This window comes from Meriones unguiculatus, chromosome 3 (genome assembly GCF_030254825.1).
Source record: "Meriones unguiculatus strain TT.TT164.6M chromosome 3, Bangor_MerUng_6.1, whole genome shotgun sequence".
Classification (NCBI taxonomy): Eukaryota; Metazoa; Chordata; class Mammalia; order Rodentia; family Muridae; genus Meriones; species Meriones unguiculatus.
The window spans coordinates 69,578,309-70,002,339 of NC_083351.1; the positions used below are offsets into that span (position 1 = coordinate 69,578,309).

Genomic DNA, 424,031 nt, shown 5'->3' on the forward strand with positions numbered 1-424,031 from the left:
TGATGATCCCCTATCCTCCCCACAACACTTCGTGAAGAGAATTGAACATCCATGGTACTGACAATCCAGGCAATCCACCCTTCCATTTGTTTAGGCCTGGGTCCTCTGGAAGAGCACTCAGTACTCTTAACTGCTGAGCCATCTCTCCAGCCCCCCACTGAGCTTTCTTTCTCACTGGCCCCAACCTCCTTAATGAGGAGGTATTCAGTTGCAGGACAGTGGCATCATCCACAGAGGTCTTCTGGACCTCACAGTCACATGGACTGTCCTTCCTCTAATCTTTCCAGTTCAGAACCTCTCTGAACGTGTCTCCTAGGTTTGACAGGCCATGACCTTGTCTTTCTTGCCCTACTTTTGCTAATTGGTCACCAAGGTACTTAGTCGGACTGAGCCCAGTAACAGGCCCAGGTCACGGTTAGTCTCTTTGCATTGGTGGTTACATCAGGGTTCCCATCTGAGCCTACCACCTTTGCCTTTCATTCAGCATGATGCCTAGCAGGATCTCCTGGGGGGTCAGCCCCCCCCACTTGCTTGTGTGCGCATGTGTACATTCCATGGTGCACATGTGAAGTGGAAGTCAGGGGACGGTTTGTGGGAGTGGCTCTTTCCTTCCACCATGCTTGTTCAGCCAAGTTCCTTCACTTCAGGATCCTGCTAGTGAGCTCAGGTCATCAGGCTTGGTGGCGAGTGCCACAACTGGCCGAGCCGTCCCACTGGCCAAGCCATTTCACTGGCCAAGCCATCTCAACTGGCCCACTTGTTTCTGTACAAACCCCTAAACCCTGCAGTTGGCCGTTTCAAAAATAGGGCTTCTGTTAAAAACAAAAACAAAAAAAAATGCATTTTGCATTTTAGAACGTCTAAGTCTCTGTCTCATTCCTGTGTTGTCCTGAGCATGGAGACTTTTCTTACCTCTTCCCTTTCTCCCACCCTGTCTCCTATGCTCTGAACCTTGTTGGGCTCTGCGTTTCTTTGGCTGCCTCTCCTACCTGCTGGTCCATCAGTTTACTTGTCTTTCTCCTCTGCCTTTGGCCTTCCCAATCCCTCGTGAATTCTCTCTGCCCCTCCAGCCTCTAAGAAAATAGACAGAAATCCCAGCCTCTCCCTTCATCTTCACAGCCCTGACTCACCCCCACCTCTGTCCCCTTGAAGCCCTCAGCCCCTGTGGAGTACTCCAGAGGAGCCGTCGCACTGGCCCTGGGCTTCAATGGCAGGGCATCCATCCAGGCACAGGGCAGTAGAGTCCCCTACAGCGACGATGGGTGCCTTCCTGCAGAGCCTGGCCTTCCTGGTGGCGCTTCAGGAGCCTAGCAGGTGTCTCTTCTCTTCTCCCATTTCATGCAGACACCTGGCTAATCATTCTCTGTTTTGAGGACTCCCTGTTCCGGCCAGACTTAACGTGGCAGTCATGCTCTCCTGGGGCGGGTCCCCTCCCGCCTTCCCAGCTGCTTCCCTTCCTGGGCTCTGTCACTGTCCACAATAGGACTTCATCATCAGGTGCCTGCCTGGCTCTTTCCCCATGCCGTGAATAGCCACACCTCCTGGAGTGTTCCCGCAACCAGGACTGGCCTCCTCCCCCAGTTTCTAAGGCATATTTATTATTTTTTAAGCCTCTTGGAAGCACTTTGCTTTGTGTCTGCTGCTAGCTGTGCCTCAGCTTTAGGTATCCGTGAGAGGTAGAACATACTTTTGTTGTTGTTGTTGTTGCTTTAGATATAGGATCTCAAGCTGGGTGTGGTGGCACAGGCATGTAATCCCAGCACTCTGGGAGGCAGAGGCAGGCAGATCTCTGTGAGTTCAAGTCCAGCCTGATCTACAGAGTGAGAACAGAACAGCCAAGGATGCAGAGAAACCCTGTCTCAAAAACAACAACAAACAAAACAAAACAAAACAAAAAAACAGAAAAAAAACTGCCTGAGAGATAGGGTCTCTGTAGGCCAGGCTGACCTTGAACTTGCTGTGTAACTGAAGACCTTGATCCTCCTCCCTCTTCCTCCCCAGTGCTGGGACTACAGTTGGTCACCATCACGTCAGACTTGGAGCATACTCTTCTTTTCTCCACTGCCCAGCTCTGCTTCATCATGCGGTGGTAAACTCTGCCACTATGTGTCCTGTCACTTAAAGGTCTTAGATGAGGTTCGTGGTCATTGCTCTGAGCTGAAGTTCCCACACATAGCCCACAGCTCACACAGCAACTCCTCGTAAGTTATCAGATACTCTGTAGGGTTTTGTTTTGGTAGCCAAATATATATAACATGATATTTGCCATTGTAACTAACAATACAATGGGATTAACTGCATGAATGGCATCTGCCACTTCAATATTATTTCTAGAACTTTTTCATGGGGGCTGGGGAGATGGCTCAGAGGCAGAGACCACTGGTTGCTCTTCCAGAAGTCCTGAGTTCAGTTTCCAGCAAACGCATGGTGGCTCACAACCATCTGTAATGAGATCTGGTGCCCTCTTCTAGTGTGCAGGTGTACATGCAGACAAAACACTGTATGCATAATAAACTAATAAATAAATAAAATCTTCTGAAGAAAAAAAATAACTTTTTCATGGACTTTGTTATATAACTCAACCCAGCAGATATGGATGGCTTGAAGTCAGAGTAACTGCCATTATGTTGTGGAAGGGGGTAGGGCCCTGGAGGCCCCTCCCTCCCCTCCCTGAGGACACTAAACCATTGGCAGTTGTTAGGGGTGGCCACAGTGGGGGTGGCCAAAAATCACCAAAATCCAAAATCCACCAGTCTCCAAGATCACTATGTTCTTGCAAGTAACCCCAGTAAACTCATTGGTCCACCATGGTTAACATGGTAAGATCATTTCCTTGTAGGCTCTCCAGGAAAAGTCAGACAGCAGCTGTGAGCAAACTGTACTGTGAGCAGTGACTCCTCATCCCTGCACCCCAGCCCCTGCCCTGATAACTGTATCATTATTATTTTTAGGTCAGTATGAGTTTCAGCCAGGCATGGTGGCACATGCCTGTAATCCCAGTACTTGAGGAGACAGAGGCAGGTGGATCTCTGTGAGTTCAAGGCCAACCTGGTCTACAAAAGTGAGTCCAGTACCACTAAGGATACAGAGAAACCCTGTCTCGGGAAAAACAAACAAGTATGTTCTTTTGGAACACATCTGGAATGGAATTGCTTGAGTCTCTCACAGTGCAATGCTTAGCTTTATTTTTAGAAACCCAGTGTAGAATTTAACTTTGATAAAATCAGAGCACATACACAAAACTTAGAAAGCTTTCCATTTCTTTTGAAAAAAATTAGAAATCTGGTGTGCCTGGGTCTACCTCTCTGTAGAAATACAATTTGTGGGTACCAGTAACGGCTGCTCTCTGTAGATGGGGCATCTGGTTTCCTACTCAGCCTGTATAAGATGTTAGTGTCCAGATGGTGAGATGGCTCAGCGGGTATAGCCTGACAGCCTGAGTTCTCTCTCTGGGACCTGCATAGTGGAAGGAGAAACTCAGTTCCTGCCAGTTGATCTCTGGCCTCCACACATGTGAACACACACACACACACACACACACACACACACACACACACACACGCGAAGTTCCTGCCTTTTGCTGGGATCCTCTTACTTAGGGGGAGGTGTCAGTGTTCTGCAGCCAGTTCCTCCTGCCTGTAGTTACACTCTGTTGCTATTTCCTGCATGTGAGCTGGGTCGTCTAAGGATAGGCCTTTCTCTTTACCCAGGACCAACACATACACTGTTGTTTGTTAAGTTTTGAATAGAGAAGCTGAGGTTTAGGTAGACCTAACTGGAATAGTTATAACTGACTGAATTAAGAGCAAGAGTGCATTGTAAATGCGGTAAGAGAAAGAAAAAAACACAAGAGGAGAAATGAGGTGCAGATCATAGGAACCAAGGGAGGGGCTAACCACTTCCTTTTTTTAAGTGTTTATTCATTGCTACTTATTAAAGTTAGCTCCTGCCAGCTTGCCTCCTCTTTCTACCTCTTCTTTCCATCCTTCCTTTTTTTTTGTTATTTCTGTTTGTTGTGTAGCCCTGGCTGTCGTGGACTCACTGTGTAGATCAGGATGGCCTCAAACTCAGAGATCTGCCTGCCTTTGCCTCCCGGCTTTTCTTTCCTTGCCCTCCCTCCCTCCCTCCCTCCCCCTCCCTCTCCCTCTCCCATCCCTCCTTCCTTTCTTTGCCTGTACCATCACCGGAGCTCATCTCTGTCACAGTACATTCTCCCTGCCTGTCTGTTACTAACTCCCTTTTTTTTCTTCCTATAGGGCCCTCCATCAGACAGTGCAGTGTCTTACTCTTATAGTCCCAACACTTAGCTAAGAAGCTGAGACAGGAGGATTTCCAGGGCTGTGAGGCTAGCCTGGGCTATATCATGAATTCCAGCCAAGGCTAATGAGGGAGAAACAAAAAAAGCCCAACATGATAGCATGTGAGGATATAGCACAGTTGGTAGGGTGCTTGCCTAGCAGAGAAATAAAAGTTCAAGGTTATCTTCAATGATAGGACAAGCTAGCCTGGGATACTTGAGACCCTGTCCAAAAACGGGACCTTAAATCTTATTAGATTCGGGCCTACCCCAATTAAGTATGACTTCATCTTAATTTGATTACATCTTCAAAGACTCTTTCCAAATAAGGTCACTTAGGAGTGCACACGGAGGGAAGGCATGATTCAGCACAGAAGGGCTCCGGCGGCACAGACACCGCTGTGGGCAGGTTCTTAGTGAGAGCCTGTCCACCGAGTCCTCAGCTGTCTCGAGTAGGTAGGCTGTGTATCTGAGAGCCCACAGGGACGAAACCTGGTCCTATCACATCGCTCTCCAGCCGACTTCATCTTTCCGTTTGAGATCAAACTCTGAGCCCTTTCCCAGCTGGCAGCCTTAACTGACAGGTGCCTCCTCCACCTCCTGCAGCCCATCAACTTTCCACCACAAAGTTCTTGGGCGTGACTCCATCGAGTGCTTACCTCCAGATATGCTGCAAGAGAAGGTTAATTCCTTACTCTCTGCCACAGACATGCGCATTATTTTGAGCGTTTATCTTTTGTGCCAGCTGCTGACGTTATTGTAGAGACAGTGGTTAACTTGACCCAGAAATAATTCCTCCTCTGAAAGCACCCCGGAATGCTATCCCCTCGGACTTTGAATCAGCATTATATTGTGCATGTGTGTATATCTGTGTCTGTATATGGGTCTGTGCATGTACGGACAGGAAGTGTCGCCACTCCCTGTGAGTCACCTGACTGCGGGTGTTGGGACCTAAACTCAGATCCTCTGCAAGAGAAGTATGTGCTCTTTTTTTTTTTTTTTAATAAAACAGTTTATTTACTTTGTATCCCAGCTGTAGCCCCCTCCCTGTCTCCTCCCATTCCCACCCACCCTCTGTTTTCTCCCCCTATGCCTGTGCCCTAGTCCACTGATAGGGGAGGCCCTCCTCCACTTCCATCCGACCCTAGCCTATCAGGTCTCATCAAGACAGGCCGAATTGTCTTCCTCTGTGGCCCCCTTGTGATCAAAGAGCCAGCCACTGAGTTCATGCCAGAGACAGTCCTGTTCCCATTACTAGGGCACCCACTTGTAAACTGAGCTGCCTTGGACTACTTCTGTGTAGGGGTATTATGCTTGGTACGTGGTTGGAGTTTCAGTCTCGGAAAAGATACCTGGGCCCAGATTTTTTGGTTCTGTTGCTCTCCTTGTGGAGTTCCTGTCCCCTCCAGGTCTTTATAGTTCCCCCTTCTTCCATAAGATTCCCTGCACTCTGCCCAAAGATTGGCTATGTGTCTCAGCATCTGCTTTGATACCCAACTGGGTAGTCTTTCAGAGGCTGTCTGTGGTAGGCTCCTGTCCTGTTCCCTGTCTTCTCCTACTTCCAATATCTATCCTGTTTGCCCTTCTGAATGAGGATTGATCATCTTCCCTAGGGTCTTCCTTCTTGTTTAGCTTCTTTAGGAGTACAGATTTTAGTGTGTTTATCCTATGTTATATGACTAATATCCACTTATAAGTGAGTTTATACCATGTGTGTCTTTCTGCTCCTGAGAAGTATGTGCTCTTAATCACTGAGCTATCTGCCAGCCCCTTCTCTTTAGTTTTAACTCTGGCCTTTTCTCAAAATGTGCCTTCTAGGGGCTGGAGAGATAGCTCAGTGGTTGAGAGCACCGTCTGCTCTTCCAAAGGACCTGGGTTCAATTCCCAGTACCCACCTGGCAGTTCACAACTGTCTGTAATGCCAATTTCAAGGGATCTGACACCTTCACACTAAATACACATAAAATGAAAATTAAATAAATTATTTTAAAAAGTAATTTTAAAAAGTACCTTCGATATTAAATGATTCCATGTATATGTAAACACATACAAACATACACACATATGTACACTACTCCAGACACAGAATGATCTTAACGTGTGCGCTTCCTTGTTCATATCATTCTAGTAAGCCAGCTATCTGATAATTGTAGTATATTTTCAGATAATTACTTTTAGGCTTTTTCTGGGAAAAGTGCAGGCTTCTTATATGATGCCTGTGTGGCCCATTTACTGCTGCCCATTTTCAAGAAGATACAGGGAGCAACAGAAGTGGGGCTGGGCTTTGCGCCCATTTGATTGCGCCTACTCTGTTGTCATCGTCTTCTTGTTCTTCTTCTTCTCCTCTCCCTCCCTCCCTCCCTCCCTCCCTCCCTCCCTCCCTCCCTCCCTATTCCCTCCCTCCCTCCTTCCTTTCCTTTTAGCAGTTGAAGAAAAGCTTTTATTAGGAATGGCAACAGACACACAGAGAGGAAAACCTTCCACAAAGCAGAGGGTGCATTCAGGAAGTTGAAGCCTCTGCAGTCACCTTCAGCCTGTGTTTCTGCCAGCTGATGGGAGTGACTTTCAGCTCACTTTACTCACAGAAGGGTGGGAAGGCATGTTAGTAGGCGCAGTGGAGGTTCTTGAGGGGGAGGCTGGCATGATGCTAGTGGGAGAGAGGAAGGCAGGCTAGGTGCGGCTGGTCTAGGGAACCTGGCTCCTCTGTGGGTCCTGTCAGACAAGAGGCTGGTGAACACTAAATGAATAGTGATTCTGAGCCACCACTTATAGAAGTGGAGGCCAAGACAAAAGCAGTATCACACAGGGCTGATGGCAGCGTTTGGAGCACTCCCATGGGGCCGCCTGTGTGCTGCCAACTTTGCATGCATGCATCCTGCCAGCTGCCCCGCATCTCTGCCCTGGGCGGCATCGCGACTCATCCTTTCACTTGACCATGTGCTCTTCTGTCTTTCTTATCCGGAATTACATCTGGCTGAGCATGGATAGGGCATGCCTATAATCCTAGGACTTGGAAAATGGAGGCCAGAGAATCATAAGTTCAAAGGCAACCTCAGCTTCGTGCAACCCCATCTCAAAAAACAAACAAAACCAACCAAACAACTAACTATATACACAAAGCCAAACCCTAGACTTACTGTAAGCCTTAGTTTCACAGTGAAGTGACTCACAGAATGTAGACATAAGGTTATTGTATAATTCGGATGCTGATTTCTTACCCCCTGATATCTGGTTGTAATCCTTGTTCTGACAGTCTGCCTTCTCAATGTTGTGTAAACACTGCTCCCCAATTGTCCTGATACGCCACTAAAGCAGCTCACAGCACAAGAACTGAGCAGTTATTAATCTGTTCTTAACCCTGTAAGCTAATTTGGCTTCCTCTCAGCGTATATCCCAGAGATACTTGCACTTTGTAGCTTTCATGCTCCAGCTCCTCTCCTGATCTCCTTTTGTCACCTGGACCTCTCCCTTGGCTGAATCCCCTCCTTCCTCCTCTACCGCCTCCTCCCCTGGCTGGCAGGAAGTCCAGCCCTGTTCTCTCCCCTGCTCAGCAGTGACTGGCTATAAGCTGCTTTATTGGCCTACCAGGGGACAATTGGGGAGCGGTGTTTACACAACATTGAGACAGGAGCTTCTCGGAACAAGGATTACAAGCCGATATGGGGGGCACAGAAATCAGCATTTGAATTACACAACAGCCTTATGCCTACAACAGAATTGCTTTACAAGTTCGGTGTCCCATGGTGTGGTTAATATACTGTGTAAAGACACAGCGATGGAAATCTGGCTGGAAGAACCCCTTTTAATAAAGTGTGGAAATAAGAGAGGCAGAAAGACTCCATTCCTGGGCGTCCATTTGCCACAGGCCACGCAACCTTCAGTAGTATTCGTTGTACTTCTAGACAAGATGGCTTGAGGTCCTCAGAGCGTCTCTGAGTGGGTTGGAAGGGACCAGACTTTCCCCTGACGTCCAGCTGGAGCTGTTTCTGACCCACAATAAAGTGAGGCTGATTTTAAAGGTATCTATCTAAACAGGGTTCCCTGTGGAGGGCACTTGGTTTCCCTTGTTCACGTGGATCAGAGTTTGATCTCAGCACTGCAGAGTTGTTTTTAGCTCCAGCCAGGAATGACTTACATCTCTCTCAGCATGCTGTGTTCGCAGTGGGGATGGGATGACACTGCCACCTTCAGGGATGCTCCAGCTGTTAAAGTCCTGGACACACACAATCATTCAGTCATGGCTCCCATCCTTTCCAGTGTGTGTTTCTATTCTTGTGATGTTTTCTAGCCTTTCTCTTACTGGGTATTTTGGTTTTTCCATCTTTCTTTAAAAAAATGTGTTCACTTTATAAAGTTAATGCCTTGCTTTGTAGCTCATTTTATCTAAGGATATGTTCAAATTGTTTTTAAGATTCTGAGCTGGGCATAGTGGTGCATGCCTTTAATCCAAGCACTTGGGAGACAGAGGCAGGTGGATCTCCGAGTTCAAGCCCAGCCTGATCTACAGATCAAGTTCCAGAATAGCCAGGGCTACACAGAAACCCTGTCTCAAAAAAGCAAAAGGGGGTGGAGGGGCACTGGGAACTCTGACTCAGTTCATCGTGTTTGTCTGATGTGCTCAAGGCCTGGGTTCAATTTCCAAAGCCATGAAGCAGGTATAATGCTGGCACAGTAGGAGGGGAAGCACAAGGAGCAGAAACCAGAGGGTGTTCTTGGCTGCATATCTAGTTCAAGGCCAGTCTGGGGATACTAAAGACTTGCCTCAAGAGAACAAAACCCACAAGAATCTCTGTGTAGACTGGCTGCTAGGTGAAGGAGGATTCCCATAATGGCCTCCAGATCAGGAGTTCCCAGACTCTCTTGGTCAGCAATACTAGGGGGAAGGCTTCCTCTTCCTGTAGGCAAGCAGTTGTCAGCCTGTGGGTTTTGACCCCTTTGTTAAACCTCTGTCTCTAAGAATGTTTATATCACGATTCATAACAGTAGCAAAATTACAGTTAGGAAGTAGCAATGAAATAACTTTATGGTTGAGGGCCACTTCAACATGAGGAACTGTTTTCAGGGTGGCAGCGTTAGGAAGGGCGAGGACACAGTTATTGATGGGTGCATGGAGCCAAGCACCTGCCATCTGTGGCAGGCCCACGGGACTCCAGGAACCCCCTGTGTTAGTCACTTTTCTCACTGCTGTGACCAGATGTCTGACAAGAAACAAGAGGGGAGGTGTCTATCAGGGCTTGCAGTTTGAGGGGATAGATTTCACCTGGTGGAGGAGACATAGCATCAGGAGCTGGAGACTAGCCCGTGAGGAAACAGAGGGTAGGCAGAAAGTGGAGCTAGTCTGTAAACCTCAAGACTTCCTCTCTGCGTGCCACTCCCCCCACTAAGGTTCCACATCCTAAAGCTCCCACCTCTTCCAAAACAGCGTCACCACCTGGAGCCAAGCACTAACACGTGAGCCTGGGGGAAATGTTTCACATTCAAACTGTAACTCCCACTGACACAGCCGTGCAACTTGGAGTAGTGGATGAAGAGCTGGTTGTGCCTCTGTGGTCTCCAGACCAAGTTCTTTCTGTTGTCCGGAAGGATGGAGTGGGGTCTTGGTGGGTCACTCTGCAGTTCCTGGTCTGTTGGCGGCAGCTGCTGAAGCCTGCTTGGCTACCAAGTGCTCTTGTGTCCCACAGGGTGGTGTAGACGCGAGAGAGAATGGAAATACCACCCTAGTCCGCTTCACAAACAGCTCTCAGGGACTCCTTGAACTGCCCGGCCAGACATGCCTCAGGAACAGGTGCTCCTGGGTTAGAGTGCACTGTACCTGGGAACGCCTGCAGGGCTCCAGACGACACTTCAGAGGTGAGCAGCCCGGAATCCATTTGAGTGTGTTAGGAGACTGGGGGTGGAAACGTTCCTGCGAAAGCAGTCAGGTGCCGCTGAGTTCTTAGTTCAGGTGCCACTGAGTTGCTGGGTTCTGAGAAACCTGTCTGTGGGCGATTTCATCATTGCGTGGACATCACAGACTGCACTGACGCTCACTAAGATACGGAGGACGTCGCCAGGCAACAGGATCTCAGGAGGCCACCGTCGCCTTGCAGTCCACCACCTTCTCAGCACCTGACTGTGATCTAGCTTAGGTCAGTCACGTGTTACAATAATGTAGAGGGTAAATATGAGAGGCAGCCCAGATCCCCGAGGAGGACTCGGAGAGGGGCCCAGGGTCACAGGGTTATAGCCCCTTTGAGGGAGATGCTGTGAACACCTTCAGTTCTGCCCTTTGACCCTCTACTTTCTCTTTTCTGTTTTTCTTCTCCCACACTCCCTGGAGAAGCTAAGGTCCATGGCAAGGTCTTGCCTGGGTCAGTACAAACTAAAGGCCTGAGGCTGGGACACTCCCTTTACTGAACTTCAGCATATTTCTTAGTATGTGGTCAAATATACCAACATATAAGGATTTTTTTTTTGGGGGGGGGAGAATAGAAAGAAGAGGAAGAGAGACCTGAATTTGAGTACTCTTGCCTCTTGCCATGTAATGAATTCGACTGTTATGACACAGTTAGATGGGCATTAATTCAGGAACCAGTACCATTGTTGCCTCCAAAACTATAAGAAACAGAGATTTCTTCACTCTTTGTTACAGTAACAAGAAGTGGGAAAGACATCCTCTTCTTAGAATCCACAGGTCCCTCTGGGGAACCTTGGAAAATCTATAGTATCTCATTGCACCAGGCCCCACCCTGGGGCAGCCACCAGTTCCTGTTCAGGCCTGTGCCCGATGTAAGATTCTGGACTATCAAGATAGCTCAGCAGTTGAGAACACTCGCTGCTCTTGCAGAGGACCTGGGGTCAGTTCCTAGCCTCCACATCAGGTAACTCACCACCAAGTGTGAACTCCAGTCCCAGAATGTGACTCTCCTCCGGCCTCTTTGGCTGCACACACACAGCACACGCAGGCTCATGCAGGCGCACATGTTATACAAATAAATAATAAGGGAACCTTTTAATAATTTATTTAATTTTATTTTATGTTGCATTAGTGTGAAGGTGTAAGATGTGAGCTGCCGTGTGGGTGCTGGGAATTGAACCCAGGTCCTTTTGGAAGAGCAGACAGTGCTCTTAACCCCTGAGCCATGTCTCCAGCCCCTAAAGGAGTTGTTTAAAACATATTTAAAGAGAAAAAGAATTGCTGCTGGGCATGGAGGTGGTGAAGGAGGAGGAACAGGGGGAAATTATGTGTTTTGTCTTGTTTAGTTATAGGCCCCGACCCCAAGGCCTTGTATGTACTAGGGAAGTGTTGCCGTGCCTTGAACTACATCACCCCAGCCTGTCCCACACAGGTTTTGATGATATGATCTAGACAAGCCATGACTCAACATAATCATAGATCAGAGAAGCCCCAGAGCAGCTGTTCTCAACCTGTGGGCCGCCACCCCTTTTGGCCCCTTTCACAGGAACCATTCCTAAGACCATCGCAAAACACAGATGTTTACATTATGATTCACAACAGTAGCAAATGACAGTTATGAAGTAGCAACAAAAATAATATTATGGTTGGGGGTCACCACAACATGAGGAACTGTATTAAAGGGTCGAGCATTGGGAAGGTTGAGAACCATGGGTCCAGAGGAGCATTCGTAGGTATTAAATCCGATTGTGCGGACAGCTGGGACTAAAGGAAGGGTGATGAGAGCAAAGATGAGGAGGAGGGTGGGCAGAGACAGCAGGAAGGGTGGAGAACTGCAGGTCTCATAGCTGGACTTGGCGCATCAAGCCACCAGCCCACCCTTCTCTGCCCAGCACCTCTGTCCCGTAGAATGAATTAGCCATTTCCAGGTATGTCTTTGTATCTTACTGGCTATGTCTGTCTAGGAGGGAGTCATTCATTAGTTTAACCCGTGTTTACTATGAAATAGTAGATATATTACATCTATTTTTTTCCCAGTCAGAATATGGTGTCTGGGGATTACCTCAGTCCTCATGGGCTGCTCTAACAAAAATGCCACAGACTGGGTAGTTGTCACAACAAATCCTGGAGCGCGGTGACCCCAGTGAGGGAGCTGTGCTTCCCGGCTCCTCGGTGGTTCCGCTCCTAGCCCAAATGTGATCGAAGAGGAGAGGGAGCTTGCTTGCTCCCAAATTTGTTTACTGAGTGTGTGATGCACACTCATGTAAGAGGACAACTTGAGAGTTTGGGTTCTGGGGATTGGACTCAGGTTGCCATGCCTGTGACACTTGTCCTTAACCCAGTGAGCCATCCTGCTGGCCTGGGAGCTTTTAATATAAGGGCATTAATCCCACTCACAAAGGCCCCACCATTCTGACCTAGTCGACTCCCAAAGGTCCCTCTTCCCAACCCTGTCCCACCGTGGGCTATGATTTCAACATGAACTCGGGGAGAAAAGAGAATAGCAAGGGCCAGTCCTTTAGAGCTCGGCAAAGAGGAGTTGAAGTAGGTCAGCCTTGCTGAGACCCAGGCTAGCCAGGCTTGTGGATGGGAGGAAGCCGGGCCTCTGGTGCCAGCCATGTACTAAGGGCCAACAGCCTCCAGGTCCCCCACAGCCTCTATGGATGGGGTAGGCAGGCCAGAATCCTTCGTGTGGATTTGAAGGGTGATCACCAGCTGGTCACTTCACTGTGGGGTATTCACTACCGTGTGGTTTGAAAAATCACTGTTGAAGACGCCGCAGGCAGGGGAATATCACAGACTCACCCTAACTTGTGGCCTGGGTTCGAAACTGCTGTGGGAGTTAATAAGCCAGTAGGTTAGCATCCCTGAACGGGATTCTGCCAGCCCCAGGGACTGCCAGGACAGCGGCGTGGCAGGCACAAGGCCCGGGGCTTGATCTCCAGCACAGTACAGTGTAAGTTATTTCTTTAGGTTTGGTTTGGGTTTTTTGTGGGGGGAGGGTGATTGTTTGAGACAAGGTCTTACTGTGAGGCTTTGGCTGGCCTGGGATTCACAGAGATCTACCTGCCTCAGTGGCATATACCGCCACACCTGGCAACAACATTTAAAAGAGAGAAGTGGGGTGGGTGGACAGACAGCTCCATGGGTTGAGAGAACTCGCTTTTGCAGAGGACCTGGGTTCAGTTCCCAGCACTCACCGCTCACAGCTGTCTGTAGCTCCATTCCCAGGGCAGCTGACCCTGCCAAGCTCGGCAGCCTCCAGCACGTGTGCGGCACACAGACTCATGCATATGGAATTAAGTAAATATTTAAAAAAAGAAAAAAAAAAAAGGAAAGATCCCACAGGCAAATGTGCATATGTGCACGCCAGAGAGAGAGGTTATATGGAATATTATGCATATTTTAGGGGGAGGGGCGTTGAGTACAATGATCCCTCAGATTAAATGACATTGTGTTTATTGATTCCCAAGAACCAGCTGCCGGGCACTTGCTTTCTCAACAGCTGCGACTGGAGCCCTCCGTCTGGGGACGCAGAGATTGTTGCTTTGAGGACAGAGAAGTCTGCAGAGCCCCAGAACAACCTCTGCGTCTGCTCTCTGCAGGTGAGATCACATCAAGAGCCATTAAAAGCTCGGCCTTCGTGGAGTCCAGTTTCAATTCAACCTCAGGCTGGATCCCATTGTGTTTAGTTGACTTGCTTTCTGAATGCTGTAGCTAAAAATGTACAAAAGAGAAAGAAATTAGAAACCTAAGAGCCGTGGCTGCTGTGACCCGGCTTGCAGGTCTGGTTCACATAACCAAGTAGATGAAAACATAGCAGTGTGTCTGACAATTCAGAGGGCCAAGTGGCTCTACCCAGAAAAACAGCTCTGCTGAGTGAGCCAGATTCACACAGACGGACCCTGCTACTCATCTGTCACCCGAGAAAGAGAGAGACAGGTTCCTTCTACCTTTCTAGGTCTAAGCCATTCATTCTCACACAATAATATTAGGTTACACATTCCCTTAGTGCCCGGCAACAGCCGCAGCCTAAGGCTTTCATTACAGAGCGGCTGGTGGCGATGCAGGGGCCGCTGTCCTTCCTAACAAACAGCAGGCCTTGGGTAATGAGTGTAAACAGGGTTTGGCTTTTGTTTCACTTCAGTACTGGGGAGCACAGGGCCTCGCACGTGCGAGGCAACTGCTTTCCACCACTTTTATTTTTGTTTTTTAATTAAAAATCAGTTATCTTCCAGCAAGATGGCTCAGTGGATAGAATCACTTGCTTCTGGGCCCTCTGGCCTAAGTTTGATCCCTGGGGCCTGTATCAAGCCCCTTGTCCTTTGACCGCCACATGCACTCGGTGACACACACATCCACCCTCACAACGGTGAATAAGAAAAGCAATTAATTAAAAAAGATGGGGGCTGACAAGGTCTCCCTGTGCAGCTCTGGCAGGCTGGCCTGGCCCACACTGTGTAGGCCAGCGCGGGCCACACCTTTAACTCCAGCAGCTGGAAGGCAGAGGCAGGCAGACAAGTCTATAGGCCAAGTTCCAGACCCTGAAAAGAATATTATCGTGTGATCGTGACCATGCACCCACCATTCAGAGGACAACTTTTGGAAGTCTGTTGTCTCCTTCAATTGTGGCTTCCAAGGGTCAAATGTTTTCCCAGGCTTACACAGTAGCCACTGAGCCACCTGCCAGCTTAATTCTTCTTTTCCTTTTTTGAGACAGGGTCTCACTATGTAGCCCTGGCTGGCCTAGAACTCACTGTGTAGACCAGGCTGGCCTCGAACTCACAGAAACCCATCTGTCTCTGCCTCCTAAGTGCTGGGGTTAAGGCATGCTCCATCACAGCTGGCCTGATCTTCAACTTCTGATCTTCCTGCCCTCCACTTTATGAATGTCGATGTCGCACGTATGGTTCACCAGGCCTAGTTTATTTATTTCTATTTTTAATTAATTATTTTATGTGTTTGAGGTGTTTTTCCTGCCTACATGTAGTGTTTGCACATATGTGTGCCTGGGGCCCATGGAGAGCAGAAGGGGTGCTGGATTCCCTGGAACTAGAGCAACACACAGCTGTGAGCTGCCATGTTGGTGCTTAGAATCGAACCTGGGTCTTTTGCTAGTACTGAACCAACTCTTCATTGTGTTTGTTTGTTTGATTTTTAATGAAGCACTTAGAGATTTTAAAGATCTATCTATCTATCTATCTATCTATCTATCTATCTATCTATCTATCTATCTATCTATCTAAGTCAGTGTTTCTGGCTGTCCTGGACTGGCTTTGTAGACCAGGCTGGCCTTGAACTCATAGACATCCTCCTGCCTCTGCCTCCCAAATGCTAGGATTAAAGGTGTGTGCTACCACGCCCAGCTAAAGATTCTTTAATATTCATTTAAATATGAGTTGGGAGAAAGATAGTTGTTCAACAGAAAGGGAGGCACAAATGAGAGCACAGGGACAGACTTCTCCAAGATAAATGGTCTGTTTTTATTTTTGAGATACAGTCTCACTAAGTTGCCAAGACTGGTCTTGAACTCACAATCTTCCAGCCTCTGCCTGAATGAATGTATGGGTATGGGCTACCATGTCCATCTTCTAGTGAATATTCTTTCATTATATTTTAAAAAGTGTGTGTGTGTGTGTGTGTGTGTGTTGTTGTTGTTGTTGTTGCATGTATGTCTATGCATTGTGTACATGCCTGGGGAAGCTAGAAGAACACATCAGATCCCATAGAACTGGAATTGCCATGTGGGTGCTGGGGAGTGAACCAGGCCCTCTAGAAGCCTCTCTCTCTCTCTCTCTCAATTTCTTTCTCTCTCTCTCTCTTTTTTTTTTTTTTTTTTTTTTTTTTGAGACAAGGTTTCTTTGTGTAGCCCTGGAATTTGCTCTGTACACCAGGTCATCCTCGAACTCAGAAATCTGCCTACTTCCATCTCCCTGGGTCTAGAGTCATGCAGCACCACGATTCCACTTAGAGCAACTCTCTTAAAGTCACACAGCACCTGTTATTTAAAAAATTATATTTATTACAATTTATTCACTTTGTATCCCATCTGGAGCCCATTCCCTAGTCCCCTCCCAATCCCTCCTTCCCTCCCTCTTCTCCTCCCATGCCCCTCTCCGAGTCCACTGATAGGGAAGGTCTTCCTCCCTTTCCCTCTGACCCTAGCCTATCAGGTCTCATCAGGACTGGCTGCCTTGTCTTCCTTTGTGGCCTGGTAAAGCTGCTGCCCCATCAGGGAGAGGTGATCAAAGAGCAGGCCAATCAGTTCATGTCAGAGACAGTCCCTGTTCCCCTTACTAGGTAACCCACTTGGATACTGACCTGCCATGGGCTACATCTGTGCAGGGGTTCTAGGTTATCTCCAAGAATGGTCCTTGGTTGGGGTATCAGTCTCAGAAAATACCCCTGGGCCCAGATTTTTTGGTTCTGTTGCTCTCCTTGTGGAGTTCCTGTCTCCTCCAGGTCTTTACTATCTCCCCCTTCTTTCATAAGATTCCCTGCACTCTGTACAAAGTTTGGCTATTAATCTCAGCATCTGCTTTAATACTCTTCTGGGTAGAGTCTTTCAGAGGCCCTCTGTGGTAGGCTCCTGTCCTGTTCCCTGTTTTCTCCATCTTCTGAGGTCTATCCCATTTGCCTTTCTGAATGAGGAGAAACACTTAAAGAAATGCTCAACATCCTTAGTCATCAGGAAAATGCAAATCAAAATAACCCTAAAATTTCACCTTACACTGGTTAGAATGGCTAAGATCAAAAACTCAAGTGACAACACATGCTGGAGAGGATGTGGAAAAGGGGGATCCATCTTCCTTCATTGTTAGTGGAAATGAAAACTTATACAACCACTTTGGAAATTTTCTCAGACAATTAGGAATAGCGCTTCCTCAAGATCCAGCTATACCACTCCTAGGCGTATATCTAAAAAATGCTCAAGTATACAACAAGGACATTTGCTCAACTATGTTCATATCAGCTTTATTCATAATAGCCATAATCAGAAACAACCTAGATTTCCCTCAACAGAGGAATGGATACAGAAATTGTGGTGCATTTACACAATGGAATACTATTCAGCAATTAAAAACAAGGAAATCATGAAATTTGCAGGCAAATGGATGGAACTAGAAAAGATCATCCTGAGTGAGATAACCCAGAAGGAGAAAGATACACATGGTATATACTCACTTATAAGTGGATATTAGACATATAAGATAGGATAATCATCCTAAAATCTGTACACCGAATGAAGCTGAGCAAGAAGGAGGACCCTGGCTAAGATGCACCTGTTCTTATGTACAGTGAGATACCACTCCGTGAGCAGCTCTCGCCCCTGCAGCAGCAACACTGGGAGCATGTTAGAAACGCAGACCCCCTCAGGGACAGCCAGGGCTATACAGAGAAACCCTGTGTCAAACAAACAAACAACCCAGGGACCACCAGAGAAGCCCCCTCCTCCTTAGGGGAGAGGAAACAAGCTCAGAAGATGAAAAACTTGGGTGGGTCAGGGAAAAGAAACTCAGCAAGTGGTCCTAGAAGACAGACCCAGGCCTGTGGCGGAGGTGCTAACCTGGGGGTCCCTTGAGTGATGACCCACAGGATCCTACTTTTGTCCCTTTTTCTCCACGTCCCATGGGGGCATCTGTAAGCAAGGCTAGGATGACTAACCACGTCACTCTTTCCACCTGCCCTGCCTGCTTTACAGTCTTCTCCTTCCCTCAGTCATCATCTGATACAGCGCACTGTTCTTTTATGGTATTTTCATCTCCCATTAGGTTCCTGCTAGTGAGGTTTTGGCAAACCCAGAGTTCACTCCATCTGCCCATCTGCAGCTTCAACCCCTTTTCCAACCAGGCAAAGTAACATATTCACAGTCCCAGGATTCAGGTTGTGTGTGTGTGGGGGGGGGACCTCGTGTGTCATGCTGTCTACCACAGAGGTGAAATGATGGTTTCCATCTCTCTGTCTCTGTCTGTCTCTCCCACCCTCCTTCCCTTTCTTCTTTGTTCTGTATGGAGGGAGGAGCTTCTAACAAGTGAATTTTGTTGGAGGGGCTTCTTCCAGTTTACAAAGCAACTGGGATCATAATTGAGTGCCCCTCTGTAATTTTAGAAAACAGCATAGCTTTTGCAGTGTGAAGAAAACTGAAAATTCCAACCGTCAAGCATGGGAGCCGTCTCTGTCAGCTTGTTCAAGCTATACAGAGACATTTTTGTTTGTTTGTTTGTTTTTCAAGACAGGGTTTCTCTGTGTAGCCTTGGCTGTCCTGGAGCTCACTCTGTAGACCAGGCTGGCCTCGAACTCAGTCCTCCTGCCTCTGCCTCCCAAGCGCTGGGATTAAAGCACCACACCCAGCTCAGAGAGATTTCTTAATTCATTTACAAAATGGCTAATTTTATTCCAATAGTGGGGGGGTTGGAAAGCTCAAAATATATGTACTAAAATGTCCCCACTACCACCACCAGACAGCAGAGAGTCTGGTACACTTCCTGTTTCCAGGCACCGGAAACTTGGGTGTGCTGGACTGATGGTTTCAGGTGCTGTTGCTTTCACTGTGTCTGTCTGTAAGTCTCTGCTACTAAGGGATCTGGTTATTTGGGTCAGAGGAGGCAGAAGAGGACTCATCTGTGTAATCCACAATAACACAGGACCTCAGGCTCCGAGAACAAGATGGCAGGCCGCTATTCCAAGTCTCCCTTTTTGGTGCACTCTGCACGCATGGTCATGTCAAGGGTCCTTAAGAGTTAGCTGTGTTCAAGGTTACAGCAGTGGCTTGGCAGTCCACCACCGCCAAACCTAGTCAATGGGAGGGCGCACCCATGTGACAGACAGAAGCAAGTTGCTTTTGCAAAGTGGCCGCAGAGACAGGAGTGCACAGAGGCTTGGGGGGGGGCAGTGGTTGTAGCAGCTGAGTGGGTGGATCAGGAAGGGTGAGAGAGGGACACCCCATTCATTCCTTTCACAGTCCCCGAGTGCCAGGCGTGCCCAGAGGAGCCGGAAAAGGAACATGAGCTGGGCATAGTGGTACACACTTGTGATCCTAGCACCGAGTTATTGGAGGCAGAAGGATTGAACCATGAAGCCAGATCCTGTCTCAGAAGCAAAGCAAAGGTGCGGGTGATGGGCTGGGAGGCGCATGTCTGTGAGCCCAACACTTGGGAGATGGAGCCAGTAAGATCAAGAATGCAAAGCCATTTTCAGGTACACAGCAAGTTTTCCACCTGCTGGAGAGCTGGTCTCAGAAAAGGGAACCAGGAAGATTTAGACACACAGGGGAAAGTGGCTGTGATGGCAGAGGCCAAGACTGACTTCTCCAGGCCCGAGCAGCTGACAGCAAGCCAGTTCTTGGGAGCTCAGCAACATATGGGCAACTCTCCCTCAGCCCACAGAAGCCGGCCTTGGGGACACCTTGACCTCAGACTTCAGGTCTCCGTAACTGAGAGAATAAACATCCAATGTTTTAAGCCATCCAGATTGGCCTGGTGGTCCTGCCAATCTAATATGGCTGCCCCAGGTTTCACAAATGTTGTAGTTCATTGTCCAGTCAACATGGGAGTTGACTTTAGTATTATTTTGTTAAACTGAACATAGATCAGATCATTTCACAGTAACAAAGCCTGCACTTTGAGGCTAAATTCAAGTTGGGTGCATCCGGCTGTGAGATGAAGATTTCAGTAGGGGGATGTCAACACCTCCAGGAATGTGGGTACCATGTGGGGACTTTCTGGGGACACGGCTGTGATGGTAAATATTGGTTGTAGACGAGATCTAGGATCACCTAGGAGATAAAGCTCTGGTCATTCCTGTGGGGACATTGGGTTTATTAACCCACTCTAATGGAGGTAGTGCCATTCTGTAGGTTGGGGTCCTGGACTGAATGAAATGAGGAAGCTGGTTGGGTACTACCGTATCTCTGTCTCTGTGTCTCTCGGTGTCTGTGCCTGCCTCCGTCGCTCTCTCAGCTTCCTGACTGTAGACGGAATGCACTCACTCAGCTGCCTTACACTCTTCCTGCCATACCTTCCCCACTGCGGCGAGCTGTGCTCTCAAACTGTGAGCCACAACAAACCGTCCTCTGCTGTTGTCAGGTATTCTGTAGCAGTGAGGGAAAAAGTCGCCAACCCAGCATGGAAGAGTGTAGGCAGCGGCTCTTCTCAGCTTCCACACAAAGTTTCTAAAGTCACTGTGGCCCAGGCATCCTGTCCTGTGCAGTGGCCAAAGAAGAAGAGAAGCACCTCCTCCCCAGGCCCACAGGGAGAGTTCTGAACTAGGAGCCCAAGTAAAGCTGTCCATAAGGTAAGATTTCCAAGCATGTCTTGGAAAGTCCCGTAAGAGCTCTACCGGACTGTAGCAGACAGAAACGGGAAGCTCTGGCCTCTTTGGGCGGATAGAACCCAGAAGGTGACTGTGTGTGGTTGGGTGGGGAATACAGTAGTAACGTATAAGTTTAGTTAGAATAAATTTAGTTGGCACTGGAGAGATGGCTCAGTGGTTAAGAACACTGACTGTTCTTCCAGAGGATCTGGGTTCAATTCCCAACCCCCACATGGCAACTCACAACTGTCTATAATTCCAAGATCCAACACCCTCACACAGACATACATGCATATAAAATACCAATGCACATAAAATAAAAATAAGTAAAATTTAAAAAATAAGTTTAGTTAAACCTTTTTTGTTTGTTTGTTAGTCAGGCACTGTGGCACACACCTGTAATCCTAGCACTCTGGGAGGCAGAGGTGGGTGGATCTCTGTGAGTTCTAAGCCAGCCTGGTCTACAAAGTGAGTCCAGAACAGCCAGGATTACACAGAGAAACCCTGTCTCAAAAAGCAAACAAACAAACAACCCTTTTTAAAAATTCCCCTCTCCTACTTAGACTTTTCATTCATGAGACAAAAACACTGCTGCTTAAGGGAGGATTTATTCGGGCTCATGGTTTCGAGCCACAGTCCTGGGCTGTATCCGTTCTAGGCCAGTGGTTCTCAGCCTTCAAGTGCTTCGGCCCTCTAATACAGTTCTCCATGCTGTGGTGAGTCCCCAACCATAAAATTATTTTCACTGCTACTTCATAATTGCAGCTTTGCTACCGTTATGAATCATAATGTAAGTATCTGTGGTTTTTGGTGATCTTAGGTGACCCCTGTGAAGGGGTCATTTGACACCCCGAAAGAGCCGCAACCCAGCAACCCACGGGTTGAGAACCACTGTCCTAAAGTGTCCACTACCCCTAACATAGTGCCGCCAGCTGGGACGATGAGCCTGTCCAGGACGTTTCATAGTCAGACCCAAACGGTTGTGACTGACTTGGAGCTTCCAGGAAGAAGGGTGCCCAGAGCAGGTCTCTCAAGGAAGTGGTAAACCGCAGAGTCAGCAGCGGGGACAAAACAAGCTAAATCCACCATGATGTCACTGGGCTTCATCTCTCCACCCCATACGCACCCCCTCCCACACTTCAAATCCCTGCTGATACAGAGCGCTGAGCCTGGGGCTGCTGTGTCCGCTCAGTCAGGCATGTGAGGGCAACGTGGAACTTCCTAAGTTTTGCTCATATGTATGTCCATGTATCGTGTGCCTCCCAGAACTGGAGTTATGGACAATTGTGAGCCACCATATGGGTGCCGGGACTAGAACCTGTATCATCTGCAAGAGTAAGCCTTGACCACCGAGCCATCCCTCCAGCCCCTATTTACTTATTTCCTTACTCTGCTTAGTTCCCTGCTCTGTAGTTAGAGGTAGTAACAGCTATACAAGAGATGCTTTGTCAACAAACAGATCAGTAACCAGATCTGGTGGCTCAGATCTATAATTTCAGCTCCTCAGTGGTTGAGGCAGGAGGATGAAGAGTACAAGGCCTGCTGCCTTGGGTGACGTAGTAAGACCTGCCTCAAAAACCTGTGGAGGCTGGAAGATGACTCAGCTAGTGAAGTGCTGTCCCCCCCCCCCCCCCAGCCCAGCACCCAGGTACAAAGCCGCCGCTGTGAGGTGTGCTGGCATTACCAGATGCTGGGGGTGGCTGCAGGAGGAACCCTGGTACTCACTGGCTACCAGCTCAGCCATATCAGTGAACAGGTCACCCAGGTGAGACCTTGTCTCAAAAAACAAGGATTAGACCTCCTGAGGAGCAGCACACAAGGCTGCCCTCACGCTTGACCAGCGCGAGCATACATACATCCACACTTGTACATATACACACAAAAACAGACACAAACACACACACATACACACACAACTCTAAAAAATAAACAGGTCTGGAATTGTAGCTCAGTAGCAGGGCTCTGGTGGAGTGCGCTACAGAGCCTGGGTTCACTCCCTAGAGAGTCAACCATGGATGAAGTGACGCTTAAACACTCTGGAGAGCCAAACAATGTGGCCTTGGTTCCAACCGAAAGAAAGAAATGCTGGCGGCTGGGGAGCCGGCTCAGTGGTTAAGGGCACCTGGGTTCTCTTCCCAGCACCCACACGGTACCTTACAACCATCTCAACTCCAGTTCCAGGGGATCCAGCGTCCTCCTTTGGCTCTGTAAGGGCTGTCACAGGTGATGCATAGACATGTACGCAGGCAAAATACTCACACGTAAAATAAAAAGGAGAGACAGAGAGAGAAATGGAATACACTCTGGAAAGCGGGTGGAGATGCAGGAAGTCATCCCCCACCCTCAGAAGCCGTCTTAGGTTCTGTTTAATGGCGAGCCTGGGAAAGGATGTGACTCCTTTCAGAGCTGGGCCGTCCCACAGCCCAAGCCAAGCTGTAAAACTGTGAGGAGTAGAAGGGCCGGATCCTGTGACCAGCTCGGAGCCTCCGCCGGGAGGGTGTTTGGAAAGGTCTCGGTGCGAGCTGCTGAGGAAACCAGCGTTTGGAAAAATAACATCATGGGACTTTTTATATGGCCCGCTGGTATTGTGATGCAATTCGAGCATTTTAGCATTTTCCCAACTTTCTGTTGTTACCTCAGGGAAAGCAGGGAACGGGAGGAGTGCTCTGATGCCTAAGGCCTAATTACCAGTGCTTCTCTCCGATAAATTGTAAACAGACAGTAAAGGACTCTTCTGCTACAGCCATGAAACAAAGCAGCCTTTAAACACTTTGCCTGTCGAGATGCCCTCGTTCCCAAAGCACCACAGCTGTGTATAACCCCAAAGAGAAGTTTTTTTTTTTCTCCAAGGAATGATTAAGCAGAGATTTTTTTTTTTTAAAGCAACACCAGTCTGTAACTCTCATTCCCGGGATGAGATATCATTGGCAGATATCTGTGGCAGATATCATTGGTCAATCAAGGCAGCTTATCTCCCCACCCCCAGTCTAGATGGTGCCGCAGAAGCCTCAGCAAGGCGTACCTGACTTCTGTCTACAGATGGGTCAGAATGGGCACGTGAGCTAAGCAGCTAGAGGCATCTGGAGCAGAGTAGTTGCTGGAGTCCTCCCAGCTTGGCCAGGTAGGCTTTCTGAGTGCCATCACCATGAAAGACAGGTGTTGATAGCACTCGCCTCACAGCACTGCTGTGAGATTAAATTAGTGACTCTGCCTACAGAGCTTAGAATGAGGATGAAGAGAAAAATATTCAACCTTTTTTTTCCAACATAGTCAGCTGGGTGTGATGCTGTATACCAGCATGAGGAAGCTGAGGCAGGAGAGTTACAAGTTTGAGGAAAGCCTGGGCTACGTAGAGAAGGCCGAGATAGTGTCTCCCCACCATCTCCAAGGTGCTGGATTGAGATTTAGTGATGATCAGGGCCGAGGACGTAGCGCAGGTGGTAGAGGGCTTGCCTGGCCTGCTCCGGGTTCTTCTCTGGCACGGCATGTGTAAACTGTGTTTGCCTGTAACCGCAGCTCTTAGGAGGTGAAGGCAGGAGCACCCGAAGTTCCCGGGCTAGTCAGCCAAGGTGGTGGACACCTTTGATCTCAGCGTTTAGAGGCCGTTGGATCTCTGTGAATTCACAGCCAGCCTGATCGACACATTGAATTCAAGGCCAGGTAGGACCCTGCCTTGCCTGCATAGTGAGATCTTGTCTCAAAAACAAATAAATGAAATAAATGGAGAAAATTATGAAAGACGTAATATAAAACTACTTCTGAAAAATAGGTGTCTCAGGGGTATAGGAGAAGAAGAGGGAGGGAGAGTGGGACTGGGAGGGACAAGGAAAGGGGCTGCAGCAGAGATACAGAGTGAATAAACTGTAATTAATAAAAAAAATAAATTTTAAAAAATAGGTGCCTCTAAAAGTCCTTTAGTGTACTTGATAAAATGAATGAAAAGACCTTCACCAAGGCATATTATTCTAACATTTCTAGATCTCAAGGACCAAGGAGAAACAGAAGAAAAGCATGGGACGGCTGCAGAAGCATACAAAGAAACAGTCACACAGCACCGAGAACACTGAGCATTTGCTTTAGAATGTTACACCTGCCATAGCTATTAATCAGTATGAAGACAGAGCAAAGACTTTTTTTTTTTTAATATAGTGGCTTGAAAAATATCCTTCTAGCCGGGCAAGGTGGCACATGCCTGTGATCCCGGCACTCGGGGAGACAGAGACAGGCAGATCTCTGAGTTCCAGCAAGTTCAGGACAGCCAAAGCTACACACAGAGAAACCCTGTTTCAAAAACAAACAAACAAAAAACAAAAAGAAAAAGAAAAATATCCTTTTATTGGGCTGGAGAGGTGGCTCAGTGATGAAGAAAACGGCTGCCTTTGCAGAGGGCCCAGTGTCCGTTCCCAGCGCCAGCACGGCGGCTTGCAACCTCAGTAACCCTAGTTTCAAGAGATCCAGCAGACAGGAACATGGTGTGCATACATGCATACAGGCCAAACATTCACACAGTCACACACATAAAGTAAAATAAATCTGAAAAAAACTTAGACAGTGTCCGTTAATAGACACTGTTCAGGGCTGGAGAGATGGCTCAGTGGTTTAGAGCACTGTCTGCTCTTCCAAAGGACGGGGTTCAATTCCCAGCACCCACACGGCAGCTCACAACTGTCTGTAATGCCAGTTTCAAGGGATCTGACACCTTTACACATAAAATAAAACTAATTTTAAAAAATAGATACTGTTCAGGCCAGGAAATGGTTCAGCAGGTTATGCCTTGCTACCAAATCTGATGACCTGAGATCGGTCCCTGGGACTTACATGGTAGAAGGAGAGAAGTGACTGTAGCAGGCTGCCCTCTGACCTCTACAGCATGCATACCCACACATACACTTTCCCATGTGTGTGTAAAATAGAAAAAGAGGCAATAAAAATGAGAATACTGTTAAAGTAGATAATCCTTAAAATGGTAAAAATTTGGCTTATAATAATTAAAAAGGTAATATAAAAATGAGCAAAATTAATCAGTAAGATGGTTAAAGAAGATATCAAAGAAACACAGATCTATACGGACACAATACAGGAATTTTAAAGTGACTTTGCAAATAAATATGAACATGATTTCTTGAGTGGACATGCAGAGAAGAGTATGGACTGACATGTTTATAGGTGAGAATGGTCAGTTAGGCATGGTGACACAGGCCTGTAATCCTAGCATTTTGGGATGTGGAGGCAGGAGAATTATGAGGCCCAAACCATCCTCAGCTATGTAGTGAGTTCAAGGCCAGTCTGGGCTACATGAAACCCTATAAAAAATGTATACATAAAAGTAATTTTTTTGCATTACTCTTCTATCTACAATTTATAATTATTATGTAGTTTAAAGGCAATGAAAGCTACAGAGTAGGCCCTCATGGAGTCAGACTCAACTCAGCAATCAGGCTATAAATAGCTGATGAATTTTCACTAAAGAACAAAATGTTTCAAGCTCAATCCCAACTAACTTTTAATAGGACATCAAACGGAGGGACCAAATAAAACAGAAGAGGGAAAAGAAGAGACTTGGGATCCACAGAGTGTAGGGTATCCAATACTCAGGGAGGATGGAGAATCTCCGGATTTCAGGCAAAATCTGTGCTATCCCAGAGCCTGGAAAAAGGAGTCCTCCTGAGGATGTTCCCAAAGGAAGACACAGAACTCACATTCTTGAGCAAATGGAAAGCATCACAGGGATATTAAAGCTTTTAGAAATCAGCCAGGCAGTTGTGGTGGTGGTGGTGGTGGTGGTGGTGGCGGTGGCGGTGGTGGCAGTGGCAGCTGTGGTTGTGGCTGCAACTGTGCCAGCAGCACACACCTTTAATCCCAGCACTCAGGGAGGCAGAGGCAGGAAGATCTCTGTGAGTTCAAGGCCAGCCTGGTATACAAAGCGAGTCCAGGACAGCCAACGCTACCCAGGGAAACCCTGTCTCCAAAAACAAAAAATAAAAATCTCTAATGATAACGTATGGAAAGCCAGGAGAATTATAAAATGAGGCCATCTGTGGGGCTGGAGAGATGGCTCAGTGGTAAAGAGGACTGGCTGTTGTTCCCGAGGACCCAGGTTCAGTTCCCAGCACCCGCATGGCAGCTCATCATCTGGAACTCCAGCTCCAGGGAATCAGGTGCCTCTTCTACCCCAGAGTCCTGCCAGCACACACATGGTGCGCAGACATATGTGCAGCCAAACACCCATACACAGAAAAAGAAAAAACGTAAAAAGAGGCTATTATCGACTTTAGGAACACTGGAGGTTTATATTAGAATAGGGCTATGTGAGCTGGCTCATGAGTTCAAGATCAGCCTAGGCTTCATAAGGAGCCTATAAACAAACAAACAAACAAATAAATAAATAAAAAATAGGACCTAGACACTCCTTTGGTTGGCTCAGCCTTGCCTAATATTAGTTTTCCTCTGAAGAGTGTGATAAAGCTGTGTTAGAATGAGGCCGAGGGGCCTGGTGGGTATCAAAAGGCAAAATTACAACAGATTTAAAGAGCTCAGCTGGCCTTTATCCACAATTAGATGGAGGCCATGCCTCCTTCCCCAAGAGAACGAAATGCTCTGATATGCCAGGGAGAAGAAACTGGATTTACAGGCAGAGAGGAGCAGATGGCTATTTTCTTGGATAAGGAATTCCCTTATCCAAGCTGAGACTGGCTTGTTTAGGCATTGAACCCTTATCTCTCACTCTCCTGACTTCTGAGAAGGGCACATAAGCAATTTCCCACAGTGATGTACAGCTCCAGCATGGAAGACTCCAATTTAGTTTGGCCAACTGGGCCTCCCGCAGGGGATTCAGTTCAAACTATCTTCTTTCAACACGGGCACCCATCCTATTAGTGAACAATGTTCAAAAATAATAGAGCCATCGAGCACAGTGGCGCAGGCCTGTTATCTCTGCACTCAGGGAGGCAGAGGCAGGAGAATCACCACAAGCTAGAGGCCATGCTGATCTATACAGTGAGTTCTATGTCACCTTGGGAAGACCCTTTTTCAAACAGCCAAGAATGAGTAAATAAAAAATAAATGGAAAGCCGGGCACAGTGGCGCATTCCTGTAATTCCAGCACTGGGGGGTGGGATTGGAGATGGAGACAAAGAGGCAGCCACATCTCTGTGAGTTCGGACACCAGCCTTCTCTACAAATCAAGTCCAGGACAGCCAAGGCTACACAGATAAACCCTGACTTGAAAAACCAAAAATAAACAAACAGATAGATAAATGGAAAAAATATGATAAATCAAAACTAGCTGATAAAACTGTAGTATTGAGAAAATAGGAACATAGATACTGGCTGCCACATGGGAAGTTAGGTCCTGGTAGTGAGTTCAGGGAAGATGTATTTTTTTTTCTTCCTTTCTTTTTTCTTTTTCTTTTTTGGTTTTTGTTTTTCAAGACAGGGTTTCTCTGTGTAGTCTTGGACTCACTTTGTAGACCAGACTAGCCTTGTACTCACAGAGATCTGCCTGCCTCTGCTTCCCAAGTGCTGGGATTAAAGGTGTGTGCCACCACTGCCTGTCTTGAAGATGTATTTTTCCATTAAATTCATGTATAAGCCAGGCATAGAGTATACCTGTAGTCCAAGCACTCAACAAAACTTCTTTCTCTTTTTCCTTCTCCTCCTCTTCCTCCCCCCATGCTTCCCTTTTGCTGATTTTTGAGACAGGGTCTTTATATGCAGCCCTCGTTGGCCGTGCTCCTTGAGCCTTAGGTGTGAGGATTGTGTTGAAGATATATTAATTGGGATTGAGCTCCTCTGAGTATGCTTTTCTCTGCTGCTTTGCTAGTTGGGGGTTTCTGTAATGGTCTCGATCTACTGCAAAACAAAAAGCTTCTTTGATGAGGAGTAAGAGTTATACTTATCTGTGGGTACAGGTTATGAGTATTTAGAATGCAGTTAGATTTAGGAAAGTCGGAGAAGCAGGTTTCCTCTTGGGTCTGGAACCTCTTTGGTTACAGGTTAGGGTAACAGGACAAGAATTCCTGCTTTTGAGTGACCTTAAGCCCAATTGGGCAGCTGTTAGTTACTGCCAATTTGTAAGTGCCATTATTGCACTGGGAGATAGCTTGCCAGCCTGGTAATTGTGGTTCAAAGGCTTTACAGCTGGGTAGGGCCATTGATGGCTTTTCTCCCTTGGTGGCTTGCAAAGTACCTTGCCTTTGAGAGTTAGGCTTCAGGAAGGAGGCTTTTAGGTCAGAATCTAAACGCAATTCCTCCAAGTCTCTGCATGGATTTTAAAATGTGGTTCTGGCTGTGAGTGGATACACACCCTGATGGATAGATTAAAGGCCAGAACAGACTCAGATAGACACAGGTATCTACTTTACAATTTGTGGCAAACATTTGGAATCTTACTGTTCAGTTAAAGGCCTTGGGCTTCTGACCAGACCTGGCCTAGTTACCACAGTCTAACCTGAAACAAGACGCAGACTGAACAATATTAAAATTGAAACCGTGAAAGTATTAGTAAAATGCAGGGGATTAAAAACAAAACAAAAACAAAACAAAACAACAACAACAAAACACCTTTCCCCCCAAATGCAGCAGTGGGAATTAAGTTTCCAGTGCTTGACTTTGGGGGGACACATTCAGACCACAGTAAACCCCACGTGAATATTGGAGTCTGGCACTTAAGGGGGTCAGTCCTAGAGGAATCACATTTAAAAGTGCTACCCTCCCTAAAGAAGTCGGAATGGGGGCCAGATGCATGGACCCCCTGCATGTGAATGCTTGACTAGTTTCTTTCTCCGAAGCAATTTAGAGCTGGATTCACAGGTTCTGTGGGAGCTGGGTTCTCATCTGTCTGCTCTGCTAACCCCAGTCTTACAGAAACGTCCTTCATAGTTCACAATGGTTGCCAGAGTCCCTGCTGGCGGAGAACAAAAGGAGTGCCTGCTTCCTTCCTGGTTTCTGCAAATCCCTCTTGTTTCTGGCTGCACTCACTACCTGGAGCCAGTCCTGAAGCCACACTTACCTGCAAGAGAAGTTAAGAAGTAGAGCCTTACAGCTGGGGGGCAGTGCCATCTTGGGTAGAAATCAGGGATCTGGGTGATGAAAATGTTCTGAAAATAGTGGTGTTGCTTGCACACAGCAGTGGCGACATTTGCACACAACTGTGTGAAAGTACTAAGTGCTAACGAGTGCTTGCTTTGGGTTGGCTAAGGTGAATTTGCCACATGAATTTTCACAGTGAAAAATATTACAGTGCAGCGTGTGTACATCTTACCGCCCAGCATTCAGAAGGCAGAAGCAGTTTGAAGCCAGCCTGGTCTATATGGTGAGTTCCAGACTAGCCAAGGCTACCTAGTGAGACCCTGCTTCAAAACACAGAACCAAAAATCCATACAGTGAGTGTGGATTACGGCTTAGGTGGTAGAGAGCCAGAGTTTACAGAGCCCTGGATCTCCCCAGTATCACTTGCTGTGGTGACAAATGCCTGGGATAAATGAGACCCAAACTCAGACAATAGCAACAAACTGCTAGAGGAAAAGAGCTAGAGAGGAAATGAGTACCAGGCTGGATACGCAGTACTTCCTGTGCCTGGTTGCTTTTTGGGGTTTTGTTTGTTTCTTTGTTTTGAGACAGGGTCATGTGTTGCCTAGAGTAGACTCGAATTTATTATGTAGACAAGGATGACCTTGATCCTCCTGCAGGAATCACTTAAGTGCTGGAATTACAGGTATGACCACTATGCCTAACTGCCATGCTTCCTTTTTAAAAAGCTTTTATTTATTTTTTTAATACATGTACTTATTTATGGTGGAGAGGGGAGTTGTAGGCATGTGCCACAGGAGCATTCGGAGATCAAAGAACAAATTCCAGTGTTGCTGCTTCCGCTGTGTAGGTCTGGGGATTGAGCCCAGGTTGTCAGGCTCGGCAGCAAGCATCCTTGTCCTTAACCAGTGTGCCCTCTTGCTGGCCCCGTGCTACCTTTTTCATCTCCTTCCTCCTTTCCTCCTTTCCTTCTTTCCTCCTCCTCCTTTCCTCCTTTCCTCCTCCTCCTTTCCTCCTTTCCTCCTCCTCCTTTCCTCCTTTCCTCCTCCTCCTTTCCTCCTTTCCTCCTCCCCTCCTCCTCCTCTTCCTCTTCTCCTTCTTCTTCTCCTTCTTCTTCTTCCTTTTAAAAGCCCAGCACCTGCAGCAGTCAGGACACAGAATTTTTTTTTTTTTTTTAGGATTCCTCTATTTATTATGTATACTGTTCTGCCTGCACCAGATCTCCTTATAGATGGTTGTGAGCCACCGTGTGGTTGCTGAGCATTGAACTCAGGACCTCTGGAAGAGCAGCCAGTGCTCTTAACCTCTGAGCCATCTCTCCAGCCCCTGCGCCTGCCTCTTAATCACTTTGCATTGGGTCTCTGGGCTTCGTGTCATGTAGACAAGGGAAAGGAGGGTCACAACTGGGCAGCTCACCTTGTAGTCTGACCTTGGTTTGTGAAAAGCAGACACAGTACATACATAATATATGTGTGTGTGTGAACATATATATGTATATCCATCTCTACTAATCCCTTCTCTCCTTTTGCTGTACTGGGAACTGAACTCAGGGCATTGTACACACTAGGCAAGTGCTCGACATTCGCTGCTCATGACATTTTTTTTTAAAATAAGGATTTAACTGTCCCTTACAGGGAGGCACAGCTGTGTTGGTAACTGGAGGGTCATGGAATTTTTTTAGCCACTTAATTACAAGTGGGCTTTAGACACAACAGGATTCATACACAGACTCTTTGTCAGCTAGGGATCCCCAAGCTGTGCAGTGTCTGAGTGGCTTGACCAACACTAACTTACTTCTCACCATTTAAAACAACAAAACAAAACAAAACAGCGGAGTGTGCTGGTGCACACCTCTACACCTCTAATCCCAGCACTCGGGGAGGCAGAGGCAGGAGGATCACTGTGAGTCTGAGGCCAGCCTAGTCTACAAAGCGAGTCCAGGACAGCCAAGGCTACACAGAGAAACCCTGTCTTGAAAACCCAAACCCCAAACCATACCAACCAACCAAACAAACAACAACAAAACCCATCAAAACAAAACACAAAAAGGAAAAGCCAAGCACTCCACCACGTCCAGGTTCTTCTCGGGGCTCTGGAGCCTCTGGAGCCCCAGGTCAAGGTGGCTTTTGGTCCCTCCCTTCCTGTCTTGTACATCAGCTGCCTTTTTGCTGTGTCTTTGCGTGGTGGTTGAAGGTGGGACAGATGGCTTGTCCTGTAGGGTCAGAACCTGTGGCTCTACCCCTGTGGTCTCACTTAGTTTTGATTTGCTTACTTATTACTTATTCATTTAAATGAGTGTTTTACTTGTATGCCTAGTCCCTGGGAGGTCCGGAGAGGTCATCTGATCCCCTGGAATTGGAGTTACTTATGGTTGTTGAGTCCTGGGAACTGCTCTTAATACCACTGAGCCATCTCTCCAGGCCCTGCTTTAAAACTTTATTTATTTATTTGTTTGTTTGTTTGTTTATTTGTGTGTGTATGTACATGTGAGTGCAGGTATTCTAGGAGGCCCTGCTTTAAAACTTTATTTATTTATCTATCTATCTATTTATTTATTTATGTTGTGCATGTGCATGTGAGTGCAGGTATTCTAGGAGGCCAGGAGAGGGTGTGGGATCCCACCGAGATAGACTTACAGAGAAAGCTGTGAGCTGCCCAGAGTGGGTGCTGGGAATCCCAAACTCAGGTCCTCTGCAAGAGGAAGCAGTCATTTCAGCTGCTGAGCCAGTCTCGGGCTTTCGATTTTCACCTTCCAGGATCTGCTTCCAAATACAGCGGCAGTGCGATGAGGGTTCGCGGAGAGGCGGTAATCCGTCTATGCTGTACGGTCAGGGTGTAATCATGAGTTAGCCATGCACAGGTGAAATGAGCTTGTCACCGCCTCCACCGGCTCTGCGGGGCAACCAGGAAGTGTCATTATTCACCTCTCATTTCACAGCCGGTGCCGCTATTGATTTTCTGAGCAGGTCAGGCCGGGCCAGGTGTTTTGTTTGAACTTGATCTGACAGCCCTTTGTAACCCAGCAGCCCACGTCTCTGAAAGCACCAGGGAGGCTGTAGCAGGTGGCTGCAGCCCTCCGGGCGCCACCTCCGCCCAATGTCACCTAGGGAAGTGGGGGAGGGTGAGAATGCAGAGGCAGTAGGGCTGGAAGGTGGGTCGGAAGGTGGCCGTCTCCCCTGCCTCACCTGTCCCAGAGGACGGCGCTCCATTCTTGTGTCTCCACGCTCAGGAGCCGGCAAGGAGCAGCTGGGAGGGGAGGAGAGCGCGTTAAGCCTGTCCTGGCCCTTTCATGTGATGAAACAGGAGTGGGGAGGCTGCCAACCACAGGTCAGGCTCCAAACAGGAAAGCCCAGTGTTGTGATAAATGGAGACTTCTCTGTCGATTTTACATGGATCTCGGGGGAAAGTGCCGGAGCTGATCTCATTCCGACCCCCCCCCCCAATCTTGTACAAGAGGAAACGCACAAAGAGCCCTGCAGGGTTGCCAGAGCCTAATCTCTTCCAGGTGCCCAGACGCGAAGGGAAGCGGAGGCCCTGCACGAGTTGCTGGCAGCCACCGGATGAGGGCCTGGAAGGGGCAGCAGTCACGTGGAGGCTAAACGCCAGCCTGCGACCCTGCGGGGCTCCAAAGCCGCCCCTGTGCTGGGAGTCAGGGACCGCCAGCTCATCAGGGATACCTCAGCCCCACTCCGGAACCTGCACACCAGGTGTTAACAGAAAGGCTCACCGTCCCTCTGAATGGAGTGTACGGTTCTGTGGGTACCTTCTTTTTTTTTTTAAGCTCGTTGGGACATAGTCTTATGTAGCCCAGGCTGGCTTTGAACGCACTTGAACGTTTACCACTCCTGCCGCCACCATCTGAGGGCTGGGATCACAGACATACACCCCTCCTCCCGGTTTTATGCTGTGCTGGGAATAGAGCCCAGGGTCTCAGGCTCAGCAGGCACTCTGCCAACCAAGCTGCCTCCCTAGCTTTGCTGTTACCCTTATGATCATGGTTATCATCATCTTCTTCATCATCACAGAATCTCATATATCCCCAGCTGGCCTTGAACTCACGTTGTAGCCAAGGCTGATGTTGAACTTCTGATCCTCCTGCCTCCATCTGCCAAGTGCGGAGATAAACCTGTGCTACCACGCCTTGGTCCATCCATTCTTTCTTGTTTGTTCTGGGTGTTTGTTTTGAGACAGGTTCTCACTCTGCAGTCTAGGCTGGCCTTGAACTAGACACAGCCCTGCCTCTGCCTCTCACACGCTGGGATTGCAGGCGAGCGGCACTGCGCCCAGCTTTCTTTCGTTATTATTTTGGGACAGGGTCTTGCTGCTCCCTATGTGTAGGACACTGGTCTTAAACTGATAGCCCTCCTCCTGCTTCTGCCTCAGGAATGCCAAATCTGTCCTGGTTGGTGTGTAAATTGTTGACCTTCCTTGGCTTCTAGAAGCCCTTCCGTCTGGAGTGGCCTGGCTTCATTTAGCCTCCCTTAACCTTTCTGATAAGCTTGGCTCACAAAGTCCCCACTGTGCTCCCCTGTGACGGGTATTTGGGAGGAAAGCAGAGGTGTCCCTTGGAGGACTGGCTGTAGAATCCACCAGGGTTTCACCCTCTGCTGAGCCTCTGTTGTAGGAGCTCTAAGCTAGGCACTCCCACAGATTCTGCTACCAGTGAGATCTCTCTCCTCCATCTCCTCTTGGTGTGTCCTTCATGGTTCTCTCTTCACTTTTGGTGTCACAGCCGCAGATACTAAAATGCTCTCCAGCGGTTTACTTTCTTGGCACCAGGATCCAGGCTCAATCTTTACTGACAGAGCATTAAATTAGAAGATTTTGTAGGACGCAGAAAGCCTTCTGAGGATGAGGGCTTTGGCTTCATCCTGTTGTATGTATTTGTTGCAGATGGCAGGCTAGTCATGTGCTGTTGTCTTATTGGGGGGTGAACTTTCAGAAGTTTAAATTCTTGGGAGGGGAACCAATGAAAGGAATGAGTCAGGCAAGCATTGTTAATGAGTACCAAAGCTGCTGGGGGAAAAGGAGCTGAAAGGAAGGACATTTACATGGTGCCAAAATTCCATCCAAGTTGAATTTTGGAAATTTCCCTTAGTGGAAAATTCCACCAGGGGAAACAGTAACTTTATAAAATAAATATTTGTGATCAGGTGAACAACTTAGCATCATTTGTAACGGGACTCCATGTAGCATCTCCCGGATGTCACCGGATGTGAAACATTCTTTCTTCAACTTGGTCAAACTTAATCTGAGAACCTTAATCTCTCAACCAAGACCTGAGTGTGAAATAAGCCCCATGGCTTCTGTACTGTTGGGGTTCTGCAGAAAAGAGAATCAATGGGTGCTTGTGTGCAGAGAAAGAGGCTGACTCTATGGATCTGGCTCACATTGGTGTGGAGACTGGGGAATCCCAAGTCCTGCCCCCCACTCCTTAGGTAGCTGGGGACAGCCTTGGACTCCTGATTCTCACTTCCACTTTAAAAGTGCTGGCATTATAGGCACGAACCACCACACCCAGGCTCAACATTTTAATTGTATTTGAATATCTTCATAACAAGTGTCTGGAAGTGAAAATGGAGTGAGTGGCTCATTGCCACTATAAGTGAGTCCATAAGTGGATATAGATACTGGAGGAGAACAATGTCACGTCTGGAAAACAACAGCAACAACAAAACAAAACAAAAACACTTTACTTAAGAGTCTCTGTGAGAGGACTAATATCCAGTATATACAAAGAACTAAAGAAGCTGAAAAGCAGCAAACCAAGTAATCCAATTAAAAAATGGGGAACAGAGCTAAACAGAGAATTCTCGACAGAGGAATATCGAATGGCAGAAAAACACTTAAAGAAATGCTCATCCTCATTAGCCATCAGGGAAATGCAAATCAAAACGACCCTGAGATATCACCTTACACCCATCAGAATGGCCAAGATGAAAAACTCAAGCGATAACACATGCTGGAGAGGTTGTGGAGAAAGGGGAACCCTCCTCCACTGCTGGTGGGAATGTAAACTGGTACAACCACTCTGGAAAGCTATCTGGCGCTTTCTAAGACAATTAGGAATAGTGCTTCCTCAAGACCCAGCTATACCACTGCTAGGTATATACCCAAAGTTCGTTCAAGTACACAAAAGGGATACTTGCTCAACCATGTTTATAGCAGCTTTATTTGTAATAGCCAGAACCTGGAAACAACCCAGATGTCCATCAAAAGAGGAATGGGTACAGAAATTGTGGTATTTTTACACAATGGAATACTACTCAGCAATCAAAAAGGAGGAAATCATGAAATTTGCAGGCAAATGGTGGGATCTAGAAAAGATCATTCTGAGTAAAATATCCCAGAAGGAGAAAGACAAACATGGGATATACTCACTTATATAGACCTATAAGATATGATAAACATAATGAAATCTATACACCTAAAAAAGATAATCAATTGAGCGGACATGGGGTAAGATGATCAATCCTCGTTTAGAAAGACAGATGGGATGTGCATTGAACGTATGACAGGAGTCTACTGAGCGCATCTGAAAGACTCTAACTAGCAGTGTTTTCAAAGCAAAGACTCATGACCAAACCTTTGGCAGAGTACAGGGAATCATAAGAAAGAAGGGGAGTTAGTCTGATGGGGAAAGGATAGGAGCTCCACAAGGACCAAATATATCTGGGCACAGGGTCTTTTCTGAGACTGACATTCAACCAAGGACCATGTATGGATATAACCTAGAACCTCCACTCAGATGTAGCCTGTGGTAGCTCAGTAACCAATTGGTTTCCCAAGTAAGGGGAACAAGGACTATTTCTAACAGGAACTCAATGACTGGCTCTTTGGTCTCCCCAACCCCGAAGGGAGGAGCAGTCCTGTTAGGCCACAGAGGAGGGCTTTGCAGCCAGTCCTGAAGATACCTGATAAAACAGGATCAGATGAATGGGGAGGACATCCCCCCTATCAGTGGACTTGGAAAGGGGCACGGTGGAGATGAGGGAGGGAGGGAGGGACTGGGAGGGAATGAGGGATCGGGACACGGCTGGGATACAGAGTTAATAAAATGTAACTGATAAAAAAAATAATAAATTTAAAAAAGAAAAAAAAAAGAGTCTCTGTGAGTACACAAGCTGTCTTGGAATTCACTGTATAGACCAGGCTAGCCTTAGAGTTCACAGAGATCCACGTGCCTTTGTCTTCTAAGTGCTGGGATCAGAGGTGTGCATTGCCATGCCTGGATTATTTCTATTATTTTTAATTATGTGTGTTTGTGTGTGTGTGTGTACTTGTGAGTGCATATACTAAAGAGCTGGGTTCCTGGGAGCAGGAGTTACAGATGTGACCGCTGTAATGCGGGTCCTGGGAGCCAAGCTCAGGTCCTCCAGAAGAGCAAAGAGTGCTCCGTATTGCTATACCATCTCTCCAGCCCACAGCATTTTAACTTTGTCAACACATGATCTATGACCTTATCTATGCATACCCAGCGACATGCCCTTCACCCTTCCTTGAACTGTAACCCTAAGATGAGCATGTTTAATAATGCAGGTAACGTATCCCTTCCATGGCGCATGCTCAGGGATGTGCCTGCCCTCAAAGAGCTCGTGGGAATAACCTGTCTCTACTTTTCCTGGCCTGTGTTGGCTTGGCACTCACCAAGAACCAAATCCCCTGTGTTCAGTTACACATACCCACGCAAGGACACAAGAAGATGCCACCTCTGAGGGCAAAATGCGGCCTCAGAAGAAGGCAGTCTTCGGACCTGAGAAGCGTCCCTGGTACCCAAGCCACACACTCTGCAGCTCTTCTCACATACAAGTAGAAGACTCACTCACCATTGTGTACAGCGAGTGCAGCAAGGCCGGCTCTCCCATGGGAATGAGAGCCTAGATGAGGCAAAGTTCAAACTCTTCTGTGCTTTCCTGTGGTGAGGACAAAGCCAACGGAGCACTGGAGGCCATCATCCACCTTGCAAAGGGCAGGAAGTGGGGGCAGAAAGTGACCAGGAGCCACTGGGCTGCAACCATCTCAGAACTTTGATCCCTGAAACAGAATTAGATTTTTTGCAATTGTTCCTCCTGTGCTATTAATAAAGTTGTGCTGTGTAACTAAACTACAAAGCAGAGCATTGAAGTTATTTGCAGTCGTTTATCTATGAGACATGTTTATTCTGAGAGCGGATTGAGGGCAGCAATATTTCGGCCACACGATGAACACGGGCTTCGAAAAGCTGCTGAAGTGTTCTGGCTTTGGCTAGAATGGACATAACCAAGTCTCACTCCATCATTTAGGAGCCACGAGATACCTCACAGGGGTAATTTATACAACATCTCTGGGTCACATTTCCCTCATCTGAAAAGTGGCCAGAATACCACTCAACCTTGCAGTAGAAGATTCTAGACAGTAAGTTCTGGCTATGGTGCTGGACTTTACTAGTGCTTTTTGGAGGGCAGGGGACACTGAAGGTAAGGAAATGTAGCAGGAACACAGTACAGATAAATACCAAAGAAAGAGTACCCAATCCAGAACGTGGGATACTAGATTAAAACACGGAAAATGGATTTTTCTTTTTCTGAGACAGGGTTTCTCTGTGTAGCCTTGGCTGTCCTGGACTCTTTTTAGACCGGATGGCCTCGAACTCACAGAGATATGCCTACCTCTGCCTCCCTGAGTGCTGGGATCATAGGCGTGCACCACCGCACCCAGCTGGAAATGGAATTTTTTAAAATGTAAAAACTGCAAGCCATATGAACATTAATATACTCGAGCGTGTAAAAAAATGCAAATTCTACAGGGTAAAGGTCACTATGAAGAAAGTTAAAGACTAATCTGGGACAAATGTTCCCAGTTTCTATCAAATGGAATTCCTATGCTTGCTGAAGGAAGTCCCAAGTTGGACTAGTTGAGCTAGTGTCTACACTCTCCTCATCTTTTTTCTGAAGCTTATACTGAGACAGGCTCATGCTGTGTAGCTCTGCCTGACCTAGATTTGCTATGTGGCCTCACATCACTGCAGCCCTCTTGCCTTAACCTGCTAAGTACTGACATTGTAGCCATATGCTGCCATGCCCAGCCCAAGGTCTCTTCAGACACACATAGCCACCAAATTTGCATTTAATGCTTTGCCCTGTTGGGGTGTGTTCACTTCCTCATTCTGCCACAACAGTTTTGAAAATCGGTGGCTTAAAACTTCTCACAATTTATCTTATTCATTTAGAAACAGGGTCTGATTGAATAGCCATAGCTAACTTGGAACTTCCTAGGTAGACCGACCAGGTAGACCAGGGTGGGATTGAATTTACAGATGTCCTGCCTCTGCCCCCGAGTGCTGGGATTGAGGGTGTGCCCACTCAGTTTTAGAGATGAGAAATTGGAAATGCAGGAGTCAGCAGGGGTCATGATCCCTCTGAAGGCCCTATGAGGGATCTTTCCTTGTATGAGGCCCTGGGATCCTCAGCTATGGAAACATAATTCCAAATTCTACCTCTTTTCACAAGGTCTCTGGCATCTTTGTGTCTGTGTCCCCTCCTAAGGATACTTAGAATTAGGGCCTAACCTTCAGCCTAAATTATTTAATATAAAGACATTGAGTAGTCATAGCTATAAATAGCTATGTTTTGTTTTGTTTTTTTTGTTTTTCGAGACAGGGTTTCTCTGTTGTACCCTTGCTTGTCCTGGACTCACTTTGCAGGCCAGGCCGGCCTTGAACTCACAGAGATCTGCCTGCCTCTGCCTCCCTGAGTGCTGGGATTAAAGGCATGTACCACTGAGCCTGGCTCAAGACCTAATTTTCAAAACCTCTCATATTCTGAAGTTCTGGGTGAGTGTAGATTTAATGGGAGACATTTTCCAATCGCTCCATGGACCTTTAACACAAATGAGAGAAAATTCCACCTAGCAAAACAAGTATTAGCAGCAATCTTAGTAAAAAACAAAAAAACACAAACTAATTCATTCGTTTCATTTTCTGTAAATGATTGTTTTGTCGGCAAGCATGTTTGTATACCATGCACATGTCTAGTGCCTGTGGAGGCCACAAGGAGGGCGATGCGTCTCCTGAACCTGGAGTTACAGTTGGGTTATGTGGCCTTGGGAAACAAACCTGGGATCTCTGCAAGACTGGCAAGTGCTCTAAGCACTGACGGGTCTTCCCGGCCCCGCAGTTCCTCTATCTGTCAGCAGAATGCTTGTGCATAGCCCTGGCTTGGATTAGGCCACGTGCCCATCTCCATATTGCTGGGTTAGATATGTGGTGCCAGTGAAGGCCCCAGCGGGATTCGAGCTCCAGATATTCTGTCCAGGAGAAGGGCAAACAGGTGTGCGGAGGAGAGAACCGCTGTTCACTAGAATGTTGGTTTTTCCTCCATCATCAGAGAGCCCTCGGGAGGCAAGGGCTCCTGTTATCACAACTGTGTTCCAGAGCCTTGGAGAGCAGCAGGCCCTCAAGTAAATATTTGCTGAAGTTGGTTTTGAATTTTAACATGATTCAGTCTCTGGGGGCTTTAGCCACTATTACTCTGAAGTCCCACATCTGAACCAGGGTGCTCCCTGTCTGGGGAGACATTGCCTTCTTCTGTAAGACTATGTCTAGGGAGACCAGCCGGACCATCCATCTATTTTGTAACCATTCATTCATTCATTGCTCTTCTTCTTCCTCCTCCTCCTTTTTTAAAAAAATTATTTGTAATGAAGCGGGACATTATGGAGAATACTAACAGTATTCAGCTTTCCACACGGTGCACACAGCATGGTATGCACCTGAAATTCCCCCATGATGCTCAGTGTCTACTTATATCTGCCTACTGAGCAATGGCAGTTCTTGTGCAGATGATAAGAGATAGCTTTTTTTTTTTCTCTCTACCATGGACTTGTACTCTGTAGCACGGCAAGAAAGGTTTATTCTCTGAATAGGTGCTCTCCTCTTGGCAGGCAGAAGTAGCCTGGATAGCTGAACACAGGGAAACACCTTTGTAGGTGGCCCTGTGAGAACATGGCTATCTGACTCTCCCTTCTCGAAGGCTGGTGGCGGATCACAGCTCGTCCATTCTTACAAACATCTGTGAGAGAGAGGGAAGAGGGAAGGGGTTGGCTTACGTTGGCATTCAAGGACGACAGGAGAGAAACACAAATGGTAAGCACCTGAGCAGCAGACCCACCCCACCCCCACCCTTGTCCTAAAGTGTCTCCAGGCAAAGTTTGCGTACTGTTGTCCTCATGTCCCCTGGAGCCCTGCTGCAGAAGGTAATATTCTGGGGTTGCGACACGTGTCATCCAGTGGTTTAGCTGACAGTGTTGTGCCTTAATCACCCACAGAGGGGCCTTGTTTCCTAAGCTTCAAAAGATTCCCTGCCTAGAAGGGAAGTCAGTCAGCCCTGAAGGCACTAGAAGCTGGGTTTGGGAACTGTGCTTCGGAATTGAATTTGCTGGCCTAGATGTAGTTTGTAACCCGCAAGCCTCACACCACAGCCAGGCTCTTTCTTGTGCTGGGGACAATGTTGCAATGACTAGGTTCTCAGAAAAGGTCTGAAGAAATCGGAGGCGTGGATGACAGCCCCAAGACCACAAGCCCCTGGAACCTTCCTGTTTGTTCCATGAGGGAGGGGGGAGGAGAAGGAGACCTTTGCTGTGTGGGCACTGCTGTTTCCTCAGAAGGAACAAAGATGGGGCTTGAGCTTGAACTATGGGCTCAGTCCACATACTCTGGCCAGACAATTATTTTTAGTGAGAAGGTAGAACCAACCACAGAGGCCCAAAGCCGTTTTGGAAATTGGGCTTAAAATTATGTAAATTGTGGGACTGGGGAGATGGTTTAGTGGTTTTAGTGGTTAAAGAATGCTTACTGTTCTTTTTTTCCCCCCTTAAATTTATTTATTTTATGTGTATGAATGTTTTGCTTGCATGTGTGTATTAAATGCACCATGTGTGTGCCAAGTGTCAGAATCAGAAGAGGGCATCTGAAACTGCAGTTATGGGGAGCTATTCACCTCCAAGTAGGTGCTGGGAATCAAACCTTGTTCCTCTGCGAGAGCAGAGCTGCCGTGAACCACGGAGCCATCTCTCTGGCCTCTGAGCTTGCTGCTCTTGAAGAGGACCTGAGTTCCATTCCCAGCACCCACACACAACCACTTGGTAACGCCATCTCTGGGGGAACCGACCCCTCAACCAGCCTCCAAGAGCACCTACACTCAGGAGCACATAACCACACAGAAGCTCACCCACACAGACACATGATTTAAAAATAAAGAGATAAACCAGAAAACGGAGGGAGCCTGGGACACAGCTCAGCTGGTGGAGGGCTTGCCTAGCATGACTTCCCCAGCACTGCAGAGAGCAGGTGTGATAACGTACACCTGCACAGCACGTTGGAGATGGAGGCAGGAGAATCAGACAGTCAGAGGCCCCTCTCTCAGTTAGAGAGGGGAGGGAGGGACTAAGCGAAGACAGACCAGAAAGGCAGCATCAGAAAACTTAGAAAACAAAGCTCATTTTAAATAGGCTCAGAGAGATAAAAATGGATCTCAGAGTCCAGGAAGATTAAGAGTAGGATGGTCATGAGTGGCGCTCTGCAGAAGCAGAGCAGATGCTGAAACCAAATTTGGATAGCAAGGGATGAAGCAGGAACAGATTGAGGGGGAACTGAGCTTCGCTGTAGGTTGAGGAGGCCTTGGCCAACCCCCTGAGGAGGTCTGGAGGAGGCATGGACCAAAAGTGGCACCCAGTGAATACCAAAGTGGCCATGTCTGTTTATCCCTGGCTAGGTCAGATGCTAGGCTCTCCACGGATGGACATGCCCTCCAGCAGTGGTGTCTGTATGTCCTCTTTCCCTGACCGTGAACCTGGATCTCCAAAGCTATCACTTTTTTAAATGAATGTTCAAGGAAGTCTTGGAAGGTTGAGTTTAATAAAAACTAAAAATGTAAGCAAATTACTAGAAAGTAAAGTTGAGAAAAATACTATGGTGTGATGGGGTGATCAGGGGGGAAAGAGGACAAGGTGAAGGATACCTATAATTGTAGCCTTCTACAGTTGGGGGCAGTGGGATCAGAAGTTCAAAGCCAGCTTCAAGTCTATAGGGAGTTACATCCAAGCCATCCTGGACTGTGTGACACATTGTTTCAAAAAGCAAAAAAACAAACAAAACCCAAAATGAAGAAAGATGATATGTAAATCTAGAGGGTTGAAAGTTGAGCAAATGGAGTACCATCAGGATGGGGGAGGGGTGCTGGAGAGACAGCGCAGCTGTCATGAGCCAGTACTGCTCTTGCACAGGACCCGGGTTCTTCACAGGCGTTGGCAGCCAGCCTGGGCTACACAGTGAGACACTGTCCTTAATTTAAAAGAGAGAGAGATAAAGAGAGGTGGGGAATGGAAAAACAGGAAGTCATATTGTAGAAAATAATAATCCAAGAAGGTATTTTTAAAAAGAAGCTCATGTATTTTTAGATTGAAGGGGCTTAAGTGTCTTATCCAATGAATGAAAAATAATAATCCCTGAACAAGGCACAGAATTGTGAAATTCAGAGTAATGATGAATAATGTGCAGACAGAGGCGCAGGGATTGGAATGACTTTAGATTTTTTTACTGTAGCATTGGGAGCTAGAACACAATGCCAGAATGATGTTTTGGGCCTGGGGAGATGGCTCAGAGGGGGCAGGCAAGTGACGCCGAATCCGAGTTCAGTCCCTAGGATCCACATGTAGGCATCGTCTTCTGACTTTCTCTCAGGCTACATGACACACCCCACCGTGAGAAGCGCAGTGCAGCAAAGACTTCACAGTTCTTTGTGTTTATGGGAGAGAGACAGGTTTTTATTTATTTATTATTATTATTTGTAATGCATGCTTGCATGCGTACATGTGTGTGTATGTGTGTGTTGAGACAAGCTCTCACTATATAGCCCTAGCTGGTCTGGAATTGGCTATGTAGGTCTGGCATGCCTCAAATTCAGAGATCCCTGAAATTCTGCCTCTAAGAACTGGCATTAGAAGCATGCACCGCTGTATCTAGCCTTTCTCTCTTGTTCTCTCTCTTTTTTTAGATCTTGCCTCAGGTTTATTTGTAAAAACAGCATCAGACCCTGTTCATCTGTAAATAGTGTGTAGGTGGCTGTGTCACACAGTCTGTCTTCACATTAGCAGAAGCCTTTCCTATGGGACCTTCACAGGGGCCTGGGCACCTTTGGGAGCCTGAGCTGGAGATGGAGCCTTGGCCTTAGCTGGAGCTGTGGCCCTGCCTTGGTTTGAACCTTGGGCTTTGGTTGGCAGAGCCTATGACCATTGACCATGTACCTTCAAATCCGCTTCCCAAGCTTGGGGTGGGGGATGAAAGCCAGATAGCTGGGTTTGTGGCTGGGGCCCTTTGGTATTTTGGGCTTAATGGCCATAGGCTTCACAGGGCCCTGATGGCCTCTGCTCATGCACTCACGCACTCACTGCCTTTGCGTTGTTTGTCTGCATCTTCTGCAGGCCTTTCTTGTGCTTCCTGGCAAAGTGCATGTTCCTCAGGAACTTGGGATCAACCCCCTTAAGAGAGTCATATCTTTGAGACCGGGGTTTTTTGAGACAGGGTTTCTCTGTGTAGCTTTGGCTGTCCTGGTCTTGCTTTGTAGATCAGGCTGGCCTTGAACTCACAGAGATTCACCTGCCTCTGCCTCCTGAGTGCTGGGATTAAAGGCCTGTGCCACCATACCTGGCTTATGACCGGAGTTTCTTGATGCCATTTGCTGGACTGGTTGTGTGTGGTGTGGTTCTTGGACCTGGCCATGTCTGCACGGTAACCCAAGGCTCCTATAAGGCCTGGGACCCTAAGAGAAAGAGCTAGCCTATTTAATTTTATTTTACATGTCTGAGTGTGTGTACTTAGGGTATGTTTGTGCCCAACATAAATGTCCGTGCCCACAGAGACCAGAAGAGGGTTCTGGGTCCCCTGGAGCTGGAGTTAGAGTTGGTTGTGAACCACCTTATAATGGGTGCTGAGAACCTCGGTCTTCCGGAGGAACAGCAAGAGTTTTTAAGTGCTGAACCATCTCTCTAGCCTTCCAAGATGGGGTTTTATGTAGCCGAGGCTGGTCTCTGGGGTCTTATGTAGCCCAGACTGCTGCGTAGCAGAAGATAGCCTTCAATTCCTATCTACTGTTTCTACCTCACAAAAGGGACTGCAGGCGTGTGCCACCATACTGGGCAGAGTTCTTATACACACAGCCAAAGCGCACACACATGTGAAGGCAGGCTGAAGTCTTTGTATCCGAAATGTAAGGTTTCAAACTTTTAACTCACAGAGCAGTCTTTTTTTTTTTCTTGGTGACTGCTATATGATATATATCCAGAGAATGAAGGAGCAAATAAAAATTCAGGAAGCAAGAAGAAAAAGGGACACTTCCACAGGAGAAAAAAGCCAGATGACCTACTGGGTTTAGACGTGATGGGGATTATCAGCAGCATGCACCCTGAGAGCCAAACAGAAGGTGGGTCAATATCTGTTTCCTGGAAAAACAAAAAGAAAGTTTGTATCAGATAGGAAATGCAGACCCAGCAGGGAGTGGTCACACTGTAAATGCTAATGACTGAGTCAGCCAAAAATTGCAATAGAAGCAAATAAAGAGGATGAAGAAAGATGAGACATAGGACTTATCTTTAGTTTCTAAAAAACAAAAACCAAAAAAACAAAACAGCAGAAGAAATCTTAGCTGCTGGAGCGATGGCATCAGCCACCGCCACCTTCTTGCGTCTCCTGCACACAGGTGGTACACAGGCAGGCATGCAGATACAGAACACATTGATACATACAATATGTAAAAAGTAGTACTATTACCATGGCATGGTGTCACGTGTCTGCAGTCCCACTACCTGGGAAGTCCCAGTACCTGGAAAGTTCAAGCTAGCCTCGGCTAGCGAGTGAGTCGGAGGACCTCTCTGTTGTGCTACAGGAAAGTGATCTCAAAAGGCAAAGATAAACCCACACATTTAAAATTCATTTCTCCCTTTTCATAGGTCACACTTATCTATTTGCTGTATGTGCCGTGATGTGTGTGTGGAGATCAGAGGACAATGTATGGGAACTGGTTCCCTCCTTCCACCTTCCCTCCTTCCACCGGGTCCAGGGGATTGCCTAAAGACCAGAAAGGAAGGGCCTTTACTTGTTGAGTCCTCGCATCAGCCCCATTGCTTCTTTTGATTCAAGCTCTAATGGAAGTAATTTCTGTTCATTTAATGTCTTCTGTTAGTAATTTCTCATTTGATGACCACTTCATCCTGCCCTTTGGCTATAAATCCTTTCTGATTTTATTTACTTCAACCCTACTATTTTTAAATATTTATTTATTTGGATTTTAAAAATTATTTATTCATTAAGATGGAATCTCATTTTGTAGTTTTGGCTGGCCTGGAATGCACTGTTTACCAGGCTGGCCTTGAACTCACAGTGATCCACTTGCCTCTGCCTCCTGAGTGCTAGGGTTCTTGTGTACCATTGAGTTCAGCCAAGTAACCCACTGTTAAAAACAAACAAGCCAGCCGGCCCTCGGTGGCACACGCCTGTAATCTGAGCACTTGGGGAGACAGAGGCAGGTGGGTCTCTGTGAGTTTGAGGTCAGCCTGGTCTACAAAGTGAGTCCAGGACAGCCAAGGCTACACAGAGGAAACCTTGTCTTGGAAGAAGAAAAAAAAAGAAAACAACAACAAAAACAAAAAAACAAGCCAAGCTGGGCTTGGTGGCACCTGCCTTTAAACCCAGCACTTGGGAAGCAGAGGCAGACAGATTTCTGTGTGCTTGAGGCCGGCCTGGTCCACAAAGTGAGCCCAAGATAGCCAGGGCTCTGTTAAACAGAAACACCCTGTCTTGGGAAACAAAAAAATAAAACAAACAAACAAAGTCCCCATTTAGCTTTTGACGAAGTCTTGTAACCCATACTGTCCCCAAACTTGGATTTCTCTTATCTCAGCTTCCAGATTTCTAGAATTACAGGTGTGCACCATGGTGTCTGGTTTAAAATTCCATTTATTTAAAAAAATGTCTAAGTATTAGAAGAAAAACTTATTATTGCATAGGAAGACTATTCAGGATTATGGCACTAGGGCCATTTAAACTCGGGAGGGAATTACAGCTGTAAATACAAGGACAGGAAGGGATTTATAGCCAAAGGGCAGGATGAAGTGGGCAGCAGATGGAAGATTAGTGACAGAAAGCACCAGGGATCAGAGGATTCTTGCTAAACCGGCTGACCAGAGTTCTTGCTGATATGTTAAGGGTTTAGTTATCAATGGTGGTGTGTCAGGAACTCAAATCAGATATGAATGGTAGAAAGGTGACTTGGCAAGTTGATGCTACGCTGAGCATGCCAAGAACAGGGTGAAGGCCAAGGCCCAGGCCTTGCTTAAAGGAGAGTTTAGTTGGCCTTGTGGCATACATCCTTAATCCCAGTACCCACAGGTGGATCTCTGTGGGTCTGAGGCCAGCCTGGTCTACGTAGAGAGCTCCAGCAGACCAACCAAGGCTACATAGTGGTGACTAATGTTTGGTTAAGGTGAAAGTATTATGTTTTGTTTTGTTTTGTTTGTATGTTTGTTTGTTGGAGACATACCATTCCATTGCTCAGGGCGGCCTGGAACTCACAGCAATAGTCCTGCCTCAGAACAGCCTGGCCCGGAACGCAGAGATCTGCCCGCCTCTGCCTCCCGAGTGCTGTGATCAGAGGTGTGTGCTTCTCCTGCCAGGCTTTCACGTGAATCCCTTTCTTTGTTTGCTTGCTTCTGTTTTTTGAGACGGAGTTTCTCCGTGTAACAGAGCCTGGCTGTCCTGGACTTAAAAACATCTTTTTAAATGTGCGTATATGTGTGTCAGTTTGTGTGGTCGGTCATGTGTGCAGATGCCCGCAGGGGCCAGGAGAGAGTGCTGGATCCCTGGGGGCTGGACTTAAAGGCCCTGCTCAGCTGCCTGATTTGGGAGCTGGGAACTGAGCTTAACCGCTTTGACGGGAATACCAGAGGCGGTAGACATCTTTCTTTCAGACTGATCACACCAGGAGGTGCCTGACATTGCACTAACAGGGACACTCGGTTTGATCTTTTGGGTGGGATGTGGCTCACCAGATTTCTCCATCGTGAGGAAAACTTTTCCTTTGGTAATTTTTGCATTGTCTGCATGTGAGTCTTTGGCCCAACATGATATCTTGCTCTTCAGTAATCTTCCATGCAGTTTCCATTAACAAGTAATCTTTACCCAAGTCATTTATGTCACCAGGGGTTCCATAGTGATTTCCTTTTTTTTTTTTTTTTTTTTTTTTTCCCAAGTCGCTGTTTCTCTGTGTAATCTTGGCTGTCCTGGACTCACTTTGTAGACCAGGCTGGCCTTGAACTCACAGAAATCCACCTGCCTCTGCCTTCCAGAGTGCTGGGATTACAGGAGTGCACCCTGCTTGCCCAGGTAGTATTTGTTGCAAGGTTCTGGAAAAGCAGACACTGGCCAAGCTGGGGGCTGTGGCTGCCTGGGGAAAAGGACTAACCTTCCCATCTGCACAAATGCTCCCCAAGAATCTGCAGAAGCCACCCCCATGCAAAGACTGAAACTGTTCCAGGCTCAACAGTGAGTATCTATTATCTCAATAAGAAAGAGCTGCTTCCTCCTAACAGGAATTTCCAGTCACGGTCATTAGCGTAGGTGTGACCCAAAGGTAAGAGTCATCATATTTCTCTTTATAGGTCAGGCTCACCCCAACAACCTGTTCACTGGTGCTTTTCTTAGCACAGCCTTTTGCCCTAGTCTCCTCTTTCTCTTTCTCCACTTTGACCTCAGGGAGTCAGGAAGCTTCAGGCTGTGTTTAGTAACTAGTCTTAATGCCCCCACCCCCCATGGCTTCTCTCTCCCCGGGTTAGTAGGAAGTGCCTAAATGAGTCCTGAGGTGGGTGAGCTCTCTTCCCGGGAGTCACAAGGTGGGTGAGGGGGTGACATTAAGAGAATGGAAAAAACAAACAGAAGCAGATGTCTCCGCATCCCTGCTCCCAGCCTATGGGCCTGGGGAACCATGGGAAATGATGGCAGCTTGTAAGAAGTGTCCCCAATCTGGGCCTGGGCTCCTTCTAGGCTGGGCTTCTTGGTCCTCACCTCTCCGAAGTGACCTGATTCCTTTCCACGGACAAGCCAGCGCACCACCTCCAATTATTTTAGTATTTTGTATTATTTATTTATTATGTATTGGTATTATGTATTATTTTTTTATAATGTATAAATATTCTTTATTTATTTTTATGCACATTTGGGGCATACCAAATGTGTGAGGGACTCAGATCCACTGGAATTTGAGTTACAGACCACATCGTAGTAAGCTGCCGTGTGGGTGCTGGGAATTGAACCAGGGTCCTCTAGGAAGAGCAGCCAACACTCTTAACCACTGAGCCATTTCTCCAGCCACCTAGTTTTTGTTTTTTTTGAGAGAAGGTTTCTCTGTGTAGCCGTGGCTGTCCTAGACACAATTTGTAGACCAGGCTGGCCTTGAACTCACAGGGATTCCACCTGTGTCTGCCTCTCAGAGTGCTGGGATTAAAGGCGTGTGCCACCACGCCTGGCCACTGTACATTTTTAAAGTGTATAGCAACAACTGTGGACAAAGTTTGCACACATAGGGCACCAGGAAATGCCAGGGTCCCTTTGCAGGTTCTTACTCTCTTAGGTAAAATAACTAAACTTGGACACAGGAAAAAACTCACACGTTATTAAAGTTAGGGAAAGCTAACAGTAGGACAGTCCCAGCTGGAATCCCTGCAGCTGCCTGAGGAGGCAGACTGAAAGAGCTGCTGGGAGGGAAGTCAGAAAGCTGGCAGGCTCAGCAACAAGACCTTCAAATAGTGTGGAGGGGTGTGGGCCTTAGGGTATATGTGCCTTATCAGTAAGGGGACAGTTGTTCCCGAGAATCAGGAGTTCAAGACCATCCTCAGCGATGTAGTGAGTGTTCAGATATAAAAGACTGTCTCAAAACAAAAAAGAGAGATGAGTGGTGTGTCACATGTCTTTAATCCCAGTACTTCACGGTCTACAGAGTGAGACTCTGCCTTAAAGTACTGAAACGATGGTGATGATGATGATGATGAAGATGATGATAAAAAGAGTTACCACAGGCCCCATGCTGGCTTACTGCTTGTAATGTTTACTCCATCCCTGTCAGAGGTACGGCATTAGAGACACAGTTCACACGGGCTGCCAACTGCAGTAGCCAGAGTTTCTCCCCTTTGTGGACCTTTACTCCCCTACTCAATTCTTTTTTTTTTTTTTTAAGATTTATTTATTTTATTATGCACACAATGTTCTGCCTGCATGTGCACCTGTACACCAGAAGAGGGCACCAGATTTCATTATAGATGGTTGTGAGCTACCATGTGGTTGCTGGGAAATGAACTCAGGACCTCTGGAAAAGCGAGCAGCGCTCTTAACCTCTGAGCATTCTCTCCAGCCCCAAAACCCAATTCTTGACATCACAGCAGGAAAGATTTTCAGGGAGAGCCAGCATGAAGCAGAGTTAGAGTCTATTTTATTTGAAACTGGGTCTCATGTATCCCAGGCTGTTGCTCTGAATCAGAGAATAACCCTGAATGTCTGATCCCCTTGGCTCTACCTCTCAAGTGCTGAGATTATAAGCATACAGCATCATGTCTGGTCTTATGGGGTATACAGCATACATCTTTTTAGTTATGCGTTGATGGGTGGGTGGGTAGGTGCTCACAGACCCCAGAGGCGCCGGATCTCCAGGAGGCGGAGTAACAGGCTCTTGTGCATGGCTTGACTTGGTGGGTATTGAACTCCAGTCTGCTGCAGGCATTGTGCGTGTTCTTCACTACCGGACCATCTCCCCAAACTCTTAGAGACATTTTAAACAGACTTAAGAACAGAGGTTAAGAGAGAAAGAGGTGCTTCGGACAAAGGGCGAGTCTGCGCTGTCTTCCCAGTAGTTCCAGGTAGGATCCTGGTTGTTTCTGAGGTTACTATCTACAAAGTGTGCGAAGAAATTTAAATGAGATCCCAGGATGGGTCCCGAGGCTTTCCAGACAGAGTTGCATTGATTGCATAAAATATTAGACAAAGCAAGATAGAGGATGTATCACTGTGAGTTAGTTAATAGTGTTTTTAAATGGCTGATTGTATATGTCTGTGTATATGTATCTCTGCACTTGCATGTGGAGGTCAGGGGTCAACCTGGAGGAGCTGATTCTGTACTTCTGCCGTGTCAGTCCAGGTGATGGAACACGGGTTGGCACGTTTAGTCACTGAGCCATTTTACCAGCATGGATTATGATATGATATGATATGATATATAATGTTCTGTATGTGGGATTCCCAAAAGAATTCTAGGAGAATTAAGGCAGGTTTATTGGTATTTTAACATTCATACCTGAAAATATTTCTGCATAAAAGAAATATTGCCTCTGGTGGTAACAACATGGCAATATTGTTAACCAGGATGGAAGCTTTTTGTTTGTTTGTTTGTTTGTTTGTTTGTTTTTGAGACAGGTTTCACTGTGTAGTTCTGGCTACCTGGGAGCTTGCTCTGTAGACCAGGCTGGCCTAGAACTTTCAGAGATCTACCTGCCTCTGCCTCCTGGGTGCTGGGATTAAAGGGATACACCACCACTTGGCTAGAATTTTTTTTTTAAATATTAATATCTCTGTGTGTGTGTGTGTGTGTGTCTGTGTGTCAGAGTTGGGGTATGTACACCTGAGTGCAAGTGCCATAGAAGTTGGTGGCAGCAGGTCCCCTAGAGCTCAAATTACAAGCTGTTCTGTAACAGATGATGGCCCTCTACAAGAGCAGTACAGGCTCTTAACCACTGAGACTCTCTCTTGGGCTATAATTGTAATTTTCAAAACATTATCTATCTATTTATTTATTTATTTATTATGTGTACAGTGTTCTGTCTGCATGTGTGCCTGCAGGCCAGAGACGGTACCAGATCTCACTATAGATGGTTGTGAGTCAGCATGCGGTTGCTGGGAATTGAACTCAGGACCTCTGGAAGAGCTGCCAGTGCTCTTAACCTCTGAACCATCTCTGAAGCCCCCTACAATTGTTATTTTTAAAGGTTTGTTTTAATTCTATGTGTACGAGTGTGTACCTACTTGTCTGTATGTGTACCACATACATGTGATGCCCATGGAAGCCAGAAGAGGGCATCAGATCCCCTGGAACCAGAGTAACAGATGGTTGTTAGCCATAATTTGGGTGCTGAGAACCAAATCTGGGTTCTCTGTAAGAACAGTAGGTAACCACTTAGCCATTCCTCCAGCCTGAGCTGGTTAATTTATTTGTTTGTTTGCTTAGTTTTGGTTTTTCTTCTTAAAAAAATTTTTTTTAAAGATTTTATTTATTTAATGTGTGAGTGCTCTGTCTGCATGTACACCTGCATACCAGAAGGGGTCATCAGATTCCAGTATTGTGATTATGAGCCACCATGTGGTTGCTAGGAATTGAACTCAGGACCTCTTCAAGAGCAGCCAGTGTTCTTATCCACTGAGCCATCTCTCCAGCCCTAGTTTTGGTTTTTTAAGACAAGGTTTCTCTGTGTAGCCCTGGCTGTCCTGTCCAGGCGCTCACTTTTAGACCAGGCTGGTCTTGAACTCATGGATCTACCTGCCTCTGTCTCTGCAGGTACTACCACTCCCAGCTCATGGCTGGAATTCTTGATTCTCAACTGGTTAGAAGCTTCAGCCAGACTGTGGAGTGAGGAACTAATTTCCCTTGTCTTTCCTGTCTCAAAACCTAAGCATCAACTCTGCTTGCTGGAGGCAGTCTCCAGCCACAGGAAGTCAAGACAAAGGAAGTGGGAAGCCCCGCTCTCACTACCCTCATCTTCAGAGTGTCTCCAGCAGGGGCTGCTGTACCTCCTTGCTTTTTTCTCCCACACTGGCTGGCCCCTACTTCCCTAGAGGATACTTGGTACAGAGGCTGTCTCCCTCTGCCCCGCTAGTTTAGGAAAGGAGAGAGAACGCTTGCCAGCTGATGCGAGTCCTAGAGGTCTTCTTGGATGCAGAAAGCTGACTGTGGAAATGGCCTGGTTGGTAAACTGGAAAGGTAAGGAAGCAGGATGAGGCAGGGGGAGAAACTGCAATGAAGTGCTGTGGTGCCCAATCTGGCAACATATATACTAAAATTAGAATTATACAGAGAAGGTCAGCATTCCCTGTCCAAGGATGACGCAAACTTTTGAAGTATTTTATATATACATACACATTTTAAAAATCAATTCATTATTTTTAGACAGGCTTTCACTATACAGACCTGGCTGGCCTGGAACTCACAGAGATGCATCTGCCTCTGCCGGGATTAAAGGCTTATCTCACCACCAGCCAGAATTTCACATTAAAAAAAAAAAGAAAAATAACAGAGATGCAATTGTAACAAAAGCTTTGGCTTTGGCAGCATGGTGGCTCAAGTGTGTAATCCCAGTTCTCTAGAGGCAGGAGGATTACTATGAGTTTGATGCCTGCTTGGTTACAGTATGAAACTGTATGAAGAAAAACCCCCAAGTAAAAAATACAAGCAACAGAACACAAACCCATCCTCCATCGCACAGGAGCACTTAAGTCAGTGTGGCTGGTCTTGATGCCGAGGCGAGGTTTTGGCTCCCCTGCTCCTCATTCTCATGGCCACACAGCTGATCTAGATTTGGCCCCAAGCAGGGATGAACTTTGTCCTTGGCACCTCCTTTCAGGCAGGGCAGTTCCTGGAGAGGGACTGGTTGTGGGCTACCATAAGTCCCCAAGGGGAACCTATGCAGAGGTCACAGGGTCAACCAAGATCCCAGCCAGCTTTACTCTTCACCGACTGAGTGACATTGACCTGCTTCTGATCCTTATGTAGCATGCATTTCCTTTTCCTTCTTTGTAAACAAAGCAAGAATGAGGGTTAAAGGAAACTTTGTTCCTTAAGAGGTTGGAGGCTCACCACACCCCAACCTGTGTTGGCTTCCCTCCCTGAACAGCTGTTAAGGTCTTAGCCGCCCCTCCCCTGTGTGGCCTGGCCTCCACTTCCTGCCCCACGGGTGGTTGGACTTGGCTCTCCTGGCTCTCCTCCAGCTCTGGGGGCAGGAAACTGAACCCAGTCCTGGCCTAATTGCCCTCCTTTTTCTTCCTTATTGGAGCCCTGTAGGGGTGTGTGTGTGTGTGTGTGTGTGTGTGCGCGCGCGCACGCTCTGGTTCCTGGAATTCTCAGCCTCAATTATTTGTCCAGAACAGAATTCATCCTGAAATGTCACTTTAGGCTCTGGGCCATTTGTTTTTGTCCTCTGTGTGAGAATGGGGTAAAGAGCCATGGCTGAATCCAGGCATTCCTGGGTCCCCTAAATATCACCTGTACCCTCCATAGTAAAAAAGCAGGAAAGACAGCAGTAGGATAGAGTGGGGATAGAGTAGGGAGTGTGTCTCAAGGGCCCCTAGGCATAAGGGAACATGTGTGAACTGGGGTCCTCTAAAGAGGCACAGGTTAGCAGAGAGGGCCGTTGTGTAAGCTAGCAAAGCTTAAGGATTTGGAGGGGGCTTGAGGTCCAGGGTCCTGCCTGTTGCACCCAGTAAGTGGTTTTAGATGAAGGTTGAACTTGATGCCACACGGGCTCTGTGCCCCACCAGCGTTCTCAGAACTCTGGATCTGGTTTGCATGCCGGCTCACCATCCACTTAGAGCTCATCTTTCCTCATATCCACCATCTCTCTGTGCCTTAGAGCCTTAGCCGTGGTGTTCTTCTAGAGCACTCATAGAATCCTAGAGTAAGTAGCACAGGGCAGTGAAACCTGTTTCTCTGGGGATGGGTCCCAGACGCAGAGGCACCCCAACCAGCCTTTGCAACCACGTGTTTGTCCAGCTAGTCTCCTTTGCTTTGCTGGAGCGCAGGCCTGGCAGTTCATGGGCTTGGAGACAGGTGGCAACAACAGCTTATGTGTAAGATGGCACTGGTCAGCAGGTCAGAGGTCAGAAGTCCGCCCTCTGGATTTAGCTAGCCGTGTTCTACCCGCCCACTTGCAATCCTCGCGGCTCCTCCTCAAAGGCTGTCTATCACCACAGCAGATCTGCATTTCGTTATAGGCACAGGTGGCCCAGAAGAAAGGGGTTGGAGATGAAGTGTTCCCTCGCAGTGCGGCGAGGGTGACTTCAATACTAGTCCAAGGAAGAAATGGCAAATTGCATTCTAGAGTCGGTGGATGTGTGTCTGAACCTTGGGTCACTGGTGGGATCTAGGAAGAGTTAATTCTCTGTGCCTTGGTTTTTCTCATCTATCAAGCAAGAGAGTCGTTGTGAGGATTAAATGAGTAGGCACATAAAACATATTCAAAGTCAATACTTCCAGCAATTACAGCGGCAACTGAGGTCCCAGCGGGTAAACACACTTGACAGATTTCTCTAAGTTCACTGTTTGAAATTCCCACAATTTGTTGTAGCTGATCTATGGAGAACCACATTGGGAAAGTCAAGCTTTCATCTATGCAGATGATCCTTGCTCTGAGCAACCTTCCAGACTGCCCAGGCCTTAGAGGCAGCCTGGTCGGCTGCCTTGCCTGCTCTGAATTGCTCCAATGGGCCATAAAGGAAGCCCTGCAAACAGAAGGGTTGTTCCTGTCAGCAGCCTCAAACAACACATCGCATATCCCCACATCCTCATCCCTCACTGAGTCATTAGGGTGCTGGCAACAGCCAAGCCCTCCAGAACTCTGTCTTGCCAGCCTGAGCTCGGTGTAGGGTAATGAGGTCTATGAGGCAGCCACCCATGGAGCCGCCTTCCTTTATTACTCCCTTGACATAAGTTAAGCAGCGTGTTTAAGTGGTTCTAGCTCTGGATGGTGAGTGAGCTCATGACGCCTGAACCAAGGCGCTGGCTTGTTACTAACAGATGTTTCTCCACTTCAGCCTATATCTGTCCAGATGGAAAATGCACATGATCGGATTCTTCCGCCCTCCCCCCTTCTCTCTTTCTCTCTCCCTCCATCGCCCTCTGGGTTTTACAGAGCCCAGGCTGGCCTTGAACCACTATGTATGCCCAAGGACGACAACTGATCCTCCCAGCTTCACTTCCTGAACTCCTGAACGTTGAGCTTCTAAGCTACCTGCTCAGTTTCTCCTGGCATTGAGGATTAAACCCATGGCTTCATGCTAGACAAGCACTCTACTAAGCTAGAAGCTCAGCTCAGTCTTTTTGTTTTTAGCCTGCCTTAGCTACCCTGTAGGTATAAACCCACCATGGGAGGAGGATTTATGTGTGTGTGTCTTATTAGGGGGAAGGCTCTGTGCACTGGTGTCTCTGTGGATGTCAGAGGGCAGGTTGGAAGAGTTGGTTCTCTCTTGTTATGCCGATTCTGGGGACCAACCTCAGGTTGTCAAGCACCATGCCCTGCCTCCTCTTTTGGCCTTTTTGTTTGTTTGCTTACTTTTAGTATTCTTTTTTTTTTTTTTTCTCAAGACAGGGTTTCTCTGTGTAGCTTTGGCTGGCCTAGACTCACTTTGTAGGCCAGGCTGGCCTCAAACTCATAGAGATCCACCTTCCTCTGCCCCCTGATTGCTGGGATCAGAGGCGTGTGCCACCATACCCGGCTACCTTTGCTCTCTTTAGTTGTGTGTGTGTCTATGTGGAGGTATGTGTGTGAGTACAGTGCCCAATGATGCCAGAGGCTGGAGGCCTAACATCCCTGGAACTGGACTTATGGGCAGTAGTTAGCCGCCAGGTAGGTGCTGGGAATCAAACTCAGATCCCCTATAAGAGCACGGAACCACTGAGCCATCTCTCCAGCCCTCTGTTTCTTTCTTTCTTTCTTTTTCTTTCTTTCTTTCTTTCTTTCTTTCTTTCTTTCTTTCTTTCTTTCTTTTTTTGTGAGATTACAGTTTTGGTCCATCACAGTGCTGTGTTTCATTTTCTTTTTTTTTTCACATCTCCTTTCCTTTCCTATCTCACGATGTCCTTTATTTACTTATCAAAATATTTATTTTTGTTTATGCATATGCTTGCATGTCTGAGTACATAAGTTTGAGCTTGCAGAGGCCAGAAGAGGGTAACAGAGCGCTGGGAGCTGGAGTCGCAGGTTGTTGTGTGCTGCCTGATGTGGGTGGGACCAGACTCTGCAAGGGCAGCAGTGTTCTTGACCACAGAGTCATCTCCAGCCCCCTTTGTTTTATCTTTGTCTTTTTATTTATATACTGCAGTGACAGTGACTCGCACAAACCTCAAGAAGGAAGATGGACAGACTTCAGCCCCATCCCCCAGATACACACACCTCCTTCACCCAGACCAAGACGCCTCCAGAAGCCCTGTGAGAAGTTAGGATGTTCTGCTGGCAACATTAAAGCAAGTAAAGCAGCAGGTGAGATTAAGTTTTAATAATGTATCTCATTTAAAGCAACAGATCCAAACTATCATTTTGATACATAATTAGCAATAAAATTGCACATGTGATATCACACTTTTCTTTACTCAGACTTTAGAGTCCAGCATATCTCAACTAGCCTGGCCACTTGTTCAGTGCTCAGTAGCCACGTGTGGCTGGTGGGTGCTGTACCAGCCAGCATGGGTTCAGGAAGCAAGGGATGACAGTGATAAATGGAAGTGATGCCAACAACATTCACTGGTAGGAGTACAAATTGTTCAAATCAAAAAACCCCATCTTTTTCTATTTTCCTTTCAATGCTGTGGGAGGAACCCAGGGTCTCATATTACTACTGAGTTACACCCCTCACCCCAACTACGTAAGTAATAAGCCATTAATCATATTTCTATGTAAGTATTGGTTACTTAGTTTTCTTTTCTTTCTTTCTTTTTGTTATTTTTTAAAGATTTTATTTACTTATTTTTATATATGAGTAGTCCATCTGAAGAGGGCATCAGACGGTTGTAGCCATGATGTGGTTGCTGGGAATTTAACTCAGGACCTCTGGAGGAGCAGACAGTACTCTTATCTGCTGAGCTATCTCTCCAACTTGTTTTGTTTTGTTGAGACAGGGTTTCTCTGTGTAGCCCTTGCTGTCCTGGAACTCACTCTGTTCACCAGCCTGGCCTCTCAGAGATCTGCTTGCCTCTGCTTTCTGACCTGAGCTGCTGGGATTAAAGGCCTGCACCACTATTCTACCAAAGTCTTTTTTGCTTGTTTGTTTTTGTATCAAGACAGAGTTTTTGAACTCACTCTGTAGACCCGGCTGGCTTAAACTCCGAGGTCTTCACCACGAAATCGGACTAAGAGCACACCCTGTTTCAGTTCTCTGGCCCATAGATCACAGAGCACAGGAAGTCCCTGTGGCTCTCTAGTTCTCTTTCGGGCTCTCTTAGGAACGGAGCAGATTTTACACATTCTTAGGCACATTTGAATGACAGCCCAGTAGGCTACTATCTTAAACCTGGAGTTATATCAGATTTTGTTTTTATCAAGACAGGGTTTCTCTGTGTAGCCTTGACTGTCCTGAACTCACTTTGTAGACAGGCTGCCTACCTCTGCCTCCCTGAGCGCTGGCATTATAGGAGCATGACACTTCAGCACCCAGCTTGTTTTTGTTTTTTCAAGACAGGGTTTTTCTGTGTAGAGCTGACTGTCCTGGAACTCGCTTTGTAGACCAACTTGGCCTTGAAGTCATAGGGATCTGTGAGTTTGAGGCCAGCCTGGTCTACAAAGCGAGTTACAGGACAGTCAAGGTTACACAGGGGAACTCTGTCTCAACAAAACAAACAAAACAAAACAAACAGTAAGTCAGACTGCGTCTGTGGGTTCCGTACCTGGCTGCTTATCTAAGCCACTTCAGCCATGTGCCACCTAATGTTTTGGGCAGTGAAATCAAATATATAATAATGAGCAGGCTGTGGCGGTACATTCCTGTTCCGGCACTTGGAAGGTGGGTTGTGCAGTGGCTTAGCTGAGTAACGTCCCCCATGGGCTCAGGCATTTGAACACTCGGTCTTCAGATAAGGATGCTATTTGGGAAGGTTAGGGAACCTTTAGAAGTTAGGACTCTGATGGAGGAAGCGTGTCACGGGGGAGGACTTTGAGAGTGTATGTATAGCTTTGCCCCATTTCCAGTTCGTGTTTCTTCCCTGTGTGTGGTTGAAGGTGTGGCCTCTCATCCTCCCCCCCGCCATGCCTGCCTGCGGCCATTATGTACTCTATCCTCCTGAAATGGTAAGCCAAAATATACTTTCTCAAACTGCCTTGATCATGGTATTTTATCACACTAATGAAAAATAAATAATACAAGGCAGGAGGGCCACCCTTGGCTAGGTAATGAATTCAAGGCTCTCCTGGACCATAAGAGATGATGATGGCCCCATAAGATTATGTTACCTATGTCAGGTAGTGGCGGTACCTGCTTTTAACCCCAGCACTTGAGCGGCAGAGGCAGGAGTATCTCTGAACCTGAGGGCAATCTAGCCTACAGAGCAAGTTCCAGGATAGCCAGGGCCACACAGAGAAACCCTGTCTCGAAACAAACAAACAAAAGACCAGTGGAGCAAAGAATCTCTTCCTTCCTCGCACTTCAGCTGAGAATCCTAGTCGTCGGGGTGGGGTTCCCATGATGTAAATTGTTCTGCATTTCCAGTCAGGACACAAACACTCTAGCCCCAAACCAGCACTAACTGGCTGTGGCACTTTGGGTGTGGATTAATGTATCTCAGCCCTCGTGTGCCTGCTCGTACTCGCCCTGTAGGTTATAGTGATAGGTGCATAAAATAATTCAGTGGACAACAACTGAAAACAATAAAGCAATCGTCGGCAGCACGGAAAAGTGACACAGGACGTGGCTCAGCCTGCCCCCTTCCGTTTCCTCCACATGGCTATGTGGCAGAGGTCAGAGACAGGCGCTCTGATCCAAACCACAGAATCCAGGGACCTGCTGGGGATGTCAACACACCTATGCAAAAAGACTCCAAGAGCAGGCTCTCAGCCAGCCTCCGGGTTTCCGAGTCGGCCCCTGGCACAGGAGCAGGCGTCTCTATCGGTCCCGCCGGGTTCCGGGAGCTACTGCTTGCAGCTCTTGTTGCAGGAGCCCTGGGCCGTGAGCCTGACTCCGGTTGGCCGACTGGAGGCTGCTATTTCCCTGGTACTCCTTAAGGGTTGCAGCCAGGCTTCTGCCGAGTGTTCCGCCCGGTGCCCACCACCGCTGTCAAAATCACCTCCTCTGGGACGCTTCCCGGCCAAGGCAGCGCGGTCCTTTCGTGGACGCCTTCCTCGCCCCGTAGAAGCGGAGCGTCTCTTCCCGGCTACTCACGGGAGGGGAGCCTTTGTCAGCCTCTCAGGCGCTTTCCTAACTCCCTTAAGCCTATCGAAGGGGTCTCGGGGTCAGGGACGGGGTGGGGTGGGTTCTTGGTTCTGCCTTTTAAGACGCTGGGGTCAAACTACCCTGGGCTCCAGGCAAAACTGTGGAAAACACGTTCTCGGCGTTTACAGAAAGTGTATCCACGCCCCACAAAGCACGCTCCGGCGGCTGCGGGACTCGGGAGCGCTGGCCCAGTCCCGCCTCCCTCGGCCCCGCCGCGATGTCATTGTTCCCAGGTCCCCGACCGCTCAGGCCCGGCTGCGTGGGCCAGCGGCGGCTCCGGACGCCCCTTCGCCAGCGGGCGGTGAGCGGCCTGGGGGCGCGGAGCCTCGGGTGCTCAGCTGCCAATCACCGCGCGGCGCACGTGCCGCACGTCTCGCTGCTCCCGCCGGGGGTGCGGGGCACGCGCGGGGCTCCCGAGCCGGTGGCCCGGAGGCCCGGAGTGTGAACGCGCAGGCTGGGGTGCGCACAGAGGGGTGAACGCGCAGGAGCTCCGGGGGATGCGCAGGGTCTGCGAGCAGGAGGAGCTGGCCAGAGGAGTTCCTCCCAGGAACCCGGAGCCCACGGTGGGGTCCGCACACTCTCTGCCGCTGCGTCCCGGGCAATCGGGGGCGCCGGGGACTCCTAGTCTGCTTGTGCCGCTCTCACTAAAGCCTGGGCCTTAAACAGGTGGAGACGGCTGCGGGTATGCCACCGACAACGCCAGGGGCACGGAGTGGGTAATTCAAAGGCTGGACTCCGAAACACCTGCTCAGCGAAAGCAGATCGACCTCCAGGCAAAATGTGGAGAAATGTATATTTCCGGTTGTGGCTTTCTAACACCAAATACGTAGGCTGAAGGGTTGAAGCCCAGGAAGAAGAGGGCTGCCTATGAAGTGTACTCGCAAGGCCAGTTCCACAGCACAAGGCTAGATAGTTGTTTTAGACAGGATCTCGTTCTGTACCCTACTGGCTGGCTTAGCGCTTGATGTGGAGCCCAGGATGGCCTCGAACTCGTGGTGCTCCTCCAGTCTCAGCATCCCAAGTGCTGGTACTATATAGCCTGTGCTCCCATAGCCTGCTCTGTTCTAGATACTGCACGGCTGCTTGGTCTTGTGAAGCGGAAATTTAGAAGGTGGTGGAGTGGGAGTTTCTCTGGGGAGATATTTGAGGTCTTGGGTGTGTGTCTTGGGCCTCTGAATGCTGGGATGGTGGGTCTGTAGCTCCCTAGGCTATATTGTTTACTCTCCTCAAAGGGGTGCCCCTTTGAAATGCAGGCAGGATTTGGATTCTCCTGACTTCCCCAGTCTGTTGTCTCTGTGGCTCCTTTGATGTGGTGGTGACTTCAGCCAGGCTTAGTTGAGATTAGCATCCAGGACCAGGAGATCAATCAGGCCTTCAAGTTCACCTCCACTGTGATGCACGTGTCAAAAAGGCAGACTGAGACATGCCAGCAAGCATCTCAGAGTTTCCCATTTCCTGCTTTTACTGCATTAATTCAGACATTTTCAAATGTATGAATTTCTTTGTGTCTAGGGAAGTCCAACGGAAGACTTGAGGCTGAGGTGCCCGGCCTGTGTAACTGTAGTTAATCCTCAGAGTAACCATGAGGCTGGGTACTTGTCCACACTCTACGGAAGAGAAACGGAGGCTTCAGCCGTACGGCTGTAGGACGGAGAGCCAGACTCCTTGCTCTCTCCCTTCTCTGAAAGTTAACTGGGCTCGTTAAATGAACCCGACCGTACCAAAGACTCACATCCTGGCCCACGCTGTGTGCACTTAGCCGCTGCATCACTCTTTTTAAAAAGATTTATACTTATTTATACTTTATGTGTGTGACTGTATCGCCTGCATGCACGTGCGCCGTGTGCCTTCCTGCTGAACCCCTGGGACTGGGGCTAAGGCTGGTTGTGGGCTCCCCTGCAGGTGCTAGGAATCAAACCTTGGTCTTCTGCAAGGACAGGTGCTCTGAGCTGCTGAGCCGCCTCTCCAGCTCTGTTCTATTAATCTAACCATCGCAAGTGGAAGCTGGGATGTTGTCCTTTGGCTGTGGAAAGCCTGACCAGAATCTGAGGAGGCAGAGCTCCCACTCTTAAAGCAGGAGATCAGACTGTGCCTTTTCTCTGGCCAGAGGAGCCTCCTCTTTGTGTTGGAGATGTAGTAGTTCCCAAACAAGATGCTCCAAGACACACTTTCCAAAGCCTTCCCTGGAGATCTGCTCGTGGACCAGCTGTCGCTTCCTTCCACCCTGGAGAGGATCATCCGAGGCAGGCTCTTCAGCTCTCTGCAGGATACTTTGATGTCCATGATTTGGAGCAGAATGGAATGTGGGCTTTTGTTTGTATTGACATAGTGTAACTGACTTTGTCTTAACATTTCACAAAGTAAATTAACATTATTTACTAAATCTCTTGTTTTTGTTTTGGTTCTCTAGACAGTTTCTCTGTGAAGTCCTGGCTGTTCTGGAACGTGGTCTGTAGACCAGGCTGTCCTGGAACTCAGGATACACTTGCCTCATCCTCCTGAGTCCTGACTAAAGACACAGGCCACCACGTCACCATGTCAGGTTCCCCCATTCCTGGGTCGCATGTAACTCAGGTTGGCTTTGAACTCAGTATACAGCCAAAGATGACTTTGAATGTCTGCTCCTTCTGCTTCCATGTCCCTTGTGCAGTGCTGGGATTGCATTCCTGCACCACGGTGCCTGGTTGATACCTTACACTCTTGATAGTGTTATAAATTGTGTCCTCTCCAAGTTTGTGTATTGAAGTCCTAATTTGGAATTTAGATCACTGCAGATGTAACTACTTAAGATGAGATCATACCAGATGGAGTAGGTTGGGCCCCTAATCCAGTATGACTTTTTTCCTTATAAAAAGAAGACGTTCGAGCACAGACCGCACAGAGAGATGTGCAGGGAGAAGGGCATGTGAGCGTGAAGACAGAGACGCATGTTCCTGAGCTGCAAAAGGTTGACAGCACACCTCAAAAGTAGGCAGAGAGCCTCCCACAGACTCCCTTCACACGGCAGAGGCTGCCTGCCTGCTGACCCCAGAGCCTGGATGCTAAGTTCTGGTCCCAGAGCCACCGACTTTTAGAAGCGTGTTACGGCGGACCACCCATGCGCTGTGAGGGAGCAGGGTCTGAAGCCCTGACTGGGATAGGGTCCTAAGGTTTCAGAAACATTGCTTCACAGAGGCTGGGGTGGCCAGGTCTGTATCAGATTTCTCTATCTCATTTTCTAACAGAATGGCATATGCATGTAATTTAGAAAATGAGATAGACTAAATATATGACAACATAAAAATTAGAGATGTTCTTGGCTTCTCGAATCTGTGGCCTCCCCTCCCCCACTCCCCATTCTCTCAGTATTTGCTATTATTTTTCTAAATAACATACTAATATTACTATTTCTTGATTTTTTTCATTTTTATTGCAATAAAATTAAATTAAATTAAACCTGGGGCCTGTAGTGACTGGCCCGTGCTCTGTTGCTGAACTAAATCTATACCTTTTTCTCCCTCTTCTACTTTTTGTTTTTGGACAGGGTCTCACCAAGTTGTCTAGGTAAGAATTAAATTTTTAATTCTTCTGCCTCAGCCTCCAGAATACCACCACCTAGGGATTTCCTGTTTGGGACATCCTGTTGCCTTCCCACAGGGCAGAAGAGGAGTCAGTCTTCTGGCACCCCATCCCTCATACCCTTATATCTGGACCTTTGATGGGCAAGTGTTGCCCATGATATCAGGACACACGTACCCTGGTCAGGAGCGGATGCCCTCCATCATCACAGGTTCAGGATGAATTGACTTCAGGGTTTTGTGTCTGTTTACAAATAACTGGGGAGACAGTAATTCTGAGCTTGGCTTGACAGGGTGGATGTTGCTTACAGTAGATACAGAGAAGGATACATTTTCTTTACTGGAGCTGAGTCTACACTGTGTGGCCAGCTGTGGATGAGGACTTTAGAGCCTAGCTGCTGCTGCTGCTGCTGCTGCTTCTTCTGAGACAGGGTTTCTCTGTGTAGCCTTGGCTGTCCTGGACTTGCTTGTCCTGGACCAGGCTGCCCTCAAACTCACAAGCTCACAGAGATTAGCCTGCTTCTGCCTCCCTAGTGCTGGGATCACAGGCGAACGCCACGGTGCCCGGCAAGCCCAATTGAATTTTTAATTCTCAACAAATTCGTCGTGATTTTCCACTTTTCATGATGCAACCTTATATATGTTGGCAATTCTCAGTTTAAAGAGCCCAGTTTCCGAAACTGAAAGTTGCCAACACATAGAGAGTTGCATCATGAAAAGCGGAAAATCATAAAACTTTGTTGAAGATGAAAAACTCAATATGTAATGTGTCTACAGGGTTATTAGCAATGTCTACATCCTTGCCACATCCTGTGCCCTCACCAGTGTGAGCAGTTTGCACTAAGAATGCTGTCAGGCCACACGATGCAAATGACCACTGTCCGTGCCATCTCTGTTTAGATGTGGGGCTGGGCTGCACCAGTGCTGATAGACTGCTGACCTAGCATACAGCCCACTGCATAAACTGCGCAGGGTGGCACACGCCCACGAGGATCAGGAATTCAAGGGCACCCTGGGCAGCACGGTAAGGTAGAGGCCACACCGGAATACCTGAGCGTATCTTAAAGACAAAAAACAAAAAATAGTTATATGTTACTACTGCAGACTTTGTTGTTGTTGTTCTTTTTGAGACAGGGTTTCTCTGTGTAGCCTTGGCTGTTCTGGGCTTGCTTTGTAGACCAGGCTGGCCTCGAACTCAAAGAGATCCTCCTGCCTCTGCCTCCCTAAGTGCTGGGATTCCAGGCGTGTGCCACTATGGTGTATTCTTACTGACCACATAAATATTACAGCTCTTGTAGAAGCAAAATGGTTTGATACAGAAAACAAAGGCATTCAGTATTTTCCTACTGTCCTGCTCTCCTGCTAGTATCAAGTGAGCATATCTGTGTGTTGTATTGTGTTAGAATGTTGTATGTTAGAAGTTGGACTTTAGCGAGGCGTGGTGGTGCACACCTTTAATTCCAGCTCTTGGGAGGTACAGGCAGGCAGATCTGAGTTCAAGGCTAGCCTGATCAATAATAGAATACGTTCTAGGACATCCAGGACTACACAGAGAAACCCTGCCTCAAAAAACAACAAAGAAGCTGGATTTTATACTTGAGAGTCATAAAAACTAGTTAAAAGCATTATGGGTTTTGGACAGAATTCCTAACAATTTCTGAAATGGCCTGAAACAGTTCTGCCGTGTAAAATGTTTAAGTATTTATTTGTTTTACATGTATGAGTGTTCTGCCTGTATGCATGTACCACACATGTATGTACATGCCTGTATGCATGTACATAGCACCACACATGCATGTACATGCCTGTATGTATGTGTATGTGCCCATGGAGCCCAGAAGAGGGCATCAGCGGCCCGGAAGCTGGAATGTCAGAGGGTTGTGAGCTGCCGTACAGATACCGAGAATGGAACCTAGTCCTCTGGAAAGCAGCCGGTGCTCTTCTTAACTGCTGAGCTAGCTCTGCCGCTCTTTACTGCATGTTTATGGGGAGGCAGGGTCCTCAGCACTGATGATTATAAAACAAAAATATCAGTCGACTCTGAAAAATGTCGAAGATAGTCTACGTCTCAGGACATCAAATATTCAGGCGTGATTTAACTCTTTATGTAAAATAACACCCATGTTATTAGTATGCAGATCTTTAAGGGTAAAATTATATGTGAATGAAAAAAAATGAAACAAAAGGAGGAGGACTACTCCTAAGGTATGGAGATTTTCACTGTAGACAGAAGGGAGAAAGCAGGCAGAGGGACGTGTCCAGGCTGAACCAGACCGGGGGACCAAACCGGACATGCGAGGAGAGAGACGGAGGGAGAACAAGGGAGCAGCAGAGAGGTTGCCAGGGGCCAAGAGACCAAGAGAGCAGTGTGGCGGAAATGGCCGTTATATGGGGATCTGGATGGGGGAAGAGAAGGGAAGCCTGACCCCTGGCCGGAGAGGCTTGGGGCGGGGGGGGGTGGGGGTGGGGGGGCGCTGAGAAGGCTTAGGGGAGGAGCCGCAGGCACTGAGTGAGGCCGGGAGAGCTGGCCAGCGTGCTGGAACTGTTGTGGGACGCTCTGGGTCTCGGGAGAAGCGAGCTGGGCAGGTTAGGTAGGTTCATCCTTCCCCCGGACAAAGGGACACAGGTCTAAAACTGTGAAGATCCAGGTGGGTGGCTAATTCAGTCATGTCATGTCTTCCCGAGGCAGCATTAGAGGACAGACCCCAAGGCCCAGCAGGTGGCCAACATTTTGACATTGCAGCATGATGTTATCACCTACAGAGTTCACTCTGGAGAACCGTGCAATCGATTTCCAAATACCGTATGCCCACCCCAGAAAACAAAAACGACCCCCAAACTCCTCCTCCTGTGTCCTGAGGCCAGACGGCTGCTCTCTTCTTGTGCTGTGTCCAAGAAGCATAGTCCTAGGTCCAGCAGTCTTGGGCACAGCAGGACAGTCACGAAGAAAGATCCTTGTGCTCTGTGACAGAGTGTTGGCACAAAGCCAGAACTGTAACCAGCTGTGGCTTCATGCTTCCAGAAAGATCTCAGGGAAAAGTGCTGCGGGTAACAGTGGCAGCCGCAGGATCGAGGCTGAGTGGGGGACTGGGAGAACACATTCTTCTCCCAGGAGATGGGGGCACCAAGACTAGCCTAGCCCGCAGGCTTACTCATTCAGGGAGGGCGGCATTCTTGGGAAGTATGCAGCCTGAAATCGCCATTGAAATGGCTGCCCGCTCCACCAAAGCTCCGACACGTTTTCACCTGAGTAATGTGTGTGCCTCCCTTTTATAATAAACTGGCGATATCCCACCTCCCCATCTATGTTCTCTCTCTCTCTCTCTCTCTCTCTCTCTCTCTCTCTCCTGTGTGAGTGTAAAAGCCAGAGATCCACACAAAGTGTCCTTATCAGTTGCTCTCCACCTTAGTTTTTGAGACAGCCTCTCACTGAAGCTGCAGCTCACCAGTTAGGCTAAACTGGCCGCTGACACCCCCGGCCCCTGCCAGTCTCCACCTCCCGGCACTGGGATCACAGCAGGAGCTGTGGGCTTTTGTTTTGTTTGGTTTTGTTTTATTTGTTTGTTTTAATGTGGGCTCTGACAGAGCCATTTCCCCAGCCCTCATAATGTGTTAAATACCTTTATGATTTTGTGTGGATCCACATTCCCAGCTGTCCTGGGGCGTGTGCAGTGGATTGGGCACACCCAGCATAGGAAAAGGTCGGTGAATTTTGGAATAAAATCCAGGCTGGTTTCCTTGTTTGTGACCTGCCTGCTACTACTCACTGTCAGCCCCAACTTCCTCATCTGTAAAACAAGAATGCCCCTTCAGGGGCGCTGTGGAAATCACATGGAATCGGGTACATAGGCTTAGCGCCCCTCCCCCCCCCAGTTTCTTAAGGCAGTTTCTCCTGTAGTTGAGGCTGGTCTCAGACTGCTATGTAGCCATGTCTGACCTTGAACTTCTGAGCCTCCTCCTCTACCACCCACCCAAATGATGGACCTATCTGGTTTAGCAACTTTATGCAGGTCTAGTGATGCAAGTTTGAAGCCATTTAAAGGAAGAAGGAGAGTACCTACTCCACAAAGTTCTCCTCTGATCTCCACACTTGTGCCATGCTTTGGGTCCCTCACCACACACATATCATGCACTCACATACAACAATAATAAGCAAGAAGCAACGTGTACCTGTATGCCATGCTGTCCTCTACCGCACAGAAGGTTAAGGTGGGTCAGAAAGTCACTCAGCTTAGGGAGTCGGCTAATTTATTGTTGAGCCTCAAAATAAAATTGAGGCTAGAGAGACAGCTCAGTCGGCAGTGTTTGCCTAGCACGCACGAAGCCTGGGTTTGGTCCCGGGCATCATATACGCCAGACATGGGGGCACATGTCTGTACAGGCAGGAAGACCAGAAGATCAAGGTTATTCTTGACTGTCTGAGACCAGCCAGGGCTATGTGAGATCCTGTCTCCAAATCAGAAGCAACACTGCTAGCATTCTGACTCTGAAGCAAACCTGAACAAGTTTTAGGCCCGAGAGGTCTAAAGATGGTGAGGGCGGGGTGTGTGTGTGAAGGGTAGGGTGGGGGTAGGGTGGGAAGGTTGGGCTGATGTTCTTAACAATGTGCAAGTGAACTGGGCTAGCCAGAGCCCATTGCTGTTTAACCATGTACTGTATCTTTTTCTCTTCACTCTTTCCCCCTTCATCTGCCTCAGATTCTGAAGTCTATGCTATCTCAAAATAAATTCTTTTTCATCTCTAGGCTGATGACTTCCCTCTTCACAGCCAGGAACCTTGACCAAGTCATCTCCACCCCTCTTTGGCTTCTCCTTTTCCCCCACCTGTGAGGAACTGTGAACTGGGCTGTGCCCAGTCTCAGACCACAACCACTCCCCTCACGGTCACAGGCAAACCTAGTAAGCAATTTAGTCCTTCTGGGGGCTGAAAGTGCCCGGTTCATCCTGTGACGCAGTGAAGGAAAGTGTGAGTGCAAGCACACGTGTCATCCCTCTGTATCTGTGGACCCTGCCTCAGAGGGAATAGGGGAAAGTGTTTCTCTTGACATTCTTCCTCATTTCTGAGTCATCCATGGGTTGCTGAGCTGTCTGATTTGCATCATATCAGATGTAAACTCAGCTCCTCCATTGCGCACCCAAGGAGACCCAGGTAGGGGGGCCTCCCCGACACACCCTACTGGCATGACACACCTGCACAGCAGCTCACAACTGAAGCCAGCTCTTCCGTGGTGCCAGTGGTTTCAAAGACTGTTCTAGTCGCCTCCCTCGGAAGCACATGTGAAAGGACAGAGAGGATGATTTCTAGGGTAGCTCGCCCATGGTGGTGTCCATGTCTTCTAGCGCTTGTGTGCTTTCTCTACAGCAGTGACAGGTTGGAGGCTGTGAGTTCTTGGGCGCAGTGGCCCTCAGGGGTATCTTGTCCTTGTCGTCATCCTCACACCCTGGTTCTGGCTCCCCTCCTGCCTGTGAGCCTGTTTTTCTGTCACCTCCTAGGTTATCTATTTCTCTTTAACCTTAAAAAAGAGAGAGAGATTTAGCTGGACATAGTGGCATACACGTTCATAGCTTTAGTCTCAGCACTCAGGGAGGCAGAGGCAGAAAGATCTCTATGAGTTTGAGGCCTGCCTGGTCTACAAAGTGAGGTGAGGATAGCCAAGGCCACACAGAGAAACCCTATCTCAAAAATAAAATAAAATAAAATAAAATAAAATAAAATAAAATAAAATAAAATAATTTATTTAATACACATGTGTGTTTTATCTGGGTGTATGTCATACCTTAATTTAAAAAAATTAAAATAAGTCAGGCAGTAGTGGAGCACACCTTTAATCCTAGCACTTGGGAGGCAGAGGCAGGAGGATCTTTGAGTTTGAGGCCAGCCTGGTCTGGTCTGTAGAACAAGTTCCAAGGACAGCCAGGACTACACTTGAACACACAGTGATGGCTCAAGATAAGAGCAGAGGTAGACATTGAAATTCTTAAAGGAGCAGGTCTCAGTGGCCCATGCCTGTAATGCCAACACTCAGGGAGACAGAGGCAAGAGGATCTCTGTGAGTTTGAGGCCATCCTGGTCTATAGAGTGAGTCCAGGACAGCCAAGGCTACACAGAGAAACCCTGTCTCAAAAAAACCACACACACAAAAGAAAGAAATTACTTTTTTTGTATTATTTATTTACTGTTTATACAGTTTCTGCCTGCATGTACACCTGATGGCCAGAAGAGGACACCAGCTCTTACTATAGATGGTTGTGAGCTACCTTGTGGTCGCTAGGAATTGAACTCAGGACCTCTGGAAGAGCAACCAGCACTCTTAACCACAGAGCCATCTCTCTAGCTGCCAAGAAAGAAATTCTTAAAGAAATAGCTGACAAGTTGTTTTCAATCCACTTAGTAAACATTAGAAGGTAATAAACACCCCCAAAATAATTACTGACATAGAAAACTGGAAAAGAATGCTAAAAAACTTGCAGCATTTCTATCCTCGGATCCTGCAAATGTTAAAACATTTGCCATATCTATTTTGTCACCATCCTATTATGCATGTTTTTCTTGAGCTATAGACAATAAATTACAGATACATATGTAATACGTATTTGTGTGTGTGCACACCATGGAGAACTTTTATATGTTTTCATTGTGTGTTTGTTTCCTTACTTACATGCTGGGGGCATAGGCACTATGGTACATGTTTGGAGGGCAGTTCCTTCCCTCCACCGCTTGGGTTCCAGAATTGAGCCCCAGTTGTTACCCTTCAGTGTCTTTCCTGGCCGTGGATTTTGAAGAGCACAGGGAAGTAATTTTGGGGACTGCCCTTCCATGAGGGTTGTTTCATTAGATTCAGATAATATGTTTTGGGAGGAAATACTATAGAGATGCTATGTGGCCTCAGTGAACCTCATCAGGAGGTACTTGATGTCGCCATGCTCTCTGCCCTTGACTTCGATCACTCCAGAGTGATGTCTGCTAGCTTTCTCCACCGTAGGGTTACTTCCTTCTTCAGGATGAATGGGAGGCACACTGAGGTTTTGCAAATTTCCAACTCTTTTTTGAAAAGTTGTGTGTGTATATATAATATTTGCACAGGTATGCCTATATGCCCTTGCAGGCCAAAGGTCAGCATCCAGTGTCTTTCTTAATTGTTTTCCATTTAGTGTTCTGAGGTAGTCTCTCATTGACCCAAACACTCACTGATTGGCTAGGATGGCTGGTCAGAAAGCTCCAGGGACCTCCCTGTGTTCCGTTCCCCTGTGTTAGGGTCACAGGCTTATGTGGTTCTCCTCCTGCCTGGGGACTGCTTCCCAGAGGCCCACGAAGTCAGGAGGGGCAGGGGAGAAAAGCATGTCTGCAGCGGCCGGCAAGAACTGTACAGGGATCACACACCCCAGAACAGCTGATGACTAGTTCAACTTTACTTCCAGAGAACAAAGAATATATCCCCCTAGGGGAGTGATGGTGGGCCTCTGAGAATAGGTGAACACAGTTGGTTGAAACTGGGCACTTCAAGGATGCTTGATTTCCATTTAGGCGCAGGGAGGAGAGGGCCAGCAAGGGAGCTGTGTCAGAGGCCACATATCAAGTGTGGCTAGGGGAATCTGGATCTACACTCTCCCGAAGAAGTCAGGCAGAGAGCAGGGGACCCCACTGAGGGGAAGGAGTTCTGTCTTTAGCGTCCGAGCTAAAGGCTATCCAGTCCAGGCAAGAACTGCAACCTCAATCAGCACGGTACCTCCAACAGGCTTATGAAAACACTGCTGGCTCTTTCAGGTGGGTGGTGGGAATTTGAACTCTCGCTGTCATATTTGGGCAGCAGGCGCTTTACTGACTGAGATCTCTCCGCTGCCCAAATTTCTATCTTTTATTGCTAATGTCTCCTGAACTGCATCGTCAGTCAGCAATGGCTTTCCTGGTGCCTCTCAGAACTTTCTCCAGCCGTCAGTGCCCCAGATGACATCTTCCTTAGAGGATGACCTATGGCCATTGAATGACCTAAGGCCCACTCAAGGCCTTGCCCTTTGTCCACTTGCCCTCCTTACTCGTCTTAATGACAGCTCATGATACTAGCGTGCTCCTGACTGTCCATCAGCCCAGACTTCTTCCTCTTGAAGTTCATGGAAGCTCTGCACCAAGGCCTCTAATTTCACGTTCCTAATTCCCCCTACTCCCTTGCTTCCGGCGATATCATCATCTCCTTGGACCCCTGCCATCTTCTCCTCCCTGCTGGTTGTGCCCTTTGCTCTGAGTCATTCTCCATCATGATGGCAGAATGAGTTTCCTGGGGTGCAGAACTCACCATGGAGAGCAGAGTGCGTGAGGTTAATAGAACCTCTCGGTGGCCTCCGTGGGCTCTTGGATGCCACCAATTCCTTCTTCATGTCAGGCAGACAGCCCTAGGCCCTTCTCCACAGTTCATCATGGATGCCACCAATTCCTTCTTCATGTCAGGCAGGCAGCTCTAGGCGCTTCTCCACAGTTCATCATGGTTGTGTTTATGGTGTTCACCTCAGTTTTTCTTCTCTTTGAGTTTTTCTCTACCTGGACTCTCTCCCTGCCACACTCACTGACAGCTCTTGGTGCTAATTTGTATCTGCCTTTCCTTTCATATCACCCACCAGGCATAATCTCCATATGTCTTCTGCAGGTGTTCCCCTTGAACCCTGAACTTGCATACACGCTAGAGTGACACTCCACACTTTGAAACAAAGTATTTGCTCTGGTGCCTTCCCCTGGAGCTTCGACCTCTTTCAGGCCATTCTTGCACATTCCCTGTTGAGAACCAGCTGACAGTTCTGGTTCTCAAACACACTCCACAAATATTTGTTGAAAAAGTGGGTGAGAGTACAGCAGTGACGGAGAGCAGGATTCTGAGAGAACTGTGGGGTTTTTGTTGATCTGGAAAAAGCTGCCAAGATCCTGGTGACTCAGAGCGCTAGGTTATGAGGACATGATGGTCAGTTTACTGAGTTCAGCTTTCACAGGCCTACCAGATCCAGGAGCAGCACCAGGAAGAATATAAAAGAAAAATTACCGGCAGGGCATCATCAGATAGCCAAGGTACCTGTGACCCAGAAGGGCTGGGGCTCCAAAGGAACAGGTTTTCCACAGCCTCGGTGACTCAGATAGGGTTGGGCTCCCAGGCTTAGGAAGGAAACATGCCAGATAAGAAAGCCAGGCTTCTGCCCAGGTGGCCAAACACACAGCCGAAACCCTCCATTGACTTGGCAGCCAGTCCGCCCTCTGGTTTCCTAGGGAACCAAGGGCCACACAATCTACAGTGCAACTTGGCACACAGCCTGGGACATTTTATGAGGGCCAGATGGCCAGTGTTGCAGGGAAAGCAGCTGAGGAGGGTCTTGGGGCTGGGAGAGTCTCAGAAAGGCAGGGAATCTCGTGTGGATCACACAGGCTTGATAGGCAGGCATGGAGTTGGGAGAGTGAGAGCCACAGCATCGTGGCCAGTGCAGCGCCAGAATTCATTGACTCTTAGAGTCAAGATAAGACATGAATTGAAAAGAGACCAGGGCTGGAGTGATGGCTCAGCAGTTAAGAGCATGTACTGTGCTTACAGAAGGCCCAAGTTTAATTCCCAGGACCCACATCAGGCAACACACAACCACCTGTAATTCTAGCCACAGGGAACCCAACTTCCTGTTCTGGCTTCAGTGAAAATTTACACACACACACACACACACACACACACACACACACAGAGAGAGAGAGAGAGACAGAGAGACAGAGAGAGACAGAGAGACAGAGAGAGAGAGAGACAGAGAGAGAGACAGAGAGACAGAGAAGAGCGCACTTGAGTGAGAGAGGAGAGGGATACCACACAGTTGGAATCCGGATCAAGAGATATTAAGCTTAGAACCTGGTGCTTTCTATTCTACATCCATAGTGCATAACACACTTCCCAAGATGAGGTTTGCAGAGACCACACCAAGTGTCAGCCACTCCAAAGGCTCCTGGAAAGACTGGCAGTGGTGGTAGAAAAATGAAATGAACTCTTTCAGGTCTGGAGATGAGGGCAATTTCAGCGGGAGGCCTGCCATGCATTTTCCTTCAGTTTGCTTGCCAGGTTTATGCCTCTGGTGGTAAAAAAATAAAAAATAAAAAAAATAGTAAGTCATAAAGGGTAAATATTTAGGGGCTGTGACTATAGCTCAGCGGGGAAAGTGTTTGCCTTATATGCTTGAGGCACTGGGTTCAATCCTTAGCACAATATAAAGCTCAGCATGGTGGAATGGCCCTGTAATCCTAGGTTGAGGGAGGAGGATCAAAAATGCAAGGTCATCCTCAGCTACATAATGAGGTCAAGGCCAGTCCAGGGTACACGGGCCGCTGCCTTAAAAAGCAAAACAAAACAAAAAACTAAACTATTTTAGTACTAAACAGAAGGCAATCTTTCCCAGTTGCACCATAGCTTCTTTGACACCCTAATTCGGAGGGCACTGATCAAGGACACCCCACTGCTATGTAGCTCAGGGTCCAAGAAAGGGCTGCATTGGGAAGCTGAGGGACCAGCAAGAAATCTTTAGAGTTGAGTTTCCTGAGAAGGCAGGAAATGACTAAAATGAAACTTAATTAACTCATGTTTTCTGTCTTGATCTTACTCAGTGGAAGCGCAGTCTAAAGTAGTTCAGGGCATGCACACTGGCAGTCAGAATTAGGCTGTTATATAACCAGGAAAGGAAACCATTTGTCACACATGGTTGTAGATAGGCACAAACTGCTCCCTGCGTTAGCTTTTGTTTCCTGAAGGCAGCAAGAATGAAGGAGAAGGAACATCTGGGCAGTGGTTTCAGGGGCTGCCAGCTAAGTAGAAGGCCCCTGATGGCTTACTGACAGGACCGTAGCTGGAAATCTGCACAGCTCATTCCCGATGCAAATCATGAGAAACCCGGGACTCAGAGGTTCCTGCAGTCCAGGCATGGAGCCTCTAACACAGGCGGGCTCACCCCCGTCCAGTGCCATGGAGGGGAACAGGAGATAAACTAGAGAAAGAAGCAGCCCGGCAGGGTGTCATACACCTTTAATCCCAGCAGGTAGAGGTGGGCAGATCTCTGTGAGTCCCAGCCAGCCAGGGCTACACAGTGAGACCTCGTCTCAGAGGAGAGAGAGAAGTGGCTGCGGTCAGGGGTGGGGGACAGATTTGAGGTAGGCATGTGATGTGGGAGAAGCGAGCCCAGCATGCCGGGGGTCCTCCTTTTCCCATAGTGTCATAGATGACTGTGTCTTATGGATTTAAGGTACCCACCGTCACTACCACCAGCACCATTATCATCATCATGACTGCTGTCACTATCATCATCACCAAATTACTATCTATCGATCACTTTCAACCTGTTTAATCATCTTACTTCATTTGCACAAAACACTGTAAGTCAGGAATTGCCATTCTCCAAAATGGAACCGGGGGTCACAGACACTCAGTGACTTGCTGGGGGTCATGTACGTAGAGCTAGACTTTGGCTCCTACCCTGGGTTAGGGGCAGACTGTAGAAAGACATTTAGTACCTGTTTGGCAATGGGCAACTCTATAACTTTTTTGTGGGGGCAGTGGGTGTTTCAAGATAGGTTCTCTCTGTGTAGCCCTGGCTGTCCTGGAACTTACTCTGTAGGCTAGGCTGTCCTTGAACTCAGATATCCGCCTGCCTCTGCCTTCCAAGTGCTGGGGTTAAAAGCATGCACCACGTCTGCCTGGTGTTGCCCCCGCTATTCACTGTTGAGCTGAAATTAAAAGTCATTTGACCCTGCACCCTGTGCTTTATGTACCATCCTGCTGATGCTGCTGAGCTAGATGTGGGTAGCTGTGTGCAGCTCCAGACCACACCTGGCTCCGCTGCAGTGTTCTCTGCACTGAGGAAGCCTGCTCGTTGCCTCCCTGTCTGCCCTGCCTCCAGCTCCTAGAGCCCTTCACACCCTGTCCTCCTGCTTCCGCCGGACTTTCCTCCTTCACGCCTTCTGCCCTAGATTTCTGTCATTTTCATGGCATGTTCCTCCTTGCTTTTCATGGTCTGCTCCTTCCCAGCAGGTAGGCAGCTCACAGAGCCCAGAGCTCACATCAGTCAAACATATCAGGACCGTTTGCTCATCTGCAGATCAGCCCATCTGTCCTCTTAACTGGGCTCTAGAATTTTCCAGTAGGAATTGTGTGGTTCAGTGGTATGAGTGGGTGCAGAAATGGAAAGATGGTTTTGTAACTGGGGAGCCATCTCCATCTTTGTCTAGAGCTGTCAGCAGCCTGTGTTTTGGCTTTACCCCTAGTCGCTCACCCTGCCCATGGCCATGTCCGCCCAGGAACTCATCCCCCAGACTCTTGTCTCCTCAGCCCAGGCTCCCTCCCAGGACTGAGGCCCACTCTAGCCCCTTGCCACTCCCAGGTTCTTGTCCTACTTTCTTCTTCGTTCCTTACCCCTTCAACCATGTCCCAAGCCTTCACTATTTCCCAGACCCACCCACCCACCCAGGCCTAGTTTTCTAGGTACCAAATTATTTCACTTCTCTTTTCCACACAAAGATAGCTCAGGCTCAGTGTTGTTTCCTTGGCCAAGGAAGTAGGAACCAGAGTGCAGGGGCTACACCTTCCTCCCTCGACTCTAAGGAGAGGACAGCCAGAGCCCGGAGGGACGATGATGTCTACCTCACAGCTACACCCTCACACCTCATCTCAAGTGGAGTCAAGCGCTGAACACGCTGAATATCGGAGCCCATGCGGCTTCTTGTCCCCATCTCACCCTACCAGGGTGAGTCCCTGAGAAACACATTGGCCTCTGATAGCTTTCCTTCTGCAAAATTTGTTCTCTCTCCTTGACCAGGGGTGTGCCTTTGGTGACCCCAGAGCTTACCTCATTTCCAAAGCCAAGGTTTTCAAATCTGTCAGCCAAGCGTCTTGAAGAGCATGCAAGAACACAACTTGTCCCCAACCAGGAAGTTGTCCTTGTGTGGGGCTGGTGAAGCGGGTGTATGTGACAGGATTTGCATTTCTTTCACCTTTCTGGGGGATACTGAGACCACTGGCCTAAGGACATCACCCCCACAGCTGCTGTGATGAAGTTTCCGGGTCAGTAGGGAGTTGGGGTTTAAGGGATGTTTGCTCTCAGCAGTCACACTGTAGAAAGAGAAGGACTCCCAGGGCAGGCTGCCATCTCTTCTGCACCCCCTTTTGTAATGCTGGCAGCCCACCAGCAGGAAAGAATTTGTTAAGGCAAGTTCAGTAATGGGGTGTCTTTTCTCAGCCAAGGAAGTAGCATCCAGAATTCAAGATGTCCAGTAAATCTGAATTTCAAACAATCGCTGGAAGGGGCCAGCAAGATGGCTCCATAGGTAAAGGCACTTGACACCAAATCTGATGATCTGACTTTGATCTGTGTACGATGTGAAGCACAAACTGTTCTTGAACTTAGCTAAACTTGCCTTGATCTTGTGGCCTCTGCCTCAGCTTCTCGTGTGCTCTGGTTACAGGCATGTGCCACCACACCTGAATGCTCCTCACTGGTAGTCTAGCTGCCTGCCTGGGAAAAGCAGATTTTATGCTAAGCTTTCAAGGGGGCCACTTTAAGTCTGTCCCATTTCTGCAGCCCCTTTGTGTGGTCTTTTGTCAGCCCCTAACAAACAGTTGGGTTGATGCCTTCCTTAAGAAGAGATTATATGGGGTGTGAGAAGCAGAGACAGACAGAGCTCTGTGAGTACGTCCAGAATAACTAGGGCTGCATCATAAGACTCTGTCAATAAACAAACAGATCCACTCCCCACAAGCCCCAAGTGCCAGTAAGATGTCTCAGCAGGGGAAAGAAAGCCTGACACCCCGGGTTCAATCCCTGGAACTCCATAGAGCTATGAGAGCCTACACTGCAAGATTATCCTTTGACCTCCGCCGTGGCGTGTGTGCACATCCCATAATACACACAACAACAATAAAAATTAAAACTAAGATTAGACATGTTGGGAAGGTAGCTCAGTTGGTAACATGCCCACTGCATACATGTATGTATAACAAGGACCTGGGCTTGCTCTTCAGGACACATCGGTCTCAGTCACTGTTCTCTTGCTAGGAGGAGACACTATAAGCAAGGCAACCATTATAAAAGAAAGTGTTTAGCTGGGGACTGGCTTACAGTTTCAGAGGTTAGTTTGTTGTCCTCGAGGTGGAGAGCATGGGGACATGCGGACAGACATGGTGCTGGAGAAGGAGCTGGGAGTTCTACATCCGCATCTGTAGACGAGGGGGCAGGGGACACATGACTGAGCCTGGCGTGAGCTTTTGAAACCTGCTCCCCCCGAATTCCCCATGACATAGTTCCCAAGCAAAACCACATCTCCTAATCTTTCTAATCCGCTCAAACAATCCCACTCCCTGGCCAGGAAACATTCAAATATATGAACCTGTGAAGCCATCCCTATTCAGACCTCTACACCATGTTACAAGCTGGGTGTGGAATGTACTGTCCTTTGTAATTTCAGAGCTGGGAAGGCCTTACCCGCCAGTCAGCAGAGCCACTGAGGGATCATATCTCAAAAAATAAGGTGGCTGGTGTCCTGAGACATGACGTCCAAGACTGACCTCACAAACACATGCCTTTGCAATCCCAATGTACACCTGTGTGAACACGCACACATATGCACACACACACACACACACACACACACACACACACACACACACACACCAAAAAAGAAAGAGAGGAAGGAAGGAAGGAAAGAAAGAAAGGAGAGAGGGCAGAAGGGAGGAAGGAAGACAGCCAGAAACAGAAATAAAATCAGGGTCATTCTAACTGCCCAGGTAGCATACAGACCTCTAGCACGTGTTGAGTGGGTTCCTGGAGGGTTGACCTCGCATATCTGTCCATAGTTTCTTATCAGATAACATTAGTGATAGATTTTTTTTTAAGGATTTGTTTATTTATTATTTATACAGTATTCTGCCTACACATATGCCTACATGTCAGAAGAGGGCACCAGATCTCACTATAGATAGTCATGAGTCACCATGTGGTTGCCAGGATTTTTGAACTCAGGACCTTTGGAAGAGCAACCAGTGCTCTTAACCTCTAAGCCATTCTCCAGCCCTGGTGAAAATATTTGCACCATAATTTGGTGAGTTTTTGTTTGTTTGTTTTTTCAGTAGTGGCTCCTAGCTTTAGAGTTCCCCCAAGTCTTACCAATATGAAAAATGATGGTCTTGTGTAGAAATGTGACTGAGGGATTATCTCAAATGTTCCTGACCTGCCCAGTACTGGGCAGAATTAGCTTCCTCTCCGTGATGGGCATTGTACCCCAGCACCCTCCTCTACTCCTGGGTACCACTCCTGCCAGCACCATCATCCTCCTGTCCCCACTTTTCCTCCCCCTCCTTCTTGTCAGCTTTTTTCTCTTTTGTGTGTGTGTGTAAGCGTACATGTGGGGTGGTCATGTACACACGCATAGGTGGAAGCTAGTAGTCAGTGTCTGCTATCTTTTTCTACCCACGCACTTTAGTGTCCGAGTCAAAGTCTCTCATTGAACTGGAAGCTCACCATTGAGCTGGCTGGCCAGGAAGATCTCAGCATCTGTTTTCCCCACCCTACCCTGGGAATGTGCACAGACATGCATGGCTTTGATGTGGATGCTGAGAATGCAGACTGAGGTCCTCGTGTTTACACGGTAGCACTCTACCCACCAAGCCACTCTCCCTCTCCCTGCTCCTGCTCCTCTTCTTGTATTTTTTTCCCCTTTCAGGCATGGTCTCACTATGTAGCCTAGGGTTGTTTGCAGTTCGCTGGATAGTCTCTGGCTTTGTGCTCACTAACATTTTGCTTCAGCCTCCCAAGGACTAGTGTTACAGGCCTGAGCCACTGTACCTGGCCCAACCACCTCTTTGTAAAACCTCCTAAAAGGCCGGGGACTGTGTCCTTATGTTCCCCAAGGCCTGACACACTGGAGGTACTTTATAAATGTTTACTGAGCAAAGAAGAAAATGATACATTTTGTTTCAGCAATAATCTAGCATGAGAAAGATAAGGCAGTTAATTTTAATTGGAACAAAACTTTATTCTCCTAAAATCCTTGATGGTGATAAAAATGAAGCAAAAAAGCAGAGATTTGTGCTAGTGGCAGCACACAAAACAAGTCTGATTAGACAAGAAGAAAAGAATGTTCTCTGTGAATCTGGCTTCATTTAATTCTCAGCCTTTTGTCCCTAGAAACCAGGACTTTCTGTATCTACTTGAACAGTGAGGACACCTCAGGGAAGGGGCATAATGACCCTTGTGTTACACTGTGAGACTGAATTCAACTCCCAGTTCTTATTTTGTCTGCTTCTGCTTTTGCTTCCCCCTCCTTCCCTTCTTCCTCCTTCTTCTCCTTCTTCTTCTTTTGCTTTTTAAAGACAGGGTTTCTCTGTGTAGCCCTGGCTGTTCTGGAATTCACTCTTTAGCCCAGGCTTGCCTTGAACTCAGAGATCTGCCTGCCTCTAGTTCCCCAGTGCTGGGATAACTTAAAAAAATATTTATTTTATTATGTGTATTTCTGTATGCCTGTGTTTGGATAGGTACATATGAGTGTGGATTTCCATAGAGGCCAGAGGTGCTGGAGTCACTGGAGCTATTAGCAACCCGACATACCGAACTTGGGTCCTTTGGAAGAGGTCTTAACTGATGAGCCATCTCTCTGGCCCCATTTTTAAAAAATTACTGTGTGTGTGTGTGTGTGTGTGTAGTAAGTGCATGGCATGGCTCACACATGAAAATCAAAAGACAACCTGCAGGAATTAGTTCTCTCCCTCCACCATGTGACTCTAAGGCTGGAACTCAGGTGTCAGACTTGGCAAACGCCCGTGCCCACTGCACCATCGTGTGGGCCCATAATTATAAATGGTGTGATGGTTAGTTCTAACTGTCACCATGATACAACCTAGACTCGCCCTGGGCATGTGTGCTGGGGATTACCTTGCGGCACCGGGGACTGTGTTGATTATAGTAACGATGTGGGAGACCCAGCCTCCTGTAGGCAGCACCACTCCCTGTTTCAGGTCCTGGGCTGTGTAAGAGTTGTCAGGTGAGTGGAGCAGGAAGCACACATGCACTCCTTTCTCTCTGCTTTTGACTGTGGATGTTATAATGGGCTGTTTTAGGTTCCTACCGCCCTGACTTCCCCACAATAGTGACTATAACCTGGAGTTGTAAGCTCGAGTCCACCTTTTCTCTTCCAAGTTGTTTTTTATCGCGATGTTTTATCACTACAGCAGAAGTGAAATAAGGACAATAGGCAGAGCATGACACCTTGGCTTCTGAGCACCTCACAGCTACACTCACAGCCAGAAGGAAATCCTTGTAGTCACGTGACAGGTGCATAGAGATGCCTGTGAAGCAGCTTCTTCATTTACCAGGTAAAATGTTTTCTGTAGCACCTTTTGGTGTGTACAGACATGAAAGTAACTTTAGTTTAGTGCTTCTCAACTCTTTTCGGGATCCTTTTACAGGGCTTGCATGTCAAATATCGTGCCTATCAGTTAGTTATGTTATAATTCATAGTAGAAGCAAATTACAGTTATGAAACAGCAATGAAATAATTTTATGGCTGGGGGTCATCACAACAAGAGGAACTGTATTGAAGGGCCCAGCATTAGAAAGGTTGAGGACTGCTGCTCTAGATACTAATGGATGTTTTTGAGCTGGTTCTTGTGGTACAGGCCTACAATCCCAACCTCTTTGGAGCTAATGAGAATTGTAAGTTCAAGGACTGTCTGGGCAGCTTAGTGAGATCCTGTCTCAAAATAAAAAGCACTTGCCTCCGTGCACCTAGGCCATGGCTTCAATCACTTAGCAATACAAAACAAAGGCATTTATGTACATTTCCCATGTAATACATTTTTTCTTGAATCCCACATCCTCAAGAAAAGATTGTTTCATCATCATCATCATCATCATATCTTCAGTGTGTCTGTGAAGTGTTGCTGGGATGGAGCCCAGAGCATTATACATGCTAGACACATGAACTCCAACTCCAACACCACCTTCTCCTTCTCCTTGTTTCATGTAGCCTAAGATAGCCCGGAACTCACTATGTAGTCAAGGGTGAGGTTGAACCTCTGATTCTCTTGTGTCCACCTCCCAGGTATTTAGATTACAGGTATGTGCTGCTGTGTCTGGCTGATATGGCACTGGGGAGTCAAACCTAGTGCGCTGTGTGTACTAGGCAAGCACTCTACCAAATGAGCTGTATCCCAGCCTTAGGATGTTGACTGGTCCTACCTTGCAGTCTCAAGGTCAGCCTTTCGTCAGGTGTCAGGGCTGGGATGCAGAGTCTAGTCTCTAACTCATCAAGCCTGTGCAATAAATACTGGAGCATCCTGGCTGCTTCCATGACTGAGGAGAGACAGAAGGAAGCAGTGGCCTTCGCTCCACAGTAGGAGTGGGTGGTTTAGCCAGTTAAGCTTTTCTCCTGTCTTGGGCTGAGCCTGTTTGATATAGCTGCTTGGCCATGTCCATCCAGCCCAGGTCAGTGGCAGTTAGTGCAGAAGGTTATGTTTTTTCTCCTTCATTCTCTCTCCTCTACTCTTTCCCTTTGCCTTTCCCTCTGTCTCTCTCGCTCTCTCTCCTTCCCTTTCTCTCTTTCCTGTATTTTTGCGGAGAAATCATCGGTTTTCATCACGAGACTGTTTCTGCTTAGCTGACTCTTGAACTTCCTCCGACTCCTCGCCCACACACCCACTTCCACTCTGTAGGCAGCAACCGCATTTCTCAGATCCCCACGCGGGCAGCACTCCCAAAATGCTTTGCTAAGGTGAACCCATGAGAGAGGCACAAAACTTTCCAGAAAAAAGATCCGGCTTCTCAGAAAGCTTCGATTACTAGGTAATAATTATTCTTTCCCAGTATTCATCTATTTCAGTGAGTGGGGCGAAGAGCAAAGAGGGAGCGCACGGCGTTTTGCCTGTGAGGTTGTCTCCTTCGTGGGGTCCTTAGGAAGGCACTGTGTCAGTGCTGGGGGGGGTAGGACCTCTTATTAAGGGCCATTCTGAACTCGCTGAACAAAACTTAAGCGACCAGAGCGACGGCTCAGAGGTTCAGAGCTCTCTCTGGCTGCTCTTCTGGAGTTTTGGTTCCCATCACCCACATGTAGTCTGTAACTCCATTCCTGGGGATGCACCACCTTTTTCTGACCTCTTCAGGTACAAGGCACATATGTGATGCATGGACAAATATGCAGGCACACCATCTCCACACATAAAATAAGTCTTTAAAGAAAAGAAAAAGGAAATCTTACAAAAGTCTTGAAGGAATCAGCCTACTTTTAAATAACTTAACTGCATCTCAGGACAAAGTATAGAAATAGTAAAAGGAACATCAAACATCAAACCCTAACATTTCAATATTGTAATAGCCACAATGCCTCCAAACAAAGATTATTACCAGACAAGGAACCACATACACCTCACACGAGAAAATATGACCTGTGTTGAGAAGAAAAATAAATCAGTAGAATCAGACCCAGAATTGAGATAGTAAATATATGTATATATATTAAATATTAAGTATATTCCATGTGCTAAAAAATGCAAGAGAGAATGAACTTGATAGATGTGGAGTAAACTTTCAGAAATGACAAGCCACGTGGTGCCAGGAACTAAACCTGGGTCCTCTGCGGGAGCTGCTGAGCCAGGTACTTATTTGTTGGATGTTTATACTTTTGGAGCCCTCCTACTGGAACGAAGAGCCTGTTGGGAGAGGGGCTGAAATGCAGGGGTAGAGCTGCATAGGGCAGTGTCTTGAGAGGGTGCCGCTCACTGACCAGTTGGTGAGGCTAAAATGTGGGATTCAGGCTGAGCATGGAGGTTCATGCCTCTAATCCCAGCATTTAGGAGAGGCAGGCAGATCTCTGTGCGTTCAAGGCCAGCCTGGTCTACATAGTGAGTTCCAGAACAGCCAGGGCTGTATAGAGAAACCTTGTCTCAAAACAAACAAACAAACAAACAAACAAGCAAAAACAAACAAACAAAAAAACAACCTTCCAAATCCCAAATAAAAACCAACAAAAAAGTGGGGTTCAGTTCAGGCAGGAGCTACAAGAGGCTGGGCATGAGTGTCAGGGTATAGGAGAGAGTGTTGAGAGGGGGCACTGTTTTAAAGAATAGAATTCATAGAGCCCAGTAAAAACCATTCTGTAATTTGACTGGAATGAGGACAGCGGGGCAGGGGTGGGTGGGGAGGCCTGCAGAAAGCTGTCACACCAACTTACAGGAAGCGGTGAGGAATAAATGTGAGTTGTCTGCTAGAAAAGCAAAAATCCTGAGCATGCAGGACAAGAAGGAAAGCAAGCAATCAGAAAAGACACAAGTCTCACCCAGGGCTGACAAAGGAGGGAAGGTAACAGCAGGGTTGCACCTTACGAAGCAGGGAGCCGGGCTGCCGTAGCACAGGAGCTGACAGCCACAGCAGGTGTACTTGCTCAGGAAGAATGCAGTCCGGAGGGCCTGGCCAGCTCTTCTTCGCTTATTCCGCGAAGCCCCCAGCCTGCCGGATGCTGCCGCCCGCATTCAGCACAGGTCCGTTCACGGTCCCACATACCATTCCTCTTGAGGACCGCTAACACAACACCCCTAGAGCTCTGCTGTGCTAGTTCCCTAGGTAGGTCTTTTTTGCATTTCTGCTTTTATTGTTTTGCTCGTTTGTTCTTGTTTGGTTTGGGGACTGGCTCTCACACTGGAGCTTACAATAGGAACTCACGTGTAGCCTACACTGGCCCTGGACTTTAAACCATCCTTCTGCGTCTGTCTCCCAACTGCTGGGGTTGCAGTTGTGAGCCACTATATTAGGCTCCTAGGTGATTCCTCATCCAATCACTTGCCTGTCACAATGGGAGCAAAATGGAGAGGCTAAGGGCCGTGGGAGGGCTTTGAGGGTCAGTGGAAACACAGTTCGGATGCCGGTGGAGTTAGGCTTCAATAGCAGCAAGGTGGAGGTCTGAAGGTCTCTGAGGAGGAGGAAGAAGTAGCCTCCTGCTTTCAGGGGAGTCAGCAGAGACAGCAAGGTGAAGGGGATGAAGAGAAAAAGCCTGGCAGAGTTGGTCGCAGACAATGCAGACAATGAAGGGTGTTGTGACCATCAGCCAAGCAGTCTGAGAGCGGGGATGTCACTGCTGTCTGGGACTGCTGAGCGTGAGCATCAGGCTGTATTAGTGAGTATTTGGCAGCCAGGGCAGCTTTTGGAAATATTCTGGGAGCCATCCAGACGATGCCCTCATGGTATAAACCACAACACTAGGGTTGGAGAGTGATGGAGAACGGGGAAAGCAAATGTTCTGGAGTCGCTCAGACTCTCAGGACAAACAGGCTCCCCTCAATCTTCCTCAGAATTCCTTTTGCTCTTGTTTTCATTTTCCACAGGACGACCAAGAATGGAGCCGTTTCTGCCCCAGACACTGCTAAGCAGTGATGTAAAGGAACCCCGAGCTGCCCGTAGGAAGAAAGAAAGGAGCCACTGGGATCAGGAGGGAAACGGGTTTGAGCTCAGAAAAGGGGGGCAGAGAGAAGAACAATCAGGGGGGAGGGCGAGGCTGCTGCTGCAGGGAACAGAAAGGAGGCAATCTGCAGGAGGAGGGGAGCTGAGGGAGTGAGGAGGTGTGGCCCCCATCTGTCCTGCGGGTTGCCGGGGCCAGTAGGATCCTTTTCCATCTTTTGTCCTAGACTATTGGGCCTGTCCCTAAGGACCATTGATGGAGTCCTAATCACTGCTGGTCAGACTTTTAGCTGTGCTTGGCTTGAATGAATGACACGGCCCATTCACCAGAGTCTGTTCAACACATGACAGTTGTTGTTCTCATGTAAGGGGCCAATATCTGGCTCTGAGGTAGCTGTGGTACAGGAAAAACATACGTTTGGGACTGAAAAAGCCTCGTGGCAAAATTTTCATAGGGACATGCGATCTAAACTTTTGTTCCTCAAGAGACTCTGCTCCTCATTTTCCAGAATGACTCCAGTGTTTGCCTCAGACAATGACAGGGTGTATCTTGCTCAAATCATTGAATTTCTGTTATTTTTTGCAAGATGTGGGTGGGCAATATGACTCAGTATTTTTTCAAAAGATGTGAGAATTATATTGCCTATTTTGGATCATCTCATGTGAAGATCTGGAGCATTTTTTTCCCCTTGCATTTCAAATCTTGGATCTTAGGGAATTTTTGTTTTGTTTTATCTTTCGATCATGTCAGACCTTTTCCAGAGAGAGCACTTAAAGGCGAAGTACTCAACAATGCCTCTGGATTCTGAATTAGGCCTTGAGTGGCGATTCGTTCCTGTACTGTTCAGGTAAAAGATTGGCTGGAGCTATTGAGACTGTAGTGTTGGACACAGACCTGGAAGTCCTTACAAAGAACTTACCAGGAAAGATGGCTGCAGCAAGATGGCTCACTGGGGAAGCCTCTTGCTGCCAAGCCTGATTTCAGTTTGATCTCTGGAACCCCATGGTGGAAGGAGAGGCCAACTCTTTCAGGTTATCCCCAGATCTCTGCTTAAGCACCATTTAATATGCACATGCGTGCATACACACACATGCATATACACACATACACGTAATTTAGAAAAGAACCTTCTGTGGGGACTGGAGTACAGTGCCGGCTGTGTAAGCGTGAGGATACAAGTTCAGACCCCAACACCCACGTAAAGCTGGGTGACGGCAGGCATCTGTAACCCCAGCACGGGGTTATGTGTCTGTTGTGTCTGTGTGTGTATCATTGGCCAGCCGGCCTAGCTGAATGATTGAATTCCGGGTTCAGTGAGAAACCATGTCTAAAAAAAACTAAGGTGGAAGCCATGTGTGGTGGCACACAGCAGTCAAAGAGCCAGAGGCAGGCTGTGAGGCCAGCCTGGTCTACAAAGAGAGTTCCAGAATAGCCAGGGCTACACAGAGAACCCCTCTCTTGGGGGAAAAAAAAAGATGGAGAGCAATCAAGGAAGATACCTGATCTTTAGTTTTCATTACTTGTACGCACACACAGACACACACAGCTTACCCAGTGTGCACATACCGGTAGAGTCATTTTCCAGTTTCTGTTTGGATGTGAGCCTCAGACAACTGGATTCTCATTGAATGCACTGCAGTTTGGGAGAAGATAACGCCGCTCCCGACACTACCATCACTGTGATTTGAAATTAGTCTCTCTGCAGGTTCCAAATGTGGGTGCTGACCCTGATCACTATTCTAGATGAACTGATGAGTTTCCATATCATAGTTTCATTGAAAAATGATAGTTCTTAAAAAATAATCACTTTTGAAATACGTATACATTTACCTCCTTAATAAGTAGTATATATAAAAAAAAAATTAATGTTAAGACAAGAGCCTGAGGTATAGTCTCTGAGAAGGATGAGGGCCTCTGAGAGTAAGAAAGAGAAGCCATAGGAACACAAGGAAGCATGGAAAGGGAAAGGCGAAGTCCCACCCATGTGAGCACAGAGAGGCATGCCTAGCACAGCTCTCTCCCACTCTATTGTTCCTCCAGCCCTGCAGAGACCACTGAGCGGTCAGTAGAAACTCATGGGCTTCCAGAACAGGGAGGGATGTACGTGAAGCAAATGAAACCTAGTTGTCATGGCCATGGTGAGCAGGAGCATCTCCCAGTGCTCTAGGTGGGGCCTAGCGAAGTGTTTACATCATGCTACTTAAATTGTTTTCTGGGTGGGGCTGGAGAGATGGCTAAGAACATTTAAGAACATGGGTTCCTATTCCAGAGGACCTGGGTTCAATTCCCAGCATCCAGGTGGCACTGTCTGTAATCCAGGTCCAAGAGATTCGACACCCTCATATAAAGATACATGCAGGCAAGACACCAATGCACATAAAATATATAAATGATTGGAAATAGTGTTTCTGGGCTGGAGGTAGCACCAGGAGGCAAGGGTGCCTGCCACCAAGCAAGCTTGAGGACCTGAAATCCCTGGGGCCCACAAGGTAGAAGGAGAGAACAGATTCCCACAGGTTCTACACTGACCTCCACCCACCAAACCATGACAAGTGTGTGCATGCACACAGAAATATACTCTTTCTAAATCAAGTGCAAGAAAACTTGTTTCAAAACATATTTAAGTGGGCATTATGTAAAATAACTTCTCTTTCCACTCTGACTCCATTTCCATGACACCTATCTGTGGTTGAGTATGTCTGAGTAGCAAAAGACACTGCTGACATCCAGCTAAGGACATCTGGACTGACTGTCATTTTGTTTGGGTTTTGTGTGACATGTTTTTATAGTTTGCAGGCAGATCTGTGTGTAGTTATGTTATTGTTGGCTGTCCCAGAGCAGTAATAGCTACCAGGTGGTGGTTTACAAGTGTGCTTGTTGTTTGTCAGCTTGACACAGGCTCAGGTCATCTGGGAAGAGGGAACCTCAGTGGAGAGGATGCCTCCAACAGATTGGCCTGTGGGCAAGGGTGTGGGGGCATCTTCTTGATTAATGATTGATGTGGGAGAGCCCCGTCCACTGTGGGTGGTGCCAGCCCTGGACGTTTGACCATGGTTGCTATAAAAGATCAAGCTGAGGAAGCAATGGGGAGCAATTCCTCCATGGCTGCTATTTCAGTTCCTGCCTTTGCTTCCATTCCTGATGGATGGAAGCATCCTACAAAATAGAACAAGTTATTTGCTTTTGGTCAGTGTTTTATCACAGCAACAGAAAGCAAGCTCAGGCCAACAAAATATTTAACATTAAGTTTGCCAATATTTGCCAGTTCCCATGGTGTAAACAGTTCTGCCATGGACTGTTCCAAACTGTCGTTGTGATGTCGTTAATGGGGATTAGGAAGAGCAGCACACCATTCTGTAGCATCTCCTCATCTTCTAGAAGAGAAGCAGATAAACCCAAGAACATGGCTACAGTAATCAAATATAGTGACAGAGTTAGCAAGTGATAACCTTTGAGGAGCTTATTAATTTCAAAAATGTGTCTTGTCTTCTATCGTTTAATTGTAAGTATGTAGTGTAATTTTTCTAAGGGTAGTGTTTAATAAGTGCCCCCCAAACTCTTGATAATTGTAACCATTGGGTCTCAAGAACTTGATGGAGTCTTGAGCACAGGGGGTAAAAATGCTTATGGGCTAGGGAGGATGGCTCAGCTGTTAGCTTGCTGTTCTTGCGGAGGACCTGGGTTTGGTTTCCATCATCCACATGGCAGCTCACAGCCATGTGTAACTCTGTTCCAGGGGAGCCAGTACTTTTTCTGACTTCCACAGGCTCCTGTGTGCACATGGTATGTACATACACCCAGGCACACATATGCAGAAAGTAAAGAACTATATACATAATGAAACACTTGCTGGGCAAGACCGATTATTTAAATGATTTAAATTACGTGCTTATCTCCCTACACACAGACTAATAAAAACAAAGGCATTAGAGACTAGGAGCATGACTTCTGCCTCCTTTAGTGATTTTTCTGTTTAATGACATAAATGTGTAGGACAAGGGTGAGTGATTTGAACCAAATTATGTGATCATCAAAGGAGAAACATGTTTTTGTTGCTGTTTTGAGACGGGGCTTCTCTGTGTAGCACTGGCTGTCTTAGAACTCACAGAGATCTGCCCGCTTCTGCCTCCCTACTACTGGGATTAAAGACATGAGTCTCTGCACCCAGCAAGATGAGGCTTTTAAAAGTAGGGAGCCTAAAGCTAATTTGTAAAAAAATAAAAAAATTATTTATTTTCAGGTAAATTTGAACACAGAAAATTTTGTTTTTACGAGTACCTAGTCAAATAGATGTTTCTGTGTGCTTAGATTGGGCTATTTAGGATGGTTCAATGTTCAATTATTGTTTGTTTGTTTTTTCCAGACAGAGTTTCTCTGTGTAGCCTTAGCTGTTCTGGACTTGCTTTATAGACCAGGCTGGCCTCCAACTCACAGAGATTTGCTTGCCTCTGCCTCTGAGTGCTGGGATTATAGGCATAATCCAGGTATGCCACTGTGCCCAGCTTAATGTTAAAATTATTTATACCTTCATAATAAACATTTTGGTGGTATACTGGCTATTTATTGCTACTATTTATCACTCCATCATTTAGTGGAGTTGGGTACCAGCTAGGCTTGCCTGAAGTTCACTCGATAGAGGGAGGGGGCAAGTTCTTGTTGGCAGGACTCTGATCCTCTTGGGTTGCTGGGCTGGGGATCTCAGTTCCTCACTGGCTGCTGGCCGGAAGCTCTCAGTTCCTTGTCAGGTAGGGTTTTTTTTTTTTTCATGATTGCAGCTCGTGACATAGCAGGTGGTGTCTGTCAGTGAAGAAATGAAAGAGGAAGCAAGGGAAAGCAAGATGGAAGCTACAGCCTTTCTGTGACCCTGTCTGAGAAGTGGCATTCCATCATTTATTTCTGATCTTTCCTTTTAGTTTAGAGTCACTTAGGAGTCACTGAGGCACATTAAAAGGAAGGAATTATAAAAGGGTGTAAATACCAGAAGGCCAGTCTCATTGGAGGCCATGGTAGAGGCAGCCTGCTACTGATGGGAACAGCTATGTTAATAAAGTTTAAATGTGTTTTTTTTTAGACAGGTGAGAGGGGTGCATGCCTTTAATCCCAGCATTTGGGGAAGCAGAGCCAGTCGGATCTCTGTGAGTTCAAGGCCAGCCTTGCATATAGATGAAAGTTGCCATCATCTGTCAACTTTGAATGTATTTAAGTGAAGCATAATGGTGCATTCCTGCAGTCCCAACTCTTGGCTGAGGCAGGAGAATATCAAGTTCAAGGCCAGCTTGAAGTACATACTGAAACCCTATCCAAAAACAAACAAAATATGGGCTGGCAGGATGGCTTACGGGGTAAAGGTACTTGCCGCCAAGCCTGGAGACCCGAGTTCAATGTATGAAGGACATACATGGTGGACAGAGAAAACAAACAAACAAACAAACAAACAACAACAAAAAAAAACAATTCTGCACTCAGGAAGCAGAGTTAGGTGGATCTCTACGAGTTCGAGGTCATCCTGGTCTACAAAGTGCGTTCAGGACAGCCAAGGCTACACAGAGAAACCCTGTCTCGGAAAAACTAAAACCAACCAACAAAAACAATTCCCACATGTTGTTTTCTCTCTCTCTCTTTCTCTCTCTCTCTGACACACACACACACACACACACACACACACACACACACCCTAGATGTAAAAAATAAAAAAAGAGATACACTTCAAAGGAAATACAAAGGTTTAAACTTCTGATATCCCAGTTAGAGAAGTGTGAGTCACATAAACATATTAGAAAACCAGTTTAATGATGACAGCAGTAGAGACCACAGACATGATAATACACAGCTGTTTATATTATGTCTTTAGTTCAGAGCAAACGTAATTAGCTCCCAGAGAAGAAAATTGGAATTGCCTTGGAATCTTACACTCAGACATGAAAAGATGCTAAGTGAAGCCACTTCCAGAATTTAACAATAACTATAAATATTTATATGTGTTACTACTAATGATTTGTGGAATGTAAACTTTTCTAAATTATGTATGTATCTATGTATGTATGCTGGGTTTTCAAGACAGGGTTTCTCTCTGTAGCCCTGGCTGTCACTCTGTAGACAAGGCTGGCCTCAAACTCAGAGATTCCCTTGCCTCTGCTTCCCGAGTGCTTAGATTAAAGGCATGTGTCACCACCGCCCAGCTTATAGATAATATTTTTAAAAACATCAGCCATAGTGGAGGAGCTGAATTACTTTGCTGTTCCCTATTTTTAAAATGGCATATCTCCAACCTACTTGGGAGGCTGAGATAGGAAAAGGGTGAGTTAGACACCAGGGCTGAGTATTGTAGTAAAACCCCTGGCCTCACAAAAGATATGCAAAACTTCTGCAGGAAAATGCAATAAAACCTGTGCATGATGGCACACACCTGTAATCCCAGCGCTCAGGGAGGCAGAGGCGGGGGATCTCTGTGGCCAGCCTGGTCTATAAAGTGAGTCCAGGATAGCCAAGGCTACACAGAGAAACCCTGTCTAGAAAAAAAAAATTGTGTGTGTGGGCGTGTGGGTATGAGCACATGTGGCTGCATGTGCCATGGTCACAGGGCAATTTGTGGGAGTTAGTTTTCTCCTGCCATGTGGACTCTGAAGCTAGATTGGACTTGTCAGCCTTGATGGCAGCAAGTCCCTCTACCTGCTGAGTCATCCTGCTGGTACCAAGTATATACCAAGTATATACTTGGTATATACTTTCATTCTAAACTGATAAGTATTTTCATTACTTAATATGATATTTCTTTTTCTTTTCTCCCCTTGACTTCTCTCCTCCCTCCTCCCTCCTCTCCCCTTCTCTTGTCTTTCCTCCCTGGCCTTGATCTCCAGAGCTGCCAAAATTAAATACAGAAACAAATCATCTAGAAGGTCCAGAACTTAAATTATCATCTACTTAAACATTCAAGTGGGATTTATTTATGTTGAGACAGGGGAAGTTGGGCAAGCACGGGGAATATTTAGCATTTTTAGCAACCTGGAGCTCTCCTTGGATTGGGGTATGCACGCCTAGCGCTTCTGATAATGCACTGGGCAGCCCAGCTCCTTTAGCTGCATATGCTGTGCAAACACCTGTCTCAGAACAACCCACCAAGTACCGTCAGCCTCTGAGCACACCTTCTCTGAACAATGGGATAACTTTCTACTCCCTGAACAAATTTAAACAATTCCTATTCAAACGGCATTTCAGTGGATCTGGTACAAAGAATGGAAAGGCTAATCCAGCCTGAACTGGTTTTGCATGCATGCACAGTAAGGTAAAACTGTATCCTCAAGTGAACTTTTAGGGAGAATCCCCCCCACCCCATCTACCCTTTTATGCCTGTGTGTAACTGGGTTTGCATATGCTTAAGATCAGATTCATTATGGGAAGGGACATGCAGGGTAGGAAAATGATCGTATACCTTAATATAGCAATCAAAACAAAGAAACAGCCTCACAAGCACGCTGCCAAGGGAGCCACTTCCCCAGCTCCAAGTTGATATGTAAACACTTATTTTGTATATGACAAAATCATTTTCAATAACATTCACAAGATGAAATAAATAAGCAGGAAAAAACATAGACAAAGACTGTTCAGGCTAGTATCAAAATATATGTTGTTGGGCTGGTGGGATAGCCCCTGACGACAGTGACAACAAACCTGAGGATCTGAGTTTGATCCTCAAGACCCAGATGGTGGGAGGCAAGAACGAACTGTTACAAGTTGTCTCTTTGTCTTTATCCGTATGCTGTGGCACCTGCACAAAGGCAGACAGACAGACAGACAGACAGACAGATGTGCCCTTAAAAATATATCCTTAGTAAATTAAGAGAAAAAGAAAGCCACCCTCAGCATGTTCCCAACCACACTATGGGAGAAACAGTGACAGCCAGGCTGGCCTTGAAATCCTGGGCATCCAGGGATATTCTCAAACTTCCAGTCTTCCCATCTCGTGTCGCTCAAGTGCTGGGTTATATCTGTGTGCCTCAGCAGTCAGCTATGATTCCCTTTTGTCAATGCCCATTGTCCAGGCTGGCAGTCGGATTGGAGATGGGAGAAGTCTGGGGACTTTGTTACCACAGTGTTGGATTCGTCTTTCGTTGGAGATGTTATGTATGTGTATCCCTCACAGTTAAATTATTTGCTATAAGACCCTCCCTTCCCCAATAGATCCTGCTAAAGGATAGACCCACACAGAGCTCTAGTTCCATTTTACGTGTTAAAGTTAAGTGCTGTATCTGTAGCTCTTAGAAAAGAGCTGGGGGACAGGACACGGTAGTAATAACCCTGCTCTCCTCCTCTCCCTAGACTGGCCTCAAACCGAGGTGTTCCTGCTTCAGCCTATCCAGTGTTCTCATTATAGCCACCACACTCAGATCCCTTGTTTAATCAGCCTTTATTCTCAGGTTCAGTTTCTCTTCCTCCTCCTACTCCATTTTTTTTTTTTTTAACAGCATCTCATGTAGCTCTGGCTGGCCTCAACTCTTCAACACACTACGTAGCCGAAACAATACTCTACCTCTCAGGCAAGCACCACCATGCCTGGTTTTGTGCCATGGCTTCTGGAAACATCATGCTGCTTCCTTTCTTGGAGTCCTTATGAATTTCTGAATATTGTTTTTCTTCCTTTTTTAAGATTTATTTTAGCCTTAGGAGTGAGTGAGTACCTGTATGGATGTAAGTTTAGCAAGAGCTGGAGGTCAGAGGAGCTCAGACTCAGGTCAGCAAGCTTGGTGGCAAGCAACTTTCCTCGCCAAGTCATCCCACTGGCCCTCTACATATTTTGTCACTGTAGTTTTGAGTTTTTATCTGGCTGTGGTGTCAACACATTGCTCTTGGCATATAGCAGACCTGTTCATAGTGAAATTACTCATTTCATGCTTACATTCAGGGACCTTTTTACTAGTGTTCCATTTCTTTAGAGATTTATTTATGCACTTATACATATATGTGTGTGCCTGTGGAAGTCAGAGGTTTACACGTCCTTCTCAATTATGATTCTTTTTACTTTTTGAGACAAGGCCTCTCAGTGACCCAGGCCTCAGTGACTTGGTTAGGCTGGATGGCCAGTGAGATCCATGCTACCACACTCTTTCTTTAACTTGGGTGCTGGGGGTCCAAACTTGGGTGCCCATGATTGTACAACAGGCACTTTAGCCTCTGAGCTGTCTTCTAGCCCATTTCCCACTGTTACTTGATCTGTTACACCCCACTCCTTGTCCCGTTTGCTTTTCCTGTAGAATCTCAATTACGAATGCTGGCCTTTCTTCATCTTCTATGTCTCAACTTAAAAAAAAAAAATTAAAAGTTTTATAAGTGTGGGTGTTCTGCCTACATGTGTATCTGTGTACCAGGTGTGTTCCTGGTGCCTGTGCAGGCCAGAAGAGGGCATTGGGTCACTTGCAACTGGAGCCCAGTTGGTTCAGAGTTGCCATGTGGGTGCTGAGAATGGAATCCAGGTCCTCTGGAAGAACAAGCAGTGCTCTGAACTACTGAGCTGTCCCTCCAGCCCCATATGTCATACCTCGTATTTCCCATTTCCTTCTACTTTTGCATTATGTTCTAGAAAATGTTTTAAGTGTTTCTTTTCCAAGTCAGCATTTTACCTGTTTGTTTGTTTTGAGATTAGACTCTCTTTAGTCCAGCCTGTTGACCTTGAGCTTCTGGCCATCCAGCTCTCACCGCCACAGAGCTGGGATTACAGGCATGAGCCGTCATGCCTGGTGTGCGCAGTGCTGGGGACGGAAACTGGGCCTTAATGAATGCAAGGCAAGTGCTCTGCGTGTGGGGCCAGCTCCCTGGTCCCCAAACCTGTGATTTGCTCATTGGTTTTGTTCATTCTTTAATTAACGCATTCACTACTTACAAACAAAATGTTTGGTCATCTTTTTAGGTTCCCCAATGCTGTTGGGGAGCTATAAGGGAGCCGAGGGTACCTCTTCCATAGCACCTTGCTCCTGTTGTTTGAAACTTGTTCTCAAGCTTTTCTGAGACTAGTCATTAGAATTAAGGAAAGATACTTTTATATTCTTCAATTTGTTTCTGTTGCTGTTTTCAGGTCTCTTGCTGGGTAGCCTTGGCTGGTTCACTAAGTAGACCAGGCCAGCCTGGAACTCACAGAAGTCAGCCTGGCTCTGCTTCTCTAAGGCTGGGATTAAAGACCTGAGCCACCTCAGTCAGTCTGAATCAAGATTTTCCAGGATAAGTGGTTCTTTTTTGTCTTGGTTTTTCATGTTAGTCCTTTTATACCTTGTTGATTTTTCTCCTGTGCCCTTTTTGTGTGTCTTCATGGAACTTTCTCTGTATGAGTGTGTGTGTGTGTGTGTGTGTGTGTGTGTTTTTCCTGCAGTCTGTCTGGTTTTCTAAACTGACACTCCACTGTGGGTAGGTTTTATTTTTTTATTTTATTATTATTATTTTTTTTTAATTTTTCAAGACAGGGTTTCTGTGTGTAGCCTTGGCTGTCCTGGAGCTATGCCTGTAGACCAGGCTGACCTGGAACACACAGAAATCCGCCTGCCTCTGCCTCCCAAGCACGAGGATTAAAGCGTGCACCACCACCAGCTGGTTTCCACTGTGGGAGTTTAAGTAAGCAAGCAAAGTACAGGCATCTTCCTGTCTGAGTCAGTGTGCAGCTGGAGGCCAGGCACTAGGGAAAAGTCAATTCCTGAGTGAGGGTGTTATTCTGGAAGACTGGAACATTACTGTGTCTGAATCTTTGTCTTCTGCTTTTCCTTTCCCTTGCTGTCTGCTGTGGAGGCCTGAGTTAACATGCACTCAGCTGAGCTAGCCTCAACCTCCCTTTAACGACCCTTATTCCTTTAAGCAAATTGTTGAGGCTCTTTAGAGATAGCAAGCCTACCTTCAGGCATGACCTCATAGCTCATTGTGGTTACAGACCAGTATCTGCACGACTGGGAATTGGGTAGTGTCAATTCTCTGCCCTACCTTAGACCCATGGATACTGAGTGTGGAGTTCAGCAGTCTGGGTTCTGACAAGCCCAAGAGCAAGCTTAGCAGCCTGAGACTTCTACTCAGGCCACCGACAGTTCCCTTCCACAGGTTCTGTGGCAGTTAGAGAGGGGCCTGAACTCTCATGGCTCAGCATGTTGGCTGGTGCTCCTGCTTCCTCTGAGGCCTTCTTAGGGAGAGTTACAATGGTTTTGGTGAGAATTCTTCTTTTTTGTTATTAAACCATCAAGTCCTAAATACTTTTTTTTAATGGCAGTTTTATCATGCGTACACAAGGGTATGATTCATACGTTGTAATGGATACTCATTTTTTTTCCCCCAAGACAGGATTTCTCTGTAGCCTTGTCTGTCTTGGACTCACTTTATAGACCAAACTCACAGTGATCATCCTGCCCCTGCGTCCCTAGGTGCTGGGATTACAGGCGTGTGTTACTCTTTTTGATGTGACAATTCCTGCCAGAAAGACCGCTCCAGGGGGGAAGGGTTTCTTTCAATGCACGGCGTGAGTCCGTTACTTTGAGGAAGGCACAGTGCTGGAAGTGTCTCTCAGCCGTGGACAGATCAGGGCAGAGAAAGGGCTGCAAGTGCCTAACTGGCCTTTTCCTTCCCCACTTTTGTTCAGTTGGGGCCTTAGCACGTGGGATAGTGGGGCCCAGTCTTCCCTCCTCAGTTAAATAATTCTGGAGACCCTCTTAAAGATATACCCACGACAAGGTATGTTTTGCTAATCTTCTAGGAGCCCAGGGGTTGGTTTTGTTTCTAATCTTATGTATGTATGTATGTATGTATGTGTGGGTGTGAAGGTTAGAGCTGTGTGCTTCCATGCCCAGTTTTACTCATGCTGGAGTATGATCCTTACTCCACTGATCCATCTCCCGGACCTGACCAGGATGTATTTATTAATCTGATCAAGTCAATCATCAAATATATCAAGTGGTATGAAGTGGTTCCTAGTGACAAAGGCAGGCTGTTGGTAACATTATGCACTCACCGCCCCTCCCGCGTGTTGCCCACACCCATCCAGTACTGGCAGCTATTCTGACCTTGCTTAGCAATTTTTCTGTTGACTCCATATTTCTAAATAAAAATTTACATGTAGCTCTTTCTTAATAATTTGGACATTAGCTGTTGACTTTTTTGCTACTGAAGATTTAACTCTTACTTTATCTCTTCCTTGTTCTCTTTCCATCTTTAAAAAAAATCTTAAATTGTTTTATTAAGGGAGGAGAGGGGAAGGAAGGAGAGAGAGAGAGAGAGAGAGAGAGAGAGAGAGAGAGAGCACTGTCATAGTGCCTCTATGGTCAGAGGACAACTTTTGGGAGCCTGTTCTTCCCTCCTATTCTGTGGGTCTCTGGAATCAAACTGGGGATGACATGCTTTCTTGGATGAGCCTCTTTTCAACTTTTTGTTTGTTTTTGTTTTTCGAGACAGGATTTCTCTGTGTAGTCCTGTTTGTCCTGGAACTCCCCCTGTAAGTAGACCAGGCTGGCCTTTGAACTCAGAGATCCACCTGCTGGGATTAAAGGTGTGTGGCACCATCCAGCCCATTTCTTGAGAACAGTTACATCCTTTCATTTTTACTTAAGTAGCCAGAGTTTACATGGGATGCATAGACAGCCCACAGTGTGCTGTGATTGCTTCCTTCCTCTTACAGCTTTAATTGTTCTGAAGTTAAAGTGGACTTTTCTTACTTGCAGATTTTTCTATGTGTTTATTCATGAACACCTCCTCCCCCGCCCCGCTCCACTATGCCCAGCTCATTCTCATAGGCTGTTTTTCTTTCTTTCTTTCCCCCCCTACAGTTAAAAGAGCATTTCCAGGCCCTGGAGAAATGGCTCAGCGGTTAAGAGCACTGGCAGCTCTTCCAAAGATCTGGGTTCAATTCCCAGCATCCCCATGGCAGCTCACACCTGTCTGTGACTCCAGTTTCAGGGCTTCTGACACCCTTACACAGATATACATATGGTCATAACACTAATGAACATAAAATAAAAAGAAATACATATTTTAAAAAGAGCATTTGCCAGGCTCGTTGGCACATTCCTTTAGTGTCATCACTTGTGGAGGCAGAGGCAGGTAGAGCTCTGTGAGTTCAAAGCCATCCTGGTCTGCAAGCAAGTCCAGGACAGCCAAGGCTACACAGAGAAACCCTTTTTCTAAAAGACAAACAACAACAACAACAACAAAACAAGCAAACAAATAAAGAGCATTTCCAGTGATCTTCTGATCTCATTGTTTTTGTTTGTTTTCAGAGACCTTCATCTTCCATGTAGCCCCTCTTGCTGTCAGATTGGACTGTTCTCTGTGCTGGTACTCCGTTCTAGTCCTGGGGTTTGTCTTTTTCATCCTTCTGTGCTCACAAATCTTAGCAGGAAGTAGTTAAGCAACACAGCATAAATCCACTTCCTTAAATTGTACTTCACATTCCTTCACAGGGTCCCAGTCCCTGTGAATAGATCATTATTTTGGCATATTCAAGATAATTTAACCATAGTACCTATCTTTTTTCTTCCTAAAGTACTAGGGATTAAGTAAACCCGAGCCGCATGCATGCCAAGTAGGCACCTCCCCACACTGAGCTGTACCATCGGCCCCTGTCTAGTATTACTTTTTCTTTTGAAACAGGACCTTAACTAATTGTTCAGGTGGGCCTTAAGTTCACTCTGCACTGCAGTAGGGCCTTGAATTCGTTATCCACCTGCCTCATTCTCTTTAGGAGAACGGCTTAAGAGCCTCTGCCACTAGGGCCAGCTGCTTTATCATGTTTATTTATTCTTTTTCTTTTTTTAAGATAAGGTCTCACTATGTAGCTTTGGTTGGTCTGGTGCTCGATATGTAGGCCAGATTGGCTTTACCCTCATAGAGATCTTCCTATTTCTGCCTCCTGAATGCTGAGATTAAAGGCATGTGCCATCGTGCCTGGCTCGAGATTATCATATACCATCATATCACATGTCATCATCATCATTATTGGCTTTTCAAGATAGGGTTTCTCTCTGTAGCCTTAGCTGTCTGGGAACTCTCTGTAGACCAGACTGACCCGGAACTCAAAGATACCCCTGCCTCTGCCTCCTAGTGTGGAGTTTAAAGGTGTGTGCCTGCCTCCATGTCAGATGCACTGCTCTGCTTTTAAAATAGCTTTCTTAGACAGCTGTGGGGGCACATACATTACGAGACCCTGTTTCAACCCAAACCACGCCACACCAAAGTCAGGAGGACTCGGACTGGTGCCACATGCTTATAATCTCAGCACTTGGGAGGTGGAGACTGGAGGATTCTCAAGGCCATCCTTGGCTACATAGCAACTTTGAGGCTAGCCTGCACTAGCTACATGATTCTGTCTCAAAGACAATAACAACAAAACGTTCTTTTATCAGGAAGCTGAGATAGGATGATGGAAAGTTCAGGACTATCCTATTTCATTTTATTTTTAAATTCTTTTACTTATTGTTAGTATGTGCACGCGTGCGTGCTTATGTATAAGTTGTGTGGTTGCACAGATGCTATGGTGCACACGTATGTGGCGGTCGGGGGACAGCCCTGCAGAGTTAATTCTCTCCTTCCTCTTTGAATGAACTGAGGTCAGCAGGCTTGCATGGCAAGCAGCTTCAGCCACCATGCCCTCTTGCCCACAGCAGCCTGGGCTTCTTGAAGTACAGCTGAAACATAATGAATGAAAGGTACATGCTAACACAGTTTGGACAGAGGCACGTGCCTGCGGAGCTGCCTCACGAGGTGGAGCACCAGCATTAGCAGTTTCCCACAGACCTTAGCTCCTTTGTCCTGGCTTCCTACCGGGAAGGATTGTCCCACCCGTCATGGAGGCTCTCCCAGCTCCTAGGTCTCCTTGATGCGGTCAGCACATCAGCCTCTTGACTGTATGATCCCCTGGGTCCAACATGACGGTGCCCTCCTCAGTAGGTGGGTGAGAAATGGGGGTGACATCATGCAGACCTGTGGCCAACTCTCACCTGTTCCTGTCACTAGCAATGTAGGCACACTGTAAGCAAGACATCTCATTTAACATATTAGAAGAGTCAGAGGATCACACCACTACTCACGTGAAGGTTGCAGTGATCAGAGGAGAGAACGCGTACTCTGCCATTGGAAGAGATCCTGTTCTATTCTCTACCTCTGCTCTCTTGCCTCTGGCTCACCAGCCAACAGCTTTCTTTGTGTTGCTATCACTTTTTCTATTTCTCTTGGACTATGGCACTTCTCCCCTCCCTTTGTATCAGTCTCTTTCTAGCCTCACCTCTTCTCTTACTTTGAACATTTCCCTTAGACGAATCACTCAGGAAATATAAGTCTAGGCCAGGCAGTGCCTTTAATCCTAGCATTCAGGAGGCAGAGGCAAGCAGGTCTCTGAGTTTGAGGTCAGCCTGCTCTACAAAGTGAGTTCCAGGACATTCAGGGCTACACAGAAAAACCCTGTTCTCAAAAAGACTAAAACCAAACCAAAATCAAACAAACAACAAAAAAGAAACAAAGTTGAGCCTGGCATGGTGGCACATGCCTTTAAATCAGGCACACCTGAGGCAGAAGCAGGTGGATCTCTGAGTTCAAGGCCACCCTTGTCTACAGAGTGAGTTCCAAGACAGCCAAGGCTACACAGAGAAACCCTGTTTTGAAAAACAGGAAATAACTGGGTGGTGGTGGCATACACCTTCAGTCCCAGCACTGGGGTAGTGTGTGTGTGGGGGAGGCAGAGACAAACTACACAGAGAAACCCTGTCTGAAAAACCCAGAATAACAACAACAAAAACAAAGTTTAGGGCAAGAGAGATGGCTCAGCAGTTAAGAACACTTGCTGCTCTTATAGAGGACCCAGGTTCAATTCCCAGAACCCAAGTGGTGAATCACAACCACCTTTGACTGCAGTTCTAGGGGATCTGATGCCCGATTCTAGCCTCCATGAGCTGTTGTACTCCCATGGTACATATGAACTTGTGTGTGCATGTGTGTGCGTGCACACACCCACACACACCCACACAGAAATAAATACACAAAGTCTAGACTCAAATAGAGAACATTTCTAGGTCAATCCTGCTACAAAGAAATGGGTCAAATCGATTCTTAGTTTCTTGTCTTTTTTTTTTTTTAAGACAATATTTCTTAAAGACACTCCTGCACAAGGGTGACAAAACCAAAACAGAGGTTGAACAATTTTGCTTTATCATGAATCCATACTACCTCATCTGCCCCATGAATTGTGACTATACTTTCCTTTTTGATTCTAAAGGGTCTTTTTAGTTGTTCTTATTTTTGGCAAGGCCCAGCTCATCCTAAGTTTTAATCTTCCCCATACCTCTCATACAAGTCTGTGCCACAATTCTATATCTGTTCTGTATTGAATTTCCCTTTTTCTAAGTGAAAATCTTGGGTTTGGAGGACCTCATTATTAAGTACTTTCTCATGGCTTCTTCACTTCTGCGATTTATCATTTTCTCAAAAGCAAGAACTATTTTTATATTCCTTTCCTTTCCTTCATGGCATCTACATTGTGAAATCTTATTTTATCTCGTGGGGTGGGTGTGCTAAGGACTGAACCTAGGGTCTTACGCTAATCAGGTGTTCTACTACTGAGCTGTAAATCCATTGTCCAAGTACAGTCAACTTATAGTAATCAAACTTATTTTTTGTTACTATGAAGTCAATTTTAGTGTATTTGCTTAAAAGCATCTTTAGGTGTAGTGGTGCATGACTTTAATCCCAGCACTTGGGAGACAGAGGTAGATTGATCTCTGTGTAAGGCCAGCTTGGTCTACACACCAAATCCCAGGCCAGCCAGGGCTACATAGTGAGACCCTGTCTCCAAAAATAAGATTTCTATCAAACACAGGAAGATACAATATTCTTTTTTTTTAACCTTAACAAGTCCTAAATATTAAGGTTGATTATGCATTTATTACTGTTTTTGAAGTACTTAATAAAAAAGATAGCTAGAAATTCTGATTTTGTGTGTGTGTGTGTGTGTGTGTGTACTGTGAAGCAATGTACTGATTGGTAGTTTACAGCTTTTGTTGTGTGTGCTGGTGCACATCTTTACTATCAGTGCTCAGAGGCTGAGGCAGGTCGATCTCTTTGAGTTTGCGGCCAGCCAGAGCTATGTACCATTTCAAATTTTTTTTTCTCTCTCTCAGTGAGTATGTGTTCCTACATGTGTAGAGGCAGAGACAGACACTGAGTGTCTTCCTCAACAACTTCCCACCTTAATTTTTGAGACGGAGCCCTTCACTGACTCTGGAACGGATTTGATTAGACTGGCAGTGTTGAGCTCCCCACCTGCCTTTTTTACTTTGGGTCCAGGGATTGAATTCAGGTTCCCAAGCTTGCATGGTAAGTACTTTACCAATGGAGCCATTAACACAGCTCCACAGTTTACAACTTCTATGTAATTAGAAAACTCAAGTTTCAAACCTATAAAGGAATAAATCTGAGGCAATAAAATTGAGGCAAGACTCAGAATTTAATCAAAACCACACTTAATAGAATGTAAATTAGCCATCTATGGGCAAACATGTTAAGACATATGAAATAAAAATCTACATTTATTTATACACACTGTGTGGGGGAGGATGAGGCACATGCCTGCCATATTACACGTGTGGAGGTCAGAGGACAACTTTCAGGACTCGGTTCTCTCCTTCTACCATGTAGGTCTGGGGGATAAAATTCAGGTTGTCAGGCTGGTGGCAAGCACCTTTACCTACTGAGCCATCTTGCCAGTCCATATCTTTAAAATTCTTTCAAACTCTAATTTGGGATAATTTTCTAGTTGCTCCTTAGTCCTCTAAGACTATTAATAACCAAACAATTACGGATAATTACAGTTAACAGCTATATGGCTTATGTGCTAAGAACTGTACTCAGCAGTTGGTTATCTCATTTAATGAACCCTAAGCTGAGGCAGATATTCTTATCATTCTTTCTCATTAAAATAAACTAAAACTTGCATAAGTTGTCATAGAGATAGTAGGGTGCAGAATCCAAACCCATGTACGTATTTGCTATGTCTGGAGGCTGCCACTAAAATGTTGGCATTATCCGGAGTTCTACACTGCATCTCTTTTTCCTGCAGCTTTAAACATTTGTGTGTACAGCTTCTTTACCACCTCCTCCTTTTTTATTTTTTTTTTCAGATTTTTATCCTTATAGTGTCCTTATGCCTTACTTTTTTCATGTGTCTTTAGAAACTATCTTCATTTCCCAACTATAGACTCAGGTAGACTAAACACAAAGGCAGGGGTTTACTGAAGCTCTTCTTCATGAATTCTGTTAAGTGGATTGTGATGTCCACTTGTCACAACATTGGTGGCTGGCACTTGATGACAAAGGTGGTATCTCAGGTGCTGTCTACCGGGCTTCTCAGCATCATACCTCGTTTTATTTGCTGTGGTTCTGGCGGTATGACCTACAGTCTTAGGCATGCTAGGCAAGTGCTCTACCTTTAAGTTACAGCCCCAGCCCTTCCACTGTAATCACTGAGAATTTTGTGAGGACTTATTTGAAGTTATGTATGTTACAAACCTTATTAAACTTTCAATTTATGTACACCTGCATGATTTCCTGTTATTTGATGGGCTGTAATACATATAATTAACGACAAAAAGTAAAGCCTTGGGTCAGTGAGATGGTTCAGCACAAGTGCTTGCCATGTAAGCCTGAGGACCTGCGCTTGCCCCCTCCCCGAGGGAACACTGCAAGGAGAGAACTGACTCTGGAAAGTGTGTGTGTGTGCATGTGCCATGACAAGGGATTTCTTTTTCTCTCTCACACACAATAATCCTGAAGCTCATTTTCAATTCATTCCCAGAAATACAAGTTGGACTGTATCTTTTTGACATGCCTTATTAGTTTTAGTTTTTGCTTATCTTCTTTTATCTGACTCATCTAAGGTTCCATGTTCATCTTGCTTTTTTTTTTTTTTTTTTTTCTTCTCTGGTCCTGGAATCAACTATTTTGCTACGAAAATGAGGAACTGTATTTAAAAGGCAAACTCTGGACTCGTTTTATGGGTTCATTGCTCACAGATTCTCTCAATGGAGAGAGTATGTTCATGTTTCCACAAATAGAGATTGATGTTGCTAATATTGGCCTACCAGAAAAGGTTCTCTAGTTTTCTTTTTCCAAGTTTTAGCTCTTCTTTTCAACAGGGAGAAACTGGGCTCCCGTGTTCCTTAGTGTAATATCAGACCAGGTCCTCAGGCTTGCATGGCAAGCACTTGTGCTGTTCATAACCAAGAGCTTCTTAATTTTCTATCCGGTGTTAACTCCTCCAAAGCCAGGTATGCCCTCAGAGAACAGTGTGTACCAGGCTGTTAGCTGCATGGATGCCTTTGGATTTAACGGGGCTGCCTTTCATTCACTGGTTGTATTGAGCAATCCTTTGACCTCACACACCCTCTGTGAGACACGTTATTCTTTTTTTCTTCTTTTCCTCTTTCTTCTGTCTCAGTGAGGTAATTAAAGAAGGCATTATTAGCTATAATTTTTTCTTTTTCACAGATCTCTGGGGAATTGGTCAACTCATGATGGACATAATAAAACTACATATGCTTCAAATTCATTGAGTTTGTGTCACTATGATTTTTCAGGCTTTTCTTTTCCTATGATGCAGTAGGAAAAAGGACTGGACACAGAAACAAGTTCCAGTTTTCTGAGACTGTGGCAAGTTTACTCGCGTTGCTCAAAAAAAAAAAAAAAAAAAAAAGGTTGCCTAAACCAAGGAGATTCACTTCCTGGGGACAGTGAGTTGACTCAACTGTCCATCTTCCAAACAAAAGTTATCCAGGAGTTTGCTTTTCCGAATATATATGCGCACAGAAATTCAGTTTCCAACACTGATAATCCTTAACATTCTTTCTACTGTTCATTTTTCTTCATTTGATATTTGTTTATCACATCTGATTTAGCTTCACCTTTGACTAAAAAGCAGTGACGGCCTGTGGTGCACCGAGGGCTCCTGAACGGCTTTTTTTTTTTTTTTTTTGTGTAGCTTCTCTCTTCCTAGGGAAAAGACGTTTCAGATTTTCTCCCCACTTCCCCAATTAGCAGAGCAGAGCAGAGCAGAGCAGTCACAGCCAAGTCACGTTATTCGTAAAAAAACACCGGTTCTTCATTCCTCTCACCAACCCCATTTCAAGACCGTTTCCCCTCGGCGACAGATATTAACGGAATTCCTCCCGGAGACAATGTTCTTCGCCCTAACAGTGGCTCCAATCAACGCACACGTTTCCAAGTTGCTCGCTGGGAATTTGGGTGCGACGCTTTGGGAAGTTTGAGTGCGTTTCACCAGGCATTCCTCCAGCTCGGGAGGCACAACTGCCTGACGCGTCACCCCGGCCGGGGCCCACGCAGGACGGGGGTGGCATCCTCGGTGGGCGGCCGCTACGTGACGTGAGGCGAGGCGACCTCGGCGTGCCCAAACTTCCTGGCGGCTCTGCCTCAGAACGGCCGCCCGCCGCGTCCACCGCTCCCCCGGCAGGCACTTCCCCCAGCCCGGGCGTTCGCTCCGGACCGGCGCGGCCCGCTCCGCGCACGCTCCCGCCGCCCTCCTGCCGGCGTCCCCGCCCCCGCCCGGGTCGCCGCGGAGAGCGCGAGCGGGGGGCGCGCGCCGCGGCGGAGAGCGTGCGCGAGACGCACGGCCCCGCGCCGAGAGCCGGAAGCAGCCGCCGGGCCTCGCGCGTCGCGCGCGCCGCCCCCGCCCCTCGGCCGCGACCTCGCTCGCGCGCGCGCACTAAGGCGCCGCCGCTGCCGCCGCCGCCGCCGCCGCCGCCGGGGCTGTTGCTCCGGCTGCTGCAGGAGGCGGCGCTGGCTGGCGGCTGCGCTCGCTCCAGTCGGCGAGCGGAGGAGCGAGCGAGCGTGCGTGTGTTTTTTAAAGATGGCCGGAGCGGCGGCGGCGGTGGCCGCGGGAGCAGCGGCGGGAGCCGCCGCGGCGGCGGTGTCGGTGTCGGCTCCGGGTCGGGCCTCGGCGCCCCCTCCGCCCCCGCCCGTGTACTGTGTGTGCCGGCAGCCCTACGACGTGAACCGCTTCATGATCGAGTGCGATGTCTGCAAGGACTGGTTCCACGGCAGGTAAATAAACCCCCCCGCGCCCCGCCGCCGTCGCCCGCGGCCACCGGCCCGCCGCCGCCGCCTGCGCCTCCCTCGGGCTGGGCCGCCGCGTCGCGCCCCGCGTCCCGAGCCTTGGGCACCGAGCCCCCGGCCGGGCGGAGGCGAGCGCGGCCCCCCCCTCCGGCTGCCGGGCGGGCTGCGGAGCGGAGCCGGTGGGCTCTGCCGGCCCGGGCGAAGAGTCGCCACAACAAACGGGAACAAAGGGGCCGGCGGAGAAGTTGGCAGGGGACGCCCGGGCGAGGGGACGCGGCGGGCGGCGCGGCTCCGGTGGCGGCGGGGCGCGGGCAGGCCCGCAGCCCGCGGTCCCCCCACTGCCCTGAGCGCCGCCGGCCGCCGCGTCCGGGGCTCCCGCCGCCCCGCGCCTGCCCTCGCCGGCCGCCGCGCTGCTGCGCTTCCGGGCGGCCGCCGCTCGGTCCGGCCGCGCGTCTTCCCTGCCGCGGGGTCCCGTCGCGCCCCCTTCTCTCTTTATCAAACTTCCTCGGGCGGCGGGACGGGGCGGCGGGTAAACAGAGCAACAGATGAGGCAGCCGCGGCTCGCGAGGTGCGGGCCCCGTCACGGCACGGTGTGGCTGGCCGCCGGCCCACCCCGCAACACACCCCCTGCGGCCGGGCTCGGGCGGCCCGGTCCGGGGGCCGTCGCCGCGGACCCTCCCCGGCGTCGCTGTCGCGCCGCGCCTCAAACTTTATACTGAGTGCGGTCTCCGGCGACACCCGGACGGCCCGCGGCGGGGGCCCGGGCACCGCGGCCAGCCAACTTTGGGGCGGTGCGGTGGCGGACGCTGCCCTCGGGTGCCGCCGCCGCGCCGCGGGTTTGACGTTTCGGAGTGCTCGGCCGCCTCCGCAGCCAGGCCGCCGACTCGTGTGTTTTGTAATCAAAGTGTGAGGCTAATAAAGGGCGGCGCCACAGCCTCTTGACTCCGGCGTGGGAGGGATTCGCAGGCATTTAAACAAAGAAACTAGTTGGGGTTGGGCTCCCAAAGTCCTTATTTGGGGGTTGTGGCAAAGCCTGCGGTCACCTTTAGGTGAAGCAGGTTTTTTGGGCACCGTTGGATGCTGTATCTTGGCGAGAGCCCGCTTGGGAGTTATAGCTGATGTGGTGACTGTGGTTGTAGGAAGTATCCTTTGATTGACAGCAGGGCATTTAAATACAGCCCCCGCTCCCCCTCCCCAATTTTACAGAAACATTGCACCACCAGGCCAGATGTCTTAGTCTCCCTCTACCGGTCTGGGGAGAGAAAACCATTGAAATTTCAGGGTTCTTCTCAGTGTTGACAACTAACTAGGTAGAATTTGACTTAATTCTCATGTACAGTTAAATGTACTGATTTTAAGAATTACGTGACCCTGACAACAGATAGTTCACATAAAATTATCACTTTCACTTTATGAGAAGGGTAATGTACTCATTTTTTGTAAAGGCAAAGGAATAGTCTGACAAAAGGTGGAGAGTTTTCTAATATTGTTACTTAGTAAAATGTTTTCCTGTATTTTCATTTACATAAAAGTGCAATTTGTAGGTACCAAACCTTCCTAATCCTAGGCCTATATTCTCTGCTTCTATCACTCCAAGCAACTAGAATAGATTATCCAACATTTTTAAGTTCTAAAAAGAATAAAAGAAGAATTAGTTGCAGTTTCAGAAAGATCAAAGTTTTCAGGGAACTGTTTGACAGAAATATGCCTCATTATGTATTTCAGAGATTACATAGCTTAATACATTATAGAATCGAGGTTTTAAAAGCTTCTTCTATTATAATGTGGTGCCCTGTCACCCATGGGGACTCTCTCTCTCTCACTGTCACTCTGAGACAGGGTTTCTCTGTGTTAGACTGGCTATTCTGGAACTCTATTTGTAGACCAGGCTGGCCTTGAACTCGGAGCTTTGCCTGTCTCTGCCTCCCAAATGCTGGGATTCAAAGCATGTACCAGGTGCTCAACTGCAGTCTTTGGTCTTAAATTAGGTGCCTCGATGCTAGGGCATGACAGACCTCAGGTGTTTCCTGGCCATTTTTGTCACGTATTTAAGTTCCAATTTGTAAACAGGAATTGAAGAGGCAATAAAGAGCACAAGTGCCCTTTCTTGTCACAAATGTGTGTAATTTCAGCCATGGAGGTGACTCAGGTCAGCCCAATTTAACTTTTTGACCCCTAATCTTTGACATGTTAATGTGGTTCATATGTCAGAAGTTAGAAAAGTTATTCATACTGCTGTGTCCCATAAAGTGATATCTTTAAGTAAGTCTAATTTTTAAAGATTGATAATTTACAACCTCATGTGCCTTTTCTATGATTGATATTTATTCTAACAAATATTCTAATAAATCCATTATGTGGATAATGTCTTTAATTTGTGTATTTAATTTGACTTAAAAAGATGTTATCATGTGATTGTGTGTGTGTTCTAGGGATGGAGCTCAGAGTGTCAGGCTTGTGTGACAGGCCCTCTACCAGGTATAGCTACTGTCTGGGGACCTCAAAACTTGTCTTAATTTCTTCTGACAAAGAAGAAAGGACCTTCCATGACGCAGCGAGGCTGAGACTGTTAAGCTCGGTGATCAGGAGTTCTACCCCTTAGCCTTCCTAAAGCCTTTTTGCAAGGGAGAGAATGAAAGAACACTCAAAGTCAACAGGTTGTAACATACAGTAGACCTGGATCAGTGAGCTGAGAGACGCAGGATTCTCCCAGAGAGCTTCCTTCCAACTGAAACCCAGAGCTCTCCCTTTCCGGCCCTGGTGGAAGTGAGAAAGTGGAGGTGGTCCTTGGTGCTGCCCACGCTCTAAACTGCAGGCTGTGTGACTTGATAGTACTTCTTTATCATCCCATGAAAAAGTGCATTGTTGTTGTAGTTAATTTGTATTAGAATGTGTGTTATATCCTGTTTAAACATTTATTAGTCTTTGTAATTACATATTCTTTAGATTTCACAAGAGTAATGTTTACAAAAGTTAAAAAGCATAGAGAGGTATAAATAACATGGAAGTCCATATTTTTCATGGATGATGACTGCTGTTAATGTTTGAGGTATGGCTTTTTGGTTTTTTGAGACAAGGTTTCTCTGAGTAGTCTTGGCTGACCTGGGCTTGCTTTGTAGACCAGGCTAGCCTGGAACTTGCAGAGATCCACCTGCCTTTGCCTCCCCAAGTGGTGGAATTATAGGTGTGTGCCACTGTGCCTGTTGAGGTATGACTTTTTTATATCCTTAAAAAAAAACAAAATGAGAATTTGCTTTATGTATTCTGTTATCTTTTTAACTAGTATGTACTTTTTGTCTTATTTTTAATGCTATTTGCATTTTTAGTGGCTGTATGTTTTTTAAGCTGTATAGTGTTTCATTCCACAAAAATACAACATTTAAAAGTTATTTTCCTGTTGTTAGTTTTACTACTCCTTTCATTTATTAATAGTAATATTATTTACACCCTTTAACCAAAATTTTATGGTTATCTCTGTTTCTGTAGATTAATTCATGAGTTCATACAAGGAAATACTTAGAAGACCTGGCTCATGCCAGGTACTCAATAAGAAATTCCTTGAAAAAATTGGTGGTTAGAAGATACAGGTGTTTTTGATTTGGCATGACTTTGCCAGGCTGTTCTCTGAAAGGTTATTTTGTTTTTCAGCAGTGCCCATTTAGTTCCCTGTGTCTTTGACAATATTATTAAAATGGGACTTTCTTTGGAGCGCTGGCTCTCAAATAGTGAAACAGAAACTTATATTTATTATAAGCTTAGGCACTATAACTGGTCTGATTCTCAGCTATTCCAACCTGATAATACTGGCCTGGCCTTTGTCTCCCCACGTGGCCAGGTATTTCTCAATCTTAGTCTTGGCACTTGTTTTTTCCTCCGTGTCTGGCTGTCACCTCTGATTCTTTCTTAGAGTTTCTATTTCTTCCAGGAGGTTCCTCCTGCCTCTCCTATAGGCTCTTCAGCTCTTTGTTACACCAATCAGAAGGGGAAAAAAGTGTGTGTTTGCAAACATTGAGACAGGTGATGCTTAACAGTACCAAAGGCTGCTCTCTGCTGGTAAAGAAATCAGCATTTATAAATAAGTTAATTAAAAAAGAAATCAGCATGTAAAGAATACAGAGACAGTCTTTACACAGTGCAAAAAGATCAACCCAACAAAGTATTACTTTGTCAAACAGATAACTTTGGCAATTTGTAAATAAGTGAAGATTATAAAAAAAAATTTGGGCATAATGGTGCATTACTGTTAGTCAACATTCTGGAGATGGATGGTAGGAGATCACAATTTGAATCTAGCCTGGGCTACTTAGTAAAACTGTCTAAAAATGTTACAAAATATTAAAAAAAAACTTCACCAAAAACAATACCCAAGAATGGTTTCTAACTGTTCTCAATCTAAAACAACCCAAATATTAACAGTATATTGCACAAATTTTGTTATTCATAAGGTAGAATAACACTTAGCCACGAAAAAGAAAAAGAACATGCTGTTGATCCATGCAACAACATGGAGGAAACGCACAGCTGCACAGGTGAGCGTAATGTGAAGTAGACAGTGCTTCTGCTCCCCACACTGGCACAGGCAGGCAGAGCTCTGTTAGTTGTAGGTCAACCTGGGCTACATATCAAGTTCCAGTCCAGCCAGGACTACATAGTGAAACCCTGTCCTCAGACAAAAAGTACAACAACAACAAAAAAATTTAAAATTAAGACTTGGCCATTTTGACAGCCAACAGAAAACATTTTGTAAAAATGCTAGGAAAATTGTAGAGAACTGAACAAAAGCTTCATTCTGTACTAGCATACTCCAGTTAGGAAGAGTGAGAAGCAAGTATGTCAGAGGAGTAATGTGAAGAAATTGCCTTGGGAAAGAGATAGGTCAATATGTTGGCAATTCCACGTGTCTGTGGTGAGCATGTGGCAAATCTTGTGCTCATGGTGCTGACAAAGTGCTGGGCCAAAGGGGGGAAAATCCAGTATCAGCTGGTCGTGGTTGCTCACGACTTTAATCCCAGCACTTGGAGGCAGAGGGGGCAGATCTCTGTGAGTTGGAGGGCAGCCTGGTCTACACAGTAAGTCCAGGACAGCCTGTGCTCTATTACATGTACTGTTGCAGGATATTTGATCCCATTGTGAACCCCAAACTGTAAAAACCTGTTTATTGTTGAAGAGTGGCTCAGCCCTAGCACACACCTTTAATCCAAAAGCTTTCTGAAAAGAGGTTTAAATAAAGTTAACCCTAGGTCAAGAGGCAGAGGAAGTAACCAGCTTGACAGGGAGTAAAGAGAAAGGAGGGACTTTGAATTGAAGGGTATTTAAGACAGCATGGAGAAGAAGGGGCTTTTTTGGCTTTTGGCTTTTTCCTTTTTCCTTATGGGATGTTGGCTGAGTAGGAAGATCAGTTGAGTGCTTTCTCTGCCTCTCTGAGCTAGCATGTTTTCACCCAAGCATCTGGCTTCTGAGTTTTTCTTGGTAAAATCGAACAGTTGGGATTTTCTTTTTTCATGACAACATTACAAGAGAAACCCTGTCTTGAAATCCAAAATAAAAAAAAGAAAATAATAATAATACATGTGAGAACTAGATGTGTTAATTAAAAATCTAGTGCAATCAAACAGTGCCTAGGACTGTAGACCAGGCTGGCCTTGAACTCACAGAGTATCCGCCTGCCTCTGGAGTGCTGGCTTAAAGGCCTCCACTACCACACCTGGCTGGATAAGTGTTGTTATCATCCCTGTTTTATAATAGGAATCCAAGGGATGGAGTTAAATAACATTCTCAGGTCTGAACTCAGCACAGCTCTGGGGCTATAGCTAGCCTAGGAACAGGGTTTTGGTGTGTCTATGTTGGAGGCCTGCAGATAGATAGTGCTGGGATTACAGGTGTTCACCACCATGCCCAGCTGTAAATGGATTTCTTCTTGGAGAATATTTAGTTTTATTTTGTAGGAGTTGGCAGAGGTAGGTGGATCACTGAGTTCAAGGTCAACCTGGTCTAAATATCAAGTTCTAGGTCAGCCAAGGCTACATGAGACCCTGTCTCAAAAAACAAACAAACAAAAAAAGATAAAACCCCACCCCAAACAAAATGAAAATTGGGGGCGGAGGACCTAGCACCAAGCCCCAGATTTAAGGCTAGCCTGGGTGATGCTCGATCTTTCTCACCTCCTCCTCCTCCCTAGCTTCCTCCTCCAATAGGGATTGGAATTATTTTAAAAATTGTTTTGTAGAGTGAGGTGTGATGTGCACCTGTGATCCCAGCACTCGGAAGCAGAGGCAGGTGGATCACTGTGAGTCTGAGGCCAGCCTGGTCTACAAAGACAGTCGAGGACAGCCAGGGCTACACAGAAACCCTGTCTCAAAAAACAAAAAAGATACTATCCTTAATGATGAAGTTGTAGTGTTAATATAAACCTAAGTGAGGACATATTTCTCCATAAAGAGACAAAAACCACATTATTGAACTTTTTTGGGCTACATTTTATTTTATTTTTTTACTTCTTTTTAGATGGGTCAGGACAAGGTCTTGCTCTGGTTGTCATGATCTTCCTGCTTCTGCCTCTTGGGTGCTGGGCCAACTTTTTGATAGGACAGTTTAATCATAAGGGAGATAGTGTTTTCTCATTAAATCTGCTGAGCTTGTACTAGTCTGGAGCGGATTTCTGTTTGTTGGTCTTTTGTCGCTAGTGTTCTTAGGTATTACATTGATTTTTTTTTTTCTTTCTTTCTGCTCCTTTTCTTCTTGAAGTGGAGTGGAGGACTTGAGATGAGAGCAGAACAGGTGTAATGGAGTCTGTGACAGGAGCTTTGGTAGTTTCAGGCACAGAAACTCAGATTGTTTGCACAACTTTTGGACAGCTGGTAGGTGCTGCTCTTACAGGGTTATGAAGGCTTTTGCTCTTTTAGGCACTGCATTTTGTTTTTGTACTCATCATTTACTCATCCATTAAAGATAGCTCACTTTTCCTATCTAACATAGTGTGATTTAATGGTGATTTATGATCTTTCCATTTCTGTGTGAGCCCTGGACAATAGTGTTTAGAAATCAAGGTCTGGTTGGTTGTAAACTTGACATTATGTCTAGGCTTTCTCAGTGGACAGAGCTGGGACTACAGTCTCACCCACATACATGCAGCTCTATTTTTAGACCTTCCTGTCCAAACATAATACAGACCATACGCTTTCATAGAGGTACCTCATAGACTAACAGCACAGGGCTCCTTTTAGTTTTTCTTTTTTCTACTCTTAAATTTTTTGTTTTTGCCTGATAGTGGTAAAATTAACCCTTATCATACTTATTTGTTGACTCTTAGTGTATAGCAGAGTCCTTAGAATTACTAACCTATCCCCCATGAGAAACAAATTTGTTTAGTGTATTACATTTTTTTATATATAATTGCTTTTAGCTCTATAACATTTAGTAAAAAAATATTGCATTGTTTTTTTAGGCATGTAAAACATTATTAAATGATTCTGAGAAATCAGTTTTATGAGAGAGAAACTCACTACCTCCCCATCCCTCCTCGGACAACTCTATCCTTTCTCCTTTCCCTCTCCTTTCTAATCCTTTCCTACCATCCCCTGTTAAAAAGAAAAAAAGTCACTTGGTTTTTTGTTTTTCCTTGAGACAAGGTCTCACTGTGTAGTCCATGCTGGCCCTGAACTCACAGAGATCCATTTCTGTGATCTCAGCACTTTCGAAGCTGAGGCAGGTGGATCTCTGAGTTCAATGCCAGCCAAGGCTGCACAGTCTCACTCCCCACCCTCCCCCCACTCCCCAGATGTGTGTGTGCCACCCTGCCCAGCCCTAGGATTTTAAAATCTGTTTTAAAGGTTTTTTTTTTTTTACAAAATTATGTATATGACATGTACAAGTGTTTTGTCTACATTTATGTATTTGCATGCCTGGTCCCTTGGAGGCCAGAAGGGGCATTGTCATCTTCAGTAACCTAAACTGGAGTTAATGACCATTTATGTGGGAACTGAACTCATGCTGTCTGTAAGAGTAGCAACTGCTCATAACTCATCAGACACATCTACAATCCTAGGTTTTCTCTCTCTCTCTCTCTCTCTCTCTCGCTCTCTCATTCTTTCTCTTTCTCCCCCCACCCCCAATTTACTATGTAGCTGAAGATGGCTTTGAACTTCTTTCTGACCTTCCTGCCAACACCTGCACCCTACCTGGTTTAGGTGGTGTTGGGGATTGAACCCAGGGCTTTGTAAGTGTTGGGCAAGCATTTTACTAACTGAGCTGTATCACTAACCTAACCCTGGTTTAACTTTCTTGCATGCATGCATGGATGTGCTGAGGATTGAACCCAGAGCTTTACAAATTCAAAACCCATTGTCTATCAATGAATAGCACCTCCAGCGCTTGTGATTTTTTTTTTTTCTTTTTAAAATTTAAATTACAGCTGGGTTGTGGTGGCATACACCTTTAATCCCAGCATTCAGGAGGTAGAGGCAGGCAGATCTCTTTGAGGCCAGCCTGGTTTACAGAGTGAGTTCTAGGATAGCCAGGGCTACACAGTGAAAACCTGTCTAGAGAAATCAAACCAAACAACCCCCTGAAAATCCAACCAACCAACCAACCAACCAAGCAAAACCCTTAAGTTCCATTTTTATTTTGTGTGTATGTGCATGTGTGTGCAAGCGTGCCTGTGCTGTGGTGTATGTACCTGTAGAGGTCTGATGACCTGTGGGATTGGTTCTCTAGGTGAGGGCCAGAGATTGAGCTCAGGGGGTCAGGCTTTTGAGGCAAGCCTTTACCTACTATTTTATTTTTCTCATGCTTGTAATAAAAATCAGAGTCTAACATATACTACACATGTTCTTTTGTTCTTTGCCTTTTTAAAAACTTTGCTGTATAACTTTCCATGTTAAGTTTGAAGAGGTTTTCTTATTTTTTTTTTAAGTCTCTATGATTTGGATTCTTGGGTCTATTCCACTTCTCTGTTGTATGTAGGTATTTAAGTTGTTTATGTTTTGTAGTTAAAACACCTAAATTTTTGTATATATGTAACCACCTTGTACATATGTATTTCATATTGTTGGAAATACATTTTTAATTAAGATTGTTAGTAATGATAAATGGAATCACAGCTACTTGGGAAGCAGAAGCAGGAGGATTGCAAGTTCAAGGCTAGTCTGGGCAACTGAGTGATACCTTGTCTTAAAACAATTTTTTTTTTTTTCAAGACAGGGTTTTTCTGTGCAGCCTTAGCTGTCCTGGACTTGTTTTATAGACCAGGCTGGCCTTGAACTCAGATCTGCCTCACTCTGAGTCCTGAGTGCTGGAATCAAAGGCGTATGCCACCACTGCCCAGGTCAAAATTTTTTTTTCAGGGACTAAGGTGGGCCCTGAGTCCAGTCCCCAGTACTGTCACTACCATTACCCCTACCCACCATAGAAAAATGTGTATATTGTTTTGTTAGTACTATACATTTCTTCCTAGTAATTGAATCAGTTTGAATTCTCACCAACATTGTGTGTGTCTCACTATGTAGCCCAGACTAGTTTGAAACTATTTAATCTAGAGTGACTTTGAGCTGAGATCATCCTGATTCTAACAGATTACAGGCCTGTGCCTCCATGCCTGGTTTCTGTCTGTTTTTAAGATCCCTTGGTATATTAGGGATAGCCTTTTGTGGCAGTTACGAATAGTTTCTTCCACAGTTGTCTTTGGTCTGTTATGATGGTTTTTGAACCATGAAAACAAAGTTTTAAGTTATATAGTCACATTTATCAATATTTTCTTTTTAATTAGCTCAGGAGTTTGAGTTATAATCCTTTTCTATCCAAGGTTAAAGAGAAAATTTACCTGTTTTCTTCTAGTACTTACAGTTCTATTTTTCATATTCAGATTTTATTTCTTTTTTAAGAAAAAAGTCTGTGCCCCAAGCAGCTTTGGTATCAGTAGTATATAATTATAATACTATTTTTCTAATTTTTCTAAATGGCATTGTTTATTAAAAACGTCATATTGGGAGACATCGAGCGATGTCCCAGCTGTTAAGAGCAGTTGACTGTGCTCCAGAGGAGCCAAGCTCTGTTCCAAGACCCCATGTCAAGTGGCTCACAACCATCATAATTTTGGCTCTAGGAATTTTAACACTTCACAGGCACCTGTATTTACATGCACACACCCACACCTACAAGTAATAATTAAAAATAATTAAAAACAAAGCTTTAGGTGTGGAAAGATGGCTCGGAGGTTAAGAACACTGGTTGCTCTTCTAGAGGTCCTGAGTTCAATTCCCAGTACCCACACAGTGGCTCACAACCATCTATAATGAGATCTGGTGCCCTCTTGTGGCATGGAGGCAGAACAGTGTATAAATCTGAGGAGGGGGAGGAGGGGGAGGGGGGAGAATGAGAAGAATTAATAATAATTCGTTTTGCCTGAGTATGGTGTGGCATGCCTTTAATCCCAGCACTGGGGAGGCAGAGGCAGAGGCAGAGGCAGGTAGATTTCTGAGTTGGAGGCCAGCCTGGTCTACAGAGTTCCAGGACAGCCAGGGCTCTGTTAGCCTGTCTCATAAAAAAAGGGGGGTGGGGTAGAAAAAACAAAGGAAGGAAGGAAAGAAGTAAGGAAGGGAAGGAAAAAAGACAGAAAGATAGACAGAAAGGAAGAAAAGAAGGAAGGAAGGAAAAGAAAGGAAGGAAGGGAGGAAGAAAGAAAGAAAGAAAGAGAAAAAAGAAAAGAAAAACCCATATTGGGGCTGGAGATGTGGATGGATCAGTGGTCATGAGCACTTGCTGTTCTTGCAGAGGAACAGGGTTTAGTTCCCAGCCCCCAAGTAGCACCTTACAACTGTGTTAACTCTAGGAGATCTGATGTTCTCTTTTGGCCTTATGGACACCAGGGGTGCATGTGGCACACATACATATACATGGGACTCACACATACCCACAAAATAAATAAATAATTGAATTTTAGGGACCGGAGATGTAATTCAGTTGCTAGAGTACTTGACTAGCATGTAGATTTCCTGAGTTTGATTTTCCTGTGCCACAAAACCTAGGAGTAGTGGTACATACCTATAATCATGGCACTCTGATAAGCAGGGTCATCAGAAATTCATGGCTATCCTTTGCTACATAGTGAGATTGAGGCTAGTTTGTGATAAATTTGATCCTGTCTGAAAGCAAAAACAAGAAACAAGTCCCACCCCAAACCTGATCTAGTTAGGGTTACTGCTTCTGTGATGAAACACCATGACCAAAGCAATTCGGGGAGGAAAGGGTTTATTTTAAAAGCTTACAGCTGAGTAGTGGTAGTGTACACATTTAATCCCAGAATTTGGGAGGTAGAAATAGGAGGATTCTTGTGAGTTTGAAAGTAGCCTGCCCTACACAGAGAGAGCCAGGACAGCCAAGCTACACGGAGAAACCCTGCCTTGAAAAACCAAAAAAAAAAAAAAAAAAAAAAAAAAAAAAAAAAAAAAAATTACGTATCCACATAACTGTTCTAGGACAGGAATTCAAACAGTACTGACTGTGCACTCTTCTGATATGTGCAAGTTTCTGTTGGATGTTCAGTTAAGTAACACTAGTCCTCTAGGATTCCAAATTGCAGTCACCATGATATATTTCCTGAGTACAGACTTTGCTGCCTGCTCTTCAGTGTACGTCTGCAGTCACATCCTAAGAAGAGACATGCATCTGGTTCTTTAGTTCACATGGGTAGCAAGTGTCAGTATGCTGCCTCCTTGTCTCCCAGGAAGAAACGCAAACGAGATATTGCTAACTTGGGTAATAGAAAGAGAAAAGTATTCTGTTAAGATGATAGCACAGCAAAGGCAGGTGGGGCCGGGGAGCAATGTCCATAGAAGTGAAGTCAAATTGGGTGTTAACTGGAGTAACAAAGTAAAAAACCACCATTGAGACCATCAGCACTGCTTACCATGAAGGGATTCTAGATGAAGCTGGAGTCATTTAGTGAAGGCACTTACAGCACAGTGTTTAACTCCTAGTGTAAGAAAGATATTTTAGTTTTATTGTTATTCATTCCTCGATATAAGGAGCAATAGAGCATTCCTTTTAAAAGTTAAATTATTTTATTTGAGAGGAGAGGACACTTGAACCCTGTCATCCTTCAAGATGCAGTAGTGGCAGTCTACAGATCCAGTGGAACCTGAGTCATAGAGCAGCACCATGCACTCCTGCATTTTTAATGTTTTGATACATTTATAAAGGTCATGGAATAACTCTAATTTCCACCATTGAGTATTAAGATAGCTTTGCATAGTTTTGCTTACCTGGTTATTTGAAAAAAAAATTATGTGTGTGTGTGTTTGTGTGTGTTAGGGAAGAGAAAATGAGTAAGAGAGCCCATGTATCAGCAATATGTGTGAGGAGATCAGGGGACAATTTTTGGGGTTTGGTTCTTGGCTTCCATCTTGTGGAGGCTTGAGCTTTTGGACAAGTCTCCTGTCTTTACCTCCCATTTCACTGTAGGAGTTCTGGAATTATAGATGCATGCTTCTGAAATGTAGCTTTTTGAACATGGGGTCTGAGGATCAAACTTGGATGTGCAATAGCATTTTCACCTCCTGAGGCATCTTGCTGGCTCACCATGGTTATTTTTATGATCTTGCATTACTGTATTAGGCAGGGTTTTCTAGAGAACTAGACCAACAGAGTGTAAATATGTTATTAAAGGGGACTTACTTGATTGGCTAGCACTTTGGGGCTCTTGAGTCCCACAATAACTGTCTGCATGCTGGAGGCACAGAGAACCCAATAATTAGTTCACCAAAGTGGATGTCTCAGCATCACACTTGGGAAGACCAAGTCTGGCAGCAGAGAATGACAGTAGCAATCCATAGGTAAGAGAAGGTGAAGACAGGCTGATATCACCATTTTCCCTGGTCCTCTACCTGCTGAAAGGTGCTAATGTCTTTGAAAGTGGGTCTTTGTCTCTTCATTAATAGAAGTGCCCTCAACCATACTCAGATACATGTTTTCTGGGTGATTCCACATCAGTTCAAGTTGATAGTGAGTAAGCCGTCACAGCTTTCATGCAAAGCACAGGCAGCCCATTATCTTACATTTGCCAGTTACGGATCATTTGGCCCCCTGCTGGAAATTAACAGCTACCCAGTGGGCTTTTGAGGAACCTGAGTGGCTTCAATATATAACCAAGTAAAAAGTCTTCCTTCCATACATGTTGTATACTTCATATCTTGCTTGACTTTTGTAGGGATGTTTATTATGGATTATGCCAAGATTTCTATGTTTTAAATCCTACTCTTGATTTATCCTTCTTCCAGGATGGAGAAGCATGCTACAGGTATTGTTTCCCCAAGGTAAAATGCTACCTTAGTTGCTGTCCTAATAGAAAATTCACTCATGAATGCTTTTGCTTGGCTCAGCCTTTCATTTTAGGAAACATGCCTTGGGACTATTACTTATAGATCAGAAAGATTAGCAGAAAGACTAGTTTATCTTCGTTAGTTGATTCCTGTTCTTTGTAGCTGATGAATCACAAATTGTCTTAGAAGAATATTTTACTCGTTATTTTTTACTTCAGGGTGTTGCTTCTTAGCTTTGTGTATATCAAACTTTCTGTAGGTGTCAGTTCGTTGTAGAAAATATAGTTGCTCTTTTTATTTTTTATTTTTCAAACACAGACTTTATTTTGTGTGTGGGATTCCCAGCTGGGATGCCACCCTCTTAAATAAAAAAGTGCATAGAAAAGAAGGGATTTAGAAACTTGTACAGTGTCTTCATCCTGGGTCCCCAGGGCAGAAGGGAGGAGGGGAAGGAGCAATAGCTGGGTAGGCTAGAGGGTTGGAGGCAGGACTCCTGCCCCTCCTACACGCCCACTATGAACAGGAGGGTAGGAGAGACACTGAGAGACTAGGGAGCCACAGGCCAGGCTAAGATGGCAGTGGGCGGATGAGGAATCTGGGGCAGCTCGATGGCAGTGCTTGGGCCACAGTTGCAGGGCAGCTTGTTGCGGGCACCCTCGATGGGAAACTTGTAGTCCTAGGTGAGCTCGTCACCTCGCAGGATGCGGCACAAGGCAAAGATGACAGTGTGCTTCTTTTTATACTCAAACATATACTAGTCGATATTTAATAGAAATGAAGTTGTAATGGACTGAAACATTTCTGATGGCTGTGGTCTAGTTATTTGTTTGTTTTTTGAGACAGGTTTCTCTGTGTGTAGCCTTGGCTATCCTGGACTTGCTTTGTAGACCAGGCAGGCCTTGAACTCATACTTACCTGCCTGCCTCTGCCTCCCTGAGTGCTGGGGTTGAAAGGCATGTGCCACCATGGCTGGCTAAAATAATTTATTTAATTTTATTTTATATAATTGGTGTGAGGGTATCAGATCTCTTGGAACTGGAGTTATAGACAGTTGTGAGCTGCCATGTGGGTGCTGGGAGCTGAATCCATGTATTTTGGAAGAGCCATTTCTCCAGGCCCCCAGCTGTGGTCTATTTTTTAAAATCTGTTTATGGACAGGGATGGGGTTCATGCCTGCAATCCCAGCTTTGAGGAGGTTGCACTAGGAGGACTGTCAGAAGTTTGAGCCTAGCCTGGGCTACAGTGTGGGACTTTGTCTCAATAGTGGGGGGAATGCTGGGCATGGTGAGACACTTTCCCATTCCAGCACTTGGGAGGCAGAGGTAGTTGAGTCTCTGTTCATTTGAAACACAGAGAGTTTAGGCCAGCCGGTGCTATGGAGTAGACCTTGCTGCAAACAAAAAACAATAAATAAACAAACAAATAAATGCCAGGCGGGTGCTATATAGTAGACCTTGTTTCAAACAAAAACCAATAAATAAATAAATGCCAAACCAAAAAAAATAACGCTCTTATTTCTTTCTATTTATAATCTACTTACCTGTATTCTTGCTATTAACAGTATGTTTGGAAAGTCAAGATAATATATTGATACTTGGAGGTATACAAAAGGAAACATAATAAATTTTTACATAAATATGCAATGAGGGGGGACATTTTGTTTCTAAGCTTGCAGCAAAACCTGAAAAGTTAAAAACAAAACAAAAGAAAATAATAGGTGGGATCTCACAGAAGAGGCAGTGGCAGGCATACCTCTGTAGTGTAAGGCCAGCTTAGTCTACATAGTGAGCTCCAGGCCAGCCAAGGCTATACAGTTGAGACCCTGTCTCAAAAACATTCAACAAAAAATGTTAAATCTCATTTCATCATCTAAAATGTGTGAACATTTTAGAAAAAAGATCTTGAAAGAAAATTTAATCAGTCTTTAAAATTTCCCTCCACACTCATTTTACTTCACCTCCTTTTTATATTTGTGAAATACATTATATATATATGATATATTTATATCTCTTGTCTGGTTTGGAATTCCATAAACAGACCAGGCTGGCCTCAAACTCAGAGGTCTACCTGCCTCTGCCTCCAGGAGCACTGGGATCAAACATGTGAACTGCCACACGAACATGATCTAGGACAGTAGTCCAGACTAATGCCTCCTAATCTGTGTAGCCTTCCTGCCTTGTGCCAGTTGATATAGGGATTGACTGTGTGAGGGACCTGTGTAGATAGATTTGAGTAGGAAATGCTGAATTATGTATGACTATTAGCTCTATGGAGCCTAAAGTCTAATTGTAGTTACAGTTTTCATAGAAAGTGATCGTGAATTGACATTGTACTAGCCACTCTGGTAGAGTTTTATTTTAATGGTTCCCCAGTGCCATTCTCTGCCAAGCTGGCTGCAGAAGAATCACCTTGGGGAACTTGTTAGAAATAAAAACTGTGTAACCCGTTAACTTTTCCCTATAGATTGATGGTGGGATTTAGGAATGTGTTTTCTTTGTTTGTTTGCTCATGCGTGTGTATGTGAACATGTGTTTGTAGAGGTCTGACATTGATGATGAGTTGTTGTAGATGTTTTCGTTTAGGATATGTAAACATGTTTTTGTTAAAATTTCAAGTTTTGGGTTTTAGTTTGTCCACACCTGTTTAGTGTCTTGTTCTGAGTGTGGACTTTGCCAGGTGTAATTAGTTGAAGTCAGGACTTTGAGGTGTATAAATATGACAGTCTAGAGGAAGAAGGCATGGCTGCTTGGAGGAGGACTGCTTGCTGCTGGTTTGGCCTGCTGCTGCATTTGTTGATAGCTGATTTGCTGGTTACCTGGATTTCTAGACAAGTGATAATGGTATTGCCCCCAAAAGAATCCTATGACCCTACCCAGAGGGAAGTAGCAGAGAGAGCTCTGCCCCCTGTCCCCACTAACCTTCTTCCCCTCCTACCCGGTGTTGGGGGATTGGAAGGGAGGTAGAAGCATTTAATAACCCTAATAAATAAAGTAGATTTGTTAAAAAAAAAAAAAAAAAAAAAAAAAAAACAAACTAGGTCAACAATCAGTGTTACCCTGAACCATTCTTTACCCTTAACCTTTTCCCTTTATCCTGAACCTGGAGCTTTCTAATTCAACTAGACTGGCTGGCTAGTGAGCCCCAGGGTTACTGTGTCTAACCCTCAGCACTGAAATGAAAAGTGTATGCCATGTGCCTACCCCCCCCCCCTTTTTTTTTATGTGAGTTCTGGGAAGTCTAACTCCTGTCATTGTGTTTGCATATCGAGCACTTTACAGGCTGAGCCTTTTCTCCTCCGTCCCTTTTGAAATAAGCATCACACAATGCAGATTTTAGTTGCAGAAGGTGGTGTAGTGAAAAAGCAGTTATCCCTCTCCTCCATTCTACAGCTATTGAGGTTTCTTTTCTAGGTGTCTCAGAACTGTTACCAGTTCTTGCAGCACTTCCACACACAGATGCTAGACTAGCTCTCTGCACATGATTTTGTTGCTTGTCTTGGTGATCTCAATGTCTCCTATAGAATGTCCTTTGGAAAGGCTGCCTAGTAGCAATTGGAAAAGATCTAGAGGGGATTCTAATGGGTTATGGGCATTAGGAGTCACAGTCTGATTGTTACAGGGGTTAGAAACACTTTTTTTTTTAATGTTAATTCCCTAAATCTTGAATTTCACAAGGAACTGTACTCACTAAGCTTTTTCATGAATTTCTAGATTCATACAAATTTTTACATGTTTTCTCCTTTGCTGTGATTATCAGGCAGAGATTATCAGTCAAAAAAACAAAAAAAACCCAAAACAACAACAAAAACCATGACAGAAGAGCTTGGAGAGATGGCTCAGAGGTAAGAACACTTGCTGTTTTTGCAGAGGACCCAAGTTTAGTTCCCAACACGTAGGTGGCTACAGCCACAAGTAACTCCAGCATCCAGGGGATTTGACACCCTCTTTTGGCCTCTGCAGGCACCTACACCACATAGGCACAGTTAAGAGGACAGAGGATTTGAGTTTAGTTTTTACCACTCACAACTGTCTGTAGTTCCAGTGCTAGGGAATCTGATACCCTCTTCTGGACTTTAGGCATGACACATACATGATGCACATGCACACATGCAGAATGCCATTTATACCTGTAAATAAATAAATAAATAAATAGGGGCTGGAAAGATGGCTCAGCAGTTAAGAGCACTGGCTGCTATTCCACACCCACATGGCAGCTCACAACAGTCTGTAACTCCAGTCCCATGGGATCTGACACCATCACACACAGAGACAGATATGTAGGCAAAACACCAGAGCACATAAAAATTAATAAATAAAATTTAAAAAATCATGATGGAGTTGAGCTTGCAGATACCTGCAATTGCAGGATAGCCTGCATTCCTAGGTAGAATTTGATAAATGGAGGATATTCAGGGTATATCCTCATTTACATAAAACCAAAAAACCCAAACCATACTAAAATAGATGAAGTCAGTAGCATGAAAAGGCACCATGTGGTGGAATCAGCTATAAACAAGGTTTTTCAGTCTTTATTTTCTCTTATTACAGGGTGTGTGTGTGTGTGTGTGTGTGTGTGTGTGTGTATGTGTATGTGTGGTTAAAGGGTACCCCCAGAGAAAGATGGTGTCAGATTCTCTAGAACTGGAGTTACAGACAATTGTAAATCTACATATGGGTGCTGGGGACCAAACCTGTGTCCTCTGCAGGAGCAGCCAGTGTTTTTAACCCCAGCTATCTCCCCAGATTGACGATATTTGATTTACCAAATTTGCTAAGTGTCGAAATTTCTAATCAGTTTAGGTGTGTTCTGCTAGTTGATGAGAATTAGCCAAAACTAGATGACCTCACTGTCAATATAGCTTTGTTTTTTTTTAATGTTTTAATATATATCATATTATATTTTCTGCTTTTTTGAGATAGTGTGGCTTTGAACTTAGCAGTGTTTTTGGTTGCGAGCCTAGCCTTTCATGGCTGAACCTTCTTTCCAGCTCTTGATCCACTGTGTTGTCAAGGGTAGTCCTAAACTTCTGATCCCCTTTCAACTGAGTTAGGGCTAGGGTTAGAGATGTTCATCACACTGGCTCACTGGCATTTTAATAAAGCAGATAGATGAGGTGAGGTGGGAGTGAGAACTAAAAACTGGAGAGAGGAACTCTATGGTCTTTGAGACTTAATAAAGTTTTGCTCTAAATGTCTTTAACTAGTTGGAATCTCCCTGACTTCTCTTTTTCTCTAAGTATTGTGGGAGTCACCTTTGTGCTAGAATAACAGGTACATGCCATGACACGTCTTTTTTTTTTCTTTGTTTTTCTCATTTTAAGCCTAATCAATTAATCTGTACAATTAAAAAAAAAGTCTGTGGGTTTATACCATGTTGAGTGCTCATAGAGGCTGGAAAAGGACATTGGGTTCTCTGGAGCTGCAGTTAAAGAAATTTTGACCTGCTTAACATGGATGCTGTGAATCAAATTGGGTTCTTTATAGGAGCAACACACACTGTTATTAACTGCTGAGCCATCTCCCCAGCCTCCTAGTTTGTATAATCTATTTGTTTTTCATTGAATATTAATTTCTGCATGGAACTCTGTTAGAGCAGACTGTAATTAATTTTGTCTTTGCTAGACTATTATAAATAGGTTAGCTACTTGCTTATGAGTAGGCGTTCTGGTGCGCGTTGCGTGTGCTCTCTAAAGTGGCTGTACTGAGTTACTTCCACCAGTAATTTATTTAAGTAGTCCTCATTGCACCACATGTTCTTCAGCATTTGATCTTGCCACACGTGGTATGTTTTTAGCTGGTGTAGTGGAATATTATGGACATTTTTTTTGTCATTTTAATTTATAGTTCTCATTACTTATGAGTTTGCATAGTCCGTATTTGTATTGGTCACATAACTTTCTTCTTAGTGACTTATACAGGAGTTCATTATATTTTTGGTATAGTATCTTTGAGTATCTGCATTAAAATGCCCTTTACTGTGACTTATTTTGTCCTTTTATCATAAAATTGTAGTTTAATGAGCAGAAGTTAATTTTATATGGCGGAAATGACCAGTTTCTCCCTAGATGAGTGCTTTTGTGATTTAAGAAGAACTTTCTATCAGAAAGTCATACTTTTGAGTATTATGCTGTATAATTTTTATGTCTTTTCCTTTTGTTCTTATAATCTCACTAACTTTTTTTTTTTTTACCTTTTGAGGGGGTCATGGCTAGGTCTCATTAGGTAGACTAGGCTGTCCTCAATTTCACAGAAATGTACCTGCTTTTGCTGGAGTTAGAGGTGTGCATGTCATGCCCAGCAACTACAATAAATGCATTGTAAGAATACAGCTGATTTTTTCTTTTTCCCATGCAAATAAGTGGAATGTGTCTTAGAACCTTTCATTGAGAAATCTGTCCTGTTTGTTTGCTCTGCAGTGACCCTCCTGTGCCCTGTATATATGGCTCTGCACATGGGGAGCACTGACACACCTGTTTTGAATGGCCTTTAAAATACATTTTTGTATGTAGTAGAACTTTGTTTTTCCTTCCATGAATACTTGGCTATCTTGCATATTCTTGGCTCTTCTTTCCACATCTGTTTTAGGGTCATCTTGTTTCAGGTTTCACATTCTTTGATTGGGTTTAAATGGAATTTTATCAGTTGTTTTCAGAATTTAATTTTTTAAAATATTTATGTGTAGAAAAATGTATTTTTGTTGGAAATCAAACTCCGGTATTCTGGAAGAGCATCCAGTGATCTTTAATTGCCGAGACATCTTTCTAGGCCTGATTGTTTCCTTTTTAATTTCATGCAGTACCACTTGTCAGTTCGTGGGACTGTAATTACCTGCATGCATATATGTATATATGTGTACCACATGTATGCCAGGAACCCACAGGCTCCCCTGGAGCTGCTGTTACAGATGATTGTGAGCCACCATGTGGGCGTTGGGAACTGAATGAGGACCCTCTGCAAGAACAGCAAGTGCTCTTAACTGCTGAGCCATCTCCAGCTCCTCAGTGTTTTGTTTGTTTGTTTGGTTGGTTTTTTTTCAAGACAGGGTTGCTCTGTGTAGCCTTGGCTGTCCTGTACTCATGTTTGTAGACCAGGCTGGCCTCAAACACACAGAGATTCTCTTGTCTGTCTCCCTGAGTGCTGGGATTAAAGGTGTGTGCCACCATGCCCAGCTTCTTCAGTGTATTTTTAAAATAAGTAAATTTATTCATCTATTTAAATTTTATTTATTTATTTGTTTATTTATTATGCATACAATATTCAGTCTGCATGTACACCTGCAGGCCAGAAGAGGACATCAGAACTCATTATAGATGGTTGTGAGGCACCATATGGGAATTGAATTCAGGACCTCTGGAAGAGCAGACAGTGCTCTTAACCTCTGAGTCATCTCTCCAGCCCCCTCAGTGTATTTTAAATTTACAAATCTCTGGTGACTAATGATGTTCAGCATTTTTTCAAATATTTATGCCTGTTTGTATTTCTTTTGAGAACTCTTGAGTTCTTGGTATTTAACTTTTAGAGCTCTTTATAGGTTTTAGATATTGTCTGTTGTTATATAGTTTGCACAGATCTTCTCCCATTTTATAGGCTGTTTCTTTACTCCGTTGCTTATTTCCTTTAAAAATAGTTTTTATATGTATGACTGTTTGCCTGCATGTATATATGTGTACTATGTATGTGTGTGGAGATCAGAAGATCCCCTGGAACTGGAGTCACAGATGGTTTTGAATTGCCATGTGGGTGCTGGGAATCAAACTTGGGTCTTCTGGAATAGCATTCAATGATCTTAATTGCTGAGACAACACTAGTTGTTTCCTTTTCAATTTCATGCAGAAACATTCATCTGTTTGGGGGATTATTTTCGATGCTATTAAGAGCCTTTTCAGAAAGTTCTTGCTTGTGACTATTTCTAGTGCTTTGCATATTTTTTTTCCACAACACTGTCAACTTTTGAAGTCTTAAGTTAAGATCTTTGGTCTATTTTGAAGTGCTAGAAGAGAGATAGGGATCTAGTTTCATTCTCTGTGGGAAAGTCCAGTTTTCCTAGCACCATTTATTTTTATGGGAATACCATGCATGCTGTTTCTGTTACTGTGGCTCTGTAGTGTGAGTTGAGATTAGGTATTGGGATATTTCCAGTATTACTTTCTCTGTTTAGGATTGTTTTTATGTTTTCACATTATTTTAGGATTGCCCTTTCTAGTTCTGTGTAGAATGTAACTGAAATTTTGGTGGGGCTTGTTGTGTTCTCAGGGTTTATTTTGATAGATACTCTTGGTAACATTTTTGAGGTGTATATGCTTAGCACAGTAGTACCAGTCTTCTTTTTTCAAACACATTCATTTAAGGATATACATTTCTATTTGCAAATTCTGCAATCCATAAATTACATTATGTAGTACATTCATTGTTAAGATGAAAATAATGTTCAGAATCTCATTATGACTTACTTTTTGACTCATCTTATTGGCAGTAATTTCAGAATAGATGACATTTACATAGTGCTTGAGGGTTATAATTGTATTATTTTTAATGCCTCCACTGCTGCTGAATGTGAATCTTTTCCTGTAAGCTTGGATGTATTCTTCCCCACAATTAATAGCAAGTGCATGGAGGGAGAAGATAATGAATTTATTCTTTTGTGTGTTTCAAATTTGCTATTTGAGTTATTATGCATTTCTCACCTCAAGTCCAAACATTGCCTTATAATTAAGTGAAGCTTTTCCATTCACATTTTGTTTCTATTGTCTTTATCTCAGCTGTGTTGGTGTAGAAGAACATCATGCTGTTGACATTGACTTGTATCACTGCCCTAACTGTGCAGTTCTACATGGCTCTTCTTTGAGTAAGTACTAGATGCCTATATAAAAATTCAGTGTTTGAAACTTATCATGTATATGATGGGACTTTTATGATACTCAAATAATATAGTATCTACCAAGAACTATAGAAAAGATTTTTTGAAAATACTCAGAACATAATTTACTTGTCTGTTTGTCTGTCTGTCTGTCTATCTCTCTCTCTATCTATTTTATTCATGTTTTTTCAAGATGGGGTTTCCCTGTGTAGCCTTGGCTGTCCTGGACTCACTTTGTAGACCTGGCTGTCCTTGAATTCACAGAGATCCACCTGTTTCTGCCTCTCGAGTGCTGGGATTACAGGTGTGCACCACTGTGCCTGGCAGAATACAATTTTTATCTGAAAAAAATAATTAAAAATTTGAGGCAGTCTGTTTATATAGCCCATACTGGCCCCAAACTCCTGATCCTTCTACCAATGCTTCCTAAGTTCCAGGTAGGTCTTTGTTTGAATTATTAAATATGCCACAAGAATAAGGGAGAAAAATAGTAACATTTTTAATTGCTTGCATAGAGCTCCCAAACTTAAGCATGTCTTTTCGAAAGCTTAAGAGTATACCAGCATTAGAAACAAAACTGTGTTTGGTTTTTCACAGATATGTCCAAAGACTAAATTGAGACTTCATTATGTAGATGTGAGAAAAAATATTTAAAAGGTTTTGGAGTATAGCTATTTCTTTACAAATTTTTGACTGAAAACTATAATTTTTGTGTTCACAAAATTAAAGGAAAACTGTAGACTTTGTTATTTTAAAACTAGGAGGGCTGGAGACATAGCTTAGCCATTGAAGGCTAAGGCTCAAACTTCAATTTCCAGCATCCAGATTATCAAACCCTGAATCTTTAGTTCCCCTTTACAGAATTGAAGAGGTAGAGGCAGACACATCTCTATGAATTCAAGGGCAGCCTGGTCTACATAGTGAGTTCCAGGACAGTCAGGGCTGTATAGAGAGACCCTCTCTCAAAAACGTACATAACATGAAGGAATCTTTGACTGAGGAAACTTTGATAAACTGTGGGTAGGATGTAGGTAATCTACAGCCTCTTTGTTTTGAATGTGGAGTTTTGACCCTTTATAATTTTCTAAGTAGAAATTTTGTTATATGAAAATAGAATGTGAAAAGAGACTTAGTAACAGACTGATCATTTGTTAGAAATTTAAGAACTTTCTTAATCGATAAGAAACCTAGGAACACTTATCTATCTATCTATCTATCTATCTATCTATCTATTAATTATTTATACACTGTTCTGCCTGCATGTATGCCTGCTGGCTAGGAGAGAGGGCACCAAATCCCTTTATAGATGGTTGTGCACCACTATGTGGTAGCTGGAGATTGAACTCAGAATCTTTGGAAGAGCAGCTGGTATCTTAACTTCTTAGTCATCTTTCCAGCCCGAGACTTAGGAATTTAAACTATAAAAAATACGTAAGACTAGTTCATGTCTAATACAGGTTACCTGTTTTTATGATATACGGTATAAACCTTTAACAGAACCTTAGAATTGTTACATGAATCTTGCTTGGTGTAGCACTAATGTATGTAAGTTTTGGTCATGAATAAGTCAGGAAGAAGTAAATAATACAGTATAATTATTTCAGATGAAACAATTAAATTTTATATCAATTTTGGAGTAGAATTGAAATACCTATTCCCAAATGAAATCATTTAAATTTTATTTGTATGAAATACTGAGGCTGGGTGGTGGTGGGCATGCCTTTAATTCCAGTACTTGGGAGGCAGAGGCAGGTGAGCTGAGTTCAGTGCCAGCCTGATCTACAGAGTGAGTTCCAGGACTACCAAGGCTCTCTTGAAAAACCAAAAATCAAAACAAAAACCCAGATTTACTAAGGGGTAGTACTACTTCAAGGGATATATTCTACTTTTCCCATATGACGATGATGTCACCTTTTAAGAATCTTAACACACTTGTTAAATTGATTGCACAGATCATAATGGATCACAGTCTTCACTTTATAAAGGTACTTCAGAGAGATGCTTGCCTAGTACTTGGCCCTTCAAGACCTTCATACCAGGCATTGACCATCTTCTGGGCAAACATCCAACTTTGAGTACTCAGAGGGAAGATGCCCGGTGTGCAGTCATCTGTTTTGTCTTGATTTAAGGCTCACTCTCCCCCACACTTATCCATTCACTTCAACTTGGTTAATTCCATTTAATTCCTTTCCCTCTGCCATTAAATGTTTCTTGATACCCAGGGTTTCCTGTTCCTGTCAGAATATCCCAGATGTCTTTATTATAGATATAATCTAGACATTATAATACACACTTAATAAGGTGAATTAGACTATACTTTCTGGTTGGTAATTAAGAACTCCATTTTAAAGCAGATATCAGCTCAGTATTTGAATATATATTCTGTGCGCTCCTCAGGCACAAGCAGTCAAGGCATACTTTTTCTCTGTTTCCCTGTGACCACTACTAAACTATCCCTTCACTGGCTTCCTCTATAAAGAAAAATTCAGTCAGTTGTTGTAGTGGGTGATTTTATATTTCAGGCTTGTTGCAAATAGGACAGTTGCATGCTTCTCGAAATCTGTAGGTCAGCACATTAAAGGAAGTTATAGTATTTTGGAAGGATATTATAATTGTATGCCAGATGCTATATTGAGTAAATGCTTGACCTATCTTATTTCTTTCAATATATGTGCAACAATATTTTATGAGATAAGAGATAAATTATCAACGTTGAGTAGTTATTTTTGGAGCCGTAGTTTGGACCCATAGCTATCAAGTCACAAGTTGAGTGTGACTTGCTAATTTTTGCTCTGCAAAAATTAAAATAAAAAAAAAAGAAACATCTGGCTAGGCATGGTGGTACATGTTTTTAACCCCAGCACAGGGGAGGCAGAGGCAGGTGGATCTCTGTGAATGCTAGAGTAGCCTGGTCTCTAGTTGAGTTTCAGGAAAGTCAGTACTCATAGAAAGATTCTGTCTTGAACAAGAAAAGCAACATCTTAGTTCACTTAGCAAACAGGTACCTGTTTTGTTGTCTTATTTGTTTGTTTGGTATTTTTGAGACAGGTTTCTCTATGTAACAGTTCTGGCTGTCCTAGAGCTCGCTTTGTAGATCAGGCTGGCCTCACAGAGTTTTCTGTTGCTGTAATAAAATTCCATCACCCAAGGCAACTTCTTTTTTTTTTATTTTATTTTTATTTATTTTTTATTTTTATTTTTATTTTTATCAGTTACTCAAGGCAACTTCTAAAAGGAGTTGAATTGGGTTTCCAGTTTCAGAGGGTTAGAGTTTATTATGGCAGAGGGAAGGCATGGCAGCAAGTGGTTGGAACAGCACTTGAGCTCATACTTCTGTTCATAAGCAGGAGGCAGAGATAGTGTACAGGTAATGGTGGGAGCCTTGAAACCTCAAGCTAGTCACCAGTAATGTACCCCTCCAATAAGACCATACCTCCAATCATCCCAGACAGTTACTCACTGGGGACCAAGTATTCAAATATATGATCCTCTGGAGGCCATTCTCAGTCACATTGCCACAGTTTTTCTAGCATTTCTGGAAATTTATTGTGAGGAATTAATCACAGAAACAGATTTGTGTGCTTGACTGTTAATCACAATGTTATATGAAGAAAGATTGAGAACAAAGTGCGTGTCTTAGTTACTTTTCTATTGCCGTGATAAAACACTATGCCAAGGTCACTTATGTTTTTAATTTTAAACTTAAGTATTTAATTTGGCTTGTAGTTTCAGAGGGGTTAGAGTCCATGATGGCAGAGCAAAGAAACTTGAGAACACACATTTATACAGCCATGAGGAAAAGAGAGTGTGCACTGGGAAGTACAGTCTTCTGAACCCTCAAAGCTTGCCCTAACAATGACACAGCTCCTCCAACAAGGCCACACTTTTTTTTTTCCAGTTCTCTTAAAAATTGATTCTTTGTGAATTTCACATCACACACCTCAATCCCACTTATATCTGCTCTCAATCCCTGCAGCCTCTCCCATGAAAAGGAAACAAAAAATAAAAACAGAGAGAGAGGGCTGGGGGAAGAAACAAAAACAGAAAACCAAAGCCATCAAAGCTGCAGTGTGTCATGGTGGCACACAGGGTACCCTTTTGTCCAAGCAGCTGTACTTGCATTGCTCATTGCGATGACTCATTATTCTGGTTCAAGGCCTATGGCTTCTGCTACACCATCAACACTGGTTTCTTACTGGGACTGCTCCTACTGTTGCCCTGTGTCATGGAGATCCTTCAGCTTTGGGTCTTCAGGACCAGCCTGCATTTTAGCAGTTCATAGGTGTGTGTGTGGGAGGTGTGTGTGTGGGGTGTGTGTGTGTTGGGGGGGGTGTACCAACTCAAAGCCATGGATCTGGGCCTGGGTGGAAGCTGAGTTGGTCAGTCCACCAGCTCTCCTGCACCCACACCCCCAGGGCAAGCTCTCTTGTGCTAAAGTCGCCCACCAGGGCTAGCTCTGGTGTGCTGTACAGGTGAGGTGTAGGCCTATTCTCCCAAGTGCTGCAGTCAGGGAGGGGTGGGGTCAAAGGCCATACTTTTTAATCCTCCCCTAACAGTTCCACTAACTAGGGACCAAGTATTCAAATGTGTTACCCTCTGGAAACCATTGTGTTTAAGAATGAAAAGTAATTATAACATAACATCTACATCTTAAAATTGTTGGCTGTTTTAAAATTGCTTTTGAATAAGTTATAGGGGAAAATGGTCATAAAACAAGAAAATAATTAGTACAAGAAGATGTGATACCAGATGAAAATCAAAGCTTTGTATTTGTGTATAGTAAAGGAAAACCTACAATAAGTACCCTTAAATTGTAGTTTTAAAATCTGTTTTTATATTTGTATGTGTTTTGTGTGTGTCTGTTTATGTATGTATACATGTATAAGTGCCTGAGGAGGCCAGAAGAGGATATCAGAGATCCATCTGATGTAGGTGGTGGGGTCTGAACCCTAGTGCTCTGTAAGAGCAGCAGGCATTTCTCTAGGCACTGTATGAATGCTTTCAAATGAGAAAAAGTAACACAAAGGATACCTTAGTGGACTTTCTTAAGAAGATTTAACTGTAGAGCTCCTTAGGAATCTTGTTTTAGACTCAGCTATAAATAACCTTGATTTCTACTTTTGTTGATTATGTCTGTGACCATTATCAAGATGTGGATACAGTGTTACGATCTTGGTAAAGAAACATTTAAAATAACTTGAAATCAGGCTAGGGTATAGTTCGGTTGGTAGAGCACCCATGAAGTCCAGAGTTTGATTCCCAGCACTTCATGAAACAGGTTGTGGTTATGTGCCCACCAGGCCTGTAATCTCAGCACTCCAGGCATGAACCAATTTTAAGGTCATATAACCTGGGATATATGAAATCTTGCCTCAGAAATAATAAAACAACTTGAAATTATGCGTTTTTTTCCATAACATTCCTGTCACCAACACCCAATTTAGGGGACTAAGTCCTTCCAAAAATGAGAATGAGAATGTTAGGTTGTTAAAATGGAGTTTTGTTTTTCGAGACAGGGTTTCTTCAAGACTGGGTTTCTCTGTGTAGCCTTGGGTTTCCTGGACTCCCTATGTAGACCAGGGTGACCTTGAACTCATAGAGATCCGTGTGCTACTGCTTCCCAGAGTGCTGGGGTTTAGAATGGATTTTTGATGTGTGATAAAATGCCATATCCTGAGAAGATAATTTGGATAATGTGGTTAATCATAGTATGACTTAGTGTTTTAATAAAAACTAATTTGAAATAATTTGGAAATGTTATAGTATGGTTAAGTATGAGTAAATAAGACTTTATTTGCTGCTTTAAATTCTTTGATTTAATTTTTAAATTATTTTGAATGAAATGATCAGGCTTTAAAAAAACCCACAGTTAATTATTTATAATTATTTATAATTAGGCTTTGTAAATTTTCTATTGGGAATGCATTAAAATTTGAGTGTTTTCATTGTGTCTGCAGTTAACTTCTGATTATATAGACTATAATAATTAGACAGTATATAGTATTAACAGTTGCCAAAAAATGTTCCTTTATCCTGACTTTCTGTAAACTCAGTGAAGAAGAGGAGGAACTGGCACAGGCATGACTACACAGAAGTGGATGACGGCTCCAAGCCTGTGCAAGCTGGAACCAGGGCCTTTGTTAAAGAACTACGTTCTCGAGTCTTCCCAAGGTATGGAACCTTGTTTTGCCTCAAACAAGATTTAGTAGAATTGGCTGATAAAGTAGCATTATCTAAAGTAGTCTTTTCAAATTCAGGTGGCACCATGCCATTGGTGTCAACTGGCTTTTCACTTTTATCTGTAAAGGAGGAGAAAACACCTGTAAGGGGCTATATGGTTTAGGGGTTAAGAGCACTGACTGCTCTTCCAGAGGTGCCATGTTTGAAACCTAGCACCCACATGGCAGCTGTGTGTAGCTCCACTTCCAAGAGGATCCACTGCTCTCTTCTGGCCTCCGTGGGTACTGCAAGTACATGGCCCACAGACAATAGCAAAACATAAAAATAAATAATATAAAAAAATAAATAATATAAAAATATTTTTTAAATATCATTACATTACAAGGCATAGAGTAACTAGGATTAGGTTCATGGAACTTCTACTATGTGTTTGTATCCTGGGTCACCATGTAAAAATACTCATCCCCAGAATTTGAAACATACTGATTTGAAGCGGTTCTGGATTTCCGATTGCTTCTGATAATGCAACTGCTGTTTCTTTTTCTTCTGACCTTTTCCTTCTGCCTCTCTGTGCCCTTGGTCCACCAAAAGCATGCACAACCATTGCTTAGGCTTTGATGGCATTAAGGCTGAGCTTTTTGATTCTAAAAAATAATGGAGTATATTTGAGTTGTTTAGGCTAAAAGAGAGTCAAAAGCATGATGAAACATTTAATCATTCTAATTCAGATCATTTCCTACTCACTGCCTGACATCTATTTAAAGAGATAATGCTTAATAAGCTTTTACACAGATCATATCTCAGCTTGTTAAAGAGAGGAAGCACAATTTAAATTTAAATCACAGTGTCACATTCAGCCTTATTATGAAATTTCTTTCAATTCTGAAAGGGAAACCCTGCTATTTTTCCTCTGTCTTTACAATTTCTACGCTCTGTTTACCACCTTTTAGTCCTTAAACAGAAACTTGATGAAAAAACCACCCACATTTTCCTCCCTTAGGTTGGGTGAGGCATAGAAAAAATATGAAACAATGTTTCTATGTGATTTTTGTTGAATTAAAGGCATGGTGGTGGCACTCGGGAGGCAGATGCAGGGGAATCACTGTGAGTTGGAGGCCAGCTTGGTCTATAAAGGGAGTGCTGGGACAGTCAGGGCTGTTACACAGAGAAACCCTGTGGGGGAGTGTTGAAGCTGTCAGTTACCAGTTTCCAAGTAGTAGAAGAAACTGTTTGTTTTCCTTTTTACTGGACAATGCTTGATGAATTAGGGGCATAGCCTTAGATTTTTTAGTCTGGGCCTATTTACAGGTCTTAGAGGTGTTCTGTGTTCTCCCAAGAACCATCTATGTAAATTAGTGTCTGTGTGGGCATACATTTTTCAGGGAGAGGAAATATTACTTTTTCTTATTTCAAAGATTTGTGACCCTCAAAAAGTAGCATTAAAATCATTAGTAATTCATATGCTCTTCTGCCAAAGTAAGCACAGATGAGAACAAGTTAGAGCTGACCACAAATTTTCAAACTGTTATTGCTGTTAATTAAAGGGCTACTTTTAACTAACTCCATAAGCTTTTGATTATTTAAGCTATGGCAAAATAATTACTAGATTAAACATAGTTGATATAATGTATACAGAGTATATAAAATAAGTTGAATAGGTTTTCATAATCTCCTATGTAAGGCTTTTACTGTCTTTTAAGATTTTTTCTACATCAAAACATTTATGTTTATAGATGTATATATATGTACTTCTTTAAAAATGTGATTGTTTTATGAATGGTATTATATAGTTTGCCTTTATGATTCTTTTCATATGAATATATAATTTGCCTCTCTCCATAACTGTTGTACTGCATCCAGTTACTGCATCCATAACTGTTGTACTGTAATTTTACGTTCTTCAATTAAACATGAGTTTTAAGGGTTCTGTGAATGTTTAAAAGAGGAGATACAAGTGCTTCCACATTATTTTCCACATTATTTTCTCTAAGTTAGCTCACCACCAGAAGACTTCTATAAATAGTTTATCAACAAATGACACTTTATTCTTAACGTTTTTCTTAGTGCCGATGAAATCATTGTAAAGATGCATGGCAGTCAGCTGACACAAAGATATCTGGAAAAACATGGATTTGATGTCCCTATTATGGTCCCTAAATTAGATGACCTTGGACTCAGGCTCCCTTCACCTGCTTTTTCAGTGATGGATGTGGAACGTTATGTAGGTACGAACTTGATTTCTTTAAGCGCTTGGTAAAACTATAAGTGATAGTGTCCTAACAATATTGAAATGAAATGGAAAGTATTGGCTCTGCGAGCTGGATGCTTTGTAAGTGCCAGGAAAAATAAAATCAGTAGTGCTTCTGTTGAAAGCAACTCCATAGACCTACAGTGGGCAGAATGAAGTATTTTGTCTAACTCTCTCAGCTTTACCCTTCTGCTCTCTTAGTAAGGAATGATAGTTGTATAGGGAAAACTATTACTGAAGGCAGCTGGGGATTCCAAGAAGGCATAAGAAACTGCATAGGATCTGGGGGTCTGCAGAACAGGGCTATAAATCCAGCCTGCTAGTCTTTTGGCTCCTGCTTCCTGACCTCCTGTCTCTTAGAGCAGGGGTTCTTAAAAAGAGAAGATTCAGTTCAAACATGTACTTATGTTAATGGCTTGAGGAATATTACCATTTAATGATACCTGGACTGACCTGTCATTTTGAAACCTGAGAGAGTAAGAAACAAGGCAAAAATTACTGGTTGCCATATTCTTTACATTTTCATTCCTTTCATTTATGTTCATTATAAAGTTTATGGAAAAAGATTACCACATATACATGCCATTTGGTAACAAGAGATAGGTGTTATTTGATAATCAGAACCCAAATCTACCTTCTCTCAAAATTGTGTATCCACTACTATACATCATTTCCTCAGCATGCCACATTGAAGGACTTGTCCCTTTATGAATTTTCACTGATAATTGTTTCATATACAAAAATGCAGTTAAATGCCCCTATTTCAACATTATTATATCAAGTTAGATATATATTTATATTTAAGTATATGATAAACTAGGGTTAGAGTTAACTTAAACCTAACTGCCTATAAAGTAAATTGTTAGTGTAATTTAATAATAGGAAAAGTTATTCAAACTGCGTTATCCACTGACTTCTGATAATGCAAAGCTCTTCAGTTAAAATGACAGGAGAACTATTATGTTTTGTATAAAGATAGAGAAATCCGGGGCAATATTACTAGCCTATATGAAAGTTACATTGACATAAGAGTGGAACATTTATTTTCTATTTCAGATTGTTTAACTGTTGCCATATTTTGAGTCTGAACTCATTCTGTAATCCATTGTAAAGGGGTTTTGTTTCCTAGGGTGGTGCTGCAGAAGTCTGCAGCATCTTCTTGTGTTTTTATAGGGAAAACTGTAAGGTAATCACAATGCAGAGTGTGAGCATTGAGACTGCACTAATATGAACTGGCTTTTGCTTGTTGACCGCTTCAGGGAGAATATTAGATACTACCAGTGAAACAAAGATTATTTGTCCTGAAGAACTTCTTAACTGATCCCTAGTACCCTCCTTTCTAAAACTTACACTCTTTTTTTAACTTATTTTTATTTTTTTTTAATTACAGTTTATTCACTTTGTATTCCCCTGTAGCTCCCTCCCTTCTCCCCTCCCAATCTCACCCTCCCTCCCTCTTCCCCCCATCCCTCCCCTAGTCCACTGAAAAGGGAGGTCCACCTCCCCTTCCTTCTGATCCTAGTCTATCAGGACTCATCAGGAGTGGCTGCATTGTCTTCCTCTGTGGCCTGGTAAGGCTGCTTCCCCTCAGGACGAGGTGATCGAAGAGCAGGCCAATCAGTTCATGTCAGAGACAGGCCCTGTCCCCATTACTATGGAACCCACTTGGACACTGAACTGCCATGGGCTGCCTCTGTATAGGGGTTCTAGGCCATCTCCATTAGTGGTCATTGGCTGGAGTATCAGTCTCAGAAAAGACCCCTGTGCCCAAACTTTTTGGATCTGTTCTCCTTGTGGAGCTCCTGTCCTCTCCTGGTCTTACTATCTCCCACTTCTTTCATAAGATTCCCTGCACTCTGCCCAAAGTTTGGCTATGAATCTCAGCATCTGCAGCATTATAAAAATTAAAGGGAAAAACCAGTGTTCTTTGTTATGCATGAGGAAGGTGAAACCCAGGAAACTGAGCAATTTTCATATCCCAATTTAATGTTTTTGGTTGTGTGTGTGGGTGTGGCCGCGCGCGCGCACACGTGTGAGATTATGCGCTACCCATAAGAAATCATTGACACTTGGAAGGCTAGAAAGCTTAGTACATTATGTTTTTGCAATCAGTGTTACTTCTGTGTAGTTTTATAGTTGGCTTAATTATCATGGTAAACAAATATGGTTTTTAGTATTTTTGTTTATAATATTTTTGCAGTTTTTCACCCCAGTAATAAAACTGTAATTTTTTTCTACAGGTGGTGACAAAGTGATAGACGTCATTGATGTGGCAAGGCAGGCAGACAGCAAAATGACACTTCACAATTATGTTAAATACTTCATGAATCCTAACAGACCAAAAGTGTTAAATGTGATCAGCCTTGAATTTTCGGATACAAAGTGAGTATCTCTGGATAGTTTGCTTTAGTAGTCTCTAAATGTAATTAGATGTATTTTAGTTAAATGTAATTTAATGATATATTTATTTTAGTAAAAAGCATAATTGTGACTTTTATAGCTATCCATTGGAAGCAGTGTTCTAAAGTTTGCTTTGCTAGGCTCACAGAATATTTAGAAACAAGATGTAGCTGGGCACAGTGGCACACACCTGTTTAATCCTGGCCAGCACTTAGGATGCAAAGGCAGGTGGATTTTTGTGAGTTCAAGGCCAGCTTGATTCTAGGACAGAGCTACATGGTGAGACCTTGTCTCTAAAATGATGATAATGATGATGATTATGACATAAAATGATTTTAAATGCTTAAGTATTGTTAATATTGAGTTCCATTTAATTGCTTGGTTTGGGTGACATAGAAGGATAGTTTTAAGAAGTCTTTAGTTTGTATTGTATTATGTTTGTATATGTATATACCTTTTTCTTTTTTAAGGATGTCTGAATTGGTGGAGGTTCCTGATATAGCCAGAAAACTTTCCTGGGTGGAAAATTACTGGCCAGATGATTCAGTCTTCCCCAAGCCCTTTGTCCAGAAATACTGCTTAATGGGAGTTCAAGATAGCTATACAGATTTCCACATTGACTTTGGTGGGACTTCGGTCTGGTACCATGTCCTTTGGGTAAGAAGAGGGTATTTCTTATTTTCTTATTAGCAAAACATCATATTTTTCTGCTGGGACATGCATCTGCTCTGTGTAACACTTGTAAACATTTAAATATTCTGCTTCTTAAACATTGCCTACCTTGGTGCTTTTCTTTTTAAATTTCATGAAAAAAAAAAAAAACAAACTCGTGAAAAGTCACGAGTTCTTTATTTAGATTCCTCTTTTTGCCTTTATATTTTAAGTTGGTTTCTGTTAGCCTTTTGTCTTTTCTCTTTTTCTCTTCTCCTTAGTCAATTCACATTAATCACTGAACCAAGTGACAAAAAAAGAACAAAATTACAGTGATAATTGTTTCTGGCCTTAAGATTGAGAATGAGACAAGAAGTTGGATAAATCACAAATGTCTATGAAGTTACTAATTCTTTTAGTTTTTATTTGTTTGGCTTTATCTAGGACTATTCTGCCTACTAAACATTAGGTTTATGTGACTAGACTTAAATAATTAAAATTTAGTATAATTAAAAATAAAGTTGTTCATTCCCACTAGTTATATTACATGTAGCTGATGACTTCTATACTGGAGAGATAACACACTGGAGAAAGATTTCCATCACTATTGAGTCACATGATGCCTGGCACAGGACCAGATCTATTTTAGATGTCTGAGCCTCTGAGAGTTGAGGCTGTGTCCTTGAGTTCTGGTCCTTTTCTCTGAGGATGCCAAAAGTTAATTAAAGGAAGTTCATTCACAGGTTTTTAAAGATTTATAAAAATCTACCTATAAGTTACCTACCTACAGCTTATCTATCTATAAGGTCTTTATGGTTCTGAGGGTGAATTTTGAGAGCTAGGCAAGAGTTTGTTAACATGATTGTGGTTCTTTTCTTGCAGTGCTTTCTTTGATGGGATTATTGATTCTCTTCAGTTGGAGGTGGGAGGAGTTTTAGTTACTGTGAACTTGCTGATTAGGGAATTAGCTGCTGATCAGATAATGTGACTTTTTAAAACAAATTTACAACAAAATCAACATTTAGTTCCTTTTATTGGGAAGTTGTACCAATGTAGGCCATCCTGAGATTGGCTTTTCTTTTTCAAAGTAGTATGATTACTTCCTTCTAGGGTGAGAAGATTTTTTATTTGATAAAGCCAACAAATGAAAATTTGGCACTCTATGAATCTTGGAGTTCATCTGTGACCCAGAGTGAGGTGTTCTTTGGCGATAAAGTAGATAAATGCTACAAATGTGTGGTAAAGCAGGGACATACCTTATTTGTTCCCACAGGTAAGGTTTTAATCTCATCCCCTACTTCCCATGGTTGATGAGGGCTGGGCTGATCCAAGGCTTTCCCCGAGGCACTGATGCATGGAGAATGAACACAGTTAAAACCAGGAACATGCTTGGCTGAGCCAGTAATAGCCTGAGGTTAAAGCCTTGAGAATTTTCCCCTGAGGCCCTGATATATGGACCAGAAACACAGTTCCTTGTCTAAAACCAGGAACGTGCTTGGCAGAAACAGTAGAGGCCTGGGGCTGGGACACTGTGGGAGCTGTTTTAGATCCTGAGAACCCCATTCTTCCTACCTTACATGGCTATGGTTATCAGTCTCAAGGCCGCTGTGTGCTCTTGATACCCTCTGTTCCCCTTCTGCAACATTGTTTGTTGAGCTTTTCACTAACTTAGTTCTATTGTATGATAGTTTCTGCTGACTTTGTTCTGTTTCTGCCCTGGAAATAGTATATAAGATGCTTTATTTCCTCATAAGTTTGTTTGGCGTAAGACATAGCTTATGCAAGACCTCCTGTTCTGTCTTCTTTATCTTCTCATCTTCCTGGCCACCTCCCACTTAAGACCCTGTCACTGAAGAACCACCTGCTGGTCAGATCAGTTGATAGTGAGTCACCTGGAGTCAGCTTTAACATAATTGGAATGTAGCTTTTATGGCCTTACCTAAGAAGGACTAAACTTTTTACTTGTTTGCTCCTTTGAGATCTTGATCACCATCCTGTTAAATGGTACAATTTAATGACTTTTAATAGATTACTATGGTCACACAACCAGCACCGCCAACTCAGTGGATGATGATTTCATGTGGAAAGAAACCCCATATCTTTTAGTAGACACTGCCATTCTCCACTTCCTTGCCCCACCGGCAACTACTAATATACTTTCTGTACATTTGTCTATTTTGACAATGCTTCCTTTGTGTGTGTGTGTGTGTGTGTGTGTGTGTGTCTTCCCTCCGTCTATTTTTCTATCTCTTCTGTTTTGTTTGTTTGGTTAGTTTTTGGAGATAGGGTATCTAGTGCAGGCTGGCCTGGAACTTACTGTGTCACTGTATTGAATTCCTGATTGTGCCTCTCCTGAATGCGGAGATTGTATGCATGTGCTATCATACTCAGCTGTGAGTAACTTTTGGTACTTAAATATTTCCTATTCTCATTCATGCCATAGCACACATAAACACTTAATCTTTTTGGCCTAACAGTATTCCTTTGCATTATTAACTATAGTTTGTTTACCCCATTCATTAGTTGATGGACATTTGCCTTTGTGATTTTTTTGGAGGGGGTGGGTGTTCTGAGACAGGGTTTCTCTATGTATCTTTGGCTATCCTAGACTCACTTTGTAGACCAGGCTGGCCTTGAACTCATTGAGGTCCACCTGCCTCCATCTCCCTGAGTGCTGGGATTACAGGCGTATGCCACCACACCCTGCTTGGCTTTGTGATTTCATAAACAGTGTTATTTTGAACAATTATACAAACTTTTTTTATAAAGACATGTTTTCGCTTAATTTTTTGGAGTATGTACCAAATAGAATTGCTTTGATGCATTACTTAACTATGCTGAATTCTTTAAGGAACTGCCAAATTTCTCTGTACTGTATACTTCAATATAGGTATTGATATGTTGGTTGGCAGTGTGAGTGAATATGCTGGCTATAGACTCTTGGGCCAGTGTTTTTGAGAACAGTATTCTGGCCTGGGTGAACTAATAGTTACTACATGCCCTGTGTGCTTTCTACCTTTGCCCGGGTGTAGAATAATAAATGTAAGCTTGAGTAAATTATTATGAGTCATTATCTAGAAGTGTTAGGATTTATGCTCTGCTTTTGAAAGGCTACTTTTAAATCCTCTCCTAATGCTACCATTTATTATAATTTTTCTGTTGTATCCTTTTTAAAATCTTGAAGTTCATAAATAGAACATCCTACATAAATCTCTTCTTACAAAGTCAATTTAGTAACCTGCTGGAGTATGTAAGGATTAAGTTAAAAGATAATGTATGAAGAAATGCTGCTTTTCTGGGTGCATGTACTCACAGCAGTGTTAAAGGCACAGGTGCAAATCAGTACATGTGAGCCAGGGACAACTGACATTCATTAGCATTGGTATAGCTGGGGTTTCCAGGTTCACGGAGCATCAGAATCACCAGGAGGGCTTGGTAAATCACAGACTTCTGGGCCTGTCTCTTACGGTTCTCATTCAGTAGAGACAGGATGGGCCTGAGAGTCTATATCTCTAACAACTTGCTGACTGATGGTGCAAGTTTGAGGACTGCATTGTGACAGTCACTGATCTAAGCAATGGGATTTTCCCCCCATCAAGATGATTGGCAACTGATCTAAACAAACTATGCTATAGTTTTCTTTAATGTACAGGGTAGTTGTATTCCTGGAAATCGTGCTAAAACCATGTATAAATACATTGTTTAAATAGTGGAATTTTGTTTCTAGTCCTGGTTCTTATTGAACATGCTTTATTACCTGTATGAACACCCAGAAGAACTTATATTTTTATGTCTTTATGTTTAGTCTGTCAACATTTAAAACGTTAGGCATTATCTGATAGAGATGACTCTCCTTTTGAAAACACCCTTTTTAATGGGAAATAAAACATTTGATTGTCAGCATTTAATGTTTATAGGACTATTTAATGTTTTTTCCAGCTATTTAAATGTGCCTTTCCTTCTTCTGGAGCATGGTGTCACATTGTGTCCTTGACCTTCCTTCCCTGCTTATTTTTTTCAGGAGACTTAACTTATGTTGACATTTGGGAAGCAGATTGCTCAGTCAGTCTTATATTCATTAGTGCAAAATGTGCTTACCTAATTAAAACCAAACTTGACTAGCCCCAGAGTAAAATACTTTATTTAATGATAATACTTTATTTTAATGATCAGTGGCCACCACCCCAAACCTTCATTTTCCCCCTTCAGACTTAGCACATTACAGGCTTTTAATAAATACTTAAATGAATGAGTCAATCAGTTGTAATAAGCACCAACTTCTTTAGCACTGGCGTATGAGATAAATTGATATTGATATTTGAGTCACTTATTTCACAGGTAGATTATGTCTGTCTAGTTTAGAAATGTAAACAGCACTGATTTTTGTGTTTCAGGGTGGATTCATGCTGTGCTCACTTCTCAGGACTGTATGGCTTTTGGGGGTAACTTTCTTCACAACCTCAACATTGGCATGCAGCTCAGGTTTGTGTCAGCAATACTGAAAGGATCTTTTGTTCTAAATTAGAACATGTGTGTTTGTTATAAAAGGTTGAGATCCTATGAGATACGTCTTGAGAAATAATTAGGAATGGGAACTTTTGGAGGATCCTTTCAAATGTACAATATAATTGATAACTTATTCAATATCATGCTTCCCACATTTCAGAATTTTATAAAATGTGTATGCTTTTCTTTGTCTACAAGCTGGTGTTGTGAAAATGAATTATATTAATCACATTTGGGTATAACCTGTGGAGCTGGAATAATCCTAAAGTCAGGATTACTATCAAAACACCTTCATATTTTGTTGAAGATAAAGGATGAACAGTTATTTCTCCTTTTGATGGGATCTGACCATTATACATAGTAAAAATGCTTTCTGACAGACAATGCATGAGGACTGAGAAAAGCGGAAATACCTTTTGGGAGGCCATGTATCTTTGGAATTCCTCAAATCTGGTGACTCTTGCAATTATGTGTGTGCATGGGAGCCCTTAATGTTTTGGCCTTTGCAGTTAGCAGAAGAGATGTGGTTCTTACAAAGCACAGGGCTTTAAGCCATGGTGGGCTGTATGCCTACTAGGTATAGGTTTTAATCTTTTTGTACCTGACCTAGTACTGGAAAAGAGATGATTTACTTCTTCTACATGTGCTATTGTTGGGACTGACAGAAGACCAATATTACGAAAACTTTGGCCCCTATCTCTATAGGGATACTAGTGCCAAGTATGGTCTTGATTTTGAATGCTTAGTAGAGCCTAAAGAGAATGTTGGTGGGTATTACAGTGTTGTTTAACACATGGAATTGATTTTTAAACATACTGTTTTATTAGTGGAACCCTTACAAAATTCCTTTTTGTTAAAATTAGGATACAAATCCCAGAAAGTAAAGTGATCTTTTACAATACCCAATGTAATTTTTTTTTCTTTTAAGACAGGGTGTCTTTGTGTAGCACTGGCTATCTTGTAGACCAGGCTGGCCTCAAAACAGAGATTCGCCTGCTTCTGCCTCCTGAGTGTGTGCGCCGCCACCACCTGGCCCCAATGTATTAGGTAGACTGTCAGATTAGGTAAGGTCAGAACCTGGATAAGTGTTGTCAAAAAGCTGTCTTGTTAAGTAAATATACAGATCTTCATACTAATCATTGCTTACTTATTTTCAGTTGATTACCTTTATTTAATCTTGAAATGGCAATATTAATACCGTGCTTCAAATATAATTTTTTTAGGTGTTATGAGATGGAGAAAAGACTAAAAACACCAGATCTTTTCAAATTCCCTTTCTTTGAAGCCATATGCTGGTTTGTAGCCAAAAGTTTGCTGGAAACCCTGAAAGGTAATGCCTTATTTGTATACTCTCTTCTGTGATAAAGATGTATATTTGCAGATTGCTTCAGGGAGACCCTTTGCTAGATGTCATCCTCCCTTTAAAAATTATTTTATTTTTATTTTTAATTATGTATGTGCATGTGTGTGTGTGTTGGGAGGATTGTACGTATGAGTACAGTGCTGGGAACTAAACTCAGGTGTTCTGCAAGAGCAATGCATGCTTTTAACTGCTGAACCATCTCTCTAGTCTGGGTTTCTCCCTTTTTAAAAAGTATGTACTTCTTTCCCCTTCCCCTACTAAAACTTTTTAGCAGCTAGAGCAGTGGTTCTCAACCTTCCTAATGATGCAACCCTTTAATACAGTGGTGAGCTCAACCATAAAATTATTTTGTTGCTATTTAATAACTGTAGTTTTGCTGTTGTTATGAGTCATAATGTAAATATCTGATACGAAGGATATCTGATAAACCACCTCTGTGAAAGGTTATTTGACCCCCCCATAGGGAGTCTCAACTATAGGTTAAGAACCACTGAGTTAGGGTATCTAGTCTAAAACCATCCCCTCCTTATTCTTAGAAATCAGGTGTGTGTGTGTGTGTGTGTGTGTGTGTGTATGTATATACATATACACACACATATTACTGGGAAATGATCATTTCATTTAGTGTGTGAGTAGCTTACATACATTTTAGTGTCTTGCTTTCAAAAATGTTGTTTGTGTCACTAGACTGTTACCTAACACTTGTGAAATATTTGCTTAGGAAATTAAAGAGGTAGGGGATGGGCATAGTGGGCACACTTTAATCCTAGTACTCAGGAGGCAGAGGTAGGCAGCTCTGAGTTAGAGGTCAATCTGGTGTACATTGTGAATCCCAGATGTTGCAGTAAATTTAAAAAAATGAGTGTGTTGGGCTATATAATGGTTATTATTAGCCCTAAGATTATCACGGCAGTATTATTTAACCTGCTATCACAAATAATAAGACACAGACACTTATTAGATTTATAATTGCCTTATTTACCTTCGGCTGGGCAGATATTTCACTTATGCTGGCTTTCTAACTTCATCATCCACTTCCTAGCTCCCATCCAATGCCCTCCACTTTAATCTTTCTCATCTGGTCTACTTTCCATACATAATCCCATGGTACTTGTTACAGTCTTCATCTGGGCCTTTTCATGTCATCCTTTAAGTCTTTTTCTTCACGTGGTTCCTTTCCCACCTAACCCATTGGGGTGTTGTCCTTCCTCCTCTCTTCCTTCCTTCCTCCTCTTTTCCTATCTGTCTCCCATGATTCTCTCATCCTCTCCAAGCCCAGTAACCTTAGCCATGCCTACCCCATTCTGCCCTGCCCTGGCATAGGCAGTTTAGTCAGCCAATCAGGTAGGTTTACACAACAAGCATAGGTGTACCCAGATCTTGAGGGCTAGTAACATGCATCAGACCAACCTCCAATACCCAGGCCAGCTGGGGTTATGTAGTGAGACCCCATTTCAGTAAACTTAAAAAGAAAATAGGAAAATGATTTATGTGTTCTGAATTACTGAATGTTTGTGTTATCAATCACCATTATGACTGTTACACTAGCTAGTTTAATTTACCTTTTAGCATACAAACCAGCTGAAGAAAATGTTTTTAGCTGGGCCTGATGGTACAGATCTATAATTCTATTAAGCTATTTGAGAGGCTAGGACAGGAAGATTACAAGATCAAGACCAGCCTGGACAACTCAGGCTTTGCCTTAAAGGAAAAAAGAGTGCTGGAGATAATATAGCTCATTGGTAAGCAGGCATGAGCCCGTAGGCTCACCTCCACTATTATCCACACACACAAAAAATTGGTTTTAAAGATTCCGTTTACATTTAGACTTGATCCTTTTTTTTTTTTAACATGGTACAATTTCAGATTTTGATATATTTGTATTTTGATTTACTGTTTGAGCAGTCAAGTTAGAAATTGAATGGAACTTCATTTTCTGCTTTTCATTCTCTGTGCTAGTGGAAATAGAATTTGTTTTGTTTTTCTAATTAGTTTGTTAATAGTGTTAATGGTCATACTCTTTAAATATTTATTTTTATTCTGTGTGTACAAGTGTTTGTCTGTATGTTTGTGTACCATGGGTACAGGAAGAGGGCAGGAGATTGCTCAGAACTGAGTTACAGGTAGTCATGGGCTTCTGTCTTAGGGTTTCTGTTGCTATGAAGAGATGCCATGACTATGGCAACTCTTAAGGAAAAAATTTCATTGGGGCTGGCTTACAGTTCAAAGGTTAGTCCTTTGTCATGGTAGCATGCGGGAAGACATGGGGCTGGAGAGAGGTAGCTGAGAGTTCTACATCTGGATCTGCAAGCATGGAAGAGCAAAACACATTGGGCCTGGCTTGAGCTTCTGAAACCTTAAAGCCCATCCCCAGTGACACACTTCTTCCAACAAAGCTACACCTACTCCAGCGAGGCCATACCTCCTATAGTGCCACTCCATTATAAACCTATGGGGACCATTTGATTCAAACCACCACAGTCACCACATAGGTGAGAACTGAGACTGGAGCCTCTTCAACAGCACGTGCTGTTGAACTGTTTTGCCACCCATCTCTCTAGCCCCAAATGGTGATAGGATCACAGTGTTAACTCTCAGGAGAACAGACATAGAGATACACAGTGGTCTAGAGTCTAGACATAGATTTCTTTATCCATTTAGTCGTTATATAATAAGTAACAGCCGGGCTGGAGAGATGGCTCAGCAGTTAATAGCACTGTCTGCTCTTCCAAAGGTCCTGGGTTCAGTCCCCAGCAACCACATGGTGGCTCATAACCATCTATAATGGGATATAGTGCCCTCTACTGTTATACACATACATGCAGGCAAAATACTGTATATATAATAAATAAATAAATCTTAAAAAGTAGCAGCCCAAACTTTAGTACTTATTTTTAGTATACTTTATTTTACTTTACTTTAGTATGCTTTATTTTTAGTATAGCGTGTACAAACACACATAAACACACACACACACATACGTAGTCATTTGCTCAGTGGTAAGGTGTTTGCTATACAAGCCTTACCACCTGAGTTTGAACCCTTCCCCCCCCCCAATATTTGTATCTCTTTATTTTTATCCCATTACTGTATGGAAAGGCCCTGAAGGCACAACTAAGAATAGGAAAGGTAGCCATATGTATCTTTTTCCCAGTCTGGAAAATAAAGCTTTCAGCCTTATACCATTTAAAGTGTTATAGTTGCTTTTTATTGACATCTTTAACAGATTTAGGAAGTCCTTATCTTTTTCAAGTTAGCTAAAGGATTCTTCAGTGTATGTGTGCGCGCGTGCGTTTTCTTTCCTGTAAAGTAATAATCAGTGGAGGGTTTTGGGGGAGATGGCTTACTGCACAAGCATAAAGATCCAAGTTTGGAATTTCAGAACCCATATAAAGTCAAGTATAGTGGCAATAGAGAGGCATAGATAGAGAATCCCTGGTGCTCACTAGCTGGTGAGATGATGTTGTCAGTCACTGAACTCCAGGTTCAGTGAGAGACCACGACTCAAAAACAAACAAAAAGGTGGCAGGCCAGCAAGGTGGCTTAGTGGATAAAGGCACTTGCCACCAAGCCCGAGGACGTGTCTTCAGTCTCCTGAACGTGGAAGGAGAAAGTGGACTCCTGAAAGCTGTCCTCTGACCTCCACAGGCAATCACAGTGATAGGTGTGCACCCCTTTCCTCAAATAAATGTTTAAGAAACAAGTTGAAGTATTGTATAATATGCCACACATTTTGAGTTTTTTATTCTATCTTATTTAGTGTGTGTCTGTGCCCGCATGTGTGTGCATGCTTGCAAGTGTCTTAGGAGGGCCTTGGAGCTGGAGTTAGAGGTGATGTGGTGCTGAGAACTGAACCCTAGTCCTCTGCAAGAGTAGCAAGTACTCTTAACTGATAGGCCACCTCTCTGACTTCAGTGCTTAAAAAAAACTCTTTTAGTTTATGTGTTTCTTAACACCTATAATTTTAAATCTCTAAACATTTTGGGTTTTCTGTAGTTATCCGTTACTGCTATCTATTTTGTTGATTTCTAGCTTAATTGCATTTTGAGCATATAAGTGATTTAGATCATTGGATATTTGTTGAGGACTTTTTATAGGCCTGTGATGTGGATGATTTTTGTAAATGTGCTGAGTATGTCTGAAAAAATGTGCATTTTGCAACCAGGGTGCAGTATCCTAGTACTGATTGTTGAATCAAATTTTATATTACCTGAATTACCTATCCACCTGTTTTTTTCAGTCCACTTTATTGCTTACTATTTTTGCTAGAAATATTCCACTGTGATTATGAAATTTTCTGTAATACAGGATTGTTATTGTACAGATCGTAAATGTTTTTCTAGTGAATTTAATTGAAATTGAATGTTGAAATGATGCTTTATTAGTGACAGTGTATTACTGTGGCTATCTCAACTTTATTTTGAAAGCTTGGCATCTTTTTCTCACTTTTTGGTTTTTGTGACAGGGTTTCTTTGTGTAGCCCTGGCTGCCTGGGAACTTTCTCTGTAGACCAAGATGGTCTTGAAGTAACTCAGAGATTTACCTGCTTAGTGACTAGCCACACCCCGCAATTTATTTTAAACTTATCTGTATTTTTTTTATATGTTTAACATTTTCTATCTTAACATTAAACGTGGTTCTTTTTCTTTTTTGTCTGTTGAATTGACTATTTCCTGTCCTGTTTTGGGTGTTGCTAAGTTTGATACTTGATACTTGAAATATCCTTTTGTAACTTTAGAACACTTTTAACTTCCTTCCCGCCTCTCTTCATTTCAACAGAACTGAAAGAAGATGGTTTCCAGCCTCAAACTTACTTAGTACAGGGAGTGAAAGCACTGCATACTGCTTTAAAATTATGGATGAAAAAAGAAGTAAGTTGTTATTAGTGGTTGTGTGTGTGTGTGTGTGTGTGTGTGTGTGTGAAGATTAAGAAAACTACTTTTGTTGTGTGGGCAGCATTCATTTGTCAGTTGTAAAAGGAATGGAAATTTACTTTATATATGGTTTGTACTCCGTGACATAGTATATACAGATGTACTGATTCTGGTTAGAGAATAAAGAACTTCGGCTTTTTCTTATTCTTGAAAAATCAAAGTGCAGTATATTTAAGATACTAAGAAACAAACATACAGATATAGAGAGTAACAAGGAGCCATGTTGAGCTCTTAGCCAACCACTATGCTTTGTCTTTACCTCTGTGACCTCATTTAGTCTCAGAGCAGCTGTGTGGGGCCTCGGTGCTGCTAATGTCCCCATTTAAGTAACTTTCCCAAGAGAACTGGCCTGGCAAGCCCCTGCTCTTTACCACTCTGGTAGATTTATATAAAAATGAGGGGATGGAAGGGGCAAAATTAATTTATAGTTCAATTATTTGCAATTATCTTAGCCTTTTTCTAATAGTTCATCCAAATCTGTATTTGAAGTTAGTGTTTACTCTTACTTCCCTTATGCTTCTGTAGCATTAGGGCAAGGTGCTACAGAAACATCCAGGAAAGTAAAAACATGCCTTCCACCATCAGATTTTCTCATGTGTATAAGGAGGAAAAGCATAAGCAAGCTAACAGCCACGTAATGTAATGAAGCTTAAGCTTTGGAAGTTGTGTTTGTCTCCTGGTAGAGGCTTTAGGTGGGTACTTCTCAAATTGTGTATTAGCATTGCCTTTAGAATGTACAAAAAAAAAAAAAAATGACTGCGTCTTACTCAAGATTATGGTTTTAGTAGTCATGGAGTGGAGCTGAGCCAGAAACAGCCTACATGATTTTTGTGAATAGTAAATTTTATCACAAGTATTATTAGACATTGAAATAAAGTGTATTTCTAAACATTCCTACATTTTTACTAAATTTGTTCAAAGATAGGTTGCAGTTTACGATACAGGTTAAAACTGGGCTCTGGAGTTAGATACTTAGAATCAAAACTCATCTCTAGTTGTAAGCTGTGTCACTATCATCATCACCTAACTTAGTGTCTCAGTTCCCTCAGTTATAACACAGTAGTAATCATCATAACCTGTAAACCTCCAATCTTAAATCTGAAGTGCCCCCAAATCTAAAACATGTCTTGTCCCAAGTATCTCAGATGAGGGATATCCAAACCTCAGTATCTATGTCACTCTGATATTGAGGGGATTAAATGAGTTCAAGCTTAAACAAGTGTATTTAACAGTATCAGAACACTGTTCCATATTGTTGTTAACTAATTTATTTCAACAACTTATACTACTGAAAACAAGTCTGAAAGCACCACACCTTTAATCCCAGCACTTGGGAGGCAGAGGCAGGTGGATTTCTGAGTTTGAGGCCAGCCTGGTATACAAAATGAGTTTAAGGACAGTCAAGGCTACACAGAGAAACCTTGTTTTGAAAACCGAAAAAGTCAGCTATAAAGCAAAAATAAAACCTAGAATGTAAAAATCAAATGTTAAGATATATTCAAGTTATATTTTCCATGAAAAACAAGGATTACTTAGTACCAGTGAGACAAATCCATTTTAAACTTCAAGAGGATTTGATTTGATAACGTGGATCTCCTTAGATGATATTCCACCAAGTATGTAAACTCTTGAAAATGGCTTAATATTATTTGAAGTGTCTTTAAGAGAGAACTTTATAAAGCAGATTGAGCTTTATATATTTAATTGACCTTGGTTTTCTTATTACTCCAAATACAGCTTGTATCTGAACATGCCTTCGAAATTCCAGACAATGTTAGACCTGGGCATCTTATTAAAGAACTTTCTAAAGTAATTCGAGCAATAGAGGTAAGAACAGAAATTATCATGTAAGTGTCTACTTGCTGTCTGCCTTGAGAAGTAAATAGAGCCACCTCTGTACACTGAATTCTAACACATACACATGGAGGAGTAGAATTTGCTTTACAGATTTTAGGTTTCTGATATCTTACAAAGAAATTTAGAGTATTGTGTTGTAATAAAATTAACAAAGAGGCAGTTCCATTACTGTAAATTCTTTAAAAGTCACAAGATATTATTTAGATCTATTTAGTTTCAATTACCTAGAGATGAATGTATGTGCAGTAATTAGAGGACCGGATAAAACAGTAATGAGTAAAACTGGGAAAGAATATTAGGGAATCCCTTGGCCAAAAATACTGGAGCAATTTGAGAGGTCAATGCCTTTGGTAAAAGCCCATAAAAAATGCGGTGAAATGTTTTCATATATTAAAGAGCTGTTGTCAGTATTCAAAAAAGGGGGTTTTCATTAAAGTAGTTCTTCAGGAAAATAGCTTGGTTAGTATGTAGTGTGAAATAAGAGGAAATTCAGTAGAGGAATGAAGACCATTTTGTAATTGTAGAATTGGAGTAGCTGCAGATATGGTTCAGCAGTTAGAGTTAGGCTTACAACCACAATGTCAAGAATGAAAAACATTATTTATCTAAGAAATATTAATCATCTTTTTTTGTTTCTTGGTACTGGGGACTGGACCCAGAGCCTCATACTTTTTAGGCAAGTACCCTCAAAACCCCTAAGATATGCTACAATGCTAGGTTTACTCTCCATGGATAGAATAGTTTATTTTCAGATGTAGCGAAAATATATTAAAGGATGGTAGTAGTGGCATGTAAATGGGTTTCCTATCAAAAGTTTTTCAAATATAATATATATAAACATCTATGTTTATAAAAATATACAACATTATCTGTATGTGTATATGTGTGTCTCATGCACAGTAAAAGCAAAAAAGAATAAACTCCAAATTAATAGTTGAGTAAACAAGAGAACCATTTCTGAAAATGTCAACTCCAATTTAATATTACAGCTTTAAGATGGAAGCTCATGGTAGTGGTGCATGCTTATAATCCTAGTACGTGGAAAGCTGAGCCAGCCCCTCCCCCAAAAAAGAAAATCCTCCCCAAATAAAACAAGGAAATGTGTTGTTCACAAAGTATGTGGAAGAAAAGGGAGTAAAGGTTTCAAGAAAGCTGAGGCTTTGATTTAACTTTTCTTACATGATTAAAGAGAAAGTGTTTTCTTTCTTTTTTTTAAGTATTTTTCTGTATGGTTCACTGTTTAGGCAGGTATAGGTATAGAAGCCTTGTCATGGCCTCTGGAGAGGTGGCTCAGATTTTAAGAGCAGTATCTGCTCTTCCAAAGGTCCTGAGTTCAATTCCCAGCAACCACACATGGTGCCTCACAACACTCTACATGGTGAGATCTGGTGCCCTCTTCTGGCATGTAGGCTTATATGCAGACAGAATATTGTATACATAATAAATAAATAAATCTTAAAAAAAGCTTTGTCATAAAACATGTTCTGAATTTGATTTTTATAGGAAGAAAATGGCAAACCAGTTAAATCTCAGGGAATTCCTACTGTGTGTCCAGTTTCACGGCCTTCAAATGAAGCATCTTCACCGTATCATTCCCGGCGAAAGATGAGGAAACTTCGAGATCATAATGTCCGAACTCCTTCTAACCTAGATATCCTTGAGCTTCATACAAGGGAAGTCCTCAAAAGATTAGAGATGTGTCCATGGGAGGAGGCAAGTATATATCAGGATCAACAAATTGCTCAGAGAGTACATGTAACAGTCCAGCCTGTTTCTACTGTAGATTTATAGATAATAACTACTTGTCCGTGGGACAACAGTGTGGTGTTGAGGTGCCTAGATTTCATGCTGACATGTTGTTTATTACTCAGTAAATAACTGTTTATCCAAATATCATGTGCTCCCCTGGACTCGTAAGATTCCAGAGCAAACAAACTTGTCCCTGCCCTCATGTAGGTTTTATCAAAGTTTAAGTTGGAAGATAGGGATATGGATTAATTTCAAGATGGGTATAACAGTACATGCCTGTAATTCTAGCACTTGGGAGTTTGAGGTAAGAGGATTGCTGCAAATTAAGGTCAGCCTTAGCTACACGGTGAAACCTTTTCTCAAAACAAACAGCAGCAACAAAATAAATGTTTCCAATGCTGAGTGTTTTGAGAGAGCCTCCAAATAGAGCAGCTGGGAAGTAGTGGCTGGCTGCTTTGCTGAAGTGCTCATGATGCCTTTCAGGGGTTGATGTTTGAACTGATACTTAACTGAAAGATGTCAAATGAGCACACAGCTTTGAATTAGTATGGCCAGCCAAGGAGGATAAATACAAAAAGCCTGTCCTTGAGCCAACAGTAACTAGTCCCAACAATCAGAATGGGAGACTGTTAGAATAAATCTGTTTAAGTTGGGGAAGTCCTGGTATTACTGGACACAGATAGGAGAGTGTGGACTAATGGTACCTTTATAAACCATGCTACCGAGTTTGTGACAGGATTTGCATCATCCATAATTTTACATCTTAAGCAGAAGATTGACAAGTAATTTAAAGTACGATAGAGGTATTGCGTGGCCTTAAAATACTAAAAGTTATATAGTCATTACAACCTTACATGTTTTTTATATTTGCTCTCATGCTGTTAGGATCTCATGTTGTTAAGATTAAACAGTTCTGAACGTACTTAACCCATAGTTATTTGGGGAACTAACTATGAAAGGTTCTATTTATTAAGGGGAAGAAGAAATAATCTTTCATACATTAAAAAACCAGATCCTATAATCTCTTTTTATCTGTGGAACGTCCTGCACCTGGTGGTAGCAGTGTGGATGCAGACAGTCTTGGTGGGAAGGAATGAGCACGGGTAGGACAAGTGGGAAAGCCCACAGTTGTACTTCATTAAGTGGAAACGGCCACGGAACATGAGACTGCCTAAGGCCGTGTGACTCTAGCCATCTAGTATCTGCAAGAAAGGCTTGTGTTTGGATTTGCTTTATGCAGATTTTTTTATTTTATATTAGAAAATGTGTTTTATTATTAAGTGGTTCTGCTGGCAGGTGAACCGTTCTGTTGTGTTGAAATAAAGAGCTCTGGATATGGGACACTGAGATAAGCCCAAGCCTAGATGGTGGCCCATCCCTCTACAAGGCAGGACCATGGGAGGAGGGGAGGATAGTTTTTTTCAGTTGGGTAGGCTTACCTGAAGGTGGAGATTAAGTCAGTTCTGTTTTGTACTTTAAGGACATATTGAGCTCTAAACTGAATGGGAAATTCAACAAACATCTCCAGCCATCTTCTACTGTACCTGAATGGAGAGCAAAAGATAATGATCTACGATTACTGCTGACAAATGGAAGAATAATTAAGTATGTAAAGTAGATCAACATACCAGATTAATTTTTGGTGGATCCCTTTTGTTTATTTAATCCCTACATTATTGCATATCCAGTTGTATTAGAGGAAAGAGTCTCAATTCTCCACTGTGTTTGAATGGAAGGGAAGGGAATACAGAGCCTTGCTTTGCTTCTGATACAATTATTTTCTTCCATGGCCCAGAGATGAGAGACAGCTGTTTGCAGATCGGAGTCTTTATACAGCAGATAGTGAAAACGAAGAAGACAAGAAACCAACAAAGAAGGCAAACATGAAGACAGAACAGAGCTCAGGAAGAGAGGGGATAGAAAGTGGAGGATCTCCAAAACCACTTAACAGTATGTTTTTTTCCTTTTCCTAAGATGGCAGTAGGCAACTTGCTGGTGTTTGAATTGTTGTAGGATTGAAAATGTTTGCATTTATACTACTATTGGACAATCCGAAGTATGTTTGAGTAGTTCATTGGTCAGGAAGGTGCTGAATGTGAATGCCAAGTAAAGTATAATAGCCAGGGACAGATTACCAGTGAAGGGGTCTGTGATGGTCGGCAAGACCCAGGTAGATTCACTGATTTTAAAGTCCTTTAGAAGCTCATATGCTTTATGGCTTCTACTGTCCCAAGTGAGTTTCACGTTTTAACTTAATTTCACATATGCTAATGTGTTCAGTTGGCTTATCTGTATATCGGGAATCCAAGCAGTATGGTGCTGCTTGATTGCTTGTTGACAGGAGGCTTCTATTGGTGTGTTAATTGGTTATAGTCAAGTAAAGTAATAATAGGAATATCAGACACTGTTGTATTATCACATTCTCCTTGAAGTCTTTCTTCTTTGAATAAAATCTTAATCCGAACAGTTTTCAAGAATAGCATATAGCTTCTCATTTAAAAAGTAAGTAAAATCAATATTTTATTTTTTGATGAGTAAGTATCCTGCATAATAAATTATTATTAAATTCAATTTGAGTATCTCAGTTTCCATTAATTCCCAGTAAATCTGGTCCTCTGTGGTTGGTAACTCTGCCTTTGTTCACGTGTCAGGGCTGATAAAACATTGCTATACAGTGGTGCTTGTGGAAGAGAAAGGCAGTGTTAAGAGGCCGATTATAAACTGCTTAAACCCATGGTCCATAAATGCAGTTGAGCTTTGAGAGTTGCCTTTTTGTTCTCTAGTGAGAAAACCAAGGGAAAGTCAGAAGGAGTTTGTAGTTCATTTTTGTTTTAAAGGTTTTTTTTTTTTGTTTTTTTCTGGAAAGAGAAATATCATAAATATTTTAAGGACATACTTCAGTCAGTCTGTATCTTGGTCAATTAGAGAGAAAAAGATGGAAAAAAAAAGCAGTGAGAAAGGAGCGATAGGGTGGGAAGATAGTTATCTTGAAACTCTGTAGACTGTAGGGATCATGACTGTTTCTTATCCTTTCTCTTTTTCTGTAGGAATCTTTACAAGTGTGAAATCGGAACTCAGGAATAGAACATCAGAATATTCTGATGTTTCTGATTCAGAAGACTCTGGACCTGATTGCACTGCACTGGTATGCTTGGGACACCAAGATTTATGTCTCTTCTGATGGGAGGATGAACACCCACCTGGAAGTGAAAGGTTGATGACAGCTTTCCCCAAAGCTTGTGTCTGGCCTGTGTAGCACAGGGTCTCACTGTAGTGTTGCTGCGTGTGCATCAAGCTGTGCACACATTCATAAGCAGTTTTTTGTTTGGCTCTGGTAAGGGTGGAGGGAGAGCATCTTGCTGCTTACACTTAAGTTCTTGTGTGGTTTACATTTCTGAGGGGTTATATTTTATTTTACCTTTAAGTATGTAACTGTGTTTTGTATTTAGGTAGTAGGTTACTATAGTTACTAGAGATTTTCAGATTTTGATCTGAAATACAGAAGTAACTTTGTGATAATTAAGATCTAACTTCTAAACAGATAAACTCTTTGATTAGTGTGTGTACAGCTTTAGTCAATTTGTTTCCACTGAATTTATTATTTCAGAAAATTAATTTTGCCACTGAAGATTCTGAAAGTTCAGGTGATGAAAAGAAACATAAAATAACATCAAACTTTGAGGAATCTGATATAGTGAGGAACCTCCTTCAGAAGAGCCAGAAGCCATCTAGAAACGAAACTCCAGTTAAAAGGTAGGCCTGCTGGTGGTAGTAGGAGTTTTTCATTGTGATGTAAAAACACTGTTTAGTTTTTAAGTTTACTGAATACTTCATCAGAAAAATACACTTGATTTTCTGGATCACCTGCTCATTAGGGAATGTCCTACCTCGACAAGCATGGAGGAAGAAGCTATCCAGGGCATGCTGTCCATGGCAGGGCTGCACTATTCCACGTGTTTACACAGTACAGACTGCAGTGGTGACAAGGACGCTCTCCAGGATCCCAGCAGCTGCCACAGCAGTCACCCTGAGCTTAGACAGTTGTATCGCTGCGATAAACCAGTGGAATTTGGTAAGAAACACAAATACCAATCTCTGAAAAGTAATATATGACTACCAGCTTAGTGCTGAGATCCTAGTTGAGGTTAGAATGAATATGAATAATGACTGTTTACTGTAAGAAATACTTTTTTGTACAGTCAGTACAAGATGCAAGCCTAACTTAAGATGGGGGTTGGCAAGGTGGCTCAGTTTGATCTGAGTTTGATCTGATGACCTGAGTTTGATTCCTAGGACCCACATGGTGGAAGGGAAGAACCAACTCCCACAAGTTGCCCCCTGACCTCCACACACATGCTGTGGCATACATGTACCTACACATAATAATTAACTAAAATGTAATTTAAATGTTAAAACTCATTGTAAGTGACACAGGGCTGAGTATTGTGTTCACAGGCCTAATTGACAAATGCTCTTGCAAGGATAATCTTATTTTCCTGTCACCAATTGTAAGAGCGCTCAGAGTGAAAGGAATCTTTGGTGTTCCAAATGGTCTGCAAAACTGGTCCATTTTCCTTTTAGGAAAGGAAAAACAAGTTTTGAATAGTTTGTCTCAAACTCTTTGAAAAGAAAGTATTAGGAAAAGAGCTGACATAGTCAATAATGCCACCTAGTGTTTCTTCTCTGTGCTTTCAGGGGAAAAAAAATTTTTTTTTCCCCCCAGAATCTCAGGATTGAGAAAAAGACATGCAGCAGTTGTGTTCAGTCCCACATAATTAGGACCATCTATGTACCAGGACCTTGACCTCCATATTACGTGAAAAGGAAATATGATTTGATAAGGTTATTTTAGCTTGCTTGTATACACTTTATATAGATATTCAAATTTGTTAGAATTTGAATCTAGGACCACTTGATCCCCAAATCTTTGCATATTGTGTAAGAGCAAACTGAAGCGTGGAAAGGTTTTCTAGCTTATCTGAAGTTGTATTGGTACTTGGAAGAACTCAAATTTAAATCTGGGTTTGCCTGTCTTTCTCTGCTCCATTTTGCTTTCCTGTACTCTGTCTGGTTCCTTATTGCAGGGAAATATATACCTTTGTCCTAATGTAAAAGATGTCATTTTAGAGACAGATGTATTACATTTGGATTGTATCAACTTCACATGGCCATAGGACTTGACTGTCAGTTTTCTAGCATCTAGCACAAAACCTGTCATACAAAGATAGTTTCAGGAAAATTGAAAGAAATAGCAAGTTTGGTTGTGAGCTGTTAACTGAGTTTTTGTTTATTTTAAGGAGTGTAGTGAAAAAGAAGGTATGTGAATAAGTAATTAATATATGTAAATGTACATGTGCTTTCAGTGGTAGGCATTAGGCTAGTTTTGTTTAAGATAAGTTTGTGCAAAGATAATTTAACCAAAACTTCTTTCTAGGATACCATGCCAAGGCTGAAGATCAAGATTTGAGGACTTCTTCCTGGACTAAACAGTTTGATAGAACTTCCAGATTTAATACTCAGGTATATTCCAAAGTGGAAATATGAAGAAGATTTTTAGAATGTTCAGTGTTGTTTTTGCTTTCGTTTTAAAACTTGTTGTAACTGTTTAATTCCTTTCTCTTTTGATGTTGGTCATGACCTCTCAGTTAATATCAAGACTTATCAGTAACATTTTTTTTCCTTACAAATTGACTCAATTATCATAAGAGTCTGAAAGAGGACTTCTAGTTTAAAAAAAAATCAGGAGTGGGCTCTGAATCTTGGAATTTTTCTAGCAGACAAATATAATAGAGATGAACCTTATACAAGCTAAGTTTTTTAAAAAATGTGGGCACTAGGCAGTGGTGGTGCATTTCTTTAATCCCAGCACTCAGGGAGGCAGAGGCAGGTAGATTTCTATGAGTTCAAGACCTCTGGTCTACAGAGTTCCAGGACCATCAAGGCACCTAGGCATTCCTGGGACCTACATGGTAGGAGATAACTTACTCTTGAAGTTGTAAAATAAATTTTCTAAAAAGGTAGTATATTGCATTGAGAACCATGATGAACCAGGGAAACTGGGTCCATTGCTTCTCATTTGTTTTCCTCCCTATTATAGGATAGTAGGCAGCACCTTTCCTTGTTGATCTTGACTTAATGAACTTCAGCATGTTAGTAGGAACTAATCTTGCAAACGTTTAGATCTGTTATAGACTGAACTGACCATCATGTCGCCTAAGGGTCTGTCAAGTACTTGTGAGAACACTTGCCACTGAGACTGATGGTCTGAGTTTGATACCCTGGACCCACACGGTGGAAGGAGAGAACTAACTCCCACAAGTTATCCTTGGCCCGTACACATACATCCTGATGTTTGGGCAGGCACACGTAATAGAAAAGGAAAACAAGACAAAACAAAAAACCAAAATTGAGTAGTTTATTTCCCCATCTTTGTTGATTTTGCTAATGCAGAAATAGCTTAAATACCTTATTTATCTGAAATCTGATGAATTACACTACATTCTTTTCTTCTTTAGGACTTAAGTAGAAGCCAGAAATACATCAAAAAGGAAAGCTCTTCAGAAATCAGTCAGAAGGCACAAAGCAGGCATTGTGTGGACAGCAATAACCCAAGCATTCAGAATGGAAAGTACATGCTGAATCCCAGTTTGGTTTCAGGGCCATGCCAGATAAGTAATGGCAGTCTAAGCCCAGAAGGGCCTATTGGTGAAACTTCTTTTTCAGTGCCCCTTCACCCCACCAAGAGACCTGCATCAAATCCACCACCTATTAGCAACCAGGCAACAAAAGGTAACTTTTACACATTTGCAGGTTTAGTATATTTGTAAGTGTGTGTGAAGGCAGTGGTAGTAGGTAGTAGTACACACTCTTAAACCAGTGGTTCTCAACCTTCCTAATGCTGTGACCCTTTAATACAGTTCCTCATGTTGTGGTGAACCATAAAATTCCTCTCATTGCTACTTCATAACTAAATTTTGCTTCTGTTTTGAGTTGTAATGTAAGTATCTGTGTTTTCTAATGGTATTAGGCTACCCCTGTGAAAAGGGTTATTTGACCTCCAAAGAAATTGTGACCCAGAGGTTAAGAACCCCAGTGCTCTATAACTTATCTTCAGCATGATAGCAATGGGTATGAGAACAATGAGAAAATACTGAAGCCAATCCTAAGGGAAAGGACTGCCTTCCTGAGGCTCAGGAGGAAGTAGATTCTTAAAAAGGATGAGGAGTTTGTTAGGCTGAGTTTAGGGAAGTGACAGAAGAAACAACAGTGAAAGGAGGATGACTTGAGGCACAGAAGGGCAATGGTTCATGGGGAATGAATCATGTTGCAGAAACACAGTTTGGAAGGACACTGGCCTTCTCTTTATCTGTGTGATGCATGTAAAGCATGCAGCTCAGCCGTGTGTGACTGCTTTTGAAATACCCAACAATATTGTTTACTGCGCAGCTCTTTAAGTCTTAAGTCTTCAGGTATTATATGACAAATACACTTTTTATGAGTATTAACAGTGTTGTTGGTGTTTTATAGGTAAACGTCCAAAAAAAGGAATGGCAACAGCCAAACAACGTCTTGGGAAGATCCTTAAATTGAACAGAAATGGCCATGCACGTTTCTTCGTGTGAGAGCTGCCTTTGCAGTCACTCTTCCCTTTGAAGGCCAGTCTTGGGGTATGGAAGCCTGGAGTTTCTACCATCCCCTGGCTGGAGCAGTTTGTGTGTACAATAATACTGCCTGAAGAACAGAACGAACCTGATGCTGCATTTTCACTGTGCCACACCCACTCAGCAATAACCCTTTGGACCTGGTGGGGGAGAAGAAGAAGGAGGGTAGAACCTTAAAAAGAGACCTTGAACTGGAAAGGGGTCTCTTGTCAGGGCTTGAATTTAATTTGTTGTTGGTAGTGTCTTGATTTATTTTCAGTAGTAGGATAAAGAATTATCAATAATTTATTTAACAGATTTTTTTAAAAGTTAACAGCTTTTAAATTCTTTCTTTTTTAAAGCTATTTATTTGGAAGACTTCTGGAGAACTATCTCACTAATTTAGATTTAAGAATGTGAAGGTTTTTAAATTATTTTTGATAGTGTGTGTGTTACGTGTGGAGAAGAGCCACAGTAACAGTAGCTAGTCTGGACTTTTAAATTTGATATTCAGGTTAAAGTCTTAAACAGGGATTTGATGCATTAATTATTTTAAATTAAGATGTATATGAAATCATTTTATTTTATATATTTCATGTGTTTTTTATAAGCTATTAGCTTCGCTTTTGCTAACATCCAAGGTGCATACTGTAATCCAGGTTGATTCCCTTATACCCCATCCTCCCTCTGCACAGCCCTCCCCAATGTTTTGAGATGACCCGAGACTTCTCTTTGCAGGGAAATACCTTCATAGCCAATGTTTAAGAACCACATAGACAAGTCCTCACTTCTCCTTTCTTTTGACATTGTGGTTTGCTTCTACATGTAAAGAAACAGGCTTGTTTCATTTTCATTTCTCCTGATGATATCTGGGTCCCAAAGAGAACAGCTTTAATATCTTTTTCCTGCTTATGGGGAAAGTATAAGTTTGGTTAAAATGTCCTGTTTGTAGTTTTTCCAAAAACATTTATAATTACAGAGGGCCTTCTTCAATACTGCTGGTGTTGGAAGAGCCAACATCTACTATAGGTTATATCTTACCATGCTTTTATTATCTAGACATAATTTTTTTAGAAACACAATTTGATTTAGGATATTCAGATCTGCATAAAAGTCATAATACAATAGGATTATGCTATATTAAGTTGTAAGTAGTAAGCATGTTGGAATAGATTTGTGTGTGTATATGTGCTTTTTTATTTTTAATTTTCAGAAGAATTATTTCAATATAGATTTAGAGTAAAATGGGTGCTTTTTGCAGTTTCTTCCATCTGTCTTGGCTAGTAGCATATGGAAGTTAAGTGTCTGGTTGAACTTTAATTAAGATAATTTATCTCCTATATGTACAATTTTTACTAAATACAAGTTTTCAGTTGTTTATATAGTAATTTTTAGTTTCCCCATTTCCCCTTCATGGCATAAAAATAAATTGATATTGAGGGGTGTTAAGGTATCACATTTTACAAATTCCTACAAAAACAATATAGGCAAATAACATGAAATTTATTTTTATTGAAAAATATGGCTGTATATTGGATTTTGTCTTTTTCACTCAGCAAGGTAGCTAAACTTTTTCTTCTCTATTAAGCACTAAATTAAAAGAATTATGTACTAGTATCTTTCATAGTTGCATTGAAAATATGTATTTCCAAAGAGAAATATTTTTTGTTTTCTCTCTTTTTTAATATGTCATGGGATAAGGACATTGCAAATTTACATTTTTCAGTCTTATTTTGGGTGTCAGGAAGAAGGATTTTTATGGAATTCTTAGTATCTGTAGACAGCCTCTCTAACCCCTGCCTACACCATGCCATAACTAGTGGAGAGAGGGATGCAGTCAGTTGGTTGTATCTCAGGATGCAAAAATCTGGATTTGTCTGATTGCTTGCCTTTCCACAAGATATCACTGTGATGTCTTAGTTCTCTGTTTTATTGTTAGAACACACATTTTTATTTGGGTTAAGAAATAATGATTATTTCTTTTTCTAGTTACATTATGATGGATTTTTTAAAAACAATTCTAAGTATTTTAGTTGGTTTTTTTTTTTGCCATAAAATTAAAACAATTTACTTTTTATGAATTAAAATTGTGTCCAGTATCTACCCTGTGTCCTTAGTTTGACAAACACTAATTTTGAGTTGATAGTATATGGAATTTTTAAAGTGACAGTACTGTGGATTCATTTTTAAAAATCATTTTAGTCCATTAACTGACTAAATTACAAAACTTTTAGCCAGTTAATACAGCCACTATGAGAATATCTCTGTATGTTTTTCTAATTGATCAAAAATTCAGCCACACAGCCATTTATTTTCCTAGTAAAACTTCTAATAGTTCCCCAGCTGTGATGTGTTCTTTTATCTTGTAGAAGTGGCAAGACTTTGATGTATGACTACTGCTAGGATCTGGGCTCAACAGTAATAAGCAGTCTCTGTCTTTCCCATAGTCTCATTTATAAACAGTATACCACACCTTGAGCAAGAAGACAGTGGTGATAGCATTTAGTTATAAGCAAGTTAAATGAGTAAAATTGAAAACTATTTAATACATGCAGCTTTAATTGCAGTAGTGATCCTGTCTTATTTCAAATAAGTGACCCTTAACCTGGGTTCTACTGTACTGTAGTTCACAACTTTATATAATATTATGCTTCCCAGTATTAGTGAATGATTAACAATACAAAACTGGCAGCTTAGTAGTTCAGGATCTTTGGAACAAATTGAAATTCATAAATAAAGTTCATTTTTGAAGCACACAATTGAACTATGTACTGAAATCACAAACTTAGAGGTGACAGGTCCATCTATATCGCTAAATTCTTAGCTTGAATACTATTTTGTTTTACTAATTCTAATTAACTCCTTTTTCAGTGTATTTTACTGTGTTTATTCATATGAGATCAGCAGGTATTTATCAGACTTCCACTGTGTGCCCAGCACTAGTTAGTTAGTAATAGGGGAATCTCAATTTCAGTTTTGCCTGCCTGTGAAGGTGTTTTCTCCAGATGTTAGCAGTGTTATTTTCATTTATAAGCAAACTTGAGCAGAAGGTGGCCTATTTGTAAACAGAACAAAACAAAACAAAAAGTCCCAATTTCATTAGGTTCAACTGAGATGTACCACTGTAGAAGTGAAAGTGTTTAAAAATAAAAGACCCACGTTCTTTAACATTTTAAGAAAAATTCCACAAGTTAGTCATTTCTGTTGGTAATGTAAGGTTATGGTATAGCTTGGAAAGAAGCAAGAGACTACATTTTAGTCCATGTTCTTCCACTTACGTCAGCCAAGCAACCCTGAGTCAGTAAATTATTCTCAGTCTTATTTCTAAGTCCTAGTTTCCTTATTTGTAAGTTTGGATAAAACTATTTAGTGATAATCAGCGAACAACATTCTTCAGCTATTATGTCATACTTATTAAGTTACAATTGGTGATGAGTGTACCTTTAGAAAAAATTTTAAATGAAAACTGCTTCTATTCATCACACTTACTTGGTATCAAATATATACCGAGGGTATGCTACCTAAAAACCTGAAAAATTCCTAACAAGGTGCTACATTAGAATCATGTTTTATGCTTGAAATGAAAGAAAAACAAATGAGCTTATTTGTGGACAAAAGAGTGAGAACGTTCATCATCAGGTCATCAATGGTTATTTAGCACAACAGAAAAGCTAGCTTTAGGTTTTTCTTTAGTTTAGCACTCTTCTGTAGATCTGGCATATTCTTCAGGTACTAAAGATAAAATAGGTGGTGAATTTAAAGTGATATAGAAGCTACCCATGGGATTAGGGGAAATATAAGGTGATAAGAAAAAGAGCTTCTCACAGACAGATGTAGGTTAGGTACTGTAACAGCCTGGGGAGAGAGGGAAGCCACGAGTAGTGTAGAAAGGAGACTCAACTGAATGAGCTCAAAAGTTAGTGTTGTCTTGCTTCAGAAGATGCTCTGCAGTGGTGAAACACTCCCTGAGAGTTGGTAGGAATCTTGGTATGGCCTAGTATATATACTGCTGCTAGAAAGAACTGTCATAACAAATGTGCATTGTGAGTTTTCATGTGGAGAGATATGAAACTTCATAATGCAAATCTAAATAGCTCTCAAAAACTCACCTTTCCCATTACATATTATACTAATTGCTCCCAATGTAAAAGAGAAGGTCTTGTCTTTCATGTGCAATGCCCTGGGTTTGATCCCTAGCACCACAAAGAGATCAAAAGGAGCTAAGGCTTGCAGACTGTTACTGGTATCCTAGACTTTGATTCAATGCAATTTCAAAAAAAATTATTTTTCTTTTTTGTCTAAGAAAGCTAGTCAATAAGGGTGTAACTCAGATAAGGACAGAGATTTGGCCTAGAGACACCCAGTGGCTTTAGTTCCTTACACAGACCCTGTCTTTGACCCTTGCAGCCTCTCGTGGATGCTGTTCTTGAAACTAGACAAAAAGAAAGAATTAGCATATTTCCTAATTTGCTGTTGAGCATAATTGCCATTCATTCTGTAGCCTTACTACTAACCCTGCTTTCATGCCAGAGGTGGAATAAATATTTGATACTCTTTCTATAAACATTTTTAAAAGATTTTAATAAAAAAGATAATGCTTATTTCCAAAGCAGCTGGCATATCATCGCTACCATGGCTTTATTCTTCTGTAGTAAGTTTCCCCTCTTTACTGGGGAGAGGCAAATAACTCTCACTGGAGAAATCCATAGGTCACCCTTGTCACCTTTGGTACCCTTCTAGTTTAAGTCTTTGTCTTAATTGTGACATTACACTTTTTGTTTAAAACCGTTTAAAAGTTGTATTCAGTGATTCTTCCAACAAATTTACCTGCTCTGCACTATTCATAAATGAAACCCTGGCTACCACGTAGCCCTTGACCTCCAGGTAGTTTACCTATGCAAGACTTGTGACACTCTGGATTCACTTTTCTTCATTACAGAAAACAGTCGTAAATGTAACGTAATCATAAAAGGTTTGTCTTCAAGTTTTTTTTTTTTTCCAAAATATCAGCTATTTCCCTCTGTATTTTTTACCAAAACAATTATTGTAAGTGCTAGAATATATACTGTTTTGCAGGAATAAAATAACCAAGACATATGCTTTGGTGGATTTTGTTTGGTAAGAAATGCCAGCACTAACTATAGAGTTGATTCCTTGCCTAGAATAAATTTTCCCCTCTTAAGATTCATAAGTAACATTTTCTTTTCACAAAGCATGCATATAACTTACACAATATAGTCAGGGACCTGAGGTGTAACTTGCTAAGTGAACCCCAAGGTTATTTTATCTTGCAAAAGAAACCCAAACCAAACTAAGGGCCTTACAGTTTATGGTTAGACTGAATCAAATGCTGTAACCTCAGTTTTTCCAAAAACAGCTCCTGACTGCACAGCGAGTCATGCAGTTGTTAAGTATGAAATAGCACTGATAGGAAATGCATTTGCATCTTTGCAGACTGTATTTCCTTTGGAAAAGACTTTTCTACTTTTAATATAATTAAGCCATAACAGTTTCATGCTGTGGAAAGGATGAAAAGGTTCATTTTAAGAGATTATATAGTATGAACTTTCACATTTATTGTGAAACATCTAACTTTGCCAGTGTTCAGCAGGTTTTCTTTTGGGGTGTTGGAGGGTGGTACTGGGGAGGGATAGTAATTGTTTTAGGGGTTTTAACTCTGTGAAATTTGAAAACAGGACAGTTGTTGGCTAAGGTACTTACTAGTTTTGTAGTAATGTTTTGCTAGCCTGACTTTCCTTACTGTTTTTTATGTCCATGGTCGCAGTGACTGTTACTCTTGTTTGGAGTGTGTGCAGAGTCGTGTCTCCTCTGTGTGTAGGCAGTCAGTATATGCACACGTGTCCTTTGACTACAGAAGCACACGCTGTGACAGTGGAATGGGGTGTGGCTGGGAGTGGGATGCTGAAGCTTTAAGAGCATTTGTTTTTATTCAGAACAGTATTTCCCATCTTTTGCCTGCAGGCAGGGAAAGTGTACAGTATTTATTTTGTTTCTGTTTTACTCTGAATTTGTAAGTCTTTAAGTAGCTTATATTATTATTATAGGGGAAGACAAGTGACTTGCTTAAAGTTGTATTTAGTATTCTTCCTGATTTCTGTATTTTAAAAATATTGAAATTAAAATTGTATTACTTGTTTTTTTAAGCACTCAGTGTATTTTTTGCTTATTTTGTTTAAAAGTGTAAATGTTGAAAGTTGTATAAAAATGTGTCTCTGAAAGAAAAAAAAAATCTGAATTCTATATCCAATCCTGACTTGCTGTTCCCTTTTTCTGAATCTGAAGACACTGGAATGTGGAAAATTATGTTCTAAGGATTTAAATGTGAAAAATAATGTTTTATTTTATTAGAGGTAGAATGATGGCCAAGAGGGAAAAAAGACTGAGTGATTGGCAAGATGAGACCGCAGGATAGATACAGATGTGGGTGTTACTATTTTTTCTTTCCCGAGGTTTCTCTGTGTAGCCTTGGCTGTCCTGCGCTCACTTTGTAGACCAGGCTGGCCTCAAACTCACAGAGATCCACTCTCACAGAGTTCTGGGATTACAGGTGTGTGGGTGCTTTTCTAGTTCTGTTTTAAAAAGATCTTCTTTCTTTTTAAAGAAAGAGTTGAGTTCTTAAGAGCATGCACTGTTCCCATCTGGGTATCTGCAGTGTTGTAGCAACAGTGTTACAGGAGTGGCAAAACCAAGCCTAGACCTCAGGGGGCTTCTGTGAGACAAAAAGGACAAAGACTCAACGGCCTAAGTATGTAAAGTGCAGATCATGGGAGGGAAAGTGGTTTTCTTTTCTTTTTGGACACAGGGCCTGTGAGACAGGTCAGGGATGCTATAAAAAGGTGCTAAGTTCTTGCACTGGAGGGAAGGGAGTGGCGTCAAGAAAGGGAGGACCACTTAGTGCTTTCATGGGCAATAGGGAAGACTCAAGGCAGGATGACTGCAGCTCAGGGACACCAAGTCTGCAGAAATCCTGGGATCCTTGGCACTGCTTTCCCCCTGCAGTAAAGAACGGGGCTGGGGCATTGCTGCTGCTCTATAGTGGTTCCCTGTGCTTTCTGCACCTCGACTGTAGGAACTTGCTCATCTATTATAGTGATATAAAGAACACATCTCATCTTCATAAACTTGGCCTGATTTTGTGAAACTAGGAAATAAATTCTGGGAGCTGCTGGTGCTGCACTCCTTCAGATTTAGAAGAACCAGATGCTTTGATACAGGATTTGGATTACAAGTCTTTATTCATCATGAGTACTCACTATGTACAGAGAATATTTTTATTTTTTCCTCTCAGTATCCTAGTGAGGTAGGAACTACCTTATCCCCTGTGCAGGTGAAATCAAGGTACAGAGAAAGTAAATATCTTGTCCAAGTTCACCTACTATTAAGTAGAACCCAGGACTGGGGTGAAGACTCAGTGAGAAGAGAAAGATCTTTCTGAGCCAAAAAGATGTGATGATACATCTGTAATATCACAACTTGGGATATAGAGACTGGATCCCTGGGGCAGGCTGTCCAGCTATACTTGCTGAATCAGTGAGTTCCAGTTTCAGCAAGAGACTTTGACTCAACATATAAGGTGGAGAGTGATCCAGGAACACCCCTAATGTTAACTCCTACACATGCTCACACGCACACAGGACTTAAGATTTTAACCAAAAGTCTGTCCAACTTTAAAAGCTTTGCTTCTGAGTTGTTTTTATTGTTTTGAATTATGAAAGAGGAATTAAATGATCTGTGATGTAATAACAGTTTGTCTTCCAAAAATTTCTGTGTAGAATTAAAAAAAATTTTTTTTTTAAAACCTCATTTCATAGTGTGTCCTCTGCACACTGTGGACACTGGTTCTCTCAGGATTAATCTCACCTGTGGTACAGAAGGAAGGCTAGAAACACATAATGGATGAGTGGCACTGTTGTTCACAGGAACCCAGTGTTTTCTGAAGTTGAGAATTTGAGGATGAACAGAGGCGTTGCCTGATGCATCTCTCCACTAGACAGCCCATGCCCTGTTGGCTAACATGAGAATCTCTCCTACATGGAAGCCTGCTCCTCGATCATTTTTTGTTCTCAGCTCCAGAAGTAGGTCATTCCACACAGTGAAGAAAAAACAAACCAAAGGGCTGTCTTAATGCTGGGGCTCCACATTCCAGAGGCTTGTCTTCTCTAACGTCTGAGCTTCCATTGTCCATGTCCAATCTGCCTCCAAGCTCTCTTTTACATGATTTTTTAAAAAAAGATTTAAGCCAGGCATGATGGCACATGCCTGTAATCCCAGCACTTACAAAGATGTGAGCGGAGAGGTGAGCGGATCTTCGTAAGTTTGAGGTCAGCCTGGTTTACAAAGTGAGTCCAGGACAGCCAAGACTACAGAGAGAAACCCTGCATTGAAAAACAAAAGTATACTTAAGTACGGAGACATCTCTCTGGCCCCATCTTTACACTTTTTAAAAAAGTGCTAATTCTGAAATGTTTAACTTCAAGCTCATTTTATGCTGGAATTTGAATTATTTTTTTTTTTTCATTTTGGTATTTTGAGACAGCTTCTCTGTGTAACACTGGCTGTCCTGGAACTCACAGAGATCCATCTACTTCTGCTTCCACCATCGCCCAGCCAGATTTCTCTGTGTAGCCTTGGCTATCCTGGACTCACTTTGTAGACCAGGCTGGCCTTGAACTCATAGGCACCTGCCTGCGTCTGTCTCCCTGAGTGCTGGGATTACAGGTGTGTGTCACTACTCCCACTAATTTTTTTTCTATAAATAGTAATATATCTAAATTCCAAAGTTGGTTTTTTTTGTATTTTTGTTTTTTGTTTTTTTTTTTAGTGGTGGTGGTTTTAAAAGCAGATTTCACCTGGGCAAATGATTTTATAATAGTAAAAATCAGTGTTTAACTGACTTTTATTCTAGAAGTTCCCTACTGTTGTTCCTTGCACACTTTGTAGTATACCACCTGTTGCACAATACATTCCTCTAGAATCCAGTGGCACACTTAACTTTGTAAGACCTCCAGTTTGTTTTTTGAGACACGGTTTCTGTGTGTAGCTTTGGCTGTCCTAGACTTACTTTGTAGACCAGGCTGGCCTTGAACTTACAGCAATCTGCCTGCCTCTGCCTCCACGAGTGCTGGGATTTCAGGTGTGTGCCACCACACCTGTTGACCTATATGTTTTCCTAGCCAATTGCAAATAATATAAATTTTACTGTTAACTCTTCTGCATCAGTCCAGCCTCAGCCTTTTTGTTCTGCACAGCCCGAGTGACTGATGCACACCAGCATCTATCAAGAAAAGAAGTCAGCATGTGGCTGGCCAAATTCCTTCATATCCTTTTAGAGTCTGAGGCCAGAAACTCTGCTCTTATGAGGTACTCTGAATTACCTCAAATCTACCAAGGTCTTGAGCCTTTGAACATGGGTCAGGTGAAAAGCAAGCAGGACTTGTATGGCCTTGTGAGATTCTTTACCCTAACTGTAGACTCCAAGGCTAGGAGCACAGATTAAGGCCAGAGCACTAGACACTAGCTCTATTACTTTCTAGCTGGCCTTGGCTAAGTTATATGTTGTTTGTGGGCCTCCGCTTGATTTCTAGTGACATACTTCTTAATCTCACATATACACATGGTAATACCACTATGGAATCAACTTCCCCTAACAGCTCATTGGGCTATGGTTTATCTGGGGTACAGATGTTTTACATCCTCTCCTGAGATGACCTAACCTTTGGCAGGTATTTTCCGTTGCCTCAATTCCTGGATTGAAGTATACCACTTGTTTACAGTGGCTGGTTACCTCTGGGTGGTAGTCACTTACACATTCTTACAGCAGATTGTCACCTAGATCCTTATGATGTCACTGCCCTGTCCTGGAATTGGTTTCACCACAGCAGAGTAATGAGGTGAGAAAGGCCATACTGCCCTTTTGTTCATCACTTAAGCTTTTCCCACATCACACACAAAGCTAAGCATACCAACAAGTGTTAAACTAAAGGTTTAGGCACTGAAAAAAATTAAACTTTAATTTCTCCATTCAATATGATGATTCCTCACAGGCCAAGGGAAAATAAACCATTTTTAGAAATATTCCATTCTCTGGTCTTGCTTCCATTTCAGGACCTCTCTACTGGTATTTCTCTTCAGCCTAGTATCTGTGTGGGTTCCTTGAAGATGCACTTGGTGCTTTCAAATTGAATAGTTACAGAAGAACTATTTACAATATTGAAAAAGGATGCCAAAGGCATCCTGGGTTTATTAGTTTAAAAAAAAAAAGAGGGGCCTGGAATTAATAGTTTAAAAGGGGGAGAGGGCTAAAGAAGGAAGGAGTTAGCAAAGTGCACAGGAACTTTAGCTTCCAGTACAGTGTGGCCGCATGGAATGTAAACAGTAGGTTGTCCCTTCTGGCTCTATGAACCTCTACTAGTACTTTCCCGGCATTCTCCCTGGAAACTGGACATTCACAGACCATGGATGCCAGTCCTTAAAAGCACAGAACAGAGACTGGGCACTGGTAGCACATGCCTTTAATCCCAGCACTCAGGGAGGCAGAGGCAGGTAGGTCTCTCTGTGAGTTCAAGGCCAGCCTGCTCTACAGTAGAGTGAGTTCCAGGGCATCCAAGATTACACAGAGAAACCCTGTCTCAAAAAAACAAAACAAAACAAAAAAAAAAGGGGCACAGAACAACAGGCTTAAGAAAAGAAAATAACCCAGGTACCCAGACAAAAACTACTCTTAAAATCCCTACTCCTAAAAAAAATTACTCTTAAAAAAAATCCCCATGATGAACTTTTTGGAAAGGCCAGTTTTTTTTGTATTTGTTGTTGTGGTTGTTTTGTTTTTTGAGACAGGGTTTCTCTGTGAAGCTCTGGCTGTCATGGAACTTAATTTGTAGACCAGGACAGCCTTGAACTCACAAAGATCTGCCTGCTTCTGCCTCCTGAGCGCTGGGATTAAAGACATGTGCCACCACTGCCTGGCTTGGAAAAACAGTTATTATAGAGATGTCACTCCAAGGTACATCCTTCAAAAGTGTGCAGCAGTTTCCAAATCTGAGCCATTTAGTACAGAATAGCAACACCGGAGATGTGGGTTGGAGGGTACAAATGGTTTTGTACACTTCTGTAAACAAGAGGAAGATTTGACACCCCAGAGTCTGGCTCTTTTTCAGTTTCTGTCAATGGGAGGCTAACATAAGAATGTGATTAATTAATTAAATTTTTTTTTTTTGGTGTGTGTTGTGGGGAGTGTCACTGCTTGGATGAGTTTGGCTGGGGATTGTAATAGTTTCAACAAGAGAGATTTCTTTGCAATAGTTTTAGAGGTCAAAAGCATGAGATCAAGTATCTGCAGGTATATTAGTTATTTGTTGCTGCAACAAGATATCTAACAAAGCAACCTGAAGAGTTTAATTTTGGCACACTTTTGCAGTTACAGTCAATCATGGCAGGAAGTCACCATTGGCAGAATATAGATGCAGCTGGTCGCACTACATCTTCATGTGGAAGCCAAGGACTGTATAGCTTGCTTTCTCCTTTTTATTCAGTCTAGGACCTTAGCCCATAGGATGGTACTGATCCCTTTTAGGGAGGGTCTTCCATCGTTAGTTAATGTAATCTAGAAAGTCTCTCAATGACAAGCCTAGAGGTTTGTTTCCATGGTAATTCTGAATCCCATCAAATTGACAAAAAAAAAAACCAAACAAACAAACAAAAAACAACAACAACAAAACACAATAAAAAAAAAAAAAACAAAAAAAACAACCATCACAGTAGGACTGGAGCTTTGGGTTCCAGACCTTTCTGCTTTGTTTGTAGATGGCCATATTTCTGTGTCTCCACATCATCTTTCCTGTTCATGTCCGTGTCTAAATGTCCTCTTATAAGGATATAAGGATACTTATAAACAACAGAGCCTTTACATACACGCCCTTCAGACAAGTCTTAGTATTGTTTATAAATCCATATAAAACATTTCTTACCAGTATTATCAGTATAGATTCTCCTGACTGTAATAGTGAATACTAAAGGATGGGGCTCTTTGCAGAGCCATTGGCCTGTCTATGGTTCTTATGATGACTATTTTCCCTTTAACCAAGTGAAATTTGGAAGAGACTCTAGCCCATATAGTTCAAGGGAAAATCTCCAGGGATTAATTCTCTGGGCCTTACCTGGGTGGTGAGATTATGAGTGGCATACTGCCTTTATTCCTTCCTTAACTGTTTACTGAATATTGGATAATGTGCCAGTTAGGCTTGAGTGGATAAGAGGAACCAAGGTAGGTTCTCTTCTGGCAGAGCTAAGGAAATATACAACATATTTTTGCAATGGTACCAAAGCTGGGTCAAGGGGATAATTTGTTCTTATTCCTGGCATGAAGCCCTGGTCAGCAGCCCAAGGCATACTCTACCCACTGTGGGGTTTTCTCCATGGTCAATAATGTTCCCTCGATGAATCACAGGGCACAAAATAGATACTTATTGTTCTACCTGACTGCCACTTGGGTCCTTTTAACCCTGTGTCTGTGACAATCTATGACCCTTGCCTCTAAGGCTTGAATAAAAACTCTTTAGAGGGCTGCCCTTACTCTCTGAAGCTACTTTACCCAGAGAGCAGGAGGGGTTGGGGACTTTACTCTTGTCTGTGTACCTCTTCTTTTCAGGTCTTAGCCAATGTACGGTGCCTGTACATTGGTATACAGGTGTAGCTTTTGTCTGTTGGAGTGGAATATAACTCAATACACATAAAACCTAAACTGTTCATCTTGGGAACATTGACAGTGGAGAAAATCCCACGGTGGGAAAAATAAGCCTTGGGCTGCTGACCAGGGCTGCATGCCAGGCATAAGAGCAAATTATCCCCTTGACCCAGCTTTGGTACCATTGCAAAAATACGTTGTATATTTCCTTAGCTCTGCCAGAAGAGAACCTCCCTTGATTCCTCTTACCCAGCTCTAAAAAAATGGATATAGTTCTGTAATTCAGTCACCTCCACTCTCAATGTCCTATGGAAAGCTGCTAATATAAGCCATTATTTAATTTTTTATTACTATTTTTTATATATTAATTATAGTTTATTCACTGTGTATCCCAGCTGTAGCCTCCTCCCTCATTCCCTCCCAATACTACCCTCCCTCCCTTTTCTTCTCCCATGCCCCTCTCCAAGTCCACTGATAGGGGAGGTCCTTTTCCCCTTCCATCTAACCCTAGTTTAGCAGGTCTCATTAGGACTGCTACATTGTCCTCCTCTGTGGCCTCGCAAGGCTGTTCCTTGAGGTGGTCAAAGAGCCAGCCACAGAGTTCATGTCAGACACAGTCCCTGTTCCCATTACTAGGGAACTCACTTGGTTACTGAGCTGCCATGTGCTACATCTGAGCAGGGGTCTTAGGTTATCTCCATGAATGGTCCTTGGTTGGAGTATCAGTCTCAAAAAGACCCCTGTGCCCAGATATTTTGGTACTGTTGTTCTCCTTGTGGAGCCCCTGTCCTTATTACTATTTTTAAATGTGTGTGTGTTACGCATGCACTATATGGAGTTACAGGCAGTTATAGGCTGAGAATGAAGCTTTGGTTCTCTGGAAGAACAGGAACTGTTCTTAACTGTTAAGCCATCTCTCCAACCCTTTGAGCTATTTCTTACAAAGGATAACTGAGGGCAGAGCCAAGAACTGCTATAAAAAAAAAAAAAAAAAAAAAAAAAAAAAAACAACTTGACAAACACATGCACATGGGACTTATTCTCTTGCCAGCCACCAGCAAACTCTAAAGCAGCTCAGGCTAGGGTTCTAAGTGGTGAGGTGAGATGCTGAAGGAGGAAGGACAATTATGGAACATCTAACCCTAGCAAAGGTTCCAGCTGAATTCAGCCACAGGATTTTTTTTTTTTTTTTTGGTGGGGAGAGGGCGGTTTGAGACAGGGTTTCTTCATGTAGCTGTGACTGTCCTGGACTTGCTTTGTAGACCAGGCTGGCCTGGAACTCACAGAGATCTGCCTGGCTCTGCCTCCCTGAGTGCTGGGATTACAGGCATTAACCATTTTGCCCAGCTAGCCATAGGATTTTTAATGTGCCAGGGCAAGAAGAACCAGCCAAGCCCTGCCAACTCAGACCTCTGAAGAAAAAAAGAATCACTGGTGTTAGCTACAACATTTTGGGGTAATTGTTGTTGAACAGCAATAGATATTTCTGTCCTCCTTTAAGCTCTTGATAGCATTCAATGTAGCTGATTATCCCTTATTAAAATATTTGGCTTTCATGACCCCTTTTCTCCATTATCCTCTTATCCAACTGGCTTCTCCTAAACCTTCATGGCTCTATCAATCAGTCTCTTCTTTCTCCACTAAAGTGACAGCTTCTTGGAATCCTTTTCTTCTCAATTTATATTCTTTTTCTGGGATGACCTCATTCAGCCCCTTGGATCCAAATGCTATCTGTATTTCAAAATTCTAGTATTATCTTTTCTATAAATGCTAGACTCAAAGATCCCAGTGTCTGCTAGACATTTCCACTTTGACTTTTTATAGTAAGTCTTTTGTTCTATCTTAAAACCTTGAGTGATCACTATAGTCAAATAGGAAAATGCTGTGAATAGGAGAAATGGTCTTCCTCAGAAAAGAATACCCCCCCACCATTAGTTATCCAATACAAAGTGGTCAGCCCTGAAATCATAGACATTCAAGTTAACACTATATAGACTGAGCAGGTTGTATTTATGTACTTGGGAATATATAAATTTATATATTTACAAATATATGAATATATAAAAAACATTATCCCCTTTGACCCAGCTTTGGTACTCCTGTAAAATACACACACACACAAACACACATGAGAACCCATCAATTTGAGAGAAAGCAAGGGGAGATTATGGGACAGGTTGTAGGGAGGAAAGGGATGGGGGAAACGATACAATTTTAAAAATTAAAAAATTATTTTAAAAAAACCCAGATCTTTCAGAAACTTTTAAATGACTACTCATGGATGACAAAGATGGTTCATCTTGTCACAGTGCTTGCTGCCAAGCTTTAGGACCTGAGTTTAATCCATGGGACCCATACAATGAAAGGAGTGAACTTACTCTTATAAATTGTCCTCTGGCCAGCAGTAGTGGCATATGGCTTTAATCCCAGCACAGGGGAGGCAGAGGCAGAGGGATCTCTGAGTTCAAGGCCAGCCTGATCTACAAAGCGAGTTCTATGAAAGCCAGAACTACACAGAAACTGTGTCTTGAAAAAAAATGTCCTATGACCTCTACACGTGTCAAGACGTGTGCATCCTTACACATAATAAATGTAACTTTTAGCATGGCAAGACACAACTGTAGTGAGTGAAGATTTTATATTGAGAGAACTCTAGAAATAAGTACACCATGCCATTCTGGAACACAGAGATAAATACCACTATAAGTCAGAAGGCAGAGAACAGGGAAAGCATGGGCAAGAGCCTTTATTGTGAGAGATAGCCTTGAGAAAGAACAGGTGATGAAGGGTGAGTTAGGATAGGCTAATTGCCATCAGCCTGTGGGGAATACAAGGGCTGACTCTCTCAATGTCTGAAACCTGGACCTGGAGCAATTAAAGGGAATAATTACCTAGGGTGTGAGAACCCAAGGTGAGGTATGACATGGAAAGAGGTGGTTGTAGGAATAGGCTCAGATCAGTCCTTTGCAAGTGAAAGGCACACCCACTAGTGAGTTTGCTTAGGCTTTAGCCCAGGGAAAGGTTTAAGTCCATCCAGAATCAGAGGTCAAAGCATTAAATACAGAAAGGAGAAATACATCTTATAATCCTTATGTCTCTAAGTTCAGCAATATGACCCTTCCTATTCTTGGTTATTAATAATTTCGGTATTTTTTTTTTGTCATTCTAGGTAAAGATTTGGTAATGTGTTTAAAAATGTCAAAACACTAAGTTGGTTTTAATGATTCACTTTCTTTTTCTAGTTTCTATTGTACTTCTACTCTACTATGTATTGCCTCCTGTCTTGGATATTACTTTCTAGTTTCTAAAGTAAGATATTAGGTTATTGATCTGAGATCTTTTCAGTGTAGGCACTGACAGCTATTCATTTTCCCTAAATAGTGCTTTCATTACAAGTTTTCTTTTTCAAGTATTCACTTATATTATTTTGTATGCATGGGTGTTTTGCTTGCATTTATGTCTGTGCACCATGGTCATGAAGTGTCCAGAGGCCAGAAGACATTGGATCCCTTGGAACTGGAGTTACTGATAATTGTGAGCCACCACATGGGTGTTCGGAATTGAGCCTGGATCCCTCTAGAAGAGCAGCAGGTACTCCTTAATATCTGAGGTGTCTCTGCAGCCCAGCAAGTGCTCTTAACATCTGAGCTGTCTCTGCAGCTGTTTCTGTATCTGTCTTAAAGTGTTTTCTAATTTCCTTTGTGAGCTTCCCTTTAACTTACTAAGAACGTGCTGTATAATTTCCACATCTGCTGAAATCTCTACATTTGTGCCTGATGTTAATTTCTAATTTCATTCCCTTAAGGCCAGAGAACACTTTACATGGTTTGTAAATTGTTATGTTTATCATTTGTAAACTAGAAGAGGCTAGAAGAGGGCATCAGATCACCTGGAAGTTACAAACAGGTGTGGGCCACCATGCTAGGAAATGAATCCCAGGTCATCTGGAAAAGCAGCTTAACCCCTGAACCGTCTTCCAAGCTCTGCATTTATAATTTGAAGTGTTTGTGACTACTGTCTCTAAAATCAGATGGAATAAGTTACAAGCTTTTTATTTCCTCATAGTTACCCTTACTGGTGCTTCTTCTTTAATGAGTTATTGTTGAGTGGCCTTTTCTCTCAGAAAAGACTCTCAAAGACTCTCTTTAGTATTTTGTTTAATACTAGCAACTAAGTTTTTTTCAGATAATTTATTATTTTATATGTGTGTGTGTGTTTGTGTATGGACATGGATTATCTTTAGACACTAGAAGTGGGCATCAGATCCCCAATTACAGGTAGTTGTGCCATTTGAGTGCTGGGAATTGAACCTGGGTCCTTGGCAATAGCAGCCAGTGTTCTTAACCACTGAGTAATCTCTCTAGCCGACTCCACTCAGTCAGCTTTTATCTAATATCTTGACATTTGACTTCATGTTTAAAAGATAGTTTTTCTGAATATAGAATTCTTGACGCCCCGCCCCCCAATTCTCTTGGCACTCTGAACATCCCATCACACTACCTTCTAATATGTATGGTTTCTGATGAGAAATCAGCTGTTGAGGCTTCCCTCCACAAAGTGAATTAGTTGCCTCTCCTTTACTATTTTGGAGGTTTTTATTTAGCTTCCAATTGTCTAATTATAATTAGCTGGGTATTCTTGAGTCTGTCTTACTCTGAGTTCACTGAATTTGAATATGTAATGGCCTTCATCAAGTTTAGAGTTTTAGCCATCGTTTCTTCAAATAGCTTTTCTTCCCTTTTCTTTTTAGGATGTCCATTGTGTGTATGTTGGTACAACTGCTGGTGTTTGTTTACTTTTTTCATTCTTTAAAATTTTTGTTCCACAAACCAGATAACCTTATCTTCAAATATTCTGATCCTTTAAAAAAATCTTCTGATAAATATCAATGCGCTTCTCCATTCAGTTATTGTACAAAATTGCTACTCAGTTCTTTATAATTTGTTTCTTTACTGATGCTCTCTATCTGGGCTTTGTCAGGAACTGTTTCTTTTATGTGTTTTGTCTGCACATATATCTGCACTATGTGTGTGCCTGGTGCCTAAGGAGGCTAGAAGAGGTCATTTGATTACCCAGTACTGGAGTCATAGCTGGTTATGAGCTGCCATGTGGTTGCTGGGGATCAAACCTGAGTCCTTGGGAAGGGCAGCTAGTGCTCTTAACTGCTGAGCCATCTCTCCAAACCCTAGGAACTGTTTGTATTACTAGCTTTTACTTCTTTTGTATGGGTCACACTTTATTTCTTTATACATCTCACAATTTACTTGAAGATGGACATTTCAAATAATGTACAGCTTCCAAAGTCATATTTTCTTCTTTTCCTGGGGTTGTTGCTTGATGAACTAGTTGCTGTGTTTGTCTAATTTTGTTAAGTGTGCAATTTTCCAATTTTATCTAATTTTGTTAAGTGTACATCTGCATTGTGTGTGACTAAAGTCTCTACTTGGTTAGCTTACCTCTCAGCTAATGCTAGAAGGAGATTGCCTCAGCAGGAACCAGTATACATCTTAGTCTTTGTCAAGGAACTCTATAAATATGTTGGTATATGCCTTTAACAGTCAGGTAGTTTGCAAGTGTGTATAGCTTTTGCTTCCTGCTTTGCACAGAACCTGAGTGTCAGACACAACTTTGTGTTTCCTCTGGGTGGTCCTATGCATATATGTGCCTCTGTGGGTTCCTATAATATGCAGCCACTTTTCTTTTTCTTTTTGGTTTTTTGAGACAGGATTTTTTCCTCTGTGTAGCCCTGGCTGTCCTGGAACTCACTCTATAGACCAGTGGCACTTTTCAAAGCCCTTAATTATTCAGCTTTTTAGTTAGTCTGTTGTTTTCCTCATTGTTATTTGTTGCTTCATCCATGATAGTAAAATATTTGATAACTGTGTTCTTTTAGGAGGATAAGAACATTATTATGACTTTACTATTTCAACGAGACCACATAAAGACATGCCTCTTTAGGAGTCCCTCCACAGTGATCCTTGGGATGAGCCTTTGAAAGAGGTCCATTCCTGTCTGGTTCCTTGGTGTAGATAACTAGGAATACAAGTTGTCTTTTTTTTTTTTTTTTTTTTTTTTAAGGGTACCAAAGAGCTTCAGAGGATAAGATAGAGCTTGAGTAAAAGAAAATGCTATAAAGGATTGCTGCTCTTATTAAGATTTGGGTGCTCTTCTAAATTAAATTCTGGAGGAGCTGCTGTCTGCTTTTAAGTTAACTCCCAGAGCTCTGAAAAAGTTCTGAAAAAAGTATTTACCAGCTTCATCATTTTATGGAAGGACCCACCGTTTTTTACAGACATCACCTTTTTAGCCCGTCATCATATTAAAACAGGGGAATGTTTAAGGAAGAGCACTTGTTTGACATGCAAGTTGAAAATAATAAGGTATGACCCAGGCATGCTGGAACATACCTTTAATCCCAGCACTCAAGGAAGCAGAGGTAGGCAGATTGCTATGAGTTCGAGGCCAGCCTGGTCTTTGAATCAAGTTGAGTACCTCCAAGGCTACACAGAGAAAGCTCTGTGTTGAAAAACCACAAAAACAGTATCAAAAGTGTAAGTAAACAGTTAAATGTTTAAACCAAATAAAAATATCAAAAGCTCAAAACCAGAAAAAGAAGTTCCAGAAAAAAATTGCCCTTCGTCCTACCCCCAATCCATTTTCATTTGTCCTTGTTACAATCTATTCTTTATAATTATTTACTTTCTTGGGGGGGGGCTGCTAGGGATTAAGCCTAGTGTTGCATGCTCTATATAGTCTATCACTGAGATATGGCCTCTTTGGGGGGTGTCCATGTATGGGTGGGGGGCAGCAGTGCTTTCCACCTTATTTTAGTTTAGTATATATATATATATATATATCATAACCAGTTATGACTCCAGTACTCCAGTACTGGGTAATCAAATGCCCTCTTCTAACCTCCTTAGGCACCAGGCACACACATAGTGCACAGATATATGTGCAGACAAAACACACAGAAAAAAAAGAAACAGTTCCTGACAAAGCCAGATAGAGAGCATCAGTAAAGAAACAAATTATAAAGAACTGAGTAGCAATTTTGTACAATAACTGAATGGAGAAGCTGAATGGATATAGAAACTGAATGGATATAGTATATATCATATATATATGTATATGATGTATGTATATGTATGTATATATATATATATGATGTATGTGTGTGCCAAAGCACATGTGTGGAGGTCAGAGGACAATTTTGGGGATTTAGTTTGTCTCTCCATCCACTTTAGGTTGGCAAGCTTGTTCAGCAAGCACTTTTCTCTGTAAATCATCGCACCAGTTCCCACCTTATTATTACTGTTGTTGTTATTGATGCAGGATCTCTCACTGGGACCCCGAGCTTGCCAACTGGTCTAATCTAACTCCGTTTTCTTTTTTTTCTTACATTTTTGTGGTAATACTACCACCGCCTTCCTGAGGATTGAACCCAGGGCTATACCCTCAGTTTCTGATTTTTTGTAGTATTTTATACTTAGAATTTTACAATCACTTTAAATTAATTTTATAAGTACTCACCTCCCAATTTTCTGCCATCAGCTTTTCTTTTCCCACTTTTCTAGTTCCTCCTACACTCCGCTGTAACCAAAATGTTGAGCTTCCTCTATGCTCATTCAAAAACATCTGACTGCTTACACTTTCAAATATAGGCTGGCCGAGAACTCAAGAGATTGCCTGCTTCAACCTGCCAAGCGCTGGGATTAAAGGCGTCCCTCTTCACACCTGGTTTAAAGAAAAAAACAAAAAACAAAAACAAAAAAAACCCAAAGAAACAACAACAACAAAACAAAAACAAGTGTATGGGTGTTTTGCCTGTTTGTTCGCTACGTGTGTGCCTGGTGTCCGAGGGGTCCAGAAGCGGGGGGTTGCATCCCCCCCCTGGAACTAGTTACAGGCAGTTGTGAGGTTTGTAAGCTGCTCCGCGGGTGCTGAGAGTAGAGCCAGGGTCCTCTACAAGAGCAGCAAGTGCTCTTACCCCGTGAGCCACCTCTGCAGCCCCAAGGACTATTTCTGCATAAAGTCGAACATATGGATGTCCTTCTCGGCAAAATACAAATTGAACTTGTCTGCAAAAGCCGTACAGTCTGAATAACAGCCATGTTCTCAGTCTGTCTTCTCTTGAGAACACGATATACTAAAGCCTCGATTCCCTGAGGAAGGACTGGGGGTGCCAAAAGTCATTCCTATTTTAGTAGGTAGTCCCCATTCACTTACCCCAGTAAGGTTTAACCGGCGGGGCCGGGGAGTCTTTTCCGGTGAAGTCTTGAGCTACGTGCCCAGCCTTTATTGAGAAGGGTCAGGGGAGCGGGGTCAGGCCCTTTCGAGCCCGCGCCTACCCTCTCGTGTGGGGCATACGGAGTCCGCCACAGGAGCTAGAGGACCGTTTAGCCGGTCGCGCCCTTCGCAGCGGAGCTTGCTGGGGGGTGGTGGGTCCGCCCCGGCCGCTGCGGCGACCCCTGAGGGCCCGGAGCGGGCCGCGGCCGGCGGCGGCAGACACGCCCCTCAGCCCCAGCCAACCGGCCGGCGCCTTCTGGAAACTTCCTCGGCCCCTCGAGGTCGACGTCGCCGCCCGAGCCTCGCCGTCGCCGGGCCCGGCCGACGGCGCGTCTCGCCCCGCGGAGCGCCGCCTGGCAGGACGCAGACGCCTCGCCCTCGGCCCCGGGGCCGGCCGCGTGAGCAGCCGCGAGCCGCGTGTCCGGCCGCGCGACGCCTCGAAGGCAGCGCCGGGCCGCCGGGTGCGCGCGCACGGGCCGCCGCGAGCCGCGCGGTCCGCAGCTGCGGGCCCTCAGGCGAGGGCGCCGGCTCGTCAGCTGAGGCCCGGGGGCGTGGCGAGGCCCCGCGACTCCTGTTTTCTCGGCCGGGGCCCCGCTTTCGCTTTCGTTTCCTCCCAGCCGCCGCAGCCCGGAGAAGCGAGTCCGGCAGGGCCCGTGACCGCCGCCCGCCTCCGCGCTAGCCGCGCTCCGACGGCCATGGCCCAGGCCGCGGTGGCGGTGGCCGAGGTGACCCAGGTGCTGTGCGCGGCGGGGGGTGCCCTGGAGCTGGCCGAGCTGCAGCGGCGCCTGCGGAGCAGCCTGGGCGCTGACGCGCTGGAGCGGCTGCTGCGGGACCGCGGGCGCTTCGTGGTGGCCTCGCGGGCGGGCGCGGGCCGGGCGGCGGCCTCGGAGCGCGTGGTGCTGGCCGTGTCGTCGCTGCGGCTGTGCCGCGCGCACCAGGGCCCCAAGCCGGGCTGCACCGGGCTCTGCGCGCAGCTGCATCTCTGCAAGTTCCTCATCTACGGCGCCTGCAAGTTCCTGAGGACCGGGTGAGGACGCCGGCGGCGGGCGGCCCCCGCCTCTGCCCTCCGCTCCCGGGCCCCCGGGCCCGCCCGTTCGGGGCAGACAGCTAGGTGACGGTTCCACAACCTCGCCTGTCCCTTCACTCTAAAGAACGTTCTTTGATCAGCTACTTAGCGCGAGGCGCTGGGTGATGGAGTGGCTCAGGTAGAACGTGGTACCAGGAGGGACACCTGAACATGGCACGGACGCATACGGCTCCTGGGAGGGAAGCTGGTCCGCAGAGCTAGGTGGAGAGGTCTCTTTGAGGGGCAGGCGGCAAACCTTGTAATCGCAGCCATAAGGAGGCTTTGGAAGTGACACTCATTTATTTTCAAGAAACGCAGGGAACTGGTTCCGGCTCTCCCCTAACCCCAGGTCTGCCTTTCTACACACCCCTCCCCTGGCTTTGGGTCATTTGGTGGCATTGACCTTCCTGGTTTGCTTTTTAGTGTCTCTCGGGCAGGAGCTGGAAGATTATAACCGTTTGAGCGCTTCCTCTTAACTCTTCACACCCCACTGGTTACTGTCCTTATTAGTCTGGGCTGGTGCTCCGCTTGCACCTGCATGTAGTAGGTGATTAGTGAAATTAGTTTCTACTGAAGAATTTGGGCCTCACCTTGAAGGGGATGAGCCCTGTTGAATGACAGCCGTCAGGTTTGCATTTTAGGAAGATGCTTTGTGTAATGGTGTGGGTGCTGGGTTAGCAGAGGATGTTCAGACCACCTGTTTCAAAGCTAGTTATCTTAGGAGGATTAGTTTTGTTCCTTCGCTGCTTCTTTTCTCACAGTGGACATTTTTTTTTATGATGTCAGGTTAATAGTCATCTCGAGTTAGTAACCTTTACCCATACAGTCATTCAGGGATCCAGGCTGGTAAATACAGCTGCATCCTCAACACTTTTGAAGCAATTCTAAGCATTACGTTCTAGGGCTGAAGGAAAATATGGACAGTAGAGTCTGGTGGGGAAGTTTGTGTGGGCCAGGTCTAGAAGTGAAAAATCTCCCATCTACCAGAAACTGTCTCCCGACCCTGCCTAAGGGCTATAGTCTGGGAAAGGTGATCTCTAGGACTCACTTACTCAGAAATAATCCAGATTAGAAATCCCAAAGGATATGTGTGTGAGAAGTTTGGGGAAGTTGAAGGAGGGGTGACCCTGTGAAGAGAGGCTGTAGGAAAGGTGGTGACTCCTGTTTCCGCTCCCACTGTGGACTGGAAGGCGGAGAGGGTTTGAGTTCTGTGTTTAAAAGGAAAACTGAGCCTTTACATGCTGGGTTGGAAGCTGCCAGGTGGTAAGAACTGTGGCTTCAGTCACAGAAGAAGATCAGACAGAGCTACAGAAGAATGTGGCCCCAGAGAGAAGGTAGAACCTAAGAAATCTGCCATGCAAGAATGAGAAGTCTCTGGGGTAAAAGAGGAGTAGCAAGCCCAGAGAAAGAGTACCATAGCAAGTGGTGGCTGGATGCATGATGCAATGACAGGGGTGGGTGAGTGCGTGAGTGAATGAATAAATGAATGAATGAATTTGAGACAGAGTCTTGATATGTTGGCCTGGCTGTCCTGAAACTTGCTATGTAGACCAGGCTGGCCTCCAACTCACAGCCAAATCTTTATACTGTACTTAATTGGCAAAATAATCATGGAAGGGAGACCTATTCTTATGCTAATTCCCAAAATTTGGGTTCAGATTTCATACTGGAAATCTGATATTTACTGGCCTACATGACTGAGGTTTTTCTTCCTCATTCTTTACCTTTATCTCTTCCCATGATTTATACTAGGTAATTTTCTAAATACTTTTCTGATGGGAAATGGCAAATAATTGTGATTAATTAAATAATTCTTTCTTGTGACTTTACTTGTCATTCTGATCACAAGGGTAGCTCTATGAGAAACAAACTCGAGAAGGAGTCTACAGTCCCTGACTTGCAGACCTGTGTTCAGGAGGCAGTGTGCCTGATCAAGAGTGTGGTCCCATGAGCTAGATGCCTTGCCTCAACCCAGCTCTGCCCTTTGCAGGCTGGTGATCTTGGGAAAGTGACTTTATGGCCAAGTCTCAGTTACCTCAACCATAACATTACTTACTGCACAGGTTCATTGAAAATGGAATGAATTGACTCATGAGACATTGAGGCAATGCTTATTGCATAGTAAGTGCTCAATAAGTTTTAGTTGCCATTATTGCATTTATTTGGTATATTTGGCTTTGACAGTCACCAGTTTATTTTCCCTCTTCTCATCTTGTCAGCTTTTTTCCTAATCCTTTCAATATTTGGCTTGTTTGTTTTAGACCTTCCAGTGGCATCTCCTGGTTATTTCCTCAGTTCTTTCCCCAGTCTAGACTCTGCAGTGCCCTTTTCCCTTTGTGCTATTGTAATCTTGCCAACAGCGGACCTCGAACTTTGCACTCCATATTTGAGTTCTGTTGCATTCACTAGTTGGGAGAGAGGAGTCAAGGATGGCTTCATGGTTCTTGATCTGCTGGGGAAGAGGGAAACTAACTCTGACAGAGAAAGGATTTGGGGATGGACCAGGAGTTTGTCATTCTTTCAAGACGTTTATTACAGATATAGATGAGGTCTGGCAGTGTTGGCCTCAAGCAGGTGTGATTCGCCTGGCTTTCAGGTGGCGGAGCTCAGTCCCCGAGTTCTTAGGGTGGAGTACCAGTGCCTGGTTGATAAGTGCTCACCAGATGCTTGTGGCTGAGAGTATGGAGGGGGGAGCTGCCACAGGGTGGAGCCCAGGAGTGTATGTTCATGTGTACACATACGTACAATCATAATCACCCTGCTTAGCATTTTAAAAACATTGATTTTATTGTTTGAAATTATGTGTCTATATGGGGGTAGAGTGGAGGGAGTTTTGCACTTAAGTACAGGTGCCTTCAAACGCCAGAAGAGAGTTAGTGAGACACCCAGTATGGGTGTTGGGAATTAAATGCAGGACCTCTACTAGAAGTGTCATACAGTGCTCTTACTGCTGAGCCATTCCGGTACCCCCTGCTCATTTTTTTGTTGGGGGGGCATTGGGGTTGGGTTGAGACAGGGTCTCTACATAGGCTGTTCTGGAATGTTTAAGTGCTTACTGCCTGGCCAATGTGCTGTGGCACCTTTCGGCATGGTGGCCTTCCTCTTCTCATTACATACCTGCTGAGAAGTGTTGTTCTGGGCCTTAGACATTGTTCAGTCTCGTCTCTTTTTACTAAGTCAGCACATGTTTTCATGCATAGCTGTTTTTTTCTCTGCTGCTTAGAAGGAAGGTCAGGAAGTGTTTGAAAAAGTGCCATGAAGTATGATTTCATTAGCTCTGTAAAGTACCATAGATTGGGTAGCTCTGACCTTTCTTCTTCCTCCCTCCTTTCCTCCCTCGCTCTCACTCCCCTTCTCTCCTCTCATTCTCTTCCCTCCCTCCCTTCCACTTCTTCCCTTTCCTTCCTCCCTTCTTTCATAGAGGTCTAGAACTCATGATCCCCCTACCTCAGCTTCTGAGTGCTGGGATTATAGGTGTATGCTACAATACCTGGCAGATTGGGAGACTTAAACAACAAAAATTTATTTCTCACAATTTTGGAAGATGGAATTCTGAGATAAGGTGTTGGACAAGTTGGTTTCTTTTGAGGTTGCTTTCCTTGGCTTTCAAATGGCCATCTTCCTGGAGTTTTTACAAGATCTTCTCTCTATATGGATCTATTCCCTAATCTCCTTTTTTATTAAAGGACATTAGTCATGTTGAATTGGGGCCACTCTAATGACCTCGTTTTAATTACCTCTCATGACCCTATCTTCAAAAGAAGTTTTACATCCTAAGGATCTGGAAGTTGGAATTCTAGTAGGGGATTTTAGAGGACATCAGATTAGCGTATAACACCATCTTTGCTTCTTTGCAGGAAGAACTGTAGAAATGGTCACAACTTGAAGACTGATCACAACCTGAGTGTGCTGAGAACTCATGGTGTTGACCACCTCACCTATAGTGAGCTTTGCCAACTCTTGCTTCAGAATGACCCATGGCTTTTACCAGAAGTGAGTGCTAGAGGGATATTGGAAATTGGGGGTCTTCTTTTCAAGCAATAGTGGAGAAGCCAGATGATTGGAAGATAGATAACTCAGTGCTGAAGAGAGCTGAGAACGCTGTTTTGATTAAGAACCACTGCATAGAAGAGACTTGAATTTAATATCCGGCTCTGCTGATCTTGGAGCAAGCAGCCTTGGCACCTCTTGAATTTTTTCCTTCTTTATCAGTTGTGCTGGCACCACCTCTGTAGTGATTTAGTGAAGTTGACCAGCACCTGAAGCAAGTTAGAACTTACTTAGAACTAAGCAGAATGAGAAACCCCAGCTGGCCTATCCCTGAAGAGCAGGAATTGGAACTGCATGTTTGAGTATTGCTCTTGGCTGTGGTGAAGCCTTCCAGAGCTGCTTGACAGTCACCCAATTCTCTATACTGTTTATTCTCTTGTACCCAGGAAAATTTGTACATTAGCTGACATGAAGTCTCAGATCATGTAAGCTTATTGCATTATCTCTATGTCATTTGGTAGGAGAAGATGAGCAGTACAAAAGATTTATTGGGTAAAGAGAAGGAGAAGGTATAGAGAACCTTTAGACAGCAGCTGGTAAGGATGATACTCATGGCAAGGGAGGGGTTGAGTAGGAGACTGATTGTAGCACGATGTCAAGAACAGTTCTACCAGGTTCCTGGGTGCTGCTTCAGGGATGCTGTGACTCAGCAGATCAGACTGCTTTAGGATCAGTGCTGTGTTGTATTTTGCTAGTCAAGGCCTCAGTGTAAAGAGGACTCTGGCTCTGTAGGGCTTCTCTGGGCCTTGAGTTTCTCCAGTAGATCTGAGCAGGGTGTTTTCCATGGATGGGGCAGGTTACATGGGATGTTTTGACATGTTTTGGCTCAAACATGTTACAAGTTTGAGCGAATGGATTAGATTGTTTTTTGTTGTTTTTTAAAGAGATTTTTTTAAAAAGTTATTTATACAGTATTCTGCTTGCAGGCCAGAAGAGGGCACCAGATCTCATTGTAGATGGTAATGAGCCACTTTAGTTGTTGGGAATTGAACTCAGGACCTTTGGAAAAACGCCAGTGCTTTTAACCTCTGAGCCATCTCTTCAGCCCCTAGATTGGCATATTTTAATGCAGATGTTTCCATATTAGACAATTATTGTTACTCATTTGAGAAATGGTAGCATAGCATCATGACTGGCACATTTTTATATTTGCCTTTTGAAAATTCATATTGATTTAATTCATCTAAACTTTCTGGAATACTCATTGTTGGTTAGGCATCGGTGATCAGGTGATAAAGACCCTGCTTTGCCATTAAGGGAGGCAAATCAAATGATGGGATTGAAAGGTCAGGGGATGATTTTGGGGTGGTGTTTAAGACACCGACAGTTCACATTCCAAGATGTGGGGAAAGGTGTTTGGGGTGCTGAGGATGAGGGCAGTCTGGCACCTCTTATATGTCAGCCTTGTTTGACATTTTCATGTTTTCCTGTGATATTGGTAGCATTGTACCTATTTTAGAGATTCAAAGATGGAACCTCAAAAGGTAGGTGGCTTGTCCAAGGCAGTTGTCAGAATTGATATCTGGCTTTTTCCCTTGGGTAGACCATCTGTGGAATGGAGGCATTGAAAGAAAACTGGGTTCCACTCCTGAAGCTTGTGGAATGTAATGTGTAGGAATCAAGTAGGTGGGCCAGTTTCCATATTGAAGTATTTGGAGTGTAGAAAAGGAGTAGTTGATTGAAGTTCAAGTGCAAGTTCATAGTTATATACTGTGGTGCGTGTTTGTTACTTCAACACTTGGATGGTGGAGGCAGAGGAATAAGACTCATCCTTTCTTTAGCTATGTAGATTGAGGCCAGTTTGGGCTATGGGAGACCTTGTATCAGTAAACCAGAAGAAAGTTGCAGGTTTGCCAACAACTCAATTGAGCAAACAACAGATACAGTGACTAGCTGTGTGACTGGGGCTAGCTGATGACATTTTAATAAAATTTATTAAACGTATTAGGAGTGGGGCTGGGCATGAACACATATGTACAAGGGTGAATGTGAGTATGCTTGTGCCAAAGTATGGAGGTCAGAGGACAACTCCAGGGAGTTGTTCTTTCCTCCCACCATTATGTGGGCTCTGGTATTTGAATCAGGTCTTCAGGCCTGAGCAGTGAGTGCCTTTACCTGCTGAGCCATCTTTTTAGCACTAGCTGTTGAGCTTTGGAGTCTGCTAATTCCCTTGAGAAATGAAGGGGTGGTGTTTGGCCAATTCTGAGATGCCTTAGCCCTCAGAACCTCTCTGACTTTGAATTTTGAAAGGAAAATTTGGAGAAATGAACTGGTAAGGGGTATTTGGTTTGATGAGGCTATATGTGGGGTCAAGGGTAAGCAGATTGGGGTGGATAGGTGGCTGCTACTGCTCTGGCCTCTTTGAAGTTCTGTGGATCTTCCCAAGGGAGCTCTTGTTTGGAGTATATTTTAGCTTTGGGAATATTTTGGTGCCCATGTGTTGAATGAGAGATAAGTTCTCTATGGCCCATGTGAATGGTGGAATAATGCACTGACCATTAGGCCCTCTCCCCCATGGCATAGCCGTTGAGGGGGTGTGCTGTGTACAGTGTTCATGGGATGACGTCTTTCTTCTCGTTGTCAACAGATCTGCCTGCATTACAACAAAGGCGACGGACCATTCGGCTCCTGCTCCTTCCAAAAGCAATGCATTAAGCTCCATATCTGCCAGTACTACTTACAGGGAGAATGCAAGTTTGGTACTAGCTGTAAGCGGTCTCACGAGTTAACCAACTCTGAGAATCTGGAGAAACTGGAGAGGTTGGGTTTAAGCTCTGACCTGGTGAGCAGGCTGCCCTCTACTTACCAGAATGCGTATGACATCAAGAATAAGGGCTCAGCCCTCAGCAAAGCTCCTGCAGGTCCACAGGGGACTTCTGGTAAGGCTGATGGAAAGTGCTGCGGGCCTTGGGTTAGGCCTGGACTTTTGTTGGCTAGTAAACAGAACAAAACTTTGTGCAAGTGTGGACCTCTTTTAGTAAGACTCATTGATCCTTTCCTAACCAGGAGGTTGTAAAGATGGTTGAAATCTAGACACAGTCAAGATGTGAGTTGATGTGAGTTGCGGTTGCTACATTTTTTAATTCTAGAGGAGCTGGGTCTCCACTGAAATGAGGTCAGCTCCCCCCGTGTAAATGCCTTTCACCCTGGAGAATTTTTTATCTTTCAGTGAGGGTCCTAGAGTTGGGATGCTGGTTATGCAGCTCTAGGGGTGTTCATTATGTACATTCTTTATGATATTACAATTTGTAAAGCTGTGGCCTTGGCCATCTTCCGCCATGGGTAAGCAGAAGTTTTCCTCCTCATTTTAAAGTTTTGAGCCTTAGTCTTTGCTTCTTTTCAGCACCTAGACAGTGCCTAGCTCATAGTAACCCATCGAGTGTGAGTGAGTGTGGTAGGAACTTTTTTTTTTTAATTGTCTGTCAGGCTTAGTGACAGATAAAGGAATTTTAAGTTGACATTTAAAATATTTTATGTTTGTAGGAGTTTTTCTTGTTTGTGTGTCTTTGTACCACACATCCTGATGCTTGCAGAGGCCAGGAGAAGGTACTGGATCCTCTGGAACCTGAGTTGAAGATAGTTGTGAGCCACTGTGTAGATGCTGAGAATTGTACCTAAGGTCCTCTGGAAGAGGAGTCAGAGCTCTCAACTGCTAAGCCATCTCTAGCCCCTGATAGAGAAAAGAATAGTTTTTAGTTACTCTTTGATGATTTCACACATGCATACATTCTTAATCATATCTAGCCCAAATCCCCTTCCTATTCTTTCCAGTTTCTTCCAGTACTTTCTCCTTCAACTTTTATGTGATTTTTAAAAAGTTTTTTTTCTTTTATTTATGTGTATGTGTGTGCATTTGTGAATGTATGCCACAGGTATGCAAGTGCCCATAGATGTCAGAAGAAGGTATCAGATCCTCTGAAACCGAAGTTACAGGTGGTTTTAAGAGCCATCATGTGGGGACTGGGAACTTCCTCTGGAAGAGCAGTAAATATTCTTAACCATTGACCCATTTCTTTGGATCCCTCGTTATCATTTAAAAAAATTATTTATTTAGCTGGGTGTGGTGGTGCATACCTGTAATCCCAGCACTCAGGGAGGTAGAGGCATAATGATCTCTGAGAGTTCAAGGCCAGCCTGGTCTACAAAGCAAGTCTAGGACAGCCAAGGTAACACAGAGAAACCTTGTCTTGAAAAACAACAAAAAATATTTACATTGATTTGTTTGTGTGTACATGTATGCATGCATGCATGTATGTCTCATAACACATGTGTGTAGGTCAGAGAACAAAATCAGTTTTCTCCTTTCACTATGGGGGTTCCAGGGATCAAGCTCAGGCTGTTGGACTTGGTGCTGCCTGTCCAACAGAGATCAAATCAGTGCCGCCTGTGTGCATGTTGGCATGGGGCCATCCTCCTGGGGATGGACAGATGGACAGTGGTTGTCCATTTCTCCAAAGAAAAATGATTCTTCCTCTCCCAATCAGTAATCACTTGCCAACCACTCCTCAGCTAGGAGTGGAGCCTCGTAAGCCCCTCTCCCATCCACAATGGAATGTTGACTGGCTTAATCTTGTGTAGGTAAACTATAGCGGTTGTCAGTGTGTGAGTGCAATGGCTGTGCCATGTCTGGAATACAGCATTTCAGAGTGTTCTTCCCATCCTCCAGCTCTTCTAGTCTTTTGTCCTCTCTTCTGTGTTCTCTGAGCCTTGAGGGGGTTGTTACAAATGTTTTATTTAGGAATAAGCACTTAAAAGTCACTTATTTTCAGCACTTTGACCAGTTATAATTCTGCATTGATTGCTGCTCACTGCAAAAAGAAGCTTTTTAAACCAAGATTGTGAGCCCCACTAATATATGGGTATAAAATACTATTTAAAAGGTGCTTTGACAACATGTGCATTTAACAAAACACCAGTAGTAAGTAACCCTCTCATGCCTATGACCTCTCCAGTCATGGATTTTTGGTCGAGTTTTCAGTATCAATCATGATTTTTGTCTTATAGAGCAAGCCAAAATTCAATCAGAAAGCAGTTGGTTACACCCTGATATTGGTTGTACAGTATATTATCGTACCAGTAGGCATGTTTTGCCTAACAGGCTGATATTGTAGCTTGTAGAATCCACTGCTGGGTATTCCATTGATGACTTTTCTCCTCCAGTGGCCTGCCATGTGCCTTCTAACACTGAAAATTAGTCAGCAGGGAGGATGTTTTCAGGTCAGTTCCAGTTGATTTCTCTGTTTTTCAAAATATGTTGTGTCTTCAGCAGCTATCTACTTATGCTCAGCGAACAAGAGTAATAACAATAGCCTATGTCATTTTGGTTGTGAGATTGCCTGTGGGTCCTCTCTGACCAGTAACTAATAGAGAGGTATCTCATGCCTGGAACTGAGATTTTTATTTAGTATCCCATGTGTTCTGGGGGGAAGAATTGTCCACCTACGCAGTGTACCTCTACTCAAATTCCTTTAAAAATTATATATTTAATTTAAAGTAGCTTATAAAGCAGTGTGTTTGTAAGATTTTTAAATAGAGCCTTAATTTCAGGAAATGCACCCCTGCCCTTTCCCCCCTCCCATACCCAAGACCTTATCTGTGCTTAAATCTTTAACCCCCAGTGTTCCCCAAATACTTGTGTTCTAATTTCTCCCCTGCCTTATGGTCTCTTCTCTTCCTCATTTGCCCCTTCTAGCTTTCTGACCTCCATAGACATTTTAAAAAATATTTATTTATTATATATACAATGTTCTGCCTGCATGAGTGTCTGCAAGCCAGAAGAGGGTGCCAGATCATCTTCATTATGGATGGTTGGGAGCTACCATGTGGTTGGGAATTGTACTCAGGACCTCTGGAAGAACAGCCAGTGGTCTGTGGTCTTAACCTCGGAACCATCTCTCCAGCCCTCCATTTATGTATTAAATACACAAATCTAAAATTTGAAGCTGCAATGCACACAATTTTTTGCCTTTTTTTTTTTTCTTTTTTTTTTTTTGAGATGACATCTTCCTCTGTTCTCATACCAGCCTCAGATTTGACAAAATGGTCTTTTGCCTCAGTCTTCCTAGCAGCTGGAAGTATATGTCTTTAAGTACATGTCTTTGTGCCTGGCTAGAGATTTTTTTACTTACCAAGCATTTCTTAACTACCTGCTGGATGAATAACATGGCCCTTGAGGGAGCATTTGAAAACTTGATTCATTTGGATTCACTCCAGAGGCTGTCATCTGGTCACTTGGTTCTTTGATCTTACATTTCAGCAGCTTTGAGAATGTGCCATGTGCTGGTTTCAGTCCTGGCCTGAATTAGACTGTAGTAGACAGGAGAACAGGCCTCTGCCTCAGAGCACATCATCATATCCATCTACTCATTTAGCCATTGAGATATAAAACATTATTACTAGAACTTTTTCTAAAATAGCAGGTGAATGCGAAGACCACCAGCAAGCATATTGACCTCTCTAATCTTATCTGATTGTCATAGTTAAAAATCGCTCCTGCTAGCTCTACTTTCTCTTTGTATTTTCTTCAATTTGTGTGTTTGTGTGCATATGTACCTAGATAGGTTCATGTGCATATAGGAGGTCATACTTGTACTAGTATGACAACCTCAGGTGCTGTTCTTTAAGTGCTGTTTGCCTTGGTTTTTTTGAGACAGAATCTCGCATTGTCCTGGGTCTCACCACATAGGTTAGGCTGGCCGGCAGTGAGCCCCAGGGAATCTATTTGTCTGTCTGTGCATCTCCAACCCTGGGGCTACAAGCATGCCTAACCATGCTCAGCTTTTAAAAAAAAGAAATATGTTTTGTGGTTTTTGAGGCAAGGTCTCTTGATGTGGAATAGGCTATGTTTGAACTCAACAGAGATCCACCTACTTCTCCCTCCCAAGTACTTTGACTAAAGAACTCATCACCATATCTGACTCAAATCTTTATTTTATTATATGTGTATGTCTGTTTTGCTTGTCTCTGCATCACTTACTTCCTTGGTGCCCACAGATCAGAAGAAGGTATCAGATCCCTTGGAACTGGAATTCTAGATAGTTGTAAGAAACCGAATGAGTGCTAGAAAATGAATGTGGGTCTTCTTGAACAGTAGGCAGTGCTGTTAACTGCTGAACCAGCTCTCTAGCTCCACTCAGATTTTAAAAAATGTGGGTTCTGAGGGACTGAACTGTGATCCTCAAGCTTGCAGGGCAAGCACTTCCTGAACTGTCCTCCCCATCTCTTCAGATATTTCTGTTGATCCTCAGATATACAAAGGTTTTGTTTTAAATAATTTTCAGAGCGTCATCTGGATTATGAAAAAATAAGGGGCAGATCCACTGCTGAGTGACTCAGGTCTCAAGAACAGTCACTACCCTGGAGAGAAAAGGGGAACTTCAGGGGCTCCCAGGTGTGGGATTTGAGGCCCAGCCTGTAGGACATCTGGGAGTTTATAAAATGAAAAAAGGAGATGCAGATAACAGAGTGACAGGATAGTAAATGCATAGAGATTATCAATGAGCTTTTTATTATTTGGAGTTGAGTTACTTCACTCAGGGTGATCTTTTCTAGTTCCATTCATTTGCCTGCAAATTTCATGTTTCCTTGTTTTTAATTGTGGGATAGTATTCCATTGTGTAAATGCACCACAATTTCTTTATCCATTCCTCCGTTCAGGGACATCTGGTTGTTTCCAGATTCTGGCTATTATGAATAAAGCTGCTATGTACATGGCTGAGCAGATGTCCTTGTGTACTTGAGCATAAGTGGATGGGGTAAATATAATAGGTAGACTCATTGGAATGGTAATGAGAAAGGTACACTTTGAAATAACTTAATATGCCTATCATGTTTTAAGAGGCTTACAAGTAAACTAAAATTAAAAATATTTTATTTGCAGATGAAAACTTCCCATATATTACCTTCTTTGTTAGTACCTCGTTCTAAAGACTTCATTGATAAATACTTGCTATTGGAACTAAATATGATTTTTAAAATAACCTTCAATTTTTTCTTTCCTAGTGGCTTGGATGGGCAGTCAGAGTTGAAAAATGTACCCCTCTGTGGTGTCCTGGGTGCTGAGTGTTGTAGGATTTACCATAAAAGTCAGGTGGCTACTTGGGTGACTGGGGGGACTTTTATCCCTCGAAGGATTGGTTCTGTCAGTTTGTCTAGGCTACTTTTGTCTCATGCAGAGAGATGAATAAATTCTTTCTTCCTTTTAGCTGTGAAGTACTATAATCCTACATGGAAAGTGTCAATGGAAGCTGATCTATTTTGTGGTATTTCTTTGTAGAAAGAAAAGATGGTTCAGGTTCTGTGTCAACAGGCACTCCTAGCCAAGAGGAGAGTGATCAGATTTGTCTGTACCACATTCGGAAAAGCTGTAGTTTTCAAGGTAAGTTAGAGGCTCTTCTTCCCTTTCAGGGGAGGGCAAACTGCTCCTCATTCTAGCACCCCTAGAGAGAGGAGGGGTCTTGCTAAACTAGTTCTGAATCTGCTTTGTTGAGAATGGAAGGAATTATTTACATTAAAAAAATGAAGCTGTAGATGAGTTTTTGGGAATACAGACAGCATTTTGGATCTGTACCAGGTGAGTGTCAAGTGTCCACAGAACTTCATAAAATGGGGTTACTCAATGTAGTGGAAGCTAAGATAATTGCCACTTCTGCAGGGAGACAGTAGGCCGAAGGGAGTCTTAGAAATTTGGAAGGCCTCAGTTAGACACTTGTATTAGCATTTGGAGGATTGCTCAGGGTTTCTTGAATATTGGGCCAGTGGTTTCTGCTTGCCTCCCTTTACCACAAGCAGTAATTCTTGTGTGGGTCAGTATTTTCACAAAAGCTTTGTGTTCTTCACACTTGACAACTTAGCCTTTGACTAAATATTCTTTCTCAAGTTCTGTGACTGCAGCCACCAAAATGTTGTGTTCCATTTTTAGTCTTTAAATGCCACACTAGCAATTCATAACTGTTGAACTTTGTGAAGGCTTTAAGATAGAACAGAGCAGAGCAAAAAGTCCTCTTGTCTCCTTCATTTTCCCCCAGTGGTAAACACTTGCTATATGTTTTGCCACACTTGTTTTTACAAATTGTATTTATTTCAAATTTAATTTTACTTTATATGGTGGTTTGCCTGCATATATGTCTATGTACCATGTTTGTGCCTGGTGCCCAAGAAAGCCAGAAGAGCGTGTCTGATCCCTTGGAACTGGAGTTACAGATTGTGAGCCTCCATATCAGTGCTGAGAATCAGACTTGGGTCCTCTGGAATATCATGCAGTGTTTTTAACCACTGAGCTATCTTTCTAGCCACTTTCATTCTTGTTCTTTGACAAGCCCTAGCAATGTGCTAGTCTGCTACCACAGGACCTTTTATAGAAAATGGGAAAGATTTGACATTGAGAAAGAATTTACAGATTGTAGGAGATTTTAATTTTCAGCCGTTAATTGGCTTATATTCATTTTAAAATATGAATTAAATGGAATAACTACAGTTAATAAGAAATGAATTTTCATCAACCTTCCTTTTCTTAGCAGCCAGGTAGGTCCTTTAAAAACAAAACAGTGATTTCCTAGTCCTTGAGTATCTGTCTAGAAAGATGTTCTGTGTGCACTGGTTTACATGTCTCTTTATGTTAAATGTACATGTAGCACTAGCACATTTGTACCTTCCTTGATTCACTTTAATAGTTGCTTTCTTTTGAAGACTATAATACATAAGACTTACTCAGAAACGTGCAGAATGATGGAGATTTTCCTCATACCTCTACAAGAGACATCTGTATATGTATGTGTACTTAATTAGAGTGCTGCTCTCCCTCATCTCCTATTTTGTATATAGGAACATTCTGTACCTGGTTGAGTATCTTTTTAATAGTTTATTTCTTGGCTATACCTCTATGTCCAAGTACAGCGAACTTCTTAGGCCCTTTCTCCTTTCTATCCTCCTCACTATTTCTGCACAAATAATATCAGAAACTCACAGGGATTTTAAAAGGAAGTGTCAGAGCCAGCAAAAGCAAAGATGAGGTAGGAGGCAAGGGCTTGAGGTGGGAGGGAAGTGAGCCCTGTGGCACCTAAAAGACAGAGAAAGTAGAATAGAGGGCATGGATACTGATGGGAAGAGCAGTCTATGTAAAGATCTTCATGCAGTGTGTTAAGGAGTCTCTTGGCAACCAGGAGATATCATTTCAGCTGGAGCTATATTGCCAAACCACCTTCAAATGGGATGTGCTGAGGTTAGATGGATTTCTCTCTCCCTTCTTTTTTTCCTTCCTTCCTTCCTTCCTTCCTTCCTTCCTTCCTTCCCCCCGCTCCCCCTTCTACTAGAGTTTGAACTTAAGGGTTTTGTCTATGCTAGGCAAGTACTGTCACTGAACTTATTTCCAGCCCTATTTTTCCTTTGAACTTGTGATCCTTCTGCCCCAGTCTCCCCAGTAGCTGGGACTATAGGCCTCAGTCATGAAGCTAGACTCTGGGATGGATTCCTTTTGGAGTTAAGTGAGGACTCTGACCTGTGCCCAGCTACATCTCTATGGGTGTAGAGAAAAGGATCAGTTGGCTGCCCCTGCAGGGCTAGGACCAATGAATTTCTTATGATCAACTTCTTTATGGTAATGGAATGACATTCTAGACTAATATTTAAAAAAGCACTGTGGTGTCTTGTTCAAAGGGAAGACACATGTAGTAAGACCCATAGTATTTCAGTAATGTAAATGCCCAGGTGTAACTGTACTAACAAAACATAACTTCTCAGAATGTCCTCAGGTCACTGATCAGGACCACTCCCAATGACAATTGTCAGGTAGGGACACACTGTCTACTGCTAGGGCATCTTACTACCTTATGCTTCTATTTTAGACAAGTGCTGTCGAGTTCATTTTCATTTGCCATATCGATGGCAATTCTTGGATGGAGGCAAATGGAAGGATATGGACAACATGGAGCTTATTGAAGAGGCATATAGCAATCCCAGTAGAGACAGGTAGGAGAATGAAAACCTACCCCTCATCCTGGCTTTGTGTACAATATTTTGTGTATAGCATAAGAGATTTAGTTTAAACAATAGTATATGTATGTGTGTGTAATACCCATACACATAAACACACATCATTTCGCAAAGCATGTTCTGGAGGTGGAAGCCTGTGTTTATGCTGGAAGTCAATTATCTGTTCTCCTGCTCTCCTCCATTCAGGGAGGAGCTGTGAGAAAAGAACATGGTCCCGAGACCAAGTGCCCTCCGTTACTTGCTGCTTGGACTGCTCACACACAGTTTTAAGAGACAGTCAAGAGCTGACAATTTATAAACTTCTGGTCTTCTCCGTAGAGTCACACAGCCAGACTGTTTAACCTGAATGCTTTTACTAAGTTTTCCTAGTATTTTCCCTTAACCAATTTATAGTAAATAAGGAAGTCCCAGGTAGTCTTCTTTTAAATACTTACCCATTATTTTACTTAAAATGTGCTGTGATTTGCTTCTAAAAAGATAATTTTGAAAAATTTATTTTGGGCATGGGCTGAAGAGGTAGCATAGTAGGGAGAGAACTTCTGCTCTGCCGGAAGAACTGCGTTTGGTTGCTGGCACCCACATGGTAGCTAACTGTCTGTAATTCCTTTCAATTTTAGAGGGACTTAGGCCCTCTTCTAGCCTTTTCAGGCACTGCACTCATGTGGTTGAATACATGTAGACAAAATACTCACACACCTAAAATAAAAATAAATAAATCTTTATTAAAATAAAAGTTTGGGGTTTATTTTAATTTTGGTTATGTCTGTGTGTTTGTCTGTGTATGTATGTGCATGTGAGTGAAGGCACCTGCAGAGGCCACAAAATGGTGTTGGATCCCCTGGAGCTAGTAGAGTTATGGGCAGTTGTAATCCACCCACTGTGGGTGCTGGGAACCAAAATCTGACCCTCTATAAAAGCAGCAATGTTCTTAACCACTGAGCTCCATAAAAAGAGAATTTTAGTATCTAAATTGGTTTTTGAACTTAGAGTACATATGTGCAAATTACAATTGACTAAGAATATGAAACAAATTATTCCCCTTAGTGGACGGGAGCCATACAAAGAGACCAACAAAGCCAAAAAAGCTGGGTCCAGGGGCACTGCAGAGACTGATGCATCAACCAAAAACCATACATAGAGAGGGCCTAGACCCCCTGCTCAGATGTAGCCCATAGACAGCTCAGCCTCCATGTGGGTTCCCTAGTAAGAAGAGAAGAGACAGTCTCTGACATGAACTCGGTTGCCTGCTCCTTGATCACTTCTCCCTGGTGGGGCAGCCTTGCTAGCCCATGGAGAAAGAGGATCCAGTCAGTCCTGATGGGACCTGATAGGGTAAGGTCAGACAATAGGGAAGGAGGACTTCCCCTACCAGTGGACTAGAGAAAATGGATAGGGGAGGAAGAGGGAGGGAGGGCGGGACCAAGAGTTGATGAGAGAGGGCCTACAACGGGGATACAAAGTGAATAAATTGTAAATAATAATAATTTAAAAAGAAATTTCCAGCACTTAGATGATGCCCTACATTAATAAAACTTTGTTTATACTTCAAAAAAATTATTTTCCTTAGGAAGATTGAATAGTTCACATACCACCCATAATCTTTCTATTTGAAACAAATTTTAGACAGTATTATGCATAAATATTAATTTAAGTATATAGCACAGTTACTTTTGGCAAATGTACTTACTTGTGTAGCCAAATACAGAATATCTCATCACCTTTGAAGGTTCTTTTTTCAGCTCATTTTCTACAGTTGTCTTCACTGCCTTCTCTCACCTTAGATTAGCTTTATTAGTTTGTGGATCTATAAGTTGAACCATTTCTGTATACTGATAGGCCTGGGGTGCAACCACTGTGGCTTCTTTTCCTTTAAAAAATTTTTCAGTTCTGCTTTTGGAGACAGTCTCATTCAGCACGGACTGTCCATAAATACTCGATCTGGCCAACACCTCCCAAGGGAGAGGGTTATAGGGTGTACCACCATGCCAGGCCCATGACTGGGTTAGGCCAATATTCTGTGCACCATAGGTTTGTTTATATGGGGGAATATCTAGAGGGGTTTTCTGGGAGGTAGGCTGTACTTGTCCTGGGCTTTATCAGGAGATAACAGGTTGTTTTCTAGATGATTATTTTCCAGTCCTGTCAGCAGTATTTAATGACAACCCCCATATTAGTACTGTAGAGTATTTGTGTACTAACCATTTTACAGGGTTAAATGTCTTCTCAGTTTGCATAACCATGATTTCCATGAGGAACAAATTGCCATGTGTCCACTGGCAGTTTTTGGTTCATTTCCCGTGCAATGCCCGTCCTTAAACATATTTTGGGAGTAAGGAGAAGCTGTGTTTTTTTCCTATCCATTTATTTTGAGACATTTTCTACATTTCTGGATGTTAAATGTGAGCTAAAAAAATACTCAGTCAGCTAATAGTGCCTTTAATGCAGAGAAATATTTATCCATCTTTTCCTTTATGGTTTTGTACTTCATATGTCTTAAGAAATCCTCCTTTATTGCAATAACAAGAATTCTCCTGAGTTTTCTTCTAAAAGTGAACATTTTAAGTATTATACTATAGTTAAATTCTCTTTTTAAGTGATTAAATTTGAGTCCAGTTTCATTCTTAGGTAGGTGAGTCATCAGTTTCTCCAATATCTACTTTGAAAAGTTTTAATTAGTGTGGTCATGATTAAAATACCTGACGTAAAATTTAAACTACTAAGTACACTCTTATGAGCCCCATGACTACTCATTTTCAGAAGTTTATTTTTAAAATCACCAAAAAAGCCAGATTTGGTAAAACATTAACAAACCTTAGCTCATTTCAGCTCATTTTCATTTTAGTTCTGAAATGTCATCTTTTCTACATTTGTCTTCAGTTCTACCTGTGTTAGTCATTCTGGCCTCTGGTCAGTGCCTGTCTGTCAGTCCCATGCTGTCTGACCCGTTGAAGCTCAGTACTAAGTTCTGGTATCTGGTAAGGCAAAGGCTCTCCCTGTCCTCCTCTTCCTCTTCCCTGCTCCTTCTGCTTCTTGCCCTTCTTGCCATTTTTCTCTTTAGGAATTTAAAATTTTCATCAGCTTATAGATTGATTACTGTGCTGTATTTTTAACTGAAAATTGCATGGACTTGTGAGTTTGGGGAGAATTGTCTATCATTTTTACGCACACACATGCCCACTTTCTGAACCCTTGGCGTAGGTCTCCTTTAGAATTGGTGCTGGAGTTCTGATGAAGCGTGTGCATTGTGTCCAACCAGAGTTCCTCACTGTATCTTTTATTCTTCTGACTTCTCTTTCAGTCCTTTTCCCTCTCTTTGCTGCATTTAGAGGATTTCTTCTTAGAGCTCCAGGCTCCTGGCTCAGCTGCTTCAGCTGAGCTCTCTTGAGTCACACCTGTGACTTCACAATGTATGATACCATAGTACGTAATTACTATTCTTGGTTTTGTTTTGAGACAGGTTTTCTCTGTGTAGCCTTGGCTGTCCTGAACTCACTTTGTAGATCAGGCTGCCCTTGAACTCACAGAGATTCATCTAGAACTCACAGAGATGCACCTGTCTCTGCCTCCTGGGTGCTGGGATCAGAAGTGTGTGCCACTGTGCCTGGCTGTACTATTCTTGTTTTTTCATCAAGTTTTCCTGTTCAATTTTTTGTTTTTAGTCTCTTGGTCCTAAGGTAGACCTTTGATTATTAAACAGAACCACTTTTCACAATTTGCATCTTAGTCTGATTCTGTTTACATTTGTTAGCTATATTTTCTCATGGAGTCTTGTTTCCACATGCATTGTGTGATTTGATTTTTAAGTTCATGTTTGATGAAACCTTATTTGTGGAAATTCTTGTGAGGTGAGTTCCTCCCAAGAGTTTGTGTTTGCTTTTCTGGGAACCTCTGTCTTTATAGCTAATTCATACATAGAGGTGTGAAGCATCCTGAAACTTGCAGGAGGCTTGACTGGGTGAAAGTCCTGGGGGAGTTTTTTCTCTTCCTTCTAGAGTTAGTGTGTATGCAGGTGAATTTACTTCCTGACTGCCTTGGTAAGGCATGTTCCTGGCACCTAGCTACACAGAACTCTGTCTCTGCTCTCTTTCTTTACCTGTATTTTCTTCTCTCTCCCCCTCTCTCTCTCTCTTTGTCCACATGGAGTCTCAGGTAACTCTGGCTGGCCTCAAACATACTTTGTAGTTGAGAATGACCTTGAATTTCTAATCCTTCCTAGACCTCCCAAGTACTGGGATTACAGGTGATTGCTACCAGGCCTGGCTAGAAGTATCTCTTCTGAGCTGGATCAGTGATATGCCCATCTAGTTGGGAAGATGAGGCAGGAGGATCCCAAGTTCAAGACTTGCCTGGGTAACTTAAGGACTGCTTTAAAATGAAAAAAAGAGTAGGGTTATAGCTCATTTGAGGAATGGTTTCCTAGTGAAGTCCTTGGTTCCTAATCCAGCACTAGATGGGAAAAATTATCTCTCTTTAGATTTGGCCTCTATTCTTACCCAGATACTACATTTGCATGTGTTCCTCACCCCCTTGCCTTGGATGCTAAAACTACACAACTTTTTGTAATTACTCATTGATGGTATCCTCACTTTCTTCTCTGGTTTTGTGACTCCCTTTGGTCTTTGAACAATACCACATTTAGAAAGGAGCCTATCCTGGTGTCTAGAATGTAGGCTGTGCAACCAGACTATCTCCTTTGTTCTTTGTTTGCTGGCTGGTTTTGCTTAGATGTGTTTCTTAGCTTTCATGGGCATTTGTTTTGCCATGTGTTACATGGAGATAATAGCCTCATCCCATAGAATTGTACAGATTGCATCTTCTATACATTACTTACTTTATGCAGGGGCTGACTAATACTCAGTACATGCCAACTGTTGTGATTTTTGTTTTCTAAGAAGTTCTCTTTATTTTTTGACAGTACAGTAATGTGTTTTATTTTTGTAGCCTTTGAGATCAAACACTGTTGCTGTTCGTGGTAGCCCAGTGCTCTGCCCTTGCCAATCCTCCAACCCTGATTATTTTTAAGGAAGACTATTTTAACTAGCATTGTCTATATTTATGGTGAGAGAATTTTCACGATATCTAGTCTTCTATCTCACCCTTATTTTATTTTTCACAAAGGAGAAGTGATGACCTTGAAAAGCAGCTTTCCCTATCTCTGGAAACATTTTAAAAGCAGATATAACACATTTACTATTTGCATTTATCCATATGTATTCTCCCAGGTGGAAGCAGAATGACCTATGTTGTTTAACTAGTGAAGTTTTAATCTGCTCTTCATTTTCTTTTACAGTATTGTGTACACAGAGGCAGCTGCTGGCTTTCACTTTGATAAATTAGACTTTGATTCCTTGAAGTTTGGTAGTACTGTGGCTCGCCGACTCTCCACAGCTTCTTCAGTCACCAAACCCCCACATTTCATCCTCACTACTGAGTGGATTTGGTACTGGATGGATGAGTTTGGTTCTTGGCAGGAATATGGACGACAAGTAAGTGTGATAAAAAAAAGGATGACTGTTTTGTAAAAGATCAGTCTCCAAGTGGGTTCCTAGTAAGGGGAATAGGGATTGTCTCTGACATGAACTCAGTGGCTGAGTCTTCGATCACCTCCCCCTGGGGGGGGGGAGTGTGCAGCCTTGCCAGGCCACAGAGGAAGATCATGAAGCCAGTCCTGATGAGACCTGATAGGCTAGGGTCAGATAGAAGGGGAAGAGGTTCTCCCCTATTAGGGGACAAGGAAAAGAGCATAGGGAGGAAGGGGGAGGGAGGGTGGAATTGGGAGGGGACCAAGGAGGGGGCTGCAACCAGAATACAAAGTGAATAAATTGTAATAAATGGATGAATGAATAAATAAATAAAAATTTAAAAAAGATCTGTATAAACAAAAAAAAAATGTAATGTCTAAAAAGACTCAGGAAAAAAAAAAATGAAGACGCCTTCCTAAACAAAAGCTCAAAGATCCAGGGAGCATACTTGGTAGACACCAGTATCCCTAGATATATCTTTATAAGCTTGTTTTTGAGTTCTTAAACATTTTAGCTTATGAGTTAATGTTAGAGAACTCATGAATGTTATTTAATGCTAAATAACTGTCATGATGTCAGTTCCATTGGTTTTATTAGTTAATAGAAAACTTTAGAGTTAGTGCCTAGTATAACTGTAGTATAAAGTTGAAGGCTTTCGAATTGCCTTTCTTGACTATTGCCACAATTTTAGAAAATAGGAATGTATGAGAATAATGATTTATAATAGCCATTGATTTAGAACCCAAATCATGTAACTCATTGTTACTTATTTGAAGGTATCCACAATGGCTGTGGTCAAAAAGAAGCCTCTGGGGACTTCTAGAAGTGCAGTATGTGGAGAGAGCCAGTTATGTAGAGAGTCCTTTCCACGGTGAAAATTATCTGTGGAGCATGATGGGTACTTGTTCTGTCTGGCTTCTTGGAAGTTATATTGAGGCATTGGTTTTGTATTCTTAACTACTCAGAAAGTCATTTTTCTCTGCTCACATTTTTATATATGCTCCATGAGGACAGGACACTTCTCTTTTACCGTGGGTACATCTTCCATGCTTAGAATGATACATTGCAGTTCTTTAGGCATAGATAGCTATCAAAGGGGAAGGTATTGCTGCTTCTCTTTGTTAGCTGGAGCTGTTGTGCCAACCTTACTGACTAATGCCCTTTTAGTATAGTTTCTTCCCAGTACCAGCTTCACTTGCTACTCTTGCCTGCCTCCTCTGCTTTCTCTCCTTTCTTCTCCAGTACCCTGAGACTATCATATCTGTATGTGGCTTCATTTAGATAGATTTTCTAGTGTGGTGTGAGGAGCATGAGAGAAAGAAGCTAGGACCTGACATGGAAGAGATGAGAGAGATGCTGGCTAAGCATGATCCATGAGTCTGGCTTGCCTGGTTACAAGAGTTTGCGATCAATGACAGGCCAGAAACACTCACCAAAGGCAACAGTCATATTTTATATGATGATCCCTCTGGCTCTTTGGGGAAGACAGGGCAACAGAGAGCCCTGATGGGAGCTCATGAAAAAGTAGGTTCCCTGGGTGGCTTCCCAGACTGAATTGTCAAACTCAGGGTTAGAGACCTTTCTTCTCTAGCAGTCCAGTTCACACTTCTGTGTTTAACATGTCCTTACTCTTTGATCACAGTCTGTAAACTCATTTAGGACAGTTTGGGACCCTGGAAATTAACTGCATGTGTATGCCATTGGTATGCCCACATGCTGGTAGGATGTGGAGACAGGTGGACCTGGGTTCTTGGGGTCTCCTCTCATAGTGTTAGCTGTACAGCCTTGCAATAATAGAATTGGGTTCTTTCATAGAATTGGGTTCTTTCATAGAATTGGGTTCTTTCATAGAATTGGGTTCTTTAGGGTTTTTTCCCCCTTCCTTCCTTCCTTCCTTCCTTCCTTCCTTCCTTCCTTCCTTCCTTCCTCCTTCTTCCTTCTTCCTTCTTCCTTCTTTCTTTGTTGTTGTTTCTTTTGTCTTTTGAGACAGGATTTCTCTGGGTAGCCTTGGCTGTCCTGGAACTCCCTCTGTAGATGAGGCTGGCCTCAAACTCACAGAAATCTGCCTGCCTCTGCCTCCCAAGTGCTTGGATTAAAGGTGTGTGCTACCAACACCTGGCCAATTTTCAATTTCAAGCCAGTTTTTTCTTGATTTTCAGAAAAGCTAAGTTTGTTTCAGAGTTTAGGATGTACCCCAACATTTAATGTCAAAATCAACCAGGCCTGCCTCGGAACACATGTGAATTTTTCATTCAAATCTTACTGGTCTCTCCAACTGCTAACCTTTGGTTTCTCAGCTGAGAGTTCTTCCAGACCCTTGCTACAGAAAGCGTCTTTTTGCTTTTGCTTTCTGTTTGGTTACCCTCATTCTTTTCCCTGAGAGAACCTGTGTTAATGGTTTTTGGGGGTGGGGCATGAAATCCATGTCTCACTCTATGTCTTTCCTCTGTTCTTGATACTTTCCTTCACTTCCTTGGACTAGGAGAACCTGTTTTCCTTTTTTCCTCACTGTCTGGAAGGAATTTTTTATACTAATTCCTCATTCTTCCAAATTATAACCTAATAGTTTAGTCTTGACGTTTAAAAGGAGAAACTTACACATAAATATAGTGCCATAAAATAGACCCCTCCAAAGCCACCTACCACCCTTTCCCTGACAGCCTTCACAGAGCCCACTCATTTTCTCAGCGCTAGGCCTTGGCTCAGGTTTGTTTTCCTGCAGGGAACTTTGACACGTGATGCTTCTGCAAAGGTCATTCTCAGAAAATGCCTGTAGCTTCTGTGTCTTCCCATATAGACCCGAGGGACCATTGAGCGTGACACATTGATAGGACTACTTACTTTTTATTTTCTCTTCTTTCTTGCTCTGCTGTTTCTCAGAGACAGGGACAGATTTTGTTTTATTTATCATTTTATCCATGAAACCTAGAACTTGTGACTTAGTGAAGAGTAGATTTATTTTTATTTTATGTATGTGGGTGTCTTGTCTGCATGTGTGCCTCTGCCTCAGGTGCACACAGTGCCTTTAGAGGCCAGAAGAGGGCCAGGTACCATTAGAACTGAAGTTACAGACAGCTGCCAAGTGGGTGCTGAGAATTAAACCTGAGTTCTTGGCAATAGCAACAAGTGCTCCTAACCACTGAGGCATCCCTACAGTCTCAGGCCTCATCTATGTTTTTTAAGATTTATTTTTTAATTAATTACAGTTTATTCACTTTGTATCCCAGTTGTAGCCCCCTCCCAAGCCCACCTCCCTCTCTCATCTTCTCCCATGTCCTTCCCCAAGTCCCCTGATAGGGGAGGTCTTCCTCTCCTTCCCTCTGACCCTAGCCTATCAGGTCTCATCAGGACTGGCTGCATTGTCTTCCTCTGTGGTCAGGCCTCACTTCTTAAAGCTCCTACCCCACACTAAGCTTTCAGCGTAGAAATCCTTGAGAGACAAATCATATCTAAGCCATAGCAAAACCTCAGATTCCAAATGTAGTCTGTCTAATCTCAAATCTTATCTAGTAGGTAATGGCAGAGAAAATGAGGGATTGAAATTAAAAAAAAAAAAAAAAAAAAAAAGATAGCCAAAGAGACCAGAAAAAGAAAACAGCATAGAAAAGGACTGAAGCCTGGCTGGAGGATGAAGGGAATGAGACTAGCCATAGAAGAGGTCGTAGTATTATATATCTTACTTACCTGGCCTTTTAAAGATCCCCCATTGCTGGTCAACTGGCCCTTTAAGAATTTTTAGCTGTTAGAACTGCTTGATCCTATGACCTTCAGTGTTGATTGCTTCTTGGATTTCTGGGATATAAAAAAGCCAGCTGAGGCTTGGGATGCAGGGGCCCAGCAGAATGAGAAGGGAAGGCAGTTGGTGGAGAAGATGTTGTTAGGAGACAGTTGAGCCGGGAGAAGTTGAGCTGAGCAGATAGTCTAGAACAGCTGTCACAGTTTGGAGCTACTAGTATTGGGAAAACTGGGGGAAGGAAACTGTTTAAGTAGACTATTGAGGAGCTGAGGGAGGAACTGTTGGGAGAAACATTTGAAGGGGCTGGACTGGAAACTGGGAGGAAGGCTGGTGAGGAGTTAAGAGAACTGCATACTGTTCCAAAATAGCCAGCCATTTTACCAGAGATAGCATTTTTTTTTTTTTTTGAGCTGATGAGTTAAGTAGCCTATGTGAATTTGCTGTTGATAGTTTAACATTTGAATGGTTGTACCATCTATTCTGAAGAATTTTTAAAATATTTATTTATCTGTTCATTTGTGTGTGTGTATATGTATGGGTGTGCTCATGCCACTTCGTGGAGGTCAAAGGACAAACCGTGGCATTTGGTTCTCTTCTTCTACCATTTGTTGTAAGGATTGAACTCAGGTTATCTGCTTTGGTGGCAAGTATCTTTTCCTGCTGATTTTATGCTTTTCCATTGCCCAGATCCCAGTTACCCTACTTAGCAGGATGCATACTTACTATCTTCTGTTTACAAAAATAGTTTTAGGAGAGTCCTGTTTTTCCCTTCTCTACCCCTCACCTCCATTCCCTCCTCCTGCCCCCTGTCACCTCCCTCTTTCCTTATAACAAATAAGTCATCTGTCTAGGATAGTGGCTGGATTGGCAGCATCTTTGCTCATCACCATAGCCTCCATGACATCTCTGGATTTCCCCTTACAGGGCACAGTGCACCCTGTGACCACCATCAGCAGCAGTGATGTGGAAAAGGCTTACCTGGCATTCTGTGACCCAGGAGCTGATCCCCAGGCAGCTACCTTGAAGTTCCAGGCTGGAAAACACAACTATGAGCTAGATTTCAAAGGTACCTTTTACTTGTGGAATAGAGTATAGCCCTCCCATATTAACCTGGGGGCCAAGGCTGGTATAAGAAAGGAAAGGGGGTATATGTAAGGCAGGTAGACCCATCAACAGATGATACTTCCCTGCACTGTCAGGGAGATGTGCTTGGAGGCTATGAGGATAAAGAGCTTTTCTGTTACATGGAAAGCCAGAGTCAGTGAGTAGAGTGTGGCTGTTCTGTTTCTGAAGGTTAACCTTCTGACACTGAAGCTACTACCTTTTCTGCAGGTACTTTCAGGCTTGCTGGGACAGCAGTCAGGGTTAGCATGTTATAGGACACACTGATTAAAAGTTCTGTGCTTACAGTGTCCAGAAGCTGGAGCTGAGATGACTTTTCCCATATACCTTAAGAGATAAAAGGAGACCAATCGCCCACTGGCCAGTTCTTCAGTGGCTGATTTGTGAGAATGTTTCTTAGTTTTGCTGTGGTTTCTCATGCCATCTCCATGCAAACATCCATCCAGCTCTGCTCAGCTTACCTTTGATTACGTTTAATTTTTTACATCTGACATCTTGCAATCCAGCATGTTAAAGGGACTCACTATTTTGTGTATTTTGTTTTGTGTAGAAAGCAGCAAAGTACCATTGCCTAAAACCACTTGGTGCTTGCTTTTGGCCTGTTATTTTTGGCTTGTGCTTTTGCAGGACTTGTGGTTTTGTTCAAGGAAGACTCCCTACTGCTTGTTTTGCCTCTCAGAGAAGTTCCTCCTGTTCTCCAGGGGAATGACTTTATTGGAAGAAACCAACCAAGGTTATGAGTGTCACAAGTGGCAGTCGCTGTGATTGATGATAGTGTGTAGAAGAGCACAGGTAGATAGAAAAGACAGGACAGTTTAAACAGCTGTCAGTCCTCTCACTGATGCTATCCACAGTTTAAAACAGTTCTTTTAAAAACATCTGGAAAATGTAAAACAGATACAACAAAAATGTCAGATATACCTTTAGTCCCTGGAGATAGAGCAGACCTTCAGGACAAAGATATAGCTACATATCTGCACATATAGTTAGAAAAAGCATGCTCACAGTGGCCTGACCTAAGGGCATTAGGTGATCACAGTTTGCTTGTTGCTTGATGATTTTTTTGGGGGGGTACATAATAGTATCTTCAAAAGAAAAGGATGGAAGTCATTGGCTTCACCTACACAGTCTCTACTATATATATTTAGAGTCTCAAACCAAAGTGCCACATGTACTTACTGATTATTAGGAAGCAAATACTTTCAAAATGTATATACATAGTAGCCCAAATGACTTACTCTATAGGTGTTGGGAGACCAACTCTGTTAAGGACTCTTGTCATAAAAGAGTAACTCAAGATGATAGCCAAGTTTCTAGAAGTAGAGTAACGATGTTCTGTTCACTGGCTGTCAGCAGGCAGAATTCCCCAAAGCAAGCTCATTTATGGATGTGTCCCAGTGTAAATTAAGGAAGCAACAAGGCTATTAGGGAAAGGGCTCTTTTTTCCCCCGTGGAAGATTAGAGAAGGTGTCTAACATATATGTAAATAGTCCATATATCTCAAAGAGCCTGTTTTTACTAGTGAAAGGTTATCTGAGATTCATTATAGATAGTTAATAAGCCAAGAGTGTTAATAAGCAAAGTATCAGTGGGAGGTTGAATGTTGGTGACAGAAGGGTTACGGAAGCTGTGTGAACAGTATGCTCCAGAGATAATGAGGGCAGCTACAGTGTAAGGGACATGCCTCAGGTTATTATATAGTCTAGGTTCAAAGGCAGATAAGTTCCAGACATGTATAATTTTTAATATTAAAGTGTTTCTAAAATGAAAAGAAAACTTGGTTTTATATATTTAAGTGTAAAAGTGGCACCTGATAGGGTTTCCTTGATAGAAAACATAACTTGTAGCTATGAGTCATTTTCAGTGTAAAAGGGTGGATAGATACCTACCCTCAATCCTTGGAATGAATCTGAGATTGAGAGTGGGTCAAATGTTTTGTTTATTAAAGAGAACCTGGGTTTGAAAAGGTTGATAAACACTGCTATAGAATCAGTATACTCAAAAATTTTAAAAAGTCGTAAGGACAAAACGATTACCTATAAATTACCTTAACTCAAGGTGCAGTAATTTAATCTCAGTCTTAGTTGGAACTTCTTTACATCCAAGCTAAGCAAAACAATAAATTTAAATATGATTGGAAGGAACAATCAGAAACACTCATGTATAATTGATACATCAATTACTAATCATTTCACTATTCATTAAATGCAGTCTCCTAAGGATACCTGTTTTCTTTGTGAATTTATTTGAAATGAGTAAAATTGCCTTATTTTTAAGATTGATCTCAGGTTTTACATATTGGATTATCTGTCCAACCCATTATTTGTGTTGACAGAGCATTCCTGCTGTGCGTGTACCCCCACTGTGTGTGTACATGTGTTTTTTTCATTGATTTTTCTTTTAGCCTTTCTGCAGAAAAACATTGTATATGGCACTGTCAGAAAGGTTTGTCGAAGACCCAAGTATGTGTCTCCTCAGGATGTGCAGATGAAGCAGTCCTGGTAAGTAACGTTTGTGAGCTTGCTTGGTGTGTGGAATTCTTTAGTTGAGGAATACTTTGCTGACATGTACTCTCAGAATACATGCATGTGTGACTAGCATACTACTGTCATTCAAACCTATTATTTGGGAAAGTCTTTGAGCCACAGTGAGGATTAGCATTGTGGGTTTCATTACAGAGTTACAAGGTGGTCTGTTGGGATGTGCAAACCTAGCTAGATTTGAAGCCTTCCCATCAGTTTGTCTTTGAATGTGACAACTGAGTTATAGAGCTAAATCTTTTAAAATGTTGAAGTAATGAAATAATGATGGGCTCATACTAATAAAAGCTTATGTATTTCATTCTTGAATATCGTAGAACACCAAAATAAAGAAACTGGTATAATAGTCATTAACAAACCATCTTCCCTTTCACAATGAGTTTGTGTGTGTGTGTGTGTGTGTGTGTGTGTGTCACAGGCTGGCTGTGAGGGGTCTCTAATTGAATTCATAGGTGGCACATGAGGGAGGAGAGAGACTTTCTGCAGCAGATGGAAATTCTTGAGCTTTGTACTGATCAAGTCTCCTTTAAAGCAAGAGTGGTTTGGTCTTGGGCAAGTGTGATGGGACTATAGCTATCAGACCATGTAGTATATACTAGAAGATGGTGGCCTGCAAGGTGAAGATGCACCAGGGTCCCTTTACAGTCTGAGCTTGCCATGGCCAGTGCTAGGACTAGGCCAACAATGTTGTTAGCTGCCTATGGCTTTATTAGCCTGAGAAACCAGGATTACTTTGGTTCTGTTGGTTCTCTGAAGACTTCAGAGGTAAAGCTTTTTTAATATATTTGTTAAACAGAAGTCATTTAAAAAAGATTTGGTATAAGTAAAAGGAAAAGTTTATCAACAGGCCAAGAAACAATGCCTTGAGACTCAAATACAGCAACGTAATTTCTTGAGAATATGCCCTCCTTTCCCTCTTCTAATTAAAGTTTATTTTGATGAAATATAAAACATGTACTTTTTTAAAAGTCAGAACTCTATAATACAGTATACCCAGTTTGTTATCTCTACCCTGCTCCTGTTGTGGTAACTTTTTTTTTTTTTTTGCTTCTAATTGTTCTTTTCTGTTGTTCTTGAAAAATAAAACAATATGTTAATATGTATATATGCACAGGTACACATCAAACCACCTACCTGCCTACTACTTCCTTTCTTTGCTTACGTAAAAGGTAGCCTACTATATGTACACCCTTCTGCACCTCAGAAATATCTTAAAAGTATCCTGGTAATTGCTCTGTTCAAGTCATCGAAGACTTCTTTAATCTCCTTTTGCTTGTGTGTGTGTGTTTGTTAGCATTTGTATATAGCATAGTTTATTAATTTGCCCCCCTTTCATGGATGTTTGTGTTTACTCTACTACAAAATACAATGCCACAAACAACTCTTTGGTGTGTTTGGTGGTTGGTTGTCAGGTCAGAGTCAGAAGGCAAATTTGAGTTCCTTTCCATGAGCTTTGAACACCATGGCCACCCAGCAAAATGATGATTTGCTGATTTTTCTTGGCCTTGTTTCTAGTGAATCATCAAGCTGTTGGGCTATTGCCATTCTCACAGTATACTTTAATGTGCCTCCTTTTATGAATGAGATTGAGTATATATATATATATATATACATACATATACATATTTAAAAACATAACTCTCCCACTTAATTTTTCTGCTGTAGGTAATCTTTTTTAATTTAAATTTTATTTATTATAATTGCTTGGTTATGATGCGTGTGTGTGAAAACAGACCTGCATATGCATAGACCATGCACAGAAGGTTGGGAGAAAACTTTTGGGAGTTGGATCCCTCCTTCCATTGTGGGTGACTCCCTTTTTAATCTGTTAGGGCCTTTTATCCCTTGGCTGCTTCTATAAACTTCAAATACATTCTCTTGACTTGTTATCAGTTTTATTACCTTGCTGTTCATAAGCTGTTTTTATTTTACTGTATTGGTTAAATGCCAGTGTCTTTGGTAGTATTGCTTTTAGGTTTAGTTGTGGTTGATTATGATGGTCCTGCAACTTGAAGAACTTTATGCTTTCCCTATGCAGGGCTTGCCCTAAGCAAAATTCGGAAAAGACTTTTTGTTCGTCTCTTTTCTAAGACTGGGTTTCTTGTGTCCTCATTCTAATTTAGATTTTAGGGGACCATAAACAGACATATGCTTAGCATGCGTAGTGCAAGGCCCAGGGTTTGATCCTTAGCACCACAAAAAGATAGTGATTTTGATCAAATACAAATAAGGTACAAGTGATTGAAGACTCTTCTGTGGTTTGTGAGCTGAGTGCTCACCCGCACCTGCCCATGCAGCTGTGGTGCTTGGTTCCTTCCTCAGCCTCTGGACAGGAGCTAGTTGTCAGTAACTCCTAGCAACAATGGCTGCTTGGGCACACGTGAGCCATAGCATAGTCTCTAGGAGCATCATTCAATGTAAAATTTGAAACCGCATTTTTATCATTGAGTTCCATATTTTATAAACATAATCCAGGGCTGGTAAGTTGGCTCAGTGGGTAAAGGCATTTGCTGCCAAGCTTGACACAATCCAAATTCAATCCCTTGGACCCACGTGGTGGTAAGAGAGAAACAACTAGAAAATTTCCTGTGGACTCCGCATGCATATTGTGATGTGTGGTGTGTGTGTGTGTGTGTATGTTTGCATGTGTGCAAAATAAAATTTTTTTGTTTTAAAATTATTTTTTCCCTACTAGTTTGGAAGTCGTTTGGTATGTTAGAGACAATGTAAGAAACTATGTGCGTTCTTCACTTAGGCACAAATGAATGACTGTTTTTGTTTTCCTACTGTAAGGCCTTCATACTTTCCTCTTGATATTTTTAAATTTTAACTTTAAGAGACACTGTTTTATACTGTGAAAGTCTCATTAAATTAAATCAAGGTTCTAACCTTGATTTGTCTTTTCAAATTCCTTAGATGAGCTCTCATAAGGGAAGAAAGCAGCGGCTGTTTCTAGTTTGGCTGAATGTCTTTGACAGTCTACTGGGTGTAGACTCGTGGGCTGTGGTTACTTTCTCTTAGAACACTGAAGCTACTGCTTTGTCTTCTGCTTTCCATTGTAGCTTTTGAAAAGTTGGCCTTGGTTTCACTGGTATTTTTTGATGCTATCACACTTTTCCCCCCTCTGGATAATTTTAGAGGTCTCAGTCTTGGAGTTCTGTAACTCACTGTGTTGTATCTAGGCTTGTGTTAGCTTAAGAGACTGTGGGCCTCTTAAGCTGTTATTGATGTGTCTCCTTGGATCTGTTCTGTGTAAAGCTTCCTCAGGTTCTGATGGATTCCCACTAGGCCTTTCTTCCACATTTCCCATCTCCTTGCTCCTTGAACTAGTTTCTGAATATTTTCATTTCACTATCTTTCATCTTACTTCACTCTTCAGATGGGTGAGTCTGTGAGTTAGCCTGTCCATTGGGTTTTTCTTGTCAAGGATTCACTCTACTTTTCCAGCAGTCCTGCTTGGTTCTTGTTAGATTCCTGTAGGTCTTTTAATGGTTTTTCCTACATTTGTGTTCCAAGTGTTTTCCTTAACCATAGGAAGAAGAACTCCTGGCTTATAATCTGTTTGATAATTTCACCATCTTAATAGGTGGAAAAAAAAACACACAAAAAAACTTGTGGTTGGTTATTACTGATGGATCCTTTCTTAGTTATTTTTAACTTGTGGCATTTCCCTAGGAAAATTATTTGTGGGATTTTCTGGAGACTTTGAGGTGAAGGGACATGTCCCATGCCAGCAGAAACAAAAGGTAGATCTGCTGTAGGAAGGACAGTGGAAGTTTCAATTTAAGGGAACCGAACTGGTATTTAGTCTTCACAGTGACATTCCTAATCCCTTTGAGTCATATTCTTTTTTAGTATGGCTTTTATTTGTTTATAATTTTAGAAGATAATGTAGTGCCACCGTTACATGACGCCCTTTAATTTAGCTCAATCATGAGTGTGTGTGTATTCAGAAAATAATGCACATTTAAGAAGGACAAATAACTGACTACAAATAACCTCTTATAAGCTTTACTCAAATTTCTGTTACCAAGTGGTTTTGGGGGCCAGTTATACAGCATTAAAAATATTATCTGTATGTCAAGTGCATATCATTAAGGCTTCAAAAAGTCTTTGGTGTTTTTTGAATTTCAAGACTTGGATGAAAGCTGGGGCCAGTGTATACTCTTCAGTCAAGTTCTCTGTCCCTCCTATGTGGTTGGTGGGGTGCAGGTGAGAAGTGCATCTCTCAGGACCTCTTGGTTTGGCTGGTAGGCAAGATGAAGGTGCTGTTGTGTAGTAGATACTGTGCTATCTGCCTCCTTGTCCTCTAGCTTTTAAATACATTACACTGAGACTCGGGGTTAGTGATATTGGTGAGAGAGTTCACTCGTGACTGAATTCCATATGTCTAAGGATTAAGAGTCTAAGTTTTGTTTACTTTTTAGCAATACTAAGTTCCAAGGCTCAAAGAGCATCCCAGACTACTGGGACCCTGCAGCCCTGCCGGACCTGGGATTTAAGGTACGGGATTTACATACCTTGGAGCTAGACAGAAAGGGTTCTGTAGAGATTGCTGAGTGTGGAAAGAGTGCTCTATTCAACTGTGGTGTGTAGTACCAAAGGGTAGAGATGCATGTGGGCTTTCTGTTCTGTTTTTGTAGATCTTGGGCATTGTAAGGCTGGGTGACTTTGTATGGGTTGACTGTAGCTCCCAGGAAAAGGAGATGAGTGGTGTGAGGGGAAAAGATAAAGCTGTGACATTCACTAGGGTGGGCAGAAATAAGGATCTTCCAAGCAAGGCCAGACTAAATAAATCTGCTTGACTAAGAAATAGAAAGAAACACGGGAAATTGAGAGGGGGAGACACTAGACAGCAATGGACAGAGGACAGTTCCATAGCTCACTGAGGTCTGCTTTCTGGGAGCATACTGTGCAGCAGAACACTGTTCTGACGTATGTCCTCTACTGCTCTGTCAGTATGAGGCACGTTGGCTGATTTCCAATGCTGGGAACACATCCTGACATCCTGGAGACACTTAGGATGGGTGGCTTAGGCACTACCTGCCTGCCTGTGTGTGGATCATTTTCAATGTAAACAAGAGGGAAATTACTGTACTTTGTAAAGATTCCATATATGGAGAGACTACATCTCAGGGAAGAGGGACCACGCCCTCACTCTTTGGCTTTATCCTGAAGTTATGGATGTTCCTAGTAGTCACAAAAACAGTTCATATATTTGAGTCATAGGACAATAACATATGAAAGATATTTTCCCCATGTAGAAGATCATTCTCAGTTCTGCCTCAGAAGAATATCAGAAGGTGTGGAACCTCTTCAACCGCACACTACCTTTCTACTTCGTTCAGAAGATTGAGCGGATCCAGAACCTGGGCCTGTGGGAAGTCTACCAGTGGTATGTGTGACTGATAGCTCTCTTCCTTACTCTGCTAGCTGATAATCAACATGCCCTGCCTCTCCAGGACAATCAGAGGCAGCACCGCACTCTCCCAGGGCTGTTATGTGCCATGAACTGTCTCTGTTCTCTTACTTTCTCATCCTAAGGCTGTGTGATGAAGTGGCCCTTTGTAAAGGCGAGGAGACTAAAGTTCCCCTAGCACAGGCCCTGTTCTCACTGTGACTAGCAAAGCCAGACTCCACTCTTGTCCATTCTGACTCTGAAGATTAGTGGTACAGAGCAAGACAGTTTGCTCACACCATCAGCCTCAAGAACTTACAGCTGTAGCCAGAGAGCGGGGGTACCATCTGTCTATCCGTCCTGTCCATCCATCCACCCACCCACCTATCTATCTATCTATCTATTACTTACATGAGGACTGGTATGCTCGTGGTCACCCAGCATTTCTCTACATAGAGTAGAAATTCATCATGGCTCTCCATGATGCCCTAGGGCCTGCTGAGTTGGCTTCAAATGGGCCTGGGACAATATCATAACATTCTGCAGTGGTGGATAAAGCCCAGTAGTAGAGAGGGGAGGATGGGCTCTGAAGGTGAATGCCCCTGCAGCAACCTTACAACTTTACTTCCCAGCTTCCCAGGGTTAGTTCCACTCTGGAGCTGGGTGGAAGAAGAACCCATGAATGCTTCTGAGAGTGGTTTTGCTTTTAGAGCCTTTTGTTATGGAGGGGAAGCTTTGCTTTTGCTCATTGACCTTGCCACCTGTGCTCTGTGGCTTGAGCCTCTAGGGACTGGCCAGAGCAGCCACAGCCAACTTCTAGTCACATGACATTTAAAAAAAAAAATAGGGGCTGGAAAGATGGCTCAGAGGTTAAGAGCACTCTCTGTTCTTCCAAAGGTCCTGAGTTCAATTCCCAGCAACCACATGGTGGCTCACAACCATCTATAGTGAGATCTGGTGTGCAGGCAGAATGTTGTATAAAAAAAATAGAAAATGGTGAGTTCAGGGGGCTGTTCTTTGGTGATTAGCACCTTCTTTCCTTAACATGCATGCTCTACCATTCTAGGCAAAAAGGGCAGATGCAGAAGCAAAATGGGGGGAAGGAAGTAGATGAGAGGCAGCTGTTCCACGGTACCAGCACCAACTTCATAGATGCCATTTGCCAGCAGAACTTTGACTGGCGGGTCTGTGGTCTGCATGGCACATCATATGGCAAAGGTAAGGCAAGGGTGGCCTTCACCAGTACTTGGGAAACTATTTGAAGATAGCCTTACAGAGGCTACCAGAGAAGCCAGCCAGCCCATGCTGCCAATGACAAGTGCATGGCCTTCTGGCCTTGGTGGGACCACTCCCTGAGCTGGCAGTGCTCTGGCTTTTGCTGTTATATGTGATCAAGAGCTCAGTCAACTTATGGCACTTGAGTCCTGCCTTACTGGGGCTTATTTCCTGTAAAATGGAGCTCTGAGAGGTAGTGAGAGTTGGAAAAGGAGAGCAACATGTTTCTAACCTTGCTGAGTACTCTAGGCTGTGCCTTACTGTTGTCCTTAGAATAGAAATCTGAGAGTGTCATTCTATCTAGCACATGAGCTCTCCTAGCATTTTTTTCTCTTGGTCATTTAAAAACATTATTTGGTAGTCATTTCAAACTCCCAGGAAGCTGTGTGCTTATATACTTATACACAGATGTCTTGCATAGCTTGTATGCACAATCCTCAGTTTTAATATGTTGCCATGTTGGTTTTTATCACCTTTTTATTTCTGAACCATTTTCAAGTATCTGGTACCTCTGGTACACTTTCATCCTTCAGTACTGAATAAGAAGAAGGCGGCTTTTTTTTTTTTTTTTTTTTTTTTTATAGCCACATTGTAGTAAGCAAATGCAGAAAATTCAAGAATCTGTTTGTTAGCCAGGCATGGTGGCACACACCTTTAATCCCTCTTGGCAACAGGAGTCAGAGGCAGGTGGATCTCTGTGAATTTGAGGCTATTCTGTTCTACATATGGAGTTCCAGTAAAGACCCCATCACAAACAAACAAAAAGAATCTGTTTGTCTTAACTCCATGGACTACCTGTTTGTCAGTTTCAGTCTGATGTGATTATGTTTGTGTGATCGACAAGCTAGTGATAGGTTTGTGAATCCCATGTTAAGAGAGCAACTTCTAGTTTAGCTTCCCATTAGAAAAGAATTGCTGCTGGTGTCTGTAGAATGGTTCGCTAAGAGTAGTGTTACACATTTTCCATGTCATGCAAGTAAGGCTGGGTGGGCCAGCTCCATTCTGTAGATAGGAAAATGATGTCTAGAACTAAGTATTGACAGACTTTTTAGATTTTCAGTGGATTCAGAAGTGAGAGTTGGAGTTAGGTGACCTCCTTGGATGCCCTGCCACACAGATAGCTGTTGATGGCCTCCATGAGTAAGGAAAAAGGTAGAGAACTGGAGTGGAAGAGGGGGGTGTGTTGTTGAAAGGGCAGAGACTGCTGTCATAACCCTGAATGTGCTCTTCAAGTACCCTGTGAAGCTTGTCTGTCTCGTTCCAGGAAGCTACTTTGCAAGAGATGCTGCCTATTCCCACCACTACAGCAAATCCGACACACACTCCCACTCCATGTTCCTGGCCCGGGTGCTGGTGGGAGACTTCGTCAGAGGCAACGCTGCCTTCGTCCGCCCTCCAGCCAAGGAAGGCCAGAGCAATGCCTTCTATGACAGCTGTGTGAACAGCATGTCCGACCCAACCATCTTTGTGGTTTTTGAGAAGCACCAGATCTACCCCGAGTACCTCATCCAATACTCTACCTCCTCAAAGCCCCCAGCTGGACCCTCTATCTTTGTTGCCCTGGGCTCCTTGTTCAGCAGCCGACAGTGAGTGTGGCCAGGACACATTAGGCCTTAATGGCATATCTGTCTGGGAGAGCTGTTTAGAAAGTCTTTCTTATTTTAACAAAACTTTTAATGAACTCTTGTTTAATGTTGGCTTCTCAGTGAAGTTACCTTTTTTTTCCCCCTCCCCTAGTGCTGGGGATGGAACCCAGGGCCTTGTGCTTGCTAGGTAAGCCCTCTACCACTGAGCTACACCCCCAGCCCTTTTAAAATGCTTTTATTATGAGGTAGGGTTTTGCTAAATTACATTCTGCCTCAGTCTCCTGGGAAGCTGAAATTACAGGCCTATGTTACCAGGCCTGACTTGAAGCCACAAACTTAATCTCTGGCTGATAAAAGTTTCAGTTTTTAGGTCCTTTCAGGTTGGCTTATGATCTCACCAGTAATGATTGTGAGCCCAGGTTTGCCTTTTAATAATGTTAGCATTGTATTTTAACTCTTGATTGACTTTGATGTTTATAAAGACCAAGCACAGAACTTCTATGTACTGTTTTATGGATTTGTTAAAACTTTAGGAGTTTATGTCTCTGTAACAATTCTGGTTTTGGAGGGTCTTGTGGTCCATTTTGCTTTTTGTCAGAGTAACATAGTGGCCTTTAGGGAAGGGAACTAGAGGGATGACCTCAGCATTGCTGTCACTTTTGCCCACTGCTTTGGCACTAACCCAGGCAATTTTTGGTGTAAATGGAGCACAATTCCCTCTGGCAGAGACATAGACATAGATGAGTGTCCCCCTGAGTCCTGGGCTTGGCCCACAAGTGCCTGTACCCAAATTCCTTAAGCACACTGGACACCTTCCAGGTTTGGATTTTATGTCCCAATGAGATTGCCAGTGCTGCAAATGTCACATGAGAGTATGGAAATAAAACACTATCTGAAGTAGATGAAGACTGGAGTTCATTTTTCAGAGTCTGTTTATAGAGAGTACCAGGCCCTTTCCTGGGTGTTGGGATTATCTTGGTCCTTTGGGCTAATAGAACCACCTATAGTGGTTTTAATGCGTACTAGGCATTTGTTGTTCAAGGTTTTGGAGACTAGGAGGTTAAAAATCAAGGTGCCTATAGATTCATGGTAAGGATCATTCCTCATAGCTGGACATCTGTGTCCTAGGCCCTTTATTATATAAGGGTGTTAATCTCACTGATGAGGACTTCCTGCTCTGGACCTAATCACCTAGAGAACCTACATTCCCAAACCATCACCAGTGAGTATAAACAGTGTCCTTTAACCTGTGTTATTATAAATTTATTAGAAATTTCCAATACATCTCTTTGCCCTTACTTCAGAAATCAAAGCATAATGAGTCTTTGGAGCCACTTTGGAGACTGAGTGTCCATACTCATTATTCTCTGAAACTCATGAATCACAAGAAGCTATAAAGGTCAGTGCCAGTGCTGTCAGGAGCATTTACCTGAGTGTCCCTGCACTTTAGAATACTTCTGCCCGGAGGTCAGGACTTCCTTTGACACCATACTCCCTTATTTAAATACTCCTTTATTTAATCTCAGTTCCAAGAAAACCATGCTTTGAACCACACTGGCAATGTCAAAATGAAGCATGACATTTATTAAACATTTAGGAATTATGATGTCAGTAACTTATGCTCACATGCCATGTACTAATCATCCTAAGATAATGGTATCTTTAAACATTTCATCTCCCTTCTCCCCGCCGAGAGGCTTTTGTTTGAATCCTGGGCACCCTTCTAACAGTGATCTGCAGATGTTACCATTACAAGGTGCTCCGTTTTTCCCATGTACCTTCTAGGTCAGCGTGACACAATCTTGATGTAGACTCCATTTTTAGGGCCTAGGGCAGATCTGGAGTCTAGCTGAAGTGGAACCTAAAGTAGAGTAAATTAAAATATTCATCAAAGTTAACCATATCCACCAGAAAACTTCCTTCACCTGAAGCTGTTGGCTGGGAGACAAGACCTTTGGGGTTCAGAAGGAGCCAGAGGGGGAGTCCCTGGCTTCTGTACGGAAAGCTGCACAGCCTAAAGTCGTCAGTGGCAGTTATGAGATGCTGTTGTACTGAGAGTGATGATAATAAGAAAATACAGCCTGGGGTAATGGGCCAGCACTTAGCCCAGCACAAAACGTACGTTCATCTCCCTTAACATGGAGGATGGGATGGAGGCTGCTGTTTTCGTCATACTCTTCGATCAAGAGATAGGCTTCCCTGAGGGGAGAGGGACTAGCCTGGCCCTGGAAGAGGCTGATGGACTGTGGGGCAGAGAAGCATTGTGGGCCCCTCCATGGAATACCAGACCCTTACCTGGGTCTCAGGGCTAGCTTCAAAGTGGAACTTGTGCAAGACCTGGAGTAGCGTCAGCTTGACCACCAGCAGCCCCAGCCGCACCCCGAGGCAGCTCCTGGGAGGTACATGAAGGGCTTCTGCTGAAGCCAGGCCTCTGCTGTGAACCTGTAGGTCATATGAAGGTTACAGTTGGCCTGAAACACCTGCTAAATCAGTGGTTCTCAGCCCTCCTAATGCTGTGACCCTTTAACATAGTTCCTCATGTTGTGGTGACCCCCAAACCTAAAATTATTTCATTGCTTTCATAACTTCATAACTAATTTTGCTATTGTTATTAATAGTAACGTAAATATCTGATGTGTAGGATATCTGACATGTGAGCCCAAAAGGGGTTGAGACCCACAGGTTCAGGCCCCTGATCTAAAGTCCCATTTTTGGCTGAGTGACCCCTTCACCTGAGATCCCTTTCTTCCATCAGGGCCGACAAGATCCTGTGTACAGGACTGTCCTCAAGGCTCTGGGTAGCTGGTAGCCTCTGATCATCATGCCTTACTACTTCTCCTTGGCACTTCGTCTTAGTCTTAGAAGCACTGTTCCATTCAGACAATCACTGAGTGTACCCTCTCACCTCACCTAGGGAGTCATCATCATCCAAGTGTGTGGTAAGGCCAGGCTACAATCTGAAATCCAGGGCTTGACCAGCATATCTTGACCTATCATGTCTCACCTCCCCTCACACTGGACCACACAGCGAAATTTGTAGGCAATTTAGCCACATCCTTGAAGCTGCCTCAGGGACCCAATCTGCTATCTCATTGAAAACTGGCATCTGCTTCCCCACCACACTGGCTTTGCTGGTCAGGATGTGGGAGGCTTGAGCCCCTGGAAGCCTCCAGATTTGGACTGATGGCAGAATGATTAGACTTGCTATCAGATCTCATCCCTAGTTCTGTGGAGACTGGCACTGATCTGTGCCAGCCAGCTTGCCCACTTTGACCACGTCTGAGTTTGACCACATCCTGGGAGCCCCACAGCTACTGTTTCTGGTTATGAATCTTTGCCACATTTGCAGGCCCCACTGAGGTGGGAGATGCTAGTTACTGTCACCCCCTGAGCACATTGTAGAGGTGGGCTGGGCTCAGGTGGCGCCAGTAAGAGGAGAAGCACAGCTACTCCTTACCTGCCTCCCTGCTGGGTCAGAGAGGAAGGAAAAGTGATGACTCTGACAAGGAACAGGGCATGAGGGCTGCCCAGATATTTATACCACAGAGCCTAGACACGAAATTGACAGTGGACCAGAACTGTGTCCATGAAAGGAAGAGGATCCAGGTCTACTGGATCTCATGAATTTAGGTTTAAAGGGCAGCTATGCTGATCTGGACGCACTGTGTGGAAGGGACGTTTTGTTGATTTCTTGTGTGCACACAAAATATAACCATGCAAGGTGGAGAGATGGTTCCATGGTTAAGATCATATACCATTCTTGTAGAGGACTAGAGTTTGGTTCCGGGTATCTGTGTTGGGCAGCTCCCACCTGCCTATAGCTCTAGCTCCATGGGACCTGATGCTCTTCTGTCCTCCATAGGTATCTATACTCACATGCACACAATATACATAATTAGAAATGAAATCTAAAAATCTAAAACAACAACGGCAACAAGCAACCCTGCCTCCTGTGTCCTGCCCTCGACAAACAAAAGATAGTGATCCTGTGTGCATTACTGCTGTCATGCTAGACTTCTGGATTCAGTTTTTTCTTTGGAAACAATGCCGCACAACCTATCTGAATTGATGTGATCCTTGTCCAGGAATGACTATACCCCTGTCTCCTGGCTGCTTACGCCATGACAAAATTTTTATCCCATACCCTCACATCCCTCAAGGACTCCTGTTGTAGACAGAATTCACTTACCTTTCAGGGTTAAAGGTCTCAGGGTACGGCCAGTGCTCTGGGTCACGGTGTAGGGCACCCACAGCTATCTCCAGCACTGTACCTCAGGGATATGCTGTCCCAGCACCGCACAGTCCTGTGCTGCCTCCCATGTGAACCTGTGGAAGACAGATGCAGGAAACCTTGCCATGTGCAATCAGGTAGGGGCTTCAGGTTGTCATGGGGCCCAAGATGGGGTGTGGAGTGATGCTGGAGACAGGCGATCCAGCCCTCTTCCCAGGGTGAACCATACAGAAACCAAGCTGTTGTACCCAAACCCTCTACTCCCAAGGAGCCTGCAGTCTCATGTCTGTGACATGCATGGCTGTTGGAGATAATGCATCATCCATGGGCTGAGTGCTGGAAAGCCCTCCGTGTACCTGGGAGTTGCAGAGGTGCCTTCTGGGGGCTGTGTTCAGGCCAAGCTACTGCCTCTCTTGTTTTCTCACTTACAGTTAACCCTCCTCTTATTACCCCTTTCACTTCATGTCCTCTCATCTGGTAGCAGAGCCCTGTTGTCTGGATTCTGTCCCTGTCCCCCACTCCATGGTTGGTCCTCATGATAAGATTGTGAAAATACTGGGGGGCCCATCTTGTGGACCTGCAACCTACATCTTAACTTAGCCCATACGTCCCTTGACTAATAGTGGATCGTTCACTAACGGATGATCCTGGTTGGCAACTTAACTACATCTGGAGTTAACTGGAACCCAACGAGCTGGATACACTTGTGAGCTACTTTTCTTGGTTGGATTATTTGAGATGGGAGACCCACCCTAAACCTGGGCCATACCTCTGCTCACCACCAACATAAAAGGACATGGAAGAAGTAAGCTTTGCTTTTTGCCTGCTTGTCCTCACTCTCACTGGCAAGTTCATCTATCCTGTTTCACTGCTTCACTGGTGTTAGAACCTGTTTCTTCAGGATTCCAATGCAGATTGAAAACCTTAAGCTGTCTAGAACTTCCAGCACCAGGCTGGGACCACTGAGACCTCCACTCTCATGGACTCAACAACTCCCAGGGTCTTTTTCTTTCAGGAGACAGCCGCTGTCAGCCTCCTCAGACCACAGCCGTAAGCCACTCTAATAAGTCCCACGGATGTATATTCTCATTCTATCAGTTCTGTTACGTTAAAGGAATCCTGACTAATAACAGTGATATTTCATGGAATAAAGCTGTGACTAGAAGAAAACAGATCAGAAACAGGAAGCTGGAAGCATTTTGGGATGCACAGGCATTGCTAGTTCGGAACGGATAGCTGGGACTAGGATCATGAGCAGGTAAGGGAGCGAGAGCTGCCCCTACAGCATGAGGTATCTGCCCACTCGGGCTGCATGGAGTGTGGAGCCAGGGATTTGAGACCAGAGCTGGGTCTTCTGAGCCGCCTTACTGGCTCTCCCCCAGGAGCCTGTCTGTGATGACTGTTGTTGGTTCTCAGAGTTCTATGTCTTGTCTGACCACAGCTTCCTACAACCGTTACTTAAGAAATGCATGAATCCTGTCGTTTTATTCAGAAGATAGTGTCCTTTGCTTTACAGAAGGTTTTCAGTTTCATGAGGTCCCATTTATTGATTGTTGCTCTTAGAGCCTGTGCTGTTGGTGTTCTTTTCAGGAAGTTGTCTCCTGTACCAATGAGTTCAAGGCTCTTCCCTACTTTTTCTTCTAACAAGCTTAGTGTGTCTGGTTTTATTTTTTTCTTTTCTTTCTTTCTTTATTTTTATTATTAGTTGCATTATATTAACTTTGTATCCCAGCTGTATCCCGCTCCCTCATTCCCTCCCAATCCCACCCTCCCTCCCTCATCTTCTCCCTGCCCCTTTCCAAGTCCACTGATAGGGGAGGTCCTCCTCCCCTTCCATCTGAACTTGTTTTATTAGGTATCTTCAGGACTGGCTGCAAAGTCCTCCTCTGTGGCCTAGCAGGGCTGCTCCGACCTTGAGGGGTGGGGAGGTCAAAGAGCCTGCCATTGAGTTCATGTTGAAATAGTCCCTGTTCCTTTTATTAGAGAACACACTTGGATACTGAGCTACTATGGGCTACATCCGACCAGGGGTTCTAGGTTATATCCATACATGGTCCTTGCTTGGAGAAACAGTCTCATAAAAGACCCCTGTGCCCAGATATATTTGATCTTTGTGGAGCTCCTGTCCTCTCCAGGTCATATTAACTCCCCCTTCTTTCATATGATTCCCTGTACTCTGCCTAAGGTTTGGTTATGAGTCTCAGTATCTGCTTTGATACACTGCTAGGTAGAGTCTTTCAGAGGCCCTCTGTAGCAGGCTCCTGGCCTGTTACTTGTTTTCTCCTACATCCAATGCCCATCCCATTTGTCTTTCTAGGTGAGGATTGATCATCCTACCCCAGGTCCTCTTTCTTGATTATCTTCTTTATGTGGATAGATTTCATTATGTTTATCATATCTTATAGGTCTAAATAAGTCAGTATGTACCATGTGTGTCTTTCTCCTTCATGGGATATTTCACTCAGAATGATCTTTTCAATCCCATCATTTGCCTGCAAATTTCATGATTTCCTTGTTTTTAATTGCTGAGTAGTATTCCATTGTGTAAAAATACCACAATTCTGTATCCATTCCTTAACTGAGGGGACATCTAGATTATTTCCAGGTTCTGGCTATTACAAATAAAGCTGCTACAAACATGGTTGAGCAAATGTCCTTGTTGTGTACTTGAGCATATTTTGGACATATGCCTAGGAGTGGCATAGCTGGGTCTTGAGGAAACGGTCTTTCTAATTGTCTGAGAAAGCGCCAGATTGCTTTCAAAAATGGTTGTACCAGTTGGCATTCCAACCAGCAATGGAGGAGGGTTCCCCTTTCTCCACAACCTCTCCAGCATGTGTTGTCATTTGAGTTTTTGACTTTAGCCATTTTGATGGGTGTATGGGTCTCAGGGCTGTTTTGATTTGCATCTCTCTGATGGTTGAGGATGTTGAGCATCTCTTTAAGTGTATATTCCTCTACAGAGAATTCTCTGTTTAGAATTCTCCATTTTTAATTGGATTGCTTGATTTATTGCTTTTTAACTTCTTTAGTTCTTTATATATTCTGGATATCAGCCCTCTGTCAGATAAAGGGTTGGTGAAGATCCTTTCCCAGTCTGTAGGCTGTCATTTTGTTCTGACAACAGTGTCTTTTGCTTTACAGAAGCTTTTCAGTTTCATGAGGTCCCATTTATTGATTGTTGCTCTTAGAGCCTGTGCTGTTGGTGTTCTGTTCAGGAAGTTGTCTCCTGGGCCAATGAGTCCTAGGCTGTTGCCCACTTTTTCTTCTAACCAATTTAGAGTATCTGGTTTTATGTTGAGGTCTTTGATCCACTTGGACTTTAGTTTTGTGCAGGGTGATAAATATGGATATATATTCATTTTTCTGCATGTAGACATCCAGTTGGACCAGCACCATTTGTTGAAGATGCTGTCTTTTTTTCCATTGAATAGTTTTGGCTTCTTTGTCAAAAATCAAGTATTCATAGGTGTGTGGGTTTATTTCTGGGTCTTCTATTCGGTTCCATTGATCCTCCTTTTTGTTTCTATGCCAATACCATGCAGTTTTTATTACTATTGCTCTGTAGTACAGCTTGAGGTCAGGGATGGAGATACCTCCAGATGATCTGTTGTTGTACAGGATCGTTTTGGTTATGTTGAGATCTTTAATTCACTTGGGCTTTAGTTTTGTGCAGGGTGATAAATATGGATCTATTTGCATTTTTCTGCAGGTAGACATCCAGTTAGACCAGCACCATTTGTTGAAGATACTTTCTTTCTTTCTTTTTTTTTTTTCCATTTTTTGGGGTCTTCTATTCTATTCCATTGACCCACCATTCTGTTTCTATGCCAGTACCATGTAGTTTTTATTACTATTGCTCTGTAGTACACCTTGAGATCAGGGATGGAGATACCTTCAGATGATCTATTGTTGTACAGGATGGTTTTGGCAATTCTGGGTTTTTTGTTTTTCTATATGAAGTTGAGAATTTTTCTTTCAAGGTCTGTAAAGAATTGTGTTGGTATTTTGATGGGAATTGCATTGAATCTATAGATTGCTTTTGGCAGAATGGCTATTTTCACTATGTTAATCCTACTGATCTATGAGCACAGGAGATCTTTCCATCTTCTGATATCTACAGACTGGGAAAGAATCATCAACAACCCTATATCTGACAGAGGGCTGATATCCAGAACATATAAAGAACTAAAGAAGTTAAAAAGCAACAAATCAAGTAATCCAATTAAAAAAATGGGGTATAGAGCTAAACAGAGAATTCTCTGTAGAGGAATATAGAGAAACACTTAAAGAAATGTTCAACGTCTTTAGTCATCAGGGAAATGCAAATCAAAATGACCCTGAGATTTCACCTTACACCCATCAGAATGGCTAAGATCAAAAACTCAAGTGACAATACATGCCTGGAGAGGTTGTGGAGAAAGGGGAACCCTCCTCCATTGCTGGTGGGAATGTAAACTTGTACAGCCCCTTTGGAAATCAATCTGGTGCTTTCTCAGACAATTGGGAATACGGCTTCCTCAAGATCCAGCTATACTACTCCTAGGCATATGTCCAAAAGATGCTTAAGTACACAACAAGGATATTTGCTCAACCATGTTCATAGCAGCTTTATTCGTAATAGCCAGAACCTGGAAACAACCTAGATGTCCCTCAGTTAAGGAATGGATACAGAAATTGTGGTACATTTACACAATTTGCTCAGCAATTAAAAACAAGGAAATCATGAAATTTGCAGGCAAATGGATGGAACTAGAAAAGATCATCCTGAGTGAGATAACCCAGAAGGAGAAAGATACACATGGTATATACTCACTTATAAGTGGATATTAGACATATAATATAGGATAAACATACTAAAATCTGTACACCTAAAGAAGCTAACCAAGAAGGAGGACCCTGGGTAAGTCAATCCTTACTCAGAAAGACAAATAGGATGGACATTGAAAGAAGGAGAAAACAGGAAACAGGACAGAACCTACCACAGAGGGCCTCTGAAAGACTCTACCCAGCAGTGTATCAAAGCAGATGCTGAGACTCATAACCAAACTTTGGGAACAGTGCAGGGAATCTTATGAAAAAAAAAAAAGGGGGGGGGAGATAGTAAGACCTGGAGAGGACAGGAACTCCACAAGGGGAGCAACAGAACCAAAAATCTGGGCACGGGGGTCTTTTCCGAGACTGATACTCCAACCAAGGACCATGCATGGATATAACCTAGAAATCCTGCTCCAATGTAGCCCATGGCAGGTCAGTATCCAAGTGTGTACCCTAGTAAGGGGAACAGGGACTGTCTCTGACATGAACTGATTGGCTGGCTCTTTGATCACCTCCCCCTGAGGGGGGAGCAGCCTTGGCAGGCCACAGAGGAGGACAATGCAGCCAGTAGTGATGAGACCTGATAGACTATATCAGTGGACTTGGAGAGGGGTGTGGGAGGAGATGAGGGAGGGAGGGTGGAATTGGGGGGGAATGAGGGAGAGGGCTACAGCTAGGATACAAAGTGAATAAACTGTAATTAATATAAAAAATAAAAATTTAATGAAAAAAGAAAGCAAGCAAGCAAGCAAGAAAGAAAGCACGAACGCCATTCCCTGCAACGCAAGCCCAACACAGCTCTCTTGAGTTTTGCCTTATTCCCGTGGGCCAGGCTAACCTAACTGGCTCTACACAAGTCTATGGCCATATGAGTCCACCCTTGGAGCTGAGCACGGAGAGCACCTGGGTCTACTGAAATGTCTTGTCTCTTCCTTCGGGTCCTTGCCCAGTAAGGTAGGACTCAGATGTAAAGCTACCATTTGCTTTAGTAGTAGAAACAAAGCCAACTACTCTGCCCAAGCTTGAGGTAGAACAGACAGTTGTCAACTATTGAGTCCCTTCAAGTCCTTTCCTTACCTGTAGCCACCACATCCCAGCCTCTTCTCTACTCGTGCCACCACTGGAACCCAGAGTCCAAACCCTGTAAAGTCCTTGCCTGACTGCCCCACCCCGAGCTTCTCTTCAGGGTGCTGTTCTGCTTTGGGACTAGAAATGAGCTCTGGAAATCCAAGTAGAGGCAGAGTGCAGGCCTGCTTTCCTTACTTTAGGGTGCAAACATGTGATCTTTAGCCTTTTGATCTTGAGAACAGCCTCTTATGGGTTCTGTCAGAGTCTATAGAGAATGTTAAAGGATGGGGTAAAGCCTTTTTCTGGAAAAGGGTGGAGTTACAGGTACTGTTTTCGTGTTATCACCGCCCTCTTTAATATTCTCTCTAACCACAGCTGGGACTGTGGTGGTCTATGGGTTTCTCTCTAAATCTACCTGCCTATCTCAGTACACAAAGACCCTTCCTCGTCCTCCTCTCTTCAGACGTTTCCCATTTGCAGGTGAACTGAGGCATGGGTGCCCTCTGTGTGCCTTGCGCTGGGGTGTGTAGGTACCTTTCAAGGACTGGTTTCTGGTAGGGGTGCATGGATTGTTCTCAACTTTCTTAGGCTTTCATTCACAATCAAACCTCTTCTAATTACCCCCAGCTTCTCCCATTTCCTTTCCTCCCATCTGGTGGTCCATCCCTGCTGTCTGGTTTATCTCCTCCTCCCATGGATGGTCCTCATGCCAAGACCCTCAAAGGTGTTAGGTGGTCCACCCAATGGATATCCGGCAGCTTTTATTTTACTTGGCCCTTCTGGGCCACTGACTGTCATTCATGAATGAAGCTGTGACTAAGAGAAGGAAATGGGAGACAAGAAATCCAGAAAATCAGCCCATGTCAAAGGTCAGCCACAGGACACCTTCCCTGTGTAGAAAAGTCCTGGTTCTGCTACATGGCCAGGATAGTGGGGGCTGCAAGCTCCTTCCGTCTGCCCGGTTCCAGCTCCCATACCTGCTCACTGCTGCACTTCACTCAGCAAGAGCCTAGAATCAGTGGAAATCCTTCGGGGCTATAAATACTTAGAGCAATATAGAAAGGTGTCTAGAATAAGGGTGTCTGTCCTATAGCTGCTCTGAGAACTCTTGAGTATTCTAATGCTAGAACTGGTCTTGGTGAGGCTGGTTTGTTTTTTATTATTTCATTGTGAATAGACACACAAAACATAAGCTACCGTTTGGACCATCTCCAAGGACACAGCTCTGTAGTATAAGTATGCCCTCTGTTGGGCAGCTATCTCCCTAGGCCAGTGGTTCTCACCCTTCCCATCACGGAGACCCTTTAATACAGTTTCTCATGTTGTAGTAACCACCAACCATAAAATTATTTTTGTTGCTACTTCCCAGCTTGCAGGGAGCCCTACATGCTGGTCCTGGCAGATTCTAGTAGGGACAGAAAGGAGGAGCATGCCATGTGTCTTTTGGAACTGAAGTTGGAAATTTCATATTCCACATACTAGCTGTATGTAATTGTAATTTTGCTACTGTTATGAATTGTAATATCTGTTTTCTGATGGGCTTAGGCAGCCCCTGTGAAAGGTCATTTGACCCCCAAGAGGGGTCATGACCCATAGGTTGAGAACTACTGATATAGAACCAGGACATCTTCTTTATCTAGTAGAAAATATCTAGCCAGATTGTTTGTTTTGTCTGAGCATGTTTTATTTTTCAGAGGTAGATTATATGCATTTGGCATGTGAACATAACATTTCTAGAAGAATCCCAGCTATAGTTTGAATATAAAGTGTTCCCCCAAAAGAGGCATGTGTTTAAAGCTTGACTCTCAGTGCCTTGTTTGTAGGTGGGTCTTCAGGGGAGTCATTGGATTATGGGGCCTCTGAACTTATCCATTGATGGAATTCATAACTTAGTGGCATTGGAAACTAGGCAGTGGGCCTAATTGGAAGATGCTGGTTGGGGGCCTGCCATAGAAGGATCTATCTTGTCCCTAGCCCTTTCTTCTCCCTCTTGTTCCTCTCCCTTTTCTCTTTCTCCCTCTCCCTTTTTCTCTTTTCCTCTCCTCCCACCCTCTCCCCTTATCCCTCCTTTCTTTCTTTCTATCCTCCTTTTCTCCTTTCTGGCTTTCATGAAGTAAGCAGCCTTCCTCCACCATGCCCTTCCACTGATATTTCTGTCTTCCCACAGGCTTGAATGCAATGGAGCAAGCTAACCTTTGATGGAACCGCCTGAAAGCACGAGGCATTACAAATCCTTCTTTAAGTTGTCTATCTCTGATGTTTGTGCCAGCGGTGGGAAGTGGACCAACACAATGCCTAAACTACCACGGTCTCTTCTGGGGAGATGTCACTGAGCAGGGCTGGGAGTTCGTTTTCTTTAGCTTCTTCTGTATTGTTTAGGGTGTGTTTTGTTTTTAGGTAGAAGTGTATTATTTTTGTAATGACTATGAAATTTTAAATAATCCTGGGTCTGGGGCATGGCTCAGTCGGTAGAGTGCGTGCCTTGCCATCACACACACTTGAGTTTGATGATGGGTGTGTGGTGGGCATGTGATCCCACTGCAGGGGAAGAAGAGATAATGTCCCTGGGGACCCCTGGCTTGCAGTCTAACCTAACTGATTAGACTTCAGGCCAGAGACCGACCTGGTGGTGGGTGGTCTTCCTGAGGATGACAGCTGTGATTGTCTGGTCACTTCTACATGTGCATGCTCACCTGCACAACACACTCCCCCTCCCACATACACTAAAGATAATCTGATGCTGGTTTTTTTTTTTTTCAAGTGATAGGCTTAAGCATTCCTAACTTCCTTAGACGTAATACAATTATCAGACAAAGTGCAGTGATATATTGCTTGTTCTCATAAAAGGAATTAAGAGTAACTATGGGCTTCCTCTGTTTTTTAATCTTTCTGTTCTGGGTATCTCAGAAACAGAAAGAAGCCAGGCTAGGACGTCATTTAGATCCCAAGTCTCTGACGTCCTCAGAATGTGGCTTGGAGCTGCCTCCAAAACCTGGAACTTAAAACTCAGCTAGTATGTGGAATATGAAATTTCCAACTTCAGTTCCAAAAGACGCATGGCATGTTCTCATAACTCCTCCTCCTTTCTGTCCCTACTAGAATCTGCCAGGACCAGCATGGAGGGCTCCCTGCAAGCTGGGGAATAGCTGTCCTTGTCAGTGTTGCTGGGGCTCCCGTCTGACTCATGGAAATGTGCTGAGCTCTGCTGCATGAGGCCTACGCTGACCTCACTCTGTCTATTGGGAGGCAGCCTTGGCCCTCTACTTGCCCTGCTGGCTAAGGCAGCCAGGGGTTGGTAAGCTTGGGTGCGTCCGTGGAGCAGCTATTGAATGAGGGGAGGCCATGGAACTGTGCCCGAGCTGGGGGAGGTTGTCATGCTTAGTACCCGGTGTTCCTGCCTAGAGGTGCTTCCTCATCTGTCACCTCTGCATCCCCCATGTTTGTGTGGGAGGAGCAGAACAGACATCACTTTCCACATGAGGAGAGAAGCTCAGGGCAGGATGGACCCCAGCCAGAATCACACAGCAGACCAGGCCAGGCCTCAGGCTGTCCCACACTAGACCTGCCCTGTGTCATGCAGCCCAGGTACTTCCTGTCCCATCAACAAGGGAGATCTTGGCATTTGGTTCCCAGAACAGTGCCTGCACCCATTGGCTATTTAAGGAGGCTTTGGGGCAGTGTGGACATGTTGAAGAGTCTGTCCATGTGGGTTTTATTTTAGAGGCTGTTCCATTTATTCCTTAATGTGTCACCTAGATGAGACCTCATTTTATTCTTTTGAGATAGCACCTTTGTATGTAGCTCAAGCTGGCCTGTAAATCGGGATCCTTCTGCCTCAACAACTCAAGTGCTGTCTGTGTTATAGGGCTGCATCACCACATCTGGCCATGAGATGAATTCTTGATTGGATTTAGATCTAGGAAACGATTTATTATTATTATTATTATTTAATTTGAGATAGGTACTTACTATGCTGTCCTAGCTGACCTGGAACTCTGTCTCTGCTTCCCAGAGCTGGGATTAAAGGTGTGCATACCAAGCCTGAAATGATGTGGTTTTTACCAATTTATATAATTTCTTCCTGCTGGGGAGATACAACTGTTCAGCCCAACCAGTTCTCTCTTTTTAAGGAATCTCAGCAATTCTGGGAAGACCTGACAATCCTCCCCTGGCCTCCTGTCAGTCATTCCTGGGACTGGAAGATGGTCCTTGAAGCAGCCTTGTTCTCTTTTACTACTGAATGTTTGCTTTTGAATTTCATATTTACTTTTGGATTTGCATTTTGCAGTTCATACCAGCTGCCTGCAATTCTCATAGGAGGAAAGCTGGATATAAATAATGATGTTGTTGATGATGATGATGATGGAAGGAGAAGAAGGAGATGAAGAAAAGGAAAAGTAAGAAGAAGAAGAAGGAGAAGAAGAAGAAGAAGAAGAAGAAGAAGAAGAAGAAGAAGAAGAAGAAGAAGAAGAAGAAGAAGAAGAAGAAAAGAAAGGTTTGGACATTAGGTTACTTGTGGCTTCCCAGACAGCCACAGGAGGGCCATAGACTTGGATCTTCTTGCCAGTATCAGAAGACCAAGCAGGGAGCCTTGGAATTGCTGAGCTATCTGTGTCAAGAGACCGGCAATCACAGTGCAGCAGCTTTGTGTATTGCTTCTGGGCCTACACGTTTTCAACTCTACATATACCTGTCATGTTTGTGGTTTGAAACATCCCTTTGATCTATCCTCACATCACAGTTTCTCTGGAAAATGAGGAAAGATATCTCCATATGGTCTGTGTGGTATCTGAAGAAGGGCTGAGTGAAGTTTGTGAGATATGAACAAATGGTTCACGCTGCTCCAGGAAGTCTCCTCCTCCAGGAGGTCTCACTGCCTCCAAGGCACCCTGGCTAAGATGCTTTCCCCTGGGGCACTTGGTTTGGGAGAGTTCGAAAGGAGCATACCTGGTTCTTAATCTGATTCAAAGGTTGGTGTGCTGGTGTGTTAGTGACATGTTTTGAGTACAGAAATGTGTCTAAGAATATAGTATTGGACAGTCACAGCTCAGAGTTCTGGGCTTGAGGCACAAGCCCTCGCTGTGGGGCTGGAGAAAAGGCTCAGCAGTTAAGAACACTTATTGCTCTCTCCAGGTTCCGTTCCTAGCATCCACCTTAGGTGGCTCACAACTTCCTGCAACTCCAATGTCAGGGCTCCCATGCCCTTTGGCCTCTGCTGGTACCTGCAAGCAAGTGCTGCACATAAACCCGCACACACACACACACATGCACATGAAAATAGACAAATCATTAAAAAAAGAAGGCCTTGCTAGTGGTGCAGACAAGCCCATGTGCGCTCATGCATCTGCACATACACATCACACCATAAAAAGAAATAATCTTTGATGGGTGGGGAAGAGGGAGGAAGGATGGGTGGGATTGGGAGGGAATGAGGGAGGAAGCTATAGTTGGGATACAAAGTGAACAAACTATAATTAATTGAATTAAGTAAATTAATTAAAATAAAAACCAAAAAATAAATAAATCTTTGAAAAACGAAATCCTTGCTATGAAGTTTTGTGCAAGAACTCTCATGGGAGAGCTGCAGAGGGCCTGTTGGACATACCAGGGAAGGAACAGTCTAGCCCTAGATGGTCTTCTGCTGAATGTCAGCTCCAAAGGCAGGGACTTTGGCCTGTTTTGTGCATGGGCTAATTTTTTTTAGTGCTTAGCACAGAATATATAGGTAATGGATGAATGAATAAGTGATGGATGGTTGAACCAATGGAAGGGCCGATGGCAGATTCCAACAAAGACTAGGAGGCCAAAGAGACAGGGTTGGGCTGAGAAAAAAAAGGTCATATAAAGGCTGGTGATGTTTGGTAAGGGTAGTTAACCTATAGGAGAATGAGCCAAACTTTTGAGGCCTTGTGTCTGGTGCTCCAAGGGACACAAGGAAACCCAGCCCTGTAGGAATGCGCAATAACAGGTGGCAATAGCCTAAGGATCACTGAAGGTCCCAAACAGTGATGCTCAAGGGGCCGAGGACATACCTGAAAGCTGGTGGGTACATCCTCAGGGTCTCTTTAATCACCAGGTCCAGATAGGGCAGGCCTTCCTGCAGGCTGCGGTACTCCGGGGCTGGCTGAGGCAGGGAGCACACAAAACTAGGCTGTGTTAGGACTCTCACCACTCTTGATCTTTGTCATGAGCCCTTATTCCAACCTAAGCAAACATTTCTGTAAAAGTCCCACCAGATGAAAAGGAGATTCCATCCAGATGGCCTTTTGGTAGCCCCCAGGATGTTCTGCCTGTTTCATTTCTTGGTGTCTTACATTATTGAAGATGAACAAGTGCAGCCTGGGACTTGGGGGTCTGTGGGTGTCACATGGAGAGATCTGGCCTGATGGTTTGTGTTGTTAGCTTGACAGAAGGGAGAGTCACCTGGGAGATGGGCTTGTAGTGTGTTATCTTGCTGGGGTTAACTGAGGGGAGAAGACCCACACACTGTGGGTGACACCATTCCCTGGGCGTGTAGTGGGGAAAGCAAGCTGAGTGCTGGCACGCACGCGTTCATTGCTCTCTTCTGACCGGGAACACGTGACCAGCTGCTGTATTTCCCAATGCCTTGACTTTTGCACCAGGATGGGCCATAACTTGGAACTGTGAGCTAAAATAAACCATCTTCCTTGAAGGTCTGTCAGTATTTTTATCACAGCAGCAGGAAGAGCAACCAAGGCAGGCTCTATGATTATAGTGATGGTCCCATTTACTGGGAGCTGATGGCATGGCTAAGCATGGTAAACCCATGCCCTTGTTTAATCCTCCCAGCAAACCAAGATGGCAGCTCTGCCCCCCCCTCCACTTCAGTGAGGAAGCGGAGGCTCTGAGAGGCTGTCACCTGGGCAGTAATTGGTAGTAACGCTAAGAGACACAGAGAAGTAGCAAAGAGTAAACGCTTGCACCAGTTAGCAAGGATGAAGAGTTGACAAAATCCCCCACAGCTATTCTATACCAGCAAGAAGAGACAGCTCTGACGAAAAGCTGTCAACGGGTATGAAAAGGCAAAACCCAAGAGGAAGAATGTAAGTCACAATGGAAAAAAAATGCAAAACAGTAATATTCTGTTTTACATACATCAGGTTATAAGTTGGAAAAGACTGGTAAATTTTGGGAGTGCAGTTGTCGGGGTTTCCAACAATTGGTGACTCAAGGGGAGGGACAGATTGGTGTGTGTAGTCAGCAGGGTGTGGGTACGGTGGGTGGGGCAGGAGGCACCCCCATCCTGCTGCCGCACACCCTGTGGGGGGTGGGGATTTTCCTGCTTGGCAGATGTTACTGCTCATCTCTGATATGCTCCGGCAGGCTCATGCCTTGAATGCTTGTTTTTCCAGATGGTAGCATTATTTAGAGTACTCAGGAGCCTTTAAGGGGTGGGGCTCCTGTCACCACAGTGACAAAGTAACCTTTTCTTGACTGTTGTTTGTGTCGGGCATTTTGTCATAGCAACGGAGAAAAGAAACTAATACAATGGGTGGCAGCCTCACTGCTTTCAATTAGTTAATGCCACTCCTCATGAATCCCTAATCTGGCGAAGGGCTTTCTTCTGTGGCCCTAGCAAGAGGCAACCCGGCAAGTCCATCCTGCAGCTGTCACTCGCCACAGACCAGCCCCGGGTGGCTTTACTCTGCCTGCAGGAAAGAGGCCCACAATCAGGAGACCACTGGCCACTCTGCCAGGTGGGGCATTGCTAGTCCCCCCGTGAGCATCCTGGGGCAGCTGCAGGGTTACTGGGAAACTGCTATAAATGCAGAAAAGCTAGTGGTGGGACAGGAAGCAGGGTCAGGACACCTAGAGCCTTGAAGTCTATAATAAATACTCTAGCTGATCTATGATGGTTCGGCCACTCAATAAAGCACAGCTGTTAACGATTGCCGCAAATGAATGTAGTTGAATCCCTGCCTGTGAATGCTCATGAAGGCAAGGGAGACAATTATGCTTTGTAATATAAAACGTCACCTATTGCTCGGTTTTCCCGATGCTTTCCCTCCTCTATCCGGGGAACCGTTTCTGTCTGAGGCTCTTACCTGGCTTCCCACTTCTTTCCTAGGCCCTGTGTGTGTGTGGCTGCTGCTCTGTGACTGTTCTCTGGAGACGGCTAAGAACTTCACTGTTGGATCCGTGCTCCGCAGTGGAGTGGGGGAGCACTGGGCCTGGAGGTCGCTTCTTGAGCCCCTGGGCTGCCTCCCCTGGAGGAGTTCTCAGTTACCTTCTCTGTCCTGACCCCTGGACACAGACACAAGAGAAAGGCTGTGAATGGGGCTCACATATGTTACAGTATCTTGGGTTGACCATGGTGGCCATCTTAGTTTCAAGCTGGAAGAGCGTGGGATTAGGCAAAGGGTGCAGAGTTCAGGACTCCTGGAAGTAATGGTCTGCTGTGGGGACTATGGGAAAGGAAGACACCTAGGCTGACTCCGCAGACTATTCCCTTCCCTACCCACCAGCCAGGGTGGGACTAGGGCTCAGGATACCTGTGAACGTCTGGACTCCCTCAGCCCAGCGCAGGCTTAGGGTCTGGGGATACTTTCTCTGCTTTCCATCTCCAGGAGTCTGATTTGTGTTTGTGCTCTCTGGCTATCGTGTTCATAAAACATGAAGTGTGCAGTTTCTGTGGTTCTGCATGTGACTTCGGAAACTGGCTTTGCATGGTATAAAGATGGGTGGAAATTTTCAAGTAAATAATTGAAAATGTAGATTTTTTTTTTATTTACTAAGGATGACACCAAGTAGAAATGAAACATCACCCTGACAAATCATACAGGAGACCATGGAGGAAAGGGAGATGTGCTACACCAGAAAGGTCCACACTTCCTCCTACCTTCTGAGTAAAGAGACCCATGTTTGCATTTTGCTTTAGGCCTCACAAACTGTATAGTCAGCTCTGCAAGATGTGGCCAGTTAGTCCAAGGGGACCAGTGCAGAAATCTGAATCGGGGTAAAAAAAATAAAGCAGTCAGAGGTTGAGCATGAGCTGCTGGTGGCCACCTTCTGCTTTATGGGTTAGTGAGTACAAAACACCAACTGGTTCCAAGAAAGAAAGAAATTAGATGTAAAAAGAGAAGCAGAGGCAAAGGACAGAGATGATTTCCTGGTGCCTCATAGAGTTCCTTTTCCTGTCTGCTATCTGTTCCAGGCAGGTTTCAACTACTTGTGAACAGAGTTTTGAATCCTGCTATCTGTAACCATAAGTGTCCCAACAAATGTAAAAAGAAAGAAAAAAGAAAGCAGAGGAAGGAGAAAGGAAGAAGAAGAGGAAATGAAGGAAGGAGGGAGGAACATGGTGACTACACCACAGCATAGAACTCTCTCTCCCTTCTCTGTATCTATTTATATCTCTCCGTATCTATCTATCTATATCTATTTATATCTATATTTATATTTATATCTCTCCGTATCTATCTATCTATATCTATTTATATCTATCTATCTATCTATCTATCTATCTATCCATCCATCCATCTATTCTAATTAGATCTAGAAGCTGCAGCTGTATCTCTGATGGGTAAATAGTGCTGTCTCCCAACTAAACTTGTGTAATTATAAACTGTCTAAATCTGGCAAAACATGAGAAGCTCACATGGGCTAGCTGACACCTTCAGTAGAAAGTCAGCACCTTCATTCACTCTTTCTCTGCAAGGGCTCTTCACTGCCCCTCAGCTTTGACTCAAGTGCACCTAAGAGCATCCCCTTGATCCAGTGTTCTGAATATGTAGGTACTTGGGCCTATTCTGTCAGGACTTGATGGACTGAGTGGGGGCTTTCTCGAGTGCCCATAAGGTAAGGCGAAACACACCCTTCATTTATATTAAGTCCAGGCAAGCCAACAAAGTTCCAGGCTCTGTCTGGAAGAGCAATAGACTCATCCCTATTTGACCCAGGGATCTTGGGGACACAAAGGGCCTGAGCTGAGGCTACCAGCAGAGGGCAGCAAGTGTATGGTAAATGGGGACTCCTCCGGTCCTGAAAGGGACCTTAGAAATCATCGTATCTGACTTCATGATAGAGAGGAGAAAAAATGAGACCCAGAGGAAACCTGTCAGCCCAGAGCGTGTTCTGGGCATTTCTTTATTCAGCACTCTCGCAGTGAACACCTAAGACAGCTGCTGGGCTTGTGCCAGAGATCCAGAGCGACAAGGACTCTGGTTCTTCCTTTGGGGAACCGCGTTGCTAACAGATGGTGACACTGGTGTTGTAGCGGAGAGACGCAGGAGGAGCGGAGTTTCTCATTCATCCCTTCACCCAGGGCTGTAAGCCCTGTGCCAGGCACAAGAGACGCACAAACACACACCAGCCCATCATCTTCCCAGCATTCCTGTCCACTGGGGTCCAAGCAAGTGGATAAGGGTGAGATGGGAGAACAGAGAAGGGGCACACAGCACTGATGGCTGCCAGGAGGGAGCCACGTCCACACTGACCTTCATAAAGAAAGGTGTGTGGACGGTGCTTCAAACTAGGGTGAAACAAATATTACAGCTCAGTCAGGGGGCTTTGAACCCAATGGGATAGTTGTTTTTAAAGAGTTATGGCTCATCTTGCTTTTAGTGCGATGATGAAATTGTGGTCCTGTTTTAGAAGTAAGATAGAATACTCTGGCTGTGTTAGAGAAATATATACATATATTTGTACCTAGTAAGTCTTCCATAATAAAAAAATCAAATACTAAGTGAAATTTTAAGTAATACAGCAGTGAGTGGGACTGACTGTGCAGAAACCCTGAGCTAGGTACAAGGAATTAAAATGGTTCTGCTAGGCTTAACAAGCGGGGCTCATGTAGCACCCGGGTTGAGCCCCGGGTGATGGCAGTGTGCTGTGCACAGGAGAGAGAAGGAGTCACTTTTGGGTGATCTTGTGTTCCAAGAGAAGATGCCAAAGAGCACCAGGTTGCTGCTGGGTGAGAGGATGTGGTTTTGGGGGGCACCTAGAAACTCACAAACACAAAATGCTGATGCTGATGGAATTTATTTGAAAAGGGCGGGAAGCCTGGTGAAGAAAGGGTCTGTCCTTGGAAGTGCTGGGACGGTGGCTCTGTGAGAAAAGTGCTTGCCACACAAGCGGTGGCTTGTGCCTGTGATCCGGTTCTCAACCTTCCTAATGCTGTGACCCTTCAGTTCAGTTCCTCATGTTGTGGTGACCCCAACCATAAAATATTTTTCATTGCTGCTTTATAACTGCAGTTTCGTTACTGTAAATATCTGATATGTAGGTGGTCTTAGGTTATCCTTGTGAAAGGCTCATTCAACCCCCCCCCCCAACGAGGTCACAACCCACAGGGTGAGGACCACTGCTATAATCCTTACAAGAGTGAGGAAGGGGGCTTGCTGGAGAGACACCTCAGCAGTTAAGAACACTGGCTGCTCTTCCAGAGGACCCGGGATCAATTCCCAGCACCCACACGGCAGGTCACAACTGTCTGTAACTCCAGTTCCAGAGGATCCGGCAACCTCACGCAGACATACATGTATACCAAACACCAAATGTACATAAACATTTTTAAATAAATTATTAAAAAAGGAGAGTGAGGAAGACAAGGGAGGATCTCTGGGTCTTGATGGCCAGCCAGTCTAACCAAATTAACAAGCCCTAGTTTCAGTGACAGACCCTGTTTCAGAGAGAGAAAATGAAACACACACACACACACACACACACACACACACACACACACACACACACGAACGTGTCCTTGGAAGAAAAGGCTGGAGGCCCATTCTAAAGGTTTACAATAGAAATAGCGTCTGTTGGGGCTGGGGAGCCTGCTCAAGGGACTGCTTGTTGTACACACTTGAGGAACTGAGTTCAGATTCCTAGCATCCACTAAAAACCAGACATGGCAACCTGCTCTGAACCCCAGCACTAGGGCAGAAATGGAGGATCCCGGGGCTCACTGACAAGCCAACTTAGCTTTAGCTGACATGGCATGCTCTAGATTTGATGGCAAACCCTGGCTCAAGAAAAAAAAAGTGGGGGGAGGGAAGGGAGAATGACAGCTACCTGATGTTGACCTCTGACTCCATCTGTGCAAACAGGAGTAACCATGCCCTTCTCTCTCTCTTTCCCTCTCTCTTTCCCTCTCTCTTTCCCCCCCCCCCCCTCTCTCTCTCTCTCTCTGCCCTGCCCTCACACACACACACACACACTCATGTCTATCTGTCCACACAGTGGGAGGGGGTAGAGGAATAACACTGAGCTCCGGCTGGCCCACCCCAGGCCCAATTTCTAATAGTTGCTTAATGTTTGTGAGGATGTCTGTAGGAAACTCCTCATCTGTAGCGGGGCAGGGGATAGGGGAATTAAAAGGCAGTGGGCCAGGGTCTTCTTGGCCTGGAGGGCCAGGATGACTTTGAGGGCTGGGTAGAATATCTTTTACTTCCAGCCAGGCAACATGTCAAGTGTCTTAAGTTTTCAGAAGATATCGTTGTAAAGTCATACTGGGTTCTGCAGCCTCCAGACGTAGAGCCTGAAACCCACCTCTCATCCATGAAGTAGGCTCAACTACTCCTGTCCCTGGTCATTCTTTACGGGAGCCGCCACGTTCCACAAGTGCAGGGCACAGGTAAGAATGGATCACACAGCAGCTATGGCCTTGGCCTGGTTGCCAGGGCACCATCAATAGGTCACCTTGATGTTGCACCCCAGTTCACAGGAAGTCAAATGGATGATGAAAATGGCAGTTTCTGGAAATTGTAACACACTGGGTGGTGTTTCTGTTGGGATCCATGACTGGCAAGACTCTACTTGAAAAGACACATCTGTCCTCTGTAAGGAGTGCTGGGAAGAAAGGGAGTCCCTAGGCTTAGCGAAATCATTGCAGCTGGGATCTGCTTTATACAATGAATTTCTATGCTTTTAGAAAGGAGAAAATCAAATATCAAGAAAGTGGAAATTTAGTAAGTGAGTGGGAAATGCCCTGTGTTTACATTCTCACATGAGGAGTCTTTGATTTTCAGGGAGATTTTCATCTATGTTTGATCTTCACTGGACAGTAAATTCTAGTTTTATATCTTTGATTTTTAGCTTCTTAGTCTTAAAAAAAAATTTATTTAGTCAGGCACAGTGGTGCACACCTGTAATCCCAGCACTCTGGGAAGCAGGGGCAGGCAGATCTTTGAGTTCGAGGCCAGCCTGGTCTACAAAGTTAGTCCAGGACAGCCACGGCTACACAGAGAAACCCTGTCTGGAAAAACAAACACAAAATTATTTATTTTATGTATATGTTTTACCTGCAAGTATGTATGTATACCACATGTGTGCCTGATGCTCTGTAAGTTCAGAAAAAGATGTCGGATCCCCTGAAACTGGAGTCATGGATGGTTGTGAGCCACCATGTGGGTGCTGGGAATTGAACCAGGATTCTCTGTAAGAGGTTCTCTTCAAGTGTTGTTGACCCTTGAGCCATTTCTCCGGCTCCCTATATTGAACTGATTAAACACTTTCATTTTTGTTTTGTTTCTTTTCTTTTGATAGGGTCTTTTGCTTTGTAGACTGAGGTGGCCAAGAACTTGTGAACCTCCTACCTTACTTTCCCAACTGCTGGGATTACAAGTGCATTACAAGACACATCTTTTAAGCGGGAAATAGTATTTTTCCCTTTCTTAGTGGTCTTATGTTTCTACATTTAGATTTGTGTGTGTGGGTATTGTGTTCTTTGAAAGTTAGACATATACACTTTCTCATAGACCTACACATATCCACGCATTAGGCGTGTGCACAGATGTGACCAGGAGTGTAAATGAAAATAAGGACATTGACGTAGCACTGATTCACAAAGATTTTTCTCTTGGAGATTCAGGGGCCTAGTAGAAAAATTAACATTTTCTTGTTTTGTCACAGGAAATAAAAGTGGCTGGCTCTGGATTGTCCTTCTGCAGCAGCCTCACATGGCATTGATAAGCCATCCCCCTCCCAGACCCTCCCCTCACCAAAAGCCCACAATGGCTCCTGTGATGTACAAACAGAGCCTAGTGATGTCTCCTTTCTTTCTAGAAGCAGGGAAATAAAAATCCTTTAAGTGTAGAGGAAATGCAGACACAGGAAGAAAAGGGTTTCATGTACCTGGAGTCTCCAAGGAGCACAGAGCACAGTATGAAACTGATCAGTAAAAAAATTTGATGACCTTAGCCTTGCCCTCTAACCACAGACTGAGGAGCAAAGCCTTCCTTGAGGCACATAGCCTGTCGTCTCTCTGCCTGTCCTGGGATCTTCCTGTCTGGAGTCTCCCTGCCTGGTCTGGGGTCTCATTGCCTGGTCTGGGGTCTCCCTGCCTGGTCTTGGATCTCTCTGCCTGGTCTGGGGTCTCACTAGCTTCCTCACAGCCAGGTCTCTAACTTCTCCCAACACAGGGTTCATCTCTGAGATTTCACAGGAGTTCATTGGGTTCCTGTGAGCTGTTTTAGATGTTGAGTGAGAATCTATGAGGGCCTTGGTGTGTGTGTGTGTGTGTGTGTGTGTGTGTGTGTGTGTGTGTGTGCACATGCATGCACGTGTGAGCAATCTTCTCTCAAGTTTCCTGGCTTATGTAGCAATGCTCCAAAAGTACTGCATGCTAGTTTAGAGAATTTGGCAGCCTTAGAGGCAGAAATACATTCACAGCTTAGAGGAAGCCACGAGGAGCGTGTACATGGCATCTATTTATATCCACATTAAAAGAAAAGAGCCAGAATTCATCTCACACAAACAAAGGGATTATTTCAGGTGTGCCTGGGCCCAGGGGCCATTAAGGGATTAGCCGAGAGGACAAGTGAAAGAAGATAACACATGATACACACACACACACCCATCCACATATCTCACACACACACACACACACACACACACAGAGATCATCATCATCATCAATCCTCTCCACCTAAGGCCCCAGGTTGAACGTCATCAGCCATGCCAACCCACTGTATCATCTGGCCTTTAGAGAATAAAAATGATAGGATTTCATCTTGTGCAGCTCTGTTCTGCTCATCAGAGACCCCACATCTTTACACCATTCAGTTCTCAAGCTGGCCTGAGAGAGCTTTTGTTGTCCATCTGACAATGAATCTGTCCCATTGCTGCAGAGTCCCAGAGGTTAAGTATACCATTCTTGGTCACATGGCTAGTAAAAGTAACCTTGGGACTGACTCCAGGTCTTCAGATGCCACGCCCCTTTCCTCTGCCCTACTACCCAGCTCTGCCTTCTTCCCCTCTTCCCTCTTTCCCACTCTGCATTTCTTCCCTCTTGTATATTTTATGGGGGAAAAAAAAAAGTCCCACACAGGCACATGGAGCTTAATGGGTTCTTTAACGCTTGTCAGAGTGTCTAGACCAAGACACAGAACATTCCAGAGCTCTGTTAGTACTCTGTGCCCCACCCCTGTCACAGCTGTTCCTGAAGTACCTGACAGGAAAGAGAGATGGCTCTGCCTTTGTCCCCTCGAGCGTCTGTCAACGGAATGTGCAGTAAGCGAGCTCCGTGTCTACCTCCTTCTGCTCAGTGTTGTCTTCAATCTGTCCGTGTTGAGTGCAGCCATAGCTGTAGCACCTCCTCTGCCTCTTGCTGTTTCTCTTTTGTCTGTGCTCAGGATGGAACCCAGGGCATTGCACATACCAGCCAGGGATGCCACCACTGAGCACATTCTCATGTGTGATGCCATTGCCATGAATATATAACCATGGGTCCATCCTCTCCATTGTGGGTGGACGTTTGAGTGGCTTCCAGTTTGGGGGCCATCATGAACAAAGTGGATGTGAATAGTCTTGTCTATGGTTTTGGGTGAGCTTGGACACATTTCTGGGGTATGTGTCTAGAAATAGAATTCAGGGTCCTAAGTGATATGTGGGCTCAGCTGCAGTAGATATTTCAGTTTTACAATTTGTTTTTGATGTCTGAAGTTGTGGGATGGACCTATCAAAAAGCAGCAAGTTGACACCTTAGTTTTCTCTATTTGCACCAACTACAGGTTTCTCCCATGTCTTTTCTCTATCCATTCTGATATTCTGAAGTCTAGCCATACTAACTCTCCCAGGAAAGGGTTGAGGGAATGAACTTGGGTGCTATTTTGGGAGTTGAATTGTTATTCGAATAGTGGGGATAGGGGTTGGGGTTGGGGGTGAAAGCAAGTAAGGCATATCTAATTGCATAATTTTTAAAATTGTCCCAATTATCAAATGCAACGCAAGTACTCATAAGCAAAAATGCATTCTGGGATCAAGCAAATTTACGTTTTTGAATTAGCTCCTGTTTTATAATATTTAGCATTCTGTCCTCTCCATTAGCATAAATCATTCTCAGTTGATTGTATTTGATGCTTAGAGAAATAAGCCCTTTTGTAAATGATAGTTAAATCACCCAGCCTGCTCTTTGTGTGTGCAGAAGAGTGGACTGCATTTAATTCGCAGGGAAAATGTATTTATTCACTCATTCCACCGATAGGCATTGCTTAGCAGCCTGTGGGAGGTGGGAGGGGAGAGAAGGGGAGATAAGACGCAATCCCAGAGCATATGGAATTCATTGTGTATCGGGGAAGCCATTCATTTGTTCATTCAAAGATTTATTGTTATGGTGGGGCCAACGAGGGTGTTTGAAGAGTGGAGGTAACACAGCGAAAATGGTATTTTTGTGATCTGACAATGACAGGAAGAATAGCCGGAGCAGGAGGAGTCAGGAAACGAGGCAGGGGGATTATTGTGGAAATGATAAGCTCCATGCACAGCTTGAGAATGTATGCTCTGTACCTCCATCTTGGTGTTCCCTGCTGGTGCTAGGATGGGGTGGGATCACCCCAGGGCATTCAGATTCAATTGGTATTGTTTTCCAAGCTCCCCAGGGATTATCATGTGTAGCCTGGATATCAAAATCACTGTTATAAAAGGGAGATTAGAGGGGAGGGGAGGCGGGGCTTGGGGTAGAAAGGTCCAAGGGAAAGGGAGATTAAAGCCAGCCCCAGGCTTCACAGTTGATGACAGAAAGGCGGAAACCAGAGGAGGGGCTTGGTACCTGCAGATCTGCGTTGGAGCCCCACCCCCCATCCCACCCTCTCACCCCTTCCCGAGGGACAGCAACTTGTACCTACAGGTGTGGAGATGAAACCCAGTCACACAGTGGGACTGAACCTTCACAACCGCCCAGTGAAGGTGGCTGGGCCATTGGACAGTAAGGGACTCGGAACATCATCTCAGATTGCTATTAAATCTGGCTCTAAAACATCTCCCACAATCCACGTGTTAAAGGCTCACGCAGGAAAGCAGAGCCTGTGCTTTCTGGCAGCGGTGGGAAGTTAAGAAGTGGGGTTTAGGGGGAGGTCATCTTCCTGTTGGAGGAACTGAGAGTGGGGACCCCAGCCCATCCCTCTTCTGTTAGCATGTCAGCCACGAGTTGAAGGCTTCCCTCTACCACCTGCTGCCTTCCCTAGACAGCAGAGGCCTACAACCAAAATTGTTACCTTCAAAACTGTGAGCCCAAACAACCCTTTTTCTCTTTAGTAGGTGAGCATCTCCAGTATTTGCTATAATGACCAAAAGCTGATGAATACATGGATCTCCTCCCATTAAGGGCTGGGGGATTCCGGACTGTGTGCACTGTCAACTATGGGAGGAGAGAGGCCAGAACAGGCAGCATTTGGACTAAGAGTGAACAGACAGAGAGAAAGTGAGAGACAGGAGGAATGTGAAACTCACACACGTGTGTCCTGGGTCCTGAAAGGACTGGGACAGACCAAACACAAGGAACGAGAGTGTGTCACACGCCATAGGTCACATTACGTGGCAGGTAAGCACTGTGCAGATCCATGGGCGTCTATGAAGGTCACTTTTTGATATTAGTAGATGCCCCTTCATCCGTGGGTGATGCGGTGACCCCAACGTGCCTCCACCTCTGAGTTGGTCTTACGCACCAGGGCCATAGCTAGTCTGCTTAAAGACAGCTTTGTGACCCTAGCAAACTTTAGTTACTCTGTCACACCAAGTGAATGCCATGGGAAGACAGAGTGGTCCACAATTTACCCCCACCCACCCCCGACTTCCTGTGTGCTTTTTGTTGATAGTCTACCCGGGGAGTCAGAGTTCAGGCCACTCACTGTTTGGAGAAACGGCAAACAAAGATAAGAGCTCTAAGCACTGGAATTTATTTATTTTTTTTATCCACTTGGCCTAAAAGCCATTGCCTGTTAAAGACAGCCAGTTCCAGACCTCTGCCGTCCTCCTGCTTCCTGGCCCCTGTCTGCCACCATGCCTAGAGCGTGGTCTCTTCTGGTTGTGGGATGTATTAGCAGAGCCTGGGCCAGAGTCAGGCTGCCTGGATGTTTATCAGAATGTATCATTGCAGGGCCTGGGAGACAGGAGCCATTTCCTCCGGTCTCCAGCTCAGTTCATCAGTGCAGCAGCAGCAGCCAAAGGCTGCTCAAATATTTACCCAAACCTCCTCCCAGGCAGGGCTCCTGGGCTTCTGTCTCACACTGCTGAAGGTGGCCGGTTCCCGCAGGATGTCGCCGCATCTTCAGCAGACCATCTTAGGTTTGTTTACGAGGTCACCTTCCACCTGCCCAGAATCTATCATTGAATGGCTCTTCCCCCCCACCCCCCATGTTGTGTAAATCCCTTTGCAATCAACTCTAAGATCCAGAGAAATCCTTTCTGTTGATCTGGAGTTCTGTTGTTTTGAATATGACTTAAATAAATGAGCTATTGTCTGGGCCTGGAATTTTCTAGAAAAAGATCTCCACTGTGATATGATTTATTGTAATAAAATTACTCCCCACCCCCTCACGCACTCATACCCCCACTTATCTTCAAATCTCTATTGTTCACTCAGTCTATTTTCAAGCTCAGGATGTAAGTGGGGAGGGCCAACTCTAAGCTGGGGGGGAGGGATCTCCATTAGAATAAATCCTCTTTTGTCCAACAGTGATATCTAGAGGCTCAAATAGTGTCTGGTACCGGATTTTAAGTATTGTTGAGAACTGAGGATCTTTTTATTAACTTATTTGATTTTCCGAGTAGGAGTGCCTGCCTGCCTGTATAACTATGCCACTTGCATTCAGTGTCTATGAAGTCCAGAAGAGGGCATTAGATCTCCTGGGACTGGAGTTATAAGCTACCATGGGTGTGCTGGGAACTAAAACCTGGTTCCCTACAGGAACAATCTGTGCTCCTAACCGCTGCACCATCTCTCCAGCCCTTAAAGGTGCTCTTGTGCACCAGCTCAGGAGAAAAGAGAGTTGGACACCAGTGTTCTTGCTGGCACTGGATATCTGTCATGGATATTTTTCAAAGGAGAAATAAGGAGATCCGAAGGTTCTAGAAATGTAACCCTGTTATGAGGAACCACGGTGAACTGGAGAGGTGAAATAGTTTAACCTGCGCAGCACATGAGAGGCAGAGGCAGCTTCAGACCACAGGCCTGTAGACGGTGGCTCAGCAACAGTCCTTCTACCAAGAGTGTGAGAGCGGGAAGCAGTTAACAAGAAATGCCAGGGCAAGAAAACCCAGAGCTCCACTGCTGATGTGTTTTCTCTGTTCTGCCTGTTCCCTGTTTTCCTTCCTTCCTTGCCTGGCAGTGTTAGAGATTCACAGGACCTCACACGGCCGAGTAGAGCAGTTGCTCTGGCTCAGTGCTCAAGTGTGAGACAGGGCCACGATGCATCCGTCTTGGGTGACCACAGAAAATCCCAAGGAAGACAGTGTACCCTTGGGAGGAAGTGGAGTCTGTTCTAGGTCAAAGGAATGGTGTCACTTTGCACTCCTTAACGCCCTCCATTCCCACTCCCACTCACTCAGGCAGTGTAGACTGGGGAGCACAGAGGAAAGCCGCATGAGACGGTATCAAGAGAAAAGGTACCAACGCAGAAGCAAGTGCTCCCTAGGACCTGGATCCGCCAGTGCTTTCATCCTGGAACTTCCCTCCCAGCGTTGGGAGAAACTGCTGTTGCTCCAGCCCCCAGTCTATGGGGATTTTGCTACAGCAGCCCGAATTAAGATCAAAATTGCCTTTTGTTTAAATGATGTGCACGCACGCACTATTGCACGGGGCATTCTTGTGCAGCTGTGGGTATCTTATTCTTGTTCAACAGTTTGGCAGGTTGAGGGTAGCCCTGATGATGCTAAGTTGAAAGATATGTGGTTGGACCAATGCTTTCAGGTTTTGGGGGCCTGGGAGACCAGTCAAGGAACAACAAGAAGGGAACCCAGAGGTTCTGTGGGTTCAACACTCATTTTATGTACCCAGAACCCCACTGCAATCAGAATGGCTGCTCACGCAGGTCTATTTGTTGCTTTCTGGAAGAAAATGCCATTGGATCAGCTACTCTTTTTAACATATACCCAGCCCCAGCTACAGCAGTTTGAAGTACTTTGGGGGTTTTTGTTTGTTAGTCCATTTGATTTTTTCTTTTCTTTTCTTTCTTTCTTTTTGCCAAGGAAATGGAGCATGATGGTCAACAAACACACACATACACACACCAGAAATCTAAAGAACAGTTCATTGTGTTTTCTTTTAAAGGAACACTCAGAGATTTTTGGCTTTCGTGACTGGCCGACAGAATGGTAAAAGAAGGAGCTGAGCCGTGCATCCGGCAGGCGCTGCTGGAAGACAGAAGGGAAGTTACTGGCCTCTTTGAGGCTCTGTTCATCTGGAAAGGGGGACAAGGTCCCTTGAAGAGTCAGGGCCAGGCTGCCCCGTCAGTGCTGGTGGAAGTTTTCTTAAGAAGCTTAAAATTCTTCTGCTTTGGACACAAGATGAGTACATAGCACACAGGCCCTGTGAGTCCACACAAGCAAGCCCCATCCCACCTAGAGAGGAGACAGTTGTACCAAGGACAGATCCTAAGCCGGATGGGGCTGCCTTGGGGAGATGTTGTGAGGGAGTCCTCTCTGGTGGCAAGAGGATGGAAGGTGTTATTGGGCAAATCCTCCAAAATGAGGCAGGGTCGCAGCTCACTGTGCCAGACAAACCCAGGTCCTGGCTGTGGGGGTGCGCTTCCATGCATTCCAGTGTTACCCAGCTCATGGCCAGGTCCTGGACCCGGGCTCCTTGCTGCCTCTAACCTGTCTTCCTGAGGAGAACAGAGTGACCTCCCTTCCTTCTGTGGCACTTTATGAAATGCATGGTCTGTGTGAGGGCAGTGACTCCCTGTCCCAAAGACAACCAAAGTTTCTGTTGGCTTGAATGAGTAATATCCCCATAGGCACCTGTGTCTGAATACTTGGTTCCTTGTTGGTCACGTATTTGGGGAAGTTATGGAGCTTTAGGCTGGGGGAGGTGCATCACTGAGGGGGGGTTTTGGAGCGAGTCTCTCCACGTCTGCTTTTACAGTCTCCATTTCCTATATGCGTTTAGGTAAGTCGTGTCTGGCTATGGTAGTTTATCACAGCAGCAGGAAAGCAACTGAGATGGCCTCCCAGTGGCTGCGTGGGTAGAGATGACCAATGCATAGCCCCTGGGGCCAAGGGCACAGAGACATTCTAGGGGTGGCTGGAAGTGAGGGCTCTGAAGCTTTCATGGGGACACTATGAAGGTCAAGATCTGCCTTGGGTGGGGGTGTGGACATTGGGAAGCCTTCCCCAGAGAACAGGAGCCTGATGCTGAAGCAATTTTCCAAATGCATTTGTGTTCTTTCACATAGAAACAATAAAAGCAGTTAAACAAGGTTTTGGAACAACGCTGAACGGTGTTCCGTTGCCGCTGCATGTTTATTGCCATTTTATTGGCACACAATCTTCTGTGGTTTCTGCCTCACTTCAGCCTGGTCCCAGCCCAGGGATGGTGGTGGGGGCCTGTTAATGAGGGCAATTTGTTTTGGCTGGGGATCTTAGAGTTTTGTGTTTCTTTTGACACTATGCCTGCTACCCTGGTTCTGGGCCTCGTGTACACATGGACACCTAGCTCACAACCCTATAGTCTCAATGCATCCTACCCCACACAGAGGCAAGGCTGCTCAAAGGGACCTAGCATGAAGGTTAGAGTGGCTGAGATTTGAGCCCCTCTAGGTATCAGAGGTGGCATTCCAGGTCACTCCAGGGAGGCCCTTAAGGGAGGATCAGCTGGCTGTAGATTTTTTCTTTCTCAGGATCAGGCAGCCAAAGTCTATGGACACACACATGAAGACTAAGAAGGTAGGATGGTGAAGAGGGCAGGGAAGGAATAGTGTCTGTGTGTGTGTGTGTGTGTGTGTGTGTGTGCGCGTGTGTGTGTGCGCGCGCGCACGCGCCAGAGAAGCCATCAGCAATCCTGAGGAGTGGGCACAGCTGAGCTGGAGCCCTTCAGAAACCAAGATAGGAGGTCTTAGGGGTCAGAACCAGGATGCAGGATGAATTTTCAGAGGACAGAGTTGTGTGTCCCAGACAGGATGCAGATCTGCGGGGTTGGCTGTTGCATGGGTGAGCTGAGCTGATCGCCGCTCAGTCTGGGCTGCTATGGTGAGCAAATGAAGGAGGAGCGTGAGGCAGGACAAGCACACCTCACATCCCAGATCCCACCTGTGCCCACGGCTGGGAAAACTTCGCAGGTATTTGTGGGATCACCCTTCAGAACCCTGGTCCTGAGTGAGGGCCAGTGAGATATGGATATAACGAGGGTAGTGTTGGGATGGAGAGATACCAAGCCTGGGGGAGGAGTGGGAACAGGACCAGTGATGCCATTTACGAGAAAGGAAAATTCTAGGTCTACAGCAGAAGTTCTCTGCATTCTGTGGGTACTTTCACCTGTGCCGTGGATAAGCTGAGCCGGAGTTTATAGATGAGGGATTTATGTGTAAGGTCAGGAGGCACAGATGGTGGCATCTGGCAAAAGGGAGGTGGGGCTTGTTGTGTGGAGAGAATAAAAACCAAGCTTTGTCTGATCCTGAGGCCTGTGACAGGGACAACAGAAGGACACGGGAGAGAAGGGCCTAATGGAGCGATCTGTGGCAGATGTGTCATGATATGGAGTGTAAATCAGGCCAGTGAATGAGGAGCCCTCTTGGGACCAGGGTCTTTGGGGCCAGGGAGGTGGAAAGTGATGGGGAGAGGGCAGGACCATGGTCTTGAATGCGGTGCCCTGGCCAAGGGAAGGAAAGAAGCTTTGGACTCTCTGATCCCGCAGTTGCAGAAGCCCCTGCAAAGACCATATGAGGCCTCGCTCTTCAGGCCTGGCACAATGCACGCAACAGGCTGCTCTGGCTGGTGAGGTCTAGTCCCAGTAAGCTCAGGGCCGGGCAGCTCTTTTGGAAGGGACCAGGAGCCAGCTGGGAGTCCTGCATCCCTAGCTGAACAGGGTGGTTAGTTTCGTTAGAGCTTCAACTCTGGTTTTCGTACCTTGAGGTCCAGCCTGCCCTGAGTGTTGGTAGAGTTCTCTGGCCCGGAACTCATATGGGTGGTAATTAGCCTCCCTATTGTCTTCAGAGTCTAACTTGAGGGTGGAGCAACCCAGGCCAAATGGTTTATCCTCTCTGTGACCTCAGCTAGCACAGTTCCTTCTCAGAGAACTACCCCCAGACCAACAGGGTCACCCTTGAGAAGTTTAGCCGGACTTGTGAATCTATTTGGAAAGTAATGGAAATAGCACATTACACACTGTCTTTATTTCTGCTGAGGGCATGCAGGGCGAGAGGAAATGGACCCAAAGGAGGGCAGGAGAGGATCATCATTGGCTTCTTCTAAAGGTTTCTGCATTCATCTGTGTGCCCCCTCTCTTCTTTTAGGTCACCAAGCATGACTAAATGGTCCTTTTTTGGTGGGCACATTGCCCTGGAGCAGATGGCTGAGCAAACTCAATTCTCCTTGCCAGCCAGACAAGCAGGGACAGCCACAGAAGGCTGTCTGCATACACCCCTGAGTAAAGACATCCCTCTTCCAGATCGTCTCTGCCCTGTGGCCTGCACCCTGGGCTTGCAAGCTCCTGAGCTGGGGTCCAGTGTTCTCTAGAGTGCCTTGTGAATCACACCGTAGCATAAGCGTTCTAGGGGTCAGTGTAGCATGAGCTAAGGTTCAAAGTAAGTGCCGGAGGTTAGAGAAGGCTGAGGCAAGCCGAGGTGTCCCGTCTTCAAGGTGGAGGTGGGATGCAGGGCAAAGAGCTGCCCCTGGGAATCAGAACGCAGGGGCAGGAGCAAGATCACATAGCTCAGATGGGGGGTGCATGCCCACATGCCTGTGGAGCCATAAGGCTCTGTGAACTGGTGCCCAGGGGGCACGGGTGTGATGTGGGAGGGCTGCAGCACCTGAGCTTGCTGCAGGCAGGAGCTGCCCTTGCCTGCTGCTGCTGGGAGGGAGGGAAGGGCTGAAGGTAGCCTGAGCTCCCACTGCTTTGAGAATAAACTAGGATCTAGATTTTTGTAGAATTCTTAGTTTCTTAAATCCAGCAGTTAGTACATATTTAAAAGCTAAATAACAAAACAAAACAAACCTCTCTAGTTCCATTCGGTTTATAGGCTGCCTGTGCTCGGCTCTGTCCTCCAATTGTGCTATGACTGGACTCTGTGGGCTGGCCAGCTCCCTGCCGTATCACTTGATGTCTGCCCACATTTGGCCCAGTCCCTAGGATGCTGTGGCATTTGTCCCCTAACTTAGCAAAGAAAATAACATTCTTTCCCCAAACTTGGACTTGGCAAGTGGGTGGATTTCTGGTTGGATAAACTGGGAGTTTAATAAATAAAAATGAATAATTCACCTTCAATAAAAAGTGAAGGATGCACCTGATAGGAAAATGCCACTCTTTCTCAGGTGCATTGCCACTCTTTGGAATCTGGGAGGTTGTCATGACCCTTGGAGTCTTTTAGGTCCAGGCAAAGGTGACCTTTTCAACCTGCTCTCAGTTTTGGGGATCCCTAGATGACTTTGTGTTCCAATGTACATTTTTTTTTTAAAGTCACACAAAACAAAGACAAAACGGGAACGAATTTCTTTGCCTACCTGGAGTTGCTTTTCTTTCTGGTGTGTGGTCTCAATAGAAAGGATTCCACCATCATCAGACATGTGTTTTATAATTGCCTGATCACTTTAGGCTCAGAGGCCCCAAACCTAGGAATGAAGCTGGGAATGTGCAGTGAGTTTGAATGGCATGGTGTCAGGGAGGGGCCTTCAGTCTTGGTGGGGAATCTCTCATGGAAATGAGACTCCAGCTCAGGGTGCCACTGAGTACTGAGCTCTGGTAAACAGGGAGGGACAGCTCTCCCTTGCATTGTGATTCCTATCCCTGAATGTGCCCGCAGTAACCAGAGACTTTGTAAAGAAGCCAGTTCCTAGAGACATTGAGGTTTTGGGGAGCCCCAGGCGGCAGGCTTCCCAGGGCAAGTCCAAGGTGTAGCCAAGGATGAGAAACCTAGGAGAGGCTGAGGTGCTTTGATTGGCCCATCACTGTGAACCCAACCTCCTAAGCTCAAGATGGAGGCTTCTAGTTCTTATAGATTGCTGGGAAAACTCCTCCAGGGCTTTCTGCATTCGAGTTCAGAGTCTACCTCACAAGCCAGTACACAGAGTTTAATTTTGTTTCGCCGCTTACCAGCTGTGCGGCCTGAGCCGACTTTGGCAGCTGCAGTTTCTCACCCAGTACAAGAGAGAAGCGCCGGCCTTGCCGCACAGAGCTGTGTCAGCACAGACCTCCATTCAAGGATGGCTCAGAAAAGAGCGTCTGCATGAGGAAACTCGGCGGACACTCACTACTTCTGTTCAGCCTCCCCATGTCCCTCCGGGGCACCTACCTCAGGCAGCCTATGTGATGGACCTGACCAAATCTTAGATTTACTCTCTCTCTCTGAAGAGGCTCATCAAATGCTCACTGCACATCTCCCACTGCAAGCGGAGGAGGCTTCTATGACACGACTCTGGAAACAGGCTCCTAGAAATTGGCCAACCAGCAGCTCAAGCAGAAAAGCCCTTAGTTGCCCTGCACACATGGAAAGGTAGTGATGTTGGGTGGAAGAAAGTGTGGGTATACATGATGAGTGGTCATCAGGATGAGTGGTCATCAGAGCCTCTGATGCCCAGACACTGTGCTGGGCATTGGGGATGCTGGCACAGGTACCTCCTGACACAGAACTCCAGCTCAGGGAGGATGAGTCCATCCCGTCAGCAAATGTAAAATCATGGAATGAGATGTTTTAAAGAGAGTGTTTGAGGGAGATTGAGGGAAATCTGAGAAATTGTTCACAAAATACCAGAACACCCTAAACACTTAATTCAGGGAGGAAATGAAGGGAAATGGCTTTTTCACCTACTGTATTGTAACTATACAGGGCTTCTCACGATACAGGGTCACAATTATTGCTATGAACTTACATACACCCAATGGTGACTTGATAATGGGTGAGTTATGGGGTCACCCCAGCCTTTTGGAAATAAGTATCATGGGAGCAACCTTCAGCTCTGTGTCACATCATCCCAAATGGGGCCTGTGCATCTTCCACACCTAGAGTGACACAGACAGTCATGGGGACACAGATGGGCAGGGGACCTGGGGCCTTGGTATTTGGGGAGAGGTTTGCATTGGTGTAAGGTACAGGCTGCCCCTCTTTATGTGAGCTTGACTCACAGGTGGACAGATGTTGGCCTGGTCCAGCCACAAGCTGCCCATCCCCCGCCCCCCCAGGTGGAGGTGAGTTTCTCATTCCTGGTATAGTAGGCAGGGGTGGACAGAGTGATCTCCAGTAGAGACACAGGTGAGGGTTCTGGACCCTCAGTGGCTGGTATCCACCTATGCTTTCTGATTTGAGCATTGTTTTATTGGCCTCTGGAAGAAAATTTTGTCCTGGAAAAATGGAATGTCAGAGGTGAATTTAACAGGAGAGTAGAAAAAGTTCCCAGCAAAAAGGAGGGTGTGACTTTCAGTGGCAGGGGAGGGACTCTGGTTGTTCTCTCTCTCTCTCTCTCTCTCTCTCTCTCTCTCTCTCTCTGTGTGTGTGTGTGTGTGTGTGTGTGTGATACTAGGTGCTCAATAACAGAGCAGAGGACCACATGGAAGGGACATGCGGCTGAGTTTTGAGATGGCTGTGAGGTAGGAATAACAGAAAGATGTGATGACGGTGAGAACATAAGTCTTGTAGGCGCAGGCTCTGTGCTCAGCATTCCCATACCACCCGCTTTCCTCGGCTTGCACCTTGGAGAGCACGTGACAGTACTGTCCCCTTTAACAGGTGAGGGCATAGGCACAGGGAGGATTTGTATTGACCCCCGGTTAGTATGTCTGGGTGAGGGGCTTTTCAGCAGGGAGTTGGGACTCAGAGCTTGGCATTGCAGGCTGGGTGAGGGGGACATTGGTGACAAACTGGGGGATTCTCAGGTTGCCGGGTGAGTGTCCACGTCAGCTTCTCGGGTGTGGATTGCTGGCCTTGCTGTGCCCCCTGGTGTCTTCTGGCAGCTTATGAAGTAGATGCCAGGGCCAAGAGGGATGAAGTGGGAAGTGTCTCCCAAAGGAAGGAAGGAGAGTGCCAACCTGCCTCTTCTGTACACTGGTCACTGAGCTAATAAAAGCATCTGAAGGAACATTGGGTTTGGATCCTGCTGGCAAGATGGCAATCACTGCAGAGGCATGGGAAGGCGCCCTAGAAACAAGGCTGTCCCAAGGACACAATCCAAAAGAAAATGCACACAGACTGGAGAGCCCATGAAGAGATTCTGTGGTATTTGCTAGGAAGCGGTAAGATCAAGAGGATTTTGTGTGGGATAGAAAGAAAATATACAGCACACATGGAAATCTCTTGGCTCACTGGCTTTTCCTGTTAGCTGATTTCTTTGCGAGACAGCTCAGCATAGGAGTTGGAGATGGCTAGATTCTAGATTTGCATCACAGTCTCCAGGAACACATCTGGAGCCCTCTGTGTCTCTGCTTTCTCAACTCTGACAGGCAGTGTTTGCAGCAGCATTATAATTACTGCATAGCAGACGGAGAAGATGTGGTAGCGCGGAGTAGTCGCTGTCACTGCATTTGCCCTGTGTCACTGATGGTGATGGTCTGAGCAGGGACACACAGAAGACTCACTGTCAAACTCTCCAGAGGCACAGAGACAGCGAGACAGGGGGGGTGTCAGCAGGATGCTGAAGACCAAACAGCCAGAACCAGGATGAATGAGCTTTAATACTGTCAAAGTTAAGTAGATGCCACAGCTAATGAGGGAATCAGCTCAGAAATGGTGCAAAGTTTGGAAATTTGAGATGACATGATAAGACAGTCTTGTCCAGTAAAAGGGTGGAGCAGGAGGTCCCTGAATGTGCACTACAACTCAAAGATCAGGCAGAAGGCTAGGAAGAGGAGGGACTGAAACTCAAAACCCCAACTCCCAACTCAGGAGTTGGAAGCCCAGAGTTTCAGCTCTTGTTTTGTCACAGAAGAGCACAAATGGGAAAGTCTTAACTGGTACAGTATACTTCCTTATTTGTAAAATGGATTCTTGCATGTGTGTGTGGGGTGGGGTGAGAATTCATGTAACTGTGCATGCAGAGAGCAGAGGAGGACATCTGATGTGTTTCTTAATCCATTTGAGACAGGGCCTCTCCTTGAACCTGGAGCTAGGCTGGCAATGAGCCAGCCTCAGTGAGTCTTCTGTCTCAGACCCCCACAGAATTGGGGTTACAGGTGCACTTTCTGAATGCGTCCTGGGATCCAAACCCATGTCCTTATGTTACACAAAAGCCCTCTTCCTCCCTAAGCCATCTCAGGGATTCTCTCTCCCTATTCCCTGTCCTGAATGGTGACCCTGTAACTCAGTGTTGTTCAGGACAGGGTCTGTGATCCTTTAGGAATCTATGCATTTAATTTAAGGGGTGAAGACCAACAGTTAGAATGTCGTAGCCAGGCGTGATGGTGCACACTTGTAATCCTGTCACAAAGGATGAGGATGGGGAAGATTCAGGAGGATCACTCAAATGTAAGGCCAGCCTGATCATACATAGTCAATTCTAGAACAGCCAGGAATATATAGAGATATTCTGTCTCAAACAAAACAAAATGAAGCTGAACCACAGCAGAAAAATACAGAACTCGAATAAATGAATAAATGCAGGGCATAACACACATGCACACACACACACACACACACACACACACACACAACCAGAGTCACCACCACTGCAGATCATGCCCTCCTTTTTATATCCCGGTGCTCCCAGAAATGCCCACATATGTCGCTTGCCTCAGTTTCCCCTTTTGCACTGGCACCCCTCTATAGTCTGACTAATTTAACTCTTGCTAGTGTTCCTCAGAGGGCCAGCCTCCATCACAGCATAAAGGCACACGATCCCGCAGTAGGCATTATCCCTGGCTACAGTTCCTTCTGCTCTGGCAGGAAATACCCAGGGGTTAAGCCAACTCTGAATCTAAATGCAGACTCCCCCAATTTAGAAAGAGAAGCACCCAGTCAACTGTAAATATCAGGAAACAACACCTACATTTTTAGTATAAGTATATCCCAAATGCTGAATGAGATACACTAAAAATTAGTCTTTGTTTGTCTGGAATTCAAATTTAACCAGATACGTGTATTTTATCTGGCAGCTTTAAGTAATAAACAGAGCAAATGGGGGAAAGTTAGAAGATTAAGACATTAAAATGCCTCCAACTAAAAAACTTTGTGCTTTAATATGATCATAAATTAACAGCTGTATTGCATTATGTAAATTTATGTTAAGTTATTCACTCTCTGTCATCACACCCCAGTAAAAATTGTATATATGACATTTAGGGGAAAAATGACATCTCCTGATAAGGGTTTTGCTCTGCATTCCGGCGCAGCGATTACCTATGCCTGAGTGTGGCAGCCTGTTCTCCTGCACAGGTGACTCATGGAGTTCCTTCCGGTGAGGACCCTGGAGAACAGTCCTTAGAGTTGCGGTTTCTATGGCTGTGGTTTCTACGCAAAGCTCTGCTCTTTGTCCAAGAAAGGGCTGGGAAGAGGAGGGAATGACTCAGAACTGGTACAGCATGTGAGCACGGGTCCTCAAGGAGCCCGCCAAATTACTGATTTATCTATAACCCTGCCACTCTGTCTCTTGGGGCAGTCACACACAAGGAGAACGACATCTCTGGTCTCATGTCCCACGAGTTGGCTAATTTAATGTTCAGGCAGACACAGGTGTATGCCATTAGCTGTTCTTAGACAGATGCACCTGATTGGTTCACTTAGAGCTAGCACTGTCCTGGACATTCCTGATATAACCCACTCTTTAAAATTTTTTTCTTATCTATCTATCTGTCTGTCATCTATCTATCACATCTGTCATCTATCTATCTATCTATCTATCTATCTATTATCATCTATCTACCATCTATCTGTCTGTCTGTCACTCTCTTTTTTCTTTGAAACAGATAGCCTTGTCAGATAGCCTAGGATGTATCTGAATTAGCTATGTAGCGGAGGATGACCTTGAACTTTTGACTCTCTCACCTCTACTTCTTGGTGCTGGGATTACAGGTGTGCATCTACACTTGCATGACAGTTTCCTAAAGTTGTGGCACTACTTGTGGAGGAGGTACCCATTTCTGTTCTGGAAGAGAGGACCAAGCCTTGCAAAGGGCACATGACCTCCATTAACCTGATATCAAGTAAAGCCTGGAGGACAGGAAGCCAGATGGCTTTCAGAAGATTGCGGAATGCCAGGCCTGGCTTGGAAAATGGCTGTTGCAGACATAAGCCACAGGGAGGAAGGCAGATAAGAGGGCGGGATGGAACAGGAAGCGGTGGTGCTGAGGAGGCAGTCCCAAGGGTCCTCAGGGGTGCCGAAACTTGCCATCCTACAAACTCAGGCTGACACTGCTCTAAAGATGAATGGGCTCTGGAGGCCGAGGCAGGCTCCGCTGGCCTTCTTAAAGAGGAAGCTGGTTTCTCAAGCGACACAGACAAGTAAGCATGGGCCTTGCGCCAGGAAGGCGCAACGCAGTGTGATTCTGGGCTGTCTCCTAATGTCCTTTCCCCATTGGCTTATTTACAAGGCAAAGAGATGTAGCTCAGTAGTAGAGTGTCTGCCTTACCATGTATGGAGCCCTGAATTCAATTCCCAGTAGCACGTGTACACATATCCAAAGGGGTTAGAGTGAATAATCTCTGTGTTTTCCACCTTCAGTCATCTCCTACTCAGCTACCACTGACTGCTGCTGAGCACCCATGTCTGGGTGTGATGAGGCAGACAGGCAGAGGGAATAGTTGAGTAACTGAGGCACACACATCCCTCTCCTAACAACGCACCTCACAACCTCTGAGGCTGCGTGTAGACCTCACTCCAAACAATGGAGTAAGCTCCTCCTCCTTGGCGAGGATTAAAACCTTCTCTACCAACAATTTCTACTAAAACATATAGAATATTGAGGGAAACTTCCCTATTACCATCTACACCTATACACACATATGATTCAAATTGTCGATGAGAAGGGACATACTCAATGAGCAAAGATTTACCCAATTCAGCGTCCTCTTAAACCCTCTAGAAGGAAGCCTCAAACAGTCACAGGGTCCTTTGAGTCCCCTCACTGGTGTGGCCTGCTGTTGCTCTTGACAGTGCATATCTTCCTGATCTGCTCTATTGCATTGCTTTGAATAAAGTTTCCTTGATACTTTGCAATCTGTGTGCATCTTTAGTTCAATTCTTTAAGACGCCGAGAACCTGGCAACATCTGGCCCAGACCCTGACCGCCAGAAATTATGACAGACCCTGCCCTGGTGGTGAGCCAATCAGGCTTGCCCAGGGTTGAACAAGTTGAAGAGGCTTCTCCCTGTGCGAAGGCATACGGGGGAGTAGGGGGTTGGGGGTGGGTTGAAGGCAAGAGAAAAGAAGGGATGAGATGTGAAACTACTAAGGTAGGAGTCTTAGTCTTGCTTTTCTGAAGTGACAAGGCAGATGCGTTACAGGGGGTGGAGTCTGTGGCTTTCTTGGTCACAGGGCTGTGCCAGGTGAGAGGTAAGAGGGTCCAATGCCTGAGCATGGACCAAGGGGAAGATGCTGGTGTCTAGAAATGTAGACATGAGATGCTTCTCCAGCAAGGATAAGATACACTTGTGGACCGCTCTGGCTAGGGCTGGTCCACAGGTAAATAAAAGGCAGAATCTGAAGGAGGCTGGAATGAGCCTCTGAAACTTGACTTAGGAGGTCAGAAGCAGGATAGCACAGGGGCGATAGTCACATGCCTTCCTCAGAACTTTGGGAAAGAAAAGCAAGGATGGAAAGGTCACGGGCTACTGCGTAGAGGCTAGACACAGACTGGGTTTGTTTAGCTAAATTAGGGTCTGTGTCAAACCAGCTCTTCCCAGAACTCCAGACAGACACTATGGGCCCTATTAATTAGGCTTTAAGGAAAAAATCTGAGGGACAGGGAGAAAAATGCAGCCAGATACAGTGACAACTGACAGGCTTGACACATAAATCATTCCTAGGGGGAAGAAACTGTCTGTCTGAAACCCAAGGGACAAGAATGAATAGAGGAATTCTTGATAGGGCAGATTTTACATAGGAATAAAAGCTAATAACACATGGAAATATCTGTAGAGATTAATTTTAAGAGACCCAAGGGCAGACAAGGAGAATATAAATTTGCCAAGTGTTAAATAAGAAAAACTCAATTTTCCTCAGTTTAGGTTTGTTTTTAAAGATCTATCTATTACTTTTGTGTGTGTGTGTGTGTGTGTGCGTGTTTGCATGAGTTTATGGGCACCAAGTGGGCACATGTGCCTGGAAGCCAGAGGGCATTGGATCCCCTGTGACAGACAGCTCTGAACTGTTTGATGTAGGTGCTGGGGACAGCGCTCCTAATAGCGGATCCATCTCTCTAACACCCCTCCCCCCTTTCTTTCTCTTGCTAGGTATCTTTTATTTTGTTTGATTAGTTTGTTAATTATTGAACTAAATTTATTCCTTTACTGGTAAAGATAAATGCATCTTAACTTATTGGTATTTCCTTGTCGCCAGGTAAAAAAATGATCTTTTTTTTCTTTCTTGTTTGTTTTTTGAGAAAGGGTTTCTCTGGGTTGTCTTGGAACTCACTCTGTAGATCAGGCTGTCCTGGAGCTCACAGAGATCCACCTGCCTCTGCCTCTGCCTCTGCCTCTGCCTCTGCCTCTGCTGGGATTAAAGGTGTGTGCCACTGTCACCTGGCACAAATGACCTTTTTTTCTGATGTTGCCCTTTGGGACGTGGTGGCAACAGAAAGGGAACACCCAGGGTGGAGAGGTGAAAGGCCAAAAGAATGGGAGAGAGACAAAGCTGGCTCACCCTTCCACCCTACACTGAAAGACTGCAGTCTTCATTCTTAGCTGAGTGGGGACCCCTGCTGAGACCCCTGGGCTTGATGAGAAGAGGGAGAAATGGACCTCACAGTCCTCGAGTCGGCCACAGGCCAGCTGACCTCCTTGGGCTTGGTGTGATTTTGTGAGATACGTTCAGATAATCATCTCCCAATGCTGTCGGAGCACCATGTTGAGGGCCTTGCTGGACTTTTAGATAGTGAGATGAACTAGATGTGGAACTGCCTCCACTCCCACCCCGAGTCTCAGGAAGCCTGCCACTTCCCAACAACCCGACCAGCTCCAGTCACCACAGGGTGTTTAGAAAATCGTTCCTGTCATTGACAGTGGCTTCGGGTCGTAGCAGACTCCTCAGAACACCATGGCAACGAGTCTTCACCCTAGCTGCTACATCTTAGAGCTCCATGAGGCCTTTTAGCCCAGGACTCAGTCTAGAACCAAGTCAGACGTGGATCCCAAACACTGCCATTTTTCTAGCTCTTGAGGATATGGAAGGTTCCGGATGTTCTGGGATCTTGATTTGCATATGGGGCCCAACTGGTAGCAGGAGTGAGGGAAAGCCTACATAGTGCTAGGAGCTGCTGGTTGTCTGAAGTCAGATTGTAGCATGTTGAATGGCTACGTAGATAGGTGTGATAGTTTCCTGTAAGAAGGAGGAAGAAGTTCTTTTGGCTCAAGGTTTTAGAGATTTTGGTCGATAATCATTGGGCTCTGTGGCTTCCTACCTGATATGGCAAGGTACTACATGGTGACAGGGCATGGTAAAGCATAACAGAGGAAAGCTACATGGTAGCCAGAAAGTAGAACAAGAGGAGGAAACTGTTCTGAGGTTTGTTCTCAATCACATGCTTCCTTCAAATAGTCTTCGCTTTCTACGTTCTACCATCACCAGCAATACCATCAAATTATCCATCCATCAGAGGCCCAATTACTGTTCAATAGCATTTTCAACTGGAAAGCAAGCCTTCAACACATAAGCCTTTCAGGACCACTTCATTGCCAAACCATGACAAATGCCAGGTCTTGGTTTACTCTGGTCAAAGAATCTAAAGACGTGGTGAAGTCTGGAAGACCTGAATCCTTTTGGGCAGAAAGATAGGGAATACAGTCTCAGAGTTCTGGGTCATTCTTTCCTTCCCAACCATCTTATAGGCCTTCTCTATACTGAGCTGAAACAGTCAAGGGCAGCTGAATGGTGAGACCATCAAGGTGGCCTCTGACTGGTACCCAGGAGGGAGAATGGAGAGGGATTTTTGTAGAGCAGGGCAGTGATGGGTGGAGGGTGGGTCCCAGGGGTTGGAGGTCAATGCAGCTTCAAACCAAATATCTCTTGTATATGCTTAATAGGTTTAACAACAAGAACAATGAAATCCATTGGACAAAGTCCCTATAGGACAGACCCCAAAGGGAAGGGATAGGAGAACCAGAAAACTTTCTATAATGAGGCAATAGCGTCTACAAAAGAAAGTAAGAAAGGGGGCCCACAAGATTGCTCAGCAGGTAAAGGTGCTTGTCAAGCCCAGTGACCCCCAGTCCCACACCACATAAATGTAGAAGAAACAGATACTACAAAGATACACATACAATAATGACGACGACCACAATGATGGTGGTGGTGGTGATGATGATGATGATGATGATGACGATGATGACTGAGAAAGGCTTCAGGTAGTATGTCTGCTGAAGTAGAAAGCAACCCCAGGACTGAGGTCGCAGTTTCCAGCACGTTCTTGTGGGTGTGGGTGAAAGATCTAGGGAGCCAGGGGCAGGAGGGTGAGGCTACCTGTGTGCTGTTCATTTCATACCGTTAGAGACCATTCAAAAAGAGAGTCCAGAAACTCAGAGAGTGGAGCAGGAAGACAGGAAGCCTAGGAGCTTCCCCAGTGCTGAGAACAGGTTGGGGGTGGTGCAGGAGGAGTGGGCTCTCTTGCCACAGATGAGCATGGGCAGTTCTCAACTACCGACCAGGCAACTTGCCTTTTCATGGTTCCATGAAACCAACACACACACAGCCCCAAGCTCCACCCCAGAAGGCAGTCCTAAAGCCCACCTTTTCCAGTCTGACTAGAGCTAGCACTACCTATCCAGTCACTAAGAACCCGGAGCCTGAAGTGTAGCCGTGGGACCCCGAACATTAGACACTGTGTTGCTAAGCATACTTAGTTTAAGTCGGGAGATGGGAGAGCCAGCAGAAGCCAGGCCCTTCCCATTGTAACCCCTATCTTCAGATGCTGTCTGTTCTTTCTGTCAGGGCAAGTCTTTTGGAAACTTGGTTAGGCTATAGCACCCCATCATGTAACCAAAGGCTGACCTCTGTGCTACTGGGAAGGCATTCTGCTCCATGGTGGTAGCATCTACACGGCATTAAATAAAGGACATGACCTTGAATCAGGTGGCTGACCTCGTCCATTCAGCTGAGGGCAGAAGAGTAAACATTGCTGTTTCCTGGAGTAGCAACCCTGTCTCCAGACGGCAGCGTCAACTCCTTTGTGAGTTTCCAACTGCCAGCCTGCCCTACAGACTTCAGACTTGCCAGCCCCCACATGGCATGAGCCAACTCCTTAAAATAAACTCTGCTCTCTTCTTGGTTCTCTCTCTCTCTCTCTCTCTCTCTCTCTCTCTCTCTCTCTCTCTCGCTCTCTCTGAAGCTCTTTTTTTTTTTTTTTTTTTTTTTGCCAATGACATGGGCACCCTGACTGCTCTGACTTTGTGAAGTTATTGTGAGGACCAGAGGACCAAGTTAATACTTGTTTGTAAGGTGAGGAGCTTGGGTCTTCCCTGAAAACATTCAATGCCATTGTCATTGACAGCAGAGAAGGCATCTACTCTAATCCCTCCCTTTGTAGATAAGGAAACTGAGGCACAGACACAGAACAGGAGACAGCAGCTAATGCGGGTATTGCTGATACTGTTAGAATATCACAAACATGTTAACTCGGTCTGTGTGACAACCCGTGAGCTATAGAATGTACTCAATCCCCATTTTATAGAGAGGAAAACCAAGGAAGCAAGTGGTGTGTTGGTGACCCGTGGCACAGAGCCAGTGATGGTCACTCCGTGTGTTCCGAGTGCTTTCCTGGCAGTGCGGAACCGGCACCCGGGTCATGGGCATGCAAGGCATGCTCTTTGCTCTAGTCTGCTTTGGTCACACGTGACTGGGGCCTGTGGTATGCAACTCAGCAACTCAAGCTGCTTCACCTTATTACCAGTCAAGAGTCCTAGAGAGATGTAGTGCTGCCCACCCCAGCCCCATGAAGTGTGGGACTGTGACTTATGGGAGGAAGGGCCACAATCCCAAACTATGCATTTTCAGGAAAACGTTTGCTTTTTAAAGACCCATGATCCTGGAACATCTCTCTCTCTTTTATTGGTTGGCTCAATTTGGGGGCATTTTTTGAGACAAGTTCTCACTGTTTAGCCCAGGGTGGCTTCAATTTCAAGATTCTCCTGCCTTAGAGTCTGGAGTACTGGGGTCCCAGGTGTGAACGGCCACTACTGACCAGCTCACCTCCTTGTCAGCCACCGGAGTCACTTGCTCCTCAATCCTTGCCTGCCGCTGAGAACGTCAGGAGCTGGTGTTTCCCTTCTAGTCCTAAATGACTAATTACAAGGCCTAGGAAAGGAAGCCACCACAACTAGAGTCTGCATTGGTGGCTCTCTGCACTTTCCTGTTCATAGCCAGGGGAAAACGTGTTCCCTTCTCATCTCCATAACAAGACTCCCTCGGCAGGGGGTCTGTGGGGTGCTCCCCACAGCTCCTGCCCCAGTTTGGTCCCAGCAGGAGGAGGCTGGTGGAGTTTAATCACATTCTTCCTATAGGGAACATTCAAAAAAAAAATGAGCCTTTGAAAAACAACTACCAAAAGAAAGAGGGTGGGGGGATCAAATTAGGCCAGGGACAGCAGGCCCTTGCCTCCTGTGTCCTAGAGACCCGATCTAAATATTTAAATTTAAAAGAGATTTCTAAGTGCTCAGTTCACGAGGTTTGTGAAGGTTTACAGAAGGCATCCACTCTGCCACTCGCTGGAGAGTGGAGCACCCCTTCTGATCTGGGGTGTTCATCCGTCCGGACGGCAGGCTCATCTAGTTGTGTTTTCACACAGGCCACGTTCCGTTAGGAAACATCTAAAACTGACAGCGCCCCAACCCAAAGCATAATGCTGCTCCCAGACCTGGGCAGGGACAGACTTACCAGAAACACAAAGACTTTGGAAAGGCCCCTCATTCGGTGATGACTCTCTGATTCCCACTACTCTGGGCTCTAAGGTTTTGGAAGATTGGCCAGAGTCCAGAGGAGCCCCAGGCCAAAGGCATGAATTTGCTAGCTTCTGGTCCTGTGCTCTGGAGTCATCAAGTCTGACCATGTAACATCCTGTCAAATAACCTGTCCTCCTGGGTGACTGTCCAGATATCCCAGCTTCTACTCCTTTTCTTGCTCTGAAGGTTCTAGCCAGCACCTGGTAGGTCTGTGGATGCTCAGAGGAGCCCATGAGAGCAGTAGTCTGACAGTGGGGACCATCCTGTGTTCCCTCTTCATCCTATGCCCACTCCCTCAGTGGTGAGCCTTGTCTGACCTGAGCCAGTTCCTTCCTCCCCAGAAGCAGGAACCCGCTAGCTTTACCATGCATGCCTCCCCGCTGACTACATCCCAGATCTGGCCCTAGCTGGAGGAGGAGCAATGCGTCCGTGCATGGTGCCTCTCAGCACCTGTATCTCACAGGCTGGCTAGGCACCAGGTGCTGTTTGGGGATACGGGTTGGACCAGTGGGCTGGCAGATATGGTTTCCTATTCCCATGGGGCTGGCCTTCTGCTTGGGCTTGATTCTGGTGCCCCTGCCAGAGAAGAACAGGTTAATAGCGGATAATATGTTGAGAGAATACAGTGGCATTCTGGATTCTAGTGACGGCATTTCTGCGTCTGGAAGTGGGCGGACGGAAGGTCTTTTAAGGATCACGAGTTTCCAAATTCCCCTCAGACTGTGCTATTTGGAAGGCTGTTGTGCTCACCCTGAACCACCGATGCAGATAGACTGTGCTATTTGAAAACTTCTGCGTAAAACAGCACTGTCAAAGGTGGCCAAGGAAGTCAAAACAAAGTTTCCATTTATTCTTTCATTTCAAAAGCTAATGGTAAGGAACAAAATCTGTTCTTTTGATGCACACAATAATTAACTAAAGGAACTGCTTGGTTCAGTTCTAAAACCAAGGCCAAAGGGACCCACAGAACACTGAGCTCCACCTGTGGCTTTATCTTGCTCACCTTATTTGTAATTCCTTTTTTTTTAATTTTTATTTTTTTATTACCGTGAACCGACTCTACCTTCGTATATGCTTAGCAAAGACTGGATCCCGAAAGCCCCAGATACTGAATGTATAATACCCTAAGTCGCCACAGGAAAGGCACACATCAGGCTGATTGGTGCTGCGTGCTCCTGGGAGGTCTGTTTCTTTACAAGTCACTTATCCCTGGGCTCTGCAGGGATTCAACAGGGGTGGGGTAGGGTGGACTTGGAGCTTTCATTGCTAAACACCCGAAGAGCAGAAGGGCAACACTTGCTGGGTCTCTTTGGTTCTTGGGAACAGAACTAGAACAAGAATGAAGGGAAAGAAGGAAGGAGAGAAGGTGGAGCTGTGGATAGCGAAGGAGAGGGAGACAGCAGTAGGTGGAAGGAGGGGCAGAAGGGGGCCACACAGCCAGGGGTGCAGCTGCCACTGGGGAGCTGAAGGCAGGTCACAAGTCGGGTGGGTCAGTTTTCTCAGGAGTCACCGTGGGGCTGGGCACTGGGCATCTGTAGTGACTATGAAAGATTTTGAGCCATGGATAGAAACAGAGAGAGGCTGTGACCATTCCCAACCCAGATGGGCCCTGAAAGGTGCCATCTGCCCTTCCCTTCTGTTTGTGTACGTTATGGGCTAGTTCCTCTGGCACCTTGTCCAGGTTTGCTGGCTCTGGGGACTCAGGAGTTGGCCACATGGAAGTGCCCTTGGTCAATCTTCCCTCCAGAAACTGTTTCGTTGGCAGCAGGGGCCACAGGTCACAGTTTCTAAGAGATCGCCAGGCACACTTTCAGAGAGTCCCCACTTCACCTGTGTGAAGATCCCCCACCAAGCATTCACTGTTAGGGTGCTACATCCCGGAGTCAGAAACTCCCAGAAAGGACAGGAGAGTAGACAAACTGAGGTTCACGTCTGAGCAACCCCCTCAACTGAGACCCCCCTTCTTCAAGTGACAGCAGAGGGAAGGTGGAGGGAATTTTCCTTTGTCGCTGACACTCTGGGCAGGGGTGGGACCAGCTACTGGTCCATCAGTTCCTAGGAGAACTTCTGAGGGCAGACAGGGCTTCTGCCTGAGGGGAACAGCAGGGTGGGAGCATGTTGGCTTTGCTTGAAGTGGTCTGCAGTTCATACAAGCCTACTTCATCCCGCTTGCCATCTTTTCCTGCTTTGAACATGGCTTTAAATCAACCAGAAGCATGCTCTCACTTTCCATCAGAAAACTACTTAAGGAGGCAAGAATGTAGGATACACTGAGGACTTCCAAGATGTGTTAGGGTGGGATGAGTCCACCTTACCTCCCCTCCAAACAGTGACTGGCATCGCCATCGGAATAATCTAGAAACCATTCAAATGTCTGCGGTAAAGGCCAGCCACAGTGCCGCTTTGAGGCCTTCATGGCGTTAGGAATAAATGCACACTGACTCGAGTGCAGCACAACAGAACCAGGGTTACGGCCGAAGGGCCTGGCTCTTCACCCTGGGAGCTGCTGACAAACAGCAGAATCTAGAGTCTCCCCGGAAGTGGTAAGGAATGCAGATGCTTGGGCCCCACCCTAGATCAGCCCAACAGGAATCTTCATAGCTCCATAGTTCCTATGTATGTTAAATTTGTGTATGTTTGCTTGCTGTGTGTGCCTGTTTGCTCTCTCTCTCTCTCTCTCTCTCTCTGTGTGTGTGTGTGTGTGTGTGTATGTGTGTGTCCTTACAGGCCAGAAGGTGGCATTTGGGCCATCCTCTGTTGCTCTCTATTTTCTTTCCTGATTGGCCTGGAATTCTCCATGTAGAGCAGGCTAGCCCCTGGAGGAAGGTTCAACTGTGTTTTCAAATGCTGATTTCAGGGCCTTGGTATCTCGTTACTGCCCTGCCGTGGGCATTGTTATGAATGTTGAATTATTTCCCCCCCCCCCCGCAGCATGTGATAAGGAATGCTCCCCAGTTATCCCTGACTGGCTAAAGATGCTGAGGCCTATGACATGACCGTAAAGAGGCAGGTGGGGTTTCAGGTTTCCCAGGCTTGGGTTCGAGAGAGATAGATGGGAGAGCAGAAGAGGTAGAGGGGAGAGGAAGCTTGAGAGAAAGGAGATTTCAGAAGGTGGGATGGCGATGAGCACAAGCCTGTAAGAACAGACTGAGGTAGCTGAAACGGCACAGGAGTCATCAGATTGGCAAGTGATTGGCTTTTATGTGAGTGTTAAAGGGCCTGGGATTGGAATAGCTCAGAATCTGCCCAGCACAGTGCTTACAGCTTCATGTAAATCATAGTCTCTCTGTGTCAGCCACTGGGGAACTAGATGGTTAAAGAAAATGGCCATTGTAATAATTTCATGCATGAATTAATAAAGAATAATTTATCCTTTTACAAGTCTCAGACTCACAGAGATTGCCTTCCTCTGCTTCCTGAGTGCTGGATTGAAGGTGTGCTCTACCATCCCAGCTCTATCTTATTTTTGGAGACAAGGTCTCTCATTGAACCTGGCGCTAACTGACTGGCAACACTAGCCAGCCGTGCCTGCCTTTTTGCGTGGGTGCTGGGGCTCCAAACTCAAGCCGTCACGCTTGCCTGTCAGGAGTTTTACTAACTGAGCCACCTCCCCGCCCCTCAGGGCCTGTGTCTAGTGCCATAGTCTGGTCTGCATCACACTGCTCCCACCCTGGCTCTTGTTTTTATGCTTTGACATTAGGGTGTTCTTACTTCTCTTCTTTCACATAGTTGCTTTGGGTTCAGCTGTGCTGTCGTGAGAGCTAAAGGAAAGGGGAGCGCTCTGAAGAGCACGGGGATTGTTGGCTTGGTATGGCACTGATGGGGAGCACCCAATCTCGCTCAGCATTCCAGGAGACTTGGCAAGGGGAAGAAGCTCTGCTGGCTGAGAGCCCCACTCCCAGTCCCGGCTCCATCCTACTTCCTGTGTGACCCCGCACGTGATCCTAGCTGGAGATTTTTCCCCCCACAGTGAGGACAAATTTATGGTAGGCTATCAAACAGTTTTCAACCCAATGCTCCCCCATGACAAAAGGACATGTGTATTTATGAAATAGCTGCTTGTGGCTATTTTATTTTTGTAACCATGGGGTATGTTTGGCTCTTTGAGATCCTCTGGCTGCTTCAAGGAGCAAATCCCCATCCTTGCTCACATTAAGCAGCATGAGCTAATCAGCTGAAAAAACCAGCATGGAATGTTCTTTGATCCTTAAGAGAAATAGGAAGAGGAAGATGTGTTTTAATTAGATCCTTATAATGTGACAAAGTGGCTGCTGGAGAGTTCTAGGGAGTTGATTGTCCTTCTAAGTCACGACTGCATTCAAACTACCCTTAGCAGAGGTTGTATATCGTGTCATCCAGTTTGTGATAAATTTATAATGGGGTTCTGCAGAGCAGATTTATATCAACAATTAAGCAGAAGGAAAATGGCTCATAAATTTGGCTGGCACACTCCAGCACCAGAGAAGAGGAAGGGGACTGGTTTAGCCAGATCAAAAGTCAATAATTTCAACAGGAAGTGCTAAAGCTATAGCAAACAGTTGAGAAGGAAAGAAGTGTATTTTCTGTCTCTCATCCTTTAAAAATTATATATTGGAGCATACAGTGACACGTTCTCATGACAGCGGCCTGACTAGAAAGCTGAAGTGCCTTTTGTCGTCTCCTAAGTGGTGCAAATGGGATAAGCCTTCCCTGGTCCTCTGCTAAGTAGCTCTTCAATCTGACCAAGACAACATGGGGGAAAATGAGTTCTCCAAAAAGCCCAGTGATTTGAGAAGAACAACACTATGGCCCAAACTTTCAGCTGCCAGAATTTATGTTTTGGATTTTGGTTTCTTATTTTATATGTCAATGCTATTGGAAGGTAGCGCCTTTGAGAAATTAGGCTTAGATGAGGTCATAATGACAGTGACCCTTATGGTATGAGTGGTTTTATGACAAAAGAAACAGAAGGGTGAGGAAGTGGCTCCTTTGCTAGTGTATCCCAGTGTGGACGCTCAGCATTCCTGTAAAAAGCTGAGGTCAGTGGCATGTACGGGTCACCCCAGAGTGGGAAGGTAGAGACAGATGGACCGCAGGGCTTACTGCAGTTTAGCTGAACTGACCTCTAAGTTCAGTGTGTGTGTGTGCATGCAGACAAACATACACAAAAACAAAAAGGAGCAGAGACCAATCTAGCATGCTTACAGTCTCATCATGTGCCATGTCATGAAGCAACAAGAAAGCTCTTGCTACCTGGCCAGCACACTCTGGTATCCAGCCTTCAGAATGACAGTAAAATGAACTTTTTTTTTTCTTTTTTTCTCCCTATAACTTGTCTATTCTCAAGTCTTCTGCTATAGCAGCAGACTAAGAGAGATAGCTCTAAGTGAAAGGAAGAGAGGCTGGACAAAATTCCCAAGACGTTGGAAGAAAATATATGTGGTCTAGAAAGAAGCCTGGAGACTTGGAATGTCAGGAAGATTGTTTACGCTAGAATAGAAGCCTATCTCCTAAAAGAAGAGAGACAGCCAAAGTCAAAGGGGTCAGAGTAGACAGCAAGAGATGGAACATTGCTAGGCAGAAAGTATGGGCTGGAAAACGTGTAGAGATTCCCCAACAACGGAGAAAGCTGGGCATGCATTAAGTTGTTCTTACTAAAAGTGAAACTTCTGAACTCCTGGCTTTCCTGGCTAATATATCACTTCCTGATTGATGAAGGCTGCACTATGGCAACTGTTGGCTTAGGCTTCATTGTAAGCAGTAGGAAGCATCAGCCATCCCCGTGGAAGTCAAAGGAAGCAGCCACATCCTTTATAAGAAATACACATGGGCCAGGCATCCTGGGTGCTGTCGGATTCAACAGTCTTGATTCCAGAGAGCTGGTGTGAAAAATTCTGAGGGGAGGGAAGCATTGTTTCCTCCTAAAAGGAAATTGGAAGTAGGAACTAATATTTTGGGAACCATGGATTCTATGCCCAAAGCTGGACATGCTGTTTTTGGCTACCCAGAAGTCATTTATCCCACTTCTAGTAACAGCGTCTTAAGGGGATCCACCCTTCTACTTTCTGAAAAAGTAAGAGAAAGGGGTGAGGCCCACCTTCTTTAAAGGCAGAGATGGAAAAGTGGCTCAGGCCTAAGACAATCAGGACCTTGGGTTCTCGTAGCAAGTGGTTGGCTGAGGTATCTGTTCCTGAGAAGTGAGACTTTCGTGTGAGAATTTCAGAAAGAGAGCCATTCTTCTCCATGCTGGACTTAAACTTGCTTTCATCTTCCTGCTCCATCTTCCTAATATGGCGGCCAGAGGTAACTGCTGGAGAAGCTCAGTGCTAGAGAGATTTAATGCTAGCTCATTGGGTCAAGAGTCATCAGACTAGAGAAGGGAACCTTACCACCTCATAGTTTCAAGTCAAGGCGGGAGTCCTACCGAAATTCTCAGGCAGGGCCTGGGGAGACAGTTCATTCGGTAGAGTGCCCGCTGTGTACGGAGTGAACCTGACACCTATGTGTAAGCAAGGTGTGGCAGCTTATTTCAGGGCGATGAGGATCAAAGCCCAGATTCCAGAACCCATGAAATCCTGAGAGGGTCTGGCAGCTTACCTATAATGGCGGCACTCAGAAGGTAGGGACGGGGAATCCTCAGAGCAAACTGGCTAGACAGACTAGCCATACAGAAACTGGGGTCAGCTGAGACACAGCCTCAGTGGAGAAGATGAGGAGCAATGGTGGGGAACTACCAAAGCCAACCGTGGGCCCTCACATGCATGTGAGCATACATATATGCATGCACACACAACACACGCATGAGGAAAAACAGAAGAGGACGTTTAAAGTAATGACAAATGAAAGCACAAAGCCGTTCCATGTACCTCATTCAGTTCACACTGTTCAAAATCCAGGTGACACAGCTATCCTGCAGCAATAGGAAAGACCGGGAGTGACAAGTGTGCCCAGAGCTACTGAAGCCAAGAGACAGAGAGAGCAACTGGGCACAGGTTGGCACTCCTCCATCAGTCATTCCCCGTGGGAGCCACCCTCTGGAGTTTGCCATGCCCTGGAGTCCGCCTGGGTGAATTGTTTGTTGCTGTTGCTGTTTATTTTGTGTGCTGAGGGGGAGGCACCACCACTAGAGTAGGGAGGGAGGTGATGCTGTGAAAGCTGTTTTCCTCCTCTGTAGTCTGGGTTGGTGAAGGAGACTGAGCTTGGCAGGAGTTGCCCTAATAGCCGAACCTTCCTGCCGGCCTACTGGGTGACATTTTCTACCACTGCCCACAGCAGTCCCATGTGACACAGATTTTTTTTTTTTTTTTTTTGAGTCATAGAGGAGGGTAATAGCTCTCATCACATTCCCGAAGGGTATTACTGAAGGAGAGATGGTGAGAGGAAGGAACTAGAGCCGGGGTCCAGCCACTTGCGTGGCAGGTCATTTAAGAAGGCCCGCTCTCTAGAGGTAGGCTAGCACCATGTGCAGAGGAAGAACCTGCAGCCACCAAAGCTGGCATTAACTGGCACTCAAGAGATATTTGTTGAATGGAAACCAGCAGGAAAGTTATAACAAATCATACTTTACATGCAAATTTTTGGGAATATTTTCAGGAAAATACTTAATGTGTGAACAGCTAATCTGCATTTCCATGTCCTGACAGATGGCCCATATTAACAGAGTTCTGAGTATAGTAAAACTAAATAAATAAATAAAAGAAGAACGAAAGAAAATAAAAAGAAGAAAACCTACAAGTATTCATTGAGTGCATACCATGGGCGAAGCTGCGCAAAGTAGTGTGCTCTCTGACTATCTGTGTTTAAAAAGACAACCTGGACACATTTCCATTTGTCAAAAACTACCCCAAATATTGTCAAAAAAAAAAAAAAAAGCCCTCAGGGCTTGCATGTGTAGAGTAGAGCATTCTTTCTTAGGGAGAGAGTTCTGGTTTCCAATTGTCTAATGCACCAGGGACCAACTGCATCAGAACTTCAGGGATTATTGATCAAAACTACAGCTTCCCTCCCCCAGTTACAAAAGCAGAACTCCTATGGTCAGGGCCCTGGAATCTCCATTCCAGCCATCTTCTCAGAGGGTTGAAAATTTTTATCTGGTATAATCAGTTTGTGTGGCCATGGGTCTCCTCAGTATCTGGAGACAGCCCCATGGGAGGTGGCCCTTTGGGAAAAGAAGGCCTGGTTCTAGGCTTAGAGGTTGAAGGAGGCTTGGTGAGGTTTGAGGGTTGGTGAGTCGGCATCACCTTCCTTGAGTTCAGGTCTGGTCCGGGCTGTGGCAGAGGCGAGGGCGTATCACCAGCTCTCGTGTGGGAACATTCTATGCCCACAGGTTCACACCCAGATCTCACAGGGTTGAAACTGGCAAACCTGGCAGGCTCCCAGCCCTGCTGCTGTGCAGAGACTACAACAGTCGAGGACTGATTGTGCACTCCTTATGTGGCCCTGAAGGGTTTCATTCGGAAGGAACATTGCTTAATAGACTATGGGCCACTACCCCCCCTCAGAGTAAAGATAATGACTCCACCTCTTGAAGCATTTGCACCTTCTCCTAGCCTCTGTTGTATGTACCATATCACAAGGTACCCTTCAGATACTTCTATGGCCACTTCTTCATTTGTCTTGCCTTTTGTCATGAGACTAAGGGCTAGCCTTCCCTCTACTACCTTCCTCAGAAAGGCATCTTCCCCAGCTTTCAGCCTTGGGACTTCAGCACACTTGAACTTGGGGCTGGAATCAATTTGCATATTGGTGATCCCATGCCCTGACCACAATAATTGGCTCATGGCTGGACAGTGTCAGCAGCCTTCTGGTCAGAGTGACCTTTGTGACTTTCACTGGGAATTTTCAGTCATAGGTCCTATTTGGTGGTGCAGACTGAGGAAGCATGTGGTCCCAGGCACTCTGGGTAGGCTGCCCCAGGCTTCCCAAGGACAGTGTGGCTAACCATGGGGCCAACAGCAAAAAACTGAGGTCAGAGAAATTCGTGCCTGAGGGTATCGTTGAGGCTTTGCTAAATATTTTCCTGAAGTCTCATTCACTCTCTAACAGAGCAAGGTTTTGGACCCATAAATATAAATGTTTGTTTTGCTAAAATCAGTTTGACTCAGAGTTTTGTTACCTGGTGCTAAATATGTCCTAAAAGACATACTGGAATGTACCCCATCATCTTTGATCCCCGCCCCCACTCCTCAGCTGGAACCAAATATTAAATAACTACCTATAAAGCAGACTGAGCCAGGTGGTAGGGTTATCTGGATTCATGGCTTGCTGAGACTCTATGCTTGAAGAATATTGATTAGTGGATCAGTGTCAGACCAGAGGAAACCCTGTCTGTCCTGTTCAACATTTTAATCAATGACTTGGATGAAATGGGAGACATGGTTAGCAAGTCTCCGATGACACAAGCTGGAGGAAATGCTAATATGACAGATGGTAGAATCAAGATTCAAAATTATTTTGACTGTGTGGAAAGGTAATAAGGAGAAATATAAATTCTTGCACCCAGGCTCCAAAGATCAATCTGGAGCAGCAGGAGGCTGGGAAGACCCAGCTTGGTGGCTGTCATAATATCAAAGAATTGAAGCTGACCACACGGGCTCACATGGAGTCAAACACTGGGGCAACGAGCAGTAGCTATTCAGGTTTCAAATATTTATAAAGTGACTTCGAGAAGAAAGGCTAACTTTGCCTCCACTTCCCCAGCAGGACAAAAAGTAGAATTTTCTAGGAAGTAGTTTCTCGTTTCAAATGACAAATTACACACATGCACACATGTATATATGTATATCTGTACGTGTGTATATATATATATATATTTAACCCTAATGCTTCCAATAGCAGAATAAGCCACATTCCAAAATTGTGACTGTTGAGTACTGATATCAGAATGTAATGGACAAGATTCCATTATGGATATTTTCTTATTTAAAGTACAGACTTTTAAAGTGATTCAAGGCAATACACATAGTGAGGAAGCCACAGGGAGAGAGAGCAGTGCAGCTCAAGGAAGGCTGTTGCTACAGGTGCTCCAGCTCTGAGGAATCCCCAGAATTCCTTTGTGCTTGGAGCTTCCAGGCCCTTTCTAACTTCCTGTTCGTGTGATTGGGGCTCCTCCTCTGCTTTCTCCTTCCTGCTTTAACTGGTGTCCTGTGTCCACTCCTGCCTTCAGACTCAGCCCCTCTTTGCTGACTCCTCTCTCCTATCTTCCTCAGGGAGGCTTCCCCTCAGTCAGAACAGGTGATAGCCAGACTTCTTAATGGCTGCCCTTTGATCCTGGGCCTTTTCAGGTCCCCAGAGCCAGTTTCACGGGCTTTTTATTTCCCTCTGTCATTCTGAACACCCATTTTACTTGCTAGCCCAGGAGATGAAGAAGGTGGGTGTGCCCTCATTTTTCTTACTTAGAATGTGATTTTGGAAGTTATTAAGTAGGAGTTTCACCGAATCCACTGTAAAGTGGTTGCACCTGGGTGCCAAGACCCCACTGTACTCACCTGCTTCTCCATGAAGAGGTCCACCTCTTCCAGAAGCCTCTCCTGGCAGTCAGGATGGGTGGCCAGCAGATACATGATGAAGGAGAGGGTGTTCGTTATGATCTCGTGGCCAGCAGTGAGGAAAAGGAAGGCCTGGCCCACAATTTCCTCCACGGTTAAAGGCTTAGACACAGATGTAGGATGGCTCCTTTGGGGTGGGTCCTCTGTGCACTTGGTAGAGGACAGGGCTTCTGTGACCATGTCAAAGCTTTCCACACCCTCCGAGCTCACGCTGTGCTGGGCATCCAGCACCATCTGCAGGAAGTCTCTCCGCCTCTGAGGACAAGAGAGGAAAAGGCACATTAGAGCCACAGAAGGAGGCTGGCTAGAGGACAAGGGAGGGAGCTCCTGCGTAGAGCTTCTCAACAGCTCAGTAGGAGCAGGTCCTTGTCACTGGGTTATCTGAGCTCATGAGAGCCTGGTGGCTGCCTGAATGATGATCAGGACAGCAGCGAGGGGCAGACTGATGCTCCAGTGAAAAGATGAGGTTGCCCTCTTCTCTGCCATTGTGTAGGCTTATGGGGCAACAGTGGGGTAATTTAATATGTGCAATGTGTGATAGTGAGAGCAGAGTCCTTCCATTTCCATCGTGTGTGTGTGTTTGGAATCGTCAAACTCTCCTTTTGTAGCTGTTTACAGAATAGTCACATCTAGCTGTGACCATTGTCACCCTGCTGAGCTGGAGAACACCGGAACTTAGTCTTCTTACCCTTCATGGTTTGGGTACCCAACCTTTCCTTTCCTTTATCCCTCATCCTCCCAGCCTCCAGTGACTATCATGTTTTTGTTTCTGAGATCAGATTTTCAGCTTCCACATACCCTGCAAGCATGCTATGTTTGTCTTCTGTTCCTGCCGTATTGCACTTAATATAATGTCCTCCAGTTTCTATCCATGTCGCTGAAAATTAACATGTCCCATTCTTTTATGGGGTCAAATAATATTCTATTGTGTTTATGAACCATACCCCCTTCATCTATTCTGGATAAGGCCATTCAATCCAGGCTGATCTCCCCAATCCCACCAGAAAAAAAAAGTGCTTACAATAAAGCAAGTTTTAGGGCAGTAGCCACAGTAGAAACTGGGACCTCATTCTTTAAAAGCAGGAAGTGTGCAGTCTAGAGAACCGTGTGCATCCGTTCATGTGTAGTAAACATTGGTCACACCTGTATTCCGAGGATCCCCGGAGCCACGTGAGGAGGAGGAAAAACCAAGGTCTTTCAGTTCTGATTAACATTTTTCTATGTGTTTGTTCTATTGGCTAAATTTCCAATGAGAAAACACCTGCTAGATTTAAATCAGAGCACATGTCTATTGTTTACTCTGCAAGGACACAGTGGGCGGCTGTAAGTTTCTCCTGCAGTCGACAGGATGGGATGGGGGCATGGAATGTGGGGGAGCTGGCTTGAGAGAAGCCTGTCTTCAAACCCCTGACAGACATGGCAGCCTGCCGCCCATGGAGTCAGTCCTTTTTTTCTCTCTCTCCAGTAATCCCCAATCTCCTTTGAGTGGTTAAAACCTGCTTATCATTTCCCCTACGTTCCTTATCAGTAATTTGCATATCCTTTACATTTTGACTACCACTAATTCTAACTATAGGAGTGTTTACCCGCTGCTTTGGCATTCACAATGTGTATTCCCAGCATATCCTTTCTTTGAAATGCCCTTTCATGTGATGAATGACAACCAGGAAGTTGCTCTTTTCTGAAGTTTATAGGATTAAAACAGCAAGTAGAAAGTATCAGAATCTCCAACAGGAAAATATTATAATTTCAAAATACTTTTCTAGTTGTGGTGTTTTCTCAATTCATTGGCTTCTGAATTTCTGTTGCATGAATAATCTATGGCCCTCACATCAGCATGTAATTCCACCCTTTAAGTTTGTTGGCATTTCATGTGTGGCTACTTTTTCTGCTCCAGGAGATGAAAAGCAGCCCCAGGGTGCAGCCTGCCCCTTTCTCCCACCTGTGCCAAGGGCTGAGCTGAGTGCATATCAAACTGTGCAACAGACTCTGTTACAAATCAGAATGTAAAGCGGCAGATGCCCTCGGGGATGGGTGCCTCCAGGTTTGGTTTCAACGGTTCAACTGTTGTTTGGGGTGGAAGCCTTTGTTGATGACCATCAAAGGTGTCTGCTGTGACAGTGGGGGCAGGGCAGGAACAGTGGTGGCTCACCATTAAGGGCTCACATACAAGGTCTCCATCCCCTACCAGCCTGTTCCCACTTAAGGAAGCCTGGGCTTCCTCACTGTGCCCTGACCCTGCTCATTTTGCTGCCCAAATGCTATTGGTCAGCTATTCCTAACTGCTATTGGTCACCATCTGGGTGGCTGTTGTGGTTACACTGCTGACATGTCACAGCGAGCAGAATAAGATGGCCCAGGGGAAAGTGGACGCGTGGTGCTCTCTGGGGGTCTGGGTGTGACTGGAGAAGCGAAGCGCGCTCTTAGGCTGCACGGCACAGTTGAGTCCCTGAAGCTTGGCTGCGGCGTCTCTTGGGTGGAGTAGGGGTGATGACAAGGCAGCTCATAGCCATATCCACACTGCATATTTTTCCAGAAGCAGCATGGTGGCTGGCATTCTTTCCTCTTATCCCAGCCCAGCCAGGCTGCTAAAAGGGCTGGTGAAATCTTGCAGAAATATGTCTTAACTGCCAGCTAATGAGGCCAGGGGAAAGGGCCTCTCTCTGGGGCTCATGAGCTAGAGAGGAGCATTAGTGGAGAGGGGACCCTTTCGTTCACAGAGCACCATGAAGGCCATGTGAAGCTGCCCATTTAGGATGGAAGCAGGCCTGGTTTATGGTCGTATCCAAGAAAAATACATGCCCTGATAGATGTAGGTGTCTAATCCAGCCATAGGCTTGAGCTTAGAAAAATATTTACCTTTTAACATCTGTGCGGCATTTTCACTGTGCAAACACACATCTGTTTGATGGAATGTATACAGAGTTCAGATGGGTTCTCAGTGAGTTTTCTTAGTAACTGTATAGCTCTGTCTTAACACAGGCAACCCTGGATTTGTGGTTGGAAGGTTTTTCTCAGATCAACTCATTGTTTGAAACAAATAGCTGTAAAGTTTATAGAAGGAAAAGCTTGAGGCAATCCCAGTAATTGGCTCTTTAATAACCTCTCACCTCTTAGTCACTCAGTGCAACAGTTTTTGAGTTTTCAGCCTGGTTCTACAGCCAGTGGATTTCTGCCTCGGGTGTGTGTGTGTGTGTGTGTGTGTGTGTGTGTGTGTGTGTGTGTGTGGAGGGGCAAAGCTCTCACAGGGCAGCCCTTTGCAGCAATGGTTAGGATTGAAAATGGCTCTTTATTTCTTGTCCTTTAGGCTTCTTCCTCACAGCACAGAAGCATATACCTGAATGAGATTGTCCTGTCTTTTCTGGCCTCAGAGTGGGGCCAGGCAGACCAGTTGGCTTATTTTTCCCTCCCCTCTAAAGGCATCCAAGTGGAGCTGATGGTGGAATGGCCAAGGGGTTGAGAGCTTGTGCATACTTCCCCACACCTTCCCTGTGCAGACAGCTGCTGCACAGTCTCCAGGGCGTGCAGATGAGCAGGACAGGCTGCTGCCCAAGGCTGCTGAGTGCATCAAGCTACTAATTGATTTGGATTTTATTCTAGGTTAATGCCTTAACCATCAGGCCTCATGAATCCCTTTGAGCCACTGTCTTTGAGAAAACCCTTTTAATGCTCCATCTTGCTCAAGGCAGTTAAGGGAAAGCCCTTTTAGTCCACTTTTTTTTCCATCTTAGTGACTGTCTTTAATGCAGTGAGACCCTTAATGGACAGCTTTAATGTGGGCAGGAGCATCTCTGAGGCTGAAAGACTACTTCTCATACTGAAAACTGCGTTCTACTCAGAGTCAAGTTCAACCAATATTCACTTATCCCTACTATGTGCCAAGAAGAGTGTAAGGGACTAGGCAAACACAGAAGCATGCTAAAAAGAGCAGGGAGCCTCAGTCACAAACTTTCTGGCAAGAGTCTCTGTGTTGAAAAGGAATATGGGACTGATTGCCCAAACTTCTTGCTAATCTTTATGCTACTCAGGCTCTGAACCCCCACACTGCTTTTTTCAGCAGAAAGACTATGCTCACAAAGACTGCATGAGGCGCTGACTTCGAAAATTTGGGGGTGGGTAGGGCTACTGCAACCCGCGCTTGGAGGCAACATTGAGGTGTTGTGAAACAGTTCAGGGACTGGCATTTACTCTACAACTCACAACCGGGAGAGGCACATCGGTAGGGACCGGCTTCTGCTGCCCTTCCACCCTTCCTTCCTTTTGCTTTCTGCTGGCTCTGTAAAGCTCAGAATGGGAGACTCAGAAAGGACAGGCCATGTGATGTGAGGAGTTGGGAGGGTGAAGAAGGGAAAGAGAGTGATGCCAAATTAGACTCCATTCTGTTTTCAGGCTGTGTCCTATTAAAATAGTTACCTCTTCTGCTGCTTGCTGGTCCCGTAAGGCAATCACATTCCTAATGAGTTTGTTAAAAAAGCCATTCACTTCATCTCAGTTCTTATTGGGCAGAATCCGGGCCAATGGGACCATTATGGATGGAAATGACACTTGAAAGAGAAAAACAAAAGTGGCATTGAATGGGGAGTGATAATGAACCAGGGCTATTAGACTCCTGTGATTAGGAAGCAAGTGCCAGCCTGAATCAGAGTCAGTTGGGAGGCTGCCTTCCCTATGGACTCAGTGCTTCTCAGAGCAGGGTTTGACTCTAGCTCTGCTCTCTATCCCAGACCCCGAGCAAAGTAAGCCCTCATCAATGCCCGCACAATAAAGTGAGTCCTTATATGCACCTGGCCTTACATGTCCAATTTCACACTTAGAAATTCTTAACTCCAGTCTTAGATGGGGGAGTGTCTCTGCAGTTCATCAGGACAGAATAGGTGTGTGCCAAGCCTTCACAAGGGCGTAGAAGTCCATAAATTTATTGACTTTCTGGTCATTTGTATTTGTCTTTCTCAGGATAAATGTCCCCACAGAAGCCACCTGAATTGTCCCTAATACATGCTGCTGCAGCTACTGACAAGGATACTGGCTCTGTCTACTGGGGATAGTCTCCTGCTGTGCAACATGCAGCCAAGGTTCTCTGGATCAGGATGCTAATAACTCCCTAGGAGTGGTGCTGGGCCCAGATGAGGCCTTGCTATAGGGGCACATGACTCTACGCAGAGTCTTAGCCCGCCAAGCTGCACACAACCCTTTGTGTTGATCAGGCTGGAGGCAGTAGATCCCAGCGCTCACGTCCCTCAGCTTGCTTAAAATCACAGAGAGCAGGGGATCTTGTTAATAAAACTCCCTGCCTGTCGATGGTTGAGGGTGCATGGAGGGGCAGCCCTAGCCTCAGCAGACCTGGACACAAAGAAAGAGGCCGGATGTCTCCAGGTTGTGGTGTAATGATGACGGAGGTGACAGGGCTTCCTGCTGACACTGGCTCAGGGATGAGGAGAAAAGCTGGCAAAAGGTCTGTAATTCCAACACTCAGGAGAGTGAGGCAAGAGGATTGCTAAGTGGAGATCAGGCAAAGTTGAATAAACAAGAGCCCGTGTGAGAAAAGAAGAGGAGAGGAGGAAAAGAGCAAAGATGAAGAGGAAGATGAAGAAAGGGAGGAAGAAGGAAAGAAGAGGAGGATGAAGAGGAGGAGGAGGAGGAAGAAGAAGAAGGAAGAATGAAGCTGGCCAAGAAGTGGCTAGACTATGCCAGCATGGCAGAGAGGCAGGGAAGAGCTACACCCTTGTGTAATGGGAGTTTTGGTTTCTTTGTAACTTAACTTACATAAAAATGCTTTTGTTTTAACTCCAAGTATGGCATTTCAGTTGGGCTGTAGATTGTTCACACCTGTTAATTGTTATGTTCAGGGCGTGGTCTTTGCCAGGTGGTAAAGGCCTTCCACGGGCAGCAAGGAGAAGGGCGTGGTCTAGCACTCTGAGAGAATAAATATGGTGTCATCCTGGAGTTCGGTGTTGGCTACAGCGTTCGGAGAGATCAGAGAGCAGAGATGGTGTGGCTGTTTGGAGCAGACAGATGGAGGGGAATGCTTTGGGGCCCAGCGGTGTGGAGGAGACTGCTAGCTGTGTCTGCTGTTGAGGGAGATTAGGATAGGGCCCTAAAAGAACCTATGACCCTAAGTAGCAGAGAGAAGCAAAGGGGTCTGGGGCCCCTCTGCCCACTAACCTTTTCTCTCTCCTGTTTAAGGTTGGGGGTCGGTGGAAGAGAGGTAGAAGCCTGGGTACCTCAAATAAAGTAGAGTTTTAAAAAGAGACACACTTGTGTTTCATAAAAGCAAGATGATACTGGAACTGGCCAGAAGGCAAAGACTCCTTGTAAAATCAATGGACTAGTCTTGTTAATATTAAGCCTCTTTCCTTCCAGTGACCTATCTGGTGATTTCTAGTTAAGGAGTTGTAGGCTTCTGGTAGAGAAGTCCTCAGGAGAGGATTTTGAGTTATGGAACAAAAACAAACAAAAAAACCCTAGGAAATGAGAGACTCTGGGTTCTGGTCTTGACTTTGCCTTTCTATGCATCAGTTTTCTGATCCCGGTGTGAGAGAGGCCAGGGTTATCTGTGTTAGCGACAGGTCAGTGCAGATTGTGCCAAAACAATCCTGGGTGGGGGCTGCACTTACAGAGTAAAGCCAGGAGAGGCCTGGGGAGCCAGAAGGCAAAGAAACGCCGACAGTGTTGCACATAGGGATCTTCTGGAGCATTCCGGGAGTCCACCTGGACGCCAAAGGCCACGCTGGCCACCATATCTGTGGTGTAGCAGCAGTAACACCTGTGCAGATAAAGTGCCGGAATTTGAAAGATGCTGGATTGATCTTCCCACGGGCCCCCCTCCTGGTCTACACGTCTGGTCTTAGCACCACAGAGGGCCTTCCTGCAGATCTGAGTGAGCCAGTGGGAGGGAAGCTTCCTGGGTGAGCAGCAACACAGAATACGATTGGAAACGTGAACAAGGAGCTTATGGAAGGAAAGGTGAGGGCAGGACATCACTGACTCAGGCCTTAGAACAGACTTGAACCCCAAGGTGCATACCTTCTAGGGGAGGGGCACCTTCCCGTGGAGGGAAACAGGAGCCCCAAAGCCAAGTATGCACAGCCCATCAGAATCTCATGATTAACTGGTATCTGTCAAATTGGCATTGATGAGTGAATCTAATTAGCTTATTTTACTAACTCCCCTCCTCTTTTCCTTCTAATGAGTTGGCAGGCTGTTTTGGTCTGTTTTTTTGGGATGTATGTAGCCCTGGCTAGCCTCTCCCTTTCCTTGCTGGGACTAAAGGAACGTGCCACTCTACCTGGTGATTTTGCAGCTTTTAAAAAGTGCAACAAACAGACCAAACAAAAACAAGGGCTCTTCTCAGGTGGTAGCAGACAAACTTTGGGGCAGGCTTACAGGATATACTTAATTTACTACTGAAAATACACATTGCCTTTTCCAAACAAACAGAAGATCTTCCAATAGCATGAGAAAATTTAACCTCAGGATAACAAACCTGTCCCTCCCAAAGGCCATTTTAAACTAGCACTATTATTTCACATACTGTTACGTATTTATTGTTGTTGTATATGCACTGTGTGTGTGTGTGTGTGTGTGTGTATGTGTGTGTGTGCATGTGTACAAGTGTGCGTGTGATGGGGTCATGGTGTACATGTGCCACAGAGCACATCACATGTGAAGGTCATTTCTTTCCTTCCACCTTTGTGTGGGTTTTTGAGGGTCAAACTTGGGTCAGCCAGCTTTCCAGGCTTCCCTTTGACCTCTGAGCCACCTCAGCAGTCCTTAGAATCCTTCTTTTGGTTTTCTTACAGGCATTGCCCTCCTAAGGTCTTTTTAAGGAGAGTACTGACTGGGCTAGTAATATTCTTCTGTAACTATAATGCCTCAGCTTGTCGCTGATACAGATACATTTAGTTCTTCTGCACGAGTTCTACAGCTACAAGCTTATCATTAGAGAATAAATGACATGGCTTGATGACTCTGAAATTTTGATGGCTTTTATTGAAAACATTTCTACCATCAGTCATAGATTCCCTACTGACTGAAGCAAAAACTATGAGTGACTGCTGAATGCAATCTCAGCGGACCCCAGTACTCGATGAGTCCAGGGGCGGAAGAGTTATTTGTTTTGCTTTAATGGCAGAGGAGTCCACCTTATCTTCCTCCACCTTCTGCACAGTCCGGGAGAGTGGGCATGGGGAGCTTTGTCGGCAGTTGGGAACAGCATAAATGCTGGCGTTGACTCTGCGAGGATTTTATTCTCAGTGATAATTCTGGGTCAGCGGTGGCTGATTACAGTCATTCTGTCCCCAGCCTGCTGCCAGCCGTGACTTAGCATAAAGCATCTGAACGTTGCCGGGAGGAAAGTCAGCCAGACACTTACATTGCCACCTATCCATACCTGCACCACCCTCTCCTGCCCACCACACCACCCTCCTGCCCACCCAAACTGTGGCTGCCGTGCACAAATTGTCTACTACTTATTAATTCACTTAGCTCAACTGAAAATTGAATCCAGGGCCTTGAATATGGTAGACAAGCACTGTATCCCATTGAACTGTATCCCCAGCCTATTACCCACATGTATGCATGTATGCATGCATGTGTGTATGTATGTATGTATGTATTTACTTACTTACCTAGAGCTTTTAGAGACTTAGTTGTTTATGTTATGTGTAGAAGTGTTTGCCTGAATGTATGTGTATATACCCCCACATGCCTGTGTGCCCACGAGGCCAGAAGGTGGCTTTGGATGCCCTGGAACCAGAGTTACAGACAGATGTGAACCACCTGACATGGGTGATGGGAACTGAACCCATGTCTTCTAAAAGAGAACAAGTACTTTTAACTGCTGAGTCATCTCTTCCAGCCCCTCAACTTTTCATTTTGAGGGTCTCACGAAGTTGCCCAGACTGGTCTTGAGCTAGCTTTAACCCAGGCAGGCCTTCCTGCCTTAGTTTCCTGAGTAGGTCAGATAATATGCCTTGCCTACATTGTCTTTTTCTAATTTTTAATTTTCTTGGACAGGGTCTCAGGTATCCCAGGCAGGCCTCAAATTCCCAGGTGGCCAATATCTACTCCCAGCTGCTAATGTGGTGATGGGCACCAATTAATCCCAGGGCTTTGTGCATGCCAAGAAAACATTTTTTATTTTTTATTTTTGGCAGTTTCCCCTGCCCCACTGTGCAGCCCTGGCCCAGAACTCACTATGTTCCAGGCTACCTTCAAACTCATGAAGATCCACCTGCCCCTGCCTCCTAAGTGCTGGCTTAGGAAAGGCATGTGCCACCACACCTGGCTTCACAGTTTTTCTTGATGTGAACATTTAGGGACTTTCCCCAGAGGCCCTAGCCTTTCTGGCCTGCTATGGCTTGTCCATATGCCCATGGAGGTCAGAGGGCAAGTCTACTCAGGAACTAGCCAATGCATGCTTGAATTTTCCGAAACAGGCCGGCATCAGCGACCTAAGTTACTTTGTTCCTTGGTTTTCGGTGGGTTTCTTCTCATTAGTCAGTCTATCCAGGCTGTGATGAATGTCTGGCATTTTCTCTTTGCTATTCCCAAGGTAATTGTCCAGCAATTATGTACAGTCACAAGAATCATCCACTCAGAACTGTGACTTCTCACCTGTAATGGAACAGCCTTACCGCTGGATGTCGAATGCGTCTCTGGATGCTGCATAGCTTTTTAAGTGAGCCAGGAGAAGTTCACAGGCTTGGCTGATGAGAGGTGTCATCTGATAATAGATAGCAGAGGTGTAATTAGGGCATCGTGCCTAAATTGGCTGCAGATGATGGACAAGGTTATACGAAGTGCTTTCTGGGAAATCAGACTGTATTTCAAAGGCAGTTTTCACGAGGCTAAGATTAAGGAAGCAGTCACAATATCTGTAGAATACAGTGTCTATAAATACCTATTTTAAGCTTAAATAAGCTTTCTGTGGTGGAAGGACAGAAGAAGGAAGGATCAAAAGTAAATCTGGTGAAATAATTATGAAAACGATCATTAAGTGTTTAGACAGAACTTCGGATCGGCACTCTGCTTCCTGACATGTGGTTAGCATTAGCGAGCAACTAGGCCACACTCCATATGTCCTGGCCCTGGAACTAACCCAAGTCCATGCATGCTTGCTCCAATTAAGTTTTCATATCTCCCACCAGAACACAGAATCTAGTGTCCAGAGGGGCTGAGGGTCATCCGTTCCAACTTCTTAATTAAGCCAGAAGTTATCTTGATGGTATATCTAAGAGAGGGTTTTCACTTGTGTTTCAGCCGCCTTCCAAGACTGGGTAGCTTTTGACCCGCACAAGGCAATTGCTGGGTTCTTAATATTAAAATATTTTATTGTGGAAAATTCCCATTGCCAAGAGAAAGGTGTTGAGAGCAGTGCTGTGCACAGCCATGTGCTGTCGGCTGGCTCCAGCAGGGTTAGACCAGGGTTGCTGCCCGTCGCCTGGACTTCCAGCAGCATCTCTCAGATGGGTAGAATCCTTTATGGCCTGTACATAGAATCCTCGCCTGTACATTTGGAAGGCCACGCTGGAACTGTCAAGGGGGATCATTGGAACCACCCCACAGTCTAGAATAGTACATGGCTGAGGCAGCATGCTGTTGTAGGTTCTTTTGAGCATTTATGGAAAGCACACCTTGAGATGGTGCCTGATGTTTAGTTTACACTATTATTATTTTTAAGAAACCTTAAGATGTATTTAAATTAAAACTTTCAGATTTATTTTATTTTATGTAATGAGTGTTTTGCCTTCAGGAATGGGCACCACGTGCCTGCCTGGTCCTGCAGAGGTCAGAAGAACACAGCAGATCTCCTGGCACTGGAGTTACAGGGTGTCATGAGCCACCACGGAGGTGCTGGAACAGAACCAGGTCCTCTGCAGGAGTGACAAGTATTTTTAACCTCTGACCTGCCCCATTATTCTTTTAAGATTGTGTGTGTATGTCCATGAGGGAGGACCGTTTCAGGTACCCACCAGACGAGGACTTGAGGAATCCTGGAGCTGCTGCTACAGGTGGTTGTAAGCCATACAACACAGATACTGGCAACCGAAGTGGGGCTCTCTACAAGAGCAATATGCTCTCTTACCCCCTGGACCATCCCCCAGCACCTGGTTTTCATTATTTTGGTGCTAGAATGTGTAATGCCTGAGTGAGGTCAGGGGAGGTTTTTATCTGTCATGTTTTAATCTCTGGAACCTGCAATAGAACCTGGCATATATAATGTGTTGTGTGGATGGATGGATAAATTTCAATAAGTATGTAATATATGCTTTTTGCTCTTCAAATATTAATAGAAAAATTATAAAATGTGAATCTACCTGCCAGAGATATGTTATCTATCAGATTGAGGCAAAATCCAGCTCTACTACAGTTTGGATCATAAATGTCCCCTTAGGGTCTGACTAAGCTCTTAGGTGGATGGCCCACTGGAAGGTCTCCAGGTTATTAGGAATGTTTCCTTCAGTAGACTATGGGCCCCAGTCTTTTACATGTTCTCTCTCTCACTTCCGGCCTTGAGGTGAGTGGTTTTTCTCTGCCATGTGCTCCCATCATGGGCCACCACACACCCAAAACAATGGGTCCAGCCAACCACACACTGAAACCTGTGTGAAAACTGGGAAGCCACGCCATAACAACCTCCCTCTTTCTAAGTTGATGGTTACAAGGGTTTGTTATAGGGTTGGGAAACTTACTAATCTGTGTTACAAAAACCTATCTGATTTTATAGTTTGTACACCTTTCTCTATTTTTATTGCTCCTCTGGGAGAAAAAAAAAGTCACTCTGAAATAGCAACCCATAGGTAGAACACGATCCTACTTCAGGCACTATATGGTAAACAATAAATTAATCACATTCTGTGATCTGCACCCTGTAAGCCAGAAGCAAGGTCAGACTTAGATTGATTATTTTGCAGAAGACACACACCACAAACAAATATCAAGGTTCAGGTCAATGAAAGCCATAAGGTCTTTTCCCAAGAATCATAGCTGTGTGCAATTGATCTTTCATTCCTTGAGGCTTTTTGTGTCTTTTTAAATTTTTCCCCTGTATTAAAAAATTATCTGTGTAGGTATTTTGCCTACATGTATGTCTATGCACCATGGGTGTACAGTTCCTGAGGAGGCCAGAAGAGAGCATCAGAGTCCCTGGGACTGGAATTACTGACAGTTGTGGGCTTCCATGTGGGTGCTGGGAACCAGATTCAGGTCCCCTGGAAGAGCAGCCAGTGCTCTTAACCACTGGTCCATCTCTCCTGTCCCAGGCTTTGCATTTCTGCTGCCTTTATTTCTTCAAAAAGGTGTCTTCCAGCTGTTCTGGGAAGAAGCCCAGAGCTGCAGTGAACTGTGGGACAGTCTGCACTGCTGTTGGGGTGCCGGGAGAATGTGTGGCCGTGCCGGACCCCTCCTTGCCACACGCCCTATGGGGACACACAGCACCAGCGCTTCATTACCTGCTCGTGTGGGATAGGCTGGTCTGAGAAGCCTTGGACATTCCTTTAGCTCAAAGGGGAGCACTGGCCGTTCCTTCTTTGTTCCGTTTCAACTGTGCTAACATGCCTTCTAAGTTTCCATTTACCCCATGACTGTGTACACGGGTTCAAGCACAGACCTGTGACTCTCCACTGCAGGTTACTTCAAGTATTTGCAAAAGTTTTCAAAGTTCCTTTGGGCAGTCAGGATGCACTTGAGTTAAATACTCAGCCTGATACTGCCCTCCGGATAATGGCAGGAGGAGACCTTGTCAGGACTGGCTGCAGCAGGAGTGTCTTTGACCCCGGCCGGTCTATCCTTAAGTCCATTCAGGAAAGAAATGCGTAGGGTGGGTCTGATTTCTTTTCTGGGTGTCTGTGCCAATTCTTTGCGACTGAGGCATTCTTTTCTAAATTTTCACAAACCATCCACTGAATAACCCATCAGTATAAGTATGCATGTGGATGGGCCCCTTACTCTGTATCCCAGAAATCTGTCTCATTCCCAAGAAACCTGACTCTCTTACTATTTAGAGAACTCCGTACTTTCTAACCTGCATCTCTCCAGCTAGCAACTCTGCCTGCCATTCTCAAATTACCTTATTATACTTATTTACTTGTTTAGCACGGGTGTGTGAGTGTGCACATGCCCCAGTGTACGAGTGGGAGTCAGAAGACAACTCGCAGGACCTGGTTTTCTCCCTCCGCCTGTGGTTCGCAGAGAAGAAACTAAGGTCGTCGGCTTGGTAACAAGCACCTTTACCTGCCGAGCCATTGCAGCCCCTTCAGTTATCCTAATAAGCTTAGTTTTTCAAATGAATCTTGTTTTAATAAAATCCTGGAAATGGAAGTGTTTTGTTTTTGTTTTTGAATATATTTCAGAAAAGCATTAAAAAACAAAACTAACAAAACCCTGATGCAATCAAAGTCTTCCTGGACATGGAGTTTAAGTATGCTTATACCAGTTAGAGAGGTGCAGTATGAAGTTGGACTTAGGCAAGCTTCTCAGAAGCAGGAAGCTTGGCCTGGGGCGTAGGGGAGCTCCTTCCGCTGCATCCAGCTGCGGGCCTGGCTGAGGCAGAGGTGCCGGGGCCAGCTGCTCACCGTGGCTTCTCCCATACCCACTTGACTAAGACACTCTGCTGCTGGCTGACATGCTTGCAGCTTTCTACTGTGCCCTGCCTGCTATCTGTCAAGCTGGGTGTAATGACGTATTTAATCTGGATTAATGTGATATGAGGCAGGGCATGTAACATGAAGGTGTTCTAAGGAGTAAGGCAGAGGAATAGCACAAGACAGGGGCGCGCGCTCTGTGTGTCGGCCAGTTGCCATCATTTCAGGTTTTTTTTTGTTTTTGCTTTTTTTTTTTTTTTTTTTTTTTTTTTTTTGCATCATGTACCACCATTATAGACTGTCTACCCTCACGTGAGCTGAATACAGCAAAGGCTCTGTGGCTGGCCATGTGGCCCTGCAGCTCCTTCCCTGAGCTTTGAGACGAACAGGTGAAAATGGCGAATGTACGGCCTCGAGGCCAGAAGAGACGCAGTGCTCTCCCACCTACAGCTGAGGGCAGGCTCTCATTTCGTTGAGTTTTGCCTTTGTAGGACACTGAGTGATTTTTATTTTTGATTTACCTAACATTTTCAAGAGGCACATATGTTGTACTTTTATCACAGTAAATATTGATACAATTTAATTCTTGAAAATGGATTCTATCTGTGGGTTGTTGTACATTGAATGCTTGTATCCTCTTGAAATCCATATGTTGTTCATCTAATTCCCAGTGTAGGTGGATTGGAGAGGTGCCCTCTCAGGAAACCATTAACATTAAATGAAACCTTAAGAATAGGACCTTGATCTAGGGATGATGGTATGTACCTGCAATTACAGCATCCAGAAGCCTGAGGAAGGAGAATTATAACTTCGAGGCTAGCCTGGGCTACATAGTGAGTTTAAGGCCCGCCTGAGGTACACTGTCAAAAGGGGGATCTTGTGAGCACATAGCAAGATGATTGGCCACCTGCAAACCACAAAAGAAGAGACACCAAAAGCCAGGGAGGGCCCTGTTCTCCAATTGCAGCCTCTATAATGGAAAACGAAAACAAACAAAAAAACAAAAAAATCAAAACACTTTCCTATTGTTTAAACCAGTCTATAGTATTTTGCTATTACATTCTGAGTTGGCTAAGGCCAGAGAGACTGTCCAGCAGCCAAGCCTGGGCTGTCCCTAGAGGAGACAGTCTGAAAGTGGAACTGGGCAATTATTTGGTATCTGTAGTTGCTGAGAATAAAGTCCCATCCTCAGTTTGGGAAGGAGATTCCCTAAGGAAGGACATTCTTGCTTAGCCTGGACTTTATTATATAAATTCAGTCAGTGCCCAGCATTTTTCAAAGGATTTGACCAACTGTTTCTGAAGAATAATGTAGACAGATGGCAAGCAGGTGAATTCTAATGTTTAGGGGTAGGTAGACAAAGGAAGCACCCCACAGGGAGGTGACCAGGAAGGGGTGGGGCATTCCCCTGCTCAAAGGAGCATTCTCCAACCCTGCCAATGCTCTCCAAAGTCCCACCCTTGGCATTTTTCACCGAGAAGAGTTTGACTTGGGAAATGTTCGCTGGCTCCAAGAAGAGCAAGCACTCCATGCCATCGCCGGTGACTGTGATCACACTCCCCGGAACCTTGTAGTTTCCATCGGCCTAATGCAGTGGCTTCGTATCCTCACCCGCAGAAGGGTTGCAACCACGATTAAAAACAGAAGATGTAAAGTACCTAGCAGAAGTCAGGAGGGGTCCAAACATGGAGGACCCATCCCCAGGCTGGTTTGGACCTCAGGAATCCTTGTGTTCCTCTCTGCTTCCTCACAGGCAGCTCCCCTGTGGGCCCACACACTTGGTCTCTGTGTGTTAATGCTGCTTCTGTCCCTTCATCTTTCTCTCAGCCAGCTCAGACTTTGCCACTGGAACCGTGCTGCCTCCTGCCTCTCGAGGACAACAGCCAGAGGGTAAGCACCTCAGGTGCCTTAGTCAGAACCTATCCTGCAGGTGCACTATAAGCCAACTATCCCAAGAGCCACATGCTTTCACTTCCCAGTCCACCTCAAAACTCAGTGACAGCACTGGCCTTCTAAAATTACGGTTGCTTATTCACTGTACCAAAATGCGGTGAGCTTCCTCACTGACTGAGGGACGGCACACTTCTCAGCTGTTCTCTAGGCAACCCCTCAGATGAGGCCACAGACACCAAGAGACCGTTAACCATTACACCAGGAGGCCCAGAGCAGGAGATCCCAGCTAAGCCATGTGGACTCTGGAGTTACCGAAATAATGCATTAACCAAGGGTTGTCGTTTCAAGCCACTCGGTTTGGAGAAGAAGTTACAGAGCAACAGGTAACAGGTTTCCAATATCCCCACTATATGGTAATCTTATATACTATCATCCTCTATTAAGTGTTCATTTACTTAAAAGAAATTGGTACCTGTTGAATCCTTACTCAGTTGACTCTCTGGAACTGTCTAAGTCAGTGGTTCTCAACCTTCCGAATGCTGTGACCCTTTAATACAGTTCCTCATGTTGTGTTGACCCCCAGCCATAAAATTCTTTTTGTTGCTACTTCAGAACTGTAATTTTGCTGTTAAGAATCATGATGTAAGTGTAAGTATCTCCATGATCTTAGGAGGGCCCTGTGAGCTGGGTGCAGCGGCACATGCCTGTAATCCCACGGCCAGTCCAGGACAGCCAAGGCTACACAGAGAAACCCTGTCTCTTAAATCCAATAAAAGAAAAAGAGAGAAACCCCTGTGAAAGGGTCATTCAACGCGAGACCCACCTGTTGAGAACCACTTGTCTAAGTGGTAACTTACTGGCTGTTGGCGTCAAAGCATCCATCAATAGACTGAGATGCTCTTTGTCTTAGCGTGAGTCCAGGGTAGTTTTTTAATTTGAAATTTGATTCTGAACACAACAGCAGAGACTCACACTGATCTACTTCTTCCTTTGGGCATAGTATCTGAATGTCTCTGACCCTGGGTTCTTCATTCCAAGCCATGTTCTAGTTGTAATGAACAACGCAATGTCTTGTTCCATTACGTTCTAGGATCCTAAAGAGGGCACTTGTGGTTTGAGTATAAAAATCTCTCCCCAAAGGCTTGAGTATGTTCTTTCGATTGGTTGTTTTGGCTTTGTGGGGGCAAAGTTCTCACCCTGAAGCCTTGACTTTCCTAGTATTCTCCATGTAGATCTGGCTGGCCTTAAATTCAGAGACTTGCCTGCCTCTGACTCAGAAGTGTGTACCTCCAGGCCCATCTGGCTTACATGTTTTAACACTTGGTCTCCAGATGGAGCTGTTTTTAGGCTCTCTGGAGGAGGCAGGCCACTGGGGGTGGGGCTGGAGTCTGACCTCACTTCCTAGCTCCTTTGCTTGCAATATAACCAGCTGCTTCTTGTTCCTGCTGCCTCTGTGCCTTCCGGGCCGTGATGGGCTGTGTCCCTTCTTAAACTGTGAGCCAGGATAAAGGCGTCCCTTCTTAAGCTGCTGCTGTCTAGTGTCTTGTCACAGCAATGCAAAACATCACTAATGCACTACTAGGTTAAGAATTTGCTTGGGACCATGGGGGAAAAAGCAGTTGTCTTCTAAATTTGGGTCAGCAGAGGGTTATATCAATAACCCCATCTCCTTGAAGTGACACATCCCATCTGTAAAGAAATTTATCATGTCTGTGACACATTGATTTTAGAATTTCATGATGGTAGAACCAAGTTATTTTGGGGTTCAAATAATTTCATGAAAACGGGATTAAGAATGTTAGACCATGTGATTCCTGTTGCTTTTCTCACCAAAATCAGGTCCCACTTTCCTCTGCCCTCAATATATGTACTCTTAGGTTATAATTTCACTCTCTGCAGATATGATACTATGAACTCAAGAGGGAAAAACAAAACAACTCAGCATTTAAGAGCCTTTGGATGTCTGGAAGTTTGGAGAGCAGTGTTTCACTGAGTGTTGGGGAAACAGTATTTCCCATTCAGGGAGCAGGAAAGAAAGGGTCTCTTGAGTTTCATGATATTGCTAAAGTGATATGAGCTCCATGTATACAGCTAGACGAACCATTTACCCACCCGCAAAGAAAGACTCAGAAAGAAAGAATCAGAGCAGAGACTTGTACCTGATCCCAAACCTGGACCCTGGGAACCTGCCCACACCCCTCAGCTTGGGTGCTGTAGAGGGGACTCCAGATGTTCCATTTGCGGCTCTCCTCATCTGCTCCAGAAGGGTTTGCCTCGTGTGTCTGGAGGCATCTGGCATCTTGAAGGCTAAAAAGCAAAATGGAGTGCTCTCCGCCACCGGAGAGTTCCCAGCGAGTTAGTCCTCTACTTCCAAGTGTTCAGTGGCTCTCGGCTGCCCCCAGCACAGGGCGGCAACTTCTGGATGCCTCAACGCACTTTTGCAATTTCTTTTTTTCCCTGCTGCCTTTCTTGCACACCGTGTTCCAGCCCGAGTGGACCCCTATTCTCCTGCAGGCCCTGTGCTGCTCCGTGGAGATGTCCGTGTACCCATCTCAGAACCTCCCCCTCTCTGAACCCAACACCCACGACAAGGCAGACGCTCTGTCACCGCCCTCCAGTGCTTGGTCATTATGCAGTACTGTCTGTATCTTGCTGTACTTCTAGACTGTAAATTTATAAAGACAGAAATCAACGAATGTGAGAAGTTAATACTTCTTCCTGTCCGGTGCCACAGTCTGAATCTGGAGTAGTCCCCACAGGTGCGTGTGTTAAAGGCCTGGTCCAGCGCACTATTGGGAGACCGGGGAACTTTAAGCGCAAAGCCTGGTGGGAGCTCTTCTGGTTACTGGGCGCGCGGCTTTGGAGGGAATCACTTGGCTTCTGCCTCCCTTTCTTCTCTGTCACTTCCTGGTCCACAGCAGAGACGCTGTGCCCTGCCTGTGCTTTTTCCATGACACAATGTTGCCCTTTGCTCAGAAGGGATTTAAAAGTGTAGGTCCATCAGTCAGTGACTGGAATCCCCAGAACTCTGAGATAAAGTATCTTTTTTTTTTTGGTATGGTGATTATGGCCGGTATTTGCTCTAGTAACTCACCACTAACACGTAGGCCTGAGGGCAACCATGTTTAAGAACGTAAGTTAGAAGGGGACTAGCTGAGCGCATAAGGGGGCGCTACTAAAGGGGGTTTAAAAATGAATACCTTGAAGTGCTCTAACTGTTGACTAACAAATGAAAAATTAACTCTAGCTAATGAAACTTATCACTTTCTTCATCCACTGCACCACCGCTAAAAGCCGCGCAGATATTAAAAACATCCGTGACTCATTTTTATGCAAAATTCCCTGCTGATACACATCAGCTCTAGCCACCTAGATGAATAATCAAGTGTCGTTTCCAATAAGTCAGAGACTCCTGTCAAGAGTTGTGGCCAATTAGAACTTACTCCAGTGAGGAAGTGGCTGCTGATGTTGCCAAGCAACAGCCAAGCTGTAAAGCACTTTGAGATGCTCTTTTCCATTTAACCAGCGGCAAGTTGGGAGTGACATTATGATTCTAGCAAAAGAAAGACAAATTATAACTCAGGATGGGGTACTGATGATGATGAGTGTGTTTTCTTTTAAATGCAAATGGGAAATGAACATTTAAAAGTAGAATTTAAACAGTCCATCCTTGTTCTGATTTTAATTATAAGATGAGGTACCAGTGGGACACAACTGTGGCTCAGGGTGGCTCAGGGTAATGGTATCGTGCTGCTAGATAAATACCCAGACGTCCTAGAAAATGGGTAACCGGTCAGACTGGGACAACATATTTTTGGACTCTGAAGTATTTATTCCCACAGCTTTCCTGGTTTATAATGACTTTTATTTTTTATTGTTTGGAAGGATTAAGAAATAAAGGCAAATATTAAAAATAAACCGCCAGCCGCTGATGCTGCCAAGAGAAAGCTGCTTGCTCCAGCATTATTGGAAAACCCTCTTCTGCCGTCGAAGCCCCCATACCAACTGCCTCAAGAGTTTATGCTGGGAATTAATGACCAAACAAAGCCCAAAGCCGGGATGATGACTGTGATCGTGCACACTTTGACAATGAAACGGTTCGAGCCATGCATTCACTCGTAAGCTGGCTGTATCGACTTGAATTTTTAAAAATTGTAACCATTCTTGAGTAATACGTCTTCTCCCAGGCAGGAAAGGCCTGTGGGGAGTAATAAGCACATATGCCTCTGTCTATAAGACTCATACATTACTGACTATGCCTTCCCGACAGGAAACATCTGGATGAAAGTGAAAAATTAGGCAGAGAGCTGTAGCCCTCGGTGCTGCTCAAGATGCCAGCCAGCCTTGTCTGTTTCACGTTGTGGAGAGAGCCAGCGCTCCCGCCCCCACCCCACCCCCACCCAGCCCCGTGTGCACTGCTATGTGAGGGGCTTGTTCACTCTTGGGTGAGAGCCACATCCTCAGGGTCTCACTGGTCTCTTGAATCTGCTCAGTCCTTTCTTATTGGGTAAGTGAGCAAATGTCCACCCTTGATAGAGAGGCTCAGGACAGAGCATATAAGCTGTGGAGTGGGGCTGAACAATAAGTGTCACTGAGTGGCTGTGTGTGCAGGTTTGGTCTTTAAGAGTGGGTTAAGCAGCGCTGGGCCTTTCATAGCTGGGTTACTGGGAGCATGCCTTTGAAGGGGACTGTGGGACCCTGGTCCTTTGTCTCTGCTCTGATTCTGGATGTGACCATTTGTTCCAACACACGCTCTGTCATGGTGTGCTGCCATCTGCCATTCTCAACGGAGGCCAAGCCAGTGGAGACGATTGACTTTAGACCTTGACTTTGCTTACTTGCAAGCTAGCTAGACCTTTTATATTGATAGGTTATCTATCTCAGGTATTTTTATTGTGCTGATGCAAAGCTGATTAATATGATGCCATGTTGATTTGTTCTTGAAGCCTTAAAAATGAGATTTACAGTGGAAACTGCAAAGATCTACCATCTAACAATACCATTTTGCTCAATAACAAACTGGCATTTACTCTCCACTTCGAAAAACTATGAGGCCAGAATAAATAAAGCTGAACTGATAAGCAAATGTTTTTATAACATGTTAAAATCTGTGATGATTCTAACAGTTTGTAATATTTCATTAATGATTTCAAATACCTTTCTTTGGTAGTTGTATTAATCAGCTTTCTGCCACCATGACGAAACATCTAAGACAACCAATTTATAGAGAACATGGCTCACTTTTTTTGGGGTTTCAGTCTGTGATCAGCCGGACCTATGGTGAGACAGCATGTTATGGTTGGGGTTTGTATCAGAGCAAAAACCTCTGACTTCATGGCCAGGAAGCAAGAGAAAGAATCTGAAATGTTTGGGACGCCGCAGCCCCCTTCCGGGCTTCACCTCCTATCAACTTCCAGGAGAGCCACACTAGGGACACAGTGAAACACACAGGCTACAGGAGATATCCAGAATCCCAGTCATGGCAGAAGCCGCCCTAGCTCATCACATCAGTGTGGTTGTTGTTGGCTTCCTCCTTGATGCGTGTTCCCGAAGGCCACCTGCCACCCTCCTGCGGACACACACGATCTTACAAGAGTCGGTGAAACTTACTCCTTCAGGTTGGAAGACAGATGCACGCAGATCCACTGTATCTGCCCTCTTTCTGATGAGTTATGACACTTAAAAACAAAACAAGAGCCAACCTGACCTGTTAGTTCTGTGTTTTCCTTGGAGACGTATGGATTTAGTTTCAATTTTGTTTCCTGAAATTAAATCCCTTTACTTCCTGATTCACAATAAAAGTGCGCACAGTTTCAGGATTACTCATGGCCTTTGGTGAGGAATCTAGTGAAATACTGTCAAGGCCTAAACAAATCTCCCAGCTGCCCTTTTAAAAGCACAAGCACTTTCGGAGAATGGGTGGAAAATCTGGCAGGTTAACCAGGCAAGATTTTCTCATATGAAAAAAATCAGTTGTGTTCTTTGCAATACTCAGTAATCCATTCTATCAATCCCAGTCACTATCATGAGACTAGGATTCTGCTGGTCTCTCTGTCGATCACACTTGCTCTGGCTCCACCTCTGTATATTATCCCCAGAAAGACTAAAGCCAGAAGCAATTTATTTTTAAATGAAAATGTGACCTCACTTGATTCCCAGCTTTTCCAAACAAACAAAAGCCACACAAATGTGCATACACACACACAAGCACTGTTGACTGAGGCAGTCTCACACAAGGTAAGTCTAAGAAGCCTCCAGAAATCAATAGGGTGCGAATGTTAGGGAAGGGGGCGGGTGGCACTCTGTGCAGGTAAAGAACCTCCTAGTTGCCACAGCACCAAAGGAAAAGTCTCACAAGTCTAGAAAAAGCAGGCTTTTTTTCTTCTTTTGGTTTTCAAGACAGGGTTTCTTTGTATGGCCTTGGCTGTCCTGGATTCACGTTGTGGATCAGGTTGGCTTTGGACTCACAGAGATCTGCCTGCCTCTGCCTCCCTAAGTTCTGGGGTTACAGGTGTATGCTTAGTTAGCTAAGGCTTTTTATTTTGTTTTATTTTATTTTAGAATAACCTTTGGAGGTGGGGGGAGGCGGTGACAAGCCCTGAAGTTTGGTAACAGAAGGTCAAAAGCTGCTTATTTGGGACACCCTAGCGATGCTGCGGTCTCGCGGCTGTCCCCATGGAGCTGTTTGTAGCGTTCAGCATTCCTGCACAGTCTGGTTTCCTTTGTCCCTTGATGCCCTCCGTTTTTCACTTTCATGTGAACGGATTGTGAGTTTGTGAGGAGAAAGCCAACAATTTGCTACATCCTCTTTTTGAATTTTTCTTTTCTTTTTCAATTATGTGTATGTGTCTGTGTGTGAGGATGCGCACGCAAGCATGGCTGCACAGACAGGCTAGAAGCATCCAGTTTCTTGGAGGTGGAGTTACAGGGAGTTGCGAGCCACCTGATGTGAGTGCTGGGAACCAAACTTGGGTCCATGGAGCCATCTCTCCAGTCCCTTGATTTTTTCTTCTTGATGAAATGATTTCCCTTTTATTCTTTCTTGTCACATGGCAGTCACTGGAACAAAGTTTCTTAGTTTGCTTTTTCATCCATCCACTGAGCCATCATTGCTGAGTGCCTGTTAGATACCTTGTGTTTGCAGCTAAGAGTTAAAAAGAGAAAGAATAAAAGCTTTGTCCCCTGAAGCGTTCACATAGCAGGATGAGATACTCAACAAGCACAGTAAGGATATGAATGGAATAGACCCTTAGGGTCACTGAAAGAAGGAAGACACAGGCGACAGGGCCTGGAAAACCAGCAGATTTGAGCTTCGGGGTGGGGGGGAGTGCATCAAGCAGAACACTCACACACTGGGCCTATCCCATTCAGGCATTAGAAGAATCATGGAGGGCCCACAAAGCCCTCAGGCATGATGGAGGAACCCACAAAGCCCTCAGGAACCATGGAGGAACCCACAAAGCCCTCAGGAATCATGGAGGGACCCACAAAGCCCTCAGGTTGTCGGGCACCTTAGATGTTTTGAGTCCATGGGACTCAGAGTAGCCAAAAAGAATTAGTTTTGTTGTTGTTGTTTGCTCAGTTGTTTGGTTTGGCTTGGCTTTTTGAGACAAGGCCTCATCATGTAGCTTAGGCTGACTTCAAACTTGCAATCCCCCTGCCTCCATTTCATGAATGCTGGGATTATAGGCAACAAGTTGTGCTCTGCCTCTGGTCTCATAGTGAGACTCAATGAGCTAGAGGTGAAAGGTTCAAGGAAGCATCTAGAAACCATCAGGGGCACATCTGCTGCAGAAGGGGGTAGCCAGGACACACTTCTTGGACAGCCTGCCCTGTCCATATCTCCTTCCACAAAGAGTTGGGATTGGATGTTCGGGAAGCTAGCTCAGAGGCAATGCAAACATCAACTTTTCAGTGCACAGTTGATAGGGAAGGGAGGGCCATTGCGTTGAGAAAGGAGGATGCCCAGAGTCTTCAAGAATTTGGGACATCTCACAGAGCCTGATGGTCATTCTAAATTTGTCTTAAAGATGACCTTGGCCTGGCTCCCCACCTAGCGTTCTGCTGAAAAAACAATTTTTTCTCCTGCATCAGCCAGGGCCAGCACTTCCATGTCTACGACATGACTCAGCCCTATGAAGGGCTTCACCCTTCAGAAAACATCCTACCTCAGTTGGTAGTTTGAAGCTCACAATCTCAGACCTGGCTGGGGGCTCCAGAATGGGAATTTGCATTTGAACAGGCTCCCAAATCAATCCATTAAACATTAAAGTTTGAGAAACACTGCTTTAATTTTCTCCTGAGTACCTCAAAGTGCCTCAGGCCATGTCTGGGGACAGAGCCAGACATGCAGTATGAACCACTGATTTATGGTGCCTGGGTGGGTGGGACACCAGAGAAATAGAAGCCGCTTTGCTTTCTGTAGAATGGATAGGCTGAGGGCCCCAGCAGGTGAGACCCTTTGATGTGCACCTGGACACCGCCACCTCTGCACCTGGCCCAGCTCTTCACCCCACTTCGGAGAGAGGCCTGTTCCCTAAGGGACAGAATCTGTCTTCCTGTCTCTTACCTCATTCAATTTTCAGGACTGAATGCAGACATCAGGGCACCTCTGACTTCTTCCCATCTTCTGCCACGCAACAACAGGATGCTGTCTGCTACTAGCTTGGGTTCCAGACCTGAAGCCTGATGGAAAGCAACAAGCAGAGGGTTAGCACCCAGGGAGGCAAAGCCTTCTTAGTGGCTGTTAGAGTTAGCTTTAACTGTCAGTCAAGTCATCTGAGAAGGGACCCCCAACTGAGGGATGGAACAGATCAGACTGGCCTGTGGGCAGTTACCTTGCTTGATAGTTGAGGGAGGTGGGCCCCGCCCACTGTCCGCCCACTGTGGGCAGCACTGTTCGCTGGGCTGTATAAGAAGCTAAAAGTATGAGTCTACAAGTGAGCCAGCATTCTTGAGTGGTTTTCTGCTTTTAAGATCCTTCTTGAGTTTGGGTCCTGACTTCCTTCAGTGATGGACTGTGATCCTTCTGGAGGGACAAGCCAAATAAATCCTTCCTCTACAGAGTTGCTCTTGGTCAGAGCATTTTATCACAGCAACAAAGTGAAACCAGGACAGTGGCAATTGAAGGGCATAAAAAGCATCCCTATTAAAGTCCACCAAATGATCCAAACCTAGATTTTTCTTGCAAGGACACAGAACAGGATTATAATGTTCATAGGCAAGGATCTAAGACCTAGAGCTGAGGAAAAAAAAAAAAAAGATGGACAGATCTGCCAGCCTTGTCACAGTGTGGACTCCATCCAAACAACTTAACAGCATCAGGGTGCCCTGAGGCCCCCATGGGACCCTCCGAGGATGACCAAAATGGGTTTCCTAGGTTGAAGTTCAGTTCTGAATTTTGTGGCAAGAGATTTTGGTTGTCTGGGTTGATGGATTTGGCTCAGACATAACAGAATCATGCGTCCACGTTCCTAGGATGTTAGAGGCACGAGAAAGGACTGATGAACAAGGCTCCTTCAGAGGATCCCAGGACAGCTGTTGTGAAGGGCTTGTCTGCTCTGTGGGTCTACGTTCTAGTGGTCATTGTGTTTTCTTTTAACTTTAACTTTGAAAATTTCATATGTGAGCATTTGCATCCTCCCCTTCCTCTTCTCCCATGCCCACCCCTGCTGACTCCTCCTCAAATTCATGATTTCTTATTCTTTAGTTACAGATACGCACACGCACACGCACATGTGTGCATGCACACACACATACACACAAATCTATAAGTACAATCTGCTGAGTTCATTTAGTTCTGCTCACGTGTGTTTAGAGCTGACGCTTTGGTTTTGGATAACCTACTGAGGACTCATCCTTGGAGAAAACTTATTCTTCCTCTCCCAGCACCCATTTTGCCTGCAGCTCTTCATCTAGAAATGGAAACTTGCGAGATTTCCCCATGTGTATTGGTATGTCAGCGGGTGTTGTCATTTATTAGGCCTTGTCATTTTTTCCTTTTATTGAAAAAATATATTTTTCATACAATATATTCTGATTACGGTCTTCCCCCCCCCCCCGCCCCCAAGGTCTTTCTTTCAAGCCTTGTTTAGGCAGCAGCCTTGCTGAGAGTTCCTGATACCACCTCACTGTCCTGTGGAAGACACTGTCTTGAAGCAGGCGTTCCGGTCCTCTGGCTCTTACAATCTAGGTCGACTGTTCTTTGCATTTCGACCAGTTGTAGCTTTCTGCAGTGGTCTCCATTGGCTGCAAAAAGAAGCTTCATTGATGAAGGGGGAGATCTGCACCTACATACATGCAAGTCGTGTGTCTAAAGGTAGGCCCAGGAGTGTGCCTATGACACAGGGCACGTGGGAGTCGGAGGGACGCAGCAGGCACAGGGGATGCATAGCCTGTGTCTGGAGCTAGGCCTGTGAGGGTCATTATTTTTTTTCTAAATCAACCTCGGTTTGTTAAATGTCCAGTATAGGCTTTACGACTTGAACCGTCTCTCTTGAAATGTTAAATACTGAAATTTGAATCCCTAGAACCCCATATTTGATCATAGAGATTTTAATAGGTCATTAAAATAAATAAAGCCTTTATGGTGAGCCCAAGTTCAGTGTGTTTGGTGCCTGGATATTCTTATAAGATTGGGACGCAGACAGAGGTGGCGATATAGAAGACAGTCATTTAAGCCAAAGAGATAGGTCCCAGATGACATCAACCCTGACCTTGCTCATACTGCCAGCCTTTCCAGAACTGTGACAAAATGTGTCTCTATGTGTGAGTCCCTCAGTGTAAGACAGTCTGCTGTGGTCCCCCAGAAGAGGAGACACTTTGCTTTGGCCCTTGTGTTGGTTTGCTTTCTATTGATACAACCTACCTAGGCTGTAACCAAAAGCAACTTGGAGAGGAAAGGGTTTATAGCTTTACAGGCTATAGTCCATCTCGGAGGGAATCAGGGCAGGAACTTGGAGGCAGGAACTGAGGCAGAGAGCGTTGAGGAAGAGTACTTACAGCCTCCTCCTAAAGGTTTACTCTGCTTGCTTTGACCTGCCTAGGAGTGACACCTCCCACAGTGGGTGGAGTCCGGGGCCCTCCCACATTAATCAGTAATAATAAAATTTAAAAATGCCCCACAGACTTGACTGCAGACAATATAATGGGGGCATTTCTCAGTTGAGGTTCCCTCTTTCTAGATGATTCTAGCTTGTATCAAATGGACAAAAAACTAACCAGCTCAGCTTTAATGAGGCTGATGGTTGAATGGAGAAGTAGAGAGTAATGAATATCATTGCAGTTTATGAGAAAGTGAGGCTTCTCAAGGGGAAGATTGGGTATGGGGGTATGCATGGCCAGGAGGTCTCTGAGAATAAGTCACCTAGAAACAGAGCCAAGAAGCATACAAAACAGCCCCTAGCCACCTGCTCCTTCCCCTTCTCCCCCAGCCCATTCTTCTCCATCCTAAGAGCAGCTTTCCCAGTGGTGGTTACAAATGGTGTCCTCACTGTTGGGCAGTGGCCCCTAGCCCTAGGATGCAGGGGGATTACAGGACCAAGCGCTCTGCAGAACCATGTGTGCCATGGGCTCCACTATTTCCTTTCACTGTTTTAATTATAGCTGAAGCATGAAGACAGCCATCATAATTCAAATGCCTTGTAAAAACTCCTATTTAGAGGAAAATTATAATTTTCTGATAAAATATGAACACTCAAAATAAGCCATAAAACATAACTGCAAAGTATCTAGAGGATTTAATTATATATTAGAACCAAGTTGCTGGGATATTTTTCTGCAGAGGAATACCTCTCTATATTTAGAATGAGATTCTTTAGGAGTGCCATGGCCACTAAATTATGGTTTTATGGAATTTTTGGAACATAATCTGTTTATTTAGGTTCCAGAGTGAAAGGAGGAAATCATACATTATGGATATTTATAGAGTGGCAAAGCCCCAGCCTGTGCCATGCTGCTAAGACTTTTCACTCAGAGAAAAAGTGAGACACAGGTTTACACAGTTTCTACAGTTCTGCTAAGACAGACTGGCTTGTTGAGTCAGGGTCAAGACTGACTGGATTGGTCCATCCTTAAGACCTAAAAAGTTGTGGCCTGGGGAGCTAGCTTAGTTGCCATAATGCTTGTTGTGCATTGAGGCCTTGAGTTCAACCCCCAGAACCCATGTGAAAAAAGGTGTGCACTCGTACGCTGAGCACTGGGGCTGTGGAGCTGGACAGACCTCTGGGGCTCACTCATCATCCACCCTAGCCTACTCAGCAAGCAAACTCCAGGACGGTAAAAGTCACTGTATCAAAATAAAAAATGAAAAACAAGGATGGCACCTGAGAAATGACACCTGAGGTTGACTCCTGGGATACACACACACATAGCTGCGCATTTGTATGCAGATGCTAAAGACCTAAGGACTGGGTCCCTGCCATCTCGCTCTCCATGGAATAAGTTAGCAGACTCTCACCACAGCCCATTTGCTTACTGCACCCTTAGCCTAGATGCTCTGTTGGTATTCTCCATGGTTCTGCGGTGTGTGTGTGTTCTTTTTCTTTTCTTTTTCTTTCTTTGTTTGTTTTTTAAGACAGGGTTTCTCTGTGTAGCCTTGGCTGCCCTGGACTCACTTTGTAGATCAGGCTGGTCTTGAGATCCACCTGCCTCTGCCTCCCCAAGTGCTGGGAATAAAGGTGCGCACCACCATGCCCGGCTTTGTGGGTGTGTGTTTGTTTGTTTGCTGATAGTCAAAGTCAGAGGTAACATTCACAAGAGTATTTCGTGTCTAAACATGTATTTGAAATGAAAAGACTAGTAATTGCTCTTTTCAAAAGATGGTGAGAAGGTATTAATGTCAAGGGTAGCAGCTATTTTTCTTGTGGCTATGACCAAATACCTGATAAGAACCAGCTTAGAGAGGAGAGGGGCTTATAGTTTGAGGGGATACAGTCCTTCATGCTGGCAGAGGCCTGCAGCAGGCTCTGTGGTGGTGGTGGGGTTTGTCCATGGGCTGCTGCTTGTCCATGTCTTAGTGGATCAGGAATACAGAAGGGATGAGCAGAAAGTAGGCCATGTCCCCCAGAGGCCCACTTCTTCCAGTGAGGCCTAAAAGCTTCCTACTTCACAGACCATTGGCTGGAGCTGAGTATTCAGATACATGAGCCTGTGGTACAAATTTTTTCACATCCAAACCTTTTGCCCCTGGCCCCTATGGGCTTTTGGTCATCCCCTAATGCAATATGTACTCAGTGCAGCTTCAAAAGCTTTCCCAGACTCCTAGCTGTAACTGTTCCAAAGTCCAACGTTGCTTTTGAGACTCAAGGCTATGACGCTTGTAAAACAAAAGAAAACAAAGCAAACAACTACCACCACAACAAAATAAGCTTTCCATTTTCCCATCCCTAAAATAGAGAAATGTGAGCATAGCAAAGAAAAATTGGGCCCAAGCAAAACCAACACCCAGCAGGACAAATGCCAACCCCCCAGCTCCGTGTCAAGTATCAGGGACACCTGATGGCATCATCAGAGCTCAAAGGGCTTGAGTAGTCGTACGTGTTGGCTCTGTTATCTGTAACACACGTGGTCTCTCCCGAGGGTCAGTTCTGCCCAGTGCTCGAAGTTTTCCTCATGAACTGGCATCTCCAACCAACATCCTGGGATTCTACTGCAACTCAGGTTCTACCCTCAGAGCTTTGTGCACAGCCTTCCCGAGAGCTTCCTGAGGGGACTCTAACCTGCCACACAGTTTCTGGCCTCTGCTGCTTTCTGAATCCTTGGTGTAAACTTCTCTGTGTAAACTTCCTGTAATTCTTGGCTTCACATACCTGCAATGTTGGCAAGGAATCCAATCCTTATAGGAGATGGCGATGGAGCCTCCCCCACTTGGGCCACAGGTGCACCAGGCTCTGTGTGCCTTCACGGCTGGACCTGGGCAAACCTCCCCTGGTGGCCATGCCCAGACAGAATGACCCACAGACTCTCTTTGCTTGGGCAGTCTCTTTTCAAATGAAAGATTTGCTAATAAGCTTTCACTACTCCATATCCCCTGAAGCAGTCAGTGGATAGGGCCTTGCTCTCATGTACTTTTCCTGTTGTTCCAGTGAAAAGCACAGGTTTTCTTTTGATCCTGCTAATGCCACAGCCTGGATTCCACACTGTGTTGAAAATTCCTTCACCAAACAGCGAAGTGCATTAGTTTTGAATTTAGCTTTCTTCATTTTCAGGACATAGGTATAATGCAGCCATATTCTTTGCTGGAACATGACATCTTGCTCTCCCAGAAACTCCATAAACCTGCCTGTAACTGTCTACATTTCTATTGGTGTTTTGGTCTTCCTTTTATCAGAATAGTCCATTAAATTCTGCTTATGGCACTCTAGGCTTTTCCTGGTCCACTTCTCCGAACTCCTCCAAGTTCTTCCTAAAAGCCTGTCCTAAAGGCCCATGAGCCAATATAGTTATAGCAACTACCTCACTTCTCAGAACCAGTTTTGCTTTTTTTTTTTTTTTTGTATTAGGTTTCTTTTTTTTTCCCTCATGGCTGTGACCATATACCCAACAAGAAGCCACTCACAGAAGGAAAAGTTTGCTGAGTTTAACAGAGTGAGGGGCAGCAAAGCAGCCGGTGGCTCTGCCGCAGTGGGGTTGTGGCACTGCTTGTCCATGTTTTAGTGCTCCAGGAAGGGGCAGGAAATAGACCTGGTATATAAATCTCAAGGCCTACACTTCAGTGAACTACTTCTTCCGCTAGATCATGGCTCCTAAAGGTTCTAGGATTTCTCAAAATAGCACTACCACTGGAGACTAAATATCCACATACATGAGCCTGTGGCTGAGCAGGGTGGGGCATTTTGCATAAAAATAACAACAATAAAAAACGAAAACAACAACAACAACAAACCCATAGGGGTGAACCAGTTGTCATATTCTAGAATGTTTACCTGGAAAAGAAAACAGCTTGGAAAAGCAGGCTGTGGGACTTGGCATGTGCCCAGTGTGAAAATTTATTGGATTCATATTACACAAGAGAGGAGATTTAGGTTGTTTTTGTGACCCTGAGTTGTGGAATTGGAAAGAGCTCATAGGGAAATCACATTTATCTCCAGGGGAACCAGTTCTCTAATGAAAATTTTTAATCATTAAAAGTCAAGCCAACCTGCCTTCAGTGGTGAGCTCCCCACCCCAGGGTTGGAAGACAAACAGCTCACACAGGAGCTTGACCTTTGGGGCTGGGGCGGGGCCTAGATGACCCCTAGAACTCTCCCAGCTGAGACTTTATCATCGTGCCAGGTGGTTGAGATTTGCAGGCAGGGTCTCACCATGTAGTCCAGGGTGGCCCCAAACTCTCCATCCAAAGAATGCCTTGGCCTGCTGAGTGCTGGGATTATAAGCATGTGGTACAGGGATGGCTTTTCTTTTTTTAAGTAAATTTTGAAAAATTAATATACAAAATGAACATACAAAAAATATGCAAAATTAGCCCATTAGGCGACTACCGCCACCATTATCCACGCAGCTCTTTCTTTTTTAATCCTTACACGTGTGTGTTTATGTATTCATACCACAACATGAGTGTGGAGGTCAGAGAAGAACTTGCAAGAGTCAGTTCTGTCCTTCTAAGCTCTTTTTCATATTTAAAATTTTTTCAGATGTATCTGTTCATTGAACATGGTACTGTATTACACACAGCATTTTCATATGAGCATGTATTGTATAAAGAGCATATTCACCTCCACATCCTACTACCAACCCCACCCTGCCAGATCCCCTTTGTTCTCAGAGCAGTTTTACATCCGTTCTCATGCCATACACATGCGCATGGCTTTATGTGTTGGTCTAAAATCCAGGGACCACAAATGAGAGAAAAGAATATCTGTCTTTTGAAGCGAGCTTAATTTGCTTAAGGTGACGATCTCTGACTGCAGCTTTGTTCTTTTTTTATGGCTGAAAACAATTCTGTTGTGGATAAATATATACCTTTTCTTTATTCCTCCTTCTGTTGTTGGGTATTTGAGTGGGTTCTCTAGCGCTGCCACTGTGAGTCACCCAGCAATGACCGCTGATGTGCAGTCTCTGTGATGTGCTGACTGGGAACACAGAAGACTTTCCATTGTGCAGACCTGAAACTCTACCCGCTGGGCCACAGACCTTGCTCCCCAGCTCTGGCTACGCAGTTCCCCCATTCCCTTTGCTAAGGAAGGCCCTGAAAGATCATGAGGGCCCTTGAAGGAGTGAGAGGTGGCTGGGTAGGCAGGAAGGGAGGACTCTAGGTCTTCAGAGAGGAGCACCAGAGACACAGTGCTCCGGACTCCTGCCTATCAGTCTGGCCATGTATGCCGAGTGTCGGCCAAGGTGCCTCAAAGTTCTTTCAGGTCAGGAGTGTGTAGCGTATGGGCCAGAACCCATAGCATATTAGTGTAGAGCATGGTAACCACTACAGAGGAAAAAGAGCCAGGTGGGAGGTTTCCTGCCTGTAATCCCAGAGCCTGGGAGACCGAAGCAAGAGGATTGTGTGTGAGAGGCCAGGCTGGTCTACACAGTGAGGCCCTGTCAGAACAGTAATGAAAATCAGAACAAACATGCAAAACAAACAAACAAACAAACAAATAAAAAAAAGAATGAAAGAAAGGAGACAAATAGAAACAAGAAATAGAGTAGGAACACTTAGTATTTCATAAATAGTTGAGATTTTTATTGTCAAACTCATTGGTCATAGATGTGTGTGTGTCTTGCATATACGTATGTATCATCATTAAAAAAATGTATTTCTTACTGTTGCACATGGCTAATTTCTTGAAAAGCCTATTCTGATCCAAAGGCCAAACCTTTGTGTCATCTATTTCAAATAAAAGCTTACTAATCACAAGTCTGCAATCTCTTTGATCAGCCAAGGCCAGCTCACTCCATGCCCATGGCCACCACCCTGGCCGAGGTCACCATTATCTCTGCCCTAACGGATTGCCCTGCCCCCAGCCTTATCACACCCATCCGTTTTCCACACTGCAGGATCTTTCCAAAGAGGGAGAGTTGATCTCCGTGACTGGAGAGTGAACTGATAGTTACAACAGCGGGGTGGAGGGATGGAGGAGGTCCCTGTCCTCCAGCAGGGTTGTGGGGTTCCTCACCTAACAAATGTTTACTGAGCACCTGGTATGAGCAAGGTCCTGATTTGGGTGTTTGAGGTACATTTACGAACAAAACAAAACTCTCTGCACCAGTTCTAGAAGAGGAAGGTAGACAGAAGCATATGGAGTGACCTGCCCAGCTCAGTGGGCAACGTATGTGTTAAATGTGCCAGTCAGTGCTGGGCTCTTAGGGTATGTGAGATTTGGGCAAACCCTTTAGGGAACAGGGAGTAGGATAAGTCAACTTCCAGGCATGGAAATCATTTCAGCAAAGATACTAAGGGACGTCCTATGGACCTCGAGGAACACACAAGGCTAAACAAGGGGTGATGGATGGTTGGATAGTGGTGAGGTCACGGGACCTGTGTGTGAAGGACATTGGGGCCTCCCAGGTCTTCTACTCTGAATGACAAGGGAAGCACAGTAGATTTTGTTTTTGAGATAGGGTCTCTTTTAGAAGCCCATATTGGCTTGGAATTTGCCATCCTCCTGCCTCAGCAGCTTCCTCTGTACTGACACTATCAGTGTGTGTCACCATGCCTGCTCACAGGAGTGTTTTGAATGGAGGTGCATCTTGAACCTACAGTGGTTTTTAGGATACTCTGCATCAGTGCTTAGAGCAGACTGGGAAGTCAGGACAGAGGCAGGAAGAAAAGTTTGGAGAAACACAATGAGGATGAGAGGAGAGGTTTGTGTTAGTGGCCAGAAGAGAACGGAAACAGATTTGCTGTGTTTTGGAAGGTAGAGCCAACATGGATTGTAATGGGATGGGAGAATGTGTCTTTGAGGGTGTTTCCAGAAGGTGTTTCCATCTTCCAGGAGGGAAGATGAACCTTAACGAAGGCAGTGCCATCCCACGGACTGGGACTCCAGACACATTCTCTCTCTCTGTGTCTCTCTGTCTCTGACTCTGTCTCTGTATCTCTCTGCATGTATGTGTGTGTGCATGCATGTTTGCATCGATGTGTGTGTTTACACGAGAAGCAGAGGTAGCAGACACCACTATTCCTATCAGTTTTCTGACTGTCAGCGCTTCCTACTTTCAACACTTGCCTTCTCGCCATGGCAGACTCTTTTTCTTTTTTCAACCTGTGAGGCAAGATAAGCACTTCCTCCCTAAGTTTCTACTGTCTACAGTCAGTGTCTAATACAGAGACCAGAGTCAAGAATGAGGCCAAGAGTTTTGGACTGAGCAATTGGGAGGATGGCATTAATACATTTAAGACACTTGGAACATTCTTGGCATGCAGCATTGGAGACCAGTTCATGCTATTCATCCAAAAGCATGAGCACATCATCTTCTCTTCAGGGTCCAAGCCTTATTGCCTGCGCCTCTCTTTACCTGGAACTCTTGGTTCCACTCCAGCTCTTTCCTTGTTGGTGTGCTAGCCCATGTTCTCCACATAGAACACAGCTGAGAAATGCCTCCCAAAGAAGCCCCATCGCCTGGACCTCATCCCAGTGTCCTCATACAAATAATACATTTTATTCTCACTTTTCAAAAACTCTTATATGTAGAAGCCAGAATTTTTTAAAAAGAATTTTTAAAGAGTGAATTTTAGGAGTCAGCACAAGTTCATAAGCAGCAAGTGGTACAAAGTAATCTCATTCTTTCTTCTTTCCTAGAGAGGCAAATCTGAAGATGAGGGAATCAGAACACTTATGACTCACTTCCAAGACACTCTTCTGGGGAAGGCAGAGAACTAATGGGTGGGTAAACAACTCTTTTGGGTTTTTTCATGGCTGAGAGAACAAAGATAGAAAAACTCTGCCAATCTGGAGTCAAACGGAAAACCATAGGCTTCTACACTGTGCCTAGTCCAATCACATATGCTATTTGCTATTGCCATAATAAACTACTGATTTGCAGTAATCAAAGTTGAGATTAATGCTCTAAGGACACAATTGAACATTCAGCTGACCATGACCAGAGCCAACAAAACCTGATTCCAAAATCTGCCAGAAACTCGCAAGAAAGAAAAAACTTTCTTATGAATATAGATGCAAAAGGTATTTAAACAAAATCTTACCTAGTATAATCCAGTGACATGTTAAAGAATAATTTATCAAGACCAAACAGGCCTTATTCAAGAAGTGTAGGCCTTGAAAAGCAATCAGATATGACCTGTTACATTAACACAGTAAAAGAGAATATATATAATCTCAACAGATACAAAATATTTAACAAGTTTCAATAGCCAGTTGTGATTTCAATAGCCATTCGTGAGGCCAAGTCTTAGTGGACTATGAATAAAAGAAAATAAAAAAGGTAAATCTTTGAACAGAAGAAATAAAACTGTATTTGTTATAGATGGCGTGGAGGAATAATACAGAAGATTCACGCAGTGTCTGACAATGTACTTACTATTTGAATTAATGCTGAGTGTAAGATTGTTGACTGTCAGTTTTTTTAAAAAGCACCAGGGTCAGTCCTGGCTGTACAGTGACTTATTCACCAGTTAACACCGACAGTCAACCTAACAGGATCGAGAGTCGTGTGGGAGGCAAACCTTAGAGCTTGGCTAGAGCGAGGCTATAAGGGAGTTTCTACCCTGGGCTAACAGAAGTGGGAAGACCCACTGTAAATATGGAAAGCACCAGATGGAATGAGGTCTCAAACATGAGAGCCAAGCCCCGTCAGAAAGGACGTGAGCGGCTGTCTCAAGCTCCTGCCACCGTGACGCTCTTGCTACGAGGGAATGTTGCATCCTGGAACTGTGAACGAACAGGAACTCTCTGCTTCTTAACCTTGCTTTTCCTAGGTGTTTTGTCACAGTGAGGAAGAAAACAGTCCAGGCCGACTGCACGGAATGTTCAGGAACACAGCCATGGTGAGGCTGCAGTTGCTGCTGGGGCTCATTTACCTGCCACCCCCCCAAATTCTAGACATTCCTCTCCTGGCTGACATGCTGGTTTCTGCTTCCACCGCCATAAAGGTCAGGGAAAGAAAGCACAATTATACAAATAAAGTTTAACTCATTTTTTTTTTAAATAAACTTGATTCCCTGCTGAACCAAGAGTTTAACATCACAAAAAGTACAAGAGTGGTGAGAAGGCTCAGCAGGTAAAAGAACCCGTTGCCAAGCTTGATGTCCTTAGTTGATCCCTGCAACTCACAAGTTGGAAGGAAAGAACTAACTCCTGAAACTTGTTCTCTGACCTCTGCACGTGCACTATGGCACTATGGGGCCCCTCATCCCCCCTCCCCTCCACACACACAAATAAAGAAATGTAAAAAGGAATAATTTTTAAGACCACAAATATAAAATCACTTCAACATTTTGAAATTTAGAGAGGAATGTTATGAGGTGAAGAAAACCGTGAGCATCCGAATCAGTACCACGTAGTCCTGGCCATGCCTGCATCCCAAGGCCTCACAGAATCGCAGGCTCTAGAAAGAAGATGGCGACGTTTAAAGCAGCCCATCGTGTAGTGCGAACCCGTGAACCAGCTGTCTCCAGGAGCAGCTGTGCTTCTGAGCGGAGCGATGAGATGGGAAGCCACAGGCAACGGGCAGACCACCTAGCATGAGCTCAGCCAGAATGCCCAGTAGGCAGCCCGGCTGAACAGGCAGCCTCACAGAAGAGAGGGAGCCAAACAGGCGAGGCTGCCCTTCTTCACTTGGGGTGCCCTCTGTGGAGGTTTGAGCTGTCAGGAAGAACTGCCTTGCTCAGAGCTGCAGGCCTCTTATGTGAGTTGACCTTTCTTTATTATGATTATGATTATTATTATATTATTTTCTTTCTTATTCATTCTGTAGACTAAGCTGGCCTCGAACTCAGCTATCCACCTGTCTCTGCCCCCCTGAGTGCTGGGATCCATGGTGTGCACCACCATGCCTGGCTGGGTTGACCTTTTTAAAGAAATGTACAAGCTGAGTGGGGCGGTGCACACCTGTAATCCCAGCGCTCAGGGAGGCAGCGGCAGGCTTATCTCTGTGAGTTCAAGGCCAGCCTGGTCTACAAAAGCAAGTTCAGGACAGCCAAGGCTACACAGAGAAATCCTGTGTCGGGGGCAGGGGGGAAATGTACAAGAAGAGATGAGTGGAGGAAGGGAAAGGAAAGACAGAAAGGGGAAAAAACTTTCCAGGCTTGGCCAAAGTGACCAGGGCTTCCTTAGGGCATGTGTGACAGCCATTCTCACCCCAGGAATCTGAGAGCCTGTTTCCTAGCTGCTTTCTCTCAGGGACCCATGGGGACCAGGAGCAGATGAGTGGATTTTCAATGCTGTGGTGGAAAAGTGCCAGTTGAGGGGTAGGGGCAGGTTAAAAGGAGACGATTTGATGATTAGTGGAGACTAGCGCAGGACCCCCACAGCCCCAGCCCAGGAGGGCCTCACCTGCTGCTGGCTCTGAAGAGAGCTTTTCTGGGCCATTAGCGCTCTCAGGGAGTGCCGCCCTCTGAGCTTTTCTGAACAGTGTGCCACTTTGATGTGGAGGTCTAACGCTTCCAGGGACTAATTTGCCTCCTGACTTTAACCATCTCTGCGGCCAAGTTGTGGTCTCACGGTAACTGATCCTTGAGATTCTAACAGCCACATGATGAGTGGATGAGGCAGTCCTTTGAGAGGCTAAATCTAGGGCAGCCAGGGCCCTCAGGGCTCCTGGTCCAGGACAAAACCACTCACTGAATCAATCACGTGGCTGGTGTGAGCCAACCTGTCCCTAGAGAGGTGGTCTCTGAGCTATTCATAAGGGTCTGAGGGCTGGTACTCACCCCTCCACACATGCATTTAATGGCTTCACCTCCTTCCTCTACTCCAAATCTCAGCTGCCAGGACAGCAGGCAGCATGCCTACAGCCATAGCCTCTTGGTGCTACCATTTTGGGTGAGAATCATAGCACCTGGGCAGCAGGTTACATGATTGGACACATCTTCTTCATATCTCCGTCCAACCGGACCAACCAAATGCAGGCTAGACCCTCATCACCCTTCCCAAGAATAAATCCATCCACTAGTTGTGGACATTTCTGCCAACCCGAGTAGACTCAGCTCCAGTTTCCATAGATGCTAAAGACAAAACAGGCTAGCCTCAAGTGTACTGAGTACATGATAACCAAGAAGGAGTTACAAATATTTAAGGAAAAATTCCCAAGTCCCAAGCTGCTGGGACTACCGAGGTTCTCCCAGTACTAAGGAGGTTGATTTGGGTTTAATGGTTGCCTCAGTGGTCAAGGTCTAGAACAGCCCTCTTAGGAAGTACCAGGAGTGCCAACAGAGGTAGAGGGAGGGGTTTGGGCAAGAGGGAAGCAAGACATACCGCTTGAAATCTGAGGGAAGGCGTGAGTCTAAACATTTGTAGTCTATTCAGTCCAGCATTTTGGGGTTTGAAAAAAAAATTTGTGTCCTCCCCCTCCCCCACCACCTCTTCTTTTGAGACAGTGTGGCTCAGGCTGGCCTTGAACTTATGACTCTCTCACTTCGGTCTCCTGAGTACTGGAATTGTAAGCGTGTGCTCCACACACAGCTAAAAAAGAGTACTCCAGTCAACGATTTTTGGATTCAATATTTACTCAGAACTGATATGTGTTAGAGTCCCCTGTTGTTTCACCTCAACTCCGAGGGTCCCTCATGAGATGCTCACGGCTCACATCAAATTCCAGAGCTTCACGAAGCCCTTCTCCACCAGCTCGTCCTTGAAGCCACATGACTCAGAATGGGATGTGTGAGCAGGAACAGGCTCTTGACGGTGGAAAATGAAGCTATGTGTTATTTAAGTTCCTTTTCATTTAATGCATCAAACTAATATGCAGAAGTGTTTCTGTATCACAAGGGACCTCTTGGTAGACGCTTGCATGGAGTAAGCGTTTAATGTTTACCGAGCGAATGTATAATAAAGCTGAACACTTAAGTAAACATGGCTTATTAAAGGGAAGTCGGCATGGTGTCGGCGGGGGGAATCACGCCTCGCTAATCTCCTTGAATTCTTTGAGCAGATAAATAAGCATATGGAAAAGAGGGAACCACAGAACTAGTTTAATTTGACTTTCAAAAACCTGTGAGAAAATCCTGCTCTAACGACTGTTTTTTTTAAACTGAGTCACTAGGGTTGTTTTATCATGAATATGGAATTGGTTTAAAGACCACAAACAAAGCTGAAGATAAGTAGGGTCCTCCCAGATGGAAAATTATCTCTAGGGTTTCCTAGAGATCTGGTCTATGACGACGGATCTTTGTGAGTGACCTTGCTAGGAAGTAGATGTGGGCTCTCCAGGGTCAGGCACAGCTCAGACTGCGGAGGAGGTCAAGCCTATGGACGGTTGAATATTCCGTTTGGATTTAGAAGAGACGGTGCATTAACTCGCCTTTCCCGTTGCCATGGCCACATACCTGACATGAGGTATCTTACTCTTACGGACTCATTCTTCCTCGTGGTAAATATGAAGCCTAGCATGATGGTATAACCGAGGCAGTGAGCTCTGCTCACGAATGTGGCGGGGGCACGAAGCTGTCTGCTCATACATTGCTTGGCAGGCCAGAGCTGAGACAGACGCCTCATAATCGCTAAGGCCTACTTTCCAAGGGCCGATTTTCTCCATCTAGGCCCCACTCTTCTGAAGACTCCCACAGCCTTCCAAAGCAGTAGCCCCAGCTGGGGAACAAATATTGAAACACATGCGCACATTGGGAGACATTTCACACTCAAACCATGACAGTCGTTATGCGTTTGGGCCATAAAGGATAAAGGGGGTATAGAAAACACCATCCTTAGGCTTGAAAAAATAAATCACCGAGTTTGGACAAAAGCCAGACGTCCCAATGGGCTCACTTATGAAGATAAATGATTGCAGGTTAATGAGAGTATAAGAGTGCAGAGGAGGGGAAATGTGGATGGAGGCAGGGAAGGCTTCCTGGAAGAGGCAGAATCCGAAGAGAGCCTTGAAGAACAGTTAGGTTTTGCACAGGGCAGAAGAGGTGATGAATTGAACGCAGCCAGCGGTCATCAAGCAAGTGTTGACTTTCAGGGCCACGGCTTGTACGGGTGAGTCCATCTAACTTAACAACAGCCCAGGGGGGTAGCGCATACCCCCAGTTTCCAAAGGAGGAGCAAGAGGCCCCAGAAGTTAGAGTTACTCCCCCACACCCTGCTCATAAGCGCAAGCCCTGCCATTCTATCACCTCTTATTTTAGGAGTTACCGGCTTGTGCACAGATCCAGGGGCAGGCTGGGAGACGGGGAGATTCGAGAGCCGGGAGAGATTAGGTTGGAACGCGTGATCCGTCTCTGAGTTATGGATGCTCCTTCACCTCAAGGGAAGACCTCAAAAGCTGACCCTTACTGAATGCAAGAGGAAGGGCATTCTGAACCATAGTCTAGAAGGTGGGCCCCAGGACCCAGTTCGTGAGGAGGAAATTAAAGAGGGCAGAAAAAACGGAAGCTGACAGCCGCTGAGGATGGCTACCTTTAGTGGCCTCTGCTGGCACAAGTGCCTTGGGTCTGTCTGCACCGCAGGGCCAGCTCTCGGGTCTCCTGCCCAGCAGCGTCTTGGGTGTAGCGAGAAGTCAAATACAGACTCACAGCTCTGATGCTCAAGTCACCTTCAGGGGCTCAGGTGGCCTCGGGAAGCATTACAGCAGAGCCCTTGCTGCCTGCTTGGGGTGTGACTTGGTGGTCTGTGCTCTTTGACATATGCCCTTTCATTTGCTTGGTTTGTTGGTTGGTTGTTTTTTTTTGTTTTGTTTTGTTTTGTTGTTGTTGTTTTGAGACAGGGTTTTTCTGTGTAGTCATGGCTGTCCTGGACTCCAAGACCAGGTGGGTCTTGAACTCACAGAGATCCGCCTGCCTTTGCCTCCGTGAGTGCTGGGATTACAGTGTGCCGTGCCCCATCCCAGCAGGGCAGAGCCTGCCAGGGGTCTTTGGGTGAAAGGGTGAAAACACTCAAGGCAGCAGGAAGCAGCTAAACTCCCATGGTTCCTTTAGCCGCTCGAAGGACACAGGGTGGCATGCAGGGTGTGGAACTGGTCCCAGTGATGACGAGCATGGTTACCCTGTAGGGTGAGTGGTCAACCACTGTTGAACTCTGATATCTAGAAATGTCTCCCAAGACACCAGCTGTGGTGGTGAAGTGCGGAGGGGGCTGGGCTCAAAGTGGGAGGTGGCCTCATTCCTTTGCCAGTCCTCAAGGTCATCTGTGACTAGGCTGGCCATGTAGTCTTTGTGGGCCTCAGTCTCCTTGTCTGTGAAATGGACCAGGCTCACTGTATCAATCTCATATACTCTTTTTTGTTTTATGTGTGTGGGTATTTGTCTGCGTGTATGTCTAGTACCGCATGGAGACAGTGATGGCAGAGGTCGGAAGATGGCGTTAGAGCCCTCAGAACTGGAATTACAGGAAACTGCACTGAAATGTGGGTGCTGAAAACCAAATCCAGCTCCTGTGCAAGAGTAGCAAGTACTTTTGTTTGCTTGCTTGTTTGTTTGCTTTTCCAGACAGGGTTTCTCTGTGTAGCCTCGGTGGTCCTGGACTCACTTTGTAAACCAGGCTAATCTCAAACTTACAGAGATCCTCTTGCCTCTGCTTTCCTGAGTGCCGAGATTGAAGGCGTGTGCCACCACTCAGCTAATGCTTTTAACTGCCGAATCTGTCCACCCCTCATGCATTCTCATGAGGAACAAAAAACCCTCTCTGGACAGCTCGGTCAGTAGGGGATGCAGGAGGAGGCCTAGCATTTTAGGCTGCGTCTCAAGCGTCATGCAGCTTTAAGTAAGTTTCTCCACAGAAGCCTGGAGGACCCTGCACCTCCTACTGTGCGAGCCTCCCCACGTGGTCTGCTCCCTTCACAGGACCTGAGGATGAGCTGCTGTCCTCTTCTTGGCAGTTAGCATCCTCACAGTGCCTGGTGTATTGCAGGCGTGCACTGGTGTGCCAAACAGCCAACAAAAGAGTGTGTTACCTACCAACCCTGCAAAAACTGTAAGAGAAGTCTGGGCCGGGGCAATGACTCAGTGGCCAAAACGCTTACTGCGTGAGTATGTGGACCTGCGTTCGGATCCACAGACTCCCATAAAGTCAGGTTCAGCAGCACATGTCTTCAGTCCCAGTGTTTCTGCAACAAGGTGGGAGGTGGAAGCAGGAGAGTTTCTAAAAGTTTAACAGCCAGCTAGTTTGGTGTATACAGCGGCAAACGACAAGAACCTCTTCTGTCTCAAACAAGGTGGAGGCAAAAATAGACAGTCACTGGGGTTAACCTCTGAACTCTATGTGCATGCGCACACACACGCACACACATTTTTAATCTGTGCTTATTAATTCACCTGAGACTCTTTCTAAGCATCAACGTGAAGGTCAGTAAGCTGCTTTGCTGAAACTTCTGTCTCCTCACCTTGGGGATGTGTGTGCGGCACCAACAACTGCCATTTCTTCTATTTGGAATTTTTTTCATTAATGCAGGAAAAGTGGGCTGGGGGCTTGAACTGGCACAGGGGTCCTCTGGAGACTCCTGCTGTTAACACCTGGGGCCTAATTTCCCTGCGGATGCTGTTTATCTTTCCTCTTTAGCTTTCATGCTTCCTGAGGAAGGTGTGCGCACGGACCCTCAAAGTTTGCTCTCCCGCTGGCATTTATTAACCTTGCTTGGTATTTCTCAGCCACGTGGCCTGTGCCCCGTGGATCCTCTAACTTTGAACACAGATTTAGCCATCTCTCTTGGCTTTCGCATTTTCTACTAGCTCCACTTTCTCTTTTGCTCTAGTTTTCTTGGGTGTAAATCTTTGTAGTGGTTCTGGGCATCTCTCAAAATGCCATGCTTACTGGGAAGCTAACTTCTAAGACCTCAGCTCCATGGAAACCTGTTTAGCTTGCGTCTTGTTTGTGGTGGTTTGAATAGAATTTTTCCCAGAGGCTCGGCTATTTGAACACTTGGTCCCCAGTCACTGGTGCTGTTTGGAAAGGTTTGGAAGCTTTGTGAGGTCTCACTTGAGGAAGGACATCAGTGGGTTCATAGTCTCACCTCACTTCCTACTTTGTCTCTGCTCATGCTTACGTTTGAAGATGCCGGCTCTCAGCTGCCTTAGCTGGCCACCATGTCTGCGGCTTGCTGTCATGCCCTCCCCACCAGGGAGGACTCTGATCGCTCTGGGACTGTACGGTAAAATAAACCTTTCTTCTGGGAGCTACTTTTGAACATGCTGTTTGATCACAGCAGCAACAATAACTAATGCCCTACGGCTGTGATAAACCCCACAGCCAAAGGCAGTTTGGAAAGGAAAGGGTTTATTTCACCTCACAGCTTCTGCTGTTAATGGAAGTCAGGACAGGTCCTCAAGGCTGTAACCTGGAGGCTGAACTGACGCAGAAACCATGGAGGAATGTCGCTTACTGGCTTGCTTCCAGGCCCATGTCCACCTACCTCGCTTTATAGCCCAGGGCTACCTGTGTAGGGATGAAACCGCCCACAGCAGTCTAGGGCATCCAACATCAACTAACCATCCAGAAAATGCCCTCCTCCCCAGCCACCCCCATGCCCACAGGCCAGTCTGATGGAGGTGATCCCTCTGCTGAGGCTTCCTCTTCCTATGTGTCAGACTGCCAACCAAGGTTAGCTATCACAAGCCGCCCCTCCACAACCACAAGCATGACCCCACTCCCATCCACATACAGAGTGGAAACTACATAGCATTCTGTTGGAAAAGTTACTGAAGTTCTCCACCAACACCTGCTTGATCATGTCTGGCTCAGAAATAACAACGTACATCCGACGACCAAGATAGTACCTAGGGAGGATCGAACAAACTGCTTTAAAATGTGGTGCCTTTCCCCTTTTCTTCTACTGCCCCCCAAAAGGAAGAACTCAGAGTGGTTTAGAATGAGGGCGAATAGTAAGCGGGAAGTAACTATGCAGAGACTGAAAAGCCCAGACTCGATAGTGAGCAATAGCAGATCTGTGATAGAGTGCTCTTCCCATCAACACTTGCAGACTGCCACCTTATCGTCAAACTGGAAATTTAGAGAAGACCCAGTCCCTGACTCAGGGAGCGTATGGGCTGACAGGAAAGACAGGTCGATAAATGTCAATGCAGTAACAAGGGCTCCCAAGATCCAACAGTGAGATGGAGGGGAAATGACAGAGTTTTCCAAACGTGAGAGGTTGGTGTTTTAGAACGAAAACATTTATACTAATTCCGCACTGAGCAAATAAGCAGATGTTTGAGAGAACGCAGGGATGATTAACCCTGCCTCAGAATGGCTGAACTTTGCACAGGGACATTCAGCAGAGAAGCTGAGACAATCTCTGGCAGTCACCTGCTGCTGGTGAGCTCTGGCCAGAGGAAGTCCTCACGCAAGTGGTTTATCGGTAAGAATGGACAGGGACCCCAAAGCCCTAAGAACGAGTCCCTGCCTCCAAGGGGCTCTTCATCTGATGGGAGTAACAGGATGGCAATTAGCATGCAACAGGATGTGAGTGACATCAGAGGGATGTCTCTCAGTGCCTGGATGATAGCACAAGGAACCCCCAGAGATGGTTCCCAAACTGAGTTTCTGAAATGAGCCTGAGTTGGTCCAAGTAGGTGGATGGGAGGAGAGGCCCTGGGTCAGGGTCCCGCCTGCTTGGGTACCACTATCTGCGATGGAAACCAACTGTGCATAGTAAAGCTGAATAATGATGGGGCCACGGGGCCAGGCCCGTGTCCAGTGAGTGAGGCTGACGCGTTCCTGGGTGTAACAGGCTAGTGCAGCCTGTGCAGAGCAGCGAGGGTCAAATTTGAAAAGGGAACCTCATTGAAAAAGCAGCTGGGTTTTCACTAGCATTCTAACTCAGACTTTCCTACGGCCAAGCGGTGTTCCTTTTGAAATTCTTTTTCCCCTTCATCAAATAAGAGTCAAAAATAAGAAGAAAGGGGCTGGTGAGGTGGCCCTATCGGGAAAGTTCCTGTCACACAAATGTGAGGACCCGAGTTCAAATCCCCAGGATTCATATAAAGAAAACTGGGTATGGCAATGTGTTTTCAGAACCCCAGAGCTGGGAGAGTGTCTGGAGACAGATGGATTCTGTCACCAGAACCCCAGGCTCAATGAGAGACCTTGTCTCAAAAAACAAAGTGGAGAGTGATTAAAAAGGACACCCAACATTGGCCTTTGGTTTCCACATGTGTACATACACATATGTTCCCACATGTACATGTGCACAACACTTGAGTGAGGCACACAGTATAAAACACACACACACACACACACACACACACACACACACACACACAAACTTATTTTAAGAAAAAAATTATCTGGCATCTATTAGGGCCTCAGGAAAAAAAATCCAATCAAGTAATCATATTTTACAAAATTGTTAAGGAAGTCTTTGGACCACAGGAATTCAACAGATGTGGTACAAGAAAAGAAAGGCCACCAACTAGTTTCTGACTGCTTTTAACTAAGAACACTGCAAATAACACAGACCAGTCATAAACCAACACTTTCGTCGAGTCTGTGGTAGGTGTCATGGAGTCTTATGAGAACCAGGGAAAACCATAGACGCCCTGCCATGAAGAACGGATGCTTACAGGACTCTGCCCACATTCAGGGGGGTTGGAGCTTCTGCCCCGAGCAGGGCTTTTTGATTAAAGTGTGCTTTAAATCACCTTCATCTGAAGAAACGACAGCTGAAAAATTCCCCAGTCTGAAAAAACACTAAGTTAAAAATCCAAGAAGCCAAATGCACCTCACATAGGGTAAACACAAAGAAACATACTCCAAGACACATCCTAGCTGAGCTGTTGCTGGCTAAAAGTGGTAAAAGAAAGAAGAAAAGTCTTCAAAACGGCCCCTTGTGGGGACACATTTCTCATCGGGAATCTTAGAGACTGAGACTCATGAGACAGTGTGGAAGAAACGCTTGTGCAAACGCAAGGACCCGAGTTCAGATCCCCAGAACCCATGTAAAAAGCCAGGCATGGCAGAGTGTGTCTACAACCCCAGTGTTTGAGACAGGAGGATGGCTGTGGTGGCTTTGCCCCAGGTTCTGTGAGAGACCCTGTTGTAAGGGAATGAGATAGAGAGTGACAGCAAGAAAACTGAGGTCATCCTTTGGTTTCTGCATACACAGGTACACACACACACACACACACACACACACACACACGAACAACACACAAAGGCAGGGCAGGGAGAGGGAGGGAGAGAAGGGGATGGAGAAAGACCATGGAAAATAGGGGACTGGAGTGATGACTCAGTTGACATGCTCTGTACTGAACTTGAGTTCAGATTCCCAGCACTCATGGGAAAAAACTGGGCATGACAACACACACTTGTAATGCTAACACTGGAGAGTAGAAGCCAGAAGAGTCCTTGGGCCTTGCTGGTTAGCCAGCCTTGCCAATCAGTGAGCTTCAATTTCAGTGAAAGACCCTGTATCAAAGCACAAAGTTGAGAGAGATAGAGGAAGACATGGGGCACTGATCTCTGCCTTCCACACACATGAGGACACATGTGCACATGTGCACATGTACAAACATGTACGTACACAGGTCGAAATCATGGAGGTCAGAGGCAATTAGCAATTTGTCAACTGGTACAAGCAAAGTATTGTCCATTATCTACCTGGTGAATGTAACTTTCAGGAAACAGGTTTTTAAAAATTGCATTTTAAGATGAAGCACAACTAAGAGAATTTATCACTAGAAGATCTACCCTCAGAGGAAGGCCAAAGAAGGTTCTCCAATGAGAAGTTAAATGATGACAGATAAACTTCAGAAAACAAAGACCACAGAATAGGTATAACATAGCAGGCTGTCCCTCACAGAATGGGGAAAACTTAGCAGGCTGTCCCTCTGCTGATCTTTGTATGCTTGACAGCTAAAGCAAGGCCTAAAATGTCATCAGCTTTGATCAGTGTACTTGGGGGAAGGCTGGAGACAGTTACATTCTGAAGGAGGGAAAAGGACCAACATGGAAGATTTCTACATGTCACTCAAAGTGGCAAGACAGCCACATTCGTACACCAAGATAAACTATGTGTGCATGTTTATGAAACTACGAGGAACATGACATAAACATTTTAATAAATCAAAAACAGACTGTGTGATGGCTCAGCTGTTAGGTGCACTGGCTGCTTCTGCAGAGGAGCAGGGTTTGGTTCCCAGCACCCACATGGCAGCTCACAACCGCCTGTAGTCTGATGCCCTCCTCTGGCCTGTGCAGACTCCCACACATATGCACACATATTAGATAAAGGAAGAAGAGAAAGGAGACAGAAGGGCAGGGAAGGGAGCGGCAGAGGATTAATAAAGTGCAGATGAAGGTGCTGTCATAGAGACTATTGCTTTTCCTGCTGATAAAAACACTACTAATAAAAGAAAAATGTCATAACAGTTTGAACAGTCCTATGACCATAAAAATGGAATATATAATTTTAAATTTCCTGGCCCAGATGGTTCTAGTAGAGAACTCTTCTAAACATTTACAAACAAATAACGATAGCTCTTCACAATTTCTAGAAAGCAAAAGCTTGACACGCAGCCCGGTTCACTTACTTCTGGGGATGGTGTTACTGTCACAGACAAGACAGCACGGGAGGGCTGGTGTCCTAGACACGGAAACCTTCAACAAGTCAAATCCAGCATTCTATAAAAAAATACTTATATACCACTGACCTATTATCTTTGTTCTTAATCAACTTCTACTTTTCTTTACTTAACAACAATTCTTCTTTACTTAACTAATCCCAACTTTTTTTCATTTAAAGAAAGAAAGAAAAATGGGCCAGCAAGATGACTCAGCAGGTATGATCACCTGAGTTCAATCAGCAGGACTCAAGATGGTGAAAGGAGAAAACTGTCAGGAGTTTGCCTTTGACCTCCACTGGTTTAAACACACACACACTCACACACATACACACACACACACACACACACATTAATTATTTTTCTATTGCTATGATGAAACACTATGATGGAGGCAATTTTTATAAGAAGGAATTTATTGTGGCTTATGGTTCCAGAGAGATAAAAATCCATCATGACTTGGAAGCCTGGCAGCCAGAGCAGGAAGGAGAGAACTCACGTCTGAAAGCACAGAGAGAGCTACCCAGAAGTGGTGGAAGGTTTTAAACTTTCAAAATGCCTCCCCAACTAATGACGTATTACCTCAAGCAAGACCTCATTTCCTAAGACTCACCAAGCCACAACCACCTAGGGACCAAATATTCAGTACTTAAACATCGAAGCCTATGCGGACATTCCCATCCAAACTACTGCTGTAAGTATAATTTTAAAAGTTTAGGAAAAAAACCCACACAGAACCAACTAGGGGCGGAGCTCAGTGGCAGAATATTTGCCTAACTCATGAGTTCATTACAAAACAAATAAAACAACCCACACAACGAAAGACACCTAGTAACTACGCAAATGCAGAAACAAAGCATGTTCACGGTTTGGTATAAAGACATGCTCCTCCTTAAACTGGCCTGCAGATGTGAGGCATTTCCTGCTAAGAACTAATATGAGCATGGACAAATTTACTCACACGCTTGCAGGGAAAGACAAAAGATTTAGAATAACTGATTTTTTTTTTCTTGGACAAAAGAGCAGGAGAAATGAGTATATGAACAACTTGACTGTAGCAGTTGAACTATGATATTGCAGGGAGAGACAGATGCTTACATGTCTATTCTACATGCTGCCACTCATGTGTGCATATATGCTTGGATAAAGTCTGAACAATCTCTGGGCATGAACTGAGTCCCACCTGCTGGTTTTGATAGCATGGACTGGTTGTACCTGCACTTGGTTAGATCGCCATGGGGTAAACTGGATAAAAGACACTAGATCCCCCTGTGTATATTTTGTTTATTTATTTGTAAATTCCTGTTCATCTATAATTCTTTCACACTAAGGTAATGGTTTTCAAGTCCTTCAGGAAGTTAATAAAGTTTAAAGACATAGCCCTGTTTTCACCCAAGCCTGTTCTACCACGCCTGGGTGGGCCCCAGAATCCTGCATAAGTATAAGCTCTCAGACTCTGATACAAGAAGATGGTGCCATCCTCCTAGGACATCAGCTCGGAGGCTCAGCAGCTAGCCAAAGCCAAGAATGGAGCAGGCAAGGAGAGATGGCCCCGCCCAGGCCAAGCAGGCCTAGTCTCAGGCTGGGTGGGAACCAGTCACCTCTTACTTTAACAGGCTCCCAGGGGATTCTGATGCCCTTGACAGTGAACAGATTGGGGCCCCACCTTACAAATCCTGATCTGTGTCTGAGCAGGCATGCCCATTTTCATTTCCTTAAATCCTGAGATGTAAAAGAAAACCAGACTGTGGGAAGCATGCATATTTTGGCAAGATATTTGTATTGAGTTTCTTATCAAGATAATTTTGTATACCCTCTGGATTAAAAAAAAAAAAAAACCCAAAACAAAATAATGCTTGTATATTCTGGTGGAAGGAGCCGCCACGGGAGTCTTTCCGTATTTTTCTAGTAATATTACTAATGCTAAAACCAATTTTGCAACAATTCCTTTAGAATTGCCTCAGAGCTGCTTTATGAACCTCGGGAGGAAACTGGCCCCATTTTACATGTAAATTGTATAATCTTGTGAATTTATGCTTATAAAAATGCTCATCTGTAGCTTGAGGAGCTCCTGGCAAGATCTTTAAGTAGAGAAAAATGTATTTGACTTCTGCAGGTGTGGCCTTCCTTTCTAGAGTCTGGGATGGCTCTGCCATGTGGCTCTGCCACTTCCTCTCCTTGGGAAAATATCTTCCCGTCCGGTGTTGTGCAATGACATTCTGCCTTTGGGAAGCTTTCTTTAAAAAGGAAAAAAAGCCCGTCTCTGACTTACTTTTTAGTATGTACTTTGGTTTAACCGTCTCTACCCAAACCTTGGCTGTGCTTTCATCTTCATGGGGGAGGGATGTCCTCTTCAGAGGTGCGCCCAGCTGGGACCTTCAGCGCCCCGGGAGAGCGGCAAAGCTCGGCCTCAGAGTGAACGGATTAGAGAGCAGATCTCTTATAGAGGCCACCTCAGTACCAGCTCCAGGATGTGCTCTCCTCACCACGTGCTGTTTTGTATCACCTTAGGGCTCCGCACACGCGGCCCTGACGCCATGCAGCTCATCCACTTTGGGCCTCCCAGCTTGCAGAACTGTGAGTTGGACAGACCTCTCCTCTATGTAAGTCATCCAGTCTGAAGCATTTGGTGATAGCAAAGGAAAATAGACCGTACCGGTGTGTGTTTTCCTGCTCCCTGCCGCCTGCTTCCTGAGATGGCGAACTACCCCCGAGCCTTGGCGCTCAGCCGGCGGGTAAGAGCTGGGCAATCCTTATAACTCATTATCAACTTAATCCTATCCTATAAATTTAAAAGAAAATAGAATTATGGTTCTTGAAAGTTAAGCCAATAGGGTGCAAAGAAACATCCCAAACCAAGAAACTGGTCAGTGGCGTGTGGCCGGGTCGATCTTTCTCAGAACCGCCATGCTAACAGTCATTAGCTTCAGCGCTTCCTGCCCCGCTCTGAGCTCCCTCCGCTCCCTCCACCACCACATTAAAAGTCTTGAAGAAAATGGAAGAGGAAGTCATTCCACTCACTTCCAGAACAGGAAACTAAGACTTATCCAAGACAAGCACTGTCTGACCCTTGCCCCAGAGCTGTCCTTCTCTAAAATGACCAACTTTCCAGGCCTCGCAGGCTGGCCTAGTTTGTGAAATCCAGATCAAGCAGGTACACAAAGAGCCCAGGCAGCCTCCAACCACACTGTCCACTTCTTTTCCCTCCTAACTGACTGTTTCTTTTAAAGGTGCAGACTGAGAGCAGATTCTTGCTTAATGGAGCAAAAACCCCCTTTCAGCCTAATTAAGGAGGTGAGGTCTTTCTCCCTGCTAATCCAAGCTGCACGTTGACTACTATCGGGGCAAGAAATTCATAACCAATTATTCATTTATATTTATTTATGCACATAATAATTTGCTTATTCAACCCCAAAGCACCTGGTTGAAGAGCAAACGTAGGCGAACCAATAAAGTATTGTGCAGTTAAAAATAACACTTGTTTGACTTGCTTAATTAGTGGTTTTCTTTTATTTTCTCGTTCTTAAAAAAAAAAAAACAAAACAAAAACTGACCAGTCTAACCAAAATAGCACAGCTGCCTTTTTTCTGGGAATCATGACAAGCAAGATGGTTGGCATTAGCCTGGGGGCCGCCTGGCCCTACTCCAGAAGGCCTACCTCTGGCAGGGGTGAGCAACCTATAGCTGTTCTTGGGGTGGGAGTGGGTACGTGTCACTCACAATCGCACGGTGAAGCCCAGGCTCCAAGCTAGAGGGGGGTGCACCTTGTAAAAATAGCACTGTGTTTCTGTTAATAAGTAACAGTCAAGTCCAGTATTAATTAGTGCATTCAAGACTGTTTATTGAGCACATGCTCTGCCAGGCATCCAGCTGACAAATCCAGCTGTCAGGCATCCAGACTCTTGTAAGTCTGGAGAAAAACACTGGATGTGAATCTGCAGCAGGGAATCGTAGGCGCTGCTCCTCTTCGGGTTAGTTGTGTCTTTAATGTCTCAGGAGTTTGAAGTGAGTCTGTGACTTCTGGAAGTTGTAGGAAGGGCTCGTCACTGGGCTGGCCTACGAAGGCCATAGGGGTCTGGGTGAGTTGGTGGGGGCAGTGTCTATGGGCATCGGAGTCTTGGGGACTCAGTTCCAGGCCTTGCTTGCAATTAATGACGATGCCATCTGGAACAAGTCATGCCCACCTTGAGCCTGCTTCTTTGATAAAAGAGGTCATGGTGAAGGTCAGCGGGAAGCTTGTCAGCGGTGAGGTTGTCTGTCAGTGAACAGTGATAGCCCCCGTTTATGTGAAATGAACTTATGGGTGCTCGTGGGGAGTGTCGGGGATTCCTGATGAAAGCCTAACATCCCTGCATCAGCAGACGGGATCTGGACACCCGCATGACTGATGGGACCTGCCGTGCACCACTAGACACCGGGCGTCTAAAACAGCCCATGCCTTGGTGCCAGCCCCACTCCCTAGCAAGGCAGCTGCTGTCCTGACCCCACACCTCTCCTTTGCCTGGCCATGGAAGTGTCAGGAAGCTCCATGGGAAAGGGTGACCACCTGCCCTGGCAATGACTGTGGTGACTCACAAAATCCGAGAGGTGCAGGGAGAGTTAATGAGGGTATACAGCTCCTGGGCATTTGGTCTAAGCAGCTCCCCCTGGGCTAGCAGCTCCCCCTGAGCTAACGGCCTCTGGAATGGCTGCTCTTCCTGGTTTGGCAGCCCACCTAATGCCATAGAGAAGCTAGAGTTTCCATATTACAAATGGAGGGTGCTGGAATTGCTTGCTAACCTCTCATGCCAACTGTGTTGGCCTTGTCACTTTCGCTTAGATTATCGCAGCAGCTCTCAGAAGGTATCTGTATCTACAAAGCCAATCCCCACTAAGGCCAAATCTACCTTTGGGGGACAGAAGGTGAGTATGTGACCTCACTTTTCTGTTATTTGAAACAAGCCCCAGTTTCTTGACCTTTAACCAGGAGCCTAATGTTTTCCTACCAAGGTTCATGGATCCCTTTTGATTCAATAATTTTATAGCATCCCGCAGGCCAAAAGAATTATTTAACTTTCTTGTTCTTTAATAGCTAAGTCCACACAATGAGTACTCATGTTCCAACAACTTAGTGGACATTTAAGAGTGCATGTTTCATGGCTATTGCTACAAGGAGACAGCATAGATGTCCAACAAGAGCTTAATGGATCAATAAAATGTAATGCTACACACGTGTGCATGTGCACACACACACACACACACAGAGGAGGCACATTCTATCGGACATACAAGATTGGAAGTAGTTCTCTTAGAAACCAATAGGTGTCGCTATATTTTTCAATAAACATTTACAGTATTTGAGGAGCACCCTATGGATTAACTGTGGCACCTGGGAGATCTCAGCACACAGTTTGAGAATCACAGCCCCTCACTCTTGTTATAAAAAGGTTGTTTTTAGTTTCCCAAATCTGCAGTCTTTCTCCATATCCCTCTGTTTAGTGCAGATTTAGCCTCTGAAGTGCTTGTGAAAACCCTCCCTACAGGCACTCACGCCACCCACCCCTGTTCTTTCCTACAGTTCATTTAAATATATACACTTATTAATTATTTGAGAATTTTATGCAATGTGTTTTGATCATATCCACCCCAACTCCTCAAATCCTCCCAGCCCACCCACTTCCTGCCTCTTCCCTGTTTCATGCCCTCTTTTTTTTTTTTTTTAATTTTTCTTAATGGCCCTCTAAGTCCAGTGTGTGTCCATCTACTCATGAGTATGGGGCTATGTACTGGAGTGTGGTCAACCTACAGGGGGCAGAGTCTTAAAGAAGACTCACCCTCTCTTCCTCAGAAGTCATCAGCTGCCAATAATTTCTCAGCTGTGGAGAGGAGTCACACGTCTCTCCCAAACCCACGATGGAATGTTGACAGGCTTGATCTTGTACCTGCCTTGTACAGGCCGTAGCGGTGTGTGGAGACATGGTTCCTTTCTAGTCCTCCCTGACCTTTGGCTTTGAGAGTCTTTCTGCCACCTCTTCCTTGGTAGACCCTGAGACTTGAGTGGGTGAGGGTGACAGATATCTCACTTGTGGCTGAGCACTCCCCTGATATGCTCTACTCTTTGACCAGTTGTGAATTCCTGTGTTAATCACTAGCCACAGCATGAATTCGCTCTGCTAAGGTCTAAAAGCTGCACTAATCTGTAGATAGAGATACAGCTTCAAGGGCAGTGTAAAGCTACTCCCTTTAGCAGAATGATAGACTGTTCACGCCCCCAGACCCTGTGAGCTCCCAAGCCAGGGGTTCTTGGCTAGTGTTACAGTTCCAGGTGTGAACTTCATCCTGTCGAGGAGGCCTTCAGTCTAATCAGAAAGTGGCCAGTTGTCTCTATAACATCTGTGCTATTGATGTACCCATGGGCATATCTTGCCATGCTGGCCATTATTGTATTTCACAGGGTTTGTGGATGGAAGGCTTAATAAGCCAACCCCTACCCTGCCAGCAACCTGCATGGCACCTTCATGAGAGCTAACCAGCAGGGAAGAGGTTTCCTGGTTAGCACTGATGTCATTTCTCCACATCCCACGACCAGAGTATACAGTGTCTTTACCCATAACTCCTGCCATTCTCAGGCCATCAGAGAATTCCTCTGTAGATTGCTGTCATACCGCATCTTCACCTGTTGGCTCCTCACTGCCCTGCAAGTTCTTGGAGGACAGAGCCTTGCCTTATTTTTCTTCTGGAATCTCCAAGTAGAGTGCAGGTCTATAGAGGAAGTATGAAGATGGTTTGAGGAGGTCTTTCAGGAAACCATGTTGTCCCTCTGATGCCCACATTCCTGTGACTTGGGGACCTGAAGAAGACTTGATACTGCTGAAGAAAAGAAATCTTCACTCAACTTTTTCCTACATTGCTGAAGCCACATAGTTCTGGCCATTCTGTTGTACAAGCAATAGCTATTTGGGACACCCTTTCTGCTGCCCCCTGACTGCCTTCATAGCTTGTGTATCCCCTCTTGGTGGCTGGTAAAGAGAGTTAGTCTTAGATCTAGACAGACAAGGTGTCACTGTGGGGAGTTGGATTTGAGAACCGTCAAATCCTCTTTGCCCTCTAACCGAGGCCTCTGCTAAAATGGCTCCACCAGTTTCCTTGCTGTGGTGAGGCTGAAGTGTGTTGCCCAGATGTCTCCTTAGGCAAGTTTGTCATCCAGTGCAGAGACAGCTAATTGCTTCCCTGCATGATGGCCTCAGCTGCAGGAAGCTTTGTCACCTGAAAGCCAGCATCCACCGGTAGAGTATGTGACTGACCATTTCATCGTGTCTGGAGATGACCCTGACAGCTCCTGTCTTCCATCACAGACAAGAATCCCTAGCAAACATGCTGTACCCCAAGCCCATCTCACTGTCAGTCAGGAATCCAGCCTGCAAGACCCGCTTTAAACAGCTCCGTAGCTATGAGCAAGGGCAGCCACCACCATCTTGAGCCTAGGAGCCAGGACTGTATAGTGTGATGAGTCATGAAACAGTGCTGTCTCCTTCTCCAGTTTTCTGTCCCCACTGCCCCATCTTCAAGACATCTCCCTAATGGTTCTTTCCAAGTAGAGTATTCCTTTCCTTTGTGTTTCCCCTCTACTCCCCACCAGGCCATAGTCAAATACAACCTCCTCCAAAAAGACTTCTGAGCTTTCACAGCTGGATGCCATGCTCCATCCCTGCTCTGTTTTGGGAGTACTATCACTTCCTACCCAAATTTTGGATGCACCTTGAACGGGGTCTTAGGGTTTTTTATTGCCGTGAAAGGTCACCATGACCATGGCACCTCTTACAAAGAAAATTTAATTGGGGCTGGCTTATGGTTCAAAGGTCCATTACCATCCTGGCAGGAAGCATGACAGCGCACAGGCAGACGTGGTGGTGGAGAAGGAGCTGAGAGTGCTACATTTTGATCCATAGGGACAGACTGTGTGCCACACAGGCGTAGCTTGAGCATGTGAGACTTCAAAGCCTGCTTCCACGGTGTACATCTTCCAACAAGACCACGCCCACTCCAACAAAGCCATGCCTATTCTGATATTGCCACTCCCTATGGACCAAGCATTCAAACACAGGAGATTATGGGGGAGGCATTTCTATTCAAACCACCACAGACTGTGTCTGTGTTTCCTTCCAAATCAGATGATAACTTTCTGTGCTCTAAGAGACAGGAATGAAACTCTCTTATGGGGAAGAATGGTGGCCTCTGCCACCACTGTCACCTCAGTGCTACCCACAGACAGGCATCACTGTTGAGTAGACAATCCTAACGAGTCAGTGGGGAGCACTTATGGAGATAAGACAGCGACCTCCTCTGTCTTGTACCATTGTAAGATGTGGGCACAAACCCTGAAGAGTCAAAGAGAGGTCACAAAGTGGGTGTCCTTCCCCAGGATGGGCAGAGAATTGATGGTAGAGAGAACTGCTTTTGGAGCTGTTTGGAGACACTGAGCAAACCCTTCAGATCTAGGCCACTGTCTCTATGTCTGGATGAAGGCAAGTTTTTACCTGTCTTGAGAACATTCCTTTTTTTTTTTTTTTTTAATTTTCAAGACAGGGTTTCTCTGTATATCCTTGGCTGTCTCAGACTTACTTTGTAGACCAGTCTAGCTTCGAACTCACAGAGATCTGTCTGCCTATGTCTCCCTGAGTGCTGGGATTACAGGCATGTGCCACTATGCCCGGCTATTTCTGCTGACTGCTAGGAATATGCATATTGGTCTCTAGGAATAAGCAATAGGGACAACGGGGGGGGGGATCATTGGAGTTTGGGGTCCCATGTGAAGCCACCCTTAGAAAGGCCAGAGAACCGTGGATCCACCAGGAAAGGCCCCAAGAGGCAGAAGCCCCATTATGATTTGCCCTGTGCTGTCTCAGACTCACAGCATATTCTGCATACTTTCCTAAGCAGCCCAGCCACCCACGCCCACAGAAACACGGGTGGGGCTTGCTGTGTGAGACAAGGGCTGCTGCAGTGGTTCGGCAAGTATATAGAGTCTAGGCACCCCAGGGGGCTGCCTGTGTTTCCAAAGAGGCCTCAAGCTTGTCTGCCAGGAGTCACAGGTCCAGACAATGATGTACTTCTGAGTGTGTGACTCAAGTGCGGCTGCTCTCCACGGTCTCTGGAGGTAGGCAGGAAGAGAGGCTCCCTGGCTCCAGCCCTCAGAGTCTTCATCTGAAAGATGAAGTACCTCCCCCCAGTCCTGGTGAGTTATGGCTGTATTAAGTTACAGTAAATCTTCTCCAAAAGCAGAGATGGCTACAGGAGAGAACTGGGCAGCAAGGGAAAAAATATCTAAAACAAAACCTATAACGATAAACCTCGCTTCTCTATTGCGTATACCCGCCCATTTAATTTATTCAGTTAATAAAATGTATTCCCCAGAGGGGGACAGGCAGAGGTAAGCTGCAAGCCAATGTGCCTGCATGAGCGGGTATGCATGTGTATCTCATAACAATAAAAAAAAAAAAAAGAGTAATTAAGAGACGTATTGAAGTGTGTAGAAATCCTGAAGGACACTGAAGATTCCAATTCAAGTTACTGTCCTTGGCGCAAATTTAATTCAATCGGGAATAAATAAATAAAACTAAAGAAAAAAAAACAAAAACAAATTCAGAACAGATGTTAGGCAAGAGATTTTTTTTCACAGTAAGAATCATAAACATGAAAAACAGCCTATAAGGCAAAGTTGTTGATGCCAACAGCATCAAGCTACTAAATAAATAGTTGGATGGTACCACAGGGACAAAGAAACATTAAAATAGTCATTTGGCTGTCCCTGAATATTTTTGCCTGCATGTTATGCCCAGGCATATGTATTCTTGGGTACTGCAGGAAGAGAGAGAGGGAGAGAGAGGTGTCCACCCTTCCTATTATATAGATACATATAGAATATGCACTTACTTGAAAGCATATCACAAAATCAGCTGCCACACAGACTCAGAATACAAATATAGAATTTGGTAAGAGCATTGTCACTTCTGCCAAAGACAATGAGAAGAACCCAGGACCAGGGAGGGATGAGCTGGGTGTTGGAAAGCCCAGATGTGTGACAAGAAAGGGAAGTTTTAATAAGAGATTCAGACACAACTGGGTAGAAACAAGGACAGGGGAAAACATTTAGGCATATGTAATAATATTTTTAAAATGGAAGGAAGCTTCAAAATGATCATGTATACATGCAGGCACAAACACACACATCGTAGCTAAGAAAGTGAGTAAAAAGAGAAGACAGAACTGGGTGGGAGGCATGATCAAGAACACTACTCACTCAGGAGGGTGTGCTAGGGCAGGGATTCCCTGGAGACACAAAACTTAGAGGACCCATATACCCACACACAGGGACTCGGGGACCTAGCTTGAACAGCTGTGGAAGGGCTCCTATTGTCTATGGTCTGCCCCAAGATGCCAACTGACGCCTTTGAAACTCAGGCCAGGGGAGCAGAGAATTCACCATTGGACTCCTTGCTCCTTGATGGTCTTGTCTAAGGGCTCTGAGTGAGCTTTGAGTCCCACATCGTTGGACCTGTGATATATGCAGGTGCTCAGTATATCTTAAAGGTGACCAAATGGCTGAAAGATACTTCTTGCCTAAGAATAGCTGGGTCAAGACTGGATAACGCTTCTAATCCTGTGTTCTTTCGGGTGCCCTAAGATGACCCCAGAGAGGTAGGCTGTGGCACGGACAACACTCTAAGAGCAGGACGTGAGGTGGCAGGCCAGGAAGAGCCTAACCAACGCCCTGTGTGAACGGAGCCCATCAGTCCCACAAACACACCTTTTCTTTATTCATCCTTCAGATCCCAAGATGGTCTTTCATAGTACACATCAGTTTTCTTCTTCAGTGGGCTAGCTCCTGGAAAGGACAATTATGCCTCTACCTCTAGGCTTTGATCTTAAAAGGAATGTCTCCCTGTTCTTTTCACCTTTTAGAAAATATCAGTTACTCAAATTAGCGAAGTAAGATCTTCCTAAGGCTTAAGGTTTCCTTGGGGATAAATTTGTCACGAAAAAGTACATGCCAAGATTCAGTTCATTTAGTCACTCAGCAAATACTTAACAAGCACTTGTGTGTGTCAGACACTGCTGCAGGTGCTTGGGATAACAGAGTGGGTAAGAGAACGCTTGTTGTGGAGTTACATCCTATCAGGAGAACGTGACGGTGAATGGACAATTATATTGCCTGTCACAGAGGCAAATATCCCAAGGCTCAGAGATCCTGGTGAGTGGCAGGAGATAAAATGGAGTAAGAGAACTTTGGTTGAATAAAGAGATTCATATATGGTGGCTAGGCTTTTAAAAAAATGTTCAGGTTAGCATACAAAACAATGGCTTCATCTTGGCATCTTCATACGTACAGTTTGCTCTCATTCATTCTCTTCCTTGACTGCCCTGCTCAGACCCCTCCTGCTCTCTACCTGGTCCCTTTACCTCTCCATTAATCTCGTCTATTGGTTTCCTATCACATGTATTCCATCACCTTCGGTATCTCCTACTTCTCTATAGATTTTTTCTTCCTTTCTTGAGCTCTTCTTTCTAGTTTCATAACACACACACACACACACACACACACACACACACACATTTACACACTTATGTGCTTTAAAGTCCAGGCTCTACCAGAGAAAAAGTGTGCTTTAATTGTCCTGCTGAGTCTGGCTGGTTCACTTACCGTAATGAATTCTAGATATACCTGTTTTTCTGCAAATATCATGGGATAATTTTATAGTGGGTAGGCCTGATCATTAATTTGACTACATTGAGAAATGCCTAGGAGATTAACAAGACACACCTTGGGGTGTCTGTCAGGGAGTTGCTATTGGGCCATGAAGGTTATGCCTTCATGATGGGTTCCTCTATTTATAGATTTAGAGTTTGAACAGGCTGGTGAGAGGTGTGGAAACTGCAGAAAGGGGAGCCTTGCTGAAGGACTGTCAGGCTGTTGAATTACATCTTTGAAGGCATATCTTGCCCTGGGACCTTCTTGTCTTCACTCTTTCTTGGCCACCGTAAGGTAAATGGCCTCCTCCTGCCACCATAGCATGCTGCTTCAGCGCAGAGTTGGCCATGACAGACTGAAACCTCTTGTATTAGTAACTTTCCTATTGCTGTGATAAAGTACCAGGCCCAAAACAACTGTTGGAAGAAAGAGTTCTTTTTGCTTTATGTGTGGTTCCAGAGGGAGAGTCTAACAGTGTGGGAGGGCTGGCGGTAGCACCAGGAAGCTGAGAGCTTGTATCTCAACTGCTAACAGGAAAAAGAGAGAACAACAAGAGAGAACAACAAGTGGGGTGAGGCTCCCAATTCTCAAGGCCCGCCCCCAGTGACATACCTGCCCCAGCCAGGTTCTGTGTCTTAAAAGTTTTATAACCTCCCAAAACAGAGCCACCAACCAAGTGTTTAAATACGCAAGCCTCTGGGGAGACGTTTCTCATTCAGACCACCACGTCTCTGAAACCATGAGCTAGGCTGCCTCACCTGGCATTCTGTCACAACAGTGGGAGAGCAAACTAACACACCATACAGCCCGGTGCACGCTGCTTACTACCTGTATGCCCTTTTCATCGTCAAGCCGTTCATGTTTCTGAGTTATCCGATAGGCCCAGCAAAAAGTATTGCGTGGTTACACGAGAGGCTGTCCTGGAAGGCTATATCTTATGCTTAAATTACAATAGTTGATATATAAACGGTCCCTGGGAACGAGGATAAGTATTTCTTGGAGTCATAAAAGTAAAGGAGGTGGCCCATAGTGCTATCTCCCAGGTTCGTAAAGGGCCTCGTAAAAGGATGTTCAGAAGGTGGTTTTCTGGAAGCCCTGGGATGAGGGACAGGTGAGGGACTCGGGTGTTAGGCAGCAGGGAAATGCAACAAGTCTGATGAGAACTCAGCAACACAATGGGACATAAAAACAGACAAAAACCTTAGGACCAGAATGAGACCTATGGTGTTACAGACGCTATAGATGCTATCCAGGAAATGGCAATACTCAGTCTGTAAAGCCATGCAAACATGCAGGTTAAATACTGTGGGATGGCTGGCTACTAGAGGGTGGGAAGGGAAGGACAGAGGCAAAGGTCAAAGGAAGCAAACACACAGGCAGAGCACACAATAGAGAGTTCTCAACTGCTCTATCATAGCACAAACAGAAAGGCCCACCCACCCGGGTCCATTTGACATAGAGATGATTAGTAGTCTCCGGTTGTCATAATAATGCACCGTGGTGAGGGCTTTACCCTTGTCAATGTTTTTCTGTGGTTGTTTGTTTGCTTTGTTTTTTTGTGTGCTGTGGTTTTGACACAGGGACTCATAAAGCTCAGGCTGATCTCCAGTTCTCTGCAAAGCAGCCGATAACCATGAACTCTTGATCCATCTTCACCTGCCTAGGATTACAGGAACAAGCCACTATATCAAGCTAATGGTTGTTGTCTTATGTGGAATTTTACTATTTATTAGGTCTATGTTTCCTCTCAAAGCCTGTTTTTCATATTCAACTCCCAAATGATATTACAGAAAACAAAAGAGTCCTGTATTCAAATAAACACTATAGCTTGAGTTCGCACTTGGAGAGTTTCCAAGCGTGTTACTCCATGGAGCTCATGGAGATAGACTAGTAATGAGGTCTGTGTTCCTTGGACCCTGTTTCCACCATTTGACTAAAGAGAGGCCCTTCCCTTTTATTTTCCATGTAGCTGCCATTATTGTTGGTGGAAGTGGTCCAAAGGACACACTTTGAGAAATAAGCCCATTAGACTATCAAGGGATAAGAGAGAAGATTCCAGAGCCCAGACACACCCTGGAACTCCCACTGTTCCTATCACTCTTCTTGAAGAATGTGATCCTTAGTGGCTTCTATTCCTAAGTTTGTTGGACCCACTGTCATTAACAGTTAACTATCTTGTTAACTATCTGAATGTTTGCACCCTCAAATGTGTATGTTGGAATTCTAAGCCCAAGGTAATTATATTCAGAGGTGGGCCCTCTGGGGGTAATACATCATAAAGGCAGAGCTTTTAAATGGACTAGTGCCCTTATAAAAGGAGCCCCAAATTGCAACTCTTCCATCGTGTGAGGACACCCATGAACCAAGAAACTAACGCTCACCAAACTCCCAACCCACTGGTGCCTTGATATTGACCCAGACCCCAGAACTGTGAGAATAAATTTCTGTTGTTTGTAAGTTACCCAGTGTGTGGTATTTTGTTATGGCAACCTGGCTGGACTAAGGCACGTTCCAGCTGATTATGGCAAGCATGAAATCCTTTTCTCCTTTGCCATGTGCAATCTCTTCACTATTGTGATGTTGCCATTTTATCTTCAGAACAGGCATTAGTCACTTTCCTTGTGGGGTGGGACAAAATACCTGACAGAAAATGACTTAAGGAAGGAAGGTTTGTCCTGGCTCGCAGTTTGAGGCTGCAGGCCATCCTAGCAGGAAAGTGATGGAGGTAGAAGCTGAGGTAGATGCTCTCGTGGCTGCCTCACAGTCAGGAAGCAAACAGTGATAGGTGCTGGTGCTCCGCTGGCCCTTTGTTTATTATTTACTCCAGGATCCCAAGCCACGGGCTGATGTCACCTGCATTTAGGATGTGTTAAGTCTCTCCACCTCAGTTAGCCCATTTCTGAACACCCCGCCTCCGCCTTTGCCCAGCAACAGTCAGTATTCACCGCCACAGAACTCAAAGCCAACATCAGTGTTGATTTTCCTTCACTCCTACAGGCCAATCTTGTTCAATTCTGCTGTTTTTCCTACAGAACATTTCTTATATAAAAAGTTCCTTCTGTTTTCTTTCCCATTTCTGATTATTCAAATCACTGTTTTCTCACCAAAGCTAATAAAATGTTCACTGTGGATGTCCAATATAGCATTTCCCCAGAATACCATTATTGCCTGCTCTTCTCCATTTTATCCTAGCCCAAATCTCTAATGCTCCTTCCAAAGCTTAGGAGCCTGGGTACATGATTCTCCATGGGACCCACTGCATTTGAGCACATGTGGGCTAGTCACTTTCTCTCAGTGGCTATGTTTTTGCAGGGACTTTGGAGTACAAAGGGAAATCCAGCTTGCCTTCTCCAGCAAATGGTCTCAAAGCTGGAATAGACGCCTGTGGAGTTGCTCAGAAGCTGTGTTAGCAAGAGACCAGACCTGACCTTGAGAGACTGAGATGGAAGCTTTGGCTCTGTGGAGAGAAGTTGTACAGAGCACCAAACAAGAAACCAGAGGTCAGTACCAGCCCTGGAGATGCCCAAAGGTCCAGGTGAGGCTCCTGGGAAAGAGGAAACTTCAAGGGGTGAAGGCAGAATGGACAGTAGACACATAGGGCCTAACAGAGAGGAGATAAGAGAAGGAGAAGCTTAGGGTGGAGACATTAAAGTGAACTAAATGTTCACTTTAGTTATTTAGGGGTTATTAAAGTGAACTAAAAAATGACACAGCATAAGCATTGGTTGATAAGGCTAGCTTCATTTTTGTTTTTGTTTTTGTTTTCAAGTGCTAGCTGGTTCACAACCAATGGAAAGTTGGAGGGAAATCACTGGATCCTATGTTCCAATCAGAAAAGCAGGGTTCATGCTGGCCATTTGGGTTCTAGGGATTTTTTTTTTCTTGCAAGGAAGAGCATACATTTGACCTGGAGTTTATTCTTAAGGTTTGACAACAATGATTAGCACCTAAGCTTGATGGAAGGCAAGGCTATGCACGGCTACAAAATATCCTCCAAAGGTAAAATGACAGGGTTACTATAGGAAACAGCACGGAGAGCCCTCCCCGAAGAAAATGCAGAATTGCTATCTGATGCTGTAATTCCCCCTTTAGGATGAGTGCTCTGAGAACTGAAAACAGGAACTTGAACTATTTGCATGGCAGTGATCATTATTGAACTGAAAGCAGAGTCTTGGATATATACTTGCACACTCGCAATCACGGCTTCATTGTTCACCGAAGTCGGACGACAGAAGCAAGCCAGTGTCCATTAACAGCTGAACAACAAGACATGGCGGATATATCAGTGTACATTGTTTTTCCTTGAAGAGGAAGAAAATTCTGACATGGTACAAGGTAGATGAACCCTGAGGACATCTTCCTGAGTGAGCCAAGACAAGTAGTGTGTGATTCTGTCACGGAGATGGGAAGTGAAATGGTAGTTGCCAGCGGCAGGAGAGGGGAGCAGAGGGGGTCAGTGTTTGCTGGGCACGGCGGTTCAGTTTGCCAGCACTGGTGAGTATAGATGGTGGTGCTGGGGTGCTCTGCAGACACGTTCAGCAGAGTTGTACAATGAGAAATGGTCAAGATGATAAGTTTTGTCTTGTGTATATTTTATCACCATAAGAAATGTCCTGACTCTCTTCTCTATCTTTCTCTCCTCTCTCTGTCTCTCTGTCTCTCTCTCTCTCTCTCTCTGCAACCCCCCTTCCCCTAATAAACCTCCCACATGGAACCGAAAAAAAAAAAAAAAAGAAATGTCCTTTAGTTAAATGGCCCTTGTGCCATTTCAGTATTGGGCTTTGTCCGAGAAGCAGAGGCCATCAATCTAACAGCCATCCTTCCTGATAGATAGAGGGTATGTGAAAATTCACCCTCTCCCAGCTCAGGTAAAACCATTGTTCTGTGAATTCTACTTATGGCATCTTGGGCCCAAAGCCCTGTCAGTCATCAACAGGTTTGGGCTTGGAGAAGTGTGGGATTCAGAAGTCTGAGGAGAAAGATGAAGCATCCTGTTGGGCTCCAGGCTGAGGACAAAGATTAGAGAGTGTTTTCTTCCCAGGTGATCAGAGGGACACTAGTCTAGCAGAGAATGCAAAGACTTAAGGGAAGCAGCTGAACATCTTTTTGGCTGGTTGGTGGAAGAATCCAAGGGCCATATTAACCACTGGACACAGCTGTGGACTGGCAGTGAGGCCGAGGCGGGAACTTGGAAACTTAGAGGCAACCTTTAAAGAAAAGTAAATTCACTCATAGTTACCTCTTTGGTGGTTCATAAGCACCAGGCTCTGCATGAACAAAACAAAATGCCGGGGGTGGGGTCGGGGTAGCAGGAGATCCTTCCCTCAGCCATCTTGTTGGGAAGGACAGTTTCTACCCAGCATCAAACTGCCTAATTCCCTTCAACTGAGTGGCACCTAGAGGTGCTGACCAATGTTACAGCTCAAAAGACCCCAGTCCCCACATCCACCTTACATGCAACAACAGACTGCCCACCAGTCACTGGTTCTGAGCAAAAGTTATTAGGTTCCTCTTTAAAAAGGGCAAAATATAGGATGACAAGCTAGCAGTAACCTCCCTAGTGGTTAATGTGGGGTCTGGAGAATGTGACAGACAGCCAAACATTTATAGAGAGGCCCGTTAACGGAGAACTAAACGCAGAACGGAAAGGCCTCGTATTGTGCTTGCAAAATTCTTGCAGCTGGAGGACAAAATGGAGGAGATGTTGTTAGGAATGGGGCCTTGAGATGCAAGGAATAATCAAGGAAGTTATCTTAGTAGTTAAGTTTCTATTGTCTGCCCTAGGCATGGAAGCATCATAAAACTTGGTGGTGCCTTGCTAGGGAATTGCTTTGTGCGCATAGCTGTGGAAATGTTACACATAAGACTGATCAGGAATAATTGGAATGCATGGTAAACAACTCAAACTCAGTAAGATTTAAGGGTCTTGGAGAAGAAAGAACTCAGTCCATTTTAATGAAGAACTCTGATCATTCAGAATGTAGTAGAATTTCACATGCGTGTAATGGATGGCATATGACCTTGTGTGTTTGAGCACTTAGGCCAATGTTTGGAGCTGATTTGGCTTTAGACATTTAGATTCCACGGTTCTTTTTCTGCCAGTGAGCAACAAAGTTTTGAAATTTATTTTAAATAATTCAAGGATTTCCTCTTCCTCCTTCATTGCCTGTGTCTTTAAGGGTTTTACTGTTTTGCTATTTCTGTGTTTTCAGACAAGGCATATGAAGTCCTGCAGAGCCTAGGGATGATTCAGGTACAGCCTCTGAGTCTGTACATCTAGCTTGACCTAGATTGACCCTGAACTCATGATTTCCCTGTCTCCACCTCTTGAGGGCTAGCATTACAAGTCATATGCTGTCATGTCTGGATTAGTCAAGAGTTTTTGAGAAGTGGAAAAAGATTCCCTGCTCACAAAATGATGATCAGAAAGAAACTTTAAGTTCTATGTGACTGGCTGGTTTTTGCTTCTTTGAATTTACATTTTTTTTTTTAATTATGAGAGCAAAGATAGTCTATCTGTCCTTTTGGACAGAATAGAAATACTGTTTAATTTCTCAACTAGTTAAGGTTAAAAGCTACCAGAATTGGGTAAGTATGTGGGATTCCTGAGACTCTGCACAGGGGTTCTTGACAGGAGACATTTGCATAAAGCTCTGAGTTATCAGGACTTATTCCAGAAGAGAGACTGCCTTGACAAATGTCACAGTGATTCATGACAGTGTTATGTAACTCTATTATGCATTTTGGGTTGAACAACTTGGATTTGTTGCAGGTACAATTCAATTAAATGTGGAATTCTTTTTATTTGAACTGATTAGCTAGAGACAGGGCTTTTTACAAAACTCTCATGTGAGCCAGTCTATTGTTTGGGAACACATCTGTGCAGCTTGTCATGTGGGGATAAAGGAGTTATTGATGCTGCCTCTGATTGTCACCGCTGGAGGAGCTCCCTCCCTCCCACCTTCAACCCAGAATGTGCCTCTCCGCTGTAAATCTAGGTGCAGACAACAGGAAGACAAATGCAGAAATCTGCAGCGGACTGCCTAGCCTCTGTGGTGCCCCACCCATCCCTCCAAGCTGCTCCATCCTTCCCTTCAGGCCCCACTATGGACCAAGAACTACATGAGCCCAGGAATTCATGAGGAGACAGCTTTGTTGGTCTGGATGCACTGCAGACAGGACAGACATTTTCCCCACAGGTGATACTAGGAACTCGGGCCGGATTCTGAGTTTGGGCTGACACTGTGCTCTGAGTCTCAGAACTGAGTCTGCATATGTGAATCTTTTCTGGGCTCAGAGCCCATCTTATGTTCCTTTTCGGGGCTCAGAGACCTTTCAAGTGAGTCCTAGTGTCCAAGGCAGGCTTCATTGGTGTCTGCTTGGCTGATCACTGAGAGGCAGCCTTCCTGCTCATTCCATTGTGGCCAGTGCTTGCTAGAACGCGGAACTGCCACATCTTGTCCTTCATGTGTGTCCAACCTGTAGCCTGCTCCTAATAGAGCTAGGACTGCAGCCAGGCACATTTGTAAACCACGGCGTCATGCTGTGATGTCAAGAGACTGGACACATGTAAAACACAGCACTACCCGTCAGCTGGAGCCATCTCACTGTCCAGGGCCTCGTGTGCTTTCTGTCCCTAATCTACCCCACAGAAAGGTCACTCTCTCTGCTGCCCCACTTCCTTGAGGTTTTAGCCACACTACTCTGAGGCAGGAAAGCCACACAAATTTTTAGATACCTTAACCTAATGCAAACTAGCTTAGATGTCCTAAATTGTCAGTCCTTTCTGTGAGCTTCTTAGCTAAAAAGATACTGGGTTAGGGTTGGAGAGTAATTTCAATAATAGTTGAATGTGTGATTTTAAACACTAAGAAGAATGATGCCATCAGACAGGAGGTGCTGGCCCTGGGCCTAGAGCCAGGTGTGTGAGCCCATCTCCTGAGGACCAGTGCTGCCACTTGGATCTGCTACAGCTGTCCACGGTGGACTCTTGCTGACTGTCTGAGCTTTCTCGGAATCTTAAATCCCCAGGGACGCACACCCTCAGACCTTTTTCCTAGTGTAGACTGAGAAGAGCTGCTCGTATCAGCAGGGGTCGCACAGTTCCTGCCTGGACAGGGCTTTCAGATCTACCACCTGGTCCTTTTGATGGCCTTGACACACCAGTGATTGTACCGGTCAGATCTTGTCAACTGGACCGAAGCTAGTGTCATCTGGGAAGAGGGAAACCTAACTGAGGGATTGCCTCCATCAGATTGCCTGCAGGCGTGTCTGTGGAACGTGCTCTTAATTAATATCAATGTGGGAGGGCCCAGCCCACTATGGCCAGGGCCATGCTTGGCAAGTGGTCCTGGGTAGAATTAGAAAGCAGGTTGAGCAAGCCAGTAAGCAACATTTTTCTACAGCCTGCCTCCATGTTCCTGCTCTGACCGCCCTTGTGACGTCCTGGGAGCTGTAAACAGAAATAACCCCTTGCTCCCCAAGTCGCTCTTGGTCCTGCTGTTGATCCCAGCACTAGAAAGCAAACTGACGCCGTGGTCATAAAATTACTGACTTGTGAGCAGCTTGCATTTTCGTCTTTTTTATGAAATGTTGACTTTTCGAGAACCCAGTGGGTTTTAGGGAGTAAATAAGGCAGTCTTTTACAAAACTTCCGTTTCCCTGCACGTGTGTCTTAGTGTGAGTGTGAGAGCTCACGTGTGCCCATGCACAGGCCTGAGTCCTGATCACAGTGGGTCAATCTTCTGTTTACTAAGGTTCATAATTAAACAGTGTCCAGGTCACTGATCCAGTTCAAATCTCTCATTTCCCTCTAAGCAAACAGGGGGAAAGTGAATGATTGGCCTAAATCCATTAAGCTAACAAGTGGTGGCTAGGAAGAGTGAAAACTGGGATTTGTTTCACCACCCTTCCCCATATTCTGTTGAGTGCTTCCACTCAGAATGAATTGATATACTTTTGTTCCTTTTGAGTATCAATCACAAAAGCCGGGTTACAGTAGTCATCAAAATTCACAGAATGTTCCATGATTATTGCTACATGAAACCAGCATATATCTCCAGCAAGAGCTGAATGAATAGATAAGATGTAATGTTACACACACACACATGCATACAGTCATGCTGGAGTTTTCTCAGCCATAAATAATGAAATTATGAAACCGGTGAAGCTAACTGTCATCATGTTAAGCAAAATAAGCCAGATTCAGAAAGACAAGTACTTTCAAGCTTTCTCTCATTTATGGAAATTAGATTTAAGTATAAATATTGGGAGGGCTGTGATGAGAGGAGAGAGAGAAAAGAGGAGAAGGTCAAAAAAGGGAGAAGGGGAACAATTGATGTGTGAGGAGACAAACATATCACATATGTGCTGCAACTAGATATGTGTGTGAATGAGTGAGAGAGAGAGAGAGGCAGAAGTGGGACCATTTGAAGGGAGGAAGGGAAATATTGAGACAAGGGAAGAGGCAGGAGGATAGTGAGTCAAATATGTACAAGGTACAAGGTACAAGGATACACCTACATGAAAATGTCATAATAAAATTCATTATTTTGTGTGCTAACAATATATTTATAATAAAAATATCTGTAGTACCCATCACCTCTGCTCTGTTATAGAAAGAAGATGGGGGTATAATGAATAGCAGAAGATAAATGTGGTGAAAGAGTCAGAAACCCAGAGATTTAAGCCAACTTGAGAGACACCTGTGGATGGAGAACAGGAAACAAGTGATTTGATTTACCCTGTAAAGAAGAATGGAAGTTTGGGGCGATTCCCCATCACAGCTAACAAGAGGCTATGACCCTGGGGTGTAAGTGGAGAGTCAGTTCAGATATGTTCAAGGGAGGTGTGGCCCTAAACAAGTTCATCTATTTCTTTTTGGTCCCTGACGCACATGTAGCTGAAGATAATTGTCTATTTCTCAGGCCATGCACTTGGCTTGGACTCTCCTCCAGGTCTCAAGGGTCTCCTACATCAGCCTGTTTTGTCAGGGCAGGCACTTGATAAAATAATGTTTCCCTAACATCCTGTCTTAGTTAGCATTTCTACTGCTATGATGAAACTCGAGGACCAAAGGCAGCCTGGGGAGGAAAAGGTTTATTTCAGCTGACACTTCATATCAGAGTCTATCCCCAAGGGTGGTCAAGGCAGGAATCAAGCAGGGCAGAAATCTGAAGACAGGAGCTGATGATGCAGAGGCCATCAGGCGTGCCATTTCCTGGCTTGCTCCCCTTGGCTGGCTTGCCACGTTTTCATATTCACCCTAGGACCAATGCCCAGGAGTGACACCACTCCCTGTGGGGTGGGCTGGGCCCTCCCACACCAACCATTAGTCAAGACAATCCTCCACAGGCCAGTTTCATGGAGGCATTTTCTCAGGGTCTCTTCTCAGATAACTCTAGCTTGTGTCAAGCTGACAGAAAACTAGCCAGCACATATGCAATAGCAGATTAAAATATTCCAGTGACTTAAACCTTGTGAACTTAGAGGCCTAGTGTTTGTGACCCATGAGAATCTTAAAATTTAATTTATAAAATGATGCTCAATGACCATGTTCTCAAGGCCATCAGGTCTCACTCTCACTTGGTTTGCTTTTCAGCGCTATTCAGCACTCTTAGGTAGAGCTCTGGACAGTCTAACAGTGAGGACAGTCTCGAGGCCCCAGGAGCTCAGCTGCTGTATGAAGACTTACATTTCTTTGAACAGTTCACCTCTCACCTCACATTTTCAAGTGCAGTGCATTCAGATATCTTGCAGCATGTGTGTGTCTGTTTGTGTGCATGTCTGTCTCTCTGTGTCTTTGTGTTTCTCTCTCTGTGTGTGTGTGTGTGTGTGTGTGTGTGTGTGTGTGTGTAAACCATCATCCATGACAACACAAATCCAGCACGTTATACCCTTCAACTTCCAGTGTTCTTGTTCCACGCTGTGAGCCAGGAACTCTCCCCTACACAGGTGATGTCGCCCTTTGACTGCGTAGAGCTAACCTCTCTCGGCTACTCCTGGCCTTCACCGCAGTTGTTAAGGGTTCTTTCATCAGGAGTCCACACTGCAGTCACTTCCGGAGCACAGATACTCCTAACAAAGAGCACCATAGAATCTGAGCTTAAAGCAACCTTAACCAGCTTCACCACAAACTCCGTACTCTCTCCCATATGCATTCCAAAGCTCCCCACTTTCTGCCTGCGTCCTGACAAGGTGCAGTCAGATCACTCATGCTAACTAATTAACTCATGGTGCTAATCCTCCATGTCACGCCCTTTTCTGCAGCGTGAACTCTGAAGCTGCATGTCAGTCCCTCCTTGTTGAAGGCGTATTTGCTTGGCACAGTGATAGTTCTTTTCCAGAATGAGGACCCATCGGCTGCTTTGGGTTCTCATAATTGCAAAGGTGCTATTGGAACAGCAGCTGCTGCTAGATACAAGGAGTTTCACAGGTAGCATTCAAATCAGAGAAGCCAGTAAGGCATCCAGGTAGACAGATATCACAATAGAACAGAGGAGTGAGAAATACTGATAGTATAGAGATTCCTAAGTGATGATGCATGAAAACATGACACTTTAAATCAATTGGAAAAGGATGAATTTTGGAGTAAAACCACCTAGAAAAAAAAAAAGTGTCTTCTATAAGGCAGCTTTCTGACATGGCAACAAAATACCTGAGCCAATTAACTTACAAAGAGAAAAGGCTTCTCTTGCTCCTGGTTTTAGAGTTCTAGTCTACAATCAGATAACTCATTGCTTTTCAGTGTCTAATGAGGTACGCACCAGGAGGAGGGGAAGCACATGGGAAAGCGAACTGTTCACCTCGTGCCAGGAAGAACGAGAAAAGGAAAGGACTAGAGTCCCACAGTCCTCTGTGAGGGCATGCCTGGAGTGACGTTAAGGAATCCCCAGCAGGCCTCACTTCCTAAGGATTCCACAACCTCCAACATCATCACCTTGGGAACAACACTTTGTACATATGTTAAATATAAAAGACTAATTTCTTTAATATGTAAAGAGCTTTTGTGAATAAATTAAGAACATACTAACTCATCACAAAGTGGCAAAAGATTCTCCATTCTCCAGAAAACAAAATATAGTGAATTTTAAATGCATAAAAAATGTTCAAAGTTGTTTAAGATAAAGAGCAATTTATCTTAATTAAAGTGACACCAATATGCGATTGAATGCTGATAAACTTTTGACCACTTATTTTACTGGTAAGTATGTGAAGAATCAAATTTTCTTGTGTTTTACTTGTGGAAGCATAAGTTGATATAATCCCTAGAGAAAGCAATTTAGTAATATCAAAATAAAAAATGTAGATAGTCTCTGACCTAAAAATTCCATTCCTGGGGATTTATCCTACAGGCATTCTCAGGCAAGAGAATAATGATGCATATCTGAGAATATTCACTACAGTCTTGTGAAAACAAAAGCATTGCTCAACTGAGAAATTATTATTATTATTTGCTTTTTTAGAGACAGGGTTTCTCTGCGTATCAAGCCCTGACTGTCCTGGACTCACTTTGTAGACTAGACTAGCCTTGAACTCACAGAAATCCACCTGCCTCTGCCTCCCAGAGTGCTGGGATTAAAGGCCTGCACCACCACACCCAGCTGGGGAAATTATTTTTAAAGTTAGTGTATTTCCAGCCAATTAAATCCTTTGAAAATAACGTAGCATTTAATAAGGAGTGCATTGAAGGAGAAAGTCTTCCCGAAGATCATTAATGAACACAGCAGGATGGAAGAGCGATCCTTACCCATCTCGCATTATCCCCCTGAGCAGAAGCTGGAGAACCTTCATGGTCAGGGTGTGAGGCAGACGCAAGTAAGTGTGTATCCACACATCCCTTTGGGCTTTATGAATTCTGGGTGGCATTTGTGTTTACTTATTTACTATTGAATGTTTTTGTGGGAATACAGGGGGTTATGCAGCAAAGCCGGCTTCATGGAGGGACACAGGGGCCAGGTGTCAGGAATGAGCCTCATGTTCCAGCAAGGGGGAGCGATGTTTGCACTAGAGATCAAAATTAAGGTGACAAGAAGGAGGCAAGAAGAGCTTCGAGTGAGGCTAAATAAAAGCAGAGCTGCAGAGTGAGTGGCTGAAAGACAGATGGGGTGAGGGAAAGGGGACTTCTGATTGAGGCCTTGAGGTTTTGCTAACCAGCCAAACTTAGGACAATCTGTATCTATAAGTAATAGTCACCGCACATTAAAGGGTCCTTGTTTTAGTCCGTCGAAAATTGGTGGGGCATCGTTTCTACCCTGTTTATACCTAATTGTCAGTGGTGATGTTATCATTCTTGAGGACACTGGGGCGGAATATAATAATACAACTTGGAGCCGATCCTCAGGCTGAAAAAGGCTGGGTAATCATTCCTTGCTTTCAGGTTATCCAAAGCTGCAGGCCCCTGCTGTCTTCATCTGATGTGGCCAATGGTACTGTAGGGCAAGTCAGAAGTGACCGAGTACCCAAGGCGGAAGCCGAGCGGTGTACATGCCGGGCTTCCTGGTTTGTACTGATTCAAAGAAGGATGCAGCTCTACAGACCTAGCCAGCCACCTACATTGTTAGGCACTTGGAGAAAACACTTGTTCCGGAGGGCAATGACAGTTGGTAGTGATGGCGATGGCACTGATAATAAACACTGCTCTCTGCCCCTCTCGCAGAATCCTTCACCAGCAATGTCCTCCCCGCAACCGAAGCAGGAAGAGGAGTGAGCTTCGGAGTCTAGTCCAGTTAGGGATCCCAAACTCTGACCAAGCTATGATAAGTAGGTAAGGACCCTAACAGTCAATCATGGTCATCTTATTAACAGCTGAGGGCTCCTGGATGCACGCATCCCTCTCCACAAACCAGCTATGCCATCATGTGGCTCTTTTTGGCACCCATAGAGTGAGATTTCACTGTCCCATGAGGACTCAAACCTATTTGATTTTTCAAGCTTGACGAAGACCATGATACATTCTATTTCCTAGTCATAAAAGCAGACTGAAAATCAATGTGATTTAAACAGAATTATTTCCTAGGGCGGGAGTGTGTGTGTGTGTGTGTGTGTGTGTGTGTGTAGGTCTTTGTTGTTCATGGACCATGGCCTTTGACATTCTGAATCAGTGAAACCATATGCCAAAGTTAAGGATCAAGAAGAGTCTTTGGGTGAGATGGGAGCTTACACAGATGCCAGTTCAACGCTGCCATTTCAATCCGACAGCAGACTGGTGGAGCCCAGGACAGGACATGCAGAAACAGCAGGAAGCATCTTATGGCCCATCATTTTTTTCTTACAGGAGAAAAGGTTGATGGCTTTGTGTGAAAAAATTATTCCGTCATTTCCCCCCATTTTTTTCACCAGAGGTGGGAACAAAGACTAGAGATGATACTGCAATTTTGATCTCCACAACCTCATTTGAAATCATTCTCTGTGATTTAAGTTTTCTGGAAATGAAAAGGATAAATTGTGTGAACTTAGTTAAAGTTGGAAAGAAAAGTTGATTGGACAGCCTGTTGCCAAGGAAACCAATTCTCTCTCTCTCTCTCTCTCTCTCTCTCTCTCTCTCTCTCTCTCGTGTGCATGTGAGTGTGCGTGTGCATGTGTGGGTGTGTGTCCTTTACAATCTTCACCTGACATTTAAGAATAATTCTAAGGTACCCAAGCCTTCCACACTAAAACGGAATGCAATATATAATATATATAAAATTACACACACACACACACATTCTCCAAAAAAGTGATTTCTGGAATTTAAAACCCGGGAGAGACAGCACCCTTTGAGTCAGTGCTGTGTCTCAGAAACAGGTGGTTGCAGTAACCAGAGTCAAGGCCATTGTAGATGAGGTTTAAAAGGCAGCCAGGCAGCACTTGTGCAAGAAAAAAGGGTGCTTTAGTGGGATCATGCTTACAGCCAGAAGCTGCACTGAAAAGTAAAACTTTGAGTGAAGTCCTACATTCAGAGGCCACAGAGAGGGAGGAGGAGCTTATTATTTAAAGACGATTGTCACCTCCCACCAGCCCATGGGAGGGTCCTACCTCCCCACTCCAGCACCAACAGGGGTGACCAAGCGACTTTGTTACCTCTCAGTGGCCACAGCACGCTCCCTGCTCCAGTTCTGAGTTTGGCCACGTAACTTGGTTTGACAGGAAGGGTGCCCACAAGCATGATCCTTGATCTCTTTGAGTCTCTGCTTTTCCAAGAGAAGACCCGGCCCTTGTGAACCCGATCTTCTGCAGAGGATAGGAAACGTGAGAGGAGGAACTGCACAGAGGAGGCCCCTCCCAGATGACACAGGAAGCCCCGAAAATCCTTCCAGCCAGGCTGCTCTAAAGCCAGCCAACCTCAGCCAACACTCAGATACATGCTAAATGATAAGCTGTTTATGTCATCGAGTTTGGAGGGGAGTGTGTTACATGCAGCAGTAACAGACAAATACAGAGACCATCTATAACAGCTTAACTTTTTCATTTCTCAAGGCCATATAAGAAAGAATGTGCGTAGAGCACTTATTTTCCTGGATAGAGTCATGACCAAATTCGAGCCAATACCTTTCCACAGCAGCATGGAGAGAACAACAGATTTAGACCTTTTGGGCAGAAAGGTTTCCAAACACCTGAACTCATCAGAACGGGCAAAGCAGTACAACAGAAGCTCGGTGCATCTAGAAAAATGACTGCAGGCAAGAGACGTAGGAAAATGTACTAAAACTCACCCAGTGGCCCTGTGAAAACAGACTGAAAGAATGGAGACCCTCATGAGCACAGACCCATGCTAAGAAGCAAAAAGATTCACATCTTCCAGAACTTGAATATAAAAAATGATCAGCACAAACATCCTGAGTCATAAAAACCTTTAAAGAAGGAACTGGATCCACTGTACCACAAGGATATTTGCTCAACTATGTTCATAGAAGCTTTGTTCGCAATAGGCAGAAACTGGAAATAATCTTCAACTGCAGAATGGATAAAGAAAATGTGGTACATTTTCACAATGAAATATTGTTCAGCTATTAAAACAATGACATGCAATTTGCAGAGAAATGGATGGAACTAGACGAGATCATCCTGAGTGAAGTAACCCAGACCCAGAAGAAAAATATACTATGTACTCACTTATAAAGGGATATTAGCCATATAGTGCAGGATAACCATGCTACAATCCACAGACCCAAAGAAGCTAAGTGACAAGGGAGACCTGGGAGAGGTGGGTAGATGGAGGAAACCCGGAGGAGGACAGGTGGGAAGGGGAGCAGAAGGGGTCAAGTGGGGTAGGACGAAGGGAAAGAACGCAGGGAGAGAGAACTGGAATTGGTGGGCATGGGTATCTCTGGGCATGAGTATCTCTGGTATGATTTAGAAACCTATGGGAACTCCCAGGAATCTATGAGGATGACTGTAGCTTCATATGGAGCCTGAAACAGCCATCTCCTGTAACCAGAAAAAATGTCCACTGGAGGGACTGGGACACCAAGCCAGCCACAAAAATATAGACCCACAATTTCTCCTACCAACAAGATGTGCAGGGGTAAAGATGGAGCAGAAATTGAGGGAATAGCCAACCAATGACCGGCCCAGCTTGAGACCCATGCTATTAATGATAATTTGCTACACTTGCAGACAGGAGCCTAGCATACCTGTCTTCTGAGAGGCTTTACCCAGCAACTGATGGAAACAGATGCAGAGACCCATAGCCAAACAATAGGTGAAGCTTGGGGAATTCCATGAAAGGGGGACAAAGGATTGAAGGAGCCAGAGAGGTCAAAGACACCACAAGAAAATATATATAACCAACTAACCTGGGCCCATACGGGCCCACAGAGACTGACAAACCGAACAGAGAGCATCCTTGGGATGGACCTAGGCCCTTGGCACACATATCACAGTGGTGTACCTCAGTCTTCATGTAGGTCTCCTAACAGCAAGAGCTGGAGCTGTATGTGATGCTGTCGCCAGCCTTGGGATCCCTTTCCCCTAACTGTGCTGCCTTGCCTAGCCTCAACAGGAGAAGATGCACCTAGTTCTACTGCACCTTGATATGCCAAGGCAGGCTGAGATCTGTGGGCAGACTCCCTTTTTCTGAGCCTTTTCTGAGAAGAAAGGGAAGATGGGAGGATGGTTGGGGAAGTGAGGTGAGAGGGAGGGACTGGGAGAAGAGAATGGATGCAAAACAAATAAGCAAATTAATATAAACAAACAGACACACAAAGAGGAAGCTGTAGAGAGGGCTCAGCTGTTAAGAGCACATTGGGTTTGCCTGGTTCATTCCTAACACCCAAGTTGTCTCACAACCATCTGTAACTCCAGTTTCCAAGGGCTCGATGCCCTCTTCTGGCCTCAGTAAGCTCCTGCATGCACATGCATGCATACAGGATCACATACACTCACATACATTTAAAAAACACAGCATAAAAAATGAAGAAAAGTAAAGGGAAGAGCCATGTTACTTTTTGTGGCCATAAGGGTAATGAACAAGGGCGACCGTGTGTCCCAGTGTACCCAGGACAGGACTGGTCGTATTACCGTCAAATGTCATTCTGCACAGAACTTACTGCACTGTCAGAAGTGTGCCAGGTTAGCTGGTAGATACATCGCTGTTGGCAGCATACCTTACCCACAGGATGGACCTAGACAGGTCCAAACAAGAGCTAGCTCTCTGGATGTGCATACTGCAGGGTACTTTCCCTCCTTAGGCGTCCTCAAAAGGAATTCAAAACAGGACTGCATGACAGTCCTATTATTGTCATGACTGCCAACATGTCCGCTCAACATGAGAAATCAAAACATGTAGACGAGAACCTGAGTGTTTTCTTACCCACACAGACGCCAGAATCGCCTTCGGAGTTCCAATTGGCTCTCCCAAAAACCCTGGAGAAAAAGAACACGGTACCAGGATGAGAATAAGATTGAGTAAAATTTCAATGATTCCCACTTATTCAGAGAAAAAAAAAAAAAGCCGAGAACAGCAAGAACACAATTACATAAACAATAAAAGAAGCATCACTGTTATATTGCATTGAAGTACTCTAGAATATTGGGTAAAGAAATGGCTTTTAAAAATATTGCTGAGTAAAACTCTCAGCAGCTTTATTTAATGGACAGAAGAGACCACAGGCACTCAAGTTATCTGCGTATAATTGCTGCTCACACATCTGAAAACTATTTGCTTTTACATCTACAATATTCCCCTTGGATGTGGTTCATATTTGCCAAATGCCCTTTCAAGGCCCATATGTGTGAAACTTCCAAATCTATCCAAATTACCACAAATTCCGAACTCTCGTGACCTGAGTTAAATGTTCAAATGTAAGCCCCTCCACGTGACTTTTCATAGGTAGAAACTCTAGTGTAGCAGAAGATGTGCATGGGGTAAAATGGGAGGAGCCTCCTTGTGCTGTAGGGGTGGAGCTGTGGGCGGAGACAGAGGCCATAAGCAGGTGTAATGGGACATCACATGTGCAGGCATCCACACATGTGAGATGTGGTGGGAATCTTCATAGGGATGGAAGGTCAGAGAGCTGAGGGTTAGAGGAAGCACATGACCGGAAGGCAAACATGCTCTGTTCCGGTACCTCCACACTCCACAGTGCAAGCCTGGACTACAGCAAGGAAAGCCTAGATGAACAAAGTAACAGACTATAAATTCAGGGCCCCACTGACAGACAAAGCACTGCATGGAACTAAGGAATGCAGAGACAGAGAAACAGTCCTCCCCAGGGATTAACTCCCTAATTGGTTATCCAGTAACAAGTGGTCAGCCCCAGAGGCATGAAAACACAAGTAACACAAAATAGCCTAAGCAACTTTTATCTATACATTTTTATATATAAACTAAAGAAGAGGAGGTCATGATTTTGAGAGAGAACAAGGGAAACATATGAAAGATAATGAGGAGAGGAAAGGCAGGAAATGATGTAATTATACTTTAATTAAACAAACAAACAAACAAAAAACCAAAAGTATCTCGGGTGGGTGGCCAAAAGATTAGTGTCTGGGTTTTTCTAAACCTCTCTAATGACTTGACCTCCCTGTTGAAAGAGGCATGGTGTTGCAACATTTGTATATGTGTTCTAGAAAAAGTGTGACAGAGCCTCTACATACAGGGACGATGAGCTGGGAGGAACTGATGGGGACATTCTCCAAGCCAGCCATCCAGAGTTCTCCTTGTGTGACAGCTATTTTGTCTACTTCCAAATGTTAATACCAAGTTAATTTTACTCAGCTGACTATGTCTGATCGCTACCCCCCTACCCTGCAATGCATGGAATTTATTTTCTTCCAATTTCCTACATGGTTTGTTGGTTCCATTTTGACACTTTTAAATCTCTTCACACTTTCTTCAAGAGGACGTAGGAGGTCTGGTGGGGTGATTGTTTGTAGGCTTAAAAGTTGTGAACGGGGCACCCCAGAGGGAGAGATGAGAGAGTAGGGTGTTTGAAAAGCTGGTAAGACAGAAATGCCAGCAACAAATGGTGAAGAAAGACAGAGAAAAAAACAGAATGAAGCAAAAGGCCAGAAGTAGGTCATTCTCTGCCTAGGGAGTGGAGCGGTGGCCAGGGAAAAGGGGGTGGAGGGAAAGTCCCAGCATCCTCTGGTGTTGCTATCAGGGTTGGCCCAAATTAGCCCTTCCTTCCCTTGTATGGCAATTCACATACAGGATCTGGTGGCGCCTGCTGTTGGTCCGGAGGCAGTGGCCACACGAGTTAATCGGGCTTCTGAGAAAAACCAACAGCCAAAATAAATAAACAAACAAACAAACAAATAAAAATAAGTAATAACCTTCAGAGATAGATACCGGGTCCCTATCTACAAATGCCCTGTTGCTCTGACGAGCTGAAGACCACAGGCTTAAAATAAAACAGTTTCTCCCTGAGCCAGCTTCCCTTCCCAGCCACTCCCTTCTGTCTCCTCACGCCTTTGTCTTTGCTCTGCAAGTTCAACCTTTGTCTGCTGCTTCCCTCATTTCCCCTGAGTCCTGTGACTCTGAGAGTCACCGGAGTCCTTTGCCCTAGCTGCTCTCTTCTCAGGACTGCCATCGGCTCCTGTACTAAGCCTCACCCCTTCAGCCACAGCATGGATTCTGCAGCCCTGATCTCAACTCTTGTAGTCTAGTATTTCAGGGTCAACAGTAATCTACAATGGCTCTTGGCTTGACCTTTGAATCTGGAAGTGGACTAGCAGCTACGTTCTCCAGAGTTCCCTCACTATAAGCGTTGGTCCCTGCAGGCTCTGGGCTGCCGTTATGCCCACATGGCGGCCCTCTTGTGCATGATGCTCTCTTCCTGGTGTGTGTATCCTTCTCTGCAGCTCCTGCAGGGCCCCCCTCTTGAGGAGCTCCCTAACAAAGATCCTTCCTTGGTGGTTCTCCCTGAAGCAGGATCACAGCACTATCTGCACTTCCCAACACAGCTCTTGACAGATCGGTGACCTTGAGAGTGCGAGTATCTTCTACTCCGCATCCTAGAACCTAGTATATTTAAATACAAAATACACTGGGTTTCGGGTGGGTGAATGAATGAATGAATGGATGGATGCACCCTGATGAGTCATAAGAGATGAGTCATCATCCTAACAAAACCTGGAGCGATAGCTTGGGTGACAGCATGCTTGCCTAGCGTGCACAAAGCCCTAGGTTGAATTCCCAGCACTGCATACGCTGGGTGTGGTGTTGTACCCCTATAACCCCAGCACTCAGGAGGTGGACGTAAGAGGACCCAAAGGTCAGAGTCTTCACAGAGCAAGTTTGAAGCCAGCCTTGGCAACCCTGCCTAGAAAGGAAGGGGTGGAGGAGGAAAAAATATCTATTCCATCACAGTGTTCTCCACGTAGAGGTTACCCCTACTCCCAAAACGTGACCAAGAGCAATGCTTATGGGGAACTTTGTGCAAGATCCAGAGAGCCCATGCCTCACCTGGTGGAAAAACATCAAGTTGCCAACAAAAGAAGAGGGCTTAGGGTGCCTGATGCCCAACTTCTCCAGCCTTGAGAATGCCGTGGAATACCTGGGTGGACAGAAAAGCAAAATTTAAAGCCGAGAAACTGTTGCTTATGTTCACGTCAGTGGCCGTGTTTGCAGCAGGACTGTGAGTTCTCTGACTGAGGCTGGGAACCCATCTAAGGACTCAGTGGCAGGGGGCTGGCTAATAAGGAAAGAGAAGGAGGGAAGCTCAGGAGCGGCTGAGTAGTGAGTGGGATCTCCCGGGCCTTCGAAGCCGGCAGGTGTCTCAGAGAAAGGCAGTCTAACACCCTCCTCCCGCAGAACTCTATCAATTGTCTCCACACACGCCGGTTCCTCAGCTTCTAAATTTACCATGAGCCATAACTCAGGAGACAATGCAAAAATGTAAAGTGGCAGAGAATAAGCTCTCCAGAGTTCTGGGTCAAAGCCAACCACTCTTAACATATAACTTGTCCGTCACATTCCATGGCCATGGTGTCATTGAGAGAAAAAAAAACAGGGATGGAGGCACCTCATGGCAAGGAGACCTCCTTAATCCCCACCGTTTCCTGCAGAAACCCATAAGGGAGGCAGATTCTCTTCACCACAAACCAGGAAACGTGGCCTCACAGAGTCTGTGCCACTTTTCAGTAAAGCTGCCCTAACACTGGATTACAGGGGTATTTCAGCTTGTGGGAACAGAGGGGTGACATAGTTAGAGACAGCGTTGGCTGGGGCAAACCTGCCATATGGCCCCATCCCCACCCAGCCAGACAATTAGGTCAAAAGTTCAGTTGTTTCAAAAAAATTAATGAGTCAAACTGGGTGTTTAGCATCATGCAGAGATCAGCCAAATCCCAATTTAGGAACAAGGGAAAAGAACAGAATAGCACTCCGGTCTGGCTGCTGCTGAATACTGGTGCTCAGAAGCCTCTGCAGTGAGGAGGATGGGGTGCTCACTTTACTCGCTGACCTGAGAACAGTTCAGCAAGCCCTCCACTGTCTGCGGGAGGGGAGACGCCTCCTAAGTACGGTTTACAGGACACAGCAATGTGCCTATGGCTAAAATAGCCAGGGGGGCGGGGCGGAGAACCAAGCGGGCAGAATGGGAAGCACCGTGTCCTCCAGTCGTCTGAAAGTACCGCTGCTTTGAATGGCTTCCCAGAATGCCACCGGTTAGTCCACATCCACGTGGAATCATGAAGCACGCCCAGTGCGAATTACACGAATTAGCCACAACGCACATTCCTGCTCATTAGCACCAAAGGTCAGCAGCACCATTTGGAAAAAGTAGCCTGTCCAGCAGGTGCCGTATTTTAAATGACTCCCTTTACTCCCAGAGGGAGAGATCAAGGGAGACTTGAAGCTATTGAACACTTCCTTTAAACACTCTCAAATCGGAGATTACATTCACTTTTTTCCATCGGTTTTTGCAAATTATTTTCTAAATATAATCTTTGATGGGTAGAAAGAAATATGAAGATCTTGGGCCACGTAATTACATCTTAATTTAGTAATTAGATGTCTTGATTGTCTAATTAAAGGACAAGAAGACTGTGCCTAATTACACATGCTAATTATCATGCAAGTCCATGCCCTCATTATGTAACTGCACTTAGAAGAACTGTCTGTGTGTCTCCGCACAAAATTCAGACATTTTCAAGCATATGGCACCAGCAAAGAGTGCCCTGTGCACAATGGCAAATTTCGCTTGCAGCCTGGACTCGAGTGCATAAGTGACCAGGTGAGGCCTTCACCAGCCAGAGTCCCTGAGTCCAGAGCTATAGTGGGATATTACCACTACCAGTGTCCAGCTCATTTCCTTCTCTGTAACCCATTTTTATGTGCTCTGGTCTCCAGGTCCAAAGTTGACGTTCAAACATCCTGCCAGACACCCAAGCCCATGGACTTTTCCAGGTACGGGGCGATCAAGCTCCAAAAGACAAGTTGAGTCCTAGCCTTTGGGACTTTGGAACCCAACTGTATCTGGAAATAGGGTTAGTGTGAATGTCTTTAGAGGGAGGTCAAAGGTCATTAAAAACTTCTCCTAGATGGAAAGACAAGGAAAGGTGCACCCTACAGGGTTCAGAGGGAGCCTGGCTCTGCCAACACCACCTTGATTTCAGACTTCCGCTTCTAGACCTGAGAAATAACCAGTTTCCTGAGAGAGCAGCCCAGGGAAGCTGAGAGCAGGGGAGCTCACAAGAGCATTCCAGGCAGTCAAGGAAAATATCTTAAATTTCTTTTTCTTCCTGTCACTTTCAACATTGTCATCATAAGAGAAATCTGTCTTTTATGTCATTAAGTTCTGCGCCATCCAACACAAGTACAGGTGGTCTGGGATGGCGGTGTGAAAAGCAGGTACTACGCAGCCATTCTGTGATCACCATGTGATATTTAGAACAGCTTTCCTCTGACAGGGATTAATGCAAATATGCCCGCCACTACCATTCTGGACATCTGTCACTGTTTATAGTAAGGATACTTAAGTCAGGAAGCGACAGTAGACATACGTACTGCCCCACAGAAAACTGGCTTGCTTTCCACGTCTAAGGCAATCACTGCAGGCTACAGAACACAAATCCTGCAGTGCCACATGCCGAAGCATAGAGTGCCCCTTCTCAAAATAAACTCTAGCGGAGGAAGGCGGATCTCGGTGAGTTCGAGGTCAGCCCGGTCTACAGAGCAAGTTTCAGGGCAGCCAGGGCTACACAGAGAAACCCTGTCTCGAAAAAAAAAAATCAAATTAAATCATATGCATTGTTTTTACTGTAAGGCTAAATTTGAAAGGTTACAGCTGCCCAGTCTTTCATTTTCCTCAAAACCACAGCACTCTTTTGATGGTGTTTACGTAGGAGTGTGGCCCATTATTTAGATTAAAGAAAAAAAAAACCACCTGGCTAAACTGGGGGATGGGAGGGATTGTTGTCTGAGACAAGATCTCATATAGCACAGTCTCGCCTCAGACTTGCTATGGAGCAGAGGAAGACTTAAACGTGGCATCCTCTCGCCCCCAGCTCCTGACTGCTGAGATTACGGGTGTGTGCCCCCACGGCTGACGATGCAGAGGTGAGGATCAAGCTCTGTGTGTGCTAGGCAAGTAGCACGCTACAAACTGGGCTACATACCCAAGCCTTGGAGGGTGCTTAATGGGAATAGGACAAATGGACTGACGTTTTGAATGCTAGAGGCCAGTCTGGCCTGCAGGTTTCCCTCAGTGTGTGTCTGAAGCAGCTTGTTAGCCTCAATCTTCTTTCTTTCAGGTGCATTGATCTTTCCCTTCCACTTGGCCATTCCTACCACAATGCAAATGGGTCCTTGTGTTCTCCATCTTAAAACATGGGAGCATATGCATGCGTATCTACCCGCAGCCTCGCTTTTCTGCCCTCCTTTCAGCAAAGAGTGTTTGAAATGGAGATGCACTGTCCCCTTCTGCCCCTCAATCCTGTCTCTACCTGTTCCAGCTAAGCTGATACACCTGCAGAGTGAGAAAGGACTGCTCTCGTCAAGGTCATTGATGAGTTTAACTCTGTCAATTCCATGACTGCCCTCCGGTCTCTTCAATTCTCAATGGTAGTTGCATGTAGCTGGGCACTTATTTGGGAAACACTGTTCCCTCTTCATTTCCTTGACATCACTCCTCTAGCCTTATGGGCTGCTGGCTCCTTTCCTTCTGCTGACCTGTCATCATACCACTGATACGTCCACACTTGTATGTTTCTGACTCCAGCTCCACTCTCTCCATTGAGCTCTGATCCTCTTTGTCCGGCTCCCAACAGAAACACACATTTTAAACGTCTATTCAGCAGCGTAAACATCAACCATTACAGTGGTTTAGATGAGAAATGTTCCCCACAGTCTTGGCGTTTCAACACTTGTTTTCCAGTTAGTGGTGTTATTTGGGCTGTACAGACTTGCTAGAGCAGGGGTGACGCTAGGAGTAGGCTTGGGGACTGAAAGCCTCAGGCCACTTCTAGTCCATTCTCTCTGCCCCACGCTTCTGGTTGTAGTTGGAACTCTCGGCTTCCTGCTCCTGCTACCATGCCTGTGCGTGGAGCCACGCCTCCATGGCATGATGGGCTCTGGAGCCGTAAGCCCAAACACACCCTTCCTTCTATAAGTTGCTTTTTTGGTCATGGCAGTTTATCACAGCAGCAGAATCGTAAGTGACACAATGATCGAATCAAACTATTTCTATTGTCAACTTGATTAGAGTAGATGCAACACCCAAGTATTGCTGAGGCGCGGCTGTGGCGTGGTGGTGAGAAATTCTAGAGAGATTGGCTGAGGGGGGGAAGAGGCTCCCTCAATCCCAGGACTGAATAGGGAGGGGGAAGACTGAGCTGGCTGAGTGCATCCTCGCGCCTGCTTTCCACCAAGATGTGAACAAGCACCCTCCTCCCACCGTGCCTTCCCTGCATGTTGGACTATGCTGCCTGAACCATGATCAAACTGGGCCCTTCCTTTACTAAGTGGCTCTTTGTCAGGTATTTGGTTACAGCAGTAAGAAAAGTAACTAAAGCAACTATATTTAAATGTTAAATAAAATAACTAAGCACTTTCCATCCCCCCTCTAAAACAATTGCTCCTTAGCCCACGTGACTGCAGTTCACCCAGGCACAAACCAGATGCTTCAGAGACCTAGCAGGTTGTATAGTTGTTATAACTGAAAGCTCCTCCTAATTGGATATTAGACATCCCCACCCCATTGGTTCATGCCTGGAGTGCTGAGTCTCCACCCCAACAAGGCAAGGAACAAGGCTTCTCCTGGAACCTCAGGAGCTGCCAGTTCTGCTGACACCTAGACTTCAGACCAGGAAGGCATGGCTATGCCAAAGATGAGGAATCTAACCAACTTGATAATAATTACAATGACTCAAAACATCAAACGTATTTAAATTCATGAGTTCAAAATGACACAGGCATAGGGCATCACCTTCATGACATGTAAAACAACTGACTCTGATACCATAGCCGAAGCTTCTCCTACTGAAAACTGAAGTAGACTTGGAGGCTCATTAATTGAGCCCTTTATAATTAAATCCATTTTACATGCATGGCGGTGCCTTCTATAAAAGGTAAACATTATGGTGAATCTTGTCAGAAACCGAAACCATTTTCAAGTCAGAAATTTGAAGCCATTTTTAAAAAAAAATAAGCTAGCTCTTTTCCAACTCTACTTCCCAGTTGCAGATATAACAAATAACCACAAACATATTGGCTTAAACAATGCAAATTTACCACCTTGCGGTTCTAGAGGCTGTAAGTACAAAGTCAGTCTTAAATGCCTTTAAAAATCTTTTAAAGCCAAGGCCTGTGCCTCCTGAGCCTCCTGAGCTGGTGACCATGACAGTCTGCTTCCGCTCATCACTTGTCTTTTCTCTCACTTAGAACTCCTGTGTCCCTTCTGTGTAACTGGGCAAGGAGTCAGAGACAGTGGCTGAGTTTTCTGATGGTCGACATGCCCCTGTGGCTGGGCAACCTCCAAGCTCAAGTTACTATTGTATCAGAAACCAGGGCGTCACACATCTGCACCAATGAAGGGCCTGCATCCACAGAAGATAGTGGCTTCTTTATAATTCTCTTGCACTTTTGTTTTCAATACACACACAAACACATACACACAGAGACACACACACACACACCTCTTGTGGGCTTTTCTAGTGGGTCATGAGGAAAAAATACTCTAAAAGGAGAATCTGGCCCACTGTGACTTGGGAGGAAGACAGGCAGAGACTTGCTCCATGAATATTCCACCCCCCTCTAAATATTCACAAAACTGTCTTCAAACCCCACAGCACAGAGGCACTGTATTGCTTTCCCCCCTTTTCACTTCTCTGGAGTGCCTGCTAAGAGAGCCTCTGTATCTCTCCACTCAACCATGTCCTTCAAGATCTCAGGACAGGGCTGGAGAGATGCTAAGAGCACTCACTGCTTTTGCAGAGGACCTGGGTTTGCTTCCCAGCTCCCAAATGGTGACTCATAACCATCTGTGACTCCCGCTCCAGGGGACCCAATGCCCTCTTTTCATCTTTGACACACATTGGTGCACATACATACATACCAGCAAAACATTCATAACATAAAATTATATAAGTGTCAAAAAAAGACAAAATCTAGAGCCCCTTCCCTGCAACATAAGAAGTATTGTGATTATTTTAGATCCAGCCGCAGGATCCAGAAAATTCTTTCTTAAGATTCTCAACTGAATCATAGCTTCCAAACCCTAGCTGCTGCTAGGGAAGGTGGAGTTCATGAGGTAGGACATGGACAATTTGGTACCACTCGTACTGTAGAGAGAGCACTGTAGAGAGAGCCAGACTTTCTTTGGGGACATGCTGAAAAAGGGGACGTGATTGGATGAGGACAGGACCAAGAACTGTCATGGGCTTCTTCAGACAGACCGATGGTGCAGCTGTGGGCCAGTGGCAAGAGGCCAGCAGGCCGCCCCGCCCCCACCAGAAATAGCCTCTGATGGTCTACACAGCCAAGTAGATTAAGCATTTTCCAGAAACCATCATGGTTTTAAAAGGAGTCACCAGCTAATGCTTATGATAGTCCAGAGAGTTTGCTTATTTTCCATTTTAATACTAAGTCTTCAGGCAGGAAAGCCAGCAGACTCAATATGGACCCACAGGCTTAATGCTTGTACTCTTCCAAATCCAGTGTGTGTGTGTGTGTGTGTGTGTGTGTGTGTGTGTGTGTGTGTGTGTGTATCTGTGTATGAGAGAGAGAGAGAGGGAGACAGACAGACAAACAGACAGAAAGACAGAAGGAGAAAGAGAGAGACCTGCACAAATGTTATGATATCTGTGTCTTATCAGTACTGTCACCTCCTGATTCCCTTTTCATTTGTAAAAGTACCCTTTTCCTTCTCAAAGGAAGCTCTATATTATGACCTTGAGTGAAAACCAAGACCACTTCCATAAACAAAAACAAATGGTGGTAAGTTCTTTACAGTGACAGACTTAAGGTGAGGCACACATTAGAATCTTAAAGACAGGGCTCTCAAGGTTGGTCCAAGCAAGGCACAGTGAAAAATATGGCCTGTTAATGGAGCTGCCTGTGGCCTGGCTGGTGGTTTGACAAGATGGCCAAAGACTGGCAAAGGAGACCTCAGTCCTTTCTCAAAGCTCATGTGGTAACATGAGCCAGATGAACCTCTGTGTCCTGCCATTGTGTCCCTACCACACGAAGAGCTGCTCTGCACTTGACCTTGGGTTTAGTTCAAGGTGCAGTCATGGTGTGTCCACAGGGAGGGAAGCAGTTCAGGAGTGGAAGCCTGTGTGGCCCTCAGGGCTACTGCACCAGCATGGTGGGAATGGAGAGGGCTGCCAGGCTGGTAACTGCTTCTGCTGTGGCTCCCTGTGTGTCCCCACACCAGCCCTATGCCACGGCATCACAGAGATCACTACTACCACACCCTGAGCCCAGGCATTCAAAGCCTAGACACGTCCAACAGCAGACAGCAGAAGTGAATTCATCATTTGCATTGGGGAGAAGTGGCCCCTGTCAGGATGCATCCTCAGGTGGAATCTATCATCATTTCTATTTCAGTTATTCTGCTGACTACTGAGCTGTAGTTATGAATCAGAAAATATGGTAAACGGTGCTAAGTTGTTTCCTACAAAAGCTAGCTGTTTGGAAACAAACTGAAACAAAACAAAAACTCAAGGTCCTGATAACGAGGCCCTCTCTCTAAGACGTCTTTAGACCAAGAGATGTGAGCATTACATCATAGCCAGGGAACACAACATAAAGGTGCCTGAGGAGGAATGGGGTGAAGGAGGCCACAGGATGTCAGAATTGCTTCAGAGAGACAGCCTGACCACTGAGTGTGCTCCCCGATGAATGCCCCATGAAAACCCAGCCCCATATGAAAGAGCCAGCCAACACCCACTAGGAAAGTGGGTTTGAGGTGGGCCGGGGTGGGATGAGTGGCTTGGGATGGATGGGCAAGGTAGGCCAGAGTCAGCCGCCATCTTGTCTTGAGTCCCAGGTCTCTGACATCACACCTCCAGCCACTGAAGGATCCTGGGGTGCTGTCCTGCCTTTCTGTGCCAGTGAGAATTCAAGAAGACGGAGTCCTGCTGTGAGTACTTTGTTTCTAGTATACAGCAGAACACAGCGATCGAATGATGTCAGTGTTCCAGTTAAGTGGTTTTAATTATGAAATACTCCTGGGGTGGCTGGGGTGGCTGGGGTGGCTCTTTAAAGTATTGTTTATTTTTCTAACTTTATCTACTCCATCGACCAGAAAAACCAATGATGATAGATGGTGCATAAATAGATGGGCAGATGATGGGTGATAGATTGGCAGATGATAACTATTAATTGGGTCCAACACAACACAAAATTGCTACTTAAAACATTATGAGGCTTTCTGTGATTTTTTTAACTCAATTGTGTGGTGCGCAAGTGTGGACTTTGTAGGCAACATCATTTTGCAATGTTCAAAGGTTGGACATCACTTGTGGAATGAGAAATGACGCAGGTTGTCTGTCCTCTGACAACCACATAGACATACATATGTGCACCTACTAAAGCTCACTCATGCACACACACACACACACACCATGGAAAGTTGCTTTGCTGTATAAATAAACTATAATTGTGCTTAATTTTTTATGTGTTACGTGTGTGTTCTTGCATGAGTCTGTGTGCACCAGGTGCAAGCAGAAGCGTGCAACAGGAATTACTGATAGTTGTCAGTTGTGCGTCCTGGGACGTGAGCTTGGGTCCTCTAGAAGCATCCCACATGTTCTTACCTGCTGAGCCACCTCTCCAGTCTCACAGTTAGCACTGCTAGGTCAACAGACAGAGGCCCAGACATGACGTCCCACAACCTCTGCCTGCATCTTGCTGATTCCAGGAGTGGAAGAGCCCTTGAGTAAGATAAGTCTCTAAGAACTTGGACCTCCCTCTTTCTCCCAGCTCTGAGTTCTGCACCTTGAAAATACAAAGGAGCCAGAGCCTTAGGCAAGCAAAGGGTGCTGGGGACAGAGGGCAGGGTACAGAGCTTTGCAGAAGTGAAGAAAATGCAGTCACCTCGGATCAGAGGTGGCATCACCACAGAGCCACTTAAAGGATCTTGCTCCTCCCAGAAAGGTCAGGGCTGAGACCACTGCCTTGGAGGTTAGCCAATGCCTGGAGGTAGTGGCTTGTTTAAGTAATTGATGATGTCCTCACTCGGGAATCTTAGCACATCAAAAGCTGTTGAGAAACCAAAATTCAGTCTATATTAATCACTTTGTCAAGCTTGACAAAGGCTCTCTCGCTTTGCTAATAACCCCAGATGAGGTAGCTGCCCTCAGTTAAACAAGAAAGCTATGGGGCTCTTAATTAATGCATCAGAAGGCTCAGGCATGCTTTTTCACGGGCTTTATTTTCATGAAAACAGTGGGAAGTTCAGGTAGAGTAGATATTTTCTAAGCTTCTCGAGTGCAAGAAAAATGAGTTCCCAGCTCCCCTAAGTTCACAGAAAAGCATCTAGAGACTTTGGTGGACACAAGGTCAGGGTGGCTTTTGTGTGGGTTTGAGGGAGCTAGCCACACTGAGTGGCTCCTGTGTCCTCAGCGGAGTTAGCACTTTCTCCACCTCCTGCCCTGGGTTTGAACAGCAAAGTGAGCTTCCTTCCCCCACGCTGCTGAGCTAGCCTTTCCAGATGGCACCTCAGGAGCCAGCCTCCTGAGCGTGGGTTCTGACTAACCATCTGATTCTAGGCCATCCCTCCCAAGGTCCTGTTCACGCTCAGGCAAACCTCCCTCAGCCTTCTGAAAGACTTCATGACACCTTACATTGTCCCTTCTTCCACTTTGCAGGGCCTCAGGCAGCTCGTGTGTCCTTTGACATCTTGTCACACCTCAGATGTCAACTCAGATTCCTTGGGGGCCAAGTCAGTCCTACAGCACAGCAACAAATGCCCAGGAGATGGTGGACTCACTGCACATCTCAGGCCTCACAGCACAGCTGCCTTTAAAAGATCAGGGGCACCTGAAGGTCACTTGAAAACCAGGATGGGGTGGGGCTCCAAAAGCCGCAGAATTCACACCAATGGCACTTACAAAGCATGTATGCCATGCAGAAGACACAGGAAAAAGCATCTCCTATGATCAACAAATGGGGAGCCATGACTGTCTTCCAGCAGCACCCCTTTTAGGCTGAGACTATCTTACACATTTCTGGTTATACTGACCTGTTTCCTGCTCTGGGCTTAGACACAAGCTCCTCCCCGAGGCCAGGACTGAGGTGAGTCAAGGGAGGCACCTAGAATACTTCCAAGGGAGCCCCTCCTTCTTGGGGATGTGACCATACCAACCCTGCTCCTGTGGTCCACACCCCAGCTGCCCGTTCCCCTTGCCTGCCCTCCCCTGATGAATCTTATCTTCCTCCTCCACTTGGCAAGTCCCACTCTTTGGCCTTCTGTCCTGGGATGCCTGTCTTAAGCACGCAAAGGGCTTCGTGACACCCTCTGTGGAGAGGCTTGCTGGAGAAAGCAGGAGAATACGGGTATGGTTTATTGGCGTGCAATCCTGCCGATGTTCATGACTTATTGCATTTGACCTATCTCCAGCCTGGTGGCTTTAGCCATTTGAAGATAATTCTTTGATTTCACAAAATCCTTAAAGAACGCTAAGATGATGTCATGGAAGAGGGACATGCACCTCAGGTGAACTCCACCAGACTTAAATGAGACCCCACAGAGGGCAAAAGGGGCTCAAGCCTCTGTGTTCTACTGATATGGGAACCCAAGCTGAGTCTTGTAGGGGTGCAGGGGTGGAGGGAGGCATGGAATTCTTCCTGGACAGGAGCATATATCCTCCCCTTTCCCCCACCTGGGTGGGATGTGTCCCTACCATGTCCTTTTTGGAGAAGGAAAATCTGAGTCTCAGAGAGATGAAGTAAGTAGCCCAGGGACACACAGCTAGCAAGAAGCAAAGCTAAGATTAGAACCCAGGTTGTCTGGCTGTGGGGCCTACACTTCTCTCTAGGAAGCTACTATCTCCTGCTTTATATATGTAAAGGAATGAATTGCCTGCAACCCAAAGCATCTTCAGGGACAAGGGTGCAGAAAGCCACACTCTTTTCCTTCTCTAGGTTATAACCCTGTGGAAAGACAGCCATGGTCACAAGATTATCACTCCCACAAGTCAGATTAGCCACTGAGTCAGCAGGGCCCTGACACTTGAAATCAGGACACAAACACATGGCCTGTGCGAAAGAGTGAAGGAAAATCCTTTAGCCAGTTGAGCTAGACATCTCTGGCCTTCCATGGTCAGTGCAAAGAGGCACTGGGTACTGTCATGGCACACAAAAATTATTCCAAGTTGCTTTGGATCTAACCTAGTAGGCATTCAAAAAGCCTTTAATCCCAGCACTCGGGAGGCAGAGGCAGGCAGATCTCTGTGAGTTCTAGGACATCTAGCACTATATACAGAGACCCTGTCTCAAAAAAAAAAAAAAAAATCTACTGCATTTGGTTTGTTTGCTGCTATCCAAAGATCTTTACCATGACTTTGTTCTTGGCAAGTTTGTCCACTGGTCTCTCATCATCTCGTTGCTGCAAACATTGACTATGTATCCAGTGGCAAGTGGATGATGCCAAGTTAAAGGCAAGAGCTACAGCCCACAATTACCAACTCTCAGTGCCCATTGCTTGTCTATGTAAGAAGTTCATGTTCTCATTCCCTGAGCTCTGGACCAGATGCTCAGACCCGCAGAACTTGCCTGGTCCGTCACCATGAACAATGAAGTAATTCCGGCTTCTGGCTTGGTCCCTGCACCTTGACATCCTTTCTGTCATCACTACTTTTTGTCCCATACCAGTTCCCCATCTAGCCCTGATCTCACCCACTGTATCAGTTAGCTAATGCTGTGTAACAGACTGCTCCCCCACAGACCTAAATGAGTTAAGCAACACATATCTCTATCCTAGCGTTTCTGGGAAGATCAGGAATCTGATGCAGAGCAGCAGGGTGGTTTGGGGGTCAGGGTCTCCCCAAAAGCCAGTTGAGCAGAGATTCTGTTGCAGCAAACACTTATATAGCTGTTTCTGGTGGGTGCTGCTTCCCCTGCTTAAACAGTCCTAGAGACTAAGAGCCCACAGTGGAAGCCTGAGACTTTCATGACCTGGTCTTGGACAGGGCATGACCTCCGCTGCAGTTTCTTGGACCTGCTGACTCTCCCTAGTACAGAGGGGAGGACACTATGCAAGGCCTTGGAAGGGCAGGGGTACCCCAGCACCTGCATCCCAGTGGCAACAGATGCAAAGCGAGGGCATCCTCTTCCCTCAGTGGGGCCTTTCCAAACTTCCATCAACCCTGTCATGGCTGTGGCCACTCCCTCCTGGCAGAGGTGTTACAGAACGTCACTGGATTGTTCTGTCCTGGGCACTGCCCGAAAGCCATTGCACATCACCACAGGGTCACATCAATCCGCTCTGCTTTTCCTAGAAAAGTAAAATCAGGGCACTTCAAACTGGAGTGTATGAGCATGGATTTGGAGACGTCAGAGAATCCTAGGGTCATAATAGCTGACAGTACCAAGCCTTCTCATGAGTCAGGCACAATGCTGCCCTAGAAGAGAAAACGATAAACCGTGAGAAAACTGGGTTTATATTTTCTTTTCTGTAGTGTTTGTTTTGTTTGAGACTGAGATCAGATCTCACTCTGTGGTCTAGGCTGGCTTGAGTTCACTACTTAGTCCATAATGGTTTAAAACTCAAGGCAATCCTCCTGCCTTAGCCTCGCAAGTGCTAGGATCACCAGTCTGAGCCACCACACCTGGCAGCATCATGCCCTTCAATGTCCACCGACATCCTTGATCTGCCTGTTGTACAGGGAGGAGCGCTGAGGCCACAGGACTGGTCCCTGGCCTGTGGGCAGGCTTCAGGGAAGACAAAGGCCCCTTCCTTCAAACCAGGCATCTGTCTTGCTGGCCCTGCCTCCTGGAGTGAGTAGACTGGATTCTTTTCCTCAGGCATTCATAACTGCCCACCCTGGGTGCCTTAAAGCAATAGGGACCCCTCCCTCCCTTCTGGAGGCTGAAAGTAAAACTGAGTGCTGGCAGGGCTGAGTGCCTCAGAGGAGTCTGGGAGCAGCCTTTACCTCTGCTTGCAGTTTCTAGAAGTTGCAAATTGTTGGCTTTCTCAGGCTTGAACACATGTCACTCAAACTTCTGTCTCCATCCTGCCAGGGGCCTCCACTTAGTGGCACACCCTCTCTGGATCTGTATCAGAATGTCTGTCTTATGAGCATAGGCCTGGGTTTAGGGCCTCTCTAATCCATCCCTACTGGTTTATATCTGCAGAGACCCATTTCCTAATATGGTTACATTGTGAAGTTCCAGGGGACAGGAGTTTTAGGGACACACTGTCCAACCTACTCCAAGGACCATCAAAACTGTCAGTTAATGTGTAGTGTATGTGGTAGTATGTAGTACATGTGATTGGAATGTGTGGATATGTTATTTGTGCAGTGTGTATACAATGTGTGTTCATATATGGTATGCATTGTGTGTGTATGTTATGTGTGTGTTGTGTGTGTATAGTGCATATATGTGGGGTGCATATATTATGTGTGTGTTCCATGTGTATGATTTGCATGTACTATGTATGTTCAATGTGTGGCATGTGGGTATATTAAGTGTGTAATGTATATGGCATATATGCCACGTACATGTATGTAATGTGTATGTTGCGTGACTATGTAGTGTGTAACGTGTGGAGAGGCTATGGGGGAGTGGTTAGTATGTATCTGGTGTGTGTGTGTGTTACGTGGCATGTGTTGTGTGTATGTTCTGGTGGGGAAGCAGGACAGAGCTGGTGAGGCAGAAAGAAACCCCGCTCCAAAAGCGTCTTGCTCTGGGCTCACAATGCATGTCCTACTTTTCCTATTTTCTCTTGGTTTTCTTGCGTATTATTGACAACACTAACCCACATTCTAGGCGGTTTAGTCAGCACTCTCTTAGAGGAAAAAAGACAATGGTGCCTGGTGTCTGATCCTGGATCACAAAGGCCCTGCTGCTCAGGCTCCCCAGCAGCTTCCCAGGGAGAAGGGACACCGCACATGGCAAGGAGGAGCATGAAGTGTGACAGGAGCCCCTTTTCATCTCTGAAATCCAAGTGAAATTCACAGTTTGCCACAGGTCTTGGACAAGAGGCTGTCTCCTTTCTTCTAAAAGCCAGTAGCCGACACACAGAGGTAGTTACAAGAAATAAACATTTTACCCTTAATGATCCAGGATGCTCTAGCACCCATGGGACTATGAAAGCATCTCTGGCACCGTTTTGCATTTTAGACAGTTCTTGGCATAACTACATCCATACATTTTCTGCCTGGTGCAGAACAACAAACGTGTCCTCCACCGCAGCTTGCAAGTTGGCAAGGATACACGCTGCTGCCGTATTTCAAACACAGCAAGTGCGCTGCACCCAGATCTCCTCAGGCCTCCACCTTTGGGAGTGCCTCCCCCATCCTACTGTCCTATGGAGTTGAGAGCTCAGAGTTCCCTTATAGTGCGCCCCATCCTCCATCAGGCAGGCCCTGCCCTCCATCCTTTGTTTGGCTGGAAATTCCTAGGCCCATGTCCAATCTGATTCTGACACTGAATTCTGGGATGCTTCAGGAACTCTTGATGCCAACCTCTCAACAGCCAAGTCTTGCCATGACCCTTCCATCTCCATGTCAGTGTCTTGGTATCTGGTTTACTTAAATTCACTATTTTCATTTATAAGAAAAATCCATATGTCCCTTAGTCTTAAGTGGGGGTTTTTGTTTGTTTGATTGATTGGTTTTGTTGCTGTTTTGTCTTTTGCCAGAGATAAGACTCAAATGTGTAATCTTGGACTTGGAACAATTGAAGGCTGTCAATTCTTCAAGTTTGCTGTATCCAAATTATACAGCAGCATTCTTGGCTCAGGCAGGACCAGTACCTCCCACTACAGGGAGGTACTTTTCCCTCAGCTCATTCTCATCAGGCTTTGACTTGCAGCTTGCTGAGCCAATGGAGTACAGGCAGAAGCAACCAGAATGCAGTTCTGAAACAAAGCCCTCATCCTGTTGCTGTTTCCTCTTCTTGTGTTCTGAATTCCTGCAATGGTCTAGAGCAGGCTTCCTCAAACCTCGGCCCTGTGACAATCACAAGGAGCAAACACAAACCCACTCTCAGCCCAGAACAGAGCTACTCCAACTAAGACAGAGACTGTGGGGAAACTAAATGTGATTGTGACTGAGTTAGGGGCCACTTGTTATACAGTGATAGCTTACCGATACAGCTACATTCACTTAATTTCTCTGGGCCTTCATTTCTGCATCTATAAAATGGGACCACTGGATCATAATCAGTTAACCCAATACTTTTACTCATGCTGCATAAATAATGGCTATGACACATGTCCTATAGTGCCAGCGACCTATTAGAGACTCAGCCTGCCCACACTAGAGGCAGAGAAGGACGGGGAAGTTTTAACTGAGGTTAAGAACTTGGGACATGTTGGCGTCCTCAGAGTGAGCTGTCATAGCGGGAAATGATGTTCCACTGTAGAGCTATGGTGGTTTAAATGTGCCCCCATTGGCTGGGGAATCTGGACACTTGGGGAGGCTGTGGAACCTACAGAAAGAAGGTGGAGCCTTGCTAGAGGAAGTATGATGCTGGGAGCCGCCTTTAGGCATTTATTGTTTCACGATGTCTCCTGTTTGCTTTCACCACTTCCTGCTTAAGGTTGAAAGCTTGAGCTCTCAGCTTCCCGCTTCAGCTGTCATGCCTGTCTGCTGCCATGTCTCCCAATGATGATGGACTCTCATACCTCTGCAACCATATGCCAAAATGAACTCCTTTCCACAAGCAGTTTCTGGTCGTGGTGTTTTATCACAGCGGCAGAAAGTAGCTCACACAGCAGTTGGGACCGGGATCCTGAGGTATGGCTAGCCCAGTCCTGACCATATTCTTTTGCACAAGGTTGTGGAAGGAGTTTGGAACTTTGGGCTGGAAAAGCTGTTGAGTGCTTAGAGTTTAGTAGGCTGTTCTGTAGGAGCTTGTGAAAGAATGTGGAAAGCACTGCATGCAGATGGTGGAGGCCTGCCTTGTGAAATTTCAGAGGAAAGTTTGAGAGTCTTTAAAAGACTGTATCAGAGCTGTTTGTGTGATCTATTTCAATTAATCTTCAGTGGCTAGTGGCTTCTGGTCAGCCGTAGCTGAAGAGTCACCTGTTGCTAAAAGGAGAGAGACACCATTGAAGTCTGTGAAGCATTGTCTTGATTAACGGTTGATGCAGGAAGGCCCAGCCTGAGGCAGGTAGTGTCAGCCCTAGGCAGGTGGTCCTGGGTGGGATAAGAAATCAGGCGAGCAAGCCACGCAGAGCAAGCCAGTAAGCAGCACTCTATGGGCTCGGCCTCAGCTCCAGGTTCCTGGCCTGCTTGAGTTTCTGCCATGACTTACCTTCATGACCTGCAAGCCAAACAAACCCTTCCCTCCCCAGAACTGCTTCGGTCAATGTTTTATCATAGCAACAGAAACCAAACTACAACAAGAGCCAAAAGGTAAGGTGTGTGTGTGTGTGTGTGTGTGTGTGTGTGTGTGTGTGTGTGTGGCGTCCTCTCGAGTCACTTTGCTGGCAAGGGGAGGAAGAATAGAAGGATAGTGCCTACAGTATACAGTCAAGAGGAGATGGGTAAGTGGTGGTTGTGGGTTATTTGGTTAGCTGGCTGGCTAGCTGGCTGGTTGGCTGGCTGGTTAGTTTATTGGTTGCTAACTGGATTTGAGATTTGGTTTGAGATAGAAGATAGCAGAGTGTGAAGAAACCTCTTCAGTGGTGTGGTAAAGGATGAGGAGAGTTGGGCTTAGGCTGCAGTGAGCAGGGAGCACAGCACCTGAACTATGAGAGAGGAGGACGGCCTCACAGGGCTTAGGCTGCAGTGAGCAGGGAGCACAGCGCCTGAACTATGAGAGAGAGGAGGACGGCCTCACAGGGCTTATGTGCCAACGTGCCCCACATCGTTTACACTTCAACCTCTCAACCCGAAGGCATGGCAGCTGGCAGCCAGTGAAAGATGATTGCGTGGGAAGAGATTGTGCTCGTGCCTTCTGGTCAGATGATGAACGTAAATTTGATGTGGGAGAACTCCAACATTTTTTGGGAAGCATACTGAGTTGAGGACTTGTTTTGCAAAGCAGTTTTCCAGGAAACAGGTTTTGAAATAACTAAGAGCTGATAGGGGATGAATGTGGCCAACAACAGGTTAATGACAGTACATGTTGCTGGTATAAAAAGCCTGTTCAAAAAGCCCTTACTTTCAAAGACACAGGGAAGAGGCCACGGCCTCTTCACCACATAGAAAATAAAAGTTCTGAGGTGCAAAGGGGCTCTGGAGCTCCTGTGCTGCCTTTTTTCTGTGTGTGTGTGTGTATGTACATGCACACATTTTACACTTAGGTAAACTGAGGCACAGTGTGTTAGCTAGATTGCTTAAGGTCGTAAGGTCATTAGGTCAGTCAGGATTTGAACCCAGGTCATCACACAGCCCAAGCTACAAGCCATTACAGAAAGTGGGAAAGGTAAGCAAGGGTAGGTGTCTTGTGGACTGGCGAGCTGCTAGTGCCACTTGAGAGGGTATTGTGCTCCTGAATGGGCTTGCCTGTCCACCCTTCCCTGAGCTGCCTCACATCTTTTCTCTAAGAAGCAGAACAGAGATGAACTTCAGTCCACACCATAGCACAGCCCGAGCTATGAGGGTAAACTCCATCCTATAACAAACCAGCACGGTGTGGCTGCACAGTGGCGCACCCAGAGGTGCCCTCGAGGATGCCTGCCACAGTGTCAAAGAAAGGTGACCATGAATGTTCATCAAGTCCCCACAAAGTCGTGTCCTTTTGTTCAGCTCGGTCAGGCGGGTCACGGAGTGCCAACTGCACAATAGGAGTGTGTGGAGTGCGTGGGCCCAGTGCTGAGTATTCCCGCCCAAGCGAGCGATCCCTGCTCCTGCCCTCGGGCCGCCCGCCTTCAGAGGGGGAGCCGCTGGGTGGTCAGGGATAGAGAGGGCTACAGGTGGGAGGAGACAGGAGCCTGGGAAGCTGTCGGTGAAGAAAGGGAAATGGGCAGTAAGCCGTGGAGCACAGAGGAACTGAGAAGAAAAGTGAGAACAGTTGGGAGGTGACAGGAGATGCCCTGACAAGGACAGGTTCCCAAGAGCCCTCGTGAACAGGAAGAGAAGGCGGCCCAGGGAAGGGTTTTGTACACTGAGATGCAGTTAGCTGTGTGGGGGGCCTCCTGCCTGCAGGTGTGGGGTAAATTTGAGGAACTGGAGACAGGGCAAGTTGGGGGAGGGAGGGCAGACGGAGGACGAACAGGATTATGATTCCCTCAGCCTCAGACGCTCTAAAAGTCCTCAGCCTTAGGAGAGAAGAGAGAAGAAGGGATAGGTCCAGGGCTGCCTAGGAATCTGAACGGGTTGGATTGTTGGTTGTTTGGTTGTAGGAATGAAAGACAGGAAAAAAAACAAAACAACCCACAAGATGGAGTCCCAGAGAGTTGGTGGCTCTCTGGGTAGGGGGTGTATGTGCAGAGAAGTGGGGCTTATTGAATCTTCTCTTACCCACAGGAATCAGGAAAGGAAGTGTGGCTTGCCCGATGTCACACTGCAGGCACTTGTTGATCCCTAGATGAAAGCTCTGGCTGACTCCCAGAGCACAGCACTTTTCCTGAGAGCCTTCTACCCTTGCCTTCCACAGTCCCTCCTATCGGGGATGCGGCTCCTCAGGTGCCCGTTGTGTGCTTGCACTCTGGGAGGGTTAGAGCGTGTAGCCGTCTGTACGCCCTTCTCAGTGCTTTGCAGCCTGGGGCCCATTGCTTATCGATCTGTAAAGTGGGAGGATGGTGTGAGAGGTGTTTTCCACGACTCAGGAAGCCTAATGTAAATCGTGCTCTTATTGACAACAGGAGGGTGCAGGTTAGCTAAAATGTCAGGTGTTTTTGCTCTGGAGCGGAATGATAACTTGGCCCACGGATGCCGGCTCTCTCATTGATCAGCTCTGCTCCTTGGCAGGGCTTTCAATTGGCTTGTCTCTGAATAATTACGATGGGAGAGATCAATCAGTCTCTACATAAATACACATTGTGGCGGGGACAATAGAGCACTGGGCCTGTGGGGGCAATCAGAGCAACAGTGGATGTTGGTGAAGAGTTCAGATGCTGGGGCTCTAAACAGCCAGGCTGGTGGTCAATAGGACGCTGTAGAGTCATGTGCAGTCTTTGCTGCCTCTCTACAGGAACTTAGACGCCTCCTCTCCCCTCCCAGAGGCCTGAGGTGTTCTACACACTCACCACCTCCACCACATGCTTGCATTCCCTCCTGCCCCATCTCTCCTAGTCTTGTTCTCTCATTTCTAATGTTTTGTCTCCCTGCATTCATGGGACTGCTACTGCGATCGTATCCGTGAGGCGAACTAGTGCACACTCCAGGAAACCTTTGGCACTGAATGCTTGAATGAACAGAGAATTTATTTACTCTTTCAAGCGGAAGTCAGGAGCACGGCCTTCTGCCAGGTGCTGAAAATACAGTGGCATTAGGGGCACACGGGAGAGAAACTCATTCTATCCTCCCCTGCGTGAGCGCACGCTTGTGCACCTTTGGCCACATACAGAACAGTGTCCCTTAAAGCACTGGTGCTGTCCCAGGTGGGCATCGTCATGGTGGACGGCATTCACTAAGCAGCCATGAGGCACTTGCGGCTTCAGCTCAGATGCTGCCCTCAGGGGGATACGGTCGGCCGGGAGGATAGGATAGGTAGGTGCAACAAAAAAATGCTGTAGGATCTGCACAGAACAGGGCAGACACATGGGCCTTATTACAGACTGGCCTGGTTGAAGGGTCCTTCATGCAAGAAGAGCACTGAGACAAGCTTTTGAAGGGTGGACGGGATAGAATGACACGACCAGGGGAGGCATTCTGGCAGCAGGACTTGTGGCAGAGGAGGGTGCTATGTGGCAGGAAGAAGGGAACCATATGAAAAGACTTGAGGGTACTCCGACCAGAGCGTGGAGGCAGCTGATGCGTCTCTCTGGCTCTTGCCCCAGGTGTCTTTGTGCAATGCCATGAGGCAGGATGCTGGTGGAGGAAAAACCACTATTTCTAAGAGGTTGGCTTAGCTTCTTAGATCACCTCTGACACCATTTTTCCACTTTGAAAAAATAGGGGGCCAGCCTCCTTATGGGACTGTGTTCAGGAACTGACTGTCCATGGAGATGAAACTTCATAAGCATGTGCTTGTGTGAGGATGGATAGCCCAGCAGGATAGCTCACAGCCGGATTCTGCTTAGGTTGGTGACAAATGAAAAACGCCTCACCCCTCCTACCAGGAAGTACCACATCACACATTTCTGGTGGACCAGGAACCATGAGGTCCCCAGTAACTGAAACACGAGCCAGAGACAGCATGAGCTCCCCAAAGACACTTTCCCTGCAAGGTATCCCTGCCGCAGGAACAAGTCTCTGCAAGGCTACTGGGATCCCCAAAGATGAGAGCTTACTTTAAATGGCAAAGGATAGCCTATTTGTTCTTGGGGTATCCGGGGGTGGGGGAGGGGACACGAAGAAGTTCTATTTCTGGGAAACCCACTTCTTCCTAAGCAAAGAAACATCAAACCTGAGTTACTGACTGAGGCACAGACACAAAACTGACACTCTGCTTCGTTGATAGAAGTAAGATTCTTGCCTCGTTCCTGCCTATTATGCTTTTGGTGTGCAGCTAGTGTGTTTGAACACTTGGACCCCAGTGATGGACTCTTCTGGGCACTTGTGGACACGTTGGGACTATGGCTTAACTAACAGAAATGGTCTGCGGAGGATGGGAATTAAAGGTGGTAGCCACTCCAGGTTCCTGACTGAGTTCCCGTTTACTGAGTCACCAAGACGTGAAGTAGCCATGCTACCAACTCCTAACAGCATGGCTTGAGTACCCTGTGGCCACCACAATAGATGAGTCATGAACCAAAATAAACTCCTCCTCCCCTAAACGCTGCAGGAAGTTATTTGGTCATACAACATAAAAGCAACTGAGACCTTTGCTCTAAGTCTTGATGCTACCACCTTTGGAATTGTACCCACATGGTGTGTATACACACCTGCTAATGTGCACATACATGCACTTACATGCACAAACATACACACACACACAGAGAAAGGATGACCATAAAAATGAGACTATTGCCATGGTTTTCTTAAAACAAACAACAACAAAAAACAAACAAACAAAAAAAAATAAAGAAACCAAAAAACCAAACCAAACCGAAACAAAACAAACCAACAAAGAAAACTCCTCATCTGCCCAGTGAATTTGACCCTTCAGCAGAATTCAAAGTCTTCCACAACTGGTTCATTTGCCTCCATCAGCAAATAATGCCGGAAGCTTTATTATTTATAATCACCTTTTATTTGGATTGCAAATACTATTAGCCAGTTTAATCACCTATTTGCCAAACTGGGAGCTATTTTTAAGGACCAATCTACTCCCAACAAAGATGCTTTGCCCGAAGGCTTCCCAGGCTTTCCCCGCAGCAGAGTCCCATGGACACCATTCCTGGTGTGGTGGATCTGCAGTGAGGGTTCAGCCTATCAGGAAAATGCCTCTGAAGGTCATAAAATGCAGCTGGCTGTATAAGTTCTGGCGTATGCTAAAATAATCAGTCACGTTGCTTTACAGTCACACCTCGTACTCTCGTTCTGGAAAATCAATAAAGTGAGAAAAAGGACAGAGACACTGTGCATGACTATTGAAAAGAGAAAACAAAACAAAAAAAACCCATAATATTCTGTGGAAATAGTCCTGAAGGAAATGCAGACCTAGTTTTCATAAGCAGGCTTGATTTTTATCTCCACGCTCATCAGTGCCTTATTAGACTGAAGTACCCATTGTGTCCCAGGCAAAAATGCACAAAATCAAAGCGGAGGAGCAGAGCCTTCTCCAGGCGCTCCAAGGCACCGGGAATCAGCCACAGCCTTTGAAATGCATTTCTAAAGTGTCCATTACTCACACTCTTAATGTGTTGTTCCACTGGCTGTTACCAACTCTAATGGGCCCTTGCCTGGGATCCCGCCCCACAAGGAATGTTATCCCTCTTCTCAACTGCCCGTTCTGCTCTTCCCTCCGTTTCAAGGCCCGGCTGAAGGCCCATCTTCTGCCAACAGCATGCTTGACTGGTAAGAACCCCAGAAGGGCTGACAGGACTAGAGAAGAGTGCTTCAGTAGCACACGTGTGGCCTTAGCTTTGATCCCTAAGACTGTGTAAAGCCAGGGGTAGTGGTATGCGGTTGTCATGCCAGTACTCAGAAGACGGAGGCGGGAAATCACAAGACTGAGGTCATCCTTGACTACATGGTGAGTCTGAGCTATATTAGACCCCCTCTCCAAACACTTAAAACAGCACAGGCGTGGTAGTACATGCAGCTAATCCTAGCACTCAGAGACAGAGGCAAGGGATCTGTGTGAGACTGAGGTCAGCCTGGTCCAATAGCAAGTTCCAGGGCTACATTGTGAGACCCTGTCTTGAAGAACAAACAAATCAAGCTAAAAACAGCAACAGCAAAAAGAAAGGCTAAAGGTCTGGAGAGTTGGATCAACTGTTAAGAGCACTTACTGCTCTTCTAAAGGCCTGGCGTTCAATCACCAGCACCCACAGGGCCACACAAAACTAACTCCAGTCCCAGGGGCTCTGACTCCCTCTATGGGCTTCCTCAGGTATTGCATGCAGGTGGCACACAGCCCTATATGTGTAAAACATTCATAAACAAAAAGTAAAAACTAAAGGGAAAAACAAAAGTGAAGGCTGGAGGACTGGGCCAGGAGAAGAGAAATGATAGTCATTCACAGAGCTTCTGTGAAGCCTCCCCCCACCACCACCCCCACACTTTTAGGTGTATTTCCAGACTTCCAGGGCACTCTGTCAGGCCCAGGGGCTGCTGTTTAGGATGAGTAGGAGACCCTGACAGAAGAAGGGATGGCCGGTTGTGGCTCATTGGGGGTTTAGCCGATTTTGCAGGAGCTAGGGCCACAAGGTTCCACATCAAGCAACACCAAAGCCATCGAGCACAGCTCCAAAAGGCCCAGTGGCCTCCTTTGCTGCTGCCTACACCATGCTTTGGCATCGTTCCTCGTGGATGGCAGGGCACTCACACACTCCCGGAGAAACATTTCTACCACCTGGTTGCACCCATGTCCTGCTTGCTCTTCTGAGGCTGAACGTGGAGCCCGAGCTCATTGTGGACCCTCATTTTGCCGCTAGACTCCATAGCTTTCTTGTCCTGTAGGAAACAATACGGCAACCCTTGGAACCTCGGGGTCTAAAAAGGGTAATTTTAATCTTTCAGCCTCTCAGTAGCCATCTTCACTTTTTAAATAGGGTTTCTCTGTGCATCCTGGGCTGTCCTGGAATCAGTTTGTAGATCATGCTGGCCTTAAACTCACAGAGATCCACCTGCCTCTGCCTCCCTGAGCGCTGGGATTACAGGCACGTGCTGCTGTGCCAGACTTACCTTTGCTCTCTACCAGCCCACAAATGCATCCATCCATCTTTCCTAGGGAAGGACTTGACTTTCCCTTCTACCATGGCCACGCACAGCACTGCTTCATCAAATAAACGTGGGAATAAAGGAGTAAATGAAGTTGAATAGGTTTTTTTTTTTTTCCTGCAGAATTTCTCAGAGCCTTTGATCTTCTATGAATCTCTAAGAAGGGTGGGCCTACCTTAGATCTGGTTAGGAACAAAAAAGTGGGAATGGTGACCAAACTGACCTTCAGTCTGTGAATATCAATATTGTGATACCTTTTTCGCCTTCCTTTGATTGTATCAAAAAAACACAGGTGTCCCTTGGTATCCACATGGCCTGATTTCCAAGATCCCTACCCCCCAACAGACATCAAAACGCCAGATTCTCTAGTCCCTCACAGAAAATGATTCAGGCTTTGTGTATAATCTGCACACATCATCCCACGTGCTTTAAATCACCTCTAGATGGCTTACAATAGCCAACATGATGGATGGACAGGCTGAGTAGATTCTGTGCTTTATTGTTAGGGAATGATGGCAAGGCAAAGCCTGCACATGCTCAGTACATCACAGGCCTACCCCCCTCATATGCAAATGATATACCAGGCGGGCAAAGCTCTGCCCGATGACAATGATGGGAGGAACCTGAGGAGCTGTGGGGTGGCAGGAAGTTCCTCCACATCACTTTGTGCTGCTGGATCCAGTGTAGTGTCTGCGTGTGGCCAAGTCAAGTTTGCTTCCTGCAGGTTCTAGCACATTTGTCTTATTTTGTTTTAATATTTTAATCTGAGGCTGGTTGAAGCCATGAATACAGACATGCACATTTGCGGGGCTGATGGCAACACTTTCCTGCTCTGCTGGGCTCCCAATTTCTTATCTGGCACCCACATTCTACCCCAGTGGTTCATCTTAACCATGTCCTAGCAGTAGATAAGGCTCTGGAATTGCAACTTATTCTCCTATATAGAAAGCAAGCTCTCTTCTGAGAGACTTCTGAGCATAGGGGTGGGGCTTTCCACCATGATTTCAAGTCCTAATAATCTTCAAACTTTTTAATATAAACTAATTTTAGAAGCATTTATCAGTATGCTGCCCTGATCAGATTCCTGTGTAAACACTGAGCTGTCTCATACCTGTGACCCCTGGAGCCACAGCTCTACGCTGAGCCTGGGCATCAAAAGCTCTTCCACTTTCCCAGCTTAGATCCCTGGACCGTACCATGTCCATGCACGAGAGCTTGGGCTGCCCTTCCATCTTCACACTGCCTTTCGTGCTGATCACACCGCCCTTCCAATTCCCCTACACAGAGCCATGGCACCCCAGGTTCCAAACCTCCATGCCTCAAGTACACAGCTGTTTTCTGTGTCCCCCTGTACTTGTTGAAAGGAGCAATTTCCCACTTTTTTTTAAAAGCAAAATTGCTCTTTTTTTTTTTTGGCTAGGTATTCACACTCCTTAAAAATATAGAAAAGCTATAGAAAGACTAAAAGAAGAATATAAATCTCCCCAAACCCACCACTGAAAGAACCCTATTATTAATAGTTGGGCTATTTCTTCACACTCCTTCTAACGGGATAAAGAAATCTTTATCTTCCCCGGGAATCCAGCTGCCAGGCCTGAGGCATTGCCTGAGAGTTGAAACACACTAGCACTTAAGGATGCCTTAAGCAATATTCAACTCAAATTACTTCTCAGAGTAAGAATTTCAAACAATTTTATGCAGAAAAATGATGTGCTTCCCCACAACCCCTGCCATCTCAGTACTGGGATGAAGCCCAGGGTTTTGCTCATCCTATACAACCCATCTACCACTAAGCTCTGTCACTCTAACAAGGGTAAGCCGATGGCTTAGTGGGTCAAGAGCTCACTGAGAAAAACAGGAAGACCTGAGTTTGGATCCCTAGTATCAAACATAAGAAAACAGGTCTGGTAGCCAAAGTGTGCACACACACACACACACACACACACACACACTTTATACAGCGTGTTAATCACCATGGCATAAGCTTCATGTCCTTGCCACTAACATAACTGATATCTCCAACTCCATCCCCAGCCCCAGTGAAGCAGCACCCAAGTCCCTGATGACTCCAGATCACACCACTCAACCATCATCTGTCAGTTTAAATGGACATCATTGAAAAACAATACCAATTCAGTCTGGGGGAAGTGATAAAAACAAAACAAAACAAACAAACAAAAACCACCTAGCTTATAGCAGTCTCTCTTAAATGAAATGGATTTATTCCGTCCTTCCTGCAAGTCCACTCATACACCTCATGATCATTTGCTCATTGTTAAGTCCATGGTCTCTGCTCTATAAGGTGAGTGGGGCCATAAACACAGGCCAGGTGAAATCATTATAAAGGCAGGCACCAAGCCGCCTCACCCTGCACACAGGAGGCCTTCAGGAAGCAAGTGGGGCTCATGGCAAAAGGTCTGGATTTCACAACCATGAAGTCTACCAGAAGGCCAAGGGAGAAAGGCCTGGCAGAGACTCAGGGCCTTCTGCCAGCATTTATTAGACATCGATGTGCCAGGCATTGTGAGTGAAAGAGATGGGATAAAGGTACTGCTGAAAGCAGAGGGGGCTTCTCAGTGCCCATGGAGGAAAACCGGAAAGAGTCCACCAAGAGCGCACTCCTGAGCTCGGCGCTGAAGGAAAGATCAGGGGGAAAGGCATTCTAAACAAGGAGACGGGCCATGTTCAGTGTGAGACATTCGCTGCATGAGACTGCACAGCTCTACGCAACCCGTGCACAGGATGTCAGCAGAGACTGGGGAGATGGAGTGGCTGAAGCGACAGAGGCCAAACAGGGAATCTGGAGCTGATAAATATGGACTTGTCAAATTGACCTAGTTCAGCCAAACATTAGCAGTGCCTCTGTGCCACGGGCTCAACGCTTCCAGACTCACAATGAGAAAGGAGATCCTGGGCAAGGCCTTGAAGAACTCACAGGCTCCAGAGGACACCACACAACCTTGGGATCGCTGGTACCTTTATCTGCTCAGCAGTTATACTAGCCCCTGCAGTCTCCCTGCACTGGTCAGGTGGAACTCCCAAAGGAGGCCAGTTAGGTGTGCCCGATTCTTACCCCATAGGTCATATACGGCCAAGGATGCCCATGAATTCAGCCCAACACAAAACATTAAAACATGAGGGTTTTGTGTTTAACTTCCTTTTGCAACAGAATTACATAGTTCTCAACTATGAACTTTACAGATGACATTATGCACCAATACCAAAAGGCTAGCCACCCCCAGCAGACAGTCCCCAGTGGACAAGTAGCCCAAGCAGGGCTGTTATTAAGCTGGATGGAGGCACACATACAAGACTACCACGGCCATGGCCATGCTTGCTGCTGCTTCCTCCCCGGAAACCTTTACCTTTGTAGACACTGAGCTCAATCCCTACCAGACCCCCACCACGGCCATGTCTCCCCATCCCTGGCTCATTTGATCCAAGTCTCCTGTTCCCTGCCCTTATGCTCCGGCCTTGCACAAGGCTGGCACACATTAACAAGTCAATAAATATTTCTGTGATAACAGCTCTTACTTCCTATTCACCACCTCTGTGCCTCTATCTGTGTCTTTGAACCTAGTTATTAATAGGGCCTGGGAGTAGATTGCACATGCACAGCTGACTTGCAGGATGGCGTGTCTGTGAGCCTCTGCAGAAAGCTGATTGGGAGCACCCAGCTATGCGGCTTATCAGGCAGGACTCGGGTCCTTTCCATGATCAGAGCGATGGTAACATATACACGACCCACTCATTCACTCATCAAACATTAATTGAGGCCATGCTGTACGTCATGCCCAGAGCTGAGAGTTAAGAATATGGAAATGAAAAAGACACAGAGGGAGTGTGGAAATGTGTACAAGGGAGGCACTGAAGCTGCGAGACCACCTGGAAGGCTCCGGTGGGCAAGGCTTTGAGCACCACAGGACACAGCTGATGAAGAGACAGTAATATTAATGAGCATTTCTTTTTTTGAGACAAGATCTTATATAGTCTGAGTTGGATAAGGATGACCTTGAACTTCTCATCCTCCTGCCTCTACCTCCCGAGTCCTAGGATTACATACAAATTATGTCACCATACCCAAAATTTATGGGTCCTGGGGATCCACCCAGGCCTTTTTGTACAAAGGCAAGCAGTCTACCAATTGAGCTATAGCCCCAGACATAATCACAACATTAAGAAGAAATGAGAGGCCAGGCTTGGTGGTGCACATCTTTAACCCCAGCACTCAGGGAGGCAGAGGCAGGTGGATCACTATGAGTTCAAGGCCAGCCTGGTCTACAAAGCGAGTCCAGGACAGTCAAGGCTACACGGAGAAACCCTGTCTTGAAAACAAACAAACAAACAAACACCAAGAAAAAAAGAAAGAAAGAAACAGAAATCCACATAAATCAAACCACTAAAGACTTTTCTTCTGCAGTGTGCTGTTTAAACCTAGGACATCGCATACACTATGCATGGACTGAGCTTTCCTCCCCAACCACACACATGTTTTCCTCTGCTTTTAGCTTACATAGGTGGGAGTCAATTATAGTGGCAGACATCTATTAGACACCTACTTTTGGATTCTACAGAGCATAAAATCACATGGATTATTAGGTTTTGGGGCAAGAGGCTACCATTTGCTCTTGTTTTCAGGTGTGGCTGGTTTCAATGCCAGATAAGCTATGCTAAGACAGAAAAGTTCAAAAAAATAATTAAACCAGTTAAAAAGCAAAAGAGCACTGGGACTGAAGCCGGGTTTCAGAGCCAGTTTCCAAGAAGTCATTTCATCATCAGAGAACATCAAACGTACGCTCCACTTTCAACTATGCAAATTCCAAAAGAATAATACCTCACATTTGCATAACGCTTGATGCTTTTCAAAGTGCCTTCCCAGTTATTAATCTACAGGAGGCTTTATTACCACTAGAAACATAAATTGGAACTCTCTTATAGCTCTATTATTTTTTCCCCACTTTCCCCTTAAACCTAAATCCAGATGTTCGGGAATACATGGGTAAGTCTAAGAAACATAACTGATGGGCTGGATAGACAAAAGCGTAGCTCACTGTGAGGCCTTTCTTTCGCAGTCATCACTGGGGCCAGCGTTTGAAAAATCTGCTGCTGAATGAGCAAGCCCACTGGGGAGTGACTGTCCCTAGCTTCGTGGGCACTGCACCTTGCCCCTCCTTTGGCGCCCATTCCCTTCTATCACATATTAGACAATTAGGAAATTTTTTCTACTGCTTTGTCCTTAAGCCTGCAGACATCCCTGTCACTGGCTTGCTGCAAAGTTTGTTTGCCAAAGGGCTTCCATGCCTTTAACATGGGGTTGACCAAGAGGCCGGATCTGTTGTGAACTCAATATGAAGAAAGGTTTTAGAAACAAGGTGAGCCGATATGCCAGGGTTTGAGGAAACCCTTCTGGCCACACCTAATGCCTTTCCAATTTGCTTCTTTTTCCATCTCTTTCCGACTTAATTATGTGTAGCGTTCCCAGTCACTGAATCACCAGCGTTTCCTGACGCTTGAATCTCATGCATTTTAGCAAAAGATTAACCTGGCTGTTTGCTTTTAATTCCATAGCTGTGTTAGTACTCGACTCCCTCTAGATTAGACAAGAAGAAAAACACACGCCCGCACACCCCGCCTGGCACCACAGGCTCCAGACCACCCGGCTGACATTTCACGCCATGTCATAGTCCCTGGTGGCCCACATCAGGAGGGCCAAGAGGACCAGGAACAGAGTCACAGGCACTACAGTGCCGCGCGCTTCCAACTTAGGAAACCCCCACACTGCCATTGTTCCTCTGAGACCCCAGCGGGCTGGTCCTCTAGAGGAAAGGGGATGAGCTCTGCCCTCAGAGGAGCCGTGATCTGTGTGTAGGTGGTGGAGAAAGGGACAGGTAGCCAGCAGCACCTCACATCCAGTGGGTCCCCCAAGTGCGCTCTTTCTCAGAGTGTGCCTTTATAAAGAGGAAGGAAGCAGAGGGAGAAACAAAGGGTTTCGGGGCAAGGCAATGAATCAGCGACTTTATTTTCTAGATGACTGTGTTGTCAATAAACATTTATGTTAGCTTCCCCGGAAACAGGGGCAGACAGGCAGGCCCCCGTGGTCAGCAAGAAGCAAAATGGTTGTAACCATGGACTGCTCCTCTAATAAGCATTCAGCAGAGAAAGACCTCCTCTAAGATTGACCTCTCTACACCTTTGTCAATCTGCTGAAGCGCGGTGACACAGATCAGGGCACTCTGGATGTCCCACGCGGCCTGGGGGCTGGACACCAGCTCAATGGAAAGCATGGTCTGCTTTGTGGCCAGCTGCCCCAAAGTTCACTGGTTTTCAGAGTACCAGTGCAGACCACAGATCTTTCCCCGGGGGTGGGGGTGGGGGCAGGGTGCTGTCAGGTTTCTCGGTTGTCTAAAAGCTCACCAGTAGTCATGCGTGGGTTGGTTGATCTAGCTCTGAGCTGATCTGATGAAAGCCACTGGGTGACTTTGTTTGCTTATTAGTCAAGTGTGCTTCATCTTGAGACTAAATGCGAAGGCAGGGTGAGGAGGGAGCCCTTGCTGTCACGTTCAGCCGCTCATATGGCATATATATTGGGCTGCCATACTGGCCAATGGTGCTGGCACCCAGCCCTGGAGGATCTTCTTGGAGATGGATGAACAGTTAATATGTCTATAAATGAAGGAAAATCACTCGTGGAGAGCAGTTGCGAAGGTCCTAAAAATGGAGCTGGGAGGAGAACCTGTGGAATGACCGGCTAGCGGATAACAGTAGGGGGAAAAGCTATCAGCTGAGGTTTGCCTGCGAAGGCGCAGCTCGTCCTGTTAAGAGTATCAGTACCCTATAAGGAGGATGTGGGTGGAGGCCTGACGGTGGGAAATTCTTCCTACGGTGTGAGAGCCTCAGCATGAGCCATGAGCCTAGGGTGCGGAAGGCCCACTGGGAAGGCAGCTGAGGCAGGTGTCTGTAGGATCTGTAGAAGCCAGACAGCTACAGAGCCACAGTCAGAAGCTTCGCTTTATGTCCTGTGGCACATTTGCATTCATCACAGGTCCCTCAGGCTGTAGCTGAAAGTGTCACTGTAGAGAAATGCTCAGAGGTCACTTTAGAGACCGCTAACCTTCATCCTGCGTGAGGTGAGGAAGCTCAGGCTAGACGGGGGGAGCTCGAACGGAGCTGGTGGATGGGAAAGGGATATCAGGGGTGAACACTGTAGAAGATCTAGGTGGGCTGATGTGAAAAGGGAGTGAAAGAAAGGACCACCTCTAACTTCCAGACCCCTAATGTGGCATGGTGACATACAGAGATGGAGAAAGCCGAGGGAACATGCCGAGGGGTGTATGAGTGGACTGTCAAGTCGGAGAGGAACTTTGGCTAAGAATGAACCTCAATGGTAAACCACTGTAACACCATCTGTAGACAGCCTGCTGTATGCCGGCCAATAGTCCTCTTGCTGTCATGGTTTCCACCCATTCAATTCTCAGGCTTAGCAGGGAAAGCCTGTGGATGGATTAGTCCCATTTTATAGTAGAATAAACTGAGGCATGGGTACACGCTCTTGAAAACTCTTCACAAGATGGTGAAATTCAAATGTGGAAGTCATCCACCCAACCCTGGCTACGAATTACAGAAGGATCACTGAATTACTGGAAATGAGAAGGTGCACTTCACAGGCACCCAGCCCCTTCCCAGCTCTTAGACTGCCCTGCCTTCTCATTTTGGACGCCTGTTTTGTAGCTCCACCCCAGCGGTTCACCTGGATTCAGGTGTTCCAGCATTTTCAGACTTCCTCTCTCCCTGTGTCCCATCCTTTCAATATCTGTACTGTGGTGTTCTCTCTCTCTCTCTCTCTCTCTCTCTCTCTCTCTCTCTCTCTCTCTCTCAGCAGGCTTCTCCTCCACAGGGCCAGATGGTCTACTATCAACTTAACAAGCTACCACGAAGAGCGGCAGCAAGTGCTGTGGGAGCAGCGGCAGGTTCACGGCCCTGGCTCAGAGGAGGAGAGATGACCTCAGATGTGACTGGATTTAGTGCATGTATCAGACCAATACTCTGGAGAGGCGAAAAAAACCCATATATGTATGTCCTAGGTGAAATGAGGGTGAGAAAGGCTGAAATAGACATTCATCAGCAGGTTTATTTATTGCAGCACTGCCCAGAGCTGATTTGCCCTGGGAATGTTAAGAGTGGAATGCAGTGAGCAGGGTAGCCAAGTGCCCTTGACCACAGATCCCTCCTTCAGAGACATTTATTAGCATGTCCCGGATGGAGTAAGGGACTTGCTTTGAGAAATGCTGATCGATCGTGGCAAAGTCTTATTTACGGAGGAGGAAACAGAAACTGGGAAAGGAAGTGACTAGAATAAGGTCCACGGCCGTGTCCTGATGCAAGGTAGGCCCCAGTCCTGACCGTGTCTGTCACGGCACCGTGTGGGTGTGGCATGCTCACACCGACATGCCCCCTCCCCCTGTGATGTGCAGAAACTGCAAATGCTACACAGAGATGGCATCTAGCTTGACTGAAACTAAACAGACCTGGGAAGAAGAAATCTTAAATTAATTAATTAAATAAATAATAAACGCTTCCATAGGATTGGCCTGCAGGCAAGTCTGTGTGGCCTTGTCATGACGAGTGATTGACATGGGAGGGCCCAGCTCACTGTGGGTGACGCTACCCACGGGCAGATGCTTCTGGGTTCTATAAGAATGCAGGCTGAAGAAGCCATGCAGAACAAGCCAGTAGGCAATGCTCCTTCATAGCTTCTGCATCAGCTCCTGCCTAGAGTTCCTGGCCTGACTTCACTGGGTGACAGATTACACCATAAGACAAAATAAATTCTTTCCTCCCCAAGATGCTTTTAGTCATGGCGTTTATCACAGCAACAGAAAACTAACCAAGACAGATGGCCACACCCTTTCTCTGTCTGCTGCAGGGCAGAGATAATACAACAAGGACTGAGACTATCAACTAACCAAGATAAAATGGAAGGGCCAGAAATAGGTGACCTAAAGGATTTTCAGTGGGAAAACAACATAATTAAAGACTTACTACAATTTTGAAGTTCAAGAAGCAATGCAGGGATACTCTGTTGACATATTAACATACAACCCCCAATTATCAATTTATTGTTTCCATGCGAAAAGGATTCTTACATCTGTACCATTTTCTCTACTGTGGTGTATTTGTCACTTCTATATCCAGAGAAAGGAATCAACAGCTACTCATAGCTCTACTTCATGTTGGGAGTCAATTAGCCAGTCCTCTCTAGAGTGGAATTCACGAAGTTTCCAGTTTTCTTGACTTCAAATGATCTCTTAAAAGTGGGATAGCAGGATGCAAAAGCAAGTGTTAACCTTTTGTCCAAGCAGCATGGCTTCCTGTTCCCTGATCCCGAAAGCTGTGTGTGAAGGGTTCCACTGAGACCACATAGTGGGCTACCCGAGGAACATTTTTGTCCTGTCTCCACCCTCTAAATCTATCTTCTTTCCCTCCTACCCAGAGGCAGCCATTTCCCCAAAGTTTAGTCAATTGTTTTGACTTAAGCCTGTGTTTCTTTTTAAAGCTTTCCCTCCATAAATTCTGTACTATTTCCTCCATATCCCCATGTTTAAAGACTGTGTGTGTGGATGGCTAAGAGGCTCCCAGCATCTCAGGGCTAAGCTTGGCATCTCTGACAGAAAAGCAAGCGGAGGTGAAAAGAGGTGTCCTCCAGGAACACTCTCATTACCAGGCTAGCCCAGAGCAAAGGATTATGGTGCCTCCTAAGCACTATGCAGGCACTCTACGCGTCACCTCAGAGCAACCCTGGAGAGAGGTAAGCAACATTTTTCATTCCTGGGCTCCCAGCTGAAGACACTGGGAGTGGGTGGCATAGGGCCTGTCCCTACATGTGTGAAATCACTCTCAATAGATTCTAGAGGCCAGGCTGGAGCCCTAGTCTGTAAAAACCCTTCAGGATTTCTTTCTTTTCCCATAAAAGCTGATGTCCAATCTGGGCCTTGGAATCCTCATTGTTTGTGTAATAAGTCCAGGTGAGAGACTGGGTTTTGTATGGGGCTGGCTTCTTTGGAATGAAGAGTTATGAGTTACAGAAAATGGTCCTGCTCTACCTCCTTGCAGAAGACAACAGGGCCCCTTAGGAAAAAGACTCAAAATCTCAACTGCTCCAGCTCAGTCCTGTCTCTTCGGTACTTCCTCTCTATCCTCTCATATACTCACCTCTAATACTTCAGAGACACTCTGACCAGTTCTAGAGAACATACTAGGCACAAAGCCCCAGGATTAGAATCTCATCATACAAGAGCCAGGTCTTGCCAACAAAGAGTTCATCTCCGAGGACAGGTAAAGAGACATTAAACATCAAAGCTCCATCATCAGCATTATAGCTTTGGTGACACGAGTATGTACAGAGCTGAGGGGATAAAAATCAGAGGGAAGGAGACTGGAGAAAGGTTTAAAGCACATGAGACTGATCATCAAGAGCATTGTGGGTATGTCCAGCAGAGGAGCACAGCTGACTAAGTCAAAGGCATCAGAAGTTGGGGGTGAATAGGGAGGATAGGAAGATATTCTCAGGACAGATCATCATGCAAGGCATTGTGGGCCAGCCAAGAAGTTTACACTACTCTGGAGTCAGAGATAATCTACAACAGGACATAAAATTAGGTGGCAACATGACCACATTTGCTTTAGAAATATCCATCAGGAGGTGGATGGGATGGCTTATACCGTTGAGGAGGAGTCCAGTCAAGAGGCTGTGTGTCATCAAGGTAGGAGATGATGCTCTGAGTGAGTCAGGAGGCATGGAAACTGCTGGGGGGGTTAGCTTTGGAGGCACTGAGAAGGCATAGTGGATAGTATTTTGTGAGTTGGGCTGGGGGGTGGGGAGGGATGAGAATGTCAAAGTTAATGCCCGACCTTCTGGCTTCTCCCTTGAGTCCTTTACGGTGTCCTGTAGCACAGTGAGGACATGATGGGGCAGGGGTGGGGTCCAGGACACAGGCTGGGTAAGGAAATGGCAGTAGTTCCAGGGTTTACATGGTGAGTATAAGACCATAAAGGACCCATGGGTAATGAGGCTGGGGAAGTAGGCAGTTCTATGGCAGTGAGGAGAGGAGCAGGAGGCAAAAGAATGGTTTCTGTCTTGAGAGGCTTTTGCTTGTGGATAGAATGGTGAGCCATTACTTAAACCTTGACCCTGAGCACACAGAACCCAGACAGTGTTGACAAGTGAACTGTAGAAAGACCACGAAGAAGGCTCAGTTGGTAACGTGCTTGCTATGCAAACATGAGAATCTAATTTTGATACCCAGAACCCACACAAAAGAGCCAACTATGGCAGCACAAGCTTACCCCAGTTCTGGGGAGGTAGAGGCAAGTTAATCCGTTAGGCCTGCCAAGCAGCCAGCATGTCCTTCTGAGAAAGTCCCAGGCCAATGAGAGACCCTGTTCCAAAGATCAAGTTAGATGGTAGCCCAAGAAACAACGTCCAAGACTGACTTTTGACCCTCTTACATGCATTTACACATATGTATACACACACACACACACACACACACACAGAAAGAGAGAGAGAAAGAGAGAGAGAGAGAGAGAGAGAGAGAGAGGAGGGGGCAGGGAAGGGCAGAGAAAAGTCTGGGAAAGAAGAGAGGAGGACTCCTGAGAGCAGGAAAATCACAGAGGAGCCATATTCAGGGCCATGAACCTGTGTGTTCCTAAATGTCCGAGTCTTTACACCGTCCCTCTCTGACTCAGATGGTCTTAGAAAGTTACATCACTCCTCCAAATCCCAGTTTCCCTGCTCCTCAGAGTTGTAGGGACAGTGGTGTGCTCCATGTAGCCGGCTCAGCAAAACTTCAACACAGCAAGCACTTAATGCAAACAATCTCTCCTTGTCTTTGCCAATACCACAAAACAGGGACTGGCCAAGGACACTGACTGCTCTAGAAAGGCCAAGTGTGATGGCTCCCAAAGAGTCTTTGGATTTGGTGTTTGAGTCCTTACAGCCACCTTCCCGATGGTTTGGGGAGTGGTGTGTGTGGAGAGTCAGAGTTAGAGAAAAGGAGGCTTAGAAAGGGCGGAACCAGGTGCCACTATCTGTAGCTGGCATGATGTGAGGATGGAGCATGCATTTGTAGACTTGTGAAAGACAGCAGCCATCTGTGTGTGTTCCCTGCCTGTGATAAGGGCAGAGCTCTCTCTCTGCTTCGGGTTGCTATGGAGATATGGACAGGTGCATAAACAGCTTTAAGGTCTATGTCAAATTTTGATTTTGTATTGGTTGGTGAGGGCAGGGACCATATTTTCTATCTCGTTGTACAACCACACTGCCTGTCACATTGCCATCTCTCCTGTCTGCCTATCATTAACATCCTGGTCACTCCCCAGTCTGTCTTCTCCAGCTCCACTCTCATTCCTCAGTTTCAAGCCAACATTTCCAGCTGCCCGCTGAGTTCTCCCTGACAACTATCTCACAGATGCGGCCGGCTGGGACTACCTCACGCTAGATTCATTGCTGTGGCTTCCGTCCTCACTTCACCTCACCTACATTCTGTGCCTTTAGCTCCAAGCCAGAAATGTGGGCTCACCCTTGACTTTTGCTCCTCCCTGCACCCCCACTTCTCACCACAAGTGAATCACCAATCCTTGTGAATTCCGCCTACCAGGTCCCCTTCAATAGGACCACAGCAACCCTTGGTCATCCATTGCAGTTCATTCCATTGGTTCCTTGGCAGCTGCTCATGTCAGAGAGTAGCCAAGGCCATGAGTACCCTGGTATGACAAATGGACAAGAGTTCTGATCCCACTGTGCTTGTATTTAGAAAGATACCTGTTCCTCCTCCACCAAGTCTCTGCTCCGTACTCTTACTAGTTTGCAAATCTCTCCTTGGCCTCCCACTTTTCATTCTCTCAACTATGACTCATTGGGTTTGTACAAGGTACTGACTGCCCTTGCTTTGTGTGCCTGAAGAATGTAGAGAATTCTGGGGCCCTGAACAAGGCTTGATATTGGGACTGCACGATGTAGGAGAGATGTGAGGTGGTAGCTAATCTCCTTCTAAGGAGTGGGGGAACCATTAAAGAGCTTCAAGCAGGGCAGTGAGGAGATGCTGTCAGACCACTTGTATCCCATCTGGTTTCATTATTTAAGATGAAATAGGGTTCATCAGATGATGGTCTAACAGCCATATGTCAGCATCACACAGGTTCTTCCATCACAGGAAGGCTGAAGTTTTTGACTGAGAAGGCTGAAGACTGAGATTTTGACTGTGTGTGTGTCACCAGAAGGCAGCAGTGTTATCAACCACAGGCTGCTCTTGATGTTGCTCTCCAGATATGGCCAAGCCTGCCTCCTTCACCTCACAGTCTTTCCATCAATTATGTCACCCACGATCACAGCCTGTGAGCTGTTGGCACTTCCTAAATTGTCAGAGACTTTCTCTTGGCACACCTCAAGGCTGAGTGTGGCCACATGTTGACAATGAGACACGGCTTCGCCTGCAAACATGCAGAGTCAGCAGATGGCCTGACTGCCTTACAGCAAGTCAGGGAGCTTTCAGCAAGCTAGAGCCTGGAACAGTCATTTGTCACGTCCCAGTCACTGGGCAAGCCAGGCACTGAGGAAGCAGACTGCACGCCTAGAAAGCAGAATGCAGAATCTACAGAGGTTGACAGCAAGACCACAAGTGGCCTTCTTGAAGTTGTCAGCACTGGGACATCCCACCACAGGGTGAAGAAGGCACCATGGCAGCCACACAGGGCCAACGCTTATAGAGAAGAAGATGGACTATCTGTCACAAGTTTGGGCAGTAGCTGTCTCCAGGAAAACCATCAACTCACAACAGGACCCTTCTGTCCTTAAAGAATGGCATGGGGACTAGAATTGGGTCTAGGGGGAGAGTAGGAGGAAAAATGTAACAAAGATCTGCTAACTCCTAACAGCTTAAGGAAGTAGATATGAAGTTGTCATTTACAGAATGGTCCAAAAGAAGGTGTCCTGTGAGCAGCTTCCAAGCTCCTTCCATCTTCTAAGCTCAGTACTTGATAGCCCTTCGGCTGCCCCTGCTGGATCGTCCATAGCCAACTGCCCAATAGGAGAAAAGAAAAAGGACACTGGGGGGGGGGGGGTGCTTTGTAAGTCAGGCCTGGAAATAGTATAAATGCTCTACCGCTCTTTGCCTTGGCAAAGATTCAGACATGTGACCACACCTAATTGCAAAGAAGGCTGGGAAATGGAGTCAGGCCCAAGAGAAAAATCATCAGGTTGGGGAGTAGAACATTCCTGTCACTGGTGGGGGCTCATGGCCCGTACATTCAATTCCAGAGCCTCTTTCTGGGGGACAAGCCACTAGAACAGGCTGGCAACCAAGGCCTCCTCAAGGCTACATCTGGACAGCCAGTTCAGGAAACAGGAGGAGAGAGACCAGCTCCTCAGCGGGTGGTATGTCAGCCCCTGACCAGTTTCCTCAACTGTCTAGAGGCTGAGCTGAGATCTGGGCTCTGTCTTACCCCACTCCCAGGAGCCTGCTCCCAGCCCCAGGGACTCTGGGTCTGTCTGCATGTGATATTCATCTTAGCCACAAACCATCTGGGACCTGGTACTTCCTGAACCAAGGCTCAGTTCCCCACATCCTGAGAACAGTGTAAATTAAAACTGTTTGCTCTAAAGCTGGGGCTGGGGCTCAGGGACAGAGCACTCACACGTGTAAGGCCCTAGGCTTAATCTTCAGAGAGAGGGAGGGAGGGAGGGAGAGAGGAAGGGAGGGAGAGAGAACAAAAATTTCCTTCACTTGCAAAAGTTACCCTCATACACAGAACTTGCCAGGCTCCTGTCTTTACTGGTACATATTTTCACCCTGTCTGTATTGGTATATGTGCAGAGGGCCCAGGCATGGCAGGCCCTGGGTCACCTACACCTCACCTTTCCATCATAGGCTAGGTTCCTTCCTATGTATCTTCAGTACTCAAGGAAGGCCCCCAGCACATCTCAGTAACCATCTATTTATTTCCAACCTAGCACCCCAAACCTACACTACTGAGGTTACCTCTAGTTACACTCCAGACATAAGTTAGGTTCCTAAAGGGGATGATGTATGACCCAGTGATGTGCCTCCAGTGGCCAGGAGATGCCTGTTCGTCACTTGAAAATTGTTCACAAAATGTTGAATGAGTGAAGGAATGAATGAAATGAACTCTCGCCTGTGTTTCAGGTAGCTGCCACCAGGTGGCGGTAGCATACTTTGGGTTATGAGGGCAGGTGGTAGCCCTCCAGCACACCTGAAGAACTAAACTGAGGTGAGTTCCTATAACCCAAACTGCTGGTACATTTTCTAGACAACCAGCCATCAAGTACCTGCTCAAACTAGATGTTCTGAGAAAGCTGGGACAGGTGGACTTCCGAAGGAAAGAGTACCATCGTGAGCCGTTGAAACCTCTCTCTACAGAGCATTCTCTAGATTGTACTGCTTAACTCTAAGATGCAGTGAATCTGCTCTAAACCTTAGCTTCCCTTGGCTTGGCTGTCCTGGCTTCACTGTCTCTAGTTCTGCTTGCTTATCTTATCATGGGTTCCCAAGCAGACCCTACTGACTGGAGGCAGGGTTCATGAAGAAGGCTAGTGAGTGATAAGGCTGGACACAGGGATGTGTCAGCAGACGGAGGCCTCTGGATACCAGGCCAAGGAACATGGACTTTACCCTAAAGGTACCAGACTTCCTGATTAAGATTCTTGTGGGCACGCATGTGTGTGTGCATGTGTGGGCAGGTAGGTACGCGTGTGTTCAAGCACACTTGAGGAAGGGGGTGGAATGGGGACGGTGGGACAGGGACCAGGTGATGTTGAGAAAGGCACCATACTAAATAGCTAAGGGCTATAGAGAGACACTCACAGACAAGAGACCCACACAGCTGGAGTCTCATAAACAGGGATGAGGCTTCACAAGGGAGACAATGTATGACAGCCATGTTGGGCAGCCTTCTGGAATGTTCCTCAGGTAGAACTGGAGAGGCTAGATACCAAAAGAGAAGATAAGGAGGAAAGAGTGCCCCCAGAAGAAGCCTGGCTGTTGGATAAAAGAGAACATTGTGTAAATGACAAAAACACATTAGAAAGGGGCAGGCTTTCCTAGGCTTCATGAGTCTCTTAACTTTTATGCCCTGAAAAAGATGTCCTTTCTCCTCTGCTTTCTGGTGGAATGCTGTGGAGCTGAGTCCCACCCCACAGTCCTGAGGGGAAGACCTCAAAGCTCTGAGACCGGAAGCAGGAGGCAGTGAAGGAACTTCTGAGGGGCATTGGAAGATGAAAGCCAGTTATTGTTGTGTTTGGTGGGCAGAGGGGTCTGACGTGGCCCTCTGTTCACAGCACACATTTGTGTGTGTGAGTGTGCACCTCAGCATGCCCAGGAAGCCCTGCGGACAACCCAGGGCATAGGTCCTCAATGGTTGAGACAGGATTCACTACCACAATGCAGGCTAGCTGCCCTCCAACTCCTCAGGGTTCTCCTGGCTCTGTCCCCATCCTCTCACAAAGTACAGGGATCCTGGATGTGAGCACAACTGGATCCAGTTTTACGTGAGTCTTAAGGATCCAAACTCAGGTTTGGAATAGCAAGTGCTTTGCTCGCTGAGCCTGAGGAGAGTTACTGTCAAGAGGAGTATGTGAAGCCCCTGTCTCTAGCACGTGGGTTCTCTAGCTTCATCCCAGGAGACTCCCCTGCAAAATAAAACATGGTACGGGCTGTACAGCAGAGCTTATGACACAGTGGATTTGATTGGGACATAAGAATTTGCATTTTTAGAAACTCCAGGGTGGTGGTGATCTGGATCCCGCTGAGGATGCTGTGCTTCTCCACCCTTCCTCTCTCTCAGCACTCAGTGCAAGAGAAGACATTTTAAAAGCCTAAAGTCTGGCCTTACAGCAACTGAATGAAAAGCCAGAAAGCACCAGGCCTAGAGACACTTTTCCTCCCCTCAAATTCCGAAGAACGCTTTCTCTCCTCCAGGAGGTCTCTCCCTGAGCCCTGAGTGGTCCCTAACTTTTACTGCCCCCACACTCCTGGAGACAAGTGTCTTTATTAACATTCTATGAAGTTCTGCAGAAACCAAAGAGTGTGTCCTTTCCCTCAACAGCAGCAGAAGATGAGGTAGCATAAGGTGTGTGTGGGAAGGGTGTAAATATGGGCCTCAGATCCCACATAACTGCATGATGGAGAGGTGCTGCCAAGGTAAATTAATAAGGAAACAGTTGGGTGATGTTTACCAACAAAATCAGTTTGGGGTGTTAACGGCATTTGCTCCTTGAAATAAGCTGTCGATTAGAATAACTCATGTCAGAAGATGCAGCTTCCCGCCGTGGAATTGACCACATTATTCTGTCTGCTTCATCAGGCTACCTAGAAATAGGAGGACTGCCACGGTGAGGTCTGGGAGCCCCGTGAGGCTCCTATGCAAAATCAATCAAGCTCAGGCTCCACTCACGCACACTCTCTCCCCGTTTGCTCTCTCCTACGATTCTCTCACAGTCTTAGCACAGGAAGGCAGTGTGGATTTGAGGCAGGACTTAGACTTGTATCCAAGGTTGAAGGACCCGATGCCATCACCCAGCTAGGATACATGGAGTATCCCCGGGTGACAGGCTGAAAAACAGAGCTAGGAGAGGACCCAGTGCCCAGGACATCCTACATAAGATCAAAGGATGGAGTGGTGATGATTTGGGTCTGCGGCAACAATGGCAATCTTGGGAAATGTCTGAGTACCACACAGACACTCTGGACACAGACTCAGCTGTCCATTCTCATAGAGCATCCCTGTCACCAGGTTGCTGGCTCTCTGCTTGAATTCCTTCACTTCCTCAGAAAGCAGCCGTCCTTGTGGTTCTTGCCTCCCAAGGGCCAGTGAGATTCCCAGTCTCTCACTGGAGCTCTGTGGAGACTTTGTGCCATCCTGTACGAGGACTTCCACATTTGTTCTTTCATCTGATGGCAATGACCATCTCAGGAACAGCTGTGATGAGAGCGCATTCTGCCAGGCTGCTAGCAGGCTAGCTCGGTGATTTAGGTGGAAATTGTTCCTGCCTCCAGGCCTGATGGTGTCCATCATGACTGTCATGGTGGGGAGGGTAGTCAGAGTGTAGAATTTGTCAGTCACACTGGTGATCTTCCCAACAAATGTGAGGGAGAGAGGAAGGAAGAGACAGGGGGGCAGAGCCATGTGCTCCAAACTTAAGCCTTCATAAAGAACAACCAAGAGTCCCGGCTGGAACTGAGCATGAGCAGAGTTCTGGAGATGGCTTCTCACAATACTAGACAGAGAGATGTCTCAAAGCTGTTTCTTCCCACCTGGATAAGTTCCAGCAATGAGGGGCTGATGCTGTCTGAATGGAGCTTCCTCTAGGCCAGAGAGGAACCACAGATGCTGGTGAAAGCAGCACAGAATCCTATGACCCACCCAAAAGAAACACCTAGCTAAAGAGAGACAGACAGGGGTGTGAGTAAGACCCAGCCAACAGAGACGAAGGAAATTCCTCAGTGAGTAGAGAGCAGGCAGGGACCAGGAGGGGCCAAAACTATCATCTCTCATTAGGAATACATCCCAAATGCCAGAACGAAGAAGAAGAAGAAGAAGAAGAAGAAGAAGAAGAAGAGGAGGAGGAGGAGGAGGAGGAGGAGGAGGAGGAGGAGGAGGAGGAGGAGGAGGAGGAGGAGGAGACAGGATTCACCACCACAATGCAGGCTAGCTGCTCAGGTTTGGAATAGCAACTGCTTTGCTCACTGAGCCTGAGGAGAGTTACTGTCAAGAGGAGTATGTGAAGCCCCTGTCTCTAGCACATGGGTTCTCTAGCTTCATCCCAGGAGACTCCCCTGCAAAGTAAAACATGGTACGGGCTGTACAGCAGAGCTTCTGACACAGTGGATTTGCACGCACAGGCCAGAGGCAACCCTGGCAGAAGAAGAAGAAGAAGAAGAAGAAGAAGAAGAAGAAGAAGAAGAAGAAGAAGAAGAAGAAGAAGAAGAAGAAGAAGAAGAAGAAGAGATTCTATGTTATTGTAGAACCTCGTATTTGTCAGTTTAATGTGAATAATGAGTATAACAATCTGGATAACCCAATTCCTCAAGTTCTAGAGTTACTGGCATCTAGAACTACCAGGAAGGGATGTCCTTACAGACAAGTGGTAACAGGGACCCAGTTGGGAACCAGTTTGGAGAATATAGTTCATAAGTCTACAGTGAGTATACTTCCCAAGAAACAGGGTCTAAGGTAGAGACCCCTGGAAACCCAAGAGCCCTGGCCTGACATCTACCCTCAGCGCTTTTCAGGAGAGAATCAGTTCAGTAAAAGATGAATTTCCCCAGACCCAGACCAGAGGCCCAGGGTGTTTTGGATTCTTTGGGGTATTTGTCTGTATTTGGGGGTTATTTTGTTTTTAGACAGAGTTTTATTATGTGGCCCCAACTGGCCTGCAATTCACTATGTAGACCAGGCTGGTCTCAAACTCACAGAGATCTACCTGCCTCTGCCTCCTGAGTGCCAGAATTAAAGTGGCATGCCACCACACCCAGATCTGTTTCTTCATTTTCGTTTTTAACTCTTGAGATAGGATCTTGCTACACAGCTCAGTCTGGCCTTTCTGGATCAGCTTCCCAAGTGCTAGGACAAATCTAGGTGGTCTTTGGAATACCGGATAGAGAGGGTGTGTCACCAGCCCCTTCTCACAAGCTCCTTCCCACTTCTGCCTCAGAGAGCATGAGGTCCTCCCAGGGGGTTCACCCTGCAAGCACAGTCCAGAGGGGTGGAAGAGGAGCGCCCGTCCATTGTTCACAGGAGGCTGAGCAGGTAGCCAGTTACCTGCGTGGGAACACTGTGGCTCTTTGTCCTTTCCCAGCAGGCCTGGGAGGGTGGAATCAGGATCACAAACATAGCCCACCTCCACTGCTTCCTAGGCATGCTTCCTACTCGTTTCCTACTCTTGTTTTCCGAGAACAGCTCCTTCTTCATTCAGGCACGGCCCACACAGTGCACCGAAGGGCAAAAAGACAACTTGGCATGCATACACGCAAACCCAAAAGGTGTTTTATTCCTTTTATTTGTGTAAACTTAAAATTTAGAATGGACATGCATTGCTTTGTGTGTCTCTGTGTGTGACTGTGTGTGACTGTGTGTGTGTGTGTGTGTGTGTGTGTGTGTGTGTGTGTTCCTGTGCGAGCAGGCACACAGGTGTGCTCATGTGTGTGCTTGCTCGCACAGGCCAGAGGCAACCCTGGCTGTCATTCCTTGAACACCGTCTTAGCTGTTTGCTCACTTGTTTATTTTAAGTCAAGGTCCCTACTGGCCTGGGATTCACCAAGTAGGCTTGGCTGGCTAGCCATAGAGACCCCAAGAATTTGCTGTCTCTGCCTCCCCAGCATCATTGGGATTACAAGCATGTGCCACCATTCCTGGCTCTTTTTTTTTTTTTAACCTGACTTTTATCACACTTAGATCTTAAAACTTGCAAGACGACCTTTTTGCTGACTGAGCCATCTCCTCTGCCCCCAATATGTATTACTAGTATGACAGGAAAGGAGTTCTGGAAAATTTTTTGGTTTGGGTCAAAGCATCTGATTTGAAGACCACTGTGTACATGGCACCCCCCCCATCTATGACTGTTAAGGTCACCCCCACAATGTGGGTGGGATATGGAGCCTCTATGTTCATGCATACTTGCTCAGTAGGAATTCAGCCTTGACCACACAGTGCAAAAACATTTCAGCCTGATTGCCTTTGCTTTAGAGAGACTTCCCACTAGCCTTTTATGATCCAGAGGAAGATGTCAGCTATTTTGGCATTCCCCTGCATCACTGCTTTCAAGGATGGCAATAAGAAACAAGTGTAACACACCAAATTGCCACCCGTAGAAGACTGTTCTGTGACATGAATTCCAGTTATACCAAGGCCAGCATTTGAGAGCCTGAAATATAAGAGCTTGAAGCCACAGGGCCTAGATTTATGACCATGCCTACATTTCAACCATCTGCTTCAGGCATACACCTGAAATTTATGAAAGGCAATTGCTCTGGAGGGTACAGGCTGGGAAGTACAAGGTTGGAAAAACAAACCCACCTAACTGGAGACGGAGTCATGTGGGCCAATTTCTGGCTTTGCTTGTTTCCAAGGGGGCCGTTCTCACCACAGTCATGTATCCTCCGGGACACTGCGTGGTTGGAAAGTAGTCACACCCTGCTTCACATGTTCAGGGCCATCCCTGCCCAGCGCTCCTCAGCAACCCCACCCTTAGAGTGTCCGCTTGTGTTGCTCTGATGAGCACGGAAAAGTACCACCTTTCTCTTTTCATTCCGTGTCCTTCTTTTCCCTCTAACAGTTTGCTGCAGTCCTTCTGGATTCTTTTCTGAAAAACTGATTATTACTTTTAAAATTGTGGTGTGTGTGTGTGTGTGTGTGTGTGTGTGCACGCGCGCGCGCACGCACACACTCATTATTGCGAGAACACATGCTGTGGTACACGCATGGGAGTTAAGAGAAAAACTTGCTGAAGCCAGTTCTCTCCTGCCAATTGGGCCCTGGAGATTGAACTCAGGTCATCACACTTTACAGCAAGCCCCTTTTCCCACTGATCATCTTGCCAGCCCAAGAATCTTAGATTCTTGGAAAATGTGTTAACCACAAAGGTGACCCAGTGCTGAACCTCTGGCTGAACACAGAGAACATATAGAGCTACACCTGTCATAAGCAAGGAACATTATTTCCACATAAAAAGGGGTTTTCAGGAAATCTAAATCAAAATTGGATAAGATTGACTCCAACTCCAAAATAACTTCTTTCACATTCTACCAACTCAAATTTGGATGAAATTTAAAAAAAAAAAAATCCATTTTTAGATTTTACCTTTCAGACTGAGGCTGTTTGTAGATACTGAACCTCAAAGGCCCCAAACTTTTCTTTAAGGAAAGACTCCAATCTCTCACAGGTTTTGGCGACACACAGTTTCTACAAAGCCTGAGTCTAGACGAACTGGTGAGGTTGGAGGGGATGTGATATGGTTAGTTTTTAGTTCTGTTATGGTTTGTGTCTAAATATTTATTTGTGACAAATAAATCTGCCTAAGATTGAACTCAATTCTGGAGAAGTGATGGCAACTTTGGCTGCTGCTTAATGGAAATGCTGAATCTGCTCAGAAAACAAAAATGATTCTGTTATATACACAAGCCATCTTTGTAGGGGATAAAACAATTCTAGTGCCTAAACAACGGCTTGTTCCTGGTGAGATCTGAGCTAAATTTCCGTAGATGTGTTAGAGCTTAGGAGCCTAGAGATGCCATCCAGTGCAGTTAATTGGCTGCAAAAATATGAGTCTCTTGAAAAAGGCTTTGAAATTGGAGTCTATGTGGACATAACAACAAGCGTTCCATTGATATCTATGCTATCAGTACGTCTGTGACTTAGCTCCCAAGGCAGAGGTTAAGACAGCACCCGTCACAGATGCTCACTCCTGGCTTTATTCTGTCCAAATTTAACTAACTCTTTCTCATGGACTGCCCGGGCTTTCTGTCAATCAATATGTGATTCTGAAATTAATTTTTATTCAGTAGAAAAAGACTAGGCCACTGCTTCGAATATCACGTAACATCAGTTGTCTCACTGTCTTAAGTGGTCATTGTGGTAGCTCTTTTTTAGCTTGACTGGGCGAAGGGGTACCTGCCTAGCTAGTGACACTTCAGCTCTGGGTGTGCCCAGGAGAGACTGGCACATGGGTTGGTGAAATGAATGGGCCATCTAATCTGCTATACTCCCCTCCTTGCCACAGAACATAAAGGCAAAGGACAAACAAGTGTGCGTTCTCTATTTCAGAGCGGGGACTCTTTCATCCCTGTAGGATCAGGATTCCAAGGTCTTTTGCCATTAGACTCTGGACTCAATATCTCTCCCTACCTGACTCCAGTTCTGAGGACTTTGGCCCTGTACTGAGATTTGTATCACAAGGTTCCCTGCTTCTGAGATCTTCAGACTTGAGCTAAGCAAAGTACTGCATTACTGTGACTCCAGGCTCCAAGCAACCTATCCCGGGACTTCTCTAGCGCCATAGCTGTATGACCCAGTCCTCACAGTGAACTGCTCCTGTCCATCATTCATCCATCTGCCCACCCAACCTGTTGATCCCATTTCTCAGAAGAGCTCTGTCTAATACAATCACTTTCCCACAAGTAAAGAATGTGTATTCTGTAGCTTGAGCCTTCATGGTCATGATCTAGGAGATCTCCTGTCTGGAAACTCACTGGACAAGCATACCCTGCCCTACTCCAGACAGACACAAGTAAGTTGATCCTCCTCACAAATGGTCAGCTCACCCAATCACCAAGCACTTAGCTTTTCATTGATGCCTGGTACAAGGTCTCATCATGTACCAGTTTTCCAAAGTGATAAGCTAGAGATAAGACTGGAAAGATGTTGCTATCAGAAAATACCCACTCACTCTGTGTCTACTGTCCACCTATCAGGAACTGTGCGGGGATGACAAAAAGGAAACGTAGCCTCTGCCCTCATGTAACAAGAGAACAACAGGTCCTTGTCCTTGTAATGCGGTGACAGCTCTGCTATAGAGGAAGAGGGCCACATCCCAATATGGACAGAGTTGACTTATGGGCAGAATGACCATCGGGGACCAGGGATTTTCTAGGGAAGAAGTGAGATGAGCCACACAACAGCTGCCTAGAACAGGCTGAAGGGTGACAATTGCTACGTGTTTTGGAATCTTACCAGCCGGTGGTTAAGTGTAGCCATTGTTAAAAATTAAATTGTATGAATGTATAATTAAGTGGGGAAATGGAGATAATAAATATTAAAAACTCCATAATTATTTTACTACATTTTAGGCATTATCTCTGCTCTGGGAATTTTTTTTTTTTTAGGTCTATCACACCTGGTGGAAATAGGATCTAATGGTGGCTACTGTATCTCTCTTAAGTCCACAGACAAGTGGACCTTTAGGTTGCTTAGATTGATGACTGGTCATGGTGGGAGGATTTTCACCAGTGAAACCAGGAAATTCAGAGGATCAGGGATTATCCCCTGCACAGAAGATCACTAAGTCAGTTACCCCTCTTCTTTATTGTGACAAAACACCTAACAAAAGCTAAGGAAGGAAGGAAGGATGGAAGGATGGAAGGAGGGAAGGAAGGAAGGAAGGAAGGAAGGAAGGAAGGAAGGAAGGAAGGATAAAGTCTACTATGGCTGGGAAGGTCTGGTGGCCAGAACAGCGGTGACTATGGAGGCAGAAGCATGAGGCAGCCGATCAGAGAGTTGGTAGTCAGAGGAGAGATGAGCTGCTGTTTGGTTTCTCTTTTCCATTCAGCCTAGAACCCCAGCCTGTAGGGTAGTGTGGCCCACATTTGAGATGGGGCTTCTCGCTGCATTTTAACCTCCTTGGAAGTTCTCAGGGACACGCTCAGATGTGTTTCCTAGGCAGTTCTAAACCCAATGAAGTTGACAATGCTGTTCAACCATCACAACCATTTGCCAGTAGGCAGAGTCAGCTTGAGCTGGGAACTCTAAGCTGTGCAGGAAGCTGAGAGCCTAAGGCAGCAATAGCAGGATAGGTGAGGTCCAGAAGGCCCTTTGGGAGCCTGCTGAGAAAGAGGAAGCTTGTGGTTTCCAAGGACTTTAGGAGAGAAGCGATTGTCTTTGCAGAAGTGTAAGAGGAGTGTTGGGGTGGGGTTGTTTAGCTACAGGCAGGAACCCAAGGTGCCTCAGAGGCTAGATGAACTCAGTCACCATGTAGGTGACAAGTCCTGTCAGAAAGGAGGACGTGTGTAGCTTTTGGCAGTGTAGTTGTGGTATCTGACCTGGGAGACCTTTGGCTGAGAACATCCTACGACTCGCTACTTGAGGCAGCTTTGGAGACATCAAGGCTGCGCCTCTGGACCAGACACCCGGTCTTCAGATGGCAGTGAAATCTTCAGAGGCATAAGGTTACTTAGGAAGGTGTGGAGAGTGGGAAAACAGACTGACAGAGCAAAGAGGAGCCATGGTATAGGTGCATGCAAAGGCAAGTAGCAAGAGGCAAAGGGAAGGGAGTTTCCAGAAGCAGGAAAGAAAGAGGAATTCATTCTTTAATGTTCTTTTATTTTGTTTTTGTTTTTCTTTTCTTTCTTTTCTCACTTTTCTTTTGTGGTGCACGTAAGTGGTATGGTATATGTGTGTGGTATGTGTGTCCAAGTATGATGTGATATGTGTGTGGTGTGGGACGTGCATGTACTTGGTACTGTGTGGACACATGATTGTATGTGGGTGCACACACATGCAGAGCAAATGGAGGTCAGAAATCTTTTCTTGACTGCTCTCAACCTTTCGCTTCCTTGTGTCTTATCTGTCTCCCCACTGAGCTCTCAATGCCAAGAGGGCCTGGAGCAGGCCTGTCTACTAACACAAGGTCTCACAGAGCCTGAAGCACGTGGCTCAGCTAGCCAGGCTGGCCAGATCTGCAGGGCCTACCTGTCTCCGCACTCTCACCTCAATGTTGGTATCAGAGAGGTGTCTCGTTTTGTTTTAAAGACTGCTAAAACTATTTCTGAAATTAGTTTGGAGTAGTAATAATGATTAAAAAAAAGCAGCAGGAAGAAGTTGAGTATAGGGAAGAAATAAATGGAAGTGAGAGAGTACAGCAAGCTGCAGACAATTCCCCCAGCAGAGTTATAAGAAGAGGAAGCCCAGGCTAGAGAGATGGCTCAATAGTTAAAAGTACTGACTGTTCTTATAGATGACCTGAGTTCAAGGCTTTGACACCCATGAGGGCAGCTCACAACTGCCTGTACTCCAGTTATGGGAGCTATGATGTCCTCTTCTGGCCTCCAAGGCACACACGCATGCACACGTGCACACACACAGATGTTAAAATATATTTTCATATATATATATATATATAAAGACACATGATTGAATTCAGTTAATAAGTCGGTTTTTGGTTTTGTTTGTAATGAAAGAAGAAATTAAGCAACAATGGAAAAACACTTAAAATTTAGGACAGTTGAGATGTCAACTAGAGGGAATACCAGAGGAAGTGGAAGAGAACGTAGGAAGGGCACAGACAGCGGGGGGTAGAAGGGAGAGCATTTCATATGAAAATGTCAGAACCACTGCAAAACAGCGAACACTGAGCTTTGTGCTAGGAGATAATGATCGGTTCTAAGACATACGTGCTCCAGGCCCTACTGACACTGAGAGTTCAGTGAGGAGACAAATAAGACATAGGAAACCAACAAAATAATCGAAAATGGTGGTTAAAATACACAAAGGAGAAGCCAGACAGTGGTGGTGCATACCTTTAATCCCAGCACTTGAGAGGCAGAGGCAGGCAGATCCCTCTGGGCTCAAGGCCAGCCTGGTCTACAAAGTGAGTTCTAGGACAGCCAGGGTAGTTATGCAGAGAAAACTTGTCTTGAAAAAAAATAAATATATAACCCAGGCAAGGACTTCTAGTGGAGGGAGTGAAACACCAACCCACCCACAAAACCTTCGACCCAAAATCTGCCCGCCAACAAGGTGTGCAGGGATAAAAATGGAACAGAGATTGAGGGAAGGACCAAACAATGACTAGCCCAACCTGAGATCCACCCCTTGGGAGACAGCCAACCCCTGACACTATTAATGATATTCTGCTATGCTTGCAGACAAGAGAATAGCAAAACTGTCCTGAGAGGCTCTACCCAGCAGGAGATCAAAAGACGCAGAGACCCACAACCAAACATTAGGCAGATCTTGGGGAGTCTTGTGGAAGAGTTGGGGGAAGGATAGAAGGACCCAGAGGGAACAAGAACTCTACAAGAACACCAACAGAATCAACTAACTGAGAACCATGGGGGCTCACAGAGACTGAACCCACCAACCAAAGGGTATGCATTGACTGGACCAAGATCCCCTACACATATGTAACTGTTGGGCAGCTTGGTCTTCATAAGGGTTCCCTAGCAAGTGAAGCAGGGGCTGTCTCTGACATGGACTTTGTTTTTGGATCACTTTCCCCTAGTTGGGTTGCCTTGTTGGGCCTCAGTAGAAGAGGATGTGCTTAGTCTGGTGAGACTTGATGTGCTGGTGTAGGTTGATGGGGAGATTCCCCTTTTCTGAGGAAAAGGGGAGGGGGGAAAGGAGAAAGAAGGTGGGAGGCTAGGAACCAGGAGGAGAGAAGGGAGGAAGCTGCAATAGGAATGTAAAGTGAATAAATTTTAAAAAGGGAAAAACACATATATAGTCTTCTATATATGTATATATTATGTATATTATATATACATTTGTATGTATATATAAAATACGTGTATATGTATATATGTGTATATATGTATACATACACACACACAAACACAAAGGAATAAAAATAGTAATAAGAATGGTGGTGGAAAGTGGCTTTTCTGAAGATAATTATCCAAGACCAGAAAGGTGATAGGGGGTTCTGCCAGCCAAGAAGCAGAAAGAGGTGGACAGCCTGTCAGGAAGCCAGGAACAGTGGTGGTGGGACCACTGTAAGACCCACAGACTTCCAAGTGAAGGGAGGCAGGCAGTGAGCTGGGCAGGACCCTGAACGTGTTAACAAAGATTTGGGGCTTTATTCTAGTGCAATGAGAAGCCATTGGCAAGGTGGTTCAACCTGACTTGCACTGGAAAAGCTCGCTTCTGACCACTGTGTAATGAACACATTGAAAGAGACAGAGAGGAGCAGGGAGAATGGGGTGGGGGTGGGGGTCACAATTATAAGGGGTGGAACTATCTCCAGTGAAAGCAGTAACCCTGGGAATGATAGGGGGGCAGAGTTACTACTGTAGAGGCACAATCTACAGAACTGAAAAAGGAAGAGGAGGAAGCACATGATACCTAAGACTCTGCAAACTCACGTTTTTTAGAGAACCATGGGAAATGAGTAGAAATTGCTGCATCGTGGGTAGCATAAGGCAGCCCAGGCTTCCTGCTGTAGAGAACAGGGGACCTCAGAGACTCTAGGACTGAAAACTGTACTGGGAACATTGCTCAAGGTTCAGGCTGAAACAGTGAGTGTCGTGAATGAGGACCTGGCCTTAGTTAAGAGATTAGAGAACGGCAAAAGAAAAACTAAAAGATAATCTGAAGATAAGGTGGCAGGATGTGGGGGTCCAGAAGAGAGAAGACAAAGGAGAGGATGGAAGACAATAGTGCTGATGTCAGGGAAGCAGGCAGGTGGAGGGATACAGGCAGAATGATGACAGCCAACCTTGGTCAAGGCTTCCAGCAATGGCAAGGATCCCGGGAACAAACACCCAGATGACAATTGTCCCTCTAGAACCAGAATGAAAGGGTTGGATCCAGCCTGCCTGGCAAATGGACCACATCCTAGGTCACCAAGAATTAGTCTTTCTTGTCCATAATGGACTCGAGTCTTCCTTGCCCTGTAGTTCTAGCTACTTGAGATGCTGAGGCAGGAGGAGCATTGGTCTATACAGTGAGTTGAAGGCCATCCTGGATAAGTACAAGACCTTGTCTTCAAAATGTAAAAGTTTATTTGTTTTTAAGGACTGGGCATATAGCCCATTGGTAGAGCACTTACCAAGGTCTTAGGCTTAATATGCAGTACCAGAAAATGATGATGATGATGATGATGATGATGATGATGATGATGATGATGATGATGATGGTTGGAATCTAGCAACATTCACTCAGCATCTACTCTAATAGTTCTCTCTCCTTTTGGGGGTCAAATGTCTCTTTCATAGGGGTTGCATATCAGATACCCTGCGTATCAAATATTTGCATTACAGTTTATAACAATAGAAAAATTACAGTTATGAAGTAGCAACAAAAATAATTTTATGTTTGGGGGTCACTATAATATGAGGAACTGTATTAAAGCGTCGCAGCATCAGGAAGGTTGAGAACCACTGCAGTATTCTGTTATGCTCAGCATGATCAATCTTTCTTTGAAAATTAGTTTCCTTCAAGTTTTTTTTGGTCACACTTCAGGGACAAAGTCCTGATCCTGAATTTTTGGTAGTGCATAAAAACTCTATCTGGAATATAACCATCAGGATTTGGGAGCAAACACCCTCTTTGAGCTTTGATGTATGCTGATCTCCCCTACAGATGGATTCAAATCTTACACTTCCCAAAACCTTCATGGAAGACAAGTTTTCATTGTGAGGGTTGCTGACTGGCATTTTGTTTTCTGCTCTTGCTTTTCTCTCACACCTCAGAAGCCAGATGGCAGGCAGCGAGTAATGCAGTTTGAAGAACAATGTAGCTGTTTTCCTTCAGTGGAAGCTTGGCTAGTCCCGCCCAGTGCTCCCTCGTTTCCTCCTAGAACATCTCTCTTTTTGATGACCACACACACACACACACACACACACACATACCCCAGCTTCCCACCCTCCTTTATTTCAGTGCTTTCTTCTCTTCCTGCTTGACCAGTTTCCTTCTTCCCTTTCTGGCTTGCTCCTTGTTATCTTTTCTCAGAATTCCTGCTTCATCCATCTTCTCCCCCACACAGCTCAGAAATTCAGAGCAGCCCCATGCCCCCATGCCCGAATCTCATTGTTTGGCTGCCCTCCCTGACTTCTGTCTGTTAAAAAAAAAAAAAAAATCTCTGTCATCAGAGCTTCGTGACTGCCTGGATTCCTGATACACTAAGATTTATTGTGTGTACACAATGTAGACCCCCCAGGCTAAGCGCTTGGAATGCAGAGCGTGAGTGTCCTGAGAAGAGTTTTAGCCACCCTTTGCTTTAGTTGGTAAACATGCTGATCATAATTATTCGAGAAGGTAATAGAGGGAATCAAATGAACTTCATGTGGCCAGACCAATGTTCAGGCATCAGGGGGATTCTGTGAGTCTGGTTCAGCCTTTTATGGTGCTTGAATACAGTTTCGGAGTGACCAGCAGCATTTGCCACCTCTGTTGACTGACTCTCCTATCTCTTTGCCTCCCTCCCAAATACAGAGACTTCATGAACAAGTAAAGAGCTGGTGGATGCTATTTATTTGGGACAGGAAATATTGGCCAACTGGAGGGGAAAAGCCTTTCTCTTCCTAGCTAATAATGAAGCAACTTCTAGCAACCAGCTGGGTTTTCCATGGTTATTAGGCAAGGCATAGAGAGTAAGGGATTTGGATGATTTTGTCTGTCAGTTCAGCCATTTTAGTTGTCTCAGAAGATGATATTAGATGAGGGAAATGGCCACTTCTGTGGCCTTAATCCTTGTCTGACCTCAAAAGTCATTCCTTGGTATCCTCAGAGAATTAGTTCCAGAATCTTACAGATACCAAAACCTGAAGACATCAGAGTCCCTTGTGGAAAATGATGTAGTGTTGCATAGATGCCCCCCCACCTCATTTGTATACATAAAGTCATCTTTAGGTTACTTACAATACCCAGTACAATGGAAATCTAAGCAAATAGTCACTAGATGATGTTATATTGTTTAGCAAGTAATGACAAGAAAACTTGGACATGTTTAGTATGGATGCAATCTTGAAGGAATGATTTTGATCCTCAGTTGAATTCATAGATTTGGAAGATGTGACTACAGGGGTTGAGAATAAACAGTTTGGGGGTATCACAGGGGAGAAGCCTATTGGGTCAGTTATTTAAAGTACATTCTTTTGAGGTTGAAAACAGCACTGTAAATTGAGGTCCATTACCAACTGAACTGATTGCTTATGAGTATGAATACTTACTTCATTCCAGGTAAATGTGGCTTTTCCTCAAGGCATCTATTAAGAAGACAAAAACAGGACAGGACATGGTGATACATGCCTTGGGAGGCTGAGGCAGATGGATCTCTGTGAGTTCAAAGCCAGTGTGGTCTACATAGTGAGTTTCAGGACAGCCAGGACTCCATAGAGAGATCCTGTCTCAAAAACAAAAGCAAAAGCAAAAAATGAAGCAAAACCAACCAACCAACCAACAAAAAAACACTCCAACAACAATAACAACCACAACAGACTGTAAAAACAAGCCAGGGGTGGGGGATGTAGCTCAGGTAGTAGAGCACACATGAAGTCCTGGGTTCAGTCCCCGGCACTGCAGCCTTCAGACACAGGCAAGCTGTAAGCCTAGCTCTTGGTAAGTAAAGGAGTATTAGAAGTTCAAGGCCATTCTCAGATACATAGTCAAGTCGCAGAGAAAAAGGTGGGACTTGAGGCTAAATTCCCATTAGAGAAGGGCTTGTTGGGCAAGTTTGATTCCCGGCACCTACATAAAAAGCCAGCATGCACCTGTAATCCAAATAATGGGGAGACAGAGGCAAGAGGATCCCTGGAGTTCACTGGCCAGACAATCTAGCCAAGCCAGGCTTAGTAAGAAGCCCTTGCTCAAAAAACAAAAACAAACAAACAAACAAACAAAAAACAAAACAAAACAAAAAACAAAAACAAAACCAAAAAACAAACCAACAAACAAAAAACAAAACAGGAGTGACTGAGAAAGAGAGAGCTGACTCTGACCTCTCACCTCTCCACGCTCACACCCATATGTACTCAGGATCTCTTTCTATTGATGACTACATGATTATATTATAATGGATTTTCTTCCTATTAAAATTTGTGTGCTAAATGCTAAATGTCTTCACCATTGGGATTGGAAAGGACATATATCATAGAACATATCTTTCTTTGGTATACTTTTCTACTGTAATTCAGTTGGTTCATTTTTAAACTCCTGGATATTGAATTAACACCCTACCAAGCAGCAAGTTTAAACAGTAGACACAATCTACAGAAATAGAGATTGCATGAAGATAGAACTTATTTTCCTTTCAGTTTGGGTTGCTTTGTTTTGTTTACAAACAGGGCCAACTCTGACCTACAAAAGCAATGTCTTTAAGGGGGTATGAATGAGTCCTGCTTTGCCTACGACTCGCCATGTAGCCCAGGCTAGTCTCATTCATAGTAATTTTCTTGCTTTCATCTTTCAACTGCTGGATTGCAGACAAGATCTAGCACACCAGGCTCAATATAGAACATTCTTTATTCCTGTCAAAATCTTTAGATTAGTAGCAGGGTTTTTTGTTCGTTTGTTTTTCGAGAAAATGAGCAGAAAACACAAAAATTTCTCATCTAGCCCTTTGGCCCCCTCCCCCACCTCACACAATTTTTGCCCTGTCATTAACATCATGTATCATTTGTTACAACTGATGAACCAATATTGACAGAGTATTACTCTCTGAAGTCTATTGTTTACATTAGGGTTTATTCTTCCTGTTGCACATATGCTCTGGAGTTTTGACAAATGTATAATGATGGATCTATTATAGTAAACAGGCAGGATAGTTTCACTGTGTAAAAGTCCTCTGTGCCCCACCTATTTGGCCCTTCCTCCTCCCCTCTCATTCCTGGCTTTTGAGGACCATCCTGATGAGTCTACATCCTTGCTCATCTTAAGATGCCACAGTTAGAAGGACCCAGTACTGTGTCTTTTCACACTGGCTTCTTTCTCTTAGTTGCAGCAACCATGGACCTTCCCCTTGTGTCTTCTTGTGGCTGGCTTACTAGCTCACTTACTTTGGTCCCTGGATGACATTAGACAGTACGGATAATCAGTTTGTTTGTACAGTTATGTACAATGTCCTTAACTATTTTGTGATCTACCATCACTTGATATAGATGAGAGAGAGGAGAACTTTCCAAAATGATCCTATCTTCAAGTTTTGTCTTTATTTGTGAGACATATGTTAAGCAAAAACCATAGAAAACCATATTTAAAACATTGATGTATGTGTTTGTATTAGACAGTGACCTAGAAAAGCACTGTTTTTAAAGGAATGTGAATCCCCTGAAACTAGACCCCATGTACTTCTTCCCCCAACCTCGAGCACGTGTGTGTGTGTGTGTGTGTGCGCTAGGGTTACAGGAACTTGTGGGCAGTGCCCATTTTTCTGTGGAATTTAACCTCTGGTGCTCTTGCTCTCATGAGAGTTCCTACCCTCTGACCCATCTCCAGGTCTATTTGTTTGTTTGTTTGTTTGTTTGTTTGTTTAGAGACAGGGTTTCATATAGCCCAGACTGGCCTCAATTTGACTATGTAGCAGAGGATGGCTTTGAACTCTGACTCTCCTGTCTCCGTCTTCCAAGTGCTAGAGTTACAAATATGGATCACTATACCTGTTTGTTTGCTTGTTTTTATTAGCAGTGAACTCTACCCAGATGCTGGGCCAAGTTCCACAGGAAATTGAACTAATAGCCAGAGTCTTTGACCTCTAAGACCTGCATGGGAAACAGACAAGAAAGTGGTCAGGAAACAAGCCATCAAACAGGCTGGGGATGGGCCCATTAGTTCTTTTGGCCTCCTAGGGGTTGGCTTTTAGAAGAATCTCAGGGTATTGGTCAGGGGGAAGAGCCAGGTCTCAGCCTTCTGATCTAGGTGAGTCTATTCGATGATTTACCAAGTTACCAGGATCTGACAAGTTGATTCATCCCAACTAAGCCATAGACTGACCCCTCGGAATCAGAGGGTATATATAATAACAGATAGAGATTTATTGCTTGGTTGGTTGGTTGATTGAGTGATTCTAGGGCCCAAATATTTCGGTGTAGAACACTTGCTAATGTGAAATTGGCATCTGTGCACCGTATCCTGATGCATGCAGATCCCTGCTCCACTTTGAAAAGAAGAAAAAGTATATTCCTCGGGGAACAAATGTTGGGGTGCATACACCCCCCATTGATTCCTCTTTGTGTCTTATTGCTACATTCCACACGACGTACCACCCGCTTACATGAGCCTTTAAGAAAGTGTTTCTTTGTTTGGGCAATTTTAAATAAAGCATTTTGTTTTCTTTTGATTTGTTTTTAGTCTTTGAGCTGGAACCTCACTATATAGCCCCAGATGCTCTGGAACTTCATATGTACACCAGACTGTCCTCAGACTTCCAGAGATTCACCTGCCTCTGCCTTTTGAGGGTTGGGATTAAAGGAGTCTTTCACCTCACCCAGTTTATAATCACATATATTGAGGAGGCCAAAGTAAGTGTATAATTATTAGTAGAAGTGAAACAAAAGCCAGAACTCAAAGATGTAAAAAGAAAAGGTTCAGGGTGTCATATCTCTGCCAACATCCTCATTCCTTGCCTGTAAATGGATAGATAGGCTGAGCCTATTGTGTGTCAGCCTTCTGTGCTTCCTCCTGGGCTTTTGCAAAGGCGCAAACCACCACTAGGAAGTCTCATTTCTTTCACAAATATCATATGATGCATCTTACTGTGACACTTACTCCGTCACGAATATATCATGGACACTTCCCCTTGGTCAACAGAGATAATTCAGACTCATTATTTTTAGCAGCCGTATCATACTTGATCATTGCCCAGCTGCCTTTGTGGTTAGATGGAGTCACAACAGTGAGTGTTGCCTGACTAGTGTGGACAGAAGCTAGGACGCCACTCCTAGGCCTGGCCCATGGATTCTACCATGGAAGGGGGTTCCTTTTCTTCGCCTGTCTGCCTGCTGGAAATGAGGTGCTGTGAGGATCACACACTGGTCTGCTGTGGGAACAGAAAGCCCATTGTGTGTGGCAACTGTTTGAGTATCTGCTCTGCAGCACGTGTTGTTCACGTGTGCTGTGTGGAAAGATAGCTGTCTTGCTACACTGCTGTTTCATTTTCTTCCTAAATAGAGAGCCAGCTACAAAATCCAGGTTATATAATCCAGATTATATATCAGTCATGTAGTAGCTTCTCACACACTTTCAGAGGATGCATTAATTCATATAAATGTAATCTGGAATCCAGCTACTTAACTTATCTATGAGAATAAATAAAAATGCAGAAGAAAAAAAAAGGTTGTCTGACATTCAGATGTCTTACTCATTACTATAGATCTGCATTTAGTTTAATAAAAAAACAAACTGAATTTACTTTGTTCAAGAGTTTAAGGAGCCATCTTTCTTTTTGAGTGCCATCTTCGTGTTCTCTTTTTCTGAGTCATCTCTCAAATTGTATAGATTTTGTTATTCTGACAGGAGCAGAAACTTTCTAAATTTTTTTTTCAGTTTTGGGGGCATTTGTTTGTTTGTTTGTTTGTTTGTTTTGTGAGATTTTCCCCCTGTTGCTTTTGAGACAGACTCTCAGTCTGTGTAGGCTAGCCTGCAACTGTGTAACTAAGATGGCCTTGAAGTCTGCTCCTACTCCTGTCTCAGCTTCCTGGGTGCTGGGATTACAGGCATGGGACTTTTTTGCTTTTTGTTTATTGCTTGTTGTTTTGCTTTTGCCTTAAAGATATGGTAAAATACACATGAAAAAAATGTTGGAGAAGTGAAAAGGAATGAGCATGACTTCCAAAAATTCTATTTGTGGTGTGGATGTTTCGGTGTTAAATCTAAAAGAACGTCATTCTCCCTCCACATGTTTCAGATGATGTTCCATCATCATCATGGCTAAGACAACCATGTAGCCCAAGAGCTCGATGAAGCAATCTCGGGTAGAATTGATTGTCACTTGGTAAGAGGTTTGAGGGGCAAAGGGAACAGTCACAGAGGTAGGTGTGTGTGTGTGTCTGTGTTACAGTGAGGAGGAAATATAGGAACGTAAAGAAACTTTGGGTCTAACCAACTGAGTGGATCTGAGCTGCTTAGATCCACTGCCACAGTTAGGCTCAGTCAGGCTGGATGGAGAAATGGACCCAGCCCTAAAGATGTTATAAGAAAAAATACACTTTAGGATACATGGGCTTGAAGATATACAAAAGAGACTATCAAATCACACCCACTGGGTCATGTATTTCATTAGTACATCAAGCTCACTAAAACTACAGGTGTTTTTGTGATTCCTCAGGTTAACACAGTACCACACCAGTGATCAAAGTACAGAGAACACGTGTCCGTGGAGTGCTTGGTGTCAATGGAACAACTTTATTACCCTCCTCCCTATTAAGGCTCTGGGGCCATTACAGAGGAGGAGGGTGGAAGGGCTGGAAGAGCGAGAGGGTGGGCAGGAGCAGGAATAACCAGGGTCTAGCAGATATAACTGGGCCACTCCTGAGCTCATAGCAGCTGCACAGGATCAAGACCCGCATAGCACTGAGACAGTCAACTTGCTAGCACGAGGGACAGTAACTAGCAAAGCCCCACCTCTAGCTGAGGAGCTCTTGATAACAGCTGGCTTCTGAATGAGGGAGGGTAGATTGTTTTGTTTGGGTTTTGCTGTTTCGTGTTCTTCTATTTTAAGGCTACGGTCCATAGTAGATGGACCATCCTCCAAGGGATGGCCCCGTACCCATGAGCATATGGGCAATACACATAGGACAAATTGGTGGGGAGGGAGCCAGCGCTGGGAGTGGTCAGGGTGGTAGAATGGACCTGGGAGGAGTTAGGCTGACTACGATCAAAATACATTGTATGAAGTTCTCAAAGGAGTTAAAAAAAATCACTTTTTAAAAAAGAAAGGACAAAAGGTGCCTGCCTGATGTGGTGCTGAGCCAGGAAAAAATGACACACTGTCACACCAGACTTGATGAACAAGTCAGTGGTTGTTCCATACATAGGAGAAGAGAAGGGGGTCAGACATCGCTTTTGATGACAGCTTATAACCTGACTTCTCACTCAGACTTAAAACAGTAACGTTTTTGTTTTCCAATCACTTCTTCCCAGTCTTGTCTCTCTCTTAACTTGTATTCCTGCTCAGAAATATTCACCATCCCTCTGTTGCTTTATTGGATTAGTTTCAAATACCTCTTCGTGGCTCTAAAGGTCTCCCCAGTGCAGGGCCAGCATAACTCTCTTGTCCTCTTTTGCACCCATTATTGCCTAACAGCTCTCTCTTGTCTGGGCAGGGCCATCTCATGGGCATGAGTGTTTGAGTGCCAGGTTTGTTCCTGCACTCCTAGCCTTCACCCCTAAATCCTCTTAGTTTATACCCCTGAAAACCAGTTCTGGCAGTGCTGCCTGCTGCGATCACCACCCCAGTTTTCTTCCACATAGTCACCTGGCTCTCTCCTTCTCGAAAAAGCAAGCCAGTTGGGCATGGCAGCTTCCTGGGTGTAGTGGCCTAAGATTCAAACTGTGCACTTGCCCCTCTGTCCCGGTCTTGAAGTGAACCTCTGAGGTTCCTGAGGCAGGAAACCCTTGGACTTTCCTTTGGGCGTGATCAGTTTTGCTGGCAGTAGATGACTGCAATCTTAGCACTCAAGAAGCCAGGGCAGGAAGATCGCAAGTCTAAATCCATCTTGATTACATAGCGAGACTCTATTAAAAAAAAAAAAAGAAGAAGCGGAGGTAGGGGGGGAAGAAAGAAAGAAGGAAGAAAAAAGTGAAGGAAAGAGGGACAGGACTAAAGTCCGAGAATGGGTTCTAGCCCTAATGTTCTTGGGTTTGGGGACATTACTTGGCAGTTCTGCAGCAAGGTAGAGAAGCAAGTCAAGCTTTAGGGGCACTGGCCTTGGTTCCGTCCTGCACCATTGGTCTGTGGGGCACATGGAGCTGCAGAGAAAGGCTTATTCTCTGCAGGAGGGCACCAGAGCATTGCACTGGATGTATCCTGTGGCCCGTATGTACAGGCAGTCAGCCTTATAGAGCTGAGGCTCCTCTAGCCTGACCAGCCTTATAGAGCTGAGGCTCCTCTAGCCTGACCAGCCTTATAGAGCTGAGGCTCCTCTAGCCTGACCAGCCTTATAGAGCTGAGGCTCCTCTAGCCTGATCACTGGTTTTTTTGTTTGTTTGTTTGTTTTGTTTTAACTGAACCTATATTGAACATTTCATTGTTTTTCCTAGTATAATCGCTAGTCTAATATAATGGCTCCTTACACAACACTTACATTGTATTGGGAGTTACAAATAATCTAGCGATGATTTAAAGTGTATATAGAGAGGGCTAGCAAATGGCTCGTCAGGTAAAGGCACTTGCTCTACAAGCCTCAGAACCTGGGGTCAGTCCCCAGAGCTAACCAAGAAAGGCGAGAACTGACTCTTCAATACTGTCCTCTGACATTGACACATATTCTGTGATGTGTGCGCCTGTGTGCACACACACAAACACAGTGATAGCAATAAGCAAATAAATACATGAAATAGAGCTTGTAACGTTTCCCTGGCTTGAGGTTCAGTAAGAGACCTTGTCTCAAAACAAGAGGGGACAGCTCCTGAGGAACAGCCCTAAATGTTGGCGCACGCGCGCGCACGCACACACACACACACACACACACACACACACACACGCACGCACACACACACGCACGCACACACACACCATTAGTCATTAACTATATATAAACTTCAACTCTGTAATGTTTCTTGAAACTAAGTTTCTACTGCCCTTTATAATCACAATAGCCTCCTCACATTGCCTCCTTGTGGGCCTCTCTGCAGCCAAGAAGGGTTTTTAATCACCTGTAGCTCATCTTGTGGCTCCTTATCTTCCATTATCTCTGAGCAAACTCCAGTTCTTTGACTAGGTTCAGAAAGCCTTGCCTGATACACCTGCTCCTCTCTGACCCTCCCCCTTCCCTTCAGCCTCTCTCAGAAGCCTCCTGGTCATCTCTTAGGCGCTAGTCAGGCTGAGTGTCCCTCAGCTGAGCTCTGTGTGCTCTCGTTCCATGCTGTGCTGCTTTGTCCTAACATTAAAGGTTTGTTTTCATGTCACTTCCTTTACACTATCCTTGTCCTGTGTGCTCCCAGTGTGAGCAAAATCAGTGTAAGAGGGTGGTCATAGCCTTCCTTTCTACCAACCACCCAAGAGCCCTGAAACTCTAACCTGCCCAACTCTTTCACCCCTAGGAAGAAGGTGAGAGTTTAATTTAATCTACCTGAGGAAGCCCTGGGATAGCTGGGGGTGGAAAAAAGATTTCCTAACTCTTGGCATGGATTGTGAATTTAGATCCTCCTTGGTACTGTTCCAGACATGGAGAAAAATCAGCAGAGAGAGAAGGGAGGAGGGAAGGAGAAGGAGCTTATTTGAAGTTCAGTGGAATGACCTTTTTTTTTCCCCTTGACTGTGGCAGTATGCTAGAAGTGAATTTGGTGCACCTCAGGAGTCCCCCAAATCTTGCCCCTTGTCACTGGTTCATCAGAGCATGATCATTGCTATCTTGCTTGTAACCTGTTTTACTTGTCTTTTTCCTCACTGGAACACTACAGGAGCAGGCATGTAGTAAACCCTCTAATGATTGATTAATAAGTGACAAGGAAAAGGAGAATAAAACAGACACAACAACAAACAAAATAAAAACCCAAGTCACAGAAAAGTTAACAAATGTGCCTGTAATCATGGTGCAACTGAGATATAGAAATAGATGCTAATTATATTAGCTTAACTCCAAAAATCATATTCTTTGTAACTGCCCAGGCACCTATGCGCTCCCGATGGCAAAGCCTGAATCTGCCTTTTCTTAAATACTTCTTGAGCTGGAGAATACTGGGGCAGGGTGGGGGTGGGGCATGAAATTACAGGGAACTAGAGGAAGCATGAAAACACCTGGCCTTGCCTCCTTGCCCACACTGGTACAGTCTGGCCACCACTGGATAATTAGTACCGAGGAAGCCTCTAATAAATGTCAGCGCTATTCCAGACATGTATCAGTGAGCAAAACAGCCAAACCCTGCACAGAATTTACATCTTAACAGGAACAATTAAAAAAATAAAATTTAAAAGCAAGAAATAAGCAAATAATTTGTTAGAAGACTATCAAAGCTATACAAGAAAATAAAAACAAAATTCAGCCAACAACAACAACAACAACAACAACAAAAGAAACCCAAGGAAATAGGCTAAGAACAGGATGTTTTTTCTTTTTCTTTTTCTTTTTTGACACAGCCTTGCCACATAGCCTAGGCTGGTCTTGAACTCACTATGTAACCCAGACTGACTGGCCTTGAACTCAAAGTGATCCTATTGCTTCAGGCTCCTAAGTGCTGGAATTATAGGTGTGTGTTACTGTGGTTTTGAATGGGAATTTTTGTTTTAGAGTCCCAGATCCATAAGGACTGACTCATGGATGGCAATGGAGGGGGCATAAATTTGAATAGGCAGGAGGCAGGGGCATTTTTATTTCCTTGATCTTAAAACCTCAGTCTACCAGCACACTAATAGCAACAACTATAATTTTGTTGCCATAAATCACAGATATTTTCTATCTTTTCGTCAGCTGTTAGAGATCTCTTGAACTATTGTTTCTATTCCTTGCTACTTTGTAGCTATTGGGCTTGATTACATCTTGTTCTTTAGTGTATCAATAAACAGATACTTAGTAACTGTGTCTCAATATACTTGGTTTCTTTTGCAACCTGACATCTTTTTCTATCCCTCTCTTAAAAGCCTCTATTGGAAACATAATCCCAGCACTCAGGAGGTGGTTGCAAGAAGAGGAACTCAAGGTTATCCATAGCTCTACAGAGTTCAAGACTAGCTCTATCTGAGACCCCTTTTCTCAAAACAAAACAAGGATTACAGATAGTAGGAAAAGAAGAATGGATCCAAGGAAAGGATAGCAGGGCTAACAAGACAGGTTGTTCAGTGGGGTGGACAAGAGCGGTATCTCCTGTAATGCCCCATGGGCCTAAGTTTCTAACACATTCTCTCCCAGGCCATCCTCAAGCCATTGCCTGGCTTTGTCGAATGCTCAGGTGCCCAGCGGTGGCATCTTGTATACCAGCCCATTGCACCCCCTCTATCCTTCCCACTGCTCTCCACTCTCTAAGTACTTACTATTCAAAGGCTTGTTTTGGTTTTGTTGAGACAAGATCTCACTATATAGTCTAGGTTAGCCTGGAATTCTCTACCTAGCACAGAATAGTCTCAATTGGGGAGGGGGTGAGGTAGGGCAGTACTAGCCCTACCTCTGAGTCACCCCAGTCCTAGCCTCAGGGTCTCAATCTTTCTCTCTCTGCCTCATGAGGTCTGGGATTACAGGTGTACACCACCACAGGCAGTCAACGTTGGAATCAATGAAATAATGTCAGAAGGACCAAGAAAGTATGTGGGGGTTATAAATAGGGGGAAGGAAAAAAAGAGAGCTCTTTTTGCTGCTCTGCTTTCTATTTAAGCATCCAGTTCAAGGAGATAAAATAAACCAGCTCAGTTCAGCGAGGCAGTGTCTGTCTCCTAAAGGAAAGATAAACAAATTGGCAGCTGAGTGCTGATCAAGTACAACCCAGGGCAAATGGAATGTGAATGGAAAAGATATTGCCATATTGCAAATTATTTAAAATTCTAATTCATCTCACACATACAGCACAAAGTCCTCAGGATTCCGCGACAAAGGATCCTTTGTTTCTTTAAAAAAAATTTTTTTTAACACTTTGAGGCTATAGAAATATTTTTAAAGAGCTACATGTCAACAGTGATAAAAAAATACTATCAAGAAATGACAAAATTGATGTTTTAAATAAATTAAGATGCTAGCTATGCAGATGTGTTGGCCTGTGGCAGGAACATTCACGGAGAGGTGGCTTGTGTCAATCAGATCAGAGGTCAGCGCTTCCAAGCCTCCTTCACCTCCTCACCTCCACCTCTTTGACTCCTTAAACTTCCAGGAGCAACCAAGTATCCCATTCTACTGTGACAGGCCGAAGGCTTGTGGAGTGGGGTGGGGGAGGGGTGTGGGGATCCCATAGAATAATCTTTCAAGAAATAAACCACTTTTCCCAGTAGCCCCAAATCTCACCTATTACCTCCTTGGCTAGAACAGAATACAGCTGCCACCGGAACATGATTGCTTTATCATAAATTGACTTAGATTATCACTCCTGGGGCAGGCACATTGCTGTTCAAATAAAACCCACAGTGCATGCCTCATGTGCCCGCCCTAGAGCAAAAGCTCCAGGAAACCAAGCAAAAGGATCCTAAAACTTTGAAGCTGTGGAACCATGTGAACCTTAGCTAAACTTAAAACATGTAACCCCAAGACTAAATTCTTCCTTACATTCAGTCACTTACATTCTGTATTCCAAGGTCACACTTTAAAGATTGCTTAGGAATGTACCCTTTTTCACCAACTCGGTGCACCTGTAAAGCTCCTCCTCCATGTCTGACACTACAGCACTTCACAAAGGCATTCACAAGATGCCTTTGTCCTCTGATGATGTCTACCAATGCAGACATCATTATCCCATTCCACAGATGAGGAAACTGAGACTTAGCTGAATTTATATTGTCATCTAGTTGGGAACGATAGAATTGAGACCTACATTTCCCCAAGTTCCATGTTTGTTCAGCTGTTCCAGAGAGGGCAAGGTAAGGCATTTAAATGAAACAAAGAACTGTATTCCTACGTGGGCTGGTATGGCAAAAAAATGGACCCACCTTGTGCGTTGAGGAGACCAAAGAGTAACTTCTGGGATGCAGGTGGGAGTGTCAGGCAGGGCTTCCTGGAAGATGGGGTCTGAAAGGATGGAGAAAACAGACAGGAGGGCCTATGCAGGGACTAAGGGTGTGGCTACTGCTCAGGACACAGGTGGAACAAGAGTGGGGAATGAGATTGGAAGGTTGGTTTGGGGCAGATGACAATGAGATTCAAGTGTCTGGTTATGGTGATTAAGGTTTGCTGGGCAGGCACGGCAGTGACTCACCATGTCTGAGCAACGGTGTAGCTGCAGGAAGACAATTTTATCAACAAGTTACATACACCCGAGAAAAAAAGGCAGGAGTCAGGGTGTCTAAGTGGGGGCTGACTGGACACCGGCGGTGCAGGCGGAGAGGAATGGGAACCAGGGTAGGAACTGTAACGGGAGACACAGTGGGGCATCCCCATGGATTTAAGATGGCTGCAGAAGCTCAGGAGGAGGGTGGCTCTCCAGGAAAAGCAGATGAGCTCCATTTGGTAGAGGTGTCTAGAAGGCTTTTGGAAATGTGGGGCCAGAGCTAGGGACACTCCGTAAATGCAAAGATCAGCCCAAATGACATACACAAGAGAG

General features: G+C 45.0%; 3 protein-coding genes, 3 long non-coding RNA genes and 1 other non-coding gene across 9 annotated transcripts; 4 read left to right on the plus strand and 3 right to left on the minus strand.

Moving 5' to 3' along the window:
- Positions 1-13,635: 13,635 nt before the first annotated feature.
- LOC110545776 (uncharacterized) lies at positions 13,636-37,551 on the minus strand. 2 transcript variants are annotated; one of them, XR_002476275.2, is made up of 5 exons: positions 37,361-37,551; positions 32,720-32,780; positions 32,459-32,637; positions 32,171-32,354; positions 13,636-13,910 (listed from the first exon to the last, which is right to left on the minus strand). It is a non-coding gene; the product is annotated as an uncharacterized LOC110545776 (long non-coding RNA). The 2 variants fall into 2 exon arrangements; XR_002476276.2 differs by lacking the exon at positions 32,459-32,637 and having other exon boundaries at positions 32,171-32,426; positions 37,361-37,550.
- A 15,077-nt stretch (positions 37,552-52,628) lies between these two features.
- LOC132653282 (U6 spliceosomal RNA) lies at positions 52,629-52,733 on the plus strand. Its single transcript, XR_009591059.1, has one exon. It is a non-coding gene; the product is annotated as a U6 spliceosomal RNA (small nuclear RNA).
- Positions 52,734-105,535: 52,802 nt separating this feature from the next.
- Kdm7a (lysine demethylase 7A) lies at positions 105,536-167,706 on the plus strand. Its single transcript, XM_021632132.2, has 20 exons — positions 105,536-105,833; positions 127,917-128,002; positions 134,068-134,185; positions 136,259-136,419; positions 138,683-138,824; positions 139,313-139,499; positions 140,604-140,766; positions 143,888-143,975; positions 145,223-145,329; positions 150,142-150,233; positions 152,034-152,123; positions 153,657-153,866; positions 155,383-155,507; positions 155,698-155,852; positions 156,950-157,047; positions 157,510-157,655; positions 157,778-157,974; positions 159,337-159,422; positions 160,418-160,691; positions 161,430-167,706. Exons 1-20 carry the CDS (start codon positions 105,640-105,642, stop codon positions 161,522-161,524), a joined length of 2,814 nt encoding a protein of 937 aa, XP_021487807.1. The 5' UTR covers positions 105,536-105,639; the 3' UTR covers positions 161,525-167,706.
- A 1,073-nt stretch (positions 167,707-168,779) lies between these two features.
- Positions 168,780-182,459, minus strand: LOC132653086 (uncharacterized). The gene is made up of 2 exons (XR_009590743.1): positions 181,779-182,459; positions 168,780-169,938 (listed from the first exon to the last, which is right to left on the minus strand). It is a non-coding gene; the product is annotated as an uncharacterized LOC132653086 (long non-coding RNA).
- Positions 182,460-183,023: 564 nt separating this feature from the next.
- On the plus strand, positions 183,024-220,718 carry Parp12 (poly(ADP-ribose) polymerase family member 12). Its single transcript, XM_021632158.2, has 12 exons — positions 183,024-183,561; positions 187,458-187,593; positions 190,238-190,529; positions 195,926-196,027; positions 198,492-198,615; positions 203,930-204,125; positions 208,822-208,963; positions 211,424-211,520; positions 215,987-216,062; positions 216,824-216,954; positions 218,024-218,175; positions 219,497-220,718. The coding sequence occupies exons 1-12, from the start codon at positions 183,230-183,232 to the stop codon at positions 219,820-219,822; spliced, it is 2,106 nt and encodes a 701-aa protein (XP_021487833.1). The 5' UTR covers positions 183,024-183,229; the 3' UTR covers positions 219,823-220,718.
- A 71-nt stretch (positions 220,719-220,789) lies between these two features.
- On the minus strand, positions 220,790-370,456 carry Tbxas1 (thromboxane A synthase 1). Its single transcript, XM_060378785.1, is given in 15 exon segments — positions 220,790-221,679; positions 222,114-222,217; positions 222,220-222,260; positions 224,008-224,092; positions 224,095-224,144; positions 235,968-236,059; positions 277,859-278,173; positions 282,332-282,462; positions 284,533-284,681; positions 287,554-287,642; positions 301,972-302,079; positions 321,100-321,214; positions 354,517-354,569; positions 357,613-357,703; positions 370,422-370,456. Coding segments are annotated over 15 exon segments (1,533 nt in total). The 3' UTR covers positions 220,790-221,604.
- On the plus strand, positions 328,870-348,788 carry LOC132653084 (uncharacterized). Of its 2 annotated transcripts, XR_009590742.1 has the most exons (5): positions 328,870-328,968; positions 329,817-329,899; positions 340,038-340,225; positions 340,818-341,219; positions 348,472-348,788. It is a non-coding gene; the product is annotated as an uncharacterized LOC132653084 (long non-coding RNA). The 2 variants fall into 2 exon arrangements; XR_009590741.1 differs by lacking the exon at positions 348,472-348,788 and having other exon boundaries at positions 340,818-341,536.
- Positions 370,457-424,031: the final 53,575 nt, after the last annotated feature.

Bases quoted from the DNA above. Each gene is read 5' to 3' on its own strand.
- Kdm7a (XM_021632132.2), top strand. From the start codon at position 105,640: ATGGCCGGAGCGGCGGCGGCGGTGGCCGCGGGAGCAGCGGCGGGAGCC. The intron at 128,003-134,067 runs GTAAGTACTAGA...CTGTAAACTCAG, and splicing joins TCTACATGGCTCTTCTTTGA to TGAAGAAGAGGAGGAACTGG. The intron at 157,048-157,509 runs GTATGCTTGGGA...TTATTATTTCAG, and splicing joins GACCTGATTGCACTGCACTG to AAAATTAATTTTGCCACTGA.
- Parp12 (XM_021632158.2), top strand. From the start codon at position 183,230: ATGGCCCAGGCCGCGGTGGCGGTGGCCGAGGTGACCCAGGTGCTGTGC. The intron at 204,126-208,821 runs GTAAGTGTGATA...TTCCCCTTACAG, and splicing joins GGCAGGAATATGGACGACAA to GGCACAGTGCACCCTGTGAC. The intron at 216,063-216,823 runs GTACGGGATTTA...TTCCCCATGTAG, and splicing joins TGCCGGACCTGGGATTTAAG to AAGATCATTCTCAGTTCTGC.